The following is a 576,716-nucleotide window of genomic DNA, read 5'->3' on the forward strand; positions in this document are numbered from 1 at the left end:
CTAACATATTGCAGGAGAAAACAATTGATGTGAAATGGCAGTGTTCTCAAAAGGCCGCCGAAACATAGTATCCGTGTCAGAGAGAAGGTTTAGTACCCGTACTATGAAAGCGATTGGAGATAAATCAACAAAAGAAAAACTGGAGTAGCTAACTGACGTAAGGCACATCGAGAGGTGTTGTCGGGGTGACTCCAAGGGCCAACTGAAAGGTATCCGGGGCCAACTTGAAAATTTCGAATAGCAGCTTGAAGCGAGTAACATCACGTTACATAGACAAATTAATATCAAACAGCTTCTGTAAGAAAATTTTCGACATGAGACACCGTTTTCAAAATGGTCGCAAAGACATGGTGACTGTGTCTAAGAAAACGTCTAGTGCCCATAGTATGAATACGGTTAGACATAAATGAAAATAACGAAAATTAAATAGGAAAACCACGGAGTCGTTCCAAGGCTCGAGAATAATACAACAGAGATAAAAATATTAGAGTAAAATTGCCATAATTTACAGAGAGAAATCCAAGTCCTGCAAAACAATCTCATCCCTGCGCTCTGTATGTGAGTGGGGTGGAAAGTAAAGTGAAAGTTCAAACGATAACTCTACTTTAATTCGTAAATTAAGGCTAACCTTACAAATAGGTATGGTGTGGTTGAAACATTTGTTTGTAAAGATGACGCTGTAGTGACTAGAAAAAGAGAAACTTTTATGCAATGCGTGCTGGTTATTCAGAAAGCATTTCGGGGATATACGTACACACCGTTTCGTCCCTGAAGCTCACAATATGCATATGACATGAATGCTAATAGTTAATCAAAATGTAACTGTGGCCATCCGCGTTAACTTAGTGCACCAATTCTCTATGCATGAAGTCTGCCTTCCAAACAGCATTGGGTAGGTCAAGCGTACGCCCGAACCGTTATCCGGTCGGACATTGAAATTATGGAGTTAGCCCACAAGACCCCTTCTGGGAGGCCACTGGGATCACAGGGACCACATCGTTCGATATGCCCTATGATATTTACGTATTTCAATTTTGTTCCATTCATTTACCTTCCATGGTTTTCATACTACGGGTACTGGAGTTTCCGAACCATATCATGGCGGCCATTTTGAAACTGGTGCACAATATGAAACATCTTTTGGTACAGCGTTACTTAGTTTTTCAAGACCTTTCGAACGAGGTATTACTCGACCCATGTTCCCATTTGACATTTCAAAGTTACCCCCCGTTACCCCCATTTAGGGGGGGCGGGGAGGGGTACTTTTGGCGGAATTGGTTTTCCCCCTTAGCAATATATAACGTGTACTTCAAAAATTTCTTCTATGTTTTATCATTTTTCAGATATTTCCGTGGATTAATTAAAATGGCCCACCCTGTATACATAGCACTTTGACATGCGTTTACTTTCATATACTAGCACATCTTTGATATGATTTATCTGAATACTAGCTTCTCAGAAACACTTCTGAAATATTTAAGTAGCTTTTAACTTCTTATTTAAAATCGTAGGACCGGAAATTAAAATGGAGAACAAGTAGTAAAATTGAAGAGCGTATTGCTAGAAATGTTAGGTATTAAAGGGACCTGAAGTCGACTTCAGACTTAAGTTTTAAGAACTCAGTTTCTACCCACTTTCTACTTGTTAGCCTTATTAAAGGAACTCAAAAAAAATTGCAATCTTTGAGTTTTACGTCCCACGGATATGCCGGTTAGGCTAAAGGAGACGGTGATGATGAATAATGAATGAAATGGTGGAATGAAGAAAGTGGGAGGAAATGGGAGAACCCCGAGGAAATCCACGCACATGGTGTTTAAACGTAACTCAAGCGAGCTCAGTAACCAGTAGAGAAATCAAAGCAAAGAAACTGGCTGACAAAGACCTTGAAGAGCTAATCTAAGGATCTGGGCTTCGATAAGCCATACTGACTATAAATTCATTTCAAATGGAGAAAATACAGATAAGTGTTATTCATACACTCAATACTCCATTCTTATTCCAATCAGTGTCTCCGATTACTCAGACATATACATACACACCTTACATTACAAAAGCATTAAAACTAACCGTTGTTTCTAAAATGACTGATTTCACGTGCCTTGCTTATGTGTAACATTGCATACATTAAACCACTAATTCTGTTGTATGCTTGTGAAACATTGTCGTGGGGAGGAGCACAGACTAAATTATTTGAAACTGAAGCCCTGAGGTAAATATCTGGAACCAACAGAGACCGAGATGGACAACTGTGATAATTTTATAACAAGGAACCGCGTAATTTATGTTTTTCCTAACTTTGTTACGATCCTTAAGTCTAGAAGACTCGATGAACAATTCATTTACCAAAAATGGAAGAAAGTAGATATATTTTAATATATTAACTTGATACCTAATCGGAAAACAGCCATTAGAGAGACCTAGGCGCAGATGAGAGAACCATACTAAGATAGATCTGTCAGAAATAAGAATACAAAGTGGAAACTAGATTCAGTTAGCTGAGCACAGAATTAAATGGAGAGCTTTAGTGAATGTGGTTGTTCAGAACTGAGCGTTCTTCGCAATAAAAACTAGATTCAGTTAGCTGAGCACAGAATTAAATGGAGAGCTTTACTGAATGTGGCTGTTCAGAACTGAGCGTTCTTCTCAATAAAAAACTAGATTCAGTTAGCTGAGCAAAGAATTAAATGAAGAGCATTAGTGAATGTGGCTGTTCAGAACTGAGCGTTCTTCTCAATAAAAAACTAGATTCAGTTAGCTGAGCACAGAATTAAATGGAGAGCTTTAGTGAATGTGGCTGTTCAGAACTGAGCGTTCTTCTCAATAAAAAACTAGATTCAGTTAGCTGAACACAGAATTAAATGGAGAGCTTTAGTGAATGTGGCTGGGCTGTTCAGAACTGAGCGTTCTTCTCAATAAAAACTAACGGCTGTAAGTAAATTGTTAGGCAGGAACATAAAAAACTAGTACTTTTTTCTCCCCAGCAGGGTGAGAGTGTGTGTGTAAAACAGGACACCAAGAAATCAGTAGTAGCTACGTGTGTTACGTTGTAATATTGCATTAATCCATATATACTCATGTTCATTCAGCGAATTTTTTGTAGTTGTTTAATTCATATAATTTTGTGTGTTATGAAATGCAAATATATTTACAGTCTCAAAGCAACGTCGAAGAATTATTAAGTTACCAGCGCCTACATAAGGATTACATCGACCAGTGACCTTGAATCTTTGGAATCCATAGGCCATTGAGTTAGTTGTACTACTTTTCGCATTAAATGATGCTAGTATCAGCATGTATATTCTTAGCCTCTTATGAGCATTTTATATTGTACTCCAATACCCTTAGTAGGTATTTTTAGTACTTTAATACACTATATTGTACTTCGCTATACTTAGCATGTATATCTTTAAAACTTTATCTGAAACTCTATATGATATTTCTAAAGTTAATCATTTCTAAATTGTAAGTAGGTACTCAATTTTATTCTTTCTTTATGTTCTATATAATTTCATTGTCAGAGTAATAAATAAATCGCACTGATATTGGAGAGAGTTGGTAATCTGCTTATCAGGTTAATGCCACCCGCTTGTTACTCGAACACAATTTTCATAACAGGGTACTTCTCTCTCTCTCTCTCTTGTATATATATATATATATATATATATATATATATATATATATATATATATATATATATATATATATATATATATATAAAAGTGTGTGCATGTATGTTTAAGTTCTGCGGTTGGGATGTGTGGATGATGTATTATTTGAAAACCCACTATTGATGATTTTTCACGCTGAAATCCGCATTGATTTTCAACACTTCACTTTCACATGAGTTGAGAGGGACAAAGAGACCCAGAGAGAGAGAGAGAGAGAGAGAGAAAGAAAGAGAGAAAGTACATGGGATTATCAGGCATGTTTCGATCTCCCTATATTACTAATACATATAAAGACTATATATATATATTAAAGGAAAAACAAACATAATATAACACTCCTGCCATCCGTGTAATATTTATTTGAACTCTTTAATACCAATGAAACAGGATTAATTAAACCTAGAAATTAGGTTTACTATTTTTTTTTTTTTGTAAATTCATTTATTTATTTGTTTTAAATGACACAATCATTACTCGAAACTCACATAGAGTTCCTTCGTTGTTAATCGGTTAGCTTGTACGCCCCTATAGCATGGGAGACTCGGATTCGATTCCCGGTGAGAGCTCATGAGGTTAGGATTAAACGTTAACCAGTTGATACTGTCTCATATAGCCTCGCTGCTGAAAGGAACGTTTAACTCAAAATCAACTCGACTCTGCTTGAAACTCATATACTGGGTTATTATAAATGAATGGAGAGATTTCACATCTCTATAATAACTATAACTGAAAAACTTTTTCTTGAGAATTACAATGTTCTATATGTGTTCTATATGTATCCCCTCAGGGATTCGACAGGCATCAAGCCGAAAACCAAGTTCTTCCTACATTCGGTGCACCATGTCCCTATCAATAAGTTCAAAAGCATTGTTGATGCGGGCTAGCAGGCAGTCTCGCAGTTCTGGCAGGTTTGCTGGTAGAGGAGGTGTGAACACTGAATTTTTCATATAACCACACACACAGACACAAAAAAAAAAAAAACAAAAAAAAGTCTACGCACCGGGTTTAGTTAGGATATGACCATATGAATTTGTTCGATTAGAATTTAGTCTCTCTTTCAGCACAGAGACTATATGTACCGTGTTATGTAAAAGTGAACTAAGCGCTAAACTTGAAAATCAGAGTTAATGCGACGTTTGGGTCCAGATAAGCAAGAGAACGTTTTCCACAATCGAAGAGAGGAAAACCTACACCTTTTCCAAAAAAGAAATATAATTTCACATTTGATTACGAATACATTAATGCTGGACATCAACCTTTAAATGTAATTTTCTTAAAAGAATAAAAGTGGCGCTTAGTTCGTTTTCGCAGGACACGGAGGGGACGCATACCTACAGCTTAACGTGGGATCCGAAACATAAGCTTTCGCTTAGAATTTAACCTAGGATTCCCTTAATAGGCCATGTGAATTGTACTATTAACTGGAAGGATAGCTTCTAATAGCAACATTAAAAAAAAAAAAAGCAAAACTAATTCCTGGAATAATCAAATTGCAAAGACCAAAAAATATCATATTTTCTTTCTTTTCCAACTCTTGTGGAAAAGTCTAAAAATGTCTACTTTATCAATGCTGATTAAGTGAAAACAAAAATTAACATTTGTCATGTAGTTTTCAATGGTCTACCTATGGAGCATCTCCAAACTCGATCAGAAGAATGTAGGTCCAATTCTAAAGAAGTCAAATAATGGAAATGCATATAAATCGCCCAATCCAAGGAAGCTTTTTCAGTGGAAAATCTTAGTTACAAAACAAAACCTGTCCAATTCGATATTAGTAGGTAAGTAATGTTCAGAATGAATAGTCCCACCCTAACCCTTTGTTTTACTTTTCAAATTCTTTTACCAATTATACCTTTTTTCAAATTATGCTACGAATTTCGTACTTTCAGATGCTGTACCTTCCCTTACAGTTTAAATTACTATCAAAAAGTGAAGTTGGGAAATAATTTAGCTCGAATTTGAAGTGAGGAACAAAGAACTCGATTAGAAAAGTGGTCTGTATTTACAGATACCGCATTTCCTGATATCAATATTCCACATTTAGCAATGGGTTTGATTATGTTCTTGTGCTTCAAGTTCACATTGTCATAGAAGCAATTTTTCACGAACTTTAACGACTTCAAGCAAATTTCGTAAGCTTTCCCACAATTCAAAGTATCATTTGCAATGAACCCATTGGTTATGCAAATAAATGCACGGAAGTGAGAACAGTTCAAGAAAGAATGTGTTCGAAACACACAACAAATTTCCTGATATTCTCCAAGTCTCTTTCCCTCTGGTTCATCTTAATTATGTGTGTCGCTCACAACTACCTCTGAAAATACCTATGAATATCTGAAATGTTCACTTATGTTCAAATACTTAGGAGCATCATAAGTGAGGTTTAGTAAAGATTTTTTTCTTTACTTAAGCCTCTCTCATGAGTGAACCCACTGGTCGTATTTCGGATGAGTGTTGCTCTATGTACATGTTAGAAGAAATTCCACAGAAAAAACTGTTTTTTCTCCTTACAGTGGTAAGATCTTCACTGCAAAACTTGAAATTCTGGGTCCAATTTAATTTTTAATTTCTTTATTTCCTGATAATATAGATGCGCTGCAGTCGCGTAAAGCACGTGGCCAGCTGCATGGAAATAAGGCAGAATTTCATAGACTGTATTCAATTGAAGTTGGCTTTCATCAGCTCTTTCTGCAATAACAAATCAAACAAAAAATCATCAACTAAATATAAATCTTGCAACCACACTTTCCGGATACATATTGCTCTTTCAAAAGTTCTATATATATCTCAAAGTTTGCAATGACATCATTCATGATTTCCGGATGTATGCGGAATTCCTCAAAGAAACGTAGGGATCTCCTATAACTTGGCAGGTAATCTCTACGTTCCTTTGGAGAATCCCTCATACACATCTTGCGGAGGTTTGAAGCATACATTTTTCAATCGAGCAGGTATGACTTCTAGTATCATGTTCTAATCCGAACTCTCTACGTTGCGTTGTTTTTGAATTACAGCCCTCTGATGTTCATTTTTCTCACGCTTTCGGCACCTTATAGCGCCAAAACTATCCCTTACTGACCAAAGTTCCACAGGACATTTGCTTGTTTCGGTGTCAGCAATCAGCTCTAGAAGTGTGTTCAAATAGTTTCTTACCACCCTATTCCTGACACCGAAACAAGCAAATGTCCTGTGGAACTTTGGTCAGTAAGGGATAGTTTCGGCGCTATATGGGATAGTATATGGGATGTTAATGAAGTATACTGACAAACTGTAAGAGATATATATATACGTGTTTACCGTTCCATCGCTTAATTACATTTCTAACTTTGGACATAGAGGTTTAGTTTATATGAATAAAAAGAAGGAAAGAAAAAGTGAACATAGACACAGATGCAGACTCAGTAACAATACTAGAAGGGGAAATAGACAGCTGGTATTCAGCAGGATTGTGAACAAGTGGAAGTACGGGTACTAAATACGTCATCGAAATTCCATTAGGAAAACCTCTGTTCGTATTGGAAAAGTTAGTTATGTTATTTTCTTCTTCGATGTTTTTTGCCTTTCATGCGTTTGCTATTCAAAATAATGAATAGAGAAGCAGGCGAAAGCGAAACAAAGACAGAAACAGTTTAGAAACATTCTGAATATCAATGCTGTTAACATACGAAAATATATTGAAATTAAAGAGTCCTGGTAACATTGCTGTGCACTCCAGATCTGAATTTGAGCTACTTCGCGGCTATATAGTTATAGTTTGAACTGAGAGCCGGGTCCATTGGAGGAGGTGTAGTTGAGGTTTCATCTTAAGCTGTAGGTCGATGTCTCAAGAGAGAGGTCTACTATAAACTCCGAACCAAGCATTAAACTTCATTTCTTAGTTTGATAAAAATTAATTAGCCAAAACTTTCTTAGGGATTTGGAAATTTAATTAGATGTGAACATTACCTTCAGTGGCTGGTTAAAATTTTATAGTACTTTGCCCCTCAGAAATCCTTCTTGCAGACATTGATCTATGACTTATAAGTGTTAACCATCTCTCTCATCGGGGGCGCGGTGGCTCAGTGGTAGAGCGTTCACCTCCGGTGCTTGGGGCCCCTGGTTTGATCCCAGCTCGTGCCGTGTGGACTTTGTAGTGGACAAACACCGTGCTCGTGGGTTCTCTCGGGGTTCTCCCGTTTCCTCCAATTTTATTCATTCCACCATTTCATTCATTTCTCATCATCACCGTCTCCTTTAGCCTAACAGGCATAACCGTGGGACGTAAAACTTAAAGATTTCATTTTATCTTTGACCATCTCTCTCTCTCTTTTTCTCCAATGAACATTTTGCCATCAGATAGGAAGCGTCTTTCCTAGTGAGATAGTGAAATCGGCCCTTGATCAAAATTGGCTCGTTATTGGTCCAAAATGTTAGCTTTGAACTAAAACAATCCCAAACTGATTCGCTCCCACCCATTACAGAATTATATCGTATCATACATGCTCAAAATTTAATATTTTTTAAATTCTGGTGTTGGTGATCCAAAACATTTGAAAGTTTTACAGATTGTAGATGTGTTAATCCGAAGCTTTTTGATTTGTCAAAATATCGATGCTTATTTTTTTCGTGTTGAAAATTTCTAAAAATCTTAGAAAAATTACTTCGAGTGAGGACATCGTTGATTTGCTGTTCAAAATGTAATACTTTTAGGTACAACATATATTTCTGCAAAGTTTGAAAGGAATGTCAACATTATAAAAAAAATTAAAACTGAGAAAACGTGTCTTTTTTTTTTTTTACAGTTTTATGGCTATTTTGGAACCCTCAATGTCAAAACTTTGAACATTTCTTTGCCAGAGTTCACAATTTTCCTTTCTCTTTTTCGCTAATTTATTTAAAACAGGGTCTAAAGTTGAAAATATCCCAATCAAAGAAGACAGTAACGAAGATTGAATCAAATATCGCAAATTATGCGGTATTTGGTTTTTGATTTGTTCTCATTATCAGATAAATATTTCTGTAGCCTATTGCTAACTAACTAACTAACTCTATGGCCTATGGGATCCGAAGGTTCAATGCCGCGTTCACAAAAGCTCTCCACTGACTTCTATCCTTAGCTAACTGCATCCAGTTTCTACTTTGTATTCCAATCTCTGCGAGATCCATCTTAATATTGTCCTCCTATCTGCGCCTAGGTCTTCCTAATGGTCGTTTTCCGATGGGTTCTTCCAGTCGAGACTTTGAAAACATTTCTACTTTCTTCCATTCTAGCTACATAACCGGCCCATCTAAGCCTCCTAGACTTGACGACCCTAACAATGTTGGGTAAACCGTATAAATTATGTAGTTCCTCGTTATGAAGTTTCCGCCATTCCCCATTCCCGTTCCTCTTGGGTCCAAATATTCTTCTCAGGATCTTGTTCTCAAATACTTTCATTCTATGTTCTTCCCTCAGAGTAAGCGACTGTGTTTCGCAACCATACAGAACAACAGGCATGATTATCGTTTTGTATATTTTAAGCTTCAAATTCCTTGACAGAATTCGCGACGACAAGAGATTTTGAACCGAATAGTAACACGAATTCCCTGCTTTCAGTCGACACTTAATTTCTTCGTGAATATGATTTTCGTACGTTAATATTGATCCTACCCTATTGCTATGTATGTTGAAATAAATGAATATGTATAGTGAAACCATATATACCAAAACATATATATGTACGTTTGTCTGTGTATAAAATGCAAACACAGTGATATAACTGTAATCCAAATATTGTTTTATATTTTTTCTCTCTTAAATTAAGTGTGGTTTTGTGTTTCTTTTTGAACTTTTAATCTTTATTTTGTATATTAAGGCTTGAATTTTGTGACTCCTGAAGTTATAACATTCAATTGTATCCAAAATTGCGAATTGAAAGAACAGAACTATAGTTGTGTATAAAATAGATTTTGAATTGATCTTTTGTAAAAGTAGCATTATAATAAATTAACAGGCAAAATTGGAAACAAGTTGAAAAATGGAATTCGGTACCCAAAACTCATACTACAAAAAGCGCTTCAAAGTACTCTTTTTAAATATTAAGTTGGATTCAAAGTTTTTATATCGAGGGTTCTAAAATGGTCAAAAACCTGTGAAAAAACAAGTTTACTCACAAGTAAACCTTACGTTTGGGTGAATCGAGTTGCTGACTGAAACACATATGAGAAAGTAGTACTAAATGTGGTCAGTATTTCAGTGAAGTTGTAGGTGCGAAGCTCCAGGGGTTTAGGAGATACAGCTACCAGAACACCACATGGAAGTACAGAATAGTCTTCATACAGTTGGAGGTAAAAGCTCTGTAAGACCTCTTGTAACGACAAAAGGTGAATAACAAATATATGGGTACATATTAGGACTAAGGGGAAGTCATATGGTAAGGATATACCTGACAACGGCCATTTTGAAATCCGCCATTTTGAATTAAGGTTAAGTTTTTAAAATAGGAATAGGGTCATGTGATACATGATTTAAAAGGCAAATTTAATCAGAAGAACAATTGTGACGTTAATTTTGATTTACGCGCAATTGGTAAAAAGTTACAGGGAAATTAAATATTGTTGCAGCGTACGTATTAATAGTTCTTTACCCCACCTTGTAATTTTTTTTAATGATAATAATTGAATAAAAAGCAGGCGGATAAATATTAGGTCTATGGTAAGAGTTGCCTTGTTGGCGGCCATGTTTAAATCCGCCATTTTGAATCAGACAAAAGTTTTAAACAAAACGCATAACAGTGACACCTTATTAATAGCAAATTTTACCATAACTCCAACGGTATAACCATTTTTGCTTTATCATTAACCAGCACAAAATTAAATGGATCGCTCCTTACGACTACTGCTTTGACGGAATTGTTAACGACAAATGTGTCAAGTGTAACTCGATTGCCTTTCTCAGGTGTGCTCACTGTGAGCAGAGCATTTGTGCAAGTCATGAACTCTTTTCTGAACTACATATTGATTGTACTAATTGAGGACTTTTCTGGAAGAAAGACCCAAGTTCAATTATGACTCAATTCTACTTTGATCATTTTTCCTTAAATTAGCAACTTGTTTATGCGATAACAAATGCTGGTTAATGATAAAGCAAAAATGGTTATACCGTTGGATTTATGGTAAAATTTGCTATTAATAAGGTGTTAAAGTTATGCGTTTTGTTTAAAACTTTTGTCTGATTCAAAATGGCGGATTTGAATATGGCCGCCATCAAGGCAACTCTTACCATAGACCTAATATTTATCCGCCTGCTTTTTATTCAATTATTATCATTAACGCAAAATTTACAAGGTGGAGTAAAGGACTAATACATATGCCGCAACAATACTTAATTTCCCTGTAACATTTTACCAGTTGCGCGTAAATCAAAATTAACGTCACCATTGTTCTTCTGATTAAATTTGCGCCTTAAATCATGTATCACATGACCCTATTCCTATTTTAAAAACTTAACCTTAATTCAAAATGGCGGATTTCAAGATGGCCGTCGTCAGGTATACCCTTACTATATGACTTCTCCCTAGTCCTAATATGTACCCATATATTTGTTTTTCACCTTTTGTCGTTACAAGAGGTCTTACAGAGCTTTTACCTCCAACTGTATGAAGACTATTCTGTACTTCCATGTGATGTTCTGGTAGCTGTATCTCTTAAACCCCTGGAGCTTCGCACCTACAACTTCACTGAAATACTGACCACATTTAGTACTACTTTCTCATATGTGTCTCAGTCAGCAACTCGATTCACCCAAACGTAAGGTTTACTTGTCAGTTTTAATGTTTCTGACAATGTTGCCATCAGTTCCAGACCCTGAAAAAAATATGCGTTGTACCCAAGGATATTATAACATTTTGAACAAAAATCAGCGACGCCCCCTTTCCTCAATTTCGTACAACTTTTGGAATTTTTAACACGCAAAATAAAAACAAGAAAATACACATCGATTTTTATTTTTGAGAAAATGTTCACATTTACACTTACGTAGTAACTACAATCTGTGAAACTTTCAAATTATTCGGACTACTCCCACCAGAATTAAAACAATATTAAATTTTGAGCCTATGATACAATAATTAGGAAAAGGATGGGGTTGGAGGGTCGAATCGATTTTGGTGGGTAGTTTTAGGTCAATAACGACCCAATTTGGATTAAGCTCAGTTGCGTTTGGCTCCTGCTATACATCAGGAAGTGCAGACTAAAATAAGGCATGTTTACAAACATGACACTCTTCATTTAACTTGCTGATGAATTCAACAGATTGAAAATAGTAAATCGAATATAAGAGAAACACGAAACATCATTTCGATCACCATTACCGAAACACTGGACATCACAAATATATTTCTGTATGATGACATTTAAATTTTAATAAATTATCCATATTTCTTTTTGTTCCAGTCTGCGTGTTAGTAAACTATGCTAATTCTCTCTCTTGCTGTGTCTTTCCACACGTGCTCATAACATTCCACTAGCGTAGATCACCACAGAGGCGTATCTCTTCAGTCGTGTGTACAATTCTGGATCTTCACAAACACTACAGAATCATATGAGCTCCCACTGGGAATTATAATATTTTATATACGTGTATTTTATGTGCTGCCGTTATTTCTTACCCTTGAACTACCACGTCTCTATCTGCTATATCTCAGTATCAGATAGAATGGGGGAGTTGGCCAAATTTCATTATGATATATTCGAGTGATTATTATACTGTATCTATTGAATATAAGTTAACATTTTAAACTAAACTAATAACAGAAACCTTAGAAGTAGCTGTAAATACTCGATATTTGTCGTAAATGGTAACATATATGGTTTAGCATACATTCAAAAAAGGAGGGGCATCTTACGTTACAAACTGAACGTCGGTTTTGTCTTCATAGTATGGATTTACGTCCACCACTGAACGACCGTGCTCCATATGGCATCGTCTTACCAGCTACTTACCACTTATGTTGCAAGAAGTGGTGCCATCAAAATCATCAATGTGAGACTTGTTAATATTTCTAGATCCGTCAATATTCGTATACTACCAGCCCTTATCTAGTTGCTTACCTTGTGTCATTCTCTGTCATCGCCATCGTCATCGTCATCGCTCTATCCATTTCTCTGTCATACTCAACATAGAGTATCCTGTTTGAAGTATCTACTACAGGCCCGTAGCTAGCCCAAAAATTTAGGGGGGCTCGGTAGAAGCTAGGGGGGCCTGACCCAATCATATTATTGTATTGTATTTATTTCTTTTGTATGAACTTACAAGTACGAGGAATGTCCTCAAGTAAGTGTAATAACAAGAATTTTCTAATAGAAATAATTTTAACTTTTGTCTGAACCTTTTCATATTTTCTTCATACTTTATATCAATAGGTAACATGTTGTACAACTTAACACCGCCATAACTTACACTTTTTTGATACATTGCTGACCGGTGATTACACAAATGAAAATCATTCTTATTTCGCGTATTATGATTATGTACATCCTTATTTGTTACAAATGCTGATGAGTGTTCTTTCAAGTAGTACAAAAAGAGACGATACAAATATAAACTATCCAGAGGAAGTATATTGACTTCCTTAAACAAATGTCTACAAGAAAAATTTGGCTACTTATCACAAAGTATTCTTATGGCTTTCTTCTGAATTTTGAAAACATTAAATCTCTGACTTGAATTTCCCCAGAACATGATACCATATTGCAAGATAGAGTTAAAACACGAATGGTACAAGGTTTTAGCTAATTTCAAATTCACCTTCTTTCTAATAATCCTTAGTGTATAACATATTCTATTTAATTTATTAATAACTGACTCCATATGAAATTCCCATGTCAGGTTATGATCTATAGTAAGACCTAAAAACGAACAGTGTGTTGTATAGTTAATTTTATTTTGGTTCAGATATACGTTAGAGTATATTGGTTTACTGCACTTGTTATGAAAATTTATAGCAATGGATTTTTCAACATTAACAAAAAGATTATTGTTCTTCATCCAAAGAGATACTTCATTTAGTGTTTGCCTAGCATTCTGTTCCAATAATTTTTCATTTTTTCCACTCACTAGCAGAGTGGTATCGTCAGCGAAAAGGGTGACATTTGCCGAAGATATGCTTTTTTCAAAATCATTAATATATAAAAGGGAGAGGAATGGCCCTAGAATAGATCCTTGTAGAATTCCGTGTTTTATATATAATTCATCTGATAAATAGCTTTCTACAATGTTATTATTCTTATGCGTTATTTCTACGACCTGCCTACGATTTTTTAAGTAAGAACTAAACCAGTCCCTTGCTTTACCACGTATTCCACAGTTCTCCAGTTTGTTCAAAAGTAAACTGTGTTGTACTGTATCGAAAGCTTTAGACAAATCAAGAAATATTCCTATACAGTTTTCTTTCTTATCTACAATATTTCTTACTTTTTCAATGAAATTAAATATTGCCGTGTTTGCAGATCGACCTTTAAAAAAGCCATGTTGTTTTGTTGAGATAACATTTTCTTTCAATAAAAAATTAATTACCCTATTAAACATATTTTTTTCCAAAACTTTTCCAACGACAGGTAGAAGAGATATTGGTCTGTAGTTATTTATGTTTTGCTTTTCACCTTTTTTAAACAAGGGCTTAACTTTCGCAATTTTCAACTTCTCTAGATACTCGCCATTTGTAAGTGATATATTTGCTAAATAACAAAGTGGCTTTGTCACCTGATTGAAACATCTTTTCAATAAATTATCTGAGATTTCATCAATACCAGCTGTATTTTTGTTTTTGAGAGCTTCTATTATATTTGCTATTTCATCTTCTGATACTGGCTGTAGAAAGATTGTTTTTTTCACATTTATTTGAACTTTGTTTAAAATTATTTACAGTAACTACTTTGTGGCCATCCTGTTTACATTTATTTACTTTATCATCATCCATAATTTTTGCGACAACATTTATAAAAAAATATTAAATATTTCTGCTTTTTCCCTTGGGTCTGATACACTGTTCCCTTCATGTATTATTGTATCCACATATGGTGTCTCTTTTCCACCATTTAGTTCTTTATTTATAATGTTCCACATGGTTTTAGTTTTATTCGATGCATAAGCAAATTTAAGTTGGTAGTAGTTCCTTTTAGTCGTTCTAATTAGTTCCTTGTACCTTTTTTATATTGTTTATAGTAGGACTTTGCACAACATGTTTTAAAAACCTTACTAAGTTTATGTAAATTTATGTTTGTAGCACTTGCTTTTAGTACTTCAGGAGTAACCCATTGTCCCTTCTTCTGGGATTTTAACACGAGTTTCATTTTAGGAAAAGCTATATCAAAATAGTAAGCAAAACTTCTTATGAATTCATTATATATATCATTTGCGTTGTTTAATGAAAGTACACCTTCCCATGTTTCGTGACTAAGTAAATAATTGAAATAATTGATATTCTGATTACTGAATACCCTTGTAACTTTGAAAGTTCTTACACTACATTTCTTACACTTTTGAGTTACAGAGAAGCGTTTATCACATATTTCAGCAATCTGAGCTTCATGATCAGAAAATCCAGTACTAATCACTTGCGCCCTTGAGCTCAAGTGGTCAGAGTTTAGAATTATCTGATATAGTGCTGATATGCTGGTTGGAGCTATCCTAGTAGGTTTATTTATTAAATGTTTTAAATTAAACGTACCCAATCTTTAAATCAATATCTTTCAAAAAATCCATATTTACATCTCCTACTACTACTGGGCTGTATTTAGTACAACTATAATGTGAGAGTATTACTTCTAAGTTACGTACAAAAATTTCAACTTCACTATCCGGTGTCCTATATATACAGATTATTACAATTTTTTCCACTGGGAGCTCCAAAATACAACATTCAAAATTTTTTTCATCGTTTATATGTTTAAACTTAGTGCATTCTTTAAATATTAAACCATGTTTTACAAAAATGCTTGAACCACCCCTTGTTTTCTTTTCTCGACAGAAACTACTTGCTAGCTTGAAATTTGGTAAATTTATAGTTTCTATATTGTTTTGTGCACACCAATGTTCGGTTATACAAATAATATCTACGTCTTTCAGAATTTCCGTCAACAAGATTTCCATCGTTAATTGTTTCCCAATGGAAAACCCTTGTACATTTTGGTGAAAGATACGTAAGCCTACTCGCTGTGTTAAATTTACCCTTGAATTAAAAAAGAAGTGCCCTCATTCACATTCTTCTTACTTTGAGTTACTTCCCAAGGTATTGGCAACGCTGCTTGAGACCTAGATTTATTACTCATATCACTGTTAATTACATCACAAATTTCACTTCATCACTATATTATAGTTCATTTGCAAGCCTACCGTGAAATTTTATGGGGGCCAGCCAAAGCTTAGGGGGTCCCGGTTCCCCCTTGCCCCCCGTGGATACAGGCCTGATCTACTATACTCATATACTGTATATTTATATAGTGCAAATAGAGTTTTATCGAAATAGGTAATGCAAAGAAACATCACATCATTAAATCATCAATTACAAGCTCTTCAGAAGGAAATGGGTTATTATAGAGATGTTCTCGGGATATCAGCCAGAGGCCGTCTCTATCGTCGGACTTCACCTGGCTGATATACCGAGAATATCTCTATAATATTCGCCGCCAGGAATGCTTCAATTCTTATTTCAAATGAGTTATGTTACACGCTAGTGCTAATAATGAGTCTATATCCTTAAAATAGCACATAGAGAAATTTAAGTAAGTCACTCCAAGGAAATGAGGTACATAGACTGGATTTAAAATCTCTACCTACCACCAGAACCACAACCACCGCCACTTTTGCGAATGACACGGCGATCTTCGCCAGCCACCACAACTTCCGATATGCAGAACTGTATCTCCGACGCCATATCGAGCTTCTGGAGACCTGGACCAACAACTGGAAGATCAAAGTGAACACCGAGAAGACAACGCTGGTGGACTTCACCAAAAATATCAAGGGAAAGGAGTACCACTTCACCCTCCACGGAGCTGACATTCCTCCAATATTGAAGGCAAAGTACCTAGGAGTCATCCTGGATCGCCGTTTTGAACTTCGCAGACCACCTGGAAACAACAGCCAGACGAGCCACGATACGACTCAAGAACCTACTTCCCATTCTCCTCAGCCCACAGCTAACCCTAGAAACAAGACGTCATACATACATGATGTGCATCCTCCCTATCCTCATGTACGCCCATCCCGCATGGCAACACACCTACTCCACATACCTCCGCCGACTCCAGGTGGTCCAAAACAATGCAGCCCGAGCCATCACAGGGCACTCCAGAGACACAAGGATTGCCCAAATCCACGAAGATCTGGAACTACCAATGTTAGAGGATCTACGACAACAGCACTCCGCCAAATTCTGGAGGAACGTCAGAGATGCCCAAAACCCTACAGTCAACACTTTAGGGACGAGAGAACCATCACAGCACCTGTACAGGATGCCCCGAAATCAACAATGAAACCAGCACCACGATGAAGAACAAGGGATCAGCGACAGTGGCGATCCCTCAGCTCAAATACGTCTACAACACCAAAGCCAAGCAACACCACACATAGAAGGCATGGGCAACAGCCCGAAACTTCTAACACAACAAAACCGCCGCCAAAAATGTAAAAGTTCGGTTTAATATCAAAATGGGACCTATGCAGTGTTGCCACACTTGGTAACAAATTCAGCCCTTTTTGTTATTTACCGGCTCGTTGGTACCACGCTGGCATTTTCAGAACCTTTTGTAAAAATGACGGTACAATTCTATCCAATTCAGCACCATTTAACAAATACTTGCCAGATTTTCAATGTGTATGTATATTATGTGTATGTGTGCTGCACTAGTTAGAAATAATAGATACCATTGTAACTTAAAATCATTAATAATGTGTTGTGAATTGAAGGTTCTGTAGGACCTTGGATCGCTTTCATATGTTTTACAAATGTCAGTTTCCTTACTTTATATTTTTCTTACAGTCTATTTTCCTCCTTCGGTCTTGAAATAAGCGAGAATAAGGTGAAATAATTTATATTTTAATATAACGTACTGTTTACACACAAACTCGCAGATGATTAATTTGTTCCTCGTTTTATATGTTTTTTATATATAGCCATAATACCGTTTTGGTTTATTGGTCACTTTGAAATAAAGGCGCGTTTGGTTTCCTTACAATACATACCTAAGATGATAACTGTTTTCCTTTTTAATTTGCGGCCTCTGTTATACTTCCTACGCGCTAGAAAAGCTTCATCTACTTCCACGATTATTCGGGGTCCTCCTATTTGGATGTTTATAAAAAGTAATTTTTAAAAAGAATATTTTCTTGATTTGGACTCTTGGAAGAGGGGGGGAAGAGGCAGTGTTCTAAAACTTTGCCTCTTTTAGTTTCGTGTTATAGAGCCATGTATTACACTGGTATATAATAATGAATTCAGGCCTTTTTGTTCCAATTTGGTACTATTTTTCAGCTCACTTCAGAGCTAGGACTGTGGCAACATTGGGTCTATGTGCCTAACACTGCTCAATGAAACACGGACTATCTAGTATTCACTGTGGAAGTAGTTCCAATAATCGTCAGAAGAATGCGTATGGATATATATTGCACCAGCTATGAAGTAACATTCGGGGCTTTTTACTCAATATTTTCATTTTGACACCTACCACGGATGTTATAGTCAGTCTACAATTGAAATCATGCTTATGGTACGTTATATGATTGTAAATGAAATATTTACTGATGAAACACGATTACTAACGCAGCAAGTGAGAAAGATCAATCTTTTCTATTTTACACCTTTGAAGAAATCCAGTTTTTAATGCGAAGGGTGAAACTTCTAAAGAGTATCTATGAAGCCGAGTCCCGGCTCTTCGAGTTGGTAGATGGGGTAATATATGCAAAGTGATCGAGAAAAACGAAAAATTGCCGTTCGACCTTTTCAAAAAAACAAAAGATATTTTATTCATGAATGTTTATCTTATATCAGGGTACTTCAAAACCACAATTAATTATTTTTTACAACATTCCATGGTGACGCAGCGGCTGCCGCCATTTTGCGGTTTTTCGATTTTTGGCGTTTACGTTGTTTTGAATATCAAAGCATCCATTTGTAATACCAAATTGAAAATCGCTGGAGGTTTCCAACTCGTGCACAGCTAAAACTTTGATTTTTGCCTCAAACCACTTGAAGGGGGTGAACTCAGGGCCTACAGTAGCAACATTTTTGGATATTGAAAACATGTTTGGGAAGATGAAACAACTGACATAGAGGTCTGAATTTGTGTGTGCATGTAGTCCGGGGTCATAAGTTAACACACAAAAATTTATAGATCTGTAGCTGCTCCCAAAGGCCTGAAAAAAATCGTAAAGGTCTGGAATTATGCCAATTTAACATGTTTCACTGTCCTATATATATCAAGTGGACCTGGATAAAAAAATCTGAAATTTTGGAAATAGTTAGTCCTTTAGTATACCATAACACACAACAAGGGTTCAAAGTATTAAGTAATGACATCATACTCTAGGAGCTGTTTTGTTCACAAATTCAACTGGAAATTCATTGTGAAATAAAATAAAGTAGGATGAATGGTTAATCCAGTCAAGGCTCTCAAGCTCGTTTCTTTCCTCTAGTTGTAATACTGTCTTATCACACCCACAGCAGCACTGGTGAAGAATGCCGCTATCAGCACAAGGCGAGGAAAGTCAAAATGTACGCTTGACAAAAAGTTCGTAAGTACTCTTTGCTCTTGCTGCTTGCTATATCAATGATATTCAGTCATGTTTGTTCTTGTTTTAACTGTCAACTCATGCGGAAGACTGTTGTCCTTTCCTTTGATGTACATTGTTAAGTCAGTGAACTCTTACTCGCTATAAGCACTGACTGAGGTGCGTTATTGGAAGAATTCTCCCCCTAATGAAAATAGTCTGTGAACTGAACCCTGGGTATTGTCCACGACACCAAACGACACAAAATTATAGTGACGAAACATGAGACGATACTAAGCTCATGTAATATAAAGATATGTATTTTCGAGGCGCTATAGCACATTCATGTTATCTCTTTAAGACAGGACTGATCCAAACCTCATCTCCTAAAGAACAGTTATTTTGTGGTAAACACATTCTCAAATTTCTCCCCTTTTCTTCCTAAATTCTCATAGCACCAATTGATTCATATAATTTACTTTCAAGAATTATTAGACTCCTTTAGTTTCAAGGGCATTGTGATTCGAAAAATTTGCGATTTCATTTATCACTAATCCACTGTGCTGCCCTTTATACATTATGTGTAGCCAATAGTTTCAGGTGTAAGGATTTCTAAATATATGCCAATTGTTCAATGCTTAGCTCGGGTATCGACTCATCCCTGCAGCATTTTAGAGGAAATATTTTCAATGCTCTTATCCCTAAGCTTTCGAGACAGGAATTTTTTTGAGAGAAATGCAGCCCCCTCCTAGCGTGTTTTCGTACAGATTTGAACTCATTATTATTTTATTATTGTAAAAAAAAAATGTTCAGTAATTCAGACAGATTTTGTAAGAAAATTGACTATTTCTTCCAGTTTCATAATAAACTTTGAAATTCTATTCTATTTTTTCTTCCTGGGAAAATGTCTAGGATGTACTAATTTGCTATTAGCTATATTATTATCATATATTTTCGTATAGATAAATGTAATTTTTAAATATCTGCACAGAAATGAAAAATTAATTGACTTAGTTGTAAGAAATCCGTATGACACAGAAACTGAAAAGAACACTGTAAATAAACTACAATTGATACTACTTGAACCTTCTAACAGCTCGCTGCCCGCACATGGTGCTTAGTACTGTGTTGCCAGCTTTTTCGTCGGATATTGAAACACGAAATTATTCACTGCAAGTAAATCTCAATTTTACAAAATTAAATGACACAAAAGAGAACTAAAAGGAATGCTCTCAATAACCAACTTTTCTACTACTCAAGTTGGCATTCGGCTTAAACAATGTGCATTTGTTTATATTCAAATTTGCAAACATGTGGAATGTTCACTACTGCAGAGCGAGAGTAATGAGCCAGTGCAGTAACGATAAAACAGAAGAAAGCAAGTGTCAGAAGATACAAGTTGTATCAAATTAAGTGTAAACAAACTTATTTCTATCTAATATTAAATCATTTCAGAACGAAATTTCACTGAGGTTTGTAGTACTTTATTTCCAGCATGCTAAGGCTGCCAGTACGTAAAACGTGCCATAGTTTACATTCTCATGATGTTTAGTCATATATTAAACAATGTAAGAGGGTGCGTAAGACAGCTTTCTGTTCTAGATCACATCGAATTCTTTTGTGGCATTACTTTATCATGTGGTGTGGACTGCGATGGTTTAGTGGTAGAGTGTTGACCTCTGATGCATGGGGTCCTTGGTTCGATCCCAGCTGGCGCCAAGTGAGTTTTCAGGTGGCCAAACATCGTGTGCGTGGGTTTTCTCGGGGTTCTCCCGTTTATTTCAGTTCCACCACTTCATTCATTTCTCATCATCAACATCTTTAACCTAGCTGCCATAACAGTTGAATGTAAAACTTAAAGATTTCATTTTCCTTATCATGTGATGTCTCCTATTATGAGTCTATACTATACATGCACTGGTATCATACAACATATACATACATTGTTAAAGTAAAGAACAGTAATACAAAAATCACGTATCGTCAATGTAACCAATCTAACATAGTGGTCGAACAATCAGAAAAGTTGGATCCACATTTTTTTTTAAATATAGGGAGAAATAAGTATTATTTATATGTTCTTCAGATCTTTGGGAGAATTGGAAACTTACAAAAGCTTGCAACCGTGAACACAATGTGGACTAAAGGTATCTTCAAAGCTCTTCCCAGTATATTCAATCAGCTTTACACTTTACACGAAATTTATTTGAGGCAGGCTTTTCCGTTCGTATTTTGCTTACTATCTAGCAAGAAAGAGAGGAACTATTGTACGATGTTGCTTCTGATTTAACATATGATTACCGTAAAAGGTTTCAACTTGAATGCATTGTGGACCTGGAAAGAACAGCTATCAATGTTGTTGCTAGTGTTTCCCAGTTGCAGCTGACCGTGTGAGTTTCTTTCACTATTCACAATGTTATGGAGGAAAGTAATGTCGCTGCTGTTGCCCAGTTTTTATCAGGAAGGCAAAGATATCAGAAAAAGGATATAACAAGCTTCTGCACTTTCACTATTGCCAATGGGTCAAGTAAGTAATATGTTCCTGTATCTTCCAGAAAATGGGCCGGGAGTACCAAATGAAGGTTTCATGTCCATTTCGTGGAAACATGGCTAGATGTTGCAGACGTCAAATTCACAAAGTAAGGACAATATAGTTAGTTACCTTATTTTCCACACTTATGTTAATAGCGATTTTTACTTCAGTTAGCGAAATCTATGTTAACAGTGATTAGCACTTCGCTATGTATCTACCCAATCTTTTCAGTCGTTTATGTAGGATTATGTACACTTTCATTTGGTTTTGTTTGGCAACACTTATATTGTTTAATGTATTCTACAACTGCAAGAAAATCCTAACTTTCTGGATAGGAAATGGTAGATTCTACCTGTAATGAAATACAGCAATCAATATTGTTTATCCATAGTCATCCGTTTTACAGATCAATATGTGAATACAAAACTTAATATTTTCTACCAGAGATCCGAAGTTAACACAGCACTAGGGAGAAATAATTACAAAATTGTGGCCCGTTTTAAGTACTGCGATCGTTAGCAGGTTGAAAATACACTACTGGAAATCAGAATGAAATTTTGTTGTGGAATGCCTTAGTATTAGACCTAAGTAAGTTTTTTTTTTTTGTGTTCGTTTCAGTTATAATGTCATATGATTTACTTGCAACTGAGTCAATCAAATTTCCATTACTCTGTATGTATTAAAAAATAACATTCATTTTTACAAAAGCACATGTGAATAATACTGCCAATAATAGAGTTGTATGCTAGTCATTTTCCGGAAAGAACAATTGGAATAACATCCAAATTTCATTATGAAACTTGAAGAAATAATTATTCTTTTTACGGAGTATATTACAACTACTAAACAGCTTATTACAGCCAGTAAAAATATCAATTTCGGTCTGCATAAAAACCCGCTAGGAGACGTGCAGTACAGAACTGCATTTATCTTAAAATTCCTTCCATGTATATAATTCTCTGTCTCGAAAAATTAGGCAGACGGGAATTCCTGTTCTGCCTCAAGATAAGGTAATAGAAAAGTTTTTCTTGAAAGTGATGGAGCCTTTAGGCAGAACCGGAAGATACCTTGGGTAAGAATATCCGGATGAATCGATAATAATTTATGTATCTTAATTTAACTTCCCGCAGTTATGCACGGAGACTAAGGAAAACGGTGGTGATGAATGGCAATGAAGAAATTTGTGGAATGAAGGTAGGAGAAAAATTGAAGAACCAAGAAAACCCACGAATACGGTGTTTGCCCAACACAAAACCCATTTAGTATCAGCTAGTCTGGGACCAGGATTCACGCACGAAAGGTGGGCTTTTTACCATTGATCAATCGCAGCTCCGGAGAATTTACATTAGACTCTTACTACGATAATAGGGTCCGTACGATACAGTGTTTATAAAGAATGAAGAGAATGTTTAACGCAAGCGATGTGTTTTCTTATCAAAATTAAAATGCTTACAAATAAGATGAAACATTATTTTTACTGGTCAGTATAATCAAGAAGCTACACCCAATCACTTCTATTGGCACATATTTAAACTTAAGTATGAAAATATACAAAGAGTTAGTACTTATTTATTTATTGTCACTGAAATATCTTCGCAACCGTTTCCTGCTGGTATATGTGTGACATACTCTTTAATGGGATTGGGCCGCGGTGGCTCAGTGGTAGATCGTTCAGCTCTGCTGCATGGGGTGCCAGGTTCGATTCCAGCTCGGGCCAATTGAATCTTGTGGTGGACAAACATCGTGTGCATGGATTTTCTCGGGGTTCTTCCGTTTCCTCTCATTTTCATGATTCCACCATTTCATTCATTTCTCATCATTACCGTTCTTTTAGCCTGACCGGCATATCCGTGGGACATAAAATTTAAATATTTCGTTTTATTTTTTCTTTAATGGTAACTCAACCCCGTATATACGGAAGGCCGTAGAATCCTATGCCATGGTCGGCAAATTTCCAGCAAAGAAATTTATTTTTCTTAAATTGTAGATTGTGATATGGCATGCGAAAGCAACGCTTTTCACAATAGAGAATTTAAATTAATGTTCGTACCAGTGGCGTATTTAGGGGGGCTTAAGCCCCCCCGAAATCTTACTTACTATATCTTGCAGAATTTTCACATTTTCAGGCAAAGCCCCCCCCCCCCCCCCGAAAGTTAGCAAAGCCCCTCCCGAAACAAAATCGTAAATACGTCACTGGTTCGTACTATAGTGCAATCTAGTTTTCTTGTTACCACGCTACTGTCACTAGAAGGAGCCAAGGCTGTTCCTTATTGGATGGCACCATAATACTTCCTTTTGTTCTGTATGGTTCACCCCGTTGCTGGTAGGTCAATGTAAAGTCTTATTATTTAACCTCTACGGTCCCCAGTACTCATTTGAGTTCATTCATTTTAATATTACATAAATATATGTCGTTTCATTTTAATCGCACCCTTACACGTTTTGCTTCTCAAGTACTCATTTGAGAACACATTTAGTGCACTCTGGGTCCATCAGATAGCAGCATTGAGCATACAGTGTTAGATTCAAACGTATGGCTGCAGCAGGAGAGGAAGGGATTGAAAGTCCTGACAAAAAAACGTGAGTATATTATTTCATTTACCTTCGGTATGGTATAAAAATTATTTTCTTGTAGTTTAATAGAAACTTCTTGATATAAAAACATTACTCGTGATTTGGACGTTCTGTACATTTAAGAACTTGGTAAAAATTATCATGTACTCAGATGAGTACTTCGGGACTTACGTATACATATTATTCTCCTGTACTCATTTGAGTACTTTTCATATTGCTAGATATGTTTTATCTTTCAAAAGCTATTTTAAGTTTTGTTTTCTTTTAATTGCATTTAGAAATAAATATGCTTCATTTTGTGGATAACTTATCTCATGATTCCGAATCACCAGACAAAATTTGGAAAGTGAAGCCAATAGTTGATGAGATACAACACGGTTATAACCTGCTGCCACAAACAAAAGTCCGTTGGTATCGACGAACAAATTATACTTTTTTCAGGACAGAAAATAGCTCAAGGTTTGAAGCAGTATGTTCCTTCTAAGCCCAATCCTTGGAGATTTAAAAAATTGCTCTAGCAGCGTGTGATGGTTTGGTTTTAAATTTTTTGAAATATCAAGGTAAAAATACATTTCCTGAAGAGTTAGTGAAAGTGTATGGAGTAGGGGAAGCTGTTGTAAAAATTAATTGAACCAACTGACAAGTTCTTTGCTAGTGTGTCCACTGCTGAAAAAGTGTTGGAGGCAAATGCATATTGTACTGGTACAGTAATGCGAAATAGGACAGGAAGAGCATTTAAAAATCTGAAGAGTGATAAGGAAATGGTAAGAGGCGAAGCGATGTCGTATGTAGAAGTGATGGTAAAATAGTTATAGTTAAATGGAAGAACAATAAAAGTCTTCTCTTGTTATCTACGGGTTTTGGTAGTTTACCACAAGATCAATGTATCGCGAATGATGTTAAAATAAATAATTTTTGTTCAAAACAGAACAACTAAATCTTTATTGATACCTGGCTTCTAATACTTGCTTCGTTTCTAGCAAAAACATGCTTTATTTATTTTTGTATTTACAATAAATATATGTAGTATGCTCCTAAAGTACTCAAATGAGCACATGCCCTCCCTCTGCCCCTATGGCACATTTTAATATGAAATTGCTTTTAATACACTGAAATACATATAACTAACTAGAAAATATTCAGAAATAATTTTTTGGTGCAGTAAAAAAAATTCAGGACCGTAGAGGTTAAGCCCTATCCATCACGACTCTGGAGCTCACTAAAGAAATAATAAAGACTTCTGACCAGAGTATACACACTTGTTTAATAAAAACAAAATTACAGTGTAACGGTTTCGACAACTTAACGTTGTTTACGCTCTAAGATATCTCTTTTAATTAGTGTCTGATGAAGACAACGTTAAGTTGTCGAAACCGTTACACTGTAATTTAGTTTTTAATAAACAAGTGTATATACTCTGGTCAGAAGTGTTTATTATTTATTTAAGCCCATTCAGAACAGAAACAAATATTGGGTGAGTTCGCACAATGAATTCAAAAGCGTGAAATGCAGTGTGTTTCAGATGAATGACTTGATTTTAAAAGTCCATATGCATTCGTCAAAACATACTACAAATACGGGATAAGTTGCAAAATACTCATAAAAATCTTCACGTTTTAGCTATGCTATTACAAATACTCTATGTGTCTTCCATTTCGCTGACTTCCCTCAAATATTTGCCGAATTGTTTCTGTCATTTCATCGGAAGTGAGAGGCCGACCTGGACTGTTACTTTTGGAGAAACATCATGTCTCTTCAAATTGGCGATACCAACGACGAATGTTTTTGGGTGCTGGCGGATCAATGCCAAAACGCCAACGAAAAGCACGCTGGACCTAAATCACTGACTCAGTCTTTGCAAATTTCAGCACACAAAGCGTCTTCTGTTAAGCGGACGCCATTGTTCTTCTGACTAACTGCAAACTGGGAAAACGCATTGACTGACATCTAACGGCGATTTTCTGAAACTCTAAGGCAAGCCGATTCAAACAACACTCATTTTCTTGGCGCCACGTCCCGTGTTTCATAATTATTACCGACCAAAACCAGGCCATTCTTTTTGAAGCACGGTGTACTTAGAAACTGACCTGGAAATATAGAGGCTTGCATTGATTCTTTAATTTTAACACTTCTCTTTAGCACAGAATTGATATTCAATTTACAGTTTGGTATTCAAACCAAATGAATTCTCACAGAGAATCGATCTCTACTCTCCACAACATAAAACAATTATACTAATTATTTAGCAATAAAGTGTCTCTTATTCATATCGCTTACAATTACATCATTATTATTTATTTAACACTTTCCTGCATGTATTCTGCCACGAATGTTTAAATACATTTCAATATTACTTATGTATGTATTACGTAACTAAGTGAGAAAATAAATAACATGTATTTTCATGTCAATGTTTACCCGTTTGTTTGTTTGTCACGTTCAGTAGCAGAAAAAAATGGAGTACATGAGTGACTGCAAACACAATATTGATTCATGTTGTATATAGGCTATAGTTGACAAGAATGAATTGAGATCATCCAGACCTCTGTTGAAATTAATTTTCAAAGGTTTACACATTAATTTCAGCCACGCTGACAAAAAAAGTATACGATCAGAAATCAATATATGCACTGACATGATGTAAATTTATATTAGACCAATATTATATACAGTATTAGTCGTATATCTGTAGTGATATCACTTTAAACGTTTTTGTTTTCTTTTTTCGGGAAAGTGGTATTTATTGACTTACAAGGAAGGTCCATAAACAGTAAGAGTTGAATTTTGATGAAAATTTGTGACGACATTCAGTTCGAGTTGGTAAGCAACGTAGTAATAGTCACTCGATGCGCAAATGCTTCGTTGAGCTACTACACCGTCGCCATCTTGAAATCCAGTATGCAATATCCAAGAATACCCTTTTAACACAAAAATGAAAAAAAGCTTTTTGGTAGATCTGACTTCACGATTGTAAACCGGAATAAGTCACTTATATATGGGGTCACTTCCAGTGCATGATCGCCATCTATAACGGAGCCATATTGAATGGCGGTCAAATATGATAAATGCCAAGGGGGTCATATGAGGTATCAAATATCACTAGAATTTACTCCTGAATCCATATCCGTAACCAAAGTTTACACATCTGTTTTCGCTTCAGAGTTAAGAGCTCTCTCACTCACAGGAACATATAAAACTGCGAATTAGATTTGTGTTATGAAATGTGGTCGTGCGAGCAGTTGCAGAGTTTCAACTAATGCAGTAGTGGTCACTTAATGTACAGTGACCAGTATACCAGTCAGGTCTTGCGCCTACTGAGAGAAATCGTTAATTAAAATTGCAATGTATGTATTTAAAATGGAATACTAGCACTGCGACAAATTATACCCATTTCGAAGGCCGATGGAATAGACTAGTTCACGATGAAACAAACGATTAATAGTACTGATGAGCAGAGATTACCAAAGGTATTGTTCGGATATACCGCATTAGTTAAAACCCTGCAACTGCTCGCACGACTGCATTCCATAACACAAATCTAACTCGCATAGTGTTTATATGTTCCTGTGAGCGAGAGAGCTCTTAACTCTGAAGTGAAAACAGATATGTAAACTTTGGTTACGGAAATGCATTCAGGAGTAAATTCTAGTTCTATTTGATACCCCACATGACCCCCTTGCCATTTACCATATTTGAACTCCATTCACTATTGCGCCTGTCAAGATGGCGATCATGTGCTGGAAGTACCCTTCCATATAAGTGAATTATCCCGGTTTATATAGGTGAAGTCAGATCTACCAAAAGCTTTTTTCATTTTTGTGTTAAAAGGGTATTCGTGGATATTGCCTACGGGATTTCAAGGTGGCGTCGAGTAACTTCTTGACGAAGCATTTGCGCATGAAGTGGCTATTACTACGTTGCTTAGCAACTCGAACTGAATGTTGTCACTAATTTTCATCAAAATTCAACTCTCACGATTTATAGACCTTCCTTGTTAGTCGCTGAGCATTTAACTCTAATGCAAGGGGTTCTTGGTTCGATCCCTAGACCATGTGAGTTCGTGGAAGACATTATCGTTGTACAAGTGACTTTCTTCAGAGTTCTTGTTTCCCGCCACATCCTCATTCCACCAACACTGACATCATTAATCATCAGTCTCTTTTGTAGAAAAGGTATAGTTATGGGACGTAAAGTTGATAAAAGTCATTTTCATTTATGTTTTCATCTAACTGGTTCATATCAGCTTTAATATCTCAAAAAACTTAAGCCAGAAATACAAATTACTGAAGAGTGCAACATTTATTTTAAAGTAATAACTGCGTAACAGTTTCGCCAATAAATTGAACATATTGTCTTCATCAGACAGTCGAGATGTCTAATGTCTGACGGTATCTGATGAAGAATATATGTTCAATTTATTGGCGAAACTGTTACGCAGGTATTATTTTAAAATAAATGTTGCACTTTTCAGTAATATGTATTTCTAATTTATGTATTCTTTTTATCGTTTTCCTCAAAAAGTATATGCAGTTTCTTTAATAGAAATTTAATATGACATACAGATTTTACTTTATCATTTGGATGATATCCCGTGTGATTTACACTGAGAAAAGATGTAGGTGGTGTACTTAAAAAGATAGGTTACATTATAATTCCTGTAGTTTTTGGACTTAACGTACAGCAGACGTATAACTTAAAACGCATGTTTTATAATACGTTCCGTATAAGTGTTCCATCTTACGTACTTTCCGTATGAAACAATGTAGGCGGTCCGGATCTCACATACAAATGGACGTATATAACACATAGTTGACGAAGGTAACATAAATATATGCATGTGATATACGGAAAACTGTTAGATGTCAGACATCCTGCAACGGCATGATGTAACACCTAAGAGCAGTGCCTATGTAGCATACGGATAACGTATGCTCCGTACTGATTTCTATAGTAAGCAAGAGGATATCGTATATTTGTACAATATACCGCTGTAAGGAGAACGGATTTATCTATGTGTGGTGACCATCAAAACTCATGCCCTTTATATAATGTATTATCACACTTATTTCCTAGAGAAGGAGAAATGTTAATAACTTGCCTAATGGATCCAAAGTTTATCCTTGTTCTTCGGATAAGACATTTGTAGTAACACAATTTCTCAATACCATTATTATTTCTATACATACGTATAGTCCTATTTAAAAATAATGACCATCCATCTTAGGCAAACATATAGAGGAAATCCTAATACCTTATATGTAAATAGATACCTCAGTTCGACAAAGAAAATCCATATTTGTTGGTTTAATTTCAACTCTAGGTAAGTAGTTAATGGGTTTTCAAAGATAAATAGCTGACCAGTTTTCTTTAACAAAACTGTACATATCTCTCACAAGAGACAACGTGCAACTTTCTCAGGGTATTCACGTCTGTCCATCATTTTCTTTCCGCATAAAGAAAATCATTCACTGGAACAAAGTGCATCATTCTTGACATAGAGGACAAACTCGTTCTTGACGAAACGGGACTAGATTAATATGTATGTAAAACACTTTCGGTAATGGTCTTCGCTTTCCGAGTTATTGGCCACCAAATTGAGGGTTCGACATTAGTCAATTTTTGTATAGTTCCTTTAGCAATGGAAACTTCTTTATGTAGTTATTTATCCTAAATGTCCATCTATCCAGGGGAAAGGAGCTCAAGAATTAAATTGAACGGCAACTATCAATAATTGGCCAAGATAGAGACGGTTGAATGTTAGGAGCCGAAATGAAATCTTTGTGTTTTACGTCCCACGCTTATGCCGGTTATGCTAAAGGAAACGGTGGAATGAAGAAAATGGGAGGAAACGGGAGAACCCCAAGGAAACCCGCGCATGCGGTGTTTGTCCACCACAAAGTTCACTTGGTAGAGCTCCTCCGTGGCTAAGCGGTTAGCGTACGCGCCTTTGGCGTGGGAGACCCGGGTTCGATTCCCAGCGAGAGCTCATGTGGTTCGGATTCCACGTTAATCAGTAGGTCCACGTCTCATATAGCCTCCCTCGCTGCTGAAAGGGACGCTAAACTAAAACTCAATCAATCAAAGTTCACTTGGCGGGGGCTGGCATCGAACCCGTGACCCCAAGCCCCAGAGGTGAACGCTCTACCACTGAGCCACCACGGTCCCCATGTTAGAAATAGAATTTGATGAAGTAGCTCAAGTTCAAATAGAAAGTGTTAGAAATCTACCATATCCGTTTTGTAAGTTGATCATTACGATGTGATAACGGTTCTACATAGCGAAAAGTGGTTTTGTGTAATCTATTACCTGGTAAGTGTCTCAAGAAATCATTTCATTTTCATATTTCACTCTGTACTAAAATCGAAAGTATACTACAACTTCCGCTTTCAATATTCATTTACAGGGAGCAAAAATGACAAGAATACCAAAAAGCGCTTATTTTTAAATCAGTTAATCTAAGAATAGGTACCGTCTACTACCTCTATTCAAACCGAAAGAGACCGAAATCAATATCTTCTTGTTTTAATGTTGATCGCAATAGAAAAAATCGATAATAGATAAAAAGAAGAGGATTTTTGCAATCTGCAATAAGCGTCCCAAAAATATATTCCATATCTATTCTAACCTCTCTACTAAAACTAGAACTAGTGGATATATACCGCTTCGGGTTTTAATATTTATAGATAAAATATTACGATATACAAAAAAAAAAAACTCCTTCACGTTATGTACACGTGACACTGCTATTTGTTATATTTACAAATATTACCTCATTTTTTTTTTTTTCGAAAACTAAACGTGACGATTTAGACTCATCCATGTATTTTTCTTCAGCTCAACATCTATGGATTGATATAAGTATTAACAGTCTCCCTAAACTATAGTGTTTAGATTCCAGGAATTTCAAAGCAGACTTTCTTTCCTCTGACTCAGGCAAGACATTAGGAAGATAGTCGGTAATATATACTCTAAAGGCTAATGCATACATAGTGTGCCATTCCTATGCATTGTCCCATCCTCGGCATGGTCCATGAAGTTTCTCTTCAGACGTTGCCATTGAAAAGTTATTGGATTATGTCTTTTTAATTGACGTGGCGTGCCTGTGCCGATCCCATGCCGTGTCCCATCTGTGTCGTGATCCACGAAGTTTCTCTTCAGACTTTGCCATTGAAAATTTATTGGATTGTGTCTTTTTAATTGATGTGGCGTGCCTGTGCCGATCCCATGCCGTGTCCCATCTGTGTAATGATTCACGAAGTTTCTCCTCAGACTTTGACATTGAAAATTTATTGGGTTGTGTCTATTTAATTGACGTGCCGTGCCTGTGCCGATCCCATGCCGTGTCCCATCTGTGTCGTGATCCACGAAGTTTCTCTTCAGACTTTGCCATTGAAAATTTATTGAGTTGTGTCTTTTTAATTAACGTGCCGTGCCTGTGCCGGTCCCGTGTCGTGCACCGTCTGTGTAGTGGTTCACGAAGTTTCTTTTCAGACTTTGCCAGTGAAGTTCTAAGGTGGTCGCTGGCAAGAGGATGTGATGAAATGTGGTCGTGACAGGAATTAGATGCAGAATTACTGAAATAGAATAAGTAATGCGTTACCTCTATCTATTCCAGGACAAGGTGGCAAACTTCTGTTCTTGTCTAAGATTCGTCTTCAATGTCATCGAGACTGTAACCATTCAGCTTGTCGACCGAGAAAACTGTTGTTTCGAAAGTAGTGTAGGAAATTGTCAAAATTTTTTCACCACCCTTTCTCACCCTCATTTCATGGGGGCTTAGCATGAAGTAAATTTCATCGAGAGTGTTATTATTTATTCCAGCGTTAGAGGAAAATGTTCATTTGCAAATACCTAGGGGTGGTAGGGGTTTTACCCCCACTGGGGGTTAAACTTGCATTTTGACGTTGTTCGTAGTGTGACTATTGTCTCAGCGATCCCTGAAGCTATAAAGTCGACATAAATATTGATCATTTTCGATTATTCTTATAAATCCATGTTCCTCATCCCCAGATGTGATAATGGTGGAATAACTTGTTGTTAAGCGTCATTGCTAGTGTCACGATTCATATCGGCATCTTCAAATGCAATAACTTGATTTGATTGTAAATTTAGCATCCCGTTTAGTAGCGAGGCTATATGAGACGTGGATCTACAGTTTAACGTTGGATTCGAACTACACGAGTTCTGCCGGGAATCGAACCCGAATCTCACACGTCAATCAAAAACTATGTATTCGACGCTAATATCGGTTCTATTATGATTATCTATGTATTTGTATATTTCCACACATACCTTTTCCTAGGAAGGTCTTGCTCACACTGAATGCTTAACTTGGACTTAAACGGAATCGGTAGTGTCACGTTTTCGTGTCACTGACCCCAAAATATTTAATTTCTACATTAACCCTAGTAGTACCAAAGGGGGTGCACATGCACCACAGATTCAATTTTTTATGTGCTGTTCCCGTATTTTTTGTGCATACATTTATACAATGCAAGCGCCTGAATACAATTAAAATAGGCTAAAATGTGTTAAATGCATCTACTTGTTAATTCCAAACGTAATTATAAATAAAAAACACACTGTTATATAAGTATTAAACTACTTCCATATGGGGTGCACCTGCACCCCTACTTGGTGCTTAACGTAACTTGCTAGCCTTGGTGCTACGAGGGTTAATATTGGTAATTTGAGATCAGGGACCCCAGAGTTACTGGAACATACATACATACTTATGCTTTATATATTAAAAAAATGAAATGAAATTTTTGAGTTTTACGTCCCACGGTTATGCCGGTTAGGCTAAAGGAGACGGTGATGATGAGTAATGAAGAAAATGGTGGAATGAATAAAGTGGGAGGAAACGGGAGAGCCCCGAGAAAACCCACGCACGCGGTGTTTGTCCACCACAAAGTTCACTTGGCGGGGGCTGGGAGCTTTATATATTAAGAATTATAAGTATGCTACGTTCTCTGACTATCATTATTTGTAAATGAATAGTGGTGATATTGAACATGAACATGATTCGTTTTTTTTTATTAAGAAAGGGACCGCATTAAATATAAATAGGGTTGTAATTACTTATATAAAATCCAAAACTATTTATGCCATGTCAAGAATAATATATGTTAAGTGGAGATAAATACGCCATGTAAAGGGTGTTGGATTTTTTGTGGTCTTAATTTTCATTAAACACAAAGAACAAGACATATGTGTTGCAGAGTATACTTTTCCGCTTGTAGGAGAAATGTGACAATGATACGACTCACTTCTATTTTATACCAAAGATAAAAGAAAAAAGTGGTACAAAGTGGCGTATTTACCAACACGTGCAGATAATTACGCCAAGTGTAGGATATTACTAGGAACGTATAATAAACCTTGCAACTGCTTACATTGAATATATTATATGAACTCAAATATTACTACACAACATGGCTGAAACAAAAAATAGAATACCCAAAGTGGAAGATAAAAGTAAAAAGATAAAATATAAAAACAATAATCTCTAAAATTGAAATAAAGTTTGAAACTCAAAGTTTTAGTAAGTAAGAAGATAAACAAACAGTGCCACTGTACTGCAACTTAATAAAAACTACACTGATATTACATGAAATATGTTGGACAAATGAAATCATCATTGTCTTCTGTAGTCAGTCCTGCACAAGACCTGGCGTATTTCGCTGCACCCTGCTTGGTATTGATTTAGTAGCCATGGAATCACAAATACTGAATTTACACTTACGAACAAAGTATTCCTAGACGGACACGAAATAAGGTGTATATTCCTGTTAACTATCTCCTATATTCTGACGGTACTAATAACGGATTCTTACCTCTATTGAAATAATAGCGTCCTTTCATAGAACCTTCACAAAGCAAACAACACTGAGTGTCGTGGCGGTCTCAGCGCTGTCTCCCGGAGTAATCGTCAAATCGGAGTTGTCCAAGACCGTGGCACATATCGGAGGCGCATTTTAGCGGATTTCGTCAGAAGCGTCCAAGCACTTAACACTTGGCGTATTTAGCTGCACTGGCGTATATACCTGCAGTTACCTTAGTTAAGCATCTAAGCGACATGAACGCAGTATATAAACAACCGACAGTTGTTGCCGCATACCTTAAACACCAGTCCACAAGGAGTGACTGAATGCTTCACGTGCTTCAAGTCTTAAGCATTATTTTAGCATTTCGCCCGCAGAGGAACGATGACACTCTACTGAGAAACTTTTGCCTACTTGACCAGTTAGTATGGATTATCTTCACCGAGGAGTAATAGCGTACTCAGAGCTTCACGCACTAAGAAAACGCAGAAAAAATACGAACGGATGAATTAACGTACAGATGCCACAAAATTACTTTTTCGGTATGTATGGGCCACGAAACGTGTAAATCGATTGAAATGTCGAGACCGATTTTTTTTCACGATCATCATACTTTCTTCTCGCCTTTCCTTGCTTGAAAATGAAAGTATTAACCCGATAGACAATCCAACCTCCCTATAAAGAAAAAATCATATGTCGTCTTCGACACTATCATGTTTATCACTGTCTGTCTAACGATCTTGTTGCATCAAATGTCTATATATGGATGGTTATAGACATTATGGAAGTATTTGAAGTTTTTCCTTGTGGAAGCGTTTGTACAGTATTTTAGGTGAAAATATACCTTCATTAATCAAATAAATTAACAAAATATGTTCCGAAACATATGGCTCCAAATCCCTTTCGATAGCTAGCCAATTAACAAGAAAAGCTAGCCCGTCACATTTGATTTAAGGCTTTCAAATTATGCGCTGTGAATAGGTAAAGGAAATCATATTTTATAGAACGGCTATGTCAGCCTGTCTGCCGATTGGTACGTATAAGAGCAAAAACGGTAAGCCATAGGGAGAAGATGGTAAGAATAGGTACTATCTCCTCCAAATACCCTCTGTTCAAACCGGAAGTGCTTGAAACTTGATGCTGCTTTTGATTTCAAAGTTGAGCTAACTCGTGGCTAAGTGGTTAGCGTACGCACCTTTCGGGTGGGAGACCCGAGTTCGATTCCCGACATGAGCTCATATGGTTCAGATCTAACGTTAAGCTATAGGTTCACGTCTCATATAGCTTCGCTGTTGAAAGGGACGCTAAAATGAGATGAAATCAAATCAAAAATCTACTTCAATGTTCATCATCCATAGCGTGAAAACAGTAACAGTTAGCGAGAAACAGTTTTCTTATATTCAATTAGTACGGCGTTTCCCAACCTTTTTCAACTTGCGGCACACTAGAGGTGTAACTTGAATTCTCGCGGCACATTCATATATATATAGATATTATTATTATTATTATTATTATTTGTATATATGAAATACCGTGATATTTTTGTTTCTGTGATTAGGCCTAATGATCTTCTCACAGAGAAGAAAGCTCGATGACTGGTTTACCTTTGTGGTAAATCATTATGCTTATTTTTAGTTCTAATTTAAAAATAGTAAACAATTGCAGTGAAATATAGGACTCGGGTTTTTTTTTTAATCCACTTTCTCTTTCGAAAACTGTATCCAACTTTTCACAAAAAAGAAAGATTACTAAATAACGAACGAATAAACAAATCTCTTGTACTTTTAAAATACAAATGTAGGTAATTTTTACGCATGTTTGCTTTGTCAAAAGGATTGAATGATATTTTAAAATTTCAACTTACGAAATAAACTGCAACAATAACGAAGCAATAATGGTCATGAGAATGAAACAAATAATTTTCTCAACACTAAAAATGTACGGAAAAGTAACACTATGAAACTTTTGTAGATTCACAGTAGAGGTTCATAGTAATGTGAAATACAAATATACATTTTTCCCTATGTCTTGCAATTTGATTCCTATAGAATTAACAATTTTGTTTCGATTTCCTCTCGGCACACCAGCGACCTATATATTCGCGACACACCGGTTGGGAAACGCTGAATTAGTACCTCGAAAATGGGTTTCACTTCCAAAGTTTTTTCTCAGATACTACCGAAAATGATAGAAATCTACTACCGTTTAGGGTATTAAGGTATCAGGGTTAATTCCTACAGAGCGTAAATAGTAATAGAAGTCGACAGATGGCTTTCTGGTATATACATATTCAAGATTTCAAGAATAGATTTCAATCTGAGCTCCTATTGAAATATTAAAACCGAAGAAAGTAAAAGCTAGTAGAACAAGTTAAGGTTTCATTACTGAGGCCTAAGACATAGAGAGAAATTGTTCTGAATAAGGATTCAGCATCCGGAGGATAAGTACTATGTGTGATCTTATTTATCTATTAAACCAGAAACGTACACAACTTGAACATTCAGTTTTAGTATTAAATTAGGATAGTTCGAAGCCTATCCTAGTTCCACGATGCGAAACGAAAACTGGACTAAAAAAGTAGTTTTGCATTGAAGAACATCTGTCCTCTTCTACTTATTACGAAATAAATATGAATTTTCATGAAAAGGAACCGAAGCTTCACTCACATATATGGCACACCAGATGAAACAGTGTTACAACCACAAAAATTGAAATTTTGTGTTATCGTCGCTCAAAAGAGGATAGGGAGAGAAAAGCGAGCTCTATCTGATGGTATTTTAGCAGAAAGATAACTAAACAAGTTAATACCCCAGGTGGCAGACATACCAATATTGCAGAGTGCGATTTTGACAGAATAACAAAATTTTAAAAGTCATTTTCCCACAAATGTGTATTTTTGAATTTATACCCGTCACTCGTAGCCTCATAACTGGTATTTAGCAGATCGAATGCTTGTTCAAAAATCACCCGTTATGTGAAAAACTCGCAGATTGAGTCCAACTGACCCCAATATGATATATTTTATGATATTTCTTACACTTCTACTTCTATTAAATATTAATAATTATATGGGTTATGCACATGTATGCCTTACTATTATTTAAAATGCTTTAATTAACTCGAAAAAGGTGAAATAAATAAATAACCGAACGTAATTGCTGCTGAGTGTGGGGTCGAATTTGACCCCATGCGGACTTAATATTACAATGCTCAATGCGGATTTCTTGTGTGACTTCCTCAAACTATATCATAATACAAACTCCTTTCATGACAACCTCATGACGCTATTCCCCATAAGAGCTCCTCCGTGGCTAAGCGGTTAGCGTACGCGCCTTTGGCGTGGGAGGCCCGGGTTCGATTCCCGGCGGGAGCTCATGTGGTTCGGATTCCACGTGAATCAGTAGGTCCACGTCTCATATAGCCTCGCTGCTGAACGGGACGTTAAACTCAAAATCAACTCAACTCAACTATTCCCCATAAGTAATTTCCTGTTTGTAAAAGCTTGTTTTTGATCTTATAAGCGAGCTTGTAAGAAGCTCCATTTAACATTTTATGGTAATAATAATAATAATAATAATAATAATAATAATAATAATAATAATAATAATAATAATAATAATAATAATAATAATAATAATAATAATAATAATAATAATAATAATAATAATACGTCTATGAAATTAAGAATTTCAAAATAACCTTTGAATAAGTACATTTTTCAGTACTAGATCCTAATTGAATTAATCTTCTGAGATCCATTCTAGTATTAAGCCCTGTATTTCTCTGGTGACTCCTACATTGGGAAACCCGATCTAAGAAATCAAAGAATAGGTATATCTTGCACATTCAGCAACTTAACGCAAAACTATTTCTCTGGTTAACAATAATCAGAACTTCTAGTTTCATTAACGCAGATTTCTGAATAACTTTATACAAAGAAGGCGTTGAGTTATTTAAGATCCTTGTCAGATATCCAATCAAATGCATCCTGATCTTGGTGGTACAAAAAGCATTTCCGGGTGGGTCCCTTCGCTTCAACTTACCAGTCTCGATGCCCATGATTTCATGAATCAAAAATATTTTATATATGGACTCAATGGGTGTTATGAGTTTTTCACTATTCGTAAATGTTGGAGCTCCTTATCTATATGCTAAAGAGTAGTCAACGCATTTACCATTGCACATTCTGTAATAGCTCACTCTTGTCTTAAAAGCAATTTCCAGTTTCTACACACTAAGAAATCTAATAACAATTATTATTATTATAACGTCGCTAAAATCGGAATTCCACATAGAAGTTCGGTTATCATGGTTATCATGGTTGACTACCTAAATCTGTTCCCAATATCGAAACTACACTGAGAAAAAAATTGTAGCTATCGTACTTAAAAAGGTAGGTTACATGTGTAATTCCTATAGTTTTTGGATTTAACGTACAGTAGACGTATAACTGAAAACACATATTTTATATTACTTTCCATATAAGTGTTCTGTCTATACGTACTTTCCGTATGAACCAATATAGGCGGTCAGGATCTCACATACAAATGGACATATATATATAACATATAGATGAGAAATGTAACGTAAGTATAGGGTCTATGCATGTGATATACGGAAAACTGTTAGATGTCAGACATCCTGCAACGGCATGATGTGATATCTAAGAGCAATGTATATGTAGCATACGGATAACGTATGCTGCATACAGATTTATGTAGCAAGGAAGAGAATTCCGCATATTTCTACAATATGCCGCTCTCCGGGGAACATAATTTTTCTCCGTGTAAATACTTTTTTAACGCATTTTGTTAGAAGAAAATTTCATAATCATTTTTCTTAATAAAACTGTACGCAAGAAATCCGTTGCTAAGTAGATCCCACGTAGTAATTTATGTATAATAAGCTATTGCCAATGCGTACAGCAAATAGGTAAGCTAAAATTGGATCTTAAAATAGATACCCATGAGGAAATATACAACCCTCATCTTTACTCGCAAGAATATGTATATTCAAGTACTTGTCTTACTATGGTGCAAATTACAAACGGAATATTTTAAAAAGCTCTTCCTCGTGTTCTTAATTGGAGATCTGAATTGGAGAAAATCTGAAGTCCACAGGAGAACTTTTGTGATTGTAGAAGAAAGAAAAGAAGATTATACCTGCCATGCTATTCTGTTTAGCTGAAATTATTTTTTATTAAAAAAAAATTGATTTGGACTTATGTCTTATGCAAATGAATAGCTCTTGAATCATAGATGCTAACAAATAAGAAACGCAAAATACGAAGAAAAAGAGTAGACTTAGAATGTTATGCAATTCAGATCTTCAATTCTTCCGGGCTCTTCTTATAGACAAAGTGAGTAACTTGCTACATTCTTAGTCATTCTACTAAGCTAATGCATGCGCGTAGAGACCAAATAACTCAATAAACTTACCTACGAAGTGTTAGCAATTCATACTGTCTATCAATGGAAAATCAGTCAATTTTTGTCTTCTTTTCTCAACTGGGACTACGCTTCAATGTTTTCTCAAACTCGTCTGGTAATTTCTGCATAACTCCCGTCTCGTCTCGATTTTGGCAAAGCTTTTACTCATCTCGTCTGATTTTACATATTTATGTACAAAATTTATGGCTTGAATTTTTCTACTAAGAATGTTTCAATTCATGTAGAACTGATAAGATTTCTTCCATGACACGAGCAGTTCAAGAATTGTGTGGTATAGCAATAGTTAAATCATATTTTTTATTGAAAAAGTCTTTAAGTTTACGTCCCACGAATATGCCGGCTAGGATAAAGGAGACGGCGATGATGAGAAATAAATGAAATGGTGGAATGAAGAAAGTGGGAAGAAACGGGAGAATCCTACGCTGCTTGTCCACAAGAAAGCTCACTTGCCGCGAGGGGGATCAGACCCAGGTCCCCATGCACCAGAGGTGACCTCACTACCACTGAGCCACCGCAGCTCCCTATTTATCATTGAAGTATTTGGTCTAGGAATTAATTCGTGCGGTTGGTACGCACACAGCTGAAGTACAAACTGTAGTACAGCTGTAGTACAAACACAAAATACATAAATACCTTAAGAAAAATATTGTCCATCGCTAGCCACCACTTTCGCCCATCTGTCAGGCAATGTACGGATTCCGTGGCGAAAGAAGTCCTCATCCTTAGAAGCGATCCAGTCAGAGACCCATGTTTCGATATCTTCTGAAGAAGTAAACCGCTGTCCAATCAAATCGTTGTTCATGCAATCGAACAAGTAGTAGTCCGAAGGAGCAACGTCTGGTGAATACGGCGGGTGGGGTAAAACTTCCCATCCGACATTTTCTAAATAGGTTTTGACCGGTTTTGCGACATGTGGGCGAGCGTTATAATGTTGAACAATAAGTTTATCATGTCTGTTCTCCCATTCTGGTCGTGTTCTGGCCAGAGCTTGCTTCAAACGCATTAATTGTCGTCGATAACGTTCTCCATTCATAGTTTCACCCGGTTGCAGCAGCTCATAGTACACCACACCTTTCATATCCCACCATATGCACAGCATAACCTTTGCACAGTGAATATCTCGTTTTGGTTGTGATGGACCTGGTTCACCTGGTTTCACCCAGGCCTTTTTTCGTTTAGGGTTCTCGTAATGGATCCACTTCTCATCACCCGTAATAATTCGATGCAGAAACCCCTTTCTGCTCTGTCGTTGAAGCAGCAATTCGCAAATGGTTTTTCGTCTTTCAACGTCTCTGTCTTTCAATTCATGTGGAACCCAATGTGACATCTTTTGAATCATTCCCATGGCTTTCAAGCGTTTGGAGACTGTTGTTTGATCAACGCCTAATGCTGCTGCAAGTTGTTCCTGCGTTTGACACGAATCCTGCTCGAGCAATGCTGTCAATTCTTCGTCTTGAATTTTTTTTGGCTGTCCAGCTCGCTCTTGGTCTGCCAAGCCGAAATCACCACTTCTAAATCGTGCAAACTACTTCTGACACGTTCGCTCAGCTAGAGCATGGTCACCATACACTTCCACCAAAATACGATGACTTTCAGTCGCACTTTTCTGCATGTTAAAGTAATGCAGCAGGACACCCCGCAAAAACACTTTATCAGGCACAAATTGCGCCATGTTCACTTAACTACAAACTGGTGTTGTTGATGCTTTAATCCACTGCCCTATACTACGAACGATACGCGATGACAGGGGTTTGCAACACATGTGTGGATACACGGAACTGTGGGACGCTCCGTTCGTTGCGCCATCTCTTGTCCACCACCACGAATTAATTCCTAGACCAAATATATTGAGTGGTATCTTAAGCATCTTTAAACACTCATAAACACTCTCATTTGTGTTTTTAATGGTGTAAACGCCTTGTCAATTTATAGTTTTTATACCATGAATTTGCAACAATAAAATAGGTTTTGAGACCTGAGATTTGGATAAACTAGTGTTGCCCACAAAACTCAAAAAAATTCTCGGCTTGCCTTACCGTGTTTCTCGTCTTACATCAAATTCAACGAGTTGAGAATGCTCCATGAGCATTGCCAGAATGAACTTACAAAGGATGGAGAGGAAAGGATAACTGTGATTCTTCCTACACGTAAAAGTAAATCCTTTTATCCCCACCTTCTTGTCTTGCTCGCAAAATATCATCTCCATATGACTTACAGTTCCGAGATGTGGTTCCTTAAATCTGCCGAAAATTGAACTTTTTTGCCCAATATCTTAGAAACGGTGGCCAATTGGCCAGTGGCGGACGGTATCATTTGGTATCAAAATGTTCACTATCTTCTTAGGCATTGATCAACACCAATATAATATCTCTACGACTAACAGTTTCCGAGATATGGCTCTTAAATCTCCCGAAATCGCAACTATTTTTTTGGAAAATATCTCGGGAACGGTAAGTCATAGAGAAATGATATAGCTGTTAATCAATATCTAAGAGGATGGTTAATATATTGGTACCGACATTATCTGGTACCCACTGGCCAAACCGGTGGCCAGTTTGACAGTGTCCATCGGTTACTATTTGGTACCAAAATATTTACCATCCTCTTAGATATTGATTAACAGCAATAAGATCTCTCTATGACTTATGGTTCCCGAGATATGTCTTCTTAAATAGCCGGAAATGGACCATTTTCTGGCCAATATCTCGGGAACGATAAGAGTGACTCGAAAAATTCCAGCATTTTCTCAGATAGGTTTTGATGCTTTATCCAATGGAGGGCTCAATATTGACAAAAATCGCAAATAACAGATAGACAGAAAGATAGACAGATACACACAGATATAGATAATTCAGTAACAAACTTTTTAAAGTTCATTGAAAATGTACTTACCGTCTCGAGCAAAACACTAGTTCCTAGCTGCTCATCCAATTAAATTCTTTATTTCGCAAAGTAGATATCAAATTTTGGAGCACCCTGTATAATAATGCATAGCCATTGACATATTCTTACAACAAAAAACATTTAACATAAAAGTAACCCCAAAATGTAATGTGTATGATTAGTGGAAAGTTATTTAAGGAAAACTTAAAGCAAGAAATTGAAAATAAAGGAAACACTAATCCTGCTGGATGGGAAATTCTCACCGCGTTTCCCAGATGACCACTTCACAAGCCAATTACAACTTTGCTTGTCTTCTTTTCGTTTTTCTTCTTCTTGAAACGGTTGGTACTCTTAATCTCATCTGATGGCTGCCACATCCAGAGACCGGCGTCCACTCTTAGAGAAAGCAATATTGGCCTTCCCAAAAGCCTCACTATACCTTCAGCAGAAGTCAATATTACAAGGAACAGCGAAGGCTGGGCGATTCTTGGAAATGCCTTAACGATTTCAACAATAGAATTTTCTTCTACGTTATCCAGAGAACTTTCTTTTCTACTGCAATTTCTGATTCAATTCTATTGTTCTGTTTTCTTTTTACTTTCAAGTTTTCAATAAGTGTGTCTTTAAGTTAAAGAAATTTTAATATTTTAGGTATTTAAAAAGAATCACTTAAGAATTATACAATAAGAATAATAATTTTAAAAAATCATTTGATTTGATTAAGGGAAATAAAATTAAAAATCTAGATTTATCCCAGAATTATGTCGTTTTGGCTAAAGCAAACGTTTGATCAACAAAAGTGATTGATCTATAAAGAAACTCCAGTAAGGAGAATAGACAGGATTACACGAAATATATATGTATGTGATATGAGCAGCAAATGTTAAACTTATCGTTACACGTTAACATGCTAACGAATTGACTTCGTTTAAACACCTCTTTATGGCGATGATTAGGAGTAAGTTGGAATACTGTTGTGTCCTGTGGGGTCCTTATTTATAAATTACAAGCACATAATATGGAACGAGTTGAATTTAAATTTTTCAAACATCTTTATTTCAAATTATATCATATATCCCAACTAAAAATAAGATCTCTTACTCTACTCTTTTACTTACATTTGATACGCACTCTCTTCACAGTAGATGCAATAATCTACATTTGAATATTTTATCACACACGAACTCGGAGAGCATTGATTTGTTCCTCGTTTTATATATTTGGGAGAGTGGGGAGAAAGTGTAGTGTTCTAGAACTTTTTTCTTTTTTTAGTTTTATGTTATAGAGCCATGTGGTCCACTGGTATAAAATAATTAATTTAGCCCTTTTTGTTTCAATTTGGTACTTTTTTTTCCCAGCCCACTCGAGAGCTAGGAATGTGGCAGCACTGTTTTGAGACATTATGTAAGGAATAACAATTAAGTAAGAAGTGTTATCTCTACGAATTTTGAACCTACACTGAAGACCATTTTTCATTTTTCATGTTTTTTTAAACATTTGTTTAAATATTTATAATACTAAACAATAATATTGTTATTTATTTATAATATATTTTAGTTTTGTTCTTATTATTTAACTTGTATTTTTTATTCTTTCCATGTATAATCTTTTTTATTTCTTTCATATGTAATTATATGTGTATACCAATGTCCCTCTGTAAATGGAGTTTGGCTCTGTAGAGGACTATAATAAATAAATAAATAAATAAATAAAAATCGGCCAAGATAGTCCCTCTAGTCAAGTATCGCAAAAAATATAGTTTAAAACTTCAATTACATAGAGAATATATGGGCTATTGACACCGTTGAAATCGTACGTAATTATAACTTAAAACGTTAACGGATTCACCCCATTAACAAAATCATCCTAGATAACCCCTTTGGGTTTGGGCAAATATTACAAAAACTATAGTTCAGAAATGTAATTACATGCAGGGGATTTGGGTTATTGATACGCACCGTTAAAGTTGCTGTTATCCGTTAATATTTTAATGGGTTGGGTCCATTAACGAAATCGGCCACGACAACCCATGTAGCTAACTATTCAAAAAAATATATATATATATAATTAAAAAATTCACTTATATGCAGAAGATATGAGCTATTGACACGCACCGTTAAAGTCTCTGTTATCCATTAATATATTAATGGATTTACTCCATTAGCGAAATTGGCCAAGATAACTCCTCTACCTAAGTACTGCATATAGTTCAACAATTTACTCACATACAGGGTATATGGGCAGAGTACATGACACTTACTTTTGATATTATTAGATTTGTGCTGCAGTATTGAAGAATGTTTTCTCAAAACTCGCTAAACAAATAGATGCAATGTTATCAGAAAATGCTTCCATAAACTATGCTATTAGAACATTAGAGTCACGAATATGAAAATTGAGTTCTTGTAGCCACTAATTTGATTAATGATATACTTTGAAAAACTAAATTTCTGCTTATAATTAAATGCTAGAAAATGTTGTTTCCTTCAAAAGGCGATTATTGAGTTTTCTAGAAACACCCCTCAATTAAGTTTACCACTTTACTGACTTGTGATGCGTAATTAAGAGAAACAATATGCTGCAAAATATGATATATAGTAAAGTTGAACATGTAACATATAGTAAAGTAGAGCAATTTACTGTATTAAATATTAAGTTTGTGATATATAGTTAAGTTTACCACTTTTCTGTCACATGCATTAGGCTTATGGTTGTATAAAGAAGTATAGCACTTTACTATAATATGTATTAAATTGTGATATATATATAACTTTTGAACAGAAAGTTTACATGAAAATATCGATCCTCCATTGATATAGGAGTTTCACATTTTTCCCTCGTATATTAGCAGACAATCGATTAAAATGTATTTTTAATTATCAAACACGTGGGCAATTGCCCCCTGCTTGCTCATGTTGTGCATAGCCTCCCGAAATAAAATCCTAAATACGCCACTGTGACTGAGAGTAACAATAAGAATTTGGAGGTTGTGCAGATCATGATGGCATCTTCAATACGGAGGTCGGTGTACCTCTTATGTAGTGATCATTAGATAAGAGGTATACCGATGTCCGTATTGAAGATGCCATCATTTTAAAAGGGTTTTCTCTAAGCTTACGGCATTATCGTTGCATGAGAACCAGAGAAATGTAACTCCAAAAATGCTGTTTCCGTTTCCTTCATGTGTGGACATAATTTTGAAAGCCGCACTTGGTGTAAATGGAACGTAACGCCATCTGTTCTATTTGTCGATCATCTGTTGTAATATAGCTCAATTACTATCTTACTAAAAACACATTTTTCTAAGAAAATAATATTTTTGTCCTCACGTCTGTAAACTTAAGAAAATGGAGTTACGTTCCTCTGGTTCCCATGCGACGATATAATCGTTCATTTGAAGTTATATAAATAATTTGCATTACATTATATAATTTGCATTTACTTTTGAAGGCTTACATAATTTACTAACTTTGAAATTACTAACTTACATATAAAGTTGATCATAGTTTATAAAGTGTCTGTAACTCTTCAAAGAATTTTAATTGGTATTATTAGGTATTTGAACTTGAAGCATTCATACAAGCAGGCCCGTGCTGGCCCACCGGGACACCGGGACGTGTCCCGGTGCGCCCTCCGAAACATTACAGTATAAATAAAGTTACAAGTTTTTAGTAATAAATTCTTACAGTTTTATTGGTGAAGAACCCGTGAAAGGTGCAGTGCGCCCTTTACATTAGGCGCCCTTGCGAGTCCACATCAAAGATGAACGATTTTATTTACTCTTCTGTATACCACAGTTCTGTACAATAAATACATACAGTTACTATTGGTAAAGAACCCGTGAAAGGTGCAATGCGCCTTTTACATAAGGCGCCCTACGAAACATCACATTATAGATAAGTGGTTTTAGTTATCCTGTGTACCAGCTTTATATAATAAATTCAGAACAGGTTAATCACATACAAAAATATTATAAAGTTATGTAGCTATAAAACGAAACAACGTGATACATCAAGAGTAGTTCGGATATCAAACGTATGATGCATTCATGATATACTACACTGACACTAGTCTCTAATTTACGATTTTTACGGTATCGGAGCTTTCACAGCATTAATATATGCGTCCATATATCCGAGCATATTGATTGTTCCTGTGTGTTTTAAATCCGTGTTCGGATAATCAGTACCTATTGTAATTCTAAAATATAGCTATATTAATTTCCGTAAAATGTGGTCTTCCTGTCACCACGGCACGGGGCGTCTTCAGGTTGTGGATCGAGGAGAAGGCCTCTGGAATATAGAGATTAGCTGCGAATATACTGAATAAGCAGTCGCGGACAGACAAGGGGTGATCCTCCAGTTTGGGGATTTGGTTTGGGGCTAACAACTCATCCTGTGAAAAAAGGCTTGTTCAGATATATTCGCAGAATCCTCGGATCAGAACTGATAACTTGGCACGAACTCAGCTAAGTAAAACCGACATGAGAACTGGAACATGGAAGATAAGAAGTCTCTATAGGACAGGCGCGTTAAAATGAGTTTAGAAATAGAAGATGGAACTAGCGAGAAATCAGGAAGTTAAATGAGAAGGAAATGGAGGAGTCAAGTCGGGAAATTTTACGTTCTTTTATGTACGAATTAAAAATTACCAACTAGGATCAGGGCTTTTCGTTCACAAACAAATACGTAATATCAGCAATTACATGGGTTGAATTTGTTAAAGTTGGTTTTTGTTTTACTTTTCTTAAGAGTCGGTGGTGTAATATTATTGTTTTAAATGTACATTCCCCAACAGAAAATAAGGATGACAATAAAAAAAAGTTTTTACGCAAGAATAGAACGGGTATTTGATCATCTCGTGTAATACCATATGAAAATTCTGTTAGGCGGTTTCAATGCGAAGGTAGGACGAGAGGGTATTTTCAAACCGATTATAGGGAATAAATGTCTGCATGAGGAAGGTTGTGACAACGGTGTTAGACACGTGAACTTTGCAACATCCAGAAACCTTATCGTGATGATTACAAAATTCCCACATCGCGACGTTCATAAATATACTTGGACCTCAGCAGACGAAAAAACACAATCAAATCGATCACGTTTTAGTAGACAGCGGAAAACAGTCTAGCACAACTGATGTTTAGTCGTTCAGAGGAGTTGATTATGATAATAAGAGAGAGACTATCGTTAAATAAAGGAAATATTCAATATCTGAAAACAGAGCTGTTTAATTTAAATAAATTGGAGGAGAGTCAGGTGAGAGGAGAGCCAGATTGAAGTGTCGAATAGATTCTCGGTTTTAAAAGGTTCGGAGTGCACTACTGTTCAGGATACTTGGTTGAAATTTGAGGAAACATTAAGATTTCAACAAAATAAATATTGGAACAGGCAGAAATACGTAGGAACAAAGCATGGTTCAACCAGGAATGCACTAAAGTAGCAGAGAAGAGAAAACAAGAAACAGCGTTGGCTACAAAATCCGAACGAAATAACTACATAAAATTTCACTGTCATCTGGCGGAAAACTTCCAAAACTTTTAGAAGAAAGAAACGCACTTTTTGAAAGCTAAAATTAATTAACTTGAAGATAATAGTAAAAAATAAAAACATTCCGGACATGTATAAATGCATCCAAAAACTAATGTGCGTGGAGAAAGTGAAATATATACAGCATAACCGTTCATTCCAGAACCTAACCAGACAGAAAGATAAATCACTATTAAAAAATTAAAGAAATACACATCTCCGGGTGTAGACGAAATTCTGGTTGACTTAATTTTAGCTGGGGGGGATTGTAGAGCAAGATACACAAACTCATTCTCCTTATCTGGAACAAGGAGGAATTACCACAAGAGTGAAAAGAATCAATCATTGTTCCAGTTCAGAAGAAAAGCAACAACACTGATTTAATAATTATTGAGGCATTTCTCTTCTGTCAACATCCAATAAATTTTCTTAAACATTCTATTAGCAAAATTGACTCCATACGCAGATGAAATTATTGGAGATTATCAGAGCGGATGTAGGTAAAATCGATCAACTAACGACCAGATATTTGCTATTCAACAAATACTTGAAAAGAAATGGGAATACAATATTCTGACACATCAATTATTGACTTTAGGCTGGGGTAAGGAGGGAAACATTGTACAACATGATTACAGAATTTGCAAAATCAAAAAAGGCAGATTAATTAAGATATGTTTAAATGAATCCCAAAGTAAGGTTCGAGTAGAGAAATTCTTGTTCACGAGCTTTCACGTTGAGAATGACCTGAAAGGAGATGCGTTGTCGCCATTATTATTTAACTTTGTTCTCGAGAACACTATAAGGAAAATCAACGACAGGAATCAGGTCCTAGAGCTGAATTGTATTTACCAGGTTATGGCGTATGCTTATGATGTAAATTTAATAGGGGATGATAGAACAATAGAAAGGAATGCAGAAATCATACTTAACGTTTGCAGAGCTATGGGCTTAAAAGTAAATGCAGAGAAAACTAAATAAATGAAAGTTCGTCGGGATCGTAATATTGCATTTTATGGATGCGTTAAAATACCGAATAATATTTTCTTTCGACAAAGTGGATACTTTCAAATATCTAGAATCATTATTAACAGACCAAAACCATAATCACAAAAAAAAAAAAAATTGATAACTGAAAGCAGGGATTTCGTGTTATTATTCAGTTAAAAATCTTGTTGTCCCAAATTCTGTTGAGGAATTTGTAGTTTAAAATATAAAACGACAATCATGCCTGTTGTGCTGTATGGTTGCGAAACATTGTCACTGACTCTGAGGGAAAATCGCAGGCTGATAGTATTTGAAAACAAGATTCTTAAACCAATATTCGAACTCCAAGAGGAACGGGAATGGGCAATGGCGAAAACTCCATAACGATGAACTGCATAATTTTATACTGTTTACAAAAACATTGTTAGGGTCATCAAGTCTAGGGGGCTCAAACGGGCAGGTTATGTAGCCATAATGGAAGAAATTAGAAACGCTTTCAAAGCTCGCACTGGAAATCCAAATAGAAAAACGAAAATTAGGAAGACCGAGGCGCAGATGGGAGGACAATATTAAAATGGTTCTCGCAGAGATTGAAATATAAAGTAGAAACTGGGTCCAGTAAGCTAAGGACGGAAATCAATGGATAGCTTTTGTAAATGCAGCACTGAGCCTCCTGTGTCCATAGGTCATAGAGCTATATTAAGTTGTTGATACATTTAGCTTCTTGAAAGAAAGTATAGATGCCTTTCTATATCAAAATCACCACCGAATTCGTTTTAGAATTAACGTAAATAGCTAATTTGTGTAAACTTTGAATCGAAATCCTCTTTACTAGAGAAAAACGTTTTAGTTCTTATAATAACATTTCTGTCAAATAAAAAGAAGTTAAATGTATCAACAACTTAATATAGCTCGGCCTATGGACACAAGATTTTCAGTGCTGCATTTACAAAAGCTCTCCATTGATTTCCGTCCTTAGCCTACTGGACCCAGTTTCTAATTTATATTTCAATCTCTGCGAGAACCATTTTAATATTGTCCTCCCATCTGCGCCTTGGTCTTCCTAATTTTCATTTACCTATTTGGATTTCCAATTCGAGCTTTGAAAGCGTTTCTAATTTCTTCCATTATGGCTACATAACCTGCCCGTTTGAGCCTCCTAGACTTGATGACCCTCACAATGTTTTTGTAAACGGTATAAAACTATGCAGTTCATCGTTATGGAGTTTCCGCCGTTCCCCATTCCCGTTCCTCTTGGAGTTCGAATATTGGTTTAAGAATCTTGTTTTCAAATACTATGGTGATTTTGATAGAAAGGCATCTATACCTTCTTTCAAAGTATATATATATATATATATATATATATATATATATATATATATATATATATATATATATATATATATATATATATATATATATATATATATATATATATTCCCATTTGGATGGGTGCCCTTCTAGTAGACTTGTCCACCGCCCTCATTAGTATCCCAGCACGGCCCTGCATACAAGAGTAAATTTATTTTATTTTAAAAACCCTTAGCTTGCTCGTGTTGTCACCTGTCAACAAGTTCTCTAATTTTGATTTACAATATACAATTCATGAGAAGATGTCAATGAAACCTGTAAATCTTTAGGGTGTCAGATTTGTCAATGATTTATGCGGCTTGTTCGCTGTTGTTAAAGCCGTGTTTAGTTGCATTAAATAAAAATTTTATTCTTCATTTTGTATGTCTAACAAATAATAGCTGGCGCTATTGATTTTGTTATAGAAACAAGCAATGACGAACATTTCTTGTATATCTATATTTCATAGTTTTATCTTGATTGGTTACCCTGATTTGTTCACTCAATATTGAATGAAAGGCTATAAATTATTTCAATGTGATTAAATATGAGGAGCTACATTATTTTGTTATTTATTACAGTAAATTCAATCAACTTGAATACTTTATTTAGTGTGTGACTAGGGATCACAGGCAGAAATAGACTGGATTCATGAGAAGAACAGTGGCGTAAATATTGGGATGGCGTCATAACTGTTACTCGGGTAGGAAAGGAATTATTGTCACATTTATAGAAGCCTGTTTTGAAACAGGGGAGTAGTTTGGAAAGGGCATGGGGGATATTGTTACCCGTGAGATTGAGGAATCCATATTATTTGATCGATTATATACTAATATAATAATAGAAAATGTGAAACTCTTATTACAGCGTTCACCTCTGATGCATGGGGTTCTTGGTTCGATCCCAGCTTTGTGGTGGACAAACACCGTGTGCATGGGTTTATCTCGGAGTTTCTCCCATTTTTACCCACTTTCTTCATTGTCCCATGTAGCTAGAATGGAAGAAAGTAGAAACACTTTCAAAGTCTTGACTGGAAGACCAATCGGAAAACGACCATTAGGAAGACCTAGGCGCAGATGGGAGGACAATATTAAGATGGATCTCGCAGAGATAGGAATACAAAGTAGGAACTGGATCCAGTTAGCTAAGGATAGAAGTCAGTGGAAAGCTTTTGTGAACGCGGCATTGAACCTCCGGGTTTCATAGGCCATAGAGTTATTTAGTTAGTTCTTCATTCCACCATTTCATTTATTTCTCATCATCACTGTCTCCTTTAGCCTAGCCGTGTAATCATGAGACGTAAGCCTCAATGATTTCATTTCATTTCATTTTTGTGCCACTATTAAGTCTTGTCACCTTTTTCCTGGCAATATCTTAAATGTTGCTACTGTTTCCATAGTTATATTATGTGAAAACTTAATTCCGAAGGATACCAAGATGCTCGTTTAGTCTGATGTTTGATTATACAAGACAAATTATATCTGTAAAAAAATAAAAGAAAAAAGAAAATAAAAGAAAAAAACAAGTAATGTAAACCTTGAAATCTCATTACCGTTATGTAGTATGAAATCCGTTTTTGTTGCTGTAGTTGTTTAACTTTACTTACCATTGTCTTATCATTGTCTTAATAGTAATCACCTCTACAGGTGTCATTTACTTTATGTATGTGATGTACTTGAAAATTCGTAGCCCAACCCAGAGGGAGAGCAGGTAGAGTAGTGAAATTGTACAGTATCAAAGAACACATTTTTGCATGTAACAATAGGAATTTGCATCTTAATAACTATATTTTTATCGTGTAGTTTTATGCTCCTGTAATAATTACGTACCCAACCAACGAAATTTACGAACATCGAGATCAAAGCTCTCAATAAATGTTTGTTCGACCTAGGAAACCGAAACCGAAACAAATTTATGACAACATCAGTGAAACACTACGAGCCTCTCCTCCGTCATGTATATTCGTAAGAAATAGGTGACACAGTTTAAAAATGGCTATTTTTTAATATATGATGTTTCACGTGTAGGGAAAACAAAAAAGTGACTGTCCCCGAAATCGTGGATTAAATTAATGACTTATTCTTGGAAAAACGGAGAGTCTCAGCAAAATGTGTGGCAAAGATTCTGGGCTTTTGTCGGGAAAGCGTCGGTAGCATAAATCATAATGACTTCGGCATGCACAAGTTCTCGCCAAAATAGCTTCCGAAAATTGTTAGTAGATCAAAAGCATGAAAGAATAAGGAAGTTACTTTCCAGTTTGATCAGACAGCAGACCACTTTCTGTTACGACGAAACAAGATTATACCATCAATATCCTCAATAGAAACAACAGTTAATGGAGTGACGATACTGAAGTTCATCTTACCACAAGTTCAAAATATAGAAATTGCCTGCCAAAGTGTTTGCAACATTCATCAGATTGTAAAAAGGACTTCTGTTCCTTTAGAACAATACCCCTACCTACCGAGCACTGTAAACAGAATTGACGTTGCATGATCTGCGGTTTGGAGACTACTTATTCCCCATATTCAGAAATACTTGAAATGACGAAATTTTGAATCTCATAAGATGATTTAAACTGCGGAACAGTGGTGCGCGGGAACTTCGAGGAAAATGTGGTGAATAACTATAAAATTTCACCAATCCATGTGCACTCCTTCTGGATTGGGCTACAAACTTTTCATCATGTCCTCGTATGTCGTGCAATATTAGGTTATGATTTGTGTTAGAAAGCATGCTGTCATGGAGGCACAAACTCAAGGGGAGTCTTGGAGGAGGCTCCCCTTAATGTTTCGCTGACCTTCCTAAAATTTTCAAGGTAAGCTTGCAAATAAACTATAAAATGGTGAGAAACTATATGGTTGGATCTCCGTCCCCCCCCCCCCAACTTCTACGGGCAATCCCTACATTTTTGGGATGGCTACCGGCCTGCTGTCCTATATTAATGTTGATCAAGGGCAAAAACTATCTGTTGACCAAACTTGGAATTTTATTGTTAATCTATACACTAAGAGCTAAAAGTCGCCTCGCGGTTTACAACATAAATTATAGCTTTACGCGGGGTGCTTCAAATTATTTAAATTTAGTTGTACAGTCCGCAGCAAAATACCTGCAACATGAGCATTTAAGTTTTTTTTTTTTTTGTGAAACGACGAAGTCTTCTGCTTCAAAATAAGTGTGCAGGGGAGAACGCCGAGGTTTTTCCTGGAGTGATTCGTGCTACTTAAAAGTTATGTTGATTCCCTGCGCTGTTAGGCGTAGTTTCACAATAAACTTACATGCTCATGTTGCAGCTTTTTTGCTGCGGACTGTACAAGTCAATGCCACACTTCATAAAGTTTTCGATCTGGTTTCAGTGATGGTCGGTCGAACTCTTATTTAATTGGACGTCGGCATATGAGGGGTGAAGAATGGGCACTACAAACTTAGTATTCGCTGATTTCTGGTTGCAGAATATCTTTGGTTGAGTCGATCGGGATTGCCGCCATTTCATTGACAGATCATTGATCTCAGAATCATAAATATGGAGGCAAATATTAACCTCAGTACTATTTTTCTTTTTCATTTTTTTAAAATTTTGGCTGATATCTTTTGCCTGCAAGAATCAGTTCATGTGCAGCTTCACATGGTGGCAGTTCGGTTCAAGTTAGAAAGTGACCAGTGTGGGGCTCATCTTCAACAGTGAAATTGCCACTTATAAAATGAGATAACGAGATCTAGATAGCATTGTAAGAAGATTGCTCTTCGTTTGTATCAGGAGCAGATCCAGGGCCGACTTCTGGGGGGGGGGGGCGGTGGGTTGTCATACTGCTACTTTTAAGGGCTCCAAACTCTGGGATGGATTTTATTTATATGCATAAAATAAGAAAGTTCCTTTTTGTAGGGGGGGCGATCGCCCCCTGGATCCGCCCCTGGTTTGTATCATATTTGTATGAATATACTTTGGACACTTTCCTTGGAGAAACAAAAAACGTTATGATGATATTATCCGACATTTTAAACCTTTGAAACTTGCTTCAATCACCAACATCACTGTTTCAAGCTAAACCACAAGAAAGTTATATCAGAACAAACCCATGTTTGCATCATAACACACTATGCTACTAAGCTTTAATATGAACCTATAGTCAAAGTCTTATGTCTGAGAATGGGAGGCAAAGCCGGCTATTTTGCAGCATAATATTGTACCCTGTACAATAAAGAATTGTTATCATTATAAAGGAGATATTTTCATAAAGGATAAAATTACTATTTTCTTATGTGAATTACTTGGTACAAAGCGACCTCTAAAAATGTTGAAGTAAGTAAAAATATAATGCAAAATAATGTATGATTTTTTCTCAGTTCTTCCCTTGATTACTTTCATGTAAGAAAACACAGCCAGATAATTTAGGATAATTTGTTTCAAGTATTCGTGTGATTTGTACCACGAATAATGGAATTTTCCAGTAAATTTGTCATAATCTAAATGTGCAATCATGTTTAATGAAGCAATTGATAGCTTATTAACAAAAATAATTCATTTCCATACATTAATTATGGTTTGAATATGCATCATGCAAAAACGTTCGAATTGCAATATTTTATGTCCACACCTGGCTCGTTGTAATTTGTACTTCATCACCATCAAACAGTTTAAATAATTAAAATTTCCTAGAAATACTTTGAGAGGAAATCAGAAGAGTTGCTGTAAATAAATGGAGATGTAAAGGTACTATTCACATTTTTTTTAAATTTCTCTTCGTTTTCATCTAAGAAGAACTTTATATGTTCCATTTTTTCGATTGGTTCTTTAACTGATTCCCTGGCACTGTGCTAAGAAAATAAATTTTCAAGCACTAAGAACTCTATCATAAACTGCGCATCGTTGTTGGGAACAAGCGTATACCAAAAAGGATAGTTGAGAATATCATCGTTTCCGGGTTTGTATAATTTTCAAGCAATTTGCACACACATAACCTACATAAGAATCAACTCTTTTAGTCACAACTTTCGGTATACGGCATCTAACAGTTACCGGGGGTGGGCTATCGAGCGACTGCATTTATGCAATCTATGAACGAAACCAAGAAAGTTTTGTCGCTTTCTCACACACCTTCAAACATCGACATCTCACCTGGAAGATCAGAAAGACATATCTGGAAGATCAAAAATAGTACCCATCACCATCGACGACTTACTGCCAACGTTCTGGAAGGCCATGAATTCCATCTTGACAGAACTTGGTGGGCCGTGAAGCGTGAAAGGTATCAAATGCATTTTTCACCTCTACAAAGAATTTGAACTGGCGTCCTCTAAGGTGATTGTCCAAGGAATGGAACAGGTGATCGGACGGTGCAATGTCCCCGGACACCCTCACCAAAATGAAGAAGGAAACTGAGCTCCTCAAAGACGCCTGCGCCTATACCAATATCAAATACTGGTTTAGGCCTATGAGGTCCTTTCAAAAGTTAGGGATGACACAAAAAAAGCTTTTACTCCAGCCTGAACTTAAGAAGAATGAGAAAATAGATGATGTAAAGACCGCCTCAGAAGTGATTAAAACTTGATATTCATTTATAATTGTCCCCTCACCCAGGGTTGTGAATTACAACAATTAATAACTACAGAGTGCAGCAAACAATGTACTTTACTATTCATGAAAGCATATAGAAAAGTTGCGTGCGAACTTTAGGAAGATTACGAAGTCGTGGAACACATTTGTTCCTACAACAAACTACAATATGCCACCGAAATCAAGAAGAGAACTGAAACCACCAAAGCAGTTAATCGCCACCTTCCAATTGATAGACTATCTTCCGATTGATAGAAGACATCACAACAGCACTCAGAGAGAAGGATTAGGGGAGACCTGGGCACATTTGCCAACTTTTTAAAATTACATATGTGGTATTTTATCTGAAACCTATTTAGAGGTAAACAGGATTTCATTTTCTTCCTTATAACTTTATGAACGAAGTGGAACAGGTATTTTTTTCACAAAATGAATATTGAGTTTACTACCAATGGTTAAGTGTGATCATGTCACGTTGGAAAATATGTCCCGTATGCGGGGCAAGTTGGAAAACCTACTAAAACTATACAGGGGCAAGTGTTCCAACTACTTCACATGCTAAAACACAGGTAATAAATCGTTGCTTTTACTGAAAATGTACCTTTTGTTTATTGCTTGGACAGTATAGAGAAGTGAGATTATGGTAGGACTAATCAACAAGTTAACAAAAGTCATCATTGTCTGAATCACAAGGAACAGGAATAAAAAATAAAACATCTCCCTTTGTACAGTTTTCGTGTGCCCAGTTGTTGCATTTTGTGTACCTGACCCACTTCTCCATTGCCTGAGAATTGGAGAAAGGTTCAAAAAATGCATAAACAATCACTCGAATTAGTTTTTTTACACAATAGACTATATAGTCACTGGCAAGCACGTCTTCAGTATTGTTTTTTGGGGGGAGGAATAGGGCCACAGCCGCTTTGATATTTCGAGGGGTTTGTTCGGACGTCATTTTTACAAAACAAATGTCAGCATAGAATAGCATTAACTTTTTTACGGTCCACCTGGCTGCGTGCCTGGTCACGGGCTACGTATTTTGTACCATACACTGTTATATCGGAGATTTCTTTACACAGTAGGCCCTACATGCATTTGTTATAGTCCTACTGAAATCAGAGAAACTGACTGAGACCGGGAAAATATTGGAATACGTGCCCCATCGCCATTTTTGAGCTTTAACATAATCTTACCGTGTAATCGTGTAGATTATTTGCAAGACGAACACATCATTACGTAAAGGAAGAACACTATATTTAGTACATGCAATGTCAAAGCAGTATGTTTAATACTAGTACATTTATTTTAAGTTGTAGTGGAGACCTGCTACTTTACTCATTTTCGAAAAAATGTTTTCACAAGATCTCCTGCCTATGTCAACACAGCTACTTAACTGAAACTTGCGTAGATGGCGTGCCAAGCGTTGATGCTTCACCCAGTCCACCCGCAGGAGCGATCTACCAGATCCTTTCAGAACTAAAGCCAGTTGGAAAACGTGCCCCTACAGAAAACGTGTCCCAGTCTCCCCTACCCAATATTCTCCGTTTCACAATAGCAAACCCAGAATCCTTTCCTACTATTCTTGATCACATTGAAGAATACCCAACAAGCTACCAGAAGCTTCAAAGAAGACTTACTGGTACACTATGGAACGACTACTAAAGAAACATTCCTTGCAATGCTTTGAATTCCAAAGATTTGGATATTCGCAAGCAACTTGCCGAGCTGTTCCGAGGCGCGTTAAGTGCGCCGGTTCTCATTGGATGTACCAATGCGAAAAGAAGACCAGACACACACCAGCGAAATGTTCCAACTGTAAAGGCGCTCAGCATGCTAATTATTCTGGATATCCGCGAATAAAACAAATTCTACAAGAAAAGAGGAAAACAACACCAGCAAGCACAATTTCACATTCAACACCTCTTCAGGACACCGCTGCCACATACGATTCAAGACCTGAAGTTACAATATCACACACGATCGCAGTTTCAACACTGAAGAAATCTTTTGATATCGTGATTTCCATACTACCCAAAGTTGTAATGTATTATTCAAATCACTCGAAACTAAAAAGATACAACAATCACGTGAAGTAAAAATACAACAAAACGTACAAAAGTTGCCGCTATACTAAAATTGTCCAGGAAAAATCAGGACACAATCGGCAAAAATTTGCGTGATGACACATTGGTCTCAGGAGGCCACTAAGAGTATTGAGGGCGTCAGTCTCTCTGGGACGAGTAAGACTAACATACCATCGCAAGAAAGTATCAATATTACATAGTAGCGATACTATGGAATTACCTAAAATGATTGAATTACTACTTAGGAGGATCCACATAAACCAGAAATGAAGAAAATACATTTCGGCCATAGGGGATGTTTTTTTGTTGCGACGTAGGTGGCACTTAACCTTTTAAAGGGCCCTCAAACCTAATCCAGCCAACTAACTAAATACGTTGTATCCTCAAAAGGAATCAAACATAGAACCTCGTACATCAATCGCGCTTAGGCCGCGGTGTCTCAGGGGCAGAGCTTTCTCCTCTAGTGCATGGGGTCCTTGGGTCGATCCCAGCTCGCGCCAAGTGAGCTTTGTAGTGGACAAATAACGCGTGCGTGGGTGTCCTCGGGGTTCTTCCGTTTCCTTTCACTTTCTTCATTCCACCATTCATTCATTTCTCATCGTCTTCTTTAGCCTAGTCGGCATAAACGTGGGACGTAACACTTAAAGATTTCACTTCATTTTCTCATCAAAGGCGCTCATTCTAACCTTTGGGCCATTCAGATTACGTTAGATAAAAGAACAGGAATGCAGATAGCCTAAAGAAAGAAAAAACATGTAATATCATTAGTTCAGAAAACGATTATTAGAAATGTGTTTAAATTTTTTATGTTCGATTCGTGTCCGCCTCCATAGGAAAAGCATTCCTTTAAAAATAACGATGACAGAATTGCACATTATTTTAAAAATTATTGTTTCGAATTCTTCTGCTGATGATAGGATTTTTATACTCCATTTCTACTTTATTTTTTTTACCTCCGTCCAATGACGTAGAGGACGTTCTTCCTCTAATATAACCGCTACATTTTTCTCTCTTTTTTTTGTCTTTTTTATTTTATTTTAACCGAGAATTAACGATGAAAGGACGAAAGTGGGATTTTGTGAAATTTAAACCACCGTCAGTTGTGTTAAAACAGCCAATTAAGATTCCCTTAAAAGCCTAATTTTTGGTTTAATCGATTTCCATCTTAACTAATTTATTCTTGACACGTTCAAGAAGATAACAAAGAGGAACTCTTCCATTTTTGTCTTTCCCCTCTTTTAATTTTTTGGGTGGAGGAAATTGCATTAAATCTCGCTCACATTTCTCATTTTATATTATTTTGTTCTTAATATTAACTGCATTTTTAAAATTAATTTACTTATGTATCTATTTTTTAACTATAATTGCAATGTGTTATATAAAGATAATGATTTCTATTATCTAAATATACATATAACCACTCAATCTCCAGATTCTCTCAATCTAATCCTTCGACAAGTAGAAAGATACAATCAGTTAAAAAGTTAATACTTCTCAATAATTTAGGAAGTAAGAAACGTTCCGAGTTCGATTCCCGGTGGTAACGCTTGGCAGTTGCGGATCTAAAAAGTAAAAACTGGGGATCAGCCAGAACCCAGACTATGATAGGTATATCATGAATTTATTACAAACTTTCTAAAATATACAGGGTGTTTCAAAACAATACCGACAACGTACAAAAGGTGGTTCCTGACACCATGATAAGACAAAGGGTATAGACCAACCTGCGTGCACAAATGCTTCCTTTCGGAGCTATAGGCTGCCGAAAACTGAATTTTAAAGGTCCATAGCTCCAAAACTATGGGACCTACCGTAGACGGGTCAACACTTCACTTAGGAACTAATGTGCCATCCAAAAATACATGTTTCAGAATCCTAAGATATTCACGCGATAATTTTTAATTAGGGAGTTTGGCTACGGGCATATAATTTGAAGTACTCACGAACTACCTCTATAAAAATTGTTGCGGATGTACTGCAGGATTCTGAAACTTGGATATTTGGATAGAGTACATACTAGTTCCTAAGCGAAATCTTGATCCGACTACGGTACATCCTATAGTTTTGGAGCTATGGACCTTCAAAATTGTTTTCTTCATGTTTTCGGCAGCCTATAACTCCGAAAGGAAGCACCGAGGTTGGTCCATACTTTTTGTCTTATCTTGCTGTTAGCAATCACCTTCCAAACATTGTCGGTGTTGTTTTCAAACTCCTTGCATAAATATTATTTTTGTCACTCAAAAAACTGGGTGACCTATCCCCCCTTGCCGCGAGCTAGATCTGCCACTTGGTCGAAAAGGTGAAACAGTTTTTGCAGGTTAAGCATCTTCAGAGAGGTTTTTCCTGAGTTTTCCTTATTCACACCAGGAAAATTCCGGGATGGTAGCTAACATACAGTCCTTTCTTCCTTCTCTTTTCCTGGAATTTTACGTTCGTTGAGGACGCTATCCCTCATACGTGACCAGTGCATAGCCATAGATACCGGTAATGTCCAGAAATAAATAAATAAATAAATAAATAAAAGGAAGTAAGAGCCATCTAACTGTCCCCATAAATTTAATATTGTAAATATTAACATGCAAGTGTTGGCTCTTCAAGAAAACTGCACGGTAAGAACGAAAAAATAAAATTATCGCTTGAATTTAAGAAAACAAAGTATATCTAATGTTCTGACTGTTGTACAGCGAACCACAAAAGTATCCCCCCCCCTAAGTACTCTAATTTCATTACTTGGGGTCCAGGTCATTTGCAGTTGTAAGAACGTCTAAACAGATGCAACCCACCTTACACGTAACTTTTCTCGGCACTGACAACAGTTGTTAACTCTGATCCAAGTGTTTATGGAGGTAAAATTGAAAAATAGGTAACTAACGAAACAATTCTCCATTCTAAGATGAATCTCTATGGTTCGGATCGTGTTTCCCAAAGAACACCATATATTAATCTCAATATTGTTGTGTATGTAATGTATTATTTCTTTATATACTGTATGTTTAGAGAAATAAAATACTGACCACGCATGAATCAGAAAATGATTGAAAGTAGATGAAAATATCAAATCTAGAACAACTGCTGAAAATAAGTTAGTAAATGATTGCCTCCATTGAGAGACCTTCTCCAATTCTCATCATTCCAACATCTTTTTTCTTTCTGGAGGAGAGAAGATCTTGCTTGTCACACCGAGTATGTATTGAAATTGAAACATTTGAAAAAGTTCCATCCTGGCCGGGATTTGAAGCCGGGTACGCGGAATAGAAGTTCAATACGCTAACCACTTATCTACCGCGTCACTTCATCTTTTATCTAAACTATCAGCTAGTTAAAATCGTTGCATGTAAGACTATACAAAATACTAATGCTCATATAAAGAGACATTCCTTATGAATGTCATAATGACTTACTCGAGATTTCCTTTTTTAATTGGAAAACAAGTTATATAGACCTTCATCAATAAGTAAAATATCACGAAACGTTCTTCAAGTTCAGGCTACCTCATCGTTTTTAACTGCTCCCGATTTTCGTTACTACTATTCTTCCTCATCCTAGTTTCTAATTTCCAAGGAACAAAAGCCAGCAGCATTTACGGCGATCCCAAAAGTTTCACTATTCGCGCGCTACATTGTATTATTTTTCACGCGATACCCTAGCCAGTTGTTTGAAGTTGGTCAATTAAAATTTACTGAAAAATTTGGGGCAAGATAACAGAACCTAACTAACCCCTGCGGGGCTTCTAACCCGTTCCTGTTACTACTACTACTACTACTACTAGTAGTAGTAGTAGTAGTAGTAGTAGTACTGTTATTATTATTACTACACTACTACTATTACTATTACTACTACTACTACTACTACTACTTTTACTATGGGTCGGTATAGTATACTTGCAAGCTTATTTTAATGAAAAAAGTGTTATGAAAATTTAAAGGATGGGTAAATCACTTTTTTAGTATTATTTTCAATCTTATTTGAATGAAAAAATGTTATGAAAATTCAAACCAGATGCAGATACCTATGTATATATGCATTGTCTTTTTTTTTTTTTTTTTTTTGAATCAACAGGTTTAAAATATATGTTTTAAAATGAAATAATGAACAAAGACAATGCATATATACATAGGTATCTGCACATGGCAGACAAGATGCAATATCATTAGTAGTTATATAAGTTATATATACATTATATTAGGTGATGTGACAAAGATATATTACAGATTTTTTTGGTTTGTTTTTGTTCTGTTTTTTTTATATTACATGCGTGGACAAAGACTATAAGAACAGTTAAATAGTTCGCAAAAAGTCTTCTTCGTGCAGAAGAGAAAAGGTTGGTCTGAAATTTCATATATTGGTTGTATAATTCTATATAATATGGCAGACTAGTATGCATAAGAAACATAATTGTCTGCATAGTGATCCAGGTAACAGCATTGTTTTTAAATGCCGGAAACCAATGAAAATCAGTCCACAAAGTAAGTTCTGTTACAGTAAAGGTATGATGTAAAAGACGAAAACTTTTATTAATTACAAAACAAAAGTAGATCGAGATGATTGCCACGTTGGAACAGGCATGAAACTTATGTGCTAGCGTATCACATAAGTTTCCTATACAAAAAAATTGTATCTTATACAGGTATATTTATTCCCTCCCTACACATATGCGGTAAAAACTAGCATTTAATGGATACGTTAAGCTTATTAATATAACTTTAGCCGGTATCTCAGGTTAATAAAGAGGATCTAATAGATTTTCAAGTCTTAATTATTATTAACATATAATATTCCTAAATTTCATTAATTTATCATAATCATGATCCTTTTAAATCCCCATATGCCACTACAAATAATAATTAAATAATAAGATGCCTGATTAAAGGGTTATCGTGATAGGATAAATCAAGTATTTTATATACTCTTATTACTCCTAAAAGAATCAAACTTTCACCTTTGACATCAAAAATCAGCTTGCACCACACACCAAGATGTAGAAAGATAAGCTAAGATAAGCTAGTGGGCTCATATCCAGCATATGAAGATTTACTCTTCTTTTTCTAGTGCTCACTAATCCTAAAACTCTATTATTCTCCGCAAAACTTATGCTAGGGACCCTCATTTCTCTAACATCCTCATTATGATTTGGTACTTAAATTGGTCTTGAAATTAATCTTCTATTATTCATCCCCCTGATTTCAAAGACAAACCATCAACGTCATACGGAATCTGCTCTAAAATACTTTTTTTTTAAAGTTCAAACCATTGCAAGATCCTTGCTCTTAATAGGGATCATTTTATTTTACACAGGTCTGCAAAGTGCATATTACCTAATCTCCATCTCTCCTATTTAAAAAAGGGGCTGCCCCCTTCACTTCTGGATACCGGAAGTAATAGAAGCTGTACTCTGAGTAGACTGTATTATTTTAATGCCCTGACAAAAATTAGCGCCTCTTGGGTTACTTTCCTATAGCTTAATTCCCACAAACTTAATTCACCTGACCTTAATCCTATCTTTAATTGTAAATTCAATAGGAGGGCTAAATCAAACATCCCTACTTAAAATTATAGCATTCTCATCAATTAATAATACTGGCTGGATACTTATAGCTCTATTATTAAGTGATATAACATGATCACTTTACTTTCTATTCTACGCACTACTTTCAACAATAACAGTCGCCCTCTTCGCAATAAACAAAATATTTCATATTAATCAAACCGTTTCCAACAAGCTATTTTTACTAGTCTTTTGTCCTTAGGTGGGTTACCTCCATTCTTAGGCATTTTACCCAAATGAATCATTATCATAAAAAAACTGCTGAACAAATATCATTTATTATCCTCACGTTAAGAGTAATAACAGCACTACTACTCTTTTTTACTACATACGAATTGCTTACGCTGCTTTTATTATTAACCACTATGACCAAACATCAACATCCTTATTGAAAAAAATCAAGAAACATCAATTAAATCAACATTCATTATTATTTCACTAAGAGGTATAATTATTCTACCTCTAACAATTAACACTCTTTAAATAAGACTTTAAGTTAAAAAAATACTAATGTCCTTTAAAGCCATAAATAAAAGGCTGCCTTTTAGGTCTTAGTATATTAACTACTACTCCGGAATTGCAGTCCGACATCATAATATTGGCTATAAGATCTAACAGGAGGTTTATTACACCATAAATAGATTTACAATCTATCACCTAACATTTCGGCCATCCTATTTAATTGCAACGATGATTATTTTCTACAAATCATAAAGACTTTGGTACAATATATCTAATCTTTAGGGTCTGAGCAGGAATAGTAGGCACATCACTAAGCCTTCTTATTCGAGCAGAACTAGCTAGCGTATCGATATTGTTGCAGTATGTGCATATATTACTATTTACAATAGGTACATTGTCAAGTTTTCCAATGTGAAGTTTCGTATACATTATTGACTATATAATACCAGGTAATGCGTTTTTTGGGGTGAGAAAGGAAGCGTTGATGTTTTTCCATATAACATTCTAATTTTTGTGTGGGTGCTTTAAGACGACATTAGGTATACTAGTAACCCACAAGCGAACATAGCGCCAGTAAAGGTTGTTGACCGACCCAGTTTCGATTGGATCTTTTGCGAGTACAGCGTATAACATTTCAAGCATGACATCACGTACATGGCGAAATTACTAGGTCCAAGGAAACACGTGTACTGGCGCCTGAAGGTCTAAACAGTGGAAGCAAACATTGATAAGAGCAGCCCTAATCGAAATCTCGTGTTCACAGACAAGTTGACAACTTCTGTGCATAAGAAGGGCACGTGGCTGTGCAGCTTCATGTAAAAAAAAAACTATTTCGCCTTCAAGTGAAGACAGGTAGAGTTGGTTCTTAGCTACGCTTAAGATTTTGGAATACTACAAGAAAAACAAAGCTTGACTGGTTAACTGGTTACTTATTTTAACTGACATTGGTAAAATCTTTGCAATGTGGCTTAGAATACTAGAAACAGACGTTTTCAGAAATAAGTTTCTACTAAACATGTTCATGTTTCGCTGTCTATGACTGATAAGAACACTTCAGATCTTATTTGCTGTAAGATGATAGGAAAGTTCTATGATTTGGTTGATATTACTGAATCACCATACACCAAATATTTTGATACATTGTTATAGTAGTTACTATATGAAGCATTCTATTCTGGATGGATACATAATATTTTTGTTTTCCCGTGATTGAGTTGTACTACAGAGGCCTGTTGATACGAGGTTAATTTATGTCGGCTGGATATTGTAAACAATAGTGGGAATAATCAATGTAACTTTGTACAGTTATTTAGATATTGTAGACAAAGACACCAGGGAGTAAACGTTCAGTGGGGTACATTAGTGGGGCAAGGTACAAACTGAATAATAGACTTCAAAATGGATCACCTTACAAAATACCATTCTTGATGTTTATTGGGTTACTTAAACCACCATTAACTTTAATTTTTGTCAATATATGCGTATAAATTCTTCGTACAAGAGAAATACAGGAGGAAACAAAACCATATTTCTCAAGGACTTTGAATGAGTATTCATGGTTAATACTATCAAACGCTTCAGAGTAATCTGGGCTAAACCAGCAATGGATGGAGCAGAAGTAGATTTGTGGTAGGAAATCAAGTCTATAAGATTTGATAAAGGCTTATAGATACGATTGTTTGGCCAATTCCATATTGATGGAAACTTCGCAGTTTGTCACTAAATACTGTTATTCGTGCAGTGAAGCAGTGCGTTAAAATTTTTAAATCCGTACACAGAAGGAAATAGGACTTAAATCATTAACACTGGAAGTACGAGAATGATTAGGTACTAAAACTGTAACACCTGTGCGGAGAAATTCACCTAGAACAAGAGTATGTCTATATTCATTGAAAAGAGTGGTAATAAAGGGTGCTAATATATCGATACAGGTTATATAGAATTCTAGAGGTAGGGAATCAATCCCCTTAAATTTTCCACGAGGGCCGGAAGCAATGGCTGATTTAACCCTCCTACTGTAAATGGACTAGATAGATATTCTTGATCCTGTTTCTGTAATACTGTAGGAAGGTAGTTGAGAATTTCAGGACTATCGCAGAAGGAAGTAGGCTTGGCATACAGTTGTTTATAGTAATCGCGACTCAATGTATTACTTGCTCACCTACATACACGTGACCTGTGACATCTTTAAGCTGAGATATAAATTTCTGCATTCCTCGCATGATTTCCTTTTAGATTTGCACAATTCCTGGGGTTTCTAAGTCGTCATATTGATGTATTTTGCTGCGAGTCGTGAAACCTTGGATGAGGCGTTTGTGCATGGCTAATAAGTACACTTTGATTTCTTGATTTTGAGGTCGAAAACTGCTACCTTGAAGTTGTTCTTTCCTGTAGACTATTAAGAGACTGTTGTAATATTGATACTGAGTACAATATGAAGCATTTCTATTTTGACAAAGGTAAACCACAGACCGTGATAAACGAAGGAATGTTTCGCTTAATACTTATTTTAATAAGCTTACAACCCGTTCGAGTAGCATATACTTGTTCCTTTGAATATTGTACGGCGATGATGCTAGTTACATCCCCATATTGGGAGAGCACACGTGTTGATTGAATGTCACCAAGTTCCATGGGACATAAGGACACATTGACTATCACCACCAAACCTGTGAAATCAATAGACACACATGCTCCCCATTATTATTTGAGTAGGTCACTACTCTATTAGTATTAGCCAGTGTTTGTTCACATAACACTTTGTTAATTAATTTCCGATGTAAGTTCTTACGAATAAATCCATTTAAGTGAACAATATCTGGTCAACAGTTAACTTAAATACCTTACGGTACAATTCATGAACGGCAGTAGATGTGGGCTTTTGACACACCGTGACAAAGTTGATGCTCAATGTATTAGCTCTTATGCAACTCATGGTAGTTATTCGACGATAAACGTCATAATATATTATTTTCACATTCTTTGAATTGCATCAACACGTGTAAAAATAGAAAGTTCTATTTTTATCCTCCGTAACTACTAGTTTAATTTTTTTCGATATTTGATTAACTTGTAGTAGATTGGCAAATTATGAAACTCGTATGGCAGAGACACGCGTTCGAGTCCCGCCGTGGCAATTATTTTCCTCTTAATTGGAAGGTATTGTTTACGTAATTGCTACTCTATTTCTGTTATTCCTATATTATTATTATTATTATTATTATTATTATTATTATTATTATGTTATTATTATTGGCAAGTTGTTGAGACTTGGCTACATATTTTATATTATGTGAAGTTTTCGATTATTCAATTTGAAGTTATTCGGATTTTCGTTACTTCCCAAAAACTGAACACCAAGCTGTACTTTTTCTAGTGGCGTGTACAATCGTCTATATCCATCGCCATGTTCCTTTGCTGGATGCTCGCATCTACTTGGAGTTCTTAAAACGTACTCGCCGAAAGCTCTTTCCCCCAGAGTTGGAGAGCCAGTATTTTAGTCGGTTTTTAGAACTGGTTTTGCAGTAAGTTCTTTCCTTCTCGAAAAAAAAAAAGCAGAGAGAGTAATTACTCTAGATGTAGGTTTAGTGTTTCGTGTTTATTTTAATTTTAGCGATTACTGCTGTACATGCCGTTATTCTTTTTCTTCTTTGTAAGAAATATCGTATTGTATTACACCTGGAGTAAGTCCGTTTCTTGTACGCTATTTGTATAAAGACAAGCACATGAACAATAAAAACTAGTAGCTGTAGCCCGTGGCAAAAGCCGACTGGTCTCGGGCGTTCGGCTTCGGATCATGAAGCGCAATCCACTGGGGGTTCGAATCCCGCTAAAGAGCAAGGTCGTAATTTGAACTGTAGTGAATGTGTTTGTGTTCGTGTTTCTGTCGAATATGGTAACGGTCAAAGAAACCTTGTATACAAGGAAATTCGGGTTGCTCAGGAAACTGAGGTATGATCGGTTGATCTTTTTATAAACAAATAAATAGGTGAATGGTTAGCGCATTAAACTCCTATTCGGTAGACCTGGGTTCAAACCCCGGCCAGGTTGAAACTTTTTCAAACTTTTCAATTTCAATGCATACTCAGTGTGACAAGCAAGATCTTCTCTTCCCTAGAAAGAAAAAAGATGTTGGAATAAGGAACATTGGAGATCTTTCAATGGAGACAATAATTTACAAACTTATTTCCAGCAGTTGTTAGAGATTTGATATTTTCGTCTACTTTCAATCATTTACTGATTCATGTGTGATCAGTGTTTTTATTTCTTTGAATATACAGTATATAATGAAACAAAACATTACATACACAGCAATATTGAGATTAATATATGGTGTTCATTGGAAAACACGCTCTCAAGCAGAGCGATTCATCTCAGAATGGAGAAATGTTTACGTCATCTACTCACAACTTTACTTGCATAACGACCTGACTCAGTGCTACAACTGATCAGAGTGACGAGAAACGTTATGTATAAAAGTTGGGTTGCAACTATCCAGGCGTTTCCACAACGGTAAATGATCTGGACCCCAAGTAATGAAATTAGAGCAGGGGAGGAGATACTTTTGTGATTCGCTGTACATACATCAACAGTGCATTTTGAGCTAAAAGTCGTACATGAACCCCAACATCATTGGATTATAAATATTTGAGCCGGGGAAGATATTGAAATATGAGACCTTCAGAGGCTACCAACTACGTATCTCTGAAAAAATCCTGAAGAACACCGTGGAAATAGGTCCTTGGAGAAAAGCGATTCAAATATTTTTGTTTTGCGTCACATGATCATTATTTGAGTTTAACGGAGACAGTTGTTAAGGCAAGTAAAAAATGACTGAAGACTTGGTGGAATGAGGAGGTTGAAGATAATGTGAATACTTCCAAAAAACTCAGACACAATTCTGTCCACCATGAAACTACGTGGGTAAAACCTTGGAAAAGTGTTCGTGAAATTACAGACAATTTAAGATAACACGTTTGGTGATCCGGTGCAAACTACGTATAATACTAAAAAGCTGGACTCATCGGTGGTACAGTACCATATGAGTTCATTTACCCCGGGTATATGTAACAACCGGGAAGTTTTCCTGAGTCGCATTATCACTTCAAGTGAAAAATAATTTGCTAGGACATTCAGAACGGTCAAGATAGTAGTTAGATCAAGATCACATCCAGAACGGTTTCCAAAAATGCTTTCCTTTGGTGCATTTGGGATTGTTACAATGCAAATCTTCTTGCGATTCACCGTAAACTTGCATTAAAAGCATGCAGAAAGGATGAATAAACAGTGCTTAAGGACAATGCACACCACAAAGTTACTGAAACGGCGGTGTAGATCCGCCATGATTTGCAGCAAGAAGCTGTATTCCTGACGTTGCTCTTATTGACTTCTGACTCTTCTGGCATTCCAATTTTGAGGATGGTCGAAGCCCTTGGAGAGAGGCAGAGCGGTGGAAGATTCTTAGTTTTCTCTCATACACGGCTTTTGTGGCACTCATGCCTGTGCTTCTGAGGGCGGATGATCCCACATCCGCTGGATCCAACTGCGTCTCAATGAATTCTAGGCACGAAAAACTTACTTGATGACCGGACTATGCATCTTGCCGTTGAAGACTTCATCGCTTTGCAGGCTCCAAACTTCTTTTGTAATGAAATTCAATTAATAATTGAGCAAATGCCGATGTATGTGACTGTACTGGTGACTACTTTCATTTACTAACAGCTGTAGTTTTTGTTCTTTAAGTTATTATTATTATTATTATTATTATTATTATTATTATTATTATTATTATTATTAATAATAATAATTTATCTCCGAAGCGTTCAACCTTTTGCAGATTCTCTGCGCGCTAGCGATATCTCTTTACACCAAGCATTATATATGGCGACTAGGGACGCCTGTTTTCAACTAGCGTAACTGAGACATTTAGGGGGTCTTGTGTTTAATTCAAGTAAGTGTTAAGGATACCTAAATAAACTGCTGTGTAAAACGTAAGAATGAGATAGATTAAGGAACATAAATTATTGTGAATATGTTTTAAATGAATACAACTTTGGCAGCCTAAAGGTCTCCTAAAGGTCCTCCACACGTGCACAGGAAGCTAGAAGTTGCATGGTATGGCGTCAACGTGACCATGGAACCAAAAGGGTCTTCTCCCCTAACATGAAGGAGTTGAATAAAAAGGACTAGACATAATGTGTCAGTCGAGAGATTGTAAGTTGCATTGTGCTGGTGTACCCCCACAACATGGTCCGCAGAAAACATTTGGACGACTTCATTTGGGAACGAATCCTCGCAAAAATTAAAGGAGTACTAAATGTAAGAGTGTGACCCAGAAGTGTAGTATTGCTGACAGCATTGTTTCAAGTGTATATTGGAAGCGTTCCGAACCTTAGGCAATGTTATGCAAAGGAGAGGTTGTTATTGACTACTGCCAACTACAGCAGAGGATAACCACTACATTGTGAATTAGTCAAGACGGGACCGATGTGAAAGAGTGAATGCAATTACAAACACATTTAACACGACTGCAAAGCACTAGATTTCACACTTCACAGTGGAAGGTCGATTATGATGCTAGTCTCTATGCCTGGCAGTCGTTCAGTAGCATTTCATTGTCGTTGAATTGGCACATCAGGACTGGATCGACGATAAGTATGTCACCTCATTTCCCAGAAAAAGTTCACATACATTTTGAGTAATTTGTGATTGTGAGCGTACACTTATCTGCCAAAAAGTGGAAACAGGCAATGTACCCAGGAATATTGTCGAATATAATTGTTTGGGAGGTTCAGTTGCTCGCGTGTGGGAGGGATAATATTATGTGGCTATACTGATCTAACAGTGTTTGAATGCGGTACACGCTCATACCAACTTTCTTGCGCCTCTTTACTCTTTCTCCAAGTGTGTCTCCAGAGAGATGCAGTCAGCATAGACTTCATTTTTGTGCATGATGATGTGCGACTGTATCGAACATTGCAGGTAACGAAAAAATACTCGACAAATGTCTGACCTACAATCCCATCCCCAACTTCAATCCCATCGAGCACCAGCACTTGCCGATTCAGCGTGGATTATATGGTAATCGCTGGTGAAGTAACGGATCTCAGTACCAAGATAACTCAATACTAACCTTACGAGCACCATGAGAGCACATCTCAGAGCATGCATTGTTGGCTGTAATAACCAGGCACCCTTCTAGGAGCCATTTTACTCCTTCTGTAATGTAAGGGAAGCCATGATGAATCGCCGTGACTACAGTGTAAGTTATTGACTTTTCTATTTTGATTTTCAGTTTAACGTCCTTTCAAGCTTCGATTTGTCTCTACATAAAAGTACAATTTTTGTTCATCTAATCACATTGTTTCTCTCTATTGTTTGCTGTATCATACAGCAGCATTACTTTCTAATTATGCTTGAAGTTTCACCAATCTACGCAATTTGGCAGTCACACAGTGTGTGAAAGTTATTTTAGTCCTTACGTTTCGGACAACATTGAATTTAGTTAGTGTTCTTTCGACTAAGTTTTATGTAACTTGCAATTCTCAAATATTTTGAAATTTGAACATTGGCGTTACGGACTGATATGTTTTGACTTAATAATAATAATAATAATAATAATACATGATCATGGGAAACGTACCTTCATAATAAATTCCCATGAATTATTATTATTATTATTATTATTATTATTATTATTATTATTATTATTATTATTATTATTATTATTATTGTCATTACGTCAGCCGGAAACCAATAGTAAATTTATTTGAAACTCTCAATTCTTTTATAAACACCTTCTGCTGAAAGCAAGATATAATAAAGCATGAATCTTTTTACACACAATTAATACTAAAATTTTTAGACTTAATATTTAATTAGCAAAATAAATATCATTCATTTTAATTGCATTACTTCCGTTTCTTCAATTATTTAGAGAAACGAATGTTATAGATGGTTTGTATCTTTCTTGCCTTATTTCGTTCCACATTTCAGGGAAAAAATGTAGTAATTGTTTTTTTTTTTTTTTTTTCAAATCCTTTCAAGGTTAATATCAACATTCTAGGATTTTTAAATCTTAATTCGTGCAACATATTACGTTGGTTTTGTTGTATGTTTATCGATTTTGCACGGTGCTCAACTATTTAGCCCATTTTAATATTACTCTCCATATTTTTTATAGTACTACGGATTTCGTAGAAACTCTTTTCCCTCTGCTTTCGGAGCGCCACGCTCAACGCAAACGCATGCCTTTCATTTAATATTGGATGAGCAAATACCAACCTCAAAATCATCATCTTCTTATTTTCTCCGCATCTTAACAAGCTTCTGCGCAATTTTAATATCTTTTTCTTAAACGTTTTCTATGTCGTGAGGAATGCTGTTAATTAGAGAATTATGGATTTTCTGGAGCGCTCCGAGATTCTAAGATTTACTTGGGAGGGCTGTGGTTATCCTCTTGAAGGTGAGTTGTTTTGTATCTGTCGTTACGGTGGATTCAGTGATCTATGTTCCTACTTCCTGGAAATTACTTTTATTCTGGGTTTTCAGTGTTTACAGGTATACAGAGGAATTCATTCGTGTTACGATGAAAATTATAACCAAGAAATGGGATGGAATATTAATGAAATAGATTTATGAAGAAAATAATCTTTCATACAGAATAAATATTGTGCATAAAGCAACCAAACACTAGCGACGAAATTGATTTTAGCACCAAAGAACGAAACACAGAGTTGTAACGTTCCAATTTGACGAACGTTACAATAACACTAATTTTAACTGTCAAGAACATGCCAACTCTCACAAATGTTGCATCTTTTTTTGTATCAATTTATTGATATAATTCTGAAAACTTTATAACAATATTCTTTCAGTTTTACTTTAGTCTTTGTGCTACTTTCAGTTACATTTTATAGACATTAAGGTAAATTTACGTTATAAATGTGTTATTTATTCAATTTCAAATACAAAATGTTGACAGAAATCCACATGTAATACATAAGCAACACAAAATTCTTTTTCTTCCAGAACATTTACATCGTACATGATTTTGTCCTATGTGTGAGACAAGATGGAGTCAGGACTATACAGCCTGTTTTGAACTCCCATTTCGTGCTATTACAGTAGAGCGTTGATTATCCGAACGTCGGTCAACCGAACGACCGCTTAACCGAACTGTGTACTCGCTCGCACCTGTTACTCTCCCACCCTACCGTCCATCATCCCCCTCACTCCCAAACCAAGTTTCCCACAGTAGTCACCGCACTGAGCCACCGCTGGCGGAACATTGCTTCTAATGGGGCCTTCATAAGGCGCTGCTGACCGGCCAAGCCACCAATCGCTGTGTTTCAACAATCAGCACACTTCTTTTTATGAATAAATTTACTGTACAGTACTTCTTTTTGGCAAATAAACATGTACAGTTCGAATATCCGAACAAACCAGTTTTCCGAACACCCATGTCCCCCAATTACTTCGGATAATCGACGCTCTACTGTATTTGATTTGATACAATTGATATTTTGAATTCATTTTCTTTTCTGGCCAATTTTATAATGATTGACCTGTTTTCAAGGAATTTTAATATTAACTTATTTATTTGGTAATAGTATAACATTTAGTGCATTCGGATTCAGGTTTATGGCCGCGCCATTTTGGTTGAGACTTGATCCGTGGCTAAAGATACTTAGTGTAATATATAGCTTAATACAATTTTTCAACTTAGGACAATAATAGTGGAATAGTCGACTTAACCAAAGTGCTGAGACTGAAATAATAAACACCATGGTAATTACTTAATGATTTTTAGGAATGAAATAATTTTGAAATAAAAATAATTTTGAAACAAAAATAATTTTGAAATAAAAATAATGATTGAATATAGCTTTAAATTTGAAGTTTACTCCGATTTAGAGGCTAATATATTGCACACAAATTAGAGTATTAATTCCTATTGAAAATAATATTTGGTTACGACGAGGTGTGGTTTTCAAAATATGTTACATTAAGTACCAAAGGAAAATTTCTTACCCTTTGCGCTTCGATGTTTGTTAGATCTAAAATTCTAACGTCTCTTATTCTAACGAGTCCGGTCTTATTATTAATATTATATAATAAGCATATATATAACCATGTTAAGAAGGTGTCACGATGTGATACTTATCTGATGTTTCGACGTTGATATGAGGTATTCCTAATGTTATAATATAAATGGGAACTTAAGTTCAATTGCTGTATTGAGTCGACTATTATCTTATATATATCTAGACCAAATATTATATATATATCAATTATCGACCAAACATTTAACCATTCGCCAAATACTCGAAAAAAAGTAGGAATACAATATTCCGGTACATCAACTATTTACTGATTTCAGAAAGGCGTACGACTCGGTTAGGAGAGAAACATTATACATCGTTTTTACAGAACTTGGAATACCGACAAAGCTAATTTGATTAATTAAGATATGTTTAAATGAATCTTAAAGTAAAGCCCGTTTAGGAAATTTTTTGTCCACGAGATTTCACGTCGATTATGGCCTGCAACAAGGAGATGCGTTGTCGCCATTATTATTTAACTTCGCTCTGGAATACGCTATAAGGAAAATCAGAGATAGCAACCAGGGCCTAGAGTTGAACGGTATTCACCAGGTTATGGCATATGCTGATGATGTGAATTTAATAGGGGATGATAGGAGAACAATAGAAAGAAATGCAGAGATCTTATTAAACGCTTGCAGGGATATGGTTTAGAAGTAAATGCAGAGAAAACTAAATACATGGAACTGCGTCGGGACCGTAATACAGCAAATAGTGGATGCGTTAAAATATTAAACACTTTCAAATATTTAGGATCAATATTAACATAGGAAAATCATATTCACGAAGAAATTGAATGTCGGCTAAAAGCAGGGAATTCGTGTTACTATTCGGTTCAAAATCTCTTGTCACCGCGAATTCTGTCGAGAAATTTGAACCTTAAAATATATAAAACGATAATCATGCCTGTTGTTTTGTATGATTGCGAAACATGGCGCGTACTCTGAGGGAAGAACATAGACTGAAAGTATTTGAGAACAAGATACTTAGACGAATATTCGGACCCAAGAGGAACGGAAATGGGGAATGGCGGAAACTTCATAACGAGGAACTACATAATTTATACGGTTTACCTAACATTGTTAGGGTCGTCAAGTCTAGGAGGCTTAGGTGGGCGGGTCATGTAGCTAGAATGGAAGAAAGTAGAAACGCTTTCAAATTCTTGACTGGAAGACCAATCGGAAAACGATCATTAGAAAGACCTAGGCGCAGATGGGAGGACAATATTAAGATGGATCTCGCAGAGATAGGAATACGAAGTAGAAACTGGATCCAATTGGTTAAGGATAGAAGTCAGTGGAGAGCTTTTGTGAACGCGGCATTGAACCTCCGGGTTCCATAGGCCAGAGAGTGAGTGAGTGAGTGAGTACGATGTATTTGAACCTATACAATGAAAAGAGGTTACATCAGAAACCACATAACTTGTTGAAGTCGACTCTATCACCTGTTTTGTGTATATTATAGTGGCAATGCTAGACCATTCATACGACTGGACAAAATATATTCTTTTCGATACTGGAATCAAGAAAATTAAAGATGACTTCCCATCAAACACAAGTACATGCCAGGCATGTGTAAAGAATGTAACATGATGTTCATTGGAATGTACATGACACGTATTTGGATATAGAAATCATGTGAAACTCACATAAAGGGAATAAAGTTACTTCCGACCTAAAGCACGTGCCTAACACATAACGGGGAATGTACCTGCTATGTTCATATCATGTACTGGGTATGTACTTGACACATTTACTGGCATGTGCCAGGACTATACTAGGCATGTGTCAGAAATGTTCCTTTAAATATATAGGTGTGTACCTGGAATATACCAAATAAAGAAATCATTTGCTGTACACGTGCTAGGAACATACATATGTCCGTAGTTTGAAGGAATAAGTCAGTGGCGTATTTACGACTTTATTTCGGGAAGGGGGCTTTGCTAACTTTCCTGTAAATGGGAAAATTCTGAAAAATATTTCATTTCCTTTAATACAGTAAATAAAATTTCGGGAGGCTTAAGCCCGGAATTCACCTAGATACGCAACTGGAATAAGTGGTGTGGAGAACATGTGTATTAACACCTGCAGTCATAAGAGAAGAGTTGTCGCCATTTTAAAAGAAAAAAGCTGCAAAAGAAACAACCAGTAAATATCACGACTCATTAAACGCATTGTCAATCAGTAACTAAAATTTATGTTTTTCTTAAATGTTGTTTAGTATCGGACTACTACAAGATTGAAATGAATCACAATATAATAACCGTGTGAATAGCACTAACTCCCAGCTACGACGTCGTTCAAGTTTTATTTAAAGAGAGAATGATTAAGAAAGAAGGATGGGAAGTCCTGGGGAAGGAAAAGAGAGAAGAGGAAGAAGAAGGAAGAAAAGAAGGAGGGTTAGAAAGATGCTATAAGGGAAATATTTTGTCTCAGAAATAATAGGAGACAATATATAAGGACACTTGAATTGAAAGTACATAATTGAAAATAGAAGTAACAAAAACCGCAATATCTTTCTTTACAACCTGATAAATACATATTACTATATAGAATGGAAACCTACATACCTACACTAAAATGGATACATATATCTTGAAAATCAAAACACTATTTCGATCGGCTCTGACGTGAAAGGGAGAAAGCGAGGACTAAATAGTCCTTGCACGAAACTAGGAATTTGCATTTTGGAAACTGAAATTTGGCCCAAAAATGAGTTGAGGAAGTTTCCTTTCTGAAGGAAAGGAACCTTCAGTGCTTTAGTCAATACATATTAATTTTTGGAAGTTATGTCAAATAAAAGTAAATAGGAGACCCTGTTGAAATTTACTCATACATTTTAATGGCTAACTCAATTGACTCGAAAATATTGTATACTGGCACACAAAGTTACTACACTAAATAAAATATTGTACAATGGACAGGTTACCAGACCTAACAAGTTTATAATAGATGGAGGAAAATCTCGAAGGGAAAACCAGCCTCCAATTCAGATTATAACTTACAAAACCGAAACTTGACATGTGTTTTCACTTTTAATCCTGTCCAGTGGAATTCATTATCAGTAACATGGCGTCGGTAATCTTGGACTCCATATTTACTATAACTGCTTGTCATTTCGATGGACTCTTTAATAATCCTGTTCTATTCTTCGTTTAAACTGTCTTTATATCATATTGTAAACTATTTTACCTTATATTGAATAGAATATCACTCGGTCCTGTATAGATTTACACTGTCGGCTATCTAAATGTTACATCGTCGATGTTCATATCACAAAACCTATCTAGGAGTGCGCCAAAAGCACTGATGTTGCGTGCAATTTCCAATCACGGCACAGACTTTTCGCACGGCGGTATATCAAAATGAAGAGGAAATGGTTAAAACCGGATAAAACCAGATATTTGCAGGATACGGTATCTCATCGGGCTGAAGGGGGTCTCAAGTGTCCTGCGTAATTTCGGATTGGTGATAATTCGGAAAAAATTTTATACAATATGAATTAATTATTAAATAAGAATTACATTGAAATAAAATATGTATTCTGTAACTATTCAGATGACATGCCCATATACGAGAAAATTATGAAGGAAATGATGAATAAATAAGAAGTTATTTCCTTAGAACCTATATACCTAATTGTTCTGAAACTTCCAACTTATTTTATTTGCGTGAAGACGAAACGGATTTGAGATATAAATTAGCGAAAATTTATACACTAAAAATTGATTATGCTTTCTGATATTATACAGTGGGTGTAAACATTATTCGCACAGGGACCAGGATTTTGAAGAAAAACAACCCTAGATACACTGTAACTAGTCGGTTACACATGCGAAATGAAAACACGCCACCTACTTACATTACCAAATATATTTAAAGAATAGTCGTTGGAGTTGCATACGTAACTTATCTCGAAAAATCAGAAATTATTTAATTTATTTTTCAAATTTATTTTCCTAATTTATTTTCTATTAATTAAACACAATCAGTACACATCTCACGATGTACTACCACCATCTTTCAAGCACGCCTTCTTCCTTGAATAATGAGTTTGCGAGAGCGTACACAAATGAATGTCGCAATGCAGCGAAGCAACGTACGTGCGACCGGGTCTTGGTATACGAGGTAGGTGCTATTCACCTTCCTCATATTCTCGTAAAGCATATAAATACATTTCAAGTGCCAGAAATGCCTCGAGGAGTACTTTTATAGCGACACATGCTGGGAACATAAAACCAGTTACGTAAACGATTGGTATGGAAGTTAAATGGTACGTGCCTAACATGTACATGGTTGTGTGGGTTGTTTCTTTCAATTGTCCTCTTTTCTTTCAAGTAGTCTAGGATTTAGTAATTATTTAGATGGTACAAATGGTCTTGTCTTATTAGTGGGGTATCGTCATTATATATTGTAAGATTTAGCTTGTGCAGGCATAGGTAGAGCAAATTACAGTTTGAAATTGTGTTTTTACTATTCAAAATGAAACTTTTGAGTTTTACGTTCCACGATTATGACGGCTAGGCTAAGGAGACGGTGAAGATGAGAAATGAATGAAATGGTGGAATAAAGAAAGTGGGAGGAAACGGGATAACCCCGAGGAACCCACGCACACGGTGTTTGTCTACCACAAAGTTTACTTGGCGGGAGCAGGGTTTGAATCGGGGTGACCATGCACCACAGGTGAACGCTCTATCACCGAGCCACCACGGCCCCATTTTTTTTACTATTCACGTTTATTATAGTTGCAATAAACAGTATTCTACATATATTATTTTACTGTGTTTTTTAATAATGTGCTAAGAGAGGTGAACGCAGACACGTGCATCCAAGAGTAGGATTTCCACAAAGCTCCGTGCAAGCTAGGTGTAGTGGATTTCAGAATCCTTCGGCAGTGGATTTTCAGGTTTTCTCTTGACTTCTAATTTCATCCTACACTTTCATTTCCCCTATTTTTTTCATTACAGTTCACCTTCATGAGTTAGCCATCTTCTTTAGATAAAATGTATAATCTTTGAACGTCAAATTAGAAATGTCATTTGAATTCAAATTTAGTCTATTAATTTAAAGAAGGTACAAATATTTTCAATGCTCTTACCCAGAAGTCTACAAATTAAGACAGATAAAATACATTTTATCTCGACACTTTGGAGCATCGACAGAAACAATCAGGAATAGCTCAAACACCTAAGCTACTAATCTAAATTAGAACACAGACAGATGTAAAAGCATTATTTATCACCACCTTGGTGCATTAGTAAGAGAAGGCAAGAGATACTCAAACAGCCCAGCTACCAAACTAACTCAGAACATAGGTGTTGGGAGCATATGGGCAGAAAGTGTTAAAAGTTAGTGCACATACTGGAAAAGAAACTGAAGAGCGTTGCGTAGGTGGTGAAGCATATGAAGAATCGGAAAACCTGCACAAAAATCGTCTGCTGAATTAAAAAGGGTTATGCTACAACACTGTGGCGTAAAAACGAATGAAATTGCTGAGCGTTACAAGTTCCACAAGTTAGTGAATCTAGAACATGAGACAGTTGATCAATTTGTAATGCCTTTAAAAAAGCAAGCAGCATATTGTAACTTTGAAGAATGTTTAGATCATTCACTCAGAGATCAGTTCCTTTTTGGGATGCGGAGTAATGTAGCAAGACGACAGATATTGACTGCTGATTCACTTAGTTTTCAACAAGTAGTAGATGTTGCAAGAGCTGTAGAAAATACAGAAGAGCAACTGACAGTGTTCAATGACAGTAGTTCAGGAAATCAGCAAACAAATTAATTTAATGCAATCGAAAGGAATAAGAGGAAGAAATAAAATGCTAAGATATTCACCTTACGCTAGTACGACACCATCACCTTATGCAAATAGTATACAGAGAAGTACAAGGCAAACATTAGCTTATTCAGTATCATCAGATTCATCCAACAAAAATGAAACAAAGGTTATTAAATGTAGAAATTATCATCGTGTGCATGCTAAAGATAAATGTCCAGCTTTCGGTAAACGATGCTTTAAGTGTACGGAACTTCATCACTTCGCACATGCTTCTGTATTGCAACAGTTACATGGAGATATAAACCAACTACACATAGATGAACAAGTTAAAGTAAATGGGCAAGATTTTAAACAACAGGTGTAAATTGAAGATGAGAGATCGCCACCGTTGGACATAAATCAAGTGCAAGACTTATATCAGTCGTTAATACTGGACACAATTTATTACCAATCATCAAGTGAAGTTCAGAAAGAATTATCGGAGAAGTCACACAATGATATTAATGGAAAGCTGAAGGATAAGAAAGATATGCAGCAACCCATATTGAAAAAGAAGAAATTCATTAAACATAGATCTAAAACAACAAATAAATATGGGGGAGGATCAACGGGCTCTACCAATTATAAATGTTTACAGACTCGGAGGAAGAAGATTTAATTAATTCAGAACGGAATAGGTATTGCTCACATATGGTGACGGAGAAACAAAAGTGCAAGGACAGAAGTCTAAGAAGGAGTATTTGTGTGAAGAAATACAAGAGAAGTGAGAGTCTTACAAGTATAAAGAAGGTGGAGGTAGCGGAAGATATTTTGAATTTCAAGCAGGAACTAATTCAATTCGTTCTGAAGGACCTTAGTAATTGGCAAAGAAAAGGGCTTAAGTGGTGGAATCTAGTGACTGACATTGAACGGCGATTAAAATGGTCGATATCAGAACAAATAGACAATGCTACAATGAAAACAAGAGTTACTGAAACAAATGTATGTTAGGTTAAACTTAAGGGGCAATTTGAGTTTATGGTTTTCAATTTTTTTTGTTGATACCTGGGAGGAATGTTGAGATCATATGGGCAGAAAGTGTTAAAAGTTAGTGCACATACTGAAAAAGAAACCGAAGAGCGTTGCGAGTAGATTGTTTGTATAATTGAGATAGATTTTCATAGTGTGTGTTTATGTAAAGTTGGCAGTTGCTAATTTAAGAATTGAGTAAGAAGTTTTCGTGAAGATTATGGTTTATGGTTTAAAGGAACAATTCGGTAGAAATGTATAGGTTAAGCCTGATAAAGTGATAAAACAATGTTTTGATGAAAGGTAGAGTTATATAAGAATCAAGGCAGTCTTTGGTAGAATTTGTTTAGGCATAACAATAGGCAGATTTAAAGACATTGTATCTCATCACCTTGGAGAATCGTCAGACGTAGGAATTAATCGCTCAAACTTCAAGATGGCTCACAACACATCTAAACATAAACACATTGTATCTCTCCACCTTCGAACATCGACAGAAGCAGGTAGGACTTAAACAGTATGTCTACCAACTAAATAAGACCTAAAGAATGTATCTCGACACCTTGGAGCATTAACAGAAACAGCAGGCGATCTCAAACAGTTTAGCTACTAAGCTAAATTAGAACATACACAGACTTAAACGCATTGTATCTCGTCAGTTTGGAGCATCAATAAAAGCTAAATCAGAACTCATGCAGCCCTCCTTGTATGTGTACACCTTGTCCATACACATGTATATGATCTAGTTTATTTTAAGCAGTGACAAATAAAGCATTAGGTAAAGATGATCAATTAATTAACTTTATGAATACAACAAAAAATAAACATATAGTTGGAAAGAGTAATGAAATGTTTCTACGTAATGGTAAACTTGATGGCATGCAAAATATGTTCCAGATACTTCCTTGTTTTCAGCGTTCAATTTAAAACCAGCCCCGAGATACAGATATATTTTATGTTTCCTCCATTCTCATCTTTCCCGTATTCTCCCATCTTTTTGCGCATTCTTCCGTGCCCGTTTGCTAAATGTAAACGTACAAGACTTTCACAACAGTGAAACAAGTAGCAAAACGTTTAAAATTAATTGTGTAATGTTTTGAAACTGATTTTACCTTGAGGACAATTTTAAATTGAAAGCATTGTATTTAAAATAAATATGTCTTTGGTACTGCATAGAACAAAATAAAATGGTTTAATTTTGTGTTGTCTTATCTTACTTGTTTCTGCTTTTATTCTTTTTTCTCACATATCTATAACATTTTTTTATATTTTGCGTTTGTTTGTTTGTTTGTTTGTTTTTTTTTTTTTTGCTTATATTCATTTTCAATTTTTAAATTGCACCCTCAATTCCCATAGATAACACGCATCTAACATTTGTACACCCTTTGTACCCAGTTTTTATTAACTTGGCTCACATTTCTTCTGTAAGTATATCATTTTAGACGTAAGCAGACAGGATTAATAATTCACCGGGTTTTTTTAATCTTTATATATTATCTTTTCTTAGGAAGGTTATGTAATACGGAATTTGATTAGACCTTCCAATGTACAGTTTCACACACAATAACAGCAGCTTTGTTTCAAGGGAGAACGATTGCTCTATGGTAGAGAACTCAACTTTCATATAACGGATACAGGTTACATCCCAAGCCACGTGGATTTACGGTAGACAATATCGCAATGTTTTTACCCGGCGTCTCCACCAGGCAATGTTTTTATAGATAGAGTCAAATGATGGTCCCGGCGACTTTGCCCTTCGCCAAACTTTACTACGAAATATAATAAATACAAATGTTTCTAATTCAATATCTCCTCTTCAATGACCAAGTGAACGAATATTAAATGTTTTGCCGGATGCCCCTTCCACTCATGGCAGTTTCCGGAACACTTAGTAGGTTGTAGGTTAGATTAGGATTATAAGTTTAAGATGGGATCCCCAGTCCAGTGCGACATAGTGTAAAGGTAGAGGTGCTCCTAATCCACAGCGACATAGGAAGGTAATGGTTAAGCGATCAGTTGCTCGACTGATGCTGGGTCCCTCGGTGGTCCGGCTTTTATCTGTCCTCTTCGGGTCCTTCCGTGAGGTCCGTCTTCTTTCGGCGATCCTCGGTGTCTTTTGTGTCGGCTTCTCTTCTGCTATGCTGTTTACAATCAGTAGCACGTGTTCTCTTGACATTTGCTTTTGTCGTGATGTGGGGATCCTTACAATATTGTGTCCGTAGTTTTTTATCAAAATTCTCCAATTTACTCGCGCATTCTTGTTACGGTAGTTTTTTATAAGACAAATTTACACATTTTGACATTTTGTCTAGTGTTAGCACGAGAAATGTGGTTTTCTGTATATGAGTCAATTTTGGTAGCACGAAAAATGCGCCTGTTCGTCTACCTCACTTTTTTAAATTGCAGAACATATTTGATACTGATATTAGGTCTCATTATAAACGAAGGGAAAATCCAAAGCTACACCTATTCGCGTGAGAAAGCGGGCAATGCCTTAGTCGTCCAAAGAAGATGGGAACAGACTGACTACCGGGATAAGAAGTCAGGCTCTACTAGGTGCCAATGGCTTTTTTGGAGGGCGAATGAATGGGTAGAGACCAGGACACTTTCTTGTCCTTAGGAGGGGAAATTGTCCTAAGAGATGAATGATACAAAAGGTGTTCAGCTACATGAAGACGTTTAAAGAAAACCAGAACACTAATACAGTGATGCTTCTTCCTGTAGTGTCCAAAGTTAATCACGAATTAATGGGAGGAGAAATCGAAATGGAATTTCGAACGACTAACAAAGATGTATGAACAGTGAAATGAAAAAGATATAGAAGAAAGCAATATACATTGGACTATTATAAGTAGCATAAAAATAGCTGAAAATATTAAACTGATTCTGTTAGAAACTCTAAACAACTCCATTGTCTAGATGAAAAGATAACGAGAAAACCGTGGTTAACTGAAGCGATGGTTAAGGAAATGGAGGAACGGAACAAAGAATGGAGAAAAGAATGGACATCAATGAATATAGAAGGCTGAATAATAGAGTTTAAGAAGTAGGAGAAGAAAATAATAGAGTTTAAGAAAAGTACGTAAGAAATATATGTGAAATAATGACACTTCATAACAAGGAATATATGATGTGATATATCAGGAAGTACAAGAAATAAGACTGAATTTTAACAGACATATACTACGTTTGGAACCAAAGACACAATCTCACGTACGAGTATTCATTGACACTTGACGCATCCTTGGAATCTGAAAGGAATACATAAATAGCTTGTATGACCAGAAGAACCACCCTATGGATATTGCAATCGAAGCAGAAGAAAAAGTAGATAATGAAGAAGGACCCAGTATATTGAAAAGTGAAGAAGTACAGACTATCAAAGTTATGCGAAGGAGAAAGGTCACTGAAGACGATGGTGTACCAGCGAATTTGCTCAATGGACTAGGAAGTATTCCAATGAAAGTACTGATTTAACTTCCTAAGAAGATCTAGCCGATTACGGAATGGGTAAAAGGTTTTCTACATGTTACAAGGATTGCTTAACTTTAAAAAAACTTTGAAAGAAATTCAATGAATACAGAACGTTTAGCGTTATTTCCTACACTGGAAAGATTATCGCGCTCATACTGAATATGTGCCTAGAAAATAAGATAGAAGAGATGTGAAAGGAAGACCAATTTGGATTCTAGAAAGGAAATGGCACCAAATCTGCAAGATGATTGATGATAATTTAATCTGAACGTGAAGCTCATTAGTAAATGTACCTCTAACGTCAAATCTGAAAACATACAAAATTTTAACTGTAGAAACATTTGTATATTGTCGGTGTGAGACCGATGTAAGATCAAAGTTCGTTTTATTTCTAAACTTAAATTTTAGCTTTGTCTACCTTTCCTTCCGCGAACAACGTCCATTTTATTCACGTTAATTTTCGTAACTCTGAACTTTGTTAATACCCAAATTCCTTAAATTTTCTTCATGCCCCATATTAGAAAGATCTGAGTTCAACACTGGGTTTTGATATTTTATGGTATTTCATTAACCACTGTTCTTCCGAAGTCAATAGCTATATTTCTTTTCTGCTATTCCTTTCGTATTGACCTAGAAATACACGAGATAAGTCTTCTGTGGAAAATACCTGGGCTTAGCATAATGGAACATTATGACAATAAAAGAAATAAATATGCCGTAGACAGTTTCTGGAAGACAAGCGATGCGGTAGAAATACCATAAACTACCTTATTCCTCTTTCCATGGTAGAATAATCCCCTCAAACAGCAGTGGTACCAAAAATCGTAGTCAATACATTTGAAAATATTCTTTTGACTCGGATTTTGACTATGTACGCTTCGCTCTGTAATGCCAAGTTTGAGGAAAGATCATTTCTGTCATTTAAACAGGATTTTTTCAAATTTATATTTCTTTTCCGAAGATCTTTCAAAAAATTCAAACCTAGGTTTCAGGTATCCGATCATTCGATTCGAATTCAGGTATCCGACTTTCGATTCAGTCACTGGGAACCCGTTTCTCAGGATTGGAACCGGTTATTCTTTTCTCAGAGGTGGAATCGGGTACTCGATTCTCAGAGACGAAAGCAGGTACTCGATTCTGGATCGGGATACTCTTTTCTTACAAGTCAGTTCTCGAAAATGCAAGGAATTAAAAGGAGTATCGAGGTTATAGTCAGTTTACATTTTCGAGAAGTAATATTTCTCAACATCTTTTTAATTTGGGAAGTTCTTTTTTATAAGCAACCAGTATCTGCTATTAGCCTTTTCATGATGGGACAAATAGGCTCACTGCTGACGTTACAATTTAAGAGCCCCACTGATTAATAAATGTGTTAGATGTCGTAACTGTCGTATTTATTGATGGCATATTAAGTACTTATATATCTTATATGAGTCGTCTACTGCACTTCAAAATTAACCTTTTTTCGTTTAAGAAATTTACAAATTCCTCCATCTGGCGATTGAGTTGGAGTGTTATCAATATTAGTACATGCATCTCGTACTACATACATCGAAGATAACTAGGCATTCTACAGTATTCTGATACGTCGGGCTACATGTTTCCCAGGCATATTTCAGGTATCACCAACGGCGTTGCAATTGTTGCTAGCTTTTTATACATGTTATGGATTATAACGCACAGAGTTTACTTTTAAAGAAATTCTGGAAGAAACTATGAAATGAAAGCTACTCAAACTTAACGCACGAGTTCAGTATTTTTGTCTGAGGACGTATTTCATTTGTTACAATTAGATTCATTAAACTAAAATCACCAGGCTTGTCCTTCATCTCTTGAGACAATGAGCTAATGATATTGTTAACCATTTGGGAGCTATAGTCTACAGATGGTTATTAACTAATTAAGAGTCTCTTGACAGTTAATTAGTACTTTCGAATAATTAGATGCTGTGCAAACAATTATGTGGATTTTTATGAATACAATAAAGGATTTCCAAATCTTTGGAGACAGTTCATCTCTCTTTATGTTAGACTCATGCCTCTATAGAATGTAGATTAAGTTAGTGTTTAATCGAGTTATTGTATTATATTTTGGGTGTAGATAAAGATTGCACATATTTATTACCCAAATGTATATGTAGGTAATAAAAAGTTGTCTGCTTTCCATCAAATGGTCTAAATGTCCTAAACATACACGTTCAACTGAGAAATTAAAGAATTCAAACAATACATATTCTTCAAGAAAGTGGTCGAATTAAGCCAACGACTGAAGGAATAATGGTCGCATTATGAACTACGACAGATTCTTACCCTCCCGCTGGTCTAGAGGTTACAACGACTCACCAAAGGTAGTCGTCAACCTGGTTCGGCTAATGATATAAGTAAATCTTGAGTGGTAGTAATTGTTTACACATAAAAATATCTTCAATAATTATATACACTATTATTCTCACCTTTTCTATCGAAATTACAAGTCGATGATCGATATTAAATGGTTTATTAGTTGATACTCTTTTAAAGTATTTTCACTCAAACTGTCTCGCAAACATACATGTTGATTAGGTATATATAAACAACTACATAGCAACTAATTATACTATAATGTATGTTTCTTACATATATTAAAAACATTCTTCTTCTGTTATTTTTAAATTAACATTATATCTGGTATAGTGCTTATGTAGAAGCACTTTCTGCCCAAAAATACAAGTAATTATCAATTTATACAAAGTATCTCGTTGTATAAAAATGTCGCCCGACGATGGGACTGAATATAAAAGTTACAAGGGAGCTTGGATTTTATATTTAAGAACCACTGGTCCGTTTATAAGAACAATATTCCATTAATTATGTCCCATACATTTTGATCGACCCTCGCATATATATAACATTATTTATTTTCATTCATATAAATATATTTATAATAAATCTTTCATTTCATTATCATTTATCTTTTATTATATTAATATATATTTTATTATTAAAACGTCGTCGCTTATTTATATAATTAACGAAGGGTACGAATTCAAAATAGTAAGAAGCAATTACCTTTTATAACATGAGTCACCATGATCAAGGGCGCATTATATATTAGTTATTTTAGCTGATATTCTACAGTATGCATTGTATCAATTAGGCGTCAGAATATAGAAGAATCTTATTCAAGTAACATATAAGATTGTGCATGAAGACAGTCGTTGAATAATTAGCTTAATAGAATGAATCATATACTTAACATAATCTTTGACAATTAAGTTTCAACATAAATCAAATATACTATAAATAACCTTTGCTTTTAATGAATCGAACTATAATTCTTCATATTAACAAGAAAGAATTAAAATCATTTGAAAATTATCATTTGTTGAAACAAATGTGATAAAATATCTTTGAGTCCATATCGAAGTCATAAGAATTGTTTTCATTATTGATATTAACACATAAACTTAAAAATAAATGTTCACAAGAATCTATAGCTGGTATGGGTTTAACCCTTACTTCATTAACTACAGTCAGTTTAAATTTGTACTAGCATATGGTTCTAATAAAGTACATTGTACTGCACTATCATGATTAGGTTCCGCAATATTTTGTACATGTATTGCGTCGTGATTCTGATTTTGATACGAAGTGCCATCTCTTGAACAACGATTATGTCTATACATAGAATTTGTAGCATTTCTAGAATTTCGCCATGTATTTCGATTGTTTTTATGTCTACTTCGGTTGAGTGATCTGACATAATTATTGTCATGATTGGTTAGGTTAGGTTGATTCCCAACATAGCTTTGCCTATTTTGCTCGTTCTGATTGCTTGAATTTACTCGATTTAAGTTTTGTTCCGTATCGTTCACACTACGGATATTTAGATTTCGAACAGGTACAAAATGATCTGAATTATTTTTACTGTTGCCTATTCCTGCTTGTTGATTCAGAGCATGGTATTGAGTTTCATAACATTGAACAAGCATTAATAAATGGTTAAAACTCATACACTGGGTAGAAAACAGGATCTGTTGTAACTTAAACGGTAACAAATTTCGAATTGATGCTATGATTCTAGATTCCGATTGCAATGGATTTACGACTTTTAATTCGTTGTATGTATTTACAACAAAATCGACAACAGATTTGTGCAAACGAGGATTGAAATGTTGGTTTCTAATCGTGGCATCTCTATTTGCAAGCAAAAAGTCATTTTCGTAATTTGCGATTAACGCTGCTTTAAATTCCTCATACGTACTAACGTGATCTCGTACTGCTTTAAACCATAAAGAACATGGTGGGAGTAATAAATGAGGGATTAGTTTCATATATTGTGATCTATCTATACACATTATATTGCACTCGTCCTGAAATTTTTCTAGGAAAGAAGTAGCATTCTCTTTACATTTACCACTGAACTTACTCATAGCACGTATTTCACTCATCTTTACGCTTAACTTTACCTTCCTTTTATCATTCCGTGTTCTTGTTGAGTGACAATTCCTACCTATGGCGTGATGTGTAGTTGCACCATCTCTCTTCCGCCCATCTGTACTTCTCGGATGAATTTCTTCCAAAATAATGTCCTCATCAGATACGGGTGAAGGCGAAGTCATCTCTTGTGAACAAGGGAATTCTACACGATCATTATCCATGTTGTTGTGGTATGTGTTGTCCTTGATCTGTAGTGTCCTGATTTTCTCTTGTAAGGTAGCTATCAACTGTGTATTCACACGTATCTGGTTGGAGTTATCCGTGACCTGAATCTTTTGTTGCTGTACAGAAGATTCTATTACTTCCAAATCCCTTTTTACACCACTGACTTCTTGGATTAGATGGTTTTGATTATCCTGGCAATCCTCAGATATTCTTTTTAATTTTTCATCAAACTGCGAAGTGATGTCATTCATTGCCTGGATAATAAATTGTTTCGTCTCATCTGACTTCTGCTCCAATCGTCTGTTGGATTCCTCGGACTTCTGCTCCATCGTCTGCTTTAATTCTTCATATCGTCTGTTGGATTCCTCGGACTTCTGCTCTATCATCTGTTTTAATCCTTCATATTGTCTGTTGGATTCTTGCTTCATGGCTTCCATATCGTCTTTTCGGCTTTGTTCTTGCCGCTGTAAGACTAATAAAATTCGGTCTTCTAATGTCATTCCTGGTGCTGCATTTTGTTCACCGTTATCACTATCACTGGTTTCTTTCTGCATTGTCTCACCGTTCATTTTTCTTGTGATTATTCTACCACTTCTAACTCTTGTCAAGTTCGTAGTCATTAACCTTATTACAGAAGTAAATTCACCCTTACTTTACTTCGGGATATGAATTTACAAGAGTCCCGGGTGAGGTAAACCAAAATTTTTACAACGACTCACCAAAGGTAGTCGTCAACCTGGTTCGGCTAATGATATAAGTAAATCTTGAGTGGTAGTAATTGTTTACACATAAAAATATCTTCAATAATTATATACACTATTATTCTCACCTTTTCTATCGAAATTACAAGTCGATGATCGATATTAAATGGTTTATTAGTTGATACTCTTTTAACGTATTTTCACTCAAACTGTCTCGCAAACATACATGTTGATTAGGTATCTATAAACAACTACATAGCAACTAATTATACTATAATGTATGTTTCTTACATATATTAAAAACATTCTTCTTCTGTTATTTTTAAATTAACATTATATCTGGTATAGTGCTTATGTAGAAGCACTTTCTGCCCAAAAATACAAGTAATTATCAATTTATACAAAGTATCTCGTTGTAAGGTTAGCGTGCGGGCCTTCGATTCCCGAGTTCCCGAGTTGGATTCCCGGTGGGAGAGAATTGAAATTTTGATACGTTACGGTAGAATGGATTTTACCTTAAACTGTAAATTGTTTAGCCTCACTGTTTCAAAGAGACCTTAAGATTCAACCATAATATTTATTATTTCTGCCCTCTTCAATTCTTTGTGACATGTGGCCAGATTTAAAATGTGTACATATAGGCATTACTGCTATTTTGCTTAACGATAATCGAAACTAACCTTTAGACAAAATTCACTATGATTAACCACTCAACTAGACGTAAAACAAAAGAGCTTTCTTTGTGACTATGTAGTTAGCGTATGCATCCTCAGACTGGAATAGTTTGATTCCTGATAGGAACTAATCAGGTTCAAATTCTTCGTTATGTTGTAGGTTCACTGGTCATATATAAAGGTAACCGAGAAAGTTCTATCACTTTTTGTGGAGGTCTGCGTTCAATTGGCCCCCACACCGTGAGTTGACTGCGAGTGGAAATAAGGCGAAGGTCAGTTGTTGGAGTGGGTATATCCAACATACTACCAACAACATACCATACATACTACCAACATACTACCGTGAACTTGCGTAAGGACAGAATGTATATTGGACATACAACGAGCATCATAAGGGCGCATATGCTGTACGAGTTCAAACTGGGGTCAAACGCAGCTGCAGCGGGGAGGAAGATACCTCAGGCTTTGGTGAGGGTGTCGTGAATACACGGACAATGCAGCGGTGGTTTAACAAGTTTAAGGACGGTGACTCTCGAAGACGTATCAAGTGCTAGAAGACCAACACAAGTACAAAATGAACATCTTCCGGCAGAAATTGAGGCGAACAGTAGCCAGACATGTGAGGACTTAGACTACAAATTAGTGGGAGTGGACAAAACATTTGGCAGTACATCCATCAACTTGGGAAGCCCTACAAGTTGGGTCGATGTGTCCCACATAATTTGACTCCAGGCCAAAACGTAATGCGAGCAAACGCATGTGTATCTTTGCTGTCTCGTGTGTGGATGGAGCCATTTCTGGACAGGGTGTTGACATGTGATGAAAAGTGGGTCCTGTAGGAAACTCCACGGCACCGTCATTATTGGTTAGCGTCCGATGAACCGGTTCCAAAACTGCACTGCAGCACTGCACCACTGCACCAGCACTGCACCAGCACTGCACCAGAAAAATGTCCTCCTGTGTGTTTGGTGGATTGCTCACGGCATTGTGCATCGGGAACCGCTACCAGCTGGACAGAGCATCAATGCTACTATGCACTGTCAGTAGTTGAGCAGTGTTCAAGAAATATTATGGAGCCAGAACTTCTGAATTGTAAAGGCGCCCTCCCATTACAGGACAACGCTAAACCCCACGTTGCTAGGATGACCCAGGACACCATTCTACGCCTTGGATGGAAAACACTATTGCATCCATAATACTCCCCGAGCATTGCACCGTGCAATTATCACCCGTTCCATTCCTTGAACAATCACCTTAGAGAATGCCAGTTCAAATCTCAAGTAGAGGTGCAAAATTGCACTTGATACGTTGATACATCTCGTATCTAATGCCGTATCTCATGATATGATCATAGAAAAAACTATCCGATAATACTCTTGTGATCTGTTTAGTAACTTTTTCTTTCAGCCAGCTATCAATATGGCCTCCTATTGTTAACATGAACATAGTTAGTTGTGTTTCTAGTAAATTGGCTCCTGAAATAAGACTGTTTACATTGATCTAATGTATTTCAACTTTCTAATCAAAAAGACAACTCTAACAATTAAAATATTAGAAAAAAGAAGAGAAACTAATCAATTACTGGTCATTGGGAGATATAATAATGTGTACATTACCAATATTGTAAAAATTGTGACAATTCCAGGCTTGTGAGAGTCATGGTGCACTTTTGTTCCCCAAACCTTAGACTGCTTTCCGGAGACTTAGTCCAGAAAAGAACCATAATTCCTGTTAGGACTGGGTCAATTTCCCTGAATTTTTACAACAATCAGGAATGGAAATTGCACAATGGTTTTGCAGTATGAATATGCAAATTTCATTGTAGATAAGCCAGAAAGCTGCAATACAGGAAATTACGATAACTTTAAATCACAAATTTGATATATTTTAAATCTAAAACGATTGAAGAAACATTATTTTTTGAAAAGAGGGTTGGTTTCGAATAGAATGATCAAAGAGTTATAAAATAAGGTACATATGAACCAACAAGTAAGTGGTAGAATAGGTGAAGAAATGGCAAAGGAGGGTGTAATTGGAAGTGGAGTCCGACAGGGTTGTTCTCTCTTGCCAACATTATTAAACATATGTCTAGTAGAGTTAATGAAAAAGAGTCTCCCCAAGAGAGATGGTTTTTCGATATAAAGTAGACTGATCAGACGCATGCGTTTTGCAGATAATATGATGCTTGTTTGGGAATCTGATAGGATAATTAGTAATATGTTAAAAAACTTGAACAAATACTATGAAGAATATGGAATGAAAATACATGCTAATTAGGCGATAGCCATGGTGATTGGAACGAAACAGTCGGTGTCAAAAATAGAAGGGAAAGGGGAAATAGAACAAAATGCTATTTCTCGATATTTGGCTGGTACTATTAGTGGTAATATGATGTGCGGAAGTGAAATAAAAGCATGGATAGGAATGGCAAAAGAAGAATCTAAGAGTAAGGAAAGACTATTTTGTGGGTCCATGATAAAGTGTTGAAAAAAGACTCATAAAAGGCTTGATGTAGAGTATTATACCATATGGGGTAGAAACATAGACATTATTTGGAAACTACGGATGCAAACTGAAGGCTTTTGACATATGGACGTGGAAAAGAATGGAGAGAATTAGCTGAGTTGAATGGAAAACGAGTGAGAGAGTGTTAGAAATAGTTGGAAATAATAGAACAGTTTGAGATGTAAACTGGAAAGACGAGTAGAAACTGGTTGAACATTGGCTGAGAAAGAACTGTATCATAAGGGGCATGCTCGAGAGTGTGTTGGTAGGAAACAAAGGAGCCTAGGAGGCAACAGTTGATGGATGGTGTCGAAACAGAAAAATCGTCGTGAAGACGAAGAGGTCAGTTGAACATTGTGGGGTATGGAAGGTTCTTAGTTGCAGCAAAATACATTTCAACAATAGCAGAATACCTATGATGGTGATGATAGTTCTACGATCTACCAAATTGCAGTTGGATTGGAAGATTCCTTCTCGACACGTTTTCTTTTCTCTTAGCGAGTGTATTTATACGTCCATCGTATAACACTATGTCGGTGAGTCTCCTAGATATTTATTAGTTTTCTCCTTTTATCTTCATTTCAAAATTACACTGCTAGCATTCATATCTTTTCATCATTTAGCACAGTGTTTCTTAAATAGTCGAATCAATAGGATTGTCGAGGTCTTCCCTTGTTGTTCTGTTAGATTGACCATTAGTATTCAGAAATTTAGAAATCACGCAACTTGTACAGATGTCGCGAAGATTTTACAGCTACTTGTAAATTACTGCTCATTCAAATACTAAGTTGATCACTTTTTTTTATTATTGCGATAATCCTTGCGGTCCCGAATTACCAAAGAAACTTGCTTACAAAATTCAGCTAGTTCAAAATGTTACGTTAAGTACGTTCTTTCTGAAGATCTCATATACTTCGTGTTTTAAATGAGCATAATATACTTACAATGTTTCATACAAGGTATTTGCATTATGCTTGCTTTTTATACAGGATCTTAACAACTGAGAAACCAGATTATTTGTTCAATAAATTGACTAAACGTTCTACATGTAATAAATTCAAACTTGATTTTACCCATAATAAAACAAATATACTTCGTGCATCCTTTTCAGTGTCAGCACCAAGACCTTGGAATATACTTTGTCTCCATTTGAAGTTAGAAATTTGTCTCTATTTCTCACTTTGTAAAATTCAAAAATGCAGTGTAACATTTACTGATGTAGAAGCAGAAGCTTCAAAATGGAACGCGTGACCAATAAATTGAATTGTTTATCCTTCTTTCTTTCAACTCCCTTTATATCGGTCTCTTTCCTTATTACTATCTTTTATAATAGTTTTTTTGCTTGTATTTATTATCATTTATTAATTTGTATTCTGTTACTATGAATATTTTTATTATTCATAAGATTAGGTGGTAGAGCAGCCTTGACTGAACCTCGCCCTCAATAAAGTGTTATTATTATTATTATTATTATTATTATTATTATTATTATTATTATTATTATTATTATTATTATTATTATTATTAAATTACTTATCACTTAAATGTCATAAATTTAACATGTTGCACTGGTATGTATCTGTGTAAATAAACAAATAGCATTATCACATGTACACCACGAGAAGGTGTTTACTTTGGATGGCGTGAGATATTCTCAATGTTGAAAGCAGAAGTGGTAGTGGATTTGAACCACTTCCGGTTTGAGTAAAAAGATAAGTAAAGATTGAATACATCTATATTACCTTTTTCCTCCTCTGTATCGATCAATGTTAAAAATGGAAGTCATTTTATCAATGTCACTTCTGGTTTGAATAGGGGATTAAGAAAAGAATTAGTATATATTCGTAGAAAGCTAAATCAATTGCATAGAAAACGCTTTTTGCTGTCTCTTATCCGGAGGTCTCGTGTAGCGTTATTGTGTTTGGTGCGCTTGGTCACAGGTTTGATGCCCGGTGGGGACACTTTGGCCGAAAAAAGTGTAAATTGTTGTTTTCAGGCCAATCATACTATACATATGTCACATTGACTTGATCCCTAGTCTTCCGTTGCAAGCGCTGCTATCGGTTGAAGGAATTCCACTCGCTTTCTCTTGCTTAGCAACAGCTGAACCATTATTGGCTCAACGCGTGGGTGTGTGAGGGTGTGAGCATTAGTTCGCATTTTTGCCACGGCTCAAGACATTTTGGCAGCACAATAAGTGAGGTTTTCTCGTATTTTGCTCATTCCCACTTGGTAAGTGCCAGGATGGTTCCTAACATACAGTGTCCAGGCAGCTTTCTCCCTTGCTCAATTCTTTCTTCCTTCCTGAGCTCTATTGTGGCTAAGCGTGCCTTTATCATGGGAGACCCAGGTTCGATTCCCGGTGGGAGTTCATGTGATTCGGATTGCCTCGCTACTGAAAGGGACTCTAAACTAAAAACCAAATCAAATCAAACTTTTCTTCGTTCCCTTTCCTCGGATAATATAGTCGCTTATAGACGTCATTCCTCATACACGACGAAATCAATATTGAAACCAGTAATAGTAGTTATTTATAACACTCCAGTTTTATGATAAAGTTCTTCTCGGGCAATCAGCCAGGTGAAAACTGGAGGATAGGCCAACGTTTCGAGAGCTGTCATCGTTCTCATCATCAGGGCAATTATGTAGACTTCAGCGGATATTCGCCAGCCCAGAGTATATATAACTTCTATCCGCTGATCTCAGCCGATCGGCGCCAAGAAAGCTTCAAATCTTACTCCAGTTTTAGTAGAATGTTAAGGATAGGTATAGAAAACCGTTTCTGGATATCAATTATAGTTTTGGTTCTACAGTGAACAATGATAAAATTGAACTATTTGATTTGTACTATTTCAGGTGGATGGATCATCACCAACAAGGATCTCAATTCGTAACTTCTGATTCTATTCATCCTGGCTAATATTGATGGAGATCCGTCAAGTAGCACTTGAGAGTTTTTTTCTCACGGATGGATGAACCCTCGCACTAACAGAGTGATATGTAAACAAGCTCTGGTTTTTAACCTCTTTAAATATATGAATCTTTACATGAGATAAAAGACAAAATAATGTAATTGGAATGGCCACAGCATTAGCGTAGATTTAGATTAGTGTAATGCTAAAATACATTACTTGATGGTAGAGTCCAATCGCACACGCGCTAAAATATTTATCGCTAATTCTACATATGAACAAATATCATAGGATTCCGAGTTGTAAAATATTTTTCCTCTTATTGGACAGACTTCTAACATATCTTTCTTAGCGAACACTCAGATTAGAACAAAGTAATTTGCATAAAGTTTGTTAGTTTGCGTAATTCCTTTGGTGATACAGCTCATTAACTTCTGTGGTCTGTCTACCAAATCACATTTAGTTAGTTGATGAGGAATCACGAAATCGGTTTGTACTGTTGTTAATTACAGATTGTTTTGATTGGAGTCCAATACGTCTAAACTTATTAGCTGCCAAATTGTGTCATGGTACTGAATAAATGAAATCGGAAACTCTTTGACTAACCAGGAATAATCCTGCACCGTCTCTAGTTCAGTATATAGATAAGTCTATGAGATATTGAAATTTAAGATAACACAAAACATTTTTCGAACAACGAAGCACATCGTTTGTACTGGATTTTGAATTAGATTACTCTTTTCAGTCAGTGTAAGAGAAATGCAATTGTATCATGAAGTATTATGTGATTGCTAATGAAACTCCAACTGACCAAACCAGTATATATATATTTTAAGATTATACATTGGTGTTACAGTTTCGGGTATGTAACATAGCACTGTAATTGTAACACAAATATATAATCTGCTTTGGTCAGTTGGAGCTTTATTAGCAATCTTGAATTCTCTAAAGCTACAATGAATACTTTACAAGTATCATGTGACACATGTCTCAAACAACAAACGTATTTCCTCTTATGGTTTTAATCATTAACTCACCAAGAAAAATTATGGAAAAGACAAAATTAAACAGTTCAATGAGGTACTATTTAAGACAATTCAAAACATGTTTCAAGCAACAAAGCACCTTCATTTAAAGACTCACCAACAGAAACAATTCATAAATGGACACTAACAATGTAACAGATATTGTTAGTAATTGAAATTATAGGCTCTGAGGCACAGGCTTTACCAAAAATGGTGACCCTTATTGCGATAACTTAAAAAGTGAAATATTGAAACCCAAAGACTGTGCGTCATACACCTCTAAAAAGTTTGAAGTTTCGTCTTGATATTGGTATTTCATATTTTATTTTACATTCCAATAACAAGACAATATAGGAAAGAACATTATGTATTGAATAAAATTCACAAAGAATAAAAACGTTGACGGGACTTATAAAGAAATTACGTGCACTAGGACTATAATTTATTTATTATATTTGTTTATAATATTGTTTTTAAACATCAGATTGCTTGTACAGCACATGCTCTAAAAAAGAATGTATCAATATTTAATGTGAAGTCTTTCCTTTAAAAATGTGGCTTTCGTGTTGGAATTTTGAACCAAAAAAGATTTCTTGGGGAAAGAGTAGTAATTGCAACACTGGAAGTTTCCCCCTTTTCCATGCCTCAAAAATAGTTTCCATGCATTGAGATAATTTGTTGATGGTATTATGTTGTACAGTGTGCAGGAGTTGACCAAGATCACTAGAAGCATACGAAATCCCTCTCAATCAGAAACATCGCTGTCACTCTTACTTCCAAATTGAGGGGTTTGAATGAATCGTCGGACAGATTTTTTTCTCGACATAGTTAGTGTAAAACAAGATGCATATGCTTTCAGATAAAAATGCTAACAGAACAGTAAGGAGTGTTTATGGACATCTGGGTTCAAATAATTATCCTTAAATTCCAAGGAATTATTTATGGATCCTCCGTATAAATATGAAGGAAAACCGTTAATACAAGTTTTGAATGGAAACAAGTATTTATACATAATCCTCAGTGTGCAGAAGTTTGGATACACAAATGATTAGCATTAAATGTCTTAAACCAGCACAAAACATCATTTGAACAAGCGAATAATCATATTTCATGGTTTTGATTTAATAACTCACCGAGCAAAAGCATAGATAAAGGAAAGGTAACAGTGAAATTAGGTACTACTTAAGAATATACAAAACGTGTTTTAACAACAAAAAACATTCGCTTCCTTAGTTTTGACCTAGCAAACACATCAATGGGAAGCATAGATCAGTGGTACTCAACCTGATTCCTATCCCGATCCCTATTTTATCACATCCTCCTGCCAGCGACCCCTTATAATTTATGGTTTTTAATAAGCTTGTCTAGAATTTTCAGTACCGGTACACCTATTCAGAGATCTCAACCATTTCTTGTATATAGTGCATACAATAACCTCCCAAAAAGCGAATGGGTTCAAAACAAATTTGATCAGATCATTCATATTACAAATATCGAAACCGATCCGTCATACTGTTTCAAAATGGTGGCCGTTTGAAAATTTTAAAACTTTATAACTTTCTTTATTTTGGGTAATATGATAAAAAAATAAAGTGATTCCTAATTTTGCTTTAATAAACCTGGGCAGTTGTTAAAAAAGTTATTGAGTATTTCAAATGACTTGATAATATGCGTCAAGAAGATTGAACCGAACATTGCCGCACTACTGAAATCAGACCATGCTCAGGTATCTCATTAGCTTTCAATTTTAATTGTATTTCAATATGCAGGTTTTGTTGCATTTGTGTTATCCCAGTATTTTAATATGCGGTTCTCATTAGTTTAATATCGTACCTCTTTCATTTAAATTGATTTTTAAATAACTCTGCACCTGTTAAAAAGTTGGTAGACCTATTCGTTGTTCTCAACATTATGTATAAAAATAAAAACATGCCTATCAGAACGAAATTTAAAAAATATTTAAAACAATATTTTCCGGTATTAGATTCTAATAAAATTTATAGACTTCCCGTGAAACCCTCCCGTGACCCCTAGAGGTCACGAACCCCAGGTTGGGAAACTCTGACACAAATAATGGAAATGTGAAAAAGCAATGAGATACGACATGCAAAATTGTCTGAGCAACGAACCACATGGTATTTCTGTTTTCAGTTTTGATTTAATAGTTTATAATAATAGATTATGTTAATAGATAACGTAAATATAACAGTACAATAAAATATCATTTAAAACAGCAAAAAACATAATTCTAAGAAAATCTTACCAACCCTTCTTGATTTTGGTTCAATAATTTACTAATGGGAAGAATAGATTTCACGAATGTAACAGTGTGAGTTGGCATTTGAGACATCACAAAACATGTTTTGAACAACATAGTACATATGTTTTCTCGGTTTTGATTTAACAACTTTTCGCACACTTACATATGTTTCTTTTGATGTTGAATATTGCAGGAAATGTCTATAAGGAAAGTTGCAAACCGTATTGAAAATCGACCATCCCACGACAACAAAGACAACGGGAAAGTTAGTAAATTTTTGTTAGTTTGTGTCTGTGTGTTTTTTATAGAGGTCTTGGTATGAGAGAAAAAAAAAGTGGATCCGGGCGACAAAGAAGGGTAGTAGTAGTACAAACGATGGGAGAAGCCAAAATAAGTTAAGAAGGGAAAAGGGCACTCCCTTTGGTTAGAAGATGAAGAATCGAAAAGAGGGGGGAAAATAGCACAGTGATCAAATGCAAGGAATTTTCCAATAGGAGAAGCTATGGGGGTGAAAGGAAAGGGCGGGGAAGGGGTAAAGAAAAGAGAAAAATAAACTGCGGCTCGAAACTAACTTTCTAGCATTTATTGAAGATTGACGACAAACTTTCGAAACGTAAACTGGTTAAGAGGATTATAGAATTGGAGAAACTCCCAATGTTTCTTTCTTCTTTTTCCTTTCATTCTCTCTCTCTCTCTCTCTCTCTCTCTCTCTCTCTCTATATATATATATATATATATATATATATATATATATATATATATATATATATATATATATATATATCACACACACACGTACACACACAAACAAACAAACACGCCCACAACCTAACTGTACCATATTCTTGTATTACTTTCTTATCTACTGTGGTTGTCTTAATGATTCACACTGCAAGTCAGTAGAAAAATAGAGAAATGGAGGTACATCATAGAAATAAAACTCCGAAAGGAAAAAGTTGGAAAATCTACAAAAGAATTGAAGAAAAATAGTTTTAAAGTTGGAAAAGAATGCCTGAGAGCAATCAGTTTCTTGGTTAGTTGTTGGCAGCAAAAAATAAGAAGTAAATCCTCTGTCACTCTAAAGACATTATATTGGCTTCACAGAAACAACTTGTACATGCATTATTTGCTAACTGAGACGGACATTCCCAACTGAATATTCTGTAACGTCATCGTTTCGTGCTCCCATTATCATTAGGGAAGAATGGAGAGAAACCTGTAACTATTCCATACAGGGTCACTTTTTTTTAAAGCACTGAAGGTAACGGTATCCTGGATTTCGGTAAAAAATGAATGAAATCATGATGCGTAGTAGATATTGTGATCCTGAGAAAAAGTCTTAATTTGTACAACCATCCACCACTGACCCTTTGGCCACTATAGGGCCACTTTTTTACAGGACGGATAAGGATTTAAAAAAAATCGTAGATCTATACGTTGGTTTCCCTAGTACCCCTTCCGATTGTTACAGGGACATGATTTATATCTCGTTGTAAAGATTCTAAAACGCAGATTCCAAAGAGCTAACTTTTGTGCCCCTCGTGCCCAACTCGTAAAAGAAGAAGAAATTCACAAATTTCAAATAAAAAGTACATTTTCTCGAAGTTGGCAACACTGTTATTTGTCGTGTGCAAGAATAGCCATACACAGGGTATCATTAATTAAGATGTTTATTTATCTTTATTGGTATCACATGTTATGCTTGTAGCTCCTTTGGAAGGAGTGTCTCCTTCCCCCTAATGCTGAGGAGGAGAGGGAACTAGTACATTCAATTTCTCCCCCTACCCTTCCGCTGCTGTACTCTCGATGTAGACGAAATGTACATCGTTGGAAAGGTTGATCTTTTGTAAAGAGAAAGACACTTAAATCATTTCTTTAGGGTAATTAGGAGCGAAGTGATGAAGGTGTAACTGCTGGCTCAACTCTTGAGCCGTTCGTTCTGTAGAAGTTAAATGAGCAGAAGGTAACGGTGTTCTGGATTTCGGTGTAATTGCTTGAAACTGTGATATGTTGCTGACCGTTTGGCCACTACGAGACCACTTTTTTGAAAACAGTAGAAGATAACTGTATTCTGAATTTTGGTGGAATTGCTTGAAGCCATAATATGTTGTTAATATTGGATCCTGAGAAAAAGTTTCAATGGGCACAGCCACCCATCACTGACCGTTTGACCATCTATGGACCACGTTTTTATAACAGCAGAAGGTAGGTCTGGACTTCGACGGAATTGGTTGAAACCGTGATTTTTGGAGATTTTGTGATCCTGAGAAAACGTCTCAATGGACACAACTACCAATCACTGACCATTTGGCGACTACGGGACCACATTTCTTAAAACAGCAGAAGGTAAGAATATTCTGGAATGTTGGTGGAATTGGATGAAGCCACGGAAAGTCCTATTCATCAACCTGGAAAAGGGATGGGGAGAGTAGCGTCTAACATTTAAATATAGCCAACATTCCGATGTTCATCATGGGGGACAAAGGAAAACCCTGGACAGCACTACACAATTTTTCTCAGGATCATGACATCTACAACGTATCACAGTTTAATTCATTTACACTGTAATCAAAAATATCGTTATACCCCAGCTGTTTTCAGAAATCTGGATCTGTAGTGGTCATACGATCAACAATTGATGGTTGTGTCCATTAAGACTTTCTCTCAAATGAGAAGATCTACAACATATCACAAATTTACTCATTCTTACAGAAATTCAGAACATCGTTATACTTGGCTGTTTTCAAGAAAGTAACCCTGTGGTGACCAAATTATTAGTGACTTGTGGTTGTACTCATTAAGACTTTTTCTCAGGATGACAATATCTACAACATATCACAGTTTCTGTCATTTTGACCGAAATCCAGCATATCACTATCTTCGGCTTCAGCTGCTTTAAAAAAAGTGGCCTCGTACTGGCCAAATGGTCAGTAATTGGTGGTATGCCCATTAAGACATTTTCTCAGGATCACAATATCTATAACATATCGCAGTTTCAAGCAATTTCAACGAAATTCAGAACAAAGTTAACTTCTACTCTTTTTTACGAAAAAAACCTCTGCAGTGGCCAAACGGCCAGTGACGGATGGTTGTACAAATTGAGACTTTTTCTCAATATCACAATATCTACAATACATCACGGTTTCATTCATTTTTATGGAAATCCACAATACCGTTACCTTACGTGTTTTCAAAAATGTAGCCCTGTAGTGGCCAAACGGTCAGTGATTGATGGTTGTGCCTGTTGAGACTTTTTCTCAGGATCACAATATCTACAACATATCACAGTTTCAGTTATTTTCATCGATATCCAGAATATCACTATTTTCGGCTGCTTTCAAAAAGGTGGCCCTGTAGTGGTCAAACGGTCAGTGATTGGTAGTTATGTCTGTTAAGACTTTTTCTCAGGTACACAATATCTACAACATATCACGATTTCAAGCAATTCCACTGAAATTAATTTCCGTAAGGACTGTGCGGGGTCCTTTGTCATTTCGAATGTGGCCATTACCCCCTGAAACTCTTTTCTCGCAAAAGCGACAAAACCCGTATTTCCTACTTTGAAGTTATCTTTGCATCGGGAGAGTTTCGTTTCTTTAATGTGGCTCTTTTAGTCAAGGGACCCTTGGAAAGGGAGCCTTTTGCCCCCTTAACCTATTTTCCGAAGGAAACAAAAAAAAAAAATATGTGTCGATTTATTTTCGGTCTAGTATAGATGTGCAAAATTTGAAGAAAATCGGACGATGAGAAACCCTTGTGAAACTACCTCTTTTACACTTTCATTTTTTGGACTTACTGGATTTTTGCCCCAAAGTCTTCAATTATGATACTGGGTCGAAGCGAAGCGAGGGGCAAATGTATAATCTTTAGCAATAACAAAATACGTAAGCGGGTGGTTTTTCACCCGGGAGGCTTATGAGGATTTACATATATTCTCATCGTTTTGTTCAGCTGAATGAGATGTACGATATTTTTTTCAAAAATTATCTAACATTTATTTGTAAAAATAAAATATGTGTTTAGATTCCAGAATCTTACATTAATCCCTTTCAAAGTAGTTCCCTTGAGCTGCGGTACACTTCTGTCTGTTGTTCTCCCACTGTTGGATGCAGCGCTCGAACGCCTCTTTTGCAATTGCGTGCAGTTAGTCCATCATATTCTACTTTATAGATTTCCTTAATTACAAAGTCTCCCTGCCCTTACGATGATTTACAAGGCTTTTATTTCCCCCAGTCATTGAATATTGTTCACCTGTATGGACTATGGTTGTATCTACTAATGATTCTCACACTAACTCGGTCTTTTTTCTTGCCATAGTTAGATTTAGAATTCTTGAGTTACGTGATCACTCTGTAGACAGGAATGTGGTTGGACAAACACCGTGTGCGTGGGTTTCCTCGGGATCTCCCGTTTCCTCCCACTTTCTTCGTTCCACCATTTCATTCATTACTCATCATCACCATCTCCTTTAGCCTAACCGCCATAATCGTGGGACGTAAAACTCAAAATTTCATGTCATTTTTTTCTATAGACAAGAACTAATGTCTTTAATAAACTTAGGCACTCCTGACAAACGACGTCACTCAGCTGATTTACTTTACCGATATATAATCATCAATGGTCAAGTTGATTCTTAATTATTATAAGAGATTAACCTTCTTATTCCTTCGAACCCACTTCGGTGCGAGCGGTCCCGGTTTCGATTCCCGGTGGGGGCACTTGGTCGAAGAAGTTTAAAATGTTTTTTCAGCCCAGCCACCCTTGAATGAGGTTTTCCTGGGTTTCCCTCATTCACACCAAGCAAATGCCGGAGTGGTACCTAACTTATAGGTCCCAGGCCGCTTCTTTCCTTCCCCAATCCTTTCTTCCTTTCCTTTTTCCGGATTGTGTGCTCGCCGAGGGACGTCATCCCTCAAACGTGAAGGGCTAAATCTGTTCCGACGCCTCTCATTTCCACCTCCGCATTCAATGGCGACTTCCTGGTTATGCAGCTGGGAAAGAAAAAGACAAAAGTGTACATTAGGATAACTTACATACCAATGTCATATCACGTCTCGCTAATTACAATTCTGTACACCAATATATATATAACAAAACTCATACTTCTCTCTCTCAGCTCTGGATATTGTTTTTCCGTTATAGGGTCATCAATTTGTAAAATTTATTATTACGAAAAGAGTCATGTAAAATTTTCTGTTTAAAAAATAAACTTTTTTCTCTTCCAATTGTCTACAAAGTATTTCTGTTTCGTAACATATACGCTTTGCGATTAAAAATGAAATGTGAAAAAATATATTTGATGTTTCCTTTTAGCAACAGATGAACGTAATCATCGGATAAATCGTACATATATATAAAAAAAATTCCTGACGTAAGAGCATATATATACATAGTCAACACGCAGTATTTTTTGAATTGAATTAAACACGAGGGACTGTCGAGTCTTTATGAAACATGAATTTATGTTGTTGTAGCATACGCGAGTAAAAGTTGGCAAACAAGCACTCTTTGCAAAAGCAAGAATGTTACCCAGAACACTTGTCCACTTTCTTCATGTGTACAACTTAATGATAAATGTTTATGAAGCGTCTACGTGTCGTATGCACGAAACGAATTTCTGCACGCTGCGGAGGTTGGTGCGTTTCAGAGAGAAATTTCAATTCGGAAATAATTTATTATAAATGAAGAACGTGCAGTCTGAATTATTATTAGTTTTTTTTTTATTTTGATTCCAATCTGATTTAGAAATGCGGTAAAAATGGTTAAATAACGTCAGTGGATAGAGTATAACATATGTTTGGATGATGAAGATAAAAAATCCAATAGATGACTTAAGTCGATTTGAATTTGACATATGCTTTTGCATTATATTTCTTTACAAAGACATCAAACTTTCTATTACCTTTCTGTTTGTTTAATACTGAAATCTTATACAGTGGAACCTGGATAATTCGAACCTCAAGGGACCAGTAGAAAAATTCGAATTAGAAAAGTTTTCGTAAATGGTTGAAATAAACAATCAAACTTCAGGTTTTAACATAAAGACAATTATTGGAGCTAATAATAAGTGTTTTAAGTACCATACACTCATTGTAAAACTAGAAAAAACATAGGTTAATACAATATGAAGTAAAATACTGTACTGTAATACGTACGTACATACAGTAGCATTGTATTATGCATGAACATTGAAAAAATCATGAAACCGGAAAAGAATATTACTGTATTAATAGGCAAATAACTGTCATGACACTAAAAAAAATCAACATTTGTCAAAATATGCGACTGCTGAACTGTGTCGGGAAGTGCTACTATTGTGATTTATGAGCAGTAGAGACATGTGCAAAACAAAACAGGCGGCCGGCCAGCGCATTGGTGTACGTTCTGGGAGAGGAGTGCAGGGGTGGGTGCGATGACCTTCAAGCTGAGTAGTCTGCGGGCGGGGCGGAAAGCCTGCTACAGTACGTATCTTCATCCGTTTCTTGGAAAATCCGACCCGATGACTTGACCTCCTTTTAGATTTACACGGGAAAAACTTCGAATTATCCAGATTATAGTTCGAATTAACCATGATTATTTTTAGCATTGTTTGTATATAAAATTCTAGGGACCAAGAGAAAAATTCGAAATAAAGAAGTTTTCGAATTACAGAAGTTCGAATTATCCAAGTTCCACTGTAGTTTAAATTTCCCCCATTTCCGTAACAACTAGAGGGTTGAAAATATGTTCTGATACGTATACTCAAAGACAATAGACTATATTCATACAATCTTTATAATAGCTTACCATTTTACTATAAAATTAATTCCTATATGGAAGGTTGAGTGCCAGAGTGTCCTAAGCGTCAAAATAGAAATTTCTCAATTAGGTTCACGAACCACTCCAAAATGCCATTCTAAACTAAAGTAGATATTAACCTATCAGGAAGCGTAGCTCATTAGGTGTTGAGAGGGCGCTGATTTCTTTATTACGCATTTATAGCTTATCGAATAGTAAATAGACTTTCCAATTTACTCAAAAGTATAAAAGTGGCACCAGAGCCGTAGCTATAGATTTCGGCGCCCCCTACATTCATCTTGCCAAGCTTTTCTTGTGTATTTTCTTTTATTTCTTTTTTTTCTTTTTTAACATATAAGAGAAGCAGCTATTGTTATTATGCTCTGTTGAATTTTTATTTAGCAGCTTAGACAGACCATTGCAACAGCCAAAAGCGATACTTATGTATTCTTTTACAAATAAAAGCTGTTTTCAAGAGATTTATTTTGGACTTTTTGTTAAACTTGACAAAACTACCTTTGGTTGTATACAAATCCGCTTGCAGAATAGTTGCAGAAAATTGAACTATTTACACCGTTTCATACTATCGATAAGAAATGAATTTTTAATATATTAGAAACTGTGTTCTTTTAAAATGTTCAAAACGGGTGACAGCATTAATTTCCAATAACAATTGTAAATTTATGTAGGTATAATTTTATTCTGCATGTGACCACACAAATAGCATTTTAATTTAATTTACGGAAAAAATAATTTTGTGAAATGTAAGAGAAATTCAGAAGGAGCCTTCTTTACGAATTTCTCATAAGCCTTCATTTTCACCATCATGGTTAATCCGATTTGGTAAAAAAAGCGTGATTAGTTAAGCAGATTTATCACCATGAAAACGCCGAACACATATTTCAGACTTTGACCGTTTCTAATTTTGCGTAGACTATAAGTCATTACTCGGCACCTTGTATATCATATCGTCATTAACAAATCATATATAATAACTTCTTAAGATAGTAACTAAAGACTTGTTGTGACTCTTACTGAAACGTTTGGGTTGCGAGCGGATCGAGCAAGAACATTTTTAACAAATGTAAATCTTTACAAACAACAATATTGATTTAATAGGGCTCCAATACGTTTTCGGAGCGACGCTTCGTTTACTCATTTCCAACGCTTTTTATTTCTTCTTGCTTGTTCGTCGCCCTCTTTCTTATCAGCTCCTGGGGCAACAGCTCCGTTCGCCTCTTTCTAGCTATGCTTCTGAATGGCACATACGCTACTCTAGCACGCAACATTTTATATTACAAAACTAGTTGCATCGCAACGTCAGTTAATTAAGCATTACTTGAATCCAGGCTCACTGCCAGTCACAGAAGGTCGGGGATTGGTGTAAATATATCTGCGGGGGGAGGGGGGTTGCAAAGCTTTCAAATGTTCTAAGTCAATAATTGCTCTGATCTTTTATGAGTGATATCCACATGTTTTATTATATCCATTCACTGTGGCTCTTTATAATAATAATAATAATAATAATAATAATAATAATAATAATATTAATAATAATAATAATAATAATAATAATAATAATAATAATAATAATAAGAATAATAATATGAATATGAATATTTCCAAAACGTTTCATTCAATCACTATATGCGTTGCACAAAGATTAACGCCCTTATTGAATGCTTGAGACGCTGGCTGTATATTTAAATTATATTTATCACAGTAAAATATTTATTTATTTATTTCAGTGTATTTGGAGAGTTTCCAGAAAAGAGATATATCATATTATATTACGTTTGTTCATAATTATATTAATTTCTGAAATAGAAACAAAATTGTTACAGTGCTTTTAGAGAAAATTCCATTTTTTTATTTTTAACCCTTCTGTAAACTATCCTTACCTCTCTGGGATAGGAAGATTCAATGAACATGCCGAGGGAATAAACTTTAAGTTTAAAATTCGGCCTGGATACATTGAACGGCATGGTTTCTAGGCAACTGTATATACAGCAGGAGCCATTAATGTCACCAGTCGAATGAATACACCAGTTTGCGTTCATTTGTCAATTTTCTTTCCAGTAACACAGCATTGCAAAATGAGAATCCTGAACACAATCCAACATCGTATCCTTAGGGGCTCCTCGGGAACACCGCGCAAGCAGACTCTCGAAGAGTTGTTGGTGCCACTGCAGAAGAATAAATGATACACAGTATTAGTGTTATTTGTTAGCTCTAAGCAATGAATAAGGTGAAAACATTGAACTGATAGTTTCACATGAATTGATACCAGCCAAGAAGTATTCACGGTGACACCAGCCAACAAGAGTGTAAGGAATAATCAAGAACGTTTCCTGCATGACAATCGTAAATGATCGGGGCAATGGTTGTATCGTGGTGTATGTCCATGAGGCTCCCTAAAGCACCTCGCTAGCAGATCCGTAGCTAGAGGGCGAACGGGATGGTTGCCCCTGGCGCTGGTAGCAAGGGAGCGCAGAATGAGCAAGAAGAAAGAAAAGGTATCCGAAAAGAGTAAACGACGCTGCGCCCCCTTAAAGAATTGATTCCCTATCAAATCAATATTCTTTATTTATTTATTTATTTAAATCCGCTGACTCCAACAGGAGAATCCCAATTACAGGAGTCTTACATAAAATATTACATCTATGTTATCAATTTAAAACAAACACTAGAATAAAAAAAAATACAAAAAAATAAACAAAAATAAAAAATACAAACACGCACAAGAATGCCAACATACATAAGTATTCATGTTTCGAGACCTATTACCATTACCTAATACTATTATGTGCTGCAATTTACAGACAGGGGTTTACATATACTCCAAATTTACATAAGTCTCCACCAAAGTACAATAATTTTTCACTTTACAACTAAAATCCAAATCACATATTTTTACTAATTTGTTGTATGCTTCACACATTGGAAATAATTGTGAGTTTTTATATCCCACTGTTTTGGGTATTTTATTTACCAAAAGATTCCTATTTCTTAATTTACATGGGGTAGCGTTAAAGCATATTCTTTGTTGTTGGTTTGTAAAGAAATATATTTGTTAAAAATTTTCTTGCTCATCCCGCCGCTCGCAACCCAAAATTTTTAATAAGTCACAATAAGTTTTTACATATTACTTAAAGAATGTTATTATATGCGATTTGTTAATGACGATGTGCTATACGAGGTGTCGAGTAATGACTTATAGTATACGCAGGAGCGTTTTCAAAATCTTAAACGGCCGAAGTCTGAAGCACGTGTTCAACGTTGCGATGGTGATGAGTTTACGTAGTTAATCACGCTTTTCTACCCAATCGGATTAATCACGATGGTGAGGATGAAGGTATGAAAATGAGAGGAGTAAAGAAATACACGCAAGCTGCTTTTTGCGCGGGAATATTACAAATGAAGGTAAACAAGAGGAATAATAACATATTCGAAATCGTAGAGTTGGGTCAGAACGTAATCCGATAAATTTCGTCTTTTTCAAAGAAGTCTACTGACATATGAAACGCTACCAATTTGAAGGAATTTATTGGGATAGTTTCTCTGTCAACTAGTTGTATCGGCAGGACATGTTTTCTGTACATACCTATCAGTTGTCTTCTGTTTTATCTACCTACATACAGACAAAACATAAACCATTTGAATTTCCGTTATATTTCACAAAATATTTTTTACCGTAAAAGAACTAATTAACTAACCCTATGGCCTATAAAACCCGGAGGTTCAATGCTGCGTTCATAAAACATCTCCAATGACTTCCGTCCTTACAAAACTGAATCCAGTTTCCAGTTTGTATTCCTATTTCTGTGAGATTCATCTTAATATTATTCTTTCACCTCCGTCTAGGTTCTGCCTAATACACGTTTTCCGATTGGATTTCCAGTCAGAACTTTGAAAGCGTTCCTTCTTTCTTTCATTCTCGCTACATGATCGGCCTCCTAGATTTCATGACTCTAAGTGTTTGATAAACGGTGTAAATTATATAACTCCTCGTTATGAAGTTTCCACCACTCTTCATTCCCCATTCCTGTTCCTCTTAGGTCCGAATATTCGTCTCAGAATTTTATTCTCAAATACTTTGTTTGCATTCTTCGCATAAAGTTAGCGACTATATTTAGTAAAATACAGAACAACAGGCATGATTATCTTTCTATATATTTTGAGCTTAAAATTCCTCGACAGAATTAGCGTCGACAAGAGATTTTGAACTGAATAATAACACGAATTCTCTGCTTTTAGTCGAAATTTATTTCTTCGTGATTATGGTTTTCGTCCGTTAATATTCGTCCCAGCTGTTTGAAAGTATAATTCCTGACATTAAAAAGAATGGAAATTAAAATGCTATTTGTGTGGTCACATACAGAATCAAAATTACAAAAGTTTACAATTATTACTGGAAATTAATACTGTCACCCATTTCGAACATTTCAAAAACACATAGTTTCCAATATGTTGAAATTTCTTTTCTTATCGATAGTATGATACGTTACAAAAAGTTGTATTGTAAATTTCCATAACTGATCTCAAGTAGATCTGTATACCAACCAAAGGTAGTTTTGTCAAGTTTAACAAGAAGTCCAAAAGAAGCCTCTCGAAAACAGCTCTTATTTGTAAAAGAATACATAATACATAAGAATACAGAATGTTGCAATAGTATGTCCAAGCAGCTTCATAAAGGAATCAACATAGCATTACAACAAAAGCTGCTTCTCGTATATGAAAAAAAAAAGAAAAAGAAAAGAAAAAAGAAAGTAAGTTTGGTATGGTGAGTGTAGGGGGTGTCGAATTCTTACTTCGCTCCGGGTGCCGAAATCTCTAGCTACGGCTCTGCTCGCCAGTCACAGAGAGTGTTGATGCTGGTAAGGTAGTCTGCAGTGGGTGTGATCGATTATGTTTTCTCAGGCGAGATGAAAGCATCATTACAGATCGTTACGGTGCCGATAGCCATAAAATACCTATCAAACATGTCCCCAAACAACCAGCAATGTTTCATAGATTTATTTTGTCATCGTTGGCTGAGCTATGGCAAGAATTTCTTTGCCGACGGCGGCCATTCTGATTAATCAAATACTATAAGTTTCATTGTTTTTCGAGATTACAAACTTGAAGTGGTAATTTCATTCTCACCAACATAATATTCCATCATAATTGCTCAAGCTCTCTGTGTTGCTCAAGCTCAAGATATACAGAACGGAACAAAAGTCTGTAACAAGGCTGTGAACAGATGGTGTATGCATGCACACGCCAATGGACAAACCGTCGACAGCGTCACAAAGTGTCGTATCTCAAAAAACTCGAAAATTGAGATATTTTACTATGTAGTTGCATACACTGACTTCTACAATTTCCCAAAACGACACATCTGTAATGCGCGTTGTTTTGACGGTGGTGATGACGTCACTGTGTCGTATCTTAAGATGAAGCATATAAACCATTTTCACAAACAGTCGTATCTTGAGTTACGACAGTTTGTGAGCAACAGTTCTTTCGCAACTGGACAGATAAGCCTATATTAAAAGCAATTTGTTTATATATTTGGTCTAGGAATTAATTCTTGCGGGTGGACAAGAGATGGCGCAACGAACGGAGCGTCCCACAGTTCCGTGTATCCACACATGTGTTGCAAACCCCTGTCATCGCGTATCGTTCGTAGTATAGGGCAGTGGATTAAAGCGTCAACAACACCAGTTTGTAGTTATGTGAACATGGCGCAATTTGTGCCTGATAAAGTGTTTTTGCGGGGTGTCCTGCTGCATTACTTTAACATGCAGAAAAGTGCGACTGAAAGTCATCGTATTTTGGTGGAAGTGTATGGTGACCATGCTCTAGCTGAGCGAACGTGTCAGAAGTGGTTTGCACGGTTTAGAAGTGGGGATTTCGGCTTGGCAGACCAAGAGTGAGCTGGACAGCCAAAAAAAATTTCAAGACGAAGAATTGACAGCATTGCTCGAGCAGGATTCGTGTCAAACGCAGGAACAACTTGCAGCAGCATTAGGCGTTGATCAAACAACAGTCTCCAAACGCTTGACAGCCATGGGAATGATTGAAAAGATGTCACGTTGGGTTCCACATGAATTGAAAGACAGAGACGTTGAAAGACGAAAAACCATTTGCGAATTGCTGCTTCAACGACAGAGCAGAAAGGGGTTTCTGCATCGAATTATTACGGGTGATGAGAAGTGGATCCATTACGAGAACCCTAAACGAAAAAAGACCTGGGTGAAACCAGGTGAACCAGGTCCATCACAACCAAAACGAGATATTCACTGTGCAAAGGTTATGCTGTGCATATGGTGGGATATGAAAGGTGTGGTGTACTATGAGCTGCTGCAACCGGGTGAAACTATGAATGGAGAACGTTATCGACGACAATTAATGCGTTTGAAGCAAGCTCTGGCCAGAACACGACCAGAATGGGAGAACAGACATGATAAACTTATTGTTCAACATGATAACGCTCGCCCACATGTCGCAAAACCGGTCAAAACCTATTTAGAAAATGTCGGATGGGAAGTTTTACCCCACCCGCCGTATTCACCGGACGTTGCTCCTTCGGACTACTACTTGTTCGATTGCATGAACAACGATTTGATTGGACAGCGGTTTACTTTTTCAGAAGATATCGAAACATGGGTCTCTGACTGGATCGCTTCCAAGGATGAGGACTTCTTTCGCCACGGAATCCGTACATTGCCTGACAGATGGGCGAAAGTGGTGGCTAGCGATGGACAATATTTTTCTTAAGGTATTTATGTATTTTGTGTTTGTACTACAGCTTCAATGTGTGCGTACCAACCGCACGAATTAATTCCTAGACCAAATATATACAAAGTGGCCCAAAAGTAGGTATAGAGTCCCGTACTGATAAACTCATTGCTTTTTATATCATTTCTTATTATTATCCAATAGGTAGACTTAGTTTCTTTATCATTTGTTCCTAATGTATTTTTACTTATATCTTAAGCTCGGAACAGCCGAAGCAAATAAACTTATAAGCTAGAATGTTATGCTTGATCAATGCGGGGCTGTATACACATATATTTACACGGCATGGGGCGTCCTGAGGTTGTGGATCGACATGGCATGACATTTTTTAGTTTTACGTCCCACGGTTATGCCGGTTAGGCTAAAGAAGACGGTGATTATGAGAAATGAATGAAATGATGGAATGATGGAATGAAGAAAGTGAGAGGAAACGGGAGAACCCCGAGGAAAGCCACGCACACGTTGTTTGTCCACCACAAAGTTCACTTGGCGGGAGCAGGGTTGGAACCCGCGACTCTATGAACCAGAGGTGAACACCGCGGCACCAGGTTGCGGATCGAGGAGAAGGCCTTAGATATAGAGGTTAGCTGCGAAGATACTGAATAAGCAGTCGCAGGCAGACAAGGAGTGGCCCTCCAGCTTGGGGGTTTGGGTGAGCCTAACAAAATCATCCTGTAATAGAAAAAAAACACTTTTTCAGAAACAATCACAGAAACCTCGGACCAAGACTGATAACTTGGCACGACATCAGCAAAAGAAAATTGACATGAGATTTGGAACATGGAATATTAGAATTCTTTATAGCGAGGCTTGTTAAAATCCGTAACGAATGAGTTAGAGAAATACAGGATGGACCTAGTAGGAGTTCAGGTTGGTTGCTATGATGGGGTATGCGGTACAAACATGTAAGATCATCAGATAAATTTCTCTCCGATTCTTTGAATCTAGGCATGGACAAAATGAAGGAGATTCAATCCACAGTGCTATAAGTACATCTAGTAAGCACTGTGACAGTAATTTTGTACCCTCGGAACTTTAACCGATTGTTAAACTGGCAAGAAAAAAGAACCCATATACCGTTCATTGTGTTGACAGAAGTGATGTATGAGACTAGATCTCTGTCCCAATGTCTTTGTATTCTGTCAGTTAGACGTGACGAATATGGAGATCACTCAATTGGACGGAAATGCGCGAAGTGAAAGTGAACAAAGATTATCCAAACTGCGTTCAGTTTAAGACAAGTCATTTTGAGGACACTTACATAACTATTTCCCTGAAAAGAAAGCAGATTGAACGCACCAGATGGAAGTTCCTACTTTGTACACTTGTAAAAAATTATCGCTCCAGAGAAGTACGAGGACTCATTTTGATTGATTTTTAACGTCCGTTTCAGCAGCGATTCTATATGAGACGTGAATCTACTGATTAACGTGGAATCCGAACCACATGAGCTCCCGCCGGGAATCGAACCCGGGTCTCCCACGCCCATGAGGACTCGTTATCATTGTGTCTGGGCCCAACTCCAATCATTCGAAACCCTGAACATGTTCAATTTTACAGAAACTTACCACATTAGCCATCCTTCTCAACTGCAATATCAAAGCACGCAATTTACAAATTACTTTGCAAGATTTTATATTCTGGCAATGACAACTTGATAGCATTATTTTATGTTATGGTTAGTATGCTCTTAATATTGTGTTTCTTCTGTGTACTCAGGAATTTCGTTTTACCCTCAAGAATCTCAGGAAGCATTTGTTAAATTCTTTTGTGTAATAAACACGACGTTTTTCAATAAAAGTGCAATATATTCCGGTTGTTCATCTATTAATGTAGTTCTCAGTATAAAAAATATGCGTCGTATCTTTCATACAAGAGAGGATTACCATCGCCACAAACTGTCGTATCTTTTTCCCGCTAAATTTTCCACAAGCTTTTACAGTCAAATTCCATAAAACTTTCTATACTGATTTCTTATGATTTAAGTTATAATTTGGTAAATTTTCTCTCCTTTCGGTAAAATAGATTTTGAGTTATGGCTGTTCAAAGTTGTGTGAAAACCTAAAAACCGCTCTCCTGAAAAGTTTAGAAAACTGAGATACTACAGCTTGTGAGGCTGTCGATAACATTGAAATGGTAGATGGAAGCAGAAGTTTTAGCCACATGACTGCGTTGATTCCCATAGTGAATGCAAGACCATTTTCTATGTGACATGTCAATTGAGACTAGCAAAAACTTAGAGACACAATAATAAAAACAAATCTTGTTTGATATAGCCTAATGCCAGTGTATCGGAAAGTAGAGATACAAAAACCAAACCAGAAATGTTTTTTCAGGGAATTTGAATGGGTGAAAAATAAAATCTCATCACTAAAGCCTAATGGAAGAAAGGCTACCTAATGCGGTAATTCGTGTAAAGAGATTTCTGATGCTGCATGCACCTTTATTCCTTTAGCTTGTAGCGATATGAAATTTAGTATAAAATTTAGTTTTAAGTGACACGACTTTACTCAATAGCCACCAGTGATTCCACCTGAAATCCTCTCACCTAAAATAGAAACATACGTGATTTTTTTTTTCAAATAAAACTCCAAAGAAAGAAGGATTAATATTTGTCAAACGATTAAATTAGACAGTTAGAGCGTATACAAATTTGAGTCTGTTTTGTTGAAGATATGACTTTGGGTATGTAAATTCTTTGTTAAAAGAACCAAATATGTCTCTGGTCGTTCTTCCAAATTCAATTACCAGAAAATCAATATTAATAATTAATGGATTATTTTAGTTATTATCACGCATGAATATCTGTTAATTGTCGGTATCTGGTGATTATCTCTTGTTCAATCGGGGATGAAATTTAGAGGAATCAGGGGAAATCTCTTCCTGAGAAAGTATTCCCAGGGTACTTCTGAAACATTTCAATCAAATAACCTCCAAATTAACTGTAATCCCTGAAGAATTCATATTCATTTGGGAGAATAAAAATTCTCTACTGTATTGGACACGTGTAACATCTTTCGATTTCTTCTAATTCACCATATATAGAATAACAAGGAGTGTTTATGTGTTGTTTAGTACACATTAAGACACCTACACTCCGAACAATAACCCTCCTACCATGAAATATGGCAGCTACTCTGTCATACTGAAGATCACAAGTTCCTGGCAATGAGACAGTGAAGCAATAGTGAAATGAAGCGAAATTTCTAGTTTCGTGGGGGCCGCAGTGGCTCAGTGGTAGAGCGTTCATTTCTTGTGCTTCGGATCATGGGTTTGATCCCAGCCCTCGCTAAGTGAACTTTGTTGTAGACAAACACCGTGTGCGTGGGTTTTCTCGGGGTTTCCCCGTTTCCTCCCACTTTCTTCTTTCCACCATTTCATTCATCACTCATCATCACCGTCTCCTTTAGCCTACCCGGCATAATCGTGGGACGTAAAATTCAAAGATTTCATTTCATTTTTCTAGTTTTGTATCCCATAGTTATGCCCTTTAGAGAGTAAGTAGACGGATAATAATTAATTAAAATAAGTGATTATAAAATAAGTAGGTAGAATTAAGAAGTTGGGGGAAACGGAAGAACACTCATAGGCGTGATGTTCTTCATCCCAAATAGCCCTGGAGTCCAGACAGGTATCGCGCATATCAGAGGTGGTTGCTCTACCAACAGTTTTTTTTATAATCTTCCGAGATATTGGTTCCTATAGTCGTCTAACTAATCTTATTCAATATTCTTCTTAATCTTCTACGGGATGAACACACGAACATAAACATATCGATGACAGCTAAAAGGCTCAACCTCCCATTAGACTTCATTTTACCTTGACTCTTCTTTCCGCTCCACTATAACATACTCGTCACTAAGCCACTGTGACTCTACGTTTCTGAACGAGAGTATTGATTGTGGATGTTCGTGGCTAAAATATATATATAAGTAAAACTGAAAGTGACTATGTTTGTGATTTAATAACTTATAACCGCTTTCCGGGGTCTGTCCTCCGTTGTCCTGCCAATGGATATTTTCAGGAGACCTGGATTTACCTGGGTAAGACGTTGAAGAACATCTCCAAAAAGGGATTACAGAATCGTTCCCAAATTGCCCAGCGGTCTCAATAACGAGATGAGCATTAGGCACCGAGAGTTTTGGATGTCTCGTCCCGAAAACCTCACGGACGATCAGATGGTCACTCAGACCACAACGCATACAAACATTATTCATACATACAACAAAAACACGCTGGATTAAACGATGCTTCTCTTATTTATTAAAATACTGTTTAAAAAAATAACGTAGTAGAAAAACAATCACAATACTCAACACTAAATATGTATAATTATTTTCATTAATAAAAATCAAACTTCGTTTTGTTACTACACTATAGCCCTTTATCACTTTCATATATATATATATATATATATATATATATATATATATATATATATATATATATATATATATATATACGGGAAGCTTAATGATTGGGATTCCCCTATAGATATTTTTCTCACCCGTTAATGCAACTGGGTAATTAGCATTGTGGGAGTGAAGTGGTATGGTTGCTGCTCCAGAATATCCTTAGAAGTCGACGTTAGTCTTCAGCAAAAATATGTAGACACAAAAATGGAATGATAATGTTGGAGGGCGCGTTTATATCTAGGACGCACTAGGTATATGAAACTGGGATTTCACTGATTGGGGCTAGCCATAACTAGGTCCATGACTGGCTAATAACGTATAGCCCTTAGCACAACATTATACTTGATGCCCGATGCAACGTACGTGATTGCTGCTCACAGTTATGGAGTAAGATTCCTCGAACTCAGATGTTCGAGATATGAGCTGCACTGATCGCCTCATGAACGTTGGCAGTTGATTCTCAAGAGAACTCAGATTAAATCACCTGTATGTACATGCAAATAGAATATAAAAAAAAAGAATTAACGTTAATTTGAGTCCACTGGCCACGACGCTCGAGACATTACGATAACTTGGGTTTGGGAACGTTTAGATAACGAACTGGTTAAGCGATATTGCTGGCGTCGTTCTGGCGCTCAGACACCTGTTGGGCTCTGAATCGCAGTACTTCCATAAATGATTGCAAGATACACTTAATTCAGTTCCAAATAGCCATAGAACCTAGTTTGTGCATATTAATACGTAAAGAAGAAACACTGAGAACTTTTGTCGCTCACTAAAATATTCTCACCACAAAGTAACGTTTCAGATATATATATGAATAAATTATTTAAGATTTCTTTGTCCTGTTGCGTGGGAAGAAAAAGGGTTCCCATCGAAGGAAGAACTTATTTGCGTCGCAGAATAAAGTATAAATATACAGAGAGTCCACAAAGATACTTCCACTTCCTGTATTTCTATAACCTGGTGGCGGTTATAAACTCTTGAACCACCCAACCGATCTCTACCAAATTTTCAATTTATATGAGGCTTGGGCCTGGGATATTTTTTTATCATTTCACTTTGACGGTTCACTTTACGGGAGACGGAACGAGATATATATAATAATGATCGATATTACTACCCAATCAATAGCTTTAAGTAACTTGTGAGATGAACAGTGGCACTTCCGATGCCGTTTATATCAAAATTTAGCACCGCGGAGGGAAGGAGTAGATATATAAAAATTATCGAAAATGACAAATATTAGTGTCGAATCCATAGTTTTCGGGGTCACTGAGAGAAACAGTGACATTTCTAATGGCGTTTAAATCCAAATTTAGCCCCCATTAGTACTCCTAAAGTGGATGGTGACATGTAAAAAGAAATTAAAATGTGCGACATTAATATCGAATTTATAGTTTTTGGGTCTCTAGTTTGATTGGTGACAGTTTTGATGCCTTTTGTGTCCAAAACGAAACGTACTCTCGCTGTACTGAGAACAGACATTCTGCTAGTTAAATATGAATTGGCATGATACAGTTTAGTGACAGAAAAATATGAGTTCGGAAAGCAATTAAAGTTATTGTTTTGAAAGACAATTGAAATTTTTGTTATGAATGCCGAGATAGGGCAATTAAGAAAAAGCTTCAGTTGGTTGGTAGAAGAAGTTACTGTAGATCATTTACAGTAACTTCCCAATTTATCGAAAGAAAGTCGAGGATTGTCATTATATGTTTGTGTTAAATAAACTTCGTAGCAACAGTTGATTTTGAGGGCATCAAAGCCTTGATCAAAAATGTAATGGTAGTAGTAGATCTCACTGCAGGGGATGGATTTGTGGAATGGTTACTTATGACTAATGGAGTTATAGTTTATCAGTGGGTGGGGAACGAATTCATCGTCAACATTATAAAAATCTTTCAAAACGAAATTCGTAAATACTACTGCTATTACTACTATAAGCTATTACTACTACTACTACTAATAATAATAATAATATGCGTTTTCCATCAGGATTAAGTACCATTGAGATTTAAATTAGATAAAAGTATTAGGAATTGCAACGCATTCATCAAGTATAAAAGCAAGGATCAGCGCAACGTATACATAAAGTAAAGGAGTTTGGTTTGAATATCGTGATATTCTCAATAAATATTAAAACCGGAAGTAAGTAGGATTGTGACACAATCTGACCTTACACCTGAAACAGGTATACAGGTATATACGGGCTTACGATACTTTTTATATGCTTAGACGGACCTTTTTACCTGTTTGTGAACCGATAATGACGTAATTTTACCTATAATTCACCTGATTTTCATTAAATAAACACAATTCATTTTTTATTACTGTACAAAAACCCCTATTCGTTTTTTATTAGCCCACAGAAAGCCCTGTTTATTTTTATCAGTCCACAGAAACCCCTGTTTATTTTTTACCAGCCCTATTTATTTTTATCAGCCCACAGAAAGCCCTCTTCATTTTTTTACCAGTTCATAAAAAACTCCTATTCATTTTTTATCAGTCCACAGAAACACCTATTCATTTTTATTAGCCCACAGAAAGCCCTGTTTATTTTTTACCAGCCGTGTTTATTTTTATCAGTCAACAGAAAGCCCTGTTTATTTTTTACCAGCCGTGTTTATTTTTTATCAGTCAACAGAAAGTCCTGTTTATTTTTTATTAAGCAATAGGAAGTTTTATTTATTTTTAACAGTGCTCAGAAGCACTGATTGTTTTTTATTTATCACGTATGTGTGACCTTTGCGCTGGCGCCATTATTGTCGCGCCGTCCGCTTTGTACATCCACCGCCCGACATTTGCGCTGCATTGAACGGTAGCTTTGATAGCGCCATTATTGTTTGACCGTGGTGCAAGTTTCCGCTTATTTGGTTTGTATATTCGCCGCACAGCACTTACGATGTACCGAACGTTAGCTTTTTTTTTGCTGCCGCCATTACTGTTTGACCATGGTGCGAGTTTTTTATTTTTCCACCCATTTATTTTGTATACCTGATTTCCGTCATTTGCTGAGCAATGAACAACTATGGTATTTTTTCCGCTATGGTTAGCTTTAAGGACTATACGTAACGCACGTATGCTATTTGGAACTATGTATTGATTTACATTGACTTATTATTATTATTAGTAACGATTATAGCATTAAATTATATAAAAATAATATTTGTTGCCATGGACGCGTTTTGAACTCACAACCCTTGCATTACTGATCCATCATTTTACCGTTTAGCTACCGTTTAGCTAACGAATACAACTGTTTCTTGGCACTCATGAAGAGGACCTGTAACGCTATCTATTTGTTATGTTTGAAAATGCTTTACTATCATAGATCCATCTAGCGGTAACAGCTTGAACTACGTGGTCATTTGTTAAGTTTGAATAAGCGAAATTTAATTTTAATGGCCATATATGATTTGATGTTATGAACTACAGAAATACACTTGTATTATTGATTGATATTCCTTTGTTAAAATTGAAGAGATCATACATTCTTATTTAGAGACAGCTAAGTTGAAATTTATAAACTTCCATATGATTTGTGTATTACGTCTAGAAATGCACACGGATAGGTGTAACTAATAATTATTTTAGATTATAAGACACTGGACGTATTTTAAATTGATTACGTATTAATGAATAATATTTAAGGTACAATACTAATATTGCGGAAGGCATATGGCATTTAGTATTGTTATGTTTTATGATATTACTAGTTAAATTTGGCTTTATGGACCAGGGCAAGCACACTATTATGGGAAGGGGAGCATAGATACTATACAGAGATTTGTCTGGACCAAGAAAAAATTATTTAGGACATAAAAATGTTTTACATTTGACCGACTGCCCCACCATGAATTCAACCCGGGACCCCTTGCATTCAAGGCAAGAACGTTAGCGAGTAATTTCCCTAGCGATTAAATTATATGTTCTACTATAAAATATTTGAGCAGATGTTCATTTTGAAAATTGAACATTACTTTTAAATAAATGAGCTCCCGTGGATTGAACTTGAGCTGTGCTTATTTGAGTTTAAACAAAGAGGCTATATAAGACATAAACCTGTTAATGGGAACTTTGAGGCGTGGGCTAACGATTAAGTTTGAATTGGTTTTGAGTTTACCACCAATGCTATATAAGACGTGGACCTACTGATTGACATACAATATGAGCTCCCGCAGGGAATTAAATTAGGTTTTCACATTAAAGATGTATATGATTGTGAATTTAGCGCTTCTTTTAACACCAAGGCTATTTGAGACATAAACCTACAGCTTAATGTAGGCCCGAACCATATGACCCACATTGAGAATTGAACCTGAATCACTCACGCCAAAGAGGTGTACGCTAATTGCTTGCCAATGGAGAACTATTGAGAATATTTTAACACTGTGATTTACAGAGAACCACATATGTTTCCACAAGGTGTACATTTTACTGAAACATATTAAATATATTTTAGTGATTGAATTATAATAATAATGAAAATTGAATTATAAACTTGCCCTATTAAAGAAGAAACTATTGTTTTATTTATTGGATATTTTGATTGAAACCAATGTTTCAAGACAAAAAGCATTCGGTAACTTCACGGACAGCAGATGAAATCATTTAGATTATGAGTCACGAGTTAAAGGAAGTAAAACCAACGCCAGACCACGTTTATCTTATTTATGTAAATTATACTTTACTCCCTCAGACACGGAGGAAATTTTCCATTGCATACGGAAAACAACTGAATGACCTCATCGGTGTTGCCAATTTGTCATTTAATTGTTTGGTTTTGATGAGTGAAGACCGTAGCCTACTTAGGATGAGTAAGAAGATAGAGGTCACTAAAATAATTCATTTTGGCAACGTTTGCACATGTGACAATGAGGAAGCATGACTGCATCATCTTCTCCCCTCTTTGAGGGAGGGCATAGACTTTTAGTACAACGATATTCTGCCCTCTTTTGAATTAAGATTTTGGAGAGGGAACACCAGAAGATTTTTAACTGCTGATTTTGCTATTGTGTAGTGTGAATAGTGCATCTCGTTAATATTTGTACGCTGATTTATAATTGTATTGGTAAGTTTAATTTGATTTTTATTTTATATTTAAACAATTTTAGCTGTATTATTGAAATTATGCGTTTTGTTTGGAGTAAATTTGAATAATAATAATATACACGCGTATATTATTTTTTGTTTCAATTTAGATTTGTATTCATAAATATTATTGAATGTATTGTGTTTAATAGACAGAATCGGATGTTATTATTTTAGACAGAGTTGAGTTGAATTTTAGTTTAATGTATTGTCTATTATTGAGGCTCGTGATATTTTTTCTTAACATTAAATTTGGAAACATAGAAGTTTGCGTTGGGAATGGAACTAGAGGCCTATAATGTAATTGATTGTAAATTTAGAACTTTTTTTTCACCAAGGCTATTTGAGACATGAACTTATAGATTAATGTAGGCCACATAAACTGGAGGAATTGATCGGGTTTTTTACACCACCGTCTACCCACGGAAGAGCTTTAACTAATAAGAAAATTTTAATGGTAGCTTAATGGATATGAATTTAGATTTTAGGCTTTTTTTTTAAATTGGAAGAAAGTGGCCTGAACTTTGACATTTGTTTGTTGTAAAAACGTGGAAAACTGTGGCTAGGGTTATACACTTTTATTCGGAAATTGAACACATAGCTTATAGGTGACGTATACGTATTTTAGACAGAGTGGGGAAATATATTTACTTTTGGGCAGTTTTATGAAATACTATTACATATTTTAATGTTTTCTTGAGTAACAAAGCTTATTATCGAATTGCTTACAATACGAATTGAACTACTAGTCTTAATTAAAACGAATTTGGTTGATGAGAATGAACAATGTTTTACTGTAGATTAATTTAATACGGATAGCTTGGGAAGGCAGAATTAGAGAAAATTAGATTTTGTGATGCTACCTTATTTAAAATGTGAATTTATTAAATTATTGTAGTACATTAGGATTTATACAGAAATTATAGGTTACATGATTTCATATACTTAGTTGAAATAGCGTATGTTTATTAGTATTAATTTTGTGGCTATGAAACAAAGCAGTAATATATTTTTGGGGCATTATTTTGACTTACATAGTTAGAGCAGTTAGACAAAGCATGGCTTGTGAACAACGCGTTTACTGCCACCTATGAACTAAAGTAAGAACTAAGTGTAGAAAACAGTTACAAGACCTCCGTAAAGTTTTTTTTTTTTTTTTAATTTGGAGAAACCATAAAGGATTTTACATTGTGGTAGGATTACGTTTAAATTAATACGTTTTATTGTAATATTGCGAACAGAGCGATGGCTAATTAAATCAATTACTTTAGCAAGAAATAGGTTCCTATGGATTTTTTTTTGGCTAGCTATAACTTGTTCCGGCGTTCATCGCCTATGACAGATTTTAGGAACAATTTAAATTTGAGTTTTAAGTGATGATAGGCGTGGATTTGTTTTAGGACATTTCAATTTTTATGGAGTTTTGCTAGTTTCAGAAAATTACTGTATATTGAATCCTGCATGTAGACAGTTTCTTTAAGGGAACAGGATTAATTTTAAAGTTTAATAAAAATATTATGCCGTAAACACGGATTGCTGAATATTGCTTTTGCTTGCGAAAAACTGTGCAATAGAGATAAGATTTTAACCTATTTGAGTTTAATGACTTGCATTAGTAGAGAACTTCTTACTAGCTAATTAATTTATACCTTTTTGTGTTTTAGTTCATTCCAAGAGCATACTAATTATTTACAGAATCAATTTTATAGGAAGTTTGACGAAATGAAAATGTGGGTGGTGGGGAATTTATGGAGAAGCATAGCTTCTTAGAGAAACTAGTAATTATTTTATGACCTGGGGAACCCGTAGAATATTTGGCATTAAGTTATAAAGAATGTGGTAAAAACACGCATAATATAATGAATAATAAGATGAACTAAGACTTAAATTATTGCTTTGAAAACAAAACCTACAGGGTTTTGTATAGGATTAATGTTTATTTGTTACAGCCGTAAGAACAATTTGAATTGATTTAGGAGTCAGTTAGATTTGAAATCGTCCTAGTGGTTAGGATAGCTTGTTTATTGGATATATTGAAATGCAATTGTAGGGCAGCACCAACGGTGAACGCTTTGCCCTGCCCTAAAGTATAAATTTGAACTTTCCATGGTAAAACCGCGCTTTATTTTAGTATTTAATACGTTTCTTGTAATAGTCCTAATCAATTTTACGGAATTTAGGTTTTGAATGTTCGTTGAGATATTTGCTTTGAAGATGAGATTTCATTGCCAAGATTTTAACTTCCTTGTAATAAACTAGTTGAACAAATTTTGATTTATTACAGGTACTTGTACAAATTATAGTTTTACTTATAATTATTTGACCATAATGCAAACCATTTTGAATGAACAAAATATATTTTGCCATTGCATGTTAGTAGACATTTTGTACAAATAAATAAAACTAGGAGCAAACACAGTTAATATTTCTTCTATACATTGTAAAAATTAGTCAGAACGGTAAAATTATTTCTTGTTTGTCATAAAAATTAAATGTACTACCACGTTGAAAGCAAAAAAAATATAATTTGCCTAGTATAGTGAAATGTTGAACTTTGATACAAACATGTGCTAGCTGGAAAAGCGTTAGATTGAAATTGCATTGTTTCGTGGCTTAGTAAGTAAAGCGCTGGACTTATGCACTAAAGGTCGCGCGTTCGATCCTCGGTCAGGCTGTGATAAGATTTTTTGTTTTTTACTTTTGTTTGATTATATTATATTTTCCTTTTCTTGTTCTTATTTATATTCTCCTAATAAATTACTCTGAACAACTTATTTTATGGATCGATTTCTATTAATTTAACCTCTCGTAATGAATTACTCGAACACTTATAGTGTGAACCTACAAATAATTTCGAAAATATTTTAAAAATTGCGAACTTGAAAAATAAATTGTTTGTTGTGCAATTTTAATTGCTACGCTTTTTATAGAAGCTCGGAATAAGCATAGCTTGTGAACCTATAAATAATTTAAAGAAAGTGGAGTTTGAAAAAGTTTTTTTTTTCACGGAAGACACGCTAAAACTTATGACAGAAGTAAATCACAAGGAATTTTGGAAGAAAGTTTGCAGCATTTATAAACTTAATTGAGAATGGAATATTATACTAAATGATCACTGTGGTTATGAGAGCAGGATTGTAGGTTATAAACATCCACATTGCACGTTTTGGACCCTATAGTTATATTTGTCAAAATTTTGAGAGTAGATAAGAAAAAACAATTTACTATTGTATTTAAAATAAATGTAGAACTTGCATACGTTGATACAATTAGGCGGAACACATTTGACTCAGCACGCTTCCCTCCAAAGTGACATTTGCATATTTTGGTGTAGTAAGTAAGACGTTTGCCTCATGCACTTGTGATCTCGGTTTAATTATGAACTAGCCAATTTTACGTGCTACGCTTATTTTCATATTCTCCTTTTCTATGAAAAGTTCTAAATTATTTATTGAATCCATTTTTTTAATCCCTTACATATATAAGGTGTTCGAACAGTATATGTGAACACATTTTATTGTTTCGTATTTCTTAATACCTCGACTCGAATAAGGTGTGGGAAGTTAAAAAGCTCCTTGTTAAAATATGACCCTTATGCATGACCCCTGGAAATGACTCCCAGGACCCAAGATTGCCCCTATGTATGACCCATACGAACAGTATGTGAGCTTATATAATTGATTAGAAGCTACCTGTTAAAAAGATGTGAGCATATATAATTGATTAGAAGCTACCTGTTAAAATAGAGTGTAAACCTACAAATAATTCCGTAACAGGGACGGCGCAAGATAAGAAAGAGTGGTGGGGCGGTTTACTGGTTTGTTGTAAAATTAGTTAAGCGAGTACAGTTACATGGATACTACACAGTACGTAGGAGGGTGCCCTATAAGTATAATTGTTAAGAATAGAAACTGTGCAACAGATTTATCCTAGGAGGTTAGGCAATAAGGTGCGACACTGTTGTAGTGTTGGAATGCATACCATTAAAGAACTAAGGGGCAATTTTTACTTTTATACTCTCCTAATAAAATAGTCGGAACAACTTATGTTTATTTTAGTTTCATCACTTTATTAAAAGTTCCGTGTTAATTATTTATTCATTTGTGTTATTTATAATAACACTCGTTGTTAAAAAATGTGTGTGTGTGTGTGTGTGTGTAACTGAGTGAGTGACTGAAAAATGAAATTTTTAAGTCCCACGGTTATGCCGGTTAGGCTTAATATGTGAGCTAAAATAAGCTCTTAAAAGTATATAGAAAGTGGGAGAAAACCCACGCACACTGTGCTTGTTCACCACAATTTATAAAAAAATAAATCCAAAGTGAATGTTTGTCATGAAAATGTTAAAATAATTGGTGCGAACCAAGGACTCCATGCACCAGAGGTGAACGTTTTACCACTGAGCCACCGCGCCCATGAGTTAGTGAGTGTGAGTGAGTGAGTGACTGAGTGAGTAAATAAATGTGTGTAAGTAAGTAAGTGAGTGAGTGAATTATAAAAATACTAAATAAAATTAACAGAAACAAAATACATGAGTACAGAAGAAAATAAGTTTGATTTAATTCTCATGCCACGATGCACAAGCTTTAACATTTTGATGTTTTTTCTAACCTTGTATAGCTTAGCTTCAGTTAATTCGTACCCTTTTATGCACATTAAGCTTCAATATTTCTTTTATCATGGTTTCCTTATTATTTGTTTCAGACACTTTTTTATTAGTATTCCTTGAACTGTTATTGGTTTTGGTTTTATTTTACATTTTTAATACCAGATAGAATATGAAACAACTAGCATTTCGTTTTACCTAGTACCATTCAGACAACTATTTCTTTTCGCTGTTTTTCCCCTACTCTGTTGCCCTTTTTCCCCTGTTTTTCCTGTCTTTTCGCCTACTTTGTTTTTCTCTCTTTCTTTTTACCTACTGCCATCTACCTAACTATGCTTTTTTCTCTCTCTCTTTCCACCTATTACCATCTACATAACTATACCTTCTGTCTCTCTCTCTTCCTGTTTTCCTTTGTCTCTCCACCTACTTTGTTTTTTTCCGTCTTTTCACCTACTCCCATCTACATAACTATGCCTTCTCTCTCTCTCTCTTCCTGTTTTTCCTTTGTCTCTCCACCTACTTTGTTTTTTTCTTTCTTTTCACCTACTCCCATCTACATAACTATGCCTTTTCTCTCTCTCTCTCCCTTCCTGTTTTTCCTGTCTTTCCGCCTACTTTGTTTTTCTCTCTTTCTTTCCACCTACTACCATCTACATAACTATACCTTCTGTCTCTCTCTTTTCCTGTTTTTCCTGTCTTTCCGCCTACTTTGTTTTTCTCTCTTTCTTTTCACCTACTACCATCTACCTAACTATGCTTTTTCTCTCTCTTTTCACCTACTGCCATCTACCTAACTATGCTTTTTCTCTCTCTTTCCACCTACTGCCATCTACATAACTATACCTTCTGTCTCTCTCTTCCTGTTTTTCCTTTGTCTCTCCGCCTACTTTGTTTTTTTCTTTCTTTTCACCTACTCCCATCTACATAACTATACCTTCTTTCTCTCTCTTCCTGTTTTTCTTCTGTCTCTCCGTCTACTTTGTTTCTTTCTTTCTTTTCACCTACTCTTTGTCTCTCCGCCTACTTTGTTTCTTTTCACCTGCTCCCATCTACATAACTATACCTTCTCTCTCTCTCTCTCTCTCTCTCTCTCTTTCTCCCCGTTTTTCCTGTTTCTCCGCCTACTTTGTTTCTCTCTTTCTTTTCACCTACTCCCATCTACATAACTATACCTTTTCTCTTTCTCCCTGTTTTTCCTCTGTCTTTCCGTCTACTTTGTTTTTTTTCTTTTCCACCTACTGCCATTTACATAACTGTATCCTCTTTGACAATTAGACTATTTGTCTTTTGTTTTCCTTTATTTATTTATTTGCTTTATTACCTTCTAAACCTAACCTAACCAAAGTTTACTTTGTGTTTATGTTTTGGTTTTTTTCTTTTTTCTGGATGGTAGTATTTCTTTTTCTTTGCTTTTTCTCTATTTGATTAACTTGTAAACCTAACCTAACCATGATCTGTGTTTCCTTTCTTTATTATGTGACTTTTTGCTCTTGTACCTTTTTCGTCGCTTGTAGTATTTCCTCTCTACTTTTTCGTCGCTTGTTGTATTTTCTCGGTACCTATTATCGTTTGTATTTTTCTCTTTATTGCTCTCTAGCTATGTCATACACAAATACCTTTCCTATTTTTATAGCTCCTTGGTTATTTGTTCTGTGTGCTATGTATGTTCTCTAATTACCTTTTGCTTTTTATTTTGTAACTTTAATTGGATTATATTTCACCTTATATTCAATCGCTTCATTAGAAGCTCATTGTTAATTATTTGTATTCTCCTAATATTTTAATGGCTCCCTTGCTAAGCAACTTATTTTTACGGATCGCATGCTCCTAAGAACAGCTAAGCTAACTTAACCATACTCTGTATTTCTTTATCTCTCATGGTAGTTGGAGTCTTTTTTGTTTTGCTTTTCTTTGGTTTTTTGGATATAGTTCTATGCCTTTGTACTAAGACTTCATGTTCCTGTTTAGTTGTACATATATTATTCAGCATGCTTCTACAAAACAGCACATATTATATTAGACCTTTCCCATACTAGTCTTGGATATTTACATATGGCTTTTACTAAGCGGAACTAGTTGTTGCTACATGTCCATACTTTAGCCTGCTGGTTGATAAATTTCTGTTAATAGATTTAATATACGTAACACGTGAATTATCTTAAGGTGAATCTTTTAAATTTTAGTAGATACTATATTCATATAAGGTAATCTATGCTATATAGTGTAAGCATATAAGAATCTATACTAGATATATACATATTATATACATATAAGAATCTACACTAAATACTATATTCATATAAGTTAATCTATGCTATATAGTGTAACCATATAAGAATTTATGGTAGATATATATACATATAAGACTTTATAGTACATATTATATACATATAAGAATCTATAATAGATACTATATTCATATAAGGTAATCTATGCTATATAGTGTAACCATATAAGAATTTATACTAGATATATACATATAAGAATTTATAGTAGATGCTATATTCATATAAGGTAATCTATGCTATATAGTGTATGCATATTCTAAAGTAAATATATATAAATAATGTATACGAATCTAATACAAATTATGTTATGTTTTAGGTTATCCATTGGTGTGGTTTATTCAAGAACGTACTACCAGAAGTATCAGAGGTAGTACCAAAGGTATTTTTTCTTTACCAATTTGTCATAAATTACTCAAATAGAGCAACCTTGTTGCAATGTAATAAATAATTCATATTATTTACAATATTACTTTTAAAACTGAACCGTTGTGAACATAGTAATTATTTATATTCTCCTAATAAATTACTCTGAACAACTTATTTTATGGATCGATTTCTATTAATTTAACCTCTCGTAATGAATTACTCGAACACTTATAGTGTGAACCTACAAATAATTTCGAAAATATTTTAAAAATTGCGAACATTAAAATGTGAACTTACAAAAATTTCTTATAGAAAGTCGTAAGACCACCTACGGTGGGAACTTGTAAATAATTTCTTATTTTACGGATCGCTTGGTACACAAGCTCAGAGCAGCTACGCTGCGAAACTGTAAATAAATCGTATGCTAAAGTAAACTCTGTAGAACACCTACGGTGTTATTCGTTCGTTTGTTTCACAAACTCTTAAGAAACTTTGTTTCAAGTAGTAAAAAATTGTCTTTTTGTTTTAGGATACTCCACCAGATCAATTGGACCTTTGAAGAAATTGGAATTTAAAAAAACCTGCAGATATCCTGTAAGTATGCAATCAATATTAATTCCATTACATATGTTTCTTGAAATAATTTTTAATTTGTTCCGCAACTTTGATCATTTTATTAGAAGCTCAGAACACTTACAGTGTGAACCTACAAATAATTTGTTGGATTGTATCTTTTTTTTATTCTCTAGTTTGTTACACAAACTCGTTTGCTGTGCAAGCTCTTTATTTATTTATTTCGTAATAAATTACTCGAACACTTCGTGTGAGCACACTAAGGATGTTTGAACAATATGTGAGTGTACTAATTATTTGTATTCTTTTACTCGGAGCAACTTATTATTTTAGTTTGATGTTAATTATTTATTGGTTCGTTTTCATTAAAAAAAAACTCAGAGAACATTATGTGAGTTCCAAATTAATAAAAAAGCTCATTGTTAAACTGAAAGTTGATAAAAATGATTACTAAATAGCTTACTGTGCATTAATTTTGTAACAAAATAACATATAGAACTGAAATTGTATACTAATAAATGTTTTTATTGTTTCAGTGTTGACAACGGCATACAAGTGAACCGAAAATTAATACATCGTGTCCTGTTAGATCTGTTGACATCTAACCAGCGGTGGTAAGTGTTGCAAACTTTAAAATTTTTAGTTCAAAGAGTATATGAACATTAAATAATTAAAATTTTAACTTAATGAAACTACAATATTAAATTTTACATAATGAAAGACATACTGACAAATAATTTTGACTAAACTAACTTTACATGTGCGCAATTCAAATTATATCTAAACATATATTTTCATTTGAAACACTTAATTTTTTAAAATTACATTTTGCATTAACATTTTTATTTTGCAACTAAAGAGTTTCATGTAAACATATAATGAATTACATTTTACAATAAAAGTTTCATGTGAAAATTACATTTTTACTTTTGCATTTTTAAATTTACACTTTGCATTTTTTACGTTTGCATTTTACAATAGAAGTTTCATGTGAAAATTACATTTTTAATTTACACTTTTGCATTTTTTATTTTACAATCAAAGAGTTTCATGTGAAAATTGCATTTTTAATTTACACCTTTACATTTACATTTTTTTTAATTTACATCTTTACATTTTTTTAAATTTACATCTTTACATTTTACTTTTACATTTTTAATTTACATCTTTACATTTTTTAATTTACATTTTCTTTTACATTTTTTAATTTACACTTTTGCATTTTTTATTTTACAATCAAAGAGTTTCATGTGAAAATTGCATTTTTAATTTACATTTTACTTTTACAATTTTAAATTTACACTTTGCATTTTCAATTTTACATTTCACTTTGTATTTTTATTTTACAATCAAAAAGTTTCATGTAAACATATAAAGAATTGCATTGTAAGAATTTAATCTCATTTGAGAAAATAGACATTAACGTTTACAGTTAAAGTAGAAAAATAAAATTAACTGAACTTTCATTAGTAGTGCATTATAAAAATAGTTACAATAATACAAAATTTACAAATTGAATAGTCACAAAAATATTTATTGATGATATTAGTTTTCTTTGTTGATGCATTTCATTGAATACTGTAGAACATTTATCAAATTAATTATTTTAATTGTTTAGTTAATTTAATATGCTTTTTTAACTATGCGTCTTTTAAATTTAGTAATTGATTTTTTAAATAATTATGCTTTTTTCCTAACCTGATTTAATTATTTTAATTTTTGCTAATCCTATTGAATAAATTTTCTCTGCTCATTGATGTTTAACTATAATTTGTAACTAATAACCCTTTCATTCTAACCATACGTAATTTTTTTAACTATAATTTGTAACAATTAACTATTTGAATGCTATTTTGAATAAACTGTAATAATTAAGTATCTTTAAAATCTGCTGTTTTTATGCTATCGTTTGTTTAATAATTGGTTTAATTAAATATGGTTTGGTAACCTATATGGATTAATTATCTATATTCTTTAAATCTCTGCTATATTGTTTGTCTGATAAAGTTCTGATGCTTTGGGTCATAAACTGTTCTAAACCTTTTTAACCTTGTTTCTTAATTGATTTTTGCTAAACTATTTCTTCTTTGATATGTTTTGTTTACTATGTTATTTTTATTTAATTGTGTTTCTGTTTATTACTACTTGGATTTTTTATTGCCAATGTTATTTTGAAATGATTTTTATTCATTGGAATGTTTACATCAGATATGTTCATTTTTCAAATATGAAAATATTATTGTCCGTGAAAATTAAATAGTCGTCTAAGATTGGAAAACTTGGAGAATGTCACGTGACTTTAATTATACATGTTGTAAAAGAGTAGTATAGAAAATATTTTCATGGGTTTGAGATTTTCTTTGTTTAATGCATCTGGGTACGAGATTACATTTCCGAAAGTATAAATAGAGCGCAGCAAGCCGCGGCGGATCAGTATAGAAGAAGTACTGCTAAAGTAAAGACGTTTCTGCTTGTACTTTTCGGGACATTGTTATCGGAAACTATAATTAGATTTGCTGGTCCTAAACTATTGTAAAATAAACATTTATCCATATTTCGGTAAACATATAGTGGATTATATCATAAAGTTATAGTTACCTTCGGAGAACTTCGCACAGAATTCTGGGAATTTTCCATATCTGCGTCTATATAAGAGCGGGAAAAGCGCGCGGCGGTCAGTATAGTAGAAGAATTTGTACAGTACAGACGTCTCTCCGTGTTGTTATCGGAAAGTGTTGTTAACTGATAAAGTTAAACAGTATCTTTGAGAAAATACATAGTAAATTATAAACCGTGTGGAATTTACATTATCTACGTGTATATAAAAAACTCAAAATCATTAATTGGTCATTCTACAGAAACCAGTTCCAACGTGTGGACGTGTTCTTTTGAATACAAAATAAATAGAGGAATAAGGATATTAGGAAAAGTAAAGTCCATAGAACAATTGGAAACCATTTTGATATAATTACTCGTGGAGGTAACATCGCTCCGTTGGTTCTAAGTTAGAAGATTTTTGGAAGTGGCCGTGATCAAAGGAATAGTGTTTATTACGTGAAAACATAGTTCAGTTTGTTTTGTACTTCAAGGTGTAAACATAGTCTTTTAGGAAGTTGCCGCACACATAAAAGTAAATTAAAATATTTGTGCGATATAAATTAGTGTATGATAATAAGGTGAAATAACTAATTAATTGTTTGTTTAAATTAGATTCAACGATGGCATACGAGGGAATCAACACAATTAAAGCCATGTTGCAGATGTTGGAATCACGTGGATATGATGATGGCGGAGAAGTTTTCTTTACGTGGGAGGTTGTGACGCAATGTCATGCATTAGGGGTGCGTGTGTATAACGAGCAATACGCGCGTTTATTACGTGCATTATTGGCGCATTTTGGGCATGACCCGGTTGTTATTTTAGCAAAATGTAAGTCCGCGAAGGATATTATTGATTTATATCGTATGGGCTTCTTTTGTCAAGATAACATCCGGGTATTGGCGCGTGAAAAATTTAGAGAGTTGGTATCTGCAGGGAAGACTTCTGGCTTAACTGCAGATGACTCTGTCGAGTTCATGGGTGAACCTGTAAATTTGCCAGGTCCTAGTTCTGCACCAGAAAATCAATTGTATGGTGCTGGAACAAATGATAATTTTTCCATCATTGGTAGTAAAACTAAACATTATCCATACTTTGGCTTGCGGGGAAAGGAAATTACCGTTAAGCGCATGCGTAACATAGGAATCGAAGACCCGGTTGATTATTTGGAGAAACTCTTTGAGTATGTACAACAGCATGTGTTAAACGACGTTGACGATAACATGTATGTTGGTATGGTTATCGAGAGCTCTGCGTCGACGATAAACAAGCCAGTATACATGACGTGGCGTCCTAAGAAGGAATTGAACCCGGAGGCCTTTTTTAGATCAGTAGAAAACGTACTTAATAGTAACGAACACTTTCTTTTCGGGGATTCAGTAATCTTTAGGATACACACTGTAAATCCTCGCAAGGGAAGAGGTAAGTACGTTGATCTTAGTACACATCATGAACAAAGTACCATCCCGTTAAACAAAGACATATACTGTCTTCCCAAGAGTATTATCCTTGGGATGGCAAAGGCCAATAAGAAATATGAACAGATATATAAGTTAAAAAATCACCCTGAACGTCTACTCAAGCAAGCCAAGGATTTGTGTGATGATGCTGATGTTACCATTGAACATCAAAATGGCTGTACTATTGATGATGTAAAAAAATTTCAACAATACCTGGCACCCAACTACCAAATCGTAGTATATGAAAGGAACGCCATGAACCGGGAGTACAATGTAATTTATCCGGGAGTAAAAGCAGAAAAACAAATCCTTATCCATTACGAAAAAGGTCATTATGAACTAATTACATGCATCACCTCTCTGTTGGGTATGAGAGGATATTGTAAGCATTGTTTACAGGGATATAATCATGCACAATACCATAAATGTGGTGCTAAGTGCAATGCATGTGAGGTATACCACGAGGTATGTGCTGATGATATTAAACGGGAGTGTAATGATTGTCATAGATTGTTTCCTTCGGCTGAATGCTTTACGAATCATAAGCGTGTAATTGGACGTGGCAAGAGTTTATGTGAAACAACAAGGTTTTGTACCGAATGTGCTAAAATGTACGATTTACGTCGTAGGAAATCTGAGCATCAATGTGGTGAGCGTTTGTGTAAGTCTTGTGACAAGCATGTAGACGCTGACCATATTTGTTATGTTCAGAAGTCCAGTCATTCACATATTGATAGATTCCTATACATCGTATTTGATGTGGAAACGATGTTACTTCGTAAGAATGAATCTGAGGAACAAGAACACTGCGTTAACTATGTGGTTTGCAGGAATATATGTCATTCTTGCAAGGACACAGAGCTGGATGATCCATGCTTTGTTTGTGGAAATGAACAGGGAAAACGTGAGTTTGACTTTTCAACGATCGATGAGTTCATTAATTTCGTATTAATACCTCGTCCAAAGTTTCAAAAAATCATTGTGCTTTCGCACAATGGTTCTAATTACGATGTCCAGTTCAGTTGTAGGAATTTAATAGAAAAACATTGCTTATCTCTCACACTTATTATGCAGGGTCAAAAAATTATTGAAATGCGGCTTGGTAATAAAATTATTTTCCGGGATACTTACCTCTATATGGGTATTAAGCTGTCAAAATTACCCAAAACTTTAGGCTTGCGCGGTAATTTACGAAAGGGATATTTCCCATATTTGTTTAATACATTCGAAAATCAAAATTATGTAGGTAAGATTCCTGATGTTAAGTTTTTTGATCCTGACAGTGTGAGTTCTTCCGATCGACAGCAATTAATCACCTGGCACCAAGAACGTGCTTTGAGTGGTGAGCAGTATGATCTGCACAAGGAGATGGTAATGTACTGCCGCAACGATGTTAAAATCCTCGCTGAAGCGGTCATCAAGTTTTCAAACTTGATCGAGGAAAAAACTCACGGTATTCAATGTTTTATTTCTTCGTCCACTATTGCAAGTTTGGCTATACTAACGTATCGGTCTACATACTTACCTGAAGAAACGATTCCAGTTATTCCTCCTCTCGGGTTCGATCATCGTAACCAGCAGAGCTTAAAAGCAATGTATTGGTTACGATATTTGGAACGTACCGAAGGAAAAAGAATTCAACATTCTGGGAATGGCTTGGAACGATCTTTTGGTAAATATAAGGTCGATGGGTTTGATAACCTGACAAGAACTGCATACGAATTTAACGGGTGTTACTTCCACGGGTGCCCGAAGTGTTATACAACGCTTCGGGATCAGCCTCTTGACAGTTCCTCTAGTCATGCTACATCAATGCAGGAACGGTATGAAAATACGATCACAAAAACCGCATTCCTAAAAAAATTAAATCTCAATGTTGTTGAGATATGGGAATGTGAATGGGACAGCATGGTGAAAAACGACAAAAAATTACAAGAGTTTATCAAAACTCAGTGTAAGGACCTTGTCAATCATCTTGCACCTAAAGAAGGTTTTCATGGTGGTCGTACCGAATGCTTTAATGCATTGTACGAATGTAGCAGTGACGAAACAATTCAGTATTTGGATGTAACATCGTTATATCCATATGTGATGGCTCGTAAGCCGATGCTTGTAGGGAAGCCTAAAATACATAAGGGGCCAGACTTTCCAGAAGTGGAAAGTATTCACGGGCTGGTTAAATGCACCATTTTGCCCCCCAAAGATCTCTTTTTTCCGGTGTTGCCGTATACGTGTAACGGTAGACTTATGTTTGGCTTATGTCGCACGTGTATGGAAGAAAGTAATGTCAACAATTGCAGACATAGTGATGCCGAACGTGCCTTAACAGACACGTATTGTACCCCTGAGCTGCATAAAGCACTACAAAACGGATATCAAATTCTGCATATTAATGAAATTTGGGAATTCGAACTACTCGGTTCTAAGGAGGGAAATTCAGATAGTCTTTTCCATGACTATGTGAATTCCTTCCTGAAATTAAAGCAGGAAGCCTCTGGTTTTCCTGCTTGGTGCAAAAGCAAAGGAGACAAACAAAAATACATAGCAGATTATTATGCCCACGAAGGCATAGAGTTAATGGGGGATAATATTGGATTGAACCCTGGCTTGAGGTACATAGCCAAGCTATTCCTTAATTCCCTCTACGGCAAATGGGGACAAAGAACGGATTTGTCACAATCAGTGGTTGTTGACACGCCGGAAAAGCTTTACGGCTATCTATGGGCACCGCAGTACGAAGTACAAAGCGTTCTAGTCATTGGGGAAAAACATGCTGTTGTCACATATAAAAACGTTGAAAACGAAAATAAACCGTTAAAGTTTTCAAACGTTGTACTTGCTGCGTTCATTACATCATGGGCGCGGCTAAAGCTTTACGATTTGTTGACAACTGTGGGACCAAAAGACACATTATACTGTGACACTGACAGTATTATGTTTATTCAGCGGCGCAATGAAAAACCTAAGCTTGCGTTGGGATCCTACCTGGGAGAGCTAACAGACGAAGTTCCGGAAGGGTGGGAAATTAACGCGTTTATAGGTTTGGGACCAAAAAATTATAGCTACCGTATGAAAGAAATTGGGACGGGTAAAGTAGAGTATGTATATAAAATACGGGGAATCACTTTAGACTATCGCGCATTACAGGAAATAAATTTCGATCATTTTTATAAATTAGTTCGCGGAAAAATTGAAAAGAAAGTGTTAAACATCCCTGGAAGGATTGCCCGTAAAAAAGGGTTTATCATTGTGTCCAGACCTGAGACGAAGACTCATCAAAAAGTTGGGAACAAAAGACGTCGACTTAACGATAACAGTGAAACGGACTATAGGACATTACCGTATGGTTATTGCGGGTAAAGTTTTAGTTGTGTTTATGGTTCGTAAAGAATGTACGTATGAGTGTGTGAATGGATTGTAAATATTACTCAAATAAAATAAAGCTTTAAATGTAAATAGTTCAATAAGTAAATGTGGAAGGAAACATTATGATAATACTACATCCTGTCCTTAAACATGCTATAGCTGAATTTATTCCCGGTTAAGTTACATGAACAACTTCTCACAAACTTTTCATCGCCTACGAAAACACCAATAAGTACATAGCCTTCGCACCCCTACAAAGTCACCCCTTTCTTTTGTAAATAACATTATTTTTTTTTGTAAATAGATCTTTTCATATAGTAAATAATTTTTTTCACATATAAAATTTGTAAATACACTTTTCATATATTTTTAATAGATTTTTCATATTGCAAATAGTTTATATTGTAAATACACTTTTCATATATTTTTAATAGATTTTTCATATTGCAAATAGTTTAGATTGTAAATACATTTTTCATATTGTAAATACTTTTCTCTCATATAATGTAAAGTTTTTATATATTGTAAATAGTTTTTTTATATTGTAAATACCATATTTCAAATATTAAATTATTTTTATTAATCAAGTACAAGCAATCAATAGAACAATATATATATCATTATATTCAAACACTTGTTATATATTTTACAATTTTAATTTTTATTATATATATCTACATTTTTTATTTTTATTATATATCTATATTTTAATTTTTATTATATATCTACATCTTATTATTTTATTATATTCAATTTTTAATTTTTATTATATATTTTACATTTTCATTTTATTATATTTACATTTTTATTATATACGAACACTTTTTATATACATATTTTTTATTATTATATATATTTTTATTATTATTTTTACAATAAAATTTTTAAATTATATTCCTGCCTTTAATTTTTACATCCTATACAATTAGAAAGGTACTTAATACAAAGTATGTGTATTCTGTATAAGATAAAGGAAGAATACATATGCTTCATATACTATTATATAAACTTATTTACGTACATTATACTAAAGTATGTGTATTCTGTATAAGATAAAGGAAGAATACATATGCTTCATATGTATAAAAATAAAGTATAGATAAAGGCACAATATTAATACTTTTCATAAAATTACAATATCAAATTCATATATTCACTCAATGAATTATTATTTTATTAAATTCAATAATAATCTGAATCAAAAATGTCAACCAAGGTTATAAATATATCCTAAAACCTGAAATTACAAAATGCGGTATCGCAATGTTTATTTGTTCGCGCAACAAGTTCTACGTCATAAAAAAGATAATTAACATCAATGAAGCAACCAAAAATAAACAGCAGCGCAGATGTTATCAAAGGTAAGTAAACTTTCTCTTCTTACTTAAGTTAGAATACTGGGTAAACATACAAAGTGCGCCGAAAAAATACCGTTAGCGTTCGCGACTGTCGGGCGGTGGATGTACAAAGCGGACGGCGCGACAATAATGGCGCCAGCGCAAAGGTCACACATACGTGATAAATAAAAAACAATCAGTGCTTCTGAGCACTGTTAAAAATAAATAAAACTTCCTATTGCTTAATAAAAAATAAACAGGACTTTCTGTTGACTGATAAAAAATAAACACGGCTGGTAAAAAATAAACAGGGCTTTCTGTTGACTGATAAAAAATAAACACGGCTGGTAAAAAATAAACAGGGCTTTCTGTGGGCTAATAAAAATGAATAGGTGTTTCTGTGGACTGATAAAAAATGAATAGGAGTTTTTTATGAACTGGTAAAAAAATGAAGAGGGCTTTCTGTGGGCTGATAAAAATAAATAGGGCTGGTAAAAAATAAACAGGGGTTTCTGTGGACTGATAAAAATAAACAGGGCTTTCTGTGGGCTAATAAAAAACGAATAGGGGTTTTTGTACAGTAATAAAAAATGAATTGTGTTTATTTAATGAAAATCAGGTGAATTATAGGTAAAATTACGTCATTATCGGTTCACAAACAGGTAAAAAGGTCCGTCTAAGCATATAAAAAGTATCGTAAGCCCGTATATACCTGTATACCTGTTTCAGGTGTAAGGTCAGATTGTGTCACAATCCTACTGAAGTAGTATATAACTACCACTTCCGGTTTTAGTAGAGGGATTGAATGGAGGGGAAACATATTCTTCGGAACAGCTTCTCGCTTCCTATTACCGTTTTCACTCTATAGCAATCAACACTAAAACCAGAAGTGGTTGATTTCCACCACTTCCGGTTTAAACCGAGGGTTAAGAGAGAACTCGGTACTTACTCTTAGAACGTTAAATTGATTACGAGAAACTGCTTCTAGCTTTCTCTTACTGTTTATCCTCTATGTAGATCAATGTTGCAACCGGACGTTGTAGTGGATTTATATCACTTCCGGCTTTAGTAGAAAGTGAAGGACACGAATTAAATGCGTTCCTGGGATGTTCAATCGAGTGCAGGAAAATGCATCTGTATACCTATTACTCTATTACCAGTTTTGTTCTATGGTGATCAACGTAAAACCGGTAAATAGTTTTTTTTCTATCACTTCCGGTTTGAAAATTGCCTATACTAACGAATTCAATCGTTAACTTTTCAAAACTGCTTCGAAATCCCTCACTTCTTCAGTGCACTTTACCCTAGTTAGACATATTTCAAATGGAATTCCCTTTACGAACCAAGTGTGTGCTAGTAATTAGTTCTCAAGTGCAGCTGCTGTGATTTAAGCGCTGTGTGTGCACTAACTCGTTATAGAGTGAAAATGACATAAGAAGTAAACCTTTGTTCAACATGTCATTATTTGCTTTAACATTTAGCTTTTCCTCGTTGTCGTTGTTGTTGTTTCTTCAAGAATCCCTGTGATGATGTTTGTATGCGAACGTTTGTACTGACAAGATGTGACAAAGCCATCTCCTTTTAATGTCAATTAGGGCAAAATGGTGGAAACCAACAGAAAAGCCCTCACGACGGAAAGAGGTTTTTCAAGAGGTCGAAGTGGTTTTCGGCAGTATGCTGGAGGGATGGGGAAAAAGGACAATAATGCAACGAGTTATGAATAGAGGATGAAATACAAGGCAAAAGGTTAGAGCAAGCACAAGAAGAGAAATCAGTTCGTTTTGACATCTTGCTGTCAAGACTTCCTCGAAACCATTACATCTTATCATTTTTTTCTGTTCAATGTTTCTCTGACCTTGAAGAAGCATTTGACTCCATTACTCGTTTTTCATTGAGAACAAACAAAAAAATCCATTAGTAAATAACTTCATGACAGTTTTAGAAATTTCATCCAGATCGACACAGAAACAGTTAGTGACACATATTTTACGTGGATTAAATCTTTCTTCTTTCCTGTTTTGTTATTGCACTTTGTTGGAGCAGCGAAAAAATCGAAAGTGATATAAAGTGCAATTTCTAAGATAGTTTTGTAGCATTTTCATAATATTGTCATAATATGCTGTAATTTTTGTGTATTAATACATATAATAATATTTCTCCAAAATTTCCACTTTTTCGTTTACGTAAATTAGTTAGTAACGTTTTGATTTGACTAGCTTATATGTGGACGTAGTGATACTAATGATTAATTTTGTTACCCATTTAAATATATATCGTATATTTAAGAAAATTCTCCTTGATTATGTGAAGTTATATCATTTTAGTATTATTGCATTCGAGATATTCCATTTCTTTAATTTGGATAAGTGTTTTCAAAACTATTCATCCAGAAAATCTGATTTAAAAAAGGCGGATTATATTCGTAGTCTTGTATATGTTTACATTTCCATATATTTCAACGTAAACGTTACCATAGAAATAGACGTATGAATCCTTAATTTGAGGAACGTGTGGGATTGAGATTACTTAGTTAATGGTGATCGAACATGGAAGCAAGTCGTGTATAATGTCCGTTTTGCAATTTCTATCAGAAATAAGATGTGTTTGGCAATACGAAGATTAGAAGAGCAAACACTGAGACATTCTACTGTAGAAAAGCAAGAACTAACATATTACATAAATCTCCTCTGTGGAGAATGTGTGCTTTATACAACGAAATTATTAAATTTCATGTAGTAAATGTATTTAGTATTTCCGAAAACAAGTTCAAAACAATTGTCAGGCAATAACGTCTACATAATTAAACGACGTATATTTGTTTATGTATAATAATGTATGTATAACATGTATGTTAGATAATTATGTACGTGACACTATAATTGGACATTAAGCCTGCTATGTTGTCCTTATGAAATAAATAAATAAATAAAATGTTTTCTGGCTAGTTTTGTTTTAGTCCCGCCTTCCACAGAGAAAAATGAGTGTATTTTCGAGCAACATATTTTACTACTTAACTAAATTATTAATATTTAGGCAAAATGAAAGTGTCTTCGTGAACAAAAATGTAATTTTGATTTTTAATTCAATGACTTTACATTCTTGGACCCAGTTTTGTTCCATAGAATGTTATTTATTATCGCACAGACACTCACAGCAAATTAACATCAATGGAACAAGTATGGTTTAATTTAAATATTTTATTTTCATTTTAAATAGTTCTTTGCTAGTGTTTACAAAATCAATTATTATTACAAATATATGGATCTGATTACTATCCTATTTTGACTGTGATACAGATGCCTGCTTAGTAATCCAGGTTGAACGATGTTTCGTAATATTAATTTTTAATTATAAGTAATGAAAGATGAATTATGGAAGAGTTCCTTCGTGGCTAAGTGGTTAGCGTACACGCCTTTGGTGTGGGGGACCCGAGTTCGGTTCCCTGCGGGATCTCAAGTTGTTCAGACTCCTCGTTAAGGGTCTTCACTACAGTGAAATAAAACTGCCACTAATTTTAGAGTTTTTCTGTAATATCTTCAAAACAAATAAAAATATTGGGGAAGCAGAAACCCAGTTGAACTAGACAATAGGATTTTGCATGTGATATGGTTATCACGACTCACCTGTCTGCTTTCGATTTGCAACTGTAAATAGATTTAGCATTTTTGCGGATTCTGTAAATAGCGGCATACCAAAAGCAGATAGGTGAATTGTGGTAAAGGTATCACATGCAAAATCGTATTGTCTAGTTCACTACGTTTCTACTTTCCGAATATTTTTACTTGTTTTGAAGATATTACAGAAAAACCCTAAAATTAGTTATAGTTTAATTTCGCTGCAGTGAATACCCTTAATCAGTAGGTCCCGTCTCATATAGCCTCACTGCTGAAAGGGGCGTTAAACTTAAAATCGACTCAACTCATGAATTATAGAATACAAATGGTATGTAGTTTCTATTTATGTAGATGTGAAGTTTAGAGTAAGTAAGTGATATATGTTATAAAATGTGTAGAAAGCATGCACAATTACAATTTATAATAATTATAGACTATTATAATTTTGATTTGGTATGTATCTTGACGTTGAATATACAGAAAATAATGATTTCATATTTCATAAACTATACATGTATACACCTATACACCTGTATCTTTACTATTTTAAGTTCTGTTCGTTAATTAAAAAAAAAAGAACATCTGTTTTGTTATAAAATTGCACATGTTGTCTTAAGTTTTTATGTAAAATGTTTTACAGATTTTTATAAAACGAGTATAATCTTTGCCTTAATTTATTTTATAAATGTAAGTTTTAAGTAGCTTCAGCTCTGAAACAAACGTTAAACTAAGCTATTCACATGAGTTCAATGTCTCGTGTAGGTTTAGTGCTTATAAGGACGTTAACTTAAAAACTAACCACAGTATATTAACTATTTCTTCCATTCTGATTCAATGAAGAAAATGAAGGTTTTGATTTAACGTTCAAACAATATATATTCTTTAACTAAGTACCTAACTCTCTGATGTCCATTTAGACAGCCCCCCGGCTTGTCAAAATTGGTCGAAAATGGTGTCAATCGTTTGTGCATCGTTTGTGCAGAAGTGCGCAACACAAATTTTGTTTGTGCAACAATAAACAATGAGCTAGAGCTAAAACAAAGTGGGGGCTGTCTAAACGATAGCCCCTCACCTTGTCAAAATTAGTCGAAAATGGTGTTCATCGTTTCTGCATCGTTTGTGCACAAATGTGCAACACAAGGTTTCGTTTCTGCAACGATGAACAATGAGCTAGAGCTAAAACAAAGTGGGGGCTGTCTCGGTACTCACGCAACAATTTTTATAGAGGGAGTTTGGCTACGGGCATATAATTTGAAGTACTCACCAACTGCTTATGTAAAAATTAATGCGGAAATACCGCATGATTCTGAAACATGAATATTTGGATAGGGCACATAGTAGTTCCTAAATGAAGTCTTGACCCAACCACGATAGGTCCTATAGTGTTGGAGCAATAGCCCCTTAAAGCTCTTTTTTGTTTCATATTTTCCGCAGTCTATAACACCGAAAGGAAGCATTTGTGCACCCAGGTTTGATTTAATGGCGTCATCAGCTAAATGTAAAAGTCTTGAGAATTTTATGTCTCTCTTTAATTTGATTTCAATTAATAATATTCCTAATAGCAATAGCCGAACCTTAGATCTTGTTTTCACAAATCACTCAAAAGTAACAGTTCAAAGAGAATGCGATCCACTGGTAATAGAAGATAAACATCATCCTCCCCTTCTTATTCAGTTTACAGCATTGTATTCAACCAAACTTAAAACAGTGCCTAACACTGTAGGTTATAATTTTAGGAAAGCAGATTTTGAAAAACTTTACCGAAACCTATTAGCTGTGGATTGGGGGATGCTGCAGAATATTAAGGATGTCAATCAAGCTGTGGATTTATTTTATGAAGTATTGTATCAAATATTTGATGATTGCATTCCTCGTAAAAGAGTAACTAATAAAATCTACCCTACAAGGTTTACCCCGAATATTATTAATAAAATTAAACGTAAAACGTATCATCGTTAAAAAAAAAAAAAAAAAGTCGTCTCAGTGTAGGCAACACTAGGTACCATGAAGAGCAATTCCGTCAACTGCGTAGGGAAATTAAAGCAGAAATAACTGCTGCCTATAAAGAGTTCTTATGCAGCACGGGAGATGATCCGAAATTATTATGGTCCTTCATTAAAAATAAATCGCGTCACTTGTCTTTTGATTGCATACAGTACAATGGTCACGACCTTACTGATGATAGGGACATAGCTAAAGCATTCCGGCAACATTTTAGTTCAGTCTACGGCTCCTTAAGAGCGGACTATGACGTATCGAGTATGTTTCTAAATGATCTTTCCAGTGGTCTTCTTGTTATATTTTCATTACCTCTCATGTCCGAAAAAGAAATAAAAGAAGCAGTAAGGAAGTTGAAATCGAAAACAGCAAGTGGCCCAGATATGATCCCAACGTACACTGTGAAAGGCTGTTCAGATATATTCTTACAACCTCTGAATATTATATTTAATTTATCTATAAAAACATGTACCTTTCCTGAAAAATGGAAGGAATCAGTTGTGTGTCCAATATCTAAAACAAACTCAGCTAGTAACATTGAACAGTTCCGACCAATTTCTATCTTATCTGCGTTTGCCAAGGTGTATGAATATATACTGCATAAGCGAATAATGGATCATGTTAAACCTGCATTATCTGTCAGTCAACATGGATTTCTGAAGGGCAGATCTACTGTATCAAATCTAGCACTAATAGCAGACTACATTTCGAAGGACTTGACAAGCAGGGACAAGTAGATGTCATATATACTAATTTTTCTAAAGCATTTGATGTCATTGACCATGACATTCTCTTAAACAAACTGGCATCCTTTAACTTCTCGAAATCAACTATGCAATATTTTGCTTCCTACCTTCAAAATCGTAAACAAACTGTATTGTATCGTAATCATAAATCTCAAATCTTTCATGCAACATCTGGAGTCCCCCAAGGCTCGAATCTGGGACCTCTACTTTTCATGTTGGCGGTAAATGATCTTCCTGAGTGCTTTCAATTTCCTAGAAATCTACTCTTTGGTGTTGACCTTAAAATATTCAACAGAATTAAAACAATTCAGGACTGTTTAGAACTTCAGAGTGACTTACAAACTCTTGAAATTTAGCGTAAAATCAATAAATTTAAGTTAAATGTTCGTAAATGCAGTTATTTAACATTCACTAGGAAAGAAAAATATATTCAATATAATTATTTAATATTAGGGGAAAAACTTAAAAGGCTTGATTTTATAAGGGATTTGGGAGTTATTTTTGATTCAAAATTATCCTTTATTCAACATATTGAAACTATTTGCAAAGAAGCCTACAAAAATCTTGGATATATTTATCGAGTCAGTAAAGATTTCCAAAATGACCAAACTTTAATTGTGCTGTATTATGCATACGTCACGTCGAAATTAGAATATTGTAGTAATATATGGAACCCTAATATACAGAAATACTAATTCTTGATTGAGCGTACTCAAAATAATTTTTTAAGGCTTCTTACCCTTAAGAAAACAGAATTCTATCCAAAGTTTGAAAGCTACATTAACCCTGTTGAAAATTTTAATTTTGAAACATTAGAACTCAGGAGAAGAAATATTGATTTATTGTTTTTACACAAACTCTTTCATGGCAAAATAGACTGTCCTGATCTTAACGAAAAAATATGTATCCAAGTTCCATCCATTAAATTGCGCACTGCTTCGAAAAGTACATTTTTTGTTTGACAGCAAAAACAAACGTCTTAAGCAGATCTCCTATATGGAGAGTTAGTGCAACCTACAACAGGTTAGTTAAAGAAAATTTCAACCTGGATGTACTGGCAATGGATGTAAGTAGTTTTAAGAAGTCTATTAATTCTGTAAGACAAATGTAATTATGACCAATAGCTTTATTAACCTATATAATCTGTATAACGTATATACTATGTAACACTGTAATTAGGCCTGTACCTATTGTGTTATATGTTAATAAATCAAAATCTTTACTTTTTGTCTTATCTTGGTGTCAGGAATCACCCCAGAGCGTGTTGTTTTGAAACATACTGTATATTACAACGAAACAAAAAGGCTGGTTGATTCTTTCGATTAGATGGTTCACAACTACACATGCAGAAGGAAAACGAAAAGATATCATTTTTGTTATATTATGAATCTTCTGCATGCTTGAGGAATGGCAGGATACGTGATTTGGACTAACAGCCACCCAAACTGGAATGTAAGGGTCTAGGTCAAAACCCTCACAGCCAAAACCCCCACACTCAAGAAATGTCAAAACGCCCACACGATCGGTCATAACTCCCACACAAATGGACAAATCCCCCAAACGCACGAACGGTCAAAACCCCCACAGCTAAAACCCCCACACTCAAGAAATGTCAAAACGCCCACACGATCGGTCATACCCCCACACAAGTGGACAAATCCCCCAAACGCACGAACGGTCAAAACCCCCACAGCCAAAACCCCCACACTCAAGAAATGTCAAAACTCCCACACGATCGGTCAAAACTCCCACACAAATGGACAAAACTCCCACACATAGCAACGGTCACAATCTCCACATAAATGGACAAAACCCCCACACAAATGGACAAACCCCCCACACAATCGGACAAATCCCCCACACTCTGAAAATACCGTGATTGCACGTCTTTGTTGCGGCTCTTTACGACGCCCACTTTAGTGTTTCTGTCATTACAAAACAGTGCAAGAAGAATAGTTGCAACATCGGTTTAAGTGGAATAAAAAATGTTATTAAAAAGTACAAGGGCAAGACATACAACCAGGATCATTTCAGAGTGTGGGAGATTTGACCGATTGTGTGGGAGTTTTGTCCATTTGTGTGGGGGTTTTGTCCATTTATGTGGGGATTGTGACCGTTGCTATGTGTGGCTGTTTTGTCCATTTGTGTGGGAGTTTTGACCGTTGGAGGTTATGACCGATTACCAGTGTGGGGGTTTTGGCTGTGGGGGTTATGACCGTTCGTGTATTTGGGAGATTTGTCCATTTGTGTGGGGGTTATGACCGATCGTGTGGGCGTTTTGACATTTCTTGAGTGTGGGGGTTATGACCGTTCGTGTGTTTGGGAGATTTGTCCATTTGTGTGGGGGTTATGACCGTTTGTGTGGGCGTTTTGACATTTCTTGAGTGTGGGTGTTTTGACTGTGGGGGTTTTGACCGGTTCCCGAATGTAATTACCACCGGCTAAAGGTTTCTGTTTTTGCTTTCAGTAGCAAAAACATTGATAATACCTTAGATCAATCGACCTAGTATCATTAGCTTACATAATGATACAAAATTGACTATGGAACTCTGCCGTAATTTACAGGAGTGCCCAAATATGTGACACTTAAGCGAGGTAAAGAAACATAGAGGGTGCCATGTGTGTGATCCGAAAAAAAATCAAGAATGAAACACCAAACATCCGATATATCTAAGAAAAATATCTGCAGCTTAGCAAGATCTGTAAAATTTCTGTTCGTTGTCAAAACAAGTGAACTGTTCTCTGTGAATGATTAACTTTTAGGTTCTTCTAAAACTATACATACCAAAAACAAGTATTCTATACTATCAAAAACATTGTACATTATTTTATGTGACATATTGAAAACTTTTATCATTTACTGTTAAAAGTGAAGTTAAATCAAAGAAACGAGTAAACACTATTTATGGTAATGGTAATCAGGAATAGTTATTAACAAGTACGTACGCACAATTATAATAAAACAGAAACATTTGCCTGTAGGCATCAGCGTGCATAGTAAATGAAAATACATATGAAACTCATAACCTCACCTTCTCATTATGAAATATCGCAAACTTATTACTTATGAAATAAGCTTGTCATTTTGAGGGTTAATCAAGAACTATAGTCCCGGACCAAACGTTATACCTTTGTTCATAACTATTTCAGTTTAAGCCCTTGTACACAGAACCTATCTATATAAGATTAATTTTCTATGAAATTTCACTTAATTTCTCTGAGATTTTCTGACAAAAATATGTATTTATTATTCTTGACTAAAAGAAATTATTTTATTAACAACTATATCTCACTTCCTGTTTTACAGCAAGTAAAAAAGAGCGAATTAAATCCAAACTGAAAAACTGAATAAAAACGTTGTTTTCCACCAAATTTTCCATCTAATAAAAAATATGTTTTTTACAACACTAGTTATAGTCAGTGGCGTATTCTAGGGGGGTTTTCGGGCTTAAGCCCCCTCCGAAATTTTATTTACTATATTAAAGTAAATAAAATATGTTGTAGAATTTTCAATTTCCAGGACTAAAGCTAGCAAAGCCAGTCCCTCGAAAAAAATCGTAAATACGCTACTGGTTGCAACATATAAAAAATGTATTTACAAATTAGTTTAGTAGCATTGTTTTATGGTAGTATTTACAGTACCTTGTTTGTCTTCAAACTGTCAAATATACATAAATCCCAGTAAATTGTGTAATCTGCTGCCACAAAAAAAAAAAAAAAAGTATACCGTGCTATTTTCCGATCAGTATAAGGAAGAGATACCATTCTATTATTTGATCGATATGGTAAAATAATATTTTTCCAAACTATTTTAACTTTGTTATTTTTAAATGATTGAAGCAAGGTAATATTATGATGATGTTCTAGAAGCTGGTCACTTGGGAGGGACCTGGCTTCGATGCCCCTCGTCGTGGCTACACCCCTGTGTAAAGGTAATGAGGTACCGTGAGAATGAAGATGAATAAGGTTGATCTATGGTAAAGGACTGTGAGTCTGTCTATATCTTGATCGATTTATTATGGGGTCTCTGGTAGTGCTGACTATAAACGAACATTACACAGAATTTCCAGGACACATGTAACGGCTTGTGCTGAAGTGCATGCTCATACCCGCTCGCCACCAGAGGCACTGTAATCAAAATCTTTCACAATCAAATTTTCGGACCAAAGAGACCACAAAAGGAAACGATCAAGACATAGACAAAACTTTTTTTTTGTTCAAGTAATTAAGGAAGTAACAACTTACAGAGGGTAAAGGCGAGTGAAGTTTAGGTGTGGTGGGAACCGTGAGGATGAGAGTAAGTGAGGTTCAAGTGCGTTAAGGGACCGTAACGTTGGCGGTGGGTAAGGTCGAGGCCATGAGAGTGAGTCAACCATGAGAGTGAGGGTCAGTAAGCCTGAAGGATGGTGAGGGTCCACGAAGGTGAGGGAAAATGAGGTTGGTGGGTAGTGAGAGATCATGATAGTGAGGGTGAGTAAGGTTGACTGCTAGTTTATTACTTGTGGTTAATGCAGAGGCGGGTCCAGGACGGACTTCTGGGCGGGCAGTGGGTTATAATAGTGCATCTTAGAGCTTCTTTTAAGAGCTCCAAATTCTGGGATGGGTTTTATTTATATATAAAATAAGAAAGTTTCCTCTTCTGGGTGGAATGGCGATTGTCCCCCGCTGGATCCGCCCCTGGGTTGAGGTTAAGTGAGGATTAGCGGAAATATCTACTCACGAACAATCGTGCATCTAATACTATATATTTTTCCTCATTCACATCCGTTTACTATCCAATTGAGATAAACTAAAATAATACTCAAATATTGTATATAGCAAAATTCCTTTGATTTCTGATTGCAGTAAGAAAGAAAATTGTACCAAATTTCGTGGGATAAAAAAGTTTGTTTATTGCGGGCAAGAATTAGCATTGTCTTGCTGTAATTTTGGTCTTCCGTAAAGAGAAAGCATGTTGGTGGAAGTTTAAAATAAAACATCTTAAAAGAGATATAGAGAGCGAAGAGGATAAATTTGAAAATCAAATAAAAGGGGAAAGCTAGAAGATTTCACAAGCCCATGAGTAACGACATTAGTTACAGAACAAGTGTGGTGGATTTTCCGCGGTCTCATTATCAAAAATCTTCCGTCTACGCTTTCTCCCCCGCTTAACTCCTTCTAATTGGAGAGATTACGCGTGTTTTTGGCTTCAAGTTATGAAGACAACTGTGTGTGGAGTGGAATCACAGCTTGAGAAGTATCTGGAACTTCACCAGCAGGAAAGCCAAAAACGATCCGACTCAGTGGAAAGAGGATGAACGCTTTAAGATTGAAACAAACCCAAAAGATTCTTATCTTTCTCTTCTCTTGTTCGTTACGTCATAAAGAGAGAAGAAAATAGGATAGAGAAGCAAAGAGAGAGAAAAAAAGAAGTCGTAGATGAGTCATTGTCGCAACAGCTGTGACAACTGTATTCTTTTCTTACGATTCTCAGTTCCTTCGTTTTCGTACAATCCTTTTGGAGTCTAATCTAAACACCAAACTTGCTTCTACTTCAGACTTTCTTGGGAAATCACGATTCATTTTTTTCTTTTTTTAATTTCTCTGTCTCGCTTGTATCCTATATACACTTAGAAGTTTAAATTCTATTTACGGTGTCATATTACATCCCTTTTTTAAATGCAATTCAATTACAAGTAAGTGGTATGTGAACCAGATTGGCAATATTTGTGTCTCTAACAGAAGCATCTGTATCACTGTTAGCAATATTGGCTTCAAAGCTGGGAAGGAACTCTAGTCCGGTATTCTAATCAAACTAATAGATTTGTGAGCTTCTTTCTAGGCGGAGAAGGCTAAAATAGGAACCTATTTTTCGGAATCTCAATCTATATCAAAAAGCAATGTTTCACTATATGTTACAGTGTCTGCTCTATATAAAAAAAATTAACACCGGAAGAAACAGATTGCTACGACTTCCAGTTTGAATAGAAGAATTAAGGGTGTTCATTACAGCGAAATTAAACTACCACTAATTTTAGAGTTTTTCTGTAATATCTTCAAAACTAATAAAAAATATTCGAAAAGCAGAAACGTAGTGAACTACAGTAGACTACGATTTTGCATGTGATACCGCTATCAGAACTCATTTATCTGCTTTCGATTTGCAACTGTAGATATATTTAGCACTTTTTGCGGGTTCTGTAAATAGCTTCATACCAAACGCAGATAGGTGAATTGTAGTAAAGGTATCACATACAAAATCGTATTGTCTAGCTCACTACGTTTCTGCTTTTTGAATACTTTTATTTCTTTTGAAGATATTGTTAAAAAAAAAAAAAACTCTAAAATTAGCGGTAGTTTAATTTCACTGTAGTGAAGATCCTTAAGTGCAAGATTAAACTTATTAGTGCAACACAAAATTCATGCCACAAAAATGGTTTCTCGTCATCTGCTGCCCGTCTATCCTATATAGAGATTAATTTGGAAACCGGAAGTAGTAGTAGTAGTAGTAGATTCTATTATTTCCGGTTTCAATAAACATATTAGAGCCGATATTGAAACTATACTTGGGGGTCACGGTGAATCAGTGGTAGAACGCTTATCTTTTGTATGTGAGATCCCTGGTTCGAACCTCGGCCAAGTAAGTTTGTGGTGGACAACATCATATTCGTAAATTTTCTCAATATAGTTCCGTTTCCTCCCACTTTATCATTCCACTATTTCTTCCATCATCATTCACTTGTTTTAATCTTCGTCTTCCTTAGGTTAAAGGGCATAATCGTGGTACGTTAAGATGAAAGATTTCGTTTCATTTCAAAACTATTCATGGCACAGTAAATTCATATGACGAATTCAAGATATTGTTGAATGATATCTGTTACCGTTTCGACTCTGTGTGGGTCAATGTTACAAGCGAAAGTTGTGAATTTCGACTACTACTGCTTTCATTCGAGGCTTAATTGCGAGAACAGCATTAGTCCTTGAAAGAATGAATCCACAAATAAACCCACTTGTCCCTGTCTCTTAATTATCCTTCCTGTATAGACATTAATATTCAAACACTGAATGTGATAGATACCTGCTACCTCCAGTTACAATAAAATGATTTAAGATGAAGCTATACTCGTACCAGGGCCATGCCGTGAAGGGGGGGGCGAGCGGGGCGACAGCCCCGGGCGCCAAAGTAAGGGAGCGAAAAAATTGGGAGAAAAAGGGGCAAAAGAAAGGAAAAAATTACTTGGAATATATGTATGTTGGCGCCGTCGTATATTCTCGCCCCGGGCGCTAACTTTCCTCGGCACGGCACTGACTCGTACATACTTTATTACTCTGATCTTATATCAAGAGACCTTTTTATTTCATTACTCATTGCTGTTTTTGCAAAACTGATTATCAAGACTGAGTACCAAAGTTTGCAATGGATTTGAATGACTTCCAATTCTAGAAAAGTTATAAGGACAAAGAAGTGGTGAATTCTTAAAAAATAAGCAACAGTATCGCGTGTACACCACATGAAACAGTTTAGTTTGTATAATGTGATTTTTTTATTAATACTGTAACCAGACGTGATGGTAGAATTCTATGACATCGGGATTTAGTGCATAAATTAAAGTGGAGATGGAATATATTATTAGAACTCATAGTTGATTGCAGAAAACCACCTATTTAATACTATTTTCTCTCTTTAGTAATCACCGTTAAAACTGGAATTAGTTGATTTCTACTACTTCCTGTTTGAATGGAACGTTAACAGAGAATATAATACCTATTTTGTGATGTAAATATAAAAGTAATGTATCTATTAAATGTGATTGTTTTTGTAAATATAATGTTTAGTATCTAAACAGAAAAATAGCTAAAGCTCGTTTTCTGAAAGACCAAAACAAGAGGTAAACAAACATGAGAGAAAGTATGAAAACAAATATAGAACTATTCTCTGTTCAGCGTAAGCTCTAAACTCCCATAAACAAAATATTTGTATCCTTCCGCTTGTCACAAATACGATTGGGTAGTGACGTATCACTCCCACTCACCACAGGGAGGAGCAAATTATACACGTGCATTTTGACAATACCGTCTCGCGTTGACCATATATTTACAGCAGCAGCAGAAAAGAAAGAAAAAAACTGTAAAGATTAAAAAAATATTTGAATTTCGGTGGTAAACAATTGATGCTTAGTGAATAAAGGTTTACCTTGTTGGTGTTTCACCACAACACTTGCGGAACCGAGATTCATGCCTGAAGTCTTTTAGGCTTGAAAGCAGAACACAGTTGAATTGACGCCATAATTACTGCGCATGCGTAGTATTTATTTGTATTGTTTCATAAACCACACTCGATTGCAGTATTATTAGATAATCCGTATTATATTTTTGTCATTTATAATAATGTAGCAGTTTTATATGGAGCTTCATAGTAAAAGTAATAATCAAATCACATGAACTATTTTGCGGAGGAGTACAAGCGTCGATAGGCCAATAGCAAATCAGCGAGATTTAGTTTCACGTGGCATTGTTTATCACAGTTTAGAGTTTACGCCGAACAGGGTTTAGGAAATCATACATGTCAAATGCAGAGCCGATGAATATATAAACCGACTTCAGAGTGAGCAAAGGGTTACACTGTTCGTCTCAATTTCGGGTCACTTGGACATTGTCCACCAAGAATCTTGTCACCAGCATAATGGCTATCTACGATCTAGGTATGTTGTTAAGTGTAACCTTCTCACTTTGTTATGTTCAAACGCATCAATCAAGAAGTTCTTTGATTACGGAGGTCTTCTGTGGAAGGGATTGTTCTCATTCTTAAACTTCTCAATATACTATAAGTATCATGTTAAAAACTCAGTTATTCACTATTTAACCATTTTACGACTTCCACTTTTGGAGGTAAATTTTAGACTTTTCCTCAAACAGCTTCTATTTCCTTACTATTTATCATAGGATCATGGTTCATACGTCGTTTTTAGTTTTCAGGATAAAGCATACTTTGCAACGATACCACTCGCTTGTCCGTATTATATACCAGAAACGGATAAATCAGGAAAGCCGGAAGATCTGATTTAAAAAAAAAAAAAAAAAAAAATACGCTGTTTTATACATAATACGTGTGCAAAATTTCAATCTTTTATCTTGAAAACTGAGGTCAGGAGAAATTTTTGAAAGTCCAAAAATGACTCATTTTTTCATATATATATATATATATATATATATATATATATATATATATTCAAAATTTACTACGTCATTACTATTTGGTTTATAGCCATAGTTGAAACGTCATTTTCTTCAGTACTTCAGTTTAACGAGCCCTTTCCAACGGTACCATTCATATGTCATACATCTGAATGGAAAAAGCGGAAGAAACCGGAATTTTTCCTGAAAAAATTACCACTAGGAATACTTGCGCCCATCGGACCCAGCCCCGGTTTCACGTAGGGATCTCAAAATATTTTGATAAATATCCCAAAGTACTCATAATCCATAAGCAGTGTTTCAATCTGATATCTTGAAAAATAAAGACGTGAAAAAATTTTGAAATTTGCCTTAAGAAAGAATTAAAACGTCAAGCACCTCCAAGTTGACCATCCGGTTCCAAAGTGCATCTGGCGTATTCGTTTCTCCATTCTAGACATGGCTAATAAAAATACCCGGATTAAATACATATTATACAGGGTTTGTCCGGAAAGAAATAGGACCGAGTCGATTTAAAAAAAAATATTAAGCCAATCGTTACATTCTTTAAAAACTTTCAAAATAGGCTCCTTCTGCGTCGATGCAACGCTGCCAGCGCGATTTCTAAGCATTGAAGGCGTCACGGAAGTCATTCTCCGGAATAGGCTTGAGAGCCGCGGTGCAAGCTGCTTGGATCCCCTCTGTCGTCTCAAAATACTTGCCTTTCATCGGGCGTTTCAGGCGAGGAAACAAAAAGAAGTCCGGGGGGCCACATCTGGGCTGTAGGGCGGCTGCGGAAGCGTTGGGATGCCGGCCTTGGTCAGGTAGCTGTTCACAAGAAAGGCGGTGTGAGCCGGGGCGTTGTAGTGGTGGAGCTTCCAGTCGGCTCTGATGTCTGGTCGGACCCGATTGACCCTTCGTTTGAGTCTCTTGAGCATTTCCACGTGACGTTGACGGTTTGTCCAGGAGGAGCAAATTCATGGTGGACGATGCCTTTGATGTCAAAAAAGACAATGAGCATCGTTTACACTTTGGATTTCCTCATTCTTCCCTTTTTTGGGCGAGGAGACGCCGGCGTGTGCCACTCGGAAGATTGCCTCTTTGTCTCGGGATCATACTCAAAGATCCATGATTCGTCACCTGTGATTACGTTATTCAAAAATTGGGGGTCACTTTCACACATGTTCAAATTTTCTTTGCACAATTCCACTCGCCGCAATTTCTGGTCGTCAGTGAGCACTTTTGGGACAATCTTGGAACACACCTTGCGCATGTTCAAATGCTCCGTCACAATTTTATGAATCATAGTTTTTGGTAAATTTAACATCTGGGCAATTAAACGAATACTTAGTCGACGGTCTGAGTTCAAAACTTCGCGCACACGAGTCACATTGTCGGTGTTTGTCGAAGTGGAAGGTCTTCCAGCACGGTCTTCATCGGCGACCTTTCCCGGCCCTCCGAAATGGCCTTGTGCCACCGAAACACACCACTTTTTGCTAAAGCATCATCTGGGTAAGCCTGCTTGATCATATCAAACGTCTCTGTCGCAGATTTACCGAGTTTAACACAGAATTTAATCGGGTACCTCTGCTCTAACGAACGCTGCATTTTCGGCTTGCACCACCAACAGAAACACGTCGCGCGAAAAAGCCTGTCCTGACTCTCTGTGTGCTCGGAGACAACTGGCCAGTCGCTCGTTCGTTAGCTAGAAACGCCCTCTACCGGATCCAGTCGGTGCGCGTACGCTCCAAAGTACAGTCATGGCGGAATAAAATCAGTCCTATTACTTCCCGGATAAACCCTGTAGAACCTAAATAAGCGGTCAAAGTCGATACTACGCCATGGTAACAAAAGTTACCAAAAATCCCAAAAAGGGTTAATAATGTGTATTGTATTGGATGAGCTTATTAATAGATGCGTCTATATTTAATTGTTTTTTTATTATTATTATTCTACCGTCTCGTCTGTTATAAATAGTATTGAATGTCGTAAACGTCTCGATTTGACATTTGTTTCCGATTGATCTGTATAACCAATAAGCGCAGTAAGCATTAATGCATGTTCTTCAAGCATTTTAATTACTAGAAAGTAGTATTTGTAATTACCAAAACAATTCTTAGAAGGGTAAATCGATCCCAAAAGAACGGTTTCTCGTTCTCTATTGTCGTATTTGTCCTAAGTAAGAGATCAGTATTTGGACGTTGGAGTGGATTTTTAAAAATTCCGATATCAGTAGAGAGTCAAGCAAGAAGATTAAATGCTCGTCGAATACTTAATCGGGTACATAAAACTGTTGCTCGTTATTTATTAAAGATTGTTGTTCTTATACTACACAGCGTTAAACCGTGATTGGTTCATTTCTACCCACTGGCGTCTCTGGCATGTACAATTTGGGGGGACATCAAAGAAACTGACTTAAGAGGCCTCATCCCGGCGAAATTAAAATACCGCTAATTTTAGAGTAATTGTGTCATATCTTCAAATAGATAAAAGATAATTGAAATGTGGAACAAGAGCGCTCTAGACAATATTGCTTGAAGTACCGTTATCACAAGTCAGCCGTTTAGAAACGCGAAAATAAATGCCGATTTTCAAAATGACTCAAAATCGAAAGCAGATAAGTGAGTCGTGATAACGGTAACTCATGTAAAATGATATTGTCTAGGGCGCTCTTGTTCCACATTTCAATTATCTTTTATCTATTTGAAGATATCACATAATTACTGTAAAATTAGCAGTATTTTAATTTCGCCGGGATGAGGCCTCTTAAATCTACCGTACTACCTATTTATTATCTTCCATACCATTTGTTAACTTTATGTTTACCTTCACGGACTTCCTGAGAAAACAAGTATATCAAAAACTCTGTTATAATCGTTTCAGAGCCTGATAATTATATTCCAAATAAATATAATTATTATTATTTATATTTTATTCTGTCGTTAGTAAATAAATTAAATTAGGCTTAGAATAAAATGTCGAATATTTTGTACTTCAAAATAGTGAGGGGACGCGTCCCTCCTGTGCTCCCGCCAGGGACACCCATATGTGTTTGGGTCACATCCAAGAATTGAACCCGACTTTAACTTGTAACGCTATACACCCTGGGCAAAACTAACGATAACACTAGTTAACAAATTTAACTTTTTGTTTGTTACATGAGAAAAATCACCTGATCTTAAAGGAACCTTTTGCGCTGAATTCGAATATGCACTCGGTTTCTCTCCATCACGTACAGTTTTCCCGTAACAGAGGGATTTTCGGGAAATTCCCTCAAAAATTTCCCTTTTTTAGATATTTTATTCCCCTAGCTCCTGTACCCTTACATATAGTAACATAGAAATTATACCTAAGTATACCTTGATTTATATTTAATAAACCCTAAAAGTTTCGTAAAAATCGCTTTGTTCTTTCTAGAGAAATAAATATATTTGTATGTATACTGTGTGCACTGTTTATTGCACCTGATAGTAATGCTTTCAGATCTCCTGAGTTGGGGTAAAAACGATTTGCTTTATTACTACAAACACAGACATAAAAATGAATATTTACAATAGTCAACAACACACTTGTATTGCTCTCTGTAAATTAGAAACGTGTATAAAAATAGAATGTACTTCCAACGTATATTTTTTTAAAACGTACAGTATATGTATATCTTAATACATATATATACAATTCTCCAAGTTTTCTCGTTTTGTTCATGAAATGGTTATCAATATTTGTTATCAAATGTAACAGAATGCAAAAGAACTTCCACTTCCCGAGCCCCCTACCAACTGGGAAGAGATATGGCCAAAAGACTCTGATGATCATGACCTTGATGAACCATCGACATCAACATGTATCCAAGGATCCAACGTTCATCCCTGATTGTGTTCGCGAGCCACATTTCATCCGGCAATGTGAACTTAATGACCTAGTCCGTGATTTGCACCTGACAAAACAAGAGGCGGAACTTCTGGGATCAAGGCTCCAGCAGTGGAACTTATTGGATGCAGAAACGAACATATCAGTGTACAGGAAAAGGCATGTTCAATTTTCAAGCTATTTCTCAATGCAAGATAATGTGTGCGTATGTACGGATATAAATGGGTTGATGGCGGAGCTAGGAATTCCTTACGTTCCAGAAGAATGGAGGTTATTTATCGACGCGTCAAAGGTCAGCCTTAAAGCTGTCCTTTTACATAATGGAAATAAAAAACCTTCTATACCACTTGCGCACTCAGTGAAGATTAAGGAATCCTATGACACCATGTCAACTTTGCTAAATCTTATAAATAACAATGACCATTGTTGGCAAATATGTTGTGATCTCAAGGTAGTTGGTATTTTATTAGAAGTGCAGTGCGGTTACACGAAGTACCAATGTTTTTTATGTTTATGGGATAGCCGAGCTGATGACAAACATTATGAAGTGAAGGAATGGGAACCTAGAGTGAATTACGTACCTGGAGAATGCAACGTCAAATACGCTCCTTTGGTAGATCCTAATAAGATATTACTACCGCCACTTCATATCAAGTTAGGACTTATGAAAAACTTTGTCAAAGCCATGGACACATCTGGTGAAGGTTTCAAGTATTTGCGAGATAAGTTCCCTAACCTGAGTCATGCTAAGATTTCAGCGGGAGTGTTTATTGGTCCCCAAATTAGGAAATTAATGCTTGATGATAGCTTCGACAGCAAGTTAAACAGTGCTGAGCTAGCTGCCTGGACAGCATTTAAGTGTGTTTTGCGCAACTTTCTGGGCAATAACAAAGCTGAGAGTTACTCAGAAATCGTACAGGACATGATACAGAAATACAAAGAGTTGGGTTGTAGGATGTCTTTAAAAATCCACTTTTTGCACTCCCACCTCAGCTTCTTTCCTGCTAACCTAGGTGCTCTCAGCGACGAACAGGGGGAAAGATTCCACCAAGATATAATGGCAATGGAGAAAAGGTACCAGGGACGATGGGAGGACTATTGTTGGGGTCTTGTTAGAGAATGCAACATTTCTTACAAAAGAAGGAAGTAGTGTACGTTTTTGTAACCCAATGGAAGTTTCATATATTGTGATAGTTTTGATTGTCTTTTCATGACCTTTTGGTACATTTGCATTTATTGTTTATTGTAAATTGTCACACTTGTAAATTATATTGTATTATATTTTATATATGTGTTTGTGGTAATAAAGCAAAACGTTTTACCTCAACTTAAGAGATCTGAAAGCATTACTATAAGGTGCAATAAACAGTACACAAAGTATACATACAAACATATTTATTTCTCTAGAAAGAATAAAGCGATTATTACGAAACTTGGAGGGTTTGTTAAATATGAATCAAAGTATACTTAGGTATAATTTCTATGTTAGTATATGCAAGAGGACAAGATCTTGGGGTGTAAAATAAACGAAAAGGGAAATTTTTAGGGATTTTCCCGAAAATCCCTCTGTTACGGGAAAACTGTACGTGATGGAGAAAAACCGAGTTCATATTCGAATTCAGCGCAAACAGTTCCTTTGAGAACAGGTATTTCCTTTTATGTAAGAAAACCTTTGTTAACTAGTGTAATCGATCAAGTAGTTTTTGAGATCTCTTTGCCTGCTGGTAATACGGAAACACACTTTATTGACTCCCAGACGAATAGACGGACACACGGACAGAAAGACCAAATATATAAAGTAGATTTAGTAAACTAAGGACCTTGAAGACCGTTCCTTGCTATCTTTTACTATTGGCTCTATTGTGATTAACATTCATACCAGAAACAGTAAAAAATCAAGTGAAATATTTCAGTTTAACGTACCAGGTTTATGTTCTTTAGGCTAAGGAAGACTAAGATTAAGAGAAATTAATGATAATGGTAGAATTGGTGGAATTGGAAAGTGGGTGGAAACGAAAATACCCCGAGAAAACCCATGAACACAATGACTGTCCACTAGGGTGCATCGAATTTCCACTGTTTTTAAAATCAGCTTACCCTTAGTCTTTTTTTTTTTTTGGTGAAATGGTCTCTATATGTCGTATAGGAAATCGCACGCCGATTAGTTAATTTCTTTAGGTGCCACTAACGGCCTACAGTTTCAAAAATTTGTTAAAAAATACATTTTTAAAAACAAATTATACATATTTACTTTTACGAAAACATGTTATCCTTAATAGTTGCTTTTGGCAGAAATGCACAAAACAATTCAGGTTGATCGGTCAAGTCCTTCAGGTGCCACCAGCGTCTTAAAATTTGGACGAAACGCCGCCAAAATATATTGTATTCAGTGTTTTGTAAAAAAAAAAAAAATCGAGTTTTCGTCTTATAAACAGATAATTAGGTAAGAAATGGGGCAATCAAGGTAAAAAAAAAGACCTTATAGTAGAATGAATGTTATCAAATAAGACACATACCGGTGGTTGTCCAGCTTATGTTTGTAGCGCGAAAAAATAAATGATTATTTTTGTAGATAAAACTCCTTTCTATAAAACACCTGCACTGCATAGAATGAAGTCGTCCAAAAGCGAGTTTGTCGTAAAATTAAAAGTGGAGTAGCATCGAGAGTAAAGAAAAAAAATGACCCATTGTTAGTGTGTCTACAGATGAGATTAGGAGTAATTTTGCATTGCTTTCTAGACAGAAAAATTGGTGTTTGATGTTGAAACTGTTTACGTTGCTGATTGTGTTTAAGTGAAAATACGTGTGCATTTGTGTGTGTTTTTGAAGGATTGCGTCCTAATTGTGCTTATCGGCAGTCATTCAATGTGTCTGTTCGTCATTCCAATGCGGTGCGGCAAGTTTGTTGAGGTCTTGCGTTGACAAAAGTGTCTAACTGTTCAAAATTCGTTTCGGTGAATAAACTATCAAGTGTCCGTAAAGATGTCACCTAAAAAGAAGTCACGTTTGAATGTAAGGAACTTTGTCCATAATGTCATTGGATCCCGTGCAGAATTCACGTTTAGTCAGCTTCCAACAATCGCTGATATTCTTAAGCAATTATTGTGGGAAAGAGAGAACGCGAAATGGGATACAGCAACTCAGAAGGACCCCTCTGCTAAAGTGCTAGCTCATTCAGTGGCAGGGAAAATAATTCAAATGTGGGAAAATGCATCAATCAGCGGTTGCAGCTATTTTGAGCGAGCAACGGGTTATAGCGTTGATTTTACATTGTACATATCACAAAACGGTCCGTCAGCTGCAAAAGTTCAAGGAAAAAACCGTCTCCTTTGCTCCCAAAGTTGCAGAATTCCAGGCGTTCGCCAGCAAAACTTTGTTCAATATCGCTTCTTGTAAATGCATCGACCCGGTTGCTTGCACTTGTGCGGGAGAGAAGAAAGTGCCTAAAATGGAGGTTTCATTTTTAGTTGACCAGAGAACCACCCGACAGATAGGTATGGCAGGACTTGATAGAAAGGAGACACAGAAACGTGTCAAACATTTATTGCGAAAAAATCGAGGTCAGAAAAATCAGCCAAAGCCCAATGAAATTAGTAATTCCGGAAGACAAAACGACAGTGTCCTTTTACAAAATGAACGGGAGAAAAGTCAGATTCCACTGTCAAGTCTCTTCCTGTGCTTAAAAGAAAGAAGAGTATCCCTTCTAAACAAATGAAAGTTAGGTTGCCGACATTATCCAATGCAGTATATAGATGTAATATATCAGACCGCAATGCCGCAATTATCGCTTCGTCGCTTTTGGTAGATATCGGACTGGTTACCCCAGTTCATAAGCAGGTGATCGACAAAAGCAAGATTCGGAGAGAGAAGAAATCCTTAGGAAACGCCATCGTTGAAGATGCGAGTGCATCACTTGAATTGACCAAAGTAAAAGCGTTATACTTCGACGGAAGAAAGAATCAGACTCCCACCCTTGAGACTAAAGACGGCATCAACCACCGAATAATGAAAAAAGATCACTACGTACTGCTACAGGAGCCAGGATCGAACTATCTTGGCCACGTCTCTCCTTCATCTGGAAGAGAAGAGAGCATATAAGTTGCCATCACAAAGTTCTTTGTTCATCAAAATATCCCCTGTCAGATCTGGTTGTTTTGGGTTGCCACGGTACTGCTACCAACACTGGTAAGAAGAATGGTGCGATGGCACATATTGAAGTCTTCCTGAACAAACCACTTCAAAGAATCGTCTGTATGATACACACGAATGAGCTCCCATTTCGACATTTGATTCAATTCATAGACGGCAAGTCTATTGGACCAAAAACATTTAGAGGACCAATAGGATCAGCACTTCCGACCTTTGAAGAGTTGACACTCCAGAGTTTCCAGCCCGCTCCAGTAGACTGGGAACTCAACTTCACTGAGGATACATTAAGCACGGATCAAAAATATTTGCTGAATATCTGCCAAGCGGTTTCTTCAGGAGAATGCCCCGTTGACTTAGCTCACATGAAGCCTGGTAAAATTCATCAAGCCAGATGGCTAACTACAGCAAATAGAGTCTTCCGTTTGTACGTAGGAATAAAAGAAGGCACTAATGAACTTAAAACCATCGTCCAGTACATCATGATGGTCTACGCGCCACTCTGGTTTGCTGTGATCCGCAATCAATCTTGTGCAGAAGGAGCTCGTCATTTGTGGCAACTTATCACGACTTCTCGCCACATGGAAGCCAAATACAGGAAAGTTCACCCAGAGATCCGTAGAAATGTGTGGTACGGCCATCCTGAGAACCTACTTCTATTAATGTTGATTGACCAAGATGCTAAAGTACGAGCGCTTGGCTGGAGGCGAGTCCTAAAAGCAAGACAATCGACCCAACCTGGTGATCACATACCGGTACGAGAATTCGTCGTCCCTGAAATCAACTTAGAAGCGACAAACTATGTTGATATGATTAATGGGTCAACATGCACGCTGATGAAGCCACCACTGACAAAACACTTGAGCCTGCAGAAGCTAAGAGAAAGTATAAAGACGGCTCCAATGGCTGATGAATCTATTACATCCTTACCCTGTCACACTCGCGCTGTAGAAAGAATGTTTAAGTTGGTTACAAGTGGCATCAGCGGTATGTGGACAAGAAGCATGACATAGATTTGTCCTAGCAACACTACAGTCAAGAAAAACATACCAGAATTTAAAACAAAAAACAATTTGAGGTAAAAGAGTAACGATATGAACTTGCACTATCATATGCAACATTAGTATATAAGGGTGGGCGAAACTCGAACTGCAGCCACCTCCTCATTGTGAGTTCTGGGTTATTTCCATCATTAATGTTTGGAAATAAGCAGAGCTGCAGATGTAAAACAATATCTTTCTTATCTATCGATCCAGATGAATCACAAACAACGCAACTTAACTTTAAGAAATGAAAAAATTAGGGACACAATTGTTCATATTTTAAGCCACTGGTGGCACCTGAATGACTTATCAAGCTGATATTTTTTACACGTAAAATATACACATTTTGTAGAAACGAAACCACATAAGATAACCATTTTTCATAAAAGTATATATTTTACATTTTTTAAAATAACGTTTTTTTAACAAAATTTAAAAATTTTCGGCCGTTAGTGGCACCTAAAGATATTTACCAATCTACTTGCAATTTTTTACACGTTATATGGATTCCATTTCGCAAAAAAAAAATCACTAAGGGTAAGTTGATTTTTAAAAAAAGTGGAAATTCGATGCACCCTACTGTCCACGACAAAATTACTTGGGCGGGAATCAAACCAGGGACAACACATATCAGACAGGAAAAGAGCCCAGATGGATGAATCGAGACACAGTGCAACTGAGAGGGTGTGAAAATGTGTTTATGTGCAAAGTTATAGCGATTGAGTGCCATAAGAAACGTAGGGGAGGGTGTCAAAGTTAGTCGAAGAAGGGCTATGCTATGTTATAGAAATACATCAAATAAACTGTTGAGTACTAAAAATAGTGAAAGATAGACAATGCAAAGGGTGATAGTTTCACATAATGGCAAACGAAGAATGGGCATAGTAGATCGAGAACCTCTGGTGCCATCTTGAAATCCACCATTTTGTAATCTATCATTTTTTTTAAATGTAAAGATAGTCATGTGACAGATGTGTTAAGACTGTCTGTTCATCAGGAATGCAATGCTGCTGTGCATTTTGTCATATCACTAACTGTTGATGAATTATGGCCTGTTTTATCCCTTTGGATACCATCACAACACATGCTCGAAATGATCACCCTGTGCAACAATGGCGTGTGCCATACACCTCTTCCACTCCTCATGAACTGCCAATAATGTCTTTGGATGCACAGAAGCACATGAAAGTATTTTTTAATTAAGTACCCTAAAGAACTAAAGAACATCTATCAATGCACTTATTTAATTAGCTGTTGTGCTTACGGATAACAATAGAAGATGTTTGAAAGGGAGGCAAGTGTTCAGAATGTTCAGAACAAGATCGTTTATATATATATATATATATATATATATATATATATATATATATATATATATGTGTGTGTGTGTGTGTGTGTGTGTGTGTGTAATAAAGGTGGATATTTTTAGGTATAGAACCGCAATAGATCAGTCGCTTCAAATAAACTATCAAAATCTGACCAAAATAATAATAATAATAATAATAATAATAATAATAATAATAATAATAATAATAATAATAATAATAATATCTTGTGTCAAAGTTTCGGCAGTATAACATTTCCTTCATCAGACTGATGAAGGCAAAGCTATATTGCTGAAAAGATAACACACGTTCTTTGTTTAAGGCTTTTAGTTTGGTCAAATGTTGATTGTTCACTTAACTAAACCATTCCTTGTTTATTACATATCAAAGAAGGGCAAAGGTGGTAAAATTGACGAAAGTAATCTAACTTCCCCACGAAACTTGTCTATTGAATCTTTTTTACTGACACTAGAAAGCTTAGCTTGCTTCTAAATCCAACGTTTGCAATTTAGTCCTGAGATCTATCTTGGAACCAAGGATTAGAGTGAAAAGTAAAAACCCAATTTTCAGAATAGCAGTCTTTTAACTATCTTTTCTGAAAAAGCCTGATTCATCTTGAGACATCGATTCAAAACACCAATACATTTACTATATATATAGCAAAGACTCTGTTTGAAACTCTAACAGCACTGGAACCATTCCATCACTGGCATATCTGTGGCGATTTTATCCCGTAAAAGTTTTAAAGAATCGAGAAAAAGGGAACTCCTTACTTTTTGGAGGATAGAACGAAAGACGTAGTAAATTGTGATCTAGATAGCTGCACGTTATACACCCTGGTGACGAAGGCAGCAGCTCGAAACCTCATGAGTGGGAATGTCTCTTCAATACACCACAACGATGAAGCATCGCAAAGGATTTTCTCTTTTTAAGAAGCATAGGTGTCAACCCACCCATCAAGCGAAAGAGGCTGGAAGAAAGGGAAAAAATATGTAGGGAGAAGAGGCGCGGCGTTCCATAGACGTTCAGTCCCAAGAACCGTATCGGCATTTCCCATAGTTCCCTCAGGAATTCCTAATGTACATGAGAAGGAATTCCTGATACTGCATACCCAAAGTGTCATTGGGGAGAACGAAATAAGAAAAAGGGCAAAACAAGTTGAAGAAGATGATAACACCAAAAAAGAAAAGGACAAACAGGTTGTTAACCTCTTGAATTCGAGGTCAAACTTTCAATATTTAAGAATGATTCCGTTTATAGTTTTAGTAGTAAACACAGAGAAGTCGTTTCTTAGTATGAACAACACCTGTGAGATTTAAGTAGTTTCTACGTTTATATCACAGTTAAACGGAGAATTTCTTAAAAATTAATGCCGTAAAACGAATTGAAGTTTACTTTAGTATGGCAAGATTACGGAGTAAAGGCTAAAATAGAAGAACAGTATATAGAATAAGTTTAAGAGGTCCCATCGCGGCGAAATTAAAATACCGCTAATTTACAATAATTATGTGATATCTACAAATAGATGAAAGATAATCGAACAGTGGAACAAAACCTCGCTAAACAATATTATTTTACATCTGATACCGTTATAACGACTTACTCATCTGCTTTCGATTTCCAAAATTTAGAAAGGTCGGCATTTATTTTCGCGTTTTTAAATGCCTGCAAACGGAAAGCTACTAGGTGACTTGTGATAACCTTACCTCATGTAAAATAATATTGTCTAGAGCGCTCTTGTTCCACATTTCGATTATCTTTTATCTATTTGAAGATATCAGATAATTACTATAAAATTAGCGATATTTTAATTTCGCAGTTATTAGGCCTCTTAATGAAAAAAAAATGTTAGAATGAAGGTTGAAATAAAACGTGCGAATACCTAAAACACATTATTTCGCAAAATACAAAATATATCGTCCGAGAATGAACAATGAACACTTCCCGTCTCGTCAAACTGAAGCGTTTTATCGCTGAACGCAATAAATTAGATTACATATTATGTTCTGTTTACAGATTTTATCCATTTGTTCCAGTACAAGACATAATTTAGAAACAAGACGACTTTAAATGTTCAAGAGAAATAATGAAATCGACATTAATACATATGTTGCAGTGTCACGTGTACGCTACGTAAAGCAGTTTCATTTGTTTCGCGCAGTGGCGCATGTACGCAGGTAATCGATCGGGTCCGGAGTACCCTCCCCTTCACGAACTTGGTAATTTGACAAACACTTATACAATTTCTTAATAAAACTATATTTGTTTAACACAAAAGTGATTGATGTAGCCTTTCACTTTATTTGTATCCCTTTTTTTCTTATAAAGACAATTTAGTTATATCATTTATTCTGAGAATATATTGGACAGTACTTAACAAGTACTTATAATGTTTTCGTGTGTTGAATGATACCGGTTCTATATAGACGAAGTATCTTGTAGCATTGGACTCCCCGAACGTTAGACTATTTGCTACAAAAATTTCTGGGTGCAAGGCAAGTATTGTTTGAATATTTTCTTAAATAATATTGAAATCGAAAGTAGGAGTAGATTTTGGGTTTAGTAGAAAGAGTAGAATAGAGATGGTATATATATTTTTATGACGCTTAATTGATTGCTAAATTCTGCTTCTCACTATCTATTGCGGTTTTTATTCGATATCGATCAACGTTAAAACCGGAAGTGGTTCATTTCTGCCACTTCATGTCTTAATACCTAGATAGAGGGCTAAGAAAGAAGATGTTACCTATTCCTAGAACACTAAATCTATACCAAAAGCTTTTCTCGCCATCTTATCGGTTTAGTCCTGTATAGATCTATATTGAAATATATATATATATATATATATATATATATATATATATATATATATATATATATATATATATATATATATATACAATAGAATTTATATACATTGTTCATATTTCAGAAGAAAATATTTCATTAGTAACTACAGGGTAACGTGATTGGTTTGGCTGCAATGAAATAGCTTTTACGAGAATGACAGCTGCAGTAAAAGATACTCAGCCGTTCAAAATGGCGAAACATACTATGAAACCACAACCAGTGACATCTATAGAAGTACCCACTACTTATAGTGTCGATACCGTCATTGAATTTAAGGCCACGCAGGGATAAAAGGAAGGGAAGATGGATGTCTCCATTACTAAAACTGTCAATCAAGATAACTCATACATATTGTGACGAACCTCATCAAGACGTCATACACAGATCACTGTCTACACAATAAAGTCTGTCTCCCTATTTGTTGACCCTAACAATGTTAGGTAAACCGTATAAATTATGTAGTTCCTCGTTATGAAGTTTCCGCCATTCCCCATTCCAGTTCCTCTTGGGTCCGAATATTCTTCTCAAGATCTTGTTCTCAAATACTTTCAGCCTACGTTCTTCCCTCAGATTAAGTGACCATGTTTTGAAACCATACAGAACAACAGGCATGATTATCATTTTATATATTTTAAGCTTCAAATTCCTGACAGAATTCGCGACGACAAGAGATTTTGAATCGAATAGTAATACAAATTCCCTGCTTTTAGTCGCCATTTAATTTCTTCGTGAATATGGTTTACGTCTGTAAATTCTGATCCTGGATATTTCAAAGTATCCACTTTATCAAAAGTATTATTTAATATTTTAACGTACCCATAATTTGCTGTATTACGGTCCCGACGCACTTCCATGTATTTAGTTTTCTCTGCATTTACTTCTAAACCCATGTCCCTGCAGGCGTTTAATAAGATCTCTGCATTTCGTTCTATTCTTCTCCTATCATCCCCTATTAAATTTACATCATTAGCATATGCCATCACCTGGTGAATACCGTTCAACTCTAGGCCCTGTTTGCTACCTTTGATTTTCCTTATAGCGTATTCCAGAACAAAGTTGAGTCGCTATGGCGACAACGCATCTCCTTGTTTCAGACCATTTTCGACGTGGAAGCTCGTGGACAAAAGCAATTGTTTTACTGGATATCAGAAGTTACAAGTAGAGACATGTACAGCATCCTAATACAAGGTGATTTAACTAAATCAGGTAGCACTGCGAAAATCTTGGAAACGAGTTATCCAAGATATAGATGGTTGTCAAGGAGTATGGAAAGACGTTAATCCAGCAATGGAAGGCGTTTTAAATATAAAAAAACCCTCATCACTACACTCATGTAATCCCAGTTCTCATGTGAGCATATTAGATTAAGAAATAAACACTTCTTGCTCTGAGAGAGATCATATGTTTAAGCTTGTAGCTGGACGAATTTTTAAAAACAAAGACAGTTAAAATGAAAGTTACTGTTCCTGGGTATAACTTGTAAAATTTACTCTTCTGTATGTATATGACAAACGGTTCTACGAACTCGAAATATCTTAACAAGCGGTTGTAGGGAACCGATTCGAACCGGCTGTATAGCACCACTGTATATAGATCAATATAGGCGTGAAATCCACTAACCTATACATCGTTCAATTCTTAATAAAAAAAGTGGAGCTTTTGATAGGTCACGCATATAAGTGGCACCAACTATGTATAAGACAGTTTTTGCAATTCATTAACCACCCTCTTAACATAGAGTCAATAGCATCCCTTCAGACCTGGGACCTTCTAGTATGCGTCTGGGTACTAAATTTCAGCTCGATCAACCAGGGGCGGATCCAGGACGGACTTCTGGAGGGGCGATGGGTTGTAATACTGCTACTTCAAGCTTCTTTTAAGAATTCCAAACTACTGGATGAGTTTTATTTATATACAAAATAAGAAAGTTTCCTGTTCTCGGAGGTCGAACTTAGTACTCTTTGCTGCAGCGTTGCACAAGCGTTATATTCGTCATTCCCTTGAAACATTCTCCTTCGCAATTGAAACAAACAGCAGTCGAAACAATAACAAATGTATCTATATCTTATATCAGTGGTGGACATTTTGCTGACTTTACCCTCCTTCACTTTCTTTTCATAAATCGTCCGTGAAGAATTCATGACGCATTTCTTCAAATGAATTAGATGTTTGAAGTCTGTCTTTCCAGGAAATTCTATACTTTTTTTTTTACTTTCATGTACAGTGTTATAAATTAATGTGTAGCAACAGTTAAAAGAAATGTTATTCACCATGGTTAAGATTCTCCGCCATACCAACAATTCACGATTCAAGATAAGCACTTTAAGGAATTATTAAGATTATATGACTAGTGCATCAGAAGATATGATGAGGGCTTAGCAAACATTTAACGTCCTATTTTACACCTTCAGAAGTTGCAATGTGTAAACAAGAATCTTATTCATACACTGGTTGTTAAGGAAAAAGAGGCATGTTTAATGCTTTCGGAGATGTAAGAAGGTGAGTCAGGTAGTTGATATTTTGCTATTATACCAGTCGGCAGCAATGAGACGAGTACCTACAACCTAATATGGAATCCCAACTACATGAGCTTCTACTGGGAATCGAATACGGGCCTCCCACGCCAAAGGCGTGTACATTATTTACATAGCTACGAGGGAGCCCGGTAGTGTACTTGTATCTCACATCACCAGATTTCTATGGCACTCAGCCCCAAAAAGATTTTTAAACTTCGCTTTAATTTACTTCCAGCCGTATCATTTTCTTCTATTCGAATCATATATTGATTCATATATCTCATCTTTGCACAATGCAAAAATTAAACTTTAATAGGTTATACACTACATTTGATATAACTTGTCCTTCCTGACAGTTGCTTTTCTGTGTCTTTTCTTCCTGCACGCCTTTATAACAATCAGGCAAGAAGAACTATATCTATGAAGTAGTGCGTTCAGCCAATTATAGTGGCTCATTTCTCTTGCTCTGCAATGGTAAATATTCCACCCTTTCCACACGTCGCCAATTTGAATATAAACAAATACACATTGTTTTAGTCGAATGTCAACTTGAGCTGTTATTGAATGCATTCTTTGTAGTTCTCTTTCGTGTCTTTTAATTTTATAAAACTGAGATTTACTTGCAGTGAATAATTTCGTATTTCAATACCCGATGCAAAAGCTGGTAACACAGCATTGAGCACCATGTGCGCACAAGGACAAGTAGTACAAATTGCAGTGTACTCATATTGTGTGCTGTCTTCTTTCTAGTGTATTAATTCAAAAGTTTGATGAAGATAATTTTATAGTTTCAACTCAACAGGCTTTAGTTATCGTTTAATTTTTAGATTTACGATTTTTATACTTGATTTTCTCCAGAACTAGGGCTTCAAGTGACTTATATAATTTTGTTAAGCTCAATGAGATGAATCTGTTGGTCTATATTCCATATATGGACTTCTGTTAAGTAGACTGGTTTAATAACCAAAGCTTCTTTATGTAATTACCCTGTCTGTCATTCTATCTCTTTGTCTGGGAGACAAAGAAACTGAAGAATTACTTGATGATAACAGTCAATTATGCTCAGAATGTAGAGAGTCAGCTATTACCAATCGAATGCGATAATGGACTTAATAATCAAACCAGATTTTGTAATAATCGAAAATTGCCGGTTGTAACGTTGATCACTGTCGAACAAAAACCATAACAGAAAGCAAGAATCGATTTCCTTCAATAGATTAAGTGTCCCAAGAAGAAGTTTCATGCGGATCTTGAACTCTTTACAGAAAACTGAAAAGATAGAAATTCACTACAACTTCCGTTTTCAATATTAATCTTCATAGAGCGAAAACGATATCAGATCACGAGAGGATCTTCTATATTGACAAAAATGATATGAGGTAACGAGAAGGCCTTCTATATAGAGCAAAAATGGTATGGGATAACGAGGTCTTCTATATAGAGCAAAAGTGATATGAGATAACAAGAAGGTCTTCTATATAGAGCAAAAGTGATATGAGATAACAAGAAGATCTTCTATATAGAGCAAAAATGATATGAGATAACAAGAAGGTCTTCTATATAGAGCAAAAATGATATGAGATAACGAGAAGGTCTTCTATATAGAGCAAAAATGATATGAGATAACGAGAAGGTCTTCTATATAGAGCAAAAGTGATATGGGATAACAAGAAGGTCTTCTATATATAGCAAAAATGGTATGGGATAACGAGAAGGTCTTCTATATAGAGCAAAAGTGATACGAGATAACAAGAAGGTCTTCTATATAGAGCAAAAATGATATGGGATAAGGAGATCTATATAGAGCAAAAGTGATATGAGATAACAAGAAGGTCTTCTATATATAGCAAAAATGATATGGGATAACGAGAAGGTCTTCTATATAGAGCAAAAGTGATATGAGATAACAAGAAGGTCTTCTATATATAGCAAAAATGATATGGGATAACGAGAAGGTCTTCTATATAGAGCAAAAGTGATATGAGATAACAAGAAGGTCTTCTATATAGAGCAAAAATGATATGAGATAACAAGAAGGTCTTCTATATATAGCAAAAATGATATGAGATAACAAGAAGGTCTTCTATATATAGCAAAAATGATATGGGATAACGAGAAGGTCTTCTATATAGAGCAAAAATGATATGGGATAACGAGAAGGTCTTCTATATAGAGCAAAAGTGATATGAGATAACAAGAAGATCTTCTATATAGAGCAAAAGTGATATGAGATAACAAGAAGGTCTTCTATATATAGCAAAAATGATATGGGATAACGAGAAGGTCTTCTATATAGAGCAAAAGTGATGTGAGATAACAAGAAGGTCTTCTATATAGAGCAAAAGTGATATGAGATAACAAGAAGATCTTCCATATAGAGCAAAAATGATATGAGATAACAAGAAGGTCTTCTATATAGAGCAAAAATGATATGAGATAACGAGAAGGTCTTCTATATAGAGCAAAAATGATATGAGATAACGAGAAGGTTTTCTATATAGAGCAAAAGTGATATGGGATAACAAGAAGGTCTTCTATATATAGCAAAAATGATATGGGATAACGAGAAGGTCTTCTATATAGAGCAAAAGTGATATGAGATAACAAGAAGGTCTTCTATATAGAGCAAAAGTGATATGAGATAACAAGAAGGTCTTCTATATATAGCAAAAATGATATGGGATAACGAGAAGGTCTTCTATATAGAGCAAAAGTGATATGAGATAACAAGAAGGTCTTCTATATAGAGCAAAAATGATATGAGATAACGAGAAGGTCTTCTATATAGAGCAAAAGTGATATGGGATAACGAGAAGGTCTTCTATATATAGCAAAAATGATATGGGATAACGAGAAGGTCTTCTATATAGAGCAAAAGTGATATGGGATAACAAGAAGGTCTTCTATATATAGCAAAAATGATATGGGATAACGAGAAGGTCTTCTATATAGAGCAAAAGTGATATGAGATAACAAGAAGGTCTTCTATATATAGCAAAAATGATATGGGATAACGAGAAGGTCTTCTATATAGAGCAAAAATGATATGGGATAACGAGAAGGTCTTCTATATAGAGCAAAAGTGATATGAGATAACAAGAAGATCTATATAGAGCAAAAGTGATATGAGATAACAAGAAGGTCTTCTATATAGAGCAAAAGTGATATGAGATAACAAGAAGGTCTTCTATATAGAGCAAAAGTGATATGAGATAACAAGAAGGTTTTCTATATATAGCAAAAATGATATGGGATAACGAGAAGGTCTTCTATATAGAGCAAAAGTGATATGAGATAACAAGAAGGTCTTCTATATAGAGCAAAAGTGATATGAGATAACAAGAAGGTCTTCTATGTAGAGCAAAAGTGATATGAGATAACAAGAAGGTCTTCTATATATAGCAAAAATGATATGGGATAACGAGGTCTTCTATATAGAGCAAAAGTGATATGAGATAACAAGAAGGTCTTCTATATAGAGCAAAAGTGATATGAGATAACAAGAAGGTCTTCTATATAGAGCAAAAGTGATATGAGATAATAAGAAGGTCTTCTACATATAGCAAAAATGATATGGGATAACGAGAAGGTCTTCTATATAGAGCAAAAGTGATATGAGATAACAAGAAGGTCTTCTATATAGAGCAAAAGTGATATGAGATAACAAGAAGGTCTTCTATATATAGCAAAAATGATATGGGATAACGAGAAGGTCTTCTATATAGAGCAAAAGTGATATGAGATAACAAGAAGGTCTTCTATATAGAGCAAAAGTGATATGAGATAACAAGAAGATCTTCTATATAGAGCAAAAGTGATATGAGATAACAAGAAGGTCTTCTATATATAGCAAAAATGATATGGGATAACGAGAAGGTCTTCTATATAGAGCAAAAGTGATATGAGATAACAAGAAGGTCTTCTATATAGAGCAAAAGTGATATGAGATAACAAGAAGGTCTTCTATATATAGCAAAAATGATATGAGATAACAAGAAGGTCTTCTATATATAGCAAAAATGATATGGGATAACGAGAAGGTCTTCTATATAGAGCAAAAATGATATGGGATAACGAGAAGGTCTTCTATATAGAGCAAAAATGGTATGGGATAACGAGAAGGTCTTCTATATAGAGCAAAAGTGATACGAGATAACAAGAAGGTCTTCTATATAGAGCAAAAATGATATGGGATAAGGAGATCTATATAGAGCAAAAGTGATATGAGATAACAAGAAGATCTTCTATATAGAGCAAAAGTGATACGAGATAACAAGAAGGTCTTCTATATAGAGCAAAAATGATATGGGATAAGGAGATCTATATAGAGCAAAAGTGATATGAGATAACAAGAAGGTCTTCTATATAGAGCAAAAGTGATATGGGATAACGAGAAGATCTTCTATATAGAGCAAAAGTGATACGAGATAACAAGAAGATCTTCTATATAGAGCAAAAATGATATGGGATAAGGAGATCTATATAGAGCAAAACTGATATGAGATAACAAGAAGATCTTCTATATAGAGCAAAAGTGATACGAGATAACAAGAAGGTCTTCTATATAGAGCAAAAATGATATGGGATAAGGAGATCTATATAGAGCAAAAGTGATATGAGATAACAAGAAGGTCTTCTATATAGAGCAAAAATGGTATGGGATAACGAGAAGGTCTTCTATATAAAGCAAAAGTGATATGAGATAACAAGAAGGTCTTCTATATAGAGCAAAAATGATATGGGATATCGAGAAGGTCTTCTATAAAAAGCAAAAGTGATATGAGATAACAAGAAGATCTTCTATATATAGCAAAAATGATATGGGATAACGAGAAGGTCTTCTATATAGAGCAAAAGTAATATGAGATAACAAGAAGGTTTTCTATATAGAGCAAAAATGATATGGGATAACGAGAAGGTCTTCTATATAGAGCAAAAGTGATACGAGATAACAAGAAGGTCTTCTATATATAGCAAAAATGATATGGGATAACGAAAAGGTCTTCTATATAGAGCAAAAGTGATACGAGATAACAAGAAGGTCTTCTATATATAGCAAAAATGATATGGGATAACGAAAAGGTCTTCTATATAGAGCAAAAATGATATGAGATAACGAGATCTATATAGAGCAAAACTGATATGAGATAATGAGATCTTCTATACAGAGCAAAAATGATATGATATGACGATAAGATCTCCTATATAGAGCAAAAATGATATGCGGTAACGAGAAGGCCTTCTATATAGAGCAAAAGTGATATGAGATAACAAGAAGGTCTTCTATATAGAGCAAAAGTGATATGAGATAACAAGAAGGTCTTCTATATATAGCAAAAATGATATGAGATAAGGAGATCTATATAGAGCAAAAGTAATATGAGATAACAAGAAGGTCTTCTATGTAGAGCAAAACTGGTATGGGATAACGAGAAGGTCTTCTATATAGAGCAAAAGTGATATGAGATAACAAGAAGGTCTTCTATATAGAGCAAAAATGATTTGAGATAACGAGAAGGTCTTCTATATAGAGCAAAAGTGATATGGGATAACAAGAAGGTCTTCTATATATAGCAAAACTGATATGAGATAACAAGAAGATCTTCTATATAGAGCAAAAATGATATGAGATAACGAGAAGGTCTTCTATATAGAGCAAAAATGGTATGGGATAACGAGAAGGTCTTCTATATAGAGCAAAAATGATATGGGATAAGGAGATCTATATAGAGCAAAAGTGATATGAGATAACAAGAAGGTCTTCTATATAGAGCAAAAATGGTATGGGATAACGAGAAGGTCTTCTATATAAAGCAAAAGTGATATGGGATAACAAGAAGGTCTTCTATATAGAGCAAAAATGATATGGGATATCGAGAAGGTCTTCTATAAAAAGCAAAAGTGATATGAGATAACAAGAAGATCTTCTATATATAGCAAAAATGATATGGGATAACGAGAAGGTCTTCTATATAGAGCAAAAGTAATATGAGATAACAAGAAGGTCTTCTATATAGAGCAAAAATGATATGGGATAACGAGAAGGTCTTCTATATAGAGCAAAAGTGATACGAGATAACAAGAAGGTCTTCTATATATAGCAAAAATGATATGGGATAACGAAAAGGTCTTCTATATAGAGCAAAAGTGATACGAGATAACAAGAAGGTCTTCTATATATAGCAAAAATGATATGGGATAACGAAAAGGTCTTCTATATAGAGCAAAAATGATATGAGATAACGAGATCTATATAGAGCAAAACTGATATGAGATAATGAGATCTTCTATACAGAGCAAAAATGATATGATATGACGATAAGATCTCCTATATAGAGCAAAAATGATATGCGGTAACGGGAAGGCCTTCTATATAGAGCAAAAGTGATATGAGATAACAAGAAGGTCTTCTATATAGAGCAAAAGTGATATGAGATAACAAGAAGGTCTTCTATATATAGGAAAAATGATATGAGATAAGGAGATCTATATAGAGCAAGAGTAATATGAGATAACAAGAAGGTCTTCTATGTAGAGGAAAACTGGTATGGGATAACGAGAAGGTCTTCTATATAGAGCAAAAGTGATATGAGATAACAAGAAGGTCTTCTATATAGAGCAAAAATGATTTGAGATAACGAGAAGGTCTTCTATATAGAGCAAAAGTGATATGGGATAACAAGAAGGTCTTCTATATATAGCAAAACTGATATGAGATAACAAGAAGATCTTCTATATAGAGCAAAAATGATATGAGATAACGAGAAGGTCTTCTATATAGAGCAAAAATGGTATGGGATAACGAGAAGGTCTTCTATATAGAGCAAAAATGATATGAGATAACGAGATCTATATAGAGCAAAACTGATATGAGATAACGAGATCTTCTCTACAGAGCAAAAATGATATGATATGACGATAAGATCTCCTATATAGAGAAAAAATGATATGCGGTAACGAGAAGGCCTTCTATATAGAGCAAAAGTGATATGAGATAACAAGAAGGTCTTCTATATAGAGCAAAAGTGATATGAGATAACAAGAAGGTCTTCTATATATAGCAAAAATGGTATGGGATAACGAGAAGGTCTTCTATATAGAGCGAAAATGATATGAGATGACGAGATCTATATAGAGCAAAACTGATATGAGATAACGAGATCTTCTCTACAGAGCAAAAATGATATGATATGACGATAAGATCTCCTATATAGAGCAAAAATGATATGCGGTAACGAGAAGGCCTTCTATATAGAGCAAAAGTGATATGAGATAACAAGAAGGTCTTCTATATAGAGCAAAAATGGTATGGGATAACGAGAAGGTCTTCTATATAGAGCGAAAATGATATGAGATAACGAGATCTATATAGAGCAAAATTGATATGAGATAACGAGATCTTCTATACAGAGCAAAAATGATATGATATGACGATAAGATCTCCTATATAGAGCAAAAATAATATGCGGTAACGAGAAGGCCTTCTATATAGAGCAAAAGTGATATGAGATAACAAGAAGGTCTTCTATATAGAGCAAAAACGGTATGGGATAACGAGAAGGTCTTCTATATAGAGCGAAAATGATATGAGATAACGAGATCTATATAGAGCAAAACTGATATGAGATAACGAGATCTTCTATACAGAGCAAAAATGATATGATATGACGATAAGATCTCCTATATAGAGCAAAAATGATATGCGGTAACGAGAAGGCCTTCTATATAAAGCAAAAATGATATGACGTAACGAGAAGGTCTTCTACATAGAGCAAAAATGATATGAGATAACGATAAGATTTTCTATATAGAGCAAATATGATATGAGATAACGAAAAGATCTTCTCTATAGAGCAAAAATGATATGAGATAACGTATTTTTTACATAAAGCTAAAACGATATGAAATAAACAGAAAGTTTCATTTTAGATCGATTTAACGTGCTACAAAATGGAAACCGTCTTCTGTATTAACGCCACATTCAAACCAGAGGTTCTAAGGTTGGTCAGTATATACATAAAACGATAAAAGATAACTAGAAGCTGTTCTCTGAAATCAATTTATCGTCTCAATAATATGCTGAATTTACACTATGATCTTTCAACTGAAACAGAACGTTGGTGAAATTCGCAACCACTTCCGGTCTCAATAATTACTATTTATAAAATGACACGCATACAAACTAAACTTCTTTAAATGGTGCACATGTGACTATGCTAACTTTTGTATACTGGGCTTGCTTGTCTGCAACTGTTGTATGCTTGTCTTTGTTGTATACTGGTAATATTGCAGATTTTGAATAAGTCAAAGAATTGACGCCTAAAATAATAAATGATTAGATACACAAATAAATAAAAAGAAAGTAATGGTACTACTTTCGAGAGATATGCGTACGTGTTTAGACGTGCCGTTTTCATAAATATGAAACATTCTTGTATCATCATCTACTTTTGAATGTGTGCAGTAACTGAGAACGAGAACGAATTCATATTCGGAAGTAACATGTGCGTGCGTGCAAAACGTATTTCCAAAAGAATTCATCCTCTGACTGTAGAAAAGATCCATTGAACTGGAAAAAATAAAGCGTGGAAGCTACATAGATATTTTCCTAACATTTCTTCGCTAGCGCTTCGATTACATCACGTCATGTATAACAAGATGCATAGCTCTCAGGGGTCGAATATCATCTTTCAACTGCTCGTAATACACCCCAAGAGTTTTTTTTTCATTTTCCCCCTTTCTTTCGTTTATAAGATTCTGTCTTTCACTCTCTTTCTCTCTCTCTACGAGACAAGAGCGAGCTCATTCCAAAGTGTTGCAAACTCAATTTTACAAAGATACTTTTTTATTTTATGTTCAATTTTTAGACTTTCACACTATGGTAGAGACCTGCATGGGCCGAATTTTTCGGCCCAAGCCCAATCCAGCCCGAACGTACCTAGGCCCGACCCAGCCCGGGCCCGAAAAGTTTTGGAGATTTTCGGCCCGAGCCCGGCCCGGCCCGATAAGTTTTTAAAATTTTTGGCCCGATAAATTTTTAAAGTTTTTGGCCCGATTCCGGCCCGATAATTTTTTTAAAAAAATTAGCTCGAGCCCCAATCTTTCTCAAAATTTACTACTAAATTTGACCTAACCCTCAGAAACATTTTCTAAACTCTGGTTCACAACCTGACGCTTGCCTCCCGAATGGTACCATTGCCTCCTAGAACTTTGCCTGTCATCGACAGAACAAAAACTCTATTCCTTGTAACAAAAATCTAACTTAATTGATTTTAGCATAAAGTGAAGATGGCAATATTGTTTAGCGACAGGAAAAAAAAACATTCCCACCCCTTCTTGTTATATTTTGAGTTCAGTGAAGGTCAAGGTCAGAGCTTAATTTACCGCATAATGCCTGCAATCCTCTATAGTGAAAGTAGAGTCGCTAAGCAACACAAACTGTAAATAGCTATTGCATTCTTTGTAACATTTTTCACGGACACACTTCTTCAACGTTTGGCTTTATTCCAATTATCATTTAACGAAAGTCTATAATTATTAAAGAATTGCAATTGGTCGGCCCCAGCCCGGCCCGGACCTGAAGAAAAATCAGTGTCGGCCAGCCCAAGCCCGGCCCGCGGCCTTGGGCTGGGCCCGGCCCGTGCAGGTCTCTACACTATGGTATGCATTAGTACTGTAAAACATAGAGAAAACCTATGTCCGTTTGTCGAAAACGGCAAGAAATACTTAGAAGAGTTTTTGTTAAGAATTGATTTGCTGTCCCTAAAATATGTTCCATCTTCTCCGGTAACCCTCTATTCGGACTGGAAGTGGCTGAAATATACTATTTCGGGCTTTAACGTTGATCGTCTATTTGATCATGAACGGTCATAGATATTGACAAGAGGTTTCCCGAAATCGATTCAGCTTCTCAGGAACAGACCCCGTCTCTGTATTTACTACTCTACGAGAACAGAAAATGGCATCAATTTATCACTATTTCCGGTTTCAATATTGATGACGGATAGGAAAACTGGTAAGAGATATCAAGGTATATATGGTGGTAAAACCGAGGCCGCCAAAACCAGCCTGATAAAAACTCACCAACTACTAAAGAAATTTGCAAAATGATTTGTTGCCTTCCGTTGTTTCTATAACATACAAATGGTAGGACTTGGTAGTTGTGGTAACACGTTCTCACAATTACAACTAGGGTCTATACAAAAAAAACTATCCTTATAACGTTATACTAGGAAAGGAAAACAACAATCATTTTATAAATTTATGTGAAACTAATGCTGAAGTATACTCCATTAAATCTTTGCAGGGAGCGCGGTGTCTCAGAGGTAGAGCGTTCACCTCCGGTGCTTGGAGTCCCTGGTTCGATCCCAGCTCTCGCCATGTGGACTTTGTGGTGGACAAACACCGTGCTCGTGCGTTTTCTCGGGCTCTGCCTTTTACTCCCACATTCTTCATTCCACCATTTCATTCATTTCTCATAATCACCGTCTCATTTAGCCTAAGCGTCGTAATCGTGGGACGTAAAACTCAAATATTTCAATTGTTTTCATTAAATATTTCAACATAACACTTAGCAAGGAATGGTGATTTCATTAAATTTTCTTAGAGGAAAAGACTTTTGAGAGGTCCTATCACGGCAAAATTAAAATACCACTAATTTTATAGTAATTATGTAGTATCTTCAAATAGGTAAAAGATAATCGAAAAGTGGAACAAGATCTCGCGAGAGAATATTATTTTACATGAGATACCGTTATCAAGACTCACTTATCTGCTTTCTCTTTCCAGACATTTAGAAAATCGGCATTTATTTTCACGTTTCTAAATGGCAGCAAACGGAAAGCTACTACGTTACTCTTGATAACGGTACCTCATGTAAAATAATATTGTCTAGCGCGCTCTTGTTCCACATTTCAATTATCTTTTATCTATTTGAAGATATAAGATAACTATTGTAAAATTAGCGATATTTTAATTTTGCAATGAATAGGCCCTTAAATAGGTGAGGCGGATAGTGCTGAAAAAGTACTGGTAACCTATGCTAAGCATGATCGGAAATGTACGCCAGAAAATTTTCGTTGCTTTGCTGTGAAAGGAGTTGGATTTTCCCGAGCCACAACTAAAATTATCACTGATACCAAGATGGCAGTATGTATTATAGATAATGAGATATAATAATGGAAGCAGGCCCGTATCCAGGGGGTGTACGAGGCGGTTTCCCCCCCTAAAATTTTGCCGGCCCCCTGAAATTTTCACGGTAGGCTCGCAAATGAACTATAATATGGTTGGATCGCCCCCCCCCCCCTACATTTTTGCGCTGGCTATGGGCCTGAATGGAAGCTAACATTAAGTATCAATCTTTAATTTTAAACATCTTACAATGAATGATTTAAGGATACAACATATTTCTTTTAAGCAAACAAAATAAAACAAAGTATAGGAACAATAATACATAATACATGTGATTCTGCAAATATTTTTAGGGAGAAAAAATTTTGTATTAATAAATCCACGTGTGGTCTCATGTTGTTATGTGTTCATTTTCATTCAGATTACACATGTATAGTCAATTAAATTGTCTTTGGTTATTGCTACTGCAACAGACAACAAAGCAACCACACCAATATAATGCTATTTTAGATTCATCCATATCTCATATCATATCGAGAATGTATATTTCATATCCATAATCATCATATTGCATTTACACATAATTTATTATGATGGGAACAAGGCTGGTGCTATGCGTTTGTTGATTGTATCAATTTCACTGCAGCAGAATATGTAAAAGCATCAACCTAATGGAGATATTGACAGGGACTAACGAATTATATTAAGGTTCGCACCATACAAACATGATCTGTACATGATACTATTTACCTATATATGTTATTGTTAACATATGTGGGATGTGAGGTAAGTTGAGAATTTTGTAGTTGTCTGTTCATTTTGGTGTATTTAATAGGTTATATGTTAATTAATAATTAATAAGAATGTTAATTGTAGCAGTATGTTGTAAGTAAATTAAGTAAGTTGTCAAAAATCAAAGCACAGCTCTGGTTTTGCTCATTTCGACTCAATTCGCGAACTATACAAGTGGAACGACCTCACTCGTGGCTATACAAAATACTAGTTAGTAATATTGATCACGAAATGAGAAATAAAGTTTTCCAATCTTGTCTTATAAATTTTTGAAAAAAAATCTCACCTCGTCTCAATTTTCGAAGAATTGTTTCTGTCTCGCCTCGATTCTGAAAAGAACTTTTCCTCGTGTTTCCTGGAAAATTTTCTACTATCGTTTTGTTAAGTTCATGTAACTCATTCGTTTCTCAGTTTCACCTAAAGGGGAGGGTAAAGTGGTTCAGTGGTAGACCGCCTTACTTCTGGTGCGAAGGTCCATGGTTCGATTCCCAACCTGAGCTCCTTCGTGACTAAGAGGTTAACGTACGCTCCTTTGGCGTGGGAGTCCCGGGTTCAATTAACGGCGGAAGCTCATGTAGTTTGAATTCCACGTTAATAAGCCACATCTCATATAACCTCGCTGCTGAACGGGACGTTAAAGTCAAAATCAATCAATCAATCGATTCCCAACCAAGTAACTTCGTTGTGGACAACATCATGTTCCCAAGTTTTCCCGGGATACGCCCGTTTTGTCCTGCATTCTCAATTCATCAATTCTTCCATTATCATTCCCTTATCTTAATTATCTTCTCCCTTAGCCTAACAGCCATAATGGATGGGACGTTATACTCAAAGATTTCATTTCATTCATGTTTTCACCTAAAAGTTAACCGAATCTGCTCATGGCATGAGAACTCTTCTTTGGGTATTATAATAACAAAATTTAAACCACATTTATAAAAGGAGGTGCACGGTGGCTCAGTGATAGAGCACTTATCTCTGGTGTGTGGAGTATCTGCTTCGATCCCCAGCCAAGTAAGATTGTGGTGGACAAGGTCGTGTCCGTAGGTTTACTCGGGTTACTCTCGTTTCCTCCCACATTCTCATTTTAACAAATTCTTCCACCAACAGCTTGCCGTAATCATCGTCACCTTTAGCGCAAAGGGCAGAACGTGACACGTTAAGCTGAAAGATTTCATTTCATTTCAAGGAAACCACATTTATTATTGTATTATATTGTAATTACTTATGTATTTTTAAAAGTTAATAAATGATCTTCACTGTGTTTGTACAATCACCACTCCAATTTACAGATTTTATCCTGTGAATCATGTAATATTAAACCAGTGTGTGAAATCTAAGACTTCAATAAATTCTTGTTCCCAACGAGACTACAGAAATATGTTATCTTGTCTCGATGGTTTTCTTGCGTTTGAGAATAATCATATTTCTCGTCTCGTCTCGAATTTAAAAAGACGTATTTCTCGTCTCGTCTCGAATTAAAAAAGTATTTCTCGTCTCGTCTCAAATTTAAAAAGACGTATTTCTCGTCTCATTTCGAATTTAAAAAACGTATTTCTCGTCTCGTCTCGAATTAAAAAAAACGTATTTCTCGTCACGTCTCGAATTTAAAAACGTATTTCTCGTCTCGTCTCGAATTTAAAAAGACGTATTTCTCGTCTCGTCTCGAATTCAAAAAACGTATTTCTCGTCACGTCTCGAATTTAAAAAGACGTATTTCTCATCTCGTCTCGAATTTAAAAATGCGTATTTCTCGTCTCGTCTCGAATTTTAAAAAACGTATTTCTCGTCTCGTCTCGAATTAAAAAAGACGTATTTCTCGTCACGTCTCGAATTTTAAAAAACGTATTTCTCGTCTCGTCTCGAATTTGAAAAGACGTATTTCTCGTCACGTCTCGAATTTAAAAAACGTATTTCTCGTCTCGTCTCGAATTTAAAAAGACGTATTTCTCGTCTCATGTATAGCATTAAAGGTTATCATATGCGCCTTTGACGTGGAAACTGACGATTTGTTTCCCCATGTGATCTCATGTGGTTCAACGTTAAGAGGCTTCATACCGGCGAAATTAAAATACCGCTAATGTTACAGTAATTATATGATATCTTCAAATAGATAAAAGATAATCGAATTGTGGAACAAGAGCGCCCTAGACAATATCATTTTACATGAGATATCGTCATCACGACTCACTTATCTGCTTTCGATTTCGAGCCACTTTGAAAATCCGCATTTATTTTCGCGTTTCCAAATGGCTGAAAACGGAAAGCCACTAGGTGACTTGTGATAACGGTACCTCACGCAAAATAATATTGTCTAGGTCGCTCTTGTTCCAAATTTCAATAATCTTTTATCTATTTGAAGATATCACATAATTCCTGTAAAATTAGCGGTATTTTAATTTCGCCGGGATGAGGCCTTTTAAGCTGTAGGTTCACATCTTATACAGTCTAGTCGCTGAAAGGCAAGGTTAACTTCAATGCAACCAACCAGAAATAGAACACACTATGAATTTTAAAACCGTGGTCCAAAAACAGTCAGACCAAATCTGATCTTGTGTGGCATGTATGAGGTTATTAATGTAACTCTAATAAACAGAATTCTCTTTCTCTCTTTTTGCTCTCTTTTTCTATCTCTCTCTTCTCTCTTTTCTCACTCTTTCTGTCTCTTTCCCTCTCTCTTTCTACCTCTCTGTCTTTCTCTCTTTTTCTCTCTCTCCCTTCCCTCTCTCTTTCTTTCTCTCTTTGTCTCTCTCTTTTCTCACTACATCTACCGTTTTCCTTGAACGTTTCTTGTGTATTCTGTGTATGTGTATCAAAGCAGTATGCTGAAAGATAACTGAATGATCTACCAGAGTATAAAGGTGTCAGAGTAACAGAAAATAAAATCAATATTATTTGCTTAATCTGTGATCGTCAAAATCTAAAACATATCTGCAGAAAATAATAGATGAAACTGAGGCTGAACAGTGCTTTTTTTAATCTCTTCTATATAGTCACTGTTCAAAAACACTGCCTATATTATTTCAGTACACTTCAAAAACAGTTCACAAACACTTATTTTATTTTAGTATGTGAAGTATGGAATGGACATGAAATTACATTTGAAAATGCAAGACACGGAACTTTGGTTCAGAATTGACATACCATGAAACAATAAGTTGAGTATTCGACCTCGAATAGTGGATATTATTAATCCACTGTAAAATACTGCAGCAAAATTCTGTAGAGTGTATTGTTCTGTTGCTTCTAATTTTTATTTGGTCCGTCTGGGTAGCCTGGTCAGACTCGGATGACAGGGACAAACACTCGTAACCCAAGTGATTCGTGACATCACTAGTGAACAAATATTAACTCCGTTCATCCGAAATTCAAATTGTCGAAGAAAATCATATTTGCTGAAAATGTACGATTATCACATCGATCCGGAAAGAATTGAGAATCAGAATCAATGAAAAATCTGACATTATTAATATACGACCTCTCCCACCCTTCCACCAAGGAAGGGAATGACATTGTGAATGGTCGCAAGAAATCACTCAGAGAAAAGTCTTGCTCAGAGGCTGATCTAGACAGTAAAAGCTGGGGGGGGGGGGAAGCCAGAACTCAGACTTTGATAGGTATAACATGAGCTTACTATAAACTTTAAAAATTTATAAACAATAATTATTTTGTCACTCAAAAAATTGGGGACTCTAGGCCCCCCTCCCCGGCTCCGGGCTAGATCCGTCACTGGTGGTCTCTCAGACCATCAAAACGTCGTGCGGCTGCGATGCAAGTGATGAAGGAACTCAAGCGGCACATTTCACATCCTGTGTCCATAATTACCTTGCACTTCGAATGGCGTACATGAAATGGACATTATGGGATAAGTTGTATGGGTGAAATCGTTGATAACAGAGCATAACGCTTGACATACGGCTTCATTGGCGAAACATTAATAACGAAACATAACACTTGACATACAGGGATGGGTTTACATGGGGGAAACTACTAATAATGAAGCATAACGCTTGACATACGGGGACGGGTTGCATGGGCAAAGTTGTTGATAACGAAGCATAACGCTTGACATACGGGGACAGGTTATATGGGTACAATCGTTAATAACGAAGCACAATGCTTAACATACGAGGACGGGTTGCATGGATGAAATCGTTGATACTGAAGTATAACGCTTGACATACGGGGACGGGTTGTATGGGTAAAATCGTTGATAACTAAGCGTAACGCTTGATATACAGGTACGGGTTACTTGGGCGAAATCGTTGATAACATAGCAGATAGCTTCAGCACAAAGTCAGTAGTGCCACGAAAACGCAATATGGACTCTTGAAGTCTGGAAGTGTGTGTGATATGATCGAAGTTATCTTTCACCTTTAACCACGTTTATGTGTGGTATACGGCCAAAGAAGCCCAGATCTGAAGGGTCTCCGTAAATCGTAAAGCACATGGGATACCCTGTGATGTTGTGGGCTGCAATATTTTGGTCTTAAGTAGGTCTCCTGTTAACGCTTACTGACAACTACAAAAGGTACATACTTTTCTAGATGCATCTTTTGTAATTTATTTCTTATGATCTACGATAGTATCACGTTAAGGCCACTCACAGGTGTAATGGTAATATTTCTACAATTTAACCACATCACAATGAAGGTTTGATATAATTCTCTACAGTGTATCATACATTCACTGGCCACTCTAAGAAAATTCAATCTGGCAACGCTGAACAGCTATGCAGAGTGTAAAACGCCTCATGGATGGAGAGCTTAGTACGTAAGGAGTGTTAATGGAACAGGTGGATGCGTGTTGGTTGTACACTTTTCATTGTATGAAGAAGTGAAGTTACGTTCTCGTAGATAAGTTGTTAGAATTTCGCTACAAATTAAAATTAAGTGCTGAGTATATTGTGTATTATATAGCATGTATTTTTCCTAATAATGAAACATTTCTTTATATAAAACCGATAGTTGTGGGGCAACAAATAGTCAGTTCTTCAAGGTCAGTCAGTGCATTTAAGTAGGATTGCCATCCAATGATATGAAAATATGTGTAAATTGGGTGAATAAGGCCTAGTCATTTGGAGCGAATAGAACCACCATACTTGTAACATATTTTGTAGATGTTTATACTTTAATTGCCTGTAGTCATGTTGCTTTGAAGATGTCTTCACACGTTAAGACGACTTTAAGAAAAAAAATATTAATTATTTTGTTAATGTTTTGTTTCAAATGACAAGATACGAAAGAAAAACTGAAGTTAAATGGACTAAAGAAGTTCTTCAGGCATCACTGTAGACAGTTAGAGACGGCATGAGTCAAAGCCAAGCAGCGAGGATGTATGGTGTTCCCAGAACATGCTTGTAGAGAAGAATTAAAGATAAGGTAAGTTTCAGAAAAGTTGAAAAAAGGAGGACAGGAGTTTTACAAATGGCCAAGAGCAGGAGTTGGGACAACGATTAGTAAAAGTGTCAGAATGTGGTTTTGAAAACAAATCATCAACCATGCTGTGCTATAGGCCCTCGATCTTCTAGTGGAAAAATGAAAGGAAGTCAAAGAAGGGAAGGAGAAAACAAAGAACATAAAGTTGATGACCATATTTGAGCATTTTGTGGTATTTCGTATTACCACATCAATTCTTCATCTTTCGGCGATTGGATATCTTGTGTGAAATGCAAAGCTTGGTTCCATGCACGATGCATAGGGCAGAGTAGAAGATTGTCACATGCAGACAATGCTGGATTGTCTCTACTTCTTAAATACAAGTGTAACTTCAGAATCAAGTGATTTTTATTATTATTATTATTATTATTATTATTATTATTATTATTATTATTATTATTATTATTATTATTATTATTATTATTATTATTATTATTATTTCATAAAAGCAATATAATGTCATTTGATATTATTCTGTCATCTACCGTATTCCGATTAACCTACTAATGCTTTACTCTGAATTCTGAAAGAAAACCTTTTTTTTTTTTTTTTACAATATTGTTCTTTTAAAACTAATTATTTCATGAATATTTTGTAATCCAATGTATCACAGTGAGGGTAACAATACTTTTGTACTTACGTTATTCATGAAAAAAATTCTTTTTCCACATTATTGTTTTTTTTTTAACCTATTAACAACATATATGTTTTCTGTCTTGATAAATAAATGTATTTTCCAAACATATTCATTCAGTGATAAACTCAATTTATTTACTAAATCAACAATGGTGAATAGGGCCACTCGTAATACTTTGTTTTTTTTTTTTTTTTTTTTCATCTCCAACCTTAGAGGATATGTAAACATTTCTGGATGGAATCAATGGCTAATGGATGTAGGAAATATACGGTATATTTACTAGAAATTCGGAAAATATAATAAACAATAAAGGAGCAGCAGGCAGGGGCGGATCTAGGGGGCGATCGGAGCGATCCCCCCCAAAAGAGGATACTTTATTTTATGTATAAATTAAAAAGAGTTTGGAGCTCTTAAAAGTAGCTCTAAGTAGCAGAACTACAAACCACCCCCCAGAACTCCGTCCTGGATCCGCCCCTGGCAGCAGGCATTGTTTATAAAGGCCCTAATCACTAACCTGAAGTTAAATTTTGTTTCGGTTGTAGGTTAAAAGATTTTTTGAAGTTGGCATATGTTTAGTTAAGCGTTGAAAACCTAATTCATAAATCTTTTTCCTGTCAATCTATCGATGAAAAACTCCTGATAATACAGTACTTCTTCCTTCAACCAATTTTCTGAAAACCCCTAAAAGGCCAGCTCTTCCAGCCTTTTCAGCGGTTATTTATTATGTAAATATTCTAAATATTTGTACACCCATTCTTAATTAATATTCAACAAAATTTTAGTTCTCTACTGCGTTTTACTTTTACAATATACATTTTAACTGAATTTATTTACCTCTTTCCCGTTTAATGACTGGGCAATTGAGAATAACTACGGCTGTGCCCTCTGTAAATGCGAAGTCAACAAAGAGTGACCGTGGGACTTATTCTTTTGGCTTAGGGCTTAGGGTTTGCGTCAACGCGACGTAAAATTTCCGCTTTAGTATGCGCCATAGCAATTATAATTTTCTGTTGATTTTATGTTTTCGTTCATCGTAAATTTTATGATGGGCGATAGGGAATGAGGCACGGCGTAAAGTTCAATATAATATGTCATACCATACTAGTGGGTCTACTATTTGGCTGTAATTTTTTTTTTTCACAACCAGATAATTTCTACCCTACAGAAAAAATTGATTTTTTATTTTGTGTATATAAGTTATGTGTGATGATATGAATCACGAAATATCTTCTATCAACAGATTACTTAGATCAGACACGTCCGCAGATTGTTCTTAAGGAGGGGCGGAGCAAAACACCGATAGGAAAGCCAATTCGGAATTCTGCATCTTGATGCAAATAATAATACGTAATGTATAAAACAATTGGTATTGACTCACTTTGGATACTTCTATTAACTACAGTAAATATATTAACAAGAATTTTAGGAATGATCCAAAAAATGCATCAAAAGATTGCGATCTAGGCCAGTTATTCTAGATGTTAGGTCAGGAGACACAAAATTTTTGAATGGATCCTTAATCGAGACTTCGTATTTTTCACGGAATAAGCGCACCATACTGAGTTAAGTAGTAGTTTTGGTTTGGCTACACTATACGTAGTTATCGAAATATAAGGCATACAAGAAACTTAGTAATTCAGTGAAAAACATTGGATTTTTTTTTTTTGGTTCAGGGCCCACAAAATTTTTGAACGGCCACTAAATCGAGATTTCATACATTCTCGCGGAAAAAGCACACCATATTGAGTTAAGTGGTAGTTTTGGTTTGTCTGCACTATGTGTAGTTCTCCAGATAGAAGGCGTACAAGAAAATATTTGATTGAATGAAATATATTGGATTTTTTGGATCACGGACCACAAAAAAAATTTGAATGGACCGTAAATCAAGATTTCATACCTTTTACGAAATAACCACACCATAGTGAGTTAAGTGGTAGTTTTGCTTTGGCTACAGTATATGTAGTTATCGAGATATAAGACATACAAGAAAGTTAGTAATTGGATGAAAAACATTGGATTTTGGGTTCAGGGCCCACAAAATTTTTGAATGGTTCCTAAATCCGTTTTTTGTATTTTTTACGAAATAAGCACATCATAGGCATACTGAGTTAAGTGGTAGGTTTGGTTTGGATACACTATATGTAGTTCTCCAGATATAAGGCCTACAAGAAATTTTCTGCCTTAAATATATTTGATCTTTGGAACCAAAAAGAAATGACATCTTTACGTTTTACGTCACACGGGAGCTCTTTCGGGGCTAAGCGGTTAGCGTACACGTCTTTGGCGTGGGAGACCCCGATTCGATTCCCGGCAGGAGCTCATGTTGTTCGGATTCCACGTTAATCAGTAGGTCCACGTCTCATATAGCCTCGCTGCTGAACGGGACGTTAAACTCAAAATCAACTCATTTACGTCCCACGGTTATGCAGCTAGGCTAAAGGAGACTGTCATGATGAGAAATGAATGAAATGGGGAAAAGAAGGAGGAAAACGAAGCACACGGTGTTTGTCCACCACAAAGTTCACTTGGATCGAGCTGGGATCGAAGCAAGGATCTCATGTACCTGAGGTGAAAGCTCTATCTCTGAGCCACTGCGACTTTAAGTAAATATATTAAATATCATAACGGGTGAGTTAGCACATTTAGTACGTTTTGGCATACACTTCGGAGATTTTGACTTTCTGTTTAACGTTTCTTTCAGCAGCGAGGCTATATGAGACGTGGATATACAGCTTAACATGGGAGCTCCCGTCAGGAATCGTACCCGGCTCTTCAACGGCAGTCATGAATCTTTTCCGAAAATCTGGAGGATAAGAATTTTAAATCCCCGCGATTGCCCTCCGCTGCGGAAACTCATGACTCAGATATTGTAAAGTGGAAGGAAGCTATTTAACATATTTACAGCACTACGTGACGTACACACACGAAGACACACACACACACACACACACACACTCGTACATAACTTTCAACGTTTCCACGTGCCAGTGTCCATTCCACTCCTTTTTTCTTTCGTTTAATTTATTGTTTACCATTTTATTCTTGCTGAGAGCACATTAAAATTTAATTCACTGAATAACATCCGTGAGAGGCCGTCAATCTTAGCAATGGACACTCAGACACACTGGCACACTCTAGCGGTCGCTCACGGAAATAACCGCAACAAGTGTTACATATATTTCCCAGCAGGGTGTTATGTCTCGCAAATGCTAAATGTTTAGAGCTCACTTGCAAACGTTCACAAGCCTCCATTTGACCTATATCATATGTAGGCCCTTCTCGGATGGCTATGGTAGTTATAAAATTCATAAAAACGTCACAGTTTTTCATTTTATTAAGAATCAAAAGCTTTTATGAAAGTGAAAGTTAGAAAAAAAAATAACTTAAACATGATATGTGGCTGAGGAGTGTTCCATGTTGTTTGCGAAAGTTCTTTTAATATTGTACTTCAGCCAGGTTTGCTACTTTAAAAAAAAAAAATGCAAAGACATTTTTTTTTAAATAAACAAAATATATTGCTCATAGCTGATTTAGAAACAGTGGTATATTTACAGGAGCCGTTCACCGGGATTTTAGTTGTTTGATTTTACTGACTTTTTCAAATCCATTTAAATGCACTCTATTTCGTAAAAGAATTAATTTTGTGACATATAATTTTAATGTCTAATGATCAAGTTCACTATAAGCAACATTAAATCTATGTGTAATAGAACTACATCGTAAGAACAGAAGGGGGCATTTCACGCTTGAAGAAAAAATAAGTAAAAATTACGTCATTAAAAGTTGTTTATTTAAAAGCAAGCAGAAAATACAATTCTCCATACACGAGGAAGAATCAGAAATCAAGATTACAGGATCGAGGAGGAGTGTGCAGTAATTATAATACATGGACTTGGCAACTGTGCAGAGTTTCAGTTATCCGCCGTATACGCTGCTAGTTGCAGGTAAACACTAGGGATGGCCACTAAGATCCGTTCCTGCGGAACCGGTTCTCGGAGATCTGGTTTTCAGAACCGGTTCTGGAACCGGTTCCGGACCTGGGTCCGACAACTGGTTCTAGAACCGGATCTCAGGAACCGGTTCCAGACCTGAACCCGAAAACCAGGTTCTTGAACCGGATCTTAAGAACCGGTTCCAGATCTGGATCTGAAAACCCGGTTCCAGAACCGGATCTTAGGAACCGGTTCCAGACCTGGATCCGAAAGCCCCCAAAGACCCGTAAAGGAGGCACAAAGTTAATCTTCAAAACACTGCAAAGAGGACCATGCGCTTGTGCCCTCCCCGCCCAGACCCGCTTGTGCCTGCAGAAAAAAAAAATGTTCCATCAGTGGGTGTTTAGCCAAATGAGTTGGTCAGTTTTCCTGTTTAGCCAATGAGTTTGCCAATTACCCAGTTTATTTAGCCAAATGAGACGAGCGGCCGCCGCCTGCGCGCCTCCCTGTCGCTTCCACCATTTCATCTAGCACACTGTTCACAGTCTGGCAGCAGCTCGTGTTTAATGTAGGGATGATCACAAAGTTTCGTTTCCAGCGGAACCGGTTCTGCGAAGAACCGGTTCTTGGAGATCCGGTTTTCAGAACTGGTTCCGGAACCGGTTCCAGACCTGGATCCGAAAACCCGATTCCAAAACTGGATCTTGGGAACCTGTTCCAGAACTGGATCCGAAGAACCGTTCCAGACCTGGATCCGAAAAACCGGTTCCGGAACCGGATCGTCTAGAACCGGGTCCGTTCAGAACCGTATCCGTTCTGGCCATCGCTAGTAAACACAACTAGCGACTCGTTTGGAAAACTGCTCTCGCGAAGAAGTCTGCTCAGTTATTCGATTTGTGTAGCCGAAACATGGAACCGCAGCTGAAATTCACAGGCAGCTAGTAAAGGTTTACAGAGAGAATGTAATGTCACGTCAGCATGTTGCAGAAAGCTGTCGAAAGTTTACGGTTCTTAGAGAAAACATCAGCGTTGAAGAGCGCAGTGGCCGGCCCAGCACGGCACCAATTGATTTGAATATAGCTCACAATGACAACAGGATGATCACGTTACGGCATCTGATGGCAGAATTGGAAATGTTGTTTGGAAGTACCTAGGAGGCCTCTACTTCAGACGAGGAGGAATACTAACTTTTCACGAAGTAGATTATTTCTCTATGATATTAAAACTATGAATAATAGAGGTTTATTATTAGCAAGAATGTTCATAAGTACGTTCATAATCTGGGAAAGTTATAGCAAAGGGGCTGCACAGAGAAAATGACAAAACGAATGTAATGAGTTCTCTTTATAGTCAAGTATATAGATCGGTTTTCCTTTAATAGATCATAATACATAATGCGTTTATATTATGGCCTAAAATAAAGTTAATTCAACAGTACACACTATGAAATACCTGTAAAAAATTAAGTATGGGTTTATATGACAATAAAATGAATTTATCTAACAATGTTCACGTATAGCATTACAAACAAAGAATAATTTCTCATTGGGGTCTGAGAGACTCCAGATATGGAAACTTGGAGTACTGATACAAAATAACAGAAATCTAGGAAATTGTTGCTTGAATAAAACTAAAATTACGTAAGATGCAAAAACACATTGTAGATATTAGATGCCACGAAAGATGCAGATTTCGTATATCAGAAGGCACTTTAACTATCTCTATGGGGTCTTTCAGCCCCCACATATGCGTTCTAGGGTTAAATACGGCATCCAGTAGATTTCATTTGCACTTCTTTTCCCACAGTTATTGTAGTTATTCGATGGGAAAAGATGTCTACTTATAAAATATACTCTCAGGCTCTGACTAAAAGTCTACTGCACTGAGAAAAAAACATACGTGGCGTACGTAAAATCGTATGTTACATTTGTAAATCGTGTAGTTTTTGGACAACATATAGCAAAGGTATAACTGAAAACAATACTCTCTGTGTAAGTGTTCCATCTATACGTACTTTTTGTATGAAACAATGTAGGCCGTCAGGATCTCACATACAAATGGACGTACTGTAGGCCCTATATAACATGTAGCTGGCGAATGAAAGATAAGTATATGCATATGATATACGAGAAACTGTTAGATGTCAGACATCCTGCAACGGCATTATGTAACATCTAAGGGCAGTGCCTATGTAGCATACGGATAACGTATGCTCCGTACTGATTTATGTAGTAAGCAAGAGGATTCCGTATATTTGTATCATATACTGCTGTTCGGAGAACGAATTTTTCTCAGTGTAGACTAAAAGTCCAGTAAATAAAATCATGGTGTCCGAAAAAGGTTGATTTTCGTACGTGTTGCAAGGAATATGATGGACATTGAAATCCTATTAATTTGCGATTTTATTGTTAAAGCGAACTATTACTCTAACAAATGGAATAAACGATTACTCATGTATTGCTAAGGAGAACGATTAACAAATAAAATTTAAAAAATTACTCATAGATTGTTAACACAGGCGATTGCCATAATGAATAAAATTGAAAGATTCCACATACACTATTATGATATCCTGCACAAGGATCTATTGACAAACAGCCTACAAGTGCTTATATTTACAAGTATTAGCCATGTGCGTCCTGCTACGATTTACTATGTGGCAGAGGACAGAAACACAACGACACCAGTGGTCACGTGACGACGAACCACCAGTGCCACCGCCACACTGGAGAGCACCTATGTAAGCATTAAGATCTCATCGGCAATCATTAGTATTAGTATTAGCAATCATTCCCTGAGCTTGCTTTTAGCTTTGAGAGGAACCAAACTCAAAGCCTTTACTTTGCTATTAAAAGAATGACTACTCCAACAAATGAAACTTTACGATAACTCATATATAAAGTACGATACGTATCCAGAAAGTAAGTTTCCCACGTGTCCCATAGCTAGGAAACCGTATGTTGCGCGAAGCGACTGCGTGTACGTAAGAGAGTAAGGTCCTAACATGGCCCATGCGCTATCAGAACTTCCCTAATTCTATCAGTAGTGTCGTGGCAATGATTGAAGATGGACATTCCTATTCCAGGTCACGGCGCGTGTGAAATGCGAGCAGTGATAAAGTTTTTGAATGCACAGGGCATTGCACCAATCGAAATCCATCGTCAGCTGTGCCAGGTCCATGGGCCTAACGACATGAGCAAGCAGTTCCTGCAGATTTTCCGCTCCTTATTGCACCCCACTGTTCACCAAGAAGTTTCGTGTTGAAGCAACTGACCCTAGAGCTCAAAGTAAGGAGCACAGGCTCAGCATTGACATTTTTGCAACGATGTAGCTGACGATGGATTTCAGTCGGTGCTATGCAATGTGCATTCAAAAACTTTATCACTGCTCGCACTTCACACGCGGCTGGAGCTAGAATAGGAACGCCAATCTTCAATCACTGCCACGACGCTACTGAGAAAATTAGGGAAGTTCTGCTGGCGCGTGAGGCATGTTAGGACCTTACTCTCTTACGTACACGCAGTCGCTTCGCGCAACATACGGTTTCCTAGCTATGGGACGCGTGGGAAACTTTCTTTCTGAATGCGCCTCGTATACACAATTACTTCCACACGTTTGGCTTGTATGTACTTAGATACGCTTGAAAACTTTGTAGTCTCTCAATTTGACAGACTATAAAGTGATACATTTTAAGTAATCTTTCTGCAAGACGTGCACTTCATCACTTAACACTTGGTTTGCAACGTGCAAATTTTAATCCCTTCTGTAAGATTGAATTGGAAGAGGCAGGCTTAGTCCTTGGCCGTCAAGGAATCTGAATCTTACTTTTACTATACACAGTTAGAAAATGTATGTGACGTGCGTAAATCCTGTAGTTTTTGGACTTAATGTATTATTATAGGTAACATCTAGCAGCAAACATATAACTGAAAAACATATGTTTCATAATACTTTCCGTATAAGTGTTCCATATATATGTACTGTAACTATGAAACAAAGAAGTGTATATAGGAGGTCAGGATCTCACATACAAATGGACGTATATAACATATAGCTGCCGTATTTAACATACGGAAGACCGTTAGATGTCAAACTTCTGCAGTGGCATGATGTAACATTTAAGAGGTAAAAAGGGCAGTACGTATGTATCATATGCTCCTTACAGACTTCCGTAGGAAACATATGGATTCAGTATATTTGTACCATATACCGCTGTTCGGATAACGGATTTTTCTCAGTGTAGCTATGTGAATTCTTCCTTTGAACTCAGATGAAGAATGTGGAAAACGGTGGGAAAAAATTTAGTGTCAATAATTTCGAAGGAGTTATCACTTATGTATTTTACATATTAATATAGAAATTTTGCCAGAGTATGGACAGAAATGAAGTACATACATGTTTTATACTATCAACGGGATATGTATCAAAACCCCACTGAGGAATGTGTTTGATTTCTATTTGTCCAATTGTATTTCTTTTTTTAGGTCTATATAATTAGAACTCCAATGGTAGAATGTAAAAACTCTGCCAGCTACCAAATTCTATGAATTCATCCTCACTTTGTATTGTGTAATGGATTCACAGTAACTCAAGTAAATTCTAGCCCATTTTTCTCGGACACTCTGTATGTTATTAAACACATCATGAAATTGGTCTGACAGTTTTGTCATTTTAAATCATGATTTAGATGGAATGACTGAATCATTTCCTTTCTTAGAATTCCTTACTGATTTTACTTCATTTCAGTATATAACAAAATATTACACTGTACAATCTCGGGACAGTATATTATCTCATAAAATCCTGATGGCCAACGTACATATTTTATAATTTAAACTCTACAGAGACGCGCCGTGAGCGAAAAATAATATTAACCATTGTTCCACTTGGACATAGTTTCGTGGAAAGTAAGTTGTAATAGCGAATGGGTTTCATTTGTGTTTACAAAAGCGTATTTTCTGCAGTTACCGCTTGCGTTGTATTGTCCACAATGGCATGTGGCCCAAAAGGGAGTGTATGATAATATGAACATATGGACTCGTTCCAGGAAGGAAAGTGAACGTATTCATTTAGGCGAAATCTAGGCTACAGGGACAACGTTTCTCTGCTACTGGACTGTTTGGGATATTTAATCAGTTCACTACTTTCCAGCGTTGATAAAGAGAGGACAAATATATGGTACTCGTGATATTAATATCAATAATAGTAACGAAATAAATCAATTTCTGCATTTCAACAATTTTACACGGTTTATGGCCACTACTAAGTTGTTGTGTGTCTGTTTGTCCATCTTAATCTAGAAGCCATACCAAGTACTATTTAGAAGCCTCGGTGGCTCCGTGGTAGAGCGTTCATCTCTGGTGCATGAGGTCACTGGTTCGGTTCTAGCTCGCGCCAAGTGAGGTTTGTGCTGCACAAACACAGTGTGCGTGGGTTTGCCCGGGGTTCTCCCGTTTCCTCCCACTTTCTTCTTTCCACCGTTTAAATTCACTTCTTATCATCAGCGTCTCCTTTAACCTAGCAGGCATTGAAAGATTTCATTTCAAATAATATTTACTAATCAACCTAACAGATCAAAATTTTAATCTCTAAGATTCGGCTTGGTAGGCTAGTGTTATTGACTATTTCCACCACCGACGCTATATAAGGTATTCACCTCCAGACGTAACCAGCGTAGTACGTAAAAGTTGAAGAGCTTTCCGACTTAAAATCGAACCCGGCACCGTATTGCTCCGAAAGCGTACGCACTATCCACTTAACCAGAAGTAAACGTATTTTTAAACTTAAGATATTTTTAAAACTTTCTGCAGGAAGGTTTTTGATTCCCCTTTGTATCCTCAAATGAAGATGGTTTAAAAGAGGACAACAATAGAAACTTGCAAAATTCTTGAAAGTCATTCTTAGAGTATCTTTTAAAATATATATATTTCATAATAATGTGGTATAAGCCAATATTTTGTAAGAAGATTAAGAGGGTTGGAAGATGGTATGTTTATACATTGCAGTGCTTGGAATTGTGTGTTTCATTTTTTAGAATTCTTCTACGTAATTATAGCTCTTTAGTTCTTAAATCTGTTTAAACACTATCTTATATATACAGTGCGTTCCATGAATAACACTAAGGTCCACCTCCTAAAGAAACGAAGGCAGATAGAAACATGAAACCTTTTGGAAACTTCAAGGGACATACAAGGCAACATTATGCTGAGAAGGAGAATCCCTCACAAGGGGAGCTAAAGGGGGTCACTGGGGGTAACTCAAAAATTTTAAATAGCAACCCCCATCGTGTGGTACCTCGTTTGAAAGGTATCACGTGTATTGACCTGTTCTGGAAAGTGCATGTTGATTGCATGTCCGTAGCCAACCTGACTGCCATCCGTAAACTATGATCGAAGAAATATTGCAAACCTGTACGCAGAGAGTAACATAGTATGATTTGGAACATACCTCATTAATGCAGGAGATGCTCGAAGTGTGCACCGCCCACTTCCTGGCAGTAATGTAAACGTTGGACGAACTCCTCTCGAACACGGGTAAAAGTCCGATTACCGCTATAGAATGACAGGCATCAACTATGCGTTGGCGTAACTCCGAACACTATAGTCTTCAAATAGCCCCAGAGAAAAAAGTCGGGTGGAGCAAGGTCTGGCGGACGGGCTGGCCATTCAATGGTGCCGCGACGACTAATCCATCGTCGCGGAAACTCACTATCTAAATAGCCACGTACAAGGCGGTGAAAATGGGCAGGACAGCCGTCATGCTGAAAAACGGACAGAATCTCTCCAAATTCTTGCGGATTCTCTTCAATTGCCTCGACAATCAACGGTGCAATAAAGTCTTGCAGCAGCGCCAGGTACTTCTCACCCGTTAATATTCCATCGATGAAGAGGGGAATGTGATTACCTAAGATACCCGCCCACACATTCAGCGACTCTGGGTGTTGAGTGTTGTCTTCACGAAGAGGGTTTGTGTCACACCAATATCGGCAGTTATGCCTGTTGACCTTGCCATTCAAGTAGAACGTACTCTCATCGCTGAAACACACGTTTGTCAGCACAATGGTCCCACGTGCCAATCCCTCACACATCTGCTCACAAAAGTCGATACGCATATTGGGATCATGTTCACTTAACTCCTGGACCATATGTAGTTTGTATGGATAAAAGGTATGTTTTTTTAAGATTCTGTATGTCGTTGTGCGTGACACACTACACGTTTGAGCCACAGTTGTTATGCACTGTTGAGGATGCACATTCAGCTCCGCTAACACTTGTATCTGTGTTTCTTCCGTAGCAACACTAGGGTTTCGAGACTTTGGGGCATTGGTCACACTGCCTGTCGTAAAGAATTTGATTAATAAATGGCGTACAGAAGACACACTAATTGGGTTGCGAACATTTTGTTCATTGAACAACAGTGCTGTTGCACTGTACGAACGATTCGTTGCACCAAAGAGTAACACAAGCTCAATTCTCTGTTCAAGAAACCACATTATGTATGCAATGTAGAATGGTCAAACGCACCAGCACAAACACACGTCTACGTCCTTCAGACCTACTGTTCCGGGTTGTAATGTAGCGCACTGTTGGTCGGAAAAGCACATCTGATAGTGGTGCACGAGTAAACAGAGTAGCTTTGCTAAAGTACGTGTGTCCAACACCAAAGCGCCACCACGGGCAACTCGTCGTCATGAACTACATCTCCTCGTCCGTAAGAGTAGCAGTTCGACAGTAGCGCAATGGTAAAGTGTTGGTTCAGTACACGTGCGGTCCGGGGTTCGAGCCCGGAGGGTTCAGATTTTTCAATAATATTATGGTACTCTCTTTTCTATCGGTTTCAGTTCAATTTGCATGTTTTGTATTTGCAATACTCTTATAGTGTTAGTTGTGTGGTATGTGTATTGTGCATTCGTTCCGAACTAGACCTACGTTAGACATTAGAGTTTGTTGTGGCACGGTCTGGTCTCTATACGCGATTACTTTTCCAGCGAGGTACCACACGATGGGGGTTACTATTCAAAATTTTTGAGTTACCCCCGTAACCCCCTTTAGCCCCCCTTGTGGGGGATCCTCCTTCTCAGCATAATGTTGCCTTTTATGTCCCTTGAAGGTTCCAAAAGGTTTCATGTTTCTATCTGCCTTCGTTTCTTCTGGAGACGAGCTTTAGTATTATTCATTGAACACACTTCGACTGTTCTTTACGAATGGCCGCCATGTTGGCTACGGACATGCTAGCGACTTACAATTTTCACAAGTGGTCTTTACTCGTGATTACCTTTCAAACGAGGTACCACACGATGGGGGTTGCTATTTAAAATTTTTGAGTTACCCCCAGTAACCCCCTTTAGCCCCCCTTGTGGGGGATTCTCAGCATAATGTTGTCTTTTATGTCCCTTGAAGGTTCCAAAAGGTTTCATGTTTCTATCTGCCTTCGTTTCTTCAGGAGGTGGACCTTAGTGTTATTCGTGGAACGCACTGTATATGTTGTCCAGTACGTATTAACACTATCTTAATTACAATACATATATCATAAACAGAATTAGCACATTTGATCCTAAGTGCGAGTCAGACTCGTTTTGTATGTTTATTCCAAAAGGTCGGAGCCCGAGTCTAACTCGTTTTTTACGTAATACTCTCTATGTAAATTATTATGGGTTACGGTCGGTTGTCGGCCATTTTAAATACTTACTCAGACTCATTCCTTGAAGAAATATTATTCACCTGACATCCAGCGAAGAGTAGACGAACTTTTGCAGTTTGATTGTTGTGATTTACTTTCTGCATGTGGCTGCAGCACGTTCGATAAAATAGTGGAATATTTTGTTTGGAAAACTATTTCATTTTACAGAAGTTATCTTGTTTGAAACAAGTAAAATGAATGTAGAAGACCTATCAAAGATTTAGAACAGTACAGTTTAGATTCCGGCTCGGAAGGTGAAATTGATGGTACAGATTCGTATCCTGATTTCGAAATTTAGAAAGCAGGTGAATACATAATAATACCCTTATAAAAATATCTGTACAAGGTGCATCCAGAAAGTAAGTTTCCCATGCGTCCCACAGCTAGGAGAGTGTATGTTGCACGAAGCCACTGCACGCCCGTGATAGAGTAAGGTCCTAGCATGGGGCATGCGCCAGCGGAACTTCCCTAGTGCCGTCATGCCAGTGGTTGAAGATGAACGTTCCTATTCCCGCTCCAGGCCCGTATCCACGGGGGGCAAGAGGGGGCCGCCCCCCCCCTAAATTTTGGCTGGCCCCCCTTAAATTTCACGGTAGGCTTGTAAATGAACTATAATATGGTGATGAAGTATAATATGATTGGGTCGGGCCCCTCCTAACTTCTACCGGCCCCCCTAAATTTTGGGGCTGGCTACGGGCCTGTCCCGCTCCCGCCGCGTGTGAAATGCAAGCAGTGATAAAGTTTTTGAATGCACAAGGCATAGCGCCTATTGAAATCCATCGTCAGTTGTGCCAGGTCTGTGGACCTAATGTCATGAGCAAGCAGATAGTATGTTGCCTGGTGTAGACAATTCGTAGCAGTGCGCCAAAATATGCATGAGAGGAGCGCAGTGGAAGGCCAACCGTCATCACAGACGACCTTATGGAATTTGTTCGGGAAAGCATTATGCAGAATCGTCGCTTCACAATAACGAAACTCAGTAGTCTGTTCCCATAGATTACCCGCTCCTTATTACACACAATTATCACGGCTTCCAATTCACACGCGGTGGGAGTATCATTTTTCTTTTGTAAAGTCTTTTTCGATTGCTCAGAAAGCACATATTTCAAACAGTAGTAGCAAACTACCCCTTCTTAGTACATCACCAAATTATATATTCGTGTTAAAATCTAAAATCCAAAAATTGTATTTGGCAATGATATATATATATATATATATATATATATATATATATATACAGGGTGATTTAATAAGAACGTACCAGGCCTATATCGCAGCTAATACTGCACACAGAGCCTTCAAACAAAAAAATTGCACTACCAAATCGTATGTGTAGAATGCAATAAAAATAGTAGCGACACCAGTGGCCTATCGTGAATATATCCAACAGGGATCATCTGCAAAATTTGACATGGAAACAGGGGTTGGTTGTGCCTCCATTGAAACAAGTGCACAATGGGAGAAACGTCGAGAGGAAACACCCTCACATCATCTGACTTTCACCTAGTAATGCGACCGTGTTGCTGCCAACGAGGAAGAAGAATGCCAAAGTGTTTCCTCTCGACGTTTCTCCCATTGTGCGCTTGCTGAGTAACCGTCAACATCCACGTCTATCCCCTGTCACCTGATCGCGCTGTAGTTCGTCTGCTTAGCTAAACCATAGACCACACCCCTTTGCCACTTGGCAACGTCGCGTCAGAGCTTGCGTTTTATTCGTTTATCTAAAATGCCAAGATGTTTGTCACAGGCTTTTGTTGTTTGTGCGCCATGTTCCTGTCCCCAACTACGAACGTTTCTCGTTTTTTTCATTGTTGTTTAATGTAATGTTTCTTAGAGTTTCTACTATCCCTGAGGAACTTTGTAAAATCAGATTGAAGTCCTAACAGCACCACAATAACGTTAAAATCTCCACTAACATATTTACCTAATCATACTGTATACTGCGCAGTATAAGTTTCATATTTAAGATTTACTCATTAGCATAGGCTATGGTAATTGATTAATGCAGATGCCGAATATGAAGTAGCGCTGCTTTCCTACTAGTTTTAAGACAATCTATGAAGAGTTGCCATTCGTCAGGATAGTGCTTATGTCCCATGAAATGCAACAATGATTTCACATCATTACATAAAATCATATCGTTCGATTGGGAGGAAAAGGCTTGAAATTTTGTATTTTTATTTGCCGGAAGTGCATATCCTCGTGTCTTTATTCGAAAGATTCCAACTTTTCAGTCTTGATGCCAATAACTCAGCCTGTTATCTGGACAACGAAAGTGACAGATCACATCATTTAATTCCAATTGGTCGATAAGGTGAGGTGTATATATATACTCACTAAAGACTGGCGTAAAGACTCCAGGATACTGGAATAACCAAAGTCAGAGGATCGAAAGTGTTAAACTTCTTGTGTTGAGTGGAAAACACAAATAATATATTGAAATAAGTGAACTAGAAAACAATTGAAGATCACTTCACATTTTATCAGATCATTTAATTCCGATTGGTCGATAAGGTTAGGTTTGTTGGTTTCTTGTAAACTTGGATCTTTTCTTTCTTCATCATGTCACATTACGTTGAATATCTATTCCATCCTTTTCTTTCTCTAAGTTCTGTTTGTCAGGTACCACTGGAATAGAAAGTTCTTCACTGCGGGGCACTGGGATTATTCCCGATGCAATGTTGGGTTAGACGAACATTATTATTGGTCTTAACCATGGGCGGCGATTAGGGGGGGCAAAGGGGGGCAGTTGCCCCCCCCCACTTTTTTAAGTAACTCATTAATGTATACAGCTTCATTTGAAAATGTTAAGTTTTGTATGTATTACTGGTTCATAAAAAATGGTGCCATATAATATTTCCCGTTGCGTGAGTACATATTGGTTGTCTTCTCGTCGAGTTAAGCAAGCTACAGGAATTGCGTTTTAATTGCAATTCAAAGCAATTAATATTGCAATTGCGTATTTCTCTAAATTTCGTAGCATATGCTTGTAGTATTTATTGTCTTTCGTTTTCTAACAAGGTACATTCGCGAAGTGTACCCTCGGGATTCGTGTAAAATTGATTCAAATGCAAAGATCTCCTCATCACAATGTATATTATACAAAGTTTAGCGGCCCATACTGGTATTTATGTACCTTCATATATCCAGAATTAAATCATATTCATTAGTATAACGCTCAGACATGAGATTGCTTTTAGTATCTTTAGATGTAACTGGACATGAATGTGAGCATGTGCAAAACAAACTTGATCAAGCACTGCTTCTCTGACACATGCTACCAACCCGAGCTGCCATCTTGGATTCAACTTTCGGTTTTTCAAAAGGGAATAGGTGCAAGTAAGACATCAAATTCATGTACAATTTTCTCGGAAACTCACTGATATAGAGAATTTTACTGTAGCTTGTACAGTTTGCAAGGTATTGCATGTTAAATCCTTCCAGGCATTTCGCGAATAGACATTGCAGAGTAATATCAGTTACACATATATTTTTTATGTTGACAAATCAAAACAATTTCTAACTGGAAAAAATATTGTAGGTATTAACAAACTCCTTACAACATTGGTGTCATAATCTTATTACATTTCTGTGAGTGATTGTACTAGTTCCATGATATACTACAACAAAGAAGTATTGAATAACGGTCAAAATGCTTAATGTAAATTCAGATACGACCATTTAGGTGAAGACCATTTCCGTATTTACGTCTGTGTTTCTGTATTATGTACGTTCGGAGAATATTTCGTCAACGATAAATCACGTAAAACATTACATATACACAGGGGGCCCTGAACAACTTTCTATTTGATTCAATATTCATGAAGTGCCTGACATTTAACATGCAATAGCTACGATGAAACTCACTACATTAGTGAATTTCCGAGAAATTGTACATGAATTTGATGTATCACTTGCACCTATTCCAATTTTGAAAAACCGAAAATTGAATCCAAGATGGCAGCTCGGGTTGGTAACATGTGTCAGAGAAGCAGTACTTAATGAAATCTGTTTTGCACATGCCCATGTTCATGTTCAGTTACATCTAAAGAACTAAAAGCAATTTTGTGTCCAAGCGTTATACTAGTGTATGATTGAATTCCGGATATATGACGGTTCATAAATACGCAAATTACCAGTATGGGCCGCTAAAATTAGTATAATACACATTGTGGCGAGGAGAACTTTGTATTTGAATCAATTTTACACGAATCTCGAGGGGACACTTCGCGAATGTATTTTGTAAGAGTAATAACATATATGTAATGTCATGTAGAATTATAAATTAAGTTGTTCATTAATCTCCAGTTTGAACATAACTTTTGCAAAACAAGCTTCATTATTCATTACTATAATTAATATTATCCTTTCTATTTACTTGTTTTGTAAATTTTTTTATTAAATAATCTGGTCACACAATTTTCTAGACAGAATGTTAAGATGTTCATGAGCAAGGAATCAAATCTCTTCTTACACCTTCGTTGTTTAAGAGTACAAAGGGCTAGTATCTACTTCCGTTGCTCTTGTCAATTTATTTAATAAAATATGAAATACGATATATGGTATTTTGACCGAAGAAGATAGTATCCTATTAGTTATACAACCTTTCGTTAAACAAAGTATTAGAAACAACCAGATAAATTAAGATTGATATACAAATATTCAGATCATGCCTTGCCCCCCCACTTTTAACGTCCAATCGCCGCCACTGGTCTTAACTGTTATTTCTGCAATTTTGAAAATAGAGAAGTAACAGTCCGTAAAGTGGTCACGTGGTTCTCTCCACATTATGGGCACTGCGATTCAAGGTTACTAGAAAGAATTTCATATGACGCTTTCCTTTCAACCAGCCAGTTGATAACGGCTTAAATGAAGCACAGCAGGCATTTAGTACCCAAGTTCTGTCCTGGTCACCTATCTTGCAACCAAAATGTAGCTCACAAACTTTTCTTACGAGTTTAGTTTGCGTCTTTGAGACAAAACCACGAATACAACAAAGGTTGCAAAACACATTACAAAGCATTTTTTTCGTACTAGGAACAACATATTGTATAAAATTGTCTCCTCAATTTTACAAAAATTAATACATAAAGGATTATGAGAAATTTTGAAAAGCTGTGCAACAATGAATTATGAGTTATTTATTATAAAAGATATTTTATACCCTGTTTCAGTACACCAAATATTGTGTTTAACGTAATATAACAAAGTTATGTTACTGTGACTTAAGTATGGATAAAACTTGTTTTCATATTTTTATTGTTTGGCCTGTCATCTACTGGGAACTTATAGCGTTGTATAAAATTACAGTATTGAATATACAAAGGAAAAATGTAAATTACAAGAAACTGGAGACTGATGGGAAAATTCTCACAACGGATTTGAATTCAGTACATCAACATCTACAATATACAGATGTCAATATGTCTGAAACAAAAAGCTGTTGCCAAAGTATACGAACCAATAAATTCACCTCCCCTAGATCTATTGTAATGGCTTGACACCCGTCAAGATCATTATTTTAGCGAATATTGTAAGTTTTGTTGTGTAAGAACACTAGAGTGGTTCAAAAATGAGGGGAAAGCATTTTTTTTTTTTTTTGAAATTTCACTTGCGGCACCCCTAACGTTTATTACATTCCTGAAAATAGATACACTAGTAAAATTTTAAATTTTCACAATTTTTAATGGTTGCGCAATCCGATTGAAATTTTGAATGCTATTAGTATTTACACAGGCGTTGGGGTTCTATATTTCCCATCTAAATGTACTAAAAGTCTTTCACCTGTACTCTAAAACTCTTTCTGTGATAGAATTAATTTTCATGTTATTTTGTAAGCTTTGCCATTTTGTAAATCATATATAATAAATCTCACTTGCAGTCTAAACTTCCAATATGAAATATAAATATTTGTAAAATAAAATGTCTCATCAAAATTTTCTGTGGTGCATCCTGCATGAATATAATAAGTAGACATATACAGGTATATTGTTATATACATTTTTGTATACAAGTACACAATTACACATTAAAACATTCTGGGCCTTATGCAGAGTAGTTTTGACGTATGATTAACGTCATACTAAAGGTCTGACTACTGCAGGAAAAATATGTTAATCGAACTCTTTAGTATGGCAATAATCACACGAACTCTGCATACGACCCATTATTGCTTATTATATTCGCATTATTATAACTTTGTAAAATTTATTTGTTCACTCTATTTTTTACACTATATTGAGTTTACTTAGATAGGGTATTCTTTGAACAGCCTGGATATTGCTTCCTGTGTTCCGCAGCAACTTGAAGTGCGTACTATTTCTGTTCCTCGCCCTTTGTAATAATATCGTTATATTATTGTATGAGGGCAACTCCGGGTTCTGCATGGTCATTAACTACTTGCAACTGTTTAACCTCTTCATAACCAGCTAAGTAATCAGAGTTGGATTTCCTTGTCTCCGGATTTTGAGCAAGAAATGTCGTACAAACACTCAGACGCTGGTATTCTTCGTTACGAAATTCTTGATCTTGGCATCCTGTGGTGACACAAGAGCATCCCGAGATATTTTCAAGAGTTTTGGAGGCTCATCATTGCTGGATTTTGTGTTCAGGTTTTCCACAATTTCTTGCTTTGTATCTGCGGATAGGTCCGTCGTCGAAGAACGCCAAGCCAGTGAGTTCTTGGCTCAAGTACCAGAGATGACCACGATTTTCTTCATGGGCTTTGTAAAGGGCTCGATTGTCTTTTTCAGGAGTTCGATTTCAAGATTTTTCAATAGATTTTTCACGAGTTCGAGATCATTTTTTGGGGTAGATGTAGCAACTGGTGATAGGAATCACGCTTTCACATAAACTTTAAAAAGGGACATACACAAAGATATCAACCTTTTTTCTTCCTAATGATCTATTGGTTGTTTTATTGATTAGGGTTGAATTGGTGTCTAAGAAACCATACTTTGAATGCGTACAGTGCCTTTGCCATCCGCCTGGCGTGGTGAATAGCTTCGCCTGCCGTAAATCGCACTCTACGGGTTGCATGCAAGTAGAAGTTTTATCATGATAATTTCAAAGTTACTTTTTCGTTGTTTTCAGGAATTGCATAATGTAGATAGATCCTTAACACACCTTTTGATGCACTGAAACATCAGCAATGTTGGCAATTCAGAGTGTTAATTTATGGAAACTACGATTTCCCTAGTTCCCCCTTACAGAGGCCTCATCCAATTAATTATCGGTGAAAATGAAAAATTCTTTTTTTCTGCTCCTCCACTCCAACTACACAAACTGAAAATTAACGACAGAACATCCATACGTATGAGTTATAGTCAATTCACATGTTTTGCAAAAACAAAAACACCTTTGGTTACATCTGACAACACTGTGTGGTTCCTAATGTACTTCAATCATTGCTTCCTACCTTAAAAATATATGCATGAACAAAGCTTAATTTTGGTATAGCCATTATTTGTCTCTCCCTTCAGGTTCAAAAGTTCTACTATCCCAAACTCCGGGTTGCATTGTATATTGGACACTCTGTATATGCTACTAGAATTGTGACATATTGGTACTAGCTACTCAGATTTTATATGCACATATTGAAGCTCCAAATATAGGTTTGCAAAGTTTGCTTAGGACAAGTCAACACATTTTGCCCATCGATGTTTAATTGTGTCAATGCCGCTGGTAAAAAAAAAAAAAAAAAAAATGATTTGTTGAAGGAGTGTAATATTTCATCTATAGTATGGATGAAGTCAGCATCAGTATTTTATTACTTCTTTCTGAGTTTTGGGAAGAGATGAAAGTCAGAAGATGCCAGACCAGGCGAATAAGGTGGGTGGTGGACCAATCCGTAGCTACAATCGTCAATTACTACCATTGCGACGACTGACTTGTGGCTAGGGGCATTTCCTTGATGAAGAAGCACAGCTATTGTCAGTTTCCCACGACGTTTCTACCCAATATTATCACGCATCTGTCGTAAAAGACTTCTATAATACTATCCAGTGACTGTTCGCTCCTTCGGAAGATAATCGATCATCATCATCTCTACCAAATCCCAGCGCCATCATTTTTTTTTTCGACTGAAGTTATTGACGTGGTTTTCTTTCGAGGGTGATGAGAGATGTTTCCACTGCTTGAAACTTTCTTTGGACTCTGATTGGTAAAGGTAGATTCAGGTCTCATCTACTGTTATCAATCGAGTGCGAAAGGTATCTGGACTCATCCGAACTTGTCCCTAGAAATGTTGCGTCTCGTGAGCTTTTAGTTAGGTGTCAATAGTTTTTGCGGAAACCTTGTTCATTCACAGATATTGAATGATAAATCGGTAAACGCGTGCAGTAAATAAGTTCAGTGTTTCGGAAATCTGTCCGATGGTTATTTGCCAATCATTCATGATGATTTCATGAACTTTGTCAATATTATCCTGAGTCAGTGTTTCCAAGGGCCTTCCTAACCGAGTGTCGTATCCAATGGAGGTTCTCTCCCTCTTAAATTCGGCTACCTATTTTTTCACTGTTCCATATGAAGGGGCACTACCACCTCAGTAGCAACCATACCGGTGTGGATTTCCTACTACTTAAAACCTTTCTTGTGGAGATTTTCAATTGCACCTCTCTCTCGCCTTCAATTTCTTCATTTGGTCATACTTGGCTCACTCTTCTGTCTTTCTAAACAATTAACAACAGAATAAAAGTCGATGTTAATACCAAGTTTGGTATGACATCATATAAAGTTTCAATAAATGAGGCCTAAAAATATTACATGTTTAGTTCTAATATTTCTTGGTTAAGCTTAAATTTATGTAACAACACTCGTACACGAGGGTGGAGCAATAAGTCTTCGGCCTGATGCCCTTAGAAATAAGATCCTGACTCGGAAATTTAATATGTTCTGTTCTAGTCTTTACTAGGCTTACACGTAAAATCTCAGCCTGATTCACTTAGAAATAAGATCCAGCCTCGGAAATTTAATATGTTCTGTTCTAGTCTTTACTAGGCTTACACGTAAAATCTCAGCCTGATTCACTTAGAAATAAGATCCAGCCTCGGAAATTTAATATGTTCTGTTCTAGTCTTTACTAGGCTTACACGTAAAATCTCAAGTATCTAACTCATTTTTCTTTCTAATTATGGGTATGTAAATGAACCATTTTGTGCCATTTGCTGAAAATGGGGCCTTGGGAGTACTGTGCACTGATAAAGTTCTTACTGAAAAACCAACTTAACACAAAGCAAATCCATGGTGTGTACGTTCCATGATTCTTCCCCATCATTTTCAACTCTAAAGAGAGTCATGTATGGTGGCGATGTAAGTGCCAGTCGGTTATGCGCAGTGACAGAATGAAGAAAACGTAAACAAGATCTATGATCGAAAAGTGACTATACGAAAAATCTTAGAGAAGATTAACATATCATTCGATGTTCTACACATGAAAAAATTATCTTCTCGATGGGTGCCTAAAATGTTGTATATAGATCAGAAGAGGCAGCGAGTGGTTTGTTCCCAAAAACTTTTGGCCAGGATAAAGCGTAATCCAGAGAAGTTTTACAAGCAATTTGTAACCATGGATGAGACTTGCATCCATCATTTCGATCCGGAGACGAAACGGCAATCTATGGAGAGGAAACACCATGGTTCCCCATACACCCGTAAATTCCGCATCATACCCAGGGCCGGGAAGATAATGGCATCAGTCACCTGGGATGTTAAAGGAATTTACTATTTGCCACTTGGACAGACCATCACAGGTGACTATTACGCCAACTTAATCCGAAGCTTACGTGAAACCACCGAGCAGAAACGAAGAAAAAAATTGTTAGGCAAAGTGCTCTCAAAACAATGCTGCGATCCACGAGTCAACAGTTGCAATGGCAGCCATTTATGATGGCTTCGAATTGATCGAGTACCCACCCTATTCACCAGAGCTGGTCCCAAGTGATTTTTACCTATTTAAGAATTTGAAGGAGCAACTGCGGGGAAAGAGATTTGACAGTGATAACGATGTCATATGTGCGATAGAGGACTATTTTCTCAGACTCGGCAAAAGTTTCTTTTTGAGGGTAATGCAAATGTTGGAGCTTCGATTAGCCAAATATATTGAAGTCCAGGGAGACTACGTTGACAAATAAAAAACACTGAAGATCTTATCTCTTTTCTTTCCACTCTAGGCCGAAAACTTATTGATCCTCCCTCGTACGAACTGCTCAGGGAAACAGAATGGTATGTAACATTTTCTAAATTTCAACTAAACTGGGAAAGAAAGTTCAATATTCTCACACAATTAAATGCAATGACACATAAGGAAACAAACTTCCACTAACATACAGGTACATTTTAGAAATTAAACTTCCTACATACTGTTCTGTGGTTCCATGACAACTCATTTCGCCTAATAACTCAATTTAATCGGAAATGGCACAGCCCGTACATACTCGTAGGAGATATAAACATAAAGAACGCTATGCACTGATCGTTGTACCTTCTAAACTGTTTGACAGAATAATATGAAACTGGGCAAAGTTTCCCTTTCCTTCGTTTGCCTTAACTTTTAGGATCTTGCGATTTTAATATCAGCAACCTTTTCTTAGATTAAGAGATTCCCAACCATGTTTACCTAGCAGCCCCTTCGTATTATAACAAGAAATACCAGAGTCCAATGTTGTCAACTTAGTCTCTATTCTAATAAATTATCTTAGACAAGGGCTCATGTTGTCATACTATGACTGAGAAAAATCATTTTGATGGTTAGAAAATAATATCTCTAGTATCTATTATTAATGGACTGAATCAGGAACATCATTAAGGGAAATCAGGTTCCCTTCCCCGAATTGAAGTGCATACAGGGCGATTCAAGAAGAATGTCACATAATTTGTGAGGTGATACGTCATGTAAAAATAAACCGAAAAAGGTCCTATGAACGTGTGTCCGATTTTCGATCGTTACGGAACTGGATCGGATTGAAGAAACCCACATCCATGAGTAATTATGAAGACAAGTGTGAATATTACCGAAATGCTGTGTAGGTGCTGTGGTGAACGGAATAATGGTGAGACAGATGACTGATCCATACTACAAGAGGTGTGTGGGGGTTCTCCAATAGATGGCTGCACTATGACGTCGTACCGAGGCAACAGTTGCAGGAGTACCCAGTGTGGAATCGTGGGTTGGATCAGTGAGCAGTCGTGAGGCAGTGTGCGTATCCTGCCTTAATGTTGCAACGATTCACTGTACAAGACAAGTATCCCAGTATTTGAATAAACATATCCTCAATGGTGGATTAGACGTGGTGATCCATTAACTGGTCTCCCAAATCAACCGACCTAATTCCATGAGACTTCTGTTTAAGGGGCTGGTTAAAGAGGGGTGTGTGCGCCACGCAGGTGAATACATGTGAAGAACTTGTTGTTTGCATCACCGACACTGTTCCCCACATTAAAGCTCCCAATATTATGTTCGATGTGCAAAACAACACACCCTCCAACGCGTTGACATCTGCATTGAAATGGATGGCGCAGGTTTTGAACACCTCTTGTGGGATGGATCATTCATCTGTCCCACCATTATTCTGTCAAACAGAGCCTACACACAAGGGCGCCGATCCTGGGGGGCCGGGGGCTCAGACTCCCCAAAGCTCATGTGGGCCCCCTAATTGTATTTATGAATATACAATATTTGGCATAATTTGAATGCAATTCGTCTTAAAATCCTCATATATATATATATATATATATGTCTTCTGCATCTGAATGCCCCCCCCCACACACACACAATTTACAGAGAAATCGGCGCCCTTGCCTACACAGCATTTCGGTAAGTAATGTTCACACTTGTCTTCATAATCATTCATGGAAGTGTGCTTCTCCGACTGACTTCAAATTGTGCCACAGTGGCCTTGGCATGCGTGTCAGGGATCATTCTGCTCTGCGCCTCCCTTCCTGTCAAGGTAGATAACTTTTTCGACCCCTCGTATTTATGTTAGCGGAGAGTCTTGTATTATCCCTGTTCCCCCACCCCCAGCGATTTAAAAAATTATCTTACTAAAGTGAATCCACCATTTTCCAGTGCAAGATAAATGTCTATACCATATATATATATATATATATATATATATATATATATATATATATATATATATATATATATATATATATATATATATTCAAGAAAATTCTAGTCCTAGAGGGGAGGAATGCTGTAAGACTAATACATAACGCTACAGCGTTGCACGATATTCGTAATAATTTTCATTAATTTAATCTCCTACTCCGTGAAATATACGCACATCAATCATTATTACGATAAATACTTATAACGGTCACAGTTAAATGAGTATGCAGCAAAAGTTAGTAAAATTCCTGCAATCAGAAGCTGTGATTCTTCACCATCTCTCTTCCTGCTTTGCTCCTTTTTTTTTCCTTTCAATCCGGAGAGTTTCCCAAAAGTTTCGTCGAAGGCCAACAGGTTTCGATTGATTTTCAATAACCACGGAAAGCGTGCAACGAGCTAGAAGCCATCTCTTCAGGAGCTTCTGTCTACATATTGTTCAACGCTTAAAAAAAGAGAGACAGAAAAGAGGAGATCGAAGCTTCATTCCTATTGGCTACAGAACTAAAGGTGATTTTCAACTACCAAACATAATCACTAGTCAGTGTTGTAACTTGGTTAATTCGTATGTAAATATTTCTAATTGAATTCTCAATAATTTAATGTGCTGTTATATTTCTTATGTCTCTTATAATTATGTACTGGCTAAACGGCTAATATGATTTTAAGACAAGTACCAGTATCATGTTAGAGAAGAGATCAAAGAAACGCCTGCAGAACTTTTCCAAGGAGATGGCAACAAATTGACACAATAGTGAACACACGTTGTAGATACAGTTTGAGTGATAGATATTGTTGAAACAAATTTCACAATTTAATTCTTTGATTTTAGTTTTTAGCGTCCCTTTCAGTAGCGAAGCTAGATGAGATGTAGTCCTACATCTTAGACGACGGGAATTGAACCCGGGTCCAACACACCAAAGGCGCATACACTAACCGTTTATCCGCCAGAGATCTCATTGCATCACAATATTTAACATATATTATGTTAAATATTGTGATGGGTAAGTAAGCAAATCTTATACAAGTATGCTTAGAGATGAGTTTTAAAGAAGGGATTTTTTAAATCTAGGGGGAAGCAATTCCGTCTTGTCCCACGCTGCAGGCACCCATTGAGATTTTCTTGATACGCTTAATTCGTTGGTAAAGACCGCGTCTTGGTGTCAATGCTTTTACTGACCAAAGAATAACGTTAAAACCGGAAATAGTTGATTTCTGCTACTTCCAACAGTGATTGGATATTAAGGAAGAAAGCGATGGATGTAATTAAAACGTTACATGGATTGCAAAAAGAAAATCAAAAACAAAACGCTTCTTGCTATCTCTCATCGTCTTTCTCAATGTAAGACAATATTGAAACCGGAAGTGAAATGGTTTCCTTGTAACACTTCCGGCTTCAATTATCACTCTCATCAATAAAGTCGATTTCTATTCTTTTTTAATCCTCTACATCAGCGTTTCCCAACCGGTGTGCCGTGAATGGGGCGCTGGAGTGCCGCGAGGAATAGAAACAAAATTATTAATTTTATAGCAATCAAATTGCAAAACGTAGGGGAAAATGTATATTTGTATTTCACATTAGTATGAACCTCTACTATGAATCTACAATTTTAAGTTCCATACCGGGTTAGTGTTCTGTACATTTCTAATGTTGAAAAAAGTATTTGTTACCATTGTTATGACCATTATTGCTTCTTTATTGTTGCAGACTATTTCGTAACTTGAACATTTAAAGTATCATTCAATCCTTCCGACAAATTACCTACATTTGTGTTTTAAAAGTAAAAGAGATTTGTTTGTTCGTTCGTTATTTAGTGATCTTCCTTTTTAGTAAAAGGTTGGATACAGTTTTTAAAAAGAAAGCGTATTTATAAAAACCTGATTCCAATATTTCGTTGCAATTGTTTTCAATTTTTAAATTAGAATGAAAAATAAGCATAATGATTTACCAAGGGGCAAAACCAGTGATAGAGCTTTCTTCTCTGTGAAAAGGAGATCAATAATCACAGAAATAATACCGCTGTGTTTTATATTTACAAATAATAATATCTGTAAGTGTGCCGCGAGAATCCAAGTAACACCCTTAGTGTGCCGCAAGTTGAAAAAGGTTGGGAAACGCTGCTCTACATCGTTGTAAAAAAAATTGGTGATCCATCAAATACCTCTTCAGCTACTTTTTTTTTTTTTTTTTTGTCTTCTAAACAGATTGAGACACGAACAGACAAAGTAAATAAAGGTGTATACAAAGAAGGTTTAAAAAGCTGTACTTATTTATTAATTTCCTGGTATGAACGTTGCAGAAAGTGCTATGACTAATAGTTGGATGAATAATGATGAATTCTGAGTATTGCACTCGTGTTTATTGGTAAGTCTCAGAAGTTAAATTGAATTTTTAGATTTACTTTTCACGTCTATGATTTTTGGGCTAGTGATTTTTAAGTGTTTGAATACAGATCCGTACTGGTCTGTAAGATTATTTGACTAGTCCCTATTAGAATACTTTTGGAGTTCAATTATACTATCCTAACGTAAGTAAATAAATACAACAAAATTTGAATTGTGGTACTAGTTATTGCTTCTACAAAGGGTGTTCAAAAAGTTTTGCACAGTGATCTTTTTTTTTTTTTTTTTTTTTTAGGAGGAGCATGAAACTTTTTGTGAACATACTTGGAACATTTAGCTATATACACTGAGCCTACTCAATGTAGCTTCCAAGCTGTAGCTGTGACACATTTGGTCCAACGTTCTTTCCATGATGTAAATACACTTTCGTAAAATTCTGGGGATTAACTTTTACATCATCGCTTGACACAGGAAATAAGGTCTTTCTTACTATCAAATGTTTCACCGCGCAGGTGGGCCTTCAGACGACCAAAGAGGAAAAATCAGACGGAGCCAAGTCCGGACTGTAGGGAGAATGAGGAACAATCTTCCAACGCATTTTCGTGATTTTCTCCTGCGTCACAAGGACTGTACGGGGTTTGGTATTGTCATGGTGTAGTCTGATGAGCTTACCCTGAAGCTGTGGTCTGTGGATCTTGATGGCACGTCGCAGCTTGTCCACTGACAAACAGTAACAGTCCTTGTTAATTGTGGAGCCATGTTCCAAAAGGTCAATGAAAACGACATCAATGAAAACGATCCCATTCACATCACTCACTACCGTCAATGATATACCGCATCGTGGATTGTCCAGTAGAGAGAAATCACCTTTTTAAACCTCTGCAACCACCGCTTAATACTGCTGCGATCCAATGTTTCCTCCCCATAAATAGGAAGCAACTTTCTGTGAATCGATGTGGCAGAGTCATCGCCGGTCTTGAAGAGGAACTCCAACACGACCGTTGTCGCAACCTGACATCTACTTCACGGTCCATTATGGCTCACCTGTAAATAAAAGAAAATACTTTTATATACCAATTTATAGCTAAAGTTCCAAGTATGTTCACAAAAAATTTCATTTTCCTCCTGCAACAAATAAAAAATTAGAGACCACTGTGCAAAACTTTTTGAACACCATTTGTAATATAGGGAAGGTACAGAGATGCTGCTGTTTCTAATGTTGAAATTAGCAGTTGGTGGAACCACTTTGCTAGTATGTAAATGGTATGGTGTCCATTAAGTTATTTCAAACATTGTGTGAAGGTGGTAGTGTCCATCATATAGTACCACCAGCAACAATCATTTGTTTCCTTGCATGTACGGTCACTTATGAAATTTCAGTTGTATGAGATTTTATATAGAATTCTGTCTGGTGACCACATTAGAGTTTACACCCAATTTTGTCTTTTCTCGCGCGTGGTTAGCTTTCGACCCACGACATGGTATTCTCTTATCAATGATTGCATCGCGTTTCATTGCAATTACCTAGCTCCAAAGAATCAGAGTAATTTACCTCGATGTATTTCGCACCATTAATATGATCAACACAAAAAAAAAGACAGTTACACCTACCATTCCATACAAAGACACTGACGTCGCCAAATGTCGCAAAAGAATGGTAAAATTGTGGTGAATCTTCGAAACTCGGTAATTTCCACATTTAGACCTACTGTCGCCTGCTATCTAAGTATTAGCGAATCGGCTTTTATCGCAGAATGTAAGATTTAGTTCCAAAAGTGTTGTGGAGACTGTGAGAGAAACTAAGTTAAACAGAAATATAACCAAAATTTTAAACCCATAAGAAAAATGCAGTTACTTAGTACTATTCAAAGTCTTCATTCAAATAGTACCACAGTTAATTAGTCTATATATACTGGAGCTAGATAATTAAATCTAGTGTTGTGCTTTCTACCTTTCTAGTTTTCCACATTTCTCTTGGTTCTATTCCAGGTCCGTGACTATGGAGAGATTGAAAACCAGTAGTTTAGGCTAAATGAGAGGAGAACTGATGATTAATGAAAGGAAAATGATTGTGAAAAAAAAAGGATTGGTAGCAGCGATGTAGTGATTAGCGATGTAGCGAGTTTTTTGGTAGTTATATGATCGACCTACCCTCGAAGGTCAAAATTAAAAATCCATTGATTGTGACTTGGAAATGATAGACTATTATATAACCATGTATGCACGTTTTGTGATCGACGACCTTCTGTCATTTCCCCAGCAATACAATAATCCTTCGCTGTCGAGCTTCTGTTAAAACATTGTGGCACATAATTGTAGAGGGGGCACACATTGTAGGTACTTAGACTTAATTCGCACCGTCTATTAAAGACGATTCTAGAATTTTTTTTGACAGAATGTACAGTGGTCCTCATGAAACCACCCTGATTACAAATACTAATCGCATGGAAATTATTAGTACCAGAGAATAACGGTTCGCGGCATCTTAAAGAGCAACTCTTTTTTTTTATGTCTATGTGCACTTTATGGGCCCCGTTAGTAGCTCTCAGAATGTCCAGCCGATATACAATCTCAATCTTCCGCCATGTATTGCGTAGCATATCCGGTGTGATTGATTTAATGGCTTCTTCAAATTTGTGACGAAGAGCAGGAATATTCATGTACAGGTGTGGTGTATCTTTGACATAGACCCATAGGAAGAAATCCATAGAGCTAATGTCGGGAGATTGCGGTGGTCAAGGTGTAGGTCTCTCTCGTCCAATCCATCGCTGTGAAAACTTTCGGTCTAAGGCCCTACGAACATCTAAACAGCAGTGCGGTGGGGCACCATCCTGTTGGAATATCATGTTTGGTTGCAGAGGGGAAAGCTGTAGAAAAGCAAAGTGTTCAAGCATGTCCAGATAAACGGGACCAGGTATTGTGTGTTCCATGAAGAAAAATGGTAATATAAATCTGTCGCGTCCCAAAGTACACTACACATTCATTTCTACAATATCTTTTAGACATATTCACAAACAAAGTATGGGGTTTTGGCTAAACCAAATGTACACATTGTGACGATTCATCTTGTCTGATCTGTAAAAGGTTGTTTCATCACTGAAAATCATCCTCCCCATGTAATCGAGATCATCCTCAATCCGTTCCAAAATCTCCATCGCAAACCTGGTTCCTTTTGGTAGGTAATCGGGCTGAAGCGCCTGAACGATTTGCACCTTATATGAATACATACACAGTCTTTTATGCAGCACGAAGCACCTTATGGACGTTAAACGTGGGTTGTTCAGCTCGTGTAGCGCTCTGACCTTGTTGGGTTTCTAGAGAAGCCCTCCCTGACCTTATCCACAGTTTACTCAGACGTTCGTCCTTTGAACGAGCCAGGTTGTCGGTTGACACTCCCCATGGCTAAACACTTCTCAAACCATGTTGTAAGGGCCTTGACGTCTGTGATTCCCGTTAGTACTTTCTTCTGAAGTTCCTTTGCACGGTAATTGGTGATTTAATCTCAGCCAACCTCACCACACACTGCGCTCTCTCTTGTGCTGTTGTCATCTTTGTTCATGAACACCTCCAACAAATAACAAGAATTCATATAAACTTTGTTACTGAACATCTGCAACAAATAACAAGAATTAACAATCATTAAAAAAAATATTTGAGTTGCTCTTCAAGATGCCGCAAACCGTTATTCTCTGGCACTAATAGTTTCCATGCAATTAATATTGGTAATCAGGGAGGTTTCATGTGGACACCCATGTGCACTTACACTAAATGGTTCTTTCAATATAAACCTCGCCTGGTATAATTGTTTGCACTAAGATTCACACACAATAATTCTCCTTAAATTGATGTCAAATTTGGAGCTAATTTGATACTTTAATTGTTCCTTATTTTAGGTCAAATTGGTGGTTGTTCTGTTCCTAGCTGAAAACTTGATTTTCTTTTCAAAATAAAGCATTTTCACAGTATATGCCAAAAGCAACATTTTACAGAACTATTTTTGCTTTATTTACCTTTTGATTTTTTTAAAAAATGTTCTTAACAAAGTAAATGATGATAATGATTTTGAGTTTAACGTCTCGTACAGCAGCGAGGCTATATGAGACGTGGACCTAATAATTAACGTGGATTCCGAACCACATGAGCTTCTGCCGGGAATCGAACCCAGCTCTCACACCAAAGGAGCGTACGCTAACCGCTTAGCCACAAAGGAGCTCTTTAACAAAGTAAGTATCAAATAAAAGAATGTGAAATAAATGAAAAGACATTACACATAGGCTACATTGTACACACAGTACACACTAAATGAGGCTCCTTGTACCGGAATCCGCCACATCCATTTAGCTTAGTTTCGAGTAATTTCGCAAAACGTGCGGTAAATTCTATATATACACGTACAAAATCCAATATTTGAACTAGTGTTTTTATTATGATATACTAAGCTTTTAAATAAAATATTGTTTCCATGGAATTCCTTTAGATCAAACATGTAACAAACGATGTGTAACTCAATTTCTGTAAAAAAAAAAAAAAAAAAAAAAAAAAAAAAAAAAAAAAAAAGTGGCGGCTCTGGACACTAGGCGTCTCAAATGTCTTCTTCACAATTTTCAGTTTCACATTACGTTTTCTTTTTACCTTTTAGTACATACATTGCAGACTCATAAATTACAATACCCACTGCAACTCAAACCTTCTACTTTATAATGGGTAAAATTGTCTGCTTCTTTCCTTTTCTTGAGCACATTGGAACATGTTCTTCCAGAGTGAAGTCATTATTTCCCACTTGAATCTCTATAGAAGTTTTTCAGATTCGGGTTTATTATCGGTTTCGTTGCATTTCAAATTTACTTGTGCTCCTGCTGTAACGTTCACTCTCTTCCCTTTTCCGTGGCGAATTCTTTCTGAGTTGAAACCTTTGCCTTCCTTCAGACATTCCGAAAACCTACCATCTAAGATCCTTTCAGATGTGCCACTGTCAACGCCAGGGAGCGTTTTGAGCAGTGATTCTTTCAGAAACAATATTCCGGGGGGGAGGGACACACTTAGTATTCCGGGGGGCACTGCTGATACTATTCTATTTATTAATATATTATACACGTATTATTTGATCTGCTCCAGGAGCACTCTCAGAGCTCCAGGGGGAAGTGCCCCCCAAAAAAGCAGGTCTGGAAGAAACACTGATTCTGAGTACAGCTTATTTATCGAAGATACTTAAAATTACTTTGAACTTTAAGAGACTATGCATGCATCAAATATCTTCAACAATTTCCTTCCGTCGTGCTTCTTGCCTCCACTTGTCTAAGATTTGTCTCCAATGCTTTCCAGAACGAGGGGGGCGGGGGATGTTCCGATACCTAATGGCTGCAGCAATTGCGTTGAGTTAGGTGGTAGAGAAGTGATATAATTTCCTTCTTTCAGTGTAGTCTGTACAACTTCTTGGGAGATCTCAGATTGTCTCCTATTACAACAAGTTATTTCCCCGCTTCGAAGTGCTTGAATGTGGGGTAACAGAACATTCAAGATTCATGTCGAACCACCCGGACGTGATGCTGCTGTCATGAACAGTTCTAGTGGGTCCTTCAGTTTTCCAGTTCTCAAATAAATGTTTAGATTTGTAAATAAACATTGGAATTAATAAGGATCAATCTGTTCCGTGAGATTTGTCTAATCATAATTGAAGATGGAACTATCTTTTGTCCCTTCCAGCCCATCTTGTATGTTATAAATAAAAATTGTTGATTTCTTCAGTCCTAACAGAAGCATGCTAAACCTTTATTCACAAATATAAGGGCAAAGTTCATATATAAGTTTTTATAACAGAAAATCTTCAATCTGCAACAATTATTAGAATATTCGCAATCAGATTTTGTTCTTCGGGAAATAAAATTGTTGGATGGCCTGTCTCTCTTGGATGATCGTTGGATAGAACAATGTGCTCACAATAAAGTGGTTCGTCTTATTTTTACATTTTTGCTGTCTTCTTTACTGATAACGTGATAGCTATTACTGCCTAGAAAACTTGCTGAAGAATATTTGTGGCATGACTTCCAGGCTTTCTTTCGTAGTTACGAACCATTTTAATTAGGAACGTCAACAATAATGTGCTACTTACAGTACGTTATAATTTACTTCTAACTTACACCTAGCATTTCACAACGTCTACAATTTATTTAATATTGGTAAAGTTTTTCATCACTGTAAATCAGCTGGGCGGTGTTAATATTCTAACCAGTTGAGAATGCTCCAAGAGGGAAGGATAACTATGATTGTTCCTACATGTAAAAGTAAATCTTTTTATCCGCACCTTCTTCTGTTTCTCGCAAAAGTTCGCAAAATATCATCTCTCTATGACTTCCGGTTCCTGAGATATGGCTCCTTAAATCTCCCGAAATTGGAAATGTTTTGGCCAATATCTCGGTAACGGGAAGTCATAGAGAGATAATGTTCGTGTTGATCAATACCTAAGAAGATGGAAACATTTTGGTACTGATATTAACTGGCCAACTGGCAAATGGCCACACCAATGGCCAGTTGGCCAGTATCCATCCTTTCACTATTTGGTTACTATTTGGTATCAAAATATTCACCATCCTTTCAGGTATTGATCAACACCAATTTCATCTCTCTATGACTTAATTATGGTTCCCTTAAATGTCCGGAAATGGACCATTTTTGGCTAATATTTCAGGAACGGTAAGAGTGACGCGAAAAGCCCCATAACTTTCTCAGATAGTTTTTGATGCTCTATCGAATGAAGGCCTCAAAATTGAAAAATTCGCAAATAACACACAAACAGATATAGAGAATCCAGTAACGAACTTTTTAAGTTCGTTGAAAATAACCCAGCTCAAAATAGTAATTGCTTAAATGAGAATAATGAATACCACATAAACAATACTAAAAAGGTATTATTATTAATATCCTTTTCTATTATTATTGTTGTTCAAATTATTGGCTTCAACAAGCAAAATTGGGGGCATGTGCATTTTTACGTACTGGCATTGGCGCATGCACGGGGAATCTACCAGATCCGAACTTCCCCCAAACATTCCTAAGTCAACTTAAATGTGTACACTTTTTCAATAAAAATATACTTATTTAACAGGCAAATGAATGATGTAGCATGAAAATTTAATAAACTGTTGACAAATATAGGTTCGATTGTATTGTTTTTCAAGGTGACAGCAGTTCGTTATGAACAATATCCTTCCAATCTCATCAAACACAAAAAACACCCATCCTGGGTGTCATCTGTGCTTTGCTATAGACTGTGGTGTTTCTCCTCATTTCGATCATGACCTGTCTTGAACGTTTTGCGTATGTTATTCACTTTTCATCATTCGTGATCCTCTTCAGAAATGGCTCGAGTTCGTTCGTTAAAGAGATTCGCAGACAGAAATTACATTGAGTAGGCCTACATATTTCTGAATAAGATGATGTAGCACCCAAATACAGGACTTCTTTCCCTAGCCAGCTTTCTCCATATAGCTTTACAAATACACACAAGTGGATAAAAAAGGCAAAATAAAAAAAAATGATAAATGGCATTTGTCTCTTGGTTCAATGAGTTTGTTTAAATTCAAATAAATGGATTCAGTTCCACATGTGAAGCAAAGATAGATTTGTGTGTGTTTTTCGATCTTCTGTAACACCGAGGTTAATAGGACCAGGACCTACCATTAATGTGGGCTTGAGTGAGATGCAGTTGCCGAATGTAATGATTATAGTACAAGATTAACTCTAACAGTATAAGTCGTTCCCTACCACAGTATTTTGACTTCAAGAATACTGAATCACAGAACCATCCTACAAATCCCGCCTGAAATTTCGCAAATTTAATATCGAAACCGGAAAAGTGTACAGCAAAAAATGAGGTGTTGAAATAACAGAAAATGACTACCACTTTAGAGTGTTACTTGTGTTTTAATTCAGCACCAAGACATCGCTTTCCGAGTATATTAGAAATAACTACTACCTGAGAGAATTTGCATTGGTATTTATCATTTAATATGAGCAAAGCTTTGCAAAATATCTTTGGCACTTATGCCAAGTAACGAATAATGTTTTATGTTTTCTGTAATCTCTTATAATAATGTTGTTGTAAACCTGTGAATCGTCTGACAACAGTTCTGCCATCTTATGTTCATATATGCTAAGACACAAGAATAACAAATAAAGAAAACAGATGGAAGCACAGCTATCTGTGTACCTGTTGTCAGATAATTCACAGGTTTACAACAATATTATTGTGACCGATTACAGAAAACATAGAACATTATTTGTTACTTGGCATAAGTGCCAAAAATATTAAAATATTTAAAAAATGCATGACATTGTAAATAAAATTGAATATTTTAAAGTGCAATTGTGCCATAAAACATTTAAAAAATGCATGACATTGTAAATAGAAACACCTTACCAAGAAACCTAGCCTCTCTTGTGTCTGTTATTGTGTCAGCGAGGACCAGGTATTGCAAAACGTACCTGTGAGCATTACAGAAATACTACACTTAGGGGATTGACGAAAGTTCTCGCTTTCGAAGGGTTACTTGATTTTTGAACTTCATCTAATCATCTTTTCATCTTCTTTCATCTCTGTTTGGGCTTCGGCCCTAGTACTCTTCATCATTATGGCGGACTCAGGCAATGCTCTCGGACAATCGAATCTGGTTCAGACATCTCCGTTAAATATTGGCCCACATGGTCGGCAAAAAACGCAACCGCGAATTGTTACTGGTACTACACGTCTAGTACAATCCACCACACCTGTTCCTACAAGTTGTGCATCATGTGTAACTAATGGACAACGCATTCGTTCGCGATCTCTTTCCGATGGTGAGCAAACATTAGACCCAAAGAAACAACAACTTACACCCATCGCAGATCCTATTGCTGCTAATAGTGTCAGTACTAATATGGATTGGGCGTCTACTTCTTCTGAATATCAATCAATGCCACACCAAGAAACAATTTATAACTTCTTGTTAACCGATTATGATACAAAATACGATTCAGTACGTGCTGTATTTCAACAACTAGTAAAGTACGTTCCTCGTCCAGAAATACGAGAAATCATTAAGACACGTCGAGGCATCATTCTCAAATCGACCAATCCAAACTTCGCCACACATGTCCGGAACAAAGCCACTTACGAAATTTTTGGATTGAAAGCAAAAATAGCAACTTTAAGTTCCAGCGGACGGAAAACACCACCTCCACCACGGCGTCCTCCAATGTTATCTGTTGTCATTCGTGGCATAGAACCCGACTTCACCCATGAAGAAATTTACTCAGAATTGCATCAAGAAGGACTACCTGTCAAACGTTGTATACGTATTAAGAACAACCAGGGTCCACCGCGTACTTACTGATCAACAACAGTTGATCGACCACCTTCTTCTCAACGGTGCATATCTATACCGGCGTCGTTACAAGGTTGAACCATCTCGCACACCAGCACCTTTACCTATTAGATGCGAGAAATGTCAACAATATAATTCTCATCCGACATCTGAGTGTCCAAATACCATCAAATGTGGCTACTGTTCACTTGAACATTCTACAAAAACTTGTCCAAATCTTAAGGAACCACCACATTGTGACCGATGTTCTGAAAGACATTCTACTTATAGCTACAAGTGTAAAGCTAAGCCTAAACCCGACCCCGCTAAGCCAGAGCTTGTTGTACCGATACGTTCCGTTGATACACCAACCCCGCCAGCAAATTCTTTACGCCATCCAATAACCGTTGAAGACTTATTACGCTTCCTTACTATTTCTTTACAAAATATTCATCCTTTTGATCGCAACCACATCCTGAACCAGATCATATATGCAGCCAAATTACTGTTTAACTTACAACTTCATGCTACCTATTCCGGACCTACAGTTCACTTTCAAATTCAACCACTAGAAGTCTACGTTTAACATGGATACTTCCACATACACTAGTATATTACATATAATTATGGCTTATAGTTTACTTTTTCTTAACATTCGATCAGTCTTAACACACCACGTGTTCTTTACACAGCTTCTTCAAGAAGAACAAATTGCAGCCTTTGCACTTAACGAAACGTACCTCGCACCACATCTCCAATGTTACTTCCCGAAATATCACTTACTCCGGCATGATGCTCCATCTGGTCCACGAGTCTATGGAGGAACAGCTATAGGTGTAAGCCAACGCCTTCCTTATCGAGCAGTCACGGTTCCATTAACGCTCACACTCCACCTACCTGAGCATAATGTCACGACTATTTATTTTCGAGGCCGCACTGTCACCTTTGTCACCATATATTTTCGTCCAGGCAAAGCACTCAACTACGACTTCTTTCGATACATCGATTCTACCTTTAGGCACTATATTATCATGGCAGATTTAAACATTCATAGCCGGTCACAGCGTGACAAAAATAACTTTCTCGACTTTCTGCACACTGAAACAGTGGCTGAGTTCCATGTTCTACCGAAACCTACACGTCCCGTCAGCAATACTACTCCTGATGTTGTCATCACATCAACATCTCTCTCACAGATTATTCATATGGATGTGCTTGATTCAATTGGTAGTGATCATGTGCCTATCAAACTTACACTTCACTGTTCTCCTCGCTCTCAATCTAAACTACCTCCTCAGAAAGTGTTCTGCTACAAACAAGCCAATTGGGAACAATATCGCTCCGATCTGGACACTGCTGTTAATAAATTGCTCATGCCTACTACACAATACGATCTTGATCACACAATTGCTAATCTTACTGAATCTATTCAAGAAGCAGCACAACGTTCCATTCCAACAACAGAAATACAATTGCACAAACCAAAATTGCCTCCCCATTATTTACCTTTCATATCTGCTTCTCGTAGAGCACATCGCGAGTATCTCGCTACAGGTAATCTTGAAGCGCTTCGGCTTCATCGCCAATACCTAAGGATTACGCATAACTATATTGTTGCATATAAGAAACGCCATTGGATTCAAACTTGTAACACACTTGCAAGTGAATCACACCCTAGTAAATATTGGCGCAAATTTCATCAACTCACAGGCACTATTTCTCGCACACCATACCCCATTGTTCAAAATAATCAGGCAGTCATCACTGATGCGGATAAAGCTAATATATTTGCTTCATTTTTTCAAGATATTTTTACACCTCTCCCAGGTTGGCATACACCGCAACGCCTACAAAAGTCAATAAACAGACTTACAGATCCCTCTCCTGCTTTTCTGCGCCCATCTATCAGCCACTCTTTGGAACCCAATAATCAACTTACTACTCCGATCCAACCGGACGACATTCGCCAAACATTGTTCCGTAAACGCAACACTGCCCCAGGATTTGATTCTGTTACGTATGTACTCATCAGGCAAGCTCCACCTTCTTTTCTTGTATTTCTCAGCACCATATATACTTTCATCCTCCGAACTGGATTTTTTCCGATCGACTGGAAATACTCAAAAGTTCTTCTCTTCCCGAAACCTAAGAAACCTCCGTCTGACGTCGAGTCTTATCGCCCTATTCACCCCACTAGTTGTCTCTGTAAAATTTTGTAACGAATTCTAGTCCACCGCATGCACGTTCACCTTGCAACTCATAACCTACTTCCTATTCACCAAGCCGGTTTTCGACCTCATTTTAGTACGCTGGATCAACTATTACGACTATCCACGGCTATTTATAATCAATACAACACAGGTTTTCCTTCTTGTCTGGTAGCCTTTGATCTAGAAAAAGCTTTCGATAAAGTCTGGCACCCTGGTTTACTTTACAAACTCCATAACTATCTACTACCTTCTTCATATATCAGGTTCATACATTCCTTCTTATTAGGGAGGCTAGCATACATCTCTATTCACGGAACACTCTCTCATCCGATCTTCCTACAATCTGGCGTTCCTCAAGGTTCGTCACTGTCTCCTCTATTATACTTATTGTATGTTGCCGACCTTGTTGTTCCACACAACATAAGCATATTTCAGTTTGCTGATGACACCGCCTTCTTCACGGCGTCCCGCACAGTGCAATCAATCAGTAAAACCATGCAAACGGCAATTGACGCATTCGTTCACTGGTGTAACATATGGCGGTTAAGTATTAATTCTACGAAAACTCAGGCTATTGTTTTCCTGCCACGTAGGCGCCGTTCACGAATATACAGGAATCCAAGTCGATTAAACCTTCAAGTAGATCATACACCTGTACTGGCGTCAAATACTCTGACTTATCTTGGTGTCATATTTGACTCCAAACTTACCTGGAAGCCACACCTCACCAAGATCGTACGCCAAGCACAAAATCGGCTCAACCTACTCAAGCGCTTAGTCGGTACAACCTGGGGGCTAAAAGCTTTAACAGTACTTAATACTTACAAGGCCTTTATGCGCAGCACATTAACATATGGACACACTGCCTGGACAACCGCACCGCAAAAATTTTATCAGAAATTGGCTATCTTAGAGCGTCATGCTCTACGCCTAGCACATCGCATCCGCTTACCGCATCCGACACGGTTACTTTACGAGCTGATTGATTTTCCACCTTTATTGCATCATCTCGAACAGCTTCGTACTCGGTACGTTTGCAAGCGAATTGGCCAGCAGCATCCCATGTTACTTGATATCCTACGGTACGATCGGGATCACGACGCACCTCCAACTTACGTCGATACTCCTCTCCAGCATTTCATGACCTTCTATCATTTACAACTAGATGATGCTGCAGTGGATCCCGAAATCTTTCACATCTATGAACCACGTGTGCTTTCATCATTCATCTACCCATCACATGCACCGTAACTACCTATTAACATGGGCTTCCTCTGTCTTCATCAGTTCCTGAATCGCCCCAGAAACAGAAGATAACTTGCATTCGTCAGTACTAACAAAACCCTGTGATGTGGCGTCCAGCGCACTGCATTCCATCTTAATCTACTTCTTTATCCACTGCATCCTGCACTCAAATCATTCAGTTTTGCTTCGCCATAATTCAGCACGGCATGCCAATAAATGTATTATTTTCTACAGTATCATTATAGCACACTTGGCTTCCCATCATATTATATTTGATCCTCATTATATGTTACTTTTCACCCTTCAATCACCAGTCTGTATGTATGTGTACTCAATAAATGAATAAATATTAAATATGTACAACTCTTAGACCTCCCACATTCAAGTGCAATCAACTTTTCTACCTACGAAGCACTTTCCCGAAGAAAGGGCAAAACCCTTTAAACGGGACGACTGACAAAAAATAAATAAATAAATAAAAAAGATCCGAATTTCGGAATTACTATTCGCAACAAAGCCTCCTACGAAATCTTCGGTAAAAACGCAAAACTAACAAAATTGACGGATAAGCGGCAGAAACAACCTCCACCACCTCCGAAACCACCATTTCTATCAGTCGTTATTAGAGGTGTCTCCCCAGAGCTTACCGATGCAGAAATTCAAGAGGAATTAAAGCAAGAAGGAATCTCAGTAGAAAAGTGCATTCGTATCAGGAATAATAATGGTCCGACGTACATGGTTCGTGTCCTTTCTAAGCAACAGGACACTATTGATTACCTGTTACGTTTTGGTGCACCCATTTACAAGAAAATACATCGCGTTGAACCATCCAAAACACAAGGACCATTACCTATTCGCTGCGAAAAATGTCAGACGTACAATGACCATACCACAGCAGCTTGTTCCAACCCATCTAAGTGCGGTTATTGCTCGGGTCTACATGAAACCAAAGCATGTCCCAACTTACGAGGGCCACCTAAATGTAACACCTGTGGCAGTGTGGATCATCTTCGCTACATCAGTTTCGTGCTTCAAACTATCTTTCCCTTTCAGCGAACCAATATCCTTCACCACATTATCACAGCCGCAAAATCCATCTTTCACATCAATCTCCATGCCAATTATTCAAACAATTATGTTCATTTTCATATTGGATCACTGGAAACTACTGTTTAATACAATCCGCATAGTATTCTTCATTATGGGAATTACTTTCTTATTTGTTAACATTCGATCATTTTCGCAACAAACTATTATTAGAGGCACTTTTGTTGGAGGAACATATTAATGTTTTTGCACTGAATGAAACCGCTTTAAAACCAAACATGCCAGCTCGCATTCCGGGCTATCAACTACAACGCCAAGACTATCATAATCACTTAGCTCGTGCACAAGGCGGAGTTGCAATAGGCTTTTCTCCAAAATATCCAACTAGAGCGTACAATCCGCCAGCTTTCAGTACCTTCCCGGAATATCTTCTTTACTCCATATACTTTCCGTCTATAATCATCAATTTTAGTACGATTTATATTCGTCCACGTCAACCTATCCCGCTAGAATATTTCCGATACATTGCCAATAATTATCGAAATATTATTATCATGGCGGACATTAATCTCCATAGTAGAAGTGATCGTGAGAAAGCAGATTTTCAACAGTATTTAATTAACGATCTCCATCTTCATCTACATGTCCTTCCATGGCACACTAGACCTGTCAGTCAGACCACGCCTGACGTTGTCATTACTTCTCTAAATCTTCTTTCAGACTGTCAGCTAGAAGTTTTGGACTCGATTGGGAGCGATCACCATCCAGTAAAACTCACACTAACTCGAGGGCAACGACCACGCCAAGAAATCGCCCCTCGTCATGTTCCGAGATATGATAAGGCTAACTGGCCTCTTTTCCGGAAGGATCTTGAACGCATTCTTCATTGTGAAAAGCCTCCAACTAATGAAACTGAGTTAGTTTCCTGTGTTACAACTGTCACTAAAGCCATCCAAATAAGTGCTCAGAACCATATTCCAACAGAGAAAGTGCACGCACACAGACCGAAATTACCGCCAACCTACATTCCACTTATACAGCAAGCTCGAAAACATCTTCGAGAATATTATAGGACTGGGAATGATTCATATTTACGCCTTCATCATCAATGGCAAAGAACGGTACGTAACTATCTTGTTGCGTATAAACGTAGAAACTGGATAAAAGCTTGTAACACCTTATCCGAAGAAGCTCATCCTTCTCGCTATTGGAAGCGATTTCATCAGCTTGTTGGTAAAAGCACTACAATAACCTACCCTCTCATAGCTGACGGTACACCTCTCTATTCTGACGCTGAAAAAGCAAATGCATTTGCTACCCAGTTACAGGCCGTTTTTACACCATCAGCCGCTTCGAAGCGTCGTGAACGTACAGACATATCATGTCTTACTGCCTTACAGCCTTCCACGGAGCACGCCATTGACCCAGACCATCCTCTTACTTCACCCATCACAGTCGATGAATTCCGTACGGCACTAGCACGAAAAAGAAATACTGCACCTGGGATCGATTCGATCTCTTACCGACATATCAAAGAAGCCCCGCCATCACTCCTGCTACTCCTTGTAACAATATACAATTTCATTCTTAAAACTGGTTTCTACCCTTCAGATTGGAAAGTCTCCAAAATTTGCATGTTTCACAAACCTAATAAACCTGTACATTCAGTATCCTCTTACAGACCCATCCAGCTCACCTCAGTCTTCAGTAAGCTACTGGAAAAAATTATCGTTTGTCGACTCCATAAGTATCTTGACACAACTTCTCTGTTACCTATCCAACAGGCGGGTTTTCGCCCTGGATTTTCTTTAAATGACCAGCTACTTCGTCTCAGTACAATAATTACTAACCAATATAACAAAGCTTTACCATCATGTCTTATTCTCATGGATTTAGAGAAGGCGTTCGATACGGTTTGGCATTATGGCCTCATTAAAAAATTGCAGTCGTTCAAACTTCCCGTGTACTATCTTAGGTTAATATATTCTTTCATTTCAAATCGCATTGCATATGTTACAGTTTGTACAGCCCTCTCTTGGCCGATTTTTCCTCTAACTGGTGTACCACAAGGATCAGCTCTCAAACCGACCGATATCCCTTCTGTACCACGCAACGTCTTTATTTTTCAATATGCTGACGATACAGCTTTTCTTGCACTCGACAAAACTGTGCACCAGCTTAACATTGCTTTACAAGCAACACTCGATAATTTCGTCAAGTGGTGTAAGAAATGGCACTTAATGATCAACTCCGAGAAAACGCAAGCTCTAGTATTTCTACCGCCTAAATGTCGTTCCAAAGTCCATAGAAACCCAACTCTCTTGCGCCTAAGTGTTGATGGGTACCCTGTACGCCCTTCACCACTGCTACCTATCTAGGCGTGGTTTTCGATTCAAAGCTCAGCTGGAATGCTCATTTGAAAAAACTAACGGATAAAGCTAATCTTAGATTAAATCTTTTGCGACGCCCCACCGGAACAACTTGGGGACTAAAAGCCGATATTTTGCTTCATACTTACAAAGCATTCCTTCGTCCGATCCTTACCTTTGGGCATACCGCTTGGTGCAATGCTTCCGTTTCTTTCTATGAAAAGCTTAGCATCCTGGAACGACATGCTATTCGACTGGCGCATCGAATTAAACTTCCATATCCGACGTGGCTCACGTATAAATACATAGAATTTCCAAAGATCACCGAGCATCTCGCACAACTTCGCCATAGATACATAACCTCTCGCATCCAAACAGGCCATCCGCTTTTCTTGGATATACTTCACACTGACGCACTTACCGACGCAGCATACCGATACAAGCACTCCCCATTAAATATCTTCGTATCTATGTATGTGAGACACGAACATCTTCCTGCGGCTGAAAGGGAAATATATGAAGTATATGTCATTAATCATCATCTTCCTCATCTCTTTCCATCTTAGCACATATATCCTCATCACTAACAAGGCTTCCCAATGTGTTCATTAGTCCTGAGCCGCCCCGGGACAGAAGATTTAACCCTGCATCTGTCTCACTAATCAAACTCTGTTTGTGACGTGCAAGCACTTCACCTCATTTTCATAATCATTATTCTTTATTCTATTATATTTCTTATGTACTGTAATTCCTATTAGTATCCTAGCACCTCAAACATATATCTGCACTTTTCTATTATATATATATATATATATATATATATATATATATATATATATATATATATATATATATATATATATATATATATATGTATATATGTATATTTATATATATATATATTTTTTTTCAGAAATAATCTATGGATTTATTTTTCATTTACTAATCTGTGTGTTCATGATTACTGCACTTTGCCCATATATCATTACCTTGAAATCAATAGTGATACTTTGAACTCCATGCCAAAGAGAGGGCGTAACCCTCTAATGGCTGGGAGTAGGACGTTATTTTATAAAACTAAAATTGATGAATAAAGATGTATATACGTTACCCTATTCCCGTACCCCTAAAAAAAAAGTAAATAAAATTGAATGTTTTAAAGTGCGACTGATGCGAACACAAATTTTTTGGTGATGTTAAATTCTTGGGCTTGAAATGAAAACATGAGGCCCCATTTAAGCGATAATTTATTATGATTGAATTTATAAGAATAAGAAAATAAATTTTTAAAACTGAAATGTACAGTGGGTTGCTTCTTACAGGAGATTTATACCCACAATGATGAATGACGTTTTTTTTTTTTTTTATGCATGCCAGATGGCCGAGTTTTCCTGAAGCTCCTCCCCAAAGTGGAGGAGGGATACCACAGGAAAAGAGAGGGTACTTACAAGGTAAGTGTTTTAAATTTTATTGTAGTTACTGGTGATTTGATTTAAAGTGTATGTTTTGTTGATTTGATTTTTTTTTGTTTTTTGCTCGTGCTTTTTTATATTTTTTAAAAAATTTTTGACGTATTACGCAGAAAAATTCAAAAAATTATTTTTTAGTAAGTGTGTTGCTATTTGTTTTGGGAAGTTTATACGTTTGTTACTAGATATTTTGTTATTTATTTATTTATTCATTTATTTGTGAACAGTAGATTAGATTACAGATGCATATATTGAGGTTAGCTAGGTGTTATGTTATAGCTTGTTGTGGAAAAGTTTATTTTTTAGTTTATACAACCTTGGCCTCATATTATTTTTATTTTTGGATGCTTTGACTATTCTCTCACCTTCCGCGTATGAAATATTTATAATGAAAAATATTATTTTAATTGGCTATTTTGTTTTATGTTAATAAAGAAAACTTTATGCACTACTAAATGATAATTCATTTATTATATGATAATATTTTCCAAAGCTTTGCTTATATTAAACGATAAATACCAATGCAGATTCTCTCAGGTAGTAACGAATTATTAAAGGACTAGCTCAGGAGAGTAATGTTCTCGGAAGTAGGAACGAAAAGCACAGTTCTGATTGGTTGGAGTTATCCATTTCTTGCCACGTTGCCTTGAAATAGCAGAAATCAAACAGTTGTTGTTGTCGGTTTTCGTGGTCGAGTGAATACAATCACTAGTTGTTACCATAGCTGAGTGGTCAGTTCGCATCAAGCCGCCGTCGAGTCAACACGGGTGCTCTGGTGCTTCCACAGTGTACTATAGCCTATAGTATCGTAGACCATATATACGTTAAGTGTATTTCATAGCTCTGATTACTATATCAAAGCAAAACTACTGAAGTAGGAGTTATACTCCGTACTCTCAATTATTGCCGTTTCGGCGTAGTGTCGGTGTATCAGTGCAAACGTGAATATGGAATATAAAAAAGATCTTCAATTTAAACTAGAATTTGACAAGAAGTTCCGTGCAGTTCGACCAGTCCCCTTGGAAATCTACCATTGGATGAACTCCACTTTCCCAGGTATTTTTGATCACATCAGTGCCATGCAGTTAAATAGTGAAAATTTTTGTATTTTTCTAAAATTCAAAACGCAACAGGAATACGATGACTTTGCAGCTCATGCCCCTAGTGAGGTACCATTCACTCATTCAAATAAGGAAGTGAGTTTTGTTCGAATTATTTCCGCAGCAGATCCGACTACCCTCCTTCGTGTGTTTGAGTATCCTATCGAGGCACCGAACAACTTATTGAGTGAGGCTCTTAGTGCATATGGTTCAGTGATTAAAATAGAAGATCAGGAATGGGCCCCTCCTTATCCCCCTGGTATTAAAACTGGAACTCGCCATGTACATATTAAACTGACATCTCATGTGCCATCCCGACTTCTAGTCCATGGTTATAAAGTAGGAGTATCATACAGTGGACAACCGATTACATGTTTCCGATGCCAAAGCTCTATGCATACCGTAGCGAACTGTGTACTGAAACGGGGGGCTCAACCCCGAGGGGCAACGAGTGTAATCCCGACCACTTCTCCGTCAATTCCTCGCATGACAGAACTCGGAAAAGTGACTCCTAAGACATCCTACAAATTAGCCCCACCTGTCATTTCTACGAAATCTGGTAACCAAGAAGATGATCTTGAGCATCGACCCTCGGTTCCGGACCCAAAGGAGTTCCCTGCACTTTCAATAACGTCTCTTGAGAAAGCAAAGGACGATACCCAACTTCCCAGTAAACGAGTGCCTTTATCGCCTACATCGGAGGCCTCCGGCATACGAGTAGAGCAGCATATCACCTCACACAACATGGAGGTTGAACTACATCCCTCACCAGTTGAGGATAGCGAGATCCCGAAAGAGACACAGGAAGAGCATCTTGAACCCTTTGAAAGCGAGTTTCTCCAGCATGAGACACAAGGAATTAAATTTAGCGATGTTATCTCTAAACAAAAAAGACGCAAACTATCCCGGAAGGAAGAACTGAATTCTCACTTGGAAGGCAGCCAAGTCTCTCTGTCTTGCGATCGAGACCCACGGACTCGCCCACAGCAGGTGTTTGAAACAGATACATAAGGTATTGGTCTTCAAGGTCAATGGATACGAATTCACCCCAAGTAGTGTGGTGTGTGCCTCCGTTGGTTTGTTTTTTTTCTCTACGTCACGTGTGTACAACACAAGTGCCCTCCGATTCTAATAGTGCAAGAGTGCAGAGTGGAACAGCGGTATTTATCACGTATACAAACAGGAAATCCGTGAGTGTTAGTTGTGTTTAAATCTACCATAGCCGTATGGTTATAATTTCACCTGCAGCACTTATATTCATAAACATCTATCATGGATTTTGTAAGTTATTTTTTGCTTCACTTCTTAGTTTTAAGACTCATATTAACTTTGAGTAGCGTAAACTTACGTAGATATCGACATTGCACAGAAGTGTTATACTACGAAATTTTCCTCTATATGACTGTGATAAACTCTTTATCCTTTCTCACGATAAATTTAAATCGCGCAAGTAGTGACGATAAAAAAGCATATTTAAACCAATTTCTCGTATGTCATAAACCGGATGTAGTTTGTGTGCAAGAACTTATACATGATTCATTTCACAATATGATGGACTATGATGTGTTTGCTAATTTAGGACCCACCACTGGAGTAGGGATGTTTATCCGAAAAGGATTGGGGCATACCAATCTTACTCTCTCCCCTGACGGACGTATTATTCATTGTGTCATACAGGGACACCTGGTCGTCGGACTATATGCTCCTTCTGGCTATACAGCTAAGAAGGAACGGGCTGAATTTTATGGCCAAAGTTTGCCACAATTCCTGCCTCCTAATATTTCTCGTATGGTAATCATGGCTGATTGGAATACCACTGAAACCAGTGCAGATTCAATTCCGCCCACCCCCCCTTGTCCCGCATTTTTGGAATTTTTGCGGGCTTATCACTTACGGGATGTAGTCATTGTTTCCAATTCACCGAGGACCTATACCCATTGTACTTCACATTCGAAAAGTAGGATTGACAAAATATACGTCACTCCTGACTTATTTCACACTATTATTGACGTACAGACTATTATACCATCTTTCAGCGATCATGCAGCGATCAAGCTCCACATAAAAACAGATCAACCCTTGCCAGCCCTTAGCAGGCGAGGATACTGGAAGTTAAATACATCCTTACTTCACCACGACGGTTATCGGGAGGAACTGAAACAACAATATTCATATTGGGGAAGGATGCAACAATATTTTCCAGATCTCGCCTCTTGGTGGACGACATTTCTTAAACCTAAGATCGCTCGGTTCTTCCAAGGTAAAGGACACGAAACACGACACGATCGGCAGTTGATGTTTGAATTCCTCTATGAAGCATTGCGTCAGGCATGGTGTGCGGCCCCCTCACTACAGAATAAACGCACAGTGCAACAGCTCAAACTACGACTCCAAAATCTCCAGGCTCCCACACTCATGCCTTCTTTTATTAATGAGACCACATATTATAGGCTTGCCCAGGAAACTGTCACTATTTACGACGTTGCACGTCTATTGCACCGGCGGAAACAGGCTACAATAGTAGCTTTCCGACTCCCGAATGGTGATATGACTAGTGATTCGATTCAGATCCTAAATGTTTTCCGTGAGCATTACCATAAATTAGTACAACCCCGACCTTCTGACACCAATGTTACAACTCAGTTTTTGTCGATTATTCCCAAACTGATTACGGAGGAAGAGGGTCGTGATCTCATGCGCCCCATAACTTCTCAGGAAATATGGATGGCCCTCCAGGCAACAAAAGGAAAGGGCGCGCCAGGATATGAAGGTCTGCCGTACGCGTTCTATAAACAATACTGGACTTTTCTTTCCGATACCCTAGTCAAGTTATTTAATACATATTTACAGGGAGGCCCCATCCGCGGTAACGTCGGAATCACAATCTTTATCCCGAAATCCGCCACTTCCCAGACTGTACAGGAGTACCGACCCATCACTTTACTGCCTACCGATTTGAAACTTTTTACCAAAATTCTGACGGCACGTTTAAAACCCATATTGCAAAAGTATATTAGTCCATATCAGGCAGCCACCCACCCCAAATATAACATCTATTATGTGTTACGTTCGTTACGGGATTTTATAGCGTACGTGCAAACTCGGCGCATTAAAGCGGGGGTCCTTGGCATAGATTTTTCTTCCGCATATGACTGCGTTGATCACGGGTTTCTTCTTCAAACTTTAGACGCTTGGGGATTTCCTCCTGAATTTCAACAAGTCATAAGACAACTATACCAATCGGCCCAATGTCGAGTACAGATCAACGGTCATCTTTCTGACATATTTGCTCTGCAACGCGGATTACGGCAAGGTGATAGCATCTCGACGAGCCTTTTTGTGATAGTTCTAGATACCTATCTCCGGGCTCTGGCTAACATTACCTCTCCCGGTATACCGGAATACCATCAATTACACGTCTTCGGATTTGCGGATGACGTAACCTTAATAGGAACTACGCCCAAAGATATGCTCACCGCCATCCGCATAACTGACGAGTTCACCCAGTGCTCCGGCTTGGCATACAATAAACACAAGACCAAACTCCTGTCATTTCACGGATTCTCCCTACCCTCTTTACCTGATTCACGCTCTCACATTCCCACGGTTGATGTTTTAACAGTACTCGGCATAACTTTTCATAGCGATGTACGCAAACAAATGGATGCTGTCTGGCGTCCTATAGTTCTTCAGATTAAGCAGCTGCTATACTTACAACGGTTCCGAGGTCTGCATATCATACATAAGGTCCAATATCTTAACCAGTATGTTGCTGCTAAACTTTGGTACTACGCGCGTATCTTTCCCCTCCCTTCTGTTTACGCTCGCCAAATTGAATCTGTATTTATGTGGTTTCTTTGGCGGGGCTACTACTTCCGCCTTCGCCACAACACTATTTATCTTCCTCGCAGCGAAGGGGGCCTTGGACTCGTAAACATTCGTCTTAAAAGTCAAGTTTTATACATGCTAGATGCGTATCAAGACGTTGAGCCCCACATGGACTATACACGGGTGTGGATCGAATGTTTCTGGCCCGAATACTCCCAACCAAGGAATCCACCTTTCTGCAGATTTGGCAAATTATGTCCTACCTATGTCACCAATCTTGTTCAAGCATGGACATATTCTGGTGCGCTTGCTTCCCCTACTACATATACTCACCAAACCTTATACCAGCAATTGTGGAGAGCGTCACTTGTAGATGTGAGAGTCCGGGTACAGGATATGTTCCCCAATAAACAATGGCGCCATATTTGGCAAAATCTAAGAACCAATGTCCTCCCTTTGCACACACAAGCGGTATGGACGACCATCGTTCATCAACTGCCTGCCACACAAGAACGACTTCTGCGCATTGGACGTACCACAACCCTCACCTGCAAATATTGTGGCCACTCCGACACACTATCTCATCGCTACATGTCATGTTCAGGTGCCGATATTATTTGGAACCTCCTCCTTCGTATGTTGAGCTTGATCTGCCGTACACCTGTTTCTTTATTTACAGTCGATCTCCTATTCTTTCCTGCATTTCAGTATTACCCAAAAACCAAACATAATACGGTCCTCTGGTTAGTTGGTACCACATTGTTATATGTTCATCATTCCATGCCGTGGAATGATGAATGCTTATATTTCGACTTTCTACAACGGGAACGCCGCAAATATTTTTCAGTCGATCTTGAAAGACAATCTTTCAGTGGTTTTTTGCAAGCAGCTCTGTCCCACCTGTCGGGAAAGACCCTGAGGACATGAATTGTGCTTGTGAACATTTTCCTTGTTATGCATAACCATTATCATCGTACAGCGGAGTAGGTTTGCTCAGAATCACATCTTGGACTCTCTTCCCAGTGGTCGGTCCTAGATTACGCCTATATTGTCTCCATGTAATTTTGCTATGTAATATTAGTGACAGAGTACAATAAATATTCAGTGGGTTAGCGCTATATTCTAATAACGGAAAACTCTTTTGGCATGAGTTCAAACCCGGCCCAAGGCAATTTTTTTCATTTTTATAACACTTTTTAAATTAAAATAATATGAAAATAATACTCAAAAAAGTTATTTACTTACTTTTGTGGAGATTGCTAGTAGTAGTAGTAGGAAAGGGTTAGAAGCCCCGCAGTGCTCGTTTTGTTCTCCTTGTACTCCATGATATAAATTTTGTGAGCAACTTAAAACAACTGGCTAGGATAGTGCGTAAAACAGCTGGCTAGAGTAGCGCGCGAAAAAACATACTTCCGGGAGCATTACTCTCCCGAGCGGGTCGTATTATTAATGATATGCTCGGAAGGCGATGTGTTGGTGCTGACTTAAGTAACACGTCATTTTGTGTTATTTCGACACCATTTTTTTTATAGTGTGATAGGTCTACAATTTCCTATTTCAATAGAAAGATAGGTAATAAGATAGAATTCAGGTACTCACCCGGAAAGTTTTGTCGGGAGGGGTCCAAGCTATGTGGGGGGGGGGTGTTCAAGTCCATGTAGTAGTATTCAGTGGGTATTATTCTGCGCCTGAAAAGACGATAATCAATTGTAAAAATACTTCTACTTGTATTTTGAGGGGGATAGAGAACTCGATTGTCTTTATAAGAGAAAAAAAATGAAATTTTTGACTTTTTCGTCTAACGGTTATGCCGTGTTGGTTAAACGAGACGGTGATGATGAGAAATGAAGGAAATGGTGGTATGAAGAAAGTGGGATAAAACAGCAGAACTCCGAGAAAACCGACTCACACTGTGTTTATCCACCACAAACCCCACTTGGCGCGAGCTGGGATCGAACCAGTGACCTCACGCACCAGCTTATAAGAGTACAGATGAAGTGTAAGATCAAATTTTCATAGTATATAAATCATTTCCCTGTTTAACAACAAGTAGCCATATAGTTCTATTGAGAAAGTGTACAAATGTATGTAGAGTTAGAAAGTTTCTATTTTGAGGGGGGGCTGGCTCGGTGCACCCCCATGTGCGTGCGCCTCTGATGGGACTTTAATCAAAATAAAATACTTTTCTCCATTTAAATTCTCCCCTTTTCAATAGGAAGATAAGGACAGTGTTGTAAAATCCTCTTGAGATGTCTAATCAATAAAAAAAAGAAACAAAAACACCGCTATTTCTAGCAAGTTTCACTATATAGGATTACAATATTAACACTGGAAGTGGTAGATTTCGTCACTTCCTGCCTAAAAGAGTGATAAAGATCTACCTTGCTCTTGAAATGCTGAAAACACATCAAAATCTATTCCTGGTTTTACAGTCCAGTCACGTTATATCAAAAACGGGCCAAACCTACACATTTAGAATAACAAGATGGGACCTTCTAGAATTTGTTCGTAATTTCTTCCTCATTAATTTCATAAGCTTTAAAAGGATGTGTAATATTGTCACTATATACAATTTCAGAGATGCGCAATGAAACTTTAAACGTCATCGGACTGCGCACAATTTCTGTAGAAACATATGAATGAATCATTTAACATGAAGGACAAGATATTTAGTGATTTGAGACGGCTTTTTATTGCAATTTCCGGTAAGTATCGACAGGTTTGGATCCGGCTAGTTCAATGTATATTTCGTAAACAGTGGTGAGACCAGGGGGTGCGCAAGAACCGTGAAAGTAGACTTTCGCACTATCTTTCTGTATGTAGGCCTATGTGTCCATTGAAATTAGTGTTTAAGATGAACGTTTTAAAAAAGAAGATGAAATCTATTGAAATATGTTATACTGATGTTATCCTGAAAAAAAAATCCAGTTGCGGGTTTTCCGCCTTTTGAATAAATAGCCCTAGTCCAGTGCAATTACGACAAAAATCGATCACGCTTAAAGATTTTTTTAAATAAAAGATTAAACCTTTTAGAATATGTTATATGTATTGATATTATAATAAAACAGCCCTAAAACTCTAGTTGTTGGTTTTCCAAAACTTTTGCAGCCAATTATATAAGTAATATGCGAAATTTATCACAAAACACTATGGTAAATAATGTATTTTGTTTGATGGTTATTTTGATGGACCTAGTGTACAGGATATGAAACACTGGACATGAACACAGAAATCATTAATGTGCGTAATCGTTGAGAATAGCATCCACTTTCTTCGTTCATCTCAACAGGAATCTCTTTCTAACACAGAGAACAAATCCAAATTGATGTCATTTCTGACGAAATAAAGTTTTACCGTACATCAATCACCTGGAGATGCAGACATATTAATTGTGTTAATCGCAACAAATCTTGCAAAATCTGACTGGTCAGTAATAGTGGGAGAAGATTCAGATGTTTTGGTTCCAATGGTAGCACTCGCAATAGCTGAAACTTACATGTTTATTCCTGGCTCGAAGCTACCACATAAGATATACAGCAGTACCAAACTTCAGAGAGGATTGGGAGATATGTTGAATTTCATTTTGTTTCTGCGTGCCTTCACTGAGAAGAAAGTTGCCTACAAAATACTGGGAAAAATGAAGAACTGCATTGAGAAATGGATCTTTTCAATAACCCAACGTCATCTGCTGATGATGTGGCAGCTGCTGGAGAAAAGATGTTCTTAGCGTTATAGAGATGTGCAGAGAAAGAAAATCTGGATTGTACAAGATTCTACATTTACAAAAAGATTGTATCCAAACAACGCATTAGTGGCACTTGCAACTTAGTAGTACTATCTCCAACAATAGCTCCTGTAAATCAGCATAGTCTCCATGTCATCTATCAAGTTCAGCATGGAAAAGTCAATAGATGACTCAAACAGAATGGGGCTAAAGAATTTGTGGTGATTTTCTTCCTGCTGTAAAAACATTTGAACAACCTGCTCCAGAAGATTCGTTAAAGTTTATAGCATGGAACTGCCAGGCGAACTGTGGAAACAATTGTGGGTACAAAAGAAGAGAGCTAAATTGTACATCATTTTGTGGGCAGAGTAGGGGACACGCATGTGGTAATAGCACTACTACCCTTGTGAACCTGGCCCCCCCACATCTCGGTACAAACGATTTCCGCATATCAATAAAAACTACTTCGTTTGTACCGGTTTGTACCGCAAATATTTTTGTTTGTACTGTACTGCAATATGAGAAATTAAGAAAACAAAGTGGGGGGGCCAAGTTCACGCAGCCCCCCCACATTGTCCTAGGATTGATTTAATTGGCTCATTTGAAAGATTTTCGTTTGTACCGGATTGTACCGTAGTTTGTTTCGTTTGTACCGTTCCCGATTATGAAAAATTAACGAAACAAAATGGGGGCCCAGATCAAGCAGGCCCCCAAATCACGGCTTAATACACGGGGTACACATGATTTTTGTATGTCATATGAAAGTACTTGGTTAGTACCGGATTGTACCACAATGAGTTTTAGTTTAACTATAATAGATTATGAAAAATTAGGAAAACAAAATTGGGGGGGCTGTGTGAACCTGACCCCCCCACCACGTAGTACAAACGATTTAGTTGGCTCATTTGAAAGATTTTCGTTTGTACCGGATTGTACCGTAGTTTGTTTTGTTTGTACCATTCCCGATTATGAAAAATTAACGAAACAAAATGGGGGCCCATATTAAACAGGCCCTCAAATCACGAGTTAATACACGAGTGCACATTAATTTTGTATGCCATATGAAAGTACTTGGTTAGTACCGGATTGTACCGCAATGAGTTTTAGTTTAACCATAATAGATTATGAAAAATTAAGAAAACAAAATTAGGGGCCTGTGTGAACCTGGCCCCCCCACCACGTGGTACAAACGATTTAGTTGGCTCATTTGAAAGACTTTCGTTTGTACCGGATTGTACCGTAGTTTGTTTCGTTTGTACCGTTCCCGATTATGAAAAATTAACGAAACAAAATGGGGGCCCAGATCAAACAGGCCCTCAAATCACGACTTAATACACCGGATACACATGACTTTTGTATGTCATATGAAAGTACTTGGTTAGTACTGGATTGTACCGCAATGAGTTTTAGTTTAACCATAATAGATTATGAAAAATTAAGAAAACAAAATGGGGGGCCTGTGTGAACCTGGCCCCCCCACCACGTGGTACAAACGATTTAGTAGGCTCATTTGAAAGATTTTCGTTTGTACCGGACTGTACCGTAGTTTGTTTCGTTTGTACCGTTCCCGATTATGAAAAATTAACGAAACAAAATGGGGGCCCAGTTCAAACAGGCCCTCAAATCACGACTTAATACACCGGATACACATTAATTTTGTATGTCATATGAAAGTACTTGGTTAGTACCGGATTGTACCGCAATAAGTTTTAGTTTAACCGTAATAGATTATGAAAAATTAAGAAAACAAAATTGGGGGGATGTGTGAACCTGGCCCCACCACCACGTGGTACAAACGATTTAGTAGGCTCATTTGAAAGATTTTCGTTTGTACCGGATTGTACCGTAGTTTGTTTCGTTTGTACCGTCCTGGATTTTGTTTCGTTTGTACCGTCCTGGATTATGAAAAATTAACGAAACAAATTGGGGGCCCAGATCAAACAGGCCCTCAAATCACGACTTAATACACCGGGTACACATTAATTTTGTATGTCATATGAAAGTATTTGGTTAGTACTGGATTTTACCACAATGAGTTTTAGTTTAACCATAATAGATTATGAAAAATTAAGAAAACAAAATTGGGGGCCTGTGTGAACCTGGCCCCTCCACCACGTGGTACAAACGATTTAGTAGGCCCATTTGAAAGATTTTCGTTTGTACCGGATTGTGCCATAGTTTGTTTCGTTTGTACCGTCCTGGATTATGAAAAATTAACGAAACAAAATGGGGGCCCAGATCAAACAGGCCCTCAAATCACGACTTAATACACCGGGTTCACATTAATTTTGTATGTCATATGAAAGTACGTGGTTAGTACCGGATTGTACCGCAATGAGTTTTAGTTTAACCGTATTAGATTATGAAAAATTAAGAAAACAAAATTAGGGGGGAAGTGTGAACCTGGTCCCCCCACCACGTTGTACAAACGATTTAGTAGGCTCATTTGAAAGATTTTCGTTTGTACCGGATTGTACCGTAGTTTGTTTCGTTTGTACCGTCCTGGATTATGAAAAATTAACGAAACAAAATGGGGGCCCAGATCAAACAGGCCCTCAAATCACGACTTAATACACCGGGTACACATTAAATTTGTATGTCATATGAAAGTACTTGGTTAGTACTGGATTGTACCGCAATGAGTTTTAGTTTAACCATAATAGATTATGAAAAATTAAGAAAACAAAATTGGTGTCCTGTGTGAACCTGGCCCCCACCACCACATCTTACAAACGATTTAATCGACTCATTTGAAAGATTTTCGTTTGAAATTATACTTTTTTTTCATTTGTATCGTCGTAGATCACAAGAAATGAACAGAACAAAATGGGGACCCAGTTCAGAAACAGTCTCGAATCATGTTTTTAAAACATCCGGTACACATGTGTTTTGTATATAATATGAAAGTACTTGGTTTGTACTGGATTGTGCCCCAAATAAATTTGGTTAAACCGTTATTATGGGAAATTAAGAGTTTGAAATCCAGTGATCCAGGCTGAGCAGTCATTCTCTACCGGCTATGAAATATAAATTGTTTCATAGCTTCAATCGAAAGACTTATATTTGTATTGGTGTGTACAGAAAGATGTTTCGTTTGTACTATCTTTTAATTGAAGAAATTAAGAACGAAAAATATTCCTTATGGTATTTTGATATTGGATACTAATGTTTAAACAAGATTTTAACGTACCAGAAATTGGATATTTTACTGGTTTTACATAGTCACACATATTTTGTATTAATTTGCTTTATAGTGTGTTTGTACTTATAATTATCGCACGTCATTAAATCATGTCTATTTATGAACTAACCTATCCGTTTATCAAGTTACATACCCACCCTGAGAATCGTAATACTTGTAAAAGTTATACCAATCAATACTGCTATGTCAGTGCTCGTTATTCTTACAAACACAATCTTACTGCTGCTACGAAAGGATTTTTTTTTTTTAATTAAAGTGACGATTTTGGTTTCATGTTAATTCAAAATTTCCACTTCTTAAAAATAATTTGGAGGAGATCAAAAAGAGTGGCATTCGTTAGTACTGGTTAGTGCTACAAGCACAAAGTTGGTGCTGATACGTAGAGAAAGTTATTTTCAAAGCAAAGTGGCCATTGTTGGAAACAACTTAGAGGAGAACAAAAGGTTTGTCATTTGTTAGTGCTACGTTTGACCTCGTTAGTGTTAAATCACAACGTTAAAGCTGCTGCATATGAAAGTTATTAACAGACAGTGATTCTGGCTTAAAGTCAACCTAGAATCGCCACTTTTATAAAATGTCTCTACTGATAATCAATGGTTATTTTCATATTAGTGCTACGTACATAACGCTAGTGCTGTTACGTATGGAATGCTGTTAACAAATAAATATATCGATTCTGGCTTGACATCAAGCTAGGACCGTCAATTTTTTAAAAAATCTTTCAAACGTACAAGAATGATGCCAAAGTTAGTGCCGGTTAATACTTTTACGTACGGAGGGTTATTAACAAATAAATGTATTAATCGACACTTTTTCACAGTAGCTTAGAAGAGGAAAGGAAGGGTGTGAGTCGTTAGTCCTGCTCTTGAGTTAGTCAGTTCAACAAGTCAATGTTTTTGTGTTGTGAAAAAAATGAGCCTACATCCTTACGTTTCTCGAATCTGTGCCTACGGTGAAATCAGTTCCTCCGTCATTCTGCCATAGAGTAACATGTGTAACATTATGAGAGCAATAGAGCATATTGCCGGCCAGTAAATAATCCATTTGAAGGTATTCGTGTGTAATAAGTTTATTAATATCTTTTATAGTATATTTTAAACTACTTGAATTTCTCTTAAAATGTTTACCATCGTCTCAGTTCACTTTTCTCAAATTTCTATTGTGCCATTACTGTAATGTTTATACTGATTAGGAACTATAACTTTGGAATATATTAGACCTTCCGATGGGTTATATAAATCTAGTTTTAGATTTGCAGAACCCATTTATTTTAGGGTTAGAAACATTCCTGGTGAATCCAAACCCAATGGTAAATAAATTGAAAACTTCAGATCTGTACATCATAATATTTCGTACTATGATTGCATGTGTACAATGCTCGTCCATGCCTATCATTATGTCAAGTTTGCTTAAGATATGATGAGTTTTATCTATTTCAGTTTTGTAAAATTAAGCCCATTACCAAGCCCAAGCCCAAATTTGGTGGCTTCTAATTGGGAAAACAATGGTCTGCATATCATAATGTTTCATATACACACCAAGCTACGCGAGATTATTACAAATGTGGTCAAGATCGAATTGGTATGATGGATAGCATTTTAAATAAAATATCCTTTCACTAAGTCCAACTTCAAATTTGATGGCCAATAACTTAGGAATCAAAGGCCTGCTTACCATGATATGTGTAACATACATGTGTAGTAAGCTCTTAATGTTACCATACTGACTTTGTTCAAGATCGGATTAGTTACATCGATTGCGTACTATGTATACTATCCTGATTATAGATTGTGTCTAGAAAAATCAATTGAAGGACGAAAAGTAACGTTCTAAGTCAATTTAAAATATTTTTCTACAAATATTGACATCTTAAAATAAATAAAACCTTGAGATTTTACGTAACATGGGAATAGCAGTAGCGTAATCATGAATTTCACGACGTTATTTATTCATAAATAAAATATAATGCTGCCATCTTATTACAACTATTTGGTCTAGGAATTAATTCGTGCGGGTGGACAAGAGATGGCGCAACGAACGGAGCGTCCCACAGTTCCGTGTATCCACACATGTGTTGCAAACCCCTGTCATCGCGTATCGTTCGTAGTATAGGGCAGTGGATTAAAGCGTCAACAACACCAGTTTGTAGTTAAGTGAACATGGCGCAATTTGTGCCTGATAAAGTGTTTTTGCGGGGTGTCCTGCTGCATTACTTTAACATGCAGAAAAGTGCGACTGAAAGTCATCGTATTTTGGTGGAAGTGTATGGTGACCATGCTCTAGCTGAGCGAACGTGTCAGAAGTGGTTTGCACGGTTTAGAAGTGGTGATTTCGGCTTGGCAGACCAAGAGCGAGCTGGACAGCCAAAAAAATTTCAAGACGAAGAATTGACAGCATTGCTCGAGCAGGATTCGTGTCAAACGCAGGAACAACTTGCAGCAGCATTAGGCGTTGATCAAACAACAGTCTCCAAACGCTTGAAAGCCATGGGGATGATTCAAAAGATGTCACATTGGGTTCCACATGAATTGAAAGACAGAGACGTTGAAAGACGAAAAACCATTTGCGAATTGCTGCTTCAACGACAGAGCAGAAAGGGGTTTCTGCATCGAATTATTACGGGTGATGAGAAGTGGATCCATTACGAGAACCCTAAACGAAAAAAGGCCTGGGTGAAACCAGGTGAACCAGGTAAATCACAACCAAAACGAGATATTCACTGTGCAAAGGTTATGCTGTGCATATGGTGGGATATGAAAGGTGTGGTGTACTATGAGCTGCTGCAACCGGGTGAAACTATGAATGGAGAACGTTATCGACGACAATTAATGCGTTTGAAGCAAGCTCTGGCCAGAACACGACCAGAATGGGAGAACAGACATGATAAACTTATTGTTCAACATGATAACGCTCGCCCACATGACGCAAAACCGGTCAAAACCTATTTAGAAAATGTCGGATTGGAAGTTTTACCCCACCCGCCGTATTCACCAGACGTTGCTCCTTCGGACTACTACTTGTTCGATTGCATGAACAACGATTTGATTGGACAGCGGTTTACTTCTTCAGAAGATATCGAAACATGGGTCTCTGACTGGATCGCTTCCAAGGATGAGGACTTCTTTCGCCACGGAATCCGTACATTGCCTGACAGATGGGCGAAAGTGATGGCTAGCGATGGACAATATTTTTCTTAAGGTATTTATGTATTTTGTGTTTGTACTACAGCTTCAATGTGTGCGTACCAACCGCACGAATTAATTCCTAGACCAAATAATTCATAGTAATCTTTAAATTAGCTTTAGTTTTAGGCATTTTGTTGTTTTGCTGGATTATTTCCCTTTAAAGGAAACTTAAAAGTTAATAAAAAATTGTAACCGAATGATAGCCGTTTTCATGAATTCTGCAAGTAACTAATGAGGATAGATTAACGTCGAGCTTTCTAAAAACCAATGACACTGAACACTATAACAGTTTAACAGATTTAAATAATAAACAAAATTTATTTTGTATTTTTCTACAAATTTACGATTATCGTTATCAATTACAAACTCAGATTTGTAAAATATTTACATATGCTTTTAAAAAGTTTGTTTACAAACTAAGGATTTCCAACTACAAGATTTCCAAGTACTTAAATTTCCAACATGAGCTTCGCTGATGCTTTATAGGAAACCTGTAATTAACATAACTACAATTAGCAACAAAAATATTACAAAGAGAGAAATTGCTTTGCTTCAGTTCTATATGATATCTTAAGCGATGTAATGTGTCTTCTTATGTGGAACTGCTGTTGAAAATTGTGATATTCATAGCAACGGAAAACATATGATTATGATATTCATAGTTCTAAAAAAGGTTCGAAATATTTCCAAAAACAGAAATATTATTCCCATTTACAATATGTTGACAACAGCTAAGCGGTCAACTCGTGCAGGTTGTCATTCAAGCCTTCAGAAAATAACACAAATGACATGAGATGTTAAATTACTCTACGACATACAACTACAATGTTGCCCTAACAGCAACACCACTGCACCTTGTATTTTTACACAGATAACGTTATTCGTATAATTGAAAGTTGCCAACAGTTTATTCCTAATTAAATATTTTTATTATGTAACCCATAGAAAAATTCTAGAACTACAACCAATAGTTTCTGAAGCTGCGTCTATAATACTATTGATGTCGTACGTAATCCTAAAAAACAAATAGGAATATCAGGTGCATTTAAGTTCTAAGGTTTCCTAATTTATTTGTTTTAACTTCTCACTTTCTAAAATTGTCGTCACGTCCCAGTATCATCAACGCTAATGCTATAATAGCATGGCCACTATTAACACTCCTTAGAGTTATGATTTGTGTACTCATAAATTGGTTATGCAAGAGGAAACCTACTTTCAAATATCCAGTTGCCCTCAATGTCGAAGTTAGTCATGCAAAGTTAGGTGAGGACTGAGCATAAGATCCATCTTACACTATTCGGGACTTTGAAGGTCTCTTTGTTAAAATCCAGAAGTAGTGCAATGGATTGTTTAAAGAGAATAATAACACGAATTTCGAGTTCAGATAATTCAACGATGTTAAACTTTTCCACAAGTTCCTGATATATCTAGGTACCCCTAAGGATAGAAGATGAAAAATCAGTTTACCTGATTCGAAATAACTCGACCTTCAGAAGAAGATTATAAACAAAAAACACATGTTTGGGCATTGTACAGTGTTATCTCCTACGGCCTTAGAGCCTTCAAGATTTTGAATAAAGTCAACGATGCTTAACGAACTATTTTAAAGTTGTTGCCACCAAGATAACGGATAAAAAGACCCCGCTTTCCAATGTAGAAGATTTCTTTTCAGAATCTAAACGATATAAAGTGAGACACATTGTAATGAGCTTTCAATGAATCAGACAGTGATGGCATTTGTTCACACCCATGCTAAAGAATGCCTACCTCTTCTGAAAATATCTTACTTTTCTCCCTAATTTCACCCTGGAAGAGAAGGATTAGTTTACCTTAAAACTTGTATGCACCTCGTAATGCGTAAAGTATTACAACAGGGTATGTACTAAAATTCCAAAATGAAATTTCGTGACTTTTTCGTTCCCTTGTCTTTACTAAACCATAAAATTTCGTAAAATTCTCAAGAGTGAATTTGGGTGCGAATTAGGCCGAATTTTCATGCAAGCAATAGAAGCGTCCTTTGCTTGCGATTTGCTGGCGTCTAAAACCGACCATATAAATTTTCGGTGGTGATTTTTGACGTTTTATAAAACAAAATTTTCCAGATTGTACTTATTTTTGTACAGATACAAAGACTCGTGACACAAAAGCTAAATGTCGTGACTTTTTCTTGACTTTCATGACTGTTTTCTGATTTGTGACTTTTGTGACCGATAGACACCCTGTAAAAGATCTGTCAGCATTAAAGGATTTGTAAAAACCATACTGTGTACTTTATATTATTATAGAAACAGAACATGCAATCTTTATGTACACATGAGTTAGCTATGATGCAACATAGAACAGCAAATGGGGATTTACTTCTGTACTTGCTTTAGCGATGGTAACATGCTTCCCTAGGTCATTGTATAATTCCCAGACGCCTGTTGTTCGCAAGCAAAATGCCACATAATGTCCAATCTGCTGTTTTGTTGATGTTGGGCCTGGAGATATGTAATGAATGACTGCCACTAAACGAAAATGTTTGTCCTCAATTTGAAGATGTGTAGGAATGTCCTTTAGTGTTAATCTGATTTCTGGTAGATCAATTCCATATAAATTTATCACGTTGTCTGCAGAGAGTGGAGGCATTTCTATAAATAAATGAATTCCAGGAGTCACTGTAAATTCAATATTACCAGTACATCCCGGCACTGAACATAAACGTCCTATTTTCTGCAGCTCCTTTTGAATAGCAGTTTGTAAGTATTGTATTCCATGGTGAATAACCATCTCATGATCTAACGGGAAAATTTGTAAAGGCCTTTCACTCAAAGGAAATGAGCATTTTGTGTTGGTACATTTTTTCACCTGTATTCCATTGTCAGTATCTTCTAGACACTTTTGGATGATAGTCACAACATTGCATGCTGCATCTACTTCCTCAATCTTGTTGGGTAAGCTCTGAACGGGGAAAATATTTCTTAGAATATTTCCTCTATCCATGTAAGTGTTCTTACTGATATTTGATTGTCCCAATTTTCTGGCAAGATTTATTGTTTCGTTTTGCGAATCATTGAAATATGCACTATAGGAATTTACATCGCACAAACCCACCGCAAGAGACTGACAAATTGAATCGAAGGCACATGTATTCTTGACCAGAGTACGGAAAGAGTTGATGGATGTGGCTGGAAGTAGATTTCCATTCTTAAGTAGCCCAATCCTGACACAACTTTTCTTCGAAGATTCAATCAATTTCCATTCCGGACATGGAAATAAATATGAAACTTTCTTCTTTCTAGTTGGTAATCCGAACCCTTTCCAATTTTCTACTTCAAGTAAATCTTTGTTAGTATTTTCATTAAATTCACAGAGCTTTTCCTGAGACACGTCATTGGTTGTATCTCCTGATTTTATACACAAACCTTTCTCTATGAATGTTGAGAGTAATACTGGTCTCTTTTTGAAAGGCAAACACTCTCTGTTACTTTGAATAAATTCTTTTTTCTTTTCCTGAAAATTATTACATAAACTATGGTCTTCGGAAATTTTATTATCAGTTGTTTTTCGTAGAGATGCCTGTGCTGAAAGTTTCATCCTACCTTCAATGCTTGTTATGTGAATTGCGAGAAATTTGTTTATTTTCAATGGTAGAGTCTCATGTTTCAACGTAATTGTTTTCAAATCAGCAAATTCAGCTTCTGCTCGTGAGGAACTAGCTGTCACGTTCGTTGAATTAAAATAATCTTTCATGACAGCGGACCAGAGCGGAAATTCCTTGCAAATTCGTACTAGATTTGTTACAAATTCTGGTAAATAGTATGGATTAGGTTCACTTCCTCCTCTTAATACAGTCCGTTTCACATGGTCTAAAATATCATCTATGTATTTTGAGGCATTAGATGGTATACAAGAAGTGGCGTCTACATCATCACTATCTAACATGTGACAATTTGTGCAACGATCGTCAGGTGATGCAATCCCACTTATCATAGAAACGAGATTTTCCTTACTTCTAATAACATTTACTTCACTTGGAGACTGGGTATCGCTGCAATCCAGTGTTTCATTATATGCTACTGTGAAAATGTCTGTAAGGACATGCTCGAACTCCTTAAGATTAGTACATTTTATGAGTAAACAAAAACATCGCAGATAAAAATCTCTAATAAGTCGTTGCTTCTGGCGAAAACAATTCCATCTACTGACCATATGAATAAGGTGTGAGACATCAACACGGATGTAACATTCGGAATCTAGTGATTTCTTACCACTTAAAACTAAAAAACAGTCTTCGATATAGCTTTTTAAGTCGGGTGCATGTCCAAATGCTCTGGCCAATGCACCTAATAGTGCTTTTGAATAATCAGATACAGCTTCGTGAGGTATGCGAGCGCCGTGCTTAATCCACTCTTGGAGCCAATACATTATAGAATTTGTGTCCTGTTTCTCCGAAAGCATTTGAACAACGGGAACCTGACCGAATTCTTTAGAGTGTAAAACACATTGATACAGAAACATGTGCCCAGATAAACCATTAGGTCGTTTCAACTTCTGCACCACTGATCCTGTAGCATCTACACTGATAGTGACTCGATCATACTTAAACGCATTATTATAAACAGCCATCTGAGAATTTGTCCAATAGTGTGTAAAAAACTTATCTAAGCCAATTTCATGAATTGACCCTGCAAAAGAAATATATTTGAAAGAAATTAAAGAATCAACTTTCCAAGTTTCGCAAGACTTTTCATATTTGGCTCGACGAAGAACAGTAGTATTAGGAATGTGAGATGGCTCCTGGTCTCCAAATTCCATAGCTGAATTAGCAGCTTCTCGGCGCCACTGGGTAACTGATATATTGCCTCTCACAAGCTGATCTGAAATTTCATTCCTTATTATACCTGAAAGAGGTCTTTTGTATCTATATTTGTGATATATATTTGTTGTATCCGGAGCCCAGCATTTTAATAATAGTTCACTATTTGGTTCTGGCTCATCCTTACATATTCCTGTAATACGGGCGTTACATTCTTTGCAAATTCCACTAAAAGATAAATAATGTTTTCTTCTGTCTGATGTGTATACTTTAGCTCTTTTAAAAATCCAACAACAAGGGAATTTCTTTTGTTCCCATAATGCCGTGTTTAGAACATGCGTCCAAATCCCAGGCTTCAAAACAGGTATATCCTCTTGTCAAGTGTTTCCGTTTATATGAAACAGTTTCTGGTTTAATCCTTTCCCATGATTCCGAAGAAATAGATATTTCAAAGTAATTTGGCGTTGAATCACTATTTTCTTCTGAGGATTCGCAAGAAGTAGAAGTCGAATATCCTTCTTGAGGCTTTAGTTCGTAAGGCTCATCAGTATTTCTGATGTCGTCCACTACAGACGAACGTTTTCTCAATTTTTCCAGAATCCCATATCTGTTTGTTTTCACAATGATGTATAGATACTTAGGGTCTATGCTACAATTAAGTTTCTCGCTAACTTTAACCCACACATCATCTTTTGGCACACGTACTAATCCATTATTATTAAGAACATGTTCTGTTGAAAGAATGGCATCTGTTATTTCACTTTCACTGAGCGCTGGCTTTCTTGGCATCTGAAAATAAGAAGAATGTTGATACTTAACGACAATATAAATCTACATAGTTATCATTATAATTATAATATTATAGTATAAGAGCTTCATACACTTATGTTCTTAAGTGAAATACTTTTGAGATACACTGACAAATATTGCAGGACTGCGACGATCGTAGTACGAAAATCTGTTGTACTTGGGACATACGTAAATTTTATCATACATTAAGGAACTATGGTTCTAGCTATCCCTGGCACTCCCAGATTAGTCTGTCGATCAGGACAGTGAATATTGGAACAAATGTTCAGTAAAATGTTTCTGAAGGCGGTTTTATGCGTTTGGCTCACAGCAAATGAATCGTGGGCATATGAGATGGAAGCACGAACATACATGGATGACACTAGATGTGGCCGAATCATTGGCTGATTAGAGAGCGCGGAATTCAGAAAGAGGAGCGGAAGTTGAAGATTGGAAGTAGTATCATTTGGCGACTGGCCGGTGATTTCAGGTGGATGCAAACATTCGACAGGAGCAGAAGTCGATCGTCCTTGAGAACGATGAGTTTATCTTGGTGAAAAAGCCAACTACTACTGTATTTGTATTCCTCAGATATCTTTTAGCAGCGTCTATAGGCCCCTGAGCCACTCTATCTCTGGACACAGAGGATCTCTTTTGCAAGGAGATGCATTGCACTTATATTTACGTACTTACTATTAATCGCCCCTATCCTTGTGTGTTGCTTAACATTCTTCGACGCCAGAAAAATAAACTAGTGTGCTCTTTTCAGATAGGCCAGATTTAGACTGAATTTATTTATTTATTGTTTCCATCTGATATCCACTGAACACGTTACAATGCAACTAATATTGCGGGGAGGTATCGTTATGACAGTGCAGGAATGAAGTCAAGAAAAGCACCATGTTAAGAGTGCGTATTCATATCCATGAAGAAAGCAGACTGAAACTATTTGAGAATTAAATCCTGAGACGAATATTCGGGCCCAAAAGGAACAGGAGTGGGATATGGCGGAAACTTCATAACGAGGAGCTGCATAATTTGTACCGTTTATCAGACATTGTTAGGGTTATCAAGTCTAGGAGTCTCAGGTGAGCAGGAACGCATGTAGTCAGAATGAAAGAAAGTGGAAACGCTTTTAAAATTTTAACTGGAAAACCAATGAAAAAACTATTAGGAAGACCTAGGTGAGGATAAGAGGGCAATATTAGGATGAATTTCTCAAAAAATAGGAATACAAAGTAGAAGCTGGGTCCAGTTGCCTAAGGACAGAAGTCATTAGGAAACTTTTCTGTACGCGGCATTGAACCTCTTGGTTCCATGTACATACAGTTAGTTAGATAGTATATCTACATGTGCACCTGAAGAACGCTTCCATTGTTGTGATCTACAAGGATACTCTCCTGCAAGAATATGCCACTTTTGGGGAAGATATCGATTTTGATACTGCCTGATGAACGATAAGATTCGACAATAACCATGGTACAATATTTTAACACGTGAATATGAAAAGTATAGACTGGCCACCTCGCCTAGCGACCACAGAATATTAGACAATACCTGAGTGTATCAGGATTTATTCTTCTGTACTCTGCTCCTACGCAGGACTACCCAAACAATCACGGAATCCACTGTTTTGGAAGCTGTTATTTTGCAAACTTTATTGAATACAACCCACAAAGCAAAGAATATTTCCTCAACCAAAAGAAAATATTTTCCTTGGTTTCCAAAAGGTTTTCCTTTTCTGGAGATTTCCATGCTGGTTTCCCCAATGCATTCCGAATGTTTCCCGAAAATATTTTCCCAAAAATTTTTGTAAAACATTTTAAAAATTACCGAGAGTACATTTTGAGAATACTTGCCGAAAAGTAAATCCAGGAAAATATTCACAAAATATATTAGAAATATTGTTTTGGATGTAATTTAGCATGTCACTGTTGAGAAGGAAAATATTTTCGAAATGATACTAAAAATGTTTTCCATATATGATACGGAAAACAATGAAACGAAATATATTCCATATATTTAAAAATGTTTTTAATACGTTATTTGCAATATTTTCTATTTTTAACATATTAGAAAACATATTAAATATATATTTTTAAAAATGTTTAGAATATTTTAAAAATAAATTATTTCGTAATATAAGAAATAGTTTTCAGAAATGTTTTAAAGAGGTTTACTTAATTTCTACAAAAGTATTTTTGGTAATCTTCTCCTATATCTTAAATGAAATATTTTCATATGATATTTTAGTATTATTTCCAGAATATTTTATCGAATTTTGAATATAAAACCTTGAAACAGGTAAAAGAAAACATTAAAAATTAATAAAAAATGTTTCCCGTTGTATTTTGGAAAATATTTTGTGTTTTTAGTGAACAACATTTTCTGATATATTATAGAAACATTTTTACATTGTTTTCAGAATATACTCTTCCGTTACTGGAGAAAAAATATTCCTTGTTATATCTAAGAAGTATCAGAAATATTTACCGGAAATGTTTTAAAAAATGTGTTTGGGAAACATTTAATGGAGTACAGGAAGCAGTGGCGTATTTAGGGCCTTGCGGGCTTAAGCTCTCCCCCCCGAAATTTTATTTACTATATCAAATTAAATGAAATATCTTGTAGAATTTTCACATTTCCAGGAATTAAGTCAGCAAAGCCTTCCCCCCGAAAGAAAATTGTAAATACACCACTGGGTACAGCAGCAAAAGTTATTAATATGTATACTGCATTCACAGAAGTAGAATAACTATATTTAATTTTACTTGTTTTTCAGTGTTCATTTTACTTTTTCATTTTTAATTTGGAATCTATAATTTTTGTTAGGTTTTATTTTTTCCAGAATTGTCATGCTTCTTGGAACATTAAGGTCTCATGCTGAAGATATTTTGGTTCAGTTACACTATTTTGTTACCCAGTTTGCCTAATAGAAGTTCCATCTTGCACAACTTCCATTTTCAATGTGACCTGTATGTAAACGGACAAAATCTGCCAGAAGTATGTCATGTTACATATCTACAGAAGCAGCTGAAAGAACACGTTACTCTTGTATCGACATTGCCCCTCTGACAGACACCTAGGTGAAGATAATGGCAATGCAACTGACTGTATCAGCATTGCCCTGACCTCGGTAGTGCTGTGAAATGAAAAGATCCATTTCTATGTACAGACTTTATTACTGGATATAACTATATATATAATGCCCATTGCTGTTGAGGCATTTGCTGTTGCAGCCGACGAAGAATGTGGCAATATTTGTTGGCAGTTATTGTTTTTTCTTTGGGGAGGAACTCCACTAGCAGAGACCCCTGCTCGTCGAACCACACACTGACCATGATCTTAGCAACTGAAGTTGTGGAACGGATTTTCTTTGGTTTAGCTCTGCATGCTTTCACTGCATACTCTCACGTTTGGATTCCGGTTGAAAAGGTGGGCATATGGATTTATCTCCGGCAATGATCTTTCCAAGGAAATCATCTCCCTCGTTCTGATATAGCGTCAAATGGTTCAATGATATTCCCATTCTATTGTGTCGCTGTTCCTCCGACAAACACTTGGGGACCTATTGAGCACAAACTTTTCGGCAACCAAGTCTATTGTGCACAATGTCATGCACACTGATATGGGACACCTGTACTTGAGAACTAATGGCATCCAAGGAGACCCGTCCGTCAGTTTGAATGTAACTCAACAGCAGCAACTGTCTCATCCGGATTAAGATTCGTCACTTGCTCAGGTCGTGCATCATTAGTCAGTGTTTCCCTGCCACCACAAAAGCGCTGTCACCAGTTTCGCACTGTTTTGTTTGAAACATACTTCGCACCATACACATCCTACATTCTCCTGCCTATGTTCGCACAAAGAAAGCGTATCACGCCCTGCTGATCATGCTTGGTAACGTTTGTCACTGGCACCTTCATTGGTGTGTCACACGTCACCATGTCTTGCATGGAGGAGAGACAGGAACATTGATATGCAACGAACCTGTGCTAACGTGTTACACTACGCCCGTACGCAACAAATGCAACATTCATTACGACCTATACATACGTGGATATAAACAGCAAACAAGGCTAACATCTCTCTCAACACGTTGTCCGGATATATGCAATTGGACCTTTTCATTTGATTGAAGCTTATACATAAACCAATTTTCTTTGCAATTAAGCTCAAACCATTTTGAAATTACATACCTTTTACATTTTGAACATACATTTTGAAGTTACAAAGCGACTACCTTTGAATCCTTTCTCCCGCCAGCACATATTGTTTTCGTTCTTACTAATAACAATAAAGCAGTATTGTCAAAATAGCAGTAATAATATCACCATTGGTAGTATTCAATAAATACTGTTCGATATCGTTTTTGTTTATACATATCGGTACATAAATAATAATAATAAAATACACAATGTAATTGATACCATATGCACGAGTATATTTTTAAAAAATGAATATACCTATATCATGTATTTGAGTATTAATTTTTCTTTTTGAAAAATAGGGCTTAAAGTATTAAAACAGCTATAATAAAATGTAAAATATAAGCTAGGACTAGGGGGATGCCAAAAAGTCACTTTGCCCGGGTGAAAATTTTGCCTTGATCCTCCCCTGATCACACCATTTCCACCCAGGATGGTGTAAAGGTGTCTTACATGGCATCGGAAGTACCATTATTCATCTAAATGACCTCGAAAACTATTAATTTGGCACTGCAACTACCTCCCCCTTAAGATTGTCAGGAATGCTGGTAGTTTAGGCATCTTACTCCTAAACTACTTGTTCTACGTTATGAGTCATATGTATACTAAGTTTAGTTGAAATTACTGCAGGTGTTCGAGTTATACTAGAACGCATACATTTATATATGTGTAGAAATAATTAGAAGCAAGGCTGAAAATCACCTTACTATCAATTAGTAAAAAAATGAGTTGAGTCTTTTGCGCATGAGATGACAATACTCTCACAGATCTCAGGGTATAGAGTCCCAGCGGATCAGTCCTAACGTCATTTGGCAACTGACAGTTCAAACAAATAGATGTGCAAAAAGTGTTGACTTCTTATAATCAAATATAAGCCATTACACCATGAATATGAGTAAACTGCTATATGCAGGCTGAACCAAAAGTCCCCTACCATCCTTGTACTTTAGAAGCGGCTTGGGGAAAGACGGCGAAACTTTGGATGTAAGTAATTAAAATGGAAACGCACGCATCAGATGGGGCTATTTGGCATTATAGCGACCATATTAAAATCCGCCATTTTGAATTCAGGCCCAATATTCCAAACGGAAAGAGGATTGTGCGACACATTATTTTATGGTAGAATTTCACCAGAAATACGAATCTGAAGTTATCTTTCACCTAACTTTAATCACTAATGAAATTTTGTGAAGTACAAATTGGATATTACGTCATGTAATGGGTTTTGATTTGTCTTTTCAGGTAATACATGACTATCACCCGCCAAGAGAGAATTGAAATTGTTCTCATCAGGTGGGAACGCAGTGACAAAGCTATTACTCATAACTTCAATGCCTGGCATTCAAAGAGGATCAACATTGCACATACCACAGTGTCGCGTATTTTACAGAAATGTACAGTTTCTGAATCTGTACACGACAAACCGCGCAGTGGACGCCCGAGGATTGCAACGGATGAGGCAACAGTAAAGCAGTTGTAGCATTCTTGGTGAAAAGCCCGAAACGCTGTATCAGACGTTAAGCTGCAGTTTCAGATCGATACTCTGTGTATTACACACAAACAAGTAGCATCCACACAAACTGCAACAATTTGTAACGGAGCATGGCCCAGATAGAAGAATGAATTTGCAGGATGGACTGTGGCGAAATGTAACAAGAACTCCACGTTTCCCCTTGGTGTGTTGTTTAGTGATGAGACTGTTTTATGTAAACAGTGAGGTCAGTAAACAAAATTACCATTATTGTTCAGACACAAACCCAGCATGGACAAATGCCTCAAGGGTAATTGGTGCGGAAATGGTGATAGTATGTTGTGGGATAAGGAACAGTTGTATTATCAGATCCTTTTTCATCCATGGGAACCTAAATGGGGACAGATATCTTGACATGCTGCAAGAACAGGTGTGAACTCAGAAGGTGACTTCCCTGCCTTTTCCAACAAGATGGTGCGGCTCCTCACTGTACATTATGTGTCAAGGACTGGGTGGAGGCACAGTTCCTGGGCTACTCGATTGATTGTCAAGGGCCAATTGAGTGGCCACCTCGTTCGCCCGAACTGACACCCTTAGACTTTTGTTTGTCTCCTTAAAGCACTTTTTTTTATCAAGATAGTAACTGATCTCCGACAAATCGAACAATGAATCAGTCACGCTTATGACTCTGTGAAGTGTTATTACATGCCCATCAGAACTGGCAAAATCGTCTTGTTTCATGTATAGCACACAACGGGTGAAACATAGAGCATACCTTGAACGATTCCACATGCAATGTTTACTTCACAAAATTTCATGAGTCAATTAAGTTAGGTGAAAAATAACTTCAGATTCGTATTTACGGTGAACTTCTACCTAAAATTATGTGGGTGCAAAAACCTGATATGTGACATTTTTTTGTGAAAAGTGAGCTAACGCCATTTGTGAAGGCTGCAAAGATCATTCGATTTTCTGAAGAAGAAAAAAGGCAGAGTTGTGGGAAGTTTACAAGTCCACCAAAGGTTGGAGCGCAGTCTTGCAGTATTTTAGTGGGTCGTTTTGCCACTTTTTTTTCGGAACGAAATGTAATACCCGGCAAAAGTGGCCCACCCACATGGACATTACAGGTATAGATTTTTTTTTCAAATCAGATAATATCTTCTGTGAGAACTATTGCCTCAAAGTTTCAAAATTTCACTGAAAATTACAAAAAATACCAAAATTGTTCATTATTTTTAGTTATGTTAAAGTAAACATATTTTTGGATTTGTACATGCCAGATGCTATGAAAACTGACATTCAAGTCTCAAAATGCCAGTTATATACCCCTGCGGAGGGATAGAGGTGCCTCCTCTGGGCCGGCAAAGGTGGCAAATTCAGTACAATTAAGCGTTTCTACAGCTATTTTCGTCCTTGCCTTTTCCTTCTACTGGTGGTTCATAGTGGTAGCAGAGCATTGTTATTTTTCACCATGATACTCCCACCCGTCCACCTCACAATACTGCAACGCCCTCCTCCTGTCCCGATCTGCGTAACTCAGCGTCACTATCAGGAACGAGCCGGAGACGCTTCAAATTGGGCGCCATTTCTCAAGCGCTATATTTGGTTACTGTTGCCTTCAGCTTATATGAATTGGCCGTTACAGATAATAGTTTACTAAACACTATTTTCACAGAAAATTCTGTATTTCTTTTTTTAAAAAGTCAATATTATTTATTATATCACAAAAATGACTTCAGTGACAATGTAGCAGACCTTGAAGAGAAACCAGAGGAAAGCTCTTCTGAGGAAGAGACCAAACCCAGAGACGAGACAGATAATCTAAACCGAAGCTAGATTTGACTGAAACTGCTATGATTGCTCAGAGATACAATGTAAGCGAAAGGTTTGCGGCACATATAACATCAACTGTGCTTCAGGCAGCTTTAAAGGCTGGAATTATAACTTCTCAACAATCTAGCAACATAACTCTGCTTTAATTGTGGACAGGAGCAAAATAAGGCGTGCGAAACTTAAAGTTGCTCGGAATTTAAAAGAAAGTTCTAGAAATGATGATCCCATTAAAAGCCTATAATTTGATGATCAAAGGGAGGATACTAAAACACACGCAGGCATCGTTAGAGAAGAGCACTTATCACTTGAAGCTGAACCTAACTCTCAATATGTTGGTGACGTGACACATCCTCTGGCTCTGGCCATGACGAGATTACGGCTATTTTCGAGTACATCATCAACCAAATCTAAGGTGGCTTTGATGAAGTTGAGGTTCCTGGGTGTGATGGAACAAACACTAACACTGGTTGGAAGGGAAGTATTCGTCGAAAATTAAAGGAACTAACAGGCTATTTGTCTCTTGCATTTTAATGAACTGGCTTTCCGAGCTCTCTTCATGCATATTGGTGCTAATTCAAGCCCCTATTCTTACACAGGTCCCATAGGTTGAAAACTATCTGACTGTGAAAAGCTTCCAGTGGTGTCATTCAAACCAATAAAATGTGACTTACCTCATCATAGTCAGAAGAGCTCAGAAAACTCAGTAAAGGCCTGAGATACTTATCTGAAGTCTTCCATTACTAATGGTCCTTGTCACGTCTTTGAGAACATTCACAGCTCTAGATACTTACAAAATGAATACCAGGCTGTAATCCGTTCATCCATTCAGACGAATGCATTTCTCGCACTCCCAGAGAATGTTCTTTTCGCCATGATGACTGATGGTCTACTTGCTGTTCGACAAAATGCATTACATAAGATTCTTAGTGCTTGAAAACACGAAACAGAGAATCTTCATAACCCTATTAGATATAACATCATTCCCAGACTGAATTTTGAGTCGAAAGATTACATTCAAATGATCTTTTGGGAAAGCACCGATGTTTCAATAAATGTAGCACCACTTCTAAGGACGGTATAAAACAAATAGCTCATGAACAAACTTTCAATTTCTGAAAACACTGTGACTGTGACTGTGAATAGTCCTCCACCATCTATCCATGCTACACGGATAGTGAAATTAAGCAGCCTCTCGAGTATGTGGCAGTGATGCTAGGGACGGGATGATCAGGTCAACCTTACTTTCTAGGCAAGCTGTGTCTAAATTGCAATCAAAGTCCCAATTTGTGACAATTTTTCCTGACAGTGACGAATTGGATTAGTTCATCCGTCCCTTTATATGCTTGCTTGGTTGGGTAGGGCTGGCGCAGGAGCCCTAGGTGCAGCCACCTCCACGTGGTACACTCTGGGACGCTTGGATAGGCTATATGACCAGGTGAGCGAGGACCTGCACAACCGCTTAAATGTACTGAATTTGCCCCCTTTTCTGGCCCCAGAGGAGGCATCCCTATCCCCCCAAGAGCACATAACTGGCATTTTTATGCTTGAATGTCAGTTTTCTAAGCAACTGACATGTATTTAACCAAGAAATGTTTACTTTAACATAACTAAAATTCATGAAGAACTTTGATATTTTTTCTAATTTTCAGTGAAATTTTGAAACTTTGAGGCAATAGTTCTCACAGAAGATATTATCTGATTTGAAAAAAATCTACCCCTGTAATGTCCATGCGGGTGGGCCACTTTTGCCAGGTATTACATTTCGTTCCGAAAAAAAAGTGGTAAAACGCTGCACCCTAGTATTTTACTCTTCCTACTCTTGATGCAAACGACATTCTGGGACAGTGGGAGATGAAACAGCATGAAGTAAACAATTATCGAAAGTGAAAAAAGATTATACCAGTAACTGATATTCCGTTTAATAATTTTTTAAATAACATTTTGTATCATGACTCACTACTAAATCGTATACCCGAAGAGACATAAGAGCACATTCGTAATTTCATAGGCAAGGCCGAGAGAGAGGGCGAAACCCTCTAGCGGCAGATGGTAATAACCTCCTTGATACTAGATTGGTATATTACAAAGAATGCTCATCCACAAATTGATGCCCCTCAATTTCTGAATAAAGAATTAAGTAATAAAAAAAAATTCATAGGCAGTGTTCCCAAATACACATAAGACATTATACACATCGACAAAATCCTAATCGATAGTATTTTTTCCCTGACTTAAATGAGGAAAAGCTCTACGATATATATATATATATATATATATATATATATATATATATATATATATATATATATCCAGTATGCAAAAGAAAGAGCCATTCCGCCAGCAATATTCCACACTTTCAGGGAGATTTTCGTGAAATATTTTAAACTTCATTTTGTATATCCCAAACTGGATACATGAAAACGTGTGATAAATATGCTATAGACATCAATAGTACAAGGGATGTAGACACACGAAAGACACTAATGTTTTCTGTTGTAGGCATCTTTGGACATATAATCTGGAAGTGCATGACGTAAGTGAAGGATTTATGCACGTCTGGCCAGAGATGTAGCCAGCCGAAGTTCGCAAGATGTAGCCTCATGTCTAATGACTTATATAAAGAATAATAATGAAGTACTTCAAGGAAGGAGGAAACTAATAGCATGGTCCAATTCTTGTGGCGGCCAAAACAAAAACATTATACATTCTCATACAACTTACAAGGAAGGTCCATAAACCGTGAGAGTTGTATTTTGATGAAAATTAGTGACAAGATTCAGTTCGAGTTACTAAGCCACGTAGTAATAGTCACTCGATGCGCAAATGCTTCGTTGATCTGCTACACCGACGCCATCTTGAAATCCGGTAGGCAAAATCTAAGAATACCCTTTTGGCACAAAAATGGAAAAGCTTTCGGAAGATCTGACTTCACCATTGTAAACCGGGATAGGGCATCTATATGAGGGTACTTCCAGTGCATGACAGTCATCCTAAAACCCACCTTATTGAATCGCAGTGAAATATGATAAATCGTAAGGAGGTCATGTAGGGTATCAATAACCATTGGAATTCACTCCTGAATCCATTTCCGTGACCAAAGTTTACATATACGTTTTCACTTCAGAGTTAAGTGCTCTCTCACCCACAGGAACATATATAAACTGTGCGAGTTAGATTTGTGTTCTAAAATGCGGTCGTGCGAGCAGTTGAAGAGTTTTAACTAGTGCAGTAGTAATCACTTGATGTACAATAGCCACTATACCAATCAGGTCTTGAGCCTAGTGAAATAAATCGTCAATTAAAACTGAAATGCCTGTAGCGAAAAAGAATAGCAGCACTGGAACAAATTATACCTATTTCGAAGCGCAATGGAATAGACTGGTGGACGATAAAACATATGTTTAATAGTACTGACGAGCAGATAATATCAAAGGGATTGTTCATATATATATATATATATATTAGAAAAATAATATAAACTGGTGCACATAAGCAAAGATTGATCTACCTAGGTATTGCTCTTCAGTAGTGATTGTGTAGATCCATAACGAAGTCATTAGCGTACAGGATCGTGGCGTGGTACTAACACTTAACAAATGCACTTTTGTCACAATCTTCATGACCACAGACACTATTTTCTACTCGCAATATAGTCTCCAGAGTAAGTGGTTACTACTGTGTGAAACAAATCTAACTTGCACAGTTTTTGAATGTTCTGTGAGTGAGAGAGCACTTAACTATGGAGTAAAAACAGATATGTAAACGATGGTTACGAAAATGTATTCAGGAGTAAATTCCAGTGCTACTTGATGTCCTACATGACCCCTTTGCGATTTATCATGTTTGACAGTGATTCAATACAGCGCCTTTGAAGATGGCGATCATGCACTGGAAGTACCCTCACATTTAGATTCTCTATCCCGGTTTACAATGGTGAAGTCAGATCTTCCGAAAGCTTTTCCATTTTTGTGCCAAAAGGGTATTCTCTGTTTTTGCCTACCGGATTTCAAGATGACGTCGTTGTAGCAGCTCAACGAAGCATTTGCGCATCGAGTGACTATTACTACGTTGCTTAGTAAGTCGAACTGAATCTTGTCACTAATTTTCATCATAATCCAACTCTCACAGTTTATGGACCTTCCTTGTTAGTGCACGACCTAGGAATTTTTGATGAGGTACAACACAATTTTCTGTTACCTGGTCATACATTTATATATTGTGACCGGGATTTTGGAATTATTGAAAAGAAGAAGAGATCTACAACAGCAGTATACACTCCACATTAGTGGACTGATATTATTCGAACATCAAAAAGAGCCAAACCTTTCCAAGTAACAGAAATGAGAAAAATGTTATTTTCCCTTGCTCCTGTTGCTTCATCATTAGTCTTCCCCAAAGAATATGTTCAGTGTGAACCAGTTTATAAACTGAAAGCTTCCAAAAACTAGAATTTCCAAAGAGAAACCTGGTATTGTCCATATCGCGTATTCCTACTCTGATATAAATAATTGGGAAACAATCAACACCGTGAAGCGTCGAAAGCGTATAAGTCTCAAGGAATTGCCAGCTCTGTCTCTGAGGCGGAAAACTTGTCTTCCGCGAAAAGATTTACGAAAGCATCGCACTTATATTCCACCAGAATTTCCAGACTACTAGGAAGGTATTCAGAGTGTTACTCTATCGCAAAAGAAAGTACGGTTTTGTGCAGGTCAACATATAGAAAGAGATCTAGACGTAGAAAGTGAAATAGAAACGCTAGCAAAGAAAGAAATTGATGACAATCAAGAGTAGTGTCACTATTATATAACACTCCACGCTCCAGGTTCATGCACGCTAAGAAGTTTCTGCCGAAGGTGCCATTTTTCTTTTTAACAATTGTGTACGTACTATTTTCACATATAACCAAACAACGATTTGTGGATATTTTGTTATGATCATTTACTAAATACTGAAACCACACTGTAATGCTCAAAGCAATAAATGTAGGTATTATATCCGAAAACTTTGCAGCTCTTTATTTCACAATGCTTTAAATGTAACATATCAGGTTCTTGCATGTACCCACAGAATTTGTGTCATGTGCCCCCTTCCTGTTTGAAATATTGAATTATAATTCAACATATCGGATTTCAATATGGCCACCATGATGGCAAATAGCACTGTCTGGTGCGCCCCACCCCAGTTACCCACATCCAATGTTTCATCATCGTTCCTCAAAGCGTTTCAATAATACAAGGATGGTGCTGGACCTTTACTTCATCCTGTATTTTAAAATTTTATTTTGAAAAAGAAGTAAATGCTACGCAGGCCCGTAAAGAAATTTTTGCTATTCTTGCAAGATAGGCTACGTTATCAAAAGCAATAGCCAGGAGATGGTTCAGTCGTTTTCGTTATGGAAATGATAATATCCGAGATGTTCCCTGCAGTGGGCGACTAATATAGTAAAAGTGAATAATATTCTGATAAATCTTGAGCTATACCGGCATATAAATGTTCGTGATATCGTTAAAGACACACTGTCGAATAAACAGTGACAAATCCTTCCGAGAAAGCTGGCTGCATAAAGGAAGTCGACATTGGGGGCCACGTGATCTGACTCAAAAACATTTACATGATGAAAAACATTTACACGCTGTGTTATTTTAATACATCTACCTTATATCCTTCACAGGGAACATTAAGACTATCTCTGCAGGCTATTTCTATCTCTGCAGAACTCCTTGATTTGTTTTAAAAGAGACCTGTGAGAACCTCGCGTCACATTGTTTTGACCACAAACTACAGATGCTCTATTGTGACAAGATTATGGTTTATTCACAAAAATGGCAGAAGTTATTGAACAACAAAAGTACTACATATTAAATAATAAATGAATTACAAACCTAATACGTACCTTTAATTTCTAAAGATGCATCCCAAGGCTTTCCAATCCAACTATCCAGGAAGCAATTTGGTTATTAATTTCCCAGCGTAACTTGCAAAGCCGAACGTTGTCAGCACCACACAGTTTATCAAAACAGTATCAAATTTCACATTTGCTGTGGCTAGATATCACACGATAAACGCGCCAATAAACTTCCGAAAAATGCTATTATATTTTTAATTTTTGAAAGATAGATGGAAAATTTTAAATCCAAAAGCCATTTGAAACCTTCAAAATTATCGTTCTTTGCCTACAATAGACAGATTAAGCATGACGTATTTCCGCCAATATATGTTATTTAGTTCTTTCCGGTGGATTCCAAACACATGAGATACATTATGGAACATACAGTGATTATGTATATTATTGACTTATCACTATAACATTAGACAAAATACAATAGGAATTTTTGTTTAATCCGTCATTGGTCACGGGTGAGTGGGGCGCTCACGTTGATGTTTAAAAAGTTTATGGAATAAATATAAAACACATTTTGAAGTTGTTACCATTGCTAGCTTTCTGTCTCTCTATTAGGACTACGCGAGATTAAATTTGGAAATAAAATTCATTATCAGTTAGTTCTTGGCATCTAATTGTTGCAGCCGTATTCTTTCACTGAGTGCTTGCGCTCACCCACGACCAATCTTGTACAGATATTTTGAAGTTTATATAAATTGTTTTGAAGTTCTAATAAATAGTGATGTGCATAAATAAGCATAAAATAAAGTATAAAAAGAAAAACAAATAATAAGGAAGTGAGTATGTAATACAAATAAATAAAAAAACATTTCTAATAATTCAGAACAAAAAATAGGGTGAACGCCGAGGTCACCCGTGACCAACCACGTAGCTTTTTCATCATTGTATATAGACATTTCGTAAAATTGTTTTGAAATTACAACAAATGGCGTATGTGTATAAATAATAAAGAATAAAGTATTCAAAAATGTAAACAAATAATAAGAAAGTGGCAGCGTACAAAAGGAAAACATTAAAAAATAAACATGCGTATTTACAAGAAAATATAGGGTGAGCGCTTGGCTCACCCACGACCACGCAACTAACGACGGGTTAAGTTTTTGAACGAGGGATCTTCAAAAGATATCTAATAGATCAAAGATAACTAACGGAGCACTGTAAAAAGTAACACAGCATTTAAACACTTTTAGTACAGATGTTGAGGGGGAAATATATCAAGTGTCTGTTTACAAAGTGTGCTTTATGTGTCCAAAGGCGTTACTTCTTTAAAAACAGTACGTAGTATGACATATTTAAAACACTTCTTCTCGGCAAACAGTTCGCAAACAAAGAGATGACATACATTTTGCACATTTTGTACATACATCTTGGTCATACTTGGACAACGCAGTATCTACAAACGGGCGAATATATGTCATTTGGAGATGTTCAAAGAGTGTCGGTAATGTGTACAATGCCCTACAGTTTCTGTGTTTTTCCAGTGATGGAAATACTGTATATTTACATGAAAATAAAGTGAAATTTATACACCGGCCTGAGTTTTCTTTCCCTAGAGTCCTATGTTTTGGAATCGATATGCACTTCGGTTGAGAGAAGTGACAAAATCATTTAACTAATCCATTATCGTACAAATAATAATAATATTAGGCCTATACTTAAAATTCTTTCGACACATACGAGTATTTTTCATCATAGGCTCAAATTCCCATATGAGAATAATTATTTTTAGAATTTATCTAAACACCATCACGTAATGTCTCCTTCCTTTGTTACAACTTTAAAGCGACAAACGAAACAAATTACACAAAAGTCCAGTAAAAGAGAGAGAGAAGAAAGAAAAATCAAACGAATCAATGACACTGCTCCTCACACCATTGCTTTCCTTAATTCCTCACAATCTAGATCGCTTTAAACAAAACTAATTCCAGTATAATCCGATACTAAAGAAGCACCTTCATATAATATGTATTAGCACCTGATTACAGAGCCTGTTTAGACAGGGCCCCCAAATTGTTTTTTCAATTTCTTGAAACCTATAACAGTACAAACGACAAAAAATGGCAAAATACAATATGAACAAAACTTTTAAAATTAACCGATTAAACTATATGAACAACATGGTGGGGAGCCAGATTCAGGCAGCCTCCAAAATTTTGTTTACCTAATTTCACATCACCTTGTGTGGTTAAACTAACATTGATTGTGATACAAATCGGTACTAACAAAGATTTTCGTATGATGTGCAAACGTTGTATGTGCCCGGCGTATTAACATCTCATTTGCACGGTTGTTCAAACTGTCATCATTTTGATCCCTTAAATTCTGATAAAATACTTCGGTACAAACGAAAAAAAATTATGGCACAATATCGTTGAACACAAATTTTAAAATTAACCCATTAAATGGTCTGAACAACATAATGCGGGGCCCAAAGTCCTAGGTTGACACTTCAGCAGAATTTGTTTTCTTAATTTTGCATAATCTATTATGGTTAAACTAAAACTCGTTGTGGTACAATCCCGTACTAATAAAAGTACTTTAATATGACATACAAAAACCATGTGTACCGGGTGTATAAGGCCGTGATTTGGGGACCTGCTTGATCTGGGCCCCCATTTTGTTTGGTTAATTTTTCATAATCCAGGACGGTACAAACGAAACAAACTACGGTACAATTCGGTACAAACGAAAATATTTCAAATGAGCCAACTAAATCGTTTGTACAACGTGGTGGGGGGGGCAGGTTCACACGGCCCCCCCAATTTTGTTTTCTTAATTTTTCATAATCTATTATGGTTAAACTAAAACTCATTGCGGTACAATCCAGTACTAACTAAGTACTTTCATATGACATACAAAAGTCATGTGTACCCGGTGTATTAAGTCGTGATTTGAGGGCCTGTTTGATCTGGGCCCCCATTTTGTTTCGTTAATTTTTCATAATCCAGGACGGTACAAAGGAAACAAACTACGGTACAATCCGGTACAAACGAAAGTCTTTCAAATGAGCCAACTAAATCGTTTGTACCACGTGGTGGGGGGGGGGGCAGGTTCACACAGGCCCCCAATTTTGTTTTCTTAATTTTTCATAATCTATTATGGTTAAACTAAAACTCATTGCGGTACAATCCGGTACTAACCACGTACTTTCATATGACATACAAAATTAATGTGAACCCGGTGTATTAAGTCGTGATTTGAGGGCCTGTTTGATCTGGGCCCCCATTTTGTTTCGTTAATTTTTCATAATCCAGGACGGTACAAACGAAACAAACTATGGCACAATCCGGTACAAACGAAAATCTTTCAAATGGGCCTATTAAATCGTTTGTACTACGTGGTGGGGGGGCCAGGTTCACACAGCCCCCCCAATTTTGTTTTCCTAATTTTTCATAATCTATTATAGTTAAACTAAAACTCATTGTGGTACAATCCGGTACTAACCAACTACTTTCATATGACATACAAAAATCATGTGTACCCCGTGTATTAAGCCGTGATTTGGGGGCCTGCTTGATCTGGGCCCCCATTTTGTTTCGTTAATTTTTCATAATCGGGAACGGTACAAACGAAACAAACTACGGTACAATCCGGTACAAACGAAAATCTTTCAAATGAGCCAATTAAATCAATCCTAGGACAATGTGGGGGGGCTGCGTGAACTTGGCCCCCCCACTTTGTTTTCTTAATTTCTCATATTGCAGTACAGTACAAACAAAAATATTTGCGGTACAAACCGGTACAAACGAAGTAGTTTTTATTGATATGCGGAAATCGTTTGTACCGAGAGGTGTGGGGGCCAGGTTCACAAGGGTAGCACTACTTTAATGGAAGATGTAGGAAAGTTAACGAAAATTGTGGACATTCAACTGCAAAACACCATCTAGAAAAGTAAGTCACAAAGTACACTGGTATATTTAGAACTTTTGTTTAAGTTCATTTACAGTGTCATATACATTGATCAGCAGTTGAATTAGAGACAGCAGGACAGTTGCAAAAGGCTCCACAAGTGCATTTGAATGAAATGCATCGCGATAGTATTGCTGCCGAATACTTCGTCTCTCGATATCCGTTTCAGTACAGTCTGTGATGGGCAAGACGAAGGACCGAGTGCATTTGATCTTGGTCAAATCGTAGGGGCCAGACGATTGGGTGGCTCGATTTCGGAAGTTGCTGCGGTACTCGGATATTCAAAGGCTACTGTATCACGAGTACCTGGCTTCCGGTAAAATTAAACCCACACAGGCAAACTGCCGCGGTCAGGGGCGCGTCGGCGACAGGGATATACGCCGAGTGTCCCGCATCGCAACAGCCGATAGACGGTCCACAGTGGGTCAAATCGCGGAGAGTTTCAATGCAAAATGACAACGCGGTCTCAGCAACCACACAATTCGCAACCACCTGCTGGCCACGGAGTACAGAAGCAATCGAACCACGCGAGTATCCCTTCTAACAGCACAACACAGGAAGCAAATGTAGAAAAAAGGTTGCCTGGGCAGTTTCACATTGGTGCATGCCGATGAACCGGTAAGGGTGCGTCGCCAACCGCGAGAGAGGAAATGGATCTATCGTGACAGCAGGGAATTGTGCAGGCTGGTGGTGTGGTATTCTCATCTGGGGCATGTTTATGTGGACTGAAATTGGTCCCATAACACGTATAACACAGTCCCTCACAAGTAAACGCTACCGCGATATTCTGGACAACCTTGTCATGTCATTTGCTCGGCTGCTACATACAGATGGAAACCTCTTCTTGCAGCAGGACAATGCGCCTGCTCACCGCCCTAGGATGGCAGCAAACTGGTTTGATGAGCTCCTCTGATCTGGCAACACCTCCCTGGCAACACGGTCATCGGACCTTAATCCGATCTAACACATCTAGACGCCATGGAACGACGCCTTCGGCTGTGGGCGCTCTTCCAACTAACCTGGATTCTATGGGAGACTTTGCAGCTGATATGGATTGAGATTCCACAACAACACATCAGGCGCCTTGTGAAATTCATGCCGCGGCGGGTAGCCGCCGTTATAAAAGCGAAAGGTGGTGTTACATGCTATTAGGTAGGTGTATATAATTCAACTGGTGATCATTGTACATTGTCTTCCTTTTTATAACTACATTACTTTTAAGTTTTGCGCTTTAATAGGTGCACTGAAAAATCTAAGCATATTTAAAAAAGCTAGTACGTATAGTGAAATAGTGAAAAACATGAAACAATATATGAGGTATTTGCTGTAAATCGGATACGAAATTCATCTCAAACAATTCCGGTAAGTATATTTTCCTTGGTTTTTAATAATTAATCTCTTATTTAAATCACCAATTTTATTTTTTCCTAAATTTATATTTTCAAGTACTAATAGATAAAACTTTAAGGTACACTGAAGTTTTGGTAACGCGCTGGCACGTAGCCAAACGGGAGGTCCGGGGATTCGGACCCCCTCCCCTTCGAAACCAGAAATGACGCATAGGCCTATATTCAGAAAGCTGGTGCGAAAGTCTTCTTTTAGGGTTCTTGAGCACCCCCGGGCGACGCCACTGCTATTTATTAAACTAGCCGGACTTACAAGCTTGTTGATACTTGCCGGAAATCTCAATGAAAAGCCGTCTCAAATCACTATCTTTTTCTTCATGTTAAATGATTCAGTCATATGCTTCTACAGAAATTATGCGCAGTCCGATGACGTTTAAAGATTCATTGTGCATCTTTGACATTGTACATAGTGATAATATATACACTGTTTAAAAGCTTATGCACTTTCCTACAACTTTTAATCGAGCATTTTTTCATATTTCTACTCTGTTAAGTTGTATGAAGAAATGAAAAGAGTATGTCCCCTAATACAGATCCCAATTTTTCAATTTATCCTAAAGTCATGCAAAAATGGTTACTCGGAGAAAAGTGATAATAGCTTGTTACATGGCCTATAATTTTAAAAGTATAATAAAGAAAGAATGATCCTAATACGTGAATTAGTTTAGAAGTTATGTGGCATAAACTAAGAAATCCAAGATGGTTGACTATTTATTCAAAATGGCGGAAAACCCACAACTGGAATTTTTTGGGATTTTCTGGAAGTTAATGAGGAAAAGATCACGAACAAATTCTAGAAGGTCCCATTTTTTACTCTAAATGTCTACCTCAAACCTTATTTTGACTGCACGAAAATCGACAACTTCAAAGGGGTCGTGTGAGGAATACATAGGGAGTCGTGAGGAGAGGTGGAAAAGGTAAATGTAACTAGAATCGATTACTGGAAAATGTGTTTTTAAAGATTATTTTGGATTGTTTGTTTCCATATTTATTGTCAAATGCGGTAAGGAATTATTAAATACATTTTAAAAAATCAACTTCGAAACAATGGCATAAAAGAAGAATGAAATATGTGGAAAAATAACGAAAGGAATTACTTTCGTTTGAACTCATTTTTTATTGTTTCTAATTAGAATTCAATTTCTGCAGTGAGACTACATGAGATATAAACCTACAGCTTAACGTGTACTCTAAATCATATATGTTACCGCCGGGAGTGAAATCGGTCTTCCGAGCCGAAAACGCATACGCTAACTTCAGAGTGGCCAGCAAGTTCCTTTATAAGTGCACTCATTTCATCCCTACATTAATAATACTTAATAATACTTGCAGCTATTTGTCCAAATTGTCCCTATATGAACCTCTGCACAGCTTCACATGCTTCCCTATCCGCCAACTCATCTGCTTTAGCAGCTGCAGAGTCACAGACCATAAGGCTTCAAGCACACTTTTTGCCCACAGAGCGTTATTGTCCACGTATTGCTTCTTCCCGACGTGTGACTTGATGATACCCCACAGGGCAGTGTCTAGTGTCGTAAGGTCTGGACTTCAAGGTGGCCAAAGATAAGGGACTGGTGAATTAGAGGACCGACGTCCTAGCCGCCGGCCAGGGGAAAGTGTGTTCAGGCGTTCACAAACAGCAAGTGAGAAGTGAGTGGGTGCTCTATCATGTTGGTAAACAACAACCGTGGCGTTGATGCGCACATTCTGCAGCTGCGGAATAAGTCAGTCATTCAACTTCTCCAGATAAGTAACCTGGCTTACAGAACCCTCACAAAAGTACGGACCAAATATTTGTTGTTCAGTCATTCCCGCTCAAAGCCTGACGTGCGGAATATTGTTCTCAACTTCTTCATAAAAATATAGGGTTGCTTTGTCAAATATGAAAACGTTCTTATCCCCCGACGTCTGATAAATAGCGCATTCATGAGAGAAAAGAACGCACTTTCGAACAGGAATGGTGAGGAAGACCTGCAGCAAGATCCTCTATACTTCCAACCGATGTTTAAGTCATCATCGGTTAGTTCATTGATGACCATTGACCGGAATGCGTGCAAACCTAAGTATATATTCATGTGTAACCCTTGCAATTCCAAGTTTTGCAGAACGCTTTCTGGTCCACTTGCAGAGTGAACGTATTACTGGCGCACTAACTTCTGGACACGTTTTCTTTCGACTTGATGAGCGACCAGAACAAGGGACAACGAACAAGGCTTTCTTGTCCCACGTGATCAAAGTCTGACTACTAGGTAGCTCGTTACGGAACTGTTCACGAAACCATCAGTTGCGACATGCTTCCTTTCATGCACCCACATACTTGACATAAGTGCTCTTTCAAAGTGAAGTCACTTCTATGTGCCACTGCTTTTCACCAAACACAGACAGGCCAGACAATGAACTGGTCAATGCGCAGACTTTAGTCTCCTCTCTCTGTGGGCAGTCACGTGGAAATTCACATGAGGAACACTGTTGTCACATCAGTGATCAGGATGGGATGTTAAAATCTTAAATATCTTAACATCTTACATCGTTACGCGCAGTTAGTTCGCGTGTAAAGAGACTTTATGGCCACATTGTATTTCGTCACAATGGAGCTTATGTGACCCCGCGTAGCGTAGTCGCCAACGTTCTCGCCTTTGGTGCCAGCGGTTCCTGGTTCGATTCCCGGTGGGAACATTCGTCGAAAAAGTAAGGCCAGGGATCCTGAGTTTCCTTCATTCACTCCGGGCAATTGCCAATATGGTACCTCACATAATGGTCTCAGGTCTCTTCCTTCCTTCTCCATTTCACTGCCCTCGCTAATTCTGCGGGCAGTGTAATCGCAGAAGGACATCGTCTTACTACGTGACGGGCTAACATTGCCATAAATGGCCTTGGGCGAGTGGTTATTTTCATCCTTGCTCTATATGTAATGCAAGGCTGCCCACATATATACAACTGTAAGCGATAACAACCAAAAATGAAATGAAATCTTTGAGTTTTACGTCCCCCGGTTATGCTAAAGGAGACGGTGATGATGAGTAATGAATGAAATGAAGAAAGTGGGAGAACCCCGAGGAAACCCACACACACGGTGTCTGTGCAACACAAAGTTCACTTGGTGGGGGCTGGGATCGAACCCGGGACCCCAAGCACCAGAGGTGAACGCTCTACCAGTGAGCCACCGCGGCCCCGCGATAACAACCAATAATAAAAATAAAACTTATTACAAACTGCAAATTGCGTGTTGTGATCGAAGTAAGAGGGCGGTCGCGGTATGAAATAGATTGAAAAGGTCTTAGATTGTAGAGGATAAAATTAGAAAGCAAAATAATTGGATAGTTGAATATAAATAAAATTGCAAATTAATACAAGTCATTTGAAGTTAAATCTATCTAATTCTGCCATCACGTGCCAACTACCATAAATCACGTGACCTATTCACGTGGAAAATTCTCGTCGTTCAAATTTCCGGTAGAGATACATTTCTTTAACGTCTTTTTCTTTGATAGGATGAAGGTACAACAAATTACAACAGGCTACAACAATAGAAAGCCCGAAAAAGAATAAAGATACAGAAAAGTAAAGAAAGATTAAGGAACAAAACAAGCCATGAGATAAAAAGGAAAAACTACGTTCCACAAGATAAATAGAGCAATAACAAAAATGTCTGCTATGCTGCTAAGCAAAACGACATCCACGTGGACGCGTATAGATTTAAATTTAGTACGCTGACGTAATGTGGTTGCGTAGTAGTGACGTCATAGCAATAGATCCGCGTCGAGGCAGCTTTTGCTAAAGGTTCAATAAACGTCCGCCAGGGTTTTCTGCTCGTTCCCAACAGAGCTCGGGTTAGGTTGCAGATTTCCAAGGGGCAGAGAGAGAGAGAAAAAAAGGTTCTGTTAGGGCATCAGGGAAAAAGTAACCAATTCTCTCTTTTATTCTAGCGTGTTTTTAAACTTTCTTCATCTACTTTCAGTAATTTACTTCTCAAGGGCACCGCAACAGCCAATTTTACAATAAAAGCGTTGGAAAAGGGAAAATGGATAAAGGTTTTACTTCTTTTTCCCCTTCAGCTTCACTGAATGTGTTAGAGGGACATTTAACATAGATTAATTATCTAAGTATGTACGTAATTAATTATGTTCTCGTGATGTATTGACGATATATCTTATAGTTAGATTTTTACAGTTGTATTGGAGATTAGCGTCGCCTTGAGCACCGAGGCTATATTAGACGTGTAGCTACATATTAACGTAAACCCCGAACTACATCAGCTCTCTCTGGGAATCAAACCCGCTTCTCCAGCGCTGAAAGCATGTATGCTACCCGCACTGCCATGTGGGTCCTCATACATTCAGATATTACTCCTAAAAGTTTACTTATGTATCATTTCAGAACACTGACGCAAATCCTGGGCGGCTGAAAGTGACATGTCCTCCCAATCCTGGAACTGGGGATACTATTCTCCCCAGCAATCCGATTTGAAATGTTTTTTGCTTAAGTCGAAATATACCAATTATAAATGTGCATGTTTTCAGATTTCAGAATGTGTTCACGGCACAAATTTGTAATACTAATATGTACCACTATGTCCGTGAACCTGGCCCCACCCACATCGGTACTAATTTTAAAACATATGCCAAAAATTAGTGCCCAATTAGTGCTGACGACCTGTAATGTTAAAAAAATTTGTTCCGTTACACAGACTTTAAAAAACAAAAAAAATTCTGGGTGGGGCTAGGTTCACGCTAGCCCCACCCACTCAACCGATTGAGATGAAACCTATACCCAAAGTTAATGTTAAATTAGTACTGTCGATACCGCATAAAAAGAAAATTAGTGCTATTATCAGAAGGACAAAATATATTCGAAAATGTTCAATGGCGGCATCATCAAAGAAAACAAAAGATCCCTCATTTTTATAATAAGATATACAGCACTAATCTTCCTCCTATGCAGTATCGCCAGCACTAATTTAGCACTAATTTTTGACATAGTTTACAAAATTAGTGTTCCATTATTAAAAGTGGGTGGGGCTGTCTTCACGTGAACCTGGCCCCACCCACATCGGCAATAATTTTAATACACATGACAAAAGTTAGAGCCTAATTAGCGCTGACGACCTATAATGTTAAAAAAATTATTATTGTTACACAAACGTCAAATAACCAAGAATATGTGGGTGGGGCTAGCGTGAACCTGGCCCCACCCACTCAACCGATTGAGATGAAACCGATGCACAATGTTAGTGTTAAATTAGTGCTGTCGATACCGCATAAAAAGAAAATTAGTGCCATTAGCAATAGGCCAAATATACTCAAAAATCTACTCTGGCGACATCATCAAAGAAAACAATCGACCCTCATTTTTATCATACTATATATAGCACTAATTTTCTTTCTATGCGGTATCGTCAACACTAATTTAGCACTAATTTTTGGCATTGTTTTCAAAATTAGTGCTGTTACACAAACGTCAATAAACGAAGAATGTGTGGGTGGGGATAGCGTGAACCTGGCCCCACCCACTCAACCGATTGAGATAAAACCTATGCACAAAGCTAGTGTTCAATTAGTGCTGTCGATACCGCATAAAAAGAAAATTAGTGCCATTGTTAGTAGGCCAAATATATTCGAAAATCTAATATGGCGGCATCATCAAAGAAAACAATCGATCCTCATTTTTATCAAACTATATATAGCACTAATTTTTCTTCTAGGCGGTATCGTCAGCACTAATTTAGCACTAATTTTTGGCATAGTTTTCAAAATTAGTGCTGTTACACAAACGTCAAAAAACCAAGGATATGTGGGTGGGGCTAGCGTGAACCTAGCCCCACCCACTCAACCGATTGAGATGACAACTATGCACAATGTTAGTGTTAAATTAGTGCTGTCGATACCGCATAAAAAGAAAATTAGTGCCATTGTTAGTAGGCCAAATATATTCGAAAATCTAATATGGCGGCATCATCAAAGAAAACAATCGATCCTAATTTTTATCATACTATTCATAGCACTAATTTTCTTTCTATGCGGTATCGTCAGCACTAATTTAGCACTTATTTTTGGCATAGTTTACAAAATTAGTGCTATTACACAAACCGCTAAAATCGCACAAATGTTTCCCTTATTTCTTATGTGGAGGTGCTGAGTTATATGTTATGAAACTCTCATATGAAATACATGGGGATATTTTATTGTGCCAAATCCTATCACATTCAAAAGCACTAATTACCTCTAATAGTGCAATTGTTAGTGATTCGTAAGTGCTTCGTAGTGCACCATCAACTGATGTTAATGCACTACGAAGGGTTACGAAGGTTATAGGTGCTACAAATAAAATAGGTTTGAACGTTAGGGTGAAGGTAGTTCTCCCACTTCAAGTACTAACTAAAAAATGAGTGGCATTCGTTAGTGCTTCAAAAAACTAAGTTTCAATAATGTTGGACTATTAGTTTAGTTATGGCCAATTACATGTCACGAAATTCACATAAGAAATGTATGGGGAATTTTTCATTGCATTAATTCCCGCCAAATTCAAAGGCACTAATGATCTCTTCCAAGGAAATCGTTAGTGCATTTTTAGTTCTTTTTTGTGCACCAACACCTAATGTTAGTGTTTCGTTAGTATAGGCCGTGCGTGAACTTGGCGGCCCCACTTTAAGTACTAACGAAAATATTAGTACCATTCCTTAGTGCATCTTTAGTGGTTGTATGAAACACTAACAATTTCGTTAGTGTTTCACTGTTAGTGTAATTATGTCCAGTTACATGTCAGGAAACACAGATAAGAAATGTATATTGAATTTTTCATTGCGTCAAATTTCCGCCAAGATCTCTTCTAGTGCAATCATAAGTGCATCATTAGTACTTCTTAGTGCAGCAACCACTAACGCTAGTGCTTCATTCGTGTAGGTGCTAAAAGTTAAATACCTGTCGAGGTTTGCTTGAACTTGCCCCGAATTCAAGCACTAGCGAAAAAATTAGTGATATTCGTTAGTATATCAATAGTGCTTCCAATAAACACTAACAGCTTGTATGGAATTTGATGTTTCTGAAGTTGGCCCCTCAATAAAATTCTTCAATAAATATCAATATATGGTAGCACTAACGTTAATGCTTAGTACGTTTAAATGCACTAACAATGCTATAACGATTGACGTTAACCCCATGTTTCTACATCAATTGGTATAGATATGGATATTTCTGAAGTTGTCCCCCAACCAAAAATCTCCAATAACTCGTAAACTCTGATACCACTAACGTTAGTGCTTAATGCGTTTACGGGCACTAACGATACACTAAGGGTTGCCATTAACCCCAAATTTCTACGTCAATTTATATGGAATTTGATATTTTTGAAGTTGGCCCCTACCAAAAATCTACAATAAATCGTAAACTCTGATATCACTAACGTTAGTGCTTAGTGCGTTTAGTGCACTAATGATGCACTAACAATTGCGACGTTTGTTGGAATTTGGAAGGGGGAGGCAAACTTCAGACACGTCGCATAGAAATAATATTAGTGCTATGTATAAACGTGCTTGTAGTTGTCTCCCATCTCTTCCAAATTACACCAAACGTCGCACATCGTTAGTGCATTGTTAGTGCACTTAAACGCACTAAGCACAAAGGGTTGTGCTATCTGAGTTTACGAGTAATTGAAGATTTTTGGTGAGGGGCGAACTTCAGAAATATCAGATTCCATACAAATTGATGTAGAAACATGGAGTTAACTGCAGTCGTTAGTGCATCGTTAGTGCACTTAAACACACTAAGCACTAACGTTAGTGCCATCATATTTTGTGATTTATTGTATACTTTTGGTGGTGGGGCTGCTTCAGAAATATCAAAATCCGTACAAATTGACGTAGAAACATGTGGTTAACGGAAATCACTAATCCATCTTTAGTGAAGAGAATAACTACATATGAAGTTACCCCCTACCAAAAATCTTCAATATCTCGTAAATTGTGATTGCACTAACGTGTACTAACGATGCGCTAACGATGTACGACGTTTGTTGTAATTTTGTAGAGATAGGGAGAGGGCAACTTCAAACACGTCGCATAGAAAGAAAAATATTGCTATGTATACACGTGCTTGAAGTTGGCCCCCCACCTCTCCCAAATTATACCAAACGTCGCACATTGTTAGTGTATGGAAAGTGTACTTAAACGCACTAAGCACTAACGTTAGTGCTATCAGCGTTTACGAGTTATTGGAGATTTTTGGTGGGGGTAACTTCAGAAATATCCAAATCTATACAAATTGACGTAGAAACATGGAGTTAACGGCAATCGTTAGTACATCGATAGTAGATCACTTAAACGCACTAAACACTAACGTTAGTGCTCTCATGTTTTGGGATTTATTCAAAATTTTTTGGGAAAGCAACTTCAGAAATATCAAATTCCATATAAATTGACGTAAAAACATAGGGTCAACAGTAATCACTAGTGCATCGCTAGTGCCCTTAGACGCACTAAGCAATAACGTTAGTACTACCATATATTGGGATTTATTCAAGATTTTTGGTGAGGGCAACTTCAGAAATATCCAAATCTATACAAATTGACGTAGAAACATGGGCTTAATGACAAATCGTTAGTGCATTTTTAGTGGACTTAAACGCACTAAGCACTAACGTTATTGCTACCATATTTTGGTATTTGTTCAAAGTTTTGGTGGGGATCAACTACAGAAATATCAAATTGTATACAAGCTGTTAGTGTTTTCTAGAAGAACTAACGAATGACACTAACTTTCTCGTTAGTGCTTGAATTGGGGAAGCTCAAGCCAACTTCCAAAGATATTTTACTTTTAGCACCTACACTAAAGAAGCACTAACGTTAGGGGTTGGTACACTAACAAGCACTAACACTGCACTAACGATTGCAATAGAAGAGGTCATGAGTGCTTTTAAATGTGGTGGAAATTTCATATACTGAGAAATTTCTCATAAATTTCTTATAAACACTAACGAAACTTTTTTCTAGAAGCACTAACGATGCACTAACGAATCACACTAATTTTTTCCTAAGTGCTTATAGTAGGGTCTAAGTTCATACTATTTCCCAAAGTATTTTACTTGTTGCACCCATACTAATGAAGCACTAACGTTACGTGTTGGTGCATTAAGAAGCACTAACGATGCGCTAACGAATGCATGTGTACGTTGTGCCTCTTCGAGTGTTTCGTCACCGTCCTTAAACTTGTTAAACTACCGTTGCACTGCCCGTGTGGTCACAATACATCACCAAAGGCCTCGCATATCTTCCACCCACTGCAGCGGCGTTTGGCTCAGTTTGAACTCGTACAGCATTCATGACGCTCTGTGGCTCTCTCATGTTCACTCTATCCTTACGCAAGTTCACGCTGTAACTGAACCCCATATACCCACTCCAACAACTGACATTCGCCTGATCTCCATTCACATTCAACTCACGGTGTGAGAGCTAATTGAACACATACCTTCACAAAACCGACAGAACTTTCTTGGTTGACTTTATAGATATTTTGCTGCAAATTTTCAGACGTTCGCATACACTATAAATTCAAGCATATATTATATTCTAATGCTTTTATTAATTCATTACTGACACACAATCATAGTCAACGTCTTGCGAATAAAATCAGAAAAATAAACACACTGCTGAACAAGACTGAACTTATTTCATATAAAAACACATTTACACGTGACGTTTCGATCTTCTAGCCAAACACGATCTGATGAGGATCTTGGCTAGAAGATCGAAACGTCACGTGTAAATGTGTTTTTATATTAAATAAGTGCAGTCTTGTTCAGCAGTGTGTTTATTTTTCTAATTCATTACATAGAATTCTTTTTTCCTAAGCAAAACTAATTGCTTTAAATATAGCTTATTATATATATTATATATTATTATATATTGTATAAACTATATTTCTTATATTTGATGAGGAATGTAGCTATTTCTGTAACATAAAATATTCTGTCCAAAATTGGAAACTTTCGAAGTGAATGCCACAAGGAGTTTGGTGAGAGGAGATTGATTACAAAAGGAAAATTTCGTCCAAAGCTTTTCCCGGAGGGAGAGTTCCTAGTATCGCGGCTACGTTCCCTCTTTGCACAGCCATACTTATTCTTTGAATAAGATAGGATGAGCCTCGGGTGTCTTCTGTGTTAATAGTTATGCGGTGTCCAACTTCCTTAATGAAGTTTAGACCTTCCTGACCCCAGAACCCACAAGTTTCAATGGCTATGGTGACGAAGTGGTATTTGTCCAAGAGGTTGTTATATTTTCGTCTCTTTTCATATTCTCTGCGAGTTGCAACCGTCCCAGCTTTTGTGGAAGATGAAGGAAGATTAGAGGGGGCTAGGGTATCAGTACAAGTGAAATCCCGTATTAAAGCCTTCCCTCGTTTCCAAGGCACCAAAGACATTCCGTCAGGTCTCTTGCCATCAGAGCGACTACACCCTATTGGCTCTCTCACGGAAGGCGTTCCAGAGGAGATGAGAGCTCTCATAATGAGATCGTTAACACTATTAATATATTAAATATTTTATATATATATATATATATATATATATATATAAAACATAATAATAGTTTAATATATTAAAGTAATATTATGATATTATACTTGACGTTAAGAAAGCATACATTTCATATTTGTTTTTATTTTCAAGGTAATTTTCTGAAAATGTAGTTTAAATATGTTGCGTGCCATATTTTAGATATTCTACCCCAAAGCATCGATATCGCGCGTAGTAACAACCATCATAATAGGACTATATTGTAACGAGTGCATCGAAACTCTGAGAGCTTGATACAACTTTGTTATGAGTAAAGATACGAAGTAATGAAAGGAAGAAAGCGTTGGATACGAGTGGTTTCAAACTAAAATAGTTAATTTTTTCGAAGTAGAATTTCCATTGAAAACTACCGATTTCGAACAACTCTCCAATCTTCCCATATTTGGTATCTTTATTCATAACGTGATTTACCTATGGTTCAAGACTTTTGATACGCCGTGTATGTAGTTTATAAAAGCCCAATTAGGCTCATTTCTTTTCAGAATAAATTTGAGAATTATATGTAATAAATCAGTTTGTTAATTACAGTATATTATCCGTGTTTACCATCTAGGTTAAATTATATATAAACTAACAATACCTGAGATATGAATTACTAAGCGAGATTGGATCCGAGGAAGCATTCCAGCTGAGAATCAAACCCGCAAGCATGCGTACAGAAATATGTTGTTCAGTTACTTGGTCACAAAGGGTCAGTCCCCTTTGGCTCCTTGTTAGATTCTAATCTTTAATGTCCCTCATTCATACATTTATTTAGAGTTTTACATCACTTTTGAGCACTCAGATTGTATGAAAAGTAGACCCACAACTTGGCGTGGAATTCGAACCACATGCTATCCCATTGGTAATCGAACCACGTGAAAGCCTCGTACTGAGTACCATAAGCATGAATCCGCGAGCAATCTTCCTTCCCACTGGATGCTGTCTCGCTTAATACATTTCAATTTGCATCTGTTTATGTGCGCGGGTGGAGAGCCGATGTTCTTAACTTTGACCTCTATACTTAGCACTGTCCCTTTTGTCTTCATTTCACTTTAGAAATAATATTTTTTTTTTTAAAATAAAGTTTTACTTGCTTGCGTTATGTACTACGTTACGATTTGACTTTTTGTTTTCTGTCACGCCTGGCAAAGGTTTTACAAGTATTCTCCAGCTCGGCTTAAGATTGGATCCGTGCCCATGGGCTGTTCGTTGCCAAAAACAGTTCAGAAGGTTACAGATTTTTTAATTTTTTTTTTCTTTTCTTCGCCACCAAAGAGTCTACATGTTAAGTGATCGCTCTAACTTTATGGCCCTGTTTGTACTTTAACAAGTAAGAGTTTGTAACTTAGAAATGTCCCATGTTATTTAAAAGCGTGTTTACTTTAGGAGGGAACGAAGAAAGGAAAAGTTATTGATTGTCCTTCCCAGGGCTTCCAATCTTTTCTTTTTTGTAGAGAAAGTATTTAACTTAAAGATTGGCAATATCTCTTACCATCACTCTATCTCTGCTTTTTTCTAATGTTTATTTATTGCACTACAATGTTGTTAATAACGCATTAGCAATATTCACGATTGTTCCAAAAAGTAGGGCATTGGAAACACACAAAAATTATAATGAAAATATCAAAATGTGTTGGCAAGGGGTTTCATCTGGTACCTTCCATCACCATTAATTGTTTTCATAAATTATTACATTGATTTTATTATATCACAAAATAACTATTTATAACAAAACTCAGTGATAAAGGTGACTGGGATATGGATCTTTACCTGAAGGTATAAACGTCAGTTGGTCAAAGAAGCAAGCAAGCCCGTAGCCAGCCCAAAAATGTAGAGGGGGCCCGGTAGTGAGACTTTTTGTGGCACATCCAGATGCACTAACCAGAATTCAACAGTACTTGTGAATTAATGGTACTCCCTATCACAACAACTCGTTTGACACCTTCCGACTAGTATAGGAAACATTGTTCGTATTGAAACACACACCCTTGCAGCGACCAGTTCACTCCTTTTGTAATGACAGACGAGCCATCAAAAATCGCAGTGTAAGCAATTTTTTCTTTATAAAATTGCCATTTTTTGTTCTTCTAATCGCGTGTTTCTCCTTGTTGTTGGATGTGATTATCAAAATTCAAAATTCCATGCAATACAATGCAACACAATATCACATACCAAACAAGCTGCCCCTCCCATGTGCAGATACATTAACGAACTCCAAATTTTCGTATTGTTCTGTAATCTGATCCAAACTTATTCCACCTACCTGGTATGCGATTGTATTAGAAAGATAGCTTTGATTCTTTGATAACACAAAGAATTTATCTGTTAGTACTAGGTTTTTCAACATTTTAGTTCTGTCGGACAAGGTTTTGAATGGTGGATTGCCGCCACTATCTCAAACTTACTTATCATCGCTAATATACAACTCACTCATCCATAAACTCAGTAACATGGATAGACATCTTGCCCATTAGATTCAAAAATTAACGACCTTAAATGGATCTTACGCTCAATTACTTACTTTAATGGATCTCACGTCCGTTAGTCAAACTTGCTAACGCTAATCCACTTTGTGCTTTGTCTTCTTTAAACTTACTAGTCTCAATATGAATCGTGCTCACTTCATGTCAAATTCACGTAACTTCATAGAACTCAAGATCTCTTCATCAATTTGATTAGACTTCGTGCCCATTAAACGTTAACTTCACCTAAAAGTCACTGATCTTAAGAGTTTTCAAACTGCTTACTTTAAATTTACATCGTGTACACTCGTCTTTAAATTCACTGCCCTCAATGCACTTCGCGTTCACTTAATCTGAAACTCATTTATTTGCAGTGAACTCAAGATCACTGGATCATAAATTCTTCAATCCGATTAGACTTTTTACTCATTACACAGCAATTTCACTGACTTCACTGAATCTCACGCTCATTTGATATAAAAGTTATTGGCCTTAATGAATCTTCCATTGTTTACCTTAATTCACTGATACTTGCCGTCAAACTTGTTGCCAAACTCTCAATGTATTTCGTGCTCCCACGACTTCAAACTTACTGACTCAATAGTAGGCGAACTTAAGAGGCCCTATCACGGCAAAATTAAAATACCGCTAATTTTACAGTAATTATGTGATATCATTATCAATAAATGATATCAATTATCAGATATAAGATAATCAAAAAATGGAATAAGAGCTCCATAGACAATATTATTTTACATGAGATACCGTTATCACGATTCACTTATCTGCTTTCGATTTCCAGCCATTTAGAAACTCGGTGTTTATTTCCGCGTTTCTAAATAGCTGCAAACGGAAAGTTACTAGGTGACTCGTAATAACGGTACGTCATGCCAAATAATATTGTCTAGCGCGCCCCTGTTCCACTTTTCGATTATCTTTTATCTATTTGAAAATATCACATAATTACTGTAAAATTAGCGGTATTTTAATTTCGCAGTGATTAGGCCTATTAATAGTGAAATCATGAGGAAGAGCTAGAGATCTGAACTCACATCTATCTCGCGAGTTTCGACTCCCTCAGATGAGGCTAATGTACGCAAATAATTGATTAAAGAGATCAAAGAACACCCGGTATAATCTTGTTTTTTTTAAAAAAAAAACACACATTAGATCCAATTTCTTTTAGTGCTCTTAAAAAGACCAACAGCAGTATAGATCCCGTATGAATAGAGCCTACATCATTTCCAACTCCAAGAACAAAAGATTGTTGCTGTATTCATCTCATCTCTTCACTGTCTCCTTAAGTAGCCCGAGGATCCATGTCGCCCAAAAATCCAACAAACAAAAAATAAAAGGGGAAAAGACGAGAATAGCTAAAAACAAAAGCACAAAAAGTATACCAGAAGCTCTTGTTGCAGACTGTTGCCTTCAGGCCTGACACAGGGAGCTTTCATCCTGGGCCCTAGCTCAGGCTCTCTAGCTACAAGTTATCCTAGCTCTCTCTCCTTCTCTGTTCTCTCCATGTTCTTTGTTCGTAGTTCTCCAGTCGCTTGTAGCTCAGATTCTCTATACGCAGCGTGTATAGATATTATATATATATATATATATATATATATATATATATATATATATATATATATATATATATATATATATATGTGTGTGTGTGTGTGTGTGTGTGTGTGTGTAGACCTATACACCAGAAGAAAGAAAACTACTATTTTGTCACTTTTACCCGTTTTCCTTCAACGTGGTTTTGTAGTTCAGAACCATCAAAGCATGGATAGTTTCATGGTGTTCTAGGACTCTCTTTCTCTTTCAAACCCACACATATATGCAAATCCATACATATACTCTTACACACACACACACACAAGTGCATGCATCTTTACCCACATATTTATGAGTAAATGCAAAAGCACTTAACTTCAAACAAAGTATTCGTTCTTCTCTCTCTCTCTCTCTATAAAACGCACGACCATAATGTTCTTTAGATTCCCAAACTACGCTATCCAAAAGTAAGGAAGTTTTATAGAACGGTTATGTCCGTCCGTCTGTCTGTTGTAAAGTATTAGACCACAAAACAGTAGATGCTACTGAGAAGCGGTTTCCCAGGAAAGATTTGGAGTCTAATGAATAGGCTCCAGTTCCTTCCTTAAGTCTATATGTATATTCTAACCTGAAATACTATCAATCAATCAGTTTTCGATTTCAGATCTGACCACACTGAGAAACAAAATCCCACTGATAATATTTTCATTATGCGGTAATATTTCCTTCGTACTAGAATATGATTTAGTACTGTTAAAGTAGCTCCCAACTACCTTAGTCGATTAGCATGAGTATACGATTCTCATAATAAAATATCAATAGATAAGAAACGAGTCAGTGTTTACTCAAAATTACTTACCTTTCCTTTTCCCTTGCATTATATCAGGTAACAAAAGAAGTTCGAGAGTTTTCGTCACTCAAACAAGGCCCACAAAAATCTTCAACACCCATTTTATTCTTTGAAATAATCACCATTAGCTTCAATGACATGTTCCTAACAAGACACATGATTATAAATGTCTTTTTGGGGGGAAAATCCTTTTTCTGGAGTCCAAAAATTGTGATACTGCCTTTGTGACTTCGTCGAAGTTTCGGAACTGCTGTTTTCGTAAGTATTTATCCATGGCCAAAAACAGGCAATAGTCCAATGGAGCAATATCTGAAGAATAGGATGGATGAGGCAGAACTTACAAGCCGAATGTTTTGATCACCTCTTAAATTGCATTTGCCGTATGAGGTTTAGCAGGATCATGACGAAGGAGAACTCCTCTTCTGTTGACCAGTGCTGGCTGCTTCTGGAGCAGTGCACCTGAAAATCTTTGCAATTGTGACGAGTAGACCTCCACTGTTATGGTTTCTTTGCTTTCTAGATATTCACAGTGGACTATGTCAACGCTGATTCACCAAACACAAAGTATTACCTTCTTTTGTTAAATGTCTGGTTTAGCAGCCAATGAGACCGAACCAGAAGTCGTCAAATTATGTTTCCTTTTCCAGTTGTCATACATGATCAATTTTTCGTCATACGTTGGTCCAAGAGTGAGGCTTTATTATGGCGCGACAGCAACAACAAGCTGATGTTTAATCGCTGAGCATGTTTCATTTGGACAGGACATGAGGAACTCATTTGCTTAGCTTTCATGACATCCCAAGGTTATGAAGATATGATCGAAAGGTTTGGTCACATATTCCAATCCTGTGTGCCAGCTCCTGTAAAGTTTGATGAGAATTCTGCTGATTTCCCCCTCCAGCTGGACTTTGTCGAGGTTGGATAGACGACCAACATGATTCTTGTCTTCAAGGCTCTCATCTCGGAAGAAAATCAGAGCTCCTTCGTGGCTTAGCGGTTACCGTACGCACCTTTGGCGTGGGAGACCCGGGTTCTATTACCGGCGGAAGCTCATGTGGGCCGGAATCCACGTTGATCAGTAGGTCCCATCTCAAGTAGCCTAGCTGCTGAAAGAGACTAAACTTGAAATCAACTCAACTCGGAAGAAAAGCAGCTGGACCACTTTTGAACTATTCGTTTTCTCAATGACGTCCCTCTAGATTCGAAACATATTCTTCTAGCAGCCTTTGAATCTTTGTTCCCTAATGTATACTCGTAAAGCAAAATAAGCCTCAAAATCTATCTTTCCAAGGACAAGCTCTTTCGAAGATTTCTCTTCCTACAAAACCGATAACGAAACGTGCATTGCACTGAGCAACTCTCTATTACTAAATAAGATTTTAAAGGAATGTAAACATACAGTACGACGTCAAATTCGTTGTACAGAAGGAGAGCGAAGATTTCTGAGAGCAAAACAAAAATTAAAATAAACAAGGAGAAAAACGTGTCGTTTACGTGTTATAAGCAGCCGAAAGCGTGGAAAAACAAACAACTTTTAGAGTTAAATATTACCAAACTACTGATTATAGACATGATGCGATCCTGACCTACTCTATCCAAATTTAGATTTGTGCAATGGCGTCTCAAGGGATTTTCCATAGGACTTTAGGGATTCCCTAACAATTTATGACGTAAATTGAGTGAATAACAGCATGTAAAGGACGTCTCACTGCCTCGAAATAATTCTACTTGACAGGTCAATACCCATTCATGCAGATAAAAAATGGTGGATGAGGCAATGATAACTGTTCGTGGTTACATGCCTCTTCAAAAAATACTAGTAAAGACGTTGTACAAGAATTCACGGGAAACGTCACGTCACTACAATGTAAAAATACGTGCAACACAAACCGATAGATTAAAAAAAGAAAGTAAGTCCGATTACTGATCTGCTCATATTAATGACATCCGAATGCTTTTAATGTCCATCTGTATTGCTACTGTCGTTTTGTTCATTTGTATTTCGTAATATACATACTCGTCTGTCATTGTTTTCAGTATCTTTGCATGAAACTACGACTACTTTATATTTGTTTGGTTCTTTTGCTATCCTCTTTTATTTGTCTGTTGCACTGTGCGTCGTTACACATAAGTGAATGAGCTGATTTGTTCGTCAAGTGCTAAAGAACGGAGATCGACACTATGGACAGTTAAATGAATCCTTTCATGGCTAGTTCTGCTCGTGTGTCTCTCATCAACCGTTTCATAAGGAACAACTACGTATACCATTTCTGTTAAAGGCTACGTTTATTTATTTTGTCTCATTTACTACAGGTACTACATTTGCGGTATCTTCTCCGTCACAATATAGGTCTTGTACATTTTCTAATCGGCACACACAAATATTCTCTGACAGAACAGTTGCACAAAGTCGCAATCTCGCTATCTTCGATTCTGGACAATTCTGAACACAGTGGCGAGGGAATATCTACCATTTCCACCTTTAATTTCGCTTTATTTCATCATCATACGGTGTGCATGCTCAGAGACTGTGATTACAGAGGTAATGGAGGAGTACACAAATGAGGAATTGACAGACATTTATCTGGCATACGGGAAAGCAGACGGTAATGGCCATGTGGTACAACGGCTGTACAGACAACCGTTTCCTAATCTTAGAAATCCACACCACACAACTTTCTCCAGTTAGATCGAAGATTACAAGAAACAGGATTTCTGGAAGCACACAAGCCCAATGCTGGACGAAACAGAAACGTACAGACTATGACTTCAGAAGAGGAAATTTTTGCACGAGATCAGAGAAACTCGTCCACTAGCACACGGTAGTAGCTGCTGAACTTAACGCTCATCATCGACAGGTGTGGAACATGCTTCATAAAATCAGATGTACTCTTTCCATGTCCAAAGCGTGCATGCATTACACGCCTCTGATTATCCACGTAGACGGGAGTTTGTCCAGTTGCTACGCGAACCATGCTAGTACACCCCGCTTCATGTCTCGTATTCTCCTCACAGATAAAGCTACGTTTTCCCGTGATGGAGTGTTCACTCACACTTAACATTTGTGGTCTAAAGCAAACAGATATGGAATGTCAACTCGTGCCCATCAGGAACGGTGTTCTGTGGACGTGTGGGAAGGAATTGTTGATAATTCTCAACAGACCGTACATACTACTACAATGCCTGACCGGGTGGGAGTATCGGATATTTTTGGAAGAGTTTCTGCCTGAACTACTAGAGACTGCGCCACTGGCTGTTCATCGAAACATGTGGTTCATATACAACGGTGCTCCTGCATATTTTTCTGTAGAGGTGCGAAATTGTTTCAACGCATCCTTTCTGAACAAATGGATCGGCAGAGAAGGATGGGTATTTTCCCAGCTCGCTCGTCCGACCTTAACCCCTTATATTTCTTTTTTCTAGGGCCACGTGAAACAACTAATCGACGAGATGCTTGTGTAGTCAGAGGAGGATTTGGTTGCTTGAATTGTTGCTGCATCGTGGAGCATTCAGGAAACGCCACGAGAGTTTCAACGCGTCCGCTGCGTCGGTCCCTTCGCCGCCGCTGTAAACCTTGGCATTGAAGTGGCGGGTCGAAGCTTTGAACACCTTTTGTAGTGTCCGTTCCGACAACCATCCTGTTTTCAAGTAAACAAAGACTCCCCACTGTACCTTGCTTTCTACATCTCTTGCGGTATGCAGTCCCGTTATACGATTTGGGACCAGAAATGTCTTCCCCTGTTACAGCACGTGCAAATATCGCAAATGGAATAAATATTTTGTTTTACCTCCGTCAGTTTAGAACATTGATTTTAAAAAAAAAACGTACTGTAGTCGCATGTGCTATAACAGATATTATTATTATTATTATTATTATTATTATTATTATTATTATTATTATTATTATTATTATTATTACGCCTTCTTTATTTGTCTTTTATTAGTAGTTCTTGTTCAATTACTGTAGTTGTAAAGGTTGATACGTTTTCAAAAGCGCTGCGATATCATTAATATTAGTAGAACACCAATCCGAATTTCTTTATTTTATGTTACCTATCGGTTTGTGTTGCACGTATTTTTACATTCTAGTGACGTGACCGTTCCAGTAATTCTTGTACGAGTTTAGTAGTACTTTCTGAGGAGGTGTACAACCACGCCAAGTAATTTTTATCTCACTTGCCATTTTTGATCTGCATGTATGAGTATTGACCTGCCATGTAGTATTATTTCCAGGCAGTGAGATGTCATTTATATGCTGTATTTACGTCATAAAATGTCAGGGAATCCCAAACGTTCTTTGGGGAATCCCCTGCGCCGCCATTGCACAAATCCGAAACTGCAAATTTGGATAGAACAGGTTAAGATCCTTTGACAATATCATGGAGCATCACGTCTACGATCAGTAGTTTGTGCAATATTTAACTCTAAAGTTTGTTTTCCCACGCTTTCGGCAGCCTAAAACACATAAACGACGCGCTTTTCGCCCTGTTTACTGGAACCTTTTTTTGTTTGTTTTGCCGTCTGCGTTTGTACAACGAATTTAGCTCCATATTGTATAACATCACCAGAATCAATTTGACCACACTAACGAGACAAAGGTAACTGTTCTTAAAAACAGTTTTTTCTTGGTTACTTGATAATATAGCACCACGATATATTCCACATACAGGGCGTAAAGCATGGGGCCACCAGTTATTTCAGGATGAGTTTTTATGTTTCATTCTAAACGTAGCTTCTACTGTAATAGCATCCACCGTTCAAGTAACTGTCCCCTCCCCTTCTTGGGTATATCTCCTAAATCCACCCATGTCGTAAAGTCGTCTCCCAACTGATATTACGAGTTTTGTTCCTATTTGCAAAACATCAGGAAAAGTACCCACACAGTACGAACCCTCAATTGCTTCAGTAACATCAAAATAATTTTAATCTGAATAAAGTTATACGGATAAACATAAAATTCAACCTTATTATAATGGGGGTGGGGGGTGGACGGTTCCTAATAACGCAAACTGCATTTCCGTCGATTTCGACTATTGATCTGAAAGCAAACAAAACAGTTCTCCAAAAGGGCCCAACAGTTCTTAAAGCAAACCGAACCGTTTCGAAACCGAACGAACCTTTCCCAAACTGAATCGAACCGATCCCAAACCGTACCGAACCGAACAATTCCCAAACCAAATCGAGCCGAACCGTTCCCAAACCGAACTGGTTTGAAGTCCAAACCGATTGATTCGGTTTAAATTACAAACCGAACCGGAACCGGTTAACCGGTTTTTGGAACACCCCTAACATATCGCATCAATAAATTCTTTTTACCAGACCCAATTTTATTGCTTAAAAGACAAACTCTGTATACAAATCGGTTATAGTTACTAAAGTTATTTCTCCATTTCCAAATAGTAAATTTCACCTGCCTACTTTCAGTATATCAATTAACTGAACCTGTTCTAGCAAGTAATTTCACGTAACAGAGATGTAGCCATGTTGGGGTGGGTAAATGAAAATCTGTTTCTTTCATTAAAATAAATAAATAAATAAATAAGTAAATACATAAATAAATAAATAAAATATACTTCCCAACAAAAATGGTTCGTTTGTTGTAAATTTTATTGAAATTCTTTTATACTTACAACAAATAAAGGTTGCTCATAACAAAGCAAAATAAAAATATGAATATAACTCATGCTTTGTACTTCTTATCCAGTTTGGTTTTACAGTTTGTACTCACAATTGCCTAACTGGAAACGTACACGGTTTTAAATTTATTACTGCATAACAATCAATTTAACTATTTTTTCAAAGTCTTTAAAACCATTTATATCATACAAACGCAGTCCAACAAATGAACTTACACAAACAATATTATTGATTCCTTGTGAATATCTTATTTAAAAATTTCCTACAATCTGTTATTTATACTCTATGCACTGCGAAGACTCATGTTTCCAAAGCTAAAATATTGGAAATATACTACTATTACTAATAATTTCTTCTTATGTATGTGTGTAACATGTATACATGTACGGTGAGTTATTACAATTTCCATATTCTTAATTATGACTCAATTTTGCTATTAATATGGAAGAATCCATCTCAGTGTAAGAAGTATGGTCATCCCTAAAAACAACTTACTGGTTACAACGCTGTTACGTACTCACCTCTAGCCAATACATTCATGAACTCGATTCTAAACGTATTATTGGCACAAATATTAGCCAAGACTGTTTTTAAACTAGTTACCAAAATTGATACTTTATCAGTAGATAACAAAACAAAACCTTGTCATGATACATTGCTCCTCCCTATATTTCTTGTCAAAACTAGGCATTCCACATGAATATCTTCATCTACCTAGCCCAGGACTATGGCTAGCCAAACGACTTTCTAATTGCTAGTAGGTGCTTATCACAACTATTCCATCGACCTTATTATTAAATTTCCACAGTGGAGTTCTCTGGCTCGTAACTGAAATAGTTTTACAATCACCTGACGATATTGGGCCAAGATCTAAGATCTAGTACCCTCACTGGAAATTAGAAAATCTGTACTAATCATTATTGAGTAAAAATGTATTAACTGTACATTTTGTGCAGTGAAAGCGTCTTTCAATACATTCCACAATGTTTATTACGGTTGACAGATTTTTAGCGACAAAAATAAGCATTTAAACTTAAATGTTTTTTTTTCGTTTTCGAGCGATGATACGAAGTAAGAAAGTACGGTGATCGTCAAAGAAAATCGAATTCGAGAACAGATTTACACATTTAGTGGCTTCTACATGCCAAAAAAGTGGGTTTTGAACGCCCTTCCGTATGTTTGTATCCAGACTTACCTATAGGCCACGTCGTTCAATATATTCCCACCAAATTACAAACTTAGGCTTTTCATAAAATTCGCTAGACGTGCACCACCGACTTTTCTTCCTACTTCCAAAAATAATGGTAGTTTACTGAAGAGTTTTAAAAAAATGCTATTTTCCCAAAAACGGCTCTGACGATTTTGTTTATATTTCGTACATGAATATTTCATGAACAACCCCTATATAGGATGGTAAGGAACTATTAAAACAAACTTCGAGAGCTGATTCTCGACACGGAAACCAGCAAAAAGTCCTGTAGAACATTGTTCAGTGAGGAAGATTTTGGCGATATAAGATGTCGAAAGGATGGGAAAATGAACTTCAGAGGACTGTAGTTCAAAACCAACGCAACGTAGAGAGTGCGGTTTAGAACATGACACTCGAAGTCATACCTCCTCGATTGAAAAATGTATGTTTCAAACCTCCGCAAGATGTGTGCCAGTGATTCCTCAAAGGAACATAGGGATTACTTGCCAGGTTATAGGAAATCCATAAGTTCCTTTGGGGAATATCTTTCACTCATCTTGCGAAGGTTATAACGAAATACTTTAGTTTGTATAATATTTACCTGTACCGTGGGCAAAAAGTGCTCATAAATATGTAATATACTTAGTGGAATGTTCATTTTAAATTAACAGAAAAGAAGAATGTTTTTAATATATGTAAGAGATTATTATGGGATAGTTGTGGCTATGTACATGTTATGTGTTGACCTAGTCAAGTGAATTTATGTATTTCACGGTTTTAAAAATGAATATTTAAGACATATCAAGCAATAAAGGTGAGGCTAATGATCTTTGAATATCTGAGTTGATTCTTGCATAAAGAAAAGTTATTATCGCTTCGTAACTTATATTTTACCAGACGGACCAGGTTGACGACGCTTTTCTATAGAGTCGTTATAAAAATTTGGTTTACCAAACCCGGGACCTTTTGAAAATTCAGTTCCCGAAGAAGGAAAGTAGGGCTGAATTTACTTGGATATTACCATTTATGAATACGAACTTAACCGTATTACGAAGCGGTAAGGTCATCAAAAGAAAAATGGATAGTGACATAGTGCAACAGGAATCTAATACCAGTAATCCAGGTGAAATTAGTGCAACACCAAGTTTGTCATCTGAGGATCGACTTTTGTTAGCTGTGCAGCGACAAATTATGCAAATGACGACTGAGATAAAACAAACCATGGAACAGAAGCTCAATGAATCTAACGCAAACATGGAACAGAAGTTCTATGAAGCTAACCAGACCATGGAACAGAAGATAGAATTGAAATTCAACGAAGCTAACAAGACCATGGAACAGAAGTTCTATGAAGCTAACCAGACCATGGAACAGAAGATAGAACTGAAATTTCATGAAGCTAGCAAGCAGTATGAAGAATTAAGTAAACGAATAGAACGGATAGAACTGAAATCAGACGATACGAAACAAACAATCGTCCAGGTGATGAACGACATATCCTCGCAGTTTGAAGAGAAGTTAAAAAGGTTAGCCGATGAGTGTCAAGAAAAGCACGATCATCAAGATCATGAAATCTGTGCTGTAAAAAAGGATTTAACGTTAATAGAATCTTCCGTTAAGCATCAAAAGATCCAGTTGGCTACTATGCAGGAAGAAATTAAAACGTTACAGGCTAGAGACACCATTTATCGCAATAATCTGGGCAGTGATCGCTTCGAGTTTCCCCAATCACCGGATATAAATACGCCTTCGCCGGAATCTGAGGAGGATATTATATTAGAGGAAAATTGTCCGAAGATCACTGATGAACGAAATATAAATGGTATCATGACACAGCACGCTACGGACTGGAACAATCACACCACAAGAACAAGGAGTGAGAAAAGAAAGGTAAAGCTAAGTGTCAAGATGAGCGAAATCAAAGCCATGAGTAAATTTAGTGGTAAGTGCAATGAAAATGCTAGTTCTTTCTTAGAGAAATTCCAAGACGAATGTAATATAATGTCTATCGACCGATCACAATACATGAAATTAATACCCCATGTATTACTCCCACCTTGTTCCTTATGGTTTAAGGCAATACGTGATCACATTAGTACATATGAGGAATTTAAAGCGGCATTGATCGCGAATTACGAAAATGACTTTTTGCTGGCAAACAGAGATGCCACTCTTAGAAATCAACATTTCAATCCTCGATTGCACAAATCTATTGTAGAGTTTGTTATAAATGTCTATAATGAGTTAAAGGTTGTTAATCCCTTGCAATCGGAATCAAGAATAATTGCATCGATTCGCAATTTGCTTCCATTTAAATTACAGCAGATCTTATTTTCCACACAGTGTATGAGTTTCAGTCATTTATTAATGCTTGTACAATGCTACGAAACTCAATACCATGCTATGAATCTAACACAATCAGGAATGGGTAAAAATAAGAATAATTCAGATCATTTGGTCCCTGTTCGGAATTTGAATATCCGAAGTGTGAATAATAATGAACCGAACCTAAGACGAGTATACTCTAGAAATCAAAATGAACAAAATAGACAAGGTTATGTAGGGAATCCGCCTAACCTAATTAATCGTAATAATTCCTATGTTAGACCATATAGTCAAAATAGGTTTAAAAATAGACGAAATGTATGGAGAAATTCCACCAACGCAGCGAACTACGTGGATAGAAGTAATGGAAGGATAAGAGATGGCACTTCACATCAAGATCCAGGTATTGAAGTAATTTCTGTACAAAACAATAATACAGGACATAATCATGATTGTGCTGTACAGTGTACCCTATTGGAACCCTACTCGAGTATGAATTTAAACTAATTGCGGCTGATATGGTAGGGGTTAAACCCATGTCAGCTGTAGGTTCTCATGAGCATTTATCTAAAAATTTAAGCGATAATTTCTATGAACATTTATCTTCCAATTTACCGGTTCATGCTAATTATGAAAATGATCTTTCCTGTGACGTTTCTGTGAATAACTATTCGGAAATAGCAATTAACAGGTGTCAATATCAATTTATACCTGTTGTAAATCGTTGTTGGTTTGAAGACGATACTGTCAATGATGGTTTTAATATCGAAGAAAATTTTGTATTTTTAAAATCATATAGTACTGCTAAAATACCTATTAAAGTCAATGGATTAAGTACCGAAGCTTTACTCGATACGGGAGCAAACGCCTCTCTATTATCGTATTCATGGTGGAAAGTAATCACTAGTAATTATTCGAATCCTAAGCTACAAAAGGCTGAGAACATTATTATAGTTGATTTTACCGGTAAACATAAAAAGAGAGTAGCAGGAATTACCCGTGTGTCAATATCTATCCAAGATTTCGAAATATCAATCCCTATTCTGGTTATCAAAGATCTTAACGAGAACTTAATTATGGGCTTAGATTTACTATCCCAATTACGAGTCATGCTTGATTTTAAAAACCAAACTTTGACGATACCGGGTATACCTCAGAAAATTGTTCAAAAACTGCTTCCAAAATTAGATAATAGCGCTTGCCAATATAATGATCTGTCTCCTATAGTGAATAATGTTTCTATTAGTGAAAAAGGTGATAAATTAAATGATCAACTATTGGAAAAGACACAAAATTTGATGAATGTAAAGGATGATGTAGTATTTTCTGAACATGTTAAATCTCTCGAAAGCAGCCTTGATTTTGCTGATAATACCGTAATAGCAGACTTTAAGAACATTTTATATAAACATAGAAAGGTCTTTTCAGAACGTCCTGGATGCTGCAAGGATTTTGTTTATTCTTTTAAAGTTAAAACTGATAAACCTATAGTAACCAAGCCCTATATAATTCCATATAGATACAGAGAGAATGTACGTCAACAAATAGCAGATATGTTAAGAGATGGGATCATTAGGCCTTCGAGGAGCGTCCACCTTAATCCATTACATGTTGTTCCAAAGAAAAATGGTTCTCTACGTGTGGTATTAGATTTGAGGCGAACTAACGGTCACATTGATCTGGAACAAGTGAGGTATCCTCCAGTAGAAGAAATACTAGCTTCTTTACAAGGGAACACCGTATTCGGAAATTTAGATCTAGTAATGGCGTATAATCAGGTCGAGTTACACGAAGATTCAAAACCATTTACAGCATTTAGTTTTGAAGGTCACTTGTATGAATACAATCGTGTAGTCTTTGGGCTTATCAATGGTAGTGCAGCATTAGCATCCTGCTTGAACAAAGTTCTAGGTCAAGACTTGCGTAGCAACGTGATAACGTATGCTGATGATATCTTAATAATGGGGAAAAATCCACATGAATACCTGAAGTATTTAGATATAGTTTTAGACAGATTGGAAAGTTCAGGCCTTACTATCAATTTACAGAAATCCAAGTTTTTGCAGAATTCTATAGAATTTCTTGGGTACCAAATTGATGCCTCTGGTTTGCAATTCAGTCAATCTAAAGTTCAAGCCATAGAAGATCTGCCTGCTCCAGTAAATGTGAAACAGACACGACAAATATTAGGACTCTTCAATTGGTTTCGCAAAGCCATCCCGCGATTTGCTGAGATAGCCCAGCCTTTATTTATGATCATCAAGAAGGGTATACCATGGCAATGGGGTCCAATCCAGGAACACAGTTTTAATAAATTGAAGGAGTGCGTAAAACGAAATATCCATTTGAATCACCCCAGATATGACGTTCCTTTTTACGTACAATGTGATGGTTCCCAACTTGGAATCTCTGCAGTACTCTGGCAGCCTAACCCAACTATGCAGGAACCAGCTGTTATACATTGCGCTAGCCGTACTTTAAAGAAAGCTGAAAAGGGATACACTACAACAGAAATTGAACTTTTGGCTGTACGTTTTGCGATACAAAAATTCGCTCCCTATCTGAGCGGATGTCATTTCATAGTACTTACTGATCATAATTCATTGCGATATCTTAATAGCGTACAGGGGTATAATAACAGATTACTTCGCTGGTCGTTAGATCTGCAAGCTTATGATTTCGAAGTGCAACACATTAAAGGAGTGGATAATGGACCCGTAGATACTTTATCACGCCTGTTTCCTGGAGAAGAGCAACATATTTTGTCTATTAATGAATTTAAGATCTTACAAGATGAAATAGCTACCATTTCAATAGAAGATTTAAGAGAACATCAAATAAAGTATCATGAATACCAACAAATCATGGAACATTTATCTTCATGTGGCGATGGATGTAGTTGTCCCAAGCACTGGAATTCCAGATTTAAATTAAATAACGGAATCTTACTCATTAAGGATTTTAAGTTCAAATCTAGGAACAAAATTTGTATTCCACCTACGTTAACAGCACGCATCTTAAAGGCCTACCATGACGATTTTGGACATTTTGGGTATGTAAAGGTATGTGCCTTGATTAATAAATCTTTTTATTGGAAAGGAATGCGAGCTCAGGTCAAAAATTATATCAATGACTGTATCGAGTGTATGCAAATTAAGCATAATTATCAGGCTATACAAAAACCAATGCTTTCAATAACACCGGAGAGACCACATTCATTCCTATCGATTGATTTATATGGACCGTTACCCAGAGCAGCTACTGGAGAAGTTTATTTGTTAACAACAATGGATATCTTTTCACGATATGTGGTAGCTTACCCCTTGCGCAAAGCAACCTCCGCTGCTATAGTGAATAAAATTCTAAATGTATACATTCCACACTGTGGCCCTATCGAGCATATATTATGCGATAACGGCTCACAATTCAAAAGTGATGTGTTTCTCAAAGCCATGAATAAGGCCAACATTAAAATTCATTTTGTGACTCCGTACCACCCAAGTAGCTCCGTAGTAGAAAATGTACATCGCAATTTCGGTATGTTGTTTCGGCACTTTTGTAAGGATAAACATGCTGAATGGATTAAGCATGTCAACCAAATTACGTACCTTTTGAACCATTCTATATCAGACACTTTAGGTGTGTCTCCTGCTAAGGTGCATAATGGCTCTGATGTAATTTTCCCTGTGGAACAACATTTTGATGTCAAATTAGAAGATTCGACAATTATAGACTCATCCAATTTAGTGAACATGGTTAAGATCCGAAGACACAACAAGTTTTTGAAACGTAATTCGCAAGTAGAGTCGTTACAAGAAGGAAAATATCGGATCAAGGTCAACGATTTAGTTTTCGTTAAACAACATCCGCAGAGTAATATGTTGTTAAAGAAAATCTACAAATTTTGTGACATTTTCTCAGGTCCTTATTTATGTTTTAAGGAGATAAATCCTAAAGTCTTCGAATTGTTAAACGCTAAAACGGGGATGTCAATTGGACTTCGCAACATAGATGAGTTAAAGGTCTGGAAGCCTACTCCGTATACAAAGGAAAAATGGATGCATCTAGTTAAAGAGTTAGTAGCACCCAACATTCTTGATCAAATAAATAAAAATGAAAAATAACAATAATAATGAAAAATGTGTTTATGTAATAACAAAAAGGTGTCTTTTGTTTCTGTAAAATAAATTTATTTACTTCCATTTGATTATTCAAACGTAGGTTATGTTTAATTTTTATTCTTTCTTATTAATGTGAAGAATCATAATTCAATTTATAATTAGTTAAAGGCAAAAATTGTTTTATATCAGATTGATTTGTGTTTAATTATCAAAGATTATGTTAAGAATAAGATCCATTCTATAAAATCAATTATTCAATGACTACCTTGAGTGAAATTCTTCTTTATTTTGGACATCTTAGTGCTACTATGTATACATTACAATTGCAACATCTAACTTATTTGTTATACAATGCGCCCGAAAAGAACAAATATTATTTATCACATCATCGTTTGTAATAATGATCGAAACTAGTAATCTTGATAATTTGTGTTTCACCCTCGTTAATTATATTCCTAAGCGACGATGTTTTTTTAATGATAAAGAATAAATAATAATGTAATAAAAGAGAAATATTAATGAAATCAAAGATTTATTGTAAATGTATTTATGTGAATGATAATAACTAATATTTTTATATATATATGAGGGATAACCAAAAAAAATAATGAAGATATATACGAGGTGTGATCAAAATATAAAGAACATATGTAATGTACGAACATTAATCTAATCAGACCAGTGGTTCTTGAATATAAAAGCCAAGCCTACTCATGACTTTTATATTCAGTCCCTTTGGCGGGCGACATTTTCTATAACGAAATACTTTAGTTTGTATAATATTTACCTGTACCGTGGGCAAAAAGTGCTCATAAATATGTAATATACTTAGTGGAATGTTCATTTTAAATTAACAGAAAAGAAGAATGTTTTTAATATATGTAAGAGATTATTATGGGATAGTTGTGGCTATGTACATGTTATGTGTTGACCTAGTCAAGTGAATTTATGTATTTCACGGTTTTAAAAATGAATATTTAAGACATATCAAGCAATAAAGGTGAGGCTAATGATCTTTGAATATCTGAGTTGATTCTTGCATAAAGAAAAGTTATTATCGCTTCGTAACTTATATTTTACCAGACGGACCAGGTTGACGACGCTTTTCTATAGAGTCGTTATAAGGTTTATTCTTGTGGGCAATGGCGCTAATCTCGGGAGGGGGGAATGAGGGCGCATGTCCCCTTCAATCTTGAAACTGGGGAGACTGTTATCCCTATTAATCCGATTTGATTTTTTTTTAAGGAAGAAATGTGATTATTTGTGTCCAATTGCCACAAAGGAAAGTGAGATGAAATTGATGTCACCCTAGAATAAGCATCAAATCTGCCCACCTCACAATGCTGAAGATAACTCTGCTCCCCTGATTCTCCACAGGATTGTTTTTCAACTTCACAAATATTTTGAGTATCGTTTAACAAAGAAATAGAAAGAAAAAGAAAAGCAAAAGGTGTTACTTGTTCCCCCCAATATTGAAGACAGATTTGCGCCGCTGCTTGTGGGCGACTTATCTAGTAATAAACTTATAATAAACTTATCTAATAATCTTTAGTTAGTAACTCCAAATCGGCGTCACTGAATTCAGCATTTTTATCCTTAGTAACACTATTCTGAACAACAACATTTCCACCCACTCGTAAACGTAATTGAATTTAAAGAATAAATGCAAGGTTGCCATTTGCCAAATTCTCAAAATGTTATTGATTTCTTTTAGCGGCAGTGTGTTAAAAGTCTGTTTTATAATTATTTGATGTACATCTACAATTTACTTGTACATTCAGAAACTGAAAAAAAAAAAGTGTTCTAAAATTATCACATATTCACCTTTTTTTGTTAGGACATTTTCAGATATATAGCGTTAAAGTTTATCAAAAGGACTTATTTTGAATTCAGTTTTCTTTCACACATATAAAATAGGATCCTGCATGCAAGCTATTGAAAATTCAAAATGACTCATTGGCATAGGCGTAACTAGAGGGGAGCCGTGAATGGCTAGTGATTTTGTTGGTAAAAAGAAACTGAATTTAAAAATACTCTTTTGTTCAAGAGTTATCGTGTGGAATAACGTACATAGGTTCTACTATTACAATCTTACAAGTTCTACTTGCGTGCTAGTGATAATATTACAAGTTTATAAATCCCACTTGCATGATCCTAATGACATTGGAAACTTGTAAGTCCCACTTGTGTGATCCTGATAACATGACAATCTTATGAATGCCACTTGCATGATTATGATAACATTACGATCTTATGAGTCCCACTTGCCTGATTCCAATAGATTACAATCTTATGAATCTCACTTATGTGATTCTGACAATTTAGAAGTCCCACTAACATGATTCTAATAAATGTAATAAATCTTAAAGGAATTTTTGTTTAGCCCTGCAAGTGAGAGGCCTTAGAACTAAAGAATAGAAAAGAATTTGAACATCCAGTAATTAAAATACAGGAAGACACGACAGCTATTAAGTCAGCAAGCATAGTACATCGACAATTAAAGGGGGGAAAGGTTGAGTTGATTTTGAGTTTAACATTCCGTTCAGCAGCGAGACTATATATAGACGTGGACCTACTGATTAACGTGGAATCCGAATCACTAGGCTCAGACTGTAACGTCAAAGGGAAAATAAACATTTTTGCTGAGTGATAAGAATTGTCATAAGTAAGTGGCCACGATTTTCTAGCATTATATCTTAGTTACGATAATGCCGTTTGGCTTAGAAGTATTAGATAAACGTACTGTATAAGTAAAGGAAGTGTAAATGTACTTTCAGTAGTCACTGCCCGTGGCGTATATAGAAATTCGTCAAAGGAATTCTAATCTTTTATTTGGTTTCAAGATTCCAAATGTATGTCATGTTAGGTGTTCTATGCGTATATTAATAAGGTTAATGTTTATTCTCGCATAATAACTTGGTCAAAGGGGGGGGGGAGGTTGACACCTGAGAACTCCACTTGGGGACGCAACTAATCAATGAAGTATTAAACAGTCGCGATATTGTGTGAAAATTTTGTGAAAGAACGAAAAGATTTACCGAAACAGTATGAAAACATAGGTGTAAATCGCACCCTCGCGGCGCGGAAGACGCATGAGTTCCAGGGGCGCAAACTATAGGGTAAGAATCCCAAATATGTGACCCTGAAAGTTACGATGCTATATACTGGTTAATTATAGCATAGACCTACACTTTAATTAATTCTGTTGAATGTTTAATTTACGATACAAACTATTGGAATACATAAAAATTTAACAATAAAAAATTATATTGAAAAATGTGACCAAAGTTGCTACACTGCCATTTTTATGGGGGGGTATGTAATAAGAGACACCCGCTTTTTATGTACTCTTATAAGAGTTCTTTTATTAATTCACCATTCAACACTGTCTTTAAGTCAAATTCTGTGATGGCACAAGAATATAAAACGTTATACTTTCAATCTAACTCACTTTCTTCAATTTTAGAATAGACGCACTGTAAAATTTTACATATTTTGTGTGCATAAACTGAAATGATTTTTAATCACTTCTTTTAATGTTCAAATATGTACCAAATGAGTAAGAAATGTGTCCAAACTAACAGTACAATGCCAACGAAATCACTGGCTCTATGTACAGGACTAAGTCTAAGAGACTACTTTGTAAATACAGAAATGTCGATACAAATGAGCTCCTAATATAAGACCCAATATTACTATACGGGTCACATTATGAGACTGGTCTCATATACTGAACCCGTTAAAGGTCTCCTAATGAGACATTCGACCGAAAAACAAATTACTAACGCCATCTCAAATATAAGTGGAAGAAAATCGGTAACCCATTACATGTTGCAATACGCATATTCACTGGTATAAAAGAAAGTAAAGATACAATGAATATCAATATACCTTCTCCATTTTCAGCGCCTCATGTGTGCACGTTAAGAAAATTTTGTAGGGGCGCAATTTCTTCCAGGCTCTGCTATACTAACAACTCTCCACATAACGAGCTCACGTGACTTCCGGTGCTGTGGTGGGCTATTTCCTCTTGTTTTAGCTTGCTTTCACTAGATTGCAGCTGTTGCTTCACAAGATAGGTAGGGCTCTCAATTTAGGTGCTTATCCTCATATTAGGGGTTCTTACCCTATATAAAGTAGGGCGCAAAATATATAGAAAGTAGGAATGCATAACTAAGGGATTGCGGGGAGGGGGCGCTGAAGCTTCAAGTTACGCCACTGTATGAAAACGAAAGTATTTGGCAAAGTAGACTCGAATAAGTATTTGAAGGAAATATACGTGTTTGCTTTACCACTACAGAAGGTGGCCTCCAGGCTTTCACAGTTTGTTGAAGGGGAGAGAAAAAAGACAAGGAGAGAAAAGTTAGAAAAAAAAAACTTGATATTCATTCGCAATACCTTCTTTCTCTCTCCCTCTCTCACACACATACACACACATATCCGCACACAAACTGACACCAACATGCATGTGCGATGGAAGATTGACATATAAAGGCGATCAACTTATGAGATGTCCTCGAAGGAACGTCAGTCCTTTGAAGCCTGGAAAAGCGGAAAAATTCACTTGTGTGAAAAATCAAATCTCTTTATAGCGTCCAAAGGCTTTGATCAATGATTCATAGCAGATGTTGGACCATCGTCACTATTATATTTCGCTTCTGTTTATTTTGCTTCACTTTTCTATTCTCATTTTTTCGTGTTTGTGTGCATATTTTTAAATATAATCTTTCACTTTCTCCACTCAACGTGACCTGGATTGCGCGATGTTGAAAATAGAATAGTATTATTCCCACGTACTTCCTTCTACTTCGAAGGAATATTACCTAGTTTATTGTATATGACTTAGTACGTACACTCGTGTCCAAAATTATTGTCACATGTCTATGAATATGTTTTTCTAGGAATATAATTTGATAACGAATTCGTCCTGTATTTCTTATAATGTTAGTAAGTGTATGATTGGTAAAGACATGCATGTATCAAATTTCATGTCAAAAAAAGCGGTAAATAAGAACAATAAAACGAAAAAAAATTTCCTTGTCCTTTTAGCAACATTTTGTTTTACTCGTTCTAATTTTCGTATTTATAATTCTTTTTTTATGAAATTTACCACAAATATACATTTTCCGATTATACACATAGTATCAGTATTAAAAGTACCCTGCAAAATCATTATCAAATTATATTCTTACAAGAAGATAGTTATAGATATGCGACAATAATTTTGGACATGAGTGTGCATACCAAGGTTACCAAAATTTTCACTTGCGAAAAAGGGATTCATACGAATCGGCTACGGGGGAGGGGGATATCTGACTTCCAGATTGCATTTTGGGACTCAGCAGTGTTCTCAATTTACAAAATACACAAGTAAGAGTGATAACACACCGTTTCTAACTTTACGTGTACCACACAACAAATAAAGGTTCCCGATTGCAAGTTCTACCCAACAATTCTTTTAACTAGTTGAACACTCAGAATTCCCACTCAATTCCCACTTGAACCACGAATATTCAATTCCCATTTGAAAATTCAGAAGTTCTAGACACTGCTGAACCTTGGCAACGAGTGTTGCTACGGAAGAGAGTAGAATTCGCATTGAAAATGTATATTTTGAATAATAATTACGGGACACCTAGGTCATTTTTACTTAAAAACGGGACATTTAGGCGTCCCGTTTGAGAATCAGAAAAAAACGGGACAACGGTTGGAAGAAAGGACTGTCTCGGCTAAAACGGAACGTCTGATCACCTTGGTGCATACGCCTTAGTATGTCTTACTACGCAAACACAACTAATGTGAGTTAATTTAAACGGGAAAGACTATTGTTGTTCGATTGTCAAAAGCAAAATTAAGCATTTATTGTATAAAACCTGTCACAGCCTTACAATGAAAAGATATTATATAATATATGCCCTTTAAAATCACAGTTTTTTTTTTTTTTTTTTTTGCTTAAATAAAGAATGATATTATTTCGTTTAGGAGGGTGCTGTTCAGGCATGCAACCAAAATTTTTTGTCCGGAGGGGGCACAACGCTACAAGATATTACGTCTATGTAATATTGAACCGGTATTATCCTGGACTCGAAACGACGAAAAGTAATTGTTACCACTACCACCTATATTCTGAAAAAAATATATAGAACCAGATTGTTTTTATAAGGAAAATGAAATTTTTGTGATTTACGTCCCACGTTGCGCCAGCTAGGCTAAAGGAGACTGTGATGATGAGAAATGAATAAAATTGTGCAATGAAGAAAGTGGGAGGAAACGGAGGACCCCCCAAAAAACCCTACGCACATGGTGTTCGTCCACCACAAAACTCACCTGGCGCAAGCTGGGATCGAACCAAGGACCACTTGCAAGAACGATTAACGCTCTACCACTGAGCCACTGCGAAATCTATCAGGAAAAAGAGTAGAGATAGTGATTATCTCGGATGATTTCTCCCTGGGAGGTAATTTTAATACGCAGGGGGTTTAAAGTAGTACTGCGAACATACTGGAAAAAATGAAATAAAATCTTTAGGAAAGTTTTATTTCCCACGCTTATGCCGGTGAGGCTAAACAAGACGATGATGATGAGTGATGAATGAAATGGTGGAATGAAGAAAGTGGAAAGAAACGGGAGAACTCCGAGAAAACTCACGAACACGGTGTTTGTCCACCACAAAGTCCACACGGCGCGAGTTGGGATCGAACCAGAGACCCCAGGCACCGGAGGTGAAAGCTCTACCACTTAGACACCGCGCCCTGCACGCGAACATACTGGTAACCCTTATTGAGCATGATCGAAGATTTACCCCGAAAGGATTTCTCCCGAGCTATGAAATTCTCCCTGATTTCAAATTAAATATGGTACGTCAATCACTTCGGTACCAAAGAAGTATAGTTTTTTTTTTTTTTTTTTAAATAACAAAATGCATAATTAATATTGAGACTGAAAGTAGTAGTAGATATCTATCCCTTCCATTGGGCGCTCATTATGTCAACAATAGAAATGGATTGGAAATAGATGAGAAATAGATTGGAGGTTTTTAGGGTCCATCAGACATATGCACGTCCATCATGTCATTTATGCGTGCCCCTAAGTTCCATACGGACAACTTGGTAAACTAGTAACATTGCCTTTAAATTTAACAAAGAGTGCTTTATCAGTATGAACCACTTATGCGATTGGTAAAACCCCACTTTATTTTAAGAATCAAAACTACCTCTTTCCAGTGACTGTCCAATTTTCGTACCTTTACTCACAACTAAGTTGATCTATGGTCCAGGAGTTCTTATACACCTAGTACACAGTAATTTATATGTGTCTATAATATTTTTCCTAAAAGGCAAGCTAATATCTAATACTATCCTTCCATTTCTTCTTTGCATTATGTAGCCTCACGTACCGTAGTCCTTAATACTTTCGCATTTGGTTCAAGGGTTCGATTCCCGATGGGGACACTCAGTTGAAAAGTGTGAAAAGCTTTTTCAGGCCACCCAGCCTGAGTGAGGTTTTCCTGGGTTTTCCTCATTCACCTGAGGGTAGGTAAAAGCCAGTATGGTAGACACCCTATCTGATATAATGGTACCAGCCGCTTCCTTCCTTCCTCCCAAATACTCCAGATACTGTGATTCCCAAGGGACGTCATCGGGCTTAGATAGCCACAGATGCCGAAAGCCCAGAAATCTATTTTCTAATCCTAACCCTAGTGACGGGCTAACAAGGCCATAGGTATCCAAAGGCCCAAAATCTATTTCCTAATCCTAATCCTAGTGACGGGCTAACATGGCCGTAGATGCCGAAAGCCCAGAAATCTAATTCCTAATCCTAATCCTAGTGACGGACTAACATGACCTTAGATGTCGAAAGCCCAGAAATCCAATTCCTAATCCTAATCCTAGTGACGGACTAACATGGCCTTAGATGTCGAAAGCCCAGAAATCTAATTCCTAATCCTAACCCTAGTGACGGGCTAACGTAGCCATAGATGCCGAAAGGCCAAAAATCTAATTCATATTCCTAATCCTAGTGACGGGCTAACATGGCCTTTCATGTCGAAAGCCCAGAAATCTAATTCCTAATCCTAATCCTAGTGACGGGCTAACATGGCCATAGATGTCGAAAGCCCAGAAATCCAATTCCTAATCCTAATCCTAGTGACGGACTAACATGGCCTTAGATGTCGAAAGCCCAGAAATCTAATTCCTAATCCTAACCCTAGTGACGGGCTAACATGGCCTTAGATGCCGAAAGGCCAAAAATCTAATTCCTATTCCTAAACCTAGTGACGGGCTAACATTGCCTTAGATGCCGAAAGCCCAGAAATCTAATTCCTAATCCTAATCCTAGTGACGGGCTAACATGGTCATAGATGCCGAAAACCCAGAAATCTAATTCCTAATCCTAGTGACGGGCTAACATGGCCATATATGCTGAAAGCCCAGAAATCTAATTAGTAATCCTAATCCTAGTGACGGGCTAACATGGCCATAGATGCCGAAAGCCCAGAAATCTAATTCCCAATCCTAATTCTAGTGACGGGCTAACATGGCCATAGATGCTGAAAGCTCAGAAATTTAATTCCTAATCCTAGTAACGGGCTAACATGGCCATAGATGCCGAAAGCCCAGAAATCTAATTCCCAATCCTAATTCTAGTGACGGAATAACATGGCCATAGATGCCGAAGCCCAGAAATCTAATTCCTAATCCTAATCCTAGTGACGGGCTAACATGACCATAGATGCCGAAAGCCCAGAAATCTAATTCCTAATCCTAATCTTCAATGCACTATTGTTATCGATAAATTGAATTGATTAGAGTTTAGTATAAGGTTAAGCAAAAAGGATAAATGAAACGTGTTCCTACAGCTTAACGTTTGATCAGAACCAGATGAGCTCCCGCTCGGAATCAAACCTGGGTGTCTCCCGCTAAAGATGCGTACGCTATCCAATAGCCACGACAGAGCTGTGTTATCGGTTAAACAAAAGCAGTTATCTCTAATTTAAAACAGTAGTTCTGCTTCAGTTGAAAAAAATCATTAGTTTTTGCTGCAATTCTCTTCAGCGTATTGCTTGCTACATGTTTCCCCAATATCGACAAGGCTATTTTCGACTCCACATTCCGTAATACGATAATGAACCATATACTTACCTTGTTAGTAATAAATAACAGAAAATTAAGAATGTCAATTAACAATACACAGAACATCACTCGCATACAGCTACGTGTTAATGATACCTGCACACATGTGAAAAATGTCTGCGACGCTTTTCAATAACAAAATTTGTGTTTAAAAAGGAAAGGTAAGTGAAGTGACATATGCTTGTCTGGGGGAAGATTAATATGTTCCCACATGTGAGAACAATGCCCCTATGTTATTTCTTATTCAAATTCCCACATGTGGTAAATATGTCAATTACTTTTACTTCAAAGAAGAGTAGTATTTTCAGTTCCTATTCTTACAGAAAGATACAAATTGATGGCTTTGTTTTGTTTCCTACAAAACCAAAGAAACATTGCGTTTTCTCTCTCTGTCTCGATATTATACAGAGTTGGGAAATAGTGATCAATAGTTTCTTTCATTCACTACAAACAAATTTTGCAATAATTCATCATCATCATCAAATGGAACATATTTCTTTTTTTAGCATTAAATTGGGTTAAGCATCACATTTTAAGTGCTAAGTAAAAAATCTTGAATTTCACGTCCCGCGATTTAAGTCTTAAGGTAAACCAGCGTTGATTACCCATTTCTAGGGGTTAAAATAAAAAAAAAACTAGTAATTGTTGGGAGTTTAATAGCTCGTGATAAAAGTGTTTAAAGAATAATAAGATACTAGTTATAAAACAAGAAAAAGTCGTTGTTAGGTGAACGTTTGGTTCGTTATATTAAAGGATCTTGTCGCAGAAGTTTGTAGATGATTGAGTTCTAAGAAGGTTAATTATATAAAAAAGAGTACTGAGTAAAGTACTGATAAAATATTATGTTTTGTGGAATGAATATATATAAATGGTGCCGTAAATAAAAGTTAGTATGGAAGTAAAGTCTTATACAGGTTGTAAACAGTTACTTGTACAGGTGTAACAGTAATATGTTGCGTTAGTCAGTCTGTGTTTATTATTACTGAAGCGCTCTTTGATATCGGTCATATTCGATCATTTATAAATCTATATGATCTATCTATCTATCTATCTATCTATCTATCTATATATATATATATATATATATATATATATATATATATATATATATATATATATATAGAGAGAGAGAGAGAGAGAGAGAGAGAGAGAGAGAGAGATACCCTTCCCCTCCCCAAGTTGTGAGGCTGCATTTGCACTTGAAGAGCATCGGAAGTGTCCTGTTCATCTCAGCGACCCTGAAAAATATGGATTCGACACTAATTTCGGTCATTTTCTATCATTTTCATATACATATCCTACCCTCCCTTAAGTTTCGGGGCTGAATTTGGATTTAAAGGGCATCGAAAATGTCACTGTTCATCACTATGAAAAATAAAACAGCATTTTAAATACTTTTGGAACAGATCTTGAGGGAGAAATATATCAAGTGTGTGTATATGAAGTGTGCTTCGCGTATTCAAAATTATTCATTTTCTGAAAACATTATCTAGTATGACGTATTTAAAACACTTCTTCTCGGCAAACAGTTCCAAACCAAACTCATGACATGGCAAAATTTGTACATACATCTGGGATATACTTGGACAACACATTATCTACAAAGGGTGAATATATGTCATCTGGAGGTGCTTAAAGAGTGTCACGAAAACTATGCATTCAACTCCAGTGTCGGTCAATTTCTATCATTTTTAAATATCTCACCCTTCCCACTCCTCCAAGTTCCGGTCCTGAAATCTGATTTAAATGGCATTGGAAGAGTCACTGTTCAACTCTCCGACCCCAAAAACTATGAGTTCGACACCAATATCAGTAATTTTCGATCATTTATAAATATCTCCTCCCTTCCTCAACCCTAAATTGCACGATCCAAGTGAAATGATAAAAACCATTCTAAGTCAGAATCTCGTCTATGTTGAAAATTTGGTCGAGATCTGTTGGGTGGTTCAAGAGTTATTAAGTCACAAAAAAATTGTCAGTTTCATTTCTTATATTTAGATAAGAGAGATGACCAATGAAAGTGAATGATTTTGAAAAAAATGGTGGAATGTGAATCTGCAAGAAAACGCGAAAACCTCGAGAAACTCATTACGTGGGCTGGGATTGAACCAAGGGCACTTCGCTCCACAAACGAGAGCTCAACCACTGAGCTTCCGTGTCTCCGTTGCTTCATAAACAAAAGATTTCTTACACATTTACTAGCTGCATCGTTATTGTATATCTTTATCACCTTTCGTCTATATTGCTATACATATTATGTAAGTGAAATTTTTGTAAGAAACAATCGTTGCAACTATACAGGGTGGTCCAGCAGATTGTCTAAAAAACGGAAGAAATGTATGATATAAAAGGTGGCAAAGCAAATAATTCTAGATTTGTACTAACAGTGAGAGAGAATATTATAGAATATATGAACAACAACAACCTGCATTTTGAAATCCGCCATCTTGAATTCATTATAAAGATTTTAAATGGAACTCACGCATGGTTTGAGAACATTTCGTATGGGAATGGGATATCAAATTCTATAGTTCCCATTCAAACATTTCAAGATATATTCAAAATTGTGGATTTCAAGGTAGAGGGCGTCTTATATATCTGATAATACTTTTCTCAAACCATAATATATTGACCTATAACGTTAGTTTTGGTAAACAATATCAATCATTTTTAAAAAATTCCAAATCTGTTTATTGTTGAGCAGACTTCACTAACGAATATAAACCCAATTAGTTTCAATCAGATATGTTCAAATTGGAACAGGGTGTGGGCTAATCACAGAGGAGTTACTGGCGCCAAGGGCTGTATGCGACAATGTATAACATTTTCATAAGAACCGAATGGCCGGCCATATTTAATGGAGGAACTCGTTCGTCGTACACTAACATTGCAGAAACACAGAAACTGTTATAACGATAACCAAATATTTATTTACTGAAGAAAAGCAGGAAAAATATATTTATTTATCATGTTAGTGGGAAATTTGATTCTTCATCTTCTGAACTAGCCTCTTAATGTTCCGTGGTACACTGGATGTTTTAACGCTAATGATATTTTCCAAGGTGAATATCAGTTATCGATTAAATGTTTTCAATTCAGTTTAAGGTTATGTAAGAAGTATATTTTCAATAAAAGTTCAGACGGGACTGATGAAAGGATTCAATGGACCGGGACTGGTCCCGGGGCCGTCTCTTCGACATGGCTGATTTAAACAGATACACTGTATAATAGTGTTTCCCACGAGTTAAGACAGGATCGAAAAATAACGTTATCTCCTCTTTATATCGTAAATTTTGTAAAAGTGTGGTCTCATTTAGATTCTTGAAGAAATTTTTCTCTTTCTCGTCTCAATTCTCGGAAAGCTTTCCTCATCTCGTCTAGAGCAAATTTTCTCCTTGTTTTGTAAATTCATTTATAAAATTTATGACCTGATATTTTAACTTAATTTTGTTTACAAGTTATTAAAATTCTTCCGTTTAACGGAAGATCCACAGGAGTGTAATATAATAAAATATAATAATATTTGTACCATATTAATTATTGGAGTACATTGCTTAATGTCTTGGGTATATTTGAAAGTCGATAAACATTTTTCATTGTGTTCGTGCAATTACTTTATCAATTCCTAGTTTTTATACTATGGATGATGTAACACTAAAACAGTGTTTAATGTCTAACGTGTGGGGCAGCTAGTGTTGTTCAAGTGACTCATCTCGTCTCGAATTTAAGAAGGTCCTTCTCATCTTGAGAGCAATTCTGCTATTTAAAATGAGAATTATTTTTAAGACTTCTTGATTTGCTTTATTTTATGCCATGATGTAATAACATAAATATAACACAAAGGTATACACTAGAAGACCACAAAAAATTCAATTAAATTCTTCACTGAGAGAGTATCTTGTAAAATGAGGTAAGCCAAATAAAACCAGACATCCTTCCGTGCGTGGCAGTGGAGCCCAATGGTCTGCAAACGTTAACAGTTCTGGTACTGGAGATGGTACATTAGCCCTAATCTGAGGTAGACAGGACTGAGATTGCAGTCTTTCCCTGGTTTTTATTGGATTCTCAAATCAGAGACTTCGTTTGGGGAGTGCAGGGGAAAATTCCCCTCCCTGAGTTGCAAATATCAACACTTTTTAATCGTTTTTATTATATACTAACATAGTAATATAAAAGATGAAATACTTTTGGTGTAGCATCTTGCCCTTCTATGCATGGCAAGATTTGAAATGAGCCTACTGTCTCGCATCATGAGTTTGGGTATACTAGGTTGCACTTATGCGAAGGGCTCGATGTTTGCAGTGTCAGAAGGCACCATCATGGCACCACAAGGTCTGTGGCCTGGTCTTATCGCTCCGGTGTCAACATTAGATCGGTGCCAGTTGTCTCAGATTCGTTAGGATATTTCCCTCAAAGCAATCACTTTCGAAGTTACAACTGTAGTGCAGATTAGAGAGATAAGTAGCTGGCCCAAAATAAACAGATACTTTCCTCTCGATTCCCGGAGTAAACAGATGCCACAGCCCAATTCCTAAAATAAGCAAACGTTAAACACCCCATTCGCAGAGTAAGTAGATTAATTTCCCAGATTAAATAGATGCTACACACCTAATTCTCACAGTGAAAATATGATTCACACCAAATACCCGGACTAAACAAATGTTATACTCTCTATTTTTACAGTAAACAGATGTTACACATCCAATTCCCAAAGTAAAGAGATGCTACATACCAAATTTTCTGAGTAAATAGATGCTACACCTCATTTTTGTTTCCTACACACCAAATTCCCAGAGTATTCAGATGCTACATACCCAACTCCCCCGATTAAACAGATGTTACATTATAACTACACACAGCATTTGTGTAGTATTCCATAAACGTTTACTATGTTTGTTCCAGGTATTTTCCCCTAGCCTGTTTTTGATCAAAGTGGAATTAAGGAAAAACCGTGTGCTAGAATTTTTTCATAGTTCCCTCTTTTTCTTCCACTTTCTTGTTTTTATCACTATCACACATTTCATCACCAGAGTTTCTGCTATCCTTAGTGCATAATCGTGAAACCTTAAAAAATTGCAATTAGCGAAAATTTGACTAGCACGAACTCCAAACCTAACAGTCATTACTCCAGAACCAAATGTCTTCTGAGGAAAATGTTTGACATGTTGATAAACCAAGACAGATCTACCTCCATTTAAAATTTGGTCAAAATAAGATAAATTCTGTGGATGCGTAGGTCGTTTAAAAGGAAAAGGTCTCAACTCAAAATCACCAACTTTTAAGGAGTATAAGTTGCAAACATACTCCTACAGTTAATAGCGGATTGATATATGGGACAATACCTCCCTGGGAGAGAGAAAGGGAAAGATGTGTACCTTTATCAGAGAAGTTTCGATTTTTTTCTTTTGTTTCTTTTGTTTATTTTTTTAATGGAAAATTCTCTCATCCTTCACTACCATTCAATACCGACATCATTGGCTAATAACGATTATTTTGAGATGGGACACTTTTCTATTAAGGAAGGCTTTTTTAAAATAAAATAAAGATATTTAACAAGAAACATGCTTTCGTAGCAAAAATCGTAGCAAAATCTTAAAAAAAAAATATGTTTCAAGAAAATAGTTTTTAAAAATCTATTTTATACAATTCAAAAAAGAGCATGGAACGTTATCTCATATGCATTCAATTTACAAATTCTTCCATTCTCATGTAAATCAATTTATTGTATAACAGCCTTTCCCATGTTTTTTTTTCTACACTGAGAAAAATGATTGGGTTCAAACGTGATCACTTGGTGTGGTTAAAAAGTTTCAAACCAAATTGAGTTTTTGGGAACAATGGGTGCTCACTTGCAACCCAATTGCATTAACCGTTGGGTCAACAAAATTACTATATGTTATTGTAAAGTATTTTAAACCAACACTTGGGTCATACCTGGTTAACGGAAAGTATCATGATGAGTGATACATATAGTCTAAAGAAAGCTGATTTACGTGGACAATTTAGTACTACAAAAATCACAACATATGTTTGTTATTTACTGTCTACTTAGTCGAAATTATACAGAATTATATCTTGACAGAGAACGATTAGAATAGCAACGTTAGCTCCGACCCAAACGAAAGTCTACAGAGGAAGAAAATAGCTCCGAGAAGAAAACAAAAACATTGCAACGAAGCCACAATGCATGAACAGTAGTGTTATCGTTAGAAGTAGGATTTTTTCATAATTTGAAATTAAATATTTCGAATTAAATACTTCGTGCTTTGTCGCATTTTGAGATATAAAATTTCACATTTTGTCGCTAATTAAATAATTTTACAAGCTCTGATACAAAGTCTAATATAACTTATACAAATTCGAATATAGGCTCATTATAAGTACTAAACAAGAATATTACTTAAGACAATAATACAATAACACAGTACTAAAAATAATACTACTATCGACCAAATATTAACCATTCGCCAAAAACTCAAAAAAAAAAAAAAAAAAAAGTGGGAAAACAATAAACTACCCCGGTACATCAACTATTTATTGATTTTAGAAAGGCTTACGACTCGCTTAGGAGAGAAACATTATACAATGTTCTTACGGAACTTGGAATACCGAGAAAGCTAATTAGATTAATTAAGATATGTTTAAATGAATCCTAAAGTAAAGTCCGAGTAGGAAAATTTTTGTCCACGAGCTTTCACGTCGAAAATGACCTGAAACAAGGAGATGCGTTGTCGCCATTATTATTTAACTTTGTTCTGAAATACGCTATAAGGAAAATCAAAGATAGTAAACAGGGCCTAGAGTTGAATGGGGTTCACCAGGTTATGGCATATGCTGATGATGTAAATTTAATAGGGAATGATAGGAGAACAATAGAAAGAAATGCAGAGATCTTATTAAACGCTTGCAGGGACATGGGTTTAGAAGTAAATGCAGAGAAAACTAAATACATTGAAATGCGTCTGGACCGTAATACAGCAAATTATGGATGTGTTAAATAATACTTTTGATAATCTGGATAGTTTTAAATATCTAGGATCAATATTAACAGACGAAAATCATATTCACGAAGAAATTAAATGTCGACTAAAAGCAGGGAATTCGTGTTATTATTCGGTTCAAAATCTCTTGTCGTCGCGAAGTCTGTCGAGGAATTTGAAGCTTAAAATATATAAAACGATAATCATGCCTGTTGTTCTGTATGGTTGCGAAACATGATCACTTACTCTGAGGGAATAACATAGACTGAAAGTATTTGAGAACAAGATCCTGAGATTAATATTCGGACCCAAGAGGAACGGGAATAGGGAATGACGGAAACTTCATAACGAGGAACTACATAATTTATACGGTTTACCACAACATTGTTAGGGTCGTCAAGTCTACGAGACTTAGGTGGGCGGGTCATGTAGCTAGAATGGAAGAAAGTAGAAACACTTTCAAAATCTTGATTGGAAGACCATTAGGAAGACCTAGGAGCAGATGGGAGGACAATATTAAGATGGATCTCGCAGAGATAGGAATACAAAGTAGAAACTGGATGCAGTTAGCTAAGGATAGAAGTCAGTGGAGAGCTTTTGTGAACGCGGCATTGAACCTCCGGGTTCCATAGGCCATAGAGTTAGTTAGTTAGTTAGTTAGCGCAGGATCTTCACGATTGTCATTACAAAACACCATACATTGTATTAGCTATACACTAAAAACCCATACGCTACACATGCAAAAAGGGAAAAGCACATACAATTCATTAGCGCAGTATCTACTTACATATCTGATTTCTGCTGTTTTATCACGAAACTGAACGTTCCATACAGACCCGTATCCACGGGGAATCGAGGAGGGTCGCCCTCCTAAATTTTTACTCGCCTGCCTAAAGTTTTCACGGTAGGCATGCAAATGAACTATAATATGGTTGGAATCGGGCCCTAACTTCTACCGGGTACTCCCTACGTTTTGGGCTGGCTACGGGCCTGATTCCAAATCCCACAACTACCAGCTATGAACTTGAAACGGAAGTTAGAAGGAATCAGCGTTGCCAATTGCAAAAGTAATTGTATTCTTTACTTCTGTATTTTAACAACTGAAATTGATGTCTTAAAAAATTCGCAATTTGTCGCGTTTTGCGACATATTTCGCTCAAAATGTCGTTTATCGCATTTTGTCTCGACTTTAAAATACGTATTTCCTTACTCAATCTGACATGGTTCGTTCAAAAAACAACTCTCGGCTTTGTCGGAAATCTTTCGCGATTTCGCAACTTGCGAAAAACTCCTGTCCCTAGTTATCATCTTTTTTCCTTATCTGTTATTCTTATGACCTAGCATATAAAAACAATAGATGGCAAAACTGTAAGCCGTGTAATTATTGTCAGACTATTCACAAGTGTAAAAAAAAACGATTATTGTGGCCAATTATAGAAAACATATAACGTTATTTGTTGCTTAGCACAAATGCCAAATATATTGCAAAAAGCTTTGAAATAACTACTTCCTTGCTGTGAGCAATGCAAATATCCACAGCCAGTAAGTAGTTATTTCTGATATGCTTGGAAGGCGATATAGCTGGTCTGAACTGGACACATAGAGCTCTAACCAGGTTAAAAAATAGGATATCCGTAGCTGGCGGAGAAAAATAAGCTAGCCACTTACGTTTTCCATCCCCATTTGTAGATTCGAATCGCGATCTTCGTATATACGGTTGGATTACTTGTCTCTTTGCGGTTGAGGAAACAACCGTCGAATTGTTTTTAAACATTCACGGAGGTTGACAACCTGATTTGGTCTTAATTGTTGACAACCTTGCTATTATCTAGGCCTAACGATTTATTTTGATACTCTCCTCTTCGGAGGTAGAGATACCTAAAACTATTTGACGATTTTGGCATCTCTACCGGCGAACGATTACTTTCCTTGCTTCCTCTCCGGAGGAAAAGGCAGCTTTCTAAATTGTAAACTTAGAGCACTGCTCTAAGAAGAAATCATTTATCTTAAACGTTACTGCCATCTTTTGTGGTACAATGGCGCCATCTCCCACTCTAGCTATCAAGATGGCTTCTCAGAAGAACCAGTCAAATCTGAAAAAAAGACACAATCAACCAAGATTCCCGGCATCAGGGGCAAAATAATAAGAGCAACACATAAATCAGAAGACTTCCTTGTGCCTTTAGGTAAAAACAAGCAAACGACCGCTCCACCGAAGTCAAAATTCAATACACCTACAGTTAAACAGACAAGTATTTCGCAGCCATCAACGTCAAATAACACTGAAGACGTGGATTTCACAGGAGGGAGAACACTTAAGCGGCGTAGGTCTTCTTTGAAAAATCTCAACAAGGCAGACAAACTATTTAATAGAACCCAAGAATATCCACCTCTTCCCACTAGCAATAAGTTCGCTATTTTGTCATCCGAACAGACAGACAATGCTAGTGCCAGTAACAACACTGCATCGACTAACAAGCCCTCAGGTTTCAAGCGTCGTCCAATTTTCATATATGGAATTACAAACACATATACCTTTATAAAGACCTTGTCACGAACATTGAAGGAGCCTCCCTTAGCACCGCCCAATAAGGAGCGCATTCGACTTCAAGCGGCTAACAAAGATGATTACAACTCTCTCAAGACTTACTGCGAACAAACGAAGACTGAATATGCCACAGGAGTAGCAAAAAATAAAGGGTCCATTAAGGTAGTTGTTCGAAAACTACCTATTGACACTGAACTAGACGATCTGAAGGATGAATTTATCCGACTGGGCTATAAACCAACAAATGTCCACCAAATGTCTCGGAAGAGTAAAAGGGATAACACAAAAGTAATGATGCCACTGTTCCTGGTTGCTTTAGAACGAACTGCAGCTGTTAAAGAAATATACGCTATAAACAACTTGCTTCATTACCGGGTTCAAATTGAACCTTACAAGCCTACCTCAGTCCTGCAATGTTACAGATGTCATGGTTCGGGGCATTCACAAGACACATGCCAAGCCGACCCGAGGTGTCTCAAATGTGGGCAATCACATTTCACCCAGACATGCAGCAAATCAGACACATTCATACCCGCCACCTGCACAAATTGTCAGGGAGATCATCTAGCAAATTAACGTGGCTGTCCGATATTTAAATCCTACTCAGAAGCTCTCAAATTGACGATTCAACAACCGAAGAAAGACCCAGATATACCTAAGAAAAAATTCCACACACCATCCTCAGAGAAAACTTTCATTCCCACTGCTGATAATATACAACCCGTGACTACGGATAACGAAGACGTTGAAGCTCCCACTTCTTCTCACACCCAACCAGTTACTACCGTCCAACAAGAGAACTTTAACGAAGTCCTTGACTTAAAGTCAGTTCTTTCACTATTCAAGGGCTTACATTTTCGTAAAATACTTATAAACATTAAACGGGGTATTACACATTTTTGTAAAGCTGCAAACTCAGCTTCCAAGGCTGGAACAGTAATCGAAACAATAGCGCAAATGGTTGACGATGGCTGTTTCTAAATCCGGCGTCCTACATCACACACTTATACTTGCTACGTGGAATGCAGATGGTCTCGAGGGGCAGAAACAAACGCTTCTCAGCTTTCTAATAAAGTACAGAGTTGATGTCATGTTCATCCAAGAAACACATTTTACTGCTCGCATCACTACTTGACGCCTATCTAATTACATTGTATACAGACAGGATAGAGTGGGTAGACAGAAAGGAGGATTGCTGCTTATCATCAAAAAGTCATTACCAGTAAGTTCGCTTACAATACCACCACAACTTACTTTCTAGGCACTTGCTGTTGAGCTAATAACTCCAGGAATTCCATTAGTACTGGTTACCGGGTACAGTTGTCCGGCCACACACTTAGAACCGAATGACTTCGATATCATTGCAAACTTAGGGCCCAAAGTTATCTTAGCTGGTGACCTTAACGCTAAGCATGGAGAATGGAGCTCCATTACTCCAAACACTGCTGGAGACGCTTTACATCAATATCTCCTCACTTCCAACTTCATCATCAGTGCTCCACCACATCCAACTCATCATCCAAAATTCGGCGGACAACCTGACATGCTCGACGTCGCTCTTTGCAAAAGCGTATTCTTTAGTATTCATCCTTATGTCATCTCGGACCTAGATTCAGACCACAATCCAGTCATATTTCTTGTCTCCCACCGTAGCATCACCCATACTGCTCCTATTCAAACACACTGAAACTGATTGGGATTTCTTTAAACAAGAATTAAACACTCTGATCGATCTAAGAGATCGGCCCGCCACCATTGAGGACATCGATCAAGCAGTTTCTCATATCACATTAGCACTTCATAAAGCTGATGCAGCAAGCTCCACTACTACAATCTCTCCAACGCAAACAGGTCAGCGCGACAGTCTACATCTGCAACAATATATTCATTTGAAACGTTGGGCTAGACGACGCTGGCAGCACACACTTCGTCCAGCCTACAAGGTACTGTGGAATAAACTGCATGCAAAATGCTGACTCAGCGACAAAATCAACAGTACTGCGAAGATACTTTTCGTAACCTCAAAGTAAATGATCGTAAAATTTGGACATACTCTAAGTTCTTTCAATGGGCTACTAATGCTTCTAGAGCTAGAGTCCTCCAAGGACCACAAGGAGTGACTCAAGACCCTCAGTTGCAAGCAGCTACTTTCCCTGACTCCCTGCAAGCTCAGTTCCAGCCCAATAGAGGTCAACTCGATCCTTATCTCCACCAGCATATTAGAACTACCTTATATAGTATACGAACTCAAAACCCTACACATGGCATCAACCTAGTTACATCTCGGGAAATAGAAAAACACATCAAATGTCTACCGACAAAGACAGCATCTGGGCCTGATGGGATTCGACTTGAGATACTAAAACATCCGACTCGAATATTACTGATCTTTTTGGCATATTTATTAATGCCATCGTTCAAATATGCTACTTTCCAAAGACCTGGAAGGAAGCTCGTATCATCACCATCCCTAAACCTGGAAAGAATCCGCTGCTTCCGGAAAACTATAGTCCGATAAGTCTTCTGTCACACTTGAGTAAATTATTTGAACGTTTGTTTCTCTGGAGGCTGAAACATGTCGCCAATAGTGATCTTTTACCCTTCCATCAGTTTGGGTTTCGTGCTCAACATAGCACTACTACGCAACTCGTACGAATAGTTGATCACTTAACAGTGGTTTTCAATAGAAAACACCACACCCTTGGAGTATACTTGGATGTGTCAAAAGCTTTTGATAGTCTGGTTAGCAGGATTATTATATAAACTATACACTAAAGATTTTCCGGATCGTTTTCTGCATTTACTTTAGCAGAACCTTTAATGTGTTGGTTGGTGGTGTCAAACCTTCGTCTAGGCCAATTAAAGCAGGTGTTCCACAGGGCCCTGAACTTTCACCGCTTTTATATCATCTCTATATAGCAGATCTTACGACTCTAGCAAACTGCTTTTTCGCGAGGTATGCCGACGATACCGCCTTTTTCACAACAAGAAGTTCACTTGCGCAGTGCTACATCTATATGCAACGTCAACTAAACGGTTTTCAGGAATGGGCCAGACGTTAGAGAATTAAAGTAAATGCCGACAAAAGTTGCGCTGTCATCCACAGAAGAACACGCATCCGCGCCCCTCGCAATCTAATCTATGAAAACGCACACATTCCTCACGCTACGCATGCAAAATATTTGGGTGTGACTTTAGATCGTAGATTCACGTTCGCCCCACACATCAAAGATATAAAGCGACTATCATTACGTAAAATCTCGGCATTGTACCCCATTTTTTGCTTTAGTTCAATTTCTCATGAGGTTCGTGTGCACATATTCAAGATGATTGTCCTGTCCACACTTTCTTATGCATACCCTGTCTGGCAACATGCTTGTAATAGCCATCTTCAAACACTCGAAAGTGTGCAAACGAGAGCCGGTCGCATCATCACTGGTCACGACAGCTATGCATGCAACAGCCAAATTCTGGAAGATTTAGATCTGCCCCTTGTTAGAGAAGTTCTACGGCATCTCCATCATAAGTTCTGGCATACTTTACCAAGACATGTTGATCCAGCTATAGCTACCATCGGCACCGAATGCACTCTACGGAATGGTTATCGCACGCCACATATTTAATATCTTTCCATAGCTCGTAATAACATCATTATCAGCTACTCTGCGACATTTGCAGATGTAGACTTCCAGTCATAACAAAACAATAATAATAACCAACAAGCCACCTGCACATCTGTATATATTCTTTATGCCATCTTACTCATGGAGTCAGGGGCTTCGGCCCGATACTCTTCACAAAACTTCAACATTACCGTGACCGTGACCGTGACTGGTCTTGAATAATACTGTTAGTAGTATGCTAAAGTGGCAATCATTTTGTGTTTTGTACCTTTATAACCAACTGACGGTTTAACATTAACCACACGTTGTGTTAAATCCAGTAACGGTTAACGTGACCTTTACTCTTTAAATCGATTATTTCGTCATGTTTTAACTCCACAGTGGTCAATTTTACCTCATTGTTGGGTTATGTACACTCCCTCCCTTCTCCAAGTGACCCCACAATGTGGTCATTTTTAACACTCTCCCCTCGCTTGTTCACTTTTAACTACACGTTTGGTCAAACGCATAGCCAAGTTAGTGGAATTTAAAACTTTGTTGGTTCGTATTGTACACCAAGTTGTGTTAAACGTATTAACTGGTTATGCGACTTTACACCAATTGGGTCGTTGGGTTGAACTCCTACATTAACTACACGTTGGGTTGAATTTATTTCAATCGAATTTAACTAAACACTATGACCTTATTTCGGTCGGAGCAGTTTTAGCCACTTGGTTGGATTAAAATATGCACTATAGTACTCGCGCTCAGTCGTGAAGCTTGGGCTCTAAACTAATCACAGCAATATTTTGTTTGTGCTCCGATGCATAGGAAAACTTCGGTACAATTCGTGGTGTCGCTTCCCAAGCGCAAACTTGAGGAAACTTCAAACAGCTGAAATTAACCAACAATGTTGCCAAACTTTGAAGAGATAATAAATGAGTATTTAAAAAAGCATTTAAAAATTACGAATAATAACACTACGCAACAATAACCACTCTAACAATTATTCTAAAACGGTAACAATAACACGAATAGTAACAACGAAAATATAACGCAACAAAAGACAATTAACAAAACGGAACTTGGCGCCAAACCGACAACACTGTACTCTCGAGAGATGTTTTCCGTGTAGCGTGAGAGACGACACTGACAAAATTTGATGGGTGGGGGTTGACGACTGGAACACACCCTCGCGTTCTATTGGGTGGTGAAATCGATAGATCTAGATCAAGTTTCACGACTCAGCGCGAATACTATAATAGGGTCAATTTCAACCCAATCATTTTTCTCCGTGTACTTATGCATAAACGATTTTCATTCTAAATGCTGGAATATTTTTTAATACTTTTTAGTGCAGCTTGTTTTGTTGTAATTGTTATATTTTCTTTTTTTAAAAAATAAACAGAAAGTATGTTTTTATACTTACTATATTACTTTTGTACTATGCTTTTATACTTACCGCGTATGAAGCTTTTCGTATTTATTGTACATTGTATAATGTCTTTCACATCTGTAAACGTTGATAAATTGTCATCATTGTGTTTGTATAATAGTTATATCAATTTATAGTTTTTAACCTATGAATCGCGTAACATTTAAAAGTGTTTGAGATCTAAAACTTGGATGCACTCGTGTTGCCTATTAGACTCGTAAATTTTTAGAGAGATTGTTTTCGTATCTTGGACAACAGTTGTTACACCATACTTTAACCAGCTTGCTAAATTAACAAACATCTATGTTTCTCAGCTTATTTATCTAAACGGATAAGCATAATTTTTTTCCTGTTTCAAATGAAAAAGATAGTAATAGTTTAATTAGTTTGATTTTCAAAGATATGTCAGCGCCAGATATTTGAGAAAATTAAAATTCTTTATACAGAATAATAACCCTTCGCAGTTTTGGTGCCATTTTCCTATGTGTATTGTGTAATAATTATTACAGTAATAGGTCTAGTTATAATACTTTCATTACAGTACAGTAATAATAAGTAATGGCATTACTCGAGCAGACGGCTCTACCAAATTTTCACACATCTATTGCATTTTCCGATTTCTTCTTGCACAACATGCACTAAATGAGGAGCTAATGCATAAACCACGATAATATTACGCTCTTTATCGCACAGTTCTTTGTAATAGAATCGTATATTGCATTACATGCATCGCAAACGTCCATTGCTAACACGAACAGAATATTCCCGTCGTTTATTTCCACCTTTTTCATGCCCTTGTACTCTTCCGCCTTCCGCTTCAGTAAATAGTTACTCTTAGAATACGTTCATTACCATGCAAAATATATATCACTATGATAACCACTGACTGAAATTACTTATATTCACACTCCTCTTCTTTTACGAAAAGTGTTTGACATCGTATTTTACCTATAAATTTTGTTTTTGGTAGAGCCGTCTGCTCGAGTGAACCCTAAGTAATAATTATAATACTTTCATTTACTGTAGACAGACTGTCTACGCGGTTATACAGGGCATAGTGATTGTGCACGCGTGAGAAGAGCATTCACATTACTGATAAATTACAAATATTTGCATTGTCGAACATTTTGGACTTAAAAAAGGTAAATTCGTATATTCTTAAGGGATTTTATGCTCCTTCAGGTTGGCAACACTTACCGGAGATCAAAGACAAAAGCCTTCCTTTTTCCGATCCCTAAATAGATCTCGAAGTTGCTAATTGTTTATCGTTAAAAACAAACACATGTGTGTTGTAATTGAATGCTGCCTTAGGCCTGCCATCTTCTGACAAAATATTTTGTGTTTTCTGTCACTAAAGTGCTGCCACCTAAGGGGACGTAGTAGAACTAAGTCTTGCCTTGCATCCACTAACAAATTTCAGCATCTCCATTATTAATGCGAGCCTTAATAAGAGATACATTTTTATAAGATCCACATGAATGCTTCCTTAGGTCTGCCATCTTGTGACAAAATATTTTGTGTTTTCTGTCACTAAAGTGCTGCCACCTAAGGGGACATAGTAGAACTAAGTCTTGCCTTGCATCCACTAACAAATTTCAGCATCTCCATTATTAATGCGAGCCTTAATAAGAGATACATTTTTATAAGATCCACATGAATGCTTCCTTAGGTCTGCCATCTTGTGACAAAATATTTTGTGTTTTCTGTCACTAAAGTGCTGCCACCTAAGGGGACATAGTAGAACTAAGTCTTGCCTTGCATCCACTAACAAATTTCAGCATCTCCATTATTAATGCGAGCCTTAATAAGTGATACATTTTTTATAATATCCACGTGGATGTCAACGCGTCAATATTTATAAATAGAATTTAATTTAAGCCATGTTAAATGTATTAGTCTCGTATTAGCACACTTATTTTTTTTCGGAGCAGAGTTATGCAGACTTAAACCTATTGAGCATATTGTTTCAACCCTATAGGGGTGCGGTGTCGTCCCACTTGCAACAGTCCTATTAGCGACAGGAACTGTTAACTGTTCTATGAGCGACCGATTCGATCTGTTAACTGCCCTATGAGTCACCGATTCGTTCATACTAAGATAATGGAAGAAGATAAGGTTTTCTCTTCCTTAACGTGTTTCATGCTAATGTGATTTAGAACCTAACAGAATGTATTATGGATAATTTCGCTCTACCTGAATTTAATATGTGAGAATGCTGTTATTACATTAGCAATCTTTTTTAAGTTTTTCCTAATATATTTTTAAATTAATTTCTACGAATACATTGACACTATCAAGTTGAAATCTAACTAAATATTTAGAGTAGTTCCACCTTTGTCTATGATTCTAATATAATTAAAATATCATGTTAAAATGATACAGAGCATAAGTTTATGGCATAAGAAAGAAATCAGAAAGAGTCAGGGGCGCCCGAAGAAAATTTTCTAAGGAGGGACATCTCCATGGTTGGTGTATCACGTCTGGTATATCTGGTATTTAATATACGCGGTTTGCTATATTAGGTATACATTTTCGTGAGCCAGGGGTCTATCCCTGCCTTCCCATCGGGCGCCCATGGAAAGAGGATGTTCACCACTTGAGGATATCAAAGAAATCTAAAGACATGGTGTATTCGAAGAAATTATCACAGAAGTTACAAATCTCTCGCAGGACTTAACAGTTCGTCTAGTTATAAGGGATTGTATCAGATTGCTATACGACAAGCTGTTATGTAATGTCAAAGCAAGAGAGGAAAGCAAATTAAGCAATTAGTTTACGTTTTAGTAGCTTACAATAGGGGGTAAGATAGTTTAAAGCGTTTATTTACCTTTTGGTTTGTATAAAGTGAACTGTGTTATAATTGGTGGGATTGGTTGAGAAGCCAATCTGATGTAAGGGATCTCAAAACTGTCTTTTATCATTGACATTTTTTTATTTTATTCACAGTGTCTTAGGAAGTCTAAAAAGTAGATAGTTGGCGAAACTGTTACATGTTTAAGTTTCTCAAAATAAAATATATTACTGTGCTTAGTGTGTAATTAGATTTGAATCAAATTAGGTACAGAAAACAGAGCTTTTGAACAAAGGGAATATTAGAACTGGATTTTCAATAATTACATAGCAATATACTTTTCATGGAAATATCCCTCTTGTCTCGTTAAGTTATTTGGTATGTTTTATGTCAAATCTAACTCAAAGTTAAAATAAGTTTTATTTGCACTCACAGTAGAGGAAAAAATATATTTGACGAACAGTATCACTGGCACGTACATTTTTCATAGCAAGGTTATTCAGACGCTAATAACGCCAGAGGCAAACATATTTTACGAGAGGGAATCATATCATCTCCCATAATCTCAATGCAAATGAATCGGTCGCTCATAGGACAGATAACAGTTCCTGTCGCTTCTGGGACTAATTCCGGGGGTCCCACACAAGAGTGTCATTCTCGGTTGTCAAATACAAACAAGAATACATTGCCATACACGCTTTTCTTGACACACTCAGTGACTGTGGATCTTTGGAAGGAAAGCTTTCCAAGTTGAGAATTATCAATCTTAGTTGAGATAATCAATTCAGCAAAGAATGTTTAAGTAAGTTGACAATTATGTCCATTGAATCTTACATTAATAGGAGTTTGAACTTAGACCAAATTTAAAAGACTTTGGATAGAACAAAAGATAAAAAAATACTTTCTCATAATAAAAATAAATAGCAATGACTCGTTTATAGCTTGTTAAATGTAGAGCGATTTTTTACAAGTTCAAAAAATTTAATTTGTGCCCAGCAATGCATTTAATTTTCATTTTCTTTCTGGATAATTTTCTGAAAAAATCATCTCACAGTCACGAAAATACGGTATTAAAACCATGTACTTTCCAGAGATGATTACTCTTACATGTACCGGTGTGCAATGTTTTATTAGCTTATTCCTACATCTGCTTGATTAATTAATATTTATGCGTCTTTCAAACCTACATTCTGAACGTTTTCAGTTCTACCATAGAGAAACAAAGTCTATAGTAGACATTATAAATTAAAGCAATGGTAGAATTTTTGGTAGGTAAACATTCTATCGTTTGCAAAAATATACCGTAGAAAAATATATCTACCCTCTCATACCATCTTTTTTTTCGCAGATTTACAGTGAGCATGCGGCGGAATATAAAAATACTCAGATGATTGGGTGCGTATCTCCTAAGGCCTGTCCTATTACATTTTATTGCACTTGGTCAGTAGAATCAAACTATTATAATTTATGTTCATTTCAAAGGAACTAAATTCTTACTTCTCCAAATAAATTAATGGGCTAAGGAAATGAAGATGGCAGTCGCACTTCACATCTTGTCTGAAAAGAGAATACTGCAACATATTTCCTGAAGATCAGATATTGAGTACGAAAACTATCAGGAAACGTGCTTCGCAGAACGAGTTAGAATTAATTATTTCTTTCCAAAGATTTCAATCATGCGCAATGGCGATGAATAGAAAAGCTCGGATAAAGTATTTTTTTCTGTCATATTAAACATAAATAAGCTGAGGAACGTTCAAAAAAAAAAAAAAATCCTAAATTTTCCTCTATGCTTTCTTCTGGAATGTTCAGGTATTATTTGAACGACGTTCAGAATATTGGTCTGCAGTTGGTGGTATGTTATCACGACAAGATAATGATGAGTTTGACTCACTGCAAGTGCGACTCCTCTATGATATTGCTCCTGGGGTGCCGCACTTCCAGTAAAACCCTCATTACCTCGTCATCATATCATACCACCAAATCCAGACCAGTAAATTGAAAGTGTTATTTCAACACGACCTGCTCGGGAGAGTAATACTCCCGGAAATAACAATTTTTGGCACGCTACCCTAGCCTGCTGTTTGGTCACAAAATTTGTATCATGGAGGTCAAGATGGAACAAAACGAGTCCTGCGGCTTCTAACCCGTTCCTTTTACTATTACTAATTCTTTAGTACGAAAAGAAATGCATTTTGGAATTGAATGCACATCTTGTCGTCTGACTTCACTACCAAAGACCTTCTTTTTCCTTTAGACAGGACAGGAAAGGACATTAGTGATGTTCGAGATGATGAACATACTGTATTTTAACTATATATTAGCATTCTAGAATTAAGTTCAGTTTTCATTGAAATGTGTCGCAAAACATATGAAACTATTATTCCGAGATCCAAACTTTCGCAAGTAGTATGAGCATAACTGTTTAATGTGTATATATAGGGTGGTCCGGAAGTTTGCGTACTCCACTTTAGTTTCAACAGAATAGTGTTAGTTATGGTAGAATGTCTGTACACAGTTACCTTGAAGTCTTAAGTCTTACAAGTCATAAACATGGCGTGTTCCACAACTGCTCGTAATTCCTGCGTTGTGTGATATTCAATGTTTCTTACTTATTGCTTTATGAAACCCCAGAGAGCATTGTCTGGTGTCATGAGATCGGGACTTCTTGGAGGCCAGGCAAAAGAGAGCTGGTGAAGATGCACAACCTCTTCCAATCCAGCGGCCAGGAAACGTCTGATTTAGGTAATTGCTAACGTGAATCGCGATGTGCGCTGGCGCTTCATCCTGCTGTATTACAACAGTCAGACAATGCCAAGCAATGTTACAAGACAATGAAAGGCAATGTTACCAAATAAATGTGGGTAAAACCTAAAACCGACAGAAAACACCAATTAGGGATAGCCCACTTCTGGACCACACTGTACATGACTCTTAGAAGTAAGTGTGTTACCGTTAGGATAACGTAAACCATAATAAATATAGTTTGATCTAGGAGATTAGAAACTACCCTGTTCACAATGAACGGCGTAATTAAAGCATCATAAAAATCGTTTTTCACAATTTTTTCGTACTCTACGCATGACGATCTAAACAGTTTTTTTTTTTTTTTTTTTTTTTTGTAAGTTTGACGAGAGCTATCAATTGACTTGTTTTGAGGACATTTTGTCTCACTTCAAACATGAATATTCTTTTAGAATTGTATGAAATCGAACTCAATGTGAACAATGCATATTACGAAACCACACACAATAGCGATTATGGTGTTCATACGCGACGAACACATACCAAAATTATAAACATACTTTAACTGCTGAACGTTATTAAGAATCGAAAGATAATTTTTATTACCCTGTACACCACACCGCATCAAAATCGACTTTTTTTTTTTTTTTTTTTTTACAGAAAAATTGAAATGGAAAAATGGTTTTCCTAATACCTTATGTGCAAACTTCCAATATCAAATTGATTTAAATCTTTTTTTTTTTGTTATTCCCCAATTCTTGATAGATTTAAACTAGGAATAACCAAAGTTTTCCGGAATCCAAATTCCGGAAAACCTATTTTCCGAAATTTCACTTTCCGAATTTCGGGAATAGTCTGGTATTTAGAAAAAAACAGATTTTGAAAAAAATCCGGAATTCGAAAAGATCCATAGAAAGCATTTGTGCAATCTGAAATCATGAAATTTTCTGAATTCCGCAATTTTCAATATTCTTGATTTTTTTCTGAATTCTGGAATTTTCTAAATTCCATAATTTTTCCGATTTTACTTTCGATTCCGGAAAGTAAGAATTCCGGAATTGACCCTCATTAATTTAAGCCCTAAAGATTCTGTTTACTTACTATATCTTAAAAAAGCAAAATTCTATAAAACGAAAACATTTTATGCAAGTTATCGCTAAAAAGTAATGTAGAGATCTTATATGACCACGCGTACAGCTGGATGAAAATTCAAAGAAGAGGAAAAAAATTAATTTCAATCACAATATCTTGTCATCAGTATGGAAACCTGATGTGCAAACATTTTGTAATTCTGGCGATAAATCTGCACAATGAAGTAGAAGTAATTCACAAGCTTAAAAAGAAATGCACGCAGTTTTCATTTAAAAAAAAAAGATATTTATACTGAAGTATTTTCCTAAAGTTTGGTCTGAACGGATTGTTTCACTCTCCGGATTGTTGATTCTCACATATCTCAAGCAATACAACAACTTAAAAGAAACTTTTAACGAAAAACATACACTAATAATCTGTTTCCCCAACTGAGGATTAATCTGTGGATAGAGATAAAACTAAAGATAATAACCGAAGTTAAGATAATGTGTTGCGCCAAACACTGATCTCAAGATTATTTCGAGAAATCATCTCATAGCATTCTAAAAAAATACGCATTTTAATTATTTGATACATTTATTCTTAAGCTAAACCCAACAGCAACACAATTAATTATTTTCCATGTATTTAAAAAATACACTAACAGTGTTATACATCACAATATTACTCAAATTGCCAAAACATACTTATGTCATCCGTCGAACCTTGTAGTCAACATTCTATCTATATTTGCACAGGTTATTACTATTTTCAACGTTCATAATAGGATGTGTTGTTTTCGAAAGCACTTTGTGCCAACTTCGTGCCACTGCCAACAAGGGCACCCATCAGGGGGGGCAAGATGGGGCGCTCGCTCCCCCTAAGAGGAAATTGTACTTGGGAATATTGAAAACCCAACAGAATTATCACATTAGTTACAGCAAAATTTGAAACTATATTTGAAACGTCGCTTATACTTGCCCCCCTTGGAAACTACAACATGGGCGCCCTTGACTGACAACACTCCCCCTTTTTTTGTGTAATCGTGAACTACGTTCTCTGAGATTAACTAAAGCCCCATCTTTCTGGTGGGTTTCTTCTCCTACTTGATCTTCTCAGGCCCTCATCACTGGTTGTTGCTGATTCCATTTCATTAGGAAAATGTCTGATGGACTTATGTGGATAATTTCTCCAACGACTAGCTGCTTCCCATTGACGAAATTGGTTTGTTTTCACTGTTCCTGTTCCGTCTGAAATTACAAGTTTTGTTTTTTTCTTTAGGAACATAATCACTTTCTTTATGAAATCTATTAATTTGATGTTCATGGTAAATGCGGATGGTGCCGTTTACTAATACTTGATATGTATTTCTTCCTACTTTCTTTTGTAAGACTCCTTTTATAAATTTAGGTATAGATGTCTAGTGATTTTTAACGCAAACTGTCTTTCCAAGAATATCCGATACGATATTAGTTTTGCTCTGGACATTGTACGGAATTGTAGACCACGTGCGTGGTTTGAATGATAATATGATTTCTGCAGGTGAATTAGGAGATATCTTGGAATTTGTATGGCAAAATACATAATTTATTTGACGGATCCAATTCAGAAACACATTGTTGGTCACATTGTAGTTCGATTGTACAAATTTTATTTTCAATAACTTCTTAACTGATTGAACCGCTCTCTCCAGTGCCTCATTACTTTCTGGATGGTAGGGCGGCGAATGTATTAACCTAGCTGCTCTCTGCGTACAGTAATTCTGAAATTGACTTGAGAAATGTGGTTGGCCATTATCCGTAACTATTGTCGCTGGGAAACCTAACCACTGGAAAACTTCATCTAACTTCTCTATTGTTTCTTCCAACCGCGTACGTTTTACTACCCATACTTATATCCACTTTGAGAATACGTCGGTTAACAACAGGGGAAGGCGTTGCACCTGTGAACACTTTTAGAGTTTTCGAAATTTTGGGGCTAATATTCAGCACTTTTCCCCCCAATTTTTGTCATATATTTAAAGTGTCATCTACTCGCTATCGGATAGGATAATTTTTAAACGTGTTACATAATTACAATAGCTTCTATAAGATATAATAAAAACATATCTGTTTTGTTCACAGGTACATTACGGTCATGTACCATTGAACAGACCTTCTTGTACCTTTGAACAAAGTGATAATTACAACGTTTCTGCGGCAATAATATAAGAAGAAGCCATAAATATTAACAGTTATAAATTGCAATAAAAGGTTTAGCTATAGAAAGTTCACCAGAATTGGAATTTTATTAATTTTAATTCAAAATGGAAAGGAAGTTCTAACAAAAACTTGTGAACAATAAACTTGAGTATATACAAATTTTAACATTATCTTGCTTCTTTAAACCCAATATTGCATCTACGATTTCACCAACAAAATGTTCAGGGTCTCCTTTATTCTTTAAGGACAGCACTAACACAAAATCACCAATACCACAACTGCTCGTTTGGAGTTTCTGTATTTCTTGTAAACATTTTTCTGAATTAAGGATAGGTCTAACTTCCCTCAAGGCTTAGAAGTCTTCATCGCTAGTCCTATCATGAAAACTAATGTTCGGAAGATCATCTTCTGAATCACTTTGTAATAATTCATTTAAAATTCAAGGTTTCCACAACGGTCTCTCGGTCCTACAATTGCGTTATGTTTTCTTGTCTATTTATGATTTTCTTTTTTCGAGAGCTTCCTTTCCAAGGGTGCTTGTAACAATTCTTGTTCTTCCAGGTTTTCCTCTCGTTCCTGTCTTCCGTGGTGCTGCTTTTGGGTAAGGTCGTATTTGCACAGGTGAAATGCTGGCTGTGGCAGTTGCAATAGTAGTCGCAGGAAGATCTAGTAAAGAACTTACCTGACGTTATACTTTTTTTGCACATCTCTCTGTAGCGGATGATGTTTTACCTTCCGTTCGTTGGGGCTCTTGGGATGGCTGTTCAGACAGAATTGATGTTGAATTAGGACGAGGGCTTGAAACTGGTTCTTCTGGAGGGGGTCGATCAGTAACGAAAGAACACAGAAAATCATCATCGGTGAAGGTACTAGGGTCCAATGGGAAAATTCCAGTTGATTTAAATCCACTAGTTATATTACTAGTACTGAATGCTCTGTTATACATTTCCCCTACAATCTCTGCAATTCCATAAAAACAAATGCCAGGATTGTACCTATGAATACTATTAATTATCGTTCAAAGGTACACGATGCATTAATGTTCATAGGTACAAAAGGGCCACCATTACGAAAAAACGTTCTCCATTAGCTCAAATATTACACAGGAGTTAAAACTAAATATACTGCTGTACTCACCAATGAGTCTATCCCAAGGTTGGTCAAATAAATATCAGAAGTTGCGAAAACCGAAGAGCACAGAACTCAAAAGGTAACTACAAAAATTCCTCGTTTTGGGGATGAAAAAATTAAATCGAACACTATTCGGCACAACAGTCAGTAAACAACTGACAATCGCGTTTGTAGTGCCCTTTCTCTGTTCCTCCTTCAAACGAATTTTAATTACTGCACCTAGATAGCTCTGAACTCGAGAAAAGTACAGGTGTTCAAAGGTACATTGTTTCAAAGATACAACGCCTTCCCCTACTAACGTGAAACCAAAAAGCGAAAATGGTCTAAATGGATTCGTTGTCGAAGTTTTTTCTGTTGGCCAATTATTATATTTTGTCTGAGATGACGCGTTTCCCACTGATTGATCAAAATTGATCGCACTGAAGTATATCAGTAAATAAATGTGGCCACCAAACTTGTGATATCATTGTATTCATCATTTTTTCTATAACTAAATTATTTAAATGTTATTTAGCTAAGTATATTTGTCGTAACTTGGAAGGAACCACAACACATACATTAAAAAATAAAATATTTCCTTGCACTTCTAATTCATATCTGTACTTGAAAAAAGTTTTGTGTTCCTTGGAAGATGCATTGAAAGTTTTTTTCGGCCAACCAGTCATTGTCCAATTTACCACTGTTTTCATCTAGCAATCCCTTAGCAACTGAAATGCAAAGGGATTGCTCGATGAAAACAGTGGTGCTTCTACTTTCATCTACTTCTAATTGTAAGTACGCATTGCTTAAATCCAATGCAACGAAGTAACGTGCTCCTACTAACTTATTCAAAATGCCGTGAATTCTAGGGATTGGATATACACACTTTTCCATATAACGATTTACTGTTCGTTTAAAATCAAAACATAAACGAAGGTCACCGTTATTTTTACGAACTACTACCATTGGAGTTGCCCAATCAGACAATTCTACTTTATGTAAAATGTTTAACTTACATAATTTTTCTATATTTTATTTGACAGAATTTAGTAAAGCATTCGAAATTTCATACGTCTTTCTATATATTGGAATTGTTTCCTCTCGCATTGGAATTGTAACTTTGTATCCTTGTACTGGTTTATCGATGTTTTCAGAAAATACTGACTCAAAATCTTTCAAAATTGTATGTTGATAATGTTGTATATCGTTTTCTTTGTCTGTAAAAGGTGCCAACAGTTTGTTATTAAGAAAATTATGACAGTTTTGTTGTCTCCACATTGGGGTTAACACATCGAGCCAATCTCGACCCAAGATTGGTATTGAAATATCCTTTTGAATGATAACTAAATATAGTTCATACTGGGTATTCTGGGTATTACATTGATGAATCCCATGGTAGTGATGGATGAAGTATCTGCATTACTTAAAATATACGGAAATTTCTTAACTTGTTCCTCCGAAAACCATTTTTCTTTGTATACTAAACTTATGGCAGCTACTATTGCTCCTGTATCCAGTAGAAACTCAATATTACGATTATTGCATAGTGACGATATTGTCACTGATTTCAGCTTTTTTTAAAAATTGTTTTGTGTAGATTCTCAATTTCGACTGCGCCAATTATTGTATAACCGCTATCAGGTTATAGAAATATCTTTTTGTGGACGCTCTGTATAATTCGTAAAGACGGTGATTATTTTTTCGGTTTATACTCTATTCTTCTACGCATATAAGTTCTTTCTTCGGTGGGAATTGCTTCTTTCCCACACAACTGAACAAAGAAGTCTTTCATTGCTTTTTCATATATATATTTAAGACATTGCTTTTTGGTGAGAACATTTCAGTGAACTACGAACCTTTTCAGTGTTTCTCCCTGACTTATTATTATGCACAGTATATATTCTGCAGTTATTTGGAACTGAATTAAGCGCTTTCTTTAATCGCTTATGGAACTATTGCAGTAGTTTAGAGAAATACTAGCTGACCAGATGCCAAATGACCAAAGTGACGCCAGTCAGATTGCTTTTCCAGTTCCTTATCTGTATTTTCACACGCCAGAGTTATCGCAGTGTCTCGTGCATCGTAGCCAGTGGACTAAAATTAACATAAATTATTTTCCGTACTCTGTTTGCATGTGCATACAGGTGATCTAACTGAGTGGTTTCTGGAATGAACTGCCAACACTCTTCAGTCAACCTAGCCTCTCTCATCTTGAACTTTTGAGCTCTGGGAGTTTGACTCCAGGTTTAGAAGCCGTAACCACGCACGTTGCATCGGAAAACAGGTATGATTTTGTGTTAAGGGGCATAAGCTATTAGCCGGTGAAGGACTTTTTCTTACAGCTAGCCCTAACTAGTGAAGTCCCAGGTTCATAAACCTTGTGCGCCAAAAGTTATACACGCGCCCTCCAACTTTCTTTTTTAATTTGCTGAACACTCATCTTTACGCTTCAGGGTTGTTTGGCGCAGTAACTGTATTTCTACGTGGGATTATCCCGGCAACTCTTTCCCCAGTGCTAATCCCCCAAGTGCGTCAATGGTGCAAGAGAAGCATTCATAGTGAAATTTCAGATATAATCTCATATATATAAAGGACTACATTGCATTAAAAAGACAAAGTGTGATTTCAGTGATGAAAATTATTACACATATTCTGTGTTGTGTTGTGTTCATTTCTCTTCGCTATTTTTTTAAATAGTGTTCTAATAAATAAGTATAGTGTTATTTAATCTAGTGTGTTTTCGTTGTTTGTATGAGTGATGTTTGTGTGTGTTATGGTCTGGATGACCGTCTGATCGTCCGTGAGGTTTTCGAGACGAGACATCCGAACCTCTCGGCGCCTAATGCGTATCTCAACAGTGAGACCGACGAGCGATTTGGAAACAATTTTGTAACCCTTCTTGGAGAGGTCCTTCATCGTCCTATCCAGGTAAGTTTAGGTCTCAGGAGAATACTTATTGGTAGGACCAGGAACAGCGACCCGAACACTGAGTGGTTACAAGTGCATTGTAAAAAATACGCATTTTAATTATTTGGTACATTTATTCTTAAGCTAAACCCAACAGCAACACAATTAATTATTTTCCATGTATTTAAAAAATACACTAACAGTTACTCAAATTGCCAAAACATACTTATGTCATCCGTCGAACCTTGTAGTCAACATTCTATCTATATTTGCATAGGTTATTACTATTTTCAACGTTCATAATAGGATGTGTTGTTTTCGAAAGCACTTTGTGCCAACTTCGTCCCACATCCAACACATCTGATTAAGATAAATGGTCGAAAACGTAAGATTGATTCATCATCAGCATCAATGTAAGGTGTTTACAGGAGTTGATAGAAGTGATTTGGATATTTATGAGGTTGTTTACCTGGCTATGTGAATATAAATTATGGTACTTTGGTTATTTCAATCGAATCTTAGAGAAATGAAAGAATAATCGGCCACTACTACAATCAAATGATTAAGGTACTAAATTTCTGCTACTTTATTACATTATGTATTGAATCAAATATATTTCAATCCAAAATTTTCTTGTAGGCCTTATATCTGAAGAACTACATGTAGTGCACTGAGAAAAATCCATTATCCGGACAGCGGTATATTGTACAAATACAAGGATTCGTTATGTTTACTAAGGAAATCTGTACGGAGCGTATTTTATCCATATACTACAGAGGTACTGCCTTTTACCCGCTTAGATGTTACATCATGTCGCTGCAGGATGTCTGACATCTAACAATTTTCCGTATTTTACATACGTATACGTATGTTAAATACTTCAGCTATACGTTATATACGTCCATCTGTGTGTAAGATCCAGACCGCCTATAGACACTCTTTCTTTCGCCATGGCTGACGTCATTGAACTACCGTCTTTTGCTTGCGAAACGAGGTTGTTTACAAACGGAACAGAAGAGAGGAAGGAAACAAAAGCCTGGGTAAGTACAATAGTTAACTATTACTTTAGTTAAATATTCCATTAATTATATATTCTTTTAGTGTAACTTGCTTTAATATAGTACTAAGTAAGTAATGTAGTTTATGACTACAATTCTTACTATTGTAACTCGTAAATGATTGAGGAGAATGGAATGGGTGAATCTGAATTTTGAAAAAACTTTGAATATTAATGTTTTTAAACATATTATGTTTCAAGGTAGCAAAATGAATGTTATGTGTTTATTCATTTCATTTTATATGTGACGATTTATTACTTGGTGCAGATTTACTACAGGACTGCTTAACATAATTGCTAATAAACCGTTTTCAGCGCGGAAACTTCCTTGTGTAGTGAAGATTTAGGATTTAGATTTCTGGGCTTTCGGCATCAATGGCCTTGTTACCCCATATGAGGGATGACTTTCCTCGGCGAGTACACTATCCGTGGAAAGGAAGGGAAGAAAGGATTGGGGAAGGAAGAAAACGGCCTGGGACCTATATGTTAGGTACCACTCCGGCATTTGCCTGCTGTGAATGAGGAAAACCCAAGGAAACCTCATTCAGGATGGCTGGACTTAAAATCTTTTGATACTTTTTCGACCGAGTTCTCCCCCGGGATCGAACCCGGAACCGTTCGCACCGAAGGCGAGAGCGCTAGCGACTACCCTACGCGGGGCCACTTGTGTAGTCTAGAAAACTCATTTTTACTAGGATATTTGCATTTTTTTTTTTTTTTTTTTTTGCTTTTAGTTTAACGCCCCATGATTGTACATCAATGTAAGAGAGAAGGTGACAATGAGATACATGATAATGGTGGAATCAAGAAAATGTAAGGAAACTGGAAAGTCTTAAGAATAACCACAACTACAGTGTTCACCAAAGGCTATTTGTCGGGAGCAGGAATCGAACCAGGGACCTAACGCGTCAGAGGTAAGCGCTCTACTACAAAGCTTTCTTTTGTTTAAAGAACTTGTTTACATTGAAATATATATATTTTACGAAGATACTGACATATTTTACAGCCTCACTGAAATTAAAAAAAAAAAAAGTAGTCAGGGAGAGTTTACTTGTCAGATTTTTATTTTTTAATTTAATTTATTTTTATTTTTATTTATTTTTGCTTTGTTATGTTCCCTAGTTAATTAATGTTTGGGTTACTGAAAATTAAAACCTTTTTAGTATTATTGTTATGTCATCACTTTGGAACCAAAAAAGTTAGATTTTTCTTTCTTGTGTTTTCATATAAGAAGTTGGTAAGTTTGTGCCTTAGCATTGGTTTGGTTTCTAGAACGTAATTGAAGGTTATGTTGAGTTGAGTCTTGGCGGGTTTAGAGTTCGTGAAGTGTCAGGCACTGCTTGTGCCCCTGACTTCTGTCTGTGATGTTTCCTGGCTTTGGGCTGTGAGGTATTTATGTTGAGGAGTACCAACGCAGGCCGCGTGATATACAGGTAGCTACAACACAGCTTCAACAGCTACGAGTGCCAGGTGTTCATCTTTCGTTACGGCGTGACTAATGCAGTATAGTACTAGGTTCAAATTCTATGGGTGGTAAAAATGGTCGTGGTGTGGTAAGAAATACAACGTAATTGTTATTAGTTTATTAGTGTTTCTTCATAGTATAGTTTCACTATTTCTAGAAGGAATTAAGTATTAACGAAGTAATAAATAAGCAAAAGCACACTTTGATTGGCGTTAACTATTTCTCATACTCCATTGAGAATGTTTTGATCCTCAGTTGCGCAAACATCCAGTGTGCGTTTTTTTGTTTGCTTACACTGCCTTATAGATGAGCTCCCTCGTGGCTAAGTGGTTAGTGAACACGCCTTTGGCGTGGGACACCCGGGTTCGATTCCCGGCCGGGGGCCGCGGTGGCTCAGTGGTAGAAGGTTCACCTCTGGTGCTTGGGGTCCCGGGTTCGATCCCAGCCCCGCCAAATGAACCTTGTGGTGGACAAACACCGTGTGCGTGGGTTTTCTCGGGGTTCTCCCGTTTCCTCCCACTTTCTTCATTCCACTATTTAATTCATTACTCATCACCGTCTCCATTAGCCTAACCGGCATAACCGTAGGACATAAAACTCAAAGATTTCATTTCATTTTTTCGATTCCCGGCCGGAGCTTATGTGGTTCGGATTCCACGTTAATCTGTAGGTCCACGTCTCATACAGCCTTGCTGCTGAAAGGAACGTTAAAATCAAATCAGCACTGTTTTACAGATGCAATTGTTCGATTCCGAGTTCGAATGAAGCTTTTTACGGGCAGGGGGCGACATTTATATATACAATCCAAGGATTTTAGTTATTAGTCAGTGATGCAATATATAGACCTATATATATTACAAAATTGAAAGTGACTATGTTGTGACTCTTAATCTCTTAAGAGCTCCGGTGGCTCAGTGGTAGAGCGTTCACCTCCGGTACTTGGGGTCCCGGGTTCGATCCCAGCCCCCGTCAAATGAACTTTGTGATGGACAAACACCTTGTGCGTGGGTTTCCTCGGGGTTCTCCCGTTTCCTTCCACTTTCTTCATTCCACCAATTCATTCATTGCTTATCATCAGCGTCTCCTTTAGCCTAACCGGCATAACTGTGGGACGTAAAACTCAAAGGTTTCATTTCATTTTTTCTTAATCTCTTTGGAATCTTGTACTTAGGTTCACAGCGGAAGCGACGAAATAACTCGACTCATCCATTGTAGCCCTCTTCGCAAACAGTTTCCAAAATGTTGGCAATAAGTTTGCGAAACGGGATATGACGACTCCAATTTTGGGTGAAAAGTCGCTATAAAAATAATAGAGAAATTCATTGTCTATAAGCATTGTTTTAAAGTTGTAGATGTAAACTAAACAATATGTTCTACTCACTGGCGCAAATCCGTGGGGGGGGGGATGACGGATACATGTCCCCTCCAATCTTGGAACTGAGGGGGGCTTCTCCCCAATAATCCGATTTGAAATGTGTTTTTTGGGAGAAATTTGATTATTTTTGTCCGATTGCTACAAAGGAACGTGAGATAAAATAGATGTCCCCCAGAATAAGCCTCAAATCTGCAGCCTCCCAACGCTGAAGACAACTCTGATCCCCCACAACATTGTTTTTCAACTTCATAAGTATTTTGGACATCGTCAAAAAAAGTATGGTAACGGTCTTACCCCCCCCCCCCCCAATGTTGAAGACAGATTTGCGCCGCTGGTTCTACTCACATCTTTGTAAATAGGGCGCAACCAATCCTTTAATTCAGGAATCATTTCAGGTTGTTTCGGGTACTTTTGTTCATATTGTGGTCAAAATAGTTCCGAAATAATTAACACTACAGTACTTACGTTAAGCAATTTTTTTGTAAAAGAAAAAGTGCAGAATAATTAAAAGACCCCAAAGGACAAATATAACAAACATCTTCTTCGCCTTTATTCACGCAATCTATAGCTAATCTTGTTGCTATCGGTAATGATGTATTACGTGTGTTTCTCAACGGAAACTCTGCGAACTAAAGGACATCAAGTTTGTAGTTGTTCTTCGTTAGAGGGCAAGGGTAACATAACAATGCAGGATTGTGGGGCAGTGAGTATGCTGTATTTCCAAATTCTTCATCAGTTGCGCTGATTAAAACAAACAAACAGAAAAAAAGAACGTAAAAACTGTTTTGAACTAATAATGCTTCTCTACAGATGAACATTTTGTTTGGAGCAAAAAGTCGCTAAATGTGTAAGTAGGTAAATCGTCATTTAAAAATCACCCAAAAAAGTCTCCAATCGGAAAAAAATATTTTTTGTCGCTATCGTAGGGCGACCATACGTCCCGTTTTGACCGGGACAGTCCCGTTTTAGTGGCGTGTCCCGGCCGTCCCGTCAGTAGATGGAAAAAGTAGTATTCGTCCCGTTCTATGTAAATGAAAGAAGTAAATAACAAACCCAGTATCTTTACTCCTTTTAAAAGTATTAATAATTAATAATAACAAAGAGGCAAAAATTGAACTGAAATTCCCTATATTAAACATACTCTATAGTTCGCAGTACTGCTCGAAAGGCAGCAGAGGTTTTAGCAGCTGGTTGTGTGTTGAACAAATTTCAACGTGTCTTTCCTTTTTCATAAGTACCCGCTCTGTAACAAAGAGAGAGAGGAGGAAATCTGATATCAAGGCACTGATAAGAACAAAGGTAGATCTAAAAGTCTAGGGTTGCAAGAACCTGTCCCGTTTTTAACTGAAAATTTTATGGTCAACCTACGCTATCGTTGAGGTCGAATTCCCCTTATTTAGCGACTTTACCCAAAATTGGCAACATTGACCCCCACCGAACAACCAGGGTTGAATTCAGGGGGTAGCCCGGGGGGAATCTCCCCCCCGAAGAAAATTCATTCCCCCCGGAGAAACTCCCAAAATTTCAGTCACAAAATGTAGAAATTACTTCACCCAATTATTTGCTTTTCTGTCCGTGTAAGTGCAGACGAAATCCGATCTCTCAATATACATATAAATGACGCAGACCCATTCTATATAAATGTTAACATGTAACATCTAAGATAGAATACCAAATAGTGAATAAAACTTGTATTTCTTAACGCTATGACTGAGTTTGGCAGAACATGAAATTGTTAACTGTTGAAGAAAGGTTTGTATTTTAGTAGGTACTATACTCTCGCCCTATATTATATATTAGTAGGTAGCACTAGCACAGGTTGAGATACGAAAGGAAAGATAGGGAAGATCTTTCGATCATTCCATATAATCTCTCATGTCAGCAGACTTCAGTTCTTGAAAATATACAGTTCCTACATTATTTGAAATAGGGCGCCTAAATCCCATTTCTCGCATCGGAAGTAACAGACGTAAATGTGTTTTACGATTGTTAAAGTAAACACATCTTTCTTTAATTAAAAATAATTCAGTTAAAGGGTGAGATTCAGTGGGCGTCATTTAGAGGGATCAGGGAGGAACAGTTATCCCTCCTTGATTAGAGACTTATATAGAATTTATCAATATGATAATAGTATATAAGTGAAAGATTGCTATTGAAGGTGGCCAAGATCCTGCTCAGTGCCGTTCCATGGGGGAGGGGCAAGCGGGGCGACGGCCCCGGGCGCCGAAGTAAGGGGTGAAAAATTCGGGAGGGAAAAAGAAAAGAAAAGAAGGAAAGAAAAACAGAGGAATGAAATACATGTGGACATATATAAAATGAAAGGAAAAAAGTAATGAAAAGTGCTCAAAATCAAGGAAAAGCAGGGTTTACTTTTTAAAATTTTCCCACCTTTGGCGGCTGGTCTGTCGACCTCACTCATATATACGGGGATGCCGTCGTATACTCTCGCGCCAAGCGCTGATTTTCCACGACACGGCACTAATCCTACTGAAGATTTCGTCAACTAAACTATTGATGTATATGCAGTGAAGAAACCAAGGCTAATATGTTTGATTTAGAATCAGAAGTGTGAGAAAGAATGATAACTTTTTATTAAGATATTCCTAAGTATGTTTGTTTTAGGAGGAAAAATATTTCAGTTAATTTAAATCTTTTTAAAATTTTTACATTAGTAACAAACAGTAATTACTGAATATAGGAAATAATAAAAATAGTTACTGTAAATAGCAGTTAATGTTTAGTGTAAACTATTTTTGCCAGTCTTTATTTAATGTTTTAGATGAAATCAAACGATTGTTTTCTTAAAATTATAATCTCATTGAATATTTATCAGCAATTAGTCTCAATATTAGGTAAGATGTGTATGTGAATGGAATTGTTAAATATGCTGCTTTCTTGAAAAAAATACAGAAAAATAACCCTCTCCCGAGCAGTTGACATTCCCCCCCGGGTGTAAATGTCTGAATTCAACACTGCGAACAACACCCCGTTATCTTTAGCCTAGCCAGCATAATAGTGGGACGTAAAACTTAAAGATTTCATTTCGAACAACACTCCCAGAAACCTATTGTTATACCATTCCCAAAACACCCTTTTGTACAGTTCTCCCTATTCGAAAAAAAAATTGTAAATAGCAGTGTTCATACATAAATATGGAACTCAATTTCCCTGAATTTTCCAGGTTTTCCAGGTATTAATTTTTCAATTTCCAGGTCTAGTGGAAGAAACTAATAGTACGAGAACACATAAATTTTAAGAATACTATATTTATATATTTGAGAATGGCCACCCTTCTCCCCAATGAACGATTGCAATTAAATATTGAGTCACAAGAAAATAAATAATTAAAATAAATAAAATTTAAGTTGAAAAATATGAAGTTGAGAAACCTACTAAGGGAATTATATAATACTTTTGTTCCATACTTGAATACATTCAAAATATACAAAAATATTGGCTTGGGGAAGAAAAAAGGGCCCGCGAGATTTTAACTGATTCTTATAGTACTCGACAACAGAAATAAATTACTGAAAGAATTTTCAAAATCGGCGCAGGTAAACATGCAGAAAATCGCATTTTCATGTACCGGTTCAAAATGGGGAAGAAAAGACGACCGCGAGATTTTAATTGATTCTTGTACACGACGAGAGAAATCGATTAGTGAAGGAATTTTCAAAATCGGCGCAGGCAAACATGGAGAAAATGGCATTTTCATGTACCGGTTCAAAATGGGGAAGGAAAAAGGTTCCGCGAGATTTTAACTGATTCTTGTAATACTCGACGAGAGAAATCGACTAGTGAAGGAATTGTCAAAATCGGCGCAGGCAAGCATGAAGAAAATCGCATTTTCATGTATCAGTTCAAAATGGGGAAGATAAAAGGGCCCGCGAGATTTTAACTGTTTCTTGTAGTACTCGACGAGAGAAATCGATTAGTGAAGGAATTTTCAAAATCGGCGCAGGCAAACATGGAGAAAATGGCATTTTCATGTACCGGTTCAAAATGGGGAAGGAAAAAGGTTCCGCGAGTTTGAACCGCTACGATGTATGTTCACGAATGTCCCCGTCTTCTCAAATTTAGTTAATTACTGTGATACTGAAACATGTGACACAGAGTCACATTGTGGATGACTGCAATCGGCAACCACTGCACATATACTCCTCCCGCCCCACAGTTTGATTATTTCGATCCATTCCTCACGTGCTAACGGCATGGTTCAACATCTGCAAGAAAGAGGTAAATGTAACGTTCAATTGGCAATAGCTTTTCACCAAATTAAGCTGCATGAAATCTGATTGCATATTTGACATACTGAGAAAATTCTAGTCGGTGGCCATATGTATCACATATCCCATCAATTCATAAAAATTTTGAACACAAAATTACGGTCGTCCGTGTGACGTACTCCCAAAAGGCCTAATGTGTATCACCCACCTCACATTCAATGAAACCACATCCGTGTAGAATTTAGAAAGGAACTTCTTATGATGTATACAGGATGTCTCAAACGTTCCCTGACATAGGATAACTCTGTTATTATCAGAGTTACAACAAAATGTAAGAGGAAAAACATCTCGAAATATGACGTTTTCAATCTAAAGTGAACACTTTTTAAAAAAAAATCGGACGAGATGTTTGTGCTGTATACTCTTTATGCACCCAATTTTAAATGAAAATGCAACGTTGTCATTTACCTGGACCCACAACATAAGTGAATGAAGTTACTGTTTGAAACGGGGGCTGGCCATCGACATGTTAGCGTAAAAGACAGTAACTTCACTCACTTACGTTGTGGGTCCAGGTAAATGGCAATGTTGCATTTTCATTTCACATTGGACGCATAGCGAGTGTACAGCGCAAACGGGTCATCCGATTTTAAAAATTCCTTCACTTTAGAATGAAAACATTATATTTGGAGACGCTTTCCAAAGTAGTATAATTTAGTTTGTTTAAATTTACAATTTAATACAAGTAGATTCGGATTTATATGCGTAGGATTTTGTATGCATCTAACTAATGAATTCTTTATTTTCATGCTTAACTTAGTGACTTGGCTTTGGACTGCAACTGATTATTGTAACCCATTATTGCTTGAGAAGAAACAAGATATCCGAATCTTCATTTGGAGAAATCAAACGTCTATTGGAAAGCTGGGGATTACAATCATTAATTTCTACATTTCAAGGTGCGTAAATTATATATTCTGTGTTTGTTGTTAAATTACTATTACTATTATTGGGTTTAGAATCAATCAAGCACTTCATGATATTTTATGGGGATCAAGATGGGTGCCGGATAGATAAGTATTTGAGCGTCAGGCTCTTATTTCTTTTCAATTTAATATTTAATCAATGATTATTTTTCTCCCTCATTATTCCACCAAATCGTATTCCAAGATCATATATCCATTTTTGATCGATATATCCATATTTTTTATCTCTTTCATATTTCTATATTTTCGATTTTTGATATTGTTTATATTTCGATATTGCTGTATTTTTCGATATTTCGAACAAGTTTCGATAGTTTGTCAATATCGATTATCTATATCTAAATTCGGATATCCCAAAGCCCTATCGAACCCCCTCCGAAATGAAGTTTTTGACTATGGACCTGATTAGGGATGCGCACGAGACAAGACGAGACAGAATTTTTGTTACGAAATTCGAGACGAGATAGAGCTCTTCCAATAGAAACGGATCCAGTTTTCGAGACGAGACATAACTTTCGCGGCACCTTTTCGAGAGGAGACAATCTCAAATCTTTTCTCTTGCGCATCCCTACACTTGATCATGAGGTATCAAAAAAAAAAAAAGTTAATGAGAAATACCGGTAACATGTAAATACAATATAGGTAGCTAAAACATTTTTGTTTTCATTCTTCAGTAATGCATTATTATTAATCTCAGGGGGGCGCGGTGGCTCAGTGGTAGAGTGTTAACCTCCGGTGTTTGGGGTCCCTGGTTCGATCCCAACTCGCGCCGTGTGGACTTTGTAGTGGACAAACACCGTGCTCGTGGGTTTTCTCGGGGTTCCCCGTTTCCTCCCACTTTCTTCATTCCACCATTTCACTCATTTCTCATTATCTCCGTCTCCTGTAGCCTAACCGGCATAATCGTGGGACGTTAAACTTAAGGATTTCATTTTTTATTAATCTCTGTATTTTATAGTGTATTCTCAAGCTTAAGGTGATGTATAATTAAATTTTGAATTCAGTTAACTTATTTTGTTTCTCAGATTGTTTTTAAAATGTATGTACAAACGTTTATTTTCATTCTTGAGAGTTTAAAGTGACGTATAGTTATTAAACATAGTATTTAATATTGTACTCTTAACGTGGAAGTGATATACAGTTAACTTTTGAATTCAGTTAACATTTTTCTCTCTGAAATTGCTTTAAAAAGTATGTAAAAACGTTTTTATTTTATTTCTTGAGTGCTAAAAGTGATGCAAAGTTATTAAGCTTACTACTTTATATTGTATTCTTAACCCTAAACTGATACACAGTGCGTTTTTGAATAAATTATGTCAAGTTATTTGAGTGACGAACACTGGTAGAAAATCCTGACTACTACTGGAACATTTTGATTTTAAGGTGACGACTACTGGTGCAAGGATTTTAAAATATTGTTTTTCCTCCAACGGCTACTCCTTTTTTAATTCTAACTACATGGTCATTATAGGAAGGATCAGTGAGTCTTTCCAACTATGGTACAGCTCCGACAGATTCACGATGCTCAGAGAAGAGACAAAATAGTATGTTTTCAACCTTAAAGTGAGAACCACTGGCGTTTTTACCCTGCTATGCAAAAGTAAGTAAGTACTCCAATGGAGTTCCAATGCGGTACTTAATTTCTGCGTTTTAGATATATGGAAATACATGTCTCTAAAATGTAAAGAACTGATTTTTTTTTTACTGAAAACTGCAACTCGGTAAGCCTTATGGATACCGAGGTATGGGAAAATAAACTATAGGTATGTGGGGCTTGCATACTTGACGCTACAATCAAAGGCGCAAATCTGTCTTCAACATTGGGGGGGACGGGTAAGATGGTCCCGTATATATATATATATATATATATATATATATATATATATATATATATATATATATATATATATATAAGCGATGTTCAAAATATTTATGAAGTTGAAAAACAATGCTGTGAAGGATCAGGGGAGCAGAATTGTCTTCAGTGACGAATTTAGGAGGCTATCGGGCTCATTCTCCCCTCGAAATAATTTGTTAGTTTTACGCATTCCACGTGCAACAATAATCCTTCTTACCATTTCTAAGAATGTCATTGACTTTCCATTTTCTTATGCTTTTTGTTTAGAAATAATACTGTATTTGTCAAATTTCATTCCATGTAAGAACCGCGTCCTTAATTGTTCTTTCTGTCATCCTTTCCATTTTTCTGTTTCTTTTTCTTGACGTTACTACTTTCATTTCGCCTATCATACTTTATCGACCGTTGTCAGTTGTGATTCAAGTTGGCCGTCATCAGTAACACCAAAACTAAGAGGAGTTGATAAGCGAAACTAGTGTTCCACACCAACATTCGCGGATATCAACATGACAGGACTTTAGTTATTATAACAAAGGAACAATTATATCGTTTAGTTATTTTTAAAAGAAGGAAATGTTTGAATTAAAGAAAATCAAAACGGGGGAATAATTAGCCCGGGAAATTAGGACGGCCAAGAGGATGCTTTCTTTTTCTTGTATGAATAGGATAAAGGGTTAGATTCACTTTTAAATTTTTGTGTCATATCATATAGGATTTATCGATCTGTAATTCTTGTCATTATAACTTCAATTTATGCATAAATTAAAATATATTTAATTCTCAAACTCAGGTGGGCAATTGCCCACTTCCTTCCTTGTATTGGGCATAGCCCTCAAAAGAAAATCCTAAATACGCCATTGGTTGTCTCCAACATTGGAAGGTGGGCAGATTTGAGGCTTATTCTAGATAAGGGAGATGAAACTCATATTACGGTAGATGAATCTGATCAACTGTTGTAGAGTATATTATATATTAGGTGATGTAGATGAAGTAGTAGTACATATCAGTATTACAAATCACTGCCGTGAAAACATTCTGAAATCTGAATACATGCATATTTATAATTGGTATGTTTCTAATTAGGCATCCACAAAGATCCACGTTAAAATTGTTTTATAGTAATATAATAATATAAATGACGACTTCCCCAAAACTATGAAGAAAGAATATCAATTATGTGTGACGCAACAATACTCTTTGAGCAAAATGATTATAGTCTCAATAACATTACAGGAATCGTTTCAGAAATCTGACGCATGCCATACTCTTTACTTAACAGATGTAACCTTAAGATTAGGGAGAAAAATATTCCAGCAATTGAATTCTTTTCTTTGCTTACGAAACATCCTCTCTCAAAAGAAAAATTGGGACACGCGGAAATAATACGTAGGAACAAACCATGGTTCGAACTAGCAGAGAAGAGAAAACAGGCAAAATTACGTTGGCTACAAAATCCGAATGAAGTAACTACACAAAATTTCGTAGACATCAGGCGAGGAACTTCCAAAACTTTTAGAACAAAAAAACGCGATATTTTGAAAGCTAAAATTTAGGAACTTGAAGATAGTAAAAATAAAAACATTCGGGACATGTATAAAGGGGTCAACGAATTTAAGAAAGGCTATCAACCTCGTTCTTATATGAAAGAAAGCTGATGGAACAGTTCTCACTGATACAGATAGCATTTTAAATAGATGGAAAGATTTCTTTGACGATTTGCTTAACACGCAGCCAAAAACTAATGTGCGTGGAGAAAGGAAGATACACACGGCAGAATCATATATTCCAGAACCCAATCGAATAGAAGTAAAACTCGCTATAAAGAAACACAAATCTCGGGTGCAAACGAAATTCCGGCTGAGTTAATTTTAGCTGGAGGCAAAAAATTGTGGAACAAGATACACAAACTCATTCTCCTTATCTACAACAAGGAAAAATTGCCACAAGAGTGGGAAGAATCAATCATTGTTCCAATTCACAAGAAAGGCGACAAAACTGACTGTAATAATTATCGAGGCATCTCTCTTCTGTTAACATCCTATAAAATCCTTTCAAACATTCTATTAGCAAGAATGAGCCCATACGCAGATGAAATGTTTGGAGATTATCAGTGTGGATTTAGACGAAATCGATCAACTATCGACCAAATATTTACCATTCGCCAAATACTCGAAAATAAGCGGGAATACAGTAGTCCGGTACATCAACTATTTATTGATTTTAGAAAGGCTTATAACTCGGTTAGGAGAGAAAGATTGTACAACGTTCTTACAGAATTTGGAATACCGAAAAAGCTAATTAGATCAATTAAGGCATGTTTAAATTAATCCCAAAGTAAAGTCCGGGTAGGAAAAGTTTTGGCCACGAGCTTTCACGTTAAGAATGGCCTGAAACAAGAAGATGCGTTGTCGTCATTATTATTCAACTTTGTCCTGGAATACGCTATAAGGAAGATGAAGGATAGCAACCAGGGCCTAGAGCTGAACGGTGTTCACCAGGTTATGCGTACGCTGATTATGTAAGTTTAGTAGGGGTTGATATGAGAAAAATAGAAAGAAATGCAGAGGTCTTATTAGACACGCTTGCATGGACATGAGTTTAGAAGTAAATGCAGAGAAAACTAAATACATGGAAGTGCGTCGGGACCGTAATACGGCAAATTATGTATGTGTTAAAATATTAAATAATACTTTTGATAAAGTGGATACTTTCAAACATCTAGGATCAATATTAACAGACGAAAATCATATTCACGAAGAAATTAAATGTCGACTAAAAACAGGGAATTCGTGTTATTATTCAGTTCAAAACCTCTTGTCGTCGCGAATTCTGTCGAGGGATTTGAAGCTTAAAATGTATAAAACGATAATCATACGCTTACTGAGTACAGAGCATAGACTGAAAGTATTTGAGAACAAGATCCCGAGAGAAATATTCGGACCAAGAGGAACGGGAATGGGGAATGGTGGAAACTTCATAACGACGAACTATGTAAATTATATGGCTTACCAAACATTGTTAAGGTCATCAAGTCTAGGAGGCTTAGGTGGGCAGGACATGTAGCCAGGATGGAAGAAAGTAGGAACGCTTTCAAAGTGTTAGCGGTAAGACCAATCGGAAAACGACTATTAAGAAGACCTAGGCGCAGATGGGAAGACAATATTAAGATGAATCTCGCAGAGACAGGAATACAAAGTAGAAACTGGATCCAGTTGGCTAAGAATAGAAGTCAGTGGAGAGCTTTTGTGAACGCGGCATTGAACCTCCGAGTTCCATAGGCTATAGAGTTTGTTAGCTTACGAAGCATGAGTAGATGCCTAGGCTGATACTACAAATAGATTAAATGCGCATTTACTGAAAAGATGGGTTCTACTGACATTGGATAGTCTATATACTCTTCGTGTGCTAGGGCCTAGGGGAGAGGAGGAGATAAGATTTCATATGAGGTTACGTCACGCACAGTCGCACGCCTTCATTTTCATTATAAATGGAAAAGCCAAGAGAAACAAATTTCATCTAACTTTCCTTTGTGGCAGTCGGACACAACTCATCACAGTTATCTGCAAAATGCACTTTTCAAATCGGATTATTGGGAGAGCCTCTAGTTCCAATGTCGGGGGGGGGACATGTCTCCCCATTTCCCCGGAATTTGTGCCCGTACCTACAGCTGAGACAACTTTCCAGCATGAGGAGAGGGGCATATCCTCCTCTGGCATTTATTGCAATTTGTGCCCAAATAGCGGAAGCGGAATTAATACATATTGATGAGACTACTAAACTCACTACAGCACGAAGTTCAGTTTGAAATACTACAGAATACGATTCTTTTTTTAAAAAAATGGAAAAGCCAAGATAAATCAATTTCATCTTACATTCCTTTGGGGCAGTCGGACACAAATCCGAAAAAGCGCTTTTTAAATCAGATTATTGGGGGGGACAGTCCCCCCCAGGTCCAACATTGGGGGGGACATGTCCCCCTCATCCCCCCCGGGATTTGCGCCAGTGGCTACAATTCGGAAATTGAATTAAAATATGACTAACGGCTATCAAGATGTTGTCAAATAAAGGGAGGACCAACACAGTTAAGGGGTTTTCGTGTTAGATGCTAAAATTTCCGAAATCGGTCATGGAAAGTTAATAAACACCTGTAGCAATTTCATCTTAAAGTAATTAGATATCTTCATGGAGTGTTAGAACATCATGGAGTCTACCAAAATTAAATTTTAAAAGCTTTTGAAAATATAATCTGACATTTGTAAACAGTATTTGAAATATGTGTTTACCCAAAACTTCCAGCTAGTACATCTAACATCTGGAGAAACACTGTGAAATAAAAGCGTACGAGATCTTGAAATTTGGGAAACAATTATTGGTGGCAACAAAATTAAATAAGATGGTACTTCTATGGGTTAAATGAGTACCTCAGTACAATTTCGATCGAAAGATTAGTTCAGTCCTAGGTTTTCTTCAGGCAATTCCAAGGGTTCATCGAGCTGTGCAAAAGAATGAAAATTCGCTGTCAATATCTAAGATAGTAACCAAGATATAAGGAATTATATATTTTATGACGTAAAAATAGAGATCTTTACGGATGTGTACTTTTGGCTCTTTCCTATAAGAAAAAAAATTCAGAAAACTACTGTATATACCTTAATAGACAATTCAGTGGGCGGGGACACAGTAGCTTAGTGGTAGGGTATTTAACTAATCTTTTTTTGCAGAAACTATTGGAGTATTCACTTAACCTGTAGAGATACGATCATACTTAACTCCCTATTTAATTTTAAAATTAAATAAAAGGAAATATTTCAGTGTAGCGACCCACGATTATGCATTTTAGTCTCAGGGAGATTATGATTAAAGCAAGTGAATGTTGTTGACAGAATTGATGGAATGCAAAGGTGGGAGGAAAGAGAGTGCCCCGAGAAAACCCACGAATACGATGTGCACTACAAACTGACTTGACCGTGGATCGAACCAAGAACCCAATACACTAGAGGTAAGCACTCTACCCCTAAGCCATCGTGCCCTCGCCCATTTAATTGTCTATTAAGGTATATACGGTTGTTTTCTGAAATTTCTTCTTCTTACAGCAAATACTCAAAAGTACAAATCCATGTGGGTCTCTATTTTTACGACGTCATAAAATGCATAATTCCTTATATCTCGCTTGCTATATTAGATATTGACAAAAAATGTTCACTTTATTTCAGAGCCCGATGAACGCTTGGAATTGTCCAAAGAAAATTTAGAGCTGAATTAATCTTTCGATCGAAATTGTACTGACGAGTCTGAGGTACTCACTTAATCCATATAAGTACCATCTTATTTAACTTTTGTTAGGATCAATAATTGTTTTCTGAAATTTCAAGATCTAATACGCTTTTATTGTATAACGACTCTATAGAAAAGCGTCGTCAACCTGGTTCGTCTTGTAAAATATCAGTTACGAAGCGATAATTACTTTTCTTTATGCACAAATCAACTCAGATATTCAAAGATTATTAGTCTCACCTTTATTGCTTGATATGTCTTAAATATTCCTTTTAAGACCGTAAAATACATAAATTTACTTGACTAGGTCAACACATAACATGTACATAGCCACAACTATCCCATAATAATCTCCTACATATATTAAAAACATTCTTCTTTTTTGTTAATTTAAAATGAACATTCTACTAAGTATATTACATATTTATGAGCACTTTTTGCCCACGGTACAGGTAAATATTATACAAACTAAAGTATTTCGTTATAGAAAATGTCGCCTGACAAAGGGACTGAATATAAAAGTCATGAGTAGGCTTGGCTTTTATATTCAAGAACCACTGGTCTGATTAGATTAATGTTCGTACATTACATATGTTCTTTATATTTTGATCACACCTCGTATATATCTTCATTATTTTTTTTTTTGTTTAACCCTCATATATATATAAAATATTAGTTATTATCATTCACATAAATACATTTACAATAAATCTTTGATTTCATTAATATTTCTCTTTTATTACATTATTATTTATTCTTTATCATTAAAAACATCGTCGCTTAGAAATATAATTAACGAGGGTGAAACACAAATTATCAAGATTACTAGTTTCGATCATTATTATAAACGATGATGTGACAAATAATATTTATTCTTTTCGGGCGCATTGTATAACAAATAAGTTAGATGTTACAATTGTAATGTATACATAGTAGCACTAAGATGTCATAAATAATGAAGAATTTCATTCAAGGTAGTTATTGAATAATGGATTTTATAGAATAGATCTTATTCTTAACATAATCTTTGACAATTAAACACAAATCAATCTGATATAAAGTAAAAATTTTTTTTTTTACCTTTAACTAATTATAAATTGAATTATGATTCTTCACATTAATAAGAAAGAATAAAAATTAGACATAACCTACGTTTGAATAATCAAATGGAAGTAAATAAATTTATTTTACAGAAACAAAAGACACCCTTTTGTTATTAAATAAACACATTTTTCATTATTATTGTTATTTTTCATTCTTATTTATTTGATCAAGAATGTTGGGTGCTACTAACTCTTTAACTAGATGCATCTCAAATATTTATGATCATCGTTTTCATTATTAATATTAACACAAACTTTAAAACGAAAATTCACAAGAATTTATAACCAACATGGGTTTAACCTAATTTCGTTAACAGTAATCATGTTACATTCGCACTGGCATATGAATCTAATAAAGTGCATTGTACCGCACAATCGTGGTTAGGTTCTACATTAGGTTGTACCTGTCTTTCATCGTGATTTGAATTTGGATACGAAGTACCATCTCGTGAACAATGATTATGTCTATACATAGGATTGATAGCATCTCTAGGATTTCGACATGTATTTCTATTATGTTTGTGTCTACTTCGGTTGATTAAGTTAGGCGGATTCCTTACATAGCCTTGTCTATTTTGTTCATTTTGATTGCTAGAGTATACTCGTCTGAGGTTCGGTTCATTATTATTCACACTTCGGATATTCAAATTCCGAACAGGGACCAAATGATCTGAATTATTCTTATTTTTACCCATTCCTGATTGTGTTAGATTCATAGCATGGTATTGAGTTTCGTAGCATTGTACAAGCATTAATAAATGACTGAAACTCATACACTGTGTGGAAAATAAGATCTGCTGTAATTTAAATGGAAGCAAATTGCGAATCGATGCAATTATTCTTGATTCCGATTGCAAGGGATTAACAACCTTTAATTCATTATAGACATTTATAACAAACTCTACAATAGATTTGTGCAATCGAGGATTCAAATGTTGATTTCTAAGAGTGGCATCTCTGTTTGCCAGCAAAAAGTCATTTTCGTAATTCGCGATCAATGCCGCTTTAAATTCCTCATATGTACTAATGTGATCACGTATTGCCTTAAACCATAAGGAACAAGGTGGGAGTAATACATGGGGTATTAATTTCATGTATTGTGATCGGTCGATAGACATTATACTGCATTCGTCTTGGAACTTCTCTAAGAAAGAACTAGCATTTTCATTGCACTTACCACTAAATTTACTCATGGCTTTGATTTCGCTCATCTTGACACTTAACTTTCCCTTTCTTTTCTCACTCCTTGTTCTTGTGGTGTGATTGTTCCGGTCCGTAGCGTGCTGTGTCATGATACCATTTATATTTCGTTCATCAGTGATCTTCGGACAATTTTCCTCTAATATAATATCCTCCTCAGATTCCGGCGAAGGCGTATTTATATCCGGTGATTGGGGAAACTCGAAGCGATCACTGCCCAGATTATTGCGATAAATGTTATCTCTAGCCTGTAACGTTTTAATTTCTTCCTGCATAGTAGCCAACTGGATCTTTTGATGTTTAACGGAAGATTCTATTAACGTTAAATCCTTTTTTATAGCACAGATTTCATGATTTTGATGATCGTGCTTTTCTTGACACTCATCGGCTAACCTTTTTAACTTCTCTTCAAACTGCGAGGATATGTCGTTCATCACCTGGACGATTGTTTGTTTCGTATCGTCAGATTTCAGTTCTATCCGTTCTATTCGTTTACTTAATTCTTCATACTGCTTGCTAGCTTCATTAAATTTCAGTTCTATCTTCTTTTCCATGGTCTGGTTAGCTTCATAGAACTTCAGTTCTATCTTCTGTTCCATGGTCTGGTTAGCTTCATAGAACTTCTGTTCCATGTTTGTGTTAGATTCATTGAGCTTCTGTTCCATGGTTTGTTTTATCTCAGTCGTCATTTGCATAATTTGTCGCTGCACAGCTAACAAAAGTCGATCCTCAGATGACAAACTTGGTGTTGCACTAATTTCACCTGTATTACTGGTATTAGATTCCTGTTGCACTATTTCACTATCCATTTTTCTTTTGATGACCTTACCGCTTCGTAATACGGTTAAGTTCGTATTCATAAATGGTAATATCCAAGTAAATTCAGCCCTACTTTCCTTCTTCGGGAACTGAATTTTCAAAAGATCCCGGGTTTGGTAAACCAAATTTTTATAACGACTCTAAAGAAAAGCGTCGTCAACCTGGTTCGTCTTGTAAAATATCAGTTACGAAGCGATAATTACTTTTCTTTATGCACAAATCAACTCAGATATTCAAAGATTATTAGTCTCACCTTTATTGCTTGATATGTCTTAAATATTCCTTTTAAGACCGTAAAATACATAAATTTACTTGACTAGGTCAACACATAACATGTACATAGCCACAACTATCCCATAATAATCTCCTACATATATTAAAAACATTCTTCTTTTTTGTTAATTTAAAATGAACATTCTACTAAGTATATTACATATTTATGAGCACTTTTTGCCCACGGTACAGGTAAATATTATACAAACTAAAGTATTTCGTTATAATTGTATGGTGTCTCTCTAGCTGCTAGATGTACTAGCTGGAACTTTTAGGTAAATACATATTTCTAATACTCTTTACAAATGTCAAAATATATTTTACAAAACTTTTAAAATTTAATCTTGGTAGACCCCATGATGTTCTTAAACTCCATGGAAATACCTAATTATTTTAAGATGAAATTGCTACTGATGCTTATTAACTTTACATGACCGGTTTCGGAAATTTTACCACCTAACACGAAAACCCCATAACTATATGGATCCTCCCTTTATTTGACAATATCTTGATAGTCATATTTTAATTAATTTTCTAAATTGTACTGTCTAATATGCAAGCTCCACGTACCTATGGTGTCGCTTTTTATTTCACCATATTTCGGTAACTGTTAGGCGTACCGACTTGCGGTTTCGGTAAACACACACCTCTAACGTTCTTTAAAACGTTATTAAGACATATTTTAGAATATTTAGAAATGAGAGTTCTGGGAATATCATGGTACCCGAAAACCCCCATCAGGGCGTGTGTGTAGTGTATTTAATTGAAACTACTTTTGAGGTTGTTGTAAGCCCTCGTAATTACGTTTCCGAAACTGCACCATCTAGTACGCAAACTCCACAGTTCTGTAGTGTCGCTCTTTATTTTCCCATATCTCGATATCCATAAGGCTTACCGAGTTGAGGTTTTCGGTAAACAGATGTCAGTTCCTTACATTTTAGAGACATATATTTTCATATATCTAAAAAATACAGACATTAGGTACCCCATGGTAGCCCGAACACCATTGAGGTACCCACTTACTTTTGAATGGTAATACATTTTGAGTTGTTGTTCAGCATCAATAAACACTTCATAGTTTTTCTACGTGCAACCCAAAAGTCCATACCTGACCGAACAGATTTTGTCCATTTAATCTCAAAAATGTTAAGATACTTTGTATTGTTAAGTACAACCAAATTAAGCACACTGAATATAACATTTTAAATATTTTCTGATTTTTGTTGCAGGTATTTCGTGCATCAAACCAGGATTCTGCTTGAAAGACAGTCAAAAGAAGCAGTGTAGGTTGTGGCTAAAAGTACGCCCTTTCTGAAGACAGACTCAGTTGTACTTACATTATTTTGTACGAATATATAACCCTAATAAAGATACTGTACTACAAATTATTTCTTTCTTCCATAAATTATAATAAAATATTATCTCTGTTTAAAGAAAATGATTGTTAATGTTAAGTCATTTTAATTCTTTTTCTCTGTAATAAGAACATTATCCCTAGCAATATTTTTTATCTTTGTGCTATTGCGATTGGATGAAGTAAAATTCTATACGAAGCACTATTATTTCAGACATGCATTAATAACTAATGTATTGTTCTGTATGTAAGACAATGTGTATACTGAACATGTCTAGCGAAGGTGTTGTTTTAATACAGAATCTATAACTCAGCTTTTCAGTAGTCAACTTTATTGGGAATCCGAAGAAAGAAGTTAAAAAAAAAAAAAAAAATGGACTTACCAGCGTGTGTGTGTTCGAATTCTGGACTAATCCAAATTATCCAGAGAAATCATTATATATTTCTTTGTTGCTATTTCAGATGTATCCTTTATCCAAGTCGTATGAAACGGAGACTTCATACATCGCTATACTTTGTATGAACTATGTTCCGTATTTATTTAATCACTTTGTAACTTTCTCTAGTGTTGACAAGGCCGCAGGTGTCAATCGAATAGTTTAGTGCTTCACTCATGTCACCTTGTGACTAAGGTACGTCCTGTCGGTATATATATGGTACTGGGTTCAATTAGCGATAAAATACATTTTTAGCGTTAAACAAATGCAAAAATCTACACGAAATGAGATACCGTGATCTCTGACTTACGGATAACACCAAGCAACTAATGGTACTGAGTGTGATTGAGTTTACTAATTACTATTTGGCTAAAATCAGTGTTCCTTTATCTATAGTTCTTTTCGTGCTTTGAATTGCAAAGTTTGAAATAACCGTTTTAAATTATTGTGTATATATATCTTCCGAGTAATTCTGAGAATCATTGCTCTTTCGTTAAGCAATGTATGAGACTGTTAAATTGCTCTGTCCTTAAAATGTTGCACTAAGAAGGATGCATCCAGGAAAGTCCAAATTTGCAGAATGTCTATAGCAGGGAAGAATAAATATGTTTAGTCGATGGCTGCACAACGCCTCCGCTGTCACCACGTTGTCACACAGCGAATACAGCGAACGTTTAAGAGTATTCTGCACTTACTATTAGGTATCGGCCTGGGAACTTTGGCGCATCTACCCAGTCTCCTTCTTGGTGTTTCATTTTTAATGGCGAGTACTGAGTAGGAATCATATTGTAAGCGAATACGTTTCCGGCTGACACCACACTTTTAATTATTGCGACATTTAAAAAAAAAAGACATACCTGTTAATTAAAATGTACAGAGAAGTTATTTCTGGAAAATTCTATTCAGGCCTCTTGTGGTAACAACTGCACTTTAGTAGAAGATACTATTAAGGAAAAGAATGAGGTAAAATAATCTTTATATCGTACAAGCAATGGATGATAACAGATTAATAAATGATTGTACGTAAATCTTGTTTGAGTTTGAATATAGGATTGTATAAGGCTGTGCATTTTGCATTATTATTGAGGTGCTGCAACTAACTAACTGCAAACCATATGATAAATTCTTACAGTAATATATCACATATTGATTTACTCTGTATGGAAACGAAAATAGTTTAATATATGGTTAACCTCCTTTGTGCCAGGGGCGGATCCAGAGGGGGGCGATCGGGGCGATCGCCCCCCCACAAGAGGAAACTTTCTTATTTTATATATAAATAAACCCATCCATAACAAGTTTGGAGCTCTTAAAAGTAGCAGTATTACCGCCGACCGCCCCCCCCAGAAGTCCGTCCTGGATCCGCCCCTGCTTTGTGCCCATAATTTTAAAATTAACGCTTGTGTCACTTTTCAACACTTGACTTTGCAGTAGCTTTCCAACGAATTAGCAGGAAGCCCAAACTTATAGGACACCCTGCAGGTAAATACATTTCTTTGGACAGTTTCACTGCTCCAAACTAAGATTTGAAAAGTGTAGTATTGTTAATTTTATTATTATTGGCACAAAGGAGATCAACCATATTTTAAGCTATTTTTGTTTTCATACAGAGTAAAACAATATTTGACAACATTACAGTAAGAATGTATCATGCACTTTGCAGTATGTTGCAGCACTTTAATAATGGTGCACTATACGTACACTCTAGATCCTGCATATGTCCGATCCATACATTACAAGAAGGCAATACGTATTCGATACAGGTAAAATCTGTATATTTCATATGGACAACCTATTAGCTATATACATCCAATCTATACATTACATATGGCCAACCTGTACGCGACATACGTATAATCTATATGCTGCATGCAGACAGTCTGTAAGCTACATATATGCACTCTGTATGGTGCATACGGATATTCTGTATGCTGTATCTGGACAAGCTGTGTGCGACATAAGGAAAATCTGTATAATACATACGTACAATACGTATACTGTATCTAGTCGTACGTATGGGGCACAAGTACAATATAGATGCTGTCTCGGGGTTGAACGCAAGAAACATACGTACAGACCGTATATTGCATACTTCTTGAAATCATGCTCCGTCCTGATAGTCAGTGTATGTCGTCATTATTAACCCACATGCTACATACGACCCTGACGTCACAAAGCTAGATATTACCTCCGTATATACTTGTTACTGCAGATAACGTCACACGAATGACGTCATTGCACTTGTGCAGACAGTACGTATAATACATACTTTTTCAGCTATACGTTTGCTGCAGGATGTTATATACGGTTGTACGTTAAGTCCAGAAACTACAGGAATTACGAATATAACCTACGTTTTTAAGTATGCCACCTACATTTTTTTTCTCAGTGTGTAGCCAAACCCAAACTATTACTTAACTCAGTGTGATGTGCTTATTCCGTAAAAAAATAAAACAAGAGAACTCGATTTAGGGGTCGTTCAAACATTTTGTAGGCCCTATCCAAAAATTAATCATAAGGTCCGACATATTTCAATCAAAAAGTACCTTCTACGACCTGTATCTGCAGAACTACATTCAGTGTAGACAAACCCAACCTATCACTTAACTCAGTATGATGTACTTATTCAGTAGAAAATGCGAAAACTCGATTTAGGGGCCGGTCAAAAATTTAGTGGCCGCTGATCCAAGATCCAATATATTTCATTCAATCAAAACTTTTCTTGTACGCCTTATATCTGCAGAACTACATATAGTGTTGCCAAACCCTAGCTATCACTTAACTCAGTATGATGTGCTCATCCCAAGAACTCGATTTAGGACTCTTCAAAAATTTTGTAACCCTTAATTCAAAAAGTAATTTTTGGCCAAGATCGCAATCCTTTGATGCATTTTTGGATCATTCCTAAAATTCTTCTTTTATAAATTTGTTTATTTATTTCCTGCAGTTTGTGAACTGAATAAATTTCGTTTTAGTGCCCGCTTAGTACAAGTCGACATAGTACGTTAAATTTATTTTACATACAGGATGGTTATCTTTATGAGATTCTACTCTACTGCCACTCTCTTGGTTCCATTCGTTCATTTAAAAATTAAAGATCTGTTGCCATTTTAAATCATTATAAGTTTATTGTACTGAAGTTGAATATACCGTGCTATGTTAAATACTGCAACAATGTGATTGAAAAGTAAAATAAATAAATAAATTAAATAAATAAATAAATAAATAAATAAATAAAATGAAATCTTTCAGTTTAATGTTCCACGATTATATCCTTTAAGCTAAAGAGATGAAAAGACTAAGGCAAGTGAATAATGGTCGAAGAATTGGTGGAATGAACATGTGAAAGGAGGTAGAAATACTCCGAGGAAAATCACGGACATGATGTTGTTAATCACAATCTTACTTGGCCAGGAAATGAACAAGGACCCCGCGCACCAGAGATAATAGCTCTACTGATGAACTACCATATCCCCGAACTAAATAAATAAATAAATAAATAAACCAGAGCAATAAATCGGAAAAGTTTACGATGTATGTCATAAACTAGAATAGTTTATGACATAAAAGTAACCAAACAAAAATTAACCTACCAACTATCAGAAGGACATCAGGAACAATGAAAAAACCGTAAACGAGATTGCCATCTTGAACGGAGTGTTGCCAACTCAGCTGGGTCAATATAATCTCCTCTCTATCAGTTAAGAATTGGATAGTCAGACCTTTAGAACTTGGTTGCCTTACTTTCCGAACATTCTATTATATGTATGCTACAAACCCAGTAACTTTTAGTACATTGGTTAATGTTTCTTTTGTACGGTACGAACTAGAAGACGCTGTAGAAAAAAAAAGCTGAAAGGAAAGAAAACAATTTAACAGCGCTAATAAAAGCAATACTGTTATCGCATTTATTAGGAATGATGACAAAGTTACGTTTGAAAGTCTGTGTAAATAACCGTTCGTGACTAACGGATCGATAATATCTTTTCTGTATTGTGACATTCTTCTCACCACGTGCAACGAGTACAGAAAAGCAAGCGACGATTTCACATAGGATAATGGGTGGGGGGTAGCGCTTCCCACTTTACCTTGGAACGTTCTACACCTTATTATGCTGTTTTACGATGCGCTTCTTTCATCAACCGTATACAGAGCCAATTACTTCAATTTGATTGCGTTGGTAGAAGCATTAAATGGGAAGTCTTCCATTTTGAAAATATCTGTGATACAGTCCGTTTACTGCATGTCTTGACACTGCCTATTTGTTGGGAATATTATACAATGTATGTGTATATGTTATCACGTATCTTCTACCACACGTATCTCACTTACAATCAGCCAATATTGGATTATAGCACATACGTTCAGTTGCTATGTGTTCAACATGTACGTTCAATCAATTGCAATATGGCATTACTTTTGGTTAAGTAATAAACTCTGTCTAGGGATGATTCCATATCGGAACCAAGTACTTGGGTAAAACCTTATATCGTCTGAAAGCTCTTGCCATAAGAATTACGAAACCGTTTTCAAATCACGGGCAAACCCGGAAACTGACCCTATATGGAGCCAGTTTGTTGATGTTCGTGACCCTATGTATGACATATTCGACAGAAGTAAAAATGAATATTACGACCCATAACACGTAAGCATCTGAGCCCATTATGTTCCTTTTTGGCTCGTTGCTAGAACGTGACTAGGGCAAGGGTTTGGTAGTATCACTTTGCACCCAGATGTACCCATTTGATCAGTGTTGCTAACGAATTGTAAATACAATGTGGCAAATTGTTTCTCTACAACTGGACGTATATCCATGTAACGTGGCATAAACATCATTCGTCACTAGAGAAAATATATTGTGGATGTATTCCCTTCTCAAGGACCCCAGTTTGTCAGTGTTGCCATCAATTGTAAAAATGAGAAGGTGTAAAACAGATTCCGTACGATGAGAAGTGTATACACCAAGCTTGGCAGAAACATCACACGACACTATACCAAGAAGACGTTGGGTGTGACCAATTTCCAACCATTCTAGGTTGTCAGTAAAACGAGCTAAACGAGCGAGGCGTTTATCAAACTCGACCTCAAAACAGTGACTTGGCTCGAAACTCGACTCGAGAAAATTACCTTTGACTCGACTCGAATTTGCTTCTAGTTTCGAGTCGAGTGGAGCTTTAGCTCGACTCCTGTCCATCCCTAATAAAATGCATACTAGCGGAAGGCTTCATTGCCCAGGAATACTTTGGTACCAAATCATCTTTCTAGCTTAATTAGGGGCTGAGCTATTGATGTTTGTCGTAAAAATAAATGTAATTTACGTCAAAAAACTGAAACTCCAAAAATTGTCTAACTTTGCCCCCTCCCTGCTCTCCCATATAAACAAGAAGTATCGATATTACCATGTAGTTGCCTACTTCATTGCTTCACTTACCAATTGTTATGAATCTATCCCCCAAGAGGGGGAATGGTCCCCCCAAAAAAAACGTTTAAAAGAAACAAAAGAACACGATATTTACCCTCCTCCCACCGCCACGTGGTACCCCAAGGTGCATCCTTCAGGAATAAATTGATTCCAGAACCATCTTTCAGCCTTAATTAGGGACTGAACCGTTGAGGTTGAAAGCCCTGACACAGCAGTTGCGTCAATGGGCGTTTAAAGATTAAGAATGCAGACGACCAGTAGAATGTAACATAAAGAAACTACATATTCAGTGAACAGAAATTGGGAAATCCCGATTTCTTTCTCCGAAATTGGAGGGATCGAGATTAGGGAAGTTCCAGAAATTTGATCTAACGGTTGAATATAGATGGCAAGCAATACGTGTGAGCGTGTAAAAATGAAATATATATACCTATTTAGATTATTGTTTTAAACAAAATAAACATTTGAAACGTTGTTGTTTTGTTTAAAACAAAGTATTTTGTTTTAAACGTTAAAAACGTTTTAAACAAAAAACACGTTTTAAACATAAAAAACGTTCTTTTTTTTAAAAGAAAGTGTTTTTTTTCAACCCTGCTTGTAGTGGCTTGTAGTATTAGATTCTCCCCCCCCCCCTCTCTCTCTCTCCCGAAACTTGGACTTTTCCGAACAAAAATTTCTGCGTGCGCGTCTGTAAGGAGTACAACCTTATTATTTTTATTATAAATATTTTCCTAATATCCTAAATTGTAAATAAGGTTCATATTTGGGAATAGGGTTTTCTAAAAAGGAGTCAGTGTCTTAAATGGCATTTTCCGCTCATAAGATCCCAGAAATTATAAAGCGTAGAATGCTGAAATTTTCTATAAATATTGTCGTTTCGGGAATTGCATATCCTTAAAGGGAATTGGGAGCATTGGATTTTTTAGTTTTTTATTGTATTCACTTGGATTCAACATCCAAAACCAAGAGGAATGGAACGTAGGGAGAGAAATAAATTTTATATATGTAGGCTACAGGGGTCGGATTCAGGATTTTTTGAAGGGGGTGCACCATAACTACGAAAATAACCAGTATTATCGAAACTCTTCAAAGCGACGTGACAATATTTTTTACACCTGATACATAGAACGAGGGAGGGGCGTATTTTAAAGAGGGTCGCAAGTGATATGCAGGAAAAATTGTTCGCTTTTCCTATCTTCTGTTTTCTTCTCTACTTGACAAATGTTATATCGCTTTGCTTGGTGAATCCTTTTCCTTCAACCTTCAAAGAAATCTACTTAAGCTATTGCTTTTGGAAAACCCCTCTTTCTTTTAAGACGCAAACGGGCACATGACGCCAGAAAGTTTCAGCTGTTGCTATTTTCAGTCCTAGCTTCTCATATTAGATAGTGTATATTTACAACGAAGGGGAGTTCACTTCCCTAAATACGACATTATATATATATATATTGCAAATCCGGTAGCCAGCCCAAAATGTAGGGGGGGCGGTATAAATTACGGGGGGTCCGACCCAGCCATATTATAGTTCATTTGCAAGCCTACCCTGAAAATTTTAGGGGAAGCTAGTGAAAATTTAGGGGGGCGACCCACCCAAACTCCTGTGGATACGCGGGGGGCCCGGGTTCGATTCCCAGCGGGAGCTCATGTGGTTCGGATTCCACGTTAATCAGTAGGTCCACGTCTCATATAGCCTCGTTGCTGAACGGGACGTTAAACTCAAAATCAACTCAACTCAACTCAACTCCTGTGGATACGGGCCTCTTGCCCCGGGTAACACGCGGAAGTAGTACTATACACTTTAATTAATACATTTTAACCGGCTGAAATAAATTATTTATTTGTATCCTATATATTAATGAAAAATATACTTTCCAAGCCGCTAGATCGGTCAGCGTGGGTCTATAGACTGTTCAGCTTGATCTACCGATTTGCCAGCACCTGACTTTGTTCTTAAGGGGTGTTTTTAAGGACAAACTGTATCAACGCAGAACTATGGGAAGCTATCACAGAAGAGTTCCATAGGATATAATTCTGTCAAGCTTTTTGGGACAACGTTGTAGCATTAGCGCTCTCCAGGCCAATATTGAGCTTCAAGTAGGGGATTGGGCGATGTTTTTTGGGTGCCCTCGCTACAGGCCCTATCCAGGGGGGTCTGGGGGCCGACCCCCCTAAATTTTTGTTGGCACCCCCAAAATTTTCACGGTAGGCTTGCAAATGAACTATAATATGGTTGGATCGGGTTCCCCTAACTTCAGCTGCGCCCCCTACATTTTGGGGCTGGCTACCGGCCTGCCTCGCTACTAAAATTTCAAATTGGGCGGCACGCTACTTTTTAGTTTATTTTGTATTATTTCAGGGCTATAACTGTTAAGAAAATGGACTTTTTCTTTACTTTCATGTATAAAATCTCAAAACATCATCAGTATTATAGGCCTATAATAGGAGTTATGTATGTTGAATATTATATTTACCATGAAAAGATTTTTTACTAAAACTAATATACTCAATACGAGTACAATTCTTATTTTAGGATGTTTTAATTTTCATATCTGACAACATTAGATTTTTGTTTAGTTCCCGTTGTTGCACCATCACTGACCACAGTAATGTCTCAGTTCAGGGGCGGATCCAGGACCGACTTCGGGGGGGGGGGGGGGCGATGGGTTGTCATACTGCTACTTTTAAGGGCTCCAAATTTGGGATGAGTTTTATTTATATACTAGCAGCGTTCACCCCGCTTCGCTGCGGTCACCCCGGAACGCAATAAACTTTGTTACTTAGATAATTTTTACTTTTTCGCTTTCAAGTGATATGATAAAAACCATAGAAGATTGCAGTAAATGTTAACATTATATCGCCTGTCATTTATGTTAACCCGCCCCGCTTCGCTGCGGTCACCCCGGAACGCAATAAACGTTGTTACTTAGATAATTTTTACTTTTTCGCTTTCAAGTGATATGATAAAAACCATAGTAGATTGCAGTAAATGTTAACATTATATCGCCTGTCATTTATGTTAACCCGCCGAGTGACACGGTCATGCGGGTTGCATATAAATACGTTTATTTTTACCTATGATGAACTAACAAAGGATTTGTACGTTATGGACACTTGAATGGTCAATTATCTCAAGACACTGGTAATTAAAAATTAAAGTGATATGATAAAAACCATCTAGGGTCCAAATCCTAATAACCCCCCAAAAATGAAAGAAATTGGTTCAGCCGTATTAGCGTGATGAGGGAACAAAGGATTTGTACGTTCTCTTTTATATATAAGACTAGCAGCGTTCACCCCGCTTCGCTGCGGTCACCCCGGAACGCAATAAACTTTGTTACTTAGATAATTTTTACTTTTTCGCTTTCAAATTGCAGTAAATGTTAAAATTATAGCGCCTGTCATTTATGTTAACCCGCCGAGTCACATGGTCATGCGGGTTGCATATAAATACGTTTATTTTTACCTATGATGAACTAATAACAAAGGATTTGTACGTATGGACATTTGAATGGTCAATTATCTCAAGACACTGGTAATTAAAAATTAAAGTGATATGATAAAAACCATCTAGGGTCCAAATCCTAATAACCCCCCAAAACTGAAAGAAATTGGTTCAGCCGTATTAGCGTGATGAGTTCACAAAGGATTTGTGCGTTCTCTTTTATATATATAGATATAAAATAAGAAAATTTCCACTTCTGGAGGGGCGATCGCCCCGATCGCCCCCGCGTGGATCCGCCCATGTCTCAGTTAGTGTGTAGGTCTAGTAGTTGAACAAAGCTGTGTGAACGTGAACATTGCAAATGTAGTTATGTTACTGTGTTAGCCATATTAGCATAACGAGAAAAGTAGAACTAAAACTCCCAAAATTCATAGCTCGCAAGTAAAAAAATAAATAAATAAATAAATAAAATAGTCAATTAAGTAATGAAAGAAGTAAGAAGTAAAATTGATAAAGCGTACTGTAGACTTTGTAAAGCGTATCTCAGAGCCTATAAAAGAGATTTAAACAAATATGAAGTTTCTTTGTACCCTATCGAGGTCTGCTCACCTTAATGCATATTGTTATTTTATTGCCTCTTATATGGTACGGACTTTTCCCTAAAATAGAACCGCCAGTAGCCTGAAGCTACGACCGCCACCAGACCATTGCCAACCAAAATATCTGACTTAATTAGTAAAGCTGTGTAGTTGCAAAATAATTCATTTTTGTGTTTGGGCTAGAAAAAGTTCTAATCCGCTACTTTTGAAGCATACCCTAGCTACTTTTTGAATCTTCACACCTGGCAACACTGCTCCACATATGTACCGATTTGGATGATGCATTCCTGAACCATGTCATGTAGAATTATTGTCGTAATGAAAGGTATGAGAATAATGTGTTTGTGTTCAAGTTATGCTGCTAAAGATATACCACATTGACTTGATCCCTAGTCTTCCGTTGCAAGCGCTGCTATCGGTTGAAGGAATTCCACTCGCTTTCTCTCGCTTAGCAACAGCTGAACCCTTATTGGCTCAATGCGTGGGTATGTGAGGGTGTGAGCTTTAGTTCGCATTTTTGCCACGGCTCAAGACATTTTGGCAGCACAACAGTTTCTTTGCCGCAGTCTTTGAAACATTATATAGGCTACATAACTAAGGGTCACCCTGTACATTATTAAACAGAATATCGTATCTTTCGTGATTTGTCTTCTAACAGTTCTAACGGCGTCGCCACTATTTATAGTTCACTTTATGGGAAAAAGAAAGTTTTTTTTATTATTATTATTATTATTTTCCTTACGAGAAATACAAAAGGAAATCAATCTGATTCACAGGTCAAAAACCTCTTAAAAAAGAAATCAAACATTGCAACTACGTAGCTACTTACATGCATCCCTCCTTCCTGCATTAACTAGTGTGTGCCTGACGTCACTTCTCTACACATATAAGCACTAGCAAAGACATACAACAGGGTATCAATTAGAAGGTATAAACTAGTGCGACATTTACGGCAGCCAGTCACGAATGAACATGGCTATAATGGTTATGTACTCTATTTGTATCTGACGTAACAGATATTCTCATCACGTTTCAGGGCAAAATAGGCAAACAAAAGACGCATTATAAGTAGCTATAAACATTTTCCAGACGTGTAAAAGCTATATATATTCGTCTACATGTTTCCAATAGGAAACAGTCATACTTACATGTTGTAACGCAAGTAGACTATTTTTGGAAGACAAATTTTACCAACCTGTCGTTAAGGAATACAATAAAATAAGATAGGAATCCGTTTTTGTTCTAAATCATGGGTTGAGAACTCACGCAACCTTTTAATATCAGAGACCTTATGAGATGTTTTTAGTGGGTTGTTCATGATTTGTGTGATTCTCTCCACCGAAATTATGAAAATGAATATTTTTACATTGTTTTATTTTTAAGATAATACTCATAACCAAAATTGCATTAATTAACATTATAAAAGTATACTATTACGAGATATGGATATAAATAACATTAAATGCATACTATTTCCATTTTACTGTTAGTAGGGTGCTCGAGAAGCATTTAACCATTTCTGAAAAGGAGCACTTGAATTCAAATGAAGTGTTTATAATATTGAATTCAAAAGAGACATTGTAAGTCAACAAAATCACAGCAGTACAACATCACTGCCCTCCATATCTAAGCAGAGTTGTTATCTCCCCTGTTGCACCTGAACACACGCTGTAACATTGCTGGAGTAATTCTATACATCGATGCCGAAATACGTTCGAGCAGGTGCGTAAATTATCCCAGCATTGTTACAGCGTGTGTTCAGGTGCACTACGCGGAGATGGCAACTCTGCTTGGATATGGAGGGCAGCCATGTTGAACTGCTGTAATTGCGTTGACCTATGATGTCTTCTTTGATAAACACTTTATTTATTCAACTACTCTTTCCTAGAAATAGTTAGGGACTTTTCGTGCACCCTTATATTAAAGGCTATATATATCTAATACATCTGTCAATACCTCCCTCAATGGGTGCATAGATAGTATCACTGTCTACGATCCATCTATTACTGATGAGAGTCATCATCAATAATTTTCTGCCCAAGGCAACAACAAATCTTTACATGGTTTTCAATCATGGTCTAGAATCTCTCTGTATATTTTTAAAATCCTAATTTGGTGTTTGTCTATCTTGTTCTTTCCTCGTTTAGTATCTCTGCATATTTCTCTATTGTGTACTGATCTCTATCCATATTTTCTAACCTAGGCTAATCTCTCTCCAAAATTTAAATCTGGGTTACTCTTTGTTCATACTTTTTTATGCTGAGTTAATCTTTTCTCAGGTTTTTATATCGTGGCCTGATCTCTCTCTCTTTACGCTTTTCTAACACAGGCTGTTCTAAACTCATGCTTTTCTAACTTAAGTTAATCTTTTCTCAAGTTTTTATATCGTGGCCTGATCTCTCTTTATGCTTTTGTAACACAAGCTGTTCTAAACTCATGCTTTTCTATCCTGAGTTAATCCTTTCTCAGGTTTTTATATCGTAGACTGGTCTCTCTCTCTCTATGCGTTTCTATCACAACTGGTCTAACTTCATGCTTTTCTATCCTGAGTTAGTTTTCCATCACGCTGGTCTCTCTTCATACTTTTTCTATCGTGTGCTCGTTTTTCTTCGTGATTTTCTGTCCTGGGTTAGTCTCTCCTCATGGTTTTCTATCTTTGACTAGTCTCTCTCCATGATTTTCTGTTCTGGTCTTGTCTTAAACTTAATGCATAAATAAATAGATAAATAAATAAATAATCTTTGTTCATAATTTTCGATATTAATTTAATTTCTCCTTATGTTTTTCTATCTTAGGCTGCTCTCTCTTCATGAATTTTTTGAATTTGACATCCTTTGGCTATGTACTATACTGAATGACACGTTAATGGTGAGATTAATAATAATGGTGAAATGACGAAAGTTAGAGGAAACGGAAAATCCAGAGAAAACTGAGGCACATAGTATTTGTTCAAAGCAAAGCCTGAAGTTTGGGTAGAGGAGGAATCCCACTTGAAAGAGTCTACACTTTTCTATTGTGTTAAATTCTCTTCATGAGAGCCTATTTCTATTATAGGCTGATTTCTCCCCTTGATTTTACTATAACTAGTCTTTCTAATGCGTTTCTATCATGGACGTAGTGTGTCTTCATCCTTTTAGTACATATTCGAGTATATTACAATTTATTCGAAGACGCAATAGAAAGGGATAAAGCATTGTGTGATGGGAAGGCGAAAATGACAGGATTTAAAACAGTAAGAATTAAAATAAATAAGCATATTTAATTATTTTATATATTCTATGTTTCTATATTCTTTCCTGCTACTAGTATGAACTTACAGACGTATACTGCTGATATAATATAGCGAGGATAAGTAAAAAATTATCCGCAATGTAGCTATAAATTTTCTCACATTGTAGCTATAAGTTTTCTCACATTGTAGCTATAAGTTTTCTCACATTGTTCATAGTGAGCTCGTTTATTTTATTGTTATGCTGTTGTGGCCATGTTATGAAAGTTTGATTCTAATTCCTCAATTTGTCTCCCCTTTTGTTGCAGATAGATCATGACCAATCCATTAGAAGCTTGCACCAAAGAGGAGCAACGAGTAGTGATCCGGTTTTTGTGGTCGGAAGATGTATCAGGGGCCGCAATCCATTAAAGACTTTTGACACAATACGAGATCAGTGTCTTACCGCAACGGAGTGTCTACGAATGGATTGAAAAATCCAAAAATAGTCACACAAGTGTTACGCACAAGGAAGGTGCCGGGCAACTATTTATGGCTACAAATGATGACAACATTGAGCGTGCACGTGACATGGTTCTGTTGGACAGACGAGTGACTATTGATAGTGTGGTACATCGTCTGAAAATTAATCATGGTTCTATGTACGAAATCATCCACAACAGACTTGGGCTTCATAAAGTCACGTTTCCTCTTTTGTGGACATGATGCGCACAGGATCTATCTGACACGAAAGGAAGGCAAATGGAGGAATTTAGGATCAAACTTTCATAGCATCACCACAACAGCACAATAATAAAATACACGAGGAGAGAGGTCAATGTAAGAAAAGTTATAGCAACATTGAGGATAATTTTTAACTTAACCTCGTATTTCTTTCATCCAGCGCGACAGTAAAGATATTGATAGTGTACATATTGTTGACCATGTACGAGAGCACAAGTAGTTCTCAGGTCCCACTTAATCTCTAGTTCTATGTGTCACATCTCACATGGACTTGGTGCTGAAGATTAAGAGGAAGCAACCGTTCATTAAGAGTCTTCATTCCGGCGAAATTAAATTACCGCTAATTTTACAGTAATTATGTGATATCTTCAAATAGATAAAAGACAATCGAAATGTGGAACAAGAGCGCCCTAGACAATATTATTTTGCGTGAGGTACCATTATCACGACTCACTTATCTGCTTTCGATTTCCAGCCATTTTGAAAATCGGCATTTATTTTCGCGTTTCTAAACAGCTGAAAACGGAAAGCCACTAGGTGACTTGTGATAATGGTACCTCACGCAAAATAATATTGTCTAGGGCGCTTTTGTTCCATATTTTAATTATCTTTTATCTATTTGAAGATATCATATAATTACTGTAAAATTAGCGGTATTTTAATTTCGCCGGGATGAAGACTCTTAAGGTTTTCTCCATTTATCACGTTCAGCCCGAACTCATGCCTTCTTTATACAGCAAAACGTGCCCATTCATAGGAACAAGCGGATTCACAGTGAAATGGTGCACTTTGTATTCTCCGTATACATTAACGTGACAGGTATGATAGGAATAAGCTTAAGAAAATATCAAAATTTGATTTTTATGATCTTCAGAATGAACTTAATTTTGTAAACGTTCTTGTAGTCTCTGGGTATTTCTTTTTTAAAAAATTGGTTCTTCCTACCAAAAGAAAAAAACCTACAATTTCACATAAAAATAAAAGAAAAAAAGATACCATAAAAACGATCTAAATTCAAAAGGTGTATACATGTGTTGTTACACGACATACGAAAACAGCATCGACCAAATTAGATTGCGCAGTTTCTGCACGGCATACGTGATTTCCATATTGCTTTGTTATGTGAATGGCATGACCAGCCGAAGCGAAGCATCATGTTATCTCCATATACACACATTGGGAATATATGAACGTGATTCTCAAAGAAAATGAACGATATACGTATATCAAGGAATATGTCGTGTTTAGATCACAGTCACGCAAAAATTAGCCCTTTTTTAACTTATTTTTTTTCTGTTAGGTAGAAAATTGTAATTTCGTATATTCGTTACAAAATAATATGGCAACTGATTGCCTTTAAGAGTTAAACACATTAATTCACAAGTGAAATTTTATTACAAAAATTCCATGTTCAAAATACGACGACTCATATCTTTTTATAATAGCAATACTTTCTATGTGAGTGACGCAGTTTTCTAATAGTTAACAATTACCCGTCCGCTTTGCTAGAACAGTGCAATATTTAACAAACTTTAAAACCAACTCATATGAATTAGGCTGGATATCTATCTATCTATCTATCTATCTATATATATATATATATATATATATATATATATATATATATATATATATATATATATATATATATATATATATATATACAGAGAGAGAGAGAGAGAGAGAGAGAGAGAGAGAGGAGAGATAGACAGACAGATTGGTATATATATATATATATATATATATATATATATATATATATATATATATATATATATATATATATATATATATATAATATAACAAGTATTTACTCCATATCAAGCAAAGTACAAGAGTTTATTCAGCACGCTTTTAAGAAATTAATTGACAATATGTCAAAATCAAAAACATTCGTTTCTAAAGCACGAAACGTTATAGATTTATCTACAAGATAACTTTTCAGTGCAGATTAAGAAAATTTCTACCAATATAAAGCAATTACAGATGTTTCACTATTTGGGACAACATAGACTCTTAATAATTTCAAAAATGATATTTTATACGCGACATTATGTTCCTCGGTGGAAGTTTACTGAATGTGAACTTTAATCATTATGGCAATATGTACAGTGTGACCTGGGCTTGCAATGTCCAACTCAAACTGCTTTAGGATCGCACCAAAATCATTTTTATTGTACACTTTCCTCAGTTAATGGCAGTTATATGGATTGGAGTTACTGTAATAAATAAGATGGATGAATGAATGTGTACATTTCAGTATAACTCTGGAACGCCTGCATCAATTTCAACGAAACTTATCCTGTGGTTGTAAGACATCCTTAGGACTCTTTTAGGGAGTACAAAGAGGATCACATTTAGAAATAACCGAAAACAAGCTATGTTAGTATCGAATCCATAGTTTTCGGAGTCACTGAAATGGAAATGAAAATGAAATATTTTAGTTTAACGTCCCACACTTACGCCGCTTAGGCTAAAGTAGAGGGTGATGATGAGAAATGAGTGCAATGGTGGAATGAATAAAGTGGGAGAAAAATGGTTTTTGTCCACACAAAGCTCACTTGTCGCGATCTGGGATCGAACCAGGGACCGTACGCACCAGATGTGAACGCTGTACCACTGATCCAACTCGGCCTCTCACTGAAAGTAATACTGACACGGTACATACTACTTAAGTCCAATTTCAACCCCCGCGGCATGACGAATGAAAAAGATTAAATGAAGAAATTGTCGAATCCACTGTTTTAAGGGTCAAGAAACCGACTGATCCTTTTAAATTACTTTTAGAACATGTCATACCCCCTCAAGCTGCGTGTTCATCTCTAATCTTGATTAAAAGGCTTATTATTTCTATAGGGGGTAGGATATTTCAAAGTTCATGCCAAAAATATATATCTTTCAGATTTTTATCATTACACTTTCACTGGATCGCATATTCTAAGAAAAGTCAGGAGCTCAAATATCTTCCATAAGCCTATACTTCCTGTGCGAAGAACTAGCGTTTCAGCTACTTAAAATTATCAAAAATCATCACTACAAATCTATTTTATCATTATATACATGTAATCACTATGTCCATATTACCATTGTAGACAGTACAGACACATCATTTCATACAAACTGAGAATCTTTTATGGAGCACCAGGCCCGTATCCAGGTGGGGTCTAGGGGGGCCGGGCCCCCCCTAAATTTTTGCTGGCCCCCTCTAAAAATTTTACAATAGGCTTGCAAATGAACTATAATATGATGATGAACTATAATATGGTTGGATCGGGCCCTCCTAACTTCAGCCGGGCACCCCCTAAAGTTTTTGGCTGGATACCGGCCTGTGGAGCACACAAACCTTCCCTGACTCTTTCTCCTTCATGTATTCCGAGAAAAATCCAGTATCTGGACAGCGGTATATTGTACAAATATACGATATCCTTATGTTTACTACAGAAATCAGTACGGAACATACCTTATTCATATCCTACATATAAACTTTCCTTAAATGTTACATCATGCCGTTGCAGGATGTCTGATATCTAACAGTCTTCCGGATATTACATACGTATACGCGTGTTACATACGTCAGCTATATGTTACATACTTCCATCTGTATGTGAGATTCTGACCGCCTACAGTTCTTTGGTTCATACGTAAAGTATGTTATTTGGAACACTTATACGGAAAGTACTTATAAAATATACTTTTTAGTTACATTTTTGTTGTACGTTAAGTCCAAAAAGTACAGGATTTACACATGTAACCTACGTTTTTACGTACACCACATACGATTATTTTTAAGAGTAGAAATTATCTAAGTTGATACAATCAACTGAGACATCTTGCTCCTCTTCAAATTTTTAGCTTCTACTACACCTTGTATTCCTTTTCAGACATGTCCTTACTTATCTTCGTCGTTTCGTGCTTCATTTGTTTTTTTTTTCTATTTAAAAATAAGTAGCAGTGTTAAGTATACATTGCACGAAGATGTTTGGTTGGTACTCCGTGATATTTTCTCAATTCTTCTTTAAAATGGCAGCCATGGGCGGCGATTAGGGGGGGCAAGAGGGGGCAGTTGCCCCCCCACTTTTTTGCAGTGACGCCCTGATTTATATAATTTCATGTGGAAATGTAAACAGGGTGTCCACACAATTTGGAGAAAAGATCTCTGACTTTTCCCTGACTTTCCATGATGAAAGTTCCAGATTTCCCTGACCCCTGAATAACTTAAAAATATAGAAAAAGAAAGAAACTCCAGCCTCCACATTCCCCATAGTTGGCCTTGTTTTCTTTCGCTTCTGTTTATTTCCTTTTTCAATTTTCTTTCCAAAGGAATGTAAATTTACAAACATATGCATTAGGCCGATATTGATTAGGCCTACACATTACACAAAATGTAAAGTTAAAAACGAAAGTGTGCAGTACACAGAGTACTTAAGATATGAAAATATACACATTATATGCTTACACACTATAATACCAATTACACAGTATTATAATATTGCCTATAGTAATAAACAGTTCATACATGATTTTACTGATTATATATATATATATATAAACATTATGTAACACAAACTTTTGCTGGTGCAATTATTAAATGCAACCCATTTAGAAATTTGTTTTCATCCTTTCTCGAATAGTTTTCTTCTCATTGATCTGAATGTCTTTCTTGTTGTCTCCGCTGTTTAATTTTCTTTTCTTCTTCCTCCAACTCCTTTACTTGTTGCTGAATCTTCTGTTTCTCTCTCCTCTTCTCGTCTCCAGCATTTATTTCTCTTTTCTTTTCCAAATACATCTAATATTGTCTCATTGAACTTCTCACTGAATTTATCATACCTGTTGAAATTATTAATCCTGATGATCCACCTATTCTCACCACAGAATTGTATATGATCCGTTGAGCCACCAGAGAGTCTTCTTGTAAGTTGTCAACAATGAGAATTTTATTTATTGCGAAACCACTTTCAAAAAATGAGTTTCAATGAAAGAAAATAAAACACAATTTTAAAACTGACCATAAGTCAACAAAGTTCTTCCCATTCCCGAGGACTAAGTAAAAACTTCATCAAGTCCAATACCATTTCTATCATTCGCTATGAATTCATTCGAGTGTTCCATAAATTCTTCAGTCTGAGCTTTCACTGTGAGCTGGAGATACTAATTCTTCGCGTTCTCAACCACTTGTCCAGATATCTACAGCGTCTACCCTTTAGAGCAAATATGCCAGGATGTAGTTAGATGTGTTTTTCGCAGAAAATTAGTTTCAACGACTATATCAGAGAACACTGACTCCCTCAATATCATCATTGAGAACACCACATTTTGCATCCAGTAACAGTAAAGAAATCAACCCTATTTCATAAATTCAGTAACTGAACAATGGATCTAAATCGATTTTTCCCCAGGCTTTTCCCTGACCAATCTGTTATTTCCCTGACTTACCTGATACATTTTTACTTCCCTGACCTTTCCCTGACTTTCACTTATTTTCCAGAATGTGGACACCCTGGTAAAGGTTTTGTATGTATTACTGTTTCATAGAAAGAAATGGTGCCATATATTTGCCATTGTGTGAGTACGTATTGGTTATTTGTCTTAACGTGGAGTTAAGAAAGCTACAGTAATTGCGTTTTAATTTCAATTCAAAGCACTTAATATTGCAATTGCATATTTCTTTAAATGTCATAGCATATGCTTGAAGTACTTACTATATTTCATTTTCTAAGAGTAAAAACATTCATCTAATGGCATGTGTGGAATTAAAAGGTATAAGTTGTTCATTAATCCCCGGTTTCAATATAACTTTTGCAAAACAAGCGTCATTAATCATTACTATGATTAATATTATCCCTTCTATTTATTTGTTTTGCAAATTTATTAAATAATCTGATCACACAATTTTCCAGACAGACGGATAAAATCTCTTCTTACTATTTCGTTGTTTAAGAGTATAAAGGGGTAGTACCTACCTGTATTGCTCTTATGAATTTACTTAATAAAATAGAAATAAGATATACGGCATTTTAAGTGATAAAATATAGTATCCTATTAGTTATACAACCTTTCATCAAACAGTATTAGAAACAACCAGGAAATCTAACATTGATATACAATTGTTAAGATCATGTCTTGCCCCCCCACTTTTAACGTCCAACCGCCGCCACTGATGGCAGCAATACTAAACTTTTACCATGTCGGGTTTTAGTAGAATATTGGAATATACCCTTGACGTGGTTAATTAGTTACAGAAAATTACTTATCGTTATCTTTTACGGTTTTTACTCTAAAGCAATCAATGTTAAATCCAAAAGTGGTTAATTACTGCCACTTCCAATTTGAAAAGACAGTTAAAACAAAAGATGATACTTAGTTTCTCGAAATGTTGTCATTTTTGTTCTTTGTAGTTCAATATTGAAACTGGAAGTTGTAGTGGGTAGGGTCGGATCCAGGATTTTCTGAGGGGGATGGTGCACCAATAACTACCAAAATAACCAATCACAGTGAAGCTCTTGAAAGTGGCATGAAACAATATTTTTTTTTTTATCCCTGACAACGCTGATACATAGAACGGGGGAGTATTTTAAAGAGGGTCGCAAGTGATGTGCAGGAAAAATTGTTCGCTTTTCCTATCTTCTGTTTTCTTCTCTACTTTACAAATATTACATTGTTTTGCTTGGTGAATCCTTTTCCTTCAACCTTCAGAAAATGGACTGAAACTATTGCTTTTGCAAAGCTCCAAACGGAAAAATAATGGTGCAAAGTTTTGGAATTTTCATTGTTAGCTCATCATTTTAGATAGTGTATATTTACAACGAAGAAGGTGCACTCCCCTAAATCCGGCCCTGGTAGTTGGTTTCTTTCGGTTGAAGTGGGTGCATTTTGGGACACTTAGTGAATTCTTTGACCACCTGTTATCATATCAATGGAAGTTCATCATATGGTCCTTGAGCCACTTTTTAACACAAGTAATTGAAGTGAAATATTCTCCCAAATTCCCAATAAGTTAGAAGCCTGTAAATGAAGAAATTTTCATACAGCAGTACCACTTAATTTTTTGTTCCACTATTTCTCTTTTTTGGATCAGAAAGTCCAATATATTTCAATCAAAAATTTTGTTGTACTCCTTAAACCTTGAGAACTACATACAGTGTAGCGAAACCCAAACTATCACTTAACACAGTATGATGTACTTATTCCGTAGAAAATACGAAAGCTCGACTTAGGGGTCGTTCAACAATTTTACGGCCTCTGATCCAAAAATTAACAATACATTTCAATCAAAAATTTTCTTGTATGTCTTGTATCTGGAGAACTACGTTCAGTGTATCCAAAGTCAAACTATCACTTAACACAGTACGATGTACTTACTCCGTAGAAAATACAAAAGCTCGATTTAGAGCCGTTCAAAAATTTCGTGGCCCCTGATCGAAAAACTAACAATACATTTCAATAAAAAAAATTCTTGTACGAAATCAAAAATGTCTGGAGAACTTCATACAGTGTAGCCAAATCCAAACTATCACTTCACTCAGTATGATATTATTATTGCATAGAAATTATGAAAGCTCGATTTAGGGGCCGTTCAAAAATTTCGTGGGCCCTGATCCAAAAACTAATTATTGACCAAGATCGCCATCTTTTGATGCATTTTTTTGGATCATTTCTAAAACTATTGTTAATCATCCTGAAGAATTGTAAGAATCTCTGTAATATTCTTAGTGATGCTGTTCACACGTTCTACCCTTGCACTCCACTTAGTTTTTTTTTTCTTTACTGAAATTATAATGAGTGAGTGAATGTCACTGATTTCAAATATTGTCAAACATTTTTCTTTCAAATTCTTTTATTGACGCCATAGCATCTTTGTTATAGTACTCGTACCAAAAACCTCTTTCCCTTATTTTGCCAACCTCTATTTGTTTCAGAATGGCTTCAATCAAGCCTGACACATCCTTCTTAATTTCTATTAAACCAAGGAAAGACTCATTAACGGTTACTGTTCTATTCCCAAAATTAACTTCCTTATACAGTACTAGTTTTGACATCTGCCTTTTGTGCGCCTGATCAGGAGTGGAATCACACATTACCCATAGCACATAGCTTATTTCTATAGATATACTACATTGTCTTGACAAATAGTCTTCCGTTCCAAGCGCTGCTATCGGCTGAAGGAATTCCGTTCTCTTTCGCTAAGGCTCTCTCGCTTAGCAACAACTGAACCCTTCGCTCAACCTGAGGGTGTGAGCCTTAGTTCGCATTTTTGCCACGGCTCAAGACATTTTGGCCGCACTATAGTCATCTTTGTGGAACAGTGAATTCCATTAGGTGGATGAATTCACTCTATACACTAGGCGCTTTTTTTCTGCTTGCAAAAAAAATCAAAATGGAATCAAAAACAGAAAGAAGTTTCATTAAGGCAAGGAAAATATCGATATCGAAGTCGTCGCGGTATAAAATTAACTTTTAAACAAACTTCTATTCGTTGCGAGATTGTTTCTAGCTGCAAAATGTTTCTCACTGTTCTAGAAATTGTAACGCCCCTTTCCGCTAGATCCTCTTGGAAATAATGTCACGTTAATATTTGCCATCTGGTCAGTGAATACAAGATTTACCTATTGCTAAGTTAGTTCTTCGCGTGGAGTTTCTGTCTACTATTGGGACGATATTATGTGCGGCAAGAGACAAGCTTTTAGTTAATAACAATAAACGCCGCAAAATTCAAATGTGTCATAGCATGAGATAAATTTAACCGAGTGTAATCACTTATATAGTTCCACAAAGAACCAGGCAGTTGAGTAATTGATGGCAATCACCATATTAATAAGCATGAATCTACTAAAGTGGTTTAGCAGCTATTATTTTTGGCACCTCAAAGCATTTTGCGCCCCTCTGTCACTGGCACCCAGGGCACTTGCCCTGCCCGCTTCACTCCAGACACTGGAGGCTGGCTATAGTCTCGTAAATCCATGTTCAATGCGGGTTCAGAACTGGCGTAACTTAAGTTATGTAGATGCCATCTCAGAACGTTAATGAGGCAAAAGGGCTCTGGCTGCCAGAAATATTTTCGAGAGAGAGCATAATCTCCGGAAATGCCAACGAACTCGGTACACTGATGGCAAACCAGAATGTGGCCAGCTCCAAGTTGGGATGCCATCAGAAATGTCTGGGCAGGTTGCAAACGTAATAATGATAACGTCCTCACTAGAGGTGTGTGGAATAACAGGTGATGAAAATATGCATTCCACTATCCATTTGGATAGTAGTCGAAGTTAGTGTTGTGTCGATCATGAACGATTCGATCATTATGAACGAATCATGGCGTGAATCAAATGAATTATGATTCTTGCCAGAAATGAATCGATACTTGTGACATGTTGTCACAATAAAATTTAGTTTTTCTTTTTTAAAAAGTAGAGAGAAAAAAAATGTAAAGGAAAAGTTCCGTAAGTTATTGTAAATCGAATGGTGAGTTACAATTGTTTCGCATTTCCGATAATAGATGGCAGTGTTCTTCACTCAAGGTTCGTTGCGCGAACCTGTTTCCCTCCCCTCCTTTTTTCACCTTGGTGTGTGTGTAGCGGAAACTGCCGAGTCATTCACGGAAGGATTATTAGTTGGGTCAACATCGCTGTCTGATTATGGGATTACTCGTACTAGTTGATTTCGCCCGTTGATAGCTGTATATATGTTCGTCGTTTTCTTTAGCATTGAAGTTTGTAGTTTGCAGCTTTCGTACAAAATTGTGCATTGAAAGTATTGTGTTAAAATGGAGTGAAGAACAAGAGCAAAATGTAGTATGATTCTAGTGTCTTTTTGGAGGAAAGACCAAGTTATTGAATTGGCGTGGAGTACAAAATGCTGCCTTTGTCATACAAAAGGATTCTTGACTGAGTAGTGTCGTTAGGAAAATGGAGTTTTTGACTAGCTTTTGCTAACAACTCCTTTCGTGTTTAAAAGAAAGAGTTAGAGAAAAATTAAGTTAAATCTTTTTTTTTAATTTTTCTCTTGAACCAAAATTGACTTAAAAACTAAAAATAGGAAAAATTAAAGTAGCTATTTGTTATAAGTTTAAAGTTGGTCTAAAGGGAAGCTAAAAATTAATGTCAAAGATTCCTTCATTATTTTAATATATTTCTTAAATTTCATTAAATAGAGAATTTAAGGGGTTTAAAGAAGTATTTGAGTTTTGGGTATAAAAATTTCTTGAATCTAAAAATACTAGTGATAGTTATGTTTGGTTTAAAGGGTATCACTACAAAAATTTAGGGACATTAAACCACGTTTCTGAGTAGTGGCAAATTCTGAAAGGAACTTAAAATACGACTAAGATATGGTAAATTCGGGACGTTAATCTTTTGTAGTTAGAACCTATTACAATTCGAAATTATTTAACGCAATTAAATGCCATGATTTAGAGATTCTAAACCCGACATAAGGGTAAGACGTTAAATTGAAATTTTATGTTGGTTGTAAAATAATAATTAAATCAATGTTTAATCTTTAACAATCTCATTAACTTGGATTAAAACTTATAACTGAGTGAGTGGCTTAAAAAATTTAAAGGGATTAAGTAAAAAATTAGTGAACACGTTTTCTTAAAATTAAATTTGAATTAAATTAAAATCCTAAAATTTGGAGTGAATGAGATTATTGGTCAGTCAAGTAATTCCTTCATGGCATGAGTCTTCAGGTATTGAAGTAAGTGTCTACTACAAATTGGTGAGTATCCAAATTTTCTATATTTGTAGTTTTGGTTGAATTATGTTCACTGCACGTATGAGTGAGAAATTAAACCCTAATTAAATAAAGGTTCAAATTTAAAATTAAAAAAAAAAAAATATATATATATATATATCTACACCTAAATTTTCTTCCTTTTCGAAGTAATTAAATTTCTGAAGTTATTCTTTTTGAACCTTATATACAGAATTTTGTTTGATATTGCGAAACAATTAGTAACGAGCTATTTGATCCTTTGTTTTTAACGGAACTCTTTCTCCTTGAGATTTTTCAATTTATTAAGAAAAATAGTAAAGTAGTATGCCTACCCTCCTACGTATTTGTTAATAAAGTTTTTGTGAAATTAAAGTTCTGGAATTTATACAAATTGTTTTGATTTTCAATTTAAAGGCATTTCAATTACCTAACATGTTAACCAATGTGGTGCAGTGCACATTATGGTGAGATTGGAGTGTGAGAGTGGCATAATATGTATGATTTAATTTGCAGGGTAAATTCTTCATAAATACTTATATTAAGATCTTGTGACTTGAATGAATCATAATCTACTTTTCAAATTGCGGTCAAGCCCACAAGTTGTGAGGAGAATAGTTACTATTAAGTTTTACACGTTATTTGGTTATCGTTGGCGTGATTATACTTTAATAGAACCGGTGAATCCTCAAGATATGCGACAATAATGATAATCCTTCCGTGAATGCCAAACATACGAATAGCTAAGGGTCTCACGATTTGGTATGAGTGACTCGAGTAGCCGTAAAAAAAAAATATAGTATTAAGTAGGCTGAGGAATGTTTCAATGAATAGAATTTTGTTCAAATAAAAATTTAGGATTGTAATAAATTAATAAATTTTGAATTGTTCTCCTAATCAGATTGAAATTGATCGGAAAAAAAAAATAATGGCCTTTTTGGTATGACTGCATTGAGTATAGTTATTACTGATATTGCTTGGAAATTCGGGTCTGAGTACTTCATGAATGTTCAATTTAGAGATAATTATTTTAAATTAAATGTGTGTATTTATTAGGTCGGGTTATAGCTGCGAAACCTTTTCGGAAACTGTTCAGCTAAACTAGTTAATTGAGTTGTGGGTTAGAAACAATAAACACTAATTGATTAAGAATTAAGAATTATTTGTAACTCTGGTTTTACGCTACGTTATAGTTGAATGGGTTCACAAGTTAGGTGAATGGTGAGATAGTATCTTACGATTGTTTAGAGAAAAAAAAAAATAGATGTATTAATGGATTGTAACTTTATTCCTTCCCTTTAAATATTAACAAATTTTGAACATTAGCGGAAAAAAAAAAAAAGGCGGAACATTATGAAAGTCCAAGATATTTTGATGATTGAATGCAGAGAAGCAGAGCATTTATTGTTTATTGTCATTTAATAAAAATAAATGAATTGAAACTGTTTGTGAATCTTGATTATTAGTTAATAGTATTACTTTGAATTTTGATGTATTTTGGTGTGCTTGTATGAATGAGAGAGTAGTTAGGAGTAGTTTAGTTATTAATAGTTTGTATTTAAATATTTGTATTGTTAACCTTTTCCTTTTCATTTACATTCAAAAGTAAAATTTGTTTTGAACTTCCGTAAAAAAAAAAAAAAAAAAAAAAATGGCAAGTTATTCGTCATTTACTAATAGTAGTATGAGTTTGGAACCAGATACCTTTTATACGATTGATAGGACGGGGGAGGTTGAACCATTAATTAGTTCCGATAGTTCGGTTAATGCTTTTTCTTCATCGCTGAGTTCGAGTAGTAGGTTTGAAATATCTGAGTCATCAAATGCCATAGCCGGTAATGGTGCTGACTTAGCTGAAAGTAATATGAGAAATTTTTCAGTTTTGAATAACTTCGAGTTTGGAAATGGAGCTTCGAGGTGCAGTGGTGGACTTGGTGTGTCAAGTCATGTACCTTATTCGGATCCAAATAGAGTGAGTTTAATGAGTGCTCATAAATATGGTAAACCTAGTCAAACTCCTGTTAGTAGAATCCCTCCTGTTAATTATGATTTAAGAAGAATAAAATCTGAATCTTTGTTGACTTCAAATGAAAATAAATCGAAAGGTCAGAAAGTTAATAATAGACTTGTCTCAGAATTAGAAAAACAACCGTTAGGTTTGGTTACTAAATTACCTCGTTCTTATGCAGTTGATAATTGTGAAACTGAATTAAAGAGCCTTAATGTTGAAAATCCACTTAAGGTAAAATTTCAAAATTATGGTCAACCTGTATTTAACTCTGGTCCAACTCAAACTCAGGCTAGTACCATTAATGTTGGTCAACCTCAAGCAAATTTAACACAGCCTAGTATGTTTAATGTTGGTCAACCTCAAACAAATTTAACACAGCCTAGTATGTTTAATGTTGGTCAACCTCAAACAAATTTAACACAGCCTAGTATGTTTAATGTTGGTCAACCACAAACAAATTTAACACAGCCTGTTTTCTTTAATGTTGGTCACCCTCAAACAAATTTAACACAGCCTAGTACGTTTAATGTTGGTCGATCTCTTGATGGACAACCCTGTGTCCCACATGTAGAAGTAACTGGAGGATTTAGTATTTCTGAAAAATTGATGGATAAATTTATTTTTGATAAAATAACACAAAATTTAAATGAACGTGTTGGAAAATTAAAAATTATTGATGGTTCAGATAGTGTCTCAGTTTTTGAGCTTTTAGTAACTCTTAATGAATTAATTGAAAATTATGAGTTTCCGTTGCGGTTAATTTTGTTTGCAGTGACTACTAAAACTCGAGATTTGCTTTTAGATGAGATTAAAACTTGCATACGTTTACAGTTGAGATGGCCTGATGTTAGGAATAAGATCTTTTATAAATTCGTATCGATGAATGCTAGATCTAGACTGATTGCAGAGAGAGTTTATAGGTGTATGAGACTGAATGAAGATGTGAATTCTTACATTCATAGCGTTTCACATTCTGCTAAGGTATTAGGCGTTGGGACATCTGAATTTGATATAGTTTCGATTATTTTGCATGGAATAAATCCAAGCTATAGATTTAAATGCTTTAGCAATTATTGGCCTCGAACTTTAATTGAGTTGGAACAACGAGTCGAAGCCTATAACTCATATAAGCGGTCGAAATTAGAATTTTTGAAATATAACAATAAATTTAAATTTGAGAATAGGGGAAAAAATTTTATGACAATGCCAACTAATGGGGGTTATGGGTTTGAGGCTCGACATAATGCTATTTTTGGTTCTGCTCAAAATGATTGCAAGCAAAATGTACCTATTAACGGAAATTATAAAGAGAGTAAATCTTTAAATAAAGAAACTAGTAAGAGTACTGGTAATAATGAAAGGTTGGGAAATACTCAACGACAGTTTAGATCTGAATTTCAAAATTCGAAATTATGTAATAAGGCCTTGAACTTGGATTATAAAGGTAAAGGTTATAAACGCTCTAATGCAGTTTTCAATCCGCAATCAGATAGAAGAGTTGTTCCTGCGAATATTCAGGGAAAATCAGCATCCTTTGTTTTTGGAAAGATCAATGGCAGTAAAGTGGCTCTATGCATAGATTCAGGGTCCTCTTTGAATTTGGCGAATAAAAATTTTTTGATTAAAAATTTCAATAATGAGGTCATTAGTCAACAGTGTGATCCAATTAAGGTGGACTTAGCCAACGGAAAGCAACTTGAAAGTAATCAAGTGGTCACCCTTCAGGTTGAAATTGCTGGTATAAGAAATACAGTCTCGTTTATAGTGGTGGAAACGCTCCCTTGCGATATTTTATTGGGTGTTCCCTATTTAACTGTGGTTAACGCACTTATTGACATGAGTGAGGAAAAATTAATTTTTAAAAACTCTGGAAGATCAGTTCGTCTCTGTTGGATGGATGATGGTGAGGTTCGAGAAAATGTTGCTTCTTCGCACAAGTTTGTGTCATCGTCAAATTTGGTTTGTGTTTATCTTAGAGGAAGATCATCACCATCTGGATTGAATACTCAAATTAGGAGTGTTTTACCTAATCAATTAGGTGGAAATTTTTCGGTTACACCTGAAATTTTTCAAGCTCGTGAATGTATGGTGGACATTGGATTGAGTACTAGTAATGAGGAGGTGAATCATCAAGGAGGAACTTTGCCTAATCAGATTACAGTGGTCGAAGGAGTTAACAAGAAGAGTGTTGCATCACAGACTGTGAATAATTTAATATCGTGTGGTACATCGAATAGTGATTTGAATGAGAAGGTGGAGTGGACTGATAGTTTCGAGGAGGAGTTCGAACTTCGATTTAATCGTCTCACCGGACAATTACGTGGTGATGTGGTGGCAACGGTTGAAACACCTAATGAGCAAAAGGAGGAATCACCGTTAATGAATGAAGTTGAAATTTTAAATGAATCTGATTGGATTGACACTGACATTAGGGATTTTATAAATGAAATAAAGTCCGAATATTCTGATATCATCAGTAAAAAAATTGGTTGTCTTAAAAATTTTAAATGTAAGTTATATTTAAGAGAAAACAAATTTATTAGGGAAAATCCATTTCCAGTTCCTAGAGATAAGCGTGAAATTTTTGAAAGGGTGATTAAAGATTTAGTTGAACAGGGTGTTTTAAAAGAAGTTGATCATTCTAATTACGGAAGCACTTGTTTTATGGTAAAGAATAGAGATGGGTCCTTTCGTTTAGTTGCGAATTATGTTAAACTTAATTCTATATTAGCAGATTACTTATATCCGATTCCTAATATGGAAGAGTGTCTAGGAAACGTCACAGGGTGTCAATATTTCAGTAAAATTGATCTTTCGAAAGCTTACTTCCAATTAGAGATCGATGAGGATAGTAGGGACCTTACTACGATTGTTACACCTATTGGATCTTTCCAATATTGTAAATTGCCAGCTGGAATTAAGATCGGATCAAGCGTTTTAGCGAAGTGTATGAGGGATGTTCTTGGTGATTTGGAGGATCAGGGAGTTTATTCCTATTTTGATGATGTAGTCCTGGCCCATCAAACAAAGGAAGAACATATGAAGATGATTCGCATGGTGCTTGATCGTTTACGGCAAGTTGGACTAACTATTTCCCCAACTAAATCCTTCTTTTTTAAGAAGAGATTAATGTATCTTGGGTTTATTGTAGATGGAAAGGAAGTCAGAATGGATCCGAGCAGAATAGACGCCATAGTAAATTTACCACCCCCCAAAACTAGGAGAGGAGTGCAGAAAATATGTGGATTGATGCAATTTTATGCTCGTTTCATTCCAGGATTTCAAGATATAATTGGACCTATATCTGAATTAAGATCTGTTAAAAAACCATTTGTGTGGGGACAGGAACAACAAACTGCATTTGACAATATAAAAAGATCATTCATGGAAAATGTAGTATTAAAAAGTCCTGACCTAAATAAAAGATTTATTATCCACGTGGATTCTTCGACCCGAGGAATTGGAGGCGTGATTTCCCAGTATTCTGAAAATAATGAATTACAACCTGTGGGGTTCTTTAATAGAAGACTTTCAGAAGCAGATAGGCATAGGTCCATTTATGAATTGGAATTCATAAGTTTAGTTAGAACTATTTTAAGGTTTAAACATTATCTTTTCAGGGAATTTGACATTTATACTGATAACCGAGCTTTGTCTTGGATTACCAACAATCCGAAGAGGTTATTGAAATACGGATCTATGGTAGAGCAATTGTCCCAGTTCTCTTTCAAAATTCATCATATTGGAACTAAGGAAAATTTAATAGCAGATGTATTGTCCAGAGTGTATGATCCTTATAATTTCGAGATGCAGAAGGAGATTGTTGGATTACATCTTCTTGGTAATTATATATCTTGTATTAATGTATGGAATCTTCCTTATTTAAAGGAACCTCTTCAGAACTACCAACGTAAGGATCCGCAACTACATCAAATTATTGAAAGTTTTGAAGCAGGTAGGCCAGTGGAAGGATATGAATTCCATAATGGGTTTTTGCTTAAAAGAACTAGAGCTAATAAATTTCCATTGAAGATTGTAATACCAAAGGAATTAACTCCGTACATATTAGAATATTTTCATCAAGAGAAATTGACGGGGGGACATTCTGGTATGCAGAGGACACTACGAAAAATTTTAAAAAGATTTACATGGGACCAAGTTATAAATGACGTCAAGGAATATGTAAGATCGTGTGAAATATGTCAAAAGTCCAAACAAGCTAATACTGCAAAAATGGGACGTCTAGGTTCTATTGTTGAAACTAGAGTTAATGCAAATTGGATGGCGGACCTTGTTGGCCCCCTTCCAAAGTCAAATGGATATTCCTTTTTGTTATTAGTAGTAGATCATTGCTCTCGGTTTGTTATGGTAGAAAAATTGAGGCAGATAAATTCTAAGGTAATTTGTGATCGTCTATATTCCTTATTTATTAGATATGGGTTCATTGAATCCTTATCCACAGATAATGCGTCTGTTTTTACCTCAGAAGTGTTTGAAAGGTTTTGCTTTAGTTTGGGCATAAGACATATTAAATTAAGTCCGTATCACCCGGAAGCTAACATATCGGAACGTTTCATCAAGACGTTGAAGGTCTGTATGAAATCGTACTTTGCTGAAGCACAAGATAAATGGAGCTCTTATGTTGAAGATCTTCAGTTTAGTATGAATCTTTGTGAGCACGATGGGTTGAAGGCGGTTCCATCAGAAATATTCTTAGGTAGAGCTCTTTTGAGTCCTCTAGAAGCTAGATGGAAAATATATGAAGCAGATATTGATGGAGGAAGACAAAGGGAAATTTGGACGAAAGCTATGGAAAATATGCGTAAAAGCTGGGAAAAACGTCGGCTTTTATTTGAAAAGACCAGACGAGAAGTAAATTTAGCCATAGGAGATCAAGTTCTAATTAAAAATCATGTTAAGTCATCCTTGAAAGATAAATTTGCTAAAAGTTTAGCTTATGTATGGATCGGTCCTTTTAAGTTAAGTAGGTTTCTTACTGCTAATACCTTGCTCGTTGAAGATCTTGACGATGAAAATAATAAACGAAGGGTTCATGTCTCAGACGTTAAAAAGTTTATTCCTAGAAGAGTTCTGTAAAAAAAAAAAAAAAAAAAAGGTTAGGTAAGGTCTAAAATTATGAAATAGTTAAATAAAGTTAATAAATACTGTAAGGTGTTGTGTAAAAGGGATAAGGAATAAAGAATTAATTAAAATTGATGTATGAGATTTGATAAAGGTGGTACCTTTCTTCCGAACAGTTTCTGAAATAAATTAGAATTGTAAATATGTAGAAATATGTATATATATATATATGATATTGTTTAAATTGTATATAATATTGTTATTTTTAATATTTTCACAGAGAAAAATGAGGCTGGTCCTTATTGTGATGATTGTAAATTTTCTTCACCTGTTTGTCAATGCTCCTTAATGTATGCTGGATCCAGAAATATTCAATGTTTGTCCATTTGTATTTTTGGTTGGAATTGCTCAGATATGGTACCAAAGATGAATCTCCATGGAGAAAAATTGGAAGACTTCCTGAAAATTGACCTGAAACTTCCAGAACTAGTCTTGAAAATTCAACATATTAAGACATTCTATTGAAATGAAAATATCAAAAATTGAAAATTGGACTCTCCAGGTTTGGAAATTTGTTAAGTGTTAAAAACAAAGTAATAAAATATTTCAAAGATAGAGACTTTTGAAAAAATTTTGAAAGAATTTCATTCTTATTTATATATTACAAAATTTTTTTTTGGTAGGAGGGAGGTTGTGACATGTTGTCACAATAAAATTTAGTTTTTCTTTTTTAAAAAGTAGAGAGAAAAAAAATGTAAAGGAAAAGTTCCGTAAGTTATTGTAAATCGAATGGTGAGTTACAATTGTTTCGCATTTCCGATAATAGATGGCAGTGTTCTTCACTCAAGGTTCGTTGCGCGAACCTGTTTCCCTCCCCTCCTTTTTTCACCTTGGTGTGTGTGTAGCGGAAACTGCCGAGTCATTCACGGAAGGATTATTAGTTGGGTCAACATCGCTGTCTGATTATGGGATTACTCGTACTAGTTGATTTCGCCCGTTGATAGCTGTATATATGTTCGTCGTTTTCTTTAGCATTGAAGTTTGTAGTTTGCAGCTTTCGTACAAAATTGTGCATTGAAAGTATTGTGTTAAAATGGAGTGAAGAACAAGAGCAAAATGTAGTATGATTCTAGTGTCTTTTTGGAGGAAAGACCAAGTTATTGAATTGGCGTGGAGTACAAAATGCTGCCTTTGTCATACAAAAGGATTCTTGACTGAGTAGTGTCGTTAGGAAAATGGAGTTTTTGACTAGCTTTTGCTAACAACTCCTTTCGTGTTTAAAAGAAAGAGTTAGAGAAAAATTAAGTTAAATCTTTTTTTTTAATTTTTCTCTTGAACCAAAATTGACTTAAAAACTAAAAATAGGAAAAATTAAAGTAGCTATTTGTTATAAGTTTAAAGTTGGTCTAAAGGGAAGCTAAAAATTAATGTCAAAGATTCCTTCATTATTTTAATATATTTCTTAAATTTCATTAAATAGAGAATTTAAGGGGTTTAAAGAAGTATTTGAGTTTTGGGTATAAAAATTTCTTGAATCTAAAAATACTAGTGATAGTTATGTTTGGTTTAAAGGGTATCACTACAAAAATTTAGGGACATTAAACCACGTTTCTGAGTAGTGGCAAATTCTGAAAGGAACTTAAAATACGACTAAGATATGGTAAATTCGGGACGTTAATCTTTTGTAGTTAGAACCTATTACAATTCGAAATTATTTAACGCAATTAAATGCCATGATTTAGAGATTCTAAACCCGACATAAGGGTAAGACGTTAAATTGAAATTTTATGTTGGTTGTAAAATAATAATTAAATCAATGTTTAATCTTTAACAATCTCATTAACTTGGATTAAAACTTATAACTGAGTGAGTGGCTTAAAAAATTTAAAGGGATTAAGTAAAAAATTAGTGAACACGTTTTCTTAAAATTAAATTTGAATTAAATTAAAATCCTAAAATTTGGAGTGAATGAGATTATTGGTCAGTCAAGTAATTCCTTCATGGCATGAGTCTTCAGGTATTGAAGTAAGTGTCTACTACAAATTGGTGAGTATCCAAATTTTCTATATTTGTAGTTTTGGTTGAATTATGTTCACTGCACGTATGAGTGAGAAATTAAACCCTAATTAAATAAAGGTTCAAATTTAAAATTAAAAAAAAAAAAAATATATATATATATATATCTACACCTAAATTTTCTTCCTTTTCGAAGTAATTAAATTTCTGAAGTTATTCTTTTTGAACCTTATATACAGAATTTTGTTTGATATTGCGAAACAATTAGTAACGAGCTATTTGATCCTTTGTTTTTAACGGAACTCTTTCTCCTTGAGATTTTTCAATTTATTAAGAAAAATAGTAAAGTAGTATGCCTACCCTCCTACGTATTTGTTAATAAAGTTTTTGTGAAATTAAAGTTCTGGAATTTATACAAATTGTTTTGATTTTCAATTTAAAGGCATTTTAATTACCTAACATGTTAACCAATGTGGTGCAGTGCACATTATGGTGAGATTGGAGTGTGAGAGTGGCATAATATGTATGATTTAATTTGCAGGGTAAATTCTTCATAAATACTTATATTAAGATCTTGTGACTTGAATGAATCATAATCTACTTTTCAAATTGCGGTCAAGCCCACAAGTTGTGAGGAGAATAGTTACTATTAAGTTTTACACGTTATTTGGTTATCGTTGGCGTGATTATACTTTAATAGAACCGGTGAATCCTCAAGATATGCGACATACTTCTAATGAATCATTTGTACTTTCTACTGAATTGCTTGCCGTGATTGAAATGAATTGAGAATCACAAAGTACCAGCTTGTGTGAGAGAATTGGTAGGGTTGCTTCTGCAAATCCGCTTGCAGTTCACGCGGAATGGTAAAAGAAAGAAAACCGTACGCGCGCTTTTTCTTCCTGCTTTCGTAGGTGCGAGTTGTTTTTTTTTTTTTTTTTTTCCTCCATGGTACGGTTGCTTCTTGCGAAGAGAGGAACCGCATTGTTAGAAGCAGATTACTTTCAAAATAAACTTTTCTGTTGCTTGCTTCTCGTCGTCAAGTACTGACAGTATTGCCCAATTAGATGTAATACGATTTCGTAGTTAGTTTCAACATACTCTTGATGATCACTTAACTATTTTATCAAGATACTGTACGTACATTGGATAAAGCTATTACCATCACTTTCAACTAGCCAAAAGGTCAGTTTTAATGTTTCATAATCAGCTCAATCTAAATACAATATTTACACAGAAAAGCTGCACTGTAAACTATCTGTAGTACATAATAATGGATTTCACAAATGTATATACATGTATAGAAAGACGAACGTAGATTCTTTCTGGGAAGATAATCCATTGCATCTTTCTGTAGAAACACTTGTCCATAGGGATGCCCACGAGACAAGATTTGAGGCTGTCTCGTCTCGAAAATGTGCTGTAAAAGTGATGTCTCGACTCGAAAAACGTATATTTTTCTATTGGCAGAGCTGTGTCTCGACTCGAATTTTCTCAGGAAAATTCTGTCTCGACTCGACTTGCGCGCATCCCTACTTGTCCACATGCAACAAAGCTTAGTGGCAAGGGCGCCGATTCTGGGACTTCCGGACCCGATGAATGCTCAAATGTATTTTTATGAATATTCAATATTTGGCATAATTTGAATTAGTCTTAAAAATCCTTTAGACCCTTGTCTGCAACCAAACACACCTTAATGCCTCCCCCCCCCCCCCGAAGCTGCAGAGAAATTGGCGCCCTTGCTTAGTGGTACCGTAAATATTTTTTGCTTTACTACTATTGAAATGGACGTAGAGATACAAATGGTTTTCTGAGCTTCCATGTAAACAAGAGAATGTGGGAGACCCGGTATCGATTCTCGGCAAGAGCTCATTTGGTTCGGGTTCCATGTTAATCAGTAGGTCCACGTCTCAAATAGCCTCATTGCTGAATGGAAAGTTAAGCTCAAAATCAACTCAACTCTAATTTAACTAACTAATGGCTTTCTCTAAAGAATATAGACGGACGGTGCTGATTTGAGGGGTAGGCGAGGAGAAAATACCTCGAGGCTAAGAATTATCCCCTGGGGCATTTCTCAGATTGGGTTCAATTGGAGTTACCAGTTTTTTGGCAACTATATGTTCATCTCTTGCTTAGTGAAGTAGTATTGGCTCAGTGGTAAAGCGTTCACCTCTGGTGGATGGGGTCCCTGATTTTCTCCTATTTACGCCAAATGGGCTTTATGGTGGACAAACACCATATGTGTTGGTTTTCTCTGAGTTCTCTCGTTTTCGCTCACTTCCTTCATTTCACCATTTCATTCATTCTCATCATCATCGTTTCCTTTAGTCTACACGATAACCATGGAACATAAAAATTTTTACCATTTCATTTCATTCCGCGTTTACTCAATATATACCCGAGGGAAACCTTTGACAATGATCACAATAATATTAAACGGGTCTAGGAAAATTCGGTGTAGGAAAATTCGGTGTAAGAAAATTCGGTGTAAGAAAACTCGGTGTAGGAAAATTCGGTGTACAGAAAATTCGGTGTACGGAAAACTCGGTGTGGGGAAATTTTGGTGTACGGTAGATTCGGTGTAATACATATTGAATATTACTACTTACAATAATTTACGACATTTCATATTGTGAAAACGAAAACCATATAATGTAACAAATAAAATGTTATTACCTATTTCAAGAAAAGCAAATTTATTTTTCTGCCTTGAGTCCAATACCTCTTGCATGTCTTTTGCGGGGTATTACTATAAACTACTTTTCATCACACAATGAAGCTGACACTTTTTGTCAGAAATAAAACAATTACAACTATAAGTTCAGAGAATAGTTATAGGAACAACTAAAAACACCTTTCCTATATAGTACATCATAGAACATATACAAGGTGATTCTTTTAAAACTCACGGATTTCATTTGGGGGTCTAGATTTTCTAACTGAAGTCCGATTTTCATGCGGTTTGTGGCAAATGATCAAGGAACGTTGGAAGATTTATGGAACTATGCTTACTGGTTTACATTCATTTGGGGTAATATAGGCCGCGCCTCTAGAAAAGCAGCAAATATTCGCTACTGTACCGAATTGGAATTAGGTGAGGTGCCTTATGGGGATTTGAGTTTCTTCGTTAGATGGTAACCTCGCGACGGTCAATAAGAAACAGGAAACTGGGCCTTCGTATTGAGAATTATGCTGTGCTACTGTACCAATATGATCAGGCCGCAGTTACAATAATGTACTCTTTGGAGCAACGTGATTTTATCGTTAAAAAGATTTTAGAGGCCGGGATCTGTTGTGCTGCGCAAAGGGCAGCTACAAGCAACTTTGCCTCACGTTCTGCCCCAAACAGGAACATAATATGGTCGCTAGTGAATAAATTGCAGGAAACAGGATCTCTTCTGAGTAAGGCAGGGAAGCATCGGACACCGCTGGCGGATGTTGTTGGACATAAAACTTAAAGATTTCATTTCATTTCACTAACACTTAATTTGTATTCTCACTAACACTTAATTTGTATTCTTCAATTTCGCTTCAAATATCCAATATCTCATTCGAACTGTAACGTACAATGGCGAATATTTGCTGTTTTTCTTGCGGCCTGCTCGATATTACCCCGGATGAATTTAAACCAGTAAACATAGTCCCATAAACCTCCCATTCTCCCTTGATAATTTGTAACAAACCGCATGAAAACCGGACTTTAGTTGGAAATTCTAGAGCCCAATGAATCCGGGAGTATCACTCTGCATATACATATGTAAGATGCAAAAATATATTGATCAAAAAAGTCTTAGTGGAAAGGGCAATATAAAGCAGGATGGTTTTATCATATAATATTTGTACAAATAGTTTAATTCTCCTCCAATCAGACACTTTAGTTTGTTTGCCTTAAGTTAAGGTAAACAAGTACTGCAACCCTATTGACTCCTTATTGACTTCTCCTCCAATCAGGCGTAGATACTTTAGTTGAGGCATTTATTTTTACACCTTTGAGTAACATAAATAAACTATGTCGTTTTTGAAGAACTTAAATTTAAATATTTATTTATAAAATATACATAAAATCGTCAGAACATTTTTGAAAAATCTACAATTTTCAACTTTGCCCGTCTAGTAACCTACTTTTTTTTTTTTTTGAAATATAAAATTCTAGGAGACATCCTCCAAAACATCATAAAAACTTAAGTTTTAAATGAAATGTCGATTGGTATCGATGATCGCTTCGCTAAATCACACAAACGGACATCAATAAACAAATTTCTCGTCATGTAAGGGCCATGAAATGCTAAAATCCGTCGAAATCTAGAATTCAAATTATTTCACGATCACAATTTTTCAAAATTTGGTATAGCAGACAGTAAAAGTACGTTCTACACAAAGTTTGAACTTAAAACTAATACGCTCATTTATGCTCAAAGTTAAGTTTTTAATAAATACTACTGTCTACTACAACGAATCTTTCTTTACACCGAACATTCCCCACACCGAGTTTTCCGTACACCGAATTTTCTGTACACCGAATTTTCCTACACCGAGTTTTCTTACACCGAATTTTCCTACACCGAAATTTCCTACACCGAATTTTCCTGCTCCCATATTAAACATATATTTATGTGTTAACTCCCTTTCTTCTCTAGCTCAAAAGAATTCAAAAAGATCATTATTTTTTGCCAGTCAGGAATAAAATAGAACATATTTTAGAATATAATAGAATAAAATAGAAATCTTGCAGTTTAACATTCCACGTTTATGTCCATTAATCTAAGGAAAACGAATGATTAAGGCAAGTAAATAATTATGGAAGAATAGATGGAATGAGAGTGTGGGAGGAAACGGAAGTACCCCCACAAAACCCACGGTCGTCATGATGTACACCACAAACTTATTTATCAGTGGATCAAACCAGGAACCCCACACACCGGAGTCAACAGCTTTGTAAGTGAGTCACGGTGACCTCAGGATAGAATAGAATGGATTGCGAGATAACAATTTACTTTAATTAATCATCCGCCTCTTCTTTAGCTTATAGTGCAAAACTGTAAGACTTATAACAACAAGAGAAATTCATTAACATGATGTGTACTTTACAAAGTGTACATAACCTCGGAAAATAAGTACGCACCAGAAATGAATATACCACTATACGGACTCATTGCATAGTACTTTTCGTATTTAAAACCAAAAACATGAATGTAGCCTATACATTGCACTTAGAGTTCTATATTTTTCCCCATATTAATATGTACGACAGTAAGAAGTTGAAAATAAATTGTTAAATCTGCTCGTATCCCGTTAAAATCTTGTGGAGTATATTACAACAAAGTATTTCCTTGAGAACTGAAATTGGCAGAAAAAACGTGGAGATTGCAACAGTTTTAGTTTTTGCCTCAAGCTCTAATATGAAAACAGGATGAAAAAATAACAACAATGGGAATAGAGCAACACAATGTTATTGAAACTTCATAATACCAACACTGTTCCCGAGCCACCACTCACCCCAATGCATCGCTGGCTGTGTCATGTGGCAAAGATGATACACGAGGTTGTACTTCCTCACAAGGATTTTATGAAGTTGCGTAGAAAAGAAGTGCAGTAGCCGAAGCCATTCATATGATCGAATAACTCATCTGCGCAAAATAGATGCGCGGAAACCTAACTGATTCAATGAGCGAATCATTCCCAACCAATTCACTTGCGCGAAGTGAATGCTCTGACAACCAATTCATATGAACGAATCATTTAAGTGAATAAGAGTAAATGAATCGATTCTCCGAAATAAATCATTTTGCCCGTCACTAGTCGAGGTGCAGCAGTTCTCCTATCGCACCTATTATACTATTTGAACTAGGTTAGGTTAATGTGAAAAAATTGTACTCAACAGTGTCTCTTACTCATATAATGTAAAATTATTGTCAGAAGAATATGAGGATCTCTGAAAATGCGAGACTAGAAATCTACTGCATTTTATTTACATCATGTGGTTTATTGCCTGTGAGAACTTACTGTAGTGTTAATTTAATAAGTTAAGCATATAAATACGGAGAAGCATAATACATTAAAACATATCCCATCTAACGTTCATTTTATTGTTATTTTTTTTATCTGTTATTGCCAAGTTAATATTTAATTGTAAGAAATGTCTGTAGGTTAAAGCAGGCACGTAGCCAGGATTTCGCAATAGGGGGGGTCCGTGACGAAGTACCGTGGTTATCACTCCAGGGGCTCGATCATTCTAAACTGTTTTACTGACAACATATATTTGTTCGTTTAGCCAGGAATTCGTAATCGGGGGGGGGGGGGGGGGCGTGACATGAAATACTGTGGTTACACACCAGGGGATCGATCAATCTAAATTCTTTTACTGACAACATACCCATATTGTTTTTTTAGGACAATAAAATGAGGTTATGTTAGTAAGTATTTTAATAAGAAAAACTATGAAGAAATCTTGAGTAAAAGAATATAAAAAAAGTACTGAAAAAGATATAGTCTTCCGATGTCATTCAAATTCGGTTCTTCTTGTTTTCTACTTATCTTTGTTTAGTGCCATTAAGGAGAGCAACGAGATACTCTTTCGGGAGTAAATACATCCTATAAAATGAATTAGAGTTGCCGCGAAATTCAAAATGGCTTGTATTATTGGTGATTCTGGGCATTTCTTAAGTTCTACCTGAGAGTCTATCTTATCGAACCGGTTTATCGATCGTCATTTGTAGTTCATAGAATTAGCATGGAGAAAGATGGAATTCGGAATGCTTCATTACAATAACATCCATTTTCAACTTTTCCTCCGGTTTCCTTCACACAAAGCTCCTCATAAGAAAGAGTAACCAAACGCTTGCTGTAGTTTTATATTTTTGACGCTGATTCATCTTTTTCTCGATTCTTTTTGTTTCACTATTCCTTAATATTTTTCATTCTGTATCAGAAGGGGGGTCCGGACCCCCCGGACCCACCCTTTGGCTACGTGTCTGGGTTAAAGTTACTTAGTAACTGAGATATTTAAAGCTGACATCTGTACACATTTGAAATAAAATGAATTACAACCTTAGAACACCAACGATCAAATGAGGGAGTCTCGTAAGAAGGGCTAAAAATGTACACTGTGATACCAGACATCTCCATAGTTGAAGTTTTGATTGCAAATACTTGTACTTCGTTGTTCCTGACTTTGAATCAAGGACTCAGGCAACAGGAGTTACTCAACAGATTCAAGTAATAGATCAATCATTTGCATTGCTTTGCTCCACTTATAAACTGATCAATACAAATGAACGCAAAGTATCGTATGACTTCCTTATTTAATTCAATCACTTCCTCTGAGAGCATTTGTATGGTTTATGATGCATATTTATTTCACGCGCTGCCCTAGCTCAACTGTTTTAAGTTGGTCACAAGGAAGCGGGTGAGATTAGATTTACATCGAAGCTGCATCACCTGAGTGTGACGTAATGTCACGTAGGGGCCAAGGTGGTCATGGAGGGGTCATGGTGGAACAAAACGAGCCCTGCGGGCTTCTAACCCCCTTCACTCGCTGACGCTCGCTCAGCTATGTTTCATAACGTAAGTAAATCACTTTTTATTTACTATATATTACGTACAAGCGCAAATGAGCATAATTTTTATCTTGTTCTAATGATAAAGGTGTTATTAAAACGTAATAAAAAATTTTTAAAAACTTCCCTGACGTCGGGTTTGAACTTATGTCAAAAGTGATTTTTATTACTAGCACGCTCGACCCCGAGCACCGACAGCAAATGACGTTTGTTTTGTGTTATATGTATGTTAGGTGGCGAGAAACGGATAACTTTAACCAATCAGAATCCTGTTTTTAGTTCCTATGACTACGGTCAAGCATGATTAAAACATATGCGTCTGCAATGTAACAATATTGAGCTGAAAAGTCCACTGAGAACACAAAAGTCACAAAAAAGTCACACTGAAGTCACAAAAAAGTTAAATGAATTATTTAGCGTCATGATCAATGTGGCCTAAAAGAGACGAATAGTAAGCTCAAGTGTAAGACGTGAATAAATTGGTCAACGAGAAACAGTGGCGGATATAGCCTGGGGACCTAGGACCCAGTTTTTGAGTGACAAAAATAATTTAAGCCATTATATATTTCTGAAAGATTATATTGTGCTGCCAAAATGTCTTGAGCCGTGGCAAAATTGCGAATTAAACCTCACACCCACGCGTTGAGCCAATAAGGGTTCAGCTCTTGCTAAGCGAGAGAAAGCGAGTGGAATTCCTTCAGCCGATAGCAGTGCTTGCAACGGAAGACTAGGGATCAAGTCAATGTACCATATCTTTAGTAAATTCATGATATACCTGTCATTGTCTGAACTTTGGCTGCCCATTCCCCCTAGTTTTTACCTTCTAGATCCACTACTGACGAGAATCGGAAGGTTAACATGAAAAATCCGGAGGCAAGTCAGTTATTTTGTTGTCTACCATAAACGCACTTATGCATCAAAGTGATTAAATGTATTTATTATTATTAGTGTGGTGGATACATGAATAGTTAACAGGTCAGACAGTATAAGAGTATACGGAAATTAACTTAAGAATCTCTTGCATTGTTTAAAGCCAGACTTCCGTGTAAAGAAATCAGTATATGTATATTACTCCATACACTTCACAATCAAGGAAATATGTAAAAAAAAAAAAAAAAAAAAAAAAACATTTGTAAAAATCTAGAGTCAGGTATAAGGAAGTCTTACTACAGGGAAAGACAATTGAGTCACCTGCGAAGTAATTGTAACGGTAGGAATTTAAAATATTGCAAGAAACACGGAAGGTAGTTTTCAACCTGCATGTAGAACACAAGAAGAGCAGTCTCGGGAAGGTTAAATTCTTATCTCAGAAAGCTCTCGTGATTCGGCATCTCTAGTGATTATAATTTGAACACTTATATAACAGGATTGGAATACATCAACAGCAACTAGGTCAGTGGTTTCTCTTGAGATGTCTAAGTTAAGCAACTGTTGTCAGAACCAAATAATGATTAGCTTCAACTAAAATCAACCAAAGATAACTATAATAAATATATGTATTTGTGTTCGAACCGTAAACTTAAGATCTTAAGACAAAAATAGAAAATTAACTAATAGCCACACTGCCCATGCGAGGATTAAAAATAAATGAGTTAATAACATACGTTAGGTGTAGTCATTTAGTCGGTTGTCTGGTTCGCTATCATCGAACCCAGATCAACCAGGTTATGATAATATTAGCGGCCTCTATATTAAATCATCAACACCGAACCAGACACCACATTATTATTATCATTTTCGGTGTGTAAAATCAGGGTACGATTTATATCATAGACCCCAATCAAATCTGAAATTTGGTGTGTGTCCACGTCTTCTATTAGTTTTGTGCCGAATTCGAATGCTTAACCGTTAAAACAATTAGAAGAAGAGGAACATAACTAGTATGGAACATAAGACACTTCGCACCAGAGTTACCTTTTGTATCAATAAGTCAGTAAGACACTTCGCACCAGAGTTACCTTTTGTATCAATAAGTCAATAAGACACTTCGCACCAGAGTTACATTTTGTATAAATAAGTCAGTAAGACACTTCGCACCGGAGTTACCTTCTGTATCAATAAGTCAGTAAGACACTTCGCACCAGAGTTACCTTCTGTATCAATAAGTCAGTAAGACACTTCACATCAGAGTTACCTTCTGTATCAATAAGTCAGTAAGACACTTCGCACCAGAGTTATCTTCTGTATCAATAAGTAAGTAAGACACTTCGCACCAGAGTTACCTTCTGTATCAGTAAGTCAGTATGTTCTTCAAGGATGTGCAAATGAAGTTAAATGTTTCACTTAACGTACCACATCTATTCCCTATATATTGCTAAAGTAAACGGACGATGTACACGAAAAGTTGTCGTTCTTTGTTGATGTTTAGCCTCCCTTTTAAGCATCGAGGCTATTTGAAACGTAGACCTATAATTTAACCCTCGCATTTGACAATGGGGGAGGAGGTACTTTCTGTTCACCTCAGCACGTTCTTTTATAATTACTCCCCTAACTATTTGTTTAAAATCACAACAAAAATATGTTATTGCCGAACATGTTTAGCTAAAGCGTATACCTTACGCTGGTGCAAATTGAAAGTTAGTGTGTTCCATAAATTTGCTTATTTTTAGTTGATGGGTACAAAGTACTCCCCCCTCCCCATTGGTAAGAATTGCGACTGGCATTTTAAGTGTCAATCCTAGATAAGAGTATAATAAATAGCTATTAGTCTTACCCCATGTACTGTTAACTTCTGTCACTGTAGATTTCTCTGAGAGTTTCTAATATTTTTGCGAGGTATATTTAATCTTAACATGTGAGTACAAAATTACCCCCCCCCCCCCCTTGGTAGTTACAAAAAAATACTAAGGTAGTGCGCTGGTTAATGTGTAATAGAAATCACAGGAATAAAGTCAATGAGGCGCGTACCCAGAAATTTTGGGGTCCAATAAACAAGACGCTATGTTTATGTAGTATCGAACGGGTGTTATTCTACGGTCGAAGGCATTTTTAAGTACATACACTTATAATCTTACGAAAAGTGATTGATTAATTGATTTTGAGTTTTACGTCCCGTTCAGCAGCGAGGCTATATGAGACGTGGACCTACTGATTAACGTGGAATCCGAACCACATGAGCTCCCGCCGGGAATCGAACACGGGTCTCCCGCGCCAAAGGCGCGTATGAAAAGTGATAAAATTAGATTGTTTTATGGGGCCGCGGTGGCTCAGTGGTACAGCGTTCACCTCTGGTACATGGGGTCCCGGGTTCAAACTATGGTCCTGCCAAGTGAACTTTGTGGTGGACAAACACCGTGTGCGTGGGTTTCCTCGGGGTTCTCCTGTTTCTTCCCACTTTCTTCATTCCACCATTTCATTCATTTCTCATCATCACCGTCTCCTTTAGCCTAACAGGCATAAACGTGGGACGTAAAACTCAAAAATTTCATTTCATTTTTAGATTGTTTTATGAGAAAAGAAATAGTACAAATGATGAGTAAAGTCAAATCTTTAATCTGTGCCAAGTATTTCTCTACTAAGTAAATACAGTTTTATTAAGAAAATCTACGAATATGTGTCGAGGTAAGAAGTTTTTTGTGGGGATTTCGGACCCGCTCAAACCCCCGTGTGTGCGCCTCTGCTGTTCATCCAGCTAGAATTGTACACTTGAGCCTACTTGCACCGGAAGAGCGCGCGCTAATTACAGTACAACCGGGGGCGGTTATTTATGAAAGTGAATAATTATGAGAGATTTTTTGGGTGTAAGAATGTGGAAAGAAACAGAAGATCCACGAGAAAATCTACGGACACTATGTTCTCCAGCACGAACTCACATATCCTGGTATCGAACTAGTAACTCCTAACACAGGAGGTAATTTGCTCTAGCACTAAACAGTCCTAGTCGTCATGGAGTTTGCACTGTTCAGAAATGTGGCCTAGGTGAGGAAAGGTTGAAAACTCTTGTCAATCAGATAACAGTAATAGACTATGGAAGTCTCATTACCAAACTGGCATTCCGACCATTATTAATTAACATACGAAACCCGACCTCATCACACACACACACATACAAACATCTATCTTGACAAACACAATCCCATCCGGAGTGGGCAGCAGTGCAACTATTCACTGAAGCTCGTTATGTACCTGGCGACGAAGGTATATTTGTTGTACTCTGGTTTGTTTCGCGTGTAATACATGTTTGATGAGCATATAATGTACAGTACATTTCATGTCAACCAACGATTCCGGTAGCAAAACACTACGAGAGTAGCATTAGTGTCACTGAGATGTACTTGTTAAGTTAATCTATGATAGTTTAAAAAATAAATCCATAATACTGAATAAATTTTTAGGCTAGACACGCTCAGAGATTTTGTGAATGGGATATACGAACAAAGGTTACGTTAATATGGTCGTATTCAAGGAAGATATCTAGGATTTGACTTTGAAGGTTCATTATCAGATGCATTATTATCAGATTTCCAACTAATGATGAGTTGATTTTGAGTTTAACGTACCGTTCAGCAGCGAGGCTATATGAGACTTGGACCTACTGATTAACGTGGAATCCGTACTACATTAGCTTCCATTGGGAATAGAACCTGGGTCTCCCACACCGAAGGCACGTACACCAAACACTTAGCCACGAAAGCGCTCCAACTTATGCTAAGTATCAAAACAGTCTTAGAGAAGGTTTTGTTCGTCCGTTTGTCTGTGGACAGGCATCAGAGCCAAAATGGTAAGAGATATCGCCATTAGCTTTTTGTTTTTCAAATACATTCAGAGTCCCAAGGAAAGTTTTTATCTCCTTTTTAAACTCACTATTCAAACAGGAAGTAGTTGAATATAGTCATTTCCGATTCCAACTTATAACAATAAAGGAACATAAATGCTGCTGTGTGGTAAGTAATAAAGGCTTTTAAATGTTATTTTACGTAGCGAAATTTCGACAATCAGCAAACAAACCGAAAATAGCTGTTTCAAATAAATAAAAAAAAATGTGATGGCGTTTTAATCAGATTCAGACAACATGCAAAACAGAAGGAAGGGATTATTTTCAGTCTCAACAAACCACTTGAAGTCATTTGTAACAAAGGAAAATATTACTTGACATATGATCTCGTTGAGGTGCAACGTTGCAAGGTTACAAGGTTGCAGGGACAAAGTATTTGTAGATCTACCGTAAAATATTTATAAAAAGTTATATTTTTATTAAAATATCTGTATAAATATTTCTAATGAATGTTTGTATTTACCTTAACACAATAGGCATATTTAATAGATAACGCCAAAACAGTGCAAAGTAAACGATTTCTTCTTGCAGCACTCAAGGAGATCAGAAATCGCAATAGCATACTTATACTGCAATTTATACTACTTGTCTTTTCTGATAGCTCGCTGTGCGCACGTGATACTCAATGCTATCTTGCCAGCTTTAGCGTCGGGAATTGAAACACTGCAAGTAAATCTCAGGTTTATAAAATGAAATGACACAAAAGAGAACTAAATAGAATGCTCTCAATAACCAGCAGGTCCACTGCTCAAGTTGACATTCGACTAAACTAATGTGTATTTGTTTATATCCAAATTAGCAAACATGCAGAAAGGGTGGAATGTTTACTATTGCAGAGCGAGAGAAATAAACCACTATAATTGTCTGAACGTGCTGTTGCCATACAAACAGTTCTTCTTGCCTGATTTTTATGACCACGTGCAGGAAGTAAATTAACAAAGGAAAGCAACTGTCAGAAGGGACAAGTTGTATGAAATGGACTGTGATTGTTATTTCTAACAATCGGATAGTTTAGCTCATATACGGCCTTTTGTTATATGCAATAATACTAGGAAAACAATATAAAATATATATGTAGATTACGCCAACATTTCTTGTGTTCCGTACTTTGAATAATCTGTGTACTTGATAAAGTTATTCATTGGTCTCAACCAGTGGTCGAAGTGGGAAAAAAGCAGAGGCTGTATGTTTAATTATGATTTTGACTCGACTTACCGGCTATCTAAATGTTGAAACACAGTGAGGGTATGTTGGGTAAAAGATTGCATTTCTATTTACATAATGACTGAAAACCACTGGAGAGCTTCCCTTTAATTAGAGGAACATGGAGAGATTTTGATCCCTCGCGAACAACTTTGTGAACAAAAATTAAAAAGATCCCTATATGTTGTATTACAGAGCATTATACACGAAAATGCTCAAAAAATGAGTTTTTATATTAACAATTTCCTGGAGGAAAGCTCCAGGATCCCCCACTCGACTGAAGGGTATTCTAACCCCCCGGAAGAATCGCCTCCACAGCAGACAACCCCTAAATCTGCTCATGCTCAAAACACGATATTTATATGAATTAAGACAAGAAAATATACACACATACATACGGAAGGAACAATTTAATATGGCACATCAAAATATAATCTAGATGAACTTCTTTGAAGGCATCTTACTTTAAAAACAAAAGATAGCAAAAATGTCGATGTTGTCAACTAAAGAAATTTTTTCTACATAAGAAATAAAATCTCTTATGCAAAGCTATACATCAATTACTGTGTATAAAAATGGATTTATTAAATGTATTTAGCATCTACTCTTTCGTGACGGTATGTCTTGATCACTAAAAAGCAGAGGCGGTATGCCTTCATCACTGAAAAAGCAGAGGCGGTATGGCATACCACCGCATACCGTTTCACTTCGACCATTGGTCTCAAGTGCTTATCTGCGGACCGCACGAAATTGTTTCTGATTAATCACTCACAGCATGGCGCTTTTCATTGTACTAGCTGTTCAAAACTTGTCTTCGTCTTATACTAGTAGGCATGCATGAAATTACAGAGGAAACAATACTGATTTAATTTATCGTCCATTCCTTTTCAAGACTCTATACGTTATGCAAGTTTAGCAAAATGCTCAGCGTAAATTAAGAGACTTACCCATAGTAGTCAGAGCGTCATGTTGTGAATAAATATTTTTAGATGCAATAATTTCGGGCAGAATATTTCTTTCATTGACGGTTTATTAGGTCATTTCATTTTAGGATACAAATTTGCAAGTTTCATTACGCTCACGATATACAGTACACAGCCTCAGAGGTGGTTTAACAATGAAGCAAAATAAGCATGTTCATAAGGTATCAAGAGAAGACGGCATACCAAAAATGTTCAGTAGACAAGTTTACATGGTTCATGAGTCATATGCAGTCTGGCTAGTCTACATAGACAACCTAGGCGACTGCCTACGACGAAAACATTTAGGGGCGGAATAGCAGGCATTTTTTTAAGTGCGGTTTTTCAACATTAGCCAAAACGTACGTCTGACAGCGCCCTACATATTTAGGAAGAGGACGTTAATGAAAAGTAAGATCATCCAAGATCGATTACTGCTTACCTATATGGAGCTGGAAAACATCTACCTGCCCATAGTACGTTTCCACTGTTCATTCTATGACTAAAGCAGATCTGTATTATCTGAATATCCAGACTCCGGATGGTTGCAGAAATGTCTCTGACCTAAAGTTTCTACACAAGGTAGTCATTGGAAACTTAAGGTCTGAAGTTTTACTTCAAGAATTATCTCTTATCCCTTAGATGTTTGGATTTCGACTGCAATCCAGACGTTAGTCACACAGATCAAATGACTATGATAATTAGATTCGTGCAAATAATTTCTTCTTCAGAGGTAGCGTCAAAGACAAAATTTAATCAAGTTCTGGTGAAAGAGCAATTTTGGGGGATTTACGCCTCTGCAAAAAAAGTACTGGACCGTCTATGACAGGTAATTCTTGAAAAGTTAAAAGGTATGTCATTACTTGTTGATAAAATTCGAGGACAGACTTAAAACAATAGCAGTAATATGAAAGGAAAGGAAAGTAGTGTTCAGAAAACGATTTCGGATATTAATCCTCATACATTCTATGTTCCATGTTGCTCGCATGCTCTTAAGCTCAGGGTGAATGACGCAGTTTCATGCTGTTTAGAAGTAACCATTTTTTTTATGTGGTCCAACAAATTGATGTATTCTTCTCGTGAAGTTGGAATATAACCATTATTTTTTTTTTTTTTTTTTTTTTTGAGAAAGAGGAGGTCCGCATTCGAAATAAGAAGACAATGTTTGACTTTGAATCAATAGACGAATCTGCAAATGTAGGTGACCCAGCAGAAAAATTTCAAGATTCATTTGTATTTTCCTGTTTTAGACAAGCCTATGATTGCAGTCAAAGATAGATTTTCCTAGTTAAATGATGTATGAATTATCTTCGGATTTTTGTACAACATTTATGATGTCAAAAACGAAAACGCAGCAGAGGTCAAACTGTTCTATAAAAACTTGGAAAAAACCTTTGGGGAGGAATGAGATATTGATGTTTTACGACTGTGTTCTGAGCTCAGAGGAATTTGTCATCATCTTAATGACTCAATATGAACCCCTGAAGAAGTCCTAAACTATATTTTTACCATGGTTTTGAAAATGAATTTTCTAACATATTATATGTAGCTCTTCATATTTTGCTTACTTCACCAGTGTCCGTGGCTAGTGCACAACGTTTTAATAAGATTTTCCAAATTAAAACTTATTGAAACATACGTATCTTCGTTCTACAGTGTATCCATAAAGTCTGGGTACGCAGCGAATTCTAATAATTTGCTTTTGTTTCTCCAGATTGAATGATGACTCTGTCTAAAGAAGAACAAGTCGAGTTGGTAGTCTTAAGTGGACGAGAAGGATGGTCGTATCCCAAAATTGCGGAAAAAATTTAATCTTCGACACCCTCAGCGTTAACCTATTTGTTTTACTACCGTTGGGAAATTAATCACCAAGTTTAAAGAAACAGGCAGTGTGTTGGACAAACCCCGTTCCGGACGACCAAAGACTTCAGACGAAACGAAAGAGGCTATCTTGTCTAAGCTTTATTCTAGCCCAAAGAAATTGCTTCGTTGGACATCCACGAAATTGGGTGTTCCAAGGTCAACCATCCACAAAATCATGGCAGAGGAGACGATGCTTACGAGTTACAGATATTGCGTTACTTAAATGATGATGGACGCGATAGACGCATGCAGATGTGTGAGTGGTTTGCAAATAAACTGGATGAAAATATCAATTTAGTAAAGACTGTGTGTTGTTCAGTGAAGAAGCTGTGTTTTATTTCAATGATGAAGTGAACAGACAAAATATTCGATACTTGCCTCAGGGCAATCCACATTGGATGAGTCCATCTAATCAGAAGGGCTGCCAAAAAGTGATAGTGCGGTGTGCTTTATGGAAAGCGCATGTACTAAGACTTTTCTTCTTTTCAAACATTTTGATAGTCAAGGATTAAAAATTTTGACGCGGCAGTTTGGCCTCTCTGCTTTATGGTCATAGTCGATTTTCCCATATTGTTTAGCGAACTCTCTATTACACCTTTTGCAAGTCCAATGTCATTTCTCTTCTTTTGTATACTTTTTTTTAAATGTTCTGAAAGATTATGTAGATCAGATGTTATCCCATTTGCCTTTAGTTCTATTTCATCCACGTCTTCCAACTGCGGGAAGACAATATTTATCCATAGTTCAATATGTTGTCTCACTAAGTGTCTAAATGCCGTAGTTAGCAATTTAGGCTCTTCTAATCTTCCAAGAATCATCTGCGTTTCAATGTTTTTGTATAGTTTTTCCGTGCCCGGTATTTCTTCGTTCTCATATTTTTTCCTCCCTATTAGTAGTCTTTCCATCTTGTCAGTTGCATCCCAATCTGTTTTCTTTTCCATTTCTTTAATATTTTTATTCATCATTTTTGTTTGTGGGTGCTCTAGGTCTTTTCTTACTTCATTCTCCTTGTACTCATGACAAACTGTATCCCTTCATTCTCCTTGTACTCATGACAAACTGTATCCCTTCATTCTTTTTCGTAATATTCAAGTACTAAATTTGAGCCATTGAGGAGTCTTGTGTCCATTATTTTCATTTTTAGGGTTAGTTTTTGTATATTTTCTGTTGTTTTGAATAGTCTCTGGATAACGTCTTGCGGCTTTTCGACCCATAACCCCATCGCAGGTGCTGGGACTAGAATTTCTTTTCTTATTTTATGTTTGCTTATCTCCAAGGTTAGAATAAATCTTAGCACTATTTCCAGGTCTTCCAGAGCTGATTCTTTACTTGATCTTTGTTGTTTTGAAACACCCTGTATACAACAAAATAACAGGAGTAGTCAGAGAATGCAAACCTCTACTAAGGAACATGAAATTGAAGGAATAACTCCCCCCCCTCACACACACACATACACACGCATAGCCTAAGTAAAAGCAGGGAAATCTTATGAAGTTTGCGAAATGTATGTACTTTCTGTTAAACGCTAATGACACATACAAACACATAAACTCACACAATACTCCAAAAACATAACGTTCTTGGCTGAAGTAATAATAATAATAATAATAATAATAATAATAATAATAATAATAATAATAATAATAATAATAATAATAATAATAATAATAATAATAATAATAATAGAGGTAATAATTGATAGTTGTGATGATTGAGGATTTGATCGAAAACTCTGAATTAAGAAGAAAACAGAAAACTTTTGGAATATAAATAAACTGAAAGCATACAAAAAAAATACAAAATACTTCTTACTGTAAATTTTGTTTAATTTCGAAAAATAAAATTTTATTTTATAGTTTATTATTTTGAATTTCATATGTGTGAGGAAACTAAAATCATTGAAGTGCTTAGGGCCTCTGAGGGTCTAAAATATGACCCTGCGCAGTACATCTATCAATTTGAAAATTAATCTCAATATTCGATGAATTTTCACATTTTAATATTGATGACAATAACTTACTATAATGAACAATAATGAATTACTTGCTTCTGGTCCTCAGTTTGGCGCGATAGATTCAGTATTCTACGTACCTCCACACGAAAAAACGTCAGGTGATAAAGTCTGATGAAACGGAAAGCTACGGAATCGAAGCATTTGTAGATACTAATCCAGGATTTGAGAAATGTTTTTCATCAATAAAAGACACGCAGAACGGCATCAGTGTGCGGATATCTTTCTAGAAGGTAACTTGATGCTTACGTTTTATTATGTGTTTTAGGGAACATGATGACTCTTTAACACTCCACTTACATCCACTACAAAAATTTCTTGATGCTTACGTTTTTATTATGTGTTTTAGGGAACATTTGATGACTCTGTAATGCTGCACTTACATCCTACAAGGATTTCTTGATGCATACGTTTTTATTATGTGTTTTAGGGAACATGATGACTCTTTAATACTGCACTTACATCCACTACAAGAATTTCTTGATGTTTACGTTTTTATTATGTGTTTAAGGGAACATAATGACTCTGTAATACTGCACTTACATCCACTACAAGAATTTCTTGATGCTTACGTTTTTATTATGTGTTTTAGGGAACATGATGACTCTTTAACACTCCACTTACATCCACTACAAGAATTTCTTTGATGCTTACGTTTTTATTATGTGTTTTAGGGAACATGATGACTCTGTAATACTGCACGTACATCCACTACAAGGATTTCTTGATGCTTACGATTTCATTATGTGTTTTAGGGAACATGATGACTCTGTAATACTACACTTACATGCACTACAAGAATTTCTTGATGCTTTCGTTTTTATTATGTGTTTCAGGGAACATGATGACTCTGTAATACTGCACGTACATCCACTACAAGAATTTCTTGATGCTTACGTTTTTATTATGTGTTTTAGGGAACATTTGATGACTCTGTAATACTGCACTTACATCCACTACAAGAATTTCTTGATGCTTACGTTTTTATTATGTGTTTTAGGGAACATGATGACTCTGTAATACTGCACGTACATCCACTACAAGAATTTCTTGATGCTTACGTTTTTATTATGTGTTTTAGGGAACATTTGATGACTCTGTAATACTGCACTTACATCCTACAAGGATTTCTTGATGTATACGTTTTTATTATGTGTTTTAGTGAACATGATGACTCTGTAATACTGCACGTACATCCACTACAAGAATTTCTTGATGCTTACGTTTTTATTATGTGTTTTAGGGAACATTTGATGACTCTGTAATACTGCACTTACATCCTACAAGGATTTCTTGATGTATACGTTTTTATTATGTGTTTTAGTGAACATGATGACTCTGTAATACTGCACTTACATCCACTACAAGAATTTCTTGATGCTTACGTTTTTATTATGTGTTTTAGGGAACATGATGACTCTTTAATACTGCACTTACATCCACTACAAGAATTTCTTGATGCTTACGTTTTTATTATGTGTTTTAGGGAACACGATGACTCTGTAATACTGCACTTACATCCACTACAAGAATTTCTTGATGCTTACGTTTTTATTATGTGTTTTAGAGAACATGATGACTCTCTAATACTGCACTTACATATATTATAAGAATTTCTTGCTTTTTCTCAGGCCATGGATCTCCTAATGTACAGTGTTGTGCACAGTCGTTCTTTCAGAAAAAAATGTTCCGGGTTGCACACGTAGTATTCCGGGGGGATACTATTTTATTTATTATTATATTATAGATATATTATTTTGGTCTCGTCCGGGTTGGCAGAGCCTCCCAAAAACGTGTCAGGAAGAAACACTGGTTGTGCCCTGGGAGATTTTGTCGTTTCCTCCATGACCTCTCACTTGTCAATCTAAAAACTCTATTACCGTTCGCTTTCGTTAATCACCTTCCACTTAGCCGGAACTACATAAATGTCTTCTCCAATTAAATAATTTATGTTCCTTCTCTACACCCTTAATTAGCAATTGCATATACTGTAAATTGAGGCGTAATAAAGTATATGGTGGTTCAGTCGCGGAGTATTCATCTTTGGTGCTATCACGTAGAGGTCTCTGTTTCGACTACATGCTACAGGAGTTTGTGGTAGACATTGTCCTATATCTGAGTTTTCTGGAGGTTTTCTTATTTTTTGCACACTCTCATTCCACTATAATCATTCATTTTCATTAATTATCCGTTCCTTTAACCTAAGTGTTTGACCTGTGATGAATGCGTTTCAAAATCACCATCTCATTTGCAGGTAACAAATGACTATTATTACGGAAATTGTTATCACTACACTCTACACTCATATAAAACTTCATAAACACCCGAAAATGAAATGAAATGAAATCTGTGAGTTTTACGTCCCACGGTTATGCCGGTTAGGCTAAAGGAGACGATGATGATGAGTAATGAATGAAATGGTGGAATAAAAAAAGCGGGAGGAAACGGGAGAGCAACGAGAAAACCCACGCACACGGTGTCATTAACACCCGATGCATGTACATAACATTATGTGATTTTATTACTCCAAAAGTTCACAACCTGCGTAAATTGTTTACTGTAGGTAGAAAATCAAACATAGACATGTTTTACTGTATATAACTACGTAGTATTGAAAGTTTGATCATTTTTTTACTCATAATGAAGTTTGAAACAAAAAGAATAGCATGTTAAAATTTGAGGTTCGTGATGTTTCGTACCAACACTGCGTTCCGTTGTCAAAACTGAGTATGTCTGAAATTGAATCATGCTTAAAACGACACTTCATTAGATAACTAAAAAAGTAAAGTTAGTCTCGTGGTAACGAAAATCAAATTAAAGCTAATGTCTTGTAGTTTCTGGAAATATCTTGTGGTGGAATTAAGAGAGTATTATATAAGAGCAGGAACTTTGAATATTAAGAGAAGAAGAGCTCCTTTCGAAAAGAAAAGAAAAGAGAGAGAGAGAGAGGGGGGGGGGAACTAGGACGAGAACCGCGAAAGTAGGACTTCCGAAACGACGAACGAAGACAATTTGTTAAAACACTTCACTTTTAGACATTGGTGTTCATTCAAACTCTACCGAATGAAAGAGCGACTGCTTTCCCATATTCTTTCTTTAGCTCCCTTTCCCTTTTGAAACTCGGTCACTTTTATTTCGTTTTATAAATTCAAATTTCAGTAACACAGAACCGTTACAAAAAAAAAAAAAATCTTTATGAAAACAGGAAGAAGAAAAAAATAAAACAAATTTTCTCTTTTCACCTTTTAGATGCTAATGACTTGTGGAACATTCATAGATATCCGAGGGTAAGTCAAAATCTATCCGCAATCAGTGTTGCCACAGTCCTAACTCTGGAGTGGGCTGAAAAATGGTACCAAATTGAAACAAAAAGGGCTGAATTCATTATTTTATACCAGTGTAATACATGGCTCTATAACACGAAACTAAAAGAGGTAAAGTTCTAGAACAGTCCCCCTTCCCATCTTCCAAAAGCCCAAATCGAGAAAGTGTTTTTTTTTAAATAATATTAAAAAACATCCAAATAGGAGGACCCCGAACAACCGTGGAAGTAGATGAAACGTTTCTCCCACGTAAAAAGTATATCAGAGACCGCCAATTAAGAGAGAAAACAGTTATCATCTTCGGTATGTATTGTAAGGAAACCAAACGTGCCTTTATTTCAAAGTGACCAATAAACCAACACGGTATTATGGACATAGCTATATGAAAAAAAAATATATATGACGCTCATCTAGCGCCATTTGTTTCCCGGTATAGTTCGAGTTACGAATTTTCCACAGAAAGTTTGTAGCGTTATGTGGTGCAAATTCACAGAATGAATGTTCAACAACACTTTTTAAGAATCCAACACACAGTATGAGTAACGTGAGATGTAGGAAAAGTCTTACTGACACTTGGAAAATGTGGCTGTTGAATGGTGCTAAATTGGACAGAATTGTACCAAGTTTTTCACAAAAGGGGCTGAAAATGCTAGCGTGGTACCAACGGGCCGATGAATAACAAGAAGGGCTGAATTTGATACAACTGTACCAAGTGTGGCAACACTGTCCGCATTGTATAACTTTTCTTACATTGTTCATGCTGACCTGTGTCCTCGTTGCTGTTGTGGTCATATTATGAAAGTTTGTTCCTAATTCCTCCATTTGTCTTCCTTTTATTGTTATGCTGTTGTGGTCATGCTATGAAAGTTTGTTCCTAATTCCTCCATTTGTCTTCCTTTTATTGTTATGCTGTTGTGGTCATGCTATGAAAGTTTGTTCCTAATTCCTCCATTTGTCTTCCTTTTATTGTTATGCTGTTGTGGTCATGCTATAAAAGTTTGTTCCTAATTCCTCCATTTGTCTCCCTTTTATTGTTATGCTGTTGTGGTCATGCTATGAAAGTTTGTTCCTAATTCCTCCATTTGTCTTCCTTTTATTGTTATGCTGTTGTGGTCATGCTATGAAAGTTTGTTCCTAATTCCTCCATTTGTCTTCCTTTTATTGTTATGCTGTTGTGGTCATGCTATGAAAGTTTGTTCCTAATTCCTCCATTTGTCTTCCTTTTATTGTTAAGCTGTTGTGGTCATGATATGAAAGTTTGTTTCTAATTCCTCCATTTGTCTTCCTTTTATTGTTATGCTGTTGTGGTCATGCTATGAAAGTTTGTTCCTAATTCCTCCATTTGTCTTCCTTTTATTGTTAAGCTGTTGTGGTCATGCTATGAAAGTTTGTTCCTAATTCCTCCATTTGTCTTCCTTTTATTGTTATGCTGTTGTGGTCATGCTATGAAAGTTTGTTCCTAATTCCTCCATTTGTCTTCCTTTTATTGTTATGCTGTTGTGGTCATGCTATGAAAGTTTGTTCCTAATTCCTCCATTTGTCTTCCTTTTATTGTTATGCTGTTGTGGTCATGCTATGAAAGTTTGTTCCTAATTCCTCTTTTTGTTTTCCTTTTGTTGCAGATACATCACGGCTTCTGAATTATAAGTTTGCACCAAAGAGGAACACCGAGCAGTGATCAGGAACCATGACAAATTTTCAGACGATGTGTCACTGCACCGATAGTCACTCGTCTGTGTAACAGAATTATGTCACGCGAACGCTCAAGGTATGAGGGGAAAGCGTGTATTGGTATACAAGCTTTTCTCTCATATCTATTTCATCTATCGATACAAAACTTGGTACAAGCATTTCTTATTCCCTACAGTGTTTTTCGAGATACATTTGCATCATGTGTTTTTATCCGGCGCCACTCCAGAGGGGTCCAAAGTTGATCGAGGGATTTTCCCCGACATTCTCCCAATTTTTCCCCTTTCAAGTACGTTATGAGCCCCAATACATAGCATCTCTGGAAAGCTTGTTTCATGACCTATAAACCATGACGTGCCAATTAACAGTGTTGATGCAATAGCTATTTCAATGCAAGTCTATTATTTTGTTTATACTAACAGGGTTAATGGGCCCCAGGATTTTACTGCATTGTTCATGGCACCTAATTTTTTGTGCATGACCGTATTTTTGTTATGTTTATCGAATGAACTAGGTTTGATTCCCATATTCGGATGACACGTTCATGTCCGTTCTTTATTAGCTTATAACTTATCGTGAGTTCGAGCTATGACAACTGCAAAGAAGATTTAGGAATTTAGAGGGTTTTGCCAAATGATTGGGGGGCAATCCAAATGAAATCGATCAATGATGGTTGCTGACAAAATTTACTTTATTATTGTTTTTTTACCTAAGTTTGTACCACATTCAGGTAGTTGAAAACGGGTATTTATTTACTTTTAGCCGCGCAGATTTTGTGGTAGCGGCAATTTTGCACAGGCGCCTCAGCATATTTTGAACGTTTTAGTGCACTCCGTTAAGATAGTAACTTTTTAGGTTTTAAAGACAATGGGAACAAACCAAAACCATATGAAAGATAATGGAATGGACAGCATTCTGTATGCTGTGCACATTGAGACCTACTTTAGAACGTCGAGAAAAGAAGCTCTGGACACTGAGGTTGGAAACCTAGAAATTGCTATTTTGGAATGTATATACATTTTGAAACGAAATAAATGAGACTCACCTTCAATTTTTTGTCTGCATAGAGACTAGATAATAGACAACGTCTCAAACAAGTTTCATATGTGGGAATTATATACTTGATTTTCGAAATTTTTTAAACATTGTGAATTTTCGAAAATCGTGTATTTTATATATATATATATATATAATAAAAATGATAGATCCGATTTCAAAAATGTATTCTGTGAACACTAATAAATACACGTTATTGTGAGACATATACTAAGAATGGTAACCTGTCAAAATTTTCTTCACACGTATCTTCTATTTGAACACCTCGTGTAACATAGCACACATAAAGCCAATAGTATATCCTCTGCCAAATCTTTTGTAGCATGTTCTCCAGTCAACGCCTTTCTTGCTTAAGGGTCTTCACTACACTGAAATTAAACTATCGCTAATTTTAGAGTTTTTCTCTAATATCCTCAAAACAAATAAAAATATTCGAAAAGCAGAAACGTAGTGAACTAGACAATATAATTTTGCATGTGGTACCGTCATCACAATTCATCTATCTGCTTTCGATTTGCAACTGTAGATAGATTTAGCATTTTTTGCGGGTTCTGTAAATAGCGGCATACCCAAAGCAGATAGGTGAATTATGGTAAAGGTATCATATGCAAAATAGTATTGTCTAGTTCACTACGTTTCTGCTTTACGAATATTTTTACTTGTTTTGAAAATATTACACAAAAAGTCTAAAATTAGCGGTAGTTTAATTTCGCTGTAATGAAGATCCTTAACTGCTCAATCCTGATTCTTAGGGACAGAAAGTTGAAACTCTACGTGGAAGCAGAACTGAAAGTTAGCCTTTCGAAAAGCGTGTCTCAGAACAACATTTATGTCTATTAGATTTCACAGAATAAATTTTTGAAATCGGGTCCACCATTTTGACTTGCCGTTCCTGTATGAGCAGGGTGGACCACTTACCCTGATACACCTAAAATACTTTGAAATCTGTAAATAATTAATATTTTTCTGTCCAGAATATGCACTTCTTCATTAAAAATAAAGTATTACGAACAGTTTACATAACGTAACATTATCTTCCTTATACGTTAATATGTATGTTCGTATTAATGTACGTAATAGAGACATAATAGGCCCTAATATTAATTATTGATATAAAATTATAATTATTGTTTATTATATAATTTTAAATTTATATTAAATATACTCCATGGTTCTGGATAATCACAATAACATTTTAAAACACATTTTTCTGACCAGAACAAAATGAATTATTTAATAATTATACGATTTTTGTTACAGTTTCAAGGACCGTATACAAAAATCGTATAATTATTAAATAATTAATTTTGTTCTGGTTAGAAAAATGTGTTTTAAAATAAATTTATATTATGTAACAATACGATATTGTTACATTTTACCGTTTGTGTTTTATTAATATATATGTATTGATATTTTAGATGAAAAGAAAGAGAAAGTGATTATATATATATATATATATATATATATGTATAATCACTTTCTCTTTCTTTTCTTCTTGTTTTTCACAAATATCGATTAAATTTGACGTTTCCTCTCCACTCTATGTTCCATAATATAATTTTTCTTATCTTTGGATTTATAATCTTCAATTTTTTTGTAACAACCTATCCCATAATTCATGAATTTGAAGTATATTCTTCCAATTCATTAATCTTTCTCTTTTTTCTCTCTCAACATTCTTGTTTCTTTCCATTCTCTTATTAATGTTCTATTCTCTTTTTCTAAACCTTGTACCCTTTCCCAATCTATATCATGTCCTGTATATTTTAAGTGTTTATATATCGCATTATTTTCTCTTTTAAGTCTCACGTCATGCTTATGTTGTTTTACTCTTTCCTTAAGGTTTTTTCCTGTTTCTCCGATATATATATTATTAAATTTCCTACATTTCACATCATACACTACTCCTTCATCTTCTTCTATGTCTTACTCATTCCTCATTTTCTTAACCACTTCTACAATTCTTCTTTCTCCTTTTCCGTATATGTTCACACCTCCTTTTCTTAATAAGATCTTTACTACCTCTGTCTTTTCTCCAATGCTCTCTATCCCATGCCATTTTCTCTTCTCTTCCTTTGTCTCTTTTCCCTGTCCTCTTTGATTCTATTTTTCTTTACATTCTTTATGTTACAAGAATGTTACTCTAAAAGATTGTGAAACTTTTCTAGGTCTTATTTCTTTTTTTCTTCTTCACTATCTATATCTTCTATTCTCATCTAAATATTTCTTACGAAGTTCTTTTTCGTGCTATTATCTACGTCACTTCTTTTATGTCAGTAAATCGCATTATTTGCTATACCATCTTGTACTCATTTTCCTTCTTTTCTTTCTATTGTCATATCCAAGTAGTTTAATCTGTTGCTTTTTTTTCCTACTTCTGTTTCCAGGCTTATTCATTTTTCTTAAACTTCAATGCTTTTTACAAACTTTTCCAGTTGTCTCTTTGTTCCTTTCCATATTCCTAAACATTCATCTACGTATCTGCAATACAATATTAGGTTTTCCCCTCTTTTTATCACCTTCTGTTTGCTCCGATTCATTACTATTTCAGATAGAACTGGAGTTAATTTCGAACCAATACTTAAGCCTTCTTTTATCTTTCCCAGTTTATTACATATTGTGCAAATGCGATTATCCCACAACATTTTTAAGGCTTTCTCTATTGTTTCTTTCTCCCCTTCTCTAATTTTCCTCTAATTTACTTCTTCTTCTAAATACTGGTATACATTGCTTTGAAATCTTGTACTGTACCATGTAAACATCGAGAAGGAAAACATATTTAGGCATATTGTGTTGCACAAAAGGTTAACAGTGTTGTCATCTCAACATAAAGTTGTATTTTTTTTTCAAATAGCGTTACGTTAGATTATTACAAATTTTAAATTTACCTGTAGAAACGAAACAAAGAAACAGACGATGCTACACTTGTTATTCAGTGTGGCAAACTAAGGACACTAAAGTATCACAAACATCGTAGAACCACCAAATTTTGGAGAGTTCTACAACAGTAATAACGCAACTCAGACAGAGGAGATAATGTACATCTAAAGTACAAGTACTTTAATGCTGAATACTGTACTCACCATATGACATATTTCCAATAAGTAGAAACAAAATAACAAGGAATGGAAAAATTGATTTTTCCAAAGGACTGTATTTTCCAAGAGTATTTAGACAAGTATCACATCACATTAGGTAGACGCTTTTTAGATAGACATAAATATCATAATATCATTTAGAGCAATTTGGTATCTCGAAAGCATTCAGGAATATATATATATATATAACGGTAAGATTTTATGCATTGCTTAAAATGGTGTATTTGTGAAAACTTTTTAAAACATATTTTTGACTTACTTTGCTTCTATGACATTATGACAATGCATTTTATAGATATAATTATAATAATTTGTCGGAATTAAATTTTGGATGTGTGTGATACTATAACGTCTTCTCACTCTACAAGGATATGAAGGACTCTACAACGTTACTAGAATACAGGCAACACCGTTTAACGAGATACCTGCTAAGTTTACAGATTCAAGCCAAATGGATGTTTCTGGATTTGGACTGCTTACAATGGTTTTCGGTAAAAAAAAAAAAAAAAAAAAAAAAAAAGTGTGCAATAACTCTGAGTGGGCTCTGGACAGGTAAGAAGAGGAATGGAACCAGTTCTCCCTCGTAATTCTTCAATGGAACCTTCTTCAGTAGAAACTATTGACGAGGCATCCTTCAGAACCATCGAAGACGCATTGATCTCTGCTGCTTCTGATGCCTTGGATTTTCTTTAGTATTTCGTAAGTACAATTTGGTTACATATGCCCGGATCAGCCTCACTATATCTGTAGATTAGTATGAGGTTAGATTTACAACTTAGTTGCACCATCCAAGTGTGACGTAATGTCAGGTGATTATCAAGGGGAGGCAAAGGTGAAATAAAACGAGCCCTGTGGAGCTTCTAACTCCCTTCGTTCGCTGACACTCGCTCAGCTATATTTCGTAACGTAAGTAAATCACTTTTTAAAAATAAATTTGTGTTCACAAAGTGGACTAATTACCACGTGACATTACGTCACGACCGGATGATGCAACTTCAATGAAAATTTAACTACATCGGTTGGGTGAGGTTGCATTTACATCAAAGTTGCATAACCCGAAGGGTAGTTTGGATATTTAAAACTAAATATAGAACCCATTATTTTCGCTTGTTTACAACACAGTACACCAAGTCGTGTACAAATCTTCCCCTTTTTTAGATGTTGGAGCGTGTTATTAACTTCCAAAGCTGAATACGAACTTGAGATATAATATGTTGCGTTCTCCCATTAAAAAATAAAAGCACAGAGTTATTAGTTAGTTTCCTTATTATGAGAAAGGTGAGTAATCAAAATCGACACTGTACAAGTTGAGAGAGATATATAACAAAGCTTTGTTAGGTCGTTGGAAAATTTCGACACGCAGTCCGAAATAAACAAAAGAGAATGTAGAAGAAAAAACTTTATGTCCTACTGGATTCTGTGGTTAAGTTAAAAATTTCTTTGAATCACGATGCGTGTTAGAGAGACACGGTGGGGGAGGGGTGGAACTTTGAGTGAGAATTCGTCAGGTGACTTTTTTCTCTCCTCTCTCTCCCCCAGTGGGTTCTCTCAACAAGCTCCGATATCAGAGAAAAGCGTTCCAGCAATCAAAGCCCCCAATCACGTTCTGGGAAAATGTTTCATCCGTTTTCCACCGGAATGTCCCAATAGAGGTCCCTTTTGACATTGTCCACAAAAGATGGAATTGTATTAGATCCAAGCTTAACTCCATAGCGGCTGGATGGTAAAATGCCTGTCCATGTAACGCAGTGCGTACACATACATATATATATAGCTGTACTGTGAGTGTGTTCTGTATCAAATGCAATATACTTCGCCCTTTTATAGTTTGCTTGTAAATTCCTGTTCGATGAGAGCCTTTGAACATACGGATATCTAATTAAGACTGCACGTATTTTACTAATCATCCGCCTATACCAGTTGTTATTTGCTTTCCGGATTATATAATTACTTGCAATTAAAACCTTCAAGTCTAGCATACACGGTAATTATACATGTTAAGCAAGATACAGGTTTATACGTTGTAATATATCAAGTACCGTATTGTAGTGTCCACAAACATTTATTCATAAATTTGCAATGTAATAGACAAGCAGATACAAAACTCCGATATATGACAGTGTGTATACGTATATGCTATCCTAAACATATTTAATATATTTTTCCATACTGATAAGCCTAATTACTTCGATCAACTGAATGGAGTTTTAAATTACATAGAGGATGATATATAAGGGACTTTTGTATCTAATAAAAGAACGCTAACATTAGCAATATTACATACTGTATGATCTACACAGGGTGTTTCAAAACAACACCATCAACGTTTGGGAGGTGATTCCTAACGCCAAGATAAGACAAAAAGTATAGACCAACCTGGGTGCACAAATGCTTCTTTTCGATGTTTCAGGCTGCCGAAAGCATGAAAAAATTAACTTTAAAGGCTAATAGTACCAAAGCTACTGGGACCTACCGTAGCTTTCACTTAGGAACTAATAAGTGCACTACAAAAAAATGCATGCTTCAGAATCCTAAGGTTCTCACGCAACAATTTTTACAGGCGGAGTTCGGCTATGCGTATATGATTTGAAGTACTCACCAACTAACTCCATAAAAAATGTTTCGAAAATACTGCAGGATTCTGAAGCATGGATATTTGGATAGGACACATACTAGTTCCTAAACGAAGTGTTGACCCGATTACGGTAGGTTCATTAGTATTGTAGCTATGGACCTTTAAAGTTAATATTTTTTTTTCAAGTTTTCGGTAGCCTATAACTCCGAAATGATGGATTTATGCACCAGGTCGGTCTATGCTGTTTGTATTATTTTGGTGTCAGGAATCACCTCCAAAACGTTGACGGTGTTGTTTTGGAATACCCTGTATAATCGATATATCTAATTGAGCTGACCATAATGATATGAGTGAATGTAAACCCTCATGCGTCGTTTTCGAAAACGAGTATTGTTAACTTATCAAGTAATATTATCACAGTATTCTCCATGTTCGAGAGTTCGGTTTATCATAGTGTACATAATGGGAAAATTTAAATTTAAATTTGTTTTTTTTTTCATTTCCCTTCATAGTCCATTCGCCACTCAAGAAACTTTAGTAAGTTGAATGCATATTTCGAAATAGAACATAGTTTTTGTCTTTAGATCTGCCAGGGAGAAGGTAATTTAGTTTCATTTAACGTTTTATCCCAAGGACAAATTAGTAACAAGTTGCCCAATAAATATCCCGCCACACACCATGTGCAAAATAAAAGCGCAAGGAAACAGTATAGAGTAGACTTTCTTCTGCAAAATACAAACCATTTTGCTCTATAGTGGATATCAATACCGCCAAATTCTGAATACCCTGTGTATACTATTCCTTGAACTTCGAGTCGAAGTACATTTGCACATCACGTAGCACATTACTCATTAACGATTGTTTTACCACTAAGGAAGTACCCCACTTCACAAAACAAGTGCTAAATCAGGACTATACACTAGCGGTGAAAACAGTTTAACACCTTCAAAGTTACTTGGGTAACACGAGACGTATGGCAGGAAGCATTGTTCTGCAGCACCAACACACGTACAAAATGTGGGCTTTTTGGTGATACAGCTTGATACTTTTGTTCCAGTTGCTCACAGTACAGAACAGCGTTTGCAGCATGACAATGAGGAACAAGCTCCTAATGCACAGAACCTTAATGAAATGCTGATCCACGACATTGTTCAAGAGTGGTCTAACTACTTTCATCTTTCATTGTAACTGTTCAGAAGCGAGATTGTTGGGGGTAATTCGACCCTTTGTGTGGTTGATTTTGAGGTACCATATCGGCAACCAAGATACCAGTGCTGGTGTTTGGATTTGCCTCCACACCTTGGCGTACAGCCTCCATGTTGAAGGGGGAGATCTTCTTCTGGCAATGAATTATCACCCTCTATGAACTTTTTGAACCACTTTTTTGCTGTGCTGCTACTCGCTGCATGTTTCTTCTGCTACGAAACTAGAAACGGTTATTAATGGATATGCACCAGGGAAATAATTCATCCGTACATTGGCGTATTGGTAACTATGTTCCTGTTAACCATTAATGTTTCCAGAGGTGCCCAAAGTTCATGTTCTGATATTGCGGCAAACTTATGGGGCATCCTCATATTTTGCATCATGTGCATTATACTAAACCACCAATCACAACAGCAGTGGATCGAAAGTAATGTGCCAACCATGGAAAGTATCCATAGTAATAAATAGGAAAACAAATCTTTTGTCCATATGTTAGGACCGGATGGGTCTAAGAATCACGTCCGTCAACGAACTTGATTCTCAACGTGTGACCGGTTACATGGTCCTCCAGCAAGTGGTTCTTGAAATTTTGTGTGTCTTCGACACGAAAAACAGGGTGAACCTGAAAGATGTGCAGAAACTCCGAGAGGTGATTCGTAACATCAAAAGAAGACAAAAGTCCTCTTGCACATTGTTGAATTTCGTGTCGTGTAAGAGTGAACTGGGTGCCAACTTGGAATCGAAAATCGAATCGGGACAATTGGAACGGGACAGAAAGACGTGCACATACATCGGGAGATGATTCCTAACATCGAAAGAAGACACAGTCCTCTTGCATGTTGTTGAATTCCGCGTCGTGTACCAGTGACAGTGGTGCTAACTTGGAATCGAAACTCGAATTCTAACAATCGGAACGGAATAGAAAAATGTGCGCAACGCATGCGCGCCAACTGCGTGGGTGCTCCGAGCTCCAGCAGCCACATAAAAAACAAAATTTTTAGTTTGATAGAAACAAAATAAAATATTTCTCGCTTGCCATTATTAAAAATTAATAAGAAATTAAAACATTGAGATGGATGTTAAAATTTCTAACCTATAAAACGCAATTGTTTGTTTCAAATGTGTTTGTGCAAAGGCAACCAAGCAACACACTTAAGTTAGTCCTTTTTGGAGTTTATGTTCACAAAAAATCCTTGCACAGTTCTTTTTGCAATACCATTAAAATTATTTGCTTTTATGAAGATTTTTAAATTTTAATTTCTATGAATGTGGTATTTCCTTTTAGAAACGTGTTGATAATATCATTGTCTCTTGTAATCATTAGGTTAGGAGGTTAGGATTTAGATTTCTGGGCTTTCGACATCTAAGGCCATTTAGCCTTTCACGTTTTGAGGGATGACGTCCCTCGGCGAGCACACTACCCGGCTAAAGAGAAGGAAGGAAGCGGCCTGGGATCTATAAGTTAGGTACCACCCCGGCATTTGCCTGGTGTGAATGAGGAAAACCCAGGAAAACCTCATTCAGGGTGGCTGGCCTGAAAAAGCGTTTTACACTTTTTCGACCGAGTGCCCCAATCGGGAATCGAACCCGGGACCGCTCGTACCGAAGGCGAGAGCATTAGCGACTACGCTAAGCGGGGCCACTCTTGTAATCATTGTGCATTACGTAAGTTGTTTAAAGTATGCACTTAATGTTACGATTACATATGTTAAGATTATTCATAACAGTAACTTAACCTTGGACTCGGGTTTCTCTTTTAAGTCAGCCGTGTTACCGACTGAGGTAGGGCAGCTCCAACTTATCCTTATAGTAACGGTATATTTTACTTTATCACAGCAAAGCCAGGGGTAAAGTGAAGGGGATGTGGGTGTTCGCCGTTACCCCACTTCCAAAAAATATCCATGGCATCCTCCACTTACTAAAAAATTACAATGGCGAAAGATCGGCACGGGGGACGGCGTGACGTTATGCGTCCCCAGTGGGGTATTTAGGGGGGCTTCCGGGCTTAAGCCCCCCTGAAATCTTTCTTACTATAGTAAAGTATATGAAATATCTTGCAGAATTTTCACATTTTCAGGCAAAGTCCCCCCGAAAGAGGAAAAGCCCCTCCCGAAACAAAATCGTAAATACGCCACTGTGCGTCCCCCTACTTTTTCAAATCCACTTTTACCTCTGAGCACAACCCTTTATTAAAGTGTTTACAAAAGATTTTAACTAAAAGGAAATAAATCAAAAAATATTGGGACTCCTCTGAAAACATCCCGCCATTCATATGCACTCACATAAATTTTTGGAAAGTCGGCGCTGTTGGCTCAACGTACACGACGCACGTACCACGTAAATACGGGAATTTGATAAATTAACGTCCTTAGAAAGTAATGCTGAATGATCACCATTTGATCTGAGAGATCTAAAAGTTAATGAAAATGTCCAAAAATTATGACTAATACTCAAACTTGGCAGTGATTGAGTCAGGACATATCATGACTAATGACACAAATATTTTGTTTTAGAAAAAGGGGGGAAAGTATTGTTAGTAATGACTTTAATGATTGTCGTAAAGTTAGAAAAAGCCCATTAGATGGGGCGGATGCAGGAAATATCTAAACAACCAAAATTTGACATTTAAATTTATATTATTCAACTGCATACTACACACTTAAATTTTGAAGAAAACAACGATGCAGAAGTAGTTATCAAACTAACATAATTAGACAATAAATAAGATGTTAGTAAATTGATAACATTATTAACTACATAATATATATATTATGTCATTGAGATATGAACAAAGTAGACACCGACCAGTTAAAATATTATTTATCAAACACAGACGAACAGAGAGGAAGGACCACTGTTGCCACACTTGGTACAATTGTACCAAATTCAGCCCTTTTTGTCATTCATCGGCCCGTTGGTACCACGGTGGCATTTTCAGCCCCTTTTGTGAAAAAGTTGGTACAATTCTACCCAATTCAGCACCATTTAACAAATACTTGTCACATTTTCAAAAGTGTCAGTAAGACTTTTTCCTACATCTCACGTCACTCATACTGTGTGATGTCATGAGGAGCGAACTCGAAGATGATTGATTTGCTTCTCGTTTTAGATATACTTTTTCACTCGTATATGGCCATAATGGTCACTTTTGATTTATGGTCACTTTGAAATAGAGGCGCGTTTGGTTTCCTTGCAATATATATCGAAGATGACTTCTCTTTTAACTAGCGGCCTCTGTTATACTTCCTACGTGCGAGAAAAGTTTCATCTATTTCCACGGTTATTTGGGATCCTCCCAGCGGCGTAGCAATAGGGTAGGCAGGGTAGGCATTGCCTACGGGCGCAGGACGTTTCGGTATATTAGGGGGAGCCCCAGGTTTTTAATAAAAAAGAAACATTATATAAATGGAGCCCCAAGTTTTCGTGGTCTTCACTTTAAACATGGCAAGAATAAAAATTCCTTCCCCCCTCTCTCGCAGTTTATTACATTTGTGTATCAAATTATTGGCATTGCTGTAAACTCGTCGAGGTTATAGCACTGTATGATTAAGAAATTAATCCTCCTGTTAGTTAATTATTACCGTATTAATACGATACCAGTCCTATATTACATGTACCGTACTGAGCTTAGTAACTATAAGTAAAATTCCCGTGCGCAACAGGCTTTCAACAATAGCGACAAGTTCTCCAAGCACCAAAGGCTGGGCAAACCGGGCAACTCCCCGGGACGCTAACGTCAGAGGCGCCCAAACGAGCACCCCAAAATAAATTTTCGAACATCACTGTAATAAAATGTAAAATAAAGGCTAGGACTAGGTAGGGGGGAGCAAAGACTCATTGGCAGGGTAAAAATTTTGCCTTCGTCCGCTCCTGATGTTGACTGAGATGACGTAGTGTTAAATGGATGAGAATGATACTGACTTATTATTTTAGGCTCTAATCTCAACATTATCGGAGAGTAATAATTAATTGATCATCTTAAATAGCGATTGCAATATTACTTACAGCATTTTTGTAGACGTGATAACTTTTTTTTTGCTAGCGAATTTTTAGCCCTGTTTTAGAGGAAAGAAAAATCTCATATTGGCAACACTGCCCAAAGCTAGTCAAATGTGGGATATGGCGCATACGCGTAAGTTACAGATAGTCATACATTGATCTATTAAATGGGTAAGGGGGCGCCACTAGGTATTTTGCTTAGGGGCGCCAAAGGCCATTATTACGCCACTGAGTCCTGCTATTTGGATGTTTTTAAAAAATAAATTTTGAAAAGGTCACTTTCTTGATTTGGACTTGAAAGAGGGGTGGAAGTGTTCTAGAACTTTACCTCTTTTAGTTTCGTGTTATAGAGCCATGTATTAAAATAATGAATTCAGCCCTTTTAGTTTCAATTTGGTACTATTTTTCAGCCCACTCCAGAGCGAGGGTTGTGGCAACACTGGGAAGGACGAAGCTACAGTTTACAACCAATTAGACTGGTACGGAAATAAAGAAAAAAACCCTAGACCATCACAGACGCCTACACCTATACCATCATTGAGTATCTATGATGGTATATTCTTCTAAAAGTGGTTCTTTTAAAAGCCACGGATGACACAGGAAAAAGCTTGCACTCCAAACACTGAACTTGAGAAGAATGAAAAAATAGGCGATATCAAGACTACCTCAAACATTACCAAATTCTTTATATACTAATATGATTTCCTTCCTACCCAGGGCTATAAAGTAAAACAATTAATAACTAAAGATTGGAGCAAAGAAGTCACTTTTCTATTCATGAAAGGATGTATAAAAATTAAGTGCGAGCTTCAGGAAGATTACGAAATCATGCAAAACGTTTGTTCCCACAACAAACTACAATATGTGACCGAAATCGAGAAGAAAACAGAGACCATCAAAGCAGTTACCCGCCACCTACCAAGTGGTACCAGTATTGAAGACATCACAACAGCACTCAAGCAGAAGGGTTATCCAATACTCTCCCGTTTCGCAAATGCGAATCCAGAATTCTGAATTCGGGAAAGGGAAAGTTCCCACCCCACTATTCTTGATTACAATGAAGAAAACTTTACAAGCTACCAGAACCTTCAAATGCTGAGCTGCTTCATGGCTAAGCGGTTAGCGTACGCGCCTTTCCCGGGGGAGATCCGGGTTCGATTCCCGGTGGGAGCTCATGTGGATTCCACGTTAACCAGTAAGTTCAGGTCTCATATAGCCTCGCTGTTGAACGGGACATTAAACTCAAAATCAACTCAATCAACTCATGACTTACTGCTACACATGAAAGTTCACATAGAACCACTACAAGAGAAACATTACTTGCAATGCTTCTAATGCCAAACAATTGGGCATACGCAAGCAACTTGCCAAGCTCTTCTTTGTTGCATAAAGTGCACCTGCTCTCATTGGACGTACCAATGCGCAAAGGAGACCAGAGACACACCCGCGAAATGTGTCAACTGTAAAGGCGGTCATCCAATTAATTATTCCGGATGTCTGCAAATACTACAAGCAAAAAGGAAAATAACCCAAGCAAGCACACACTCACATTCAGCACCTCTTCAAGACACCACTGCTACATCTACTTCAAGATCTGAGCCTACAATTCTCTCACTCGCCGTTTCATTACCGAAAACGTCTCCTAATGACAACTTATCTTCTGAAAACATAATCTAAACTATTAAAGAACATCAACTTCTGAAGGATTTAAACCTGACCAACACACGCTACGCATCTACATGCTTAAGCTGAAATGCGCCCCAGGTTTGCTCAGCAAAATCACCATTCTCATGGATTTCTTCTCTGAACTATTACCATAGAGCCAAGACGCTGTTTCAGCACTTCAACGCTTAATTGCTTACTGCAAAAGGCACTTCTTGTTTTGTTTGTATTTGTGCTGTTCTGTATTTTTGTATATTGTAATTTTATGTTGTAAACAACGAAAATCGATCAATGAATGAATCCTGTATCCCATCTCTCAATGCAAACTACAAATAAATGAATACTCATGGTCCAAGAACGACCCACCCACCTTCAGATGAAAATGAAATTCCACTTAAAAAAAAAAAAAAAAAAAAAAAAATACTAAATGGAAACTGCCTCAAACGGAAACTGAAACTAAATCCATCTAAAAACTCAAATGGCTTTGTTTGGCCTCAAACGAAACAAATACTGTTCAACACAAACTCCTGAGCGATTATATCCCTCACTTCTAGGCTCACAATTATATTTGCAAAATAATGTGTAATATCTTGGCATCACCTTCAATAAACATCTCATTAAGAAAGCTCATCTTTCCTATTTAGAAGCTAATATAGCCGAAGAATTAATTTTTTGCGCGGTTTGCGAGAACCAACTGGGGTTTCAGTACAAGACTCATACTTCATACGTACAAGGTCTTTGTTCGTTCTACTCTTACCGATGAACATATCGTCTAGTTATCCGCTCCGCTAACGTTCTATGACAGACTACATACAAGTCCTCGAACGTCATATCTTACTCTTTACATACTCACTACCTACACGAACTCCAATACAAGACGTCTATCGCCGTATAACTATCTCTACTCTTTTAGAACATCTTTATCATCTCCATTGTCTATAGGTTTAACACAGTATCAACGCCGCTCACCCGATACTTCATGAACTATTAGATCAGATTACAGCTGTGCAAGTACGCATATTGTCCAGTCGATCATCTTGCATTCCTTGAACGCGGTCAGGTCACTCTTCTCTACAAACCACATTGTCGCATTTACCATTACCATCCGCACATCTATTGCACCCTTTGTTCTCATTAACAGGGTTCCCATTGTCTCAACCTGAGTATGCCGAGAATACACAGAGAAAAATCCAATCTCCGGACAGCGGTATATTGTATAAATATACGATATCCTCTTGCTTCCTATAGAAATCAGTACGGAACATACGTTATCCGTATGCTACATAGGTACTGCCCTTAGATGTTACATCATGTCGTTGCAGAATGTCTGACATCTAACAGTTTTCTGTATATCACATGCATATACTTATGTTACCTTCGTCAGCTATATGTTATATACGTACATTTGTATGTGAGATCCTGACCGCCTACATTGTCTCCTACGGAAAGTACGTATAGATGGAACACTTATACAGAAAGTGTTATAAAACATGCGTTTTCAGTTACATGTCTGCTGTACGTTAAGTCCAAAAAGTACAGGAATTACGCATGTAACCTATCTTTTTAAGTACGCCCCTACATTTTTTTTTTCAGTGTAGAAGATTAACACACTCGTCTTAGCTAACATCATCTGACCTTGTGTTATGTGAACAGAGCTGAATTTACATTTGGTGGGGGCCCTAAGCTACTGGAGAAAATGGGGCCCTTTATGTGTCCAGATGAACGTAAGACCCTATATACGGAAATGAAGAAACCAGTGATATTTTACGAAGCAGGCCAGCAGAAGAGACCCCATTACTTGCATAACACGAGCCTACATAAACGTAACACTGTTGTTATATGTAGATTTTACTTTATTTATTGTTTTTCTTATATTTTGGAAATGTGTGATATTTTGGAAATGTGGGCCCAAGAGCGTGAGGCCTTAATCTATAGCTTATTTAGCTTATACGTAAATCCGGCACTGTATGTGAACCAGGTCCGTATCCAGGGGGGGTCTAGAAGGCCTCCCCCCTAAATTTTTACTGGCCCCCCTCTAAAAATTTTCACGGTAGGCTTGTAAATGAACTATAATATGGGATGAACTAATATTTTTGGATTCGGGCCCCATAACTTCCACCGCCCCCCCCTACATTTTTGGGCTGGCTACGGGCCTGATGTGAACACCAGTTCATCAATACCATCACCTCATTCTTATGTATTAATGACAATTAATTAATAAACAAAAATCCTAATACCTATTCTTAATATCTTATTACCACACTTAAATTGTCATCACTGATCCAAGAGAAGATGTTACCTTCTGTGACACGCCCATCTATTGATGGGAATATAACGACATTAAAAATAACTAGTATATAAAATTGAATTTATACTACTTGGTTCAGTGGCGTATTTAGGGGGGTGGCTTCCGGGCTTAACCCCCCCCCCGAAATCTTACTTAGTATAGTAAAGTAAATGAAATATCTTGCAGAATTTTCACATTTCTAGGCAAAGCCCCCCTCGAAAGTTAGCAAAGCCCTTCCCGAGACAAAACCGTAAATACGCCACTGACTTCGTTATTTAGTTTTAATGTGGACATCAAATAAGTACGATTATATTCCAAATTTGTGGAAAGAAGTAGAACGAATCTTAATTTAGTGTTTTGAACTTCAGCAATATTAATTAAAATGTATGAGAAAACGAAGTGAAGGAATTCACGATAATTCAATACACCTACGAACAGAGGGAAATATCGCGGCGTACTCTCGATAGATGTCTCACACAAGGCCGGATTTTATGTTGTGCTGCTCCTTGGCCGAAATATGTCGGCCGTCATTAATTCCGATGCACAAAATTTTAATGCAATAGAATTTTGAAAAATGCATTCTGTGTGTCTTGGTTTCAATGGTTTTGTATAAATTTTAGCAAATTTTCATTTTGAATCTGTTACAAAGAAAGATTTGATTTGTTACAAATTTACATTTTGTAAGCCGAAGTTACAGAGTGATCTGTTTTTTATCTAAATGTTTTCTTTTCTAATTAGACGTAAATAACATAGGTGAAGAGAGAGTTGAAAATATAAGAATATTTGTTTATTATTTTAATACAGCGTTTTTATTAAAATTCCAAAATTTTTTTCTTTACCAAATCATAAAATTTCCTAATATTTTCAATGCGAATTAGACCGAATTTTCATCCATGCCATAGAAACGTACTTTGCTTGCGATTTGGTAGCGTCTAAAGCCGACGATAGACATTTTTAGCATTGAACTTTGATTTTTTATAGAACAAAAATTTTCAATCTGTACTTATATTTGTACAGTTAAAAAAATCGTGATCCAAAAGCTAAATTTCGTGACTTTTCCGTGACTTTCATTATCGTTTTCTGATTTCGTGACTTTTTCGTGACATTCATGACCGATAGACACCCTGTAATATTACAGCAGCGTTTCCCAAACGGTGTGCCGCGGCACACTGGTGCGCCGCGAATAGTTCGCTGGTATGCCGCGAGGAAATCGAAATAAAATTATTAATTCATGGCAATCAAATTCCAAAACATAGGGGAACATGTATGTATTTCACATTACTATGAATCTACAATTTTAATTTTCATACTCAGTTACTTTTCTGTACATTTTTAATGTTGAAAAAGTATTTGTTATCAATGTTATGACCATTATTGCTTTATTTATTGTCGCAGACTGTTCCGTAATATCATTCAATCTTTTCGACAAATCAAACATGAATACAAATGTGTTTTAAAAGTAAAAAAGATTTGTTTGTTCGTTCGTTATTTAGTGATCTTCCTTAGTGTATTTTTAAAAACCTGAGTCATATATTATTGCAGTTGTTTTCTATTTTCAAATTAGAATGAAAAATAAGCATAATAATTTACCGAAAACCAGTCATCGAGCTTTCTTTTCTGTGAGGAGATCAGTAATCACAGAAATAAATTACCATGGTATTTTATGTTTACAAATAATAATAATAATATCAACACGAGTGTGCCGCGAGAATTCAAGTTACACCTGTAGTGTGCCGCAAGTTGAAAAAGGTTGAGAAACGCTGTATTACAGTATTATCAAAGGGAGAAAGTCAAATGGGTTGAACTGAAAGCGACTGTGAAGCAGTGATGCCAACCTGTAACGTAACCTGAAATCTTATCTTGAGAAATAAAAATTCCCATTTTGCTGTTGAATTTCCCACGCAATACTAATAACAATTTTTTTAAAACTTGGAAAATACAAACAGTAAAATTAGTGTATATCAGTCCTTTTCTTCAGAGTGAATAGTCCAAAAATTCCGAACATCTACGTTTATGAAGCATCTTATAAACATGTATTTTCCTTAATTGAAAGAGACAGCGTCATTTCAGATTTGGCTTCGGTGGGGGGCAAGACCCCTTGATATAAGGACAATTCGTGTTTTTCACTGACTTACTACTATTCTATTGATAAAATCTATATAAATTTCAAACTCAGGGGGGGGGGCAAATGCTCCTACCTGCCCCCCTAAATGACGCCCCTGAATGCTGATGAAAAATAAGTAAACATTTTTCTGAGTCTAGTATTTCCATCACGCTTCTGTGTCATGATTTTCCACTGAACGTAATCAAAGTTGAGTTGCTTTTGAGTTTAACGTCCCTTTCAACAGCGAGGCTATATGAGAGGGACCTACTGATTAACATGGAATCCGAACTACATGGGCTCGCGCTGGGAATCGAATCCGGGTCTCGAAGGAGCTCTTTGAACGTAAAGTTGATAAACTTCATTCTTCAGCCATTTCGTATAGAAGTGTAGGAATTTGACGTTTCTCGTTTTACCTTCTTCTTTTAAATCTGGTTTTCCTTTCATTTTTTTAAAACCAGAGTATAATTAACGTTTCTTGGCACTTTTTTTAAAAAAATTGACAAGTTACTATATAAACATATATTTTATGCTAACAAAATTTGAAAATTAACACTGATTTGACGTTTATTAAAAGCTCATTCGTCTACTCGCCTGTAGACAATTTTGTTGGTATCAGGGGAATAGATGCATGGAAAATCGCATAAATCCTGTCATTTTTAAACGAAAATTCCCTTTATCCCATTTAGAGACTACATTGTCAAAAAATCCCACAATATGGGATATTCCCCACGGATTGGCATCACTGCTGTTATGGAGTTCGAAATAGTAGAGAAGGAAAAAGCAGTTTAAGATGAGGAACTATATCATGAGGTGTCTAGAGAGTATGGTGGGAAAAAAGGGAGGAAGTGAAAGAGGCTACAGTTGATGGTTAATGTTAAAACAGAAAATCGTATGTGATGACTAGAGCAACCTAAAAACATAAAAGTCATAATAGCAATTTACACATATGGTTGGTACTTTGAACATGGTTGTGGTTGTCTAAGGGTCCAGAAGAAACTAATTTTAAAAGCATGATAAAGCATAATTTTAGAAAATAAAGCATAAAGCAGAATTTAAAATATATAGGATAATTCTTGGAAATTCTATTTAACTGCAAGTTTAACAAATATTATATTAATATTTTTAAAAAAATGTTTACAATGCAAAATCATTGAGAATATAACAATGCAACAATGAAAAGCTTATTTTTGTTTCTGTAATTTTTTCGATGTAATCCTTTGATGTGGAGAAAAGAATAAAGCAAAGAAGAAAACTTTCCGCTAACAATGAATAGTACACAAGAACTCCACACTAAATTGTTATGTGTACCTCTTGAACTTGAGCACTTTCTGTACTTTTTGTAAACCTTTCTGTATACTTTCCCTTTCTGTATATATCCACCTCTAAGGTGCTCACAAGTGATAGAAAAAACTGAGTCGAGCAAAGCATATCCCTTTACAGTGCATTAAGTAGAAAGTTTATTAAATATGAAAGAAATTGGTTGCATAAAATATTAATAAATAGATCAAGATATTTAGAATATTTAATGTATAGTAAATATTATACGTTATACACTATTAATGTAAAACAATGATTGAAATTAACAATAAAGGATAATAAAGCATAATTTCGAAAAAAATAAAGCATAATGTGGGTTGCTCGAGTGATGACAAAGAGGTTAGCTAATAGGATGGGTCGATAAAAATCTTTCTTTTCCAAGCGGAAAAGTTAGACCGTCTATCCAAACGTGTACTGTAATTTTGTTTTGAAATCTCCGCCCTATTATAACTATAAGAAGTAAACTTAATTGTATACAGGGTGTTCCAAAAACGAGTACAATTTTTGACAATTTCATGAAATTTTGACCTCGATACGCGTGCTGAAGGTATTTCCCGATTTCAACAACAATTTAAAGTTACACGTCTGGACACACGGTCCAAATTTTTTCCGCACTACTAGAATTCAATTTAAAAAGTATTTTTTAGGGATGCGTACTACACGAGTCGAGAGAGGATTTTCCTGACAAAATTCGAATCGAGATAGGGCTCTTCCAATAGAAAAATGTACATTTTTCGAGTCGAGACATTACTTTTACAGCACATTTTCAAGACGAGAAGGCACAAATCTTGTCTCGTGCACATCCCTTGTATTTTTTTTCGATCCACCCTATTAGCTAAATATCGTGGTGCGTGAAGTTGTGACAAATAGCCTAATCTGTCAATTGCAGTATACTTATTTTGATGACTACTGATGCTTTCAACGTATGCATTCTTTGATCTTGTTTAACACATTATCGTCCAACGTGCCTCCTTAGGTCTGGACTTGGTGAATTTAATGGTGCTAAATCCAGACCCTGGTCCCACCTTCAACTCGAATAGTGTCGATGTCATCATCAAGGAAACCCATCGATTTCAGGCTCTGCTACCAATCTTTCTCAACCACCAAACAAGATGAAATGTACAACATCTTTGGTTCTGGTGTTCTTATGGGTAAGCAATTTAGATACCTTTTAACTGTACAAAAGATTCTTTTTACGATATTTCTTTATTAGAAAAAATCGCGATGATTAGGAAACAATATTGGAAGATAGGCAAATAAATAATATTTTTTCTAATATTCCTGGTCTTTCAAATTCACGTTATGCATCTGAGTGTTATAAAAGATTGAAAATGTAATCTTAATAACATTGTAACTTTTGTTTCGAAGATTTTTGTTTGGATTGTACTCAGAGTGTCTTACTTGTTTTTAATTCCATGTCACTCTAGCTTCTAATGCACCTATTTCTCCTAGCGCTCCCTCCATTGTTACAAACTCGTCTGAACGCAGATTTGGAATGGTAAGCAAGCGTGCCGTCGCATTCACATGATATCTTCCCTTGACTCAAGTTGGATCCATTTTAGTGGCATTTTCAGCTTGGGTGAGTTGAGTAGGGAGCCTGATGACAACAAAGCAACTTGGGCACAAATTTCGCGGAAACTCTCCCCATGCCCAAATTGTCGTTCAAAATTGACTTTGCCGATCCGATGCTTGCCCCTATATAGTTTGCCATTTCTCGGACTGTGATACGACGGTCGTACAAAACCACAGTCCACACTTGTTCAATGATATTGTTATTCCGTCTTGTTGAGGGCCTGCTTGAACGTGATTCGCTGTCCACTGATGTGTGGCTAGCTTTCAAGCGGTTGTACCACTTTTTTATGCATGACGTTCTCATAGCATCGTCTCCGAAAGCCGGTTGAATCTTGTAAATTGTTTCCGTTTTGGAATCACCAAGCGTTTGGCAAAATGTAAAATATCGCTTTTGAAGTTTTTCGGTCATTTTACAAGAACTGAAATTGTACGTTGGCTCACTACACGTTTTCACTAGTAGGAAGAGTTCGAGCGACTGACATTTTTTTCAGGCGGGAAAAAATTGTCGACTGCTCGTGAGTGTCCCCTCTATATCTACACTGAAGATAGTCTCCCGCACATGATTGGTTTACGTGATAAAAAATAAAGTTCGATACTTTTCGAACAGATCTCATAGATACGAAAATATACTTTATTCCACACATTCTCTCCCTTTCCTTCTTTCACCTTCTCTCAAAAGACACATTCATAGGTGGCTTAAGGAAAAGAGAAAAATTGTTCGCTCCCTCCCTCAACGACAGAGGATCCAATGTGGCAAAAGCTCAGGTTTGATGTTCGTTGATAAATAAAATTAAAGTAATTTTAAATAGTAGTGGTTTCTTCACTTATTCCCGCCCCACAGAAGCCCAACCTAGATTCGTTCCTACTCTATTTGCTATAAAATAAATGGCCCTTTGTTAGAAGACTTTCTGTACAAGAATATCTTCTAAAGTTTTCGTTGGCATGTAGTGACATCTATAGAAAGATAATATACCAGTATGAACTGTCTAGGGTCACCATAAATCAGTTTGTTGGATGTTGTCATTTGAATCAGTCTTCGGTGCATTGTCTTCGCACATTGCATGACACTGCCCTAGACTACATGGCTGTTAAGGATGCAGTGGAAGACGGTGGTTTCAAAGAGGCTAAGCATTCAGCCTACAACTCTGTTTTAGCCCTTCATTCTTGACAACAGCTGTGTGGACTGGAGCACTGTCGTATTATGCGCGCTCAACGCAGAGAGACTGATTCAAATGATTGCATCTTGGAAATGATTCATTTTTCTTCCATAGATGGTGTTATGTGCATGAAAGGCTTATTACCAGTGGCGTGATTTTCACTGAGAGACCAGAAATTTTTGAAATAACCTCGTATCATCATACAATTAAGAGAACATCAATGAAACTTGGCAAGTGTGTACACATGGTAGTTGTAAAATCAGTACCTATTTGAAACAATGAATATTCTAAAAAGTAAAAATAAGAAAAAAACTATCACAGTTTTATTTTTATTGAATACATTTTCAGGATGTACCATTTGGTTATTAAGTTACATTTCTACGTATGCACCCACATTTTCCATGTACTTCTCGAATCTTTTAGGAAATAATCTTCGAATCTTCTTAGCGTCTCAATTGGAACATTTGCAAACACTTCACGGATATTTTGTTCAAGACTGTTAATATCCCTTAGTTTTCACTTGTACACTTGTTCTTTAGCCCAACCCCAAAGGAAGAAGTCGCATGGGATTAGATCAGGGCTGCGTGTAGGCCATTCCGCTGGTTTCCGGCGGCCAATTCATCTGCAGGGAAGTTGTCATGAAGAAATGTTCTCACTGGAAGTTGCGTAGTGGGGCGGAGCTCCATCCACCAGTTGTCACTAATTTCTTATGACAGATTTTATTGTCTTAGGGTTAAGCGTTGCATCCCTAAGTTGCTCTTGCCTCCACCATCTCTGCACATGCAAACCCGACCTCCGAACTTCATATCTTGCGGCAATTGTAGCTCTGTACGCTGTATACACCAGCCACTTTGCGGTTTTCACTGAATCAACTTCTGAAATCATAAATGATAAACCTCACATTAGTAAATAGTATCACACAGCAGGTAGAGCTGATGCTAGTTTGTAGAATAACCTAAATTTAAAATAAGTGTTGAATTTACAACCATGATGTAGACAGGTAAAAGAAGAATTACCTGAGCCTGGGATCCCAACAGGAGCGAGAAAGTTAACACTGTAAAAGTGTTCGGGAAAATGTCAGTAAGATTTTCCTAATCCCACAAGAATTTGTCAATCATGGCATATGTGTATGGTATCATTCCACAACCTGCTTCACTATTGAAAACCACGACAAGAAATACGAACCAAAGTTAACGGGAGAGGAACAAGAGCTACCGTAGTGATTTTCATTCCCTGTTTTGGATTTTTTACAATGGTGGAATAAGAATCGAATTGATTTTCATATCCTCATATCAAATGACGATATGTCAACAAAATTTGGTGGAAGGGAAGAGAAGGATCTTCTTAAGTTATATTTTTCTATATATTTCAGAATATCAAAACTGTATATCGTCATACCTACCTAACCACATGTCAACGAAACTTGCCAATAATATTCCCTTGATCATACAGTACTCTTCATGCAGGTACCAGGTCCTGAGATTCTCGAATGGAAACCCAAATAAAGGAACACATTTTCCGGGAAATGTTAAGAATTATTTTGCAAATTTGAATCCATAATGTATAAGTTATGTTTTCTCTACAACTTTAGTGGTAAGTTAAGGTTAATGGGTTTCATTTTCATATATAGAAAAGATTCAAGCCAATATACGAGGCGTGTTCGGAAGGTAACATCCGATTGGTCACTGTGCGCCAAGTAGTGGGGATGGCGCTACCATCTTTGCACAAACGGGCACCATAGATCAGTCTGCATCCAGCTGTGGTAGAGTGAAGGTTATCTGATTACTAGTTCCACTTTTGTAACGTCTCAAAATGTGTGCTGCAATAGAAAACTCCGCCAAGTGCGAAGTGCGAGCTGTTATACGTTTTCTTACGGCAAAATAATACTCGGCAGCAGCTATTGATCGAAAACTTTGTGCCGTGAATGGATCAAGTATGATGAGTGAAGGAGTTGTTCGTGAATGGGTTCGTTCATTTAAAAGTGGACGAACAAACATTCATGACGAAGAGGGGAGTTGCAGGTCATCAGCGATCACTGATGAAGTTGTTCAGAAAATTGATGGAAAAGTTCGTGAACATCGACGTTTCACAATCTCAGAGCTTTCTAATGACTTTCCAAAAATTTTGATATTATCATCTCTTCATGCGTATGAAGACGTGGCTTGGATGTAAGCGTTTAGGTGATTGTGAGGTCAGAGACTGGCTCAAGGCACAGACAGGATTTTTTTATGCTGATGTAATTTCTAGGCTAGTGTTTAGATATGATAAGTGCTTGAATGCTTATGGAAACTAATGTTGAAAAATAGAGCAAAGTAGTAGTGTTCAGCTGGATATAATAAATTCTTCTTATTTATATTGGTGTTTTTTTATTTAATCAATCGGAAATCACTTTCAGAACGGCTCTCGTAATATATCCAGATTCTTTTGCCTAGGCAAACTTTCCACTCCTAGGAGCAATACCCATGTGAGATATTATCTGAAGACTGCTGTGTATAACCCATGAAGCTAATATAATTAGAGTACTAGCCAGGTGCGTCATTTGAGGAGGGGAGAAGGCAATCCCTCCTTAGTTGGAGACTCAGATACTGTTTTTTTTTTTTTAAAAAAAAAAAAAGAAATTTTATCCTATGATTACGGTATTATTGAGTATTCTGTCTGTTTGTAGTTTCTGGGACTAATGAGTTTTTTTCTTTTTAAGTTTGGGTCTGGAAATATTTGTTGCACTTTTCTTGATCTTCAGCTCCCTACTTCAAATTCCAATACTTTGTTCTATTTTATAAATCATTCATCAGTTATGTTTTTATTCTTCCTATTCCTCGCTTTCCTTCCATCTTTTCTTTTATGGCGGTATGAAGAAGAAAATTTTTACGCAAGATGTTTCCAATCCAATTGACCTTCAAATACGAAGGCTGCTGGCTAAAAAAAAGCGACCTTTTCTCTCCTATCCGTTTTAAAACATCTTCGTTTGTTACTCTCTCTGCCCATTTTATCTTCTTCATCTTCCTTCAACACTACACTGACTACATGTCGAAACTCCCTAAATACTTCTTCTCTAACTTCGTTGTGCCCAAGTCTAATGAATCATACTGTCTAATACTCCATATATAGCACCTTTAACATAAGATTTTTCACGTTTCTATTAGTATTATTATTATTATTATTATACTAATAGAAACGTGAAAATATTATGACAGTGGACAATCTCCCCCACTGGTATGAGCAGCAGCTTCTGGAGTGAAAGTTGAGAATTTCCTTTTAAAAAAGCAAGATTTTAAATGAGAAGCGAGGAAATGCTATTCTTTTAATAATCTTTGAGGACCTACCAGATCCTTGTTACGTGCCAGAGTGTTAGATTAAAAAGTATAAACAGTAAATAGCACAGTAACTTTTTTCTGTAATAGAATAAGCCTAACAAAGATGGCGTACTTTTACTTTGATTGTACTCGGGGTCTTCCCCCTTTTGAAAGACTATGTGACATTCCCCATTTCAGCAAGTGCTCCCTTGTGGTTAAGCGGTTAGTGTACCCGCTTTGGCGTGGAAGAGCCGGGTTCGATTCCCAGCAGGAGCTTATACAGAAGGTCGATCCGCGTATATGTGTCCAATGTTGAAATAGCACTAACCTTATTAAAATCCATGGGACCACCATCGGTTGGCCTCACTGTGATGGCCATGTGTTTTGGCAATAGCCCTGCACCGTAACTTCTACTGTAGAAGACTACGATGAAGTACAGGAAGTGGAATCTTCTCCCATTCCTCCCGGCAGGCTTTCCACAGGACCCCGAGAGTAGTGACACGACGAGAAAAAAGTGCCCTTTTCAGTAGACCAAACCCGCAGGAATCCATGGGACTGGCATCTGGTGATTTCACTGGTATATCATGAAATGGAATAGCACGAATACCGGTGTCTGTCTCCACTGCTTCAGAAAGTTCTGGGTAGAACGAGATGTATGTGAGGAGGCCTTATCCATATGCACAGACACTTGCTTTATGGCATGCCCATACAAACGGGGCAGATCTTCTGTATAAATTGGGGTCAGTATACGTTGCTGAAGGAATGCAGAGTTGATGTTACAGTTTTTAGGAACCTGACGAATTGTTAACTTGCCCTGATAAGAGTAACCGGAGACATCCATAAATCCTTTCGAGCAAGTTGCTTTGCAATGACGGATGAACACAGGACGGCTTTTTGCATCTCGCGAAGTGTAAGTTGTCGAGCGAACTTTGCCACAATCTGATAGATACACCCATGCTTCATTTAGTGTGGCCACAAACTTCCACTTTTCCCCAGATAGATAGCGTTCATAGAGGCGCCTGCTGTTGGTCTTTTCCTCACAGCGATGGGCCGCACTTAGGGAACGGCCATGACTTTTAAAGACCCTCCCAAGGTTTAATTTCCCACTCAGGGCACAGTTAAGAGTTGACTGTGGTATGTGGAGTCGAGCTGTCATCACACGTTGCGGAGGGGGATTTTCTTGTAAGGCCATTCGCCGCAACTTCTGAGCTACTTGTGGAGTCACTGTGGTACATGCTCGCTTCCTCGACCCCTTAGTGGGTGAATGATTACCTGGTATGTCTTCTTTTTTATACTGCATTATTATGTTCTTGATAGTCGTCGAACCCAATGCACAACCATTTTCTTTGCTCTGCTTTTGAATTTTAGAAACCGAATATTTGGCGTGGAAAAGCCCAATTACGTAGCCCTTCCAAAAATGGTTCACCTTTGGAGCCATGATGCTCACGATACACAGTTTCGCTTGAGAGACGATAGAATGGACCTCCAGGCATAGCACACGCGTTTAACCACTTGGTTCGGTCGCTTCTGTGGTCAGGAGTACGGCTGTAAAATTGGACACATATACGCGGATCGACCTTCTGTATGGTTAGGATCCCATATCAAACTGTAGGTTCACGTCTCATATAGCTTCGCTGTTGAACAGGGCGCTAAATTATCCAATCAAATCAAACCCTTTTGGCTAAGTCTATCCCCAGACTTTACTAACCAGTACAGATGCACAAACACATTGCTTGCATACGCAGGTTTACTATATAGCCTTATTTTTTCTTCTTTTTTTTTAAAAAAAAAAAACATCGACCTCCTAAATGCTTTCCCGCATATCGCTCCCTGGTCTCCTGGTTCCCGTTCTCTCCAAATGGTGCGCAACACGTTCTAATCGATTTTTGTCACATTGTTTTCAGCCCAGGGGCGGAGGTTGAAGGAGCGAATGGGGAGGAATAGCAGTAGAAACAAGTATCTCTCGCTCAAGCCTCGGGTTGTTCACTCCAAACCACTTGTAACTGTACGAGATTCAGATAATAATGTTTCTGAGGAAGGGCAGGGGGAAAGCAGAGAGAAAAGTGTGAGGTTGAGGTTTAAGTGGGAGGTTCGAGTATTGTTTAAGGAGTGAAAAAAAGGGGAATTGTAGACTTCTATTGAGAATTGGGATAGGGTTAGGTAGAAAATAAAGACTCCAAGCCAAAGGCTTCACTCGATACTGAACAACCAAAATTAGATATCCGATAACGAGTTTGCCCCTTTTTTACCTTCTTTTATTTGTTCTCGTTAAAATGTAGGCTATTAGAACACTGATGAGATGTGCTATGCTTTAGGCGAAGATTTATTGAATGAAACCTGTAATAGAATCTATACAATTTCTTATAATATTTTGCTATTTCTTTCAACATGACAGATACTGAAGAATCTTGTGTCTGAACGCGATCGTTACCAGAATAAATGTACCGAAGGTAAAATAGCTAAAGAGAATTTGGGAAAAAAAGAAAACATCATTCCACATATATTTATCCAGGGGCACTATTTAAGGAGTAGGAGGTTAATTGACTTCCCTCTTTGAGTTTGAGTGGTACACTTACTTTAACCAATCATATACTAATGCACTAATGACAAGTATATTCCCCTTCCCCCAAGCAAAACATGAAATAAACTACTGATACAGTCTTTATTTCAAATAGTAACGAACAGTCCCGGGTTCGATTCCTTATCTGAACATTTGGTCGAAAAAGTGCAAATGTTTTTTCAGTCCTGAAAAAAAACTGACGTTATCGTGGGTTTTCCTCAATCATACCAGACAAATGTTGGAATGATACCTAACATATTGGTCCCAGGCAGCTTTCTTTCTTCCCTTTCTTCGGATACCGTGATTACCGAGGGACGTCATCCCTCATACATTAGGGAATAACGAAAGCTATATTTATATATATATATATATATATATATATATATACGAAAAGCTCATGCTTAAGCCCTACTTAGCCACCCTCGTTGATCTAGAGGCGGCTAACATGAGTGGATTTGGTGGAGCAGGTCACAGCTTCAATTCCCAGTCGTAAAGGTTCGAATGCATTACAGTAGTTGGCATTCAATTTTAAATTGTAGGCTTTGTCCTGCATAGCCTTGCTCGGAACAAGATACGTAAATACTAATTAATAAATTAGGCCCTGGACAGATGATATAAATTTATGTGATGGTGAAACAGTTCATAAAGTTAATGAATGTTCGAAAAGCAACAGATTTTCTATAACTATTCTGGTTATTAATTACTATTGGTCATTGTTCTTTTTACGCTACAGAGCAATAGGCATTCTGGCGTTACTATTATATTCATACCTTTTAAGATTTGGACCCTGTTTTAATGAAGCATACTGTGAGACATTTTCTTGGCATTTTAAATTTTATTTATTTATTTTTGCATGTTAGGCTGTGAAACTTGCTGCCATTTGAATTTTACATTCTTGCTCGGTATGCATACGTATTTGAAATGTATGGACTGTAACTGTTGGGGACCCCTTACTAGGTTAGAGGTGATTGCATTGTGTCTTGCAGAATGGGCGTACAACACTATTGGGCAAATGCTTATCATATAGAAGTGCCGTTATTTTCCTGTGCAGAAGGAATGGGAATAAGAGTAAGTCAAAAATGCAGTGATATTAATCCCCAAATCGATCATAAATTACTTGTGCATCATTAGTTGAGAGGTGCCAATAACTATTAGTATCCCGCTAACCTTGTCGTCTAAGTATATCTGAGAAGGAAAGTAATTTTAGAAGGAGAAGACTTCCCAATAGGTACATAAGAACATATTCTTAAAGTAATATATATACTGAAGTTGCAAACGATATTATCTTGTCGGTCGCGTTATTGTTGGAGTCACATTACAATGTAAAGTAGGTACAGGTAAATACGCCATGTTAAGGGTGTTGAACTTTTTGTGGCCTTAATTTTCAAGAAACACAAAGAACAATACATGTGCGTTGCAGAATAGCCTTTTCCGCGTGTAGAGAAAAATGTGACAATGATGCAATTTACTTCTATTTTGTACCCAAGATAAAAAAAAAGTTACAAAGTGGCGTATTTAGCAACACGTGCAGGCAATTACGCCAAGTCTAGGATATTACTAGAAACCTGTAATAAATCTTGGAACTGCTTACATCGTCTGTATTATACGAACTGAAATATTACTATACAACATGACTGAAGCAAAAAATAGAATAACCAAAGTATAAGATGAAAATAAAAAGATAAAATGTCAAAACGATAATCGCTAAAGTTAAAATGAAGTTCCAAACAGAAAAGTTTTAGTCCATAAGAAGATAAAGAAACAGTGTCATTGTACTGTGACTTAAAAAAACTACACCGATATTACATGGAACATGTGGGACAAATGAAAACATCTTTGTCTTCTACAGTCAGTCTTGCACAAGCCTTGGCGTACTGTATTTCGCTGCACCGTGCTTGGTATTGATTTAGTAGCCATGGAATCATAAATACTGAAATTACATTTACAAAACAAAGTGTTCCTAGATGGACATAATATAAAACGTACATTGCTGTAAACAGTCGCAATGTTCTGAGTTACCACGGTACTATTAACGGATTCTTAACTCTGTTGAAATAATAACATCATTTCCGAAGCAAACAACACTGTACAGCGTGGCGGTCTCAGCGCTGTCTTCCGGCGAATTTGTCAAATCGGACATGTTAAACACCGTGGCACATATTGGAGGCGGATTCTAACAGATTTGGTAGGAAACGTCCCAGTACTCACCACTTGGCGTATTTAGCTGCACTGGCGTATATACGTGCAGCTACCTTATATATAAAATATTCTACCATACACACAACGACTACCAACAGAACAACATATGAAAATTCTAATTCACGGGATTTCGATGTGAAGGTAGTACGAGAGGATATTTTTAAACTTATTACAAGAAATGAAAGTTTGCATACGGCAACCAGTAACAACAACATTAGACTCCTGAACTTTGCAACATCCAAAAACTTTATTCGTGTGAAGAGTAAAAAAAATGCCCACATCGCAACGTTCATAAATACACTTGCGAGCTCACCAGATGAAGAAGCACACAATCAAATTGATCACGTTTTAATAGATAGAATAATTCGAGTATAATTGATGTTCGGTCGTTCAGAGGAGATGACTGTGGCACTGATCACTACCTGGTATCAGAGATAAAAGTGGATCTGAAAAGGTAGAGGAACGGTAGGTAGCAGCGTGACGTCATGCCGTTCCCCTGCCTATCTTTGTCCATTGTATTTTTTAGGAACTGGGGAGACGCCGTACACATTTATTGAAGGTGGCAGGACGGTGTACCTCCGCGTTCCCCTTCACTTTTACTCCCTGCCTGGTAGTAGCAATAATAAGAGATAGACTGTTGCTAAATACAGGAAATAATCAACATCTGAAAACGGAGAGATTTAATTTGAAGAAATTAGAGGAGAGACAGGAGAGAGGAAAATGCCAGATTGAAGTGACGAATAAATCCTCGGTTTTAGAAGGTTCGCAAGGCACTTGTGCTCAGAATACTTGGATTCAAATTAGAATTAGCGTTAAAATTTCAGGCAAAGAGATATTGAGGTATGCAAAAATACATAAAGAACAAACCATGGTTCAACAGGAATGCACCAAACCGCATACTTACTTGCCACGATACCAAGGTAGACAGCTCGCATGAAAATTTGGAATCTCGTACGAGATATGATTCTAACTTTCGTGTTATAATTATGCATGTGGTGTTTATCCACCACCAAGTTCATTTGGTGCGAAGTGGGATCGTACCAGGGATCCAATGAACATGTGGTGAACGCTCTATCACTGACCCTACGTAGAACAAATATGATGAGATTAGCAAGAAGTGATTTTTTTATTAGTCGATTTAGCGTTCTAAGGTAGGTGCCATTTTTTCTCTTAATTCTCTACTGGAACCGGAAGTGGTAGAAATTAATCCTTTTCCGGTTTTGGCATTCAACTCTATAGAGTGAAAATGGTCCCGGATTGCAAGAAGAGGTTTTCTTGCAATCAATTAACCATCCCAAAAATATTTTTTATTTCTACTCTAATCTCTCAGCTAAACCGGATATGGTAGAAATCTGCTACCACTTCCGGTTTCAATAATAATTGTGAAAATAGTCACGGCATAGAAACCAAAATCTGTCTTGGGTTGTACACATGACATTGCTGTTTGTTTTAGTAGCAAAATTATTAACGTGTAAGCCTCTGTATTGTACGTACTGGTAATGTTAATATTTAGTGGGGAAACGGTGGCTCTGTGATATAGCGCTTACCTCTTGTGCGTGGGGTCTCTGGTTCGATCTCCGGCCAGGTAAATTTGTAGTGGACCACATCGTGTCCATGGGTTTTTTCAGGGTACCCTCGTTTCCTCCCAGTTTCTCATTCCACCATTTCTTCCATCATCATTCACTTGCTTTAATTATTGTATCACTTAGCCTAAAGGGCATAAGGGGTCGCAGTGACTCAGTGGTAGAGCGTTCACCTCCGGTGCTTCGGATCCCTGGTTCGATCCCAGCTCGCGCCATGTGGACTTTGTGGTGGACAAACACCGTGCTCTTGGGTTTCCTCGGGGTTCTCCCGTTTCCTCCCACTTCCTTCATTCCACCATTTCATTCAGTTCTCATCATCACCGTCTCCTTTAGCCTAACCGGCATAACCGTGGGACGTAAAACTTAAATATTTTATTTCATTTCATTTCCTAAAGGGCATAAGCGTGGGACGTTACACGCAAAAAGTTCATTTCATTTGATTTTTAATCTTTTGTGGCACGGTTTCGAATCTAGAATATACGTACCTGATCTTTTCCATGCATGTAGATACATTCTAGTCGTCAAGGACAAAACATATCCCTTCCACTTTTTTTTTCTTTTTCCTATACGCACACATTCTGTCCATGCGCATATAATGCACTTCTTCTGTGAATAGGGTTCAAACCATTCTCCTCTATCTAACAGTGGAGTATCCTGTTGCTGACAGTCTCTGGTCGCCTAAGATTTATGAATTTGTGCCCGTCGTACATAATGCATGACACAGCTAACAACTATACCGTGCAGGCGCAGATCTCTTTTGTTGGATGTAGCAACGAACAAACGCCCTGCACCTACTTTACTTATGAAAAAAAGGAAAAAATTCAAATTAGAAACAAAAATGATAGAAACAGTAAAACAAAACAAAAAAAAAGCATAAGTAGAGTTCACAAAGGTATGAAACATATCAAAAGCGAGAGAATTAAGAATGATCCGTTGCCATGGTGTTAACAATGAGATACGCCAGCACAAATGGATATTTTCATATATGAATACTTCCATGATGTTTTCATGTTCCATTTCATTTCACTATTCTTTCTCACAATTTCTCAACTAGAAGAGCAAAAAGGGATCATTGAAATTGAATTGAAATTCAAAATTAATAATAATATTTTAACTTGTTCGATTGTTTGTCTACTTACATATTGTATCTATTTATACATTCCAATAGCATTCTTCTGTGTGTAAAACTGAATATTTGTTTGTTTGTCGTGTATACATATCCATTCTATTTGCTTGACATACTTTTTAGATAAATGTAGGGAACACTGGGACTTTCCCCCCAATCCACGTGCTAGGACCACTACACTTATAATTTGAATATTAATCTCCATGCAGGAGCAGATGAAGGGCAGAGGCAATGGAACCCAGGCTCAGGGCGGCCCCCCCAAAATCCCTCTCTTTAATACTAAAATATAGCAATGAACTTAATATATTATTACTTTCAGACATATGCCATTTTTTACATGCTCGCTGCGCTCGCTGTATCGTTAGAGTTAAGTCTTCTTCCATCAGCGTCTTCACGATACTTATTTTGTGAGGGGGTCAGCTATTTTAAGCCTCCATTAGAAACCAAATGTTTAGCTTGTGGTGACAATTCCTTTGAAGTATCTCTGTCATTACTTAGAGCAAATCTCCTTAACAGTAAAACATTCCTATTCAAATCAATTTGGGCTCCTCTCTGAGATACTAAAAAGTCATTCCCTTACAACATGTCTTGGGAAAAAAATTACTTATCACGCAAAAACCATGAAGAAATGTTCTTTATTAATTTTGAAACTTACAATTGCTCTCTTGTTTATTAAAAGAGAATTCTGAGTAATTCCTTTTATTCGTGTGTAGATATTCAATATCTCAGCCTTAGGTGAAACTAAATCTTCTCTAATTATTGATATCTGCGAATGACATCTAATACAGCATCAGTATTTTTTATCTTTATTCGTAACATAGGGCCTCCTTGAAATAGTCGGCTCCAGGGTCCCAAAAGCCTTAATTCGCCCCTGTCTCCATGTAGTAAAATTGGCAATAGACAGCAAGAAATCTTTTTTATATTATTTCAACATACCAAGAATAAGTTTCATCCTTGACAATGTTGTCTGAATGTAGCTGGAAGTTATAGATTAACTACGCCTAGTTTCAGTATTCAGTTCGCATAGTTTGAAAGACAAAAGTAGACTCACAATGTGGGAACAAACTCACTGGCTTGTTCTATTATGATCAACGTTTAGCCATCGATCGTTGTATGGTGGTTAAAGTACAACGGTGAATTTCTACCACTTTCGGTTTAAATGGAGAATTAATAGGGATCAAACCTGTTCTTGAAGAGCTGAATAAATTTCAAACGGTCATCTTACTGTTTTTGATCTGGTAGCTGTCAACAACACAGATATACGAATATATTCGTTCTATGAGACTTCATACACGCTTAGTTTTTTTTTTTTTTTTTTTTTTTTAATAAGCCTCCACTTCCCTCTGCCTTGGCCGATTTCTTACCGTCTTATTATAGGGCTGTCGCAACTTGCCTCTGCCTTTTTTTCTCTCTTATATACTCTTTTATTTCATTTTTTCTCTCTCTGCTATTCGGCTTTCGTCCTCAGCAGATTTGAGGTGAGACTCCGTTTAATGGCATGGTGCCTAATTATATAAACCATGCCTTATTTTCTTCTTTTTTTAAAAAATATACTCTTTATATTTATTATTATTATTATTATTATTATTATTATTATTTGAGATGCTCGTTTTTGCCTAGAGTTTTTGATTGTTGTATGAGCCATTTTGTTAGCTCCTTCTTTATGCTTTTTGCAATAGCACCACTAATGTTGTTCGTTTTTACTGCGTTGTCCACAAATTCTAAAGCAGATTCATACGTCTGTGATATATATCTCCCACTGATTCCTCCTCCTGATAGTTGTCCTTTTGTCTTGCTAATTCTTGTTCGTCGTCTGATAATATTTCCTGATCTTCCTTTCTGTTTATACTTTTATTTTGGTTCGAATTTATACTTTGATACATTAAATGTCCTTGTTCCTGTTCCAGTTTATCAAGCATATCGTGATACGAGCCCCTTGAATATCGCGGTGGTCTATCCATTTTATTTAATTTGTATTTCTTTGTTCTGGGGGGATCCCGCCCCCTGTTTATGTCGAAAAGTTCTTATCAGTTTTGCATATACAAGTCAGTGGAGAGAAAACAAAGCTATAAAGTCCACTTACCTTGTTATGTTGATGTTTAAGTCAGCCAGAAATGTCACTATATGCACACGTGTTCTTTTACTCGGGTTAGGGTTACGGTTAGGGTTACCAAATTTCAAAAATGGAAATATCGGACACAATATTGGAGTAGGGTCTACTCTTAAAACTGTGACATCATCACTCGTCAAAAACGTGAACAACCTGAAAATTGTTAGTTCACATACAATTGAGCGATTCTGAGTTCCAATTTAATAACTTTAGCTCCTTTTGAAGCATTTATTAACTTATTTATTTCAGTTTTCGTTGAGTCGTTACATGTAGTTTTGGTAGTCTACCATCAATAATACATCATATTTAAAACAGAAAAGCATACAGTATATAATGGACAATATAATTATAGCATGCACAAAATATACCTAAGTACTTGAAAAATAAGTCTTACCAGCTTCACTGGGGCTGGCAATGTCCCATAATGCCTACACATTTTTTTACTGAATCTGGATGCATTATTTAATGAGAAGATGTAGCTGAGATTGAAGCAATGCTAGCTTCGCTCTTGAAACTGTACTTTTGTTGACCGTTAGCAGTTTTTGATAAGTTCAGTAAATTTGCATGCCTTCAGCTCTTCAGCAAATTCAGTGCACGACAGGTCGTATCAAAGCGAATCATAAGCTCTAATTTTAAACTGTTCATCGATAAACAATTCCTTTCTTCACTGCAAAACAATCTGCATAGAACAGAGAATTGGGATTAATAAAAGGAAAAATTACCGGACATTTAAAGTTTGGTTTTGAGGTCGTACAAGACACCAGAAAAGGAGGTCAAAAACTGAACTCTCCGATAAAATACCGGACGGTTGGCAACCCTACATACTGTACCTATACATAGTTTTGTTTGGAAGTCTACAAATTATTGGCTGTTTTATCATTATTATATATAATTGTATTGAAGGAAAGACCATCGTTCCGTACTTTTCCTAGAGGCTTCCAAGTCAAAACTATTGTTGCGAATATACTGGTCGGTGACTGGTAATTCAATGCATTTCTTGCAAGGGGATATTCTAAAGGTACTTTGGAACATTGTCACCCGTATGAACCGGGAGTCGCAAATCAATGGTTTCTGAGTAATTTGCACATATGTGATTTCTTTGAAATTTGCCAGCTAAATAGAGGTGCACGAGAAACTTTTACCCTGACCCGCTTTCGCATATCGTGGAGCGATGAAAATTTGCATGTGTAATTCTGCGTACCTATGTAGAAAATGTGGTTGCTGAGTAATAGGTCCGAACGTGAAGTGAGGTATAGTGGTGCAAAACCCAGTACTGCATCTCAGAAAGCAGCTTGGCAACATCGCAGAAGTTCTTATCCCTTGGAAATGACTCAAGGATCTTATAAATATAGGATCCGCCCTTACAATAAAATCTTGAAGCCATACGTCACAGTTTCGCCACCCCTACTCTGCCCACTCCGGCCAATAGGATCGCAATGTTTTGAGCCAACAAACATGGCGGAAACGAAAGTAGCCAATCAGACGATGTCGGAAACGAGAGTAGCCAATCAGACGTGCCGATGTTCGGTTATTTTTTGCCTTCATCGATTTAATAGGATGAAGATACATATGGGCAGATTCTCTATTTATAACATCCTTGAAATGACTTCATTGTTGGGAAGAGGTGGAATGAAGGTGTGCGGTCAAGAAACACGCGAACTATGCCGGATTTCATACCCAGGGTCGTGCATCTTTCTGACCAATATCGAACAGCATTGTTTTCCAGGAGGTGGGCACTTTTCGTGAGCATGCCTCGCCCTATTTCGATTTTTCAGAAGCTTTTGTTAGTGCTACAGTGCTAAATGTTATTTTGTTATGGCTTGACAAGATTTAAACTTTTACCTTTGTAGAAAGCTTACAAATAGAGACGAAACTTTTTCGCAACAATTTTGATATTTTGTAGCATTAATTATGAAAATTTTCTCATTTATGTCCCATTTACTTTTCAAATGTAGCACAAGTTTTTTTTTTTAAAAAAAATTATGGAACTTATAAACAGTATATTTTTGGTAGTAAGGTCTATATCTAATACAAAAATGAGGATATACCTTGATTAAGTGCACATTCTAGGCATTGTGTTCACTAAAATATAGAAATTAATGCAAAAAGTAAACACTTTCTCTAATTTCATCCTAAGTTAAAGGATAACATACAGCAAAACATTGCCAATGTTTCTTTTAAGTTTGTTCTCCTGTCAGTAACAATCATATTATACTTGGAAAAGAATCTCTCTGCATCAACACTCTAGATTGTCAACCATATTGAACGTAACAAGCTGACAGAAAAAGACTTGTGGTAAGCTATTAAACTGTTTAACAATGATACAATGTCAACTTCCTTATCCTCATTGTTGAGAACTTCAATAACCTTACTTTTCAATTCAAGGAAAGCAACCAACAGGTCATAAACATTTTCACCACATAACATAGTCAAGGATTTAAACAAAAGTTCAGTTTTGTTGATGTCTACATCTTTATGAAGTGAAACAGTTTCTGGATCAAATAACTCACAGATCCTTTTCGTAAATGCCAGATCTGTTTAAGTTAAATAATATTGGAAATGAGCTTTTTAGTTATTATTAGCAATAATTAACAAGAATTCCACTTTTTCGTTTTCATTCGCATTTATCGCAACTAATGTCGAATTTCACAAAAATTCGTGATAATATAAAAGTGATTTCTGGCTCTGAAACGAAACGTTTGAAGTTTCCTGAAGCATTTTTTAAACGCTTCGCACATCTTGCATTAACGAAAAAGTTTTGTCTCTATTTATAACATTAGGTTTTCATTGTAGCAATTGGTACGGCAATGGTCATAATTTTGTTTTGAGTTATTAAATCGATGTATTCGATTGATATTTCTTTCTTTCTTTATTTCTTTCTTTCTTTATTTATTTATTTATTTATTTATTTATGCAAGGAAAACGCTCAAGGAAGGGCTCGGACCTCCAACTCTGGGGTAACATCGGTCTTTTACGGGGTCTAGGATTTGGGAAGGAACTGGCCCTGGCTTTCTAGAATATACAATCTTTACTTTCGCCTAGTGTGATTGAAGAAAACCAGGAAAATCCTAGTCAAATCAATGACAACGTAACTGCGCATCACCACCAAAGGAAGTCCGTGTTTATGAGCGATCAAAGTGATGATCTTTTTTTATTTGGGATCAGCATGAGGTATTACTACTTGCTTTCCAGGCAAAAGGTACTACAATTACCAGGATATGTTATGCTTCACTCCACGTTGCGGGATTTTGTGAAATCCCAGAGCGTGGCATGCTGACAAAAGGTGTCCGCCTCTTGGAAACCAACGCACCCGTTCACTGTTCGAATGTTAACCAGACAGATGCACGAACCTGCGTATGAAATTCGTCATAGTTCGCGTTTTCCCTTCACACACACATGATCTTCATTCCACCTCTTCCTATCCACGCAATCATTTCTTTGGGGCAAGTCCTTCAGCCATGTTGCCACGCTGCTTTCTGAGGTGCAGTAAGGAATTTTGGCCCACTGCACCTTGCTTCACGTTCGGAGCTATAACACAGCAACAGTGTAGAGTTACAAGCTGTATACTACAAAGGTATACGGCAAGGTGACCAGACGTCCCGTTTTAGCCGGGACAGTCCCTTTTTTTCAATCATTGTCCCGTTTTTTCTGATTCTCAAACGGGACGCCTAAATGTCCCGTTTTTAAGCAAAAATGACCCAGGTGTCCCGTAATTATTATTCAAAATATAAATGATCAATACAAAGTCTACACTCTTCTGTACTAACACTCATTGGAAAGGTTCATTTAAGTGGAACTCAAATAAAGTATCTCCTGACAACTGCTGGGTAGAAGTATTTTCTCATTTCTGTTCTTATAACATACCGTACTCAAATCTAAAAGTTGTGAAGTTCCTTCTCTGTTTACCCGGGACTAATGCTCCAACTGAACGTGTATTCTCGCACATGAATGCTTTGTGGACAAGTGATAAAAACCCAACTGTTTACAGATACTTTGAAAGCTGTGCTGACCAGTAAGATTAATTTTGATCAGTCTTGTACCAATTTCTACAAATTGTTAGGTGCAAACAAACAAAGAACTTTTAAAGAAGATCCATTCATCCTAAAAATGCCAGTGAAAATTACGCTATAGATGATGTAGTGAAAGTAATGATATAGTAGAGAATAACATATATTCAATAATGAGGTAAGTAGTTTATTAGTTTATTAGTAGTAAGTATTATTGGGTAGTATTTAAGTTACAAACGCTGTGTTATCACTCTTACTTGTGTATTTTGTAAATTGAAAACACTGCTGAGTCCCAAAATGCAATCTGGAAACCAGATATATTTACCCCCCCCCCACCCGGTCGCTGATCCGTATGGGTCCCGTTTTTACAAGTAAGAATTCTGGTCACCTTGGTATACGGAATTACACATGTAAAATTTCATCGCTCTACGATATGTGGAAGTGGGTCAGGGAGAAAGTTTCTTGTGCACCCGTCGTTAGCCGGCAAATTTCAAAGAAATGACACATATGCAAATTACTCAGAAACTCTTCATTTGCGGCTCCCGGTTCATATCAGTGCAAATGTTCCAAAGTACTTGAAGAATATCTCCTTGCAAGAAATGCATCGAATTAATAGTCACCCTGTATACACTGAGTAATTCCTTGCTACTACTTGAAATATATACACTGAGTAACTCCTAGTTTTCTCTTTTTCATATCTTTTTAATACCTGATTTAGCTTTGACATGAAATTACATTGAAATTTCACCCATCCTATTAACTGATTAAGTATATAATTAGGGGAGGAAGTAGCTGATAGATGGAAAATAATTGCTTGTCGTAGCCTATTGGATGATACCGGAGATGCATCTACATGGGAGATTAATCAACATATCTCTTTAAGCCGATTTAGATGTTCGCTCTCTGCTTCTCCCCACCCCTTTTTTTATCTTTCTTTCCCTCGTTAACTAGATTACGATTGAAGGAAATGCATTTTGGAAACGAGAACCCTCGCAGAATCTTCGGAAATATTGGATTAGAATTGGCAATCACTTGTGGCTGATCCCTTTCGTTGCGAAATTTCTATATTTATACAAAACTAATGCCATTTCATTGATTCTCAAAAAAATAAAATAAAAGATTGGTAAATTGTACGATCCACTGAATTTGTCAACGAAAGAAGAAAATATGATAAAACTTTTCAATTACAATAACAAGGTGACCAGTTCTTTTTCCCTGTATTACAAAACATTTGGAAAACAATGAAATTATTTATATGTTATTGCCCATTTTTCTATTGTTGAACATTTTTCTTATTAAATAATTGAGTTCATTCTCTTATTGTCAAAATAAGATTTTTTTTAAAAAAAATCTTGAATCACTTTTATTATTATTATTTTTTTCAGTTTTCTTACTCTTGATTTTTTCTTATTGTTAAAATATTTATTTTTTTATTGTTCAGTTTTGCTATTATTAAGTATATTTTGTTACTATTGAATTGTTGTACGTACCGAAGCATTTACATTATTTTTGGAATATTGTTTGGTATTGTTTACGAAGAAATTAAATGTTAACTGAAAGTATGAAATTCGTGTTATTATTCAGTCCAAACCAGGGATAAATTCAGGGGGTAGACCGGGGGGGGGGGTAATTTCTCTCCGAAGAGAATTCATTCCCCCCCGGAGGAACTCTCAAAACTTCAATCAAAAAATGTAGAAATTACTTCACCCAAACTCTCCTCCCCCCGGATGAAAATGTCTGAATTCAACACTGGTTCAAACTCTTTTGTATTCTCGAATTCTATCAAAGAATTTGAAGCTTAAAGTCCATAAAACTATGCCTGTTGTTCTGTTTAGTTAAGACAAAGAGTCTCTTTTTCGACAGAAGATAAGATGACAATATAGCAATGGATCTCGCCAAAGATAGAGATACAAAGTAGAAATTGGATCCACTTGGTTAAGAACAGGTGTTAATAAAAGGCATTGTGTATGAGATCATAAATCTTCAGGTTGCATGATCACAGAGTTAACTATTGTTTTTGTTATTGTTCAGTGCTTTTTCTTACTATTGATATGAGGTTCATTCAAATTATAAGGTTTCCAATTCTTTTTCTCATGACTAATAACTAGGGCAACCCATATTATGCTTTGTTTTTTGTTTAATTATGATTTACTTTTTTTTCAAATTATGCTTTATTATGCTTTATTATTAATTGCAATTATTGTTTTACATTAATGGTGTATAATATGATATTTACTATACATTAAATATTCTACATACTGTATCTTGATCTATTTATTAATATTTTATGCAACCAGTTTCTTTCATATTTAATAAACTTTCTACTTAATAATGCCTGTAAAGAGATTTGCTTTACTGGAGACAGTTTTTTTTTTATCACTTGTGTGCAACTTACAGGTGCATATTGAAGTCAAGTCTCCACTTCAAAGAATTATACCGAAATGTTTACAGAAATAAAAATAGGATTTTCATTGTTGCATTGTTATGTTCTCAAAGATTTTGCATTGCAAATATTGGTTTTAAAAAGTATTAACACAGTATGTTAAACTTGCAGTTAAACAGAATTTTCCAAGAAATGTGCTATATATTTTTATTATTTTTTTTTTATTCATGCTGAAACATTTTATTTGTTACAATAACAATATGGACATTATTTCTTCCTTATAAGCACATCTAAGAATACATAGATTATCTGTAGCCATCATATTTGTTCCAAAATAAACATCGGACAGCTTGACAACAATATATTTCGGGTCTTTACCGATTTTGAGCAACAAAGTAAAATCTGTAGATAATGTTGATACCACTCCCAAATTTAGCGGTATTAGCCATGACTTCCAAGAATTTAAATTTTGTTTTATGCTTTATTTTCTAAAATTATTCTTTATTATTCTTTTAAAATTAGTTTCTTCTTAATCACTTAGACTACCAAGGAACCAACCATATGTGAAAATTGTTTTTATGCTTTTTATGCTTTTGGGTTGGGCTACTGATAACAAATAGAAATTTGTTCTTAAAAACAAACAATAAATAAATAAATAAATAAATAAACGCGAGCATTTATTAATGCATGACAGAGATGGCAACACCGTACGGCACACAAAACTCTAGACGCCGGCGGAAAGAGTGATTACTGTTTTCAATACTCGTAAAATTGCGACGTTTACATTACAAGAAGAGCGTGTAAGCATTTGATTTTTCCATTTTCGTGGTATACACTGATTGACGTTCATCGTTAGTTAAGTAAAACATGTGATGATGGTGTAATGGATGTGTCTAATGTGCGTTTTTGGATGCAACAGTTCAAAGAAGGCCGAACGTCGTGTAACAACAAATCAATTCCTCGGCCTCGCACAAGACAGTCTGGCAACAGTTTGCATAGCTTCCACAGAAATACTAACTTTGGAGGTGATGCGTTCAACATTCAATCGGTAATTCTTCAAAACTGACTTTTTCCACTTGTTCAATCGTGTCGTCAGGCTGAATTATTGAGGCCGAGTTTGTCTTTGGTTTCGCTCAATATGACGTTCTGCCTTTTTAGAACTGTTGCACCCTCGAATGCACATTAGACACATACATGACACCTTCATCACGTCTCACTCAACTGGCGATGAATTTCAAGTGGTGTCACACCACGCAAATGGAGAAAACTACGAGTATCGTTAAGTATCATATTTGGAGATAAATTTGTATGGACTAACGAGGTGCAACTCAAACTTAATGGTACTGCGAGCCGCCACAACTGTGTCTACTGGGCTCCTAAAAATCCTCACACTCATGTGAACAGGACAGTGAATTTACTAATGGTTACTATGTAGTGTGGTCGTAAGTGCGTGGAATGATTAGTCCCTTCTTCTTGGAGAATACTGTAACTAGTAAGTATCTTGATATGCTTCATACAAGGATTTTGGCTGCCATTCGAAGCCTGAATGGTAATTAACTTTTTTTTCTTTAGCCTGAATGAAACTCTACCCATAGGATGTGTTGGTCGAAGAAGTTCTTTCGAGTACCCATCTCGGTCTCTGATTTGACCTCCTCTGGGGAACCGTCAACAATGACGTTTATCGACAAAATCCAGCAGCAATCGACGAGCTATGTGAAAAAAAAAAAAATCGAAGATTCAAGTGCTGTCATTACACCAGGTGAGCTAATTGTAGTTTGGTGTTGTCTTGAGGTATATACTAGAAAACAGTGATAACATTATTTTTGGACCCTTCTGTATGTGTATGTGTGGATTCCGTCCCTTTTTACACCCTTATTCTTGATACTTTGCAATCGCAAAGAACAAGAAAATGGGAGAAAGCATACCCTTATTTGATTTATGAGGTTATCTTGGAAGAGACAGACAGACGGAAAGACAAAGAATATTTCCGTGGAGTCAATAAGTAGTAACTAGGTACAATAACTTGAATTGCATAAAGATAATGAAATTTACACATTGTATGATTACAATATATGATGTTTATGAATTAAATTCTCTTTAGTAATATCGAATACTGATTTCTAAGACCATTGAAGACCTCATATTGAGTACCTTTTCATATGTACAAAATGCCAACAATTATAACCGAACATTTAAAAGAACTGTTTAAGACGAGACAGAATATTTATATTTCGTTGACTGTTCATCCGTCATAATACGTAAACATTATTTCCTTTCTCTTTTTAATACGTTCTTTACAGCTTTCTAAATGGTTCTTACAAATTGGTGTTCCTCTCAAGATAAACACAAACTAAGAACTGACCTAAGACAATTTCCATAATGGAACACTGTAATCTTATAAACACTCGCTGAATTTTGAGTCTGGAAAGAGCAGACAATTAAAGAGAAAGCATACATGATATTTATGTAACCGGTGCCAAAATTATTATTAGTAAGCAACGAACACACGAAAATCCTTGTCAAAAATGAGAGTGAGTGCTAATGATTATATGAATTTCATTTTCAAGTTCTGACAAGACATAATTATTAAAATAATGGATATTGCTTGAAAGACAAGAGGAGTCTGGGTTTATTTGAAAAATTCCTGTCATTAGTAATAACTTCATACTCACATATTTCTTTTTACGAGGTGCACTCAAAATGGAACCACCTAGCACAATTTAAACAAGGAATCTTCACATTATACGAGAAGGAGGAATGATTATTCAACGCCATGTAGACGTGCCTGTTTTTCTAATTGCCACAGAACGAAATAGAGACACATTTTATGCTGAAATTAAAGAAAGAAAGAAAGAAAGAAAGAAATTGTGAAGCAGGATGATGATATAAACTTAACCTTATATTTCCCACGTCATAAGTGCCAACGAAGTGTCCTAGTATGTCTGACGTTTTTCTGGTTACGGAGTGCTCTGTCATAATATATATATATATATATATATATATATATATATATATATATATATATATATATATATATATATATATATATATATAAATGTATATATATTGTATTGCCTGAATATTATACTAGATGAAAGCTTCTAGATTCCTTATCTAAAGCAAGCATTGGTACAGCTGCAGTGGACAGCACAATTTTCCTGTAGCCCATAAAGCTATATACATGCATGAAGTTAAGGAATTGGAGTAAATGTGTCGGCTAATAATTGATTACATACACAAGAACTGATTGAATATGTCTTAATATCGTGTATATTTACTTAAACATGTCAATTTAATGCCAACAGTCGAATAGCATCTTTGATATGTATCTGTATTGAAAATGCATAGCAACAATACACAGTTTAATGATTAATGGGTTTGCGACAGGAGCGTCATTTCAGATTTTGCTTGGGGGGGGGGCAAAACCCTTGATATAAGTAGAATTTCGCGTTTTTCACTCATTTACTACTACTCTATTGATAAAATCTATATAAATATCAAACTCAAAAGGTAAATGCCCCTCCCTTCCCCCCTAAATGACGCCCCTGGTTTGGGAGAGAGTGATTTAGAATAAAGTATCTTTTTTTATTATTATTTTCCGCCAATTACGTTGATTCCTCGGGAGCAAAAATTTTTACGTTGTGTTTAACTGTTACTTTAAAGATCTACATGAATGTACAGCGGGGGACACTTCTAAATGGTACAGCCATATGGAGATTTACGGCTAAGGTGTACCATTAAGAAGTGTCCCCCGCTGTACAAATAAATTTAATAGTGCGCGAACTCATTGAACTCAAATAATACGCGAATGAAGCTGTACATTAAAAAAAAAAAAAACTCTTCTCTGTTCAGCTCCATGAAGAAGGTTACGCTGTCCTTTTGGTAGTAAAATATTAACACTTTTTAATACAGAGTCCGCCAGAAAAAATGTATACACTCTTTGTCATGCTGTATCAGGATACTGGCATTGATAATTGTTCTGAAATTTAAGTGTGTTGTAGTATGGTTTTCGCCCAACAGATGTCGGCTTTGTTTTCAGTTAAAATTATGTAGTAGTACGGTATTACGCTCAACAGATGTCGGGGGTGTCAGCACGGTTAGTGAGATAATAAAATGGCAATAGTACGCTTGACGTTCGAACAGCTTAAGTAGGTTTGAAGTGTTTTATCAGGTTTGGGAATGTTATCGAAGTGCAGTGCCAGTGAAGAGGGGAGTTTGGTACTGAACCACCAACCCAACTAACAATCAAACGCTTTGTTGACAAGTTAGAGGCGCATGGAAAGGCGAGCGATCACTGCTTAAAACCATTTGTTACACTGGTATAAAATAATGAATTCAGTCCTTTCTATTTCAATTTGGTACTATTTTTAGCCCACTCCAGAGCTAGGACTGTGGCAACACTGATCAATGGAGACCAATGCATAAATGTCTATGTAACCTTCTTGCGAAGGTTCTCGAGCGTCCCCAACAACGGCCAAAATTTTGAACATCTAATGTAAACATATGCTTACTTGAAGGTTTGTAACACATGTTTGAACAATAATTAAATGTAATTAAGAAATATGATCATGCGCACCGACTACGTGGGTGCTCTCGGACTTCGACACCCACACAAGTAATCTTGTGGATGCGCTGCATCCACAAGAATTATAATTTGGACCCGGTTTGAACTCGTTTCTCTTGCGTTTAAGTCAGCCGTGTTACTAACTGAGCTGGGGCAGCCCCAACTTGTCCTTATAGTACAAGCATGTATTATTTTATCACAGACCAGACCTTTATGACAGATTCATAAAAGATTTTATCTAAAAATAAATCAAGCAATTACAGAGACTTTCCTGAGAAGATATAGGCTAAAACATTCCGCCATTGATCAGCACCCATATAAATTTTGGAAAGTCGGAGCCGTTGAATATCATATATAGGTTATTTTCCTAAACAGTGTATACACTTTTCTGGCCGAATCTGTAGTTTATTTTGTACGGTCGATGGGGTTATATTATCTTTGTTGACAACATATAATTTGTATACCAGTAAAAAAAAAATGAATATATGTGAATAAACAAGTAAGTATTATTTCACAGTGTGAAACTAAGACTTCCAAACTACGCAAATTCAATACTCAAACCTGATGTAATGCATATGTAAGTTCTGGTTGCAATAAGATGAAAGATACAACCAGTAACTTGAATGTTGAATCTATATCAAAACTCCATTACTTGCTATCCCTTACTGTGTTTGTTCTGTGGCAATAAGGGTTGAACAAAAAATCGTTTATTTCAATTACTTCTTGTCTGAATAAAGGGCTACAGGAGGAGATATAACAAATTCTTGGAACACTGAAAGGATTGCAAAAAGCCACTTCTTGATATCTTTTACGGATTTTGTTCTGCGGAAATCTTTATTGAAACCAGAAATAATAGCTAATTTGAACCACTTCCGGATTTTGGTACAGTGTTTTAGATACTCATGGTATGTTATTTTGAGACGTTTAATCTTTTGCTAAAAGGTAGGTTTTTTTAAATGTAATACCGTTTTTGTTCTATGACGAGAAACGTTGAAACTGGAAATAGATAATTTGAAACACTTTCGGTTTGAATAGAGAGTTATCGGAGGAGACGGAATCTATCTTTGGGACGCTGAATCGATTAAAAAACTTACCGATTGCAAAAATGGAACTTTCTCATAATGAAGTGATCATTTATAGCTTATGAGTCTTAAGTGACTTTTAGAAGTTAAAAAAAATGATTTATTTCTATATACCAGTGGTTCTCAACCTAATTTCTATCACGACTCTCATTTTATCACATCTATCCAACGATCCTCTTATACTTTCTGGTTTGTAATAAACTTGTGTGACATTTGTAATATATATTAGCTGAACCAGCGCTCTCTACACAGCGCATCATTCACATACGAGAATGAATCTCCTTGTCATTCCTTACAACATCTGCACATGTCCCTTTATAAACACAAGTGAAAGACATATTGATAAAAATCGGCAAGGGGTACCATAAAGAGATTTTTTCGATTATATTTTCAACATCTTGCACCGTTTGTAAGATTGAGCCTACTTTCGGTTGGAGTTTCTAATTCATGTATGATCAGTGTTTTCTTTCTTCTTGCATTCAGAATGTAATAAGCAAATACATTACATACACGATTTTAATGTCAGTGCTATATAGTGCTTCTTCGTTTTTCATTATCATTTGGCCATGAAATAAACGCCTGAGAGATATGCAACCCTTGTATACTACTATGTTGTGTTCGAATGTATAAACTGTAGAATATGAGGCTTTACTTTTTTAAAATTTCAACACTTCCAGTGTACCCCTAAAAATGTAATAAAGAAATAACGGCCACATATTTTAAATATTCAAATAGAACTGGAAAATCTATGCAAAATTTGGAATTGACCAGCGAGAACAGCACATTTCTGACACTTGTGGTTTTCGAGTTCTCATTGTCGAAAGTATTGGAGACAAATATATAAACTTTTCTTTGGAGACAAACATATAAACATATGATACCATTTTAATATATAGATACCTATTAGTGAGATTTCACTATAGCCATCTACTTCTATAATAATAGAATCCGTTTCTTGTGTACATTGGATGCAGTAATTTCCCTAAAAGCAAATGAATTAAAACCAAATTTGGTCAGTTTATTCATCTTCCGCTTTTCTTCGTGACCCCCATGAAACCCATTCGTGACCCACCTAGGGGTCGCGACCCCCCAGGTTAAGAAACCTTGCTCTATACGGTATTATCCATGCTGGGGCTCCGTGACATTGTCCCCAATCGGGTCCCGCATCTTTTAAGTCTGATCATGTGGAAAACACTTTTAATATCGGATAAAGAGAAACAACTAAGAAATGGCAACTTTAAAAGCAGAAGTGGCTAAACTTATAGCTGATAGCTAAACTACACTTTCACCGGATAAGCGTAGTGCAACTGTGTCTAGGTTTAGAAATAAAATGATTGAATCGGCCACAATAGAGAAATCAGATGAAATTAGATAAAAAGTAAACCCTCTTGATGAACGTTAATTTGACGTTAAATGTACTTATTAATACGCTAGAACCAATGAATGACATTTTTCATGTAATTAGGAAAAACCCTTCTATTCAATTAATTAAAATTAATTGCTGATTTACATACTACTTGCTACTACACTTTTAAGGAAGTTTGTAAACAGGGGCGTCATTTAGGGGGGCAGGGAGGGACATTTGCCCCCCCTGAGTTTGAGATGTATATAGATTTTATCAATAGAATAGTAGTAAATCAGTGAAAAACGCGAAATTTTACTTATATCAAGGGGTCTTGCCCCTCCCTCCTCTTTGTAAAGCTCGTTGCATAATGCAACAGAAAATAGTAACTGTGGTAAAATTACTTAACAAATAAAAATACTTTACTATATGCTTGTAAGTATTTTGAACATATATTGCTTTCTCAACTTACGTACTACATTGTAAAAAATTCGTAGGTAAATTTACAAAAAATGCTGACAATTTATTTGCCAAGTATCTATGTATATCAATATACATCTGTAAATTAAAATTACTAATATGAATTGGTGTAAAATTACATTTTTATCAATAAAATATCATATTTATTATAAATTTGCTGTAAATTTGTAAGAAAAAAAGAAAAAGAAACAGCAAATTTTGTAATTTAATCTAAGGAAATGTATATTAACTTATAAAATGATTTTACGTTAATATTTCGTAATTTAAACTACAGAATTTTTTTCCCAGTATAGCCTGGACTTTCTAACACAAGAAATTTCATAATACATATTTTTTTTATTGTTTCTTTATCACAAATTTTATTTTTTTTCCTACGCATCATGACGATCCTGTTGTCCATTTTATTATTAGTCCTTACACACAAACAGCTAGGTAGCTTACTATTGCGTATGTTACGGATTAATTTCTTTCCTTTTTTTCAATTAATCCATTTCAGTTTTATACGCAGCTTATATCCCACACCATTTTAAAATTCTAATAAAAAAAATAAAATATCATTTTTTTGGTTGTCACACTCTGTGGAATTAAAATTGAAATCTGACAATCTTCTGTGAGACAAATTAAACCAATTAATTGCTTTATTTTAGAAATTTCATGAGGGTTTCCTTTTATCAGAATCCGATTTTACTATTACAATCCTGTAAATTTTCCCCTGAATGCGAGAAATTATATTTGATAATTGAATTTAAGAGAATAGTGTTGCTGTTTAATTAGCTGAACACGGAACCACAAAAGAATGTCCCGAGGAGAAGGTGAAATGAATACAACAGAAACATATAGACTCACATTCCAGAGCCATAGCAAAAATAGAAATTAATAGAAATTGCTATAAAGAAATTAAAGAAATACAAATTTCAGTGGGAGTAAAGAGACAAAACTCCCGCTGAGTTAGTTTAAGCTGTAAACGGGGAAAATATATGGAACGAGATACATAAATTCATTTTCCTCATATCGAACAAGGAAGAATCATCACAAGAGAGAACTAATTTACAAAGAAAGGCAATGATACTGATTTTAATAATTATTCAATCATCTGTATTTTGCCAGCATCCTTTAAAATTCTCTAAAACATTCTGTTATCAAGATTGATTCAATGTTATTGGTGATTGTTATCAGTTCGGCTTTAGGCAAAATAAATCAACTATTAGTCAGATATTTACTATTCGCCAAATACCCAAAAAGGAATAGCAATATAACACCGTAGCAGGTCTTTTATTTATTGAGTTTAGAAAGACCTACGACTCGGTTAGGAGGGAAACATTGTACATACAAAAATAATACCAAATATGGTATACCAAAAAGCCTACTTCTGTAAGGTAAATTGCGTTTATATCAATTCCAAATAAAGTTCGAGTTGGAAAATATTTGCCCATCAGCTTTCGCGCCGATAATGGCTTGAAGTAAGATCTGTTGTAATTAACTATTATCAACGAACTTAAGACATTCGTTGCTGAATTCTCTCTCTCTCTCTATCTCTCTCTGTGTGTGTGTGTGTGTGTGTGTATTTTTGTGTGTATGTTTGTGTTATTTGCTATTTTTTTTTTTTAATTTTGAGCCCTTCATTCGATAGAGTATCAAAATCTATCTGAGAAAGTGATGGAAATTTTCGCGTCACTCTAACCGCTCCTGGGATATTGGCCAAAAATGGCCGATTTCCGGAGATTTAAGGAGCCATATCTCGGAAAACTTTAAGTTATAGAGAGATGATATTTTTGTTGATCAAAAGAGGATAGTGAACAATTTAGTACCAAATAGTAACCGGTAATCACTGTCCAATTGGAAACTGGTTTGGCCAGTGGCCACTAGTCAATATCGGTACTAAAATGTTTATTATCGTCTGACATATTGGTTAACACCAATATTCTTTCTTTATGACTTACTGTTCCAGACATATTAACAAAAAAAAAAAAAAATAGTTCCGATTTCGGGAGATTTAAGGAGCCATATCTCAGGAACTGTACATCAAAGAGAGATCACATAGGTGTTGATCAATACCTAAGAGGATGGTTTAACATTTCGGTTAAAAATAGTAATCGGTGGCCACTGGTCAACTGCCATTGGCCAACTGGCCACCGTTTCTCAGATATTGGCCACAACGTTCGAATTTCGGGAGATTTAAGGAGCCATACTTCTGAAAGCGTAAGTCATAGAGACATAATATTTTGCGAATTTTTACGAGAAAGAGAAGAAGGTGCAATTAAAAGGATTTACTTTTAAGTGTAGAAACAATCACAATTATGCTTCCCATTCCATCTCTCCATTCTTTTTAAGTTCGTTCTGGTTAAATCCTGTTCTCGAATTCACTATCAGAAAAAAAAAACAATGAAGACAGCAACTAAAGCCTTGAGCTAAATCGCACTCACCAAATTATACTTTAAACCGATATTTCTCAATTACTGATTATTTGGTCAAATGTAGGGATTCGTGGCATTATTTACACCTCTTAATAATTAAAAGTTGTGAATAACACCACGGACTTCCAGGCTGTATCTACTGTATCTACTAACTTATCCAAGTTTCAGAATCCTGTCGTACTTCCGCAACAATTTTTATAAAGGTAGTTGGTGAGTATTTCAAATTATATGCCCGTAGCCAAACTCTATAAAAATTGTCGCGTAAGTACCTTAGGATTCTGGAACATGTATTTTTGGATAGCGCACATACTAGTTCCTAATTGAAGTCTTGACCAGAATACGGTATGGCCCACACTTTTGGAGCTATGGACCTTTAAATTTAATTTTTTTCATGCTTTCGGCAGCCTATATCTCCGAAAGGAAACATTTGCTCAGCACCCAGGTTGGTGTATACTTTGTGTCTTATTTTGGTGTAAGGAATCATCTCCCAAACGTTGTCATTCTTGTCTTCATGCATCCTGTATATATGCGTGGCCATAACCATTGGTACTGGGGTAAAGGGGTGCAGTTCGCCCCCTTGTTTCTGGAAGGAAGTTCCGTTCTTGGAAGTCATATCAAGACGTATTTGTCTGCTTACCGGCATACTATAGTGGTTAATATATGTAGATTAAAAACTATTGTATAATAGTTAATTTACTGTAGTTAATAAGAATACATGTGTGTAAATGATTTGTTTTATATTATTTGCACACGTGCATCAAAAGTGTGTGCATTCAGGATTGTGTTCTTGTTCTCGATCTTTTACCCCCTACTAAATAGCTTCATAACCACTGTTATGATACGGGTATAAAAATACAAACACATCCATTTTTAGTTCAGTTAAGAACTTAGTACACGTAAACATTTGAGCCGCATAAATCACCTGTTCAAGCACAACCGGGGGGGGGGAAGTGAGGGGGAATGTGGAAGGACGTCGTTCCCCCACTTCCAAAAATATCTATGGCATCCCTCTACTTCCTAAAAAAAACTACAATGGACAAAGATTATTCACGGAAACGGTGTGTCATCATCCATCCCCCTACCTTGTCAGGCCAACTTTTACCCCTGGGCACAACAAACTGAAAGTTACATTATTATTGGAAAATGAATTAGCACTGTTTATGAGCTGTTGCACATACGTTATTCTAGGTTAAAAACAAACTATTTCACTATATAAATAAGACAACTATGGAGCTATCCAGTGTTGATGGTGGCTCTCATTGTCAAAATAGACTTCAATCAGGAAATTCCTTCTAAGTCTAACATCAGATAGAGCAGATAGTAACATCGGTTAATGCGAATGTTTAGTATTACAGTTAGCGAGACGGACAGACAAACTTATAGAGATGTTGAGAATTACGCACGCAGTAGGCCTGATAAGATTGTACCAATCTGTTACTCCATGCTATAACTCTTGAATGGAAGAAATGATTTATATTCTGTATTTTGCAATAGACAGCCAGTTCGATTAGCTCGGTCGAGTTTGTTAACCGAGCCAATCTGTTAACATCTTCAAGGCTAACAGTGAACTTAACTGTAACTATCTACGTATATTCCAGATAAAATATAAGAAACACCCTAGTTTATATGCAACCTGCACATTTGCAAAGGAATGCTGGTTGCCTATTGTAGTAGGATATTCACTTTTTTTTTTTACTGCAAAATGCCTCTCCTAATTTCCCATGCATGGAATCACATGGTCCTCTTTATTATCCTTTACAGAGTTTATTAGAATATCAAGATTTGGTTAGTTGTAATGTGGTACACAATTAGTTACGAGAAATACGCTTGAAATTGGAGAAAATGAAAGGTACTCCAAGATGTTTTATAAATAAGTTCATTATATTTCTATTGACTAAGATTAATGTATATGTGTATTATGAGCGACCAATATACAAATAAATCATTATTTATTCAGAAGGAGGAGATATAGCATATGGGGTATTTTTTAACAGAGGAAAATTTGTTAATTCAGAAAGAAATATGAACTTCTTTATATAGACTGAGAACATATTAGTCATCTGTAAACATAGAAAGAAAGTTAACCTAAACCTTTTGATCCATTGCTATAAAAGCTAACATCAAGCTACCTTGTAGTGACCTCGTCACACAGTTGATGAATGTTTCTACATTTATCTCTTTTTATGCATATTCCACTATCGCAGACATGTCCGATTCCACGCTCCAACTTAGTTGTGTCCTAAACCGCTTAATAGATGCAATACTAGTTTGTAGTGACTACCGAGCACAAGTTACTGCGTGCTTTTCTCAAAAGTAATCGTTCTAAGTACTATATAAGTTTCGGGAAATATTTTTGTGGCATCTATGAGTGTATAGGAATATTACTTATGACAAATAAGTTTGGAGGCATATTATTTATAGCATCTCTAAGTATGTAGGAATATAATTTATGACATAAGTTTGAAGGCATATTATTTATAGCATCTCTAAGTGTGTAGTAATATTATTTATGACATATAAGTTTGGAGGCATATTATTTATAGCATCTCTAAGTATGTAGGAATATCATTTATGACATAAATTTGAAAGCATATTATTTATAGCATCTCTAAGTGTGTACTAATATTATGCATGGCATATAAGTTTGGAGGCATATTATTTATAGCATCTCTAAGTGTGTAGGAATATTATTTATGAATATAAGTTGGCAGATATGTTATAAAGCTGTGTGAAATTGATGGATAGGTCCCAAGATAATAAGAGCTTTGAAGCCATTACGAGATAAATAGTGAGTAGAAACGTTAATTTTTGAACTTGTAATTCTTGTGCCATACTTAAACTTTATTTATTTTTAAATGGAGTAATAGACACGTGCCAATATAAGTAAGGTATAGAAGGCAAGAGATCACTGTTATCACGAAAAAAAAAATATATGAGTTTCATTGTTATATATATATATTCCCTGTATTGTTAATACGTACGAATTAATATTTTTGTATCAACAACATGGGTGTAACTACGATATTTGGAAGAGAAGCCATGATTACTTACTACTGACAATAGTAAAAAGCTTCCAAGTGACCCAACGGTATTTTCAACGGAGACGTCCTCCCTTTCATCACCTGTAGTTAGTCTTATGATCAAGATTGTTGAAGTGTTCTGCCGGGATAAAACAATCTGATAGGCCAGTTAAGACGAAAAGAGGGCTTATAAATCTAAAAATAGCAACTGTTCGTTTGAAATTGAATAGTGGAAAACATAATTCGTTCCAATGTCCTCGTACTACTACCGTTTTCCGTGAGGCAACAAAGTGTGTCTGAGCACACAAACCTTCCAATTGGTTGTAGTTAAAACTGGTGGAAATTTACCTTCGTAATTCAAGTTAATTGCTCAACCAACTGTTGCCTATTGACAGAGGGGAGTTTCATTTCTGACTTGCCTTCTCAACAACCTCTCCTTTCCCATTCACTGCTTAAGAATAATCGTACAAAGGGGCCGCTAGAAGAGCTCAGCATTGTTTTATAAGTACGTCGACAGTGGAATAAAGTATCTCTTAATTACCTAACATTAATTCATAATTGATTTAAATCAATTCTATAAGCAAATGACATGGAGATACATTTCAACTACGTTATGGTAGCATGCTTTTTATATTAATTGCAATTTATGAAACAATTTAAGTAAGAAACATTAACCTTTTGTTCTCATAATGTCTTTATCACATTTTTCTCTTTGTTGGCATCAAACGTTGGAACTTAAATTTCACGTATTTCTATTAACTAGAATGCTGCTAACTATTTTGTATAAACATAAACGCGATAAAAAATACACCTTCTCATCAATGACGTCACTTGGTCCTTCATGACTAATGTAATTGCCTCCACTCTGAGTTTGACATATGTATCTCATTTAATTAATAGTTAAAGAAAAATGTAAAAATCTACTTACGTTGGAGATTTTTGGTCCACTCTCTCTCCACAGACAAAGCATCAACTGCTTTATATAATTTTTACTCTAGCAAATCGCTTAGCTGCCCAGTTATTTATTACAAAGGTATTGAAACAGCTTATGTTTGTAGGTAACGTCAGTGGCGGATCTAGAAGGTAAAAATGGGGGGGGGGCTTGCCCGAACCCAGATTATGATAGGTATATCTTGAGTTTACTATAAACTTTTAAAAATATATAAATAATAGTTCAAATTAATATCTTTCACTCTAAACACTGGGGCTTCTAGATACTCTTGCCCCCTGACTCAGGCTGGATCCGCCACTGAGCAATGTCTTCAATTGAACAGTGCTTGAATAGATTACAAAGTGTTTCATTCCTGGTTGTCGATGTGTCGACGTTAACAAACTTTAAGAACCATTGTCTTGATATAAAATTTATCGAGGAAATTATTTAAGCCAATTTTCTTCTTCTAAATCCTTACACCAAAATGCGCCATGTCTTACTTCTGACAATCTATCCACGTTTTTCCTCGGCTCTGCGTTTGTTCCCTATTCAGTTCTATAGCAACCACTCGGTGAGCTACATATTCCGGAGATCTTTCTGTTACATGTCCAAACGATCGACGTCTACTTTCTAGCAGTTGCTCCAGCACTAGTCCAATCTTTACTGCTCTTTGAATCCCTTCGTTCATAATTTTCTCCTTCCGCATTACTTTAAACATTCACCACATCTTCATTTCATCAAGGGGGAAGATGAAAGTTTGAAGAGAGTACATTGTGGAGGAATATGTTAAAAGGTGAAGGAAACGGGTGAGTTAGGATATGATTTGAAAAGTAATTGTTTTATGAAAGATCTGCTAAAAAGGTGTGGTATAACAACGTAAGATTAACTGTAAGTACTGGAGGAGTAAATTGGAGACAGTAAGAATAAACAATTCTGCCTGGCTACTGTATTATTTGAGAAGTATTTACATTACAAGGGATACTATAAAATTAGTTAAAGAAGGCAAAATTTGGACCATTATTCAATGTGGAAAACACATTCAAGTAAGTGCAAAGTTTGGAAGGAGATGTTATTATTAATGATGTGAGAGAAAGTAAGGTAGAAACAAAAATTAAATGTTAGCAAACATTGGGAGAGAAGAGAACAGTAACATGATAGCTGAAACATGGAAAATTAGCTATTCCGAAACTTGCTAGAGAAGAAATTATCTTATGAAAAAAGGGTTAGAAGTTACACTATTAGAAAGTAAAAGTAAGTGTTGGACTGTAACCAACTAAATCTGTGGCCTATGGACAGGCCCGTGCTGGGATACTAATGAGGGCGGTGGACAAGTCTACTGATGAAAGGGCGCCCATACAAACTGGAATATATATATATATATATATATATATATATATATATATATATATATATATATATATATATATATAGAGAGAGAGAGAGAGAAGAAAGTATGAATGCCATTTTATATCAAAATCATCACCAAATTTGTTTTAGTATTAACGTAAATAGCTAATTTGTGGAAACCTCGAATCGAAATCCTGTTTACTACAGGAAAACTTTTAAGTTCCTGTAATAACATTTCTGTCAAATAAAAAGAAGCTAAATATACCAACACATTAATATAGCTCTATGGCATATGAACACAGGAGGTTCAGTGCCGCGTTTACAAAAGCTCCCCATTGATTTCTGTCCTTAGCCAATTTTAACAGTTTTTACTTTATATTCCAATCTCTGCGAGAACATTTTTTTAATATTGTCATCCCATCTATGCCTCGGTCTTCCTAATTGTCGTTTTCCTATTTAGATTTCCAGTTAGAACTTCGAAAGCATTTCTAATTTCTTCCATTCTAGCTACATGACCTGCCCATTTGAGCCTCCTAGACTTGACGACCTTAACAAAGTTTGGTAAACGTATAAATTATGCACTTCCTAGTTATGAAGTTTTCACCATTCCCCATTCCCGTTCCTCTTGGATTCCTTTCAGCCTGCGATTTTCCCTCAGAGTCAGTGATCATATTTCGCACCATACAGCACAACAGGCATGATTATCGTTTTATATTTTAAGCTACAGATTCCTCAACAGAATTCGCGTCAACAGAAGATTTTAAACTGAATAATAACACGAAATCCCTGCTTTCAGTTGACATCAAATTATTTAGTGATTAAAGTTGTGGTCTGTTAATAATGATCCTAGATATGTAAAGGTATCCACTTTGTCGAAAGTAAATATTATTTGATATTTTAACGCATCCATAAAATGCAGTATTACGATCCCGAAAAACTTCCATGTATTTAGTTTTCTCTGCATTTACTTCTGTCCCAATATCCCTGCAAGCGTTAATTAAGATTTCTGCATTCCTTTCTATTGTTCTATCATCCACTATTAAATTTACGTCATCACCTTACACTATAACCTGGTAAATACAATTCAGCTCAAAGACTTGATTGCTTTTTTTGATTTTCCTTATAGTGTTCTCCAGAACCAAGTTAAATAATAATGGCGACAACGCATCTCCTTGTTTCAGGCCATTCTCGACGTGAAAGCTCGTAGACAAAAATCTTCCTAGCCGGACTTTACTTTGGGATTCATTTAAACATATCTTAATTAATCTACCTTTATCGGTATTCCAAATTCTGTAAGCATGTATAATGTTTCCCTCCTACCATAGTCTATGCCAGGATATTGTATTCCCGTTTATTTTCAAGTATTAGTCGAATGGTAAATATCTGGTCGATAGTTGATCGAATTTACCTAAATCCGGTCTGATAATCTCCAATAATTTCATCTGCATATGGAGTTAATCTTGCTAATAGAATGTTTAAGATGATTTATTATATGTTGACAAAAGAGATATGTCTCAATAATTATTATAATCAGTTTTGTTGCTTTTCTTCTGAACTGGGACATGATTGATTCTTTTCACTCTTGTGGTAATTTCTCCTTGTTCCAGATAAGGAGAATGAGTTTATGTATCTTGCTCTATAATTTTTCCCTCCAGCTAAAATTAACCCAGCCAGAATTTCGTGTACACCTGGATATGTGTGTTTCTTCAATTTTTAAATAGAGATTTCTGTTTCTGCCTGGTTAGGTTCTGGAATATATGGTTATGCAGTATGCATTTCACTTTCTCCACGAACATTAGTTTTTGGCTATGTGTTAATTAAATCGTCACAGAAATCTTTCCAGCTATTTAAGATGCTATTCTGATCAGTGAGAACTGTTCCGTTGGCTTTCTTCAATGTATAAGCACGACGCTGATAGCCTTTCTTCAGTTCGTTGATGCATTTATACATGTCCCGAATGTTTTGGTTTTTACTATTATCTTCAAATGAATTATTTTAGCTTTCAAAACTCGCGTTTCTTTGTTCTAAAAATTTTGGAAGTTTTCCACTAGATGACAATGAAATTTTATGTGGTTATTTCTTCGGATTTTGTAACCAACGCTGTTTCTTCTGTTTTCTCTTCTCTGCTACTTTAGTGCATTCCTGGTTGAACCATGGTTTGTTCCTACGCATTTCTGCGTACCCCAATATTTCTTTTGCTAAACTTTTAATGATATCTATAATTTCAACCAAGTATCCTGAACACTAGTGCACTCCGAACCTTCTCAAACCGAGAATCTATTCGACAATTCAATCTAGCTCCCCCCTCACCTGATTCTCCTTTAATTTATTTAAATTAGACCGCTCCGTTTTCAGATATTGAATATTTCCTTTATTCAACGATTCTCTTTCTCATTATCGCTGTTACCAGGTGGTAAGCATTATCACAATCAGCTCCTCTAAACGACCTAACATCAGTTGTGCTAGACTGTTTTCTTCTGTCTACTGAAACGTGATCAGTTTGATTATGTGCTTTTTCCATCTGATGAAGTCCAAGTATATTTATGAATGTCGCGATGTGGAAATTTTGTAATCTTCACGATAAGGTTTCTGGAAAGTTCACGAGTCTAACGTCGTTGTCACAACCTTCGTTATGCAGACATTTATTCCCTATAATCCATTTGAAAATACCCTCTCGTCCTACCTTCGCATTCAAACCGCCTAACAGATTTTTCATATGGTATTGCGGGAGATGATCAAACACCCATTCTATTCTTTCGTAAAAACTTTTTTTTAATCATCATCCTTATTTTCTGTTGGGGCATGGACATTTAAAATAATAATATTACACCACCAACCCTTAAGAGAAGTAAAAGAAAATCTATCATTAACAAATTCAACCAGTGGAAGTGCTGATATTATTCGTTTGTGAACGAAAAGCCCTGTTCCTAGTTGGTAATTTTTAATCCGTTCTCCGTAAAAGAACGTAAAATTTCCCGACTTGATTTCTCCATTTCCTTCTCATCTAACTTCCTGATATCCCCTAGATCCATCCTTTATTTTTAAAATACATTCGTTACAATTTTAACGCGCCATTTCTATAGAGACTTCTAATATTCCATGTTCCAAATGTCAATTTTACTTTCCTGAGTTCGTGCCAAGTTATCAGTTCTGATCCGAGGATTCTGCGAATATATCTGAACAAGCCTCTTTTTACAGGATGAGATTGTTAGCTCCACACCAAATTCCCAAGCTGGAGGATCATCCCTTCTCGTCTGTCCGCGACTGCTTATTCAAGTACGTTCGCAGCTAACCTCTATATCTAGAGGAAATTAATATAGCTATATTTTAGAAATACAATAGGTACTGATTATCCGAACACTGCTTTAAAACTCATGGAAACAATCAATATGCTGGATATATGGATGCATATTAAGACTGTGAAAGCTTCGATGCCGTGAAAATCGTAAATTAGAGACTAGTTAGTGTCAATGTAGTATTTCATGAATGCATCGTACGTTTGACTATCCGAACTATCGTGATGTATCACATTGTTTCGTTTCATAGCTACATAACTTCATAATATTTTTATAAGTGATTACTCTTTACCTGTTTTCTGGCAATAGCAACTGTATGAATTTATAATATAAAACTGACATACAGAAGAATAAAATATTAAAAAATATAATGTGATATTTCGCAGGGCATCTTATGTAAAGGGCGCCTGATATCCTTCACAGGTTCTTTATTAACAGTCACTATTTGAATTTATTAAACAAAGCTGATACACAGGATAACTAAAACCACTTATCTATAATAATTATGATGTTTCGTAGGGCGCCTTATGTAAAGGGCGCAGTGTACCTTTCACGGGTTCTTTGCCAACAGTAACTTAATGTATTTATCGTACAGAACTGTGGTATACAGAAGAGTGAATAAAATCGTTCATCTTTAATCTGGTTTCGCAAGGGCTAGGGATGCGCAGGAGACAAGATTTGTGGCTGTCTCGTCTCAAAAAGATGCTTTAAAAGTGATTTTTCGCTCGAAAAATGTATATTTTTCTATTGGAAGAGCCGTGTCTAGACTCGAATTTTGTAAAGAAAATCTTGTCTCGACTCGTCTCGTGCGCATCCCTAGCAAGAGCGCCTAATGTAAAGGGTGCACTGTACCTTTCACGGGTTCTTTGCCAATAAAAGTGTAAGAATTAATTACTAAAAACTTGTACCTTTATTTACACTATGATGTTTCGGAGGGCGCACCGGGACACGTTCCGGTGGGCCAGCATGGGCCTGCCTATGGAACCCGGAGGTTCAGTGCCGCGTATACAAAAGCTCTCCATTGACTTCTAGCCATAGCCAGTTTCTACTTTGCATTCCTATTTCTGCGAGATCCATCTTAATATTGTCCTCTCATATGTTGCCTTCCAGTTAAGACTTTGAAAGCGTTCCTACTTTCTTCTATCCTGGCTATATGAAATGTCCATCTGAGCCTCCTAGACTTGATGACTCTAACAATATTTGGTAAACCGTATAAATTATGTAGTTCTTCGTTATGAAGTTTCCGTCATTAGCCATTCCCGTTCCTCTTGCCTCCGAATATTCGTCTCAGGATTTTGTTCTCAAATACTTTCAGTCTATGTTCTTCCCTCAGAGAAAGTGATCACGTATCGCAACCATATAGAACAACAGATTATCGTTTTATATATTTTAAGTTTCAAATTCTTCGACAGAATTCGCGATGGGACGAGATTTTGCACTGAATAATAACACCAATTGCCTGCTTATAGTCGACATTTAACTTCTTCGTGAATATGGTTTTGGTATATCAATATGTAATGTACAGAAAAAAATTGGACAAGTCTTTTTAATTTGCCCATTTCATGTCGAGAATAGAACCCAAGCAACTCCTGGAGGGCTTCTAACCCGTTCCTACTACCACTACTACTACTGTTTCTTCTTCTACTATTATGGATCCGTATGGTAATACTGCACGCCTATTGTAACGTAATCTAACATACTTTAAATGTCTTTACTACAGCGAAATTAAACTACCGCTAATTTTAGAGTTTTTATGTGATATCTTCAAATCAAATATAAAATATTAGCAAAGCAGAAACGTACTGAAGTAGACAATGCTATTTTGCATGTGATACCTTTACCATAATTCACCTGTCTGCTTTTGGTATGCCGCTATTTACAGAACCCGCAAACATTGCTAAATCTATCTACAGTTGCAAATCAAAAGCAGATAGATGAGTTGTGATAACTATATCACATGCACAACCATATTGTCTAGTTCACTACGTTACTGCCTTTCGAATACTTTTATTTGTTTTGAAGATATTACAGAAAAACTTTAAAATTAGCGATAGGTTGATTTCGCTGTAGTGAAGACCCTTAAGGTAGGTTAGGTTACGTTACATTAGGCGTGCAGTATTATGTAGTGAAGACCCTTAATGTAATCCAACCAAATATAACCGAGTGCAGTACATTTTCGTACGTTTTTTTATTTATTTTCAAATTGATCCGGCGATACACCAGTAATGCCCAGAATACAGTTTATTAGATTGCTAAAAGAAAATCCCCTACGTATATTTTTCATACTGGTAAAATAAGTGACCATTTTTATATTAGCGGTAAAAGATGCAAGATTTCCTTTAAAAAAATCGTTTGTTTGTTAAGCAATTTCGTGTCATTGTTCTACAAATTAACATTCCGTACTTCAATTTATGCACTGACATCTACTTTTAAACAGAGCTCCTCCGTGGCTGAGCTGTTAGCATATGCGCCTTTGGCGTGGGAGACCTGGGTTCGATTCCCGGCGGGAGCTTATGTGGTTCGGATTCTACGCTAATCAGTAGGGCCACGTCTGATATAGTGTAGCTGCTGAAAGGGGCGTTAAACTCAAACTCAACTCAACTACTTTTAAACAATTGAACGGCTGACCGACAGAGGGGGCCAAACATCCACACATTAACGATAATGAGATTATGATGGAAATGCATTACGCTGCGATCTGTGTATTAGTTTCCGAACTAAGTGTATATGAAATTGATAGATAGGTGCCAAGATAATAAGAGCTTAGGAGGCATTAGGAGATAAATAGTGAGTAAAAACGTTAATTTTTGAACGCTTAATTCTCGTGCCACACTTAAACTTTATTTGTTTCAAATGGAGTAATAGGCACGTGCCAATATAAGTAGGCTATAGAAAGAAGGAGATCACTGTTATCACGAAAAAAATATATGAGTTTCATTGTTATATGTATTTTCCATGGATTGTTAATCTGTACGATTTAACATTTTTATATCAACAACATGGGCGTAACTACGATATTTAGAAGGGAAACCATGACTACTCACTATTGAGAATAGTAAGGAGCTTTCAAGGAATCCAATGGTATTTTAAGGGGAGACGTCTGCCCTTTCATCACCTGTAGTTAGTTTTATGATCAAGATTGTTGAAGTGTTCTGTTGGGATGAAACAATATGAAAAGCCAGTTAGGACGAAAAGAGGACTCATAAATCTTAAGATAAGAACTGTTCGTTTGAAATTTCTTCTGAATTCGGGCCACGTTCTACACAAGAAAAAAATTGTTTCTTTTCGGACATTTGCTTTGGACAAAACAAGAACATTACCATTTTGTTGTTATTGTTGTTGTTGTTGTTGTTGTTGTTGTTGTATTGCATTCTGTTTCACTGACGCAAGTTTGAAGAAATACCTTTCTGTCTTGTGATGCTTATTTTGGAGTTAACGAGAAAAAGTCGGGAAAATAATACTTGTATACACACCTGAACAATGATACAATCTTGTTCGAAGATTCAGAGTGCTGGATCCATTTCATGTAATATGCATGATGGAATATGGTATGAAAGAAGTACAGTCGATTTGCAAAGTGTTATTCAAAGTCACAGTGAATGAAACTGGCAGTAAGGAAAAAATGCGAAAGGTGACGGCTGTCAGAGTATGGCTACTGAACCTGGGTTCATCTCGATTAAGTGCACCTACTCATCTGTTGAGGTATGTAAGAAAATTCATGTGTTCCCGAAACACCCAGGCACAGGACGTAAATGTGTTATGTCCTCTGCGGATGACCTATGGCCTCTGTTGGATAGCTTGCACGTGGAGTATCCTGGTGGTTGGAATATCAACGATGTGAATTACAGTGATCTGATAAAGATGTTGCCATTTGTTCTACCCGTGTAGTGCCCATTCTTCCGAAATCTAAAATCAGAACATAATACGGACAATATTGATAGAATGTAATGCTTGTAGTGCTATAACGATTTGCGTCATTCAACCGGCAGTTACATGAGGATGGATGAAGAGGAGTTCGATTAACTGTCATATAATACTGGATAGTTGGTACAGACGTAAAGCGCATTACTTTCCGGTATACAACAAATTAGGTTAGGATAGGTTAGAAATCTAATTTACTCTAAGGTTAGAAATCTAACCTAGCCTATTGTATTGTCAGATATGATCATTGTAAAATATTTCCTATAAATTAGTAATATTCGTTTCTTACTCTTAATACAACACACTTTACATCACGTATTACATGTTACAAGTTGCACAGATATCTGTAGAGTGATATGCAGAAATAAAAGAACCACTTTCACAGGGGAAAATTTGCAGTTATTTGTCCAACACTTTACCCTTCGATTTCTCGGAATTTAGTTTTTGTGTCTTGGCCCCTTCTTTGGGTCAGCCCTTCAATTTATTGAGTTTTGTTTCAATCTTCTTGGGACCAACTTGCTAATCATACATGTCTGAATTGTCTTGTGTTCAACATTGTGACATTACAGTAGGTTTTAAACTCTGAAAATATGGCATTGTAATCGGAAGATATATCAGTTCCACATACAATGCAGGGATAATATCGGAGATGCAATCTGTTGTTGAGAAGCTGAATACATACTAAAGAAAAAATATCGCTATACAGTGACTGATATTACTTTGTATGGTATCGTGTGCATTTCTACGGCATGCGATTTTCTCTAAAAACTTAAGGGTGGAAACAGAACCTATTTTTGCGATACAAAACATATTCGGATTTCGCTTCACATTAGTTATTATTAGCAGAATACTCGTTCTTCGCACAGGGTGAATACGTTTCATTTTAGACATAAAGGGCACCAAAACTGTCACCAATTAACTTTAGGTGTTTAGTCCTAACTTGCATATTTAAATTATTTAGTTTTGTTTAAAAAATCGTTGCTCAATGTAACTTGTTAATGTAGAAGAAGAAGAAGAAGCAAATACAGTAGATACTTGTTGAAACTGTGTAGAAGAGTAGTCTGTGATTGTGGGCGTAGGCTATAGATGCATTCTCATAGTGTTCGATGTGCATTTTATTTTAACTGAGGAAATGTAAGAAATATTCATAATATTATTAAACTGAATTATTACAGAACGAACCAGCGTTTGTGTTAAACAGTCCATCTTTAGGGACTCCAAAAACCATGAATTCGACACTAATATAGGCAGGGGTGCCCACAAGGGGGGGCTATGACGCAAACTGCGTCATTGAAATATTTGGGGCGGTTAAAAATCTATATAAATATGTTTGAGGGGGTGTAAAAATTAATCGAAAAGATTTTTTTTCATGGAAGAACACCTACGGATAGACAATTGAGGGGGGTGCGTCATGGACATGAGGGGGGGTGGGCACCACTGATATGTCATTTTTAATTATTATTACATCTTACCATCCATCTTAGGAGTACTAATGAGTCCGAAATTGGATTTGAAGTATTACTGTTCATCTAAGTGACCCCGAAAAATATGGAATCGACACAAATATCGGTCAATTTCGATCATTTTGATATATCTCTCCCCAGGCCCGTATCCAGGGGGTCTAGGGAGCGAGTCCCCCTAAATTTTCGCTCCCCCCTAAACTTTTCACGGTAGGCTTGCAAATGCACTATAATATGGTGATCAACTATAAATAGTTGGATCGGGCCCCCCTAACTTCAGCCGGGCCCCCCTTCATTTTGGGCTGGCTACCGGCCTGTCTCTCCCTCTCAAAAGCTGAACCTTCAAAGTGAAATGATAACAACCATCCCAGGTCCGAATCTCGTCTATGTTGAAAATTTATCGAAATCGGTTGGGTGGTTCAAGAGTTATTAGGTTACAAAAATATTAGTCACTTTCATTTATATTATTTCATTAGGAACGCGGATTTTGGGCCGTAATTTTGAACTACAAGTAGATAACAAGCTCAAACATTATCCCAAGTTGTGCAGTGGTTATCTATAAAGCAAAGAACCGACTCACATTATCAGCCACCACAATCACACGATTTGTCACCCATCGAGTTCTTGTGGGATAAACTTCTCATGATAGTCAGTGAACACAAGCCAACGAATACTGAATATCCTTGAAAGGCTCTTCAAAATTGTTGGAGTTACAAAAGTTGAATAAATATATTGGAATTTTTAAAGCTCCTATTTGATTTAATTTGATTTGATTTTTAGTTTAGCGTCCCCTTCAGCAGCGAGGCTGTATGAAAGGGGGGCCTACAACTTTGCGTGGGATCCAAACCACATGAGTTGCCGCCGGGAATTGAACCCGGATCTCTCACGCCAAAGGCCCGTACGCTAAACTGCTTAGGCAAAGTCAAGGGTCAGTACTTCGATGAACGCAAAAAAATCAATAAATTTGTTTCAGTGGTAGCAGGACAGTGTATTTTCGTATCGTTATGTAAATAATATTTATTTTGCATATAAATGCAACAAACAGGATTTTTTTAAAAAATGAATACAGTATATTTTGTCTAAAAAAATTCTGAAAAATCAGTAGTGCACTCAGATGTTTGACAATAAAATGAATTCAAATTTTGAAGCTTCTTGCGCTAGAAATCGAACCTGGTACGTTGTGCAATGCTAGTCTGTAGATCAACGTGGAGAGGTAAAAAATGTCTATTCTTTGCCCAAGGATTGGAAATTTCTTCACACACAAGAAGAGTAACGCTATATTGTAACCTAGTTTTCTGGAACAAAATATAATATGTTGGAGATCTGCTATACTTATGAAAGTTGATCTTACATGATAGATAAGACAAATGAATTGAAGCTCCGTACGTTTTTCGGAGCCCATATTATGAAGTATGTTCATTTCTATATAACATTGGCGTTGGATCTGGGAACTCATTTTCTTTAATTAGTTTATAAGTATTTTTTCAGAATTGTTCTCTTACTTTCAATGTAAATTTATAAAACTCGCATAACAGTGTTTGATAATGTTATCCTTATTTGCTCTAGTTAAAAAAAAAAACAACCTGAATTCATTACCTTTCGCTCTGGGTCAACTGTACTGACAGGGAATGAATTGTGGAACGATTGATTCGCTTTAGAATCGCTTGGTTCTGGATTTTCCGCTGCGTCTGCGGTTAGAAAAATCCTATAAGGAGAATTAATTGAACTTGTTGCGGGCAGATCATGTCGTCAATGGATCATTCTACAATTTAATGGATTACTACCAATCCTGGAAGTAAAATATTGTTCGTTCCCTGTAGCTAAAATGATGATTAAATAGTTTCAATCAACCATGTTGTTTTGTGATAGGGATTATCTCGTAAGATTGTTTTTTCCTCTATGTAGATTCATGTTGGTATTGGGGGGTTTACTTTTGGTTTAGCGGTTAGCGTTTTAGCTTTTGATATGGGGGAATAAGTTTCGATTTCAACTAAAGAGTGATGTACTTCAGGTGTGCTTCTTTAAAGCCGAGTGCCTAAGTCGCATTTTTCTCTGCATGTGGTCCATAGTTCAATTCTTCGTAGAATTTTTTCCTAGAATATAATCTTGCGTACTGATTTGGATCCAACCCTTCGAACAGTAAGTATGTCTCATGTAGTGTTAGTGGTCAAAATATATGTTAACTGTAATCAACAATGAACCAATTAGTTTAGATCTACGTTAAACTCTAAATCAGCCCGTATCCACGGGAGATCTAGGGGGGCCGGACCCCTTAAATTTTTGCTGGCCCCCTAAAATTTTCACGATAGACTTGCAAATGAACTATAATATGGTGATGAACTATGATATGGTTGGATCCGGCCCCCTAACTTCAGCCGCCCCCCTACATTTTTGGTCTGGCTACGGGCCTGCTCTAAGTTACACAAAGATTACGTTCCAAATAAAAATAATATAAATTTAACAAGCGAAGCACAGTCGGTGAACCGAACTCATAAACTCCCATCATGCAAAGCTTGGAACTACTTGATGCACCATCAATTTTACATGCGTTTAGATAGTACCTCCCCGCTCTTCCGAATTTCAGCAAAACAGTTTCAAACATTTATTCATGCAAACCTGGCGTTTGTGCACAAAGCAATTTTAAGGAATTAAAAAAAAATATGTTGGATGGGGTTGCCTAAACTACAGCCGCCTACGCCCAGTGATTAACTTCAGAATAGTCTCAATCGTAGTGCATCGTTTATGAGATATTGGTGTATCTAGTTTAGGAGCCAGCCCCCTTCCCCCACCATAGTTCTAATCGTTTGTGCACGTTTAGAGGAGAGTGTGAGGCTTTGGCGTATCACTTTTGGGTACCATCTTCCGATTGGTGCAGATGGGTTTGTGTTAGATTTTCGGTTCTTGGGTGTAACTTAGAAGGATAGGGACGATTGGAGCCAAACATTGAGCATCTATAGCTCTTTGGTCCATGGTTAAATGCGATAATTAATAATAATAATAATAATAATAATAATAAATTTATCTATTTACATATACAAAAGGGAACAAAAGGGATATATATTGTTTTATTTTCCTATTTGGCGAGAGCAAAGAGAGGATATTCCTGTATGCAATACCATGAGTCGGCTCTTCGTGCTAGCGTATAAGAACTGACACCTTAGGAATCAAAGTTATAAGATCAATTGTTCTGCGGTCAACAAGTTAAAACAAACTAAAAGCAATAACACACTTATATGTTTACATACACGAGAAAACAGGGACATACCTACATAAAACTTGTATAGACGACACCAAATTTACATATCTTACTCCAATTGACACTCTGAGACACAAAATAATTTTGAAAATTTACTGTTAACAATTAAAATGTATTCTTGAAATAATTTTAAAAGTTTAGAGTTTAAAACAAATCTTCAACATTTAATAACATATATTGGGATATTGCGTTTTAAACTACCAGAGGGAAGTGTTCCCATACTTGTATATACTAGGCTATATTATTTCTTTATGTTCAAATGTGTTTTTCCATTTTTGTTTTGTTAACATTTAGTAATAACTACTATATATTTGAGATCCAATGTAGGTAATTAGTAAGACTCCTGTATTTTTCCAAAGAAATAAATATTTTTCTTTTCGTATTAGATGGAAGCAGAGGGAGCCCCCATGTAATGCCATGAGTGTTCTAATCAGACAATTGTTATGAATTGATTCCCCTGTCTCCCTTGAATATGTAAATAGATGTTTATTATTATTGTTATTATTATTTAATAATTGAACAAAGAAATAGGGACTCTATAAGTTGGTTTCTGTCATTCTCTCATTCTATGCTAGGCTCAACAGCCGAACTATGGCATTACATGGGAAATATGCCATCTCTTCCCTCGCCAGGATAGAGCAAAGAAACATTGAAAAGTTACGTTATAAAGAGAGGAAATTCTGCAAGTTTTCTTTCCTTATAACAAATTCTATGGAGTATGACCCCGTCCCCTTTTGTATATGTAAATAGATAAATTTATTATTATTATTATTATTATTATTATTATTATTATTATTATTATTATTATTATTATTATATTATTGAGATTAATGAATAGAAAATGAAAATGAATATAGTAAGATATTGATGTGAGCTTCATTTTTCACTTAGTTCTCGTAATATTTCAAACATTATAAATACACGTTATAAACAATTCATGTACGGCCACCAGCAAAAGTATCCCTCCCCCCTAAGTGCTCTACTTGGTGTCCAGATAATTTGCAATTTGTAAAACACCTGGACAGATGCAACCCAACTTACACGTAACTTTTTTCGGCACTGACAGCAGTTGGTAGCACTCATTCAGGTCTTCATGTAAGTAAAAAGTAGATGACACACGAAACGTTTATTCATTTTGAGATAAATATTTATGGGTCAGAGAGTGTTTTCCAATAAACTCCACATTAATCTCAATATTGCTGTGTGTGTAATATATTATTTCATTGTTTACTGTATGTTCAAAGAAATAAAAAAATAACCACGCATAAATCAGAAAATTCTTGAAAGTAGCTGGAAATACCAAATCTAGAACAACTGCAGGAAATAAGTTTCTAAATCATTGTTTTCATTGACAGAACTTCACCAATTCTCCTCATTCCCGGAGCTCACTTTAGAAACAATTCGTCTGGAAAGAGTAATATATAATAATAACTGCATGCACATGACTGGCGATATGGTCCCTTGGGAGTTCTTAGCGACGGATCCCAGTAGGGCGGCCAAAATGGTCCTCGCTGCCAGGGGATAACTGGCCCGTGCGGGAATTTCCGCCTGGGCCCCTTCAGTCAATAATAATAATAATAATAATAATAATAATATATTTATTTTTAGTGCCATGAACAGCCAGATAGCAAAAATACAGCACTTAGTCATAGAACTAAGGGTTATAACACACATCTTATATTCCTTTTAATATTAATAATACATTTGTTTCGACGATAGGAGGTCATTGTTTATCCTATAAGGTACACATAATTTTATGACTTGTGTCTTGTCTGGACAAACATAATTACTTCATTCTTCATTAAAATAGCTAGTCAATTATCTTAAAATTGTCCTTAAAACAAGGATACCGTCAAACATACAAATATACTATAAAAAATATGCATACCTATTAAAATCTATACGTCTGTTCAATAAATACAATTATCCCGATAATATATTAAAAGAACTTCTCACTTTTCTTAAAATTATAGAATTTTTATCTATCTGGACAAACATAATTATTTCATTCTTCATTAAAATAGTTAGTCAATTATCTTAAAATTGTCCTTAAAACAAGGATACCGTCAAACATACAAATATACTATAAAAAAGTAGTTATTAAATAATAATAATAATAATAATAATAATAATAATTTTCACATTCTACCACTGAAGTAGAACTAATTCCATGTCGATATATGTATATATAATAGGCACCCCTTTGTTATGGGCAAGGCCACATGGACCCTAATAATTTGTTTTATGAAATCCCCGGCTACGCTTTTCTAATAAGCTGTGCACCAATAACAACATGACTTCATTTTGACAGGCTAAGTTTAATGGCCTATTTTAGAAACAATGATCGCAGAACTGCCATAACATCATATTTATTAGGTATTTTGAATACGGCTGTATTAAGTTAACATCTGATTACGAGGCTCTGAAGATTAGCCGGGATACTTCCCAAATTTCCTAAGATAGAAGTCTCTTGAGATGATGATCAATTAATGGTATTATTTGCCTGTTTTGATCACTGGGGGTTGTTCAGATTTTGTGTCCCCCAGCAAAAGATTCTAAGCCTTTTTGACAGGAATGTAATTTCAGGGGAAGCAATGAAAGGAGTTGTAGAGGTGAAACACATCCGTAGAGTTCCTAGGAACAGAGTCTATGGTTGGGGGTTTAATCTCCCGGAAACCGTCGGATTTACTAGAGTATCTCACATTTCGCAAGAAGCTCCTTTAAATTCTTCTGTATACTAGGGGCTCATGCGACAGAATTCTAAAGTAAAGCCCCCGAATCCTTACTCTGAAAGATCCATAGTTGGAGTCCTATATTTTTGCACTTGTACCTGACTTACCAGTTCTCATGTGTTGCATACTTGAAAGGAGCAAAAATAATTAAAATTGAACGCTTCTCCGAGATTTATTTCAATATCAATCAAGCTATTTGAACATTAATGCTGTAATCACACGATGTTTTAGGTTAGCTGATTCTTGTAAATTCTTTTCTGTGTCGTTATTCAAGCCGATAAGTTAAATCGAAAATTAAACTCACAAGTCAAGAGAAATCAAGGAATTTAAATTTTTATCCGTGTGTACTAGCAACAAAGTCATGTGAGTTATTACGTCTCTTAGATTGTATCTAGTTATATTATTTGTTTGTAATTATAATAATTGTGAAAATTTCCACAGGTAGTTTATCGTATACTATATTTAGGGCATTTACGATATTTAGTATGGGTGGTGCATGTCCACCACTGGAGTACTTTCTTTCAGACTCACTTTAATGTAAACAAATCACACATATAGGCAATTTAACATATTTTGGGAGAGTAATTTTATGGTTCATTGGCGTTTCGTCGCGTCTCTGCCTTTGGCATCTTTGCCGATCCCAAACGTTTCAGAATCGCGCGGTACCCTAGCCAGCTATTTTAAATTGGTCATTAAGTTGCTCATTTGATGTCCAGAAGAGAACCCAACCCACCCCTGCAGGGCTTTTAACCCGTTCCTACTAGGAACTACTACTTTTCTTACCAGTACTATTACTACTTTACTGCTGCTACTCCTACTACTTATACTATGGATACATATAGTAAAACTGCACGATTATATTAATAAAAAAATGTTATGAAAATTAAAGAAGAATCTTTTCTTGGGTCTGGTTTAAACTCACACCAAAAGCGACTTTCAGTACCTTTTTGGTAAATCACTTTTTTGAGTATTTTTTCGATCTTCTTTTAATGAAAAAAGTGTTATGAAATTAAAAAAAAATATAAAATCCTTGGACCGAGTTTGAATTCACGCCAATAGCGACATTCGTACGAGCCCGCTCGCTAGGACGCCTCGCAAAGAGGGCCTACGACATCTGCTATTTGCTTTCTGCTATATTTATGTCATCACTCTTGATGTCCTATTTGTATCGGTCAATTATAATCAAAGGATATCTGAAAATTTTGGGATCCGCAAATATGCCTGCCGCTGGTGAAAACGCAGGTTTTACAATTTTTAAAATGAAAGTGGTGCCACAGAAGATCGTCCCTGCAGGGCATTTAATTTTTGCCTAGAGGTCGCTGTCAATCCCTGGCCCACAGACACTGACTGCATTTGATAGCTTGAGTTTCAGGTTGTTTACATATTCAGTTTTCTTTTTCTATATTTAACAAAAACAAAACCATACAAAATAACGTAATAAACAGAAAATATGTGTAAAAAGTACGTCACGCAGTCGCGGACCAACGTTTAGAGATTATTTCCGCAATATCGAGTAAAGTGGATAAAATAATGAACTAGACAGTCTGCAATGTATATTAATGGGTCATGAAAGAATATAATTATAAAGAAATACCCGAAGAGATATATTTAAAATGTAGTTCCACATAACATTAGCCTCGATGCTCAAGCAGTGCGTTAAATTCCTCATATCTAAATGCTGCAACATCCTCTAATACTACTTCTATCACCCATTTTCAATAATTTACTTTGACAATTTAGATTTGAATTCTCTTTACTATTGTTTCTATACAACACTTTCTATTTTATTAGGACTGAAACAAGAGTCCTTCAAAAATGTAATCGTAAAAATGTGAAATTTCGTGAAGACGCTTAACACCAAGTTCCTTCCCCTCACGTCAACTAACGGCGATGTCTTAGAGAAGTTTAAGCTTCGGTTTCACGTCCCAGGTGTCTTTGATTCGATTATCTTTGGATAATTATAGCATTTTTTTTCATTTATAATATTGATACTTCCAATGTAAGATAACATGGAAAATATTCAATTTCTCTCGGTCTTAGTGCTGACACGACTTTCTTCAGTGCATTCGCAATAGAGCAGTGACCTCGAAACACGTCTACAAGACGTCAGCCGTATCAACCTCGATTCGTACTGTCTGGGAACGTAACATGTATAGCGAACAATTGATGAATACGAAAGGCATATTGTTAGTATAGGCCAAAATACTACTGACCAAAAACAAGTTATTTTTCCCAGCAATTGCTTATATGCTTCTACTACGTCTTCTACTACTATTACTACTGCTAAAATATTAATGTTTTAAGCAATTAACCATTTCAGATACGTTCCATACCAGCAACAAGACTCGAAATTCAATAATCAAAAACTTCATATAATATAAAGTATGTAGCCACGTCTCGACTTTCCAATAATAATAATAATAATAATAATAATAATAATAATAATAATAATAATAATAATAATAATAATAATAATAATAAAGGGTTAACAGAATTACAGAACCAACTACTTAAAGTATACCTTTCAATTAAGAAAATTAATTGTATTCGATTTCGAATTGGATTCGAACTCATGTTTCTGCAATAAAAGTTTTATGCTTTGCCAATTTACCACAAATTCCTCATACAAACATAAGAAAATAAACTAGTAGTTACGGAAGATAAAAATAGAACTTTCTGTTTCTACACGTGTTGATACTCTTCAAAGAATGCGAGAATAATGCCTCTCGTCTTTTCTTGTTAGTAAATTAGAAGTTAACGTGACGAAGAATAGTAATGTAAAACGGGACCATCGTTAAAAACGATGAGGTAGTTTCAACTTGAAGAACGTTTCGTGATATTTTCCTCATTGAAGAAGGTCTATATAACTTGTTTTTGAGGTAAAGAAAGAAATCTCGAGTAAGCCATTGTGATACTCATATAAGGAACATCTCATAGGGTCATTAATAACTTGTATATAGTCTTTCATGAAACGATTTTAACTAGCTACCAGTTTGGGTGGAAGTTAAAGTGGAGCTGTAGACAAGTGGTTAGCGGATTGAACTTATATTCGGCGGACCCGGGTTCAAATACCGGGCGGCCTCAAACTTTTTGAAATGTTTAAATTTCAATTTCAATACATAGTCAGTGTGGCAACCAAGATCTCCTCTCCAGAAAGAAAAAGATGTTGAAGTGAGGAGAATTGGAGAAGGTCTGTCAACGGAGGCAATCATTTACAGACTTATTTTCAGCAGTTGTTCTAGATGCAGCTACTTTCAAGAACTTTCTAATTCATACGTGGATCAGTACTTTTATTTCTCTAAACATACAGCATATAAAGAAATAATGCATTACATACACACCAATATTGAGAATAGTATATGGTGTTCATTGTACAACACGATCCGAATTATAGACATTCATCTTAAAATGGAGAATTGTATAGTTAATGGCCTATTTTGCGTGCATAAATACCTGGATCAGGACTACTAATTGCTGTCAGTGCCGAGAAAATCTCGTGTAAGTTGGGTTGCATCTGTTGATGCGTTCTTACAACTGCAAATTATCTGAACCCCAAGTAATGGAATTAGAGCACTTAGGGGGGATAATTTTGCTGGTGACTGTACCTTAATACATAATGTCTACAATATTTTTAGAGTTTAAAGGTAAAATCAGGGTAAAAGGAAGAGGTTCGCGGAGAGACGCTACCCCCCGCTTCCATAAAATGTCCGTGGCGTCTTCCCACTTTCTAAAAAGATTACAATAGGCAAAGATAGGCACGGATCCCCCTACTTCTTCAGATCCACTTTTACCCCTGGGTAAAATAATTGTCGAACGATAGAACTTACTCAAATCGATAGGCCTTGTTAAGGTGATTAAACTGACATAAATGAGTGTAAACTCTCATGAGTAATTTTCGAGAAAAGTAAAGAAAAAATTCATTTTCTTTGTAAACCAAAAAGTTGCCGCTACACAACAACCATGCTACATATTAAAGTGAAATTAATACTGACGTATACCATCAACAAACTCTTCATTATAGCTGTTATGAGTTTGGTAATATGACACGTACGTAGTACGGTTAAGAGGAAGAGCCCAAAGTTATGAATAACTTTTAGCCCGTTGACGCAGACGTTTTTTCGAAAATAAAATGAGTTCAAACAGCTTTTTCTGACACACTGGATATTAAATTATATAATCATTAATTAATTAATTAATTTAACAATCACCAGATACAGTTCAGAGGCTATTTTACTCTGGATACCTAACAGCAACAATAACAATGGGAAAGATTTGGGAAGACTTCGGCCAGGGCCTGTTTGGTAGGTACCATCCCGTCATTTGCCTGGTAGGACTGAGGAAAATCCTGGAAAACCACAGTCAGGATGGTCGGCGCAGCGGGAATCGAACCCACAACCTCCTGAATGCGAAGCGAACGACCTACCGCACGAGCTACTTGGTTATTGCATAGACGGGTTAAGACTTTGATATTCCTAGGGTACAGGAGGTCCGTGGAGCCTCTCGCCGGGTGCATGACAATATGACAAAAGTAGAAGTGTTGAGAACTGAGAATCGCCTTTCAAACTATTCAGAATTATTCTCGATTTCAACTGTAAATTGGTTTACAAATCGCAATGTTATAGGGAGCTGTTCAACACATATGATATCGTAATCAATAAAGTACCGTACTATTTCTTTTTAACAAGTTTTCTTAAATTCGTGATTTTGCTTGCCTTGAGTTTTATAATTTTTATTTTATTTATTTATTTGAGATAGTGATCATTTATCTCATTGTTTGTCATTTGACGCAAAATTGCATCAAATCTGTTTGGCTTAGTACAAGAAATTGCAAATCATTTGGTTATCTCTCTTGAATGGTAACAACACTTCTTTCATGACCTTGTGGCAGACTCTCTCGGCAGCTGAGTACTCAATTAGATTTCGAGGCTTCGACGTAATTAAAGAACGAATGTTGATGACATCACAAAATACTTCGTTGATGAATGCTTTTCTATATGGATACTATAGAATGAATTGAAGTACAACGGAACTCGCCAATGCACAGAATAATTCAAGGGAAGCTAATCTATTCACAGTTGTCATTTAGGGATGGCAGGGGAAAACAATGCATCCCCTGTGTTTACAAGATTCATACTTTTAAATAGGTTGTATACTAATGCTCTAATAAAAAATGTGAAATTATTTTGTTGGTGGAGTACCTTGCTCCGTTCCCTGGCAAAATCTGAAGTGAAGCTTCTGACACTCATATGTTGGTGTCCTGCAGATGGCCTACTTACAGAATTGTAATCGGTCTGAATACTCTAGGAATTTGTAAAATTAAGAATTTTATTGATTTCTTTTAGTATGTTATCCATAAATGATTTTAAAAGTCAGTGATAATATTGTGAAGCGCGGGGTCGTTCCATGCGCTAGTTGTTTGGTTTACCCTACGTAAAGAATGCTACTGTATTGTTGCTTTTCATACGCCTTATATGCGCTGGATGGATACTTGAATTTTTCAGCAGAGAAATGTCCCCACACTATTGCGTGATGTCAGAAGTGTCAATCTGCATGGCAGGGGTTCTCACCATCTTGCGTTCTGGAAGTGTAACTCATTCAAGTATACTTTAAGATATCAATTCTAAAGTCTATATAATGAAATCCTCTTCTGGTTAGATGTTCTTGCTAGGGGTCTGGACGGGGTCGGGCCGCCGGACTCCGGTCTGCAAAGGATGTCACTTCGGACCCGGGCCGGGTACGAGCCATAAATTTTTTAAATATACAACCATATTTCTCGGGCCTAATTTTGTAAATATATTGTATTTCTACAACGATATTTATTACACCGTTTTTTTTCTGGAGACTTAAAGCACAAGTGCAAAATTAAACCTCTAATTGCTGTGAATAAAAACACAATTTTGCGTTAATTATTAAGTTTATGTACTTCGGACTTATTACCTGCTCATTTGATAATCACACGAACTTGGGCCTAATGCTAAAACATATTTCGGACTCGGATCGGTACTCACATTATAAATTCACGGGCCGGACCGGGCCCAAGCTAAAACTTCCGTTCCGTGCAGACCTCTAGTTCATACATAGCGTTCAGATTGAACAGAGGCTACCTAGTAAAAAAAATAGTTCTAATTTCACTTTTCCTAACGACATAGGCGCCCGAAGGGGAGGGCAATGTGGAGCCATGCTCACGAAAATGCATATGTAATATAGCAAACCACGTATATTAAATACGAGACGTAATGTAGCAACCATGGAGATGGGACCCCTCTAGAAAATTTTCTTCGGGCGCTCCTGCCTAACGTGTTTGACTTACTGACATTATATGATCTATTATCATCTACACCCCTATCTAAACTCGAAGTGCTATCTTCTGAATCCAAATCACTAACTACAGTTCCTGGTCAGCATCTCTTAAATTTCGCTTCCATTTATGTGCATTACGGTAGCCATTTCACACCATACGCAACACAAAAATAACACAGGCCTACAGAAAAATTTTTTTTCTTGGTGCCTAAAATTTTAGAGCTGATTTTAACTATGTGTGGGGCGCTGAATCCAATAATGTAAGCAGTTTTTTTCTATCAGCTCTACTTTGGTAGATACAGGCTACTGTACCAGTAGTGTTATTTACGTTACAATGTATGTGGAAGAAATATTACAATCCAAAATAAATATGTAAATTATAAATGATGTAACCACTATTTCTGCATGCTTCTTGCAATAGTATACAAAATAAGCAAAAGAAATACAAATATTCTCGTAATAACAAGTTTGAATATGATCTTATAAACTCTGCAACTCAAATAAATCCTACTGTGCTCTATAGAGATTTCTATTTGGAAGAACGGCGCTCTTTTCTCATTAGTGCTGCTATCTGTCGGTACTAAACGGAAACTAGTCATATAGTAGTTCCTGGAACGTCCACTAGATTGCATTGGTATTCTACTTGGCTAGTGGATCGTAGTTGTTGTCTTGCAGGTGGAGTGACATGTTGGAACATGTGAGTTTTGTTCTGAAATCATAACTTGTATCGCGTATACTAAGGCTTTATATTTAACATCCGTGTTAGTGGCCTGAACATAAAATGAGTTCAAGTCGAAGAAGTTGTGTTAACCATCCTGATGTGTTTTGCTACATATGTGGTGAGTACACATTTAAAGACAATAGAAAACATATCAGTGACTTTGTAAAAAAAACATATCATGCATATTTTGGTGTACGCCTAGGGGACCAAGATAAAACGTGGGCTCCACATATTGTGTGTAAAATGTGTACTGAACACTTGCGACAGTGGACAACTGGAAAAAGAAAAAGTCTTAAGTTTGGTGTTCCAATGGTTTGGAGGGAACCCACAAACCATGTTGATGACTGTTATTTCTGCCTGGTAAATGTTACGGGTATGAATAGAAATAACCGGAACAAGTGGACATATCCTGATCTGCCTTCAGCAAGACGTCCAGTTGTTCATTCCGATGAAATACCATTCCCAACGTTTCACCACTTGCCAGAGCTTTGTGAGACTGAAAACGAACGTAGTGAACATTCTTGTGACATGGATGATGGAAGTGACAGTGATTATGAGGGAATGTCAACAATTCCTCAACAGTTTAATCAAGATGAGCTAAATGATCTAGTTAGGGACCTTAATCTTTCAAAAGAATCGTCTGAATTACTTGCTTCCAGATTGAAGGAGAAAAACGTACTAGAACAAGGAACTAAAATCACATTCTACCGAACAAGGGAAAAGGAGTTTTTACCATTTTTCACTGAAGACACAAATCTCGTATTCTGTCACGATGTTAGAGGTCTCCTAGAACACATGGGTCTTCCAGAATACAATCCAGATGATTGGCGCCTGTTTATTGACAGCTCCAAGCGAAGTTTAAAATGCGTCCTTCTACACAATGGCAATAAATATGGCTCAATTCCAATCGCTCATTCAACACGACTGAAAGAAGAATATGAAGCAATTGCTTTGGTTATGGAAAAAATTAAATATCAGGACCATCAGTGGGTGATTTGTGTGGATTTAAAGATGGTGAACTTTCTTCTTGGACAGCAAAGTGGCTACACAAAATATCCTTGTTTTCTATGTCTGTGGGATAGCAGAGACAAAGCAAACCATTGGTCAAAAAAAGAGTGGCCGCAGAGAGACGACATGGTTGTTGGTAAGAAAAATATTATTAACATGCCTATTGTTGAGTGTGACAAAATCATTTTGCCACCTCTACATCTCAAGCTCGGTTTGATGAAGCAGTTTGTAAAGGCGCTAAATAAGGACGGGCCGTGTTTTGCTTACATGGGAAACAAGCTACCTCAGATCAGCACAGAAAAATTAAAAGCTGGAATATTTGATGGTCCCCAAATAAGACAACTCATGAAAGATCCGGCTTTCGTGGAGTCCATGAATGAGACTGAACGTAGAGCTTGGACCTCATTTGTAGAAGTTATCAAGAATTTCCTTGGCAATAATAAAGCTGATAACTATGTTGAGCTAGTGAACCAGATGCTTAATGCATTCCAAAAACTTGGATGTAATATGAGTATCAAAATTCATTACCTGCACAGCCATTTGGACCGTTTCCCAGACAACGTAGGCAGTCTGAGTGAAGAACAAGGTGAAAGATTTCACCAAGATATTAAAACAATGGAGGACCGCTACCAAGGAAGATGGGATGCCCATATGATGGCAGATTACTGCTGGAACCTAAAAAGAGACTGTGCAAAGAAACATTCAAGGATGTCACGAAAACGAAGCTTCCGAAGTGTTGAATAGATCGTTTTGAACAAATTATTTGATTTTTTATTCATAAAAACTATTATAAAATGTAGTTACAGAGTTATTATGTACTTGATGTTTGTGTTTATATGGTTTTCATTATTTTCAAAGTGTTCCAAATAACAGATTTAAATGTCATAGTTTTCTTTTCACTTACAGTAAAACAGCACCTATGCAATTTTCAACGTTGTAGCAGGTCAGTCTTGCAATTAATATATCTCAAAAACTAAATCTGTTAGGGGAAAACTAACGCCATATTTGGATTCAGCGTCCCAATTCTACTTCAAATCAGCTAAGAAACACCCGGCACCAAAACCACTGTAAGCCAGTGTAATGAAACTGAGAGTTAAACAACCTCACATATATTACCATCTATTTCCATTTTGTGGAAGCTAATAGAAAGTTCGGCATGCTTACGCCCTCTGTTAATTAACAAAGTTCATAGTAATGAAGCATGCAACATAAATACTAACGTTTGGTCCGTTTGGATGCCAAAGTGGTATAATTCAAAAATTGAAATTTTCCAGATGAGAACTTTGAACTTCTCACGTAAATCGCATGTTCATCTGCCATTATTGGCAGGTTACTTCCCGTAACGGATTAGCATCCATGCTCCACGGTCTTCAGCTAATCTTTTCGTATTCACATACGGTTTTCAATTGACTTAAAAAATTCGTTACTGAATTCTCTATGTCTGTTGTATGTGTGTGCGTCTGTCTGTCTGTCATTTGCAATTTTTTGAATTTTGAGCTCTCCATTCGATAGACCACGAAAAACAACCCGAGAAAGTGATGAAATTTTTTGCGTCACTCTAACCGCTCCCGGAATATTGGGCAAAAAGTTGTGATTTCAGGAGATTTAAGGAGCCCTATCTTGGTAACCGTAAGTCATAGAGAGTTGATATTAGTGTTCATCAATACCTAAGAGGATGGTGAACCTTCTGTTACCAAATGGTAACCAGGGTCACTAGACAACTGAATACCGTTCCCCAGATATTGGCTCAAAACGTTCGGATTTCGGGCGATTTAATGAGCTATATCTCGGGAACCGTAAGTCATAGAGAGATGATATTTTGTAAATTTTCCAAGTCTTCAGCCCTCCATTTTGAGCATGTGTATTTGTAAAACAACATCGTAGAACATTTTAACAGAACACTTAAACAAAACATGTGGAAAAAATGTAGTACTGAAGGAAATTATAAATGGACAGATACATTACAAAAATTGTTTAATGAGTATAATAGTAAAGTACATAGAATAATTGGTATAAATCCTGTAGAAGTTAATAAAAAAATTAATTCTTTTTAAGTTCGTTCTGGCAATGCTATTGGAGCATTCTCAACTGGTTCTGTTTTAATATACACCAATTGTTGTCTCCATCGCCCGCTCCTTCTCTTTCCTTCCAGCATACCCACTAGCACGCCCCTCATAATACAGTTTCTTCTTAGCTGATGTCCCAACCAGTTTCTGTTTCACTATCACTATTAGAAAAAATTGTAATTATGTTTTAGTTGCAACCTTAAAATAAATAATAGAGTTAGGACTTTAGGGGAGAAACGGGACGGAAGGAGAAGAAACGGAAATGTTCTTTAAATTTGTGTCAATTTGTTATACTGTAATTTGTATTTTACTATAATTAATGCCCACAGTTGATAAATACATAGATTAGTCGATGCATGAGATTAGGTCGAGCAAAATTGAGAGCAACTTCCCATGCGAAGGTTTTGAGAAAATAAAAAAAATGAATTTCCATGGCGTTAAAAAGTGTCTTCCGTTGAAAATTATAATCGATAACTGTTATTCTGTTATAACAGATTGTTTATAAAGGGTGTTTCAAAACCACACCGACAACGTTTGGGAGGTGATTCGTGACACCATGATAAGACGAAAAGTATAGACCGACCTGGGTGCACACAGACACGTAGCCAAGAGGTGGGTCCGGGGGTCCGGACCCCCCTCCCCCCTTCGAGACCAGAAATAAAAAAAAATTAAGGAAGGATGAAACAAAAAGAAACAAGAAATAGGAAGAATCAGCGTTAAAAATAAAAAAAAGCTAAAAATAAAAATAATTTTTCATCATCGTTTCTCTGCGGTATCAAACATGTTATTTGAGAAACAGTTTTCTGCTCCTTTAGCTTGTCATTTGGAACAGACAGCAGTTGACGGAATAATAAAAAGAAAAATTTATGTGGAAAGAAAGTTTTTAATAGTTGAAGTCATAATGAAAGGAAAATTGTTATATTTGGATGAACAGACAAAGGAACGTAGAAATTATAAAATCTTTTTTTAAATATTTTTTTTTTGGCGCGGTGGCTCAGTAGTAGAGCGTTCACCTTCGGTGCTTGCGGTCCCTGGTTCGGTACCAGCTCGCGCCGTGTGGACTTTGTGGTGGACAAACACGTGCTGGTGGGTTTTCTCGGGGTTGTCACGTTTCCTCCCACTTTCTTCATTCCACTCTTTCACTCATCTCTCATTATCACTGTCTCCTTTAGCCTAACCGGCATAAGCGTGGGACGTAAAACTTAAAGATGTCATTTCATTTTCATGTCAAATCTTTTTTTAAATATTCTTTAATTCGAGATTTCTTCATAGTTTGTTACTAAAATACTTACTAACATGTCCTAATTTTAAAGTCTTAACAAACTAATATATTTTGCTATTAAAATAGTTTAAATTGATCAAGACCCTGGTGTGATAACAACAATATTTTATGTCAAAGGCCCCCCCCCCCCATTTCATTACGAAATCCTGACTAAACGAACCAATATATGTTACCAGTAAAATAGTTTAGAATAATCGAACTCTGGTGTGATAACCACAGTATTTCATGTCTCGGACCCCTCTATTACGAAATCCTGACTGCGTGCCTGGTGCACAAATGCTTCCTTTCCGAGTTATAGGCTGCCGAAAACATGAAAAATGAACTTTAAAGGTCCTTAGCTCCAAAACTATGGGACTTACCGTAGTAGAGTCCAGACTGTACTTAAGAACCAGTGTGTGTCCTATCCAAATATCCATGTTTCAAAATCCTGCGGTACTTCCCCAACAATTTTTATAGAAGTAGTTGGTGAGTACTTCAAATCATATGCCCGTAGTCAAACTGCCTCTATAAAACTGGTTGCGTGAGTACCTTGCGATTCTGAAACATGTAATTTTGGATAGTGCACATATTAGTTCCTAAGTGAAGTTTTGATCTGACTACGATAAATCCTATAGTTTTCGATATATAGACATTTAAAGTTTATTTTTTCATATTTTCGGCAGCCTATAACTCCGAAAGTATTTGTGCATCCAGGTTGGTCTATACTTTTCGTCTTATCTTGGTATCACCTTCCAAATGTTGTCAGTGTTGTTTTGAAACATCCTGTATATTAATATGTTGCAGAAGGGAAACTAATAAAGAAATTTACACTATGACCAATTCCGATATGAGTTGTTAGATATACATAGGTTGCATATGTGCAGCCGCTGCATATAGTCCACCCTGGAAACCATTATTAGTCCTTACTTTTCGCTTGATCTATTATGTTTTTCCCACGAATGTTTTAACAACTTTATTTTGCACAACTTCATTGACATTAATAATCAAGATCATCATCATCAGGATTTGTAAATGTGTTTTAAGTTAGGTAACGTATACCATAAAAAGTATTTCCTATGTTCCCTTAAGTACTGTAACATTAAATAAAGTGAAGCAAAAGAAAACAGATTTTGCAATACACGGTTATTGAGGCAAAATTTCAGTGAAAACATGTAGAAGTTGAAGGTATTTACAGTGCATTGTTAAGAATAATTGTATGAAGCTGTTTCTTTTCGTATGAATTTCTGTGCTTTCTTAACTTTTTCTTTTTTTAAATATTGATAGTCTATGAAGTACATAATGCATACGAATAATATTTTTATCATACAGGGTGATTTTTTTTAAAAATCACGGATTTCATATGGGTTTAGAATTTCTAACTGGAGTCCGATTTTCAAGCACTTTGCCGCAAATGATCAAGGAAGGATGGGAGATTTATGGGATTATGTATAATGCTTTAAATTTATAACCAGTAAACATAGTTCCATAAATCTTCCATCCTTCCTTGATCATTTGCACTCAAACCGCATGAAAATCGGACTTCAGTTAGAAATACTAGACTCAAATGAAATCCGTGAGTTTTAAAAAAAATCACCCTGTATATATAAGAAGCAGATGCGATGTAAAGTCTATAAGTCATAGAAGATTGCCTTTTTAAGATTATGATGCGGAAAACAGTAGCGAAATCTTACTACACTTATACCATATTATAAAGTATTAAAGTTACTAACTTTTGTTCGATTTGATTTGATTTTAGTTGAGAGTTCCCCTCAGCACCGAGGCTATATGAGACGTGGAAATACAGCTTAACGTGGAATCTCGCCGAGAATCGAACCCTGGTCATCCATGATAATCGCTTAGTCACGAGGGAGTTCCAACATGTTGTTCGAAATAGTGTGTAATTACAGTTTGTGTTTGCTTTACCGATACGGGAAAATTGGGTTCGATTCTTAATGGGAGCCCATTCTGATTTGAATTTCAAGATAATCTCTAGTCCAACCACTCATGTAATGTCGCTGCTTAAAGGAAAAAAGATGCTAATAGAAACACAAAGAACCGAACCAAGCAACTATCCATTCTGTGAAAAGTGAAACGAAATATTTCAGTTTTACGTCCCACGAATATGCCGTACAGGCTAAAAGATATGGTAATAATGAGGATGTATGAAGAAAGTGGAAGAAAACGAAAAATACCGAGAAAACCCACGCACATGGCGTTTGTCACTACGAAGTCCAGTTGGTGCAAGCTGAGATCGAACTAGAGACCAGAGGTGGAGTGAATAACGTGGATCACGTGGGTTATGAGTCAAGTTCAAATTGGCTCATGCAATCTCTGCTAGATACCACACACTCCAGAGAACTCTCTACCACTGATCCTCTGCCGCCCCACTATCCATTCTAGTAACGTTAATTTGAGTTTTTTTAAAATTATTTCCATTAGTATTCTGTGATTGACACGTAGAGGAGTGACTCATCAACACACCTAACATCTCATAAAACTTAGGAACTCTCTCAGTCATTCAAACAGTGTTGCCAATAGTCGTCTACAGAAAATAGGTAAATGATACATAGAATTAGTTTTAAAAATGTCTAAACTCCTCTAAAGTAACTTGCCTAAATTTACAGCTAACAGAGTTTAATGATAAAGCTAACAGATAAGTTTTATAATTCTACCGTACTCATTCAAAGCAACTTTTAAAATTTCTTCGTGGCATTCTAAATTCAAACATATTTACCCGTAATTTACATTTAAAAAGTTTATAATATACTTTACTCGCATTATTCACCACGAGATGCTAAATATTAATAAAATTATTAACCTTGCTCCCTATTCAACAGAAAGGTTGGATAAAACGATACACTAAAATTACACATTTGAAATAAAAATATCTTTGAAGTACTCATATGGAAATTAAGTACGCGTTGGTATCAGCTATTTTGAGATGATATATCCGTAATCAAGATATCGTATCAGCGACATCTAATCATGGTTGATCCAATAGAATTAATGAAGTAGTAGCATGTTATTTGTTTGTTTCTTCATATTTTAAATAGTATTCTGAATTAATAAAAGTTTCAATATATAAAGCTAAACACAAGTGGTTGGAAATAGACATGTAAGTGCACAGAATTGGTCAACATTTTAGCTACTGTAATACCTAACCAACATACTTACTGGCAAATTACTTGGTGAAAAAGATTATACTTAACTATCCACCAATTCTTCTATTATCAGTGATTGATAGTAATCTTCGTCTCCCTTTGTCTAAAAGGTATAATCGCGCGACGTTAAACTGAAAAATTTCATTTTCATTTAGGGGTATTTCTTTGTTGAAACACTAATTAAGTATTTGAAATATTTCGTCGGTCGAGACATGTTTCTTCATATGTACAGAATTTCAAGGAAGCTTTTGTGCACATTATTTTGTTTTGTCGACGCTGTACCTACAGCAACTCATTAAATATTAAACATGCTCATAATCCAGATATATCTCTTGTAGTATGAAGTTCATTACTGAAACTAAGACAAAGATAATAGGAAACTTCACAACGAAAAAAGAGAGATTGAAATACTTTTGGGAGAAATCAGGGCTCTTCCAGGAAATATAATAATGAGCTTACTTTACTTTTGTGAAGAAACTTGCACAAATCTTTGTTTTCTTATTCAGGGTTGCAAATCATCTTGGGAGTTAGTTTGTCCTAAGAAACTCTAGGTAAGCTTTTACTTAAGACACGGAAGTGGTAACATAAAACTGGAGATTCTTTGTTTTTCCTTATCATTTTCCGTTCCCTGAGGAGTTAAATATTTTTTTTTATTGACTTCGGGCTTAATTACTGTCAGTTTTCGTAGCACTGTTGCCAGAGGAAAGATTTTTCCATACGGTTATCAGATGTGGCTCATGTTGTTTCAAGCATTGGTTGAAATATATGTTCAAGTCTTGTATAGATTAAAGCAAGATGCACACCGAGAAGTTTACTTTCGATTTTCGAAGTAGAAACGATTGGAGTGGATCCGAATCTAGTAGCCTCTACGTCCCACTCTAATACAGACAAAACACAGATGTATCATTTAAAAAGAGATGAAATATTTAAGTTTTACGTCCCACTTGTATGCCAGCTAGGCAAAAGGAGACAATGACGATGAGAAATGTATCAAATGGTGAACTGAAGAAAGTGCGAGAAAATGGGAGAACCCATGCACATGTTGTATGCCCACCACAAAACTCACTACGCTCAAGCTGGGGATCTAACCAAGGACCCCATGCACCAAACACTATTTTTTCATTCTTTAAATTGAATCAGCACGTGTAGAAACAGAAAGTTCTATTTTGTCTTCCGTAGCTACCAGTTTATTTTCTTATCTTTGTACAAGGAATTTGTAGTAGAGTAGTAAAGTATAGAACTCGTACGACAAAGACCCGGGCACGAAGCCTATCGCGGTAATTATCTTGGAAGGTATTGTTTACGCAATTGATATTGTAATTCTGTTATTCTTGTATTATTATTATTATTATTATTATTATTATTATTATTATTATTATTATTATTATAAATTCGAGACTTGGCTACATATGTTATATTTTATGAAATTTTTCATGGAATTTCAAGTCTTTTTGTTGGTATGGAACGTATATGGAAAGTATCTCAAATTGTGAACTATTTAACACATTAAATTTTCTAGCAGTAGTAGAAGAAGTAGTAGAACTTCCAAGCAATTGGTGGGAAAAAATAACGTTTACGTTTTATTAGTCGTATTTTTAACCCATAATAACGATATGCCTCACGTATTCACCAATTGTTTGCTGAACACGTTATGTTCCCAGAGAATATGAATCAGGGTTGATACGGCTCACGTCATCTTGTAGTTGTCTTTCGCACTTCACTTTTCTAGTACGAGTTCACTGAAGAAATTCATTTCAACACTACGACCGAGAGAAACTGTATATTTTCCATGTTATCTTACATTAGAAGTATCAACATTACAAATCATAGAAAAATCCTTTAATTACCCAACGGGAATCGAACTCAGGACCAACGAGACATTAAACCTACGATTATCCCAGTACTTTAATATATAGCTGTTTAATAAAGGGGGAAAACTTTGTGTTAAGTGTCTTCAGCAAGTGCACTGTTTTACAATTCCAGTGTTGTAAAACTCTTGTTTCCGTCATAATAAAATAGAAAGTGTTACGTGGAAACAATAGTCATGAGAATTCAAATCAAATTTGTCAAAGTTAATTGTTGACAATGAGTGACAAAAGTAGTATTAGTGGATGTTGTAGCAGTATTTAGATATGAGGAAATTTAACGCTCTGCTGAGCATCGATGCTAAATGTTACGTGAAAATACGGTTTAGATATACCTCTTCGGAAATGAAATGTAATAAACTCTTTATGTTTTACATCTCAGGGTTACACCGGCCAGGCTAAAGGAGACTATTCCTCTTCGGGTATTTCTTTATAATTATATTCTTTCACGAGCGATTAATATGCATTGCAGATTCTCGAGTTCAACATTTCAGTTCAGTTCCAGTGTACTCGAGATTAGGCAAATCATAATCTCTAACCGCTGGAACGCGAAGACGTGAAATGTGACCCGCGTGCTCAAACGTACGTTTTATTCATGTTTTCTGTTTATTACGTTATTTTGTATAGACGTTCTATTTCTTGAAATGTACAAAAAAGAAAACTTAAAATATAAACAACCTGAAACTCAAGCTACCCCATGCCGGAAGCGTCGTTGGACAAGCAATGGGTAACTAGCGATCTCTCGGCAAAAATTGGATGCCCTGCAGCAACAATCCGCTTTGGACCCACTTCTGTTTTGAAAATTATACCACCAGCGACAGAGGCGAGACGAAATGCCAATCAACCACAAAATTACTCACCCAAATATGTTAAATCAACTAATGCGTGATTTGTTTACATTAAAGTGAGTCTTTAAAAACACTAAAAATGTACCCCGGAGTGGGTGCGAACCCCCAACCATTTGATCAGTAAATGGATGTTCTTCCGACCTCACCATGGAGGGTATGAAGGAGACGTCGCATGTAGAGGGATAAAACTTTGAGGTATTGATTTTTGCAATCCAAGGAAAACAAATAGTTCTGAAATAAATAACATTTGTATTAATGATGTTCTATATTGAAAGCATGTTAAAACAAGGATATTTTCAAATTTTCCACTTTTCCATTTAAATTCTAACTGAGTTAAGTTTCAATTTAATATTAACAACTTTTTAAATTGAAACAACTACTAAACCTCAAATTTTTTATTTAAGTTTTACAAAAGGGTTGACTGTTTTTAAGAATGTTAGTTTTGGAAGGACATTAACCGGTGTGGGTTCTTTTTAAGTTTCAAGCCGAATGTGTCGGTTTATATCAGAAACCAAACCATAATTGTGAAACAGGCACTAGATTGAACGTTTTGAGAATATTCGAAAATATTTTGAAATTAAGCTCGAACCATATGAAATGATTTCCTTTTAGATTAAGTAATGGTGGGTCTGGTATTTCAATTTTGAACGAAAATAAGATTCCCCATGTCTTTCTCTTAATAACTTACTTTGAAAGAAAATGTTAATGATCAATAAAAAGAGAACCATTTTTCGGTTCGTTTTGGTTAACCGTTTGAAACCAGTTTGTATTACAAACTAAAACTTCGGTTAATGATTCCTCTAACCGTCCAGGTCTACCAACCTTGACCATTTCCTGGAACCGAGCCTAAGATATATATATAATTAAAAAAATGTAATGGATATAGTATCTCTTTAGGTCAGCGATGCCAAACGTGGTTTCGAATCCATCGAGCCACTTGATCAGTTGGGGCATTATGTTGCTGGCCATAATTAAAAACTGAAAGAACTTACCTTCCAAAAATCACTTTTTCGAAAACGTGTCAACGTTTTTGTAAAAGTTAATACCAAAACCTGAAGTTTAGTAGTTGTCTCACTTTCAAAACTTGTTAATATGAATTTAAAACTTTACTCAGTTGAAATTTATATGGAAAAGTAGCTTATTTGAAAATATAATTGTCTTAAATTTTTCTCCATAATAGACATCATTAATACGAATGTTATTTATTTCAAAATTATTTTAGGTTTCCTTGGGTTGTAAAAGCCTATGGCTTCATTTTCAGGTTGTTTACATAAAGGAGCCATCTGATTGGCCAAATTAAAAAGATCTCAAAGATTTATCACTTTACATGCGACATCTCCTTCTTTGCCTCCGTGGCGAGGTCGGAAAAACACCCGCCTAATGGTGATAAGGTTGGTGGTTCGAACCCACTCCGGGGTACTTTTTTAGTGTTTTTAAGACTCACTTTAATGTAAACAACTCACGTATATAGGTGATTTAACATATTTGGGTGTGAAATTCTGGTTCATTGGCGTTTCGTCTCGTCTCTGCCGCTGGTGGTATAATTTTCAAACCGGAAGTGGGTCCACAGCGGATCATCGGAGCAGGGCATCCAATTTTTGCCGAGATGTAGCTAGTTAACCATTGCTGGTCCATCGATACTTTCAGCATGGGGTAACTTGAGTTTCAGGTTGTTTACATTTTAAGTTTCCTTTTTCTTCATTTCACAAAAAACCAAACGTCTATACAAAATAATGTAATAAACATAAAATATGTATAAATGGAACGATTGAGGTGTGAGTCACACATCAAGTCTTCGCGGGCCGACGGATAGAGATTTTGGTTTCCCTAATATCGAGTAGACTGGATAAAATGTTGAAGTGGACAATCTGCAATTTGTATTAATCGCTTGTAAAAGAATATAATTATAAAGAAATACCCGAAGATATATATATATATATATATATATATATATATATATATATATATAACCGTCTCCTTTAGCCTAGCCGGCATAATCCTGAGACGTAAAACTTAAAGATTTCATTACACCTAATTTCCAAAGAGATATATTTAAACTGTAGTTTCACGCAACATGCTCAAGCAGGGCGTTAAACTTCCTCATATCTAAATACTGCAACAATATTCACTAATACTACTTCTATCACTCATTTCCAACAACTTACTTTGACAATTTTGATTTGAATTCTCTTGACTATTGTTTCTATATAATACTTTCTATTTTATTATAACGGAAACAAGAGTTTTACAACACTGGAATTGTAAAACTGTGCACTTTTCTGAAGAAACTTAACAGAAAGTTTTCCCCGTTTATTAAACAGCTATATATTAGAGTACTGGCATAAACGTAGGTTTCATGTTCCGTTGACGATGGGTTCGATTCCCGATGATTATTAAAGGATTTTGATCATTTGTAATGTTGATACTTCCAATGTAAGAAAACATGGAAAATATACAGTTTATCCTGGTCGTATTGTTGAAATGACTTTTTCAGTTAATTCACAATATAAAAGTGAAGTGCGAAAGACAACTACAAGATCACGTGAGCCGTATCAACCTTAATTCGTGCTGTCTGGGAACGTAACATGCTTAGCAAATAATTGATGAATATGTAAGTCAAGTCGTTAGTATGAGTTAAAACATGAACGCTATTGTTTCCCAAAAACTGCTTGTAAGTTTCTACTACTTCTTCTTCTACTACTGGTAGAAATATTAATATTTTAGGCAACTCACGATTTCAGATATGATCTGAGATTCAATACGAAATTTCATAATTTATAACATATATAGCCAAGTCTCAACTTTCCAATAATAATAACAAACAAATAACAGAGTTACAATACCAATTGCGTTACAATACCTTTCAATAAACAAAAATAATTACCGCGACGGGCTTCGTATCCGGGTCTTGACCATATGCTTTACTACTTAAGTTAAGGCGAGGAAGAAGAGTAGTAATGTAAATTGGGACCATCGTTAAAAACGATGACATAGCCTCAACTTGATAAACGTTTCGTGTTATTTTCTTCATTAACGAGGATCTCTATAACTTGTTTTTGAGTTAAAGAATGAAATCTCGATTAAGTTTTGGTGACACTCGCATAACTAATGTCTCCTTATACAATCTTAGCATGATGTCTTACATGCAACGATTTTAACTTGTTAAAAGTTTGAGTGGAAGCTGAAGAGACGCGGTATTTAAGTGGTTAGCGAATTGATCTTCTATTCGCAGGACCCGGGTTCAAATACCGGCCAAGTTCAAACTTTTTTCAAATGTTTCAATTTCAATGCATACTCAATGTGACAAGCAGGATTCCCTCTCCAGAAAAAAAACGATGTTGGATTGAGGAGAATTGGAGAAGTTCTGTCAATGGAAAGAATGATTTAGAAACTTATTTCCATCAGTTGTTCTAGATTTGATATTTTCATCTACTTTCAAGGATTTTCTGATTCATGTGTGATCAGTATTTTTATTTCTTTGAAAACACACTATATAAAGAAATAATACAATACACACAGAGCAATATTGAGATTAATATATCGTGTTCATTGGAAAGCACGTTCTGAACCATATAGATTTATCTCGGAATGGAAAAATGTTTCGTGCTTCATCTAATTGCAATTTCAATTGCATAAAGTCTGACTCAGTGGTACCAACTGCTGTCAGTGCCGAGAAAAGGTACGTGTAAGTTGGGTTGGATTTATCCAGGCCTTTTACAAACTGCAAATGGCCTGAACCCTGCATAATGGAATTGAGAATTAAGGAAGAGATACTTTTGCTGGTGGTTGTACCACATTCAGTTAAACAAAATGACATATGCCTGAAGGTGAATTATCACTCGTAGTTTGAAGAAAATCTAATTTTTTGTGTTATTAAAATACGTGTCGTTCATCGCGTTCTGACGTGACCTTCTGACAACGTTCTGAAAGGCCATGAATTCAATCGCCGTTGAACTTGGTGGGCCGTGAAGCAAAGAAGGCATCAAGTGCATTTTGCACCTCTACTAGGGATTTAAACTGGTGTTCTCTAAGGTGATTTTCCAAGGAATGGAACAGGTGATAAATTAACAGCGCAATGTCCTGGGATTGTGGTGGATGCAATGGTATTTTCCATCCAAGGCGTAGAATAATGTCCCGGGTTATCCTAGCCATGTGGGGCTTAGCGCTTTCCTGTAACTGGAGGACTCCTTTGCGATTCAGAAGTGCTGGCTCCAGAGTTTTGAGTTTTTCTTAAACACGACTCAACTGCTGACAGTACACATTTGCATTAATGCTCTGATCGGCTGGTAGCAATTCCAGATGCACGATGTCAGGAGCAGTCCACCAAACGCACATTAGGACTTCTTCTTTTGCAGTGCTGGTTTCGGCTGTTGTTGGAAACGGTTCACGGGATGCTAACCAATGACTATGGCGCCGTGGAACTTCATATAGGACCCACGTCTCATTACATATCGACACTCTGGCCAGAAATTGCTCCTTCCACAGACGAGACAGCAAAGAAACACAAGTGTCTGCTCGCGTTGCCATTTAGCCCGGAGTCAAATCATCTGGGACACATCAACCCAGCGTGTAGTCCTTCCCAAGTTGATGGATGTGCTGTCGAATGGTTCATCCATTCACGCTGAATTATAGTCCCAGTTCCTCAAATGTCTGGCCACTGTTCGCTTTAATTGCTGCCTGAAGATCTTCATTTTGTACATGTGTTGGTCTTCCGGCACGTGGTTCGTCTTCGAGTGTTTCGCCACCATACTTAAACTTGTAAAACCACCCTGCACTATCCATGTAGTCACGAAACTCTCACCAAAAGCCTGACATATCTTCCGCTCCGCTGCAGCGGCGTTCGACCCCAGTTGAAGTCGTACAGCACGCATGCCCCTATGGAGGCCCTATGTTCACTCTGTCCTTATGCAACTTCACGGTGTAACTGAATTGCCACAACCAGGTAGTATGTTGGATATACCCACAACAAACAACTTATCTTCGCCTTATCTCCATTCCCATTCCACTCGCTGTATGAGGGCTAATTGAACACAGACCTCCACAAAAAGCGACAGAACTTTCTTGGTTACCTTTATGATATTTCCTGAATAAATATTTCATTAATAACTTTTCCACATTGCAAACTGATATGTTCTGAAAATATCTACGACCGGTATTTTGTTCTTAGGGATAAGTTTTTTCGGACGATTTTCTCAAAGAGGACTCAGAAGCTTCAGAGTTCATATCAAACATTGTATTTATCTAGCAGTTATTATTCTTATACTATTGCAATGAATATTGAAACCGCAAATGGTAAAAATTTGTATAAATAACACATCGAATTAAAACATTAGAACACTGTTTCTATATTGGAAACACTAAATTCACATAAAAAAAACTCGTTTCGCAGCACAGCCCTGATTTTACAAAAATAAAATGAAGTCTGTCACTTTATCGTTCTATGTTTATATCCATTAGGCTAAGGGAGAAGCATGATCAAGGTAAGGGAATGATGATGGAAGAATTACCACAATGCTGTGATTGTAATAGGAAACAAGAGTAGCGGAGAAATCCCATGAACACGATCTTGTCCACCAAAAACTTACTTGGTCGGGGATTGAAGCAGTGACACCAGAAGTAACCGCTCTATCACAAAGAATATCTTAAGCTCTGAAAGGGATCTCAGAAAGAGATCTCAAACATGAAGTAAGAATATTTTCAAAAGAACGAAAAAAATAGCCTGATGCCCTTGCGCAATTAATTACACTGGTCAACAAATTTTCACTTTTTATTTTTTACAGAAACGAAAATAGCCAATCTTTATAGATTTCGAGGCGCTAAACACGAATATCACACTTAAAATTAGCTGGTAGCTCAGGGTTGCCAGTAAATGTGGAAGTTACCTAAAAAAATTCAGGTTTTTCACATTTATTTTGTTAGCTTTTACTCAGGAACGTATAATTAATGTACATGTTGCAAAGGTAAGGAAAATTTCGGCATTTCGGTAGAAGGGATAATATTTTTTTCACAGTTCGGCTTGCTTCGATCATGACGACATTTGCAGAAAACATTCCCAATACTGACAGGTTACTTTTCAACTATAACTTATAATTTTACTATTGCAGGGTTGACAGTAAAAAAATTTAAAAAATCGGATTTTCCTCTAAAAAAAAGGGGGATATTTTCGAATATATGGGTATATAATTTCCCAACGGTACCGGTTACCGGAATGATTGTTAAATTTTCAGAAAGAACGGTCATCGACAAATTGAAAGAGGTATAACATATTCCGCAACGATAAATAGGGACGTAATTATACGTTTCTGAGTAAAACCTAACAAAATAAATGTGAAAAACGTGAATTTTTAAAGGTAAATTCCACATTTACTGACAATCCTGAGCTACCAGCTAATTTTAAGTGTGATATTCGTGTTTAGCGCCTCGAAATCTATAAAGATTGGCTACTTTCGTTTCTGTAAAAAAATCCACTGTAGACCAGTGTTATCGATTCATTATCAGTGTGCGCTACATTATCGATTGAAGAACTAAATTCGTTATTGTAATTGGATGTAGTTGAGAAAATATTTATAGAATGGAAATTGGGCTATTCTTATTACAAAGCAAAAATGCGAGTTGATTTTTTTTATTATTTTAAAACGTGAGATTATTCACTTTGGTTACCGATTATTAAGCTTCTATACTGGCAACACTCTTTCTTGTTTTCTCAAAGATAACAAAAAAAAAAAAAAAAAAAAAAAGGTGAAAGATTCTACAAAACAACGAATAAGGGGATTCCTGATTTATTATTCCGAGATGCTTGGCATAGGAAGATAAAGACTTTTCTACACAACAACGTCTATGTAAAAGAATCTTATATCTTGCCTTCCGGCAGTCTCTTCTTCGATACCACGCCAAATCAGCTTCTTTAACGCTCTCCAAGACAAAGAAGAGGAACATTTAGTGTTTTCTTTTTCATAAGCACTACGCGCTTGGAATTTGCTCCTCTTTCTCCTGTTAAAGTGCTACGTGTGGGTAAATTACACCATGAATATTCTTACCCGTTCTTCTCGGTTACATTGAGAAGCCTTTCCGTCTAAAAATCCACTTTTTTCTCTTTCTTTCCCTTACAGAAGCATTGTCTTCATAAGGTACATCAAGGTAACCCACTTTCACAGATTCCTACTGCATCGTATTCTGTTAAAGGCGAAGAAACACGATGGAAGTTTATCTACTGTTACGTATTGCTGCTTAAAGAACTACCGCTTATGCCACGTGATAAAATTGTTACGCTTAGATAAATTTCTAATTTCAAATTACGTACTAACTTAACTACTCTAAATCCAGTGAAATTCTTTTCAGACATAGGTTATCTGTTCCCTGGGGCCTCTTCACCCCTGGAAATAGATATGTCTGAAACCAATTCCATTGAATTCGGCGTTGTTAGTTTAGTACGTAAATCGTAATTAGATACTGTATTTACCTAAGCTTTGGTACTTTTATCTCTCGTAAGAAGGGTAGCTCAAATATTTCAAATTTGAGGTAATTTTGCTCCTGAATCCTTCTAAAGATATGTTTTACTAATTCTAATTTATTCAGGGTTCTCGATATACTTCATAGCACCTACAGTAAAACGTCGTTAATTCAGACCCCGATAAGCCAGGCTTCGCTTAATCCGGACAGACAAAGAGATGTTGAATGTACGGTTTTAAATAGGAAATGAAATCTTTAAGTTTTACGTTCCACGATTATGCCGGCTAGGCTAAAGGAGACGGTGATGATGCGAAGTGAATGAAATTGTGGAATGAAGAAAGTGGACAGAAACGGAAGAACCCTGAGAATACCCATGCACATGGTGTTTGTCCACCACAAAGCCCACTTGATGCGAGCTGGGATCGAACCAAGAATATCATGCACCAGAAGTGAACGCTCTACCACTGAGCCACCACATCCCGCAGGAGTCAACAACTACATTCGTCACATCGCTTCGAGACGGTTACGAATACTATGCTCTATTTATCCATTCTAAACTGTCCAAACAAGGTATACATGTACTTTAAACCAACTTTCGCAGAACGAGTTTTGAGTGTCTAGTGATATAAATATTTAGATCTACATCCTTTTAGTGCACCAAAACAAACGTGTTTTGTTGCGTCAAACATAGTTTAAATGCACTTTATTATATTCTTTCAGGTTGTTTCAGATAATCCGGATTTTTGTTAATTCTTTCAACTTCTATCCTAACTAGTCCGGATTAAAGAGGTTTTAATGTATGAATACACAATTTGAATTTATCCAAGCTGGAAGTTCATATCTCATAGAGCCTTCCTGTTGAACAAGGTGCTTAAAACTCAAATCCAAATCGAACAATAGCACTTTGAAGTCTCAATTACTATAATTTTAAGTGTTTTCTTTGTTGGTAGTTAGTAATTGAAATAGCATGCTAATTGTTATAAAGTAGATGAAATTTATTAAATAATATTGTCATAATAAAAGTTGAAATGACCTTTCAACGTAAAAAAAGAACTAAATCCCCTAAGCGATTTTGCGGAATCGCAGATCATAATCAATTCTTGAAAAATCTTCATGGTGGAGAGTCACAATGACAGGGTAAAACTATATTTCTATCACGCACGGTAATGGATACGTTAGACCGTAGAGATAACGAGTATGAGGGGTATCTTCTACATTTTCTTCCAGCTTTGCATAACAATTGTTCATGATCTATGTCTTCCCAGTGATGCCAATCTGAAACATTATAAAATCCCATATCGAGAGGCAAAAATTCCCATTTTACTCTTGAATTTCCCACGCTACACTAATTACTAAATTTTTTAAACTTAGATAACATGAACAGTGAAATTAGTGTATATCAGTAATTTTCTTCAACATATGAGTGAATTATTAAAAACTTCCGATCATGTACGTCTATCAATCAATTTATAAACAAATATTGATCCTTGAAGGGGTCTGCGCAAGTGGTTTATCGCCCTGCCAGGGTTTGGCCGAGTTATCCTTGAAGAGGTTGCGCACGTGTTTTATCGCCCTGCCAGGGTATGCCCGAGTTATCCTTGAAGGGGTCACCGTACGTGGTTTATCGCCCTGCCAGGGTATGCCCGAGTTATCCTTGAATGGGTCTGCGCACGTAGTTTATCGCCCTCCCAGGGTGTGCCCGAGTTATCCTTGAAGGGGTCTCCGTACGTGATTTATCGCCCTGCCAGGGTATGGCCGAGTTATCCTTAATGGGTCTGCGCACGTGGTTTATCGCCCTGCCAGGGTATGCCCGAGTTATCCTTGAAGGGGTCACCGTACGTGGTTTATCGCCCTGCCAGGGTATGCCCGAGTTATCCTTGAATGGGTCTGCGCACGTAGTTTATCGCCCTCCCAGGGTGTGCCCGAGTTATCCTTGAAGGGGTCTCCGTACGTGATTTATCGCCCTGCCAGGGTATGGCCGAGTTATCCTTAATGGGTCTGCGCACGTGGTTTATCGCCCTGCCAGGGTTTGCCCGAGTTATCCTTAATGGGTCTGCGCACGTGGTTTATCGCCCTCGCAGGGTATGGCCGAGTTATGTGGACTATCGGGTTATCAAGTGGCGATACTGTATCGTCTTTGCTCCATATACTAGCAGAACTGCTGTTGAGATTAACGGGTTATTGTATTAGCAGAATGCGAAACACTTATCTATCAGTAGACCACAACGCTAAAACAAAACGAAACGATACTCTGTTCGACAAATTTAAGGACTTACAATACAGTATACTTAACTTAACTTGAGGTAAAACGCTATATTTAAGCGTAGGTTTGGTAATGCTTAACTGCAACACAAAAGAATCTGAATGAAGAAGGATAGGTGAGGGGAACTCGAAAAAATTCAAATGTCAATTTTCATGTTGTATAAAAGGCCACAAACCAAACCTTTTCACATTGCTACTTGTTATCTATAGACATTATAAAAGTATTGCGCTAATAGCCTCCTAAATTTGGTAACCTCCCAGTCAAGCAAATTTCTTAAATCAAAAAGACGCAGATACCACCAACCTTCGTTTCTTTTTTTTTTCTTTTTTTCTTTTATATTTTTATTTTTAGACATCTCCCTCCAATAAAAGTGAAGTTCACTAACTCCTCTTTGCGTCTAAGATTTTGCCGCTTAATCATTAGTTAATCAACTCATGTATTCATTCCGTCCTTCTCTGGTGAATGGTTGACAATTCTCTCATCACTCGAAAAGAAGAATCATTTGGAAGGAGTTGAATTCTAAGCATTAAAGGTCAATTGCCCTATAGAAACTGAAAACGAACCAACGTCTTTGCAATTAATCTCCAAAGTTATTAGGGTCTTTCAGTAGAAGAGGCATCTCCGTACTGTTAGATCTCCATAACACTAACTTGTATTATGATCATCTAAGAAAGATGGCTTCCGCGCGAATTGTGTGAGCAAACGACAAGCGCCATCTAATTTTGTTGATGTTGTATTAAAGGCTCGGCTATGCTCTAAAAAGGCGGATATAGCGTTCATTAAGGCAATTCACAAGAGTGGTTATCTAACATTTCCATCTCCATCTCCTGTAGCTGAAAGTAAACGTTGGAATACAATCAGAACTGAATGCTAGAATTGCCTCTTCAGGGTCAAGTTTCCTTTCTATCTTACAAACAAAATGAATAGATTATGCTCCAGTGATGTGGCAAGTACAGAAGTTTAGTGTGATGTTCCACACAGTGAGGAAACACAACTGAGCGAGGTTTAGAGAAGAACATTGCGTAACTTGAATAATTTGACTTTTCTATTACTCTTGTTACATAGGCCTAATTAAACTAAGACTCTTAACTCTTTGATGTATGATTTTTTCATACACAAATGCATAATATGGGTCTCCTCGGCCCGCATTTGAAATCAATATTTTTTTAAAAATAATTGTATTATCTTTAAGATCAACGATATATGTATTATATTAGACTCTCGCCACTCCAATTCTCAGTAGTCTGTCCTGTCAGTAACACAGTTCCAACATCTGGTGTCTGCCACATAACGTTGCAACAAACTAACAAGGACTGTATTTCTTTATACTATAGCTGCGGAAAGACAATTACGGTACTTAGGAATTGGGAAACAGAGTTCTGGGCTTAAGGCGTCTATGGCCATGTTAGCCCGTCACTAGGATTAGGATTAGGAATTAGATTTCTTGGCTTTCATCATCTATGGCCATGTTAGCCCGTCACTAGGATTAGGATTAGGAATTAGATTTCTGGGCTTTCGGCATCTATGGCCATGTTAGCCCGTCACTAGGATTAGGATTAGGAATTAGATTTCTGGGCTTTCGGCATCTATGGCCATGTTAGCCCGTCACTAGGATTAGGATTAGGAATTAGATTTCTGGGCTTTCGGCATCTATGGCCATGTTAACCCGTCACTAGGATTAGGATTATGAAATAGATTTCTGGACTTTCGGCATCTATGGCCATGTTAGCTCGTCAAGTATGACGTTCCTTGGTGTTCACACTATGCGAGGAAAGGAAAGGAAGGAAGTTGCCTGGTGCCTGTATGTTAGGTACCATCCCGGCATATTTGCCTGGTGTGAATAAGGAGAATCCAGAAAAACCTCACACAGGATGGCTGATCTGAAACAACGTCTACACTTTTTGGATCGAATGTCCTCACCGAGAATCGAACCCAACATACAGTGCTGTTGAAGCTTCTTTTTATTGTTGCTTGTAAACGGATGCGTGATAATACATTCCGCCATGTGCATATTCATTGCTTCAATTGTACATTTGGGATATGTTTCATAGTGACTGATAAATCTACGTAGGGTATATTATCTCAAGAATTACATTTCAATATTTTTTCTGTAGTGCCTACTAATGTTAATAACCTTATATTTTATAAGGTATAGTACTGTATGTTTTAAATCCAATTTCAGACACACTCAATAATCCAGCACTTTCGCTAATCCAGTGCCCTTCTTTGCAAGATTTGGACGGATTTGTGAGAGTCTAGTGTATTAAAGCAGAAAGCCAAATCAGGGGTTTTAGTTTCTAGCCACATACATTCATATACCGATACTTATCAATTGAAGTGAAAAATATAAAGAAAGTGCAACTTTCAAGATTTATATAACGTTAAACAAACTTTCGTCGTCAGAATAGCTCTGATGCATATCAATAGTAATGTTACACCATTCCTCGTGCTGGGGGCGCGGTGGCTCAGTGGTAGAGCGTTCACCTCTGGTGCCTGGGGTCCCGGGTTCGATCCCAGCACCCTTCAAGTGAACTTTGTGGTGGATAAACACCGTGCTCGTGGGTTTTCTCGAGGTTCTCCCGTTTCCTCCCACTTTCTTCATTCCACCATTTCACTCATCTCTCATCATCGCCGTCTCCTTTAGCCTAACCGGCATAACCGTGGGACATACAACAAAGATTTCATTTCATTTTCATTCCTCGTGCTGTGCTTCATTCAGTTTCGTAAGAGAGGGTGGAGGCAATGATTCGTTTGTACGAAACACGTCACAAGTGTTCAATCATGTTTAGGTCAGGAGATTGGGTAGGCGAGGGTAGGTGCATATTTCCATCCGATGTTCTTCTAACCCCCCCCCCCCCAGCAGCTTCAGCTGAATCAATAGACGCAGTAGCAGTAATCACAACTACAGTACATTACTATTACGGACAGGTTAAATTCGATTCACTTTGATGTGTAAAAAAGGATGGTATCTATTTCCTACTAAAAATTTCAACAAATAAATATAATTTAATTTAATTCAAAGATGCGAATATAAATCTAAATTCAAGATTATTAACAAACAACATTAAATTTCCTTTTCTAATGTTAATACCGTTTGAAGGCAGATGCACAAATTTCTTTGGATTATAAGTGGTCTCTTTCTAACTCAAAACTAATTTTTGAAGGTTAAAAATTTGGCTACATTGTTCTCAAAAATAGGTTAAGAAAATCAAAATTCCTAATTTAGTTTACTTTCAAGTGGATAACTTGATTTCTCCACCCATTGTGGAATGTAAGAGATCATTCCAAAATACAAAATAAGATTAATAATAATAATAATAATAATAATAATAATAATAATAATAATAATAATAATAATAATAATAATAATAATAATAATAATAATAATAATAATATCACTGCAGAAGGAGAAATAAAGCCATTACGTCAAAGTTTACAAATCTTCCTCTTGATATACAACAGATAATCAAGAATATTTCCACAAAAACTTCGTAGACAGGACACAATGCACTATGGTGATAAGAACCAAGAATCCTATTCGTTCTATTTGTCTTACTTGTCCCATTGCTCCTACTTGCTCTTTTCTTATGAAGAGGGAGAGGGGGATTTGCCTAGAAGGTAACATAAAAATCATAGATGGCAGCACCACTAACGATTAACATACGATTATGTATCAACTCGTAACACGGACTTACTAAGGCAAGATTGCCAAGTCATTACAAAAATATCCAATCAGCTGTTTCCAAAACCTTCATTATTTTCTTTCCAAGAAAGATGTTAAAATTGCTCGAAAAAAATACATCTGCTCGGATTATACATTAGTTAATTTCAGTGCATGGTTTATGTTTATATTTATACGTAACTTCCTCTTGTTTGTTACCAGTGGCGGATCCAGGGGGACGGACGGGCAATCGCGTCCCCCCAGAAGAATAAACATTCTTATTTTTTATATATCTAAATAAAACCCATCCCAGAGTTTGAAGCTCTTAAAAGTAGCTCTAAGTAGCAGTATGACAACCCACCGCCCCCCCCCCCACAAGTCGGTCCTGGATCCACCCCTGTTTGTTACTGGTTTGTATTACCATTTTAAGTTATTTAAGATAGCAAAGGTAGTATGAAGGTACATATTGTGTTTCGAGAATATGATTTGGATAGATCTTTGTAATTCTTTAGTGTGAAGTATCTGTCTATTGGAAATGAAGTGACTGTGTATTTGATATAAAGAAGCATGAACTTATGGAAACTTATTGAAGAAAACTTTGACTAGAAGTGTACATTCTCAGACACCTGTTGTAAATGCATATTTGTTAAATAAACTCGACTAGCTTCCTTCTTTCCTTTCCGCATACCTTCGAGCACAGCCTGATACTTCCCGATTAAGTCATCATTTTTGAGTTGGACAAAACTAGGAGGAACAGAACAACAAGGGGTATTCGGTATTCGACACGCGATCAAGAGAGGTGCAGGATCATCGGAGAGAAGCGGATCCCACCATTGGAGGACCACCGACTCCACAAGACAAAGAGTACCATTCTGACGGTTCATCGCCGCAGACATCTTTAAGTTTGTCTCCAGAGTAGTAGAATGAAGGTGTAGGAGGACAACATCGCAAAGACGCATCATCGACGCCCCTTGCAGTTCAACAGGATTAAGATCCAGATGTTGACTGTCACCAGCTAATCCAGACTTCTCCAGATATTCATCCCAGATGACCAGGACGACGCCAGCTTCATTGGATACATCAGGCTAGTGCTCATTCCTATTCTTTAATTATAACCTTTCTCTTTCTCTCACCCTTTCCCCCAACTAGTCATTTTCTAAATTGGAAGCATTTGAATTTTATTTAAATTCAACCACAATTTTACAGTTAAGTACCGTGTTGTGCATCAGTTCCATCCCCATTTGATTACATTTATTTATTTAATATTCTGAGCTATAACTGATGACACAGCACCGGCACATGGTGGAGATGTTGTGAGGCTTACGCCTTTGTTACGATCCTAAAATTTCGATAAATTACGATTCTAAATATTCGGTAGATGCTTAAGATCCCAAATTTTGAGTAATTTGTACTGTGTAATTTTGTTTGTCGAGAGAAATTAAGTAGAGTTATTTTTAACCCACCGCCCACCCTCGCTACTTTATTCATTTGCTCTATTAGAGTAAATTTTTTTTTCTGTTTCTTAATCGAATGATAAATGGGTGAGAAGAGAAAATTTTGCCAAGTTATTATATTTTGTTTTTCTTTGTGGTGTTGGATATATATACATAGTAGTGTAAGATATTTATTATAAGTGTGATTTTGAAAATAGATATAATGGAGAATACTAGTGTTATGTCTTCTGCTATAGATCGTTTAGTAGAACCCCCCAAATTTTCCGGCAAATTGAACGAGTCAGTTCAGTCGTTTTTTAGTCATTTTGAGGATTTTTCTGTCCTTCATAACCTACGTGATGTACAGAAACGTCATTTGTTGCCGTATTGTTTAGAAAATGGGGCTCGTGCTTATCTACTAGCTTTACAATCAACCGCAGAATATGATAATCTCATGTATGTACAGATTAAGAAGAAATTAATAGAGGCTTATGAAGATAATATAGTTTCGCAAGTTTTAGAGCAAGAAATGAGAAATAGAGAACAGTTAGATTCTGAATCTGTCCTAGATTACATTTTTCATAAATGGAAATTAATACTTGAGTACGATCCGAAGATGCCAGTGACCGAACAACTTAACTTGATAATCAATGGGTTATTGCCTTCATTTTATTCTGTAGTTGTAAGAAAATCGTATAAGACTGTTATTGAGTTAGCAAAGTCCTTAGGTCTAGAGGAAAGAGTTAATTTTCTTGTCAGCATGCGTAGTCAGCAATTGAAGTCCTTGGCAATAACAAACGAATACAATATACATCCTGTTAGTAAGAATGCTATACAGCAAAAAGAAAATACTTTAGATGTTAATATTCAGAACGAAAATGAAATTGTAAGTCTGCCTAAAAAAAATACATTGATAGCTCAGTTGGACGGTATCAAAGTCCAGTTAGAAGATCTTGTGCAACGAACAGCGGCCACAAAAGTTTCTCACGCACACAAAGGAAAATCTGTGTGTATACAATCTTATGAGCATTCGCGTTTGGAGCGAAGAAATCCCATTCATCCATCCAACGCATCCTTCTATCACTCGCAGCGTTCCGTCAATGCAGGCAATGTAAATGAGAATGTTAAATCGAATAATAGGAATAAAGTAGACAATAATATGTGTAATAATGTTAGAAATAGTAAGCGATATTATGTTCCTATTCAATATGAAGCTGATTTGCCTCATGTTAAAGCATATATTGATAATAAGCCGCATTTATTTCTATTGGATTCAGGCAGTACTGTTAGCTTAATTTCTGGTAATAGTTTAAGTAAGAAGCATAAAATACTTAAAGGAACTACTTTTATTCGTGGTATCACTGGAAATTCTCAAGGAAGTGATCAAATCGCTTTAGTGAAATTTAAATTAGGAGGACAGTATTTTACGCATCCTTTTCGAGTGTATAATAATTTTCCATATAATAGCATAATTGGCCAAGATTTTTTAAAAAGTCATCTTGCAATGGTTGATCACAATAAGAATTCTTTTAGTTTTGTTAAATTTGGTATTCCTCCAAGAATTGAATTGCCGCCATACGTATCTTTTGAAGAAATTTCTAACCATATAGCGAAATTATATAAACCTCAATTTTTAGTGGCTCGCTCTGTTGTTTTGCCTCCAAATTCAAGTGTTCAAGTTACATTGAAAAAAGTAAATGATCTTGCAGGAAATCGCAATTTATTAGTTCCCAATGAGTTAATAGATACGCAGGCAGAAATTTTTGTGCGTAAATCAGTTGTAGACGAAATTCATCCGGTAATATCTGTGATTAATCCTACCAAAAGTAAACTCTACTTGAAAAAAGATGTTGTTTTGGGTTCTGCCGAAAATGTTATCAGTAATACCAACTTTAAGAAACAAAATAGCACTAATAATAAGGTTCATCAAGTTAATGCAGCAGATACGAAATCTTTTCCTGAAGGTTATGATAAATATAGAGTAAATGTTAACCCTGAATTGTTGCCACATCAACAGCAGCAATTATATGATTTAGTAGAGGAATTTTATTCTAGTTTTTCTTGGAATGAATTTGATTATGGTTGTGCTAAAGGATATAAGCATAAAATTGAATTAGTAGACAATATCCCAGTAAATCGACCCCAATTTTCGATACCATTTCACCTACGGGATGAGATCAAAAAACAAGTAGATATTTTATTGAAAAGTAAGATCATTGAACCTAGTATTAGTCCGTACAATTCTCCGGTAATGCTTGTTAAAAAGAAGAATGGACAGTATAGATTTATACAGGATGGGAGATTTTTGAACAAAAAAATGGTTAATGACAGTTTTCCGGTTCCTCCTATCCAGGATTTTTTGACTAATTTGGCAGGACGCAAATATCTATGTTCTAGTGACGTTTTTGGAGCTTTCTTTAATATTCCCCTCACTGAAGAATCAAAACCTATTACAGCTTTTTCGATTCCGGGCGTGGGATCGTACCATTTTAATTTTTTGCCTCAGGGTGTAAAGACATCTACTAGCGGTATGAACAGATTAGTGAAACTCACCTTAGAAGGTCTTCCACAAGATAAAATATTTGCCTACGTTGACGATTATTTTTGGTCTAGTGATAGTTTTGATGAAATTTTGCAGTTAACTCGTATGTTGCTTCAAAGAATAAAAGAAATTGGTTTAAAGCTTTCCCCAGAAAAAACAAAATTGGGATATTTTTCATTAGATGTTTTAGGTCACACTGTTAGTAAAGATGGTTTGTCTATTTCGAAACGAATAATTAACTCAATTTCCAACTATCAACGTCCCAAAACAAAGAAACAAGTTAAAAGTTTTTTAGGATTGGCTTCTTTCGTTCGTTCGTATTTACCTAATTTTAGTCAATTAGCAGAAGCGTTACTTTCTTTGTTGAAAAAAGACGCTCCTTTTCGTTGGAAGGACGCACAGGAGACAGCATTCAATAATATTAAACAAGCCATCATTTCAGCACCTTGTCTCATGAGGTACAAGCCTGATTATCCTCTGTATCTCTATTTTGATGCCAGCAAACTCGCTCTTTCTGCACTAATCAAACAACCACAAAATTCACCTGACGACACAAATCTAGTTCCTATTAGTTATTGTAGTCGTGCAACGTCTCCTAGCGAGAGAAAATTACACCCATATCAGCTTGAATTACTAGCATTATTGTACTCATTACGTTCATTTAGGTATTTTCTTTTGGGACGTCATTTTTATTTGAAGACAGATTGTCATAGTTTAATTTATTTGAAGCAAACAAAGAATGTAAGTAAGATTTCTAGATGGTTGAGTGAGATCGAATCGTATAATTTCACTATTTCACATATCAGTGGCTCCAGTAACGTAGAGGCAGACGCCATTTCACGTTTTTCTAACCCCCCTAGAGATTTGGAAGACGAGAAAAAGAATCAAGAAGATCCGAAAATTTTGTTTACTCAGACCACAAATTCATTTTCAATTTTAAATGAGCCAAATCTGGCAACAGAACAGCGTAAAGATCCGTTTTTTAAAGACATTTTTTCTTGGTTGGAACAGAAAGAAAATAGAAATTCTAAAATAGAACGCCAAGCATTATATTTTACTATTAAGGATGGAATTTTGTATAGAAAACAGAAAACTTCTCAAGGTATAAGATTTTTAGTTGCAGTTCCTACTTCTTTGCGTTATAAAGTTTTTAATGCTTGTCATACGTCAGCATTGGGATCATCTCATTCTGGCTATTCTAAAACCTATGATATGTTAGTAAAAACAGTGTATTTTCCCAACATGAAGAAATATATATATCAGAAGTGTAAAGAATGTACGATTTGTCAAGTATCGAAATCAAAAATTGGTTCTCCATATGGCACATTGCTTACTTATCCCTCCGTTCCCCCCTTCTATCGCATCCACATAGATGTAGCTGGGAATTATTCTCCCAATAATATGTTAAATCACAAATATATGATAGTTGTAGTAGACAGTTGTACTAGATACATAATTGCAGATTCCCTTCCTGATGTTACAGCAAGTACTTTGGCTTCATTTCTTTATCATAAAGAAATTTTAAAGTTTGGAATTTTTTATGAGATTGTCTTAGACAAAGGCAGTGCATTCACTAGTGGACTATTTAAAGAATTATGTGCTATGATTGGTGCTAACATGCGTTTTGTAAATGTACATGGGCATTATAGTAATGGTGTTTGTGAAATTAGTATTAGAAACATAGAACAACGATTGAAATCAGCTTTATGTGACAAGGATTTAGGAGAATGGATTGACTTATTACAGCCCATAGTTTTTTCGCTTAACGTCACCAAGAACTTATCGTCTCAAATGTCACCATTTGAATGTCTTTTTGGCTTCAAACCTAGGTTACTTCATCAGGCAATTTTAAATACCCCGTGTCAATACGAAGAAAATGCCGTTCGTTTACAGCAATTACAAGAGATTAGAGATAAAGCGCAAGAAAATCTTTACAAACGTCATAAAACGGCGACAAAATTTTTTGACAAGAGACATACGAAACCTGTTTTTAAAGAAGGAGAAAAAGTTTGGATATTAGACACCACAAGAAAGAAAGGTCACGCCAAGGCATTTAGCGGAAAGTTTATTGGTCCAGGCATAATTGAACGTGTGGAAAATCCAAATTCATATTTTGTTAAGTATAAGACCGCCCGAGGATCTTACAAGATAGACAGCATAGCAGTTCAGAGATTGAAGAAGTTTTATGAGAAGGAAAACCCGGAAGAGGAAGACCACCTTGAAGACTCTGATGAAGAGATGCCTATCAACGTCTGCACGGAAGACCATACGATGAAAAAGAAGAAGACGAGACGCGAAGACCATCAAGAACCACCAACTGAAGAGATTTTCAACCCCAGGAAACAATGTTTGGAAGAAGAAATTTTCATCCCTTCTCTTCATATTAAGGATGTTGTGATTGCCGAAAATCTACCAACGTGGGCAACTATAGGGAAGAATTCTACAGAAGAAAAACCGAAATTTGCCTGTAATACTGCCATCAATCAGAAGATTAGTATTTATAAAGGTAACATAGTGGATATAAAAGCAGATGCCGTAGTAAATCCAACGAATGAAACCTTAACTCCTTTAGGTGGTGCAGACAAAGCCATTCAAGACGCAGCTGGATCTGAATTTTTAGAAGAATGTTTGACCATATCATCATTGAAGCCAGGAGAAGCGAAAATTGCCAATGGTTATCGTCTACCAGCTAATTATGTAATTATGACATGTGGACCGCGGAATTCAGACAAGAAGATTTTACGAGAGACGTACAAAAATTGTTTTAAAGTGATGTTAGAGAATGATCTTTCTACAATTGTATTACCTAATATTTCAACTGGAGCATTTAAATTTCCGAAGTTAGAAGCTGCCAAAATTGCCTTGGCTACAACAAGAATATTTTTAGAAGAACATCTTGATGACGTAAACCGTGTCGTATTTTGTGTTTATGATAGAGAGAATTGGGACATTTATCAGCGATTACTCCCCATATATTTTCCCATTGATGAAGAATCTGTTAGTCCGTCTGTCCGTACGTAACTTGTATGTGGATTACTTTTCTTGAAGATTGGATTGTGCATAGGAACACCTTGTAGATGGATGATGAACTTTCTTTTAGCACTGGCCACGCTTAGAAGTTAGTTTATCTTGGTTTTGATTTGTGCATCCAAATCTACCGGTAGAAAACTTCGAAAACTTAGAACACTTTGAAACTTGGAATACTTCGAATTTTGGAACATGTTAGTATCTTCAAGAATTGTACCATTTCGTTTGATTGGACAGCGTATCATTACAGAAGTTTCTTACTTTTATTTTTTTTCAAATGTGAGTATGTGAAGAATGAAGAAAATCAACGACACGTATATGGATAGATATTTCGATGGATATATTAAGAAGATGTAAGAAGATTGAAATCAAGATCGCAAGAACCATGCTCCATCCTTTAGATGTCTAGTATTCGATGCCCGAAGAGGACAAGATTAAAGAAGAAAGAAGATGAAGATAAGAATTTATATGTTAGTTAGGGTTGTAGGTTATATGTGGTGAATAGTTCTGTCGTGCTGATTTCATATAGTTTGATTACAGCCAGTATATGGGGCTATAACCATATCTTGGAATTCTTTTCCAGTCTACGGACGCTTTAAGCCTAAATAACTTAAAGCTCATTTTTCTCAAACTGAAATCAGTACCCTTCTTGTGCAGTCTAACTTTACTATCTTTGGTTAGCTAGATAGTATTACACCGTTTTTTTTCCTTTCGCGTATTAGTCACGTGTGATATTGATGTTATTTTCTGCATTAGAGGAACATATATATATATATATATATATATATATATATATATATATATAGAGGTCTACATTGGATTATGAAATATTTATTTATTTGATTATGATTTTTTATTATATGCATCTAAGTTTTGATAATCTGTGTAAGTGATAATTAAATTTAGTATTATTCCTACCTTTCATTTCCCTTCCCTGAGCACTTAACGGAACTCGAAACTAACACATGTCACTCACAATGATATTATGCAAGCACTAATGTTTATTTTTCTTTTTCTTATTTTCCATTTTCCCAGAGACGCTGTCGTCATATCTTCAGGTTACCTAGTAAACTATATGAACTGTCTTAGGAACGCACACTCAGCATTTTGCAGTTTGTGGTCAAGGATTAATTCAAAACAAACAATATGTTACACAAAGAACTCTCTTACCTTTAACGAACAATTTTTTTTTTTTTGACTTTCTTCAATATTTTTATTTTTTCTTTTCTACTACGGAAAATTAAAATTTTCGTGTATTTTGATTTCGAGGAGGGGGTGTGAAGTATCTGTCTATTGGAAATGAAGTGACTGTGTATTTGATATAAAGAAGCATGAACTTATGGAAACTTATTGAAGAAAACTTTGACTAGAAGTGTACATTCTCAGACACCTGTTGTAAATGCATATTTGTTAAATAAACTCGACTAGCTTCCTTCTTTCCTTTCCGCATACCTTCGAGCACAGCCTGATACTTCCCGATTAAGTCATCATTTTTGAGTTGGACAAAACTAGGAGGAACAGAACAACAAGGGGTATTCGGTATTCGACACGCGATCAAGAGAGGTGCAGGATCATCGGAGAGAAGCGGATCCCACCATTGGAGGACCACCGACTCCACAAGACAAAGAGTACCATTCTGACGGTTCATCGCCGCAGACATCTTTAAGTTTGTCTCCAGAGTAGTAGAATGAAGGTGTAGGAGGACAACATCGCAAAGACGCATCATCGACGCCCCTTGCAGTTCAACAGGATTAAGATCCAGATGTTGACTGTCACCAGCTAATCCAGACTTCTCCAGATATTCATCCCAGATGACCAGGACGACGCCAGCTTCATTGGATACATCAGGCTAGTGCTCATTCCTATTCTTTAATTATAACCTTTCTCTTTCTCTCACCCTTTCCCCCAACTAGTCATTTTCTAAATTGGAAGCATTTGAATTTTATTTAAATTCAACCACAATTTTACAGTTAAGTACCGTGTTGTGCATCAGTTCCATCCCCATTTGATTACATTTATTTATTTAATATTCTGAGCTATAACTGATGACACAGCACCGGCACAGCATTGTTATGTTAGACCAATGGCTCTCCGATATACAGCCAACATAACTGCAAGAACTGTTAACGAGAGAAGAAAGAATTGAACTTATGTTTGGTATCTAGCTATGTTCAATTACTAAATGGTTTTCGCTTTATTGTTAAAGTCTGTTGTTTATAAATTTACCCATAATTTTAGAAGAGTTTTGCCACTTTAGCTTTATGTTATAAGTCATTTAGGTGTAGAGATGGCGTGGGTCAATGAAAACTTGACCCATTACCCAGTGCCTCATCACCCACAGTGACCCACTATCCACTGCACCCACGACCTACCGTGACCCACACTGACTCATAGAGAAATTCAGCAGTGTTCAGAAAATGCTTCTACAATATCCTGAACAGTGAGTTGGTGGGTCCGAGTGTGTGACGGTTGATCGTCATGAGTCACGTTCTTTTGACACGCGATCCACTCACCGACTAACAAATCTTTACACACTTGATCTATGACCCATTCTATCTCTGAACCTCAGTGGCAACACTGTGTACCTTATCATATTACACTTGTTGGAAGCAAAAGTAAATGGGCAAGAGTACGGTTCCCGGTTCATTCCAATAGAGGCTCTGTTCTAAATGAAGAATGAAAAAAGACGTTTATAATGTTATACTAGAGACAAATTAGATTAATATTGGAGGACCATCTTACTATTCAATTATCACACATCGATTTCAAAGACGCATGTCCTCCCATATCATTCCTTTCGTTCTATATTTTGGCAGGGATCGAGAGGAGAGAAATCATCCATCAGTATGGGAATTTCATATTTTTTATTACTACATTAGTATACAATCGGTTAAAAAGTATATAGTTTTCAAACTCAGTGGGATATTGAAACCTGCTCTCCCTAAATGACGCCCCTGCTTCATATTAAATATAGAATAACTAGTGATAAATCTTATCTCCCGCATTATTGCTGGATTGCTGGATTGGATGACCCCTCTATACTTCGAATCAAACAATCTGGCAATAACACGAAAGACAAGACGTAATACCTGAAATATTTTTACAAGTTATATATTATAATATACTAGCAGAATACCCGTTTTTCGCACGGGGAGAATACGTTTCATTTTGGACATAAGGGATGAATGTTGTCTTAAGCGGCATCTCAAGTGTCACTGTTCATCTCAGCGAGCCCGAAAACTATGAATTCGACACTAATATCGATCATTTATATATATATATATATATATATTTACATTCCTCCCCCAACTGCAGGGGTGCATTTGAATTTAAACGATATCGGAAGTGTCACTCTTCATCTGAGCAATTCCGTAAATTATAGATTCGAGACTAATATCGGTTATTTTTAGATATCATTTTTTAATATCTTCCCTCCCCTGAGTTGCACCATGAAAATGAAATGATAAAAACCATCCCAGGCGAGTACCTCGTCTATGTTGAAAATTTAATCGAGATCGGTATCAAGAGGTTCGGTGGTTCAATAGTTTTGAAGTCACAAACATAGTCATTTTCATATTGATATATATATATATATATATATATATATATATATATCAAAATGAAGGTGACTATGTTTGTATATATATATAGATTGGTATAATCATTCAGCTATCTGTCCTTTCCCTCTATCACTTACGTATATATGTTTCATATTTATTCAGTTCCCCAGCAACATACTATTTCCACGATAAAATAATGCGTGAACATTAATGCACCAACTTTCTATTGAACAATTCTACCACCAGCTTTCCAGCAGGGAATAAGAAACGTATATTCACATTCACTGCTTGCGGCAGAGTATGAAAAAGAAATTCGGTAGCGGCCAACTTCAAAAAGTGGCAAATACATTTTTTCTTCTTCTTCGTTCTTTCATGACTGGGTTGAATGATAGAGTAGAATTGAAAATCATTACGTACAGTTTCATCCGCATGTTTGGTTAAACAATTTTCGAAGCCTCTAGGGATTCTAAAAGTTTAAACTTTCCCAGTTTTGCGGCAAAAGGTGAACGGAATGGGAATTCGGTCGTTCGTTGGACAAACACATTAAAACTAGAGTTCTATTCGCCTTCACGAAGACAGAATATATATATATATATATATATATATATATATATATATATATATATATATATATATATATATATATATATATATATGGGGGTAGATTGGGGGTGTCTGATGGAGAGACGGAAAGAGAAAGTCCCTGAAAGATAGAAAGAAAGAGACAGAGAGAGATCAAGGCTTCGGAAAGGGTTAAAGGCGCACGGGTGAAGGAGGAGAGGCGTTGCTTGATATCTTCGTTCCTAGCATAATGAAAGGCCATCCAATGTCATTTGCACTTGCGTCACGAACGGAGGACGTCAGGTCTTTCATTGCTTCTAGAACAAAACTGGGTGGAGAATTGGCCAAAGGAATTGCGAAAGGAAAATGGGAGATGGTGCTAGTTCTAAATTGTCTCACACACGATTGACTAGACCATCTTCATTTGTACTATTTATTTGTACTACTGGAAGAGATGAGTAGACACATTCTAAGAGTACAGAGAAAGAAAAAAAAAGATACAAGTTAAATAATCATAACTGATAGAACGAAGTTTTTATACACCATCTTTGAGCAAAAATGTCGATACTCGCATGTACGTTTTCCCCAGGGATACGTGAAATTGCTTCTCTCGTCTCGCTGTAGACTATCACCCAAGCCTTATGGCTCAAACACTGTTTTACTTATTTATACATATTTCTTGGCTTTTGGCATCTATTGCCTTGTTAGTCCCTTACGTATGAGAGATGACGTCCCTCGGCAAGCATTTTTATCCCGGGAGAGGGAAGGCAGAAAGGAATAAGGGAATAAGGAAGGAACAAAGCGGCCTCAAATCTATATGTTAGGTACTATACTAACATTTGCCTGGTGTGAAAAAGAAAAACCCAAGGAGAAACTTCACTCAGGATGACTCGTCTGAAAGAACTATTACATCTTTTAAACCGAGTTGCCCCACAAGAAATCGAACCCAGGACCGCGTGCACAAATACAAACGAGAGCGTTAGAGGCTATGCTACTCAGGACCACTGAAACACAGTTTTAATTACAGGAGTCATAAGTATAAATTGACAAGGTGATTGTACGCACCCAATGAAGAGGATTTATCAACACATAACTCATTACACAATATACTTCGATAATAAACATGCATTAAATGTAGTTGAGCAGTCCCGGGGTTCGATTCCTGGTGGAGACAGTCCAAAAAGTGTAAAAGCTTGTTCAGGTTTCACTATTAAGAATAATTTATTAAGTTTGAGAAACCGTTTCTTATCTGTGCACAAAGATAATATTTTCTTAGAAATGAGATTTGACAATTCTCATTCATGAGGAAAGTAACAGTATATTTTCTCGTTTCGCTTTATACAAGCTTATCTACTTTTCTTTATTTCTCATTCATGAGAATTTCAAACATTTGTTTCTAAGAAAGGATATTCGCGGTGCACAGATAAGAAACGGTTTCTTAGAATTAAGAAAGTATTTTTACTAGTGTACCCATTCTGAGTGATGTTTTCGTGGTATTTCCTTATCATACCAGGCAAATGCAATATGGTATCTAACATATACTGTAGGTCCTCCCAAGTCACTTCTTTCTTTCCCTATTTCTTTACATCTACTCAATCCCAGGAAAGTGTGATTACCGCAGAAAGTCATCACCTCATAGTAAACGCGCTAACATGGCCATAGATGACCAAAAGGCCAGAAATATAATTCCTAACCTAACATCGTTTAAATGTTGTTATACCATACCCTTCATGAAGCTTCCGTGATGTGGGAGGATCCTGGTAACCACTAAGTGAAATTAAAAAAAAAAAAAAAATTCAGGGCATAACGTTTCACCTAAAAGGCGTGTTCAAAAAAGGACTGGACTTTTGCTTTTCTTTCTTCATTGCTCAGTATATAAACTTTCAACCACTATCTCTTCAAAGTATTCGCTCCTGTTTCTTCCAATTTCGGAATGCCTGCTGGAATCACTTTTTTTTTTTTCCATAGCTTACAGTACTGTCGTGGTATTTTCCTAAACTTCCTCGGTGGACTAAGTACGCGGTCATATCAAAGTAGTTTTAAGTTTGGAAAGTAGAGAAAGGCATTCAAGGGTAAAGTCCAAAGAATATGGTGAATGAAACAGAACGAAAGTGCGTTATTTTGTCAGATAACTTGTACGTTTTTCATTGAGAAATTGATAGTGCGGTTCTATACTTATACAAATGTTTTCGACAACTTCACAAATAGTTCAACAATAATTTTTACTAATTACAGCACGCATAGACTCAGCATAATGGTATTCTGTTGACCTAGAAAGTCAGTCTTTGGATCTTTGGACTTTTGATAACCGAACTTCTGGCCTCCGTAAAACGCTTAAACCACCCAAGCATGGCACGGCCAGTTCATGCAGCCGTCCTTCTGTGTTGGTTTAAGCATTTGGAATGATTTCATGAATGTTTTCCCTAGTTTCACGTAAAATTTCAAGCGCTGTTTCTCCAACTACTTCGTTGTTGCTTTTTCGCTAATACGATGAGCAGCTTATGCACAACGACAGTCAGTGTTGTTCATACTCAACAACAAATGCATGAATTGGAACCCAACATAAAGCGGTATTTTAAAACCAAAGATATGCACAGTTACTTGAGCACTCCACCTGCAGCTGTTAGCCTACAAATTCGATCTTTTTTTTCAAACACACCTCGTAAATTTACCACAAAAAAAGCAGACGTAAAAAATAAACTCCAAGAACTGGTTTATGGCATGTGTAGTTACAACTAGTTCTCGGAGTTATTTAAATTTGAGCAGTGTTGCAAACTTTTATCAGTTTACCATACCTTCAGAACGGTTTGAAATATCAAATTGTTGTAAACGACATTATAATCTTTGGATCTATTGAAAAATATATTTTAATTAGATAATATATTTACCTAAGCAGATTTTCGAATGAAAAAGTTTAGAAAATAAACAAATTTTCAGTATTTTTAAACTTTGTTTCTATTCATTCAAATTCCATCATATTATGACCATAGAATTGGACACTAAAGTAATCTAGATATGCACTGACCCGTCCATCTCACGTTATTACTGCTGTAGAGTTCGTAAAGTTGGTATGTTTGTGATAACGGTAGTGTGTTTAATCTGCAACAGTGAATGTCAAGTTTGATTTTACAAGTTTTAATTTGACAGGTAGATTTGAAATGCGTAATAACTTAATGTAAGGCAGTTTGAAGAAATCATAACTTTATGTTTGGTTGGCAACACGGCTAACCTGGTGGTATCACAGACTATTTCAAACAATGTCCGTCTTCCAACATTAGCATGGTACGAAGTTTCTTCGTATCATCAGGCAGCGGTGTGACGCTATCAGTTGCAGTGCAAGAGAATATTGACATGAATCTACAACGAAACCCAACCACCAACACAAAATGGATTGCATCACGTCTCCATGTTCCACAAAGTAGTATTCGCGATTAGTACATCTAGAGTAACAGTATTCATTACATTGTAGCAAATCCAAGATCTTCAACAGAGAAATGAATTACAAAGACTGCATTTCTGTCATTAGCTATTTCATAACAGAGAATTCCTGGCATGCATTTTATTTACTTACGAGTCCACATTTACTCGAGACGGTATCAATAATATCCGTAACACTCATCATGGGTCAATGAATAACCCATATTCTAATGTTGAAAAAATTCGAATAACTTCTGTTTTAACGTGTGGTGTGTCTTGGTAAATGACAAGTATGTTGGCCATGTCGTTTTCGCAGAACGAATGACAGGTTATCTATTAAAAAAAAAAAAAAAAAAAAATAGAAAATGATTGGCCTTTACAAATGGAAGGTGTACCCTTGTCTACAACAAGATGCATGTGTCGCGTACTGTATGTGCATCATGATGGTGCACCAATCCATAACAATTTGTATTTGTCATAGATATTTTTAATCAAGTCTATCCCAACAGGTGGATTGGCCGAGGGTGTCTCGTTCACTATTATGCACGTCCCTTTGGATATGCTGCATACACGGACGGTTAAAGAGAGAGCTGTACGAAACCGAAGTCAACAGAGTGGATGAATTTCTCGCTCGTATCAGCAATACCTGTGCTCGCTTGAAGGACGACCGCGCTGCATTAAGAAGCTCCACCCAAAGTACTCAGATAACAGTTGACAAATGCACTGATTGGTTTTGGTATCATTGAGCATTTGCTGTGACATGTGCTACGTCAATTCATTAACATCCATGATTTTTTTTATGTGCAACCTTTTTCTGTTTTACGATTATTGACTTCCGTTCATAAAGCTTACCTTCTCTCTTCGATTTTATTATGATTATTCGCTCCCGTATATCTTCCTATTAAAATGAATTTGTTTCTAGGATATCAAAAACAATAAATAAATAAATAAATAAGTAAATAAATGAAATCTTTTAAGTTTTACGTCCCACGTTTATGCCGGTTAGACTAAAGGAGACGGTGATGATGAGAAATGAATAAAATGGTGGAATGAAAACAGTGAGAGGAAATGAGAGAAGCCCGAGGAAACCCCCGCACACGGTGTTTGTCCACCACAAAGTTCACTTGGCGTGAGCTGAGATCGAACGAGAGAGCCCCCGCACCAGAGGTGAACGCTCTACCACTGAGCTACCACTGATTCTAGGATTTCGAGTAAACGATTTTTTTTTTTATTACAAGTTATCAATGGTATATTTTTTTCTCACTCACTATGAAAACTAATCATCTGAAACTTTTCATCAATGTTTGATATATACCAGGTTACATCGTAGTGTTTTGTGTTTACCTCGGTGACAGTGTTGCCATTGCAATTCCAATAAATTATTCAAAAAAAAAAAAAAAAAGGAAAATATTTTGAGACAGTTTTGGAAATTTCACTTAATAATAATTTCAGTAGCATGTGCAAGAGTACCATACTATACAAAATTCGAAAAGTTATTCCCTTACGTTTCCAACGCATTATTAAACATCCGAGAACAGCAATTGCCTGTCGAGTAAAATACTCTTCTGTAGCGAGATGTCCAAAATAGTTAACAATCTATGATTCACAAACCGTGAAGAATCGGCCATGTGTTCATATATATATATATATATATATATATATATATATATATATATATATATATATATATATATATATATATATATATACGTGTATGGGTGGGTGGGTGAAAGGATGAATGTGGGTGTGGGTGTGTAAATAACTTGAAGAATAGTAACATTCCTCCTCTGAGGTTGAAGGAATAACATTTATTCTTTTACCGATGTGATTTTGCTCCCTCAAAACCCACGACTGGACATTAATGTTATTCAAAAGTAACCCATATGTTGTTATTACTGGTTATTTATTTAGATTATTTAATAAAATTACCGTAGATTTAGGTAATGTTCTTATAAATAAAGAGTTAAATTTTTGTTCTTTCGTGGCATTCGCCCGTCTTTGAAGAAGATATTGATCTACAATGCAAACTGTGAGATGGTTTCGATCGATTATGTCAACAAATGCAACTAGAATAACAAGGTCTTTTTTGTATAAGCCTCATTCACCAGAGAAGCACATGAACTAACTTCAATATTTTGTCAAGCTGTTCCTTTAGCGTACCTTCCAATCATGGAGTCCAATCATATTGCTAGTTGACACGAGAGAAAAGAACGGACGTGACCTTAAAAGGTGTAGGGCTCAGCGTTACAAAATAAGTGATGTAGTAGCTACGTGCTCGACTACAAGAATATAACGTTAGATAGGCTACTTGTGAGAAGTTAGGTTAAAATTATAAGAATTTAGTGTATAGTCATCGTTATGGTTGATTCTAGTGAAGACCGGGCTCTTGCTGGTACGGGATTACAGTTCCTAACTCTGCATTGAACAATCTGTTATGGAGAAACAAATGTAAAACAGATATTAAGATAAGTATACAAAAATCCTGAAATACCGTATTTTACGGACTATAAGGCGTACCTTAATTTGTAAATATTTTTCTTAATACCGTAACATTTTTACCATTACGGTATTTTAAAGTGTATTTTTTACTATTACACTGTTCTGGACACAGACAAGAATGAATAGACGAACAACTCCCTATATGCGCTATTGAAATTAGTTTGCATCGTCTGCAGGGCGAAAGAGCCAATTAACGTTTGGTTGGGTACTGTTTCGTCGTAACTGGGTGGGCGCTGCCATCGGTTTTCGAGCGTGACGTCATGGGTTGTCGACTAACAGATCGACTGGTTAGTTCCGTCGTCGCATGTTAGAAGCGCTACGGTTCGCCTTGTTTCCAGTTTTTCGCAGAGTTTACGGTCTGGGTTTCTGATGACAGGAGACAGTGTTAAAAATATACCACATTGACTTGACACCTAGTCTTCCGTTTCAGGCGCTGCTATCGGCTGAAGGACTTTCATTCTCTTTCGCTAATGCTCTCTCGCTTAGCAGCTGCTGAACCCTTATTGGCTCAACGCGTGTGTGTGTCTGGGTGTGACCTTTAGTTCGCATTTTTGCCAAGGCTCAAGACATTTTGGCAGCACAATAGCAAGCTTGTAAATCCCCGCAACTCACTTTCGTCCTATCGGTTTGCTGCTGCTGCCAGTTAAACCCAATATTACCAGATACAGATATGTTTCCCGCGGCATCGAATATATGGCCATTTTTAAGACTGGCGGGAATTTTAATTCAAACTGGACTTTCTATATTGATTTCGAGTATAAGAATTTTGGAGGCAACGTTTTGAAGAAAAAGTGCTTCTTATCGTCTGTAAAATACGATTTATTTACTTCTTAATAAAATTCTGTATTCGATATTCATACAATGTGCATATATAAAATCAATCATTGTCAACAATGGCGTACATCATCAATGAGGTTCATTCCTGCAACTTCATATATAATCAAAACACCTGTGTGTCAAAAATATATTTTTATATCTTTTAAAGGGGTGGGTTGGTAAAACCCAGAAATCCTTTTTGCACAAGCAACTGGTTGCCAATCCAATATTCGATGAGGAACTCTTCAACTCTTCTCCATAGCATTCTATTTTGGGTATTTGTTTCAATAACTTTGTTCAGTAAATTCAAATTGAAGACACACATAAGAGAGAACACAAAGAGGGGGGGAAATAGTCTAAAAAATACGGAGAGATGATATTTAAAGAATTCTGTACTATTCACAAGATGTTTCTGAACCAGGTTAGGTTCAGGTTTCTTGCTTAGCCAAAACGAATCTGTACAGACTCAAATACTCGTATAGGCCTATTATGTGTGTTCTCCGTCGACACATACAGGACACAGACAATTATGACTATGTATTTTAAAGTACAGTAACTGCTTGTGTACGGACAGTTCACATTCTTTTGTACCATCAAGCTTTTCTTTCTGTTTGGAAATAAATAGACAGAGAAAAGAGTTCAGTACGTAGGATCATTTAGTTTTTTTTTTTTTTTTTTTTTTTTAACGGAATAAACGTACAATGATAAGAACTACCTATGCAACATCTAGATTGACTTGACTCCAACGTAAGTTTATTGGCTAACACATGTGTCTTTGGTACAATCCGCAGCAAAAAAACCTGCAACATGAGCATGTAAGTTTATTGTGAAACTACGCCTAACAGCCCAGGGAATCAACATAACGTCTAAGTGCCACGAATCACGACAGGAGAAACCTCTCGTCCTCCCCATCACACTTATCTTGGAGCAAAAGACTTCGTCGTTTCACAATAAACATACATGCTAATGTTGCAGGATTTTTGCTGCGGACTGTACGACAGTTAGAAGATTCAGTGTTTTCAAGGATCAAAGTTTTTCTCTTAATCTTTTTTTTTTCAAAGTACAATTTCATTCCCATCCTAAGGTTGGGGGGGGGGGGAGCGTGAAAGGTAACGCCTTCTCTGGGCCAATGAGCATTCATTTATTAGTAACATCATTGGGAGATGGGGTAGCAGGATTTATTGATTGATTGATATATTTATCTGGTTAGACATATAGAAGAATGTACCTGAGCATGGTATATAATTTATATAATGAAACGAAATGCAGAAGCAGAACACAAGGATATGATGTTAATTGCGACGATTGTGTCAATCTTTTGCTATGGGGCTACTCAGAGTGAGTTCAAACACTTGAAGCCCTGTTAGAAAACAAAGGAATTCATCGATGAAATTTGTGCAATGGATGTATGGATGCTGATAATATATACAAGAACGGGGTTATAGTGAGCGATGACCTGATCATGTTCATGGATAGCAAGAAGGTGATCTAACGGTGAATATGCGTAACGTGATAGAGCTGGAGTCTAGTCTAAGAGTTAATGGAAAATCAGATGAGCATCTGCTATACCTCGTTGAATGTAATGAGAGCAAAGACTGTACAGATGTGGTAACTGTTGGTATAGATGTGAAACGGTAGACGTCTTGTGTTGGCGTCCATGGTGGTAAGGAATAAACAATGCGTAAGATATGGAGTTCCAGGGCCTGTAGTTTTATCATAAAACTTCTGTGAAACCGAAAACAAGGCAACATGTCCATGCGTAAGAGCAGGACGAATAAACAATTTATAAAGAATACGTTTGATGTTAAGATCCCAGTCAGTGCCTTTTAAGGTGGGTTACTAGGTGTTCTCGCTGCTATTCTAAATGCTACTTGAATAATGTGGCGTTGTTACTGATGCCAGATAGTGCCGAGTGTTACTGATGCCAGATAATAAAAGAAGTAATCATGGAATTCTGCTTGGATACTTACTGGTGAAATTAGTTTTCGAACCTTACCGCAATTCACAGCTAAGTTCCGCTTCTCGAAGTGCAACGCTTGGATCCAGGAATTTTCTTATTGTGATTACGACAGTAAACGTACAAATTTGGCAACTACGCATTATGGTGTTCTGCGCAAATTTCTCCACAAAATCTATTTCCTTAAATGTTAACTAATATTTAAATAAAATGTGAAACATAACACGAAAAACGGTCAAACAATATATCTATTTCGTAGTAAGATCGTTACTTTAAAATAATCTACACATGCAAATAAACATTTCTTAAAACTGAGTAGTTCTAGTAAGATCTAACAGTAAGTGCCATCTTGTGTGCTCATTGTAAAACAAATCAAATATTATCTTTTATTTGTTATCTTTCTCGACATCAGACGACATAACCAAATAAATCAGGTCTTGTGGTGTAGCTGAAACATAACTATCTTATAGTACAATATTTATAATATGTAACGTTTCATTGCGCAGTAGTTAAGGGAACGAGCTAAAATATGTACTTACTTCCGAGTGCTGATCCACCTTTAAACTACGTAACAATTTGATCCGATGACGAATATTAGCTTGTAAATTGGAAGTGATACCAACGTACTTCACACTATTTTTTGGTCTTTTGGCTAAGATCAAATTGCAGTGTCATTCTCTTAATCTAGTAGTGCATGTATTAATAACCTTGGTTCTTGTGTTTTCAATACGTAAGTTATGTTTTCAGTTATATAGCATTCAAATACGCAGTAATTGTCAAAATTAGATTATTACCATCAAACATTTTACTAAATATTATTTAACAGCTGCTTGTTGTGCCATGTAGTCGCTAATTGTCGTTTGTTAAACTGTTACAAAACTATCGTCACGGTATAAAGTGTCATCTATGGACCATGTATAGAGACGAAAATAATGTATAAAATCAACAATAGTAAGATACTTTTAAAAAAAAATAACAGACAAACAAACAGGAGGAAATGAGCTTCGAAGAAACCACTAATTTGGAAAACAGGAAACCATTTGCAAAATTGGTTTCATGATTAATTGGTTTGTTGAAATGTCGCACGCAATTAGCACAGAACAAGTCTTCGAGAAGATGAAAAGAAATAACTCCCCAAGATTATGAATACATCTGGGATCTCAACAGAGAATTAACACATGAAATAATAACTGTTACAGCTTACTTCGAGTAAATGGAAATGAAAAAAAAGTAGGCCTATATATTTCTAAGAATAGGACATGACGTCATAAATATATTTTTCTCATTATTTAAAGATGTGATGCAAAATTCTGTGAATTTTTAATCAGTTTGTTATTTAATTATTAAAAATTATGCAATCTCGTTAATGCGCATGCTTCTGTTTTGATCTTAACATTTATTAGTAGTACGTACGTCACAATACGAGGCAGTGGTGATTGCAGACGATTTTTCCCGGGGAGAATTTCAATATACACGGAGGTCAAAGTAGTACTGCAAAAATACTTGTAATCCTAATTGAGCACGATCAGAGATTTGTCTGAGGGGAAATTTCCCCTGAGCCACTCTCTGAAATCATCAGTGGTTAGGATTTTGTGTCACACTATTAAGAAGATTAAAAAAATAATATATACAAACCGCTGTTATATGTATTTTTACAGATATAAATAAATATATAATATTTTCCAGCAGTACAAAAATCTATTAACTACAAAGGGTGTTCAAAAAGTGTTGCACAGTTGTCTCTATTTTTTTTTATTTGTTGCAGGAGGAGAATGATTTTTTTTTTTTTTGTGAACATATTTGGAACATTTAGCTATACACTAACCCTACTCAATGTAACCTCCATCAGCTATGACATCTGGTCCAACGTTCTCTCCATGATGTAAATGCACTTTGGTAAAATTCTGGGGTTTGTCTTTTACACCATCGCTTGACACAGGAAATAAGATCTTTCTCACTATCAAATGTTTTACCGCACAGGTGGGCCTTCAGACGTGTTTTGCTCGCAGGTTCGGACAAAAACAACCCTGTTTCATCCTGGATAATGAAGCCGTCAAAACACTGTTTCCACCCTTCAGTAAAGGTCATCATGAGACCCTCGCACACATTCTTCCAAATCGTTTTCATTTCTCTTGTCAATAATCTAGGCACTCAACGTGCACAGATTTTTCTGTACCCAAGTGACTGTATCATTGATACCACACTGCCCAATGACAAACCAGTCATTGCAGCAAGCTGTCGTGTCGTCACACATCTGTCATTTTGGATGATTTGATTAATGGTCTTCTTATACGCATCACTCACTACCATCGATGGTCTACCACGTCGTGGATTGTCCAGTAGAGAGAAATCACCTTCTTTAAACATCTGCAACCACCGCTGCTATCCAATGTGTCCTCCCCATAAACAGGGAGCAACTTCCTGTGAATCGATGTGGCAGAGTCATCGCCGGTCTTGAAGAGGAACTCCATCACCGATCGTTGTTGTTACTTGACATCTACTTCACGGTCCATTATGGCTCACTTGTAAATAAAAGAAAATACTTTGATATACCAACTTATAGCTAAATGTTCGAAGTATGTTCACAAAAAATTTCATTCTCTTCCTGCAACAAATAGAAAACTTAGAGACAACTGTGCAAAACTTTTTGAACATCCTTTGTATTATTGGCAGTGAAGGCATATTATTCACCGCCATAAAAGTCCGATTTTTTTTCTTCATTTTATCGAAACTTACTCATTAGAATTTACCTACAAATATGCCATTGTTGAGTTTGATACTATCTATCCGTTATATACGAGGTATGTTCGAAAATTACCGAACCTTATTTTTTTCCAGCGTAAACCTATGAAGCGCGGTACACTTTCTCCAGTGTAGATGTAGAAGGGTCATTTTAGTGGGCATTATGACCAGTTTTGGGGCGATTTGTCGTATTTACAATTTGTGAGTTTTGATCATTGAGAGTTGTAACCGGCTCTGAAAATCCGAGAAATCCCTCGTGCACGGTGTTTGTCTTTTAGAGAGTTACGTATATGACACGAGCTGGAATTACACCAGAATTGCCCATTATCAAAAGTGATGCTGTGAAACTGAGCCATCTGCGACTCCAACTATGTAAAATGATTTACGTTTACCAATATCATGTTGTTCGGTACAATGGGATATATCAATTAATCTCATCTATTACTTTTTTAATTATAAGCATTTAGAAGCTCGTAATGAGTGCATTTTCAATCTTATTCTCTGAATTTAATTTCCATTTAACACTTTAAGGTATAAGAAAATAAAAAAGGAGATCCTGTGGTAAGATTTCCTTTGAACAGATGTTGTATCGTGTCTTGTTCGTTGTATTGCAACACAAAACCATTTAATGACTGTTTCTCAGGAATCACATTTTCTCATAGTATAATAGCAAGGAGCGAAAGGCATAAGCTTCCCGGAATTTTTTCGTCGTATTAAAGAAATGTTGTTTCCCGTGTATTGATCATTCATTCTCCGAACTTGCCTAGAACACCAGTAGCTATTGTGTTTACGTGAATATGCATTTCAACATGCGTGACATGTGTGAATTCGTTATTTTTTATCCTTTTTTACTCTGTTAAAAAGATGAGAAATTGCAAAGAGTGTGCGAGATTATCTTCCTTGAATAGTTTGCTTGTCATAAAACCTAATATGAGAGATCCCTGTACTTAACTGTTATGGTCTTCCGCTTGGTTCTAAAATGTACCGCACGGTACTGCTATATGTAGGCAAACACGACTTCTTGTACTAAAAAAGGACGGTGTGTGTGTTTTCGCTAATTTGGTGCTAGCATAGGCAAAGAAATAAAAGTTAGTGTACTTGTCGTAAAACACTAATTTCTTTTAACAACACACAGTTTTATTTCCGTCAAACATTGTACCAACTGTAGGTAATAGTTATTTAAGAATAGTTAAATGTCAAAACTGATGGGTCGAAACTAGTAAAAGATAATAAATAAATTGGAGGTAAAATTACAACGCTGTTGAAGGCGAACGATTTGATTTATAATAAAATAATAATGGTTGGTAATTTGGGATACGCACGAGACAAGATTTGTGGCAGTCTCGTCTCGAAAATGTGCTGTAAAAGTGATGTCTCGACTCGAAAAATGTATATTTCTCTATTGGAAGAGCCGTGTCCTGACTCGTCTCGTATGCATCGCTATTGGTAATAATAATCATCATAGGTATTCTGCCAATATTGGCAGGTCACTTGCTGTAACTCAGAAGCTCCCATGCTCCACGGTCTTCCGCTAACCTCTTCGTTTTCTCTGTTTTGATATCATCCATTAATTGTGGTCTCCTTCACCCTCTCCCTCTCTTCCCTGCCACCATACCCTCTAGCACGTCCTTCATAATACAATTCCTTCTTATGCAATGTCCCAACCAGTTCCTCTTCCACTTCTTAATAATATCTACAATTATTCTTTTCTCCCCTACTATTTCTAAGACCCTTTCATTCGTTTTCCGCTCTTCTTTCGCGTGGGAGACCCGGATTCGATTCCCGGCGGGGGCTCATTGTGGTTCGGATTCTACGTTAATCAGTAGGTCCACATCTTCTATAACCTTGCTCCTGAACGGGACGTTAAACTCAAAATCAACTCAACTCGTTTTCCGCTCGGCCTAGCTTATTCTCTCCTTTCTACACCACATCCACATGGTTAGTGTTAAAACTTATAGTAAATAGTAAATTATATTCAAGCGTATTCAGTCCACTGGTGAATGAAAGTCACCTTTTTTTTTCATTCATGTAATTATTATATAGTGAATGGGAGAAGCACAATGAGACAATAGCAGAGCGCTAATCTAATTCGAGGGTTCCCACTTCGAATCCAGTGCATGTGAGTATGTGATGTTTTCTTGAGGATCTGCAGTATGTAATGTTTTTTTGAGGTAGCCTCCCAAATTCCCAATTCCAACACCTTTTTATTCTCTTCATAATTCATTTGTCTCTTGTAGCATAAAGGCATACACGTGGAAAATTAATTAAAGATTTTTTGAAAAGAGAAACAGCCTAATTTCATTTGCCTACCTTTCGTTTGGTTACTTGATTAGATTATTTCAAATTCCATTCAGCCTCAAGGCTTATGGGCTGTCTGTAGCCAGACTGAACTAAGCACATTTTCGTGCTTTGCGAAATTAGCCCTTATGGAAACAGTGGCAACTTGACATGTACTAATGCTAAAAGCAAATCATTATATATATATATATATATATATATATATATATATATATATATATATATATATATATATATATATATATATATATATATATATATATATATATATATATATATATAGATAGATAGATAGATAGATAGATAGATAGATAGATAGATATAGATATATATAGATATAGATATAGATATAGATATAGATATAGATAGATAGATAGATAAGATCTAAGAGTGATAATAAACAGCAATAATAATAATAATAATAATAGAGGAATGAAGGGGTTCTACCAAATAGAAAATTTATAGATAAAATACGATGTGAAACATTTTTACTGTAGGAATGCGAGTGTGAATATAAGTAATTCCTGTCAGTGCACAGTATATCGAAATGAATTTTGAGCGATAGTGAAAGTATTGTATGTGTGAGTGTGCTCTTCCACTATCTTCGTTCTTGCGTATTTCCCCCTTCGCTGACGCGCCAACTCCCTATGGAAGCATCCCCTCGGTGCCGCTCGTCCTGCCTGCTGCGCTCCTGCCCTGTCTCGGTTAGGTAGCATTCGTTTTTAGTGGCCACCTAGCACAAGCTGGTTCGTGTTTTATGAACTTGAGTTTTTATGCCATACGTCCACATTAAATTTATACTGAGCCCTTCTGAAGTCAATCTGCAAGTAGTAATAGAGCTCCACATATTGTGCATGCTCTGTAAAAGAAATACAAAACTCGGACATGACTTGAAAATGTTAGAAATTTGTGAAAATTTGGTAGAACCGTCTGGTCGAGTAATGCCGAATGATGGCTCGGTGTAGTGCATCCACCTCTCGTGTGAACAGTCGCTGGTTCGATTCCAGGCCAACGTGATTTTGTTATGAATAACATCGTGTATGTGGAATTTCTCAATATTCTCCTGATGCCCTCCACACCCTTATTCAACCAGCTCTTTCATATTCATTCTCTTATACTAAGCGTCTGTTTGCTTTATCCTAAAACGCTATAAGGTATGAAGGTGGAACATAAAATTTGTTTTTCATTTGGATATTGACATACTTTTGAAACACCGTATACGAGGAATGATCGGATTAAAGGTTACAAAACATATTATGGCTTATGTGTAAGTCATCGCTCGAAGATCAACACATCTGATGATAGAGGGTACTCAATAATAGTCCTCGGTGTAATCACAGGTTTTGTTCAACTGCTTATCATAACAGCAGATTAAGTTTTCTACACTATTTGTATAGAAATCCGAGTCAAGTTGTCGTAACCACGGTGAGATAGTGGTTTTGACATAATCATATGCCAGGTGATGGTGGCCAGCCATATAGGGTTTGGAACAGAGAAAAGGTGAAAGTCACTGGGGCTATGTCAGGGATGTAGAAGGAGTGCTCTAGCTTTCCAAGTGTAACGTCAGTGGTTGAAGTAGTGGGTCTACCACTGTGTCCACAGTTGTCATTAACAATATTGGTCCAACTTCAATTAAAGACACGACACCACTTCCCTACATGTTGCTTCGAAATTTAGCCCTCCCCATATCCCCGAAATTTAACACTCTACAATCCTGTGTAGTGTATCAGCAGGTGCAGGGCCGGATTTCCCAATAGGCCCAGTAGGCCCGGGCCTATGGGCGCAAGCTTCCAGGGGGCGCACAGCCGAGAGAAAAAAAAATTAAAAAATATCTAGAAATAAAAATAATTAGCCATAACTTAACATATTTTTTAAATTGATTAAAAAATCAGGCTAATAAAGCATTCTGATTTTGAAGTTCATTGGAACAAATAATTGTACGTAAAGTTCCCCAATCTTTTGTTAATACATTAACGGTATTTTGTTAAGCCCAGAACCAATTAAATTCCTCAAAAAACTTGCAATGATAAAATTGCATCGTGGAGTGGTGTTTAAGCAATTAACATATAGGCCTGATATAATTTTTTAATAAAGGTTTTTATGAAAGTAACTTTAACCAGACTAGGCGGCGAAAAAAAATATTGGGCCTAGGGGCGCCAAAATGTTAAATCCGGCCCTGAGCAGGTGTAGTGTTTATGGCCCAGAGAAACCACACCACTGACTTCACTTCTACTTTTGACTAATTTTCCAGACAAGTTATCATTTTTAATTTCAACTTTTGGGGTATACATAACCAGAATCTGAAGTCTTCACACCTGCACCATAAGACAAATATGATATTAATCTGCAAATAAAGTTTCGTTAAGTTACAGTGAATCAGGGACGGATCCAGGACCGACTTCTGGGGGGGTATCATACTGCTACTTTTAAGGGCACCAAACTTTGGAATTTGTTTTATTTATATATATATACCGAGAAAGCTAATTAGATTAATTAAGATATGCTTAAATGAATCCCAAAGTAAAGTCCGGGTAGGAAAATTTTTGTCCACGAGCTTTCACGTCGAAAATGGCCTGAAACAAGGAGATGCGTTGTCGCCATTACTATTTAACTTCGTTCTGGAATACGCTATAAGGAAAATCAAAGATAGCAACCAGGGCCTAGAGTTCAACGGTATTCACCAGGTTATGGCATATGCTGATGATGTAAATTTAATAGGGGATGATAGGAGAACAATAGAAAGAAATGCAGAGATCTTATTAAACGCTTGCAGGGACATGGGTTTAGACATAAATGCAGAGAAAACTAAATACATAGAAGTGCGTCGGGACCGGAATACAGCAAATTATGGATGCGTTAAAATATTAAACAGTACTTTTGATAAAGTGGATACTTTCAAATATCTAGGATCAATATTAACAGAGAAAAATCATATCCACGAAAAAAGTAAATGTCGACTAAAAGCAGGGAATTCGTGTTACTATTCGGTTCAAAATCTCTTGTCGTCGCGAATTCTATTGAGGAATTTGAAGCTTAAAATATATAAATCGATAATCATGCCTGTTGTTCTATATGGATGCGAAAGATGGTCGCTTACACTGAGGAAAGAACATAGAATGAAAGTATTTGAGAACAAAATCCTGAGACTAATATTCGGACCCCAGAGGAACGGGAATGGGGAATGGCAAAAACTTCATAATAAAAACTTCATTACATAATTTATACGGTTTACCCAACATTGTTAGGGTCGTCAAGTCTAGGAGGCTTAGGTGGGCAGGTCATGTAGCTAGGATGGAAGAAAGTAGAAACGCTTTCAAAGTCTTGACTAGAAGACTAATCGGAAAACGACCATTAGGAAGACCTAGGCGCAGATGGGAGGACAATGTTAAGATGGATCTCGCAGAGATTGGAATACAAAGTAGAAACTGGATCCAATTAGCTAAGGATAGAAGTCAGTGGGGAGCTTTTGTGAACGCGGCATTGAACCTCCGGGTTCCATAGGCCATAGAGTTAGTTAGTTTTAGTTAGTTTTTTTTATATAAAAAAAGAAAGTTCTTGGGGGGCAATCGCCCCCTGGATCCGCCCCTGCAGTGAATAACATAAAAGTTCTACGATTTTTAAAATTTATTTCCCATCATCCCTCATATATCACCTGTTCAGATGAGAAGTGGTGAGGAAATAATAATAATAATAATAATAATAATAATAATAATAATAATAATAATAATAATAATAATAATAATAATAATAATAATAATAATAATCCGGGAGTAAATAACACTCTGGCTGGATATGAAATGGAAAACTACTCGACCAAATGAACGCAGTAAATCCCGCGCTTTTCTCAATTAGCGATTGAACAGCTGCGGAAACAAGAGAGAAAGATATGAGTAAAACAGTAAAAGTGATGAATCAATTTAAACAGTGGATGTCAAAGGTAACGTTCCGAGTTTGAAATATGAGTTTAAAACCTCTCCAATAGCTATTTAGACCCAATTTCACTTGTCTAATCGAAAACAAATATTTAGTACTAACTGGAAATGGCTGTTATATTCTAATAAGCCAATTCTACTATCTTTTTTTCCTCCCTTTTTTTTCGATAAAAAATAAACCAAGATTTGTTTGGCAGAGAGACAATAGTTCAAACCAAATAAATGTTGGAATGTTGTATTTATTTTCGTTTACATCAAAATACACTCGCGTTCACTGAAATTGTTCTTTTCGAGTAAGAACTAATCCATGTTATATTGATAATTAAATGTTAATTAAGTCAATACTTTTTCTTCTATCTACAGAGAAGCAAACACAAAAAAAGCCTGTTCGAAATGGTTCGCTTAAGCTAATTCAAAGTAATACGTTAACAATAAAAATTGCACTTATTCCTTTTTCATTATTTAAAATTGAAACAAACTCTAAGGCAATAATGGATAAACTATGGTACAGGAACCAGATGCGGACCACTGAAAGGCCCTATCCTGCCCGCGACATGATTCTTAATTGGACAAATGAAATGGGGAACATAATTACTTGGAAATAGTTGTACACTGAGAAAAAAATCGTGTGACGTACGTAAAAACGTAGGTTGCATCATGCTATTTGTATTTTAACGTATATTTTACTTTCATATTATTATTTTATTATATGTGTATTTTAGAGTGTATTACAATAGAATTGAGATCATATTAGTATGTTATTATATACCGTATGTATTTGAAAGTGCATTAAATACACTTTACAATAAGGGAAAACTGTAATTAGGCATTTGCCTGTTGTTTTTTCCGAAATAAATAAACTCCTGTAGTTTTTGGACTTGACGTACAGCAAAGGTATAACTAAAGAAGTATATTTTACACGTACTTTTCGTATAAGCGTTCTGAATAAGTGTACTTTCCGTACGAACGATAGAACTGTATATAGGCGGTCAGAATCTCACATACAGGTGGACGTATGTAACATATAGCTGATGTACGTAACATACGTATAAATATGTAAAACTTAATACCCGGAAGACTGTTAGATGTCAGATATTCTGCATAATGTAACATCTAACAGCAGCATATATGTAGGATATGGGTAGCGTATACTCCGTACTGATTTCTGTAGCAAACATAAGGATACCGTATATTTGTACAATATACCGCTGTCTTGATAACGGATTTTTCTCAGTGTATTTCGTGACATATGCAATGTTCGTAGGTCTCCTTGAGAAAATTTCCCTCGACTGATAAAAATGTTCCCTTCTCTTATCAAATTTTCCCTAGTTTATTGCGTGTATAATATCTATGATAGAAGTTATGTGATAAGATTAATTAAGCTATACACTGAGAAAAAACAATGTAGGTGGCGTACTTAAAAAGATAGGTTACATGCGTAATTCCTGTAGTTTTTGGACTTAACGTCCAACAGATGTATAACTGAAAACGCATGTTTTATAATACTTTCTGTATAAGTGTTCCATCCATATGTACTTTCCGTATGAAACAATGTAGGCGGTCGGGATCTCACATACAAATGGACGTATATAACATATAGCTGACGAAGGTAACATAAGTATATGCATGTGATATACGGGAAATTGTTAGATGTCAGACATCCTGCAACGGCATGATGTAACACCTAAGAGCAGTGCCTATGTAGCATACGGATAACGTATGCTCCGTACTGATTTCAATAGTAAGCAAGAGGATACCGTATATTTGCACAATATACCGCTGTCCGGATATTTTCTGTGTATTAAAAGATGTCCGAACTGTATTTGTCTTTTGATTCCACTTTTACGAGTATTTTTTACCTTGAAGCTTTTAATTTTAAGTCCAGACTGAACACGGCACATTTTACGAGTATTATTTTAACTTCAAATTTTTAATTTTTAAGTCCAGTCCGAATACTGTACAATTTACGAGTATTTTTACCTTCAAACCTTAATTTTAAGTCCAGACTGAATACGGTACATTTTACGATACTTTTACTTCAAAAAAATTAATTTTGGATCAAGACCGAATACGGTACATTTTACGAGTATTTTTACCTTGAAGCCTTCAATTTTTAAGTTCAGACCGAAAATATACGTTTTAAGACTATTTTATCTTGAAGCATTTTATTTTAAGTCTAAGCTGAGTACGGTACATTTTAAGAGTATTTTTCCTTGAAGAATTTAATTTTAAGTCTAGAGCGAATACGGTATATTTTACGAGTATTTTTTCTAGAAGTCTTTAATTTTAACTCCAGACTTAACAAGGCACATATTACGACTATTTTTTACATTGAAATTTTTAACTTTGAAGTCCAGATCGAATTAGGTACATTTTACGAGTATTTTTACCTTGAAGCCTTTATTTTTAAGTCCATACAGAATAAGGTACATTTCACGAGTTGTTTTATTTTGAAAAATTGTATTTTAAGTTCAGACCGAATACGGTATATTTTACGAATATTCTTACCTTGAAGCCTTTAATTTTAATTTCAGACTGAATACGGTATATTTTACAAGTATTTTTACCTTGAAGAATTTAATTTTAAATCGAGACCGAATACGTTACATTTAACGAGTATATCTCCTTGAAAAATTTAATTTTAAGTTTAGACCGAATACGGTATATTTTACGACTATTTTTATTTCGAAGCCTCTAATGTTTAATTCTAGACCGAATACGGTATATTTTACGAGTATTTTTACCTCGATGCCTCTAATTTTAAGTCCAGACTGAACACGGCACTTATTACGAGTATTTTTTTACATTGAAATTTTTAACTTTTAAGTCCAGGTCGAATAAGGTACATTTTACGAGTATTTTTACCTTGAAGCCTTTAATTTTAACTCCAGACAGATTACGGTACATTTTACGAGTAGTTTTAGCTTGAAGAATTTTATTTTAAGTTCAGACCGAATACGGTATATTTTACGATTATTTTTACCTTGAAGCCTTTAATTTTTATTCCAGACTGAACACGGCACATATTATGTGTATTTTTGTACATTGAAATTTTTAAGTTCATATGAAATACGGTACATTTTACAAGTATTTCTACATTGAAGCCTTTAATTCCAGACCAAATACCGTAGTTTACGAGTATTTTTTACCTTGAAGCCTTTAAGTCTAGAGTGAATACGGCAAATTTTACGAGTATTTTTTACAGATACTTCACACACCATATCTTACGAGTATTATTTTAACTTCAAATTTTTAATTTTTAAGTCCACTCCGAATATGGCACAATTTACGAGTATTTTTACCATCAAGCCTTTAATTTTAATTTCAGACTGAATACGGTATATTTTAAGAATATTTTTACCTTGAAGATATTAATTTTAAGTAGAGACCGAATACGGTACATTTTACGAGTATTTTTGCCTTGAAGCCTTTATTTTTAAGTCCAGACAGAATAGGGTACATTTCACGAGTAGGTTTATCTTGAAGAATTTTAAGTTCTGACCGAATACGGTACATTTTACGAGTATTTTTATCTTGAAGCCTTTAATTTTAAGTACCTTCAGCTCTATGTAAACCGTTTGGGTACTCACTGGTAAGGCATCCTGAGTTAAATGGAAATGGAATCCTTCAGGTTAACGTCTCAAAAATATGTCCTTTAAGCTAAGGGAGACTAAGGATTAATGTAAATGAATGATGATGAAAGAATTGATGGAATGAGAATGATGGAGGAAAAGGGACTACCCCTGAAAAGCCCACCAACACAATGTTTTGCACCACAAATTTACTTAAACGGATGTTGTACCTGGGACACTACACATCAGAAGTAGCGTTCAACCACTGAGCCATGGTGAAGGCAATTTTAAAGGAAAGTAAAGAGAAACGTACAGTTTATGTGTGATAAATCGGCTTCCCAACAAGGCAATATTTTTGGACAACTTAACTCTCTTTCCATTTTTCGTATCTTTACTCATAACAGAGTTGATACACTCTGTATATAATAAAGTGCTAAATCTAAGTGCCTCACGGTGTCTTGAGCGATGTTTCCCTAGTCGAAAGAAGTTCAAAACCATTGATACATTATCTAATCTACACTTATCAAAAAGCTTGTTGACATAATACTTAAACCTTCAATTTATCCTCTTCACAGCCATCCTATTCAATATATGAGACAGGCATCGTTGCAGACTAACATTGTAAGTATAATTTATAAAGGTAACTTAGAAAGTTCTGTCGCTTTTTGTGGAGGTCTGTGTTCAATTGATCCTCATACTTTGAGTTGAATGCGAATGGAGATAAGACGAAGGTCAGTTGTTCGTGTGGGTATATCCAACGTACTGCATGGTTGTGCGAGTTCATTTACAACGTAAACTTGTGAAGGACAGAGTGAACATGGGACATCCACTGAGCGTCATAACTGCGTGTATGCTGTACGAGTTCAAACTGGTTTCAAATGCCGCTGCAACAAGGCAGAAGATATGCCAGGCCTTTGGTCAGGGTGTCGTGACTACAAGGACAGCGCAGTGATGGTTTAACAAGTTTAAGGACGGTGAGGAAGCACTGGAAGACGCACATCGTGCCGGAAGATCAACAAGTGTACAAAATGAAGACCTTCAGGCAGCAATTGAGGCGAACAGTGGCCAGGCATGTAAGGAACTGGAACTGCAGTTCAGTATGAGTGAATAAACCATTCGGAGCACCTACATCAACTTGGGAAGCACTACAAGTTGGGTTGATAGGTCTCACATGAGTTGACTTCGAGCCAGAATTCAGCGCGAGCAGACACTTGTGTTTCTTTGCTGTCTCGTCTGAGGAAGGAACCATTTCTGGACAGGGTGTTGACATGAGATGAGAAGTGGGTTCTGGACGAATCTCCACGGCGCCGTCAAATTTGATTAGCATCCTAAGAACGGTTTCAAAACATCCGAAACCACCACTGCATCAGAAGAAGGTCCTCCTATATGTTTGGTGGATTGCTCACAGCATCGTGCACCGAAAACTGACACATGCTGGTCAGAGCATCAATGCAACTGCGTATTATCAGCAGTTGTGCCGTGTTGAAGGGGACCTTAAAACTCTGAAGCCAGCACTTCTGAATCGCAAAGGGCTCCTCCTGTTACAGAACAACGCTAAGCCCCAAGTGGCTAGGATGACCCGGGACACCATTCCAAGCCCTGGATGGGAAACACTTGCATCTGTCATACTCAACGACATTACACCGTCCGATTATCATCTGTTCCATTCCTTGGACAATCGTCTTAAAGGACGCCAGTTTACAGGTGCAAAATGCATTTGATATGTTCTTCGCTTCACGACCCACCAAGTTCTACCGCGATAGAATCCATGCCCTCGAGAACGTTGTGAAAAGGTCGTCAAAGCTCATGGGGACTATTTTCAATGTTTCAGGTACGTCTTAGGTGACATATTGATGTTCGAAAGTGATGGGTGAAAAACCAACAGAACTTTCTTGGTTACCTTTATAGTTTTATTCAAAGCGGTAGTATGTTACGTTGTTACATATTCAGAATAATTCTAAATCGCTGAGCAAAATACCTACCCTTTGCGTGAAACAGCGTTGCCAAGTTGACATATCCCATTTCAATGAAAATAAGTTTTTACCAAATTGACAACACTGTTTCATATGTCACTAGTAATAATGCTTGTAGATAATAATGATAATCTGTGCTATATTTTCAACATTTCTTATTGAGGGTTCATTTTTTTTATAAAGAAAGTTTTGTAAAATTATATCGTTGTGCTTATTCACGAGCTTCCAACTTTTATTGCACTTTATTTATGCTATTTATGGCTATTAGCAGCAACAACTTCACTATGTACGAGAGCTTCAAGGAGTCTACTGAATCTTCTTTTCAAATTTTCTAATCCCGTTTGACAGTTGGGAAGTATTCCTTGTGAGTCAGTAATGGAGGAACAGGTTAGCCACTTTTCACATGCAAGAAAAGCTAAAGAAGGATAAAAAAAAGTAGTCATCCCAAAAATGTAGGTGGTCCGATCCAACCATATTATATTTCATTAGCAAGCATACCATAAACATTTTAGGGGTCCAGTAAAAATTTAAGGGATCCCGGCCCCTTCATGCCTCCCCGTGGATACGTGCCTGATTAGGAGAATTAGAATAGTCCATAATAACTGGTAAATTATGGCTTTATTAGACAGATACGTACTCACACAGTTTGACTCTGTGTGCCACGTTAATTCGTAATAGTACACAATGTTGCTAATAGATTTCGCTAGCTGTATTATTTGTCTGCATGATGTCAATAGATGTCACTGGTGTGCATGCAATTTGCATATTTAAATTTATGATTTAAATTAAATTTGTGACAATTTAGGTGCAATTTAAAAACTACGTCTCGCAAAAGAATACAAAGGTCGTAACCATTTATTAGATTTAAGTATTAACACTTGTGTTTATGTCTACAATCGTATGTTGTAAACGTTCAATAACAACATAAAATATAGTATTGTGGTTTAATTATTTCGAAATGGATATTCATGACACCGAAGATGATAGTGCTTTGCAGGTTCTTTCATTAGGACAAGGGGCCTAATTATATTTACATCTCAGCACTAGTATTTATATAAAAGCATGTTGGTTGCTGTGCAAACATAATAATAACACCAAGAATAGTAAATACGTTTTTGTAAAAAAAAAAAAATGAAAGCTATTGGAGATTTTAATTAAATATGATTTTAACGTGTGAGTGTACAATGTGTATGAACCAAAGATAGGTGTCAACAAATTGTATTCATATAATTGAGACAAATTTACTGTTTTTCTTGCGCTAAACAGTTACAGTTCCTTTCATAACAATATTTCTCACAGAGATGAGTACGGTAACTTAGAGATATTTGATTTGTATAATGATCCATGCAGTAGCGTTGTACACGAGGCATGAAGTTGAGGCTGACCGAACTCGAAGATGTGTCGAGAAACTGATGTCTCGTTTCTGAAGGTGTCCCTGTTTCTATTGCAAGAGTACTGTCTCGTTAACGAAAGTGTGCCTATTTCTATTGCAACAGTTTTCCCTCGTATACGAAAGTGCGCCTTTTTGTATTCCAAGTGTTCTGTCTCGTCTCCGAAATTGTGTATGTTTCTATCTCAAGAGTTTTGCCTCTTTTATAAAAGTGTGTCTTTTCCTATTGCAAGAGTTCTGTCTCGTTTCCGAAAGTGTGCCTGTTTTTGTTACAAGAGTTCTGTGTCGTTTCCGCAAGTGTGCCTGGTTCTTTTGCAGGAGTTCTGCCTCGTTCAGGATATTGTCAGAAAAATTCTGTCTCGTCTCGTCTCCTAGTCAATGCTACATGCAGGGCCGTGCCGTCGGTGGGGGAGCGCGGCGACGGCCCCGGGCGCCGAAGTAAGGGGGGCGAAAAATTCGAGAGAGAAAAGGAAAAAAGATAGGAAAAATTGCTTGAATATATGTATGGGGGTGCCGTCGTATACTCTCGCCCCGGGCGCTGATTTTCCACGGCATGACCCTGGCTACATGTATAGAATTTTCATTGGTTGCAGAAAAGATTGTATAAAAGAGCAAATACGAGAGTCATCCACAAAACAAAGATCGTTTAGTTATAAAAAATGAAGAACAAAATATTTATTGGAAAAAGCAATTCTGTTACATATCTGAAGCTTCCCTCACTTCTCTACATAATCAGTATCTTTCTTTAAATATTTATTCACGAGCTTCAGAATTTCCATTTCTCTCTTCTGCCGCAATTTAATTAAATCAGGTGGTCACTGCATTCTCCAACTTTTCAGCACTTCCAAAACTTTTACCGCCCAGCAACTCTTTCAGCTTAGGGGGGAAAAGGAGGAAATCATTAGGAGCAAGGTCCGGACTATAGAATGGATGATAAAGAAACATCTCAGGAGGCTATGTGGTTCAGTAGGGGAGCTCTGGTGCCTGCATGAGTTCCTAGTCCGAACTCTGACCGTATGAATTTGTAGCAGATTGCATCGTGTGCGAAGAATTTTCTCGTTGTTTTTCCGTTTCTTCCTGTATTCTCATTCCAACAATTGTTTCATACTTACGAGGATATTTCCGAACGATCCCGGACTGACACTGAAATTTCGGTTCATTGGTAGTAATCAGTTCATGGAATATAGTGACATCTATGGAATAAATCATGTATGCGTTTCAACCCTCTAGTTCTTCAGAGGCGGTAATTTGAATCAATCGGTGTGCTCGCATTATAACAATTCTCCAGAACTCATGGTTGCTGTTGGCAAGACTGCGTGAGAAAGTGTGGATTCGACAAGATTCAGTGTTCAATCTAAAGCCCAGATTTCTCACTGTAAACTAGACGTGTAGACTGGTGCGTTATCATGTAATATGCGAGCTCAAATCGCAGCGGTTGATTCAAATTATTTCTGTAAACGAATTGGGGCAGCTAAACAGTTGAAACTGATTTCTTTTATAAATAACACTATAAACGGGTCATCAAGTATACGAGGCTCAGGTGAGCAGGCCATGTAGCCAAAATGGAAGAAATTAGGAGGGGTTTCAAAGTTTTAATTCGAAAATCAATCGGAAAACGATCATTAGGAAGATCTAGGTCAGATAGGAGGACAATATTAAGATGGATCTCGCAGAAATGCGAATACGAAGTAGAACTGGATCCAGTTGGCTAAGGAGATAACTTAATGAAGAGTTTTTTGTGAACGTGGCATTGAACCTAAGGATTACATGTTCCATACAGTTACTTACTTAGAGTTATAGATGAAACTATATGCCATGAACACTAAATTTCAGATTCAGAACGGAAACTTTTCCAAATACTCTTGTATTAACTTTCGCTAATCATCCGTTTCGTTTGGCCTAAAGGGTATAACCGTAAGACGTTAAATTAATTATTTAATATCAATTGTATAAAAGAAGTGTCCAGCTTTATATAGTGTACTGTGACAACGTTAAAATTATATTTGCTAACAAACAATATAGTCTCAACTGTCCCTTTCGTTTACATTTAAAGCACATAGAATACAAATTTTTGTAAATTTATTATTTTGCTTTATTTCCTGGACAAATACCAAAATCACACACACACATATCTCTCTCTCTCTCTCTCTCTCTCTCTCTCTCTCTCTCTCTCTTTCTCGATATATATATATATCGCTATCTTAGTAATATTCTTCACTCACATCCTCTTTCCTCATCATTCATTTTTTGGAAAATATTTTCATTTTTTTTATTTATTTTTTGTTGTGCCCTGTACCCTTTCCTTGGTTCCAAGCATCTTGCAATTTAATCTCTGTCCAACTTCTGTTCTCTCCTTCCCCCCCATCTCCTTTTAGTTAGATGTGTTCCAAAGATATAAGCTTGGATTGATTCCAAGTATGATTTGACATATTTATTTGGAGCCCAGCTTCTGTATTTTTTGATGTTTTTATTTTGTGGTAGTGACCTGAAGACGTGTCTTTACCGTACTTAGGTTTTCAAAATGAGGCTTCTAAAAAAGTATCAATTTCCGTATTATGTTTCCTTCTATCCTGAAAATTACGCACATCGTTTTTATTATATAATGTCATCTCAAAACATTTGTGCGAAATTATATTTTCTCCTACAAGGGAAGTTCGGGAGAAAGCACTCGCCAACAGAGATAATAAGCATGCCATTTGAAAGACCAATTCATGCTGATTACAACAAGTTAATAAAATTCCTGTACAGTTAAGAACTCTTGGAGAGAATCAACTTAGAAGTTTATGAAAAAATGAATAAATTCGCATTCGATGTGTTAAGTACAACATTATTAGCAAATAATATTGCCATACTAATTGAAATCTATCGGAGGTAACAGAACAAACACTTTTGCAATAACTAACGGGTTTGTTGGTTAACGTTGAATCTCTCGAAAACATCTCAACCGTACAGGAATTTTATTAGCTTGTTGTAAGGAGCATCAATTGAACTCTCAAATGTTATGCTTAGTTTCAATTCAGGCGAGAGCTTTCTCCCGAACTTCCGTTGTTAGCCTCAGGACCAGTGGCGTATTCAGAGGGGCTTCCGGCCTTAAGCCCCCCCCCCGAAATCTTACTTACTATAGTAAAGTATATGAAATATCTTGCAGAACTTTTACATTTTCAGCCAAAGGCCCCCCCAAAAGTTAGCAAAGTCCCCCGAAAGAAAATCGTAAATACGCCACTGCTCAGGGCAGTAAATAAAAATTATTATAGAAACTTTTTATAACAATAGTACGAAGGTGCTGATGTGCGACGTCAATTGAGCATCCATGCAAAGACTTGTAATATTATGGAGATGAAATTGAACTTGAATGAATGGTATGTATAGGGCTTGCTTCTTCTCAAACCAGCAATCTATTGGTTAGCTTGACGCACTTTCCACTTTTCTCTATCCTGATCTATAGACCTAACAATTCCCTATGTTTTTTTCTTTTTTGTATTACGATTCGACATGTTTAAATCGCGGCTTTTTTCTGCATATTTTCCCTCCATACCTAATAACGTGATTCCTCCATGTCTGACAGCGTACGCATCATTTTATCTCTTCTTTTGAAATGTTCTTCCTGAATTCGTTTTGTGACGGGACGGCGGTATTGTTTTTAATTAAGCCGGCATCCACGCACAAATTTAGTAAAGAATCAAAGTTATTCTTAAAACTAATTAGCCCTAAATGGTTTTCATGACACTTGTTTAAAATTACACAATAAACTGTTAAATGTTGCATATCGACACTTTGTGGGAATTTTAGCCTTAGGGAAATGAAATGAAATCTTTCAGTTTGACGTCTAACGATTATGTCCTTTATGCTGACTGAGACAAGTGAATGATGATGCATAAGAATGTGTGGAGTATCTCGAAAAAAAGGCTAATGTTTCTCTACACATGTTTGCAACGATTTTCGTAATAAAATTAATAACATTACATTACGCAACATTGATATGAATTGACACATTGTTTCCGAATGGTTTGTTAACTTCTAAAAGCATTAGATCAATAACAATATCATGAAACGCAAACAAGCGTTCCTTCCGGAGATGTGATTACATCTCATTAATTACTTGCACATCTTTTTTGCAACTGCTTGTGTTTGCAGTTGCATAATGAAAGCCATCGTAGAGACAAGATGAGAGAAAATAGCATAGTTGGTTGAGGTTCGAGGTACTACGAGGGCCGTTCGGAAAGTAACCTCCGATTAGTTAAAAAAAACACCAAAGTAAGTAAGAATTTTTTATATATCTGAAAGCTACTTCCTTGCTCTATTTTTCAGCATAGTTTCCATAAACATTCAAGCATTTATCATATCTCTGTACCTCTTTAGAAATTTCATCAGCAAAAAATCTCCCGCCTGTGCCCAAAGCCATCCTGTGACAGCATCTTTCAGCTCATCATCATCAGCAAAGGCTGGAAATTTGTGGAAATTCATCTGAAAACTCCGAGTTTGTGAAACGTCGATTTTTGACGAACTTTTCCATCAATTTTCTCAACGAGTTCATCAGTGACCACTGATAGCCTGTCACTGCTCTCTTCGTCATGAATGTTTGTTCGTCCACTTTTTAAATGAATGAACCAATTCACGAACAACTCCTTCATTCATCACATTTGGTCCATACACGGCACAAAGTTCCCCGATGAATAGGTGCTGATGAATATTGTTTTGCCGTAAAAAGATGCTAGCGCCTCGCAGTTGACGGGGTTTTCTGTTGCAGCACACGTTTTGAAACGCTATAAAAGTGGAACTAAATCAGACAACCTTCACTCTCGATGCAGATTGATTTACTGCGCACATCTGTGCAAAGTCGGTAGCCCTGCCCCACTACTTCGTGCGCAGTGGACAATCGGAGGTTACTTTTCGAACGCTCCTCGTATTAACAATGGATGTTTTTGCGATTGTTGTTATTGGTAGTACGTAATAATATCTAATAATGAGATTTCCGATTCTGGGAACAAAATCTCCATTACGATTTTTAACATACTGTATCTTAAATATAAGTAGAAACTGTATATACAGTGGGTCAAATAAGTTTCCGTACACCAGAGATTAATAATTTCAAAATGTTATAACATCTTAAATAAATAATAAAACGCAATTACATTAGCTGAATTTGTTCGTGTCTACTTATAATGTGTACACATTATAGTGATGGTATTGAATATACTGATAGTAAAAATGACGATTTAAGTTAAGTTGCAGAAAATTGAGCTAAAAAAAATCCGTACACGGCACAAATATAGAAAAGAAGGAAGCAAAACACACACCAAACAGCATTTTCAGTGGTTGAAGATGACAGTAGTGTGCTCTACTAGTGATAAGGTACTATTGCAGTTAAATTTGGGCAAGGAAGACCTACAGAGGCAGTAAAATGACTCGTCAAAATGGAAGTGCCGTTTCCAATACGTAAACTAATAGTTAAATGAAGACGAGAAGGTAAGTATCTTAGAAACATAGCAGAGACAGTAAAGAAATCACATTCTATAGTACAATACATTCTAAATAGTTGTATTGCAACAAATAGTTGCAAAGTTCGACCGCGCAGTGGCCGTTCAACAAAGCTAAAGGATAATCATAACCTTGTTATTTTAAAAACTATCCGAAATGAACCAAAACAAGTGCTCCAAAACTAGCTAGTATGCTTGAAACTGACTATGGTGAACAAATGGTTCCTGAAAGAGTTCGCACTATCATCAGAAAAGCGGGCTACAACTGTCGCGTAGCCAGAAAGAAACGATATGTTAGTAAAGCAAATGCCAAGAAATGTGTAGAGTTCTCAAAAGCTCATGTGGACAAGCCAATTAGCTTCTGAAACTTTGTTTTATTTAGTGATGAGAGCAAATTCAACATTCATGGATCCGACGTAAGAGTTACTGTGTGGAGGAACCCAAATATGTACATGAAATTGAAGCATCTGTGTCCTACTGTCAAGCATCGAGGTGGTGGTGTGCTCTTCTGGGGTGTATGAGTGCAGTTTGAGTAGGAAATTTGGATTTTATCGGATGTAAAATGGACCAACATGTTTACCTAAACATTCTGAGACAGAATGTCCACAACAGTGCAAAGAAATTGAATATGGGAGTCTTTTAAATTCCAGCAAGATAACGACCATAAACATACTGCATGACAAGTAAAAGAGTGGTTGTTGTATAATGTGTCCAAACAACTTCATACTACTCTATAATACCCTGACTGTAATTCTATTGAGCATCTGAGGGATGAATTAGAGATGTGAATTAGGAAACACTATATTAGAAACAAGGACTAGTTGAAAAATGCATTACGTGAAGAATGAAGGAACATCTCCCCTGTAACTACATCAACATTTGTCACTGTAATGCAGAAACCAATGCGAGAAGTACTTAAGGCCAAAGGAGTCCAAACTGATCACTAACTGTGGTCCAAGTGCAAAGTGGTGCTCTTATTTATGTGCATTTCTTTATGTGTACGGAAAATTTTTTGACTTGTAATATGGTCAGTATTTCGTGTATATTTGATTTTCTTCTAAATTATAGATTCCAATTTTTTTTATTTTCTTATGCATATGCTTATTATGGAGTTCCTTATAGAAAACGCATAGAGATTGTCCTTTTCCTTCCGTACTTTGTAAGATATATTACAATACATAACCGGAAAACATCTGTACGGAAACTTTTTTAACCCACTGTACTTATAACAGTTTAAAATTAACGTTTTCTAGATTTGGCACATGTATTCTTATCTAACTGTTATTTTAATAACAATTATTATCTTTTTAATCCAACAATTTGGCTAACAATATAACGCCAAACCCCGAATTTGATACATTAGATCATCATGTGAACAAAAGATCAATTGGGTCAATGGTTGATGGGGTCCCTTACAAGGTTAGGCCAAGGGCAAGGACACCACTGGCTCTCCTTTACTTCGCCACAGTCTACATTTATTTCGAAGATCAAAATAAGGGTTCGAAACAACGATACAGTTGGCCTAAGAGTGTTTGACTTTTACTGGGTGGTTGGGAATTAACTTCCCATTGGAAGCTGTTTAAGTTTTCAAATTCTTTATCAATGTTAATGAAGTGAAAGTAATTGGTTATTACAATGGTAAAATTGTTATATATTACTAAAATTCCACACTATCACCATCATTATCAAACAGCTTGTAATCATTGCGACATATTTTTGCGAATATGTTTTAGCAAGAACTAGGCCAATTCTCTTCTCCATTTCATCAAGAGTGTTTGTGTTTATGTAACCCCCCTTCCCTCAAACATGAAACATAGCTTCATCCGTCCACAAGATATTGCTGGGAAGACTGCGGAAATCAGTATACCAAGCAAATATAGTCTCATACTCGAACCGATAATCACAGTCTTCTGTTGATAATTCCTTGCAGTAGAGTAGTTTTAGTAGATGGAGTTTCAACTCTTCGTTCAGAACGGTTCGAATTGTGTATTGGGTTGAACTATTTTCGCGATTCGCCTATCTTTGTGATTTCTGAGGATTTTGCATTTAAAAAAAATCTTGAAACTCTTGCTTATTTTTCTGTGACCTGAATTTTAAGTAGCAACCGTGTTTCCTAATATCTGTCTCAGAAACTATGTCCATTAGCTCCAAATTGCATTTTTCATGGTCTTTCCACATACTGAGACACAAGGTCCCTTCACACTTTGTCACCATCTCCGTATCTGCAGGATGACGGCTATACTTGATACCGGGTTGATAACTGATCACGCTCCGGTACTGACAATAGCAAAATACGCCTCTTGAAAACAGCTCTTATTTGTAAAAGAATACTTAATGATCGCTTTTGGCTGTTGCAATGGTCTGTCCAAGCAGCTTGATAAAAAATCAACATAGTATAACAACAAAAGCTGCTTCTCCTATATGATTAAAAGGAGGAAGGAAAAAACGGTTGTGGTGAGTGTAGGGGGCGCCGAATTCCAATTCGCCTCGAGCGCCGAAATCTCTAGCTATGGCTCTGCTTGTAAGGATCTAAACTGGCCCTGAAAGGACTAGTTGGACTTCGTATAGGAAAGTTACAGTGGAATCATAAGTGCTGGGAGAGGCAAATTATAGCAGGCCAAGTATGCTTTAATTTCTGTGCGTGTCTGGAATGTATATATATACATTCAGAGGGTTAAAACTTCACCACGACTTCTATCAGTGATCTCGCTACGAGGGTAGGTTTTTACCCTATCTTTTCCAAGCTGTTATCATTGAGCACATTAGATTCTTTCTGTATTAGGTTAAGTCAGCAGGGGTCACATGTTTTTTTTTTCTATCCCGGGCCTCTAGATAGGTTATTCCAGCCCTGTGGAAGACTGTTACATGTCAGACAGCCTGCAACGGCATGATGTAATATATAAGCAAGAAAAAGACAGTACGTATCTATCATATGGATAGCTTATGCTCCGTACAGATTTCCGTAGTAATCATATGGATATCGTAAATTGTACAAATATACCTCTGTCCGTATAACAGACTTTTCTTGGTGTATATAAATAAATGTATAACTATGTCATGGAGTTACTTCGTTTGTATCGTTTATGTGCTACCGACAAACAGATATTACGAATTGATATTTTGTAAACAACACATGAATTTCCTGCGTTTACGCATTAACCTTTACTTAGCTCACTCTGTGGAAGCATTAATCTGTGTTGTCTCTGGTGAAATTAATTAATGATTCATACTACATGAAACAACAATTATCAGTGATGTTATTTGATACCTCTTCCTTTTATACCAGTACTGAATATAGAGATACCACACACACACACACACAGACACATGCATATATATAGGGAGAGAGAGAGCGTGTGTTTCTGCGTGTGATTTTGAGCCAGTGTTATGGCTACTTCTATTGAGTAAGATTATTCTGTTTTAGAACTTTTGCTATTATTATTATTATTATTATTATTATTATTATTATTATTATTATTATTATTATTATTATTATTATTATTATTATTTGTAGTAGTAGTAGTAGTACTATAGCCTGGCCGGCGAACGATGATTTCTAACAGTTCAACTCGCGAGGACGACTGAGGAGTGCGATGTTGCCATGTGCTTCTCGCGCAAGGGGAGAATCGTCTGCTTCCTCATTGAGGGTGGGAGAGGGTGAATGAAAGTTTGGCAATGTGCGGTGGTTACCATAGAGACGCGACAGGTTCTGAGCCTAAGGTTTGTTGACCTGCTGTCTTCTGCTCGCTCGCCGTGGCCTTGTGCAAAGCTGTCAGAAATCATCGTTCACCGGCCAGGGTATAAACTCACTTGAAGGAAGAAACTCAATATTTAAGTGGACGGTTTTAAATTGAGAAATGTACTCAGCATATCACTTGTCCCATCATGGATGTTACTTGTTTCCTGGACTGAACTAAGTTACTGCTGTCTTTCAAGCAACATCCCTAGCTCGTTTCCTTATTCTGGCGGCTAGAGGCGTGTCTTTGGAGCACAAGTTTAAGGGTTCGATATCCGAGAGCATAGAATGCACTGCAGTGGTCCTCATCTCACTTTAAACTTTTGTAAACCCCCTTGGTTGGATATATTAATAATTTTTTAATAATTAACATGGGGAAAATTTGCAACACATTAAAAAATCGTGAAATTATGAACACATGTTCTGATAACTATTGTAGAGACTTATAAAAGCTAACAAAGGCAACATTTAAAAAAAAATCATAACTGCGTCCACATTTTCAGCAGTATAGCAACCTCTACTCTTGTTTTTCACATTTCTGGAACGGGTTCAGATGTTATATTTGTGTAAATGGTATTATGATACTTGTGTTTATTTTAAACCATATATCAGTGTGATCACCTAGCAAGAATATTTCGTACTAAACTATGTAGAAAAAAATACTAGATCTGAGGGAGAAAGTACTAAAATTTTATCTGCACCCGTTTCACCTTATTTACGACATTTTACGATATTAATATCTTATTAGAAGGTTTACACACAGCAAAAGATGACGTGCTGAAATAACACAAAATGAGTACCACTTTAGCGTCTTACTTGTGTGTTAATTCAGCGCAAAGACATTGTTTTCCGAGCATATCAGACCTGGGAGAATATGCAATGGTATTTATCGTTTAATATCAGCAAAGGTTTGCAAATTATATTTGGCACTTATGCCTATATGTTCTCTGTAATCGGTCACAATAATATTGTTTTAAACCTGTGAATTGTCTGACAACAGTTACATAAGCAACAGTTCTGCCATCTTATGTTCATATATGCTAAGCCACAAGAATAACAAGTAAAGAAAACAGATGGAAGTACAGCTATTAGGAATTTGGCGCAGGAGATCTGAGTTCGATTTTCGGCTCTAGTTCATGTGATTTAGATCCCACGTTTAAGCAGTAAATCCACGCCTCATATAGCTTTACTGCGGAAAGGGACGCTAAAATCAAATGAATCACTTTCTAGAATCCAGGGGCAGTTACTCTTCTTGTCCCTTCTTATTGTCAGCAATGGGAAAACAATATTTCCTATCGAAACCTTTTCTGTTGAATCCTGTGGATTTTTTTTTAGGATGTGTTTAGTCTTCTTAAATGTTTACGTCATTAGTGCTTCATTGGATCGGACTCCCAGAGATCTCGATCAAACCAGGACAGTTACGGATTTACATTAATAAAAAAAGAAAAAGAAAAAGAAAATCAAAACTCCAAATGTTCAAGTTTTTCTCCAACAGATAAATTACTATAATTCGTGCACCCGTTTCGTTAGTCACACATACTCAACTAATAGCGATAATCTATTCTCTCACTTACTTTTGGTAAGTATTGGATAAATTGAATTTAGTTTATTCTAAGCTATACTGAAAATTTTGATAGGTGATATGGGTATTTTAGTCTAAAAATATTGTAACACTAAACTTAGATTATCTACTCTCAAAACAATATTATCAGTTAAAGTTTATTTAAGGAAGCAAGGGGCAGAGATGCTCCACCAAAATCAGTGTAGATTCACTGTTTTTCATTAGTATGGTATATTAAACCCTTTACAGATAGACGTGGGATATATATATATACACACACAGTCAATCATTCGGTTGAGGACGGGTGTGATGTAAACAGAACATCTGGAATGAGAAAAAAGAGTGTAGTTTAAAAAGCTTATTTACATGTCAAGTATGTAATTCAATACTAAATGATACCCAGACAGCAATTTAAACTTACTGCAAGCTTGCGGCAAACTTGTCTCTCCAGGTCAATTGGCTTACCGCAAGCTCTACTATGCAAGCCAATTCGCTTGCTGCAAGCTTGTGGCAAGGTAGTTAGTTACATTAGGGCAAGGCTTGCGTCAAGCTTGTCTACACAAGTGAAACGCAAGTCAAATTATCTCAAACGCAAGCCAAGTTTAAGCAAAACTAATCAATGACATGTCTTAATAAGCTAAATGCAAGCGAAAGACACGGCAAACAAACCATATGGAGCTTGCGACAAACGAATTTAAATAAAACATAAAACAGTAAGATATTCGTATATATCGATCGTCTGACTAAATCCGTGCTACAATCCCTAAGTATATCAAAAACATCTATGACATATAAATGATCCGTCACCTTTCCAATAATTGAAGCAAATTCATAGCCGTGAAAATATCCACGACTCCGATCCGCTCCTACGAAAATCAAGAATATTTATAAACATAACGGTTTTGTTGTGATAAACAACGGGCGACGTTGCTTCTTACCAATATCCAATATCTTGTTTTATTAGATGCGAGTACTTAAAATTTCTTCCTTTTTATATACTTTAAACACAGCATTCAGATAAAGTTTAAACTGTAAGTTAAACTTTAAGTTCATATTTGCAACAGTTCTGTATTCTTTCGCGAAATAAGTAGTCTCAAATCTGCTGCCATCTATGTTCACATTAATGCTTTATACATAAATACCACAATTCATTATGCCTCATGTTTACCGAAATATGAAGAAATAAGGAGCGACATTATAGGTATGTGGGACTAGAGTACTAGATGGTACAATTTAAAATAATAATAATAAAGTTTTGTCCTTTATTCAAGGTGAATGCTAAAAAGACTCTAACAACGCTAACACTAGCTTGTCGTCGAAAGTTAAGAGGTCAGCGTCGCGTGATTTTTAAAAACAACTGAAAATCGAACGCGCGCTGGCCTTTTACTTCAACTTAAAGAAAAGCGTCTCGCAAGTGAAGCTTGGGTTGCCCGCGTTACAGCTAGCGCTAAGCAAAAATAAGCTTTTGTGTATGAGCGAAAGCGAAATAAAATCAAATAAAAGCGACAAGCAAGCTTGCGGCAAGCAAGCATGCTGTCTGGGTAGTAATGAATGATTTTTACAGAGTCTATTTTTTTACTTGCGTCTTTGATAAAAGAATTTATAATCGTCCCTAAAAGGTTAATATAGGTCTACTATTGATTCAAATATCTGTATCTCAAACTTAGAAGAGGGTGCTGCGCATCTTCACTCCATAAATGACGTCCCTAACACTAAACACACGTAAACCGAAATCCTACTGTACAACATTCCATCCTTTCAATATTCTGCAGACGAATCGTACCATTTTATTCTGTACTTGTAGCTCCGTCCTTGTTGGACAATGGTTCTCTTCAATATCATTGATTTACTTTAGTGCATCTACCAAATGCATTTTCTTCTGCAATCGCAGCGGCTACACTTTTTTTTTTTTTTTTGTACCTTTTCTGTATCGCTTGACAGCCTATAGATCGAGAAAGTCTTCAATATTCAATAGTTAAAAGAAGATTGATGAGTGCTTCCATCTATCGTAGGAAGTAAGAAGAAAAACGAGTAGACATGTCCCTTTAAATGAGAGTTATATATATAAAGAATTTTCGGTGAGTCAAAGATGTAGGTTTAAAGTGAGAAATTTTCATTGACAGGAAATGGGGACACTTTTTATTAAAGAAAAATGCTCCAAAGACTCAAGGTTGAAAGTAGCTAAAAGAGGTTACGTATTGTGCAAGTGAAAAGTCTCAAATGAACAACATTTCTACGACAGACAGGATTTCTTGAATACGTTCTTCCGAAAATAAAAAAATGTATAAAATAAACTTGATGTAAATTTGCAACTTTTAATGAAATCGTATGTACTGCAAAAATCACTATACGTATTCTCACTTTTTTTTCTTTTCTTTTTACGCGAGCAAGAAACTTCCCGCAATGCAAATAATGTATTTGATGTGTATCACATTTCATAGTCGTTTCTAGTCAAGGATGTAATAAATAGAGGATTTGCCCATATGTATCTTTCATCCTATTAAATCGATGAAGGCAGAAAACAACCGAGCATCGGCACGTCTGATTGGCTACTCTCGTTTCTGCCATCGTCTGATTGGCTACTTTCGTTTCCGCCATGATTGTTGGCTCAAAACATTGGGATCATATTGGGCGGAGTGGGCAGGGTAGGAGTGGCGAAACTGTGACGTATGGCTTCAAGATTTTGTTATAAGGGCAGATCCTCTATTTTATAAGATCCTTGTTTCTAGCTATCACCAACACCAATACTGGGTGGGCCAAAAGTATCGTTACGTTTAGTTGGTATGCATTGTGCACTACATGGACTCCCCTGGGGGCTCACTACAGGAGTCTGCCATGTCCGGAGCTTTTCAAAACTTCCTACCTCAACATATGCATTTGTATACATTCTCATTAAAACTATAGGGTAAGAACCCCGAATATGAGACCCTAAAAGTTAAGATGCTATATACTGGTTAATTATAGCATAAATCAAAACTGTTGTTACTTTAATATATTCTGTTGAATGTCTAATTTACGATACAACTATCGGAATACATAATAATATAACAATCTGAAATTATATTGAAAAAATTGACCAAAGTTGCTACACTACCATTTTTATGAGAGTACCTAATAAGAGACCCCGGCTTTTTGTGAACTCTTAAAAGAGTTCTTTTATTAATTCACCATTGAACACTGTCTTTAAGCCAAATCATGTGATGGCACAAACATATAAAACGTTACATTTTCACTCTACCTAATTTACTTCAATTTTAGAATATACGCACTGTAAAATTTTACACATTTTGTGCGCATAAACTGCAATGATTTTTAATCATTTCTTTTAATGTGCAAATATGTATCAAATGGGTAAGAAATGTGTCCAAAATAGCAGCACAATATCAACAAAATCACTGGCTCTATGTACAGGACTAAGTCTAAGAGACTACTTTGTGAATACAGAAATGTCGATACAAATGAGCTTCTAATGTAAGACCCAATATTATTATATGGGTCACATTATGAGATCGGTATCATATACTGAACCCGTTAAGGGTCTCATAATAAGGCATTCGACCGTTAAACAAATGACTAACGTCATTTCAAATATAAGTGGAAGAAAATCGGTAACCCATTACATGTTACAATACGCATATTCACTGGTATAAAAGAAAGTAAAGATACAATGAATATCAATATACCTTCTCCATTTTCAGCGCCTCATGTGTGCATGTTAAGAAAATTTTGTAGGGGCTCAATTTCTTCCAGCCTCTACTATACTAACAGCTCTCCACATAACGAGCTCACGTGACTTCCGGTGCTGTGGTGGGCTATTTCCTCTCTTGTTTTAGCTTGCTTTCACTAGATTGTAGCTGTTGCTTCACAAGATAGGTAGGGGTCTCAACTTAGATGCCTATTCTCATATTAGGGGTTCTTACCCTACTTGTTTAACGGGGAAATGTTTGATGTAACATGAAATTTTAAGCTTACAATTCATCTGTACTTTCTGTTTTATAAAAGTAATCTAGTTCCATCATTTTTACCTCTGGAAACATAAGTGGATGTATTTTACAATTATTCATTGTCTTTTTGTCCGTCCAATACTACATAGATGTAGTGGATTATAGTATTGGATCCAACCCCCAAAGTTTGCATCTCTCCCAACAAAAATTTATGTACATTATAAACATTCATTCAACACTTTAGGAACCTTTTCAGATTAATCTCGTAAATGCTATATTGACCTCCATCAACATTGCAACATGGCCTGAACTTTCCATAACACTATGGCAAGTATTACGACATAAAACTTTATCTGTATCAATTTCAATAAATTCTTCTGAGGTATACTAAAACTCTTTTTATTCTTCCACTGCGTGGGGATTTTCCTCGTAAACCTTGTTTACTGAATCCACTAAAACTGAAATTCATTGGTGTTAAGTTAGGTGGTCGTGGTGGCCATTCAAAGCTGCCCTTTTTACCGAACCAGGGAAATGATTCATCTTGCTGAAAGAACAGTTCAGCGAAGTTAGCTCTGCTTTAGAGTTGGGACATCACCATCATCATAAAGAATTTCTAAGTAATTCCCGCTATGCCCATTGGATCAATTCCATCAAATAAAACTAACCAGACAGCGCCTTCATTGCTTAATGTACCCCTATATTGATGCAAGGCAGGTTCCGTTGCGAAATTATGGTAGTTTGAGGAGTTTCATCAGCTAGTACAACCAGTTATACCTGTTTATATGTACCTTATCAAATTCGGTTTGGTCGCGTATCAGTTCTCAGAAAAAAAAAGGAAAAAGACAATAAAAATCAAGGCCGACAAATGCAGAAAATGCTTAGTAATACTTCTGAGACGTAGATAAAAGATACGGAATGCTGATTTCGAATTATTGTTTGGAAAAATTAGATTCAAAACATGAAACTAATAGTAAAATAACTGTAAGGTTACTTTTGGTTCAGTCAGTACATCAGGAAATGTAGAACTAAGAATCTGCCTAAGTTTATCAGGCAGGTTCCTAACAGTTTAGAGTCAGGTTGACAGCACGTCGGTCCAATGCCAAAACTGCGAATGTGCAAATTTTGCTATTTTCACTTAAGTGCAGTTTCATGTTATTTGGGGCACACAGATACCAATACCAAAGTCTCATTTGTGAAATATATCTATATATTAAAAGTTTTCGTCAATTCCTAAAACATGTTCCTAAGTCTTTATATTGATTTTTCGGAATAAGTTGAATATTAAAATACTTATAACTCAAATCCAAATTTAGCACATTCGTGGTTTTGGCATTGGATCGATGTGATTCAGTGGGTAGATGTTCTGCCTACTACTTAACGCCAAATAACGTTGCAATTCTTCAGATGGCAGACAGCTTGGAGTGAATAACATGAGGCTTGGAGAGAAAAGTAATATATTAATGATAAAGATAATTAATACACACTGATAAAAGTAAAGTGCCGAATTTATCAATACGAATTCTCTTGCATATGGTGTGTAAGCAAAGAACAATTGTAAACTTCCTGCTTGTTCTTGAAGAATATTATCTCTAGATATGGAATGCAATTCATTTTGAAGTACAATTTTTCTACATTTTAAAATATAAAATTTTCTACACTTATATACTTGAAATAAGCATTTTATTTTAGCCTGGATAGAATGTAATATTACTTAATTGATTTCCCTCATCCTCCTACACAGCGGTGCAACTACGATAGCTATCACCCGGGGCAAGAGCTCGCATTAGCGCTCCCTGACCAACCAAACCAAAATGCTCCCTCAAATATTTGCCCAATTTTGCCCCCTCTCAATCCGGCACCACGGGCACAAGTCGCGTTTGCCCCCTAGTGACGTCACTGCCCCTACACTCTTCTCTAAAATACGTAACGAAACCCTTATGGAAAAGCTCTAGTAAAAGAGTTTAATGCTATTTTAATCAGTTTGACTCGAATTTTAGTTATAATAGTATACTCTACTAATTTAAGCTCTGAGCCTGCGACGCCACTTATAAAATAAAGTTTATTTTGAAGGCACTAAGAGTTGATCCCATCGAAAAGGCAGGGTATATAAGTCATGCTTTTCCGTTGCACACCTATTCTAAGTCAGAACTTGATACTATATAAGAAAAATATTATTTTGTTAATTAAAGTAAAGAGTATTCTATTTGATTTTATAAATTACTATGCTTCTGATGTTCCTTTAATCATATTTATGATACTAGCTTACTTTGGGTCTATTCTCTTGCGATTACATTTTACCGTTGACCAAGATTGCCTCGTCAATCTCTACAAAGCCCAATAAGACCAGAGTTGCCAACCTCAGAGAACAAAATTATTGATTTTCGTCTTTAAAATTTATCGTACAATATATTACAAAAAAAAAAAAAAGAAAGAAAGAAAGAAATATCGTATATTAGTAATGCACGTGTTACTTGTAGAAATAAGTGTAATATTACTAATAATATAAATACTATATAACAAACTTATTTGGTAAAGTTCAGTTTCGAACTCCAAGTCAGGTCACTCTCCCCGCCATATATATGTATATTTTTTTTTATCCTTACAAACACTACTCTGAAAATAATATTTCCACCTTCTCCTAATCGTAATTGAATTTAAAGAATGCAGGTTTGCAATTTGCCAATTCTCAAATCGTTATCGATTTAGTTTAGCCGCAAGGGCATTATCGTATATAGCATAAGGTTTAAATTATCGTATATCACGATAAATTATCGTATGGTTGGTAAGCCTGAATAAGACCTCTCTTAAATGCTCACGGCATATCCCCGAAGAGCAATATCTGTATTGGTAAATATTGGATTATTATTATTATTATTATTATTATTATTATTATTATTATTATTATTATTATTATTATTATTATTATTATTGAGTATTCTGCCTTTCGCAGGTTCTGGGTCTAATAAGTTCTTTTCCTGCCTTATTGGAACGCACACTGAAACAACCCAATGCATCGCGGTGATCGGATCTGATTCATTAGCGTAAACACGAACTTTATTTGATTGTTTCGTTGGTTCATCATAATGTCCGGATGAAGAAGTTTCACACTATGTTCAATTATTCATTGGTTTACGTCTTTGCCTCGTCATCCAACTTGCAGTGGACAATTTGTCTGTGAATGGACCCCAGTGAGCAAGCATTAGCAAATTCAAATCATTAAAACTGTAACAATAGGTCGCTAGGAGGCGTAATCGTGCATTTAACGTCGAATCTCTTGAAGAATTCTTAGCCGTACAGGAATTTTATTAGCTTGTTGTACACATTTATTACCGGAGCTCTAACAGTCGATCTAATAGAAAAGACAGGGTAAATGTAAATGTTTTCTACTGGTATATCTAATGTTTTCAGTCTTCACCTACTTTCGAATTTTCACAATTATTCTGTCCTTCACTTCCTCTCTGCGTAACGTACAGCATTCATTGTTCTACTGTAAGTTTCATTCTACAAATATGCACTTTTGATATACCGTACATTTCTTATTGCAATGTGTCATTGATTTTGCGACCGTCGTAAAATTCCAATCCAGCACTTCGTGTTGTGTGTCACCTTTGGGAAGCAGGCATTGTTCGAAGTGGGGTAAAGCAGAGGCGGTATGTTTTATTACGATTTCAACTTACATAATGACTGCAAAGAACTGGAGAGCTTCTCTTTAATTACGGAGAGGAGGGGGGCGGGGGCATGGAAGATTTTGATCCCTCGCCAACAATTTCCTGAAGAAAAACTATATATCCCCTTATGTTGTGTTATAGAGAATTAGACACGAAAATACTCAAAAACTGAGCTTTTATATTAACAATTTCCTGCGATAAAGTTCTCGGACCCCTTACTCGACTGAGGGGTATTCCAAACCTCTCGAACAATCGCCCCGCAGCTGAGAACCCCAAAATCGACTCATGCTCAAAACACGACATTTATATGAATTAAGATAAGAAGACATACTCATAGATACGATAGAAATAATTCAATATGGAACATCAAAATATCAACTGGATGAACCCTTTTGAAGACACTTCATTTTAAAAACCAAAGGTATGAAAAATATAACAAAAATGTCAACGTTGTCAACTTAGAAATTATTTCTGCACAAGAATTTTTTTTTTGTTTGTTTGTTTTTACTTGCAAAGCTATTAGTCAATTACTATGTACAAAAATGGATTTATTAAAGGTGTCTAGCATCTACTCTCCAGTAACGGTATGTCTTGATCACTAAAAAACCAGAATCGGTACGAATACATCACTGAAAAACCATAGACGGTATGGCACACCACTGCATACCATCTCACTTCGACCAATCGGAGCACACGCATCGGACCCGAAAGAACACAATATTTTCTAGAGTCTGGCTTTAAACTCTCATCTTTCGTCTTCATTCAATTGCTGTAGGCGCCACTGCACACAAATGCATACATATTCAAAGCCGTGTTATAAATAAAAGTTTAACGCTCAAAAACCACTAAAATAAATCCACAATGCAAACTTTTATAGACAATCTGTTGTTTTGTGTTAAACCTTGTCACAAGTTGTTTTCATCCAACCCGTCTTACTGAATCATGGAGGAAGAGTTTGACGAGATTTACCGAACGGTAAAGAATCTGCAGAATGGGACGAAGAGATGATGGAAACAGGGAAAGGGAAAAAGAGAAAAAAATAAGGAACAGAACATAAACTCTGGCGTCAGTCGAGGGATAAAAGTGAAACAACTTTTGTTTCCTATAAATAATTGACGACGTCTCGGAACGAAATGAGGTACCTGAAGAAGGCCTCAACCCAAGGGAGTTGCCAAAGACGTTGTGTATTTCGATCTGTCATCATGTAACAAAGAGACAGACTCTTCTACACACAACAAAACAGGAAATCCGTTGCCTGCGTACTTACAATGGGATTTAGAATGGGGAGAGGAAGAGGCAAAGGGGGACGTGATTGTTTACAGTTTGATTTAAACAGAATCAATAAACTGTTTACACAATATGCTAAAACTTCTCCGTACTTGTAACAATACAATACGAACACAAACGTTTTGGCTTGAAAGTAGAATTTACTACTTTCGGTTCCGTTGAAGGGTAATCAATAGCTACAGCATTCGTGTTTACGAGAAAATAGAATATTCACATTTTTTTTTTTTTTTCATTACATAGTACAATCCCAAATTCGTGCATAATTTGTATATTTTTATAAACACTACTCATTCTTTTAAAAACAATGTAAGTAGGATCTCCATAATTTCCTAAATGTTACATGTTGTCTTTTTTCTTTGAAAAAGTATATTGGTAGTGATAGGTCTGCTACGAAATTGTAAACCAAATGTTTACAAATCTCTTTCTCGGGACAAATATACTGTAACATGTGGTTGGCTAACGATACACGGGTTTTCAATCACTTTTTCTTTTCCTTTTCTTTTTCTTTTTTTGCTATAAAAGACGTTATATAGTTTATGTACAAGATTACAAATAAGTAATTCTCTAATAGTTCTATCTTCTACAATTTGGACCTCCTACAGCAGCTCGGAAGTTCAAAGTGTGTTTGTAAAGAGCGATCCTGCGCATTGCAACTGGGCCTCAAGAAATCTCTTGCCCATAGCAGCTAAGTGGTAGGGTAGTATCTCATACCCGATGCAGCATGGAGATGGATAAGGAACCTCTTGCCCGTAGCAGCTCAGAGATAGGATAATATTCGTGCCCGATGCAGCGCGGAGATATGTTGGGATTTCTCTTACCCGTAGCAGCTCAGAGGTAAGGTTAGATGAGTTTCTCCCGCCCGATGCAGATTGGAGAAATAGGTAGCATATACCAGTTCACAACTGATGTCTTCTGCCTCCAGGTCTCCGTTTTTCTATCCAATCTTTTGAAGCGGAGCCCGTGGAGAGGTTGAAGGAGTCCCTCCGTATCTCTGCATGTCCTTTTCGTTTTCCATTGGTAACGGTATCCGTCGGCTACTTACTGGTCCCTGTGTCGAAGTGCGTGATATTATTTGCTAAAATAAGAGGATATTTCAATACCATTTATAGTTGTGGAAGACTGACATTCCTTTCTTAAAAAGCGTTCTACTAATTTACCTTGTGTGTGGGATTCTTGATTCGATCCTAGCTCATGGGGTTCTCAGAGTTCTCTCAACTCCTCCTACTTGGTTCATTCCACAGTTTCGTTTATGTATTTTACTATATTGCAATAACACAATTTTCGTTAGGTGAACCCGCCAAAGGTACACCAGGCCCGTATCCACGCGGGGCATGCGGGGCCGCGCCCCCTAAATTTTTACTGTCCCCTAAAATGTTCGCGGTAGGCATCCAAATGAACTATAATGTGGTTGGATCGGGCCCACTAACTTCTACCGCCTCCCTACATTTGTGAGTTGGCTACGGGCGTGAAGTACACAATGACTTTGAAGGATTGTTATAGAAAAAGTAAATGTTGTTATTATCTGTAGAGAGAATTGAACAACAACTAAGAATAAAAGGTAGAGTAACACAATTTTAAATGGAATAAAATATTTCCCTAAATTCACTGTATGAAAAGGGAAGCATGAGTATTTTACCTGGTAAAAATACGTGCCAAAGAAGTGTAGTAAAATCAGTTATTTTATAATAGAAAAAGAAATCCAATGAAATGAAATCTTTAAGTTTTACGTCCCACGATTATGCCAGCTAGGCTAAAGGAGACGGTCATGATCTGAAATGAGTGAAATGGGGAATAAAGAAAGTGGAAGGAAACGGGAGAACCCCAAGAAAACCCATGCCGACGGTGTTTGTACATTTTAATGTCCACTTGGCGCTAGCTGGGATCGAACCAAGGACACCTTGCGCTAGAGGTGAACGCTCTACCACTGAGCCACCGCGGCACCCAACCCGGAAAAAGAGAGAGAATATACGTCGAGTTGATTTTGAGTTTAACGTCTCGTTCAGCAGCGAGGCTATATGAGACGTGGACCTACTGATTAACGTGGAATCCGATCCAAATGAGCTCGCGACAGGAATCCAATCCGGGACTCCCACGGAAAAGGCGAGAACGCTAACCACTTAGCCACGAAAGAGCTCAACATACGTAGAGTAATGGAGCGGTTAAGACGAGGTAAGGAAATGAAATAAAAGAAATGTTTGCAGTGTATGAATAGTCATGTATACAAACACAATATCTTCCAAACTATCGGCGTTCTTCTTTGCCGAACATCATAGTAATTTTCTACGCCACGCTTCCACGCTGTTCCTTGCTCTCCCCCTGTAATTTCTTGAGAATCGGAGCAGCAAAATTACGTCAAAAAGTATTAGCTTGCAAAAACTGATAAATGAGATTTTATTTATTTAATGCGAAACTAGAATTTATTATTCGATACGATTAGCGTTTAACGTGTGTGGGGGGTGGGTAAAGTCCAAAAATGAGCCAATCGATATATCGATAGGGCTCATTAAGCTAAACAAAATTATATTTGTGAGTGTAAAATCTCATGCGTAATTTTTTTTTTTGAGAAAACCTAGGAAAAAAGAAATAACAGCCCTATCGAAAGAGTCGCTACACATAAAGAATATTGTTCGATGAGAAACTCACATTTGCTGATCACATCACGTTTACTGTTAAGAGTGCTATGAGAATGCTGGGTATGCTTTATAGATTTACTGAAATTCGCGATCTCAAAGCACTTAGTATTTTTTCAATCCTTTAATATCTCCTAAAATCGAATATTGCTCACAGATATGGAATATGGTTTGTGCTTCAAACTTATTCCGTTTTGATTCTGTCCTTAACTTTTTTCTTGCCATTGTCAAACAAAGAGTTCCTTCAGTGGGTAGTCTTAATAAATAAAACACAGCTCCTATACAAACTCAATATTCAGACTCCATTTACTTCACGTATGGTGCGGGACTTGCTGTTTCTCCATAAAATTATCAATGGAAAATTAACTCTGAATTGTTGGTCTCCGTTGTCAATTTTCGGGTACCTTCTCGACTTACTCTCAGTCATAGGTAACGCCAGATTATCAATTATACAACGTTTCTTATACTTCAGGCTGGCATCATTGTATAATAGTTTATTGTCAGATGTTGATAATTTTGACTCTGAAAACCATTTTAAAAACAAGTTAAATTCTCTGTAAATATGATTCATGTTCTATGTATATAATTATAAATATTTTTTTAAATTTTTTTATTTTCTATTTTTTCTTTCTTTTTTTATTTCTTATATACGTTGTTACATTCTTTCAGTGTAAAATGGACATTGGTCTGTATCTGAAACAATTGTAAATAAATAAATTTGTAAAGCGTAAAACTTAATGATACACGAGAAACAAAGCACCTATTACTAATACTGAAACTGATACACACAGGGTATGACCATGGTAACTCACGTTACGTAATGACGTATATTTTGAAGGATACTAACCACAATAAACTTAAAAGCTCGGTTTCTCTTTTTCTCTCTCAAAAAAAAAAAAAAAGGAAAGGAAAGCTGTCATATTTATACAGATAATTACCAATTATATTCATTTTATATGATACAGCAAACCTAGGAGAAAAGAAAATACTATAGTAACTCACCTTACAATTTTTTTCCCTACATTCAGAACATGTGATTTTTTAGTACATTTTCTTTTGTCCTGGCCTAGTTATATGCATGAAATTACTATGTAAGATAGGGACACACATAATTTAATTATGACAAAAATATTAAATTTTTGTTTACATTTTATGACTACTTATTTTAGTGAAATATGCACTGAGTCGGGTAACTCACGTTACGGCAACTCACGTTACATTTGTCAACGGTCTTTTATTATTAAGTATACGCAACATACAGTTATAATAATTTGAAATAAGCACACTTTAATTAAGTTGAACATTGAACTTTACTTTAAGAAAAGGTTTCATCAGTTATATGAAATTTTATTTGGGATACCGACAGGAAAAAGTAAGACCTATGTAATAATAAGTAAGGCTTGTATAATATAATCATCATTAAAACTTACTATATGAAAGGTAACCTACGGG

The 576,716-nt window shown here is 36.3% G+C and overlaps 1 protein-coding gene across 1 annotated transcript; it reads left to right on the top strand.

The window, feature by feature from the left end:
* The first annotated feature begins 122,147 nt into the window (after positions 1–122,147).
* On the top strand, positions 122,148–137,651 carry LOC145667062 (uncharacterized). The gene is made up of 5 exons (XM_081734760.1): positions 122,148–122,298; positions 129,529–129,591; positions 130,108–130,172; positions 130,688–130,765; positions 133,362–137,651. Exon 5 carries the CDS (start codon positions 133,370–133,372, stop codon positions 137,567–137,569), a length of 4,200 nt encoding a protein of 1,399 aa, XP_081590886.1. The 5' UTR covers positions 122,148–122,298; positions 129,529–129,591; positions 130,108–130,172; positions 130,688–130,765; positions 133,362–133,369; the 3' UTR covers positions 137,570–137,651.
* The last annotated feature ends 439,065 nt before the right edge of the window (positions 137,652–576,716 follow it).

The sequence above is a fragment of the Thermobia domestica genome, chromosome 12, assembly GCF_964235325.1.
Source record: "Thermobia domestica chromosome 12, izTheDome1.hap1.1, whole genome shotgun sequence".
Taxonomy (NCBI): Eukaryota; Metazoa; Arthropoda; class Insecta; order Zygentoma; family Lepismatidae; genus Thermobia; species Thermobia domestica.

Excerpts from the sequence above, each read along its gene's own strand:
- LOC145667062 (XM_081734760.1), top strand. The coding sequence starts at position 133,370 with ATGGCATACGAGGGAATCAACACAATTAAAGCCATGTTGCAGATGTTG.